General features: G+C 47.9%; 4 protein-coding genes across 6 annotated transcripts in view; 2 read left to right on the top strand and 2 right to left on the bottom strand.

Moving 5' to 3' along the window:
- Positions 1–6,160, top strand: part of CREB3 (cAMP responsive element binding protein 3) — a 21,688-nt gene extending 15,528 nt beyond the window's left edge. Inside the window, exons 7-10 of the mRNA XM_077281281.1 lie at positions 4,071–4,139; positions 4,930–5,014; positions 5,131–5,215; positions 5,561–6,160. Coding sequence (XP_077137396.1) covers positions 4,071–4,139; positions 4,930–5,014; positions 5,131–5,215; positions 5,561–5,985 — 664 coding nt within the window. The 3' untranslated portion in view covers positions 5,986–6,160. The remainder of the gene's footprint in view (positions 1–4,070; positions 4,140–4,929; positions 5,015–5,130; positions 5,216–5,560) is intronic.
- A 48,592-nt stretch (positions 6,161–54,752) lies between these two features.
- Positions 54,753–220,792, bottom strand: GBA2 (glucosylceramidase beta 2). 2 transcript variants are annotated; one of them, XM_077281277.1, is made up of 19 exons: positions 220,654–220,792; positions 216,656–216,983; positions 183,151–183,422; positions 163,829–163,920; positions 118,865–118,980; positions 95,654–95,872; positions 89,457–89,696; positions 88,999–89,101; positions 86,954–87,107; positions 86,758–86,883; positions 79,559–79,743; positions 79,355–79,459; positions 78,092–78,199; positions 77,856–78,007; positions 72,677–72,783; positions 58,588–58,730; positions 56,001–56,116; positions 55,719–55,910; positions 54,753–55,473 (listed from the first exon to the last, which is right to left on the bottom strand). In XM_077281277.1, exons 3-19 carry the CDS (start codon positions 183,324–183,326, stop codon positions 55,285–55,287), a joined length of 2,523 nt encoding a protein of 840 aa, XP_077137392.1. In that variant the 5' UTR covers positions 183,327–183,422; positions 216,656–216,983; positions 220,654–220,792; the 3' UTR covers positions 54,753–55,284. The 2 variants fall into 2 exon arrangements, with proteins under 2 accessions (XP_077137392.1, XP_077137393.1); XM_077281278.1 differs by having other exon boundaries at positions 220,569–220,763.
- A 66-nt stretch (positions 220,793–220,858) lies between these two features.
- Positions 220,859–291,295, top strand: RGP1 (RGP1 partner of RAB6A GEF complex). Of its 2 annotated transcripts, none has more exons than XM_077281280.1 (10): positions 220,859–221,050; positions 247,435–247,575; positions 272,828–272,964; positions 273,040–273,123; positions 273,231–273,380; positions 280,103–280,249; positions 280,359–280,486; positions 281,546–281,723; positions 288,856–291,020; positions 291,203–291,295. In XM_077281280.1, the coding sequence occupies exons 2-9, from the start codon at positions 247,460–247,462 to the stop codon at positions 289,077–289,079; spliced, it is 1,164 nt and encodes a 387-aa protein (XP_077137395.1). In that variant the 5' UTR covers positions 220,859–221,050; positions 247,435–247,459; the 3' UTR covers positions 289,080–291,020; positions 291,203–291,295. The 2 variants fall into 2 exon arrangements, with proteins under 2 accessions (XP_077137395.1, XP_077137394.1); XM_077281279.1 differs by having other exon boundaries at positions 288,856–291,126.
- On the bottom strand, positions 289,476–291,811 carry MSMP (microseminoprotein, prostate associated). Its single transcript, XM_077261051.1, has 2 exons — positions 291,569–291,811; positions 289,476–289,665 (listed from the first exon to the last, which is right to left on the bottom strand). The coding sequence occupies exons 1-2, from the start codon at positions 291,706–291,708 to the stop codon at positions 289,476–289,478; spliced, it is 330 nt and encodes a 109-aa protein (XP_077117166.1). The 5' UTR covers positions 291,709–291,811.
- Between the last annotated feature and the right edge of the window lie 150,689 nt (positions 291,812–442,500).

Here is a 442,500-nt window from a genome sequence, read left to right as displayed (position 1 = left end):
GCCACCCTTCTCCTCAGTGTGATATAGTAATATATATAGTAATATGGCTGCCCTTCTCCTCAGTGTGATATAGTAATATATATAGTAATATGGCTGCCCTTCTCCTCAGTGTGATATAGTAATATATATAGTAATATGGCCGCCCTTCTCCTCAGTGTGATATAGTAATATATATAGTAATATGGCTGCCCTTCTCCTCAGTGTGATATAGTAATATATATAGTAATATGGCCGCCCTTCTCCTCAGTGTGATATAGTAATATATATAGTAATATGGCCGCCCTTCTCCTCAGTGTGATATAGTAATATATATAGTAATATGGCCGCCCTACTCCTCAGTGTGATATAGTAATATATATAGTAATATGGCCGCCCTTCTCCTCAGTGTGATATAGTAATATACAGTGCCTACAAGTAGTATTCAACCCCCTGCAGATTTAGCAGGTTTAATAAGATGCAAATAAGTTAGAGCCTTCAAACTTCAAACAAGAGCAGGATTTATTAACAGATGCATAAATCTTACAAACCAAAACGTTTTGTTGCTCAGTTAAATTTTTATACATTTTAAACATAAAAGTGTGGGTCAATTATTATTCAACCCTTAGGTTTAATATTTTGTGGAATAACCTTTGTTTGCAATTACAGCTAATAATCGTCTTTTATAAGACCTGATCAGGCCGGCACAGGTCTCTGGAGTTATCTTGGCCCACTCCTCCATGCAGATCTTCTCCAAGTTATCTAGGTTCTTTGGGTGTCTCATGTGGACTTTAATCTTGAGCTCCTTCCACAAGTTTTCAATTGGGTTAAGGTCAGGAGACTGACTAGGCCACTGCAACACCTTGATTTTTTGCCTCTTGAACCAGGCCTTGGTTTTCTTGGCTGTGTGCTTTGGGTCGTTGTCTTGTTGGAAGATGAAATGATGACCCATCTTAAGATCCTTGATGGAGGAGCGGAGGTTCTTGGCCAAAATCTCCAGGTAGGCCGTGCTATCCATCTTCCCATGGATGCAGACCAGATGGCCAGGCCCCTTGGCTGAGAAACAGCCCCACAGCATGATGCTGCCACCACCATGCTTGACTGTAGGGATGGTATTCTTGGGGTCGTGTGCAGTGCCATCCAGTCTCCAAATGTCACGTGTGTGGTTGGCACCAAAGATCTCGATCTTGGTCTCATCAGACCAGAGAACCTTGAACCAGTCAGTCTCAGAGTCCTCCAAGTGATCATGAGCAAACTGTAGACGAGCCTTGACATGACGCTTTGAAAGTAAAGGTACCTTACGGGCTCGTCTGGAACGGAGACCATTGCGGTGGAGTACGTTACTTATGGTATTGACTGAAACCAATGTCCCCACTGCCATGAGATCTTCCCGGAGCTCCTTCCTTTTTGTCGTTGGGTTAGCCTTGCCTTTTCGGACAAGCCTGGCCTCGGCACGAGAGGAAACTTTCAAAGGCTGTCCAGGCCGTGGAAGGCTAACAGTAGTTCCATAAGCCTTCCACTTCCGGATGATGCTCCCAACAGTGGAGACAGGTAGGCCCAACTCCTTGGAAAGGGTTTTGTACCCCTTGCCAGCCTTGTGACCCTCCACGATCTTGTCTCTGATGGCCTTTGAATGCTCCTTTGTCTTTCTCATGTTGACCATTATGAGTGCTGTTCACAAGTTTGGGGAGGGTCTTAAATAGTCAGAAAAGGCTGGAAAAAGAGATAATTAATTCAAACATGTGAAGCTCATTGTTCTTTGTGCCTGAACTACTTCTTAATACTTTAGGGGAACCAAACAGAATTCTGGTGGGTTGAGGGGTTGAATAATAAATGACCCTCTGAAACAACTTTTCACAATTTTTTAAAAAAATAAGCAAAGAAATAACGTTCTTTTTTGCTGCAGTGCATTTCACACTTCCAGGCTGATCTACAGTCCAAATGTCACAATGCCAAGTTAATTCCAAATGTGTAAACCTGCTAAATCTGCAGGGGGTTGAATACTACTTGTAGGCACTGTATATAGTAATATGGCCGCCCTTCTCCTCAGTGTGATATAGTAATATATATAGTAATATGGCCGCCCTTCTCCTCAGTGTGATATAGTAATATATATAGTAATATGGCCGCCCTTCTCCTCAGTGTGATATAGTAATATATATATATAGTAATATGGCCGCCCTTCTCCTCAGTGTGATATAGTAATATATATTGTAATATGGCTGCCCTTCTCCTCAGTGTGATATAGTAATATATATAGTAATATGGCCGCCCTTCTCCTCAGTGTGATATAGTAATATATATAGTAATATGGCCGCCCTTCTCCTCAGTGTGATATAGTAATATATATAGTAATATGGCCGCCCTTCTCCTCAGTGTGATATAGTAATATATATATATAGCAATATGGCCGCCCTTCTCCTCAGTGTGATATAGTAATATATATAGTAATATGGCCGCCCTTCTCCTCAGTGTGATATAGTAATATATATATATAGCAATATGGCCGCCCTTCTCCTCAGTGTGATATAGTAATATACATAGTAATATGGCCGCCCTTCTCCTCAGTGTGATATAGTAATATATATAGTAATATGGCCGCCCTTCTCCTCAGTGTGATATAGTAATATATATAGTAATATGGCCGCTCTTCTCCTCAGTGTGATATAGTAATATATATAGTAATATGGCCGCCCTTCATTTCTGTGTGATATAGTAATATATATAGTAATATGGCCACCCTTCTCCTCAGTGTGATATAGTAATATATAGTAATATGGCCGCCCTTCTCCTCAGTGTGATATAGTAATATATATAGTAATATGGCCGCCCTTCTCCTCAGTGTGATATAGTAATATATATAGTAATATGGCCGCCCTTCTCCTCAGTGCGATATAGTAATATATATAGTAATATGGCCGCCCTTCTCCTCAGTGTGATATAGTAATATATATAGTAATATGGCCGCCCTTCTCCTCAGTGTGATATAGTAATATATATAGTAATACGGCCGCCCTTCTCCTCAGTGTGATATAGTAATATATATAGTAATATGGCCACCCTTCTCCTCAGTGTGATATAGTAATATATATAGTAATATGGCCACCCTTCTCCTCAGTGTGATATAGTAATATATATAATAATATGGCCACCCTTCTCCTCAGTGTGATATAGTAATATATATAGTAATATGGCTGCCCTTCTCCTCAGTGTGATATAGTAATATATATAGTAATCTGGCCGCCCTTCTCCTCTGTGTGATATAGTAATATACGTATAGTAATATGGCCGCCCTTCTCCTCAGTGTGATATAGTAATATGGCCGCCCTTCTCAGTTACGTCCTTAAGCCCCATCCAGGGATCCATCCCCCATCCATCCATCAGCTTCCTACACCACTTCCCCCTAGACCTTGCTCTGAGAGGCGACGGTTCTCCTTCATCAGAAATCTTTGTGTAAGAAGGGCCACAGGTTCTCACTAGGGTTTAGGTCTGGCGAGGCAGAGGCCAGGTCAGTATTCCTCCATGTTTATGGCCTTTCCTGGCCCTGTGATGGAGCCTCGTCCTGCAGAACGGTCCTGGTTTTCTGTAGTGACACAGACTGTTTCTTTCTCCACTGCTGGGAAAAAGTGTGTTCTAATCACCGGCAGGAGGTTTAGGAGGTGACTGTGGTCCATCTCCAACCTGAAAAGTTCCAACGAGATCCTCTGTAACAATCCCACCCATAGCAGTGTCGTCCTTCACCTCGCTGGGGTCTGAGGGGAAGTGGAGGCCTGTGCCCTGGTACTGATCTGCCGCCGACCCTTCCATCTGCTTCATCCAGAGTCCCTCATCTTATCAGTCCATGAAACCTGGGAGCAATCAGTATCAGATATTTCCAGTCGTTTCCACTTCTGTGTCTTGCTCAGTGGTGGTCGGGCTCAGCCTCCTCTGTGTGGTACTGGTTCAGTGATCTGTGTCCTGTCTATACTGGGACGTCTGTCGTGAAATCTTTTTTTTAATCCATTTTGCTTGAGAACGAGCTGCTAATAAATTTGTACATCCTGGTAGGGGTGTGTGTATAATGTGTGTGAATATCTGTGTCCTCTCCTCCATAGGGTCACTGCGTGCACCGCTCACAATCAGGAGTTACAGAAGAAGGTTCAGCAGCTGCAGAGACAAAACTAGTGAGTGCCACAATGTGTCCACAATGTGTCCACCATGTGCTCCATGTAATGGGAACCTGACAGCCGATCCTCGGGGAGCAGGTATCGGACTGTGGCTGTACGATCTCCACCAGGTATGTTCAACGCTAAAACGCTGCGGCATTTCAGAGAAAAAACATAGTTTATAGGCCACCCTTGACTGAGCCTCACCGGGGACCGAACCTCACCAGGGACTGAGCCTCACTGGGGACTGAGCCTCACCGGGGACTGAGCCTCACCGGGGACTGAGCCTCACCGGGGACTGAGCCTCACCGGGGACTGAGCCTCACCGGGGACTGAGCCTCACCGGGGACTGAGCCTCACCGGGGACCGAGCCTCACCGGGGACTGAGCCTCACCGGGGACTGAGCCTCACCAGGGACCGAGCCTCACCAGGTGCCGAGCTGCACCGGGGACCGAGCTTCATCAGGGACCGAGCCTCACCGGGGACAGTGCTTCACCAGGGACCGAGCCTCACCGGGAAAGAGTCATACAGCCAAGGTCTGATACCTGCTGCCTGTGACTTGGCAGAAAGTATCAGCTCTCAGGATCCCTTTAAGTAATGATGTCATGTAACCATGTCAGGTGCCACCATTTTGTATTTTTCTTGGTGGTGATTTTCCTGTAGGCGGTGACTTTAAGCATGTCGTGTATTTATGGTTTCTTTATGTAATTAGTTGCCACGTCCTCCTGTTTTGAGCCCCGCCCTTATGTTCCCCTGATTAGTAATTGCCATCAGCCATACAGTAACAGCAGCTTCTGCTCCTCTGCAGCTCGCTCGTCCAGCAGCTGAGAAACCTGCAGGCTCTGCTCAGCCAGTCTGGAGCCAAGACCACGTCCTCCAGCACATGTGTAATGGTGAGTGTGCACGGCCGGCCCGGGTGCCTCTGCGAAGGTCCTGTGCTGCATGTTGGTGAATCTACCCTTCTGCCAGGCACTAGCCCTCATCCTGGCCATCTCCCTTTCCCCTCCAGGTCCTGGCGCTGTCTTTTTGCCTCATTCTCTTTCCCAGTCTCTATCCATTTGGGCTGAATATCGGCCAACGTGACCTGCGTGGAGGTAAGTCCTGGAGCTCAGGCCGTCAGCGTTTTGTGAGTGTTCATGGTGTGAATATGTCGCCTCTGACAGTTGTAGATGTGTCGTGTTTTATAGAAAGGTGAACTCGTAATATATGTACCCCCCCATTCCCTAGTTACAGTATATGTGCCCCCATCCTATACGTTAAATGGGAAGCCCCTCTCTTTTCCCTCGCTCACCCTCAGTGTGTGTTTGAAGGCAATTATAGGTGATGTCTGATAGCTGGACTGTCCCTAGTGAAGGTCAGAACTTGGAGTAGGAAGCTGGGGGCACGGTTGTATAAGGTATGTGGTACATGCTGTACATCACATTGTGCTCTTCTTTCAGTTGTTCATTCTCGTCAGCTGCGTGGAGTCCCCGACGCTCCCTCATTAGGCGTTGTCCCCACAGACACGGAAATACGTGTGGAAAAAGTGGTTTTAGAAAGGTCTCCAGCGGGTCCCTCTCATGAGCCCCCTCAGCTGGACCTGTCCCACCAGGAGCTACATCTGGAGCAGTCCCTTCAGGGTGCACAGAACGACACCCCTGAAATCCAGGACGTGGGAACTGCTGAATCTAAACCTTCTATCAACAGTAATTCCTCCTCAGACCTTGATACAAAGAAGCTGCCTGCGGCCAAGGGGCAGCCGGACCCTGTACCCAGCCACTTCTCCGACCCACCGGAAACATTGCCTCTCATACAGGACCAGGGGGTGTGGCTGGAGAAGGGGCGCAGCGTCATCATTAGTCCGCTCCACTCGGACGAGATGTAAATAGACTGCCGGGGTCCAGGCCTCATCCCTTCCTGCGGGGACCCCCTCATCGTGTATGGGCGGAAGCACTCTCTTGAAATGGTCTGAGGGATTTGTTATGATTTGTGTTGCACTGAGATTTGTATATATTTATATTCTGTCATGTAATAAAGCGGACGTATGTCATTATAAATCCCCCAAATGTCTCATTCTATAGAACACCCATCTCTCCTGTCTCATCTGTCTCCCGTTACAGACTTATATAGGGGTGCAGGAGCCCTGGGGTAATGACGTCTGCGATTCCCTCTATGGAGGGATTTGCCTTCTTTTTCTCACTAAACCTTATTTTCACAGCTGGATCAGTACAAAATAAACCATCAATGACCTGGTTAGAAGATGAGCAGCACCAAGCTTCCAACTGCTGCAGCCACACAGGGAAACCTGGATTAATGGACATCGGTGGTCGTCTGTATTACTGAAGAGTCTTCATGCCCTATCACAGAGGTCTCCAACGTTTCTGACCTCGGGAGCCACATTCACCTCTCAGAGAGGGTCGCGAGCCACATTCAGCTCCCGCCCCCTCACAATAGTGGCAACCAAAGCTCCCATTACAGGCATAATGCTAACCAAAGCTTTTCCACAAAAATCAATCACCCCAAAGCAGTATACAAAGATCCAGGGGTTCCTATAATACCTCCCATTCAGTATTCTCCTATAAAGCACTCCCAAGACACTGTCACATCCAGCTCCTCTGACAGGTGGTGTCGTCTCCAGCGTACCATAATTAAATCACCTCAAACCCCCTAAGACCAGTATATGTGCATCCAGATCTGCTCTTCTGTGCAGGGCTGCGCACAATATTCACCATTTTCAGATGTGCTCTTTATATCTGATAGAACTGGAGCTAATGCACCAAGCTGACAAACATCCACGAGCCACAATTCATGGAACCGCGAGCCACATGTGGCTCCCGAGCTACAGGTTGGGGACCCCTGCATCTTGGACTTGGGCACCTGGAAGACAGCACACTTCTTGTGAGGTAATGCCCGGTCAGCAGATAGCAGCTTCTGCTCCTCAGTGTGGAATCCCCCATGACCACCACTCTCCTTTTCTTCTTCACCACAGCTCTTCTTTTTATCCCTTCAAGAGGCTTCTGATTTCTTGCTTGGGTGTTCCTTGTGGGCAAAGCACTTTTTTGATGCACATCTTCATAATTGTCCTGAGTGAGAGCCTGGTCGGTTCTGGGTGCTGACTGCCTCCTCACCTCCGGCTTCTTAGGTCACATGCTTCCCTTTCTCTTCTTCTGCAGGTACATTGAAAGGTGCTTCTCTCCGAACATTCTGAATTAGTTATCTGTACTCTGTCAATATCTTCTGCAGGAACGATGAAAAGCTCTACTCTCGGAATGTTCTGAAGAGCTTCTTCTGCCCTGTCAGGAAATCCTCATCTTCTTTGAGCTTCCATGTAGCAATTTTCTCCTGGAGAATTTGCATCTTTTTCTCGTAACAGTCACAAATTGTATTTCTGGCCCGTAAAGTTTCTTTTCCTTCGGCAAGTCTGTAAACATAGCACACATTGCAGCCCACCATATGGGGAATCTCGTGCTCCATGTAGAATGAAACAAATTTCTGTGGAAACGCTGTAAAGATTTGCACGCCATTAGGCGTGCATAACTTCCTCAAATCAGCTCGATCCAGTTACACCCAAAGATCCTCAGACTCACGAAGACTCTTCACTTTCCCCAGAATGCACCCAGAATATGCAAATTATCTCCCTCGAGCTTAAATTCCCAGTTTTAAGATTTATTTCAGTAATTCACCATAGGAGCTCCATACCTTGACAGAATATAGTCAAATATAAATGTTATTTTATTTCATAAAACAATGTTAAAAAGTGAATGTAAAACCAACCACCACCTTAAAATAATTATAATATAGACACAAATAGAAAAGCCAGGGGGAGATGCCTTGGATTGCTCTACTACTGAACAGCCCTACCTGACAGTAGAGGTAGGCACCCTATACCTGCGCAATGGCACCCCCACTCCTCACCCTGCTGTCCCCATAAAGTCGTGTGTCCGAATCACAGGATATTTTTATCAACCCCACTGCTGACACCAATATGTCATGAATCACGGGGATATTTTATCATCCCCACCACTGACACCAATATGCATGAACCGTGGATGTTTGGCTGCCTCTGGTTCTTTTCTGAAGGGGATTTATTTATATCCCAGTTCCGGTTTGGAACTTGCATCTCTCTGGCGTCCCCCTTACCCTCAGGTCAGACGGTACTGCACCTAGGATAATTAGTCACCAGAAAGGCTGCCCGCTATGTACTGGATATTGGGCACACACTGCAGCGAGGGTGATATAATTATTCCCAGCCGCAGCCGAGCAATACAGTTATAAACCCTTTTCCGCTGCTGCCAGCTTTACCCAACAAGCTCAGTATGCTTTTCGCTGCCACCAACCCCTATTCCTGAATTGATAATGAGTCAGGAGCCAAACCAATTAGTAGCATAATTTACTTCAGAGGACGTGATAGTACGTTGTAGAGCAAGGAGAAACGAACCTAGTAATTTTATGTATTTTACTCCAAAAGGTAGGCAGTGTTTACAAAAGTATTAAAGGAGACAAGTATCGTATGTACAGATAATTACAAAATGGAATAAAGGAAGAAAAACACAGTTCTTAAGTCATTTCATAGCAGACCATGCGGTGTAGAGGTGGGGAGCATATATCCCAATGCATCAGGCAGATTTGCAGAGCCTCTCACTCTCAAATGACTCCCTGGGCCAAAAGCTACCCCTCCTAACTCAGTTCCTAAATGTCTATGCTCTGCTTGATGACTTCACTCAGTGGGCTGCGCCCTGGATTGTCCTCCCTTTCTGGAAGTTATGTCAAATCTTCTATTACTCATATCTCGGCGTATGAACCTCGTAGGAGAAAGACAAAGTTATCATTATGCTCAGCATGACATGGGGGTTCATTTAAGTATAAACACGAAGTGGGTATGAGCCCCAGTTAAGCAGTAATCCGTTTCTGCTAGGCACTGCGTTTAGTAAGCGCACTTGTGTGTAGCCCTATTGTTGCACATCCCAGATATATAACTTTCACACCTATGTCACTACTTCTGGTGGAATTATTCCATCTTGAATAACTCTCTGATAGAAAAAGGAGCACGTTTTCAGACAAAGGACTGGTTTTCTGCTCACTCCTGCATTCAAGAGGGAGGGAGGGACAGTACCACACTGGAGTTTCATGTTACAGCTGTGTTGTCAGCAGGGAGCAAGAGCTGGGAGGAAGGAGGGTCAGAAAGCTCGCAGTGTGTGTTAGTACTCAGCTTTAATGGATATAGCAGAGCTCAGTGTGCGTGATCATAGACAATCAAATAAATCATATTCCTGACACCTCCCCCTTTTGGACTGCGCTACGGAGGCAGGACCTCTCAGTACTCCTCCATGCACACCTCGGCAGGTTTGCCCCGGCGGGACAACCCGTCTGCATTGCCATGATCGCTGCTCGTTGTGTGACCGTAAAGTCGTACTGCTGGAGGGCAAGGCTCCAGCGCAGCTAACCCCTCAAGCAGCTCCTCAATGCGCGACATTGGGTGCGCGTCAGAGGCTGTGATGGCGTTGAGCCCCATATAGTCCACGCAGAACCTGGTGGTCCGATCCTTCTTTGGCACGATGACTACAGGTGAGGCCCATGTGCTTTTAGACCGTTGAATCACCCCCAGCTGTAACATCTCATCGATCTCCTGGTGCATAACCTGCTGCACCTCGTTAGAGATCCAATATGGTGTTCACCGTAGTGGGGCATGATTCCCAGTGGCAACCTCATGGACCGCTAACTCAATTCTTCCCGGTCGGTTGGAGAACACGACCCGGAAGGGTTCCAGCGTGGTCCGCAACCGCGACCGCTGGGGTTCAGATAGCAAGGCGCTTACCTCAACGTCCTCCATGGACTCACCGGCCTTGGCTTAGGCCAACATGTCCAGGACAGGGTCTTCCTCCCCGTCTTCGGGCAGGCTGCAGACCGGTAGGACGTAGGCCTCACGTTCGTGATGAGCCTTCATCATATTGACGTGAAAGGCCTTTCGCCTACACCGAGCGTGGTCAAGCGTGACCACCTAGGTGACTGGGTTGAGCTGTTGGTGGATGACGTACAGGCCTTCCCAGGCTGCCTGAAGCTTATCCTTTCGTACGGGGACCAGCACCCACACTTTTTGATCTATCTGGCAGGTCCACTCCCTGTTGTTCTGGTCGTACCAGTGCTTCTGATCAGCCTGAGCCTGCACCATGTTGTCATGCACCAACTGCGTCAAGGTTTGCATTTTGTCACAGAAGCACATGAAATACTCCACTATGGGCACTTCAGAAGGGTTCGGCTCTTCTCAGGATTCCCATACCAACCCAAGGGGGTCCCCGGACTCGCCTACCGTACAGGATCTCGAAGGAGGAGAACCCCGTCGAGGCCTGCGGAACCTCTCAGTAAGCGAATAACAGGTGTGGGAGGTAGCACCCCCAGTCGCATCCTTGGGTCTCAACCAGCATGGGCAGCATCTGTTTGAGGGTACCGTTGAAGCGCTCACAATCCATTGGTCTGGGGGTGATACGCACTCGATACCAGACGCTTCACCTGCATTTTCTTAGAGCCTCCATTAGGTGAGACATGAATTGGGTCCCTTGATTGGTAAGCATCTCCCTGAGAAATCCTACACGTTAAAAGATGGCCAACAGTGCATCTGCCACCTTATCCGCCCTAGTTGAGGACAGAGCCACTGCCTCTTGGTACTAGGTAGCGTATTCTACCACAGTGAAGAAGTAGAACACAAGTCAAAATAAGCACAGAATGATACCAAGGCCGAAGGAGGCATGGGCCTCGCCCCCTAAGTATATGCATAAATGCAAAAAGATTCATCAGCTAGTGTACTACTCCCAAATTTATGAAAACAGAGCACCATGGAGTACAATAAACACCAAGAGTGTTATGATCCTTAGTGGTTGAGGATCACAAAATACTCCAGCTAAGTAACAAAACATAGGACAAGCTCTAGAGAGGTGGCAAACTGGACTGACCGCAAATCTGAACCTATCCAACACACTAAAGGCAGACGGTGAACGTGTCTAAAATCCTAGACGTCTCGAGCCAGCCTGAGGAACTAACTACCCCTAGAGAGAAAGAAAGACCTCACTTGCCTCCAGAGAAATAATCCCCAAAGATATAGAAGCCCCCAACAAATAATAACGGTGAGGTAAGAGGAAGGCACATACACAGGGGTGAAGGCAGATTCAGCAAATGAGGCCCACTAATACTAGATAGCAGAAAATAGTAAAGGGGTCTGTGCGGTCAGTAAAAAACCCTTACAAAATATCCACACTGAGATTTCAAGAACCCCCGCACCAACTAACGGTGTGGGGGGAGAAACTCAGTCCCCTAGAGCAACCAGCAAGCGAGGAAATCACATTTTAGCAAGCTGGACAAGAAACATGATGAATGCTGATAATCAAAAAATAAACAAACAAAAACTTAGCTTGTCTTGGAGAGACTGGGAGCCAGGTAGTCACAAGGAATCTGAAGAGCACTGAATACATTGAGAGCAGGCCAGGAACTGAGTTATCCAGGTGAGCTAAATAGGAAACCAACCAAGGATAACGAACCAGCTGATGCTGCCAACCTGCAGAAAGACAACACTACACAGTACCGCTTGTGACCACTAGAGGGAGCCCAAAAATAGAGTTCAGAACAGTACCCCCCCTTGAGGAGGGGTCACCGAACCCTCATCAAGACCCCCAGGGCGATCAGGATGAGCCGCGTGGAAGGCATGAACCAAATCGGCCGCATGAACATCAGAGGCGACAACCCAGGAATTATCCTCCTGACCATAGCCCTTCCACTTAACCAAATACTGAAGCCTCCGTCTAGAGATACGAGAATCCAAAATCTTCTCCACCACGTACTCTAATTCGCCCTCGACCAGCACCGGAGCAGGAGGCTCAACAGAAGGAACCACAGGTACCACATACCTCCGCAACAAAGACCTATGGAACACATTATGAATGGCAAACGATGCTGGGAGATCCAAACGAAAAGACACCGGGTTAAGGATTTCCAAGATCTTATAAGGACCGATGAAGCGAGGCTTGAATTTAGGAGAGGAGACCTTCATAGGAACATACCGAGAAGACAGCCACACCAAATCCCCAACACGAAGTCGGGGACCCACACTGTGGCGGCGGTTGGCAAAGCGCTGAGCCTTCTCCTGTGACAACCTCAAATTGTCCACCACATGGTTCCAAATCTGCTGCAACCTATCCACCACAGAATCCACCCCAGGACAGTCAGAAGGCTCAACCTGACCCGAGGAAAAACGAGGATGGAAACCAAAGTAGCAGAACTAGCCCGGTTATTAAGGGCAAACTCGGCCAATGGCAAAAAAGTCACCCAATCATCCTGATCAGCAGAAACAAAACATCTCAAATAAGTTTCCAACGTCTGATTAGTTCGCTCGGTTTGGCCATTAGTCTGAGGATGGAAGGCCGACGAAAAAGACAAATCAATGCCCATCTTAGCACAAAAAGTCCGCCAAAACCTGGACACAAACTGGGATCCTCTATCAGACACAATATTTTCAGGAATGCCGTGCAAGCGAACCACATTCTGAAAAAATAGAGGAACCAAATCGGAGGAAGAAGGGAACTTAGGCAAGGGCACCAAATGGACCATCTTGGAAAAACGATCACACACCACCCAAATGACAGACATCTTCTGAGATACTGGGAGATCCGAAATAAAATCCATGGAAGTGTGCGTCCAAGGCCTTTTCGGAATAGGCAAAGGCAAAAGCAAACCGCTGGCACGAGAACAGCAAGGCTTAGCCCGAGCACAAATCCCACAAGACTGCACAAAGGAACGCACATCCCGCGACAAGGAAGGCCACCAGAAGGACCTAGCCACTAAATCTCTGGTACCAAAAATCCCAGGATGACCCGCCAACACCGAAGAATGAACCTCGGAAATAACTCTGCTGGTCCATCTCTCCGGGACAAACAGTCTCTCTGGTGGACAACGGTCAGGTCTATCCGCCTGAAATTTCTGCAGCACTCGTCGCAAATCTGGGGAAATGGCAGACAAAATCACTCCCTCTCTGAGAATACCAGCCGGCTCAGAAACTCCCGGAGAGTCAGGCACAAAACTCCTAGAAAGTGCATCAGCTTTCACGTTCTTCGAACCAGGCAGGTATGAGACCACGAAGTTGAAACGGGAGAAAAACAACGACCAACGAGCCTGTCTAGGATTCAGGCGCTTGGCAGATTCAAGGTAAATCAGATTTTTGTGATCAGTCAAGACCACCACGCGATGTTTAGCTCCTTCGAGCCAATGTTGCCACTCCTCAAATGCCCACTTCATAGCCAACAACTCCCGATTACCAACATCATAATTCCGCTCGGCAGGCGAAAACTTTCTTGAAAAGAAAGCACATGGCTTCATCACAGAGCCATCAGAGCTTCTCTGCGACAAAACAGCCCCTGCTCCAATCTCAGAAGCATCAACCTCGACCTGGAAGGGGAGAGAGACATCTGGCTGACATAAGACTGGAGCTGAAGAAAACCGGTGCTTCAGCTCCCGAAAGGCCTCCACGGCCGCAGGAGACCAATTAGTCACATCAGAACCCTTCTTGGTCAAATCCGTCAAAGGTTTAACCACGCTAGAAAAATTAGCGATGAAACGACGGTAAAAATTAGCAAAACCCAAGAACTTCTGAAGACTCTTAACAGACGTGGGCTGAGTCCAGTCATGAATAGCCTGGACCTTGACTGGGTCCATCTCCACAGTAGAAGGAGAAAAAATAAAACCCAAAAAGGAGACCTTCTGTACTCCGAAGAGGCATTTTGAGCCCTTCACAAATAAAGCATTAGCACGCAGGACCTGAAACACCATCCTGACCTGCTTCACATGGGACTCCCAATCATTAGAAAAGACCAAAATGTCATCCAGATAAACAATCATAAATTTATCCAGATATTCTCGGAAGATGTCATGCATGAAAGACTGAAACACAGAAGGAGCATTAGAGAGTCCAAAAGGCATCACCAAGTACTCAAAATGGCCTTCGGGCGTATTAAATGCTGTTTTCCATTCATCTCCCTGCTTAATGCGCACAAGGTTATATGCACCACGGAGATCTATCTTGGTGAACCAACTGGCACCCTTAATCCGAGCAAACAAATCAGACAATAGTGGTAAAGGATACTGAAATTTGACTGTGATTTTATTCAGAAGACGATAATCTATACAAGGTCTCAAAGAACCGTCCTTCTTGGCCACAAAAAAAAATCCTGCACCAAGAGGGGAAGAGGATGGGCGAATATGTCCCTTCTCCAAAGACTCCTTTATATAACTCCGCATCGCGGCATGCTCTGGTATAGACAGATTAAAAAGTCGTCCCTTAGGGAATTTACTACCAGGAATTAAATTTATAGCACAGTCACAATCCCTATGAGGGGGCAGGGCACTGGACCTGGGCTCATCAAATACATCCTGGTAGTCAGACAAAAACTCAGGGACCTCAGAAGGAGTGGAAGAAGCAATAGACACCAACGGAGCATCGCCATGAATTCCCTGACAACCCCAACTTGACACAGACATAGCTTTCCAATCTAAAACTGGATTATGAGCCTGCAGCCATGGCAGACCCAAAACGACAACATCATGCAAATTATGCAGAACAAGAAAGCGAATCACCTCCTGATGTACGGGAGTCATGCACATGGTCATTTGCGTCCAATACTGAGGCTTATTCTCAGCCAATGGCGTAGCATCAATTCCCCTCAGAGGAATGGGAAATTCCAAAGGCTCCAGGACAAAACCACAGCGCCTGGCAAACGACAAATCCATCAGATTCAGGGCAGCACCCGAATCCACAAAAGCCATAACCGGGTAGGACGACAAAGAACAAATCAAAGTAACAGACAAAATAAATTTAGGCTGCATAGTACCAATGGTGACAGGTTTAGCGATCTTTTGTAAGCGTTTAGAGCATGCTGAGATAACATGAGTAGAATCACCACAGTAAAAGCACAACCCATTTTGACGTCTATGACTTTGTCACTCAATTCTGGTCAGAGTTCGGTCACATTGCATAGACTCAGGTCTCTGTTCAGAAAATACCGCCAAAGGATGAGCAGATTTGCGCTCCCGCAAACGCCGATCAACCTGAATGGCTAAAGCCATAAAATCACTCAGACTTGTAGGGGTGGGAAACCCCACCATAACATTCTTAACGGCCTCAGAAAGACCTTCTATGAAATTTGCAGCCAGGGCACACTCATTCCATTGAGTAAGCACCGACCATTTCTGAAATTTTTGACAATACACCTCTGCTTCATCCTGACCTTGAGAGATAGCCAGCAACGCTTTTTCTGCCTGATTCTCAAGATTAGGCTCCTCATAAAGCAGTCCAAGAGCCAGAAAAAATGCATCTACATTAAGCAATGCAGGATCTCCTGGCGCCAGAGAGAAAGCCCAATCTTGAGGGTCGCCACGTAACAAGGAGATAACAATTTTAACTTGCTGAGCGGAATCACCAGAGGAACGAGGTCTCAGAGATAGAAATAACTTACAATTATTCTTAAAATTCTGAAACCTAGATCTATCTCCAGAAAACAACTCAGGAATGGGTATTTTTGGTTCAGACATAGGGCTGTGAATAACAAAATCCTGAATACTTTGCACCCGTGCAGCAAGATGATCCACACTAGAAGCCAGAGTCTGAACATTCATGTCTGCAGCTGAGCTCAAAACCACCCAGAGTTCAAGGGGATGAAAGAAGCTAAACAGACTGCAGCAAAGGAAAAGCGGGAGGAAAAAAAAAAAAAAAAAAATGTACTCAGGTCTTCTTTTTATCCCACTTCTGCGATGCATTAAACACTTTTGGGCCTGCTCTACTGTTATGATCCTTAGTGGTTGAGGATCACAAAATACTCCAGCTAAGTAACAAAACATAGGACAAGCTCTAGAGAGGTGGCAAACTGGACTGACCGCAAATCTGAACCTATCCAACACACTAAAGGTAGCCGGTGAACGTGTCTAAAATCCTAGACGTCTCGAGCCAGCCTAAGGAACTAACTACCCCTAGAGAGAAAGAAAGACCTCACTTGCCTCCAGAGAAATAATCCCCAAAGATATAGAAGCCCCCAACAAATAATAACGGTGAGGTAAGAGGAAGGCACATACACAGGGGTGAAAGCAGATTCAGCAAATGAGGCCCACTAATACTAGATAGCAGAAAATAGTAAAGGGGTCTGTGCGGTCAGTAAAAAACCCTTACAAAATATCCACACTGAGATTTCAAGAACCCCCACACCAACTAACGGTATGGGGGAGAAACTCAGTCCCCTAGAGCAACCAGCAAGCGAGGAAATCACATTTTAGCAAGCTGGACAAGAAACATGATGAATGCTGATAATCAAAAAATAAACAAACAAAAACTTAGCTTGTCTTGGAGAGACTGGGAGCCAGGTAGTCACAAGGAATCTGAAGAGCACTGAATACATTGAGAGCAGGCCAGGAACTGAGTATCCAGGTGAGCTAAATAGGAAACCAACCAAGGATAACGAACCAGCTGATGCTGCCAACCTGCAGAAAGACAACACTACACAGTACCGCTTGTGACCACTAGAGGGAGCCCAAAAATAGAGTTCACAACACAAGAGGTAGTGTAAAATTGAATAATTATTTATTAGACAAAATTCCATACATGTAAAGTATAACCAGATAATAGAACAAAGAAAGAGGGACAAGTATAGAGACCTGATGGTACAGAAGGTGGACCAAATGATAAAGAATAATCAAAACGCTAAAGGTGTATAAACATAAAGCCTCAATAATTTCAGTCTATATAACCATCATATTAGTAATGGGTACAGGTGAAGGGAGCTGCCAATACATATCATAAGGTGAATCCCACAGGGCAAACCCCCCAGAGAGGAAATCACACATACCCCTAGGGCCGTTTATAACTCACCCATAATGCCTAAATAAGATATAGGTCCTCCTGCTGAGACCCCTTATGCTACGTAGCCTGTCTCCCCAGGGATTTCCACAGACCTATCAGCTGGCACTCCTATGGGTACTACCTCCCCATCCATCCCCAACATCCCAGGAGCAGTGCTACTTATAGGGCAGTTACCTTCCTCTGTGGCACTGGTCAGTTGCATGGCATCACCTTCCTCACGGTTCCCATGCATCTCCCCATTTCCCTTAGCACCATCGCTTGCTCCTGTTAGGGGTTGCTCAGTCATCCCACCCCGCAGAGTGACGTGGCTGAGCACTCCTGCACCTGTGAACACATCATCCTTAGGAAATAAATGGTTAGCAGTTAAAACATGCACGTTTTCATCTTCATAATTATCAGTATGAGTTAAAGCATTATTTGGTATATCACTCTCAGGGGACATATGCAATTCCCTGTCATTATTATCTGTATTAGCATCACCCTTAGGGCCCCTTTCCACTTGCGAGGAAAACGGACGAGTGCAATCCGATAAAAAATCGGATTGCACTCGGACCAATGTTATTCAATAGGTGTCTTTTCATTTGCGATTTTTTTCTCAGCCGAAATCGGACTGAGAAAAATCTGGATCGGCTGAGAAAAAAATCGCAGCATGCTGCGTATTGCTGCGATTCTAGGAGGAGACTCGCCAATGCAAGTCAATGGGTGCGAGAAAAAAAATCGCACAGCACTCGCACCATGCGAGTTCTGTCCGATTTTTACGCACCGGTGTCCTTTGAAAAGCCGGTAATTCAGCGCGGTGTACAGTAAAATCACACTGACAGGTTAGAATAGAGTAGATATATACACGTAGAATAGGTATATATACATATATATATGTCAGTGAGACACCTATATATGTATATTTATATTTAATGCAGCGCTAGATAGCATTAAAGCCGCTAATTCAATTGCCGGCTTTTGCCCTCTCCTTCCCAAACCCGACAGGATATGAGACATGGTTTACATACAGTAAACCATCTCATATCCCTTCTTTTATTACATATTCCTCTTCACTAATGTAAGAAGTGTCTGTGGGTCAAATTTGGGGGCTCTAGCTATTAAATTAAAGGGTTAAATCGCGGAAAAAATTGGCGTGGGCTCCCGCGCAATTTTCTCCGCCAGAGCGGTAAAGCCAGTGACTTAGGGCAGATATTAATAGCCTAGAGAGGGTCCATGGTTATTGGCCCCCCCTGGCTACAAACATCTGCCCCCAGCCATCCCAGAAAAGGCACATCTGGAAGATGCGCCTATTCTGGCACTTGGCCACTCTCTTCCCACTCCCGTGTAGCGGTGGGATATGGGGTAATGAAGGGTTAATGCCACCTTGCTATTGTAAGGTGACATTAAGCCAGATTAATAATGGAGAGGTGTCAATTATGTCACCTATCCATTATTAATCCAATAGTACTAAATGGTTAATAAAACACACACACATGATTAAAAAGTATTTTAATGAAATAAACACACCGGTTGTTTTAATATTTTATTGCTCTCTCAATCCAGCTGAAGACCCTCGCTTGACAAAATAATAAACCCACAATATACATACCTTCTGATTAACTGTCACGTCCCACGAGGTAATCCATCTGAAGGGGTTAAAATATTTTACAGGCAGGAGCCCTGCTAATGCAGCTGTGCTCGTGCTTGTAAGCCCCGGGGAATGAAGGAAATGTAGGTCAATGACCTATAGTTACCTTCAGTCGCGGTGATGCGCCCTCTGTTGGATGTCCTCATATGACCTGGAGCGTGGGAAAAAGTTCCAAGGCTGCAGTTCATGAGGACATCCAGCAGAGGGCGCATCACCGCGACTGAAGGTAACTATAGGTCATTGACCTACATTTCCTTCATTCCCCGGGGCTTACAAGCACGAGCACAGCTGCATTAGCAGGGCTCCTGCCTGTAAAATATTTTAACCCCTTCAGATGGATTACCTCGTGGGACGTGACAGTTAATCAGAAGGTATGTATATTGTGGGTTTATTATTTTGTCAAGCGAGGGTCTTCAGCTGGATTGAGAGAGCAATAAAATATTAAAACAACCGGTGTGTTTATTTCATTAAAATACTTTTTAATCATGTGTGTGTGTTTTTTTAACCCTTTCATACAATTGGATTAATAATGGATAGGTGACATAATTGACGCCTCTCCATTATTAATCTGGCTTAATGTCACCTTACAATAGCAAGGTGACATTAACCCTTGATTACCCCATATCCCACCGCTACACGGGAGTGGGAAGAGAGTGGCCAAGTGCCAGAATAGGCGCATCTTCCAGATGTGCCTTTTCTGGGGTGGCTGGGGGCAGATGTTTGTAGCCAGGGGGGGCCAATAACCATGGACCCTCTCTAGGCTATTAATATCTGCCCTAAGTCACTGGCTTTACCGCTCTGGCGGAGAAAATTGCGCGGGAGCCCATGCCAATTTTTTCCGCGATTTAACCCTTTAATTTAATAGCTAGAGCCCCCAAATTTGACCCACAGACACTTCTTACATTAGTGAAGAGGAATATGTAATAAAAGAAGGGATATGAGATGGTTTACTGTATGTAAACCATGTCTCATATCCTGTCGGGTTTCGGAAGGAGAGGGCAAAAGCCGGCAATTGAATTAGCGGCTTTAATGCTATCTAGCGCTGCATTAAATATAAATATACATATATAGGTGTCTCACTGATATATATGTATATATACCTATTCTATGTATATATATCTACTCTATTCTAACCTGTCAGTGTGATTTTACTGTACACAGCACTGATTTGCCGGCTTTTCAAAGGACACCGGTGCATACAAATCGGACAGTAATACGGATGTCATACGGATGATGCGATTACAAAAAACGGATGATGCGATTAAAAATCGCATTGCACTCGCATGACAATCGCATACGTTACATCCGTTTTTTCGGTCCAGATTACGGACCGTTTTTTCTCTCGCAAGTGGAAAAGGACCCTTAGCTTCAGATTGGGTAGGGGAATCAGGGACATAATATGCAAGCATTCTCCCCAAATCATTCCCCAATAAAACATTGGTGGGCAAGTTATCGGACAACCCCACTTCCTTCATCCCGCTCCCAGCACCCCAATCTATAAACACCCGAGCCATTGGCAGGGGACAGCGGATGCCCCCAATCCCGGTGACAGGGTTTTCCTTGGAATAATCTCTTCAGGGGCCGCCAGTTCGGGTCGAATGAGGGTACGTTCAGCCCCAGTGTCCTTGAGGCCTTTGGCAACCCCCCACGGTGACATGCTGCACGTTGTCATAGACCCTCCCAACTGTCCCACGCACCAAAAGAACTGCTTCATTAGGCCCTGGTGCCTTGGCTGGGGGTTCCTCTGCTTCTTCGGACACAGGGTGCTGATATGACCCATCTTATTGCAGGAGAAACACTTGCGAAGATTGGTGGTAGGTCTGGTGCTGGCAACAGGGACAGGGCATTCGGTGAATCGGCTGGCAGTGGCACTGGGGTTGGTTGCAGGCTTACCCCCTCTCCAGCTGGTGGTGACTGGCTTCCGCACTTCCCATTTATGGTTAGTCTCATAGGCGTCGGCAATCTGCCCTGCTTTAGCCTCATCTTTCGGCTCTCTGTCCATCACGAACTGTCGCACCTCAGCTGGGCAAAGATGTAGGAACTGGTCTTTGATCATCAGATCTCGCAGCTGTGCAAAGGTGGTCACTGACAGTTCTTGGGTCCACTGGTCATAGTGGGTCCTGAGTCCATGAGCCACATCGCTGTAACTTTCGTGTGGGCCATGTTGAAGGTTCCGGAACTTTCTACGGTAAACCTCAGGTGTAAGCTGGTACTTTGTTATCAGGGCCTGCTTGATGGCCTCATAGTCACCATCTTGGTCTGGCCGAAGAGAAGCAAACGCATCCAGAGCTTTGCCTTTTAACCCTGGGGTCAGGTATCGGGCCCATTGGTTCTCAGTTAGCCGGTACTGTTGGCAGGCTTTTTCAAATGCCCACAGAGAAGTGTTCAAGTCCCCATCCTTTTCCATCACAGGAAAGTGCTCTGGTCAGGGTTTAGGGAACGCAGCGTTGCTGGATTCACTGTTCCGCGTGGTAGACCTGAGTTGGGCCATCCGCAGTTCATGGTCCCTCTGAGCTTGGGCATCTCGCTTAGCTCGGGCCTCCTGCTGGTATTACTGCAGACGTCTATCACGGTCGTCGGCAGGGAGTTGTTCCAAGGCCGCCTGCAGGTAGGGGTCCAATCCGCCCCAGTTGAAAGAAGGGTCAGCATTTAGTGGTTGGACCTCTGCTGCAGCACCATTGTCTCTTGTGCTGACTTCTGCGTCCACTGGGCTGTGAGAGCATCCTTGAACGGCTTCCCATTGCACCAGATCTGCGACCAGTTGGCTTTTGTTTTTGCCCGCAGAGTCAATCTGCTTCGACATGCACAAGACAGTAAGAGTGTCCTTGGTCTGCTTCTTATAAAAGGTTTCTCCCAGCATAGCCATGGTTGCCAAATAAAAGAGAGGACAGTAAAATGAAGAGAAGGGTAGGGGGTAATCCCTATACGCACTATTGTCTCAGGAATAGTAAACACCAAGTTTGTTCTCCAAAACTTTTTTTGCGCAAAGTCCTCCCAAGAACTGTGCAAGTTTTTAGTGAGAGGAATGATTGCTCAAACCCGATCACTAATGCTCTATTATCCCACTGCTCTGCCACTAATATGTCACGAATCACAGGGAGGATATTTTTTATCATCCTCACCGCTGACACCAATATGTCATGAATCATAGGGGATATTTTATCCATACCCACCATTGACACCAATATGTCATGAACTGGGGTTGTTTGGCTGCCTCTGGTTCTTTTCTGGATTTATTTATATCCCACTTCCCAGTTCTGGTTTGGAACTCGCAGCTTTCTGGCACCTCCCTTACCCTCAGGTCAGGGAACTGCACCTAGGATAATCAGTCACCAGAAAGGCTGCCTGCTATGTACTGGCTATTGGGTACACACTGCAGCGAGGGTGATATAATTGTTCCCAGCCGCAGCCGAGCAATACTTATAAACCCCGTTCCGGAGCACAAGGTTTCAGACTGGTTTTCTGCTCAGTCGTGCATTTGAGAGGGAGGGGGGACAGAGTCCCACACTGGAGTTTCATGTTACAGCTGAATTGTCAGCAGGGAGTAAGAGCTGGGAGAAAAGGGGGTCGGAAAGCCCACAGCGTGTCTGTACTCAGCTTTAATGGACGTAGCAGTGCTCAGTGTGCGTGATTATAGACATTCAAATACATCATATTCCTGACACTGTGCGTAGGACAGCGGAGCAAAAGAATGTTTATAGTGAGGGATGGAATGTAATATTACTAAGAATATGTCAGGAACTGTTCTAGTTTAATAAAGGTGTGAACACACTGACACTGCATAGAATTTGTTGATCTAGAAATATGGTGATATACAGGGACATGTATGTCCTGGTGTTAATATCGACAAGGGAGGGTGAAATGATGTTACTAATCAGCCCCTATATACACCGCTCAAAAAATAAAGGGAACACTTAAACAACAGAATATAACTCCAAGTAAATCACACTTCTGTGAAATCAAACTGTCCACTTAGGAAGCAACACTGATTGACAATCAATTTCACATGCTGTTGTACACATGGAATAGACAACAGATGGAAATTATTGGCAATTATCAAGACACCCTCAATAAAGGAGTGGTTCTGCAGGTGGGGACCACTGACCACATCTCAGTACCAATGCTTTCTGGCTGGTGTTTTGGTCACTTTTGAATGCTGGTTGTGCTTTCACACTCGTGGTAGCATGAGACGGACTCTACAACCCACACAAGTGGCTCAGGTAGTGCAGCTCATCCAGGATGGCACATCAATGCGAGCTGTGGCAAGAAGATTTGCTGTGTCTGTCAGCGTAGTGTCCAGAGGTTGGAGGCGCTACCAGGAGAAAGGCCAGTACACCAGGAGACGTGGAGGGGGCCATAGGAGGGCAACAACCCAGCAGCCAGACCGCTTCCTCCTCCTTTTTGCAAGGAGACACAGGAGCAGTGCCAGACCCCTGCAAAGTTACGTCCAGCAGGCCACTAACATCCACATGTCTGCTCAAACTGTCAAAGACAGACTCCATAAGGGTGGTAGGAGGCCTGATGTCCAAAAATGGGTGTTGTGCTTGCAGCCCAGCATTGTGCAGGGTGATTAGCATTTGCCAGAGAACACCAAGATTAGCAGATTAGACATTGGCGCCCTGTGCTCTGCACCAATGAGAGCAGGTTCACACTGAGCACGTGACAGAGTCTGGAGATGCTGTGGAGAACATTCTGCTGCCTGCAACATGACTGGCTTGACAGTGGGTTAGTAATGGTGTGGAGATGCATTTCTTTGGAGGGCCACACAGCCCTCCATGTGCTAGCCAGAGATACTCTAACTGCCATTAGGTACCGGGATGAGATCCTCAGACCCATTGTGAGACTCTATGGAGGTGCACTGGGTTCCTTCTGATGTATGACAATGGTAGGCCTCATGTGGCTGAAGTGTCAGCAGTTCCTGCATCACGAGGCATTGATGCTATGGACTGACCTGCCTGTTCCCCAGACCTGAATCCAATCGAGAACATCCGGGACATCATGTCTGGTTCCATCCACCAATGCCACGTTGCACCACAGACTGTCCAGGAGTTGACTGATGCTTTAATCCAGGGAGGAGATCTCTCAGAACATCTGCCACCTCATGAGAACCATGCCCATTGCGTCATAGGGAGGTCATACAGGCACGTGGAGGCCACACACACTACTGACCATCATTTCCTTATCTTGAGGCATTTCCACTAAAGTTGGATCAGCCTGTAATTTGACATTCCAATTTGATTTTGAGTATCACTCCAAATCCAGACCTCCATAGGATATTAGTTTTGATTTACATCAATCATGTTTAAATTTTATTGTTCACAACGTATTCCACTATGTAATGAATAAAGATTTGCAACTGGAATATTTCATTTAGTGGTATCTAGGATGTGGTATTTTAGTGTTAGACTGGGCCTACAACCATTCCGTAGCCTGAGAAAAGAAAGACAGCAAGAGTAGAAGCCTCCTTACTAGAATGTTACTACCAGAATGTGTGTACAAACGTTGTACAGTAGGGTCCTGTCTTACTTGTGCGTCTGTCAACTGTCTTCCCCTATACTTGATGATAGAGAACTACCGTTACAGGCTCAGGACTATATGTGTTGGGCATAAATATACCGGGGGGGGGGGGCACTGACTCATTAGGACATTTTTATCTTAAAGATATCAGGTACCAACCTATTGTAAATAAAACTGAGACCCTGTACCCTAATACTTCCAAAGACTCATTCCTAGTGCCCCTAACCTATGAGGGTTGTAGTGAAATATGTATAGGTATGAATGTATGACTAGCAGCAATTTAACATGTGTCCTGAGACTGCAGGGCTCACAGAGGTCACAGTATATATTATCCTGAGAAGGCAGTCTCCTGTCTTCAATCTCACCAGGGGGCCTTGCTAAGAACCAGGAAGGGGAAACATTTCACCCCTGGCTCTTTTGAAGAGAGATGTCAATAACAGCCAGACACTATCTTTGAGAAACGTTACACAAAGAGTTTCAGAGAAAATAATATCTTCATTGGTGGAGTGGCCATGGGCCAGTCACAAACCAGCGATTACATTAACCTGAGAGGCTGGTCTAGAAATTTGAGGTTGACTCTATAAATTAGGCCTAGGCACACAGAAAGATGTTCACATGTGGGGGCAGCATGGAAAGCTGATGTGATCCATTCCATATTTCTCCCTCTCTCAGGGGGACGGAGAACCAGAATGCAAAGTTCGATATTTCTGTAAGTTTTATCCCTTTATTTTATCACTGTTTTTGCATATTTGTATGTCACTTTTTATTCCCATATTTGTATACCCTTTCTATTGTAAGCACTGTACCTTTTCTATTAAAGCTTAAATCTTTAATAATTCTGAACCTTGTATGCTCTAAAGAATCCATAGCCTTAAAGTGTGTGATCCTTATGATTGGCAGACAGTAGTAATATTTCCGGGACTCATCGCCCGTGTATTCGGTGAGTGGTGGCAGCGTGTTTGAACGGGGTGTGTGGCCTGGGTCGGTGTGTGATTTATGCTCTCATTACAGCATAGGACAGAGGTTGAGTGCTGGACTGAGTGAGAGGAGATAAATTAACCCTTGCAGGTGCAACCCCAAGTCACGTGCTGAGAAGCGGGTACGTGACAAGGATAAACTATCTGTGGAAACGGGATACTTTGAGAACAATTATTGGTTATCAAAATGAAGAAAGATATGCGGCACTCACCCTCATCTCCAATACCGCACCCTCCTGTACACCTGAGGTCCGCATGGATGTATGATTTTGCAACAGTTTTGATCCAATAAAGAGCACGATTGCACAGCAAAAAAGGGTGAGTGCCGCATATCTTTCTTCATTTTGATGCACATTTAGCTATTTGCTAGAATTGCAGAGCACGATATATACCCGAGACTTTCGTGACAGCTGCAAATCGGTTTTTCACATGAATCCAAAGGAGTTTATATTCCTCTAGTGCCGTTCTTTTCACTTTCTTTCATATGTTGGAACAATTATTGGTTAGAATGGGTAAAATACTCTGCACTCACCAAGAACAACTGTATAGTCTGTGCCCTAGGGAGACCTCATCTAGGCACAGAGCCCTTCCCTATAAGCAAGCAGACAAACCCCATTGCTTTCTGCTGCTTAATTCAGCTATTATCTGCTACAGAAGGAGAAAATAGTGTAATCTGCTCCGGGAGTTGTATCCCCCCCATAAACCCTAAATCCTTGAATTATACATGTTTCCAGAGTTTAATAGGCACCGTTGACCTAAAGCACTTAGGTGCCTCATACTGTAGTCCCGCCATCACGACTGTCTTGGAACTTGATCATGCCCTCCTGAATCAGACGGTAGCTAGGGTTGGCTTGTGGTGGATGTGTGTAAATGGTGATTTATCCAGTACTGCCGGCAGGATGGGTGCACGTGGTATTGTTAAATTCCTGATATCTCTCCAGATTGTGACTCCAAATACAGACAAGCTCCATGAATATGCAACAGCAAACCAGAGACACAAGCAGGACACCAGTATTTCTACTTCTGTCGATCCTCATGTGTACATTGACTTTATTGGAGTCTCAAGAGGAGTACCAGACGAGATCAAAGGCAGAGATCAAGAAGCAACGGGATTGGAATCGCTATTTGCCATCGCTACAGCGAGTAAAAATGGAGATTGGATAAATTATATCAACTATAAACAGCAGGGATGCATTTCAGGGGATAGCTGAAGAGCTGGGTGCCACATCGACCATGACCTTTCAGAATAGACTCACCCTTGATATGATCCTGGCACAGAGGGGAGGGGTATGTAAGATGGTTGGGACTTCATGTTGTACCTTTATTTCCAACAACACTGATTTGGTAGCATAAGTAAAGCACTGACAGGAATTGATGCCCCTGTCCAGCAAATTGGCTGGAAACTCAGGTATTACTATCCCCTTAGTAAGTGGTTAAAGATCATGTTTGGTAAATGGGCATCCCTTCTTAGTAACATAACGTGAACTTTGGTGATTGTTGTGGTTGTCATTGCAGTACTTGGCTGCTGCCTCGTACCCTGTGTTCAGGGCATTATTTCAAAAGCTATAGATAAGGCCATGGAGACAAGACCTGTTGCTGGATTGGATTGATTGTAATAGTGAAAGATGGCGACTACTATGACCAACTGTTGGATGCCAACTCTGACAAGCAGGGCTGTGGAGTTGGAGCCCATTTTGATGGAGTCGGTGACATGGAAATTGAGGAGTTGGAGGTTTGGATTACCGACTCCACAGCCCTGCTGACAAGTGCATAAATGTGGCACCTGTTGTGATCCGCTTTTTGGGCTCCCCTAGTGGTGGCTGGTGGTACTGGAGACTTGTGTGTTCTTTTCTGCCTCAGCTCACCTGCTTCCATCAGTTTTGGGAGTTCCCTATTTAGCCTTGCTCTCCAGTCACTTCCTTGCCGGTCACCATTGTAACCTGAGTCTTTCAGTTGCATGTTCCTGCTACCAGTCTGCTGATCAGCTAAGTGGACTCTTGTCCTTTTTGTTTTGTATTTTTTGTCCAGTTTACAGTTTGTCATTTCCTGTTACTGGAAGCTCTTGTGGACTGAAATTGCCACTCCTGTGTCATGAGTTGACACAGGAGTCTTAAAGTAATTTCAGGATGGGTTTTTGAAAGGGTTTTTCAGCTGACCGTGAAGTCCTCTTTTGTATCCTTCCTCTATCTAGTAAGTGGACCTCGCTTTGCTAAATCTACCTTCATACTGTGTATGTCTTTTCCTCTGAACTCACCGTTAATATATGTGGGGGCTACTATCATCTTTGGGGAATTTCACTAGAGGTAAGCCAGGTCTGTTCCTTCCTCTTCCAGGCGTAGTTAGTTCTCCGGCTGGTGCATGGCATCTAGGCAGCCGTAGGAATGCTTCCTGGCTACTGTTAGTTGTGTGGTAGATTTAGGTCACGGTCAGCTTGAGTTTCCATCACCCGAGGGCTAGTCTGTTATTTTGTGTTTCTGATGTTCCCATGCCATTGGGGAATCATGACAGTATGACCGGCCACTGTTAAAGTAATTGGCAGAAGAAAGGAGAGTAAAAGAAGTCTGTAGATTTTTTTATTTTTTTTTCCTCACATGTTTGCTACTTAGTTGGCTCAGTTGTATTTCTGCTCTATTTACAGCCTTGCCTTTCTCTCCTTCTAATCCTTGAATGGCTCTGATCTCTCCGGTGTAAGGATGGACTCTCAGAGTTTGGCTGCAGGTTTAAATAATCTTGCTACGAAAGTTCAGAATTTACAAGATTATGTTATACGTACTCCTATTTCTGAACCTAAGATTCCTACACCAGAGGTATTTTCCGGAGATAGATCTCGGTTTCGGAATTTCAAATTTAATTGTAAATTATTCCTTTCTCTCAGACCTCACTCCTCTGGAGATCCTGTTCAGCAGGTTAAGATTGTGATTTCTTTGCTGCGAGGTGACCCTCAAAATTGGGCATTTTCATTGACACCAGGGGATCCTGCGTTGCTCAATGTGGATGCGTTTTTTCTGGCTTTAGGGTTGCTGTATGAAGAACCTAATTTGGAGATTCAAGCTGAAAAAGTTTTAATAGCCCTGTCTCAAGGGCAAGATGAAGCTGAGATATACTGCCAAAAATTTCGTAAATGGTCTGTGCTTACTCAGTGGAATGAGTGTGCCCTAGCGGCAATTTTCAGAGAAGGCCTTTCTGATGCCGTTAAGGATGTCATGGTGGGGTTTCCTACGCCCACAGGTCTGAATGAGTCCATCACAATGGCGATTCAGATTGATCGGCGTTTGCGGGAGCGCAAACCCGTGCACCATTTGGCGGTATCTTCTGAAGGGACGCCAGAGAAAATACAATGTGACAGAATTCTGTCAAGAAGCGAGCAGCAGAATTATAGGCGCAAAAATGGCTTGTGCTTCTACTGTGGTGATTCCGCGCATGTTATATCAGCATGCTCTAAACGTACTAGGAAGGTGGACAAGTCTGTTTCTATTGGCACTTTACAGTCTAAATTTCTTCTGTCTGTAACTCTGATTTGTTCATTATCAGTTATTACCGTGGATGCCTATGTGGACTCTGGCGCCGCTCTGAGTCTCATGGATTGGTCCTTCGCCAGGCGCTGTGGGTTTGATTTGGAGCCTCTGGAAGTTCCTATACCTCTGAAGGGTATTGATTCTACACCTCTGGCTTGTAATAGACCACAGTTCTGGACGCAAGTGACTATGCGTATGACTCCAGACCATCAGGAGATGATTCGCTTCCTCGTGTTGCATAATTTACATGATGTGTTAGTGCTTGGATTACCATGGTTGCAATCTCATAACCCAGTACTGGACTGGAAAACTATGTCTGTGTTAAGCTGGGGATGTCGGGGGGCTCATGGGGACATACCTTTGGTTTCTATCTCGTCATCTATTCCCTCTGAGGTTCCGGCATTTTTGTCGGATTTTGGGGATATTTTTGAAGAGCCTAAAATTGGTTCTCTCCCTCCCCACAGAGAGTGTGATTGCGCCATAGATCTGATTCCAGGCAGTAAATTTCCAAAGGGTCGTTTGTTTAACCTATCTGTACCTGAGCATGCTGCCATGCGAGAGTATGTTAAGGAGTCCCTGGAAAAGGGACATATTCGTCCTTCTTCATCACCTTTAGGAGCTGGGTTTTCCTTTGTCTCTAAAAAGGATGGCTCGCTGAGGCCTTGTATTGATTATCGACTCCTGAATAAAATTACTGTCAAATATCAGTATCCGTTGCCGCTGCTTACTGATTTGTTTGCTCGCATAAGGGGGGCTAAGTGGTTCTCCAAGATTGATCTCCGTGGGGCGTATAATTTGGTGCGAATTAAGCAAGGGGATAAGTGGAAAACCGCATTTAATACGCCTGAGGGCCACTTTGAGTATTTAGTAATGCCTTTTGGCCTTTCTAATGCACCTTCAGTTTTTCAGTCCTTTATGCATGATATTTTCCGTGAATATCTGGATAAATTTATGATTGTGTATTTGGACGATATTTTGATTTTTTCTGAGGACTGGGAGTCTCATGTTCAGCAGGTCAGGAGGGTTTTTCAGGTCTTGCGGGAGAATTCTCTGTGTGTAAAGGGTTCTAAGTGTGTTTTTGGGGTTCAAAAGATTTCCTTTTTGGGGTACATTTTTTCCCCTTCTTCTGTTGAGATGGACCCTGTCAAGGTTCGGGCTATTTGTGACTGGACGCAGCCTACTTCTCTAAAGGGTCTTCAGAAGTTCTTGGGCTTTGCTAATTTTTATCGTCGATTTATAACTGGTTTTTCTGGTGTTGCTAAGCTTCTTACGGATTTGACTAAGAAGGGTGGTGATGTTGCCAATTGGTCCTCTGCCGCTGTGGAGGCCTTTCGGGAACTTAAGCGCCGCTTTTCGTCTGCCCCTGTGTTGCGCCAGCCTGATGTCTCTCTCCCCTTTCAGGTTGAGGTCGATGCTTCCGAGATCGGAGCGGGGGCGGTTTTGTCGCAGAAAAGTTCCGATTGCTCAGTGATGAGACCTTGTGCGTTCTTTTCTCGAAAATTTTCTGCCGCCGAAAGAAATTATGATGTCGGTAATCGGGAGCTTTTGGCCATGAAGTGGGCATTTGAGGAGTGGCGCCATTGGCTTGAGGGTGCTAGACATCAGGTGGTGGTTTTGACTGATCACAAGAATCTGATTTATCTTGAGTCTGCCAGGCGCCTGAATCCTAGACAGGCTCGCTGGTCGTTGTTTTTCTCTCGGTTTAATTTTGTGGTCTCATATCTACCAGGTTCTAAGAATGTGAAGGCAGATGCCCTTTCTAGGAGTTTTGAGCCTGATTCCCCTGGTGATTCGGAACCTACAGGTATCCTTAAGGATGGGGTGATATTATCCGCTATTTCCTCAGATCTGCGACGTGCTTTGCAAGAGTTTCAGGCGGATAGACCTGATCGCTGTCCACCTGGTAGACTGTTTGTTCCTGATGATTGGACCAGTAGAGTCATCTCGGAGGTTCATTCTTCTACGCTGGCGGGTCATCCTGGAATTTTTGGTACCAGGGATTTGGTGGCTAGATCCTTCTGGTGGCCATCTCTGTCTCGAGATGTGCGTGTTTTTGTGCAGTCTTGTGATGTGTGTGCTCGGGCCAAGCCTTGTTGTTCTAGGGCTAGCGGGTTGTTGTTGCCCTTGCCTATTCTGAAGAGGCCTTGGACGCACATCTCGATGGACTTTATTTCTGATCTTCCTGTCTCTCAGAGGATGTCTGTTATCTGGGTGGTGTGTGACCGTTTTTCTAAGATGGTTCATTTGGTGCCATTGCCGAAGTTGCCTTCCTCGTCTGAGTTGGTTCCTTTGTTTTTTCAAAATGTGGTTCGCTTGCATGGTATTCCTGAAAATATCGTTTCTGATAGGGGTACCCAGTTCGTTTCTAGATTTTGGCGGGCATTCTGTGCCAGGTTGGGCATTGATTTGTCTTTTTCGTCTGCCTTCCATCCTCAGACTAATGGCCAGACGGAGCGAACTAATCAGACTTTGGAGACGTATTTGAGGTGTTTTGTGTCTGCGGATCAGGATGATTGGGTTGCCTTTTTGCCGTTGGCGGAGTTTGCTCTTAATAATCGGGCTAGTTCGGCCACTTTGGTTTCCCCTTTCTTTTGCAATTCGGGGTTTCATCCCCGTTTTTCTTCTGGTCAGGCGGAGTCTTCGGATTGTCCTGGAGTAGATGCTGTGCTGGATCGGTTGTATCGGATTTGGGAACAAGTGGTGGACAATTTGAATTTGTCCCAGGAGAGGACTCAGCGGTTTGCTAACCGCCAGCGTCGGGTTGGTCCTCGCCTTCGTGTTGGGGACTTGGTGTGGTTGTCTTCCCGTTTTATCCCAATGAGGGTTTCTTCTCCTAAATTTAAGCCTCGGTTCATCGGTCCCTATAGGATTTTGGAGATTATTAACCCTGTTTCCTTTCGTTTGGACCTCCCGGCATCTTTCGCTATCCATAATGTGTTCCATCGGTCGTTGTTGCGGAGATACGAGGTGCCGGTGGTTCCTTCTGCTGAGCCTCCTGCTCCTGTGCTGGTTGAGGGTGAATTGGAGTATGTTATAGAGAAGATCTTGGACTCCCGTATTTCCAGGCGGAGACTCCAGTATCTGGTTAAATGGAAGGGCTATGGTCAGGAAGATAATTCTTGGGTAACTGCCTCTGATGTTCATGCCTCGGATTTGGTTTGTGCCTTTCATAGGGCTCATCCAGGTCGCCCTGGCGGTTCTTGTGAGGGTTCGGTGCCCCCTCCTTAAGGGGGGGGTACTGTTGTGATCCGCTTTTTGGGCTCCCCTAGTGGTGGCTGGTGGTACTGGAGACTTGTGTGTTCTTTTCTGCTTCAGCTCACCTGCTTCCATCAGTTTTGGGAGTTCCCTATTTAGCCTTGCTCTCCAGTCACTTCCTTGCCAGTCATCATTGTAACCTGAGTCTTTCAGTTGCATGTTCCTGCTACCAGTCTGCTGATCAGCTAAGTGGACTCTTGTCCTTTTTGTTTTGTATTTTTTGTCCAGTTTACAGTTTGTCATTTCCTGTTACTGGAAGCTCTTGTGGACTGAAATTGCCACTCCTGTGTCATGAGTTGACACAGGAGTCTTAAAGTAATTTCAGGATGGGTTTTTGAAAGGGTTTTTCAGCTGACCGTGAAGTCCTCTTTTGTATCCTTCCTCTATCTAGTAAGTGGACCTCGCTTTGCTAAATCTACCTTCATACTGTGTATGTCTTTTCATCTGAACTCACCGTTAATATATGTGGGGGCTACTGTCATCTTTGGGGAATTTCACTAGAGGTAAGCCAGGTCTGTTCCTTCCTCTTCCAGGCGTAGTTAGTTCTCCGGCTGGTGCATGGCATCTAGGCAGCCGTAGGAATGCTTCCTGGCTACTGTTAGTTGTGTGGTAGATTTAGGTCACGGTCAGCTTGAGTTTCCATCACCCGAGGGCTAGTCTGTTATTTTGTGTTTCTGATGTTCCCATGCCATTGGGGAATCATGACAGGCACCCGTATACTTTTCTTGCCTGTTGTGGCTTGTGTCCATCTGATGGTCAAACAAAAAGAAAAAAGATGTATGCAGACCACAGGGATGACCTTTAAATACACTGCTCAAAAAATAAAGGGAACACTTAAACAACAGAATATAACTCCAAGTAAACCAAACTTCTGTGAAATCAAACTGTCCACTTAGGAAGCAACACTGATTAACAATCAATTTCACATGCTGTTGTGCAAATGGAATAGACAACAGATGGAAATTATTGGCAATTATCAAGACACCCCCTATAAAGGAGTGGTTCTGCAGGTGGGGACCACATCTCAGTGCCAATGCTTTCTGCCTGATGTTTTGGTCACTTTTGAATGTTGGTTGTGCTTTTGTGAAGGAAGAAATTAAGAAAGAATCTCCATTTTGTGCTTTTCGACTCCATTTTGTTGTTTTGATATAAATTTTGTTAGTAGGCTAAAGGTTACAGCTGTTATGAGATTTTGATGAGACCTTGATTGTTGCAACCTCGGTAGAACATGAGACTGAGGGTGTATTGTTCTACAAAACTTTGACGCACAGATTGTTCCTGCATTCTTATAGGCTAAGAACTGTGAGCATGTTCTTATGCTGATTGGTTGAAGTCCTGCATTCTTATAGGCTAAGAACCGTGAGCGTGTTCTTATGCTGATTGGTTGAAGTGTAATTTCTATGACTATGATAAAGTCATGCAGAATAAACGGGGGCCAGAGATCTGCTCGATCCCCCATACAGAGACACACGTCTCCATCTGGTCATTTTCAGTTGCCGGCAACACCTTATATATTAATTTGGAAATCACTGGGTTAACCGTGAAGGATCACTTTAAATCCTCCCTCAACAGTTGGCGCCCGTTAACGTGGGGCTCCAAGCAGGAACGCTTCTGCCGCCCGGAGGACAACAAGACAAAGGACCCTCGGACCGGACGCAGGCACTGGAAAATTGGGACTGATCATCCCCCACAACAACCACGGTAAATTGGCAGTTATACTGTTCAGACTAACCGTTTGGTGTGGTTTTCCTGTGTTTGTTGCTGCAAAGAGGATCTGAGGTTTGTCCCCGGAGTGGGATGATTCTTGGGTGGAATCATATAGAGGTGTAGTTCCGTTGGAAGCCCAGTGCTCGAACCGTACCTCATAAGGGACGGACACCCCGGATTGACCAGTGATGTAATTCTCTTTACAGTTAAAATATCCTGAATTCCTGATCACTGTTAGAATCAGGCGCGGTGAGGTGATCGAAGATTGGGTAGGATGCGTAACTCAGGAATACATAGATATATATGTGTATGTCCAGGGGCGTCCGGAGGGTTAAGTCTAAGACGCCCTCCTCCTTTCACTGAGTACCGCGATTTTGGGTTGTCTCAGCGGGGGACAGGTAAAAACCCTAGTGGAATAGACTAAGCGGCCGCTCTGGTATCTATACACGACTAAGTAGGGGTATTTCGCTTTAAAGGAGAATCATGTTTCCATTATGGAAGTAGAAGAAGACTTTGAATTGTGTGATAAAAATTTGATATTGTTAGCTCAAAGAAGGGAAAAGAAATCTGTCAGGAATGCAGGGAAAATATTCTCAATCTGGCATGTGAATTGTGCGATGAAGATTTTATAGAAAATAATTAAGTCTAAGAACTGCTATATTTTGTGTCTGTGTTTGTCTTTGGAATATCCGATGGGAGGGGTTGAGCAGCTGCGCTGTGGTTTTTTTTCCTTTCTGCACTGAGGAATGCTGTGATTTTTCTTATCGCTGTTTCTGAAAAGGGAGGGGGCGCACACGTCGCTGTGCTCTTGAGTCTCTCTGTGTTTTCTTAGTGTTGTACGCGCTGGTAGATCTGTGAAATATTGTAAATTGAAAGTGAAATCTGGTTGTGCCCCTCAATCCCAGGGCACCAATATATACTGGGTTGCCAAAACTTAGTGCGCCTCCATCCTATGATCCGGCTGCGTGGATCTGTGATGTATGCGGAGTTACTAATTCTCAGTGTAGAGAGTTCTGTTACAATTGTGGAGCGAGAAGATCCGGGGTTGTAGCCCCCACCTTTCCCTTACTAAACGCTGACGGCACCTATTATCGGCCACTGCCAGAACGCAATCCTGTATGCCTCCTCCCGCCCTCGAGTCAGTAATATCAGAGTTTGAAGAAGATGATGTGAAAGCTACTCCTGACAGGCCAAAGTATACCGCCTTTTCTCCATCCCAGATAGACACCCTTTGTAACCAATTACCCGATCCAGAAACCTCCCCCATGGCCTTCTATAGACAAATAGCAGCGAATCGAGAGATTTATTCCACTCCCCGGAGAGATCTGTTACATTTACTCCAAGTGAAGGCTGGGGAGGGATATTTTCCAATCATTGAGGGTGGCATAATGTATAATGTGAACCTGGATGGGGGAACATATGAGAGTGGGGTTGATTTTTGTAATGCTTTAAAAGTTTGGGCACAAGATAGATTAGCGGACCAAGCTACCTCCCTCACAGATGTCACACAGGACAAGGGGGAGACTGCCGAGAAGTTTTATGGGCGTCTTGTGGTAGTGTTTAAAGATTTGGGATTCTCATTGTATAATAAAGCCCATTCACACCTATTTGTGGCAGCTTTAATGCCCGGCCTTAAATCTGAATTGAAGGAGGCAATAATGTCGGTCAGACCCGATATTGAGATTTCCACTCCGGATGATGCATTAAAAGTAATTAAAAGTTTTCAAAAGAATTTAGCACGTTCTGCATCAACAGGAAGATCAAGGGTTAAAACCAGCCACAGCAGTCTCTGCTCCAATTCCAGCCCCCACCCCAGGTACAGGCATGCAGCTGGTTTCTTATCAGTGGCCTGCCCAGCAGCAAACTCCAACTCCAGTCCTCCCACCTTATACGAATTCAGTCCCCTACTCAAATATTTCTTTTAACTCTATGTCTGGAGGTATTGCTCCCCAGCCCCGCCGCACCAGTTCTCACTTGCAGTGTTGGCGCTATGGCTGGCCCGGTCACTTTCAGAGAAATTGTCACACCCCTGCTGACAGATGCTACCCTCAAGTTCCCCTTTCCAGTTACAACCTAGCCACATGTCCATGGCTGGACAGCTGCGACTTCAGTGTGCTATTCTCATGCCTACTAATGTGACTTTAAAAAGGTGCACTGTCCTGAACCCCGCTACTCTTCCCCTAGTTCCTATGGATCCAAAGGGGGAAAGGGGGGAGGAGTAGGTGACATGAAAAAGGACACTCTTTTTCTTTCTAGAATGGATCCAGAGGAACAAGATTAGGTTTCCAAACCACATGATTGTCTAGAATTGATGTCTCAGGAAACGGCTGGTCTCTAGTGTGCCTATTCTAATGCTGATTTTGAGCTTTTTGTAGATGGATCCCGTCACCAAGATGACCAAGAACGCTTCTGTACCAGATATGCTGTGGTCTCAGAACATGAGGTAATCAAGGCAGAGTCAATGCCAGCTCATATGTCTGCACAAGAAGCAGAGCTCAAGGCGCTCACAGAAGCGTGCAAACTAGCAGAAGGTAAGACTGTAAATATCTACACTGATTCCAGGTATGTTTTTGGCATTAAACACGGTTATGGGCCTATCTGGAGAGCCAGGGCTTTCCTGACAGCAAATGGCCACCCCATTAAACATGCTGAGGCAGTCCAGCAACTTATGAATGCACTACAGCTTCCCACCCAAGCAGGCATCATAAAGGTAAAGGCACATACCAAAGGCACTGATGGACGGACAAAGGGTAACGCACTGGCAGACCAGGCTGCCAAGAAAGCAGCAAGCACTCCTGTAGCCTCTCAAGTACATCACCTAGACACCCCACCATCTCCACTTGTGTTGAAAGACATCTTAGCCCGGTTACAAGAACAGGCAAGTAAGGAGGAGAAAAATAGGTGGCAAAAGATAGGGGCTTGCTCTGATACCGTCACTGGACTATGGGGGAGGGGTGAAAAGGTCTGCCTCCCACAGGTACTGTACCCAATGATGGCACAGGTTCTGCACGGGAATGTGCACCACTCGAAGACGGCCATGTGTGACACCCCCCAGAGACAATGGATTGCCCCCGGGTTTTCCACCTGCGCAGAAAGGCAGGTACAGAGCTGCATGATATGTGCCACACATAATCAGGGTAGGACAGTGAAAACCCCATCCAAACACACTCCCCGGCCCCTTTACCCATTCCAGAGACTGCAGATTGATTATATTCAGTTACCCAGGGTAGGGACGTATGAGTATGTGTTGGTCTGCATTGATTTATTTTCAGGTTGGCCAGTGGCCTACCCAGTTGCCAAAGCTACGGCTAAGACAACGGCGAAGAAACTGATGGCTGAGATCATATGCAGGTATGGAGTTCCTGAAGTCATTGAAAGCGATCAGGGCTCCCATTTTACTGGAGAGATCATGTCAGAGGTAATGGCAACACTGGGGGTAAGTCAAGCATTGCATACTCCATCCACAGAGCAGTGGAAAAGTGGAGAGACTAAATGGAACTCTTAAGCTTAAAATCCAGAAGGCAGTGACAGAGACTGGTAAACCATGGACAGAATGCCTTCCTCTAGCTTTGTTTTCAGTAAGATATACCCCAAACAGGAAGACAGGACTGTCACCGTATGAGAATCTGTTTGGCAGGAGCCCCAATCTTGAATGTTTCTTTCCACAACAGTTGCAGCTCAAGTACCAGGACTTGACTAGCTACGTGCAGGCCTTACATGGACACCTTGCCAAAGTGCATTTAACCATTTTCAGTTCTCTTCCAGACCCAGACAAGGTTCCTGGACACCATCCCTTTGTGCCAGGAGACCTGGTGTATGTGAAAAAGTTTGTGCGCAGAGATTGTCTCCAGCCGAGATTTGAAGGACCTCACACGGTGATCCTGGTTACCCCCACTGCAGTAAAACTCGAAGGAAAGAGCACCTGGATCCATGCCTCACACTGTAAAAGAGACTGTTGTTTTTGATCCTGGAACTGAGGGCTATCCTCGCCCCTACCTCTTTGGTCCCTATTGTAAAAATAAGAATTCTGGTCCCACTATTCTCTGGGTAAACCTGACAGCCCTGGTGAATATCTGGCGATTTGATTTCTGTGATGTAGTCAAGTGCCTTCAGACTGAACGGGTGGTAGAGGGGATCATCCAGTTTTATATGTGTGTTACCAGAGATGACAACAATAATTGTTATTATTGGACAGATGCTGCCTGGAATACGGGAGATGATTGGGGATATAAATCTAGTGAAGCCATGTTCCCAAGGATGGGACGGGTAGGAGTCTTCGTGAGAGAATGCATCTAACAGCCCTTCTGCAACCACTTAGGGGCTGTAAATGGGGTAGAAGCTGTCACCCCCTCCTCCTAAATCTCGAAAGCTCCCAATCTGCTGACCTGCAGACATTTGTACTGGGAAGGCATTATAATTATGTATTTAGTAGTGGATACTATGGGAATTTAGGCCATATACAGCTCCAGGATATTAGTTTCAGACCAACCAAGGCCCCTGTTACCAGTACAGCTAAAACAGGCCCAGGTGAGCGTTTGCAAAATGTAGTTAATGAAGTGATCCCCATTCCAGGTCTCAGTTAGCAAGAGGTTTTCTCCATAGAAACACAAACAGCCCCAAGGAAAAACCTGTGGATGGAATGGGTGAGATACAATGTAAGAGTCCAGAATATCTCTGTAGGATGTATTGCTTGTGCTGCTGCGAATACGCATCTATACACACATGCATTGCTTTTCCCTGATGACAACACCACTACCTGTGTCATGAACTTGTTGAAAGGTTTGAAGTCCACTGATTGCCTAGATTATGTCCCACTATTTCATAAGGAACCTAAACTAAAGGTCCCAGGAGAAGTAACCGTATTAGCTGACAATTACACCTGCTATAATTCCCACGACACCACGGGTACACCAGTAGGGATCTTCGAGACAGGTTTTTGCAAAGGGAGCAGTTCTCTAGATACTGATTTGCTAATCAAACATACACAATATATGTACGACATTTATTGGTTATGTGGAGATGGTAAGCTCCGTCCTAGGTTGCCTAATGCCTGGATAGGCCAATGCACCCCTGTTAAACTAGCCATGCAGTTCAAGATTTTATTTTTGGGATCCAAAGATACCTGATGAACTTACCAGAAAGAGGAGAAGTCTCGATCAGCTCCACATGAGTTATGAAGAAGATCCACTAGTATATATTGATGCCATTGGGGTGCCAAGGGGGGTGCCTGACCAGTTTAAAGCCCAGAACCAGATTTATGCCGGCTTTGCTTCTATAATCCCACAGGTGCAGATTAATGAAAATGTTGACTGGATCAAATATATATATATATTACAGTGAACAAAGATTTGTTAATTATAGCTGTGATGCCTTTTAGGGTATAGTTGAGGATTTGGGCCCTAACACTTGTATGACTCGTGCTGCAACCCGACCTAAGAGAATTACACTGAATCCTGTCCAGACAAGATCACATGTAGTGATATAAGAAGCTGACACAGGATTGTGGTTGGTGGATACTGGAGACATTAACTTTTGGGAGTAGGCTGACAGTAATCCTTTTGGGAAGGAGCTGTAGACCAGCATGTCATGTCGCCCCCACCACCAGAGAACCAACCACATCAGGTAGGGTAAGACAGATACAGGAGTATTATCCCTGGAGGCCCTCTGACTAGCTATGCAAAAACAATTGGCTGACCCTGAGAACCAACCTTTCTCATTTTACAAACAAATAATGATAATATGATGGACGTATAAGTGCACCTGGGCAGGCCTAGGTAGTTAGTGAAAGCAATCCCGACTGGCACCTTCCTCAATCAAGAAGTAGACCCACCAGAGTACGATGGTACTGATCCAGGGGAGATCCCTAAGTATGTCCCCCTCAAGAGAGTAAACAAAACCCCCCCATTCTCAAATGATGTTAAGAGATTTAGTTTAGGGACAGTGGGAGAACTCCATGTGAGGTTAGTGAAGGGTTCAGCTGCCTGGAGGCCTCTCGCTAGGGGAGAGTTTCTGAGGTGTCTGGATGAAGAAATCCACCTCCCCTTTCCCATCACATGGACAGTCTCGAAGGATCTTTCTTTAGGGGAAAAAACTTAGTATTTAGGGGGAATTGTCAAGGTGAAAATATATATATCATTATACCTTTTTGTACTGCTATACTCATACTGTGAAACAATAAGTTTTTCCTATGCTTGCAGATATAACTGTATTTAAAATGGCTGCCAGTATTCACCTTTATCCTTGTCATGTATGTAATACTAAAACTTGTTTTTTGGTGTATTTCTGTGTGTATTAGGAAATTCTGTACTAGGATAACTAATGATGAAACCAAAAGCGTTGCCACCCCTGCTCTTCTCTACACCGATTTCACAAAGTTACCTGATGAAGATGTTGAAGCCAAGCGCATGGCTATCTTCAAAAGATCCCCACTACTGTTATCAATAATTGTTATTCGTAAATTCTAGTATACAGGGGGGACGGGTACGCCGCAACAGCCATGGCTGGTAACATGGCACCAGTCATGTGAAGACCAGTATCCCTCGAGCTTATAGCTTGGGATAGTACCTCTGATGCTGGACATTAATTAACAAAATTTATCTAGGGGGGAATGTGAAGGAAGAAATTAAGAATCTCCATTTTGTGCTTTTCGACTCCATTTTGTTGTTTTGATATAAATTTTGTTAGTAGGCTAAAGGTTACAGCTGTTATGAGATTTTGATGAGACCTTGATTGTTGCAACCTCGGTAGAACATGAGACTGAGGGTGTATTGTTCTACAAAACTTTGACGCACAGATTGTTCCTGCATTCTTATAGGCTAAGAACTGTGAGCATGTTCTTATGCTGATTGGTTGAAGTCCTGCATTCTTATAGGCTAAGAACCGTGAGCGTGTTCTTATGCTGATTGGTTGAAGTGTAATTTCTATGACTATGATAAAGTCATGCAGAATAAACGGGGGCCAGAGATCTGCTCGATCCCCCATACAGAGACACACGTCTCCGTCTGGTCATTTTCAGTTGCCGGCAACACCTTATATATTAATTTGGAAATCACTGGGTTAACCGTGAAGGATCACTTTAAATCCTCCCTCAACACTTTCACATTCGTGGTAGCATGAGACGGACTCTACAACCTACACAAGTTGCTCAGGTAGTGCAGCTCATCCAGGATGGCACATCAATGCGAGCTGTGGCAAGGTTTGCTGTCTGTCAGTGTAGTGTCCAGAGGCTGGAGGCGCTACCAGGAGACAGGCCAGTACACCAGGAGACGTGGAGAGGGCTGTAGGAAGGCAACAACCCAACAGCAGGACCGCTACCTCCGCCTTTGTGAGAAGGAGAAACAGGAGCACTGTCAAGAGCCCTACAAAATGACCTCCAGCAGGTCACAAATGTGCATGTGTCTGCACAAACGGTTAGAAACCGACTCCATTAGGATGGTCTGAGTGCTCAACGTCCACAGATGGGGGTTGTGCTCACAGCCCAACACCGTGAAGGATGCTTTGCATTTGCCACAGAACACCAGGATTGGCAGATTCACCACTGGCGCCCTGTGCTCTTCACAGATGAAAGCAGGTTCACACTGAGCACATGTGACAGAGTCTGGAGACACCGTGGAGAGCGATCTGCTGCCTGCAACATCCTTCAGCATGACCGGTTTGGCAGTGGGTCAGTAATGGTGTGGGGTGGCATTTCTTTGGAGGGCCGCACAGCCCTCCATGTGCTCGCCAGAGGTAGCCTGACTGCCATTAGGTACCGAGATGAGATCCTCAGACCCCTTGTGAGACCATATGCTGGTGCGGTTGGCCCTGGGTTCCTCCTAATGCAGGACAATGCCAGACCTCATGTGGATGGAGTGTGTCAGCAGTTCCTGCAAGATGAAGGCATTGAAGCTATGGACTGGCCCGCCCGTTCCCCAGACCTGAATCCGATTGAACACATCAGGGACATCATGTCTCGCACCATCTACCAACGTCACGTTGCACCACAGACTGTCCAGGAGTTGGCGGATGCTTTAGTCCAGGTCTGGGATGAGATCCCACAGGAGATCATCCGCTGCCTCATCAGGAGCATGCCCAGGCATTGTAGGGAGGTCATACAGGCACGTGGAGGCCACACACACTACAGAGCATCATTTCCTTGTCTTGAGGCATTTCCACTGAAGTTGGATCAGCCTGTAACTACATTTTCCACTTTGATTTTGAGCATGATTCCAACTCCAGACCTCTGTGGGATATTAGTTGTGATTTAAGTTGGTAATTTTTAGATTTTATTATTCTCAACACATTCCACTATGTAATGAATAAAGATTTACAACTGGAATATTTCATTCTGTGATATCCAGGATGTGGGATTTTAGTGTTCGCTTCATTTTTTTGAGCAGTGTATTTATTATTAAAAATACATACAAATTAGCCAGAACAACAGATAAAAACAGATAATAAAGCCTACGACTAATAAAGACAGGACCAAAGTGAACCTAAATAGGGATATGGTCCACCCTGAATAACCATTAGTAAATATGGATATAATAGGTAAAGGTAAGATGTCTAAAAAATCATTGTTTAATAAAAACAGACAGATCGAACATTGATAAAAAGGCAGAGGGCTCTTATGGGCGCCAAATATTGGATTCTGCTGCTCTGGACTTTGGCTGGATATCTTCTATTGTCTGTAATGCTCTTTTTGGATAACATATTTATCAGTGCATTTAATGCCCACTAACATATAGTGTTGGGACGTGTTTTCACTGATTGTGCTGGCAGCATAGTCTATAGGATGAGTTATATGACTTCTCGGAGCTGATGTTTCATCCTTGTACATCATGTATTAGTAAGGCCATTTTTTAGTATAACTGCAATGCATATCCCGAACATTGGGACACAGACAGTTCTTTGCTTTTTTGTTAAACAATTTTTTAGACATCTTATATTTACATATATCCGTATTTACTAATGGTCATTCAGGGTGGACCATATCGCTATGTAGGTCCATTTTGGCCCTGTCGTTATTAGCCATAGGCTTTTAGCTGTTTTTGTATGTATTTTGAATAATAAATCTTTCATGGTGATCCCTGTGGTCTGAATACTTCTTTTTGTTTGGCTTATACTACTTTGTATGCATTAGGTTGATCCCTGTACTAGTTGGGGGTGCTCTCCTCTATTTATTTTGTGGTCCATCCAATGGTGTAACAGGCAGACCGATCCAGAGAATCTGGTGAAGCGGTGTAGGAAGACCGGCTTCTTCTATTAGGGGAAGAGAACGCATCTGGGGGAGTCTGTAGAAGCACTTCGGCTGGAACAGCCACCCACTGCCACAAGAGAAGGGAATTGTGAGAGTAGGATCCATTTATCTATCCTGACTCCGTTTTGGTTATGTTACATGCTTCTTCTTCTTTCCAAAATGGAGTCTTGGTATGTTCTGAGATAAGAGGTTCTGAAGAAAGCCTTTGTGTAACGGACTTCGAGATAAAGTGAAAGAAGTAGAGCCACATCTAGACCCTAAAAGCTGGTGTCGATAGTGATAACTTTATCCAATGGGATTTATGTACGCCAGTGCCAGCACATATGTAGAGAGAAGCTGAGCCATTTATACTGCTACAATGTACGTCCACTAAAACCCTACATAAACCCCGGACCAATGACGTAACGACATCAGGTCTGTTCTGATACTAAGTGTCCGTGTGGTTCTCTCTTTGAGCATGGACTTGGATTTTAGAACTTAGCTTGGAGCAGGCACAACGTCTCAGAACGTTCCACAATACGTGGCGACGTCAGGAGCTAAGTGTCATATAGACAGAATTTTAGTTTGTCACATAAAGTCATGGATGGTTTGTGTTTCAGGGTCTTTGGGTCACGGACATCAATCTGACACCTTACAGGAAAACTACTTAAGAAGGATGTTTCACATTATTGAGCAGCCACAGGTTTCAAACGACATGGGAAAGAAAAAGGAACTTTGCTGCCAAAAAGCATGAAATTGTCCAAGGTTTTGCACTAAGATTGAAATTATTAGATATTTCATGAAAACTTAAGTGAGACCATCGTGCTGTGAAGAGATTTGTGGCTGATCAGAGCACAGACGAGTTGGTGCAAATCTAGGCAGAATGATGAAGGTTTCTGTCAGACAAATTCACCGGATTAGGAGATTAGGAGCAAAGAGGGATTTGAAGCCGGAGGTGCTGTGGTCACAACCGAGCCCAAGATACCCGAAGTTACGGCGAGAGCTGCAGGCCAGTCTGCAGCCATTACTTGAAGTCTTCTTGGAAACACACCTTCAGCCCTCACCATTACCTCGGGTATCGTGGGCTTGGTTGTGACTACAGCCACAATTCTGGTCTCATCTTAAAGGTTTATAAAAACCCATAGATCGCTCCAGTAGCTGCAATCCAAGCCGAGATAAAGCTATCAGTAGCCAGAACACATCTTACATGTCCTTGGTTACTGAATTGCATGTTACCCTGTAAGGACGTGAGATAGGACCTTAGCAGGGAAAGGGTTAAAACAGTTGAAAGCTTGTTTAGCTCCAGTCTGAACGTGAGGCTCCTCAGCAGAACATTACCAGGTGCAGACATTGTCAATCTTATCTTCGGTGGTGTCAATGTCTTATGTCTGCTTCAAGAAATCCACTTGATGATCACGAGGCTCTGAGCTACAAAAAGTCAGAACTGAGCAGTAACTCCTAACAGAAAGAAGTGTGAATAGGGTGCAAGGTGCCAAGACTGCAGAATATACAACCAAGACGAGCAGAAGTCGCCGTGTGCAGCCAGACACTGAGCAGATGAATGGTGGCCCTAATCACTGCCATTCAGACGAACACTCAGAGAAGCCCACAAGCAGCTCAAGTTGTGTGCAACCAGGTACGGACTGGGGCTGAAATTCAGCCCTGGCATTTGAAATCACACAGGCCCAATTTGTTCCCGTCCCGATGAACCAGATGGGATGTATTACTAATTTTACCGTGGATGGAGGAAAGGAAGATTTTCTACAAGACCAATATTTCTAATGATACCCATGGCTGCTGGGGCAAGTGACGGAGTCAGCAACTTTGTACTCCATCACAACTCTTAACAGTATGGGTGTCTTGAGAACACCGATTCTGTTAACAATGTAGCAGACAAGGCAGCCCATGACCAGACAGGCCCTTCTTGCATTTGCCAGAATTGTCAGATGGCCAGTCCGGCCCTGTGTGCAACCACCCACCACACCATAAAAACATACATAGTAACATAGTTATTAAGTTTGAAGGAAGACTTTAAATCCATCTAGCTCAACCCATAGCCTAACCTAACATGCCCTAACATGCTGATCCAGAGGAAGGCAAAAAAAAACCCATGTGGCAAAGAGTAAGCTCCACATTGGGGAAAAAATTCCTTCCCGACTCCACATACGGCAATCAGACTAGTTCCCTGGATCAACACCCTAACAAGGAATCTAGTGTATACACCCTGTAACATTATACTTTTCCAGAAAGGCATCCAGTCCCCTCTTAAATGTAAGTAATGAATCACTCATTACAACATCATATGGCAGAGTTCCATAGTCTCACTGCTCTTACAGTAAAGAACCCGCGTCTGTTATTATGCTTAAACCTTCTTTGCTCCAGACGTAGAGGATGCCCCCTTGTCCCTGTCTCAGGTCTATAATTAAAAAGATCATCAGAAAGGTCTTTGTACTGTCCCCTCATATATTTATCCATTAACATAAGATCCCCCCTTAGCCTTCGTATTTCCAAGTGTAATAACCTATCTTGGTATTGCAGACCCCCCAGTCCTCTAATAACCTTGGTCGCTCTTCTCTGCACCCGCTCCAGTTCAGCTATGTCTTTCTTATACACCGGAGACCAGAACTGTGCACAGTATTCTAAGTGTGGTCGCACTAGTGACTTGTATAGAGGTAAAATTATGTTCTCCTCATGAGCATCTATGCCTCTTTTACTGCATCCCATTATTTTATTTGCTTTTGTAGCAGCTGCCAGACACTGGCCACTAAATGTGAGTTTGTCGTCCACCCATACACCCAGGTCTTTTTCATTGACGGTTTTGCCCAGTGGTTTTAAATTAAGCACATATAGTTAGGTCCATATATATTTGGACAGAGACATTTATCTACTTTTGGTTATAGAAATTACCACAATGAATTTTAAACAAAACAATTCAGATGCAGTTGAAGTTCAGACTTTCAGCTTTCATTTGAGGGTATCCCCATTAAAATTGGATGAAGGGTTTAGGAGTTTCAGCTCCTTCACATGTGCCACCCTGTTTTTAAAGGGACCAAAAGTAATTGGACAGATTCAATAATTGTAAATAAAATGTTCATTTCTAGTACTTGGTTGAAAACCCTTTGTTGGCAATGACGGCCTGAAGTCTTGAACTCATGGACATCACCAGACGCTGTGTTTCCTCCTTTTTGATGCTCTGCCAGGCCTTCACTGCGGTGGTTTTCAGTTGCTGGTTGTTTGTGGCCTTTCTGTCTGAAGTTTAGTCTTTAACAAGTGAAATGCTGCTCAGTTGGGCTGAGATCAGGTGACTGACTTGGCCATTCAAGAATATTCCACTTCTTTGCTTTAATAAACTCCTGGGTTGCTTTGGCTTTATGTTTTGGGTCATTGTCCATCTGTAGGATGAAACGACGACCAATCGGCTTTGCTGCATTTGGCTGGATCTGAGCACACAGTATGGCGGCTCTGAAGACCTCAGAATTCATTCCTGTGTCACATCACCCATAAACACTAGTGACCCAGTGCCACTGGCAGCCATGCATGCCCAAGCCATCACACTGCCTCCGCCGTGTTTTACAGATGATGTGGTATGCTTTGGATCATGAGCTGTACCACGCCTTCGCCATACTTTTCTCTTTCCATCATTCTGGTAGAGGTTGATCTTGGTTTCATCTGTCTAAAGAATGTTCCTCCCGAACTTGTGCTGGCTTTTTTAGATGTTTTTTAGCCTTTTTATTCTTGATGCTTATGAGTGGCTGCACCGTGCAGTGAACCCTCTGTATTATTCCCCTCCTGTGTCTGTGACCAGTCATCCTGCTGCCCCTCCCTCCTGATCACACCTGGCCTATTTCCTGAGCTCTTAGCCTGTTATAAATTCAGAGACACAGGTCTGTCTGGACCTTGGTCTGTCTCTAGAAAGATGTCTCTAAAAGGATAACAGCAGAAATATGCCAGAAATGAGCCACAAGTGAACAGAAGGTAAGACTAACCACTGTTAACCCCTTAGTGACGGAGCCAAAATTTTTAAATCTGACCAGTGTCCCTTTATGTAGTAATAACTCTGGAACGCTTCAACAAATCCTAGTGATTTTTAGATTGTTTTTTCGGAACACAATATATTTTTATGATAATGGTAAATTTAGGTCAATATGTTTTTTGATTATTTATAAAAAATATTAGACATTTGAGAAAATGTTAAAAAATTAGCAATTTTCAAACTTTTAATGATTATCCCTTTAATTCAGATAGTCATACCACAGCAAAACATTAATAAATAACATTTCTATCATATCTGCTTTACATCAGCACCATTTGTAAAATGTTCTTTTATTTTGTTATTTTAGGAGGCTTAATAATGTATCAGTAATTTTTCATTTTTTCAAGGAAATTTTCAAAATTTATTTTTTTAGACACCTATCCATGTTTGAAGTGACTTTAAGGGTCACATATATTGGTAAACCCCCAAAAGTTATACCATTTTAAAAACAGCACCCCCTGACATATTGAAAACTTCTATCAAATAGTTTATTAACCCTTCAGGTGATTTTCTGGAATAAGTGCAAAGTGGCATGACAGAAATGAAAAAGTGTATTTTTACCACCTAAATGTTGCTGACTTCTGAACAGGTTACAACAGCCATCAGACACTTAAGGTACCGTCACATTAAGCGACGCTGCAGCGATATCGACAACGATGCCGATCGCTGCAGCGTTGCTGTGTGGTCGCTGGAGAGCTGTCACACCGACAGCTCTCCAGCGACCAACGATGCCGAGGTCCCCGGGTAACCAGGGTAAACATCGGGTTACTAAGCGCAGGGCCGCGCTTAGTAACCCGATGTTTACCCTGGTTACCAGTGTAAATGTAAAAAAACCCAAACACTACATACTTACATTGCCGTGTCTGCCGCGTCCCTTGCCTTCAGCTTCCCTGCACTGTGTAAGCGCCGGCCCTAAAGCACAGCGGTGACGTCACCGCTGTGCTTTGCTTTACGGCCGGCACTGACACATTCAGTGCAGGAAGCTCTGAGCAGCAGCGCGGACGCTGGGGGACGTGACAGACATCAGAGGGTGAGTATGTAGTGTTTTTTTTTGTTTACTTTTACAATGGTAACCAGGGTAAATATCGGGTTACTAAGCGCGGCCCTGCGCTTAGTAACCCGATATTTACCCTGGTTACCACTATAAAACATCGCTGGCATCGTTGCTTTTTGCTGTCAAACACGACGATACACACCGATCTGACGACCAAATAAAGTTCTGGACTTTCAGCAACGACCAACGATATCACAGCAGGATCCAGATGGCTGCTGCGTGTCAAACACAACGATATCGCTATCCAGGACGCTGCAACGTCACGGATCGCTATCGTTATCGCTGCAAAGTCGCTCAGTGTGAAGGTACCTTTAGGCTTCTATTTGGCCGTGAACTGCCAAGACAAACATTAGGACCTCACAATCATGATCTGAGGGCACCGATGGGGATAAATAGGAAGCCCCCACACTGTTAACCATTTACATGATGTAGTCACTATTGACAGCAGCATCTAAGGGGTTAAACAGATTTGGATGGTGCAAACAATGATCGTGGCTAATGCAGCAAGTTGTCAGCTATAGTGTACAGCCGACAGCTGCTGGATTGTCACCTTTGTGGGGATGATATTCTCTTATATCTCAGGTCAGTTAAAAAGCGTATTGGTGGTCATTAAGGGGTTAATAAATGTACTAAATCTCATTCCCTTTCTGCCACACTTATTTTCATCATGCTGACATACGCTCTAACAGTTTTGGCTCCATTACTCCTCACTCTCATTTGGTATCCACAAACCCCAGCAGCCCCTAACCAAGTAATAAACTCTCCTTCCCTCCTGCCTCCCCACCTGACCTCCTCTGCTGACCTGCTCCTCAACCTCAGATCCCTCCTATTAAAATACAAAACAAGCCACTCCACTCTCCTTCTTCCACCTGCTCTCTCTCTGCTTCTCCTCATCGCTGGCGACATATCTCCCAACCCTGGGCCCCCACAGATCATACCTCCCATTACTACCCCCTCCTATCGCTCCCAACCCAATATAAACACCCGAAATCTTGCCCACCTCAAATCCATGCCCATGATGCCCACCCCCCTGCCTCTGGATCACTATGGAATGCCCGCTTCATCTGCAATAAACTCCATGTGATTCACAACCTCTTTATCTCTCGCAATCTTTTCTTTCTGGGCATCACCGAAACATGGCTGACACCCTCTGACACAGCCTCCCCTGCTGCACTGTTACGGTGGCCTCCACTTCACCCACACTCCTCACCCTGGCAGCAAACATGGTGGAGGAGTGGGCCTTCTCCTTTCTTCCAACTGTACATTTAACCCAATCCCACCTCTACCCTCCCTTATACTCCCCTTTTGAAGTCCACTCTATCTGTATCTACTCCCCCTACAACCTCCAAATGGCCATTATATACCGACCTCCGGGCCCAACCACTGCCTTTATTGACCAATTGTCCACCTGGCTCCTTCACTTTCTGTCTGCTGACATTCCCATCATCATCATGGGTGACTTCAACATCCCCATTGACATCCACCAGTCAGCAGCCTCCAAACTCCTGTCCCTTACTTCATCCTTTGGACTTACTCAGTGGTCCTCCTCAGCCACCCACACAGACGGACATACATTAGACCTGGTCTTCACCAGTTTATGCTCCCTATCTAACTTCACAACCTCCCCTCTCCCTCTATCTGACCACCATTTACTCACATTCTCATCCCTGTCCTCCTCACCTGTCACCCGTGTCCAGCACCATGCGCACCCACGCAGGAACCTCGCACACCTAGACTCCCATACACTCTCTGACTCTATCCTACCACTGGCATCCATATCCTCACTCCACGACACTGCCACTGCTTTCTACAATGCCACTCTCCCTTCAGCTATTGACACGGTCGCCCCTGTCATGCATAGCAGAGTGCGACGAACCAATAGACAACCCTGGCACAATAACATCACTAAAAAGCTTCGGCAAGTATCCAGAATTGCAGAACGGCATTGGAAGAAAACGCATCCACAAGATGATTTCACTGCACTCAAACAAGCAACACTGGCATTCAAATCAGCTCTCACCTCTGCTAAACAGGCCTACTTCACAACCCTTGTATCTTCCTTTTCCCACAACCCCAGTTGTTTAACACTTAACTCCCTCCTCCACCCACCACTGTCCCCTCCGAGTTCCCTAATCATTGCCGAGGTCTTTGCCACGCACTTCAAAAATAAGATAGACCAAACAAGTCTTTGTTGTCCAACCACCACACCCCCTTTGTATGAGACCACTGCCCAAACCGCATAACTTCACTCTCCAAAATCTTTGAAGGGGAGCTTGCTCATCTTCTCTCCAAATGACACCTCCCCACTTGACCCCAATCCCACCTCCTCCCCAACCTCACCACCACACTAATCCCATCCCTAACCCATCTCTTCAACCTTTCACTAACTTCTGGTACCTTCCCCTCTGCCTTCAAACATGCCACAATCACACCTATCCTCAAAAAGCCATCCCTTGACCCAAGCGCTATGTCCAGCTATCGCGCCATATCTTTGCTCCCATTTGCTTCCAAACTCCTTGAGCAGCACGTCCATGCTGAACTTTCCTCTCACTTTGCATCTCTCTTCGACAACCTACAATCTGGCTTCCGTCCCCACCATTCCACTGAGACTGCCCTGACCAAAATGACTAACGACTTACTTACAAAGCTAACAGACAATTCTCTATACTCCTCCTCCTAGAACTGTCCTCTGCCTTCGACACAGTTGACCACTGCCTCCTACTACAGATCCTCTTACTTTGGGGTCAAAGACATTGCCCTATCTTGGATCTCCTCATACCTTGCCAACGGCACATTTAGCGTTTCCTACTCCCATACTACCTCTTCATCTCGCCCCCTCTCTGTTGGAGTCCCCCAAGGCTCTGTCCTAGGACCCTTACTCTTCTCAATCTATACACTCAGCCTCGGACAACTCATAGGGTCCTATGGCTTCCAGTACCATCTATATGCCGATGACACTCAGATCTCTCGGGCCCAGATGTCACCTCTCTGCTCTCCAGAATCCCAGAGTGTCTATCAGCCATATCCTCCTTCTTCTCCTCTCGCTTCCTCAAGCTCAATGTGGACAAATCTGAACTCTGCCCTGTCCTTTAAACCTCACATCCAAGCTCTCGCCACCTCCTGTCGCCTCCAGCACAAAAATGTTTCCAGAATCCGTCCTTTCTTCAACCCACACTCTACCAAAATGCTCGTGCATGCCCTAATCATCTCCCGCCTCGACTACTGCAACATACTCCTCTGTGGCCTACCTTCTAACACTCTCACACCCCTCCAGTCCATCCTCAACTCTGCTGCCCGACTAATTAATCTCTCTTCTCGCTACACTCCTGCTTCCCCTCTTTGTAAATCCCTTCACTGGCTCCCAATTTCCCAGCGTATCCAGTTTAAATTACTAACACTGACCTACAAAGCCATCCATAACTTTTCTCCTCCGTATATTTCCACACTAATCTCTCAATATCTTCCCTCACGTAATCTACGGTCCTCCCAAGACCTCCTCCTCTACTCCACGCTTATTCGCTCCTCACCTAATCACCTCCAAGACTTCTCCCTAATATCACCCATCCTCTGGAATTCAGTGCCCCAGCACGTCCGGTTATCCACTACTTTTGGATCCTTCAAAAGAAACCTGAAAACCCACCTCTTCAAAGAAGCTTACAGCCTGTAAAGACCACACGGCCACCTCAACACCATTGGAGCTACTGCAACCCTCAACCTACTGTCTCCTTAATCCTGTAGAATGTAAGCCCGCAAGGGCAGGGTCCTTGTCCCTCTGTACCAGTCTGTCATTGTTAGTTTTGTTTACTGTAAGTGATATTTGTACTTTGATGTAACCCCTTCTCATGTACAGCACCATGGAATCAATGGTGCTATATAAATAAATAATAATAACAATAATAATATTTACTTTCATGCAGTCTTCTCTTTATGGTAGATTTGGATATTGATACGCCGACCTCCTGGAGAGTGTTGGTCACTTGGTTGGCTGTTGTGAAGGGGTTCCTCTTCACCATGGAGATTATTCTGCGATCATCCACCACTATTGTCTTCCGTGGGCGACCAGGTCTTTTTGCATTGATGAGTTCACCAGTGCTTTCTTTCTTTCTCAGGATGTACCAAACTGTAGATTTTGCCACTCCTAATATTGTAGCAATTTCTTGGATGGGTTTTTTCTGTTTTCGCAGCTTAAGGATGGCTTGTTTCACCTGCATGGAGAGCTCCTTTACCGCATGTTTACTTCACAGCAAAACCTTCCAAATGCAGCACCACACCTCAAATCAACTCCAGGCCTTTTATCTGCTTAATTAAGAATGACATAACGAAGGGATTGCCCACACCTGTCCACGAAATAGCCTTGGAGTCAATTGTCCAATTACTTTTGGTCCCTTTAAAAACAGGGTGGCACATGTTAAGGAGCTGAAACTCCTAAACCCTTCATCCAATATTAATGTGGATCCCCTCAAATGAAAGCTGAAAGTCTGAACTTCAACTGCATCTGAATTGTTTTGTTTAAAATTCATTGTGGTAATGTCTATAGACAAAATTAGAAAAATGTTGTCTCTGTCCAAATATATATGGACCTAACTGTAGTTATACATCTTATTACTTCTACCCTAGGGCATGACCTTACATTTATCCCCATTAAAGCTCATTTGTCATTTATCAGCCCAAGCTTCTAGTTTACATAAATCATCCTGTAATATAAAATTGTCCTCCTCTGTATTGATTACCCTGCAGTGTTTAGTGTCATCTGCAAATATTGAAATTCTGCTCTGTATGCCCCCTACAAGGTCATTAATAAATATGTAAAAAAGAAGAGGGCCCAATACTGACCCCTGTGGTACCCCACTGCTAACCGCGACCCAGTCCGAGTGTGCTCCATTAATAACCACCCTTTGTTTCCTATCCCTGAGCCAGCTCTCAATCCACTTACACATATTTTCCCCTATCCCCATTATTCTCATTTTATGTATCAACCTTTTGTGTGGCACCGTATCAAAAGCTTTTGAAAAGTCCATATACACTACGACCACTGGGTTCCCTTGGTCGAGTCCGGAACTTACCTCTTCATAGAAATTGATCAGATTAGTCTGACAGGAATGGTCCCTAGAAAACCCGTGCTGATACTGGGTCATGAGGTTATTCCTCTTCAGATACTCCAGTATAGCATCCCTTAGAATGCCCTCCAGGATTTTACCCACAGTAGAGGTTAAGCTTACTGGCCTATAATTTCTGAGTTCAGTTTTTGTTCCCTTTTTGAATATTGGCACCAATAACCATGGCACAGTTACCACCAGCCAAACCACAGCGACCAGCAGCCACACCATAGTAACCACCGACCATGGCACTGTTACCACCAGTCAAACCACAGCGACCACCCATCACACCATAGTGACCACCGGGCATGGCACAGTTACCACCAGCCAAACCACAGCGACAACCAGCCACACCATAGTGACCACTGGCCATGGCACAGAGACCACCAGCCAAACCACAGCAACCACCAGCCACACCATAGTGACCACTGGCCATGGCAGTTACCACCAGCCAAACCACAGCGACAACCAGCCACACTATAGTGACCAACGGCCATGGCACAGAGACCACCAGCCACACCATAGTGACCACCGACCATGCAGTTACTACCAGCCACACCACAGGGACCACCAGCCACACCATAGTGACCACCGGCCATGGCACTGTTACCACCAGCCAAACCACAGCGACCACCAGCCACACAATAGTAACCTCTGGCCATGGCACTGTTACCACCAGCCAAACCACAGTGACCACCAGCCACACCATAGTGACCACCAACCATAGCACAATTACCAACAGCCACACTGCAGCGACCACCAGCCAAACCATAGTGACCACCGACCATGCAGTTACCACCAGCCACATCACAGCGACCACCAGCCAAACCATAGTGACCACCGGCCATGGCACTGTTACCACCAGCCACACCACAGAGACCACCAGCCACACCATAGTGACCACCGACCATGCAATTACCACCAGCCACACCACAGCGACCACCAGCCACACCATAGTGACCACCGGCCATGCAGTTACCACCAGCCACACCACAGCGACCACCAGACAAACAATAGTGACCACCAACCATGGCAGTTACCAGCAGCCACACCACAGCCAAACCGTAGTGACCACAGACCATGGCAAAGATACCACCAGCCACACCACAGTGACCACCAGCCAAACCGTAGTGACCACCGGTCATGGCACAGTTACCACTAGCCACACCACAGCGACCAGCCACACTATAGTGACCACCGGCTACAACGCAGCGACAATTAGCCTAGCCACACCATAGTGATCACCAGCCATGTCACAGTGACTACCAGCAACACCACAGTGACCACCAGGCACACCATAGTGACCACCAACCGTGGTAGTGACCACCAGCGATGGCACAGTGACCACCAGCCAGGCCACATCACAGCGGCAATAGTGCATGGAGTGAATGGCAGGAGATGGATGCATAACATAGTGTGAGCGGACTGTAGTGCACAGGAGAGGGATGCATAGCATATTGAGGGTCACACTGCTTTGGGGCCATTCTGTGGACCCTCTGAACACTTAGTTACATAGTTACATAGTTATTAAGGTTGAAGGAAGACTTTAAGTCCATCTAGTCCACCCCATAGCCTAACCTAACATGCCCTGGCATGTTGATCCAGAGGAAGGCAAAAAAAAACCATGTGGCAAAGAGTTCGCTCCACCTTGGGGAAAAAAATTCCTTCCCGACTCCACATACGGCAATCAGACTAGTTCCCTGGATCAACGCCCTATCAAGGAATCTAGTGTATATACCCTGTAACATTATGCTTTTCCAGAAAGGTATCCAGTCCCCTCTTAAATTTACTTAATGAATCACTCATTACAACATCATACGGCAGAGAGTTCCATAGTCTCACTGCTCTTACAGTAAAGAATCCGCGTCTGTTATTATGCTTAAACCTTCTTTCCTCCAGACGTAGAGGATGGCAGTAAAGGTCACCATATACAGTTTTTCAGCAGACACATTTTTAGTTTATCTCCATCAATCATAAATAATTGTAGTGATGATTAATGATACAACAGGGGGGCATGGGTTGGACAGAGGAGGCCCCCGACATTACACATTGTGAGCACAAAGTCTGCTCCTCTTCAGTGATTGCTACGCAAGTTCCAGCAGATCCAGGACATGTCTTCTACAGCAGCAGCGCCCCAGACAGGAAGGCAGGTACATGGAGGTAGATGAAGGAATATTGGAAGTCATGAGACGCCTCACGCATAGATCATGAGATCTCCCCACCACACCGAGGGGCCGGCGTACAGATTGGGGGTGAAGAGCAGGAGGAGAAATACTGGTAGAGTCATCCTATACCAACATTCACACCTTGCCCTCCTGCTCCGCCAGCGCCAGCTGCATTGCCCAAATACTCAATGGTCGCATGTATGCCAGGGAGCGGTAGATCTCCTTCTTGCAGTACGCCTCCGGGGTCTGGAAGGACATTCCCAGCCGCTCCCATACTGTACGGTAACAACCTTCTGCCGTCTGGAAACCTTCCTCCACCAGGCCCTGAAATGTAACATGACAGTATGAGAACGTCCCCTACTGACAGAGCCACTGACAGAGTCATGATGGAAACCTGTTAGAGGTCCGACATACACAACATACTAAAATACTCCAGAGCAGCACTCACAGTTCTGCAGGTGGCGTTCACCAGAATGTTACAGTGCACAAATTGTGAACCAGCACCAGGCTCCAGTGATAGCAAGGAAAAGAAACAAAGGGCAGACAGAAGTGAGGGTGAGCATTGCTACCTCATGAATCATTGTGGCCGCCAGTCCATAAACCACTCCAATCCAGACCTCGTCAGACTGAACACTGGAGGTGTCAACAGAACCATCCGGACGCATCCCGTTCACCGCTCCCATCTGACCGTCAGCAAACTGCTTAACGTTTAATTCAAAGATGGTTTTCAAGGCGCTGAGCACATGAGCAGAGGGGAAAACCTACAGGATAGAGGTAGGCAAGCATTCATCAGGACAAAAGGGCCAAGAACAGAGCGTATCGGGGCCAGCTCGCTGCTTCCTACATCGTACCTCGTTCTGTCCGCGGCCCAGGCCACAAGCCCGCAGGAACCAGTGCCCGGCACACTGGTCAGACATAACACTGTTGTAGTAGGACTGGACCCCACAGTCATAGTTGTAGTACTTTCCTGAGAAAAGGAGGAAGAACAGAAAGAGTTTGCCATGACTAAAATCAACCGTCATTATCAACCTGCAGTCAGTTAGAAACAGGGAGGAAAATGTGGTTCCTTTATAGCATCTCGTAAGTTGTCTTACCAAGGAACAAATAAATAGAAAATATCGTAATTTTATCTCAATCGGTCTTGGTTTACAACAGTTTCAGGGACTAATTTACTTTAGAGAGTATCCCGGGTACTAGGAATCCTCACCATCATCAGCAGTGTAGAGAGTATCCCGGGTACCAGTACCTCCTCACCATCATCAGCACTTTAGAGAGTACCCTGGGTCCCAGTACCTCCTCACCATTATCAGCACTGTAGAGTACCCTGGGTCCCAGTACCTCCTCACCACTATCAGCACTGTAGAGTATCCCGGGTACCAGTACCTCCTCACCATTATCAGCAGTGTAGTGAGTATCCTGGGTCCCAGTACCTCCTCATCACTATCAGCAGTGTAGAGAGTATCCCGGGTACTAGTACCTCCTCACCATTATCAGCAGTGTAGAGAGTACCCTGGGTCCCAGAACCTCCTCACCATTATCAGCACTGTAGAGAGTGTCCCGGGTACTAGTATCTCCTCTCCATTATCAGCAGTGTAGAGTATCCCCGGTACCAGTACCTCCTCACCACTATCAGCACTGTAGAGAGCATCCCGGGTACTAGTACCTCCTCACCACTATCAGCAGTGTAGAGAGTATCCCAGGTACTAGTACCTCCTCACCATTATCAGCCCTGTAGAGAGTATCCCGGGTACTAGTACTTCCTCACCACTATCAGCACTCTAGAGAGTGTCCCGGGTACCAGTACCTCCTCACCACTATCAGCACTGTAGAGAGTATCCCGGGTACTAGTACCTCCTCACTATTATCAGCAATGAAGAGAGTATCCCGGGTACTAGTACCTCCTCACCACTATCAGCAGTGTAGAGAGTATCCCGGGTACTAGTACCTCCTCACCATTATCAGCACTGTAGAGAGAGTCCCGGGTACTAGTACCTGCTCACCATTATCAGCAGTGTAGAGTATCCCAGGTACCAGTACCTCCCACCACTATCAGCACTGTAGAGAGCATCCCGGGTACTAGTACCTCCTCACTATTATCAGCACTGAAGAGAGTATCCCGGGTACTAGTACCTCCTCACCACTATCAGCACTGTAGAGAGTATCCCGGGTACTAGTACCTTCTCACCACTATCAGCACTGTAGAGAGAGTCCCGGGTTCTAGTACCTCCTCACCATTATCAGCATTGTAGAGAGTATCCCGGGTACCAGTACCTCCTCACCACTATCAGCAGTGTAGAGAGTATCCTGGGTACCAGTACCTCCTCCCCATTATCAGCAGTGTAGAGAGTATCCTGGGTCCCAGTACCTCCTCACCACTATCAGCACTGTAGAGAGTATCCCGGGTACCAGTACCTCCTCACCTCACCACTATCAACAGTGTAGAGAGTATCCCGGGTACCAGTACCTCCTCCCCATTATCAGCAGTGTAGAAAGTATCCTGGGTCCCAGTACCTCCTCACCACTATCAGCACTGTAGAGAGTATCCCGGGTACCAGTACCTCCTCACCACTATCAGCAGTGTAGAGAGTATCCCGGGTACCAGTACCTCCTCCCCATTATCAGCAGTGTAGAGAGTATCTTGGGTCCCAGTACCTCCTCACCATTATCAGCACTGTAGAGAGTATCCTGGGTCCCAGTACCTCCTCACCACTATCAGCACTGTAGAGAGTATCCCGGGTACCAGTACCTCCTCACCACTATCAGCACTGTAGAGAGTACCCCGGGTACCAGTACCTCCTCACCACTATTAGCACTGCATACAATCAGTGTAGCCTTTTTAGAGTAACAGTCCCTGGTCACGTTGAAGTCACATTATGGATAGTATCTGGGTCATTCCATGGCAGCTTACGTTACAACACAATATAGTAAATTACGTTACAGAGATGATGGTAACTTACCCGACAATAAGTTTAATCCAATGGATGGTAACATATTGTAACATAAGTTTCCATCAGCTTAGTAACGTAAGTTACTATACTTTCTATATTTCTTGTAATAAAAACTGTTGCTTTTAACTTGAGAGGTTAAAATACATTTTTTAGAGTTGCTGGGACTCTGGTGTTTTAATACAATAAACTCGAACTTCTCCCTATTTACCAGAACAGAACATTTGGCAGACTCAGGATATGGACAATCGCCTCTCCTTTTTGTGTGACGTAAGTTACCAGTAATAACTCTGTATTTTGTATTTAATTTTATTGTTGAAAAATCAAACTGTGTTGAAATCTATAGAGAATAGTTTAATGTACAATCTACATTCACTCCTTTTTGTGCCTTCAAAGAACAGTCTGTAGCCAGTGTTTGGCTTGTGAATGTAACGCAAGTTATCATGGAATGGCCCCCCTACAGTATTATCTTCACCGCACACAGGACACTTACCGTTCCAGAGCAGCTTCTCGAATGCTTCTCTTCCTCTGGTGAGGATACTAGAGAACTTGCTGTGAGAATCTTCATCCCCCAGATCTCTGGCCATCTGACACATCATACACAGCGCGGCCAGCCAGAGCCCTCCGCAGTAAGAGCTGAGAGATACAGGCACCAGTAAGTACAGATAAACTAGAGCCCCCCACATCACTCACTGGTGGGCTGAGGCCACACGCACTCATATACACTGGGATTGCAGAATTAAGTGACTGGGAGGGAATTATCAAGGGCTGCTGATGCTGAATGGGAATCTGTGGACCAGCTGTGTTGGACTTAGAAAGGTTTCGCCTTCGATGTGCCATTTCACAAGGTTTCTGTGCAGGTTGTGGTGTAACTACTGGCTGCAGCTGCTGAATGTGAATCTGCACTGGCTCAGGTCTCCATTTCACAAGGTTTCTGTGCAGGTTGTGGTGTAACTACTGGCTGCAGCTGCTGAATGTGAATCTGCACTGGCTCAGGTCTCCATTTCACAAGGTTTTTGTGCAGGTTTCCACACTGAACTTTCCTATCTCAGCCTGTAGCAAAAACTTGGTATGCTTTTCAACTGACCCCTGCAATATCCCCAGTGTTATTTATGACCTTGTTCACTCTGCCTTGATTTTATGCATCTGGTCCACTCTTAATTGTCTGACCAAGAGGAGCACAGACAACTCCGCTCTGCTTCACACCTGAATGCACTTTTGTTGCACATATATTGCATAGCACAAGTCTGCCAAGACATCAGTCTGCCCCGTGCATCATATAAGTGTATCATAGAATTGTGATGCTCATAATTAATTCCAGAATTGTAACTGAAAGTAACTGGCCAGTCACTGTAAACAATGTTTCTGTTTTCACCCTCACCCCTATAATCCTTCACTTTAGAGAAATCAACCTAGAAGATGGATATAAAATATCCGTATTCGCGCTAAAAAAACCCTAATGATATATAAATGAATAAATGCCAAAAGGTGCCACCTAAGATGAGTTCATAACCAGAGATCACACCTCTCCATGAAAAGTGAAAGGAATGGCCCGATAATAAATAAAATATTCTGAATGACACCAGCAATCTTACCTAGAAAAAGCGTTCATAATCACGGGCAAGGTGCTTGATTGCAGGCTGAATTTTCCCACGATGGATAAGGTGCTTAGTAGAATAAGGTGCTTATCCTTATCCTACTAAGCACCTTATCCATCGTGGGAAAATTCAGCCTGCAATCAAGCACCTTGCCCGTGATTATGAACGCTTTTTCTAGGTAAGATTGCTGGTGTCATTCAGAATATTTTATTTATTATCGGGCCATTCCTTTCACTTTTCATGGAGAGGTGTGATCTCTGGTTATGAACTCATCTTAGGCGGCACCTTTTGGCATTTATTCATTTATATATCATTAGGGTTTTATTAGCGCGAATACGGATATTTTATATCCATCTTCTAGGTTGATTTCTCTTTACTACACAGTCAATGGTGGTGACTGTTTTATTCGCAGCAGGAATAGTAACCCTTTAATACTGGGCGCCACTCAGGTTGTTTTTAATCCTTCACTTTACACTAACCCCCTTAATCCCTTCACCTAGTAAGGAGCTGTTCATCTCTTCCTAAATCCTCCCCATCCATCTCACCTCCTCCTCAGAACTGTTCCTCTACATACCATGCTCGGTCTCCAAGCACAGACAGCCCCCTCATGCCCTCTCCTGCTCCCACCTGCTAACACTTTCTCTGCTCCTTCTCACTGCTGGTAATATCTCTCCAAATCCTGGTCCTCCTCACCACATCCCCACAGTCAGTTCTACCTCCCATCCACGCTCTATCACAAATTTTCGTAACCTCTCTAACCTTATACCCATTCGCCCAGCCCCCATTTCCCCTGTCCCACCAACAGGAGCTCTGTGGAACGCTCGCTCTGTCTGCAACAAGCTTTCTTACATCCATGATCTTTTTATTACTACCAAACTTTCCTTCCTCGCCATCACCGAAACCTGGCTCACCCCTTCTGACACAGCCTCTCCTGTTACACTCTCGTATGGTGGCTTCCTCCTTTCTCACACACCCCACCCCAGCAGCAAGCATGGTGGAGGAGTTGGTTTTCTCCTGTCAGATAACTGCTCCACCCAATTCCACTGCCACCCTCTGTTACCCTCCCTTCCTTTGAGGTGCACTCTGTGTGTATCTATTCCCTCATCAACCTCCAACTGGCTGTCATTTACCGCCCCCCAGGGCCAGCCACCACCTTCTTTGACCACTTTACCACCTGGCTACTTCATTTCCTTTCCGTGGACAACCTCACTATCATCATGGGCGACTTCAACATCCCCATTGACACTTCCCTCTCAGCTGCCACTAAACTTCTCTTACTTCCTCCTTCGGCCTCACTCAGTAGTCTTCTGCAGCCACTCACAAAGATGGTCACACACTGGACCTCATCTTCACCCATCTCTACTCCCTATCTAACCTCTGTAACTCACCTCTCCCTCTTTCTGACCACAACCTACTTACATTCTCTACCCTCTCCATTCCTTGTCCACAATCCCCACCCGATAAACTTGCACACCCTTGCAGACATCTTAAACACCTCGATCTACACTCACTCTCTGAATCTCTTCTCCCTCTTACAGACATAAGTGCCCTACACAATGCGGATGCCGCTGCCACTCTATATAACACTACAATAGCTGTAGCTCTGGAATCGGTCACCCCTCTCACACATATCAAAACTCACAAAATCAACAGACAGCCCTGGCACACCAGCCTGACCAAAGAACTAAGATGGGCTACCAGGGTTGCTGAGGGGAGATGGAAAAGATTCCACTCCAAGAGCACTTCATCGCATTCAAACAGTCCCTCACTACTTTCAAGGCCACACTCGCCACAGCTAAACAAACCTACTTCTTATCTCTCATATCCTCCCCGTCTCACAACCTTAAACAGTTATTCAACACCTTCAATTCTTTCCTCCGTCCCCCAGCACCCCCTCCCTCCCCACTCATCTCGGGCCGAAGACTGCCTAATTTTTCAAGCAGAAGATTGATTACATCAGAGACAGTTTTGGTCGACAACCCCCAGAGCCCTTCCTCCTAACTGCCCAGCCCTCATCCTCCAAAACAAACTTCTCCACCATTACAGAAGATTGACTCTCCACTCTACTCTCAAGATCACATCTCACCACCTGTGCACTTGACCCAATCCCATCCCATTTCATCTCAAATCTCACCACAGTCTTCATTCCAACCATAACCCATCTCTTCAGCCTATCACTTACAACTGGTGTTTTCCCCTCAAGCTTTAAACATGCCTCCATCACACCTATCCTCGAAAAGCCCTCTCTTGACCCATCCGCTGTATCTCGCTATCACCCCATATCACTTCTCCCCTATGCCACAAAACTACTGGAACAACATGTCCATCTTGAACTGTCCTCCCACCTCTCTTCCTGCTCCCTCTTTGACCGCTTACAATCTGGCTTCTGGCTACATTACTCCACTGAAACTGCCCTAACTAAAGTCACCAATGACCTATTAACTGCCAAAGCCAAGTGACACTACTCTGTCCTCCTCCTCCTCCTGGACCTGTCCTCTGCCTTTGCATAGTGGACCATTCCCTACTATTACAGACCCTCTAATCTCTTGGCATCACTGAATTGGCCCTATCTTGGATCGCATCATACCTAACAGACCGGACATTCAGTGTCTCCCACTCGCACACCACCTCCTCACCTCGCCCCTATCTGTCGGAGTCCCGTAAGGGTCAGTTCTAGGGCCTCTGCTTTTCTCCATCTATACCTTTGGTCTCGGACAACTCATAGAGTCCCATGACTTTCAGTGTCATCTCTATGCTGACGACACACAGATCTACATCTCTGGACCAGATATCACCACCCTACTAACCAGAATCCCACAATGTATGTCTGCCATTTCATCCTTCTTCTCCGCTAGATTTCTAAAACTTAATATGGACAAAACAGAATTCATCATCTTTCCCGCATCTCACTTGACTTCCCCCAACAGGTCTATCCATTAAAGTAAATGGCTGCCCACTCTCCCCAGTCCCACAAGCTCACTGCCTCGGGGTAATCTTTGACCCTGATATCTCCTTCAAACCACATATCCAAGCCCTTTCCACTTCCTGCTGACTCCAACTCAAAAATATTTCCCGACTTGGTACATTCCTCAACCAAGAATCTGCAAAACCCTAGTCCATGCCCCCATCATCTCCCGCCTTGACTACTGCAACCTCCTGCTCTGTGGCCTCCCCTCTAACATTCTCGCACCCCTTCAATCTATTCTAAGCTCTGCTGCCCGACTAATCCACCTGTCCCCTCCGCTATTCCACGGCCTCAATCCCTGCACTGGCTCCCCGTTACCCAGAGACCCCAGTTCAAAACCCTAACCATGGCAAAGCCATCCACAACCTGTCTCCTCCATACATCTGTGACCTTGTCTCCCGGTACCTACCAGCACACAATCTCCGATCCTTACAAGATCTCCTTCTCTACTCTCCTCTTCCCACAATCGCATACAAGATGTTTCCCGTGCATCCTCCATACTCTCACCTACCGTGGAAATCTTCAAAAAGAACCTGAAGACCTACCTTTTCCGACAAGCCTACAACCTGCAGTAACCACCGATCCACCAAACCGCTGCACGACCAGCTCTACCCTCGCCTACTGTATCCTCACCCATCCCTTGTACATTGTGAGCCCTCGCGGGCAGGGTCCTCTCTCCTACTGTACCAGTCTTGACTTGCATTGATTAAAGGGAACCTGTCACCCCTAAAATCGAAGGTGAGCTAAGCCCACCGGCATCAGGAGCTTATCTACAGCATTCTGTAATGCTGTAGATAAGCCCCCGATGTATCCTGAAAGATGAGAAAGAGGTTAGATTATTCTCACCCAGGGGTGGTCCCGGTTCTGTTCCGATGGGCATCGCGGTCCGGTCCGGGGCCTCCCATCTTCTTACCATGACGTCCTCTTCTTGTCTTCAGGCTGCGGCTCCGGCGTACTTTGCCCTGTTGAGGGCAGAGCAAAGTACTGGAGTGCGCAGGCGCCGGGCCTCTCTGACCTTTCCCGGCGCCTGCGCACTACAATACGTTGCTCTGCCCTCAAAAGGGCAGACAAAGTACGCCTGCGCCGGAGCGTGAAGACAAGAAGAGGACGTCATCGTAAGAAGATGGGAGGCCCCGGACCGGCTGTTGATAAGCCCCTGATGCCGGTGGGCTTAGCTCACCTTCGATTTTGGGGGCGACAGGTTCCCGTTAAGTTTATTGTACTTGTTTTTTTATTATGTATACCCCTCCTCACATGTAAAGCGCCATGGAATAAATGGCGCTATAATAATAAATAATGATAATAACTACTGGCTGCAGCTGCTGAATATAAATCTGCACTGGCTCAGGTCTCCATTTCACAAGGTTTTGTCTGTGTAATAACTACTAACACAATTTACAACACATTTTTTCCTGTGTGTGGTGCAGTTAATTGGGGAGTTAATTGTTCTCTGGTGATTATCCACTTTCCCAAAAATACCTTCAAAATCATAATCATTACATAAATGTAAAACGAGAAACCCTCCCTGTTCCAGCACTGACCCTCTGCTCTTACTCTGGTCTTTAGATTTTGGCTGCATGAGCGACACCACGATTTCTGAACACACCACCGCTGCAGCCAATCACTGAGCTCAGCATGTAGATTGCACACGCCGCTAAGCATAGCGATTGGCTGCAGAGATGATATGTGCTGCAGACATAACATCATCGCTGCAGAGAAATAAACAGAGATTGGAGAGCTAGCCCTGGAACTGGAGAGGTTGACTACTGGGTTTGTTGTAGTACAGATGTGGAATTATCTCAGCATTACTTGTGAAGATGGAAAACTCCTTTAAATTGAACCAGAAGACTCAGTCTGAGCTTCCTGATCTAAGCAAAGAGGGAGTTAAAAAAAGCAGGAGCTGAGAGCAGGAGTTCAAGAGCTGCAAGTACTTTACAGGACACTAAAAAGTACTGGAAAGTTTTGTTTGATTGGATAATGGAAAGCAACATTACTGGTTTCCTTGTGTGCACAGTCTGCCATATGTCCACAAAAGAGTGAATACAGTTGATGAGAGCATGTTGTCCACACGGAAGCTCAGATCACAGATCTGGAGGAGAAAAATGCAACCGGGAGAAGCGACCATGTGAGACGCATTCTGTTCACCCAACATGCATGTAGTGTGGTAAACATGGAGGCTGGACAAGAGGGTAAGGAAGGGCAGTAAAGTGGCTGGGTCGATGTACAGAGGGATAGTGAAAAGATGTCTAAGAAGACGAACTGTTTCCTGTTTCTGTACTACCAAGTACAATTTCCAAAATGTGAGATGATGCAAGGGGGTGTCTCCGAAAAATGGCAACCCTAGTGGATACTGGCCTCACAGCCAGAGATCAGACAGGCTAGTAGGTGGGGGAGGGTAATGTAGGAAAGGTTTGATAGTTGTTGTAGGACAGTCTATAATCAGGAAGATGAATAGAATAATGTGTCACAAAGACCCCCTTAACTGAATGGTCTGCGGTCCGCCTGGTGCCAGGGTTCGATCTGTGGTAGGACAGGCTGATAAATCACCGCGGGGTAGGCTTGTGACGATCCAGCAGCCAATGACAATATAGGTGGCAGGTCCAAGATCCCTTGGAACAATTTTACAGAATTTGGCTTCAGAGGCAGGACCTCTTGGGTAATATCCTCGGAAATGCTGCGTGTGCAATGCACCTCGCAGGAGAATCTGCGGGAGCTGCAGAAGTTAAGTCCATGGCTTAAGGGATTTTTCCATGAACAAAGTATATTTCAAACAACAGATCTTCGAATAAAAATAATTTCCACAATTGGAGGTGTTGAAAAAAGTTCCTGTCCTGAGATAAAGTTATAAACGTGCCCCTTCTGAGAGAACGTACTCCATATCGTCTCTGTGTATTATCATTCTTGTCCCATGACTCTTGTTTCACGGTGATCAAACAACTCTTGGTAGATAAGTTTCACATTTCTGTTCACGCCCTAAATTCCTATTAGAAGACTAAGGCGATTTAAGCTGGGGGTTTACATCTTTAGACGGGAAGTTTTCTTAATTTGTGACCGTATAAAAGACTTTGCCTGTACATTAATAAATAAGAAATCAGCCTTTGTACACCGTGGTAAGGTTCTGATTTCCTGAGCTCTCGTCACTATACCTTACTATTTGGAGTTCAAAACGCAAGGGAAGAAACTTAATTTAATTTACAGGAATCTGGCGCCCCAACAGGGACCAGAAATGCATTGAACCAGAGCGATCTCTAGTGAGGAAGGACTCTCCAGCAACAGGGAGCCTAAAGCCGCAGGACAAAGTAAAAATCACATCACTTATGGGCAGGACGGTGACTCATTGGTTAGCACTGTTGCCTTGCAGTGCTGAAGTCCTGGGTTCAAATCCAACCATGGACAACATCTGCAAGGAGTTTGTATGTAACATAAATTTGTTGGATTTGTCTGAAAAAGGAAACGCTCTTTCTCCAAAATTGTAATTTTTCTCGCATGGTGAGCTTCTGGCTCAGATACAGGATGGGATTGCTCTTCTCCATTTACTTCCTGAGACAGCATGGCTCCCAACCCGACTTCTGAGACATCCGTATGGACCACGACCTCCTTGCTGAAGTCTGGTGCGACCAGAACCGAATGTTTACACAGAGCCCACTTCAGATCCTGGAACGCCATCTCTTTGTCATCAGTCCATTTAATTATTGTCGACTTGGTGCCTTTAGGAAGATCTGTCAATGGTGCAGCAATTACCGCAAAACTTGGGATGGACTGCAGTTAATACTCCACAATTACAAGAAATGCCCTCACTTGCTTCTTGGAAAGCGGATGCGGCCACTTCTGAATCACCTCAATCTTGTTTATCTGTGGCCTAATTTCACCCCTCCCGACGGCATAGCCTAGGTACTTGGCCTCTTCCCTTCCTATGGTACACTTTTTCGGATTTATGGTGAACTCCTGTGTATGCCATGGCAACTTGGAGAACAGGTCACGGTTCCGCTGCAAAAGCTCCTGACACTGTTGCCTCTGGACTGGCGTCAGAGTCATCGTCCATGGTGACATCGTCCATGGTGACTTTGGGACTGGCTCCCAGGCAAGAGGTTTCTCGCCAGGGCTTGAGCAAGTTCACATAATAGGCTTGGTGCAGCTTCCTTCGACCTGCCTGGTGTACTTTGTAATTCACCTCACCCAGGTTTTTCCACCACCTTGTATGGGCCTTGCCACTTGGCCAGGAACTTGACCTCTACCATGGGGATAAGCACTAACACGCAGTTCCCGGGTTTGAACTGCCTCAACCTTACTGATCAGTAATACACCCTGCCTGTGCCTGGAGAAGATGCTCCTTCACGATAGGCATCACTTTCGACATCCCTTTCGACATCCTCTCCTGCTGCTGGGCGACATGCTCTATGATGCTTTGGTGTGGCGTGACCTCAGCTTCTCAGGTTTCCTTGGCAATGTCCAGGAGCCCTTGCGGGTGTCGACCATATAGATGCTCGAACGGCGAGATACCAGTAGAGCCTTGAGGAACCTCTCTGGTAAAGAGCAGAAATGGAAGCAGATAGTTCCAGTCTCAACCCTCCTTCTCAATGACCATTTTGAGCATGGCCTTTAAGGTTTTGTTGAAGTCCTCTACTGGGCCTTCAGTCTGCAGATGGTAAACTGAGGTTCACAGCTGGGCAATCTGGAGGACCCTACACAGCTCTTTCATTACTTTGCACAAAATGTTTTTCAAAATCTCCTTCGGCAGGCTTGTCCTTGCAAAAATATGGACACGTTCCAGGGCGATACTCTTGGCCGAATAGTTCCTTAGAGGTACTGCCTCAGGGTACCGGGTCGCATAGTCCATGACTACCAGGATATATTGGTGTCCTCGTGCAGACTTAACTAGGGGACCTACTAGGTCCATGGCAATTCTCTCAAATGGGATCTCTATTACGGTTAAGGGGACAGGAGACTTCGGAAGTGAGTAGAGGGAGCAGTTCATGGGAGACCAGAAGCCCACTCCAAAAGTCCAGGTGCAGGTGACAACACATACATCTGGAATGCGGTAAGACGAGAAATGCAGAAAATGACCCCGGGTGATGATGTAGAGGCATTTCTGACTGTTTTTGAGTGGGGCAGGACCTACAATATTTCAGGATCTCTGGTAAAATTCCAGCCAATAGAACCTCTGCAATATCCTCTCCTGCATTTTCTCTACCCCCAAAAGATGCGAATGGGCCATATAAAAAACTCTCCGCCGGTAGGTTCCTGGAACCAACAGCTGCTCCACTATCTCACCTCTCAGTGTGGTCACCCGATACAATAATTCGCCATTGACCGCAAAGTGCCTGGTACCTGGTGTCAGCTCCCGGCTCTTGAGCAACACCATTGATCACAGACACATTTTCAAAGGCCCCCTTTAGGGTAAGATCGCGCCTTTGAGCAGTCCCAAAATTTTCCCAAGAAACACCCAGCTCAGAGACCTCGGCGTCACTGTTTCGTCCTCCTCACCAGCTAGGACACACAAAGGGAACTCCTTCACCTCCGACTGTGATGAGAATTCCCCTTTTCCCCACAAATCCCAGAACAGGCTGGAGTCCCACCCGATTATCACAGGGTGCAGCAAGTCTCTGACTACCCCGACCTCATGGGACTCCATACCACGGCTTGTTTTTACCAACACTCTGGCAATAGGGCATCCTTGACGTCTCGGTGGATAGAGCGGACGCCCACATGTTTTCCTGGGATAAACTGGTGGGGAAGTGTGGCCCTTTTCAGGGTCACGAAACATGCGGAGTCCAAGAGTCCTGAAACCAGTACTCCGTTTATGGTCACAGGACAAGACTGCGGCCCCTCTCCAGGCTGATAGTCCACACTGCAGGCTGGGTAGGTATAATACGAGCAGTGTCTGCATAGGCTACAATTCATCTGCTCGGAAGACATAAGACAATGGACCGCTGTCTCCAGGACCGAGACACCGCCAGCATATCAGGTCTTTACCAGCAGGCTTTGGTAGTCCCTCAGCGGCTCCTGGGGCCCTAGGACTCCCCCAGTGGTGGCTCTGTTACTCCTCTTTTGGGAACCCCAGTATGGAGATGTACCACCCCCTGGCTTCCTTGGGGACTTCTCGACCACCTGGTACCTTTCTACGAGGCCCATCAGGTCATCCGCATTCCAGGGGTCTCCCTGGGCAACCCAGGTCTGAACCGGCCTGGGGAGGGATTGAATAAACCTGTCCATGACCACCAGCTCGACCATTTGGGCTGGAGTGGAGAACTACGACTGCAATCATTTCTGGATCAAATGCAACAAGTCAAACATTTGTGAGCGGGGAGGTTTGCCACCATAATACGCCCAGTGATGAACCCTTTGGGCTCTGACAGAAATGGTCACCCCTGGGAGTGCCAATATCTCCGTTTTTAACTTGGCATATTTCCGGGCATCTTGTAAGGCCAGGTCATGAGAAAGTGATAATATGGACAGTCGACCTTAGGAGCGGGTTCTTTACAGTAAGAGAGTGATAATATGGACAGTTGACCTTAGGAGCGGGTTCTTTACAGCAAGAGAGTGATAATATGGACAGTCGACATTAGGAGCGGGTTCTTTACAGTAAGAGAGTGATAATATGGACAGTTGAGTTGACCTTAGGAGCGGGTTCTTTACAGCAAGAGAGTGATAATATGGACAGTCGACATTAGGAGCGGGTTCTTTACAGTAAGAGAGTGATAATATGGACAGTCGACATTAGGAGCTGGTTCTTTACATTAAGAGAGTGATAATATGGACAGTCGACCTTAGGAGCGGGTTCTTCACCGTAAGAGAGTGATGATATGGACAGTCGACCTTAGGAGCGGGTTCTTTACAGTTAGAGACTGATAATATGAACAGTCGACCTTAGGAGTGGGTTCTTTACAGTAACAGAGTGATAATATGGACAGCTGACCTTAGGAGCGGGTTCTTTACAGTAAGAGAGTGATAATATGGACAGTCGACATTAGGAGCGGGTTCTTTACAGTAAGAGAGTGATAATATGGACAGTTGACCTTAGGAGCGGGTTCTTTACAGCAAGAGAGTGATAATATGGACAGTCGACATTAGGAGCGGGTTCTTTACAGTAAGAGAGTGATAATATGGACAGTTGACCTTAGGAGCGGGTTCTTTACAGCAAGAGAGTGATAATATGGACAGTCGACATTAGGAGCGGGTTCTTTACAGTATCAGTAGTGATAATATGAACAGTCGACCTTAGGAGCGGGTTCTTTACAGTAAGAGTGATAATATGGACAGCTGACCTTAGGAGTGGGTTCTTTACAGTAAGAGTGATAATATGAACAGTCGACCTTAGGGGCGGGTTCTTTACAGTAAGAGACTGATAATATGGACAGTCACTTAGGACCTGGTTCTTTACCGTAAGAGAGTGATGATATGGACAGTTGACCTTAGCAGCCGGGTTCTTTACAGTAAGAGAGTAATAATATGGACAGTCAACCTTAGGAGCGGGTTCTTTACAGTAAGAGAGTAATAATATGGACAGTCAACCTTAGGAGCGGGTTCTTTACAGTAAGAGAGTGATAATATGGACAGTCGACCTTAGGAGCGGGTTCTTTACAGTAAGAGAGTGATAAAATGGACAGTTGACCTTAGGAGCGGGTTCTTTACAGCAAGAGAGTGATAATATGGACAGTCGACATTAGGAGCAGATTCTTTACAGTAAGAGAGTGATAATATAAACAGTCGACCTTAGGGGCGGGTTCTTTACAGTAAGAGAGTGATAATATAAACAGTCGACCTTAGGAGCGGGTTCTTTACAGTAAGAGAGTGATAATATAAACAGTCGACCTTAGGGGCGGGTTCTTTACAGTAAGAGACTGATAATATGGACAGTCACTTAGGAGCTGGTTCTTTACCGTAAGAGAGTGATGATATGGACAGTTGACCTTAGGAGCGGGATCTTTACAGTAAGAGAGTGATAATATGGACAGTCACTTAGGAGCGGGATCTTTACAGTAAGAGAGTGATAATATGGACAGTCACTTAGGAGCGGGTTCTTTACAGTAAGAGAGTGATAAAATGGACAGTCGACCTTAGGAGCGGGTTCTTTACAGTAACAGTAGTAATAATATGGACAGTCGACCTTAGGAGCGGGTTCTTTACCGTAAGAGAGTGATGATATGGACAGTCGACCTTAGGAGCGGGTTCTTTACAGTAAGAGAGTGATAATATGGACAGTCACTTAGGAGCTGGTTCTTTACATTAAGAGAGTGATAATATGGACAGTCGACCTTAGGAGCGGGTTCTTCACCGTAAGAGAGTGATGATATGGACAGTCGACCTTAGGAGCGGGTTCTTTACAGTAAGAGACTGATAATATGAACAGTCGACCTTAGGAGTGGGTTCTTTACAGTAACAGAATGATAATATGGACAGCTGACCTTAGGAGCGGGTTCTTTACAGTAAGAGAGTGATAATATGGACAGTCGACCTTAGGAGTGGGTTCTTTACAGTAAGAGAGTGATAATATGGACAGTCGACCTTAGGAGCGGGTTCTTTACAGTAAGAGAGTGATAATATGGACAGTCGACCTTAGGAGCGGGTTCTTTACAGTAAGAGAGTGATAATATGGACAGTCACTTAGGAGCTGGTTCTTTACCGTAAGAGAGTGATGATATGGACAGTCGACCTTAGGAGCGGGTTCTTTACAGTAAGAGAGTGATAATATGGACAGTCGACCTTAGGAGCGGGTACTTTACAGTAAGAGAGTGATAATATGGACAGTCGACCTTAGGAGCGGGTTCTTTACAGTAAGAGAGTGATAATATGGACAGTCACTTAGGAGCTGGTTCTTTACCGTAAGAGTAGTGATTATATTATATTCAGGAGCAAGTAAGAGTGTGAATTGTCCAAACTTTTTTTTTTAGAGGCAAACAACAGATTCTTTTGTAGATTTATAAAATTCTTGTTACAAATAATGATCCAGTCAATAGACATCCAGGATGAGGGACAAAACGTGTTCTTTAGAGCAGATTGATTTATGTGTACTCTACCTAGCCCTTTTCCCTTCATCATCTCCTGGAACGAATGAGATGGAAATATAATTTTTGTCAACCATACTAACTGTGTAACAGCCCACATACCATTATATTAACCCCTTAATGACCGCCAATACATCTTATTACTGACCTGAGATATGCAGGTGTCAGCTGTGCACTACAGCTGACAACTTGCTGCGTCAGCCACGATCAGTGTTGACACCGACCATATCCGTTTAAGCCCTTAGATGCTGCTGTCAATAATGATTATATTATATAAATGGTCCCCATCGGCACCCTGAAATCATGATTGTGAGGTCCTGGTGATTGCCATGGCAATTCGCGACCAAATAGCGGCCTTAGGTTCTCCGGGCTTCAGTGGCCTGTTCAGAAGTTACCGACATTTAGGGGGTAAAAATACACTTTTTCATTTCTGTCAGGCCACTTTACATTAATTCCTGGAAATCACCTGAAGGGTTAACAAACTACCTGACTGCAGTTTTCAGTATGTCAGGGGGCGCTGCTTTTTAAATGGTGACACTTTTGGGGGTTTCCAATATATAGGACCCCTAAAGTCACTTCAAACCTGGATAGTTCTCTAAAAAAACATAAGTTTTATAAATTTCCGTGAAAAAATGAAAAATTGCTGCCACATTTTTAAACCTCCTAAAATGTTAACAAAATAAAATCACATTTTACAAATGGCGCTGATGTAAAGCCGACCTGAGGGGAATGTTATTTATTAAGGCTTTTCTGTGGTGTGATGATTCAAAGTTTGACAATTGCATTTTTTTTTACATTTTTGTCAAATTTCTAATAATTTTTAATCTGCCACAAAAAAAACATCTCAAAATCACTGGGATTTGTTGACGCGTTCCAGTTATTAACACATAAAGTGACATGGATCAGATTTTAAAAAATGGGGCCCGGTCACTAAGGGGTTAAGATAATCTCCAGACAACATAGAAAGCAAAACAATCTCAGCAGGTTAGCACAAGCCATGAAGCTGCTCCTCACCTCGGCCCCGTCATCATCCAGCCATCATATGTCTGATCAGGGAACCCCGAGTTTTCAATCAGCCCGTCACCATCCAGGTCAAACCTCAACGCCGTGTCCATGACGGCCTGGGGGAAAGAGCACAACGATGTCCCCTCCCGTCACTCCCTGTCATACAAGTAGGCGGAGCTCTGGGTCACGTGATGTGTAGAGGGCAGACCAGTCACATGTCATACAAGTAGGCGGAGCTCTGGGTCATGTGATATGTACAGGGCAGACCGGTCACATGTCATACAGGTAGGCGGAGCTCTGGGTCATGTGATATGTACAGGGCAGACCGGTCACATGTCATACAGGTAGGCGGAGCTCTGGGTCATGTGATGTGTACAGGGCAGACTGGTCACATGTCATACAAGTAGGCGGAGCTCTGGGTCATGTGATGTGTACAGGGCAGACCGGTCACATGTCATACAGGTAGGCGGAGCTCTGGGTCATGTGATGTGTACAGGGCAGACTGGTCACATGTCATCCAGGTAGGAGGAGCTCTGGGTCATGTGATGTGTACAGGGCAGACGGGTCACATGTCATACAAGTAGGCGGAGCTCTGGGTCATGTGATGTGTACAGGGCAGACCGGTCACATGTCATACAGGTAGGCGGAGCTCTGGGTCATGTGATGTGTACAGGGCAGACTGGTCACATGTCATACAAGTAGGCGGAGCTCTGGGTCATGTGATGTGTACAGGGCAGACCGGTCACATGTCATACAGGTAGGCGGAGCTCTGGGTCATGTGATGTGTACAGGGCAGACCGGTCACATGTCATCCAGGTAGGAGGAGCTCTGGGTCATGTGATGTGTACAGGGCAGACCGGTCACATGTCATACAGGTAGGAGGAGCTCTGGGTCATGTGATGTGTACAGGGCAGACCGGTCACATGTCATACAGGTAGGCGGAGCTCTGGGTCATGTGATGTGTACAGGGCAGACCGGTCACATGTCATACAGGTAGGAGGAGCTCTGGGTCATGTGATGTGTACAAGGCAGACCGGTCACATGTCATCCAGGTAGGAGGAGCTCTGGGTCATGTGATGTGTACAGGGCAGACCGGTCACATGTCATCCAGGTAGGAGGAGCTCTGGGTCATGTGATGTGTACAGGGCAGACCGGTCACATGTCATACAGGTAGGCGGAGCTCTGGGTCATGTGATGTGTACAGGGCAGACTGGTCACATGTCATACAAGTAGGCGGAGCTCTGGGTCATGTGATGTGTACAGGGCAGACCGGTCACATGTCATACAGGTAGGCGGAGCTCTGGGTCATGTGATGTGTACAGGGCAGACCGGTCACATGTCATCCAGGTAGGAGGAGCTCTGGGTCATGTGATGTGTACAGGGCAGACCGGTCACATGTCATACAGGTAGGAGGAGCTCTGGGTCATGTGATGTGTACAGGGCAGACCGGTCACATGTCATACAGGTAGGCGGAGCTCTGGGTCATGTGATGTGTACAGGGCAGACCGGTCACATGTCATACAGGTAGGAGGAGCTCTGGGTCATGTGATGTGTACAAGGCAGACCGGTCACATGTCATCCAGGTAGGAGGAGCTCTGGGTCATGTGATGTGTACAGGGCAGACCGGTCACATGTCATCCAGGTAGGAGGAGCTCTGGGTCATGTGATGTGTACAGGGCAGACCGGTCACATGTCATACAGGTAGGCGGAGCTCTGGGTCATGTGATGTGTACAGGGCAGACCGGTCACATGTCATACAGGTAGGAGGAGCTCTGGGTCATGTGATGTGTACAGGGCAGACCGGTCACATGTCATACAGGTAGGAGGAGCTCTGGGTCATGTGATGTGTACAGGGCAGATCGGCCACATGTCATCCAGGTAGGAGGACCTTTGGGTCATGTGATGTGTACAGGGCAGACTGGTCACATGTCATACAGGTAGGAGGACCTTTGGGTCATGTGATGTGTACAGGGCAGACCGGTCACATGTCATCCAGGTAGGAGGAGCTCTGGGTCATGTGATGTGTACAGGGCAGACTGGTCACATGTCATCCAGGTAGGAGGAGCTCTGGGTCATGTGATGTGTACAGGGCAGACTGGTTACATGTCATACAGGTAGGCGGAGCTCTGGGTCATGTGATGTGTACAGGGCAGACGGGTCACATGTCATCCAGGTAGGAGGAGCTCTGGGTCATGTGATGTGTACAGGGCAGACCGGTCACATGTCATCCAGGTAGGAGGACCTTTGGGTCATGTGATGTGTACAGGGCAGACCGGTCACGTCATCCAGGTAGGAGGAGCTCTGGGTCATGTGATGTGTACAGGGCAGACTGGTCACATGTCATACAGGTAGGAGGACCTTTGGGTCATGAGATGTGTACAGGGCAGACCAGTCACATGTCATCCAGGTAGGAGGAGCTCTGGGTCATGTGATGTGTACAGGGCAGACCAGTCACATGTCATCCAGGTAGGAGGACCTTTGGGTCATGTGATGTGTACAGGGCAGACTGGTCACATGTCATCCAGGTAGGAGGAGCTCTGGGTCATGTGATGTGTACAGGGCAGACCGGTCACATGTCATACAGGTAGGAGGAGCTCTGGGTCATGTGATGTGTACAGGGCAGACTGGTTACATGTCATACAGGTAGGCGGAGCTCTGGGTCATGTGATGTGTACAGGGCAGACAGGTCACATGTCATACAAGTAGGCGGAGCTCTGGGTCATGTGATGTGTACAGGGCAGACTGGTCACATGTCATCCAGGTAGGAGGAGCTCTGGGTCATGTGATGTGTACAGGGCAGACCGGTCACATGTCATCCAGGTAGGAGGAGCTCTGGGTCATGTGATGTGTACAGGGCAGACGGGTCACATGTCATCCAGGTAGGAGGAGCTCTGGGTCATGTGATGTGTACAGGGCAGACCGGTCACATGTCATCCAGGTAGGAGGAGCTCTGGGTCATGTGATGTGTACAGGGCAGACTGGTCACATGTCATACAGGTAGGCGGAGCTCTGGGTCATGTGATGTGTACAGGGCAGACTGGTCACATGTCATACAGGTAGGCGGAGCTCTGGGTCATGTGATGTGTACAGGGCAGACCGGTCACATGTCATCCAGGTAGGAGGAGCTCTGGGTCATGTGATGTGTACAGGGCAGACGGGTCACATGTCATCCAGGTAGGAGGAGCTCTGGGTCATGTGATGTGTACAGGTGCAGACCGGTCACATGTCATACAGGTAGGAGGAGCTCTGGGTCATGTGATGTGTACAGGGCAGACTGGTCACAAGTCATACAGGTAGGAGGAGCTCTGGGTCATGTGATGTGTACAGGGCAGACCGGTCACATGTCATACAGGTAGGAGGAGCTCTGGGTCATGTGATGTGTACAGGGCAGACCGGTCACATGTCATCCAGGTAGGAGGAGCTCTGGGTCATGTGATGTGTACAGGGCAGACCGGTCACATGTCATCCAGGTAGGAGGAGCTCTGGGTCATGTGCTGTGTACAGGGCAGACCGGTCACATGTCATCCAGGTAGGAGGAGCTCTGGGTCATGTGATGTACACAGGGCAGACCGGTCACATGTCATACAAGTAGGCGGAGCTCTGGGTCATGTGATGTACACAGGGCAGACTGGTCACATGTCATCCAGGTAGGAGGAGCTCTGGGTCATGTGATGTGTACAGGGCAGACCGGTCACATGTCATACAGGTAGGAGGAGCTCTGGGTCATGTGATGTACACAGGGTAGACCGGTCACATGTCATCCAGGTAGGAGGAGCTCTGGGTCATGTGATGTGTACAGGGCAGACCGATCACATGTCATACAGGTAGGAGGAGCTCTGGGTCACGTGATGTGTACAGGGCAGACCGGTCACATGTCATCCAGGTAGGAGGACCTTTGGGTCATGTGAGGTGTACAGGGCAGACCGGTCACATGTCATACAGGTAGGAGCTCTGGGTCACATGATGTGTATAGGGCAGACCGGTCACATGTCATCCAGGTAGGAGGACCTTTGGGTCATGTGAGGTGTACAGGGCAGACCGGTCACATGTCATCCAGGTAGGAGGACCTTTGGGTCATGTGAGGTGTACAGGGCTGACCGGTCACATGTCATCCAGGTAGGAGGAGCTCTGGGTCATGTGATGTGTACAGGGCAGACCGGTCACATGTCATCCAGGTAGGAGGAGCTCTGGGTCATGTGATGTGTACAGGGCAGACTGGTCACATGTCATACAGGTAGGAGGAGCTCTGGGTCATGTGATGTGTACAGGGCAGACCGGTCACATGTCATCCAGGTAGGAGGAGCTCTGGGTCATGTGATGTGTACAGGGCAGACTGGTCACATGTCATACAAGTAGGCGGAGCTCTGGGTCATGTGATGTGTACAGGGCAGACCGGTCACATGTCATCCAGGTAGGAGGAGCTCTGGGTCATGTGATGTGTACAGGGCAGACCGGTCACATGTCATCCAGGTAGGAGGAGCTCTGGGTCATGTGATGTGTACAGGGCAGACCGGTCACATGTCATCCAGGTAGGAGGAGCTCTGGGTCATGTGATGTGTACAGGGCAGACTGGTCACATGTCATACAAGTAGGCGGAGCTCTGGGTCATGTGATGTGTACAGGGCAGACCGGTCACATGTCATCCAGGTAGGAGGAGCTCTGGGTCATGTGATGTGTACAGGGCAGACCAGTCACATGTCATACAGGTAGGCGGAGCTCTGGGTCACATGATGTGTACAGGGCAGACCAGTCACATGTCACCCAGGTAGGAGGAGCTCTGGGTCATGTGATGTGTACAGGGCAGACCAGTCACATGTATTAGATCGGAGTTCTGGGTCATGTGATATTTATCTGATAGGCTGATTGGTCACGTCTTAGGTAGGTGAAGATCTGGGTTATGTGATATTTATCTGAGAGGTTGATCACTCATATGTCTTAGGTAGGAGGAGCTATAGGTCATGTGATATTTATCTCAGGCTGGTCGGTCACACGTCTTAGGTAGGAGGAGCTTTGGGTAATGTGACGTTAATTCGGCAGACCAGTAACATGTCTTAGGTGGGACTCTGGGTCCTATGATATTTATCAATCACGCACATGTTCTAGGTAGGTGGGGCTCAGGATCATGTGATAGTTTTCTGGCAGGTTGGTCAGATGTTTTAGGTGGAGATATGGGTCATGTAATGCTTACCTGGCAGATCGGCCACATGTCTTGCAGGTACGTGGAGCTCTTGGTCATGTAGTAGTCTCTATAGACTTGCAGCACAAACTTGAGGTTCAAGTCTTTCCAGTCAGCAGTGTCATGGATGAGGTAGGCATTGAGTTTCTGCCATGGCTCATCCTCTGAGAGATAGTAATAGGAAATATGCATATTAAGGAACAAAAAGAGAAATGACAGGAATGGACAGACCCTCAGAGAAGGCATACCTGGGTCTCCAATGTCATGGGGGACCACATTCCTACTCTTCACCGGAGCCAATGAGCCACTCATCAGATACTTCCTCCTCTCTGGATCCTCATGAATAACGGCGGCCGCTAATAGATAGAGGGAGAACAAACCCTCTGATCAGTCACTCCGGTCTACTGATTATCAACCAGACTTACAGCCAAACACCAGTTGTCAATCAGATCCCTTGGTATTGTGAGAATGGCAAAACTCGGGTCATGTAGAAACTAACCAGGAGAAGCAGTCGATACAATGAGAGATCATTGTAACAGACATACACCCACTGTCTCTTGAAAAAACACTGATCTGGATGCTCTTGTAAGTGAGCAGTCAGATCATGGAGTAGAAGTGTTGGAAGCAGGAAAAATGGGAAAGTATAATGTTACAAGAGACAGACAAGAGCCAAATTATAAACTCTGGACAACTTAGGAACATCTCATTTTAAATGCTGTTTTGTAGACGACTACAACTTGACCAGTCTTGTGAGGTGTTCCCGGTGGTCGGCGAATCTTGTGAGCTGCTCCCCGTATTGGGTGCGTCTTGTGAAGGGCTTCCGCTATTGGGTGGGTCTTGTGAGGTGTTTCTGGTATTGGGTGGGCCTTGTGTGGTGCTCCCAGTATTGGGCGCCTCTTGTGAGGTGCTCCTGATATTGGGTGGGTCTTGTGAGCTGCTCTCGGTATTGGGTGGGTCTTGTGAGGTGCTTCTGGTATTGGGTGGGCCTTGTGTGGTGCTCCCGGTATTGGGCGTCTCTTGTGACCTTCAGATGGTCTTGAGCATCGGTTAGAGTATAGGGTGGGTCAACCGTGGTGTTTATGGTATATTTCCAGTATTCAACACTGTGTGTTATGCGGCAGGTCCCTTTTACCGTGTGCTGTATTTGGTGGCGCTTGTGAGGTTTTCCTTGCAAGGTGACGTGTTCTTTTCAGCCAGTTTTGTGGGGCGTTTCAGGTACTTGGCCGGTCTTGTGAAATATTCTTTGCATTTGGCGGGTCTTGTGGGGTGTTTACGGTAATTGGTGTTTTTTCTGAGGTGCTCCCAGTATATTGTAGGTTTCTCGGGTTGTTTCTCGTATATCGTAACTACTATATGTTTAGCGTATATGTCACGTCTTGGGTGGCATTTTCGCTATACAGCATTTCATTTATGGTAGTAGCAGGTCTCTTATAGCGTGTCCGGTACACAATGGGGCTCATGGAGTGTTTCCTGTGCATGGATGGGTCACTTTAAGACACAATTATACTCACCCATGTCATACTGAAGACTGATCTCCAGCTGGGGCCATAGCATGATGAGAGCAAAGGAGGCATAAAAATGAACATCATATGTGTTGTACATGCGATACTCCTGTCCTGAGGAAACAAAGGAAAATCACAGGAATCAACCTGTAGAGGAACATAGAGGTGCAGGGAGATGTATAGTGAATACAGGGGGTATAAGAAGGGTCCCACCTTCCAAGTAGGCAAAACGGCCATATTCATGAAGCACACTTTTCATGCCCGCCATCTGCTGTTGTCCAGCCTTGATAAGCTCGTCATTATCGTCATCCGCTAAAACTTCCACCCAGACGGTGCCGCCATCAGCCACGAAATACAGCTCATTGAACAGGGCCGACTTATACCAAGGCGGTAGGAGCCTGAGGGCAGAGATAAGGAAGCGCAAGTTATTAGAGTGTATCTGGCCTGGGACAACTCAAAGTCCTATGGCTTCCACTACCACTTTTATGCTGATGACACTCAGATCTACCTCTCTGGCCCAGATGTCACCGCTCTGCTGTCCAGAATCCAAGAGTGTCTATCAGCTATATCCTCCTTCTTCTCCTCTCGCTTCCTCAAGCTCAATGTGGACAAATCTGAACTAATTATCTTTCTTCCATCTTGCACACCTTCCCTACCTGATCTATCTATCTGTCACAATAAATGAAATCATGCTTTCCCCTGTCCCAGAAGTCCGCTGCCTCGGAGTAACCCTTGACTCTGCCCTGTCCTTCAAACAGCACATCCAAGCTCTTTCCACCTCCTGTCGCCTCCAGCTCAAAAATATTATTATTTATTTATATAGCACCATTAATTCCATGGTGCTGTACAAGAAAAAGGGGCTAGCGGACTTACATTCTACGGGAAAAATATCTCCAGAATCCGTCCTTTTCTCAACCCTCACTCTACCAAAATGCTTGTGCATGCCCTAATTATCTCCCGCCTCGACTACTGCAACATCCTCCTCTGTGGCGTCCCTGCTAACACCCTTGCACCTCTCCAGTCCATCCTTTACTCTGCTGCCCGACTAAATCTATCTTCTCGTTACAGTCCTGCTTCTCCTCTTTGCAAATCCCTTCACTGGCTCCCAATTTCCGGCGTATCCAGTTAAAACGACTAACACTGACCTACAAAGCTATCCATAATCTTTCTCCTCCGTATATTTCCAAACTAATCTCTCAATATCTTCCCTCACGTAATCTCCAGTCCTCCCATAACCTCCTTCTCTCCTCCACACTTATTCGCTCCTCACCTAATCGCCTCCAAGACTTCTCCCAAATATCCCCCATCGTCTGGAATTCTGTGCCCCAACACGTCCGGTTATCCACCACATTTGGACCCTTTAAACGGAACCTGAAAACCCACCTCTTCAAAAAAGCCTACAACCTGTAATGACCACGCTGCCACCTAAACACCATCGGAGCTACTGAAATCCCCGACATCCTGTCTCCTTCCCCATAATCCTGTAAAATGTAAGCCCACAAGGGAAGGGTCCTCTCCCCTCTGTACCAGGCTCTCATTTTTAATTTACTGTAAGTGATATCTGTATTTTGATGTAACCCCTTCTCATGTACAGCACCATGGAATCAATGGTGCTATATAAATAATAATCTGCTATAACTGTAGAAAGACATGGGCCACACAGTGATCTGATGAAGCCAGGCAATGTAGGACTGCCGTATGGCCACACATCCAGGAGTCGCAGTGATCTAATGAAGCCAATGTAGGACTGTCGTATGGCCACACATCCAGGAGTCGCACAGTGATATGATGAAGCCAGGCAATGTAGGACTGCCGTATGGCCACACATCCAGGAGTCGCACAGTGATATGATGAAGCCAGGCAATGTAGGACTGCCGTATGGCCACACATCCAGGAATCGCACAGTGATCTGATGAAACCAGGCAATGTAGGACTGTCGTATAGACACACATCCAGGAATCGCACAGTGATCTGATGAAGCCAGGCAATGTAGGACTGCCATATGGCCACACATCCAGGAGTCGGATAGTGATCTGATGAAGCCAGGCAATGTAGGACTGTCGTATAGCCACACATCCAGGAATCGCACAGTGAACTGATGAAGCCAGGCAATGTAGGACTGCCGTATGGCAACACATCCAGGAGTCGCACAGTGATCTGATGAAGCCAGGCAATGCAGGACTGCCGTATGGCAACACATCCAGGAGTCGCACAGTGATCTGATGAAGCCAATGTAGGACTGTCGTATGGCCACACATCCAGGAGTCGGATAGTGATCTGATGAAGCCAGGCAATGTAGGACTGTCGTATAGCCACACATCCAGGAATCGCACAGTGAACTGATGAAGCCAGGCAATGTAGGACTGCCGTATGGCAACACATCCAGGAGTCGCACAGTGATCTGATGAAGCCAGGCAATGCAGGACTGCCGTATGGCAACACATCCAGGAGTCGCACAGTGATCTGATGAAGCCAATGTAGGACTGTCGTATGGCCACACATCCAGGAGTCGCACAGTGATATGATGAAGCCAGGCAATGTAGGACTGCCATATGGCCACACATCCAGGAGTCGGATAGTGATCTGATGAAGCCAGGCAATGTAGGACTGCCATATGGCCACACATCCAGGGATCGCACAGTGAACTGATGAAGCCAGGCAATGTGGGACTGCCGTATGGCCACACATCCAGGAGTCGCACAGTGATCTGATGAAGCCAATGTAGGACTGTCATATGTGCACAAATCCAGGAGTCGCACAGTGATTTGATGAAGCAGGAAATGTAGGACTGTCGTATGGCCACACATTAGGGAGTCGCACAGTGATCTGATGAAGCCAAACAATATAGTACTGTCGTATGGCCACACATCCAGGATTCGCACAGTGATCTGATGAAGCCAATGTAGGACTGTCATATGGCCACACATCCAGGAGTCGCACAGTGATCTGATGAAGCCAGGCAATGCAGGACTGCCGTATGGCCACACATTAGGGAGTAGCACAGTGATCTGATGAAGCCAGGTAATATAGGACTGTCGTATGGCCACACATCCAGGAGTCGCACAGTGATCTGATGAAGCCAGGCAATGTAGGACTGTCGTATAGTCACACATCCAGGATTCACACAGTGATCTGATGGAGCCGGTCAATGTAGGACTGTCGTATGGCCACACATCCAGGAGTCGCACAGTGATCTGATGAAGCCAGGCAATGCAGGACTGCCGTATGGCCACACATTAGGGAGTAGCACAGTGATCTGATGAAGCCAGGTAATATAGGACTGTCGTATGGCCACACATCCAGGAGTCGCACAGTGATCTGATGAAGCCAGGCAATGTAGGACTGTCGTATAGTCACACATCCAGGATTCACACAGTGATCTGATGGAGCCAGGCAATATAGGTCTGCCATATGGCCACACAAGCAGGAGTCGGGCAGTGATCTGATGAAGCCAGGCAATGCAGGACTGCCGTATGGATGGGTCCGCCCTCTCCTATGTATGAGCAGAGCAGAGCATCGCGTGGACAGGTCCGCCCTCTCCTATGTATGAGCAAGAGTATCGCGTGGACGGGTCCGCCCTCTCCTATGTATGACCAGAGCATCGCGTGGACGGGTCCGCCCTCTCCTATGTATGAGCAGAGCATCGCGTGGACGGGTCCGCCCTCTCCTATGTATGAGCAGAGTATCGCGTGGACCTGTCCGCCCTCTCCTATGTATGAGCAGAGTATCGCGTGGACCGGTCCGCCCTCTCCTGTGTATGAGCAGAGCATCGCGTGGACCGGTCCGCCCTCTCCTGTGTATGAGCAGAGCATCGCGTGGAGGGGTCCGCCCTCTCCTATGTATGAGCAGAGCATTGCGTGGACCGGTCCGCCCTCTCCTATGTATGAGCAGAGCATCGCGTGGACCAGTCCGCCCTCTCCTATGTATGAGCAGAGCATCGCGTGGACGGGTCCGCCCTCTCCTATGTATGAGCAGAGCATCGCGTGGACAGGTCCACCCTCTCCTATGCATGAGCAGAGTATCGTGTGGACAGGTCCGCTCAGCAACAGATTCTGGGGTCACGTCCGCTGAACCTAGCACAACACAACGGACTCAGAAGGCCAGGGGACTTCAAGTCCAATCACCATAATTTGGTGTCTGTGTGTACGAGCTGGAGTAGTGGCCATCGCTGCATGTGGACTTCTGTATATGAAGCTGCGCCATGTGTGTATGTGTGTGTCAGCTCTGCACACATTCACCTGTGCTGGGTTTTTCTATACAGACCTCACCGGAGAGGGGACGCATCACTCTCACTATGAACAACAAGGTAATTACAGCAGGGAGGTTTGCTGGAAAGAAGACACCAAGGCTGAGATTTGCTGACGCAGGAGCGGGAAAGTAGGTGTCCAAACCGAGGGGTTTGCCTGATCAATGCACTGATCGCAGACCAGTAGGAGCCAGTGGTTAGTGATTAATATTGGGGTTTACATAAATACAATATTTATGGGAAATATATTTTTGGCATTGAAGAAAAGGAACAAACAGAACACATTCACTCCTAGAATGTTAAGAGCTGGAAGGGACCTCTGCTCAATGCAGGAGAAACTAAACCATCTCAGACAGATGTCTGTCCAGCCTGTTTGAAGACTTCCATTGAAGGAGAACTCACCACCTCTTGTGGCCGCCTGTTCCACTCCACTCATTGAACACCCTCACTGTCAAAATTTTTCTCAAATATCTAATATGTATCTTCTCCCTTCCAGTTTCATTCCATTGTTTCTCGTGTTTCCATGTGCAAATGAGAATAATGATGATCCCTCTATAGTGTGACAGCCCCTCAGATATTTGTAGACACATCTCTATAAGACCGGCACAACCAATATAACTTAGTATTGGTCCAGTGGATGGTGCTATTCTATTCATGCTTCATCTGTGCTGACAGGTCAAATTGCAATAAGAAACATGACCATATCTACCACCTGGGAGCTTCAGGGGCAAAGATGTCCTGTAAGTTGGAGATCTCACTAAATTCTGAAGGCCCTAGCACATCTCACAAGCAGCCCCAATAAGAGATCACCAGGGGAGGTATCAGGGCATAACTTTAATGAAAGGCGAAGTTTGGGTTTGGTGATTTGTCAGTCCTGGAAGGTGCAGCTAGCTGTGGGATCTGTCTGTTTTTGTAAGGAGAACCTCTCTCCGCTAAGATCTGAGCCATTGCCGTGACATCAATCTTCTTTCATTATTCCTTTTCACTTTATGTAATGGTATATATTATATTGTTTGTTCCCATTCACATGTATTTTTTTTTTTTATAAACACTGCCCATCTTTCTGGATTAAATATAAATTTAATGGATTTGTTCCTCTTCCTCTGTAAACCGCATCCCTGAAGCCATACACTACCTGTAACGGGTGTCCAATCGGCCTGAATAAACGATGGGTTGGGGCAGAAAGTGGGTTCCTTATGTTATTGTGGACCTGGCAGTGAGCATGTTGGGGTATATACAGAGGGTGCAGAAAGTCTTCAGAACCCTTTACATTTTTCACTCTTTGTTTCATTGCAGCCATTTGGTAAATTCAAATAAATTCATTTTTAATGTTTTAATGTTAAAAAACAAATTAATAAATTTGCAAAAATTACTACAAGAAAACCTGAAATATCACGGTCATAAGTCTTCAGCCCCTTTGCTCAGTATTGATCAGAAGCACCTTTTGAGCTAGTACAGTCATGAGTCTTCTTGGGAATGATTCCACAAGTTTTTCACACCAGGATTTGGGAATCCTCAGCCATTCTTCCTCGCAGATCCTCTCCAGTTCCGTCAGGCTGAATGATGAACGTTGGTGGACGCCATTTTCAGGTCTCTCCAGAGATGCTCCATTGGGTTTAGGTTAGGACTGTGGCTGGGCCAGTCAAGAATGGTCACAGAGTTGTACTGAAGTCACTCCTTTGTTATTTTAGCTGTGTGCTTAGGATCATTGTCTTGTTGGAAGGTGAACCTGCGGCCAAGTCTGAGGGTCAGAGCACTCTGGAAGAGGTTTTCATCCAGGATATCTCTGTACTTGGCTGCATTCATGTTTCCTTCAATGACAACCAGTCGTCCTGTCCCTGCAGCTGAAAAACACCCCCATAGCATGATGCTGCCTCCACCATGTCTCACTGTAGGGATTGTATTGGGCAGGTAATGAGCAGTGCCTGGTTTTCTCCACACATACCACTTAGAATTATCACCAAAAAGGTCTGTCTTCGTCTCATCAGACCAGAGAATCTTATTTCCCATAGTCTGGAAGTCCTTCGTCCTTCATATGTTTTTTAGCAAACTCTATGCGGGCTTTCATGTGTCTTGTACTGAGGAGAGGCTTCCGTCGGGCTATTCTGCCATAAAGGCCTGACTGGTGGAGGGCTGCAGTGATAGTTGACTTTGTGGAACTTTTTCCCATCTCCCTACTGCATCTCTGGAGCTCAGCCTCAGTGATCTTGGGGTTCTTCTTTACCTCTCTCACCAAGGCTCTTCTCCCACGATTGCTCAGTTTGGGTGGACGGTCAGGCCTAGGAAGACTTCTGGTAGTCCCAAACTTCTTCCATTTAAGGATTATGGAGGCCACTGTGCTCTTAGGAACCATGATGACTGCAGAAATTCTGTTGTAACCTTGGCCAGATCTGTGCGTTGCCACAATCCTGCCTCTGAGCTCCTTGGCCAGTTCCTTTGACCTCATGATTCTCATTTGGTCTGCCTTGCACTGTGAGGTCTTATATAGACAGGTGTGCGCCTTTCCAAACCAAGTCCTATCAGGTTAATTACACACAGCTGGACTCCAATGAAGGAGTAGAACCATCTCAAGGAGGATCACAAGGAAATTGACAGCATGTGACTTAAATATGAGTGTCTGAGCAAAGGGTCTGAAGACTTATGACCATGGGATATTTCAGTTTTCCTTTTTTATTAAATTTGCAAAAATTTCTACATTTCTGTTTTCTTTTCAGCCAAGATGAGGTGCAGAGTGTACATTAATGAGAAAAAATTAACTTTTTTGAATTTACCAAATGGCTGCAATGAAACAAAGAGGGAAAAATTTAAAGCGATCTGAATACTTTCCATACCCACTGTGTGTATTTATATAGTTTTTTTCATTCCATGAGCTGGTATTGGAGGTGTATATACTATACGCTCGCTGTGAGTTCCCCAATAACCGGCCTAGTAGTGAAAGCAGCTGCGGCCATCACACATCAGCCAATTGCGTAGTTGTCCTGACTATTGGAGGCAGCAAAGTTGCATCTCCTGACAAGTTGTTGACAGCGGTGGGATCTGTGTGCCCCCGGTATCATCCTTGACAGATTCCTTTCACGTTGGGGCGATTCGGAAACACAAAGATACATAGTAGCAGAAATTCAGCTGTACAGCGCAGAATAACTTGGTGGCAGCACACAGCACATACTCGTCTTGTAGGATCGGGTCTTGCCACATGCTGATCTTCTGCTCCCATTCTTCATAGTGGGACAGGCTGTGCTGACACAGAGCGGGAGCGGCCCTCCCCTCACTGCCGAAAAACCGTGTGTACCGCCTGAGAAAGTGAAGGAAACATATCAGAGGGGTAATGGCATCTGTGAGAACAGGAGGAGACAATGTCGTACCTGGCGTACTCCTTATCACCAGCACCAAAGCGGATCCGGGGCATATCCCAGCAGAGACTAAACTCTAGGGTGCCGCGTCCTCCCGGACTCACCGTGCATCCGGCCGCCACTGCTGCTGCTGTCTTCTTTCCTTTTGCAGTGGGAGAAGTTGCACCTGTGTGGAGATTTACAGTAAGTGTCCTGCAGGGGGAGCGCAGCGGTGAGCTCAGCTGTCCGCCTCATTAAAGGGAACCTGTCCCCACATGTGACCTATGTGAGCTGTGACTATGGGCAGACAGGTAATAGATTGCTGAGGACGGCGATCCCTGTGTGTCTCATATCAGATGTAACGTTCCTATCACTTTATATAAATGAGATATTCCAGGCTCTGGGCGGGACGCTGCCCATAAGATAACTCCGCCTCCAGAGGTGGTTATACATAAAGGGGAGTGACCAGTGTGGTGTGTGATGATTGCCAGTGTGATGTGTGATGGCCGCTCTCACTGCAGAGCTGTGTGTGATTATACCTGACATATCTGCAGCCTCCAGCGCGTAAACATGTTACAATGCAGCAGAGCTCAAAGAGAAGCAAAAATGTGTTTGTAAGAAGACAAAGTTCATTTCTCCTGTGTTACTTGTCTCACACTGGTCACTCCCCCTTCATGTATAATAACCTCTGGAGGCGGAGTTATCTTCTGGGCAGTGTCCCGCCCAGAGCCTGGAAGAGGTAATTTACATAAAGTGATAAAAGAGGATTTCTCAAAAGCAACACAGCTGATATGAGCCACCGGGATCACCGTCCTCAGCAATCTATAACCTGTACGACCAGAGTAACAGTTTACATGGGTCTCATGTGGTGACAGATTCCCGTTAATGGGAGGTCCTGGGAGTAGCAGAGGTCAGTGGGTCATTACTTGTGAGGAAGCAGTTCTCGAGAAGATCCCTCTATGTCTGGTGGAGATCCTATCAATTACAAGGAGGTCCTCAGAATAGCAGGAGGTGAGTGGGTTATTACTTTTGGGGAAGAAGTTCTTAAGAAGGACTCTCCATATACAGTACAGACCAAAGGTTTGAACACACCTTCTCATTTAAAGATTTTTCTGTATTTTCATGACTACCTCTTGAAGCTCATCAAGAGAATGCCAAGAGTGTGCAGAGCAGTCATCAAAGCAAAAGGTGGCTACTTTGAAGAACCTAGAATATAAGACATAATTTCAGTTGTTTCACACTTTTTTGTTAAGTATATAATTCCACATGTGTTATTTCATAGTTTTGATGCCTTCAGTGTGAATGTACAATTTTCATAGTCATGAAAATACAGAAAAATCTTTAAATGAGAAGGTGTCTTCAACCTTTTGGTCTGTACTGTATCTGGTGAAGCCCCTATCAATATTACAAGGACGTCCTCAGAATAGCGGGAGGTCAGTGGGTCATTACTTGCGGGGAAGTTGTTCTCGAGAAGGTCTCTCCATATGTCTGATGGAGATCCTATCAATATGACTAGGAGGTCCACAGAGTAGCGGGAGGGGAGTGGGTCATTACTTGCTAGGAAGCAGTTCTCAAGAAGGTCCCTCCATAAGTCTGGTGACGATCCTATCAATATCACTAGGAGGTCCTCAGAGTAGAGGAAGAGGAGTGGGTCATTACTTGCTAGAAAACAGTTCTCGAGAAGGTCCCTCCATATGTCTGGTGAAGATCATATCAGTATCACTAGAAGGTCCTCAGAGTAGCAGGAGGTCAGTGGGTCATTACTTGCAGGGAAGCCGTTCTCGAGAAGGTCTCTCCATATGTCTGATGGAGATCCTATCAATATTACTAGGAGGTCCTGAGAGTACGGGAGGTCAGTGGGTCATTACAGGCGAGGAAGCTGATCTCTAGAACTTTCAGCCATTTGTCTGGTGGAGACCCTAATAATATTACTAGGAGGTCCCGGGAATGTAAAGATGTCAGCCAGTCGGGACCTGCAGAGAGGCACTCCTCTAGAAGGTTCTTCCAAATATCTGGTGGAGACCCCATTAATAGTACTAAGGGGTCCCGGGAGCATTGGTAGGTCAGAGGGACTGTACCTGTGGAGGAATTTAGTCGTCCATCCTCTAGAAGATCCTTCCATATTTCTTGCCCCATTCCAGTTGGATCAAACTCTGTGCAGTAAGAAGAATGGATTCCTGGCTGTGGGAGGCAGATACACAGATGAGGAGCCTCAGCTGACTGGCAACTCTTGCACAAGTCACAATTGGGAAATCTACGGCTCAGCAAAACTGTGTGCACCCTCATGCAGTGGGTGCAGTTTATGCGGTGCAGTGTGTTAGGTGTACAGACATTTCCAGGGCTGGCACTCTGTAAATAAAGCTTTCTGAATTCTGAAAATTTCTGCTTAATGCGAGAAATGTCTGTGTGGCCGAGCCATGTGCGAACTTGTTCTGCAATTTTCTTGCGTACAGACTATGATGAATCCCGCTACTACTATGGTGACACGGGCAGCCCAGGGCTACCTATACCCTATGGGGGGTGATGCCCATCTTACCCTTTCTCGCACCGCGATTCCCAGGGTAAAGGGATTGGCGCTGGTACAATGATGTAGGAGGACACCAGTCACAGGATGTCCATTCTGGTGCAGATGAAACGGCTCATTCCAGTGACCCCCGGCCCGGTCACTGCTGCTTCCACTGCCGTTCCTCATGGTGAACATGATAGAGACCTCTACGTCCTCTGCAGCAGAGCTCTCCACATCCCAGATAAAGACGGCTGCCGGCAGAGAAGAGTCCTGTGTGAGGAGAAGAGAGGGGAAGAGAGAGACCTGAGAAAGCAGAACCACACACCCAGAGTACTGGAGAACAGCACATGGGGATCCCTAACCACACACCCAGAGTACTGGAGAATGGTACATGGTGGATCCCTAACCACACACCCAGAGTACTGGAGAACGGCACATGGTGTGTTGTGAATTCTGCTTTTGGGTTCCCTCCGGTGGTAGTAGGTGGTAATGCAGTGGTCCCTGGGATGCAGTCCTGGTCAGGTGTGTCTGCTGATTGCAGTTCTGACTGGGGTATTTAGGTGTGCAGGATTCATTAGTCCTTGCCAGTTGTCAATTGTTGTTGGGAGGTATTGGACTTCTGCCTGGTTCCTCCTGCCTTTCTGCCTAATCAGCAAAGATAAGTGTCTGGTTTTGTTTCTGTGGCACACATGCTGTGTGCTTCATAATTCAGTGCTATTCTTTTATGTTTTTTTTTTTGTCCAGCTTAGATTGTGTCAGTATTTTCTCAGTCTTGTTGGATTCTCTGGGGTTGCAGATATTCTTTCCATGTCTTTAGTTAGATTGTGGAATTTTTGTATTATCTGCAGTGGATGGATCTCGAACTACACATCCTGAGTACTGGAGAACGGCACATGGTGGATCCCTGACCACACACCCAGAGTACTGGAGAACGGCACATGGTGGATCCCTAACCACACACCCAGAGTACTGGAGAACGGCACATGGTGGATCCCTAACCACACATCCCGAGTACTATCCCGAGTACTGGAGAACACCACACTGTGGATCTCTAACCACACACCCAGAGTACTGGAGAACGGCACATGGTGGATCCCTAACCACACAACCCGAGTACTGGAGAACGGCACATGGTGAAACCCTAACCACACACCCCGAGTACTGGAGAACACCACACTGTGGATCTCAAACCACACACCCAGAGTACTGGAGAACGGCACATGGTAGATCCCTAACCATACATCCCAAGTACTGTAGAACGGCACATGGTGGATCCCTAACCACACACCTCTAGTACTGGAAAACTGAACATTTGCCCTATCTTCAAAACAGGAAAGAAGACGGAGCCATTAAATTACAGGCCTGGAAGCCTTACTTCTATATCAGGGAAGATTTTTGAACAAATTATTAAACATCATGTATGCAAGTACTTGGATAAGAATACAGTAATTAACCTGAGCCAGCATGGGTTTGTAGCAAAGAAGTCATGCCAGACTACTAATCTAATTTCCTTCTATGATGGAATCACTGACTGGGTGGATTAGGGAAATGCGGTGGATATAGTATATCTCAACTTCAGCAAAGCATTTGATAAATTATGTCATACTAGAATTATAATGACCAAGTATGGAATTGACAAGTCTACGGTTAGGTGGATTCATAACTGGCTCAGTGATCGTACTCAAAGTGGTAATAAATGGTTGCACATCCAATTGTGTCTGAGATGGTTTAGTGAATCCTGCATTGAGCAGGGGGTTGGACACGAAGACCCTGGAGGTCCCTTCCAACTCACTTCCAACATTCAATTATTTTAGAATGGCAAATGGTGGATCCGTAACCATACACCTCTAGTAGTGGAGAACTGCACATGGTGAGTCCCTAACCACACACCCCAAGTACTGGAGCATGGCACATGGTAGATCCTTAACCACACATCCAGATTACTGTAGAATAGCACATGATGGATCTCTAACCAAACACCCCGAGTACTGGAGAATGGCACTACGGTAACTGGATAGAGAATACACCTGTGCACACGATACAATAACCCCCCAACATTAGTTTACCGCAGATGATAATCAAAGCCTGTTCAGTTGATTAGGGAGGACATTAAACAAAAGGAGATTCCAAGCAGACAGTTCTCCAAAACTGAAAGAAGAGGACAGTCCCTGTCATAATCAGGATTACCTGCCGTAATTTAAGGTGTTCACTATTCATCATTCTCATCCAGTGAAGGTCACAGCCATGGTTGTATCACTCACAGTAGTTGTAGTGTAGTGAATGTACCGCTGCCTGTGTGGTACAATACCTGGGCCAGACAGCGCCATCGGTAAGGTGCAGCAGAGCAAACAGCCATCCCGATACATGGTCCGAAGCCACAGAAGACCACGGTGCTGACTGTGCACACAACGCTCACTGGATAGAGACTATGCTGCCTGTGCACACGACGCTCACCGGATAGAAACAGTGCTGACTGTGCACACGACGCTGACTGGATACAGTGTTGACTGTGCACACGACGCTCACCGGATAGAGGCGGTGCTGAAATGTGCACACAACGCTCACTGGATAGAGGCGGTGCTCAAATGTGCACACAACGCTCACTGGATAGAGGCGGTGCTGACTGTGCACACGATGCTCACCGAATAGAGATGGTGCTGACTGTGCACACGACGCTGACCGGATAGACAGTGCTGACTGTGCACACGACGCTCACCGAATAGAGATGGTGCTGACTGTGCACACGACGCTCACCGGATATAGGCGATGCTGACAGTGCACACGATGCTCATCGAATAGAGATGGTGCTGACTGTGCACACGACGCTCACTGAATAGACAGTGATGACTGTGCACACGACACTCACCGAATAGACAAGGCTGACTGTGCACATGATGCTCACCAGATAGAGGTGATGCTGAAATGTGCACATGACGCTCACTGGATAGAGGAGGTGCTGACTGTGCACACGATGCTCACCGAATAGAGATGGTGCTGACTGTGCCCATGATGCTGACCGGATAGAGACAGTGCTGACTGTGCACACGACGCTCACCGAATAGACAGTGCTGACTGTGCACATGATGCTCACCAGATAGAGGTGATGCTGAAATGTGCACACGATGCTCACCGAATAGAGATGGTGCTGACTGTGCACACGACGCTGACCGGATAGAGACAGTGCTGACTGTGCACACGACGGTCACCGGGTAGAGGAGGTGCTGAAATGTGAACACGACGCTCACCGGATAGAGACAGTGCTGACTGTGCACACGACGCTCACCGAATAGAGATGGTGCTGACTGTGCACACGACGCTGACCAGATACAGTGCTGACTGTGCACACGACGCTGACCGGATAGACAGTGCTGACTGTGCACATAACGCTCACCAGATAGAGGCGATGCTGAAATGTGCACACAACGCTCACCGGATAGAGGCGGTGCTGACTGTGCACACGACGCTCACTGAATAGAGATGTGCTGACTGTGCACACAATGCTGACCGGATAGAGACAGTGCTGACTGTGCAAACGACGCTCACCGAATAGAGATGGTGCTGACTGTGCACACGATGCTGACCGGATAGACAGTGCTGACTGTGCACACGACGCTGACCGGATAGAGACAGTGCTGACTGTGCACACGACGCTCATCGAATAGACAGTGCTGACTGTGCACACGACGCTGACCGGATAGACAGTGCTGACTGTGCAGACGACGCTCACCGGATATAGGCGATGCTGAAATGTGCACACAACGCTCACCGGATAGAGGTGGTGCTGACTGTGCACACGATGCTCACCAGGCAGAGACTGTGCTGACTGAGTAGACAACGCTCACCGGATAGACAGTGCTGACTGTGCACATAACGCTCAACGGATAAGACACGGCAGACTGTGCACACGACGCTAACTGGATAGAGACGCTCACCGGATAAAGGCGGTGCTGACTGTGTATACAATGCTCACCGGATAGAGACGGTGTTGACTCTGCACACGATGCTCACCGGATAGAGGCGGTGCTGACTGTGCACAGGACGCTCAACGGATCTTTCTCCTTTGGTCTCCTCTGAGCAGATCCCCTCCTTCTACATGCTCGCTGTGTCCCTTATATGGATTTCTGCAAGCTGCACATGTGACTTTTTATGGATTTCAGAAATGTATTTCTTCTTGTCGCTCTCCCATAAAGGCCATATTTGTTGAGTACACAGCTAATAGTTGTCCTGTGGACAGATTCTACCCCAAGCTGTGGATCTCTGCAGCTCCTCAAGAGTGACCTTGGGCCTCATGGCTAATTGGTGTTCTCCTTGCTTGGGATGTCAGTTTATGTGGACAGCCAGCTTTTTGTAGATTTGCAGTCGTGCCATACTCCTATTTTTGGAGGATGGATGAGATGTTCATAGATTAAGCTATTCTTTATAACCTAACCCTGCTTTACTCTTCTCCACAACTTTATCCCTGACCTGTCTGGTGGGCTCCTTGGTTTTCATGATGCTCTTTGATCCCCAATGTCCTCACACCTCTGAGGCCTTCACAGAAAAGCTGTAGTTATACGGAAAAGAAATTACACCCAGGTGGACTCAATATATTAAATGCTATGTGCAAAAAGAAAAAAAAGAGCATGAACCGCACATCCCAAAATCATACGTTGATCTAAAGCCGCTAGGCAAAAATTTAAATACTGAACATGAGGTTTTCGGTTTAACATTCTGATCAGACTGTATGAAGCCCACTGCCCCTTCACGGCAAACCTCGTAGTGGGTCCTAACGCCCTAACGGAGCGGAGCCGTGCGGCGACCACCGCCGCAGCGGCCATGCACCAGCAGGGCGGACGGCCTGTTGCCCCACAGCACCCATGCTGCGAGACTGAGTCCCCAAGACTCCAGACCGCGCCGCCCCACCAGCACAAAGCCACAGCAACAATGGCCGCCACACAGCACCAGCACCAAAATGAAGGGAGCATTTCAACTCTCCTTCCTCCAGCTCTTCAGTGAGAGCCAAAATGGGCTAGACCCCTTACTTTGCAGTCTCCTGCTAATTAAAATCACCTGAGCCAAATGGGAGGAGTGCTGGTCCAAAAAAAGAGACAAGTACATGCTATGTGCAAAAAGAAAAAAAAGAGCATGAACCGCACATCCCAAAATCATACGTTGATCTAAAGCCGCTAGGCAAAAATTTAAATGCTCCCTTCATTTTGGTGCTGGTGCTGTGTGGCGGCCATTGTTGCTGTGGCTTTGTGCTGGTGGGGCGGCGCGGTCTGGAGTCTTGGGGACTCAGTCTCGCAGCATGGGTGCTGTGGGGCAACAGGCCGTCCGCCCTGCTGGTGCATGGCCGCTGCGGCGGTGGTCGCCGCACGGCTCCGCTCCGTTAGGGCGTTAGGACCCACTACGAGGTTTGCCGTGAAGGGGCAGTGGGCTTCATACAGTCTGATCAGAATGTTAAACTGAAAACCTCATGTTCAGTATTTAAATTTTTGCCTAGCGGCTTTAGATCAACGTATGATTTTGGGATGTGCGGTTCATGCTCTTTTTTTTTTCTTTTTGCTCAATATATTAAAGCAGAACTCCTCCTCCTGCCATTAACGTTTTTATCCTCTTAATTTATTGCAGTCTTTATTATACAGCACTGTATACTTACAATTGCTCACATTACCCTTCTACTCGGCTAATTTGTCTTGTTTTCTATTTGGTCTATGACATCATGTGATTAAAAATTAAGTGGCTGAATGCTTCTAAGATCTATGTAGGATCAGTAGGTCAATTTTCCCTATATGAGTCCTAAGTCACTGAAAAAGTCCCTGGCAGGGGGAGGAACAGAGCATCTGGGTCAGAAGTTGAAGAGGGGAATAATAAATGCAGGGACAAGAGACTTCCTGTTTCTACATAGATGAGGAAAAGAGAAGAATGAGCTGGGCTGAAAGGCAAAATGTGCAATGGTAAGTACACAGTGTCAGATGATATGATTGCAACATATTAAAATGATGAAAATATCGATGGCAGTGCTTCTTTAACTATGCGACTTCTGGAGGGGATTGGTCACTCAGGATATTACTGAGGGCATCCGACTATGGGGGATGAATACAAAAGCACATCACAACTTTCAGATTTACAGTTCTAAAATAATTAGAAATCCTTGTATCATTTCCTTTATAGGTCATAAATACGTGCAGACTTTATGGAAGAGGCCATATAACTGATCGGATGGCACTGCACACAACGCTCCTTACCTTATAGTCCTGGGGGATAATCGGAGACACCTGGCGGCAGGTGAGGGTGAGGCTCTGCCCGGGCAGGTAGTACACGCTCCACGCTCTGGGGTACAACGCATGGTAGTAAGCCTGAGAGCCACAGTAACCCCAGTTCCATCCCTGTAGAGTGTGAGGACGCTCCGTGGACAGGACCTGCTGATACACGGTGTGACCTCCACGCCGGATGCAGACTGTGAACTGAGTGACAAACGTACGATCAGTACTATAATACGGTATATAACCAACGGTGGGAGCATAATACACACTAATACGGTATATACCCAACGGTGGGAGTATAATACACAGTAATACGGTATACACCCAACAGTGGAGTATAATACACAGTAATACGGTATATACCCAACGGTGGGAGTATAATACACACTAATACGGTATTGTGATGATAATGTATAATATGATTTTTAGTTGTCCCTGTTAACACACATATTGTGGGCTCTGGCCCCCCTTCTCTCTATGCTTCTGCTGTGTGTGAAGCTATTCCTTTATGCTCTGCCCTTCCTCCAAGCCAGGAATTTTTATTGCGCTTGTAGCTGCACAAATCTCCCTCCAGCTGAAACTGGTCTGATATCTCTCTCAAGACATGCATTTCTTTGTTCTATTATAATAAGATATCGGGCCACCGATTTGGGCTAGAAAAATAAGGACTATATATTGCTAACTTCCATCGGTAGATCTGTCAACCACTGTAACCACTAGCAGCTAAACACAAAGAGTAAAAAGTATGGATTTCTCCAGAACCGTGTGGAACAACTAGGACGAATTTGGTATCAATAGAGAGCTAATTTTAATACAAGATGGATGAGGTGTGTGTTATGACTCTGCCAGATTCACGAGCGAAGATATGAGTTATAAGAATTGTTGGAAAAAACTGTACAGCTGAGGAGAGGGGAGGGCGATGTTAACTCAACCCCTTTAGTGATGTCACAAGGAGAGTTATAAGTTTCTGCACTTCACCCAGCATTGAGTTTTGCCTGAGGAGCTGTTACAGCAGGTCTCATTTTATGAATTGGGACATTTGGGGCTCCGCCTACCATCATGGTTGCCTGCAATGATCTGAGCACATATGAGTTTTATCTTTCTTCTTTAACCCCTTCATGACCCAGCCTATTTTGGCCTTAATGACCTTGCCGTTTTTTGAAATTCTGACCAGTGTCCCTTTATGAGGTAATAACTCAGGAACGCTTCAACGGATCCTAGCGATTCTGAGATTGTTTTTTCGTGACATATTGGGCTTCATGTTAGTGGTAAATTTAGGTCGATAATTTCTGAGTTTATTTGTGAAAAAAACGGAAATTTGGCAAAAAATTTGAAAATTTCGCAATTTTCACATTTTGAATTTTTATTCTGTTAAACCAGAGAGTTATGTGACACAAAATAGTTAATAAATAACGTTTCCCACATGTCTACTTTACATCAGCACAATTTTGGAAACATTTTTTTTTTTTGCTAGGAAGTTATAAGGGTTAAAATTTGACCAGTGATTTCTTATTTTTACAACAAAATTTACAAAACCATTTTTTTTAGGGACCACCTCACATTTGAAGTCATTTTGAGGGTTCTATATGGCTGAAAATACCCAAAAGTGACACCATTCTAAAAACTGCACCCCTCAAGGTGCTCAAAACCACATTCAAGAAGTTTATTAACCCTTCAGGTGTTTCACAGCAGCAGAAGCAACATGGAAGTAAAAAATGAACATTTAACTTTTTAGTCACAAAAATGATCTTTTAGCAACAATTTTTTTATTTTCCCAGCGGTAAAAGGAGAAACTGGACCACGGACGTTGTTGTCCAATTTGTCCTGAGTACGCTGATACCTCATATGTGGGGGTAAACCACTGTTTGGGCGCACGGCAGGGCTCGGAAGGGAAGGAGCGCCATTTGACTTTTTGAATGAAAAATTGGCTCCAATCTTTAGCCCACACCATGTCACGTTTGGAGAGCCCCCGTGTGCCTAAACATTGGAGCTCCCCCACAAGTGACCCCATTTTGGAAACTAGACCCCCCAAGGAACTTATCTAGAAGCATAGTGAGCTGTTGTGAATTTGCTTTTTGCTCCCTCTAGTGGTTACTAGTTTTTTGACTCTGGTTTTTCTGTCATTCCTTTTATCCGCACCTGGGTCGTTAGTTAGGGGTGTTGCTATATAAGCTCCCTAGACCTTCAGTTCAATGCCTGGCAACGTAGTTAACAGAGCTAGTCTGCTGTGCTCTTGTCTACTGATCCTGGTTCCAGTTATATCAGCTAAGTCTGCCTTTTGCTTTTTGCTATTTGTTTTGGTTTTGTATTTTTGTCCAGCTTGTTCCAAATCTATATCCTGACCTTTGCTGGAAGCTCTAGGGGGCTGGTGTTCTCCCCCCGGACCGTTAGACGGTTCGGGGGTTCTTGAATTTCCAGTGTGGATTTTGATAGGGTTTTTGTTGACCATATAAGTTACCTTTCTTTATTCTGCTATCAGTAAGCGGGCCTCTCTGTGCTAAACCTGGTTCATTTCTGTGTTTGTCATTTCCTCTTACCTCACCGTTATTATTTGTGGGGGGCTTCTATCCAGCTTTGGGGTCCCCTTCTCTGGAGGCAAGAAAGGTCTTTTGTTTTCCTCTACTAGGGGTAGCTAGATTCTCCGGCTGGAGCGTGTCATCTAGAATCAACGTAGGAATGATCCCCGGCTACTTCTAGTGTTGGCGTTAGGAGTAGATATATGGTCAACCCAGTTACCACTGCCCTATGAGCTGGATTTTTGTATTCTGCAGACTTCCACGTACCTCTGAGACCCTCGCCATTGGGGTCATAACAGTTTGCCAGGCCAGTATTAAATGTTTAATGCGTTGCAGAAGAGGGATTATAAGAAAGAAGATTCTGAGTTTTTTTTTTTTTTTTCTTTCTTCTTCCCCTTTACCTCAGAGTGGCTATGCTTGCTGCAGACATGAATGTCCAGACCTTGATTACAAGTGTGGACCAGCTGGCTACTCGTGTGCAGGGCATACAAGACTATGTTATCAGAAATCCTAGGTCAGAACCTAAAATACCGATTTCTGAACTGTTTTCCGGAGACAGGTTTAAGTTTAGGAATTTTGTGAATAATTGTAAATTGTTTTTGTCCCTGAGACCCTGTTCATCTGGAGACTCTGCTCAGCAAGTAAAAATAGTTATTTCGTTCTTACGGGGCGACCCTCAGGATTGGGCTTTTTCGCTGGCGCCAGGAGATCCGGCATTGGTTGATATTGATGCGTTTTTTCTGGCGCTCGGTTTACTTTATGAGGAACCCAATCTTGAGATTCAGGCAGAAAAGGCCTTGCTGGCTATGTCTCAGGGGCAGGACGAGGCTGAAGTGTATTGCCAAAAATTTCGGAAATGGTCCGTGCTGACACATTGGAACGAGTGTGCACTGGCCGCTAATTTTAGAAATGGCCTATCTGAAGCCATTAAGAATGTTATGGTGGGTTTTCCCATTCCCACAGGTCTCAATGATACTATGGCACTGGCTATTCAAATTGACCGGCGGTTGCGGGAGCGCAAAACCGCAAATTCCCTCATGGTGTTGTCTGAACAGACACCTAATTCGGTGCAATGTGATAGAAAAACCGCAAATTCCCTCATGGTGTTGTCTGAACAGACACCTGATTTAATGCAATGTGATAGAATCCTGACTAGAAATGAGCGGAAAATTCATAGACGCCGGAATGGCTTGTGCTACTACTGTGGTGATTCTACACATGTTATCTCAGCATGCTCTAAACGTATAGCTAAGGTTGTTAGTCCTGTCACCGTTGGTAATTTGCAACCTAAATTTATTCTGTCTGTAACTTTGATTTGCTCACTGTCGTCTTATCCTGTCATGGCGTTTGTAGATTCAGGTGCTGCCCTGAGTCTTATGGATCTGTCATTTGCTAAGCACTGTGGTTTTACTCTTGAACCATTAGAAAATCCTATTCCTCTTAGGGGTATTGATGCTACGCCATTGGCAGCAAATAAACCGCAGTATTGGACACAGGTTATCATGTGCATGACTCCTGAACACCGCGAGGTGATACGTTTCCTGGTTTTACATAAAATGCATGATTTGGTTGTTTTAGGGCTGCCATGGTTACAGACCCATAATCCAGTCCTGGACTGGAAGGCTATGTCAGTCTCAAGTTGGGGCTGTCGTGGTATTCATGGGGATTCCCTGCCTGTGTCTATTGCTTCTTCTACGCCTTCGGAAGTTCCGGAGTATTTGTCTGATTATCAGGATGTCTTCAGTGAGTCTGAGTCCAGTGCACTGCCTCCTCATAGGGACTGTGACTGTGCTATAGATTTGATCCCAGGCAGTAAGTTTCCTAAGGGAAGACTGTTTAATCTGTCGGTACCTGAACATACCGCTATGCGTTCATATATCAAGGAGTCTCTGGAGAAAGGACATATTCGTCCGTCTTCTTCCCCCCTTGGTGCGGGATTCTTTTTTGTGGCAAAAAAGGACGGATCTTTGAGACCTTGTATTGATTATCGGCTTTTAAATAAGATCACTGTCAAATTTCAGTATCCTTTACCGCTGTTGTCTGACTTGTTTGCCCGGATTAAAGGTGCCAAGTGGTTCACCAAGATAGACCTTCGTGGTGCGTACAACCTTGTGCGCATTAAGCAAGGTGATGAATGGAAAACCGCATTCAATACGCCCGAAGGTCATTTTGAGTACTTGGTGATGCCTTTTGGGCTCTCCAATGCGCCTTCAGTTTTTCAGTCCTTTATGCATGACATTTTCCGGAAGTATCTGGATAAATTTTTGATTGTTTATCTGGATGATATTTTGGTTTTTTCTGATGATTGGGATTCGCATGTGGAGCAGGTCAGGTTGGTCTTTAAAATTTTGCGTGAAAATTCTTTGTTTGTCAAGGGCTCAAAGTGTCTCTTTGGTGTACAGAAGGTTCCCTTTTTGGGGTTCATTTTTTCCCCTTCTGCTGTGGAGATGGACCCAGTCAAGGTCCGAGCTATTCTTGATTGGACTCAGCCCTCGTCGGTTAAGAGTCTTCAGAAGTTCTTGGGTTTCGCTAACTTCTACCGTCGTTTTATCGCTAATTTTTCTAGCATTGTGAAACCGTTGACGGATATGACCAAGAAGGGCTCCGATGTAGCTAACTGGGCTCCTGCTGCCGTGGAGGCTTTCCAGGAGTTGAAGCGCCGGTTTACTTCGGCGCCTGTTTTGTGCCAGCCCGATGTCTCACTTCCCTTTCAGGTTGAGGTGGATGCTTCAGAGATTGGAGCAGGGGCCGTTTTGTCGCAGAGAGGCCCTGGTTGCTCTGTTATGAAACCTTGTGCCTTTTTCTCCAGGAAGTTTTCACCTGCCGAGCGAAATTATGATGTGGGCAATCGGGAGTTGTTGGCCATGAAATGAGCATTTGAGGAGTGGCGTCATTGGCTCGAGGGTGCTAAGCATCGTGTGGTGGTCTTGACTGATCACAAAAATCTGATGTATCTCGAGTCTGCTAAACGCCTTAATCCGAGACAGGCCCGCTGGTCATTGTTTTTCTCCCGCTTTGATTTTGTTGTCTCGTATTTACCAGGTTCAAAGAATGTGAAGGCCGATGCTCTTTCTAGGAGCTTTGTGCCTGATGCTCCTGGAGTCGCTGATCCTGTTGGTATTCTTAAAGATGGAGTTATCTTGTCAGCTATTTCTCCGGATCTGCGACGTGTGTTGCAGAGATTTCAGGCTGATAGGCCTGAGTCTTGTCCACCTGACAGACTGTTTGTCCCGGATAAGTGGACCAGCAGAGTCATTTCCGAGGTTCATTCCTCGGTGTTGGCAGGTCACCCGGGAATTTTTGGCACCAGAGATCTGGTGGCCAGGTCCTTTTGGTGGCCTTCCTTGTCAAGGGATGTGCGGTCATTTGTGCAGTCCTGTGGGACTTGTGCTCGAGCTAAGCCTTGCTGTTCTCGTGCCAGCGGTTTGCTCTTGCCCTTGCCTGTCCCGAAGAGACCTTGGACACATATCTCCATGGATTTCATTTCTGATCTTCCGCTATCTCAGGGCATGTCCGTTATCTGGGTGATATGTGATCGCTTCTCCAAGATGGTCCATTTGGTTCCTTTGCCTAAGCTGCCTTCCTCTTCCGATCTGGTTCCTGTGTTTTTCCAGAACGTGGTTCGTTTGCACGGCATCCCTGAGAATATTGTGTCAGACAGAGGATCCCAGTTCGTTTCTAGGTTCTGGCGATCCTTTTGTAGTAGGATGGGCATTGATTTGTCGTTTTCGTCTGCTTTCCATCCTCAGACTAATGGACAGACGGAGCGAACCAATCAGACTTTGGAGGCTTATTTGAGGTGTTTTGTCTCTGCTGATCAGGACGATTGGGTGACATTCTTGCCTTTGGCTGAGTTTGCCCTTAATAATCGGGCTAGTTCCGCCACCTTGGTTTCGCCTTTTTTCTGCAACTCTGGTTTCCATCCTCGCTTTTCTTCGGGTCATGTGGAGCCTTCTGACTGTCCTGGGGTGGATTCTGTGGTAGATAGGTTGCAGCGGATCTGGAATCATGTGGTGGACAACTTGAAGTTGTCACAGGAGAGGGCTCAGCGCTTTGCCAACCGCCGCCGCGGTGTGGGTCCCCGACTACGCGTTGGGGATTTGGTATGGCTTTCTTCCCGCTTTGTTCCTATGAAGGTCTCCTCTCCCAAATTTAAACCTCGTTTTATTGGGCCTTACAAGATATTGGAAATCCTTAATCCTGTATCTTTTCGTCTGGATCTTCCTGTGTCGTTTGCTATTCACAATGTATTTCATAGGTCCTTGTTGCGGCGGTACATTGTGCCTGTAGTTCCTTCTGCTGAGCCTCCTGCTCCGGTGTTGGTTGAGGGCGAGTTGGAGTACGTGGTGGAGAAGATCTTGGATTCTCGCCTCTCCAGGCGGAGGCTTCAGTACCTGGTCAAGTGGAAGGGCTATGGTCAGGAGGATAATTCCTGGGTGGTCGCCTCTGATGTTCATGCGGCCGATTTAGTTCGTGCCTTTCATGCCGCTCATCCTGATCGCCCTGGTGGTCGTGGTGAGGGTTCGGTGACCCCTCACTAAGGGGGGGGGTACTGTTGTGAATTTGCTTTTTGCTCCCTCTAGTGGTTACTAGTTTTTTGACTCTGGTTTTTCTGTCATTCCTTTTATCCGCACCTGGGTCGTTAGTTAGGGGTGTTGCTATATAAGCTCCCTAGACCTTCAGTTCAATGCCTGGCAACGTAGTTAACAGAGCTAGTCTGCTGTGCTCTTGTCTACTGATCCTGGTTCCAGTTATATCAGCTAAGTCTGCCTTTTGCTTTTTGCTATTTGTTTTGGTTTTGTATTTTTGTCCAGCTTGTTCCAAATCTATATCCTGACCTTTGCTGGAAGCTCTAGGGGGCTGGTGTTCTCCCCCCGGACCGTTAGACGGTTCGGGGGTTCTTGAATTTCCAGTGTGGATTTTGATAGGGTTTTTGTTGACCATATAAGTTACCTTTCTTTATTCTGCTATCAGTAAGCGGGCCTCTCTGTGCTAAACCTGGTTCATTTCTGTGTTTGTCATTTCCTCTTACCTCACCGTTATTATTTGTGGGGGGCTTCTATCCAGCTTTGGGGTCCCCTTCTCTGGAGGCAAGAAAGGTCTTTTGTTTTCCTCTACTAGGGGTAGCTAGATTCTCCGGCTGGAGCGTGTCATCTAGAATCAACGTAGGAATGATCCCCGGCTACTTCTAGTGTTGGCGTTAGGAGTAGATATATGGTCAACCCAGTTACCACTGCCCTATGAGCTGGATTTTTGTATTCTGCAGACTTCCACGTACCTCTGAGACCCTCGCCATTGGGGTCATAACAGTGAGCACTTTAAACCCCCAGGTGCTTCACAAATTGATCCGTAAAAATGAAAAAGTACTTTTTTTTCACAAAAAAATTATTTTAGCCTCAATTTTTTCATTTTCACATGGGCAACAGGATAAAATGGATCCTAAATTTTGTTGGGCAATTTCTCCTGAGTACACCAATACCTCACATGTGGGGGTAAACCACTGTTTGGGCACATGGTAAGGCTCGGAAGGGAAGGAGCGCCATTTGACTTTTTGAATGAAAAATTATCTCCATCGTTAGCGGACACCATGTCGCGTTTGGAAAGCCCCTGTGTGCCTAAACATTGGAGCTCCTCCACAAGTGACCCCATTTTGGAAACTAGACCCCCCAAGGAACTCATCTAGAGGCATAGTGAGCACTTTAATCCCCCAGGTGCTTCACAAATTGATCCGCAAAAATGAAAAAGTACTTTTTTTTCACACAAAATTTCTTTTAGCCTCAATTCTTTCATTTTCACATGGGCAACAGGATAAAATGGATCCTAAAATTTGTTGGGCAATTTCTCCTGAGTATGCCGATACCTCATATGTGGGGGTAAACCACTGTTTGGGTGCACGGCAAGGCTCGGAAAGGGAGGCGTGCCATTTGACTTTTTGAATGGAAAATTAGCTCCAATCGTTAGCGGACACCATGTCGCGTTTGGAGAGCCCCTGTGTGCCTAAACATTGGAGCTCCCCTACAAGTGACCCCATTTTGGAAACTAGACCCCCCAAGGAACTTATCTAGATGCATAGTGAGCACTTATAACCTCCAGGTGCTTCACAGAAGTTTATAACGCAGAGCCGTGAAAATAAAAAAATAATTTTTCTTTCCTCAAAAATGATTTTTAGCCCAGAATTTTTTATTTTCCCAAGGGTAATAGGAGAAATTGGATCCCAAATGTTGTTGTCCAGTTTGTCCTGAGTACGATGATACCTCATATGTGGGGGTAAACCACTGTTTGGGCGCACGGCAGGGCTCGGAAGGGAAGGCACGCCATTTGGCTTTTTGAATGGAAAATTAGCTCCAATCATTAGCGGACACCATGTCGCGTTTGGAGAGCCCCTGTGTGCCTAAACATTGGAGCTCCCGCACAAGTGACCCCATTTTGGAAACTAGACCTCCCAAGGAACTAATCTAGATGTGTGGTGAGCACTTTGAACCCCCAAGTGCTTCACAGAAGTTTATAACGCAGAGCCGTGAAAATAAAAAATGTGTTTCCTTTCCTCAAAAATATTTTTTTAGCCCAGAATTTTTTTATTTTTGCAAGAGTAACAGGAGAAATTGGACCCCAAAAGTTGTTGTCCAGTTTCTCCTGAGTACGCTGATACCCCATATGTGGGGGTAAACCACTGTTTTGGCACACGTCGGGGTTCGGAAGGGAAGTAGTGACGTTTTGAAATGCAGACTTTGATGGAATGCTCTGCGGGCATCATGTTGCGTTTGCAGAGCCCCTGATGTGCCTAAACAGTAGGAACTCCCCACAAGTGACTCCATTTTGGAAACTAGACCCCCAAGGGAACTTATCTAGATGTGTGGTGAGCACTTTGAACCCCCAAGTGCTTCACAGAAGTTTATAATGCAGAGCCGTGAAAATAATAAATGTGTTTCCTTTCCTCAAAAATATTTTTTTAGCCCAGAATTTTTTATTTTTGCAAGAGTAACAGGAGAAATTGGACCCCAAAAGTTGTTGTCCAGTTTCTCCTGAGTACGCTGATACCCCATATGTGGGGGTAAACCACTGTTTGGGCACATGCCGGGGCTCGGAAGGGAAGTAGTGACGTTTTGGAATGCAGACTTTGATGGAATGGTCTGCGGGCATCATGTTACGTTTGCAGAGCCCCTGATATGCCTAAACAGTAGAAACCCCCCACAAGTGACCCCATTTTGGAAACTAGACCCCCCAAGGAACTTATCTAGATGTGTGGTGAGCACGTTCAACCCCCAAGTGCTTCACAGAAGTTTACAACGCAGAGCCGTGAAAATAAAAAATCATTTTTCTTTCCTCAAAAAAGATGTTTTAGCAAGCAATTTTTTATTTTCACAAGGGTAACAGGAGAATTTGGACCCCAATATTTGTTGCCCAGTTTGTTGTGAGTACGCTGATACCCCATATGTGGGGGTAAACCACTGTTTGGGCGCACGTCAGGGCTCGGAAGGGAAGTAGTGACATTTGAAATGCAGACTTTGATGGAATGGTCTGCGGGCGTCACATTGCATTTGCAGAGCCCCTGATGTGCCTAAACAGTAGAAACACCCCACAAGTGACCCCATTTTGGAAACTAGACCCCCGAAGGAACTTATCTAGATGTGTGGTGAGCACTTTCAACCCCCAAGTGCTTCACAGAAGTTTATAACGCAGAGCCGTGAAAATAAAAAATAATTGTTCTTTCCTCAAAAATTATGTTTTAGCAAGTAATTTTTTATTTTTGCAAGGGTAACAGGAGAAATTGGACCCCAACAGTTGTTGCCCAGTTTGTCCTGAGTACGCTGGTACCCCAAATGTGGGGGTAAACCACTCTTTGGGCGCACGTCGGGGCTTGGAAGGGCGGGAGCACCATTTGACTTTTTGAACGCAAGATTGGCTGGAATCAATGGTGGCGCCATGTTGCGTTTGGAGACCCCTGATGTGCCTAAACAGTGGAAACCCCTCAATTCTAACTTCAACACTAACCCCAACACACCCCTAATCCTAATCCCAACTGTAGCCATAACCCTAATCACAACCCTAACCCCAACACACCCCTAACCACAACCCTAACCGCAACAGACCCGTAACCCTAATTCCAACCCTAATCCTAACCCTAATCCCAACCGTAACCCTAATCCCAACCCTAACCACAACTGTAACCCCAACACACCCCTAACCCTATCCGTAACCCTAACCACAAGCCTAATCTTAACCCTATTTCAAACCCTAGCCCTAATTCCAACCCTAACTCTAATTCCAACCCTAACCCTAAGGCTATGTGCCCACGTTGCGGATTCGTGTGAGATTTTTCCGCACGATTTTTGAAAAATCTGCAGGTAAAAGGCACTGCGTTTTACCTGCGGATTTACAGCAGATTTCCAGTGTTTTTTTGTGCGGATTTCACCTGCGGATTCCTATTGAGGAACAGGTGTAAAACGCTGCGGAATCCGCACAAAGAATTGACATGCTGCGGAAAATACAACGCAGCGTTTCTGCACGGAATTTTCCGCACCATGGGCACAGCGGATTTGGTTTTCCTTAGGTGTACATGGTACTGTAAACCTGATGGAAAACTGCTTCAAATTCGCAGCGGCCAATCCGCTGCGGATCCGCGGCCAATCCGCTGCCAATCCGCTGCGGATCCGCGGCCAATCCGCTGCGGATCCGCTGCCAATCCGCTGCGGATCCGCGGCCAATCCGCTGCGGATCCGCTGCGGATCCGCGGCCAATCCGCTGCGGATCCGCTGCGGATCCGTTGCGGATCCGCTGCCGATCCGCTGCGGATCCGCTGCGGATCCGCTGCGGATCCGCGGCCAATCCGCTGCGGGTCCGCTGCCAATCCGCTGCGGATCCGCGGCCAATCCGCTGCCAATCCGCTGCGGATCCGCGGCCAATCCGCTGCCAATCCGCTGCCGATCCGCTGCGGATCCGCGGCCGATCCGCTGCGGATCCGCGGCCGATCCGCTCTGTGTGCACATGCCATAACCCTACCCCTAACCCTACCCGTAACCCTAACCCTACCCCTAACCCTACCCCTAGTTCTAACCCTAGTTCTAACCCTAACCCTAGTGGAAAAAAAAAAAAAAAAAAATTCTTTATTTTATTATTGTCCCTATGGGGGTGATAAAGGGGGGGGGGGGTTATTTATTATTTTTTTTATTTTGATCGCTGTGATAGAACCTACCACAGCGATCAAAATGTACCTGTAAGGAATCTGCCGACTGGCAGATTCGGCGGGCGCACTGAGCATGCGCCCGCCATTTTCCAAGATGGCGGCGCCCAGGGAGGAGACGGCCGGACACCGGGAGGATCGGTAAGTATGAAGGGGTGGTGGGGGGGTGGATCGGAGCACAGGGGGGGTGATCGGAGCACAGGGGGGGGGGATCTGAGCAAGGAGGGAGCGGACAGCAGGACGGGGGAGCCGGCAGGCGGACGGAGGGGACCGGAGGACTAACGGAGCACTGGGGGGGCGATCGGTGGGTGTGGGGGGGGGCACTTTAGTATTTCCAGCCATGGCCGATGTTATTGCAGCATCGGCCATGGCTGGATTGTAATATTTCACCAGTATTTTAGGTGAAATATTACTAATCGCTCTGATTGGCAGTTTCACTTTCAACAGCCAATCAGAGCGATCGTAGCCACGGGGGGGTGAAGCCACCCCCCCTGGGCTGAAGCACCACTCCCCCTCTCCCTGCAGATCGGGTAAAATAGGAGTTAACCCCTTCACCCGATCTGCAGGGACGCGATCATTCCATGACGCATACGCTGCGTCATAGGTCGTTTTGGCACCGACTTTCATGACGCAGCGTATGCGTCAAAGGTCGTTAAGGGGTTAATCCATGTTATTTTATAATTGCTTTGTACATACTTTGTCTCATATTGTAACATCTTTATATACCTTTTTATAAACACTGCCTGATCCTTATGGAGTAAAATATTTAAAATACTACCTTCGTTCTCCTGCTCTAAAACGTACCCCAAGTCTTCTGAAGGGAATTACGCTACTGTTATGGGTTAGCTTCGGACCCGTTAATCGAAGCTGGTGGCGGCATACCTTGTCCTGCGCTCTTGGGGGTCGTTGTAGCGACGGCGGCGTTGATAATTATTGTCCCTGCCTGAGTGGGAGTAGTTACATCACCCTAGCTGCAGCGTGCCCAACAGCCAGTACAGAGCAGGCAGCCTTTCTGGTGACTAATTACCCTAGGTGCAGTCCCTAATCTGACCTGAGGGTAAGGGGGGCGCCAGAGAGATGCAAGTTTTCAAGCGAAACTGTAAAGCGGGATATACATAAATCCCTGCTGTTAGGGTACCGTCACACAGTGCAATTTTGATCGCTACGACGGCACGATTCGTGACGTTCCAGCGATGCATTTACGATATCGCTGTGTCTGACACGCTACTGCGATCCGGATCCCCGCTGAGAATCGTACGTCGTAGCAGATCGTTTGAAACTTTCTTTCGTCGTCTAGTGTCCTTCTGTGGCGGCATGATTGCATTGTGTGACACAGGTTGTATACGATGTGCGCACAGTAACCAACGGCTTCTACATCGCAAATACGTCATGAAATTATCGCTCCAGCGCCGTGTATTGCAACGTGTGACCGCAGTATACGACGCTGGAGCGATACTTATACGACGCTGCAACGTCACGAATCGTGCCGTCGTAGCGATGAAAATGGCACTGTGTGACGGTACCCTTAGTGTTATATTGCAGAGCAGTGGGATAACTAAAACAAGCCCTTGTGGTAAACTGAGAGGTCAATAGCCTTGTTTGTGTTTTCATCACATTGGAGCAGTGGAGGGATAACTAAGATAAGCCCCCTGCACATGTGATAGCCGTGGGCTGGCCAAAGGTCATCCCGATTGTGACGTACTGTTGACAATCACGGTGTGAATCGTGACATATTGGTGGCAGCGCGGTGGGATCAGAGAGCATTAGTGATCTGGTTTGAGCAATCATTCCTCTCACTAAAAACTTGAAAATTTCTTGCAAGGACTCTGCGCAAATAAGGAGAACGAACTCAGTTTTTATTAGTCCTGAGACAATTGTGTGTACTGGTAATTATCACTTCCCTTCTCTTTGTTTTTCTTTCCTATCTTTTATTTGGCAACAATGGTTGTGCTGGGAGAAACCTTTTATAAGAAGCAGTCCAAGGATACTCTTATGGCCTTGTGCATGTCACAGCAGATTGACTTTGCAGGCAAAACCAAAGACCAACTGGCCCAGTGGCTGCAGATGCTAGCACCTGTGAATATGATGGTGCCGCAGAGGTTCAACCACTGAATGCCGGCCCTACATGCAACCAGGGAAGTGCGGACCTCCACCTGCAACTGGCTCTGCAACAATGCTCCACGGACGACAGACGTCTGCAGCAGGTCCTGCAATTCCAAGAGGCGGAGAGAGCCAAGCGAGAGGCTCAGCGAGCCGAGTGGGAGGCTCAGCGAGCGCCAAGCCCAGCGAGTCCACGAACTGGAGATGGTCCGGCAGGGGGGGGGGGGATACCCTCCATCTCCCGGAGCCGTGAGCCCAACAGCGCCCAGATACCAAATCCCCGGCCAGAGCACTTTCCTGTGATGGAAAAGGACGGGGACTTGGATACTTCTCTACGGGCCTTTGAGAAGGCGTGCAGACAGTACCAGCTGCCTGGGGACTAATGGGCACAATACCTGGCCCAGGGCTAAAAGGCAAAGCTCTGGAGGCGTTTGCTTCGCTTCCGCCAGAACAAGATGGTGACTACGAGGCCATCAAGCAGGCCCTGATAAAGGACCAGCTTACACGCGAGGTTTACCGTAGAAAGTTCCAGAACCTCCAACGTGGCCCACAGTTACAGCGATGTGGTGCATGGACTCGGGATCCAATTTGACCAGTGAACCCAAGGACTGTAAGTGACCACCTTTGCACAGCTGCGAGACCTGATGATCAAAGACCAGTTCTTACATCTTTACCCAGCTAAGGTGCAACAGTTCGTTATGGACAGAGAACCCAAAGACGTGACGAAAGCAGCACAGATTGCCGATGCCAATGAGGCTAACCGTAGATCGGAAGTGCGGAAGCCAGTCACCACCAGCTGGAGAGGGGATAAACCTGCAACCAACGCCAGTGCCCCTGCCAGCCAATACAACACAGGTCCTGTCCCTGTTGTCAACAGCAACAGACCTACCACCGACCGCCAGTGTTTTGTTTGCAAAGGAACTGGCCATATCAGCCCCCACTGTCCAGACAAGCAGAAGAAACCCCCAGCCAAGGCCCCAAGGCCTAATGCAGCAGTTATTTTGGTGGGTGGGGTGGCTGGGAGGGTGTGTGACAGCGTGCAGCACGTCACCGTAGGGGGTCATATTGCTACAGGCCTCAAGGACACCGGGGCTGAACGGACCCTCATCCGACCCGAACTGGCGGCCCCTGAAGAGATCATTCTGGGGAAACCCTGTCACCGGGATTGGGGGCATCAGCTGTCCCTTGCCAATGGCCTGGGTTTATATTGATTGGGGTGCTGGGAGCAGGGTGAAGGAAGTGGGGCTGTCTGATAATTTGCCCACTGATGTTTTGTTGGGCACTGATTTGGGGAGTATGGTTGCATACTACGTTCCTGACACCCCTCCCCAATATGCTAATAAGGGTAACGATAACCCTGATGATGATGATGATGGGAAATCGCATGTGTTACCTGACCATGCTTTATCCAGTAATGATGCATCTGATAACAATTTTTTCCCTAGGATTGGTGATGAAAATGTAAATGTGCCAACTGAACCCGATAACCATTTTTACGCAAAAGTTGATGTGTCCATAGGTACAGGAATGCTCAGCCCCTTCGCTCTGCGGAGTGAGACGGCTGAGGAACCCCTAGAAGGGGCAAGTGTCGTAGCTACAGGAAATGGGGAGATGCATGGGAACCGTGAGGAAGGTGAGGCCATGCAATTGACCAGTGCCACTGAGGAAGGTAACTGGCCCATAAGTAGCACTGCTCCTGAGGTAATGGAGGTGGATGGGGAGGTAGTACCCATAGCAGCGTCGGCTGATGGGTCTATGGAAATCCCCGGGTAGACAGCCTGCGTACCTGCTGTCATCCGCAGTCAGAGTGCCCGGAACGCAGATAACGGTCTGCCTTCCGGACCCTCCTCAGTCATCGTTGTGACTGAACCAGAGATGGACCCAGAGCAGGTCCCAGAGGGTTCCCGTGGGGAAGGGACCCTGACATCGCTTCTGGCTTCCCATAGCCAGGCGTTTCAGGCCTCTCTGCACACAGATGCGAGCCTGGAGAATTTGAAGTACCTCGCCGAGACGCCCACCTCCGTGATTTACAAGGAGAGGGTGTTCTGGGAACGAGGGAGGTAGTACTGGGAGACAGTACCCGGAAAGTCGCAAAGGAGTGGTTGAGGGAGAGACAGCTGGTCGTCCCGCAGGCATTCTGGAGTGAGTTGTTGCGGATTGCCCAAGAGATCCTGCTCGCTGAATACTTGGAGATCAGCAAACTAAGGCCCGGCTGTCTCAACACTTCTATTGGCCTAAGATGGGGACAGATGTGTCAAAACTACTGCCGCTCCTGTGTCACCTGTCAAAGAGTGGGGAAGGGGGGGGCCTGCTCTTAAGGCTTCCCTGATCCCTTTGGCAGTGATAGAGGAGCCTTTCGAGAGGATCGCGGTGGACATTGTGGGCCCGCTGGCTGTCCCCAGCAGCTCTGGAAAGCAATACATCCTTACTGTGGTAGACTACGCTATTCGGTACCCAGAGGCAGTAGCTCTGTCATCAACTAGGGCAGATAAGGTGGCGGAAGCCCTGTTGGCTATCTTTTCACGTGTAGGATTTCCCAGGGAGATGCTTACCGATCAAGGGACCAAATTCATGTCTCGCCTAATGGAGGTTCTCTGTAAGAGAATGCAGGTGAAGCGTCTGGTATCGAGTGCATATCACCCACAGACCAATGGCTTGTGTGAGCGCTTCAATGGTACCCTCAAACAGATGCTACGCATGCTGGTTGAGACCCAAGGGCGCGACTGGGAGCGGTACCTCCCACACCTGCTATTCGCTTACCGAGAGATTCCGTAGGCCTCGACGGGGTTCTCCCCCTTCGAGCTCCTGTACGGCAGGAGAGTCCGGGGACCCTTTGGGTTAGTAAGGGAATCCTGCGAAGAGGAGCCGAATCCTTCTGAAGTGGCCATAGTTGAGTATGTCATGCGCTTCCGTGACAAGATGCAGACCTTAACGCAGTTGGTGCATGACAACATGACGCAGGCTCAGGCTGACCAGAAAAACTGGTACGACCAGAACGCCTGGGAGCGGACCTACCACGTGGATCAAAAGGTGTGGGTGCTGGTCCACGTACCAAAGGATAAGCTTCAGGCAGCCTGGGAAGGCCCATAGGTCGTCCACTAACAGCTCAACCCGGTCACCTACGTGGTCACGCTTGACCACGCTCGGTGTAGGCGAAAGGCCTTTCACGTCAACATGATGAAAGCTCATCACAAGACGGGGAGGAAGACACCCTCCTGGACATGCTGGCCCAAGCCAAGGCCGGTGGGTCCATTGAGGACGTGGAGGTAAGCGCCTCACTAACTGAACCCCAGCGGTTGCAGTTGCGAACCACGCTGGAACCCTTCCAGGCCGTGTTCGAAGGACTGAGTTAGCAGTCCACGAGGTGGACACCGGGAATCATGCCCCACTACGGTGAACACCCTATCGAATCTCCGACCAGGTGCAGCAGGTTATGCACCAGGAGACCGATGAGATGTTACAGCTGGGGGTGATTCGACGGTCAAAGAGTGCGTGGGCCTCACCTGTAGTTCTCGTGCCAAAGAAGGATCGGACCACCCGATTCTGCGTGGACTACAAGGGGCTCAATGCCATCATAGCCTCTGACGTGCACCCAATGCCGCGCATCGAGGAGCTGCTTGAGAGGTTAGCTGGCGCAAACTACCTGACAATAATGGATCTGAGTCGAGGATACTGGCAGATTCCCCTGAGCCCCAAGGAGCAGGAGAAGTCCGCCTTTATCACACCCTTCGGACTGTACGAGTCCACGGTCATGCCCTTCGGCATGAAGAATGCCCCTGCCACTTTCCAGCGGATGGTCAAGCTCCTGCTTCAGGGACTGGAGAAGTACGCAGTGGCGTACTTGGATGACATTGCCATCTTCAGTTCCTCCTGGGATGAACACCTGCAGCATCTCGAGGAGGTGCTCAGGCGCATTCACCGAGCCGGACTGACTATCAAGTAGGAAAAGTGCCAGATGGGCATGAGTGAGGTCTATTACCTGGGGCACCGGGTAGGTGGGGGCACCCTAAAGCCAGAGCCTGAGAAAGTGGGAGCGATCGTGAACTGGCCCACCCCCAGGACCAAGAAACAGGTGATGTCCTTCCTGGGCACCGCAGGGTACTATAGGCGCTTTGTACAGCACTATAGTAGCCAGGCAAAACCCTTGACGGATCTCACCAGGAAGAAGCTACCCAACATCGTCAACTGGACCAACGGCCGTGAGAGGGCCTTCCTTAAAACAGCACTGTGCAATGCCCCTGTATTAAAAGCAGTCGACCGTTCTTGGTGCAGACCAACGCCAGCAAGTTTGGCCTCAGTGCTGTGCTCAGCCAGGTTGACTCGGAGGACCAAGAGCACCCTGCGTTGTACCTGAGCCGGAAACTTCTGCCGAGGGAAGTGGCCTACTCCACCATCGAGAAGGAGTGCCTGGCCATAGTCTGGGCCCTGCAGCGCTTGCAGCCCTACTTGTATGGTCGCACCTTCAATGTGGTGACCGACCACAACCCTCTGCGCTGGCTAAACGCCATGTGCGGAACCAATGGAAGGTTGCTAAGCTGGAGCCTTACCCTTCAGCAGTTTGACTTCACTATCGAACACAAAATGGGCAGGGAGCATGGCAATGCGGATGGGTTGTCTCGCCAGGGCAAACCTGCTGAGGTGCGCATGGCGGAGTACCGAGAGGTCCTGCCTCCGTAGCGCACACCAGAAGGGGGAGGTGTGAAGATAATGTATAATATGATTTATAGTTGTCCCTGTTAGCACACATATTGTGGGCTCTGGACCCTCTTATCGCTATGCTTCTGCGGTGTGTGAAGCTACTCCTCTATGCTTTGCCCTTCCTCCAAGTCAGGAATTTTTATTGCGCTTGTAGCTGCACAAATCTCCCTCCCGCTGAAACTGGTCTGATATCTCTTTCAAGACATGCGGCTCTTTGTTCTACTATAATATTATATTGGGCCACCGATTTGGGCTAGAAAAATAAGGAGTATATATTGCTAACTTCCATCAGTAGATCTGTCAACCACTGTGACCACTAGCAGCTAAACACAACGACTAAAAAGTACGGATTTCTCCGGTACCGTGTGGAACTAGGATGAATTTGGTATCAATAGAGAGCTAATTTTAATGCAAGATGGATGAGATGTGTGTTATGACTCTGCCAGATTCTCGAGCGAAGATATGAGTTATAAGAATTGTTGGAAAAAACTGTAAGGCTGAGGAGAGGGAAGGGCGATGTTAACTCAACCCCTTTGGTGATGTCACAATGCTGCAGTTATAAGTTTCTGCACTTCACCCAACATTGAGTTTTGCCTGAGGAGATGTTACAGCAGGTCTCATCTCATGAATTGGGACATTTGGGGCTCCGCCTACCAGCATGGTTGCCTGAGATGATCTGAGCATATGTGAGTTTTATCTTTCATCTTTAATCCATGTTATTTTATAATTGCTTTGTACATACATACTTTGTCTCATATTGTAACATCTTTATATACCTTTTTATAAACACTGCCTGATCTTTATGGCGTAAAATATTTAAAATACTAGCTTTGTTCTCCTGCTCTAAAACCTACCCTAAGTCTTCTGAAGGGAATTACACTACTGTTTTGGGTTAGCTTCGGACCCATTAATCAAAGCTGGTGGTGGCATACCTTGTCCTGTGCTCTTGGGAGTCGTTGTAGAGACGGCGGCGTTGATAGTTATTGTTCCTGCCTGAGTGGGAGTAGTTATATCGACCTCGCTGCAGCGTGCCCAATAGCAAGAATAGAGCAGGCAGCCTTTCTGGCGACTAATTACCCAAGGTGCAGTACCTAATCTGACCTGAGGGTAAGGGGGCGCCAGAGAGCTGCAAGTTTTCAAGCGGAACTGTAAATCCCTGCAGTTAGTGTTATATTGCAGAACAGTGGGATAACTAAAATAAGCCCCTGCGGTAAATTGAGAGGTCAATAGCCTTCTTTGTGTTTTCATCACATTGGAGCAGTGGAGGGATAACTAAGATAAGCCCCCTGCACATGTGATAGCCGTGGGCTGGCCAAAGGTCACCCCGATCGTGACGTACTGTTGACAGTCACGGTGTGAATCGTGACAGGTATATACCCAACGGTGGGAGTATTACACACACTAATACGGTATACACCCAATGGTGGAGTATATTACACACTAATACGGTATACACCCAAGGGTGGGAGTATAATACACACTAATACGGTATACACCCAACGGTGGGAGTATAACACACTGTAATATGTTCTTTTGATCACCCGTTGTTGCATTTTAATGCAATGTTGCGGTGACCAAAAAAAACCCCGTAATTCTGGAGTTTTACCTTTTTTTCTCCCTAAGCTGTTTAGCAATTAGATTGATCCTTTTTTTATTGATAGATCGGGTGATTCTGAATGCGGCGATACCAAATATGTGTAGGTGTCATTTTTTTAATATTGTTTTCTTTTGAATGGTGCGAAAGGGGGCAATTTGAACTTTTACATTTTTTTAAAACTTTTTTTATTACTTTTGCCATGCTTCAATAGCCTCCATAGGAGACTAGAAGCTGCAGCAACCAGATTGCTTCTGCTACACAGAGGCGATGCTCAGATCACGTCTATCCAGCAGAATTACTCACTTGCAATGAGCGCCGTCCACTGGATGGTGCTCACAGCAAGCTGACACTGACAAGAATAGATGTGTCCAGGAGACTTCCGGTTGTCATGCCGACACACTGGTGACCGGTAGGCGGATTTCCAGCGCGATTACCGGAAGCACTTGTTAAATGTCGCTTTTAGCGTTTGACAGCGGCATTTAACTGGTTAATAGCCACGGGTGGATAGCGATTCAATCTGTGACTATTGCAGGCACATGTCAGCTGTTCAAAACAGCTAACGAGTCCAGGGAAAGATGTGGGCTCAACGCCGGAACCAATATCAAAAAGTGAGGGAGTCCGACATTGGCGTAAATATACACCTGATATCAGAAAGGGGGTAAATAATGGCTCCATCACAAGGGACACAGATTTGACATTCTACAGATCTGCTTCATCACTGAACCCATGGATACGTTTTAGGTAGTTAGGATTTGGACCCACCAGTCACCTGAGTCCTATGGATATGTTTGGGAAAGTCGGAATGGGACCCACCGATCACCTGGCTCCATGTAGATGTTCTGAGAAGCCAGGTTGTGACCCTCCAGTCACCTGGCCTCATACCTCAATGGAATGTCAGCTTGTCGTTACCTCCTCTCTGTGCTTGCTACAGGTGGGGTAGTCGGCCTTGGAAGCTCTGAAGTCACAGCTGCCTTCTGCCTTATTCGGCGAGTCAGCGGAAGGGTGACAATCTGTAAGGCTATGTGCACACATTGCAGATTTTGATGCGGATCCGCAGCGTTTTTGGACGTGCGGAATTGCATCAAATCATTAGGAATGTGCACAAGCAATGTTAGTCAATGTGACATTCAGAATTGGTGTGCACATGCTGTGAAAAAATACATTTTGCAGCGTTTTACTTTCAGAGGTATGTCAATTCTTTCTGCGGATCTGAAGGGTTTCTGAACCCATTGTCTGTGCATGTGCCTGCATGTGTCCCTGGGTGTGTGCGGGTCTGTGTGTGTCTATGTGCGGGTGTCTGTGTGTGTCTCTGTGTATGTGTGCGGGTGTCTGTGTGTGTGTCTGCGCGTGTCCCTGTGTGCTTGCGGGTCTGTGTAGCCAGGCATTGTCTGATGGGACTACAGCTCCCATCCGGCTATGAATGCTATCACATAGAACAGTGACAGCATTAGCTGATGATGGCGCAGTAGTAGTCCCATCAGACGATGCATGTGTTAAATAGTGAAAAACTCACCAAACACCTAATCCCCGACGCACTCGTCCTCCTGTAACAAAAATAAAATAATAAACCAAACTATACTTACCTTTCTGCCGTAGTCCATTTAATAACGATTGTCCCACGACGATCTCCCATGTAGAACAGTGACATCGGGAGATGATACTGCTCTATATGCCTCCCGCGATGCACAGGAGATAATGGCTCATCAGATAAGTGCATCAATATCCATGGTAGGGGGACCCTACGTCATTTTTTGGGGGGCTCCCTTATTTTAATAGCCAGTAAAGGCTAATTATACAGCTGTGAGCTGATATTAATAGCCTGGGAAGCTCCATGGGTATTACCCCCTTCCTAGGCTATAAACATCTACCCCCAGTCGCTGGCTTTCCCTCCCTGGTTTTGAAAATTGGCCGCGAGCCCATGCCATTTTTTTCCCCTTTTTTCAAATTAAACAGATATTGCGTCTAATGCAGGTTTTGTGTGTGTGTGTCTTTATTTAACTCTTTATGTACCATTTTATTAGGTTCATTACTAAACATCGGTTTTGGTATTCTATATCTGCTCTCACCTCTGCTAAACAGGCCTACTTCACAACCCTTGTATCGTCCCTATCCTACAACCCAAACAGTTATTCAAAGCCTTTAACACCCTCCTCCACCCCCCACTGCCCCCTCATCTCTGCTGAAGACTTTGTCACACACTTTAAAAATAAGATCAACCAAATGAGGCAAATCTTCATTGTTCAACCACCACAACCCCTTTGTATATCAGACCGATGCCCAAACCCCATAACCTCCCTATCCAACATCACTGAAGGGGAGCTTAATTGTCTCCTCTCCAAATCGCACCTCACCACCTGTGCGCTCGACCCCATCCCATCCCACCTCCTCCCCAACCTCACCACTACACTTATCCCATCCCTAACCCACCTCTTCAACTTATCACTAACTTCTGACACCTTCCCTTCTGCTTTCGAACATGCCACAATCACACCTATCCTTAAAAAGCCAACCCTTGATCCAACTGCTATGTCCAGCTATCGCCCAATATCGCTGCTCCCATTCGCTTCCAAACTCCTGGAGCAGCACGTCCACACTGAACTTTACTCCCACCTCTCATCTAACTTGCTCTTTGACAATCTACAATCTGGTTTCCGCCCCATCACTAAACTGAGACTGCCCTGACCAAAATCACTAATGACCTACTTACAGCCAAAGCTACTGGACAATACTCTGTACTCCTCCTTCTAGACCTGTCCTCTGCTTTCGACACAGTTGACCACTGCCTCATACTACAGATCCTCTCCTCCTTTGGCATCAAAGACCTCGCCCTATCCTGGATCTCCTCATACCTTTCCAACCGCACATTCACCGTGTCTCTACAGTGACTTTATGTTGCTCTTTTATCTCAACATTAATTGTTATGACAATTGCTCAAAAATTAGTAAATAATGGCATTAACTTGTAATAGTCAGTGTTCCTTTAGGGGCGCACTACACTCAGATGTCGTACCTTGGGCAGGGAGAGCGGTACATACGGTTCTGAATAACCACTGCGGGATAATTCACAATGGGGCATAGTACACACGCTGCAACATTACACACCTGGTTCTCAGTCACTGGCTTGTAGTGGTACAGGCCGGGATTTAATTGCCAGCGGCAGAACTCTCCTCGCCAGCTCCGAGTGATTGTTCCTCCACCGATTCCGCCAAGGGGAGCGCCTAGAAGAAATGGAAAAATATTACAATTTGAGATACCTCATGGGTTGATACCTTTTAATGGTTAACTAAAAAGTTGGGAACCAATAGCAGCTTCAAGTACTCAGGTCCCTTCATTGGGCATCAGTATAACACAAAATCTGAAGAGTCACATATTTAGACACTGGCTAACACACTACAAACATACATTTCTCCCATAAAATGGGGCACAATTACTGGCGGTGGCATGCCACCTACATGGAAGAGAGGGAGGGTCAGACTGGTGATGGCTTATCACTAGTGTTGAGCATTCCGATACCGCAAGTATCGGGTATCGGCCGATACTTGCGGTATCGGAATTCCGATACCGGGATTCCGATACTTGCTGCGTATCGGATACCGGAAACGAAAGTTCCCAGATTCAAAATGCACAAATTCAGCCAATGAGACTGATTCCAAATGTGGGCACATCCTGTTCAGCATGGAGGGCATGAAACTACTGGCAAGGCTGTGATTGGCTGCTGAAATGATGTCATGATGCAGTTTAAAAGTCGCTGGCGCCATTTTGCGATCACTCTGCTGTGAATTCAGTTAGTGACAGGACGCTGTTTGCTGACTGAGGGCCAGTTTAGAGATAGCGACTTGCTTCTTTGTGCTTTCCAAAGGCTAATTTAGCAACCGCTGTGTTCACCTACTATTCACCTTGCTTTTGCCTTGTAGCGCTGTTTTCACAGCGATCTGCAAGGTCTGTGTGTGTGTGTGTGTGAGAGTGCAGCCCACTCTCTAGTTGAGTGCAGCCACATAGGCCATCCATAGCTGGTTGTATTCAGTTCAGGGAGGGTGGTTCATTGCCTCATACTGTTCTTTTTTTTTTTTTTTTCCAAGTAGTGTAGTCTGCTGCTAATTTTTAACAAAAAATCCTATTAGTGTCTTTCCACCCGTCTCCAGCTAATTTGTGGAAAAACACTACATAGGATAACGTAGAGGAGGGTTTTTGGGCCTTGCAGCGCCGTTTACGGCTGTCTGCACGGTCTCCGTGTGACTGCAGCTCGCCCTGTAGTCTGTGAGCAGCCATAGCCTGGTTGTCTCCAGCTCAGGGTTCTTCACTGCGTCATACCGCAAAATCAATTTTCATTTTGTTTTAAGTAGTGCAGGCTGCTGCACATTTTTTCAAAAAATTCCTATTAGTGTCTTTCCACCCGTCTCCAGCTAATTTGTGGAAAAACACTACATAGGATAACACAGAGGAGGGTTTTTGGGCCTTGCAGCGCCGTTTACGGCTGTCTGCACGGTCTCCGTGTGACTGCAGCTCTATCTGTTGTCAGTTCAGCCCCAAAAAAATAAATAAATAATAAAGTTCACCAAACACACCAGTGACACCACTTTACATTTGTGTAGGCCACATTAGCTCATATTAAAGTCTAGTCCACACTTTAGAAAATTAGTGTTTCTTATACCTGTTAGGAGGAGTTGTTCAGGAATAAGCACACAAAGCCGTTAGTACTTTTCTGCTTATCTTTATCAGTCAACCAAGATGAAGAAGGCAGTGAGTAAGGCACGTGGGCGTGGGCGTGGGCGCGGAGCAGGGAGGGGACGGGATTCTGTGCCTGCTGCGGGCACCGGTGACTCATCAGCACCCACTTTCACCAGGGAACAGTCATTCATGCGCAGCTTTGTCGCAGAGCGCCGTACACCGCTGCTGCGTGAAGAACAAATTGAAGCCGTTGTCGGATGGATGGCAGCTAATGCATCAACTTCAATTAGTGCCACATCCTCTCAGACACAGAGCACTGGAGAGCAGCCATCTGTCTCTTCACCACCTGCCAAATTGCCCAGGCAGACAGAGAGCCCAGGACAGGAGCCGTCTCTACTTCTGTTCTCTGAATCTCTTGGCTTGGAAACAGGGGGCCAGCCAAGCAGCATTGGAGAAATGGAAGAAGAGGCAGGGTGCAGTGATGCCCAACAGCTTTTTCTCTCATCCTCTGAAGAGGCGGGTGGGCCAGTGGCTCCGGTCACCACATCGCAGGCCGCATCAGCTGATGAGCAGCTCTGAGGAAGAGATTCCCCGTACGGCCCAAAGAGGGAGAGGGAGGGGGAAGACTGCGGATCCTGCAGCCTCCGCTTTGGCACCCGTTAGGAGCATGTCTCTTCCAAAAGCCAAAAAGGGCGCTCCCAAGACTTGCAGTGCCTGGTCCTTTTTTGACACAGTTGCAGATGACATTTGCTATGTCAAATGCAAGGTGTGTCATCAAAAAGTCAAAAGAGGGAAAAATGTCAGCAACCTCAATACCTCCAACATGTGGAAACATATGCGCACCAGGCACGTGGCGGAGTTAGAAAAACACACTGAAGAGCTAGGCCAACCAACAGCGGCAGCTACCACCTCTTCAGCTCATGTTGCCTCTTCCGCCAGCTCACACGCAGCTGGTTCGGCTTCCTCCCAGGATCGCCGTGGAAGAACCTCTGGCCCTGTTGTCCAGAGACCCGCTGTAATTCCACCCGCAGCACCACTTTCCCAGTCATCCACACACTCCCAGCCCAGTCTACAGCCATCGGTAGTACAGGCATGGGAGAAAAGGCGGCCTTTCTCGTCAAACCACCCACGAGCACAGGCTCTGACTGCAGGCATTGCCAAACTTCTGTCACTGGAAATGCTGTCATTCAGGCTGGTGGAGACTGACAGCTTCCGTGACTTGATGTCATTGGCAGTCCCACAGTACAATGTGCCCAGCCGCTTTTACTTCAGCAGGCAAGCCGTCCCTGCCCTGCACAAGCATGTGGAGGGACACATAAAACACGCGCTACTGAACGCCATCAGTAGCAAGGTCCACCTCACCACCGATGCGTGGACCAGTCAACATGGACAGGGGCGATACCTTTCCCTCACTGCCCATTGGGTTAATGTCGTTGAGCCGGGTACAGATCGTGCGAGTGGCGCAGGACGTGTCCTGCCCACTCCAAGGATTGCAGGAATCCATTCTGTACGCATTGACTCCTCCTCTTACACCAGTTCCTCAGAATCATCGCTGCAGGAGCCGTCACAGTCCACCTCCACATGGACCCGTGATGAACGTTTACCTGTTACGACCGACATGAGCACAGCCGTGGCCAAACCTCAACAGGCCGTCTTGAAATTAATTTATTTGGGGAAATCGACGCCACACAGCGCAGGAGCTCTGGAATGCCATCAAGCAGGAGAGCGATGTGTGGTTTGTGCCAGCGAATCTCCAGCCAGGCATGGTAGTGTGTGATAATGGCCGAAATCTGGTGGCAGCTCTGGGCCTCGGCAACCTCACTCACATCCCATGTCTGGCACATGTGCTCAATTTGGTCGTGCAGAGCTTTTTGAGGGACTATCCGGATCTTGATGCACTGCTGCACAAGGTCCGCCTAGAGTGTGCTCACTTGCGGCGTTCCAGCACGGCAAAAGCGCGCATTGCGGCTCTGCAGCGCCGACACCGCCTGCCGGAACATCGCATCATATGTGACCTACCTACCAGGTGGAATTCCACGTTACATATGTTGGAGCGGTTGTGTGAGCAGCAGCAAGCTGTAATGGAGTACCAGCTGCTTCAGGCGCAAAGAAGTCGCACTCAGCGCCGTACAGACTTCACAACCACAGAGTGGGCCACTATGAATGACGTCTGCCAGGTTTTGCGTCCCTTTGATTATTCCACGCGGATGGCGAGTGCAGATGATGCACTAGTCAGCATGACTGTCCCCCTTATCTGCCTGCTTGAAAAATCACTGCAAGCGCTAAGGGATGATGTTGTGGAAGAGGTGGAGGATGAGGATTCAGCATTTCCTTCATCTTCTGGACAGTCAGCGCCACGTGGTTCCTCACAAACGCGTAGGCAGGGGACAGTTTGTGAGGAGGATGAGGAGGAGTCAATGGAGGAGGAAGACATCCGTCCAGAGGAGGGAGTTACACAATTGTCCAGTACTCAGTGTGTACAGCGAGGGTGGGGTGATGACGAGCGGGCAGAGATCACGCCTCCAGCAGGGGACAGCGTTTCTTGGGCAGTTGGCAGTCTGCAGCACATGGTGGATTACATGCTGCAGTGCCTGAGAAACGACCGCCGCATCGCCCACATTCTCAACATGTCTGATTATTGGGTGTTCACCCTCCTCGATCCTCGCTACCGGGACAACGTAGAAAGCCTCATCACACCGTTGAACCGGGAGCGAAAAATGCGGGAGTACCAAGACACACTGGTGAATTCCATCATCTTCTCCATTCCAACTGAGAGAAGTGCTGCTAGTGCATTCCAAAGCAGCTCAGTGCGTCCAGGCAGTGGTGGAGGCTCTGCACAAAGAGGGAGCAGAAGCAGTGCCTCTGCCCAAGGCAAGACCAGTATGGCCCAACTGTGGCACAGTTTTCTGTGCCCGCCACAAAAGTCTACACCATCACAGACGGCTCCAGTCAGCAGGAGGCAACGGTTCCGTCAGATGGTGACAGACTACATGTCTTGCCCTCTTGCTGTACTCCCAGACGGCTCTTCACCTTTCAAGTTTTGGGTCTCAAAGCTGGATACATGGCCAGAGCTAAGCCAGTATGCATTGGAGGTGCTGTCTTGCCCTGCGGCCAGTGTATTATCGGAACGTGTCTTTAGTGCTGCAGGTGGTGTACTAACTGACCGTCGCATGCGACTATCCTCCGATAACGTTGACCGGCTTACTTTCCTGAAAATGAACAAGGCCTGGATCTCGCAGGAATTTGCCACTCCTCTTCCTGATTAAATAATTAGGTCACTGTCTACGTTATCCAGGTCTCCTGTTGTGTTCATCTTTCTACCACCTGAACTTAAATTCCTGGGCTCCAACACCGCCAGTTGAGGCTCAGAAGTGTCGTCTGCACAGTCAAAACATACGACCCAGTGTTATTGGGTTTCAGTAACGTCAGCTGATCCCCAGCTGTGTAGCCGGCAATGTGTCCTGCGACCGCCACGCTGACACAACAACTGAAATGTAAGGGAATCTGTCCCCCCCCCCAAGGGCGTTTGTTACTGAAAGAGCCACCTTGTGCAGCAGTAATGCTGCACAAGGAAAAGGTAGCTATTTTTGTTTAGCTCCTTGCACACGCAGAACTTAACACTTATAAAATGTGTCCACTGATACCGTAAAACCGTCCCGGAGGTGGGACTTTCCTTCGTAATATGACGCAGCACAGCCGTCATTCCTACCCCCCTTGGCGCCGTGCCCCGGCTCCTCAGCGTTGTTTGATTCCGTCCCGGAGCCTGCGCTGTTATGTTATCCCGTGGCCAGGCACACTTAGCGCTGCCCGTCTTCTGGCATCATTTGGTGTCAGGATGGCTGCGCCTGTGCGGCCGCGCTGGCCGAGAGCCCGCCTCGCAGTGTCTTCTGATTTAATCCCACTGGAGGCCTGGGATCCATGGACATGCGCAGTGCATATCTGAACCTCCACCTCTCACTCATCTCCCTACGGCTTCTTCAGACTGTTCGGTGTCAGCTGGTCCCTAATAGCATGCCACGGCCATGACACCGCACAGTCTTAAGAAGCCGTAGGGAGGGGAGTGAGAGGCGAGGATATGCACTGCGCATGGCCATGGATCCCAGGCCCGCGGTGGGATTACATTAGACGACACTGTGAGGCGGGCTCTCGGCCAGCGCGTCCGCACAGGCGCAGCCAGCCTGACACCAAATGATGTCAGAAGATGGGCAGCGCTAAGTGTGCCTGGCCAAGGGATAACATAACAGCGCAGGCTCCGGGACGGAATCAAACAACGCTGAGGAGCCGGGGCACGGCGCCGGGGGGGTAAGAATGACGGCTGTGCTGCGTCATATTACGAAGGAAAGTCCCACCTCCGGGACGGTCTCACGGTTTCAGGGGACACATTTTATAAGTGTTTAGTTCTGTGTTTGCAAGGAGCATAATGAAAAGAGCCACCTTTTCCTTTTGCATCTTTTGTGCTTCACAAGCTGGCTGTTTCAGCTACAAACGCCTTGGGGGGGTTAAAGGTTCCCTTTCGACTTTCTCCAATCAGGCTTCGGCCTACATTGTGTTCCTCTGCTTTTCCACCTGTCCCTGGGCTCCAACACCGCTAGTTGCCGTCCAGAAGTGCTGTCCGCACAGTCCCAACAGTCGCTCCTCTGTTATTGGGGTTCAGTAACGTCAGCTGTTCCCCTGCTGTGTGTGTGGCAATCCCTCCTACCTCCTCCTACCTCCTCCACCTCCTCCTCCTCCACCTGTCCCTGGGCTCCAACACCGCTAGTTGCCGTCCAGAAGTGCTGTCCGCACAGTCCCAACAGTCCCTCCTCTGTTATTGGGGTTCAGTAACGTCAGCTGTTCCCCTGCTGTGTGTGTGGCAATCCCTCCTACCTCCTCCACCTCCTCCTCCTCCACCTGTCCCTGGGCTCCAACACCGCTAGTTGCCGTCCAGAAGTGCTGTCCGCACAGTCCCAACAGTCCCTCCTCTGTTATTGGGGTTCAGTAACGTCAGCTGTTCCCCTGCTGTGTGTGTGGCAATCCCTCCTACCTCCTCCACCTCCTCCTCCTCCACCTGTCCCTGGGCTCCAACACCGCTAGTTGCCGTCCAGAAGTGCTGTCCGCACAGTCCCAACAGTCCCTCCTCTGTTATTGGGGTTCAGTAACGTCAGCTGTTCCCCTGCTGTGTGTGTGGCAATCCCTCCTACCTCCTCCTACCTCCTCCACCTCCTCCTCCTCCACCTGTCCCTGGGCTCCAACACCGCTAGTTGCCGTCCAGAAGTGCTGTCCGCACAGTCCCAACAGTCCCTCCTCTGTTATTGGGGTTCAGTAACGTCAGCTGTTCCCCTGCTGTGTGTGTGGCAATCCCTCCTACCTCCTCCACCTCCTCCTCCTCCACCTGTCCCTGGGCTCCAACACCGCTAGTTGCCGTCCAGAAGTGCTGTCCGCACAGTCCCAACAGTCCCTCCTCTGTTATTGGGGTTCAGTAACGTCAGCTGTTCCCCTGCTGTGTGTGTGGCAATCCCTCCTACCTCCTCCTACCTCCTCCACCTCCTCCTCCTCCACCTGTCCCTGGGCTCCAACACCGCTAGTTGCCGTCCAGAAGTGCTGTCCGCACAGTCCCAACAGTCCCTCCTCTGTTATTGGGGTTCAGTAACGTCAGCTGTTCCCCTGCTGTGTGTGTGGCAATCCCTCCTACCTCCTCCACCTCCTCCTCCTCCACCTGTCCCTGGGCTCCAACACCGCTAGTTGCCGTCCAGAAGTGCTGTCCGCACAGTCCCAACAGTCCCTCCTCTGTTATTGGGGTTCAGTAACGTCAGCTGTTCCCCTGCTGTGTGTGTGGCAATCCCTCCTACCTCCTCCTACCTCCTCCACCTCCTCCTCCTCCACCTGTCCCTGGGCTCCAACACCGCTAGTTGTTGTCCAGAAGTGCTGTCCGCACAGTCCCAACAGTCCCTCCTCTGTTATTGGGGTTCAGTAACGTCAGCTGTTCCCCTGCTGTGTGTGTGGCAATCCCTCCTACATCCTCCACCTCCTCCTCCACCTGTCCCTGGGCTCCAACACCGCTAGTTGCCGTCCAGAAGTGCTGTCCGCACAGTCCCAACAGTCCCTCCTCTGTTATTGGGGTTCAGTAACGTCAGCTGTTCCCCTGCTGTGTGTGTGGCAATCCCTCCTACCTCCTCCTACCTCCTCCTCCTCCACCTGTCCCTGGGCTCCAACACCGCTAGTTGTTGTCCAGAAGTGCTGTCCGCACAGAGCCAAACACCTCGCCAATGTGTTAGTGGGGTTCAGCACCGCCAGCTGTTCCCCTGCTGTGTAGCCGGCAACGTGTACTGCGACCGCCACGCAGGCACAACAAGTTAAATTTAAGGGAACCTGTCCCCCCCCCCCCCCAGGCGTTTGTTACTGAAGGAGCCACCTTGTGCAGCAGTAATGATGCAAAGGGAAAAAGTGCCTCTTTTCGTGGTGCTCCTTGCACATGCTGAACCTAACACTTATGAAATGTGTCCAATCCTACCGTGGCCATGCACACATTTTGCGCTGCCCGTCTTCTGACATCATTTGGTGTCAGGCTGGCTGAGCCTGTGCGGCCGCGCTGGACGAGATCCCGCCTCGTAGTGTCTTCTGATTTAATCCCACTGGGGGCCTGAGATCCATGGACATGCGCAGTGCATATCTGAACCTCCACCTCTCACTCATCTCCCTACGGCTTTTTCAGACTGTGCGGTGTCAGCTGGTCCCTAATAGCATGCCACGGCCGTGACACCGCACAGTCTTAAGAAGCCGTAGGGAGGGGAGTGAGAGGCGAGGATATGCACTGCGCATGGCCACGGATCCCAGGCTCGCGGTGGGATTACATTAGACGACACTGCGAGGCGGGCTCTCGGCCAGCGCGGCCGCACAGGCGCAGCCAGCCTGACACCAAATGATGTCAGAAGACGGGCAGCGCAAAATGTGTGCATGGCCAAGGGCTAACCTAACAGCGCAGGCTCCGGGACTGATTCAAACAACGCTGAGGAGGCGGCGCACGGCGCCAAGGGGGTAAGAATGACGGCTGTGCTGCGTCACATCACAAAGGACAGTTACACCAACCGGACGGTATCACGGTAGGAGGGGACACTTTTCATAAGTGTTAGGTTCAGCATGTGCAAGGACCATAATTAAAAGAGCTAAGCTTACCTTTTCCAGCATTAGTGCTGTACACGATGGCTCTTTCAGCTACAAACGCTGGGGGGGGGGGTAAAGTTTCCCTTTCAACTTGCTCCAGTGCAGGCTTCGGCCTACACTGTAATCCCTCTCCTCCTCCTGCTGACCCTGGGCTCTAACACCGCCAGTTGGGGCCCAGATGTGCTGGCTGCACAGAGCCAAACACCAGCCAATGTGTCAGTGGGGTTCAGCACCGCCAGCTGTTCCCCTGCTGTGTAGCCGGCATCGTGTCCTGCAAAAGCCACGCAGACACAAGAACTGAAATTGAAGGAAACCTGTCCCCCCTCCCCCAGGCGTTTCTACGTTTTACAGCCACCTTGTACGACAGTAATGCTGCATGTGTGCAAGGTGGCTCAGAAACTTATTCTCCTTGCCCAGGTTGAACTGAACACATCTAAAATGAGTCCTCTGCGACCATTAAAACGTCCCTCAGGTGTGATTTTCCTTTGTATTGACATGCAACAAGCTCCTTGGTAGCGCTGCCCGTCTTCTGGCATCATTGTTTGGCTGCCTGCGCCTCTGCGGCCGCCTTGCCCCACACAACGCCCCTCGGTGTCTTATTTATTGGGACTGCGAGGGTGTGATTGATGGGCATGAGCAGTGCATATGTTCGCCTGTCCCTCATCTCCTTCCGCCTTCCTCAGACTGTGCGGCTTCATGGTTGCGGCATGCGATAAGGGATCAGCTGACGCCGCACAGTCTGAAGCGGGTGTAAGGACCCGAGTGTGAGAGGCCAACATATGTACTGCGCCAGGCCATGAATCCCAGCCCTGCAGTGTTTTAACTATGTAAAGACACTGCGGGGCTGGGATTCATGGTCATCGCGAACCGCACCGGCCGACATTAAATGATGCCAGAAGATGGGCAGCGCTAACAGCGCTAGGCCAGGGGATAACACGACAGCGCAGACTCCTGTACAGCAAATAACAACGCTCAGGAGGCTGCACCCAGCACCAAGGTGGGATTCTTGACATCTGTGCTGCGTCTCATTACGAAGGGAACTCGCGCCTCCAACACAGTTTGACTGTATAAAGGGCTAAATGTTATACGTGTTTCATTCAGCGTGTGCAAGGAGAAACATTAAAAGAGCAACCTTTGACTTGTGCAGCACTACTGCTGCATAAGCTGTGGCTCTTCTACTTTGTAACCCCTGTGGGGGGGTTAAAGGTTACCTTTGAAATTGGTTCAATTAGGCTTCGGCCTACACTCTGCTCCCCCTGCAGAGCCCGGGCTCCAACACCGCCAGTTGGGGCCCGGTACTGCTAGCTGCACAGAGAAAAACACCAGCCAATGTGTCAGTGGGGTTCAGCACCGCCAGCTGTTCCCCTGCTGTGCAGCCGGCAACGTGTCCTGCAACTGCCACGCAGACACAACAGACCCAAAGCTGCCGCCAGTGCAGGCTTCGGCCTACACTCTGCTCCCTCTCCTCCTCCTGCTGACCCTGGGCTCTAACACCGCCAGTTGGGGCCCGGTACTGCTAGCTGCACAGAGAAAAACACCAGCCAATGTGTCAGTGGGGTTCAGCACCGCCAGCTGTTCCCCTGCTGTGCAGCCGGCATCGTGTCCTGCAAAAGCCACGCAGACACAAGAACTGAAATTGAAGGGAACCTGTCCCCCCTCCCCCAGGCGTTTGTATGTTTTACAGCCACCTTGCACAGCGGTAATGCTGCATGTGTGCAAGGTGGCTCATAAACATATTCTCCTCGCACATGTGGAACTGAAAACACGTCTAAAATGTGTACTCTGTGTGACCATTTAACCGTCCCGGAGGTGTGACTTTCCTTTGTAATGACACGCTGCAACCCCCTTGGTAGCGCTGCCCGTCTTCTGGCATCATTGTTTGGCTGCCTGCGCCTCTGCGGCCGCCCTGACACACACAACGCCCCTCGGTGTCTTATTTATTGGGACTGCGAGGGTGTGATTGATGGGCATGAGCAGTGCATCAGTTCGCTTGTCCCTCATCTCCTTCCGCCTTCTTCAGACTGTGCGGCTTCATGGCCGTGGCATGCGATAAGGGATCAGCTGACGCCGCACAGTCTGAAGCGGGTGTAAGGACCCGAGTGTGAGAGGCGAACATATGTGCTGCGCCAGGCCATGAATCCCAGCCCCGCAGTGTTTTAACAATGTTAAGACACTGCGGGGCTGGGATTCATGGTCATCGCGAACCGCACCGGCCGACATTAAATGATGTCAGAAGATGGGCAGCGCTAACAGCGCTAGGCCAGGGGATAACACGACAGCGCAGACTCCTGTACAGCAAATAACAACGCTCAGGAGGCTGCACCCAGCACCAAGGTGGGATTCTTGACATCTGTGCTGCGTCTCATTACAAAGGGAACTCGCGCCTCCAACACAGTTTGACTGTATAAAGGGCTAAATGTTATACGTGTTTCATTCAGCGTGTGCAAGGAGAAACATTAAAAGAGCAACCTTTGACTTGTGCAGCACTACTGCTGCATAAGCTGTGGCTCTTCTACTTTGTAACCCCTGTGGGGGGGTTAAAGGTTACCTTTGAAATTGGTTCAAGTAGGCTTCGGCCTACACTCTGCTCCCCCTGCAGAGCCCGGGCTCCAACACCGCCAGTTGGGGCCCGGTACTGCTAGCTGCACAGAGAAAAACACCAGCCAATGTGTCAGTGGGGTTCAGCACCGCCAGCTGTTCCCCTGCTGTGTAGCCGGCAACGTGTCCTGCAACAGCCACGCAGGCACAACAGACCCAAAGCTGCCGCCAGTGCAGGCTTCGGCCTACACTCTGCTCCCTCTCCTCCTCCTGCTGACCCTTTGCTCCAACACTGCTAGTTGGGGCTCTAGGAAGACAAGCTTGAATAGGTCCCCATCCTGGTTCCAGCACCGTCAGCTGGTTCCGGGCAGAGCCTTTGGCTTAGGTGCCTCCTTCTGGGTATCCGAGTTCCACCAACGTCAGGTGGTCCTTGGTAGTGCTTTCAGCACGGGTACCTCCTGCTTAGTAACCGGGTTCCAGTAACGTCAGCTGGTCCTCGGTAGTTCCATTGGCTCTTGGACCTTCGGCTACCCATCCGGGTTCCAGTACCGTCAGCTGGTTCTCGGCAGTGTCTTTTGCTCTTGTACCTTCTGCTCCCCATCCTGGTTCCAGTACCGTCAGCTGGTTCCGGGCAGAGCCTTTGGCTTAGGTGCCTCCCTCTGGGTATCCGAGTTCCACCAACGTCAGGTGGTCCTTGGTAGTGCTTTCAGGCACGGGTACCTCCTGCTTAGTAACCGGGTTCCAGTAACGTCAGCTGGTCCTCGGTAGTTCCATTGGCTCTTGGACCTTCGGGTAGCCATCCGAGTTCCAGTTCCATCAGCTGGTTCTCGGCATTTTCTCAGCCTTCTTGTACTTTCTGCTACATTTCCAAGTTCAAGAGACTAAACACGATGACCCGGAAGACCACCCCTAAGATGACGACGACACCAGAGACGACAACCACCGTGATGACGACGACCCTGGAGACGATGACCCTGAAGACCACCCCGATGACGACGACCCCGGAGACGACGACCCTGAAGACCACCCCGATGACGACGACCCCGGAGACGACGACCCTGGAGACGACGACGACCTGGAAGACCGAGAAGCAGAAGAACAAGAGGCTGCAGAACAAAGAGCAGAAGAACATTAAGCATAAGACTAAATATCAGAGCAAAAGATAATATCTAAATTATAAGCAGAAGAAGACTAAGCAGTGTATGGGGGTGAGTCCGTTCCTCCTCGTGGTGCCCCTGGATAAAGCCTGATGCTGCAGGCCAAACTGAACGCGGACAAATGTAACTGTTTTGTGACAGGCAGAACGGAAGGTGTAATCTTCAAACTTTTATAGATAACAACTACGGGAATGCCTGTCACAAATAAGAATATGATGAAGAAGTAGAATATGATGAAGATAATAGTAAAATAAAAAGAATATGAACAATGTAACCAAAAAAATAATAGGTAGAAGATGAAGAAGATGATGAATAAGGTGAAGAAGTTGATGTCAAAGAAGCTGATGATGAGGATAATGAAGAAGAAAGTGTGGGAGAAGTAAAAAAGAAGGTGAAGGGCGTGGAAGTAGTGAATATCTGACAAAATAAAAAAAAAATTAACATAGTCAAAATCTTTTTAACGCCGAACGTCATAAAAAACAAAACAAAACCCTGCTATTCTATTAGATTGGGCTAAACCTCTGTGCCTTTAATGTCTCCGCCACGTCCCCCAATACAGCCTACATTATTCTTAGTTGTTTTCCTTCATGTAGAATGAACCTACAAGTTAAGAAAGGGTTTATTTTAATTCCGATATTTTCGTCCCATTGACTTGCATTGGGATCGGGTATCGGTATCGGATTAGATCCGATACTTTGACGGTATCGGCCGATACTTTCCGATACCGATACTTTCCGATATCGGAAGGTATCGCTCAACACTACTTATCACGCATCAATGTCACACGGCCGCATCATACATCATCCCTTAGTCACCTCAAAACGGGAAACGGTGCGATTCTGTGAGAAGAAGAATAAGTACCAGAGACGTACAGCAAAATAATCCAAGGTAAAAAGTGATCTTCTAGTAGAGGATTGTCCCTTCTGGCAATAAAGTGAGATCGACGTCTCTGATCAATAAGAGATCTGTGCAGGGATCCGTCACATCCCCAATGTTCGCCGGTATACAATTTTATAATACACTTGTTGTTTGTGCGCCTACGGACCTTCTCTACCGTCCTCTGTGCTCTGGGTATCCCTATATACCTCCGCTAATGTCCCCACTGGTGTATATCATAGCTAGAATTGTCTAGTAGTTTCGTGATGGATCAAACTGAAACAAGACTCGCACTCTTTGACCTCCACATGACTCGTTTTTGGCTTGAATACATGCAAGTTCATACAATAAAAAAAAAAGAACAGAAGAAATCTCTAAACCTGATGTTGCAGGATTGGCTCTGACGTCTATGATGGGGACGTGTTTGCTTTTGGAGGAGTAAAGTTACAGAAGTACAGCAAACTGTATCCCCTCAGAACTGACACTGATCATAGTTCGTTCACAAGTTACCCCCACATACCTCCCCTCCAGTGGCTTATAACAGGGCTGGTCATGGGATGTGGCTGGGTCTTTAAAAATGATGGAATCCCCTACTGTTATGATATTTTCACCCCTGGCGGTCCCAGGCGGGAGATATTAATGCCATATTTCATATCACGATTTTGTGTTTCTGTAGGTAGGTAACATGGCGTGGATATTGTCATCCATCTGACCGATATAAAATTGGAGGTGCTGCCGCAACCACACAGTGATGTAAGACAATGCGTTACATTTATCACGCCGTAGAAGATATGTCTCTCATCTGTCATATCTATGCAGCTCATGAAAACTCTGTATTCATAATTTGGACAGGAGAACAAAGGAGCTCAAGGTAGTTTGCTTGCCTTTCTGGTCCCCGTGAGGCCAAGGTTGATAGTTATCCCCATCAGTCATAAATCTGTCAGTCAGTCTGCAATCCATCAAATAACTAACTTACCTGTTGGTAGGAGGGGGGGGGGGGTAAGGTGTTACTGTATTGTTTTGTCCATTTTGTATCATCTTGTATATTTTTATAAACACTGCCTACTTTTCAGATTAAATATATAATATTTAATAGATCTCTTCCTCTTGCTCTATAAACTGTACCCCTGAGTACATACGCTACCTGTAACAGGTGTCCAATTGGCCTTCACAAATGATTGGTGGTGGCAGCTACTTGATCCATTTGTTACTGCGGAGCTGGCAGTGCCCGTACTGGGGTATATACATATATTCTATGTGTTGGAATCGGATGTTTATATACTATACTATCACTGAGTTCCCTAGTAACTGGACTAGTAGTGAGAACAGCCCGATTATGTGTCAAGTTCAATCAATTGTAGCTGCACAGTGGAATAAATGTGATACTGTATGCTCGGACACGGGTAAGTTTGGTGCGTGACACTTCATGCAAATACAACGGGAAGGAAAAGGGATAGGAAGGCCCTAACAATAGGAAGCGAGGGAAGGGACACCTTCTGACACTAACCTGTGCCTTTCACTAACCTTCCCCAACGCCCTATGTGGGTTCTTCCCCTCCGCTGCAGTCACCTGCCTAGTCCCCGATTGTCACCTCAATGTACCCTGGTTAGTGCACTGGCCGGCAAGGATGCTAGCCTCACCACTGCAGATGGGAAAGAGACAAACCCAAGACAGACTTTTTTGTCTTGTGAGAAGAAATACTCAGTTCAAACTCTGCTGCTAAGCTGCATATCAGAATAGAAAACGGCACCAGGAATCTGAACTCTCACAGCAACAAGACCACCGACACAGGAGAGCTCCAAACCCCTAGCTGGTCAGAATAGAAAAACTATTACTGTCGATCAGCTGATGGGTCATGTGACTATTTAAAGGAAGGCGGGAGTGGTTACCAACCAACATTAGCTGACCAACCTAAAAGAACAGCCAGCAAGAGACTGACATTAACGTTTGCTGGACCAAAAGGAAAAAATAACAATAACATTTCAGCAGAACCAGAGCTGCCATGATTCCCATAATGAATCTTTTTTTTCCCCCCACATTTCAGAGATTTTAGCAATTAAAGTATTTGGGACTCATCGCTTACGTGAATTTAAAGTTGCCAGATAGTTTATTCTCCCTGTATGATGTTGACCAATGAAAAGCAGGCAAGAATACAGCAAAAAAAAAACAAAACAAAACATGCCCCCACCACAGGTTATAGCTCAGTTTGTGGGATTATGACTGGCAGCTTTTAGCTGTGTCAATTACAAACTTTTCTATCAGCTAGCCTCGTCTCATACACCGTCACCTATGATATACTGCCCCTCTCCCACACTGCCGTCTGGAGAAGGGTCCCACTTATGTCTCCCTCTACAGGGAGAGCACAATAAGCTCCTCCTGCGTGAGAGGTAATGGCAGCCTGTCCTGTGCAGCTTTCACTAAGGAGGGATTACAAAATGCTGACAGCACTGACAGACATAAAATTGACTGACATCCAGCGCCCTGTGCGGTGTCCCAACGTCCAGCGTCCTGTGCGGCGTCCCGAAGTCCAGCGTCGTGTGTGGCGTCCCGACGTCCAGCATCGTGTGCGGCGTCCCGACGTCCAGCGTCCTGTGTGGCTTCCCGACGTCCAGCGTCGTGTGCGGTGTCCCGACGTCCAGAGTCCTGTGCGGTGTCCAGCATCGTGTGCGGCGTCCCGACGTCCAGCATCGTGTGCGGCGACTCGACGTCCAGCATCGTGTACGGCGTCTCGACGTCCAGTGTCCTGTGCGGCGTCCCTGACGTCTAGCATCATGTGCGGCGTCTCGACGTCCAGCGTCCTGTGCGGCGTCCCTGACGTCCAGCATCGTGTGCGGCGTCTCGACATCCAGCGTCCCTGACGTCCAGCATCGTGTGCGGCATCCCTGACGTCCAGCATCGTGTGCAGCGTCTCGAAGTCCAGCATCGTGTGCGGCGTCTCGACGTCCAGCATCGTGTGCAACGTCCCGACATCCAGCATCGAGTGCGGTGTCCAGCGTCGTCCCGATGTCCAGCGTCCCGACGTCCAGCATCGTGTGCGCCATCCAGCGTCCCAATGTCCAGCGTCGTGTGCGGCGTTCCGACGTCCAGAGTCCCGACTTCATATTTGTTCATTAATAAGCAGTTACTAATGTGGATCAGGACAAGGAGGTGGAGCCTTTTTATAGGCACTTTAATTACTGATCCAGCAGGAAATGATCATTTATCCCGTATTTATTTAACAGCCTTCGGCTCATCCTCAGCCATGGCTACTTGATAGATGAACACTCTGTAGGACGATCCATCTTGTGCAAGCCTAGACAGGTCCACCATTATCTTAATAGCATAAAGCCATTGGGTTGCTGGTCTTCCTCTTCGCCTTATTTCTTCTATTCTTCCGACCATGATGTCATCCTCCAGTGATTGCTCTCTTTGTATGATGTGTCCACAGTAGGCCAGTCGTAGCTTGGTGATCCTTGCTTAAAGTGACATGCCTGGTTTGATTTGCCCTTCTTGCCATCCATGGTATTGATAACATTCTTCTCCAGCACCACATTTTGAAGGCATCGATTGTTCTTCTGTCTTGTTTCTTTATAGGTTGGGTTTCACATCCATATGTTACTACAGAAGAGGCCAAACTATGTACGAGCCGTGTACAATGACATGACACTAGAATATGCCATCACCAGTGCAGAGAACGGAGGGCTGCGGTGCTCACACAGCTCATCAGACCTCAATTCTCCTATTCATGCTGCCTGAGTCGAGGGTGGGAGATCCATTCACTGGCTGCGTTGTGGCTACACATTGGGTGAGAACTGTCAATCAAAGCAGCTGGGGTTCTGCCTCACGAGTCACCTGAGGCTTATATAGATTTTCAATATATGTACTTGTATACAATTGCACAGCCAGTAGTTCAGGCCACAAAAGTCACAGGACAATTTCCACTTAAAGGCATTGCAAAACTCCGTGATATGCCAGCATTTTATACAATTGGAATACACCTTTAAATTTCTACACAAGTCTCCTGTAAAGGTTACACATTTACACACAATCCTCAAATCATCAATTTTCCTCTCCACCTTTGACCAGAGAAGTCTGTGGAGAATGGAGGCTGAGACTAATCATTACTAGAGCAGCAAAGAGTAGCGGACAGAGTCCTCCACGATGCAGCCTGGCCTTCTGAGCGCTGGGAGGAAGGAATGCCGAAACTGTATGCATCATCAAAAAGTCTACACGCCCAGGGAAAATGCCGAAACTATATATATCATCACCAGGGCTGTGGAGTCGGAGCCCATTTTGTTGGGAGTTGGAGTCGGTATAAAATGGACCGACTAACTCCTAAAATACACTGCTCAAAAAAATAAAGGGAACACTTAAACAACGGAATATAACTCCAAGTAGCTCAAACTTCTGTGAAATCAAACTGTCCACTTAGGAAGCAACACTGATTGACAATCAATGTCACATGCTGTTGTGCAAATGGAATAGACAACAGATGGAAATTATTGCCAATTATCAAAACACCCTCAATAAAGGAGTGGTTCTGCAGGTGGGGACCACAGACCACATCTCAGTACCAATGCTTTCTGGCTGATGTTTTGGTCACTTTTGAATGTTGGTTGTGCTTTCACACTCGTGGTAGCATGAGACGGACTGTACAACCCACACAAGTGGCTCAGGTAGTGCAGCTCATCCAGGATGGCACATCAATGCGAGCTGTGGCAAGAAAGTTTGCTGTGTCTGTCAGCGTAGTGTCCAGAGGCTGGAGGCGCTACCAGGAGACAAGCCAGCACACCAGGAGACATGGAGGGCAACAACCCAGCAGCAGGACCGCTACCTCAGCCTTCGTGCAAGGAGGAACCGGAGGAGCACTGCCAGAGCCTTGCAAAATGACCTCCAGCAGGCCAAAAATGTGCATGTGTCTGCACAAACGGTTAGAAACCGACGCCATGAGGATTGTCTGAGTGCCCGACGTCCACAGATGGGGGTTGTGCTCAAAGCCCAACACTGTGCAGGATGTTTGGCATTTGCCACAGAACACCAGGATTGGCAAATTCACCATTGGCGCCCTGTGCTCTTCACAGATGAAAGCAGGTTCACACTGAGCACATGTGACAGAAGTGTCAGAGTCTGGACACGCCGTGAAGAGCGATCTGCTGCCTGCAACATCCTTCATCATGACCGGTTTGGCAGTGGGTCAGTAATAGTGTGGGGTGGCATGTCTTTGGAGGGCCGCACAGCCTTCCATGTGCTCGTACCATTAGATACCGAGATGAGATCCTCAGATCCCTTGTGAGACCATATGCTTGTGCGGTTGGCCCTGGGTTCCTCCTAATGCAGGACAATGCTAGACCTTATGTGGCTGGAGTGTGTCAGCAGTTCCTGTAAGATGAAGGCATTGAAGTTATTGACTGGCCAGCCCGTTCCCCAAACCTGAATCCGATTGAACACATCTGGGACATCATGTCTCGCACCATCAACCAAAGTGCTTTAGTCCAGGTCTGGGAGGAGATCCCTCAGGAGACCACCTGCCGCCTCATCAGGAGAATGCCCAGGCATTGTAGGGAGGTCATACAGGCACATGATGTCATGATAGGACTGGCGAGTAAACTGGGACCAGGGGCCTATTCCTGGCCCTAGCACTAGGGGGCGCCCTAACTCGCCCTGTTCCCGGGGATACCTCAGATGGCGAGGATGCCGGGGCCTCCGCCCTTGCCCTGTCTCCTAACTGCAGCCCTGCGTCTGTCCCCTTCCCCCACCCAGGGAAGAGAGTCGCTACCATGTACCGCAGTACACCAACCCAACAGACAGGGGAACAAAGACAAGGGTAAAAGAAAACTCCACTCACATGAATATACTCTCACAAATAAAAGAGGTGTTCACCAGGGTGTGAAGGACGGGGAAGAAAATAAAGCAGGTAAGGATGAGGAATTTCCAAGCGTACAAACCAAACAACAGTCGCACAATAAAATCCTCCAGCCCTCCAGACACCAGCTCTTCACTCTTCAGGTCTATCTAGCAAGTGCTATCTCAGACAAGGATCCAGCCTGAAGGCCTAGCTTTTATAGGAGAGAGAAGTGGCTAACCGAGCACAGCTGAATGCAGGGATTACCACATGGCCGATTACCCCTGTACTGCTGAAAGAAAACAAACAAACACCTTTAATACACTGGAGAAGTGCTTATTCTCAATGGTGAAGCAGGAGCCATCAGACGCTGCGGTCTTCCTGTACTGCTCTGTCACGGTAACTCAGGGCCTGGTTTATCTGGGTGGGCCACATGAAAGGCCCGAACTAGTCTGCTCGCATGGACGTCGGAAGCTGGAACTCGCATCCTCTCCTCAGGACCGTACCCCTTCCAATGTACCATGTATTGAAGTGACTGACGAACAAGACGAGAATCACGAACAAGACGAGAATCAAAGACCTTTGCTATCTGGAACTCCAGATTACCATCGACAATGACAGGATAAGGTGGCAGAGGTGAAGATCCAGCAGATGCCACGTACTTCTTGAGAAGTGAACGGTGAAAAACATTATGGATTTTAAAAGTAGGTGGCAGAGCAAGGCGGAATGCTACCGAATTGACGACGGCTAAGATCTTATAAGGACCAATAAATTCGGGACCCAATTTCCAAGATGGAACCTTTAGCTTAATGTTCCTTGAGGACAGCCATACCAAGTCACCAACACACAGGTCCAGACCCACTAAACCTCTCCGATCAGCCACACTTGGAACCCATATTTTGCAAATTATTAATCACCCCCTGCCATATAGAAGAAATAGAAGAAGAGAACCATTCCTCCTCCGGTAAACCAGAAGGGCGATCACTATTGAATGAACTAAACTGCGGATGGAACCCATATGCCCCGAAAAACGGGGACTTACCGGTTGATTCCTGACAGCGATTATTAATTGCAAATTCAGCCAGTCGTAAGTAGGTCACCCAGTCCTCCTGATTCTCAGACACAAAACATCTAAGATATGTCTCTAAATTCTGATTAACCCGTTCAGTCTGCCCGTTAGACTGCGGGTGAAAAGCCGAAGAAAAAGACAAATGGATCCCCAGAAGGGTGCAAAACGCCCTCCAGAATTAGGAGATAAACTGCACCTCCCGATTCGAAACAATATCCGTAGGAATTCCATGCAGTCTTATTATTTCCGTGACAAAGATTTGCGCCAGAGTTTTGGCATTAGGCAAAGCAATAAAATGAGACATTTTACTTTACCTGTCCACCACGACCAGGATTACAGTGTTCCATGCAGACACAGGTAGATCCGTAATAAAATCGACCGACAAATGAGTCCATGGTCTGCTGGGAATCTCCAATGGTAGGAGAGCCCCTGACGGACAAGTATGTGAGGTCTTAGAACGCGCACAGATATTGCAGGCGGCGACATACTCCCGAACATACTTATAAGCACCTGACCACCAAGTAAGGAGATCCGCGGTGGCCTTATTCCCCGGATGTCCAGCCAGCACCGTATCATGATGTTCACTGAGGATTCTAAGACGGAGATTGACCGGTACAAACAGTTTACCAAGTGGACAGGTAGCAGGGGCGTCCCCTTGAGCGTCAGCAACCTCTCTTTCAAGATTGGTGCATATAGACGCCATCACTACCACTTTTTGTAAAATAGGTATCGGTTTGCAATTATCGCCTCCCCCAGGAAAGCAACGGGTCAAAGCATCTGCCTTAACATTTTTGCTCCCTGGCCTAAAAGTAACAAAAAAGTTAAACCTGGTAAAGAATAATGCCCATCTTGCCTGGCGAGGTATAAGACGTTTTGCCGACTCCAAGTAAACCAGATACTTATGGTCAGTAATCACCATCAACGGGTGAACCGCTCCCTCCAAAAAATGACGCCACTTCTCAAATGCCTATTTGATAGCTAAGAGTTCCCTATTACCAATATCATAGTTTCTCTCAGCTGGCGAAAGTTTTTTTTAGAAAAGTATGCGCATGGTTGCCATTTACCAGGAGACGAACCCTGCGACAATACAGACCCCACTCCCACCTCGGACGCATCCACCTCCACAATGAAAGGCTGAGTGACATCAGGCTGAATAAGAATCGGCACAGAAGCAAAACACATTTTCAAAGTGTCAAATGCCTCCCTGGCAGGACTGGACCACCTGGAGAAGTCCATCCCTTTTTAAATCATATCAGTGAGCGGTTTGTCTACTGCTGAAAAGTTTTTTATGAATTTATGGTAGTAATTGGCGAAACCCAAAAACCTTTGTAAGGCCTTCAAATCCTCAGGACGATCCCACTCCAATACCACCCAGACTTTCGCCGGATCCATGCGAAAACCGGTGGCAGATAATACATATCCGGGGGGCGTGGCTATGTAGCTGAAGAGAGAAGACGTGCCCTGGGAGAGCTCCCAATATCCTGACGTTATCCTGCCACTGAGACCCCTTTAAAACGCGGGCTGCTTGTGAATTGTAGCCCCCCTTGGACCCTGGAGAGGGTGTGGCTACTGCGGGAGGTGCTGTGAGATCCGGAGGAGAGCCGGGAGCCGGCGGAGCCTGCAGGAGCGGTGAGGACTGTGTGAGGCGGCGGCCATTTTACAGGCGCGCGCTCTGATGAGCACAGAGCGGCGCCAGCACCCTTCGGTCCCGGCACTTCCCCCCCTGAGCTCTGGATATAGTTTGGTGCTTGAGGGGCCAGCGACTGGACTCTGGTACACCGGGAGCCGGGGAGTTTCGATCGGCAGTACCAGCGTGGGCGGCAGTTATTACAGAGGCGCGATCTCTGGTGAGAGGAGACGCGGCGCAGAGCACTATATCTGCAGCGCTGCTTGGGAGGTGGACACTCATCCTGCACTACATTGAAGGGACAGGCGGTGAGTGCTCTGGAAAATTGGGCCCCGCGTACCCCCCCATCTGAAGACACCTGCCCTAATGGTGCTAGTAATTTGGAGGGTCTGGCCCCCCTCTGCTGCCTTTGCCGCTGCTGCGGACTCCCTTTCCCCCCTTGGGGCATAGAACTCTGCTGTAATCTGGGTGCAGAAGCACGTGCTACTAGAGGTGCTCTGCATACCCAAGGCTGCCTCACAGCAATACATAGGCAGTCTCTGCGGGCTCTGCTATTTATCTGAGATTGGAACTGGACATTATTTCAGATCATAACTTTAATTACTTTGCTGCCTCTCACTCCTGTCAGCTATGCAGCACTCCATAGGATCAGGAACGGCTGATAGACTTAAAAAATTCGCCAGAGAGGACCCCCCGGATGGTGGACGGACCCTCAGGAATAACCCATCACAGATTCAGCCTAAAGGTCGTCCTTCTGATAGTAATGAGGAGGGGGAACAAGAGGAGTTGACCCTTAAACAGGCCTCTGAACAACTAATGCAGGCTATCTCCTTAACTAGATCCTCTCTTACTGAAAAGATAGAAGATGTACACACTGAGGTGGGCCGTGTAAGACTAGATATGCAGACTATGGGAGGACGCATCGCGGAGGTGGAAACAAGAGTGTCACAAATAGAAGATACCATTACGCCCATGGAGACTAAATTGACAAAGGTGGCTGGCTCCACAAACGCCTGGAAACAAAAAGCGGATGACCTGGAGAATAGACTGCGTCGGAATAATATTCGTATTATTGGTCTACCGGAGAGCTCGGAGGGCCAATGACCTGAGGAGTTCCTAGAGGATTGGCTTAAGACTTCTCTGGAAGGTGAATTCTCCTCAACCTTCTCTGTGGAGAGGGCCCATAGAGTCCCTACGAGGCCCCTCCCTCCTGGGGCTCCGCCGAGACCTTTCTTGGCGCGTATTCTCAATTGCAAAGACAGAGATGCTATCCTACGTCTGGCACGACAGAAGAGCCCTATTACGTTCCACAAAGCCACAATCTCGATCTTTCCGGATTTCTCCATGGAGCTTCAGAAGCAGCGGGCACGGTTCCAAGAAATTAAGAAACAACTCAGAGACCGGAATGTTGTATACTCCATGATTTATCCTGCTCGCCTGCGGGTCGTTCATGAGGGTTCCTCTATATTTTTCACTGATCCGGAGGAGGCAACTGAGTGGTTGCGGGTCCACAAGGTGTCCAATGTAAAGACATCCTAATGCACTTGAGTGGATAATTATATAGTGAAGCTTTCTATGTGGGTGTCTAACCTACCAACAATACCGAACGCTTAATCTAGCGAGGGTATCCCCGTTTTCACTAGATAATAGGAGCATGGGATGACGCTCCTACATCGTTTGGTTTTTGGTTTGTTTTTCTTTCTATGTTTGTTTTATCTGTTATGTAGGTAGAAATCGCCGCCAGTGGATCTCTCGACCTCTATGTGTTATCCCTAGGCCCTTCCCGGACAACATTGTTTATTATATTTTGACGAGTGAGCATGGGGTCTGAAATAATATACATGACCTGGAACGTGCGGGGTATTAAAACTCCCTGGAAAAAGATTAAGGTATTTTCACAGATCAAGCGCTATCCCCCACACACCGTAGCGTTGGTGGAGACACATTTGACTAGGGACACGGCCCGGTGTGTACAGAAACCGTGGGTACAGTGGTCCATACATGCGTTCCACGCTAGTTATTCAAGAGGGGTTTCACTGTTAATTCACAGGGACGTTAGATGGGAAATGAGGGAGGCTAAGAGGGATTCTGAAGGTCGATTCGTCTTTGTACACGCATTAATTCTCGTGAATACGTCATATTATGTGTTTACAACCCTCCTCCAGCTAATCTATCAATACTCCGGATGGCAATGAGCTTCGCCCTAAGCTATCCGGATGCAAATGTCATATGCATGGGAGATTTCAATCTGGTTATGGACGCCCGCTTGGATAGGCTGAGACTGGGTGACGATATAGCGGGGGAACTCTCCTCTCAAGACTCCATCCCCATTGGCTTTATTTATGGAGGGTAGTGGTTGGATATGTGGAGAACGCGCCATCCGGAGGTAAAAGGGTATACCTGTCACTCATCTACCAGACGTTCCCTCTCTGGCCTGGATTATATATTTGGATCCGAAGGGTTGGCAACATGGGTGGATAGTGTTGAACATGGCAATAGGGGAATTTCTGACCACAGCCCAGTTATTAATAAACTTAAATTTGGGCACTCAAATAGCGGCATAGTGTGGAAATTGAATCCATTTTGGCTTAAGTTAATAGATTCCAATGATAGAACTGTGGACCAGTTGAATGGCTTTATTTTATCCCACCAACACTAATCTATTTTGGGATACCCTTAAGGCATATCTAAGGGGGTGTCTATCTTCTACGATATCTTACATAAAAAGGGTGACTTCGAGTGAGGATGACGAGATGGAACAACGACTAAAAGATTCGGAGTCTGCATATATATCTGATCCAACTAATGGTAATAGACTTGAGTGGTTAACTTCCCAGAGGTTATATGTTCAGCATACAGACACTAAATCTAAGCGTAAATTATTTTTTACCTGTCAATCCTTTTTTGAATTGGGAAACCAGGCTAGCAAATGTTTGGCTTTTCTGGTACGCCAACATAATGTCTCCAATACTATACTACAGATTCGAACACCAGACGGATCATTGGTGTCCTCGACTGAGGAGATACTTCGCTGCTTTCACGATTATTATAAGTCGCTATGTACATCTAAGTGTGACTTTGATATTCAGGAAAACCTAGATTATTTATCGCATATAACATTTCCCCAACTGACCCCAGCTCAGCGAGCCTTTATGGACGCGGAGTTTACCCTGGAAGAGGTTGAACATGCTTTGATGGATATGGCCTCTGGGAAGGCCCCTGGCCCAGACGGGTTTCCCATTGAATTATACAGGAAATATCATGATATACTGGCACCACTTTTGTTGAGGGTGTTCCGGGGGGTGTGGGAGGAGGGTTCTATGCCCGACACGTTCTACGAAGCAAACATTACTGTACTCAAAAAGGAAGGGAAGGACCCATTGGAGTGTGGATCTTATAGGCCTATCTCACTAGTAAATGTAGACTATAAAATCTTTACTAAAATCCTAGCTACAAGACTAAATTCGATTATATTAGACCTTATACATCCAGACCAAACGGGTTTTATGCCGGGCAAAAATACTTTGATTAACATCAGACGGGTCCAATCAGTAGTCCAATATAGCTCATTGGAACCAGATAACTCGTGGGAACTGGCATCGCTGGCCAAGGCCAAAGCCTTTGACTCTCTTGAGTGGCCCTTCCTATCAGCATGTTTAAAAAAAATACGGTTTTGGGGATAAATTCTTGAAGTGGGTAGGTTTATTATATATGAAACCCAAGGCCCGTATAATTGTTAACGGCTCCATTTCTAAATCTTTTTCATTGTACAGAGGAACCCGCCAGGGGTGTCCCCTCTCCCCGGCCCTCTTTGCCCTCGCAATAGAGGCTCTGGCGATACGTGTAAGGTCCTCTGCCGACATTAAAGGCATAAATATAGCTGGTCGTGTGGACACCATTGGTCTATACACTATGTTCCAAATTATTATGCAACTGACATTTTTATCGGATTTTCCTAAACGGTTGGTGCAAATGACAGTCAGTCTAATAAAAGTAATCACCCTTAAGAGTATACATCGAATTTTATTGAAGAAACCTCCCAGTGACACTATAATCTCCAAAATGAATAAAAACTTAAAATGCACTGTTCCAAATTACCGTATTAGGCACAGTACAATTTCTAAACATTTGATATGTTTTAAAGAACTGAAAATGCTCATTTGTGAAATTTGCAGCATTAGGAGGTCACATTCACTGAATAAAAAATCTATTTAACTCCAAAACATCCTAACAGGCCAAGTTACATGTTAACATAGGAGCCCTTCATTGATGTCACCTTCACAATTCTTGCATCCATTGAACTTGTGAGTTTTTGTAGAGTTTCTGCTTGTATTTCTTTGCATGAAGTCAGAATAGCCTCCCAGAGCTGCTGTTTTGATGTGAACTGCCTCCCACCCTCATAGATCTTTTGCTTGATGATTCTCCAAAGGTTCTCTATAGGGTTGAGGTCAGGGGAAGATGGTGGCCACACCATGAGTTTATCTCCTTTTATGCCCATAGCAGCAAATGAGGTATTCTTTGCAGCATGAGATGGTGCGTTGTCATGCATGAAGATGATTTTGCTCCTGAAGGCACGTTTCTGCTTTTTATACCATGGAGGAAAGTAATCAGTCAGAAACTCTATACAGTATACTTTGCAGAGGTCATTTTCACACCTTCAGGAACCTTAAAGGGCCCTACCAGCTGTTTCTCCATGATTCTGGCCCAAAACATGACTCCTCCACCTCCTTGCTGACGTTGCAGCCTTGTTGGGACATGGTGGCCATCCACCAACCATCCACTACTCCATCCATCTGGACCATCCAGGGTTGCTCAACGCTTATCAGTAAACAAGACTGTTTGGAAATTAGTCTTCATGTATGTGTGGGCCCAATGCAACCATTTCTGCTTGTGAACACTGTTTAAGGGTGGCCGAATAGTAGGTTTATGCACCACAGCAAGCCTTTGAAGGAGCCTACACCTTGAGGTTCGAGGGACTCCAGAGTCACCAGCAGCTTCTAATATCTGTTTGCTGCTTTGTAATGGCTTTTTAGCAGCTGCTCTCTTAATCCGATGAACTTGCCTGGCAGAAATCTTCCTCATTATGCCTTTATCAGCATAAACACATCTGTGCTCAGATACAGCCACAAATCTCTTAACACTACGATGATCACGCTTAAGTTTTCTGGAAATTTTTAATGTTTTCATCCCTTCACCAAGGCATTGCACTATTTGATGCTTTTCAGCAGCAGAGAGATCCTTTTTCTTTCCCATGTTACTTGAAAACTGTGACCTGCTTAATAATGTGGAACATCATTTTTAAGTAGTTTTCCTTTAATTAGAATCACCTGGAAAACTAATTATCACATGTGTTTAAGATTGAGTTCAGTGATCCATTGAGCCCTAAGACACAATACCATCCACGAGTTTATTTGAAAAACAAAACAATTAATTCTTTATGACACTTAAATCCAATTTGCATAATAATTTGGAACACAGTGTATGCTGACGACATGGTGATATTTATGGATAAGGCGGAGGTAACACTACCGCAGGTAATCGCTACTGTAGACAGGTTCAGTAGACACTCAGGCCTATACATAAATTGGGACAAATCAGCATTGATGATGTCTCTCTCCCACGCTCCGATGCCCGGCCTTGGGACCATTTCCTCCCTCCCTATTGTACCTAGCTTTAAATACCTGGGTATACATATCTCTCAATGTAGTAGATCTGATCTACAACTTAATATATTCCCGTTGTTAGAATTAGCTAAATCTAAATTTGAAGCTTGGAACAAACTTCCGTTGTCAGTAGCCGGCCGTGTCAACTTAATCAAAATGATACTGCTCCCTAAGCTCTGTTACTCTCTTCAACACAGCGCGGTGCTAATTCCTAAATTCTTCTTTACAAGTCTGAATTCTCAAATCACATCTTTCATATGGGGGAAATCCAGGCCCAAACTTAAACTGTCTACGCTGCAGAGACCAAAGCAGGGGGGTGGGGCTGCGCTGCCAGATTTTTATTTATATTACTTGGCTGGTCAGGTTAGAGCGCTCAATAAATGGATGCCCAATAATTGCCTTCCTAACTCTGAAAGTCATCTACTTCATGCGGCTCAAACTGACTGTCCACTGAACTTTCTAGAGTTGGAGAAAATTAACCCCTTTCTGTCATTGGACGTACTATTCCGTCCATGTGGGGTGGGCCCTACTTCCCAAGGACGGAATAGTACGTCCAGCACGATCGGCCGCGCTCACGGGGGAAGCGCGGCCGAGTGTCAGCTGACTATCGCAGCTGACATCCGGCACTATGTGCCAGGAGCGGTCACGGACCGCCCCCGGCACATTAACCCCCGGCACACCGCGATCAAACATGATCGCGGTGTGCCGGCGGTATAGGGAAGCATCACGCAGGGAGGGGGCTCCCTGCGGGCTTCCCTGAGACCCCCGGAGCAACGCGATGTGATCGCGTTGCTCCGAGGGTCTCCTACCTCCTTCCTCGCTGCAGGTCCCGGATCCAATATGGCCGCGGCATCTGGGTCCTGCAGGGAGGGAGGTGGCTTACCGAGTGTCTGCTCAGAGCAGGCGCTGGTAAGCTTGCTGCACTCTAAGTGAGATCGGTGATCTGACAGAGTGCTGTGCACACTGTCAAATCACCGATCTGTAATGTCCCCCCCCTGGGACAAAGTAAAAAAGTTTTTAAAAAAATGTCCACATGTGTAAAAAAAAAATAAAAAAAAAATTCCTAAATAAATAAATAAATTAAAAAAATTATTCCCATAAATACATTTCTTTATCTAAATAAAAAAAAAAATCAAACAATTAAAGTACACATATTTAGTATCGCCGCGTCCGTAACGACCCCACCTATAAAACTATATCACTAGTTAACCCCTTCAGTGAACACCGTAAAAAAAAAAAAAAAAAAAACGAGGCAAAAAACAACGCTTTATTCTCATACCGCCAAACAAAAAGTAAAATAGCACACGATCAAAATGACGGATATAAATAACCATGGTACCGCTGAAAACTTCATCTTGTCCCGCAAAAAACGAGCCACCATACAGCATCATCAGCGAAAAAATAAAAAAGTTATAGTCCTCAGAATAAAGCGATGCCAAAATAATTATTTTTTCTATAAAATAGCTTTTATCGTATAAAAGCGCCAAAACATAAAAAAAAGATATAAATGAGATATCGCTGTAATCGTACTGACCCGAAGAATAAAACTGCTTTATCCATTTTACCAAAAGCGGAACGGTATAAACGCCTCCCCCAAAAGAAATTAATGAATAGCTGGTTTTTGGTCATTCTGCCTCACAAAAATCGGAATAAAAAGCGATCAAAAAATCTCCCGTGCCCGAACATATTACCAATAAAAACGTCAACTGGTCCCGCAAAAAACAAGACCTCACATGACTCTGTGGACTCAAATATGGAAAAATTATAGCTCTCAAAATGTGGTAACGCAAAAAATATTTTTTGCAATAAAAAGCGTCTTTCAGTGTGTGAGGCTGCCAATCATAAAAATCCGCTAAATAACCCGCTATAAAAGTAAATCAAACCTCCCTTCATCACCCGCTTAGTTAGCGAAAAATTAAAAAAATTAAAAAAATGTATTTATTTCCATTTTCCCGTTAGGGCTAGGGTTAGGGCTAGGGTTAGGGCTAGGGTTGGGGCTAGGGTTGGGGCTAGGGTTGGGGCTAGGGTTAAGGCTACATTTAGGGTTGGGGCTAAAGTTAGGGTTAGGTTTTGGATTACATTTACGGTTGGGATTAGGGTTGGGATTAGGGTTAGGGGTGTCTGGGTTAGGGTTTCAGTTATAATTGGCGGGGTTTCCACTGTTTAGGCACATCAGGGGCTCTCCAAACGTGACATGCAGGGTTGAGCGACTTTTATTTTTATAGGATCGGGTCGGGCTTCACGAAACCCGACTTAAACCCGACTTTCTCAAAAGTCGGGTCGAGTGAAATCGGCCGATCCTATAAAAAAGTCGGGGTCGGGGTCGGCCGAAACACGAAACCCAATGCAGTGCAATGGGATACTATGGTTCCCAGGGTCTGAAGGAGAGGAAACTCTCCTTCAGGCCCTGGGATCCATATTTAAGTGTAAAATAAAGAATTAAAATAAAAAATATTGATATACTCACCTCTCCGACGCAGCCTGGACATCGCCACTGGTAACCGGCATCTTCCGTTCCTAAGAATGGCGCTTGAAAGACCTTTCGATGACGTCACGGCTTGTGATTGGTCGCGGCCGCCCACGTGACCGCTCAGCGACCAATCACAAAGCCGTGACGTAATTTTCAGGTCCTAAATTCCTCATTCTAGGAATTTAGGACATGAGAATTACGTCACGGCTTTTGATTGGTCGCTGAGCGGTCACGTGGGCCGCCGCGACCAATCACAAGCCGTGACGTCATCGAAAGGTCCTTCACGCGCTCATTCTTAAGAAGGAAGGCTGCCGGAAAGAAGCCAAGGGTGAGTATATTCCTATTAGGTATATACTCACCCTCGGACGCGCCCTGCTTCTTTCCGGCAGCCTTCCTTCTTAAGAATGAGCGCGTGAAGGACCTTTCGATGACGTCACGGCGCTGTGATTGGTCGCGGCGGCCCACGTGACCGCTCAGCGACCAATCAAAAGCCGTGACGTAATTCTCATGTCCTAAATTCCTAGAATGAGGAATTTAGGACCTGAAAATTACGTCACGGCTTTGTGATTGGTCGCCTAGCGGTCACGTGGGCGGCCGCGACCAATCACAAGCCGTGACGTCATCGAAAGGTCCTTCACGCGCTCATTCTTAGGAAGGAAGGCTGCCGGAAAGAAGCCGAGGGTGAGTATATTCCTATTAGGTATATACTCACCCTCGGACGCGCCCTGCTTCTTTCCGGCAGCCTTCCTTCTTAAGAATGAGCGCGTGAAGGACCTTTCGATGACGTCACGGCGCTGTGATTGGTCGCGGCGGCCCACGTGACCGCTCAGCGACCAATCAAAAGCCGTGACGTAATTCTCATGTCCTAAATTCCTAGAATGAGGAATTTAGGACCTGAAAATTACGTCACGGCTTTGTGATTGGTCGCTGAGGGGTCACATGGGCGGCCGCGACCAATCACAAGCCGTGACGTCATCGAAAGGTCTTTCAAGCGCCATTCTTAGGAACGGAAGATGCCGGTTACCAGCGGCGATGTCCAGGCTGCATTGGGGAGGTGAGTATATCAATATTTTTTATTTTAATTCTTTATTTTACACTTAAATGTGGATTCCGATACCGATTTCCGATATCGCAAACATATCGGAACTCGGTATCGGAATTCCGATACCAGATTCAGAAGATCGCCGACCTCATGGCCGACCCCACACAGGGGTCGGGTCGGGTTTCATGGAACCCGACTTTGCCAAAAGTCGGCGACTTCTGAAAATGGCCGACCCGTTTCGCTCAACCCTAGTGACATGGCGTCCGATTTCAATTCCAGCCAATTCTGCGTTGAAAAAGTAAAACAGTGCTCCTTCCCTTCCAAGCTCTCCCGTGCGCCCAAACAGGGGTTTACCCCAACATATGGGGTATCAGCGTACTCGGAACAGATTGGGGTCCAATTTCTCCTGTTACCCTTGGGAAAATACAAAACTAGGGGCTAAAAAATAATTTTTGTGGAAAAAAAAAATATTTTTTATTTGCATGGCTCTGCGTTATAAACTGTAGTGAAACACTTGGGGGTTCAAAGCTCTCACAACACATCTAGATGAGTTCCATGGGGGGTCTAGTTTCCAATATTGGGTCACTTGTGGGGGGTTTCTACTGTTTAGGTACATTAGGGGCTCTGCAAACGCAATGTGAGGCCTGCAGACCATTCCATCTAAGTCTGCATTCCAAATGGCGCTCCTTCCCTTCCGAGCACTCCCATGCGCGCAAACAGTGGTTCCCCCCCACATATGGGGTATCAGCAAACTCAAGACAAATTGGACAACAACTTCTGGGGTCCAATTTCTCCTGTTACCATTGGGAAAATACAAAACTGGGGGCTAAAAAATAATTTTTTGGGGGAAAATTTTTATTTTTTTATTTTCACGGCTCTGCGTTATAAACTGTAGTGAAACACTTGGGGGGTTCAAAGTTCTCACAACACAACTAGATAAGTTCCTTGGGGGGTCTAGTTTCCAATATTGGGTCACTTGTGGGGGGTTTCTACTGTTTAGGTACATTAGGGGCTCTGCAAACGCAATGTGACGCCTGCAGACCAATCCATCTAAGTCTGCATTGCAAATGATGCTCCTTCCCTTCCGAGCTCTGCCATGCGCTCAAACGGTGGTTCCCCCCCAGATATCAGGTATCAGCGTACTCAGGACAAATTGGACAACAATATATAGGGTCCAAATTCTCCTGTTACCCTTGGAAAAATACAAAACTGGGGGCTAAAAAATAATTTTTGTGGAAAAAAAAAAATAATTTATTTGCACGGCTCTGCATTATAAACTGTAGTGAAACACTTGGGGGTTCAAAGCTCTCACAACACATCTAGATGAGTTCCTTAGGGGGTCTACTTTCCAAAATGGTGTCACTTGTGTTTTTTTTTTACTGTTTAGGTACATTAGGGGCTCTGCAAACGCAATGTGACGCCTGCAGACCATTCCATCTAAGTCTGCATTCCAAATGGCGCTCCATCCCTTCCGAGCCCTCCCATGCGCCCAATCGGTGGTTCCCCCCCACAGATAGGGTATCAGCGTACTCAAGACAAATTGGACAACAACTTTTGGGGTCCAATTTCTCCTGTTACCATTGGGAAAATACAAAACTGGGGGCTAAAACATAATTTTTGGGGGATTTTTTTTTTTATTTATTTTCACGGCTCTGCGTTATAAACTGTAGTGAAACACTTGGGGGTTCAAAGTTCTCACAACACAACTAGATAAGTTCCTTGGGGGGTCTAGTTTCCAATATTGGGTCACTTGTGGGGGGTTTCAATGTTTAGGCACATCAGTGGCTCTCCAAACGCAACATGGCGTCCCATCTCAATTCCTGTCAATTTTGCAGTGAAAAGTCAAACGGCGCTCCTTCCCTTCCGAGCTCTCCCATGCGCCCAAACAGTGGTTTACCCCCACATATGGGGTATCAGTGTACTCAGGACAAATTGTACAACAACTTTTGGGGTCCAATTTCTTCGCTTACCCTTTGGAAAATAAAAAATTGGGGGCGAAAAATCATTTTTGTGAAAAAATATGATTTTTTATTTTTACGGTTCTGCATTATAAACTTCTGTGAAGCACTTGGTGGGTCAAAGTGCTCACCACACATCTAGATAAGTTCCTTAGGGGGTCTACTTTCCAAAATGGTGTCACTTGTGGGGGGTTTCAATGTTTAGGCACATCAGTTGCTCTCCAAACGCAACATGGCGTCCCATCTCAATTCCAGTCAATTTTGCATTGAAAAGTCAAATGGCGCTCCTTCGCTTCCGAGCTCTGTCATGCGCCCAAACAGTGGTTTACCCCCACATATGGGGTATCAGCGTACTCAGGACAAATTGTATAACATCTTTTGGGGTCCATTTTCTCCTGTTACCCTTGGTAAAATAAAACAAATTGGAGCTGAAGTAAATTTTGTGTGAAAAAAGTTAAATGTTCATTTTTATTTAAACATTCCAAAAATTCCTGTGAAACACCTGAAGGGTTAATAAACTTTTTGAATGTGGTTTTGAGCACCTTGAGGGGTGCAGTTTTTAGAATGGTGTCACACTTGGGTATTTTCTATCATATAGACCCCTCAAAAGGACTTCAAATGAGATGTGGTCCCTAAAAAAAAATGGTGTTGTAAAAATGAGAAATTGCTGGTCAAATTTTAACCCTTATAACTCCCTAACAAAAAAAAATTTTGGTTCCAAAATGGTGCTGATGTAAAGTAGACATGTGGGAAATGTTACTTATTAAGTATATTGTGTGACATATCACTGTGATTTAATTGCATAAAAATTCAAATTTGGAAAATTGCAAAATTTTCAAAATTTTCGCCAAATTTCCATTTTTTTCACAAATAAACACAGGTAATATCAAAGAAATTTTACCACTATCATGAAGTACAATATGTCACGAGAAAACAATGTCAGAATCACCAGGATCCGTTGAAGCGTTCCAGAGTTATAACCTCATAAAGGGACAGTGGTCAGAATTGTAAAAATTGGCCCGGTCCATAACGTGCAAACCACCCTTGGGGGTGAAGGGGTTAATATCCCTCGTATGCTACCCTTGCTTCGCTTGGCGCGGTCAGTTTGGAGGCAAATCAAAAAAACTGTAGGATTCATAGATATTGTGGCAGAGATGCCCCTGTGGAAGAATGGTTATTTCTCAACTTTATTGAATCACCCGTCAACCGACTTCTGGATTGGGCATGGTGTCTCTTCAATAGGTGATTTGTATGATGGTGGGGTGTTTGTGTCTTTTGAGCAATTGCAAACCAAGTATGATATACCGAGATCCCAATTTTTCCGATATCTACAGCTACGATCAGCTGTACAATCATACATGAGACAGGCAGGTGTAGGTCGTGCTATATCCTCTTTACCCTTGATAGGAATTCTTAAATTGCAGGGCCCCCAAGGTCTTATCTCCTCCTTATATACCTATTTGCTATCTTCGGGAGCTATGTCTACTGTCAATTCTATTAAAGGGAAGTGGGGGGGGGGACTTTTTTCTAGTATGCAAGAGGAGGAATGGGACGACATTCTTGAATCTCCAATTAAAGTATCTCCATCTGTGAACAACAGGATGACCCAGTTATACATACTACACCAATCGTACTTAACTCTGATAAGGCTCTTTAAGATGGGTCGGTTTCAAACATCTGAGTGTGTGCAATGCCGTGCTTTAGATGCAGACTTCATCCACATGATATGGAGGTGTCCTGTTGTTCTTCAATATTGGAGGGAGGTGACATCACTACTTGCATCATTGCTATCAATTCCAGTTCCCCTTGACCCACTAGTTTGTATATTTGGGGTATGGGAGGAGGAGACTTGGGATCATTACATTGATATTTTCTTACGCGAGACGCTCTTTATGGCACCGAAGGTATTGGCTTTGCGGTGGATGGGGAGTACAAATCCATCTACAAGAGCTTGGATTGATCTGGTTAATTCGATCATTCCTTATGAACGCACGTTATATCAAAATAGAGGATGTCCGGGAAAATTTGAAAAGATCTGGGGTAGGTGGAATTCTTCCCATCTTACCGTGTAGATTTATTGTGGGTCGGGGATTTCACGTGGGGAGGCGGGTATGAGGCATTGCGGCGAGTTAGTAGTTAGAGTACAGTTTTATTTCAGGAGTTCTGGTTTTATGAGCTTTCCTATTTACATAATTCATATGTTACAATTGACTCAATAATTCTAATAATCACAAGATAATGCTGGATATAGGTGAAAGTTGTGTTTTATTGTCTGCTCACCAATGCATGATTTATGTGTATCACATACTATGTTTAACAATCTTGGATGCAAAATGTATGTAACATTACTTATTTTGTTGCTAATAAATGAATTTAAAAAAAAAAGATAATACATATCCAAGGAAAGGGATCTCCTCAACATACACTTTGACATAAAATTTGTCACGTAATATGTGTAGGACTTGTCTGACATGACGCTGGTGTGACTCAAGGTCAGGTAAATAAACAAGAATGTCATCCAGGTAGATAACAACAAACCTGCCTACTAGGTGACTAAAGATGTCATTAGTAAAATGCTGGAAGACGGCAGGCGCGTTCATCAACCCAAAAGGCATCACCAGATTCTCGTAGTGTCCTTCTGGCGTATTGAACGCAGTCTTCCACTCATCCCCCTCCTTAATGCGGATGAGGTTGTTCGCCTCCTTGAGGTCCATCTTAGAGAACTATTCTGCCCCAACAATTTGATTAACCCCTTAGTGACAGAGCCAATTTGGTACTTAATGACCGAGCCAATTTTTACAATTCTGACCACTGTCACTTTATGAGGTTATAACTCTGGAACGCTTTATCGGATCCCGCTGATTCTGAGATTGTTTTTTCGTGACATGTTGTACTTCAAGTTAGTGGTAACATTTCTTCGATATTACTTGCAATTATTTATGAAAAAAATGGAAATATGGCGAAAATTTTTAAAATTTTGCAATTTTCAAACTTTGTATTTTTATGCCCTTAAATCAGAGAGATATGTCACAAAAAATAGTTAATAAATAACATTTCTCACATGTCTACTTTACATCAGCACAATTTTGGAAACAATTTTTTTTTTGTTAGGGAGTTATAAGGGTTAAAAGTTGACCAGCAATTTCTCATTTTTACAACACCATGTTTTTTTTAGGGACCACATCTCATTTGAAGTGATTTTGAGGGGTCTATATGAAAGAAAATAACCAAGTGTGACACCATTCTAAAAACTGCACCCCTCAAGGTGCTCAAAACCACATTCAAGAAGTTTATTAACCCTTTACGTACTTCACAGGAACTAAAACAATGTGGAAGAAAAAAATGAACATTTAACTTTTTTTTGCAAACATTTTACTTCAGAACCATTTTTTAATTTTCACAAGTGTAAAAACAGAAATTTAACCACAAATTTTGTTGTGCAATTTTTCCTGAGTACGCCGATACCCCATATGTGGAGGTAAACCACTGTTTGGGCGCACCGCAGAGCTTGGAAGTGAAGGAGCTGGAATTGAGATCGGACGCCATGTCGCGTTTGGAGAGCCCCTGATGTGCCTAAACAGTGGAAACCCCCCACAAGTGACACCATTTTGGAAACTAGACCCCCCAAGGAACTTATCTAGATGTGTGGTGAGCACTTTGAACCCCCAAGTGCTTCACAGAAGTTTATAACGTAGAGCCGTGAAAATAAAAAATCGCATTTGTTTTCACAAAAATGATTTTTTCGCCCACAAATTCTTATTTTCACAAGGGTAACAGGAGAAATTAGACCACAAAAGTTGTTGTGCAATTTCTCCTGAGTACGTCGATACCCCATATGTGGAGGTAAACCACTGTTTGGGCGCACCGCAGAGCTTGGAAGTGAAGGAGCATCGTTTGACTTTTTCAATGCAGAATTGGCTGGAATTGAGATCGGACGCCATGTCGCGTTTGGAGAGTCCCTGATGTGCCTAAACAGTGGAAACCCCCCACAAGTGATACCATTTTGGAAACTAGACCCCTTAAGGAACTTATCTAGATGTGTGGTGACCACTTTAAACCCCCAAGTGCTTCACAGAAGTTTATAACGTAGAGCCGTGAAAATAAAAAAAAAAATCACATTTTTTCTACAAAAATGATCTTTTTGCCTCCAAATTTTTATTTTACCAAGGGTAACAGGAGAAAATGGACCCCAGAAGTTGTTGTACAATTTGTCTTGAGTATGCTGGTACCCCATATGTGGGGGTAAACCACTGTTTGGGCGCACGGCAGAGCTCGGAAGGGAAGGAGCGCCATTTTGGAATGCAGACTTTGATAGAATTGTCTGCGGGCGTTATGTTGCGTTTGCAGACCCCTAATGTACCTAAACAGTAGAAACCCCCAACAAGTGACCCCATTTTGGAAAATAGACCCCCCAAGGAACTTATCTAGATATGTGGTGAGCACTTTGAATGCCCAAGTGCTTCACAGAAGTTTATAATGCAGAGTAGTGAAAATAAAAAATATTTTTTTCCCACAAAAAAGATTTTTTTAGCCTCCAAATTTTTATTTTCACAAAGGTAACAAGAGAAATTGGATGCCAATATTTGTTCTCCAATTTGTCCTGAGTATTCTGGTACCCCATATGTGGGGGTAAACCACTGTTTTGGCACACGGCAGAGCTCGGAAGAGAAGGAGCGCCATTTTGGAATTCAGACTTTGATAGAATTGTCTGTGGGTGTTATGTTGCGTTTGCAGAGCCCCTGATGTACCTAAACAGTAGAAACCCCCACAAGTGACCAAATTTTGGAAACTAGACCCCCTAAGGAACTTATCTAGATATGTGGTGAGAACTTTGAAAGCTCAAGTGCTTCACAGAAGTTTATAATGCAGAGTAGTGAAAATAAAAAAATATTTTTTTTTCCAACAAAAAAGATTTTTAGCCCCCAAGTTTTTATTTTCACAAGGGTAACAGGAGAAATTGGACCCCAAAAGTTGTTGTCCAATTTATCCCGAGTACGCTGATGCCCCATATGTGGGGGTAAACCACTGTTTGGGCGCACGGCAGAGCTCAGAAGGGAGGGAGTACCATTTGACTTTTTTAGCGCAAAATTGGCTGTCGTGTTTGGAGACCCCCTGATGTACCTAAACAGTGGAAACCCCCAAATTATAACTCCAACCCTAACTCCAACACACCCCTAACCCTAATCTCAACCCGATCCATAATCCTAATCACAACCCTAACGATAATCACAACCCTAACCCCAAAACAGCCCTAATCTCAACCCTAACCATAACCCTAATCAAAACCCTAAATCCAACACACCCCTAACCCTAATCTCAACCCTAACCCTAATCCCAACCCTAATCCCAAACGTAACACTAATCCCAACCCTAATCCAAACCTTAACCCTAATCCCAACTCTAACCCTAACTTTAGCCCCAACCCTAACTTTAGCCCCAACCCTAACCATAACTTTAGCCCCCGTCGTCACAAAAAAAGTTCAATGTAACCTTTTTTTTGTACGTCGCGTCCGCCATTTCCGCGCATGCGTGGCCGTAACTCTGCCCCCTCCTCCCCAGGACATAGACTGGGCAGCGGATGCGTTGAAAAACTGCATCCGCTGCCCACGTTGTGCACAATTTTCACAACGTGCGTCGGTACGTCGGGCCGACGCATTGCGACCGCCCCGTACCGACGCAAGTGTGAAAGAAGCCTAAGGCTACTTTCACACTAGCGTCGTACTCGGCCCATCGCAGTGTGTCGGGCCGACGTACCGACGCTAGCGTTGTAAGCGCCGCACAACGGGTGCAGCGGATGCTGTTTTTTCAACGCATCCGCTGCCCCATTGTGAGGTGCGGGGAGGCGGGGGCGGAGTTCCGGCCACGCATGCGCGGTCGGAAATGGCGGACACGTCGCACAAAAAAGTTACATGTAGTTTTTTTTGTGGCGACGGTCCGCCAAAGCACGACGCATCCGTCGCACGACGGATGCGACATGTGGCAATCCGTCGCAATGCGTCGCTAATGCAAGCCAATGGAGAAAAAACGCATCCTGCAAGCACTTTTGCAGGATGCGTTTTTTCTCCAACGACGCATTGCGACGGAAGCCAAAAAACGCTAGTGTGAAAGTAGCCTAACCCTAACCCTAGCCCTAACCCTAAATTTAGCCCCAACCCTAACTCTAACCCTAACCCTAACTCTAACCCTAACCCTAACTCTAACCCTAACCTTAACCCTAACTCTAACCCTAACCCTAACTCTAACCCTAACCCTAACCCTAATTTTAGCCCCAACTCGTCTTCTCCTGCCGGCCGGCAGATGGCAGCAGATGGCGGGCGCACTGCGCATGCGCCCGCCATGATGAAAAAGCCGGCTGGCAGGAGAAGACAGAAGAGGACCCAGGGACACCGGGTAAGTATGTTAGGGTCCCCGAATCCCCCTATTTCTCTGTCCTCTGATGTGCGATCACATCAGAGGACAGAGAAATAACTGATCGCTTTTTTTTTTTTTGCGGTCGCCGGTAAACTGTTAGTTACCGGCGATCGCAAAGCAGGGGTCGGTGCAAACCGACCCCGATCATGTTCTTTGGGGTCTCGGCTACCCCCGGCAGCCGAGACCCCAAAGATCTTCCGGGTGCCGGGCGGCAGGCGTACTGCGCGTGCGCCCGCCATTTTTTCCCGGAAAAAAGATGGCGGCGCCCATCGGGAGCCACGAGGAGCACCGGGGGAGATAGGTGAGTATTGGGGGGCTATCGGGGGCCATCGGGGACCCTATTTCTCTGTGTTCCGATGTGCGATCACATCGGAGGACAGAGAAATTAAAAGGCAAATCGCGTTTTGTTTTTTTTTGTTGCGACCGCCGGTAAACGGTTAATTACCGGCGATCGCAACTCGGGGGGTCGGTAAAAACCCCCCGAATCATGTTCTCTGGGGTCTCGGCTACCCTCGGCAACCGAGACCCCAGAGAAAATCCGACTCTGGGGGGCGCTATTCACTTTTTCCACAGCGCCGTTAATTAACGGCGCTGTGGTTTAAGTACCCTTAGCGGCCGCCGTTAAAAAGGCGTATCGGCGGTCGTTAAGGGGTTAAAGAGGTCAGGGATCAGAGGTAACGGATACGGATCACAGACAGTGATCGCATTTAGTTCCCGGAAATCCAGGCAAGGACGTAACCCATCATCCTTCTTCTTGACGAAAAAGAACCCCGCAGCAAGGGGAGAAGAGGATGGTTGGATATGACCCTTAGCCAAACCTTCCGTAATATAGTCCTTCATGGCCTGCCTCTCTGGACCTGAGAGGTTATAGAGTCTGCTCTTAGGCAGCTTGGCACCAGGAACCAGAGTGATGGCGCAATCATAAGGATGATGAGGGGGAAGCTCTTGGCTCCCCTGCAGGAAAAAAACACATCCCCAAAGTCTGACAGGTAATGGGCATGGACTGGGTATCCACCCTTGCCAACCGGGTACCCAAACAGTGTCCTTGACAGTACGTACCCCACTTAACCACTTCCTGTGTCTGCCAATCAATTACCGGATTGCGCAGAGCGAGCCAAGGAAGTACCAGTACCACAGGTGAGGGCAGACCCTCAAGCACATAACAGTTTAACACCTCAGAGTGTATGGCCCCCACTTGTAGCCGCAAGTCACAGACCGCCTGCGTGAAGTGCCCCTATTTCAGAGGGTCGGAATCGATTGCTATAATGGGTATCGGTCTGGACAAGGTATGTGAGACAAGGCCCTCTAGTTTTCCAGCGGTTGTTTAAACAAGTGACGGGTAGGACATGTGCTCACAAAATGACCCTTCTTGCCACAACAGAAACACACTCCCCCTTACACTGGATTAATGCAAGTTTATTAGGTTGGGACGCCGCACCCACTTGCATGGGTTCCACAGTGGAATCAGTACTGGTCACGCTCAAACGTGGACCTCCTGCCCCCAGAGGTGTCTCCCTATGTCTCTGGCGATGACGGCGATCAACCCGGATCGCCAGAGATATGGCAGCCTCAATGGAGTCAGGAGTCTCATAGAGCTAACGGATCCCTTACTCTCACAGAGAGACCCTCGCAGAATTGACTACGGAGGGCCGGTCATTCCACCTATTGTCGGTGGCCCACCGCCGGAACTCGGAGCAGTATTCCTCCGCCAGACGGTCTCCTTGCTGAAGTTGGCGCAGAGAGGACTCAGCCAAGGAGACACGATCAGGGTCATCATACACCAAGCCCAAAGCCTGAAAGAAGCCCTCTACTGTGTGGAGTGACTGAGTCAGATGGCAGAGAAAATGCCCATGCTTGTGGGTCCCCCTGCAGGAGCGAGATAACAATCCCCACCCGTTGCTCCTCTGTACCAGAGGATACCAGACGCAGCTGGAAATAAAGTTTGCAGGCCTCATGGAACACAACAAACTTGTCACCCCCCCAGAGAACCTGTCAGGTAATGCGACCTTGGGCTCCACAATGGTTTGCCTGGAGGGAGAGATCCCAACACAAGATGTAACAGAGTGCTGTGAAACCACCGTGCGTAAATCCGCCACCTCCAGACTGAGCTGCTGCAACTGCCCTGTCAGCGCTGTAATAGGATCCATAATGGATCAGAAAAGGCTTCCGGTCTGAGATAAGTCACGATAGGGCTGGCGAGTAAACTGGGACCAGGGGCACCTTTCCTGGCCCTAGCACTAGGGGTGCCCTAACTCGCCGTATTCCCTAGGATACCTCAGATGGCGAGGATGCCAGAGGCCTCCGCCCTTGCCCTGTCTCCTAACTACAGCCCTGCATCTGTCCCCCTCCTCCACCCGGGGAAGAGAGGTGCTACCGTGTACCTTAGTACACCAACCCGACAGGGGAACAAAGACAAGGGTAAAAGAAAATTCCACTCACACAAATATACTCTCACAAATAACAGAGGTATTCACCAGGGTGTTAAGGACGGGGGAAGAAAATAAAGCAGGTAAGGATAAGGAATTTCCAAGCATACAAACCAAGCAACAGTCGCACAATAAATTCCTCCAGCTCTACAGACACCCCAGCTCTTCACTCTTCAGGTCTATCTAGCAAGTGCTATCTCAGACAAGGATCCAGCCTGAAGGCCTAGCTTTTATAGGAGAGAGGAGTGGCTAACCGAGCACAGCTGAATGCAGGGATTACCACATGGCCGATTAACCCCTGTCCTGCTGAAAGAAAACAAACACCTTTAATACACTGGAGAAGTCTTCTTCTCAGCGGTGAAGCAGGAGCCATCAGACGCTGCGGTCTTCTGGTACTGCTCTGTTGCGGTAACTTTGTGACACATGGAGGCCACACACACTACTGAGCATCATTTTCTTGTCTTGAGGCATTCCCATTGAAGTTGTATCAGCCTGTAACTTCGTTTTCCACTTCGATTTTGAGCATCATTCCAACACCAGACCTCCGTGGGATATCAGTTGTGATTTACGTTGATCATTTTTAGGTTTTATTGCTCTCAACACATTCCACTATGTAATGAATAAAGACTTACAACTGGAATATTTCATTCAGTGATATCTAGGATGTGGGATTTTAGTGTTCCCTTTATTTTTTTGAGCAGTGTATATAATAAATTGGGTACAGTAGTGCAATGCATTTTGTGGGGAATATTATTTTGAAAAGAATTTGGGAAATATCCTATAAATGTCTGTCCTATTCCTGATCTAAGGTGTAGACTTTTAGCGGAGATGAATCTGTGCTGCAGTTTATGTTCATGATAAGTAGTGAGGCTCCTCTACAGATAAGGGGAAAAAATAACAAACACAGGGAAGGAATGCCTGTATTTATCTCAGAACTTCTGGAGTGAACAGGAAAGCAGGATTAAAGAAGGTAAGTACTTCCTAAAGTATATGTAAACTTTCAATAAACTGTGCAGAAATCAATAGTCCAGTATATGTTGGCTATGTATGCTTGATGTTTTAGTCTGTTTTTCCTCTTAGCTCGTGTTTGGAGAAATTAGCTGCCCTGATAACTTAGAAAACATTTTTCCCCTTATATGCTAACATGATCCAAAGACCCTGGGAGGCGGCAAAGGAGCAGTCACTCCGTTGTGCACTTTTTTCTAATTTATCGCTCCTTTCAGCATCATTCTCCTAAATAATAAATATGTCAAAACGATCAAACATCAGTCATCATTCCTGAGGCAGTTCAATTATTCCATGTGTTTTATCCTAATCACAAGGGCATGACAGCACCACTGATGACAGACCACGGGGAGGATGTACTCACTGATGACAGGAAAGGATGAAGTCACTGATGACAGGAAAGGAGGAAGTCACTGACGACAGGACAGGAGGTAGTGACTGACGACAGGACAGGAGGCAGTGACTGACGACAGGACAGGAGGCAGTGACTGACGACAGGACAGGAGGCAGTGACTGACGACAGGACAGGAGGCAGTGACTGACGACAGGACAGGAGGCAGTGACTGACGACAGGACAGGAGGCAGTGACTGACGACAGGACAGGAGGCAGTGACTGACGACAGGACAGGAGGCAGTGACTGACGACAGGACAGGAGGCAGTGACTGACGACAGGACAGGAGGCAGTCACTGACGACAGGACAGGAGGCAGTCACTGACGACCGGACAGGAGGTAGTGACTGACGACAGGATAGGAGGCAGTCACTGATCACAGACCACGGGGAGGATGCGGTCACTGATGACAGGATAGGAAGCAGTCACTGACGACAGGACAGGAGGCAGTCACTGATGACAGGACAGGAGGCAGTCACTGATGACAGGACAGGAGGCAGTCACTGATGACATGACAGGAGGCAGTCACTGATGACATGACAGGAGGCAGTCACTGATGACAGGACAGGAGGCAGTCACTGATGACATGACAGGAGGCAGTCACTGATGACATGACAGGAGGCAGTCACTGATGACATGACAGGAGGCAGTCACTGATGACATGACAGGAGGCAGTCACTGATGACATGACAGGAGGCAGTCACTGATGACATGACAGGAGGCAGTCACTGATGACATGACAGGAGGCAGTCACTGATGACATGACAGGAGGCAGTCACTGATGACATGACAGGAGGCAGTCACTGATGACAGACCACGGGGAGGATGGTGTCACTGATGATAGGATAGGAGGCAGTCACTGATGACAGGATAGGAGGCAGTTACTGATGACAGACCTCGGGGAGGATGGTGTCACTGATGACAGGATAGGAGGCAGTTACTGACGACAGACCACGAGGATGGGGTCACTGATGACATGAAAGGAGGTGGTCACTGATGACAGACCACGGGAGGATGGGGTCACTGATGGCAGGATAAGAGGTGGTCACTGATGTCAGACCACGGGGAAGATGTGGTCACTGATGGCAGGATAGGACGTAGTCACTAATGACAGACCACAGGGAGGATGTGGTCACTGACGACAGGTTAGGAGGCAGTCACAGATGACAGACCACGGGGAGGATGGCGTCACTGATGACAGGATAGGAAGCGGTCACTGATGACAGACCACTAGGAGAATGGGGTCACTGATGACAGACCACGGGGAGAATGGTGTCACTGATGGCAGGATAGGACGCAGTCACTGATAACAGGGAGGACTGTGAGTGATGACGCAGAGGACAGGACTAATGGCAGACCACGGGGAGGATGAGGTCACTGATGACAGGATTGGACGCAGTCACTGATGACAGGGAGGATTCTGTGAGTGATGACGCAGAGGACAGGCACTGATGACAGACCACGGGGAGGATGGCGTCACTGATGACAGGATAGGAGGGGGTCACTGATGACAGACCACGGGGAGGATGGTGTCACTGATGACAGGATAGCACGCAGTCACTGATGACAGGGAGGACTCAGTGAGTGATGACGCAGAGGACAGGCACTGATGACAGACCACGGGGAGGATGGTGTCACTGATGACAGGATAGCACGCAGTCACTGATGACAGGGAGGACTCAGTGAGTGATGACGCAGAGGACAGGCACTGATGACAGAGTTAGGATGCTCTCAATAGTATATTTATCTTACGGTGTAGGACAGGCGTGGACATTTGGAGGAATGGGTCATACACATCACTTACCGTAGATCTGACGCAGAGGTACGGAGTTCAGCAGATCTATAAATGGGGCTTTCTTCTCCACATACGTCTTGCGGAGCCACCACATGAGATACCTGTGAGGGGAAAAGCACAGAGCACCTTAGAGGACTGACGTAACCACCGTGTGCTAAGTGAGTTATCCACCAATCAAAAAAGCCAAATATTCTCCACTAGCAGCAATAACACAAGAGCAGAAAAAAAGCCTCAGAATGACTGCTCTAAAAATATATAAATAATAATAAAAGCAAACTGGGGGCAGATGAAGTGGTAACGCGAGACGCACGCTGTTTCCGCTTGTTATTGCCCAGCGGCTGCCATATTGGCATGAGACAATGCGAGCTGGCTGCGCCTTGTGTTTGCTCCGCGGTATGCTCTCTGCGGCCTGCGCTCTCCGATCTCTACACTTTCTGGATTATTCTTCCCATCACCTTTATGCAATCAGTAAAAATCTGTAACGCTATGTGCACACGTCCGTGTCATGTCGGACGCTGTTCAGACCAGGTCGTCCAACAGACAGCGGTAGTTCCGCTTTTGACCACTATTTGCTCATTGGCGTCTGCTAGATTTTATCTAGCTGTTCCGGGGTTAATTTACCTGATCCTCAGATTGGAAGCTGGGCCATGCCCACTGCCTTTAAATAGTTCTCCTGATCATTGGGCGTTGCTGATTATAGCTTCTGTCTTGAGCGTTGTTATCTCGGTCTGGTGAGGAGAGCTGGTGGTTGGAGATTCGTTGCTGGTGGAGTATTTTCCTGTGTCTTATTTACTCCTTCCTATATTTGTATTTATTTTGCCCTGCACATTTATAGTGTATTCCTGAGTGACTGCGGCGTGGTGTATATTTTCCTTTATCCTTGTCTGTGCTAACTGTGGGTATTGGTGTATTACATTCACCGGGTGGTGGGCGGAGGTTTCAGCCTAGGGTTGTAACAGGAGGCAGGGTGAGGTTCGAGGCCTGGACATGCACACCATCAGTGTAAACTCCAGGTAGAGGGTCAGTCAGGATTTCCCTAGTCTGAGGGAAACTGCAGGGGCCCGGGTTATTAGCTCTCGCTCACCTAGTCTCTCCCTGACAGTCAGGTCTAGAAGTTTCCTGAACAAAACCGGACTTTTTTTGCAGGGAATCCACATGCGTTTTCCGTGCGTTTTTTTGTGCGGATTTTTCGCATTCTTTTTGCGGAGCTTCCCAATGCATTAAATAGCGGGAAATCTGCAAAATTAATGAACATGCTGCGTTATTTTACTGCGATGCGTTTTTTTCACGAAAAAAAAAAAGCAACATGTGCACAAAAATTGTGGATTGCAATCTATTAATAAGAATAATAAGAATAATAATAATTAATGGATGCGTTTTTTCGCGTTTTTATAGCGAAAAAAACCGCGAAAAATCCAGAACGTGTGCACAAAGCCTAACAGTTCACATTCTACCACAAGGAGTCACACGCTGAATAGTCAGCACCTGCCTAGAACACATCACAGGTCACACGCTGAATAGTCAGCACCTGCCTAGAACACATCACAGGTCACACGCTGAATAGTCAGCACCTGCCTAGAACACATCACAGGTCACACGCTGAATAGTCAGCACCTGCCTAGTATACATCACAGGTCACACACTGAATAGTCAGCACCTGCCTAGTGCACATCACAGGTCACACACTGAATAGTCAGCACCTGCCTACTGCACATCACAGGTCACACACTGAATAGTCAGCACCTGCCTAGTGCACATCACAGGTCACACGCTGAATAGTAAGCACCTGCCTAGTGCACATCACAGGTCACCCGCTGAATAGTCAGCACCTGCCTAGTGCACATCACAGGTCACACGCTGAATAGTCAGCACCTGCCTAGTGCACATCACAGGTCACACACTGAATAGTCAGCACCTGCCTAGTGCACATCACAGGTCACCCGCTGAATAGTCAGCACCTGCCTAGTGCACATCACAGGTCACACGCTGAATAGTCAGCACCTGCCTAGTGCACATCACAGGTCACACACTGAATAGTCAGCACCTGCCTAGTATACATCACAGGTCACACACTGAATAGTCAGCACCTGCCTAGTACACATCACAGGTCACACGCTGAATAGTCAGCACCTGCCTAGTGCACATCACAGGTCACACACTGAATAGTCAGCACCTGCCTAGTGCACATCACAGGTCAGACACTGAATAGTCAGCACCTGCCTAGTGCACATCACAGGTCACACACTGAATAGTCAGCACCTGCCTAGTGCACATCACAGGTCACACGCTGAATAGTCAGCACCTGCCTAGTGCACATCACAGGTCACACGCTGAATAGTCAGCACCTGCCTAGTGCACATCACAGGTCACACGCTGAATAGTCAGCACCTGCCTAGTGCACATCACAGGTCACACGCTGAATAGTCAGCACCTGCCTAGTGCACATCACAGGTCAGACACTGAATAGTCAGCACCTGCCTAGTGCACATCACAGGTCACACGCTGAATAGTCAGCACCTGCCTAGTGCACATCACAGGTCACACACTGAATAGTCAGCACCTGCCTAGTGCACATCACAGGTCACCCGCTGAATAGTCAGCACCTGCCTAGTAGACATCACAGGTCAGACACTGAATAGTCAGCACCTGCCTAGTGCACATCACAGGTCAGACACTGAATAGTCAGCACCTGCCTAGTGCACATCACAGGTCAGACACTGAATAGTCAGCACCTGCCTAGTACACATCACAGGTCACACACTGAATAGTCAGCACCTGCCTAGTGCACATCACAGGTCACACGCTGAATAGTCAGCACCTGCCTAGTACACATCACAGGTCACACGCTGAATAGTCAGCACCTGCCTAGTACACATCACAGGTCACACACTGAATAGTCAGCACCTGCCTAGTACACATCACAGGTCACACGCTGAATAGTCAGCACCTGCCTAGTACACATCACAGGTCACACGCTGAATAGTCAGCACCTGCCTAGTGCACATCACAGGTCACACACTGAATAGTCAGCACCTGCCTAGTACACATCACAGGTCACACGCTGAATAGTCAGCACCTGCCTAGTACACATCACAGGTCACACACTGAATAGTCAGCACCTGCCTAGTACACATCACAGGTCACACACTGAATAGTCAGCACCTGCCTAGTATACATCACAGGTCACACGCTGAATAGTCAGCACCTGCCTAGTACACATCACAGGTCACACACTGAATAGTCAGCACCTGCCTAGTATACATCACAGGTCACACGCTGAATAGTCAGCACCTGCCTAGTACACATCACAGGTCACACGCTGAATAGTCAGCACCTGCCTAGTACACATCACACGCTGAATAGTCAGCACCTACCTAGTACACATCACAGGTCACACGCTGAATAGTCAGCACCTGCCTAGTACACATCACAGGTCACACGCTGAATAGTCAGCACCTACCTAGTACACATCAAGGGTCACACGCTGAATAGTCAGCACCTGCCTAGTACACATCACAGGTCACACGCTGAATAGTCAGCACCTGCCTAGTGCACATCACAGGTCACACACTGAATAGCCAGCACCTGCCTAGTGTCCATCACAGGTCACACACTGAATAGTCAGCACCTGCCTAATACACATTATTATTATTATTTACATTATTTACATTAACATCACAGGTTACATGCATTGCACAAATTAGTAACAATCAGGAAAAAAATCAAGAATTGGAAGCATTTGTAGAGACCAGGATGGATGAACACAGAACTTATCATTTGATAAAAAGGAAAAAAGAAACGTTTATCAAATGGAAAGAGGAGGGCATATCTAAAGAAGAATATAATGCTGTCTGCAGGGAACACAGGAAAAGAGTTAGATGAGCTAAAGCCAGTAATGAAGTGAGGCTCACAAGGGAGACCAAAAGCAATAAAAAAGGATTTGGGGGATATGTGAAAAGCAAAGAAAAGTCAAAGATGCTATAGGATCTTTACAGGATGAAAAGGGTGAAGTGGTCAGAAATGATGTCGAGAAGCCGAACTTATAAATTCCTATGTTGCATCTGGGCTCACTAAGAAAGCAAATGTAACATCAACTGATCTTCACGGGGCCATGAAAGGAATAAAATAATCCACAGGATCTATGAACAGAGCGATGGTGAGGGAACACTTAGCTAATTTACATCTCGTGGCCCAGATGAATGACATCTTAGGGTACTGGGTAAACGGGTCAATAGTGATTGGTAGGATCGCTGGTTCCTTCAGTTCCGTCCTCTTCCTCTCTGAAGATGCCATTTGCATATTTAATTTCCCAGCAGAGCATTCCGCGGCGAATACTCCTCCTTACATTGACATGCCAGGGCCAGTATGTCACTCTCCACAAGGACAAACATTACCCCTTAGATGCTAGGCTTACAACATTTACGGAAACAGGATTAGTGAAAGCAAGGCTCATCAGAAAAAGTAATAAAAGACAAACCTAGAACTACATATAGTGCCCAAGCAGGCATAGGTCAAGGTTCTGGCCGAAATATGAAGAGGTACAAGAACCAAACTGAAGGAACAAAGGTACAGAACCTCTCGCCCTATATACACTGAGGCAGTGACTGGTGCCATACGTGAGGGTCGCTATGTGTCCCCCCAGGATGCGCACGCAGCGTATTGAGGCCGCGGGAGGGCACTGCAGTCACAGGCGGAGCTGTGATTGCAATGCAAAGTAAGTGTTAGTCTTGGGCAAGCTATTTGTCCAACACAGATTTAATAAAACCTGACATGGGCTTTCATTTTTTATACAGACTGCAGGATGGTAGTGGGGCGGTCCGTTTCCTTCCCAGCCAGGTTTTCCATGTGGCCTACGGCCGCAGGTTCCTTGTAAAAAAAAACCTGAAGCAGAGAGTTGGGTGTGTCAATTTGGTCTTACAAGTGTGCAGAGCAGAAGGCTCTGCAGTGCTCCACCTGGGTGAGGCAACACAGGGAAGCGGAGACACAAGGCCTGGCATGCACAGCGTACACGGCGGTGTAGTCGCCCACATTAACTGGTCTGCGAGGTGGACAGTTTTGTTTCCCGGCTGCATTTTGGAGAATACAGAGTGATGTGTATTTATGCGAGTTGGACATTAAAACACGTTTTGCTTTGAACTTTGCTAGGTCACTGCCTCATCACTGCACAGCGTGGACACCGCTGCACTACAACACCCTAAAGTCACACCTGCATAGCTTGAGTGCAAATTGGCGCCCCCATGGCTCACCCTGTATGCGAGTTGGACATTAAAACACGTTTTGCTTTGAACTTTGCTAGGTCAAGTGGAGGACAAGAAACTCCAACGTGTTTATAAGTGGCGAAATGTGTATAATCGGTCAAGGCCTCAGTCGAGAAATTCCTCCTATTCAAGATCTCGATCAAATTCTAGGAGATCCAATCTGTCTGGTGAGGACGAACCAGTGTTGAGGGGTTCCTCACAAGGTGGTTCTATTACAAATATATCCACCACCAAACGCACCACAAGACAGACAACTAAATCAAAACAAACTGGAGGGAACTCTAATCAGCAGGGAGGATTACAGGTAGTGAATCTCTCTCAACATATACTAACTGAGACCCAAATAAGGGTATTGAGTAAGGGATTTTCTTTTGCCCCCACTAATTCGTTCAATTTTTTTACAGCCATGAAGGACCTCAATTTATTCTCTCGAAAATTGCTTCTCAGAAAACTTCATCATAAAAAAGAATCATGTGAACTGATGTCTGAGATCGAGAGAGAGACCCTTCATGACTTGGAGGACCTCCTGGAGGAGCAGGAGGGCCCTAGTACAAGTAGGTTCCCATCCTCCGCTATGGCCAGATCGACTAGGTTCCCCCCCTTGTCACTCAGTCCTGCTATTGACATCTTTACGAGATTGGTAACAGAGGAATTCAAGGAACTGTCTACTAGACGGCGCTTTGATAACCTCACAAGAGATGAAAGGACGGCTATCTCAGACCTTCAAAAATTACCTAACATTGTTTTTAAGGCGGCTGACAAGGGGGGCAACATAGTCATCTGGCCTCAAGATAAATATGAACGTGAGGCATTTCGCCAACTGAGAGACCGAGATACCTATCGCAGATTGTCTTTTAACCCCACATCCACGTTTTCATTCGATCTTCAAAAAATCCTAATTAGGGCCCTTGATGAGGGTCTAATTACCAAACAAGTCCTTGAGGGTCTGACAGTTAGGTTTCCTAAAATTTCAACTTTCTATTTATTGCCCAAGATCCACAAGAATGCCGTCGACCCCCCCGGGCGTCCCATAGTATCAGGTATTGGTAGTCTATGTGATCCGATTTGCCAATTTATAGATTTTTATTTAAAACCTTTGGTGGAAACACTTCCATCCTATGTACGTGATACGACGGACGCCCTGGCGAGGGTTGATGGCATTCTTGTGGATCATGACACGTTGCTGGTGACAGCAGATGTAGAAAGCCTATATACTTGTATTAACCATCAACACGGTATTGAGGCTGTCCGCCTCTTCCTCGGGGCGTCCAACCGGGACGGCCCTTTCTGTGAGCTTATCCTCGAGCTGCTGCACTATGTCCTTACCCACAATTATTTTGTCTTTAAAGATTGTTTTTACCTTCAGACGCGTGGCACAGCCATGGGCGCGGCCTGTGCGCCCTCGTACGCAAATCTCTTCCTGGGCTCCTGGGAGAGATTTCTATTTGGGGACGAGGGCCCACGGGCCGCCTCCCATGTGCTGTGCTGGCATCGTTATATAGACGATGTCTTCTTTTTGTGGGACGGGACGGTGCAGCAGCTCGGGGAATTTATGGGGACATTAAACCAGAATGCTTTAAACATCCGTCTAACTTATACCTATGACACCAAGAAAGTTAACTTTCTGGATGTCACCTTTGAGGTGGACCACACTGGTCGCATCCAGACGGATGTTTATCGCAAACCAACATCGGTTAATGCACTTATCCATGCATCTTCTGCCCATAATCCATCTACGATTAGGGCCGTCCCAGTTGGTCAGTTCCTGAGGATGAGGCGGATCTGTTCGTCAGATGCAAAATTCGAGAGCCAGTGTGCTGATCTCAAAACACGGTTTTCCGCGCGCGGCTACTCGAATAGATGCATCAAACGTGGCTATAAAAGGGCTAGAGAGACCTTCCGTAATGACCTATTACAGCCCTCAAGGACGAGAAAAGGGACCCGTGATAACGGCCCAATTAGGTATATCTCGACCTACAACCATGAATGGGAGGAGATGCGAAATATTCTCAAAAAACATTGGTCCATCTTAGGGGCCGAACCCTCCCTACAAACATCATTAGGGATGGGTCCCTCTATGACTGCCAGGAGGTCAAAAACCTAAAAGACCTTCTGGCGAAAAGTCATTAAGTTCCATCTAGAGTCAACCCATTCGGGTCCAGAGGGCCCACTGTTGGATCCATACCCTGTGGTCACTGCCTGGCATGCGCAAATGTCCTGCGGTGCTCCACATTTAAATCATCCGATGGTAAAAGAGAATTCGATATTAGGCACCGTATTTCGTGTGGGAACACCAATGTCATCTATTATGCCACGTGTGGTTGCTCTAAAATTTACATCGGTTTGACATCAAGAGAACTCAGAGTACGTGTGCGTGAGCACGTGCGGGACATTTGCGCGGCCAGGACAGTGACTGATTTATCCCTCCTTAAGACTATCCCGCGCCATTTTAGGCAATTTCATGGATGTGATTCCACATCATTATTGGTGCGGGGCATTGATGTTATTCATCTGGGGATTCGAGGGGGGAATTATAAAAAACTACTTGCACAGGTAGAGGCCAAATGGATTGTGGCTTTAGACACCATGACCCCAAAAGGACTAAATGAGTCACTCTCGTTCTCCTCTTTTCTTTGAGCAATTTTGGCGTATATATATAGTTATACTTACTCCTTTTCAAATAACGAAAAATCATTATTCCTGTCTTCTTGCTCTCCCCTTGGGGTTTGGGTGTGTGATTTCTGTTTTTAATCTACTGTTTTTAACTTTCTTTGTTTGTTTATTTTTTATAATTTTTGTCATCCCAGGCATAACACCTCCATTGGATATGGCAGTCCACCATTATATCGCCTCTATCTTTCGCTAGTAACTCTGGAGTATCTGAATATGCACAAAGGACGGAATATCATGTGATGCTGTACACTCCAGACCATCTTTGAATCAGCATATTTTATTCGTATTTGGCATTGTATTTATATGTACTGTATTTATATTTGGTACCTTCAGACACTTTCTCTGTGTGCATATATTCTACAGTGGTGGCGCAGTGGGGGTGCGCATGCGTGCTGCGGTGCCGGCATTCGGCTGTGGAGCGGCGCGTCTGTGTCCTCTTCCATGGGACGGGGGATTGCTCCTCCTCCCCTCTCTCATGTGAAGACGATGACGCTCTGCTCCTCTGGCCGAGTGTTTGGCAATCGCGGTGCGCATGCGCCGCTAATCCCACCTGTGATTGGCCGGCATGATGTCACATGTCGGGTCAGATGCTAATTTAAGGTCCTGCCTGGGTTACTATTATATTCCCTTGAGAAAGCGGGGTCTGTTACCCGCGAAACGCGCGTCGGGACACGCACACCCGGCCCGGGACTCCTTTAAACTTACTGCCTGGTAAGCATTCCACCCCTAGGGGCTATTTATTATTATATTTTTGCAGCACTATGCGGTTACTGATGGGGCAACAAGTGGATATGCTGCTTAGATGCGGCAGCGCTATTGCACTATGCACTTTATGCTAGGTTGAGAGTTGAACCTGTGCTGTGCGTCTAAATGTCTGGGCACTCAGTTTTGGAGTCTTGCGGCTTCCCTTTGGGTCCTCCCCTGCTACTTTTTATGCACTTTATTGTATTTTGTTCTGTTTATTATTCATTAATAAAATGTTTTCTTTTTCTATACCTGATTGCTCTTTTTTTCTCCGGAGTTAAAAAACAGATTTAATAAGACCTGACATGGGCTTTCATTTTTTATACAGACTGCAGGATGGTAGTGGGGCGGTCCGTTTCCTTCCCAGCCAGGTTTTCCATGTGGCCTACGGCCGCAGGTTCCTTGTAAAAAAAAAACCTGAAGCAGAGAGTTGGGTGTGTCAATTTGGTCTTACAAGTGTGCAGAGCAGAAGGCTCTGCAGTGCTCCACCTGGGTGAGGCAACACAGGGAAGCGGAGACACAAGGCCTGGCATGCACAGCGTACACGGCGGTGTAGTCGCCCACATTAACTGGTCTGCGAGGTGGACAGTTTTGTTTCCCGGCTGCATTTTGGAGAATACAGAGTGATGTGTATTTATGCGAGTTGGACATTAAAACACGTTTTGCTTTGAACTTTGCTAGGTCACTGCCTCATCACTGCACAGCGTGGACACCGCTGCACTACAACACCCTAAAGTCACACCTGCATAGCTTGAGTGCAAATTGGCGCCCCCATGGCTCACCCTGTATGTCGCCTAGAAACCCCTAATCTCCACCGATATCACAATACTATTGGGGAACACATTCGATAGGGGTAGCCAACTTCAAAAGCCAAACGATTGTCAATAGTGCCGATTTATATGTACAGGTAAACTAATTCACAGACAATCCTTATTAGTCCATTCAAGAAAAAGGACCACATTCCATAACAGGGCCTATATTCAAATCCTTAACAACCAATCAAATCGGCCAGAAACAGAGATACTAGATTAATAGATGACCTTCATGTGTTCCGGGAAGTGGGAAAGGTTGGACGTGGTAAGCTGCTCACCCTCAGAAATCCCTAATAGGTGTCCATACTTTACCGCGGAGGTTGGCACCCTAGCTTGTATGCAATATGGTGCCCCCCCCGCTCACCGACAGCTGACCCCAACTAACCCTCATAGCTCTCCCTCAGATAAATGTGCCTTCATTTATATATAAAAGCTTATGGGGGGTGTATTAAGAAATAACTATGTGGTTATACTAAAAAAAAAAAAAGGGTTGGGACACCCTTTGTTTAATTTGGTTCTGACCACAATAATTGGCTATTGTACGTCTTTCAAATTTTGGCCAGAACCTTGACCTATGCCTGCTTGGGCATTATATGTAGTTCTAATTGGTCCCTTAGATCCTAGGGTACTGAAAGAGACAGCAGGGGAAATTGCAGAACCACTAGCCAGTATCTTTAAAATATCCTGGTGTGACGACGCAGCATTTTATCTTAATTAACCAGACCTCTATTTTCAGCAAGGCAGGAAAAATAGACTCTTATCTATATGTTGACTTTTGAATATACAGGTCCTTCTCAAAAAATTAGCATATAGTGTAAAATTTCATTATTTACCATAATGTAATGATTACAATTAAACTTTCATATATTATAGATTCATTATCCACCAACTGAAATTTGTCAGGTCTTTTATTGTTTTAATACTGATGATTTTGGCCTACAACTCCTGATAACCCAAAAAACCTGTCTCAATAAATTAGCATATTTCACCCGTCCAATCAAATAAAAGTGTTTTTTAATAACAAACAAAAAAACCATCAAATAATAATGTTCAGTTATGCACTCAATACTTGGTCGGGAATCCTTTGGCAGAAATGACTGCTTCAATGCGGCGTGGCATGGAGGCAATCAGCCTGTGACACTGCTGAGATGTTATGGAGGCCCAGGATGCTTCAATAGCGGCCTTAAGCTCATCCAGAGTGTTGGGTCTTGCGTCTCTCAACTTTCTCTTCACAATATCCCACAGATTCTCTATGGGGTTCAGGTCAGGAGAGTTGGCAGGCCAATTGAGCACAGTAATACCATGGTCAGTAAACCATTTACCAGTGGTTTTGGCACTGTGAGCAGGTGCCAGGTCGTGCTGAAAAATGAAATCATCTCCATAAAGCATTTCAGCATTTCCCCAGGTCAAGCCACTTTTGAACCATAAACAGCGGCAGAAGCGCCTGACCTGGGGTACAGAGAAGCAGCACTGGACTGTTGCTAAGTGGTCCCAAGTACTTTTTTCTGATGAAAGCAAATTTTGCATGTCATTCGGAAATCAAGGTGCCAGAGTCTGGAGGAAGACTGGGGAGAAGGAAATGCCAAAATGCCTGAAGTCCAGTGTCAAGTACCCACAGTCAGTGATGGTGTGGGGTGCCATGTCAGCTGCTGGTGTTGGTCCACTGTGTTTCATCAAGGGCAGGGTCAATGCAGCTAGCTATCAGGAGATTTTGGAGCACTTCATGCTTCCATCGGCTGAAATGCTTTATGGAGATGAAGATTTCATTTTTCAGCACGACCTGGCACCTGCTCACAGTGCCAAAACCACTGATAAATGGTTTACTGACCATGGTATTACTGTGCTCAATTGGCCTGCCAACTCTCCTGACCTGAACCCCATAGAGAATCTGTGGGATATTGTGAAGAGAAAGTTGAGAGACGCCAGACCCAACACTCTGGATGAGCTTAAGGCCGCTATTGAAGCATCCTGGGCCTCCATAACATCTCAGCAGTGTCACAGGCTGATTGCCTCCATGCCACGCCGCATTGAAGCAGTCATTTCTGCCAAAGGATTCCCGACCAAGTATTGAGTGCATAACTGAACATTATGATTTGATGGTTTTTTTGTTTGTTATTAAAAAACACTTTTATTTGATTGGACGGGTGAAATATGCTAATTTATTGAGACAGGTTTTTTGGGTTATCAGGAGTTGTAGGCCAAAATCATCAGTATTAAAACAATAAAAGAAATGACAAATTTCAGTTGGTGGATAATGAATCTATAATATATGAAAGTTTAATTGTAATCATTACATTATGGTAAATAATGAAATTTTACACTATATGCTAATTTTTTGAGAAGGACCTGTATGTGTTTCATTCTAGTTGGTCAAGAAAACAAACTTTTGTTCGTGTAAGCCTGTGATATTGACCTGTAAGTTGACAACTTTTTTTTTTATCAAATTGTGCTCTTATTCTGGATGACTAGTTATACAGGGTCACAGAACAATGATGCTTGCTGATATTTTGTTTATACATTGTCCAAGCCAGCCAGTTTGTTGACTTGCAAAATAGAGGAGGAAAAACTGTACAAATAGATTACATAATCAAAAAATGTGAATTGGTCTTATCACCATTCTTCCCCTTTAATTGTGAATACTGGATGAAGGACACTTGCTAATTATAAAAAGAGGTTAAATGGCTCTGTATGATGAGACAAATATTCAGTCAAGACATCCAGACATCCAAGACACCAGAGGCTCTCTACAGGACAGGAGCCAAGACATCATGGCTCCATCAAGAGGAATACAGTTTTGTCATTTTACAGGATGCCAGCTTAGGGGACCACGGGCCTGATGGAAGAATACAGTTCTGCTCCACTGAGCATTGCAAATCCATGAATACGTTTGGGGTAGTCAGGATTTGGAACCATCGGTTGCCTGAACTGTATGGATATGTTTGTGGGGGCCAGGAATGGTAACCACCGGTTGCCTGGCTCCATCGAGATATTCGTAGAAGCCAGGTTGTGACCATTTGGTCAACTGGCCTGTCATCTTCCTAAGGTTGTCATTACCTCCTCTCTGTGTGTGCTACAGGTGGAGTAGTCGGCCCTGGAAGCTCTTTAGTCACAGCTGTTCTTATCGCGGCGACTCAGCGGAAAGGTGAGACTCTGTAATTTGCACCATCTTGGGTATTTTGCTGGGACTGTTCTAAAGTGTTATTGTCTCTTTTGTGGCTCAACAAAGCATTGTCACACTGTTTTACCCTCACCCAATATTATCCAAGTAGCGTTACGCCCATAGTGAAAGGAAAGAGGACATTCTGTGGGATGATCCCTGGTTCATGCACTTTTGGCTAGCAGACCAGGGCACCGCTTACCCCCGTGTCCCCACACATGGAGAACAGAAGTCCTATTAGATGGGATAAGGACAAAATGTTCTCCTTATTTAAAAAAAAAAAAAAAAAAAAAAAAAAAAAAGGAAAGATGGAGCCAGGTAATTACAGGCCACTGAGCCTTACTTCTATACCAGGAAAAATCTTTGAACAAATTATTAAACATAATGTATGTAAGTACTTGGATAAGAATACAGTAATTAACCAGAACCAGAATGAGTTTGTAGCAAAGAAGTCATGCCAGACTTATCTAACTTTCTTCCATGATGGAATCACTGACTGGGTGGATCAGGGAAATGTGGTACATATAGTACATCTCAACTTCAGCAAAGCATTTGATAAAGTTTTTCACATTATCCTTACTGAAAAAATGACAAAGTATAGGACTGTCAAGCTACGGTTAGGTACAGTCATAACAGGCTCAGTCATCAAACTCAAAGAGTGGTAATAAATGGTGGCAGATCCAAATGGAAGACTGTTTCAAGTGGGTTACCACAAGGCTCTGTCCTGGCCCCAGTGTTGTTTAACATTTTCATAAATAATCTAGATAAGGGAAGTAAAGGTAAACTAATTAAATTTGCAGAAGATGCAAAGCTAGGAGGGTTAGCTAAGGGTACCGTTTCACAGTGGCACTTTGATCGCTCCGACGGTACGATCCGTGACGTTCCAGCGATATCCATACGATATCGCTGTGTCTGACACGCAGCAGCGATCAGGGACTCCGCTGTGAATCGTACGTCGTAGCAGATCGTTTGGAACTTTATTTCGTCGCTGGATGTCCCGCTGTCATCGTTGGATCGGTGTGTGTGACACCGATCCAACGATGCGTTCGCTTGTAACCAGGGTAAACATCGGGTTACTAAGCGCAGGGCCGCGCTTAGTAACCCGATGTTTACCCTGGTTACCATCATAAATGTAAAAAAAAAAAAAACAGTACATACTCACATTCCGGTGTCCGTCAGGTCCCTTGCCGTCTGCTTCCCGCACTGACTGACTGCCGGCCGTAAAGTGAAAGCAGAGCACAGCGGTGACGTCACCACTGTGCTCTGCTCTTACTGTACGGCCGGCACTCAGTCAGTGCGGGAAGCAGACGGCAAGGGACCTGACGGACACTGGAATGTGAGTATGTACTGTTTGTTTTTTTTGGTAACCAGGGTAAACATCGGGTTACTAAGCGCGGCCCTGCGCTTAGTAACCCGATGTTTACCCTGGTTACCCGGGGACCTCGGCATCGTTGGTTGCTGGAGAGCTGTCTGTGTGACAGCTCCCCAGCGACCACACAACGACTTACCAACGATCACGGCCAGGTCGTATCGCTGGTCGTGATCGTTGGTAAATCGTTTTGTGAGACGGTACCCTAACACTAGAAAAGGCCGAGAAAGGATTCAGAAGGTTCTAGATAAGCTTGAACAATGGACAGCAAATAATAGGATGGTATTTAACAGGGAGAAATGCAAGATTCTACATCTGGGCAAGAAAAATAGAATGGGAGGAATAAAACTAAGCAACAGCACATGTGAAAAAGACTTGGGTATACTAATAGATCACAGGCTGCACATGAGTCAACAGTGTGATGCAGCAGCAAAAAGGGCAAACACAGTTCTGGGATGAATTAAGAAGCACAGAGTCTAGATCACGTGAAGTAATTATCCCCCTCTGTTCCTCCTTGGTCAGGCCTCATCTGGAATACTAGGTCCAGTTCTGGGCATCACATTTAAAAAAAAGATATTGAAAAACTGCAGCAAGTTCAGAGAAGAGCCACCAGGATGGTAAGCGGACTGCAGAGTATGTAGTGTAGAAGGATCATCGTTATTCTCATTTGCACATGGAAATAAGAGAAGCAATGGGATGAAACTGAAAGGAGAAGATACAGATTAGATATTAGAAAAAAACTATTTGACAGTTAGGGTGATCAATGAGTGGAACAGGCGGCCACGAGAGGTGGTGAGTTCTCCTTCAATGGAAGTCTTCAAAGGAAGGACAGACACCTGTCCGAGAAGGTTTAGTGACTCGTGCATTGAGCAGGGGGTTGGAAATGATGATCCTGGAGGTCCCTTCCAACCATTCTAGTATTCTATGACACCAGTACCATTTTTTAAGTATGTGTGAATGAGGCCTTACATAGTTTTCCTCATAATTGGTCACCTGGTAAACTCATTATCACAGGTGTCTGAGATTGATAACAGTGATTCAAAGACCTCAATACACAAATGGTCCGCAAAAAAAAAAATTTACATCCCTGAGTGCAGTCTCCATCACATGTTGCAATGCATTGCTAGTACTACGTGTGCGCTCCGCCATGTTCACAGCATGTCAGTGTAGATAACAGCAGGTGATGGCACCCAGTCCAAGATAAAAAGCATTTCTACACATACTGAATAAAAGGTTTATCATGCCTGCAGAGAGCGCCCCACGTGACGGGTATCTGGCACAGATATATGGCGTGTACAGTGTGCTGGCACACGTAACACTATGTTGTGGAAACATGGGGGTTCAGCGGGTGCCCTGGTCCGCTAGCCAAAATCGCATGCACCACGGCTCATCCCACTGAAAGTCCACTCTCCTTTCACCGTGGGCGTAATGCTACTCAGAAAGCACAGGGTGATGGTAAAACAGTGTGGTAATACTTTATTGAACCACACACCAGGCAAATAACACACAGAATAGACCCAACACAATACCTCAAGATGGTGCACAAGACAGGAGTTAACGACAAGCGTAGGAAGATGACAGTCCATTGAGATGCAAGGTCAGTTGACCAGAGGGTCAAAACCTGGCTTCTCCGAATATTTCCATGCAGCCAGGCGACTGTCTGGTCCCATTTCTGGGCCCCCACAAACCAATCCATGGGCTCAAGCGACTGGTGGATCAAAATCCTGACTACCCTAAATGTATCCATGGATTTGTGAAGGTCAATGTAGGAGATCTGTATCCTTCCAGCCGAGGCTGTGGTCCCCTAAGCTGGCATCCTATAGAATGACAAATCTGTGTCCTTCATGATGGAGCCATGATGTCTTGGCTGCTGTCCGGTCTCTGGTTCTTTGGATGTCCTGGCAGAATATCTGTCTCATCATACAGAGGCACACAATCTCTTTTTATGGTTACCAAGCATCTTTCATTCAGTATTCACAGATAAAGGTGAAGAATAGTGACGAGATCAAGTTGCACTATTTGATGTTTAATGTATTTGCATATTGTTTTCTCCTCCATTTTAAAAGTCAACAAACTAGCTGGTCTGGACAAAGTGTAATCAACATATCAGCAAACATCATTGTTCCATGACCCTGTATCACTAGTCATCCAGGATAAGAGCACAATATAATAAAACAAATTGTCAACTTACAAGTCAATATCACAGGCTTACACGAACAAAAGCCTGTTTTCATGACCAATCAGAAAGAAACACAAATTAAAAAGTCAACATATACATAACAGTCTATTCTTCATGGCTTGCTGAAAATAGTCTGGTTAATTAAGATAAAATGCTGCGTCCTCACATATGTGCTATACACCCGACATAGAGAACACCATTATGTGTAACATACATGTTATCTGTGCGGTGTGCGGAATGTGCCAGCACATGTAACACTATGTGTTATACACAAGACATAGAGAATGCTATTATGTGTAACAACAAGCTGACTACACAGGATAAAGAGCAGATCTCTGCGTGTAGCTGGGACATGATGAGTGATATGTAACATACATGTTATCTGTGCCATGTACGGTGTGTGCCAGCACACGTAACACTATGTGTTATACACATGACATAGAAAACGCTATTATGTGTAACATACATGTTATCTGTGCCATGTACGGAGTGTGCCAGCACATGTAACACTATGTGTTATACACACGACATAGGGAATGCTATTATGTGTAAGATACATGTTATCTGTGCCATGTACGGAGTGTGCCAGCACATGTAACACTATGTGTTATACACACGACATAGGGAATGCTATTATGTGTAACAACAAGCTGACTACACAGGATAAAGAGCAGATCTCTGCGTGTAGCTGGGACATGATGAGTGATATGTAACATACATGTTATCTGTGCCATGTACGGTGTGTGCCAGCACACGTAACACTATGTGTTATACACACAATACAGAGAATGCCATTATGTGTAACATACATGTTATCTGTGCCATGTACGGAGTGTGCCAGCACACGTAACACTATGTGTTATACACACAATACAGAGAATGCCATTATGTGTAACATACATGTTATCTGTGCCATGTACGGAGTGTGCCAGCACACGTAACACTATGTGTTATACACACAATACAGAGAATGCCATTATGTGTAACATACATGTTATCTGTGCCATGTACGGAGTGTGCCAGCACACGTAACACTAAGTGTTATACACACAATATAGATAATGCCATAATATGTAACATACATGTTATCTGTGCCATGTACGGAGTGTGCCAGCACACGTAACACTATGTGTTATACACACAATACAGAGAATGCCATTATGTGTAACATACATGTTATCTGTGCCATGTACGGAGTGTGCCAGCACATGTAACACTATGTGTTATACACACGACATAGGGAATGCTATTATGTGTAACAACAAGCTGACTACACAGGATAAAGAGCAGATCTCTGCGTGTAGCTGGGACATGATGAGTGATATGTAACATACATGTTATCTGTGCCATGTACGGTGTGTGCCAGCACACGTAACACTATGTGTTATACACATGACATAGAAAACGCTATTATGTGTAACATACATGTTATCTGTGCCATGTACGGTGTGTGCCAGCACACGTAACACTATGTGTTATACACAGGACATAGAGAACGCCATTATGTGTAACATACATGTTATCTGTGCCATGTACGGAGTGTGCCAGCACACGTAACACTATGTGTTATACACACAATACAGAGAACGCCATTATGTGTAACATACATGTTATCTGTGCCATGTACGGTGTGTGCCAGCACACGTAACACTATGTGTTATACACAGGACATAGAGAACGCCATTATGTGTAACATACATGTTATCTGTGCCATGTACGGAGTGTGCCAGCACACGTAACACTATGTGTTATACACACAATACAGAGAATGCTATTATGTGTAAGATACATGTTATCTGTGCCATGTACGGAGTGTGCCAGCACATGTAACACTATGTGTTATACACACGACATAGGGAATGCTATTATGTGTAACAACAAGCTGACTACACAGGATAAAGAGCAGATCTCTGCGTGTAGCTGGGACATGATGAGTGATATGTAACATACATGTTATCTGTGCCATGTACGGTGTGTGCCAGCACACGTAACACTATGTGTTATACACACAATACAGAGAATGCCATTATGTGTAACATACATGTTATCTGTGCCATGTACGGAGTGTGCCAGCACACGTAACACTATGTGTTATACACACAATACAGAGAATGCCATTATGTGTAACATACAGGTTATCTGTGCCATGTACGGTGTGTGCCAGCACACGTAACACTATGTGTTATACACACAATACAGAGAATGCCATTATGTGTAACATACATGTTATCTGTGCCGTGTACGGAGTGTGCCAGCACACGTAACACTATGTGTTATACACACAATACAGAGAATGCCATTATGTGTAACATACATGTTATCTGTGCCATGTGCGGTGTGTGCCAGCACACGTAACACTAAGTGTTATACACACAATACAGAGAATGCCATTATGTGTAACATACATGTTATCTGTGCCATGTACGGAGTGTGCCAGCACACGTAACACTATGTGTTATACACACAATACAGAGAATGCCATTATGTGTAACATACATGTTATCTGTGCCATGTACGGAGTGTGCCAGCACACGTAACACTATGTGTTATACACACAATACAGAGAATGCCATTATGTGTAACATACATGTTATCTGTGCCATGTACGGAGTGTGCCAGCACATGTAACACTATGTGTTATACACACAATACAGAGAATGCCATTATGTGTAACATACATGTTATCTGTGCCATGTACGGAGTGTGCCAGCACACGTAACACTATGTGTTATACATACAATACAGAGAATGCCATTATGTGTAACATACAGGTTATCTGTGCCATGTACGGTGTGTGCCAGCACACGTAACACTATGTGTTATACACACAATACAGAGAATGCCATTATGTGTAACATACATGTTATCTGTGCCGTGTATGGAGTGTGCCAGCACATGTAACACTAAGTGTTATACACACAATATAGATAATGCCATAATATGTAACAACAAGCTGACTACACAGGATGAGGAGCAGATCTCTGCATGTAGCTGGGACATGATGTGTGGTATGTAACATACATGTTATCTGTGTAGTGCTCCAGCATGTTACCTCAGCGGGTACATGAGAACAGAGACCATACACGGGGAAACAGACAATATACACATGGCAGAGATGATGTACAGGGAAGCCACTTACCGGACGCCCATTGGGATATGAGCCAGCTTCTTAGTGGCAGACACATGCTCCAGCTGGAAGGGTTTCCTCTTCTCCTGAAACTCGTGTGCCAAGCAGATCCTCCAGCCATAAGGGGGCACTCTGTACCCTGCTGCTGCGGCCTGGTAGCTCTCCATCAGTGCCTGGGTACTATCCATGTCTGTGTCTCACAGACGTCTGTCACCGGGATGCAGCGTGCCAGGTGCTGTGTGCAATCACTGTCACACCCTGCGGGCAAAGGTCCTCCTGGATTCCTGACAGATCAGAGAGCAGAGTCACACACCGTCCGTACCTATACATGTGTATACAGTGTGCGTATCTATACATGTGTGTGTACATTGTGCGTGTATCTATACATGTGTGTATACAGTGTGCATACAGTGTCTGTATCTATACCTGTGTATACAGCGTCCGTACCTATACATGTGTAAACACTGTGTATCTATATATGTGTGTATATAGTGTGCATGTATACGTGTACATTGTATATATAGTGTCTGTAGCTATACATGTGTGTGCATACAGTGTGTATCTATACATGTGTAAACAGTGCGTGTATCTATATATGTGTGTGTATACATGTGTACATTGTGTCTGTATCTATACATGTGTAAACAGTGTGTATCTATACATGTGTGTATATAGTATATCTATACGTGTGTGTATACATGTGTACATTGTGTATACAGTGTCCGTATCTATACATGTGTGTGTATACTGTGTTTTCTTTATGTGTGTGTACATTGTGTATAGTGTTTGTATCTACAGTGGGGCAAAAAAGTATTTAGTCATTCAGCAATAGTGGAAGTTCCACCACTTAAAAAGATGAGAGGCGTCTGTAATTTACATCATAGGTAGACCTCAACTATGGGAGACAAACTGAGAAAAAATAATCCAGAAAATCACATTGTCTGTTTTTTTGTCATTTTATTTGCATATTATGGTGGAAAATAAGTATTTGGTCAGAAACAAACAATCCAGATTTCTGGCTCTCACAGACCTGTAACTTCTTCTTTAAGAGTCTCCTCTTTCCTCCACTCATTACCTGTAGTAATGGCACCTGTGTAAACTTGTTATCAGTATAAAAAGACACCTGTGCACACCCTCAAACAGTCTGACTCCAAACTCCACTATAGTGAAGACCAAAGAGCTGTCAAAGGACACCAGAAACAACATTGTAGCCCTGCACCAGGCTGGGAAGACTGAATCAGCAATAGCCAACCAGCTTGGAGTGAAGAAATCAACAGTGGGAGCAATAATTAGAAGACATTCAAGACCACTGATAATCTCCCTCGATCTGGGGCTCCACGCAAAATCCCACCCCGTGGGGTCAGAATGATCACAAGAACGGTGAGCAAAAATCCCAGAACCACGCGGGGGGACCTAGTGAATGAACTGCAGAGAGCTGGGACCAATGTAACAAGGCCTACCATAAGTAACACACTACGCCACCATGGACTCAGATCCTGCAGTGCCAGACGTGTCCCACTGCTTAAGCCAGTACATGTCCGGGCCCGTCTGAAGTTTGCTAGAGAGCATTTGGATGATCCAGAGGAGTTTTGGGAGAATGTTCTATGGTCTGATGAAACCAAACTGGAACTGTTTGGTAGAAACACAACTTGTCGTGTTTGGAGGAAAAAGAATACTGAGTTGCATCCATCAAACACCATACCTACTGTAAAGCATGGTGGTGGAAACATCATGCTTTGGGGCTGTTTCTCTGCAAAGGGGCCAGGACGACTGATCCGGGTACATGAAAGAATGAATGGGGCCATGTATCGTGAGATTTTGAGTGCAAACCGCCTTCCATCAGCAAGGGCATTGAAGATGAAACGTGGCTGGGTCTTTCAACATGACAATGATCCAAAGCACACCGCCAGGGCAACGAAGGAGTGGCTTCGTAAGAAGCATTTCAAGGTCCTGGAGTGGCCTAGCCAGTCTCCAGATCTCAACCCTATAGAAAACCTTTGGAGGGAGTTGAAAGTCCGTGTTGCCAAGCGAAAAGCCAAAAACATCACTGCTCTAGAGGAGATCTGCATGGAGGAATGGGCCAACATACCAACAACAGTGTGTGGCGACCTTGTGAAGACTTACAGAAAACGTTTGACCTCTGTCATTGCCAACAAAGGATATTGAGATGAAATTTTGTTTCTGACCAAATACTTATTTTCCACCATAATATGCAAATAAAATGAAAAAAAAAACAGACAATGTGATTTTCTGGATTTTTTTGTCTCAGTGTGTCTCCCATAGTTGAGGTCTACCTATGATGTAAATTACAGACGCCTCTCTTCTTTTTAAGTGGTGGAACTTGCACTATTGCTGACTGACTAAATACTTTTTTGCCCCACTGTATATATGTGTGTATACAGTGTGTTTCTATACGTGTGTATACATGTGTACAGTGTGTGTATCTATAAATGTGTATACATGGTGTACATCTCTATGTGTGTGTGTAGATTGTGTGTATTTTGCAATTTTGAAACTTTTCATTTTATGCCCGGAAATCGGAGTTCGGTTGCACAAAATAATGAATATCTAACATTCCCACAATCTACTTTACACCAGAATCATTTTTTTGTTAGGAAGCTATAAGGCTTTGTGCCCACGTTGCAGAATCTAAGAAGAAATTTCCTCATCAATACTGGACTCCCTTGGCAGGAAATCCGCTCGCGTTTTTCTAGCTTTTTTTTTGCATTTTTATCACGGATTTGTCTCGTTTTTCTCGAGTTTTTCATGTGTTTTTTTCAATACAAATTCTATAGTGGCAAAATCGATGCGATTCCGCAAAATTAATGAACATGCTGTTTTTTTCTGCAATGCGTTTCTGCGGTGAAAAAAACGCAGCATGGGCACAACAATTACAGAATGCCATTAAAAATAATGGGATGCGGATTGTAAGCGGTTTTTAAGCGTTTCCGCAGCGTAAAAACGTGGCAAAAACGCTTAAAAAAGGCAACGTGGGCACACAGCCTAAGGCTATGTGCACACGTAGGAAAAGTGGTGCAGAATTTTCTGCACTAAATCTGCATCTCCTGGCAGAATCCACAGGTGCGTTTTTTATGCGTTTTTTGTGCAGATTTTATTTCTATAATGGAGGGGTGCAGAAACGCTGCAGAACTACACAAAAGAAGTGACATGCACTTCTTTGAAATCTGCAGCGTTTCTGCGCAGATTTTTCTGCACCATGTGCACAGCTTTTTTTTTTCACATTGATTTACATTGTACTGTTAGGCTAAGTGCACACGTTGCAGAATTGCTGCGGAAATTTCGGCGGCAATTCTGCAACTCCTGCCACGGGTATATCGCATGCGGAATTGGCATGCATATTCCCGCAGAAACCTAGCGTTTTACAAGCATAATTAGCTTGCAGAATGCTAGTGTTTTCCAAGCGATCTGTAGCATCGCTTGGAAAACTGATTGACAGGTTGGTCACACTTGTCAAACATTGTTTGACAAGTGTGACCAACTTTTTACTATTGATGCTGCCTATGCAGCATCAATAGTAAAAGATAGAATGTTAAAAATAAAAAATGGTTATACTCACCTTCCGCAAACAGCCGATCTCCTCAGCGGCTTCCGTTCCTATAGATGGTGTGTGTGCAGGACCTTCGATGACGTCGCGGACATGTGACCGCGACGTCATCGCAGGTCCTTCACACACACCATCTATAGGAACGGAAGCGGCCACGTGCACCGCCAATTATATGGTGCCCAGTCCGTGGAGGAGTCTCCTCTCCTCTACCCTGGGTACCAACCGCACATGATCTGCTTACTTCCCGCATGGTGTGCACAGCCCCAAGCGGGAAGTAAGCAAATCCATGCATTCCTAGGTGTGCGGAATCCCCGCGATTCCACAAATTTAATGAACATGCTGCGTTTTTTTCTGGAATGCGATTCCGCTCAGGAGAAAAATGCAGCATGTGCACAAAAAATGCGGATTGCATTCTATTAAATTGGATGCTTAATGTCAGCGTTTTTTTCGCGATTTTATAGCGAAAAACCGCAAAAAATCTGCTACGTGTGCACACAGCCGAAATCACAGTGCAGTTCTGCAGCAGAAAAATCTGCTGCAGATCTGCACTAAATCTGCATCGTGTCCTTAATAGTTTATCAGCGAGTACTAATTTTTCCAAAACATTTTGAAACCCATTTTTTTAGGAGTCTATGACAGAAAATACCCAAAAGTAACACCATTTTAAAAACTGCACCGCTCAAGGTGAGCAAAACCACATTCAAGACGTTTATTAACCCTTCAGGTGCTTCACAGGACCTGAACCAATGTGGAAGGAAAAAAACTAACGAACATTTACATTTTTTCACAAAAAATTTACTTTAGCTCCAAATTTTTTATTTTCACAAGGGTAACAAGGGACCCCATTTCTGGAAACTAGACCCCTTATCTAGATGTGTCATGAACACCTAGAACCCCCAGGAGCTTCACAGAAGTTTATAACGTAGAGGTGTGAAAATAATCACAAAATAAATAAATCACCTTTTAGCCCCATTTTGTATTTTCACAAGGGTAAGATTAGAAAATGGACCCCAGAATTTGTTGTACATTTTCTCCAGAGTATGTGGATACCCCAATTGTGGGGGAAAACCACTGTTTGGGCGCATGGCACAGCTCGGAAGGGAAGGAGTGACGCTTTGGAGCGCAGACATTGATGGAACGGTCTGCGGGCGTCACGTCGCTTTTGGAGAGCCCCCGATGTGCCTAATCAGGGAAAAAAAACACAAGTGACCCCATTTTGGAAACTAGACCCCTCATGGATTTTAGCCAGGGGTACAGTGAGCGTTTTCAACCCACAGGTAATACACAGAATTTGATAACATTAGGTCGTCATATTGAAAATTTTCATTTTTTTAAATTTTTTTTTTAAGGAAATGCTTTTTAAGCCCCTAATTTGTAATTTTCACAATGGACAATAGGAGAAAACAGACCCCAGAATTTGTTGCACAACTTGTCCCAAACGCGTCGCTATCCCATATGTGGCCATACACTTCTGCTTTTGCACATGTCAGGGCTAGGAAAGGAAAGAGAGCTACTTGGCCAAATTAGATTATGAACGCCAGGTCACATCTGAAGAGCCTCTGACACGAGAAATCATCAAACACCCCAGGGGACCCCATGTTGGATACTACACCCCTCAAAATAATTCATCTAGGGGTGCCTCACAGAATTGTATACGATTTAGACGTAGAAATTATGAGATTTCAGTGATAAAAACGTAATTTTTGTATTTGCTTCAAATTTACAGTGTAGAGTCCGCATATATTGTAGCACAACCATACAATGTAGAGCGCCAATATATTGTTGTACCCCCATACATTGTAGTGCCCCAGTACACTGTGCTTCCAAATATTGAGTCCCCATACAGTGTAGAGACCCATATATTGTACCACCCCCATATATTGTGTCCCCTGTGAGGCAGGGCTGCTATGTCTCCCAGGATGCGCTCAGCCACATATTGAGGCCGCGGGAGTGTATTGCAGTCACAGGCATAGTTGTGATTGCAATGTAAAATAAAAATAAGTGTTGGTCTTGGGCAAGCTATTTGTCCAAGGGAGATTTAGGAAAACATGCTCTGGGCTTTTATTTTGACATGGACTACAGGATGGTAGTGGGGCGGTACGTTTCTTTCCCAGCCGGGTTTTCCATGTGGCCCCTTAGCATACACGGCGGAGCAGTCGCCCATGGTAACCGGTCCCGGACTACCTTGTTTCCCGGCTGCGATCCAGAGGATCCCATTTACTTTCTGACTATTAAAAGACTTTGTTTTGAACTTTTCCTGAGTCACTGACAGTCTGTCACGCTGCATCAACCCCGCTGCACTACATATGGTGGAGAATGCGGGCAGTGTGAACTCCGGCATACCCCAAAGCATGCTGCATGTCGGTGATCAGACAGACCTGCAATGCTGCAGCCCAAGCCTGCTCACAAGATGGAGGAAATATTAGCCCCCAGCTGAGGAGCTGCCGTCCCCCCCCAGGTGAGGAGCTGCCGTCCCCCCCAGGTGAGGAGCTGCCGTTCCCCCCCCCCAGGTGAGGAGCTGCCGTCCCCCCCCCAGGTGAGGAGCTGCCGTCCCCCCCAGGTGAGGAGCTGCCGTCCCCCCCAGGTGAGGAGCTGCCGTCCCCCCCAGGTGAGGAGCTGCCGTCCCCCCCAGGTGAGGAGCTGCCGTTTCCCCCAGGTGAGGAGCTGCCGTCCCACCCCAGCTGAGGAGCTGCTGTCCACCCCAGCTGAGGAGCTGCTGTCCACCCCAGCTGAGGAGCTGCTGTCCACCCCAGCTGAGGAGCTGCTGTCCACCCCAGCTGAGGAGCTGCTGTCCACCCCAGCTGAGGAGCTGCTGTCCACCCCAGCTGAGGAGCTGCTGTCCACCCCAGCTGAGGAGCTGCTGTCCCCCCATGGTGCCACACACGTTCTCACCAGGTGACAGCGCTGTGAGCTTTGCACACACCTCGTGTAGTTACACTGTATTCTCTGGGCAGCCAGGCCTCATGTCACTGCTAGGTGCAGATTTGCAGGCACTAGAGAGCCATATGGAAGAGATTAGGAGCTTCATATTTCGGGTCCACGCACTATAGGCCCCTCAAATCCTGAAAATGAACATGGCCACACTGTGAAACAAGTGTGCGGTATATACCCCAAATTATTCCACCAGGTGATGGCCACCGGTATGAGCTCACGGATCCTCCACCTCATCTCTTATCTGCTTCTTGTTCGATGGGATTATCATACATTTTGTGTTATAATGATCCTCTTTACACTTTTTGTCAGGGTTTTGGGTCGCCCTCGCTGTTATTGTGTCGTTTGTAAATGGTTTATACAGGCAGCTTGTATACCCGTTACAGGTAGCATATGACTTCAGGGTGCGGATTACAGAGCAAAAGGAACAGAGCTATTAAAGGGATTGTCCACTACTAGGACAACCCCTTCTTGATGAAAATGTTTGGCCCAGATAAGATAATAAAGCTGATATTCACCACCTGCGCTGGTGCTGTTCTCGCAGTGTAGCACTCACTCGCCCCGAATTTCTCGGGCGGAGCTGTGACATGTGACCCCATCGCGAAATAAGCGCTGCCGTCACTATCTCCACCTCCTGACAAATCGAACATGAAGAGGGAGGTCAGGCTGCAGCTGATCCCCGACTTCCTCTTCATATCTGTCTGATGCTAGTGCTGATAGGTCGCCAGCGTCACAACACTGCAGGAGAGTCCCAGGGAAAGCGAGAGCTGACACCGCAGGAACGGCACCAGCACAGGAGGTGAATATTGGCTTTATTAGGTTATCGGGGCCAAGCATTGGGGTATGAGAGGAAGTAGTGGACAACTTCTTTACATTTTATACATTTAATCTGGAAAGACAGGCATGGTTTACAACAAATACACAAAATGGGAGCAAACAATACTGTATATTAGGGTCAGGAACTCCATAGAGCAGACTGGGAGACAGAGGATCCTGACCATTTTAGCATGTAAACCTGTATCACAGGCAAGGGCCCAAGATTTATCCTCCCAGGACACACACGGTCACAACATTTTCAGGAAATTGCTGCCATTTCCCCTGGGATGTCCGGCCAGTTTCCTCGCTGGATTTTGGTGGAACAGAGAACTTTGCAGTGTGGTACCAGCAGGTGCTAACCTTTGGGATCCATAGATCTTCTAAGCCAGATCTATAGGAACCATGTAGGCAGTTACTGAATAGTCTTTCTTCACATTCTTGAGACCCGGCCCAAACAGAACTATAGATTTATAGAAAACCAGGCATGTCTGGTCTGGAGCTAAGCTGCTGTGCACACTCCATGTAAGCGAGGTTCTGTGATCGGGTACACAATGTTGTGCTTTATACTTTCAAGGAAATGAGATAAGAAGTGTACTCAAATGAATAAATAAGAATATTACCGAGAGATCAAACTCCATCATCAGCCGATTCTGGTGAGATCTGTGAGGCTGTATGCATTGTAACAAGCAGCCGTAATGCAAACATCATAGTCACAGACTGCAGACTGGTGGCTGAAGGCAGGACGGCTGCTTCAAGAAACCGGTAGCTCCAACAGCCGATTGTGGAGATCGGGGTGAGTAACAAATGAGACCCCCGCACTGGGAAGCTCTGATCAATGGTGGCGCAGTGGTTAGCACAGCAGCCTTGCAGCGCTGGAGTCCTGGGTTCTAATCCCACCTTGGACAACATCTGCAAAGAGTTTGTATGTCCTCCCCGTGTTAGCGTGGTTTTCCTCCGGGTGCTCCGGTTTCCTCCCACATTCCAAAGATATACCGATCACGCCCCAACGGGGACAGCGATGATAATGTGTGCAAACTGTAAAGCGCTGCGGAATATATTAGCGCTATATAAAAAAATTATTATTATTATTAACCCTGTTTGCCGACGGCCATATAACCTTTTCCAGCCTTTACATCTAGGGAAAATGATGTAAGGTCACTTGGGCAATCACAGACACCTACGGTGGGACAGACTCCGACTCCAGCAGAAGATGCGTCTGTAAGGTCGCTAGTCACCTCAGGCCGATGCCAATCACTTACCGGATGGTCACCAGTCACCTCAGGCCGATGCCAATCACTTACCGGATGGTCACCAGTCACCTCAGGCCGATGCCAATCACTTACCGGATGATCACTAGTCACCTCAGGCCGATGCCAATCACTTACCGGATGATCACTAGTCACCTCAGGCCGATGCCAATCACTTACCGGATGGTCGCTAGTCACCTCAGGCTGATGCCAAATCACTTACCGGATGGTCACCAGTCACTTCAGGCTGATGCCAATCACTTACCGGATGATCACTAGTCACCTCAGGCCGATGCCAATCACTTACCGGATGATCACTAGTCACCTCAGGCCGATGCCAATCACTTACCGGATGGTCACCAGTCACCTCAGGCCGATGCCAATCACTTACCGGATGGTCACCAGTCACTTCAGGCTGATGCCAATCACTTACCGGATGGTCACCAGTCACCTCAGGCCGATGCCAATCACTTACCGGATGGTCGCTAGTCACCTCAGGCCGATGCCAATCACTTACCGGATGGTCACCAGTCACTTCAGGCTGATGCCAATCACTTACCGGATGGTCACCAGTCACCTCAGGCTGATGCCAATCACTTACCGGATGATCACTAGTCACTTCAGGCTGATGCCAATCACTTACCGGATGATCACTAGTCACCTCAGGCCGATGCCAATCACTTACCGGATGATCACTAGTCACCTCAGGCTGATGCCAATCACTTACCGGATGGTCACCAGTCACTTCAGGCTGATGCCAATCACTTACCGGATGATCACTAGTCACCTCAGGCCGATGCCAATCACTTACCGGATGATCACTAGTCACCTCAGGGTGATGCCAATCACTTACCAGATGAGGTTTTAGTAACAATGGCACACACAAACCTCGGCTGCAGATAATTACTCAAGTGTAATGAAAGGCGAATTGTCAATGGCAGCAGCTAATTAGCCAACACAAAGGCAAACCACCAATTTTTATCACTTCAGCTTCAATAAAACTAACAGAAAAACCACAACCAGTAACAGCCTTGAGCCAAACAAAACATTTCCGGCAAGGCGATGATACTGGTAGAAGTATTTCTGCAGGACCAAACAGAAATCCCTGTGTGCCAAGGTGGCCATCCCTGGATCTACTTAGGGGCCGGAGGGATTTTTCGGCAGTGGCAGCTTTTGGCAGGCTCCTATCAGGTGTGTCTTCTCTCAATCCTAAGTCTGTAACAAGACTGAGTGACGCCTATTTGTATAGGTGCGTTGGGCAGAGTAGCGGGGTCTGGGCAGCATGCTTTTCTATACTCCAGAAACTTTGGGTCCAAGTGTATTGCTAGACATTGTGGATTCCAGGGTGGTGGGAATCATACTAGGACATGTTCTACAGAATCAAAAGACAACTGGTTTTGGAGCGTGGAGTGGCTCCACTCAGAATCAGAGGCCCATTACTGAGATTCTGTGATATATTCCTCCTTCATGCAATGCCCTCAGTGTACAGATGAAATTTTAATCTCGGCAACTGTTGTTAGATGGTCGGGATCGTCATAAAGGAGTCCCAGAGCCAAGTGAATTGGTCTCCTGGTAAGAGCTCTGGATTCAGAGAGGACTGAGCCCATGGGTCATCTTACAACCTGCAAAATAGGATTCCGATCTGGAAGTGCAAGGACAACGTCAAGAGAACAGCCTGCAACCCTCAATGTTCCTGACCCATACAACCTGTCAGAAGATTAGCTTTTAGATTTGGCAACAAAGGTTTGAAGGGTTCGTGATGTAATGACTGTTCTACAAAGTCCTGAATCCAGGGGGTCAGGCCTCACCTTTGGTTAACCACCGGTTGAAGGAAGTCCTTATTGTTGGGTCAGTTATTCTGCTTTGTTCTCTATGGAATCCAGCAATTACTAATAGGATGAGCAGTCGGTCAGCGAGCCAGGTCAATCAATGCTAGAGGACGGGGCCAACAACAGAATCACTAGGCCAAGACATGGAATAATAGCTGGGTAAAAGTCAAGGGGATCAGGCAGAAACTAAAGGCAGCAGAAGACTTAAATGACATAGATTAATATAAACCATCTTACAGAGGCGACCACTCCCCAGCAGAAGACTAAAGACTGCAAAGCTGACGGTGGAGAAGGTGACATCAGTCGGGATGGCACCAGAGGCAGAGTGGTGACACCATCCTAAAAATAGGCCGGGTGCGGTCACTAAAAGCCCTAATCATACAGCACTTACATAACTGGCGCAAACATCATCTGCTCTGTAACATCACCACAGCCGAGAACACCATCGAAAAACTTACACTTGTGTGTAAAAGGGTTTGCCCCTTTCCTGAATTTCTATTGTTTTTGCCTGTTAGTCACACATTAATGTTTCCAATCACCAAACAAATGTAAATATTAGACAACGATAACAATAACCACAAAATGCAGTTTATAAATTAAGGGTTTTTTTTGTTTGTTTGTTTTTACTAAGGCCAGGTTTTCAGGAATTAATGCAAAGTGGCATGACAGAAATGAAAATGTGCATTTTTACCACCTAAATGCCTCTAACTTCTGAACAGGTTACAACAGCCGTCAGACTCTAAGGCCGCTATTTGGTCATGAATAGCCATGGCAAACATCAGGACCTCACAATCATGGTCCGAGAGCACCAATTGGGATAAAGAGGAAGTCCCCACACTCTGTTAACCATTTATAATGATGTAGTCTTTATTGACAGCAGCATCCAAGGGGTTAAACAGATTTTTACGGTGCAAACACTGATTGTGGCTGATGCAGCAAGTTGTCAGCTATAGAGTACAGCCGACAGCTGCTGGATTGTCACCTGTATGGGGAGGCTATTCTCTAATATCTCAGGTCAGTTAAAAGACGTATTGGCTGTCATTAAGGGGTTAAGGTTTTTTTTGTTTGTTTTATTTTTTTTACTAAGGCCAGGTTCACATTACGTTTTAAAAGTCCTTTAGATGGATTGTGTTACATCGGGGCATAACGCAGTTCATGAACGCCGCCACTGAGCTCTATTTCGGGCGTCACTGAGTGACGGACCCCGGGACTCGGGCTGCAGCGTTTCCGGCTCCGTCACCACTAGCGCAGATAGAGCATGCTAGCGATATGACATGTCGGCCCTTGCGGTAACAGCAGCCCGCTTAATGCGAACTTAGCCTAATGGAAAAGGAAATCCAAACCTACAAGGCCGTGTGGAAAATCTAATAACTAGCCCCTGAGCCACAAGTGCTGTAAAAAGAACAGTCGTTACAGCAACAACCACAAGGAATTCGCTCTCAGAAGCAGAGACCACTGTGAATCTGATAAACGCTCCCGTGGCTACAAATAACTCTGGATACAGTAAAAGCCAAAATAGTTTTAACCCCGAAGGGTGGTTTGCACATTAACCCCTTCATGGCCTTGAGATTTTCCGTTTTTCCGTGTTCATTTTTCGCTCCCCTCCTTCCCAGAGTCATAACTTTTTTATTTTTCCATCAATTTGGCCATTTGAGGGCTTATTTTTTGCAGGGACGAGTTGCACTTTTGAACGACACCATTGGTTTTAGCATGTCGTGTACTAGAAAACGGGAAAAAAATTCCAAGTGAGGAGAAATTGCAAAAAAAGGGCAGTCCCACACTTGTTTCTTGTTTGGCTTTTTTGCTAGGTTCGCTACATGCTGAAACTAACCTGCCAATATGATTCTCCAGGTCAGTACGAGTTCATAGACACCTAACATGACTAGGTTACGTTTTATCCAAGTGGTGAAAAAAAAGTCAAACTTTGCTAAAAATAAATAATAAAATAATAAAAAAATAAAATAAAATGCGCCGTTTTCCCGATACCCGTAGAGTCCATTTTTCTGGGGTCAGGTGAGGGCTTATTTTTTGCATGCCTAGCTGGCGTTTTTAGTGATACCATTTTTGGTGCGGATATGTTCTTTTGATCGCCCGTTATTACATTTTAATGCAATGTCGCGGCGATCAAAAAAACGTAATTCTGGCGTTTCGATTTTTTTTCTCACTACGCCGTTTAGTGATCAGGTTAATTTTCTTTTATTGATAGATCGGGCGATTCTGAACGCGGCGATAACAAATATGTGCAGGTTTGATTTTTGTTATTGTTTTATTTTGAATGGGGCGGACGGGGTGATTTAAACTTTTACATATTTTTATTTATTTCATATTTTTTTAAAAACCTTTTTTTTTTTTTTTTACTTTTGCCATGTTTCAATAGCCTCCATGGGAGGCTAGAAGCTGGCACCACTCGATCGGCTCTGCTACACAGCAGCGATCATCAGATTGCTCCTATGTAGCTGAATTATAGGCTTGCTATGAGCGCCGACCACAGGGTGGCGCTCACAGCAAGCCGGCATCAGTAACCATAGAGGCCTCTGGTTACTATGCCGACGCATCGCTGACCCTCGATCATGTGACTGGGGTCGGCGATGAGAGCATTTCCGTCCGCGCAGCCAGAAGCGGTAGTTAAATGCTGCTGTCAGCGTTTGACAGCGACATTTAACTAGTTAATAGATGCGGTTGGATCAAGATTCGACTCGCCGCTATTGCGGGCACATGTCAGCTGTACAAAACAGCTGACATGTCCCGGCTTTGTGGTGGGCTCAGCGCCGGAGCCCTGCATCAAAGTGGGGGATCTGACCTCGGACGTACCATCCCTTCCGAGGTCAGAAAGGGGTTAAAGGGAACCTGTCACCCCCCAGGCGTTTGTGACTAAAAGAGCCTCCTTGTGTAGCACTAATGCTGCATTCTGTCAAGGTGGCTCTTAGTTGTGATCCCTTTCAATGCTGAAATAATCGCTTTTATAAATTTGTCCTGGGGGCAGGTCTTTTCCCCCCGGACAGAAACGCCTCCCAGCCGTCACTCAATACTCTGTGCGTCGGGCTCCGCTTCCTCTGCCTTCATTAGCATCCCACAGGGGCTCCCGCATTTACCGCCTTGTCAGTGACCACCGTGGTGCGTCCCTCGCTTCCCAGATGACCCTCCGCGGTCGGAGCAGCAGCCGCAACAGCGACCACATCTTCCCGGCATCTCTCCGCACTGACTCCGCACTTTCAGGAAGTGAAGACGCAGCAGTCGCCCGTGTGTTCTGCTGCGGCCCCGGCGCTGTAAGCTTTTTTTTCCAGGCATGTGCAGTTTGCGCTGCCCTTTGAACTTGCAGCACAGGTGCCGGGGCCGCAGCAGAGCACACGGGCGACTGCTGCGTCTTCACTTCCTGAAAGTGCGGAGTCAGTGCGGAGAGACGCCGGGAAGATGGAGCGGTGCCCGGCACGTGGAACGCGGACAGGTGAATATGCAATACTTACCTGCTCCCGGCGTCCCGCTCCTTCCCCCGGACAGCTGGTCTTCGGTGCCGCAGCCTCTTCCTCTGTCAGCGGTCACCGTTACCGCTCATTAGAGAAATTAATATGCGGCTCCACCCCTATGGGAGTGGAGTCCATATTCATTTCTCTAATGAGCGGTCCCATGTGACCGCTGAACAGGGGAAGAGCTGCGGCACCCGGAGACCGTGGGACTGCAGGGACAGCACCAGGAGCCCCGGAAGCAGGTAAGTATGCCTCAGCGCCCTCTCCCCCTCACCCGCCGACCGTGCCGCCGACCGTGACTCGAGTATAAGCCGAGAGGGGCACTTTCAGCCCAAAAATTTGGGCTGAAAATCTCGGCTTATACTCGAGTATATACGGTACATTTTTGCCATCAAAATTTAGTTTTAGAACCAGATTTTACATTTTCACACAAGAAGTGGGTAAAAATGGGAACATAATGTGTCCCACAACTTCTAGTGAACATAGAAATACCCCATATGTGGCTGTACAGTACTGCCTAGCCATACAGAGAGACTCGGGAGGGACGGAGCGATATTTGCCTCCTAGAGAGCAGATTTTCCTAGAATAGTTTGCAGACTCCATATACAGAGACCCTAAGTGCTAGAAGAGCAGAATCCCCCCCTCAAGTGATCCCATTTTGAAAATTATACCCCTTTGGGAATTTATCTACAGGTGTAGTGTTGATTTTGACTCCATGGGTGTTTCCCAGAAACAAGCAGCAGTGGATGTTGGCGAGTGAAAATTGCAAGCTACCGTTGTAATGACCACTACGCTGTCGTCACTATTACGCTGTCGTCACCACTACGCTGTCGTCACCACTACGTTGTAATGACCAGTGCGCTGTAGTGACCAGTACGTTGTAATGACTAGTACATTGTAGTGACCATTACGCTGCAGTCACCAGTACATTATGCCCAGCTCATGCTTCTGAAAAAACGCACATGTAAGTTAGGCAGGCTCTCATCACTACAGAAATGCCAAACGTGTGGGCACTATATGTGGTTTAGGCACACTGGGGCTCAGAAGGGAGGGGGGTATTTGGATTTGGGAGCGGAGAATTTGCTGAATTTCTTTTGGGGGGTGAGGAGCCATTTCTCTTTTCCAATGCCTTTGTGCTACCAGTAACGTGGAAGCTCCTATATTTCCGTCAACAGATGATGGACCTGAGTGAGGACTTGCTTTTTTTTGTGGATCGAGTTGAAGCTTTTATTGGGAACATTTTACATTAGGTTTGGGATCACATTTATCCTGCGCTCTACGCTGAGCTCTTACTTTGGGATTTCTATCTAAATCTCTGAATGACGTGAAGCAGATGAAACCCCCAGGGAGCCATTCACTATAATGAGGCGGCAGAGTTACTCTGGACTCCATCTGGCCTCTGTTCAACGTTGCCCTTTTCAGAAGCACACAAAACTGGGGCCGACGGCACTTTTATGCAATCCTAAAAAGACAGACACCGCCGAATCACAGGTCCTATGGCGTCCACAGTGCCTCCATCTGCCTCATTATAGGGAATCTTCAGCCAGAAGTTCTGTCTGAATCACGTATTTCAGAGATTTACATGGAAACTCCGGTGTAAGCGCTCAATGCAGGATAACTGCGCCGAGCCTTACTGAGATCTTTGGGAGGCAGAATGAAAAAATAAACAGTAGGTAAAGAACTGTTTTTTTCTTCTGGCACTTAATGCCAGGTGTCAGCTGTCAGAATCAGCTGACACCTGGCGACGATCACACGCACACTCCCCAGTGTGCGCGGGCGATCACGTGAATGTAATATTTCATCCCTGGTCAAATAGGCCCAGGGCACACGGATGGAATATTATGTCCGATGTCAGAAAGGGGTTAAAATCAGTATCATTTCACGAAGATATAGTGAGATAAAATTAATTAAGGACTAGGAATGGGTAGGTTTGCGGTCTCTTTTAGCACCCCTCTGAAAGGTTTAGAATGTCACCATTAGTAATAGGTCCAAAGAAGAAAGCTCATTCGGGATGATCCATTATTATCTTATCCTAAAGATTTCTCCGTTAATGATGAGGTGGACACATCTCAAGCCTCAGTGAAATATGGGTCATTTATCAGGCGATTGACAACTTATCCTACTCCTCGCTTTGCCCTCATAATAAAGCTTATACTCCTCCGCTCCCATGTGGTTCCCACGGTGTCGGCACTCGCTATCCGCAGGGCTCTCCTGCGGTGTTGTGACACAAGAAGCCGGCACCTAAACAGTGCTGGCATCGTTGTCCTCGCATCTTGTGGAGTTGAACAGGAAGAGAAGTCCGGGAGCAGCTGCCGCCCACACTTTCTCTTCATGTTTTATTTGTGTGAAGGTGGGGACAGTGAAACGTGTCACTAGACCGCACGAGAGCCCCGGGGGAGCGAGTGCCGACACCATGAGAACCACACCACCACGGGAGCGAGTGCCGACACCGTGGGAACCGCACCAGCATGAGAGCCCCGGGGGGAGCGAGTGCCGACACCGTGGGAACCGCACCAGCACGAGAGTCCCGGGGGGAGCGAGTGCCGACACCGTGGCAACCGCACCAGCACGAGAGTCCCGGGGGGAGCGAGTGCCGAGTGCCGACACCGTGGGAACCGCACCAGCACGAGTGGCCCGGGGGGAGCGAGTGCCGACACCGTGGGAACCGCACCAGCACGGGAGCCCCGGGGGACCGACTGCCGACACCGTGAGAACCGCACCAGCACAAGAGCCCCGGGGGGAGCGAGTGCCGACACCGTGGGAACCGCACCAGTACAGGAGCCCTGGGGGAGCGAGTGCCGACACCGTGGTAACCGCACCAGCACAGGAGCCCCGGGGGGAGAGAGTGCCGACACCGTGGGAACCGCACCAGCACGAGAGTCCCGGGGGGAGCGAGTGCCGAGTGCCGACACCGTGGGAACCGCACCAGCACGAGTGGCCCGGGGGGAGCGAGTGCCGACACCGTGGGAACCGCACCAGCACGGGAGCCCCGGGGGACCGACTGCCGACACCGTGAGAACCGCACCAGCACAAGAGCCCCGGGGGGAGCGAGTGCCGACACCGTGGGAACCGCACCAGTACAGGAGCCCTGGGGGAGCGAGTGCCGACACCGTGGTAACCGCACCAGCACAGGAGCCCCGGGGGGAGAGAGTGCCGACACCGTGGGAACCGCACCAGCACGAGAGCCCCAGGGGGAGCGAGTGCCGACACCGTGGGAACCGCACCAGAACGGGAGCCCCGGGGGAGCGAGTGCCGACACCGTGGGAACCGCACCAGCACGGGAGCCCCGGGGGGAGCGAGTGCTGACACCGTGGGAACCGCACCAGCACGGGAGCGAGTGCCAACGCCGTGGGAACCGCACCAGCACTAGAGCCCCGGGTGGAGCGAGTGCCGACACCGTGGAACCGCACCAGCACTAGAGCCCCGGGGGGAGCAAGTGCCGACACCCTGGGAACCGCACCAGCACGGGAGCCCTGGGGGAGCGAGTGCAGACACCGTGGGAACCGCACCAGCACGGGAGCCCCGGGGAGCGAGTGCCGACATCGTGGGAACCGTACCAGCACGGGAGCCCCGGGAGGAGAGAGTGCCGACACCGTGGGAACCGCACCAGCACAGGAGCCCCGGGGGGGCGAGTGCCGACACCGTGGGAACTGCACCAGCACAAGAGCCCCGGGGGGAGTGGGTGCCGACACCGTGGGAACAGCACCAGCACGAGAGCCCCGGGGGGAGCTCTATTTGCCAACACTTCGGGAACAGAGCCTGCACAGAAGGAGAGTATGGGCTTTATTATTTTATGGGGCCAACATTTTGATAAAGAAGGGGTTGTCCTAGTAGTGGACAACCCCTTTAAAGAGATACGGTAAAAGACGGCTCCTCGCTAAGGATGACATTAAAGCAGCATTTAGACCTTTACAAGTCAATCCTGTCTGCTTTAGTTCACTAGGTTTTCAATTTAAAGGACAGTATAAGGCTGGTTTCACATTTGCGGTTGTGTCCGCAGCGCTTCGTACGCATACATCCGCTTGCGTCTTGATTTCCTATCTTTAACATTGTAGACGCAGGTGCATGTGTTTGCCTGTGTTTGCTTACTCATGTGTCTTAACGCTATGTGCGGCTGGGCTCGGCTAACGCATCATGTTGCAATTTTTGAGGCGTCAGATTTCCACCACCCTACGCATGCGGACACATAAGGATATGTGCACACGTAGGTGGGATGTCTGCGGATTTTCTGCACCTGTTTTTGTAAATCCGCAGGTAAACCGCACTGCGTTTTACCTGCGGTTTCACTGTGGAATTACTGTGGATTTTATGCGGATTCCACCTGCGGTTTTACACCTGCGGATTCCTATTATGGAGCAGGTGTAACCCGCTGTGGAATCCGCACAAAGAATTGACATGCTGTGGAATAAACAAAGCTACGTTTCTGCAGCATGTGCACTGCGGATTTTGTTTTCCATAGGTTTACATGGCACTGGTAATTCATGGAAAAATGCTGCGAATCCGCAGCGCTAAAACCACTGCGGGTCCGCAGCAGCAAAATCCGCAACGTATGCACATAGCCTTACAGTCTATGGGAACGCATAGGAACGCCAGGACACAAGGGTCTATATATAGACAGGGGTCTATATACAGAAATCCCATGAGACACGCCCATTGGGTGTGGCTTGTGTCAAGGAAAGTCTCCTGGAAAAATGTTTTCCTATCAAACGCATGCGCATAAAAAACATGTTAACCTCTGCGACATGTCAATGGCTGTAAAGAAAGAGAAACTTGTACATAACTCATGAAAGAATAAAGTTACACTAAAACCAAGCACACCATTGTTTTTCTTGTGAAATTCTCAATAAGTCTGATGTGTCACATGACCCTCCTCCCATTGGAAAAAATAAAGTTGGATCCAAAATGGCCGACTTCAAAATGGCCGCCATGGTCACCACCCATCTTGAAAAGTTCCCCCCCCCCCATACACTAATGTGCCACAAACAATTGACATCACCAACCATTCCCATTTTATTTAGGTGGATCCGTATAAATGGCCCACCCTGTATTATTTTCACGCACTATTCCTAGTTATTTACTGCAGGGGATTTCATCACTATGTTTCTGTCTGTGCTTTTCTGTGTCGTGGCCAGTGTGAACGTGCGCTTACACCTGCATCCACACCCGTTTACAGCCCAGTTCATACCTTTAGTTCTTATAAATCTGTACACTTAGCAGATTGGTTTGGTATTCCCCTGGAGGCAGAGGATAAAACAGTTTATCCTTGTAATAGTTTAGGATACCATTAAAATGGAACATAGGCTCCCGGACGAAAAGTGGTTTCAAATTAGAAGTGGATTATTAAATATGTATTAAAAGATTAAACTACATTCAAAGAATGACAATGTTTGCCAGGCCTCCTTAAAGCTAACCTGTCAGCTGGATTTTGCAAAGTATACTACAGGCACGGTCAGGTTGTCGCTCTTATACTGATTAAAATGGTACCTGGGGTGAAGAAATCCGTCTTGTGGTTCTTGTGTAATCAGTATTATAGGTTTTCAGTGTAATGAGATGCTCGTGCTCATTCTGTGAGATAAAGGACAATGTTTAAGGGGGAATCAGGGGTTGATTCTGGCGGTTGTTGGAGGGGCTTCGAAGGGAGAGGCTTCGAATCATCCATCCAAGCTGGGATGGATGATCTATGGAGTGTGGAGATCAGTTGCTGGGCTGGATCCCCCTGCTACTGTTGAGAGATCTGTTGTCTGGATTTCACAGATTTTCTCATGGATTATTGGTCCTGGATACATGGACGTCGGTTGTGATATTTGTCATCTGGAGGAGCCTGGCCTGTGACTACAGGACTATAATGGCTGGAGATACGAGATCTGTGGGCCAACGAGAAGTTCGGAGACAGTGAGTATCGCCTGGTACAGGGCAGTGGGACCACCGGCCCCGGGAAAGGACATTGTATGTCGGCCATCTACCTGGATTGGATGGATGGAATAAAGAATAGCTGCATTGTTGACCTGCCCCGGTGATTATTACAACCCACAACCTCAGATCCTCACGTTCCTCATCATAGACACAGACTGTTTTGGGGCGGCCTATGGACGGAGCAGTAAATCCATAATGGGTCTGTTTCATTGTAAATGTCTTTGATATAAAAGTATTGGTCTTATGTTACCATGTGAATGGGTGGTGGGACTGAACAATGTATTGACAAACACTTGATCAGAGTGCATAAAATTATTAGGTAAAAAAAGTCTGGTCCTGTTGAAGATTGAGTAATGAACATGGAGATTGTTCACTCGCTCAACTGTTAATCCAGAAAAAAAGCAGGAGCTTTCGCCATTCATCATCTTCATTCACAATTCTGGCCCCATATATACGCTTATCTGGCATCGTCTGCTCCTTGTGAGTGTGATCACATCATTCAGCGATTAAACGATTAACTGCTGATGCAAACGAGCCCCAAGTCTCCCATCTGAGAGCGGACCCCGGGGGGCAATATGCTCACACACCCTAGGGGTCTCCTCCCTTACCTCCATGAGTACCTCCAGCACCAGCAACTCTCGCCTCGGCCAGGATCGATCCTGTCTACCACTGGTGAGCTCCATCCACATCTCCGGCTGTACCTCGGCCCCCCATACAGACGCACACACCACCTAGTCAACACAGGCCGGGAGGTCATTTCTCCCACCATCCTCACTACTCCCTATAGAAAAACAAGGCATCCAGATAGCTGACCGCCTACTGCTAGAACTCCCGGGCAGCAGGGGACATCCAACATGCTCCAGTGACTTAACTTTCACACCTGGACCCCCGCAAGTCAGAGAAAAATATTTCTCTACAAGACCCCCGCTCATTCTGCCGTCTGTGGCATTACATGTGCTGCTTTGTATAAAGAGCCAACTAGTCACAGCCAATATACAGTGCGGACACGCATGAACAGGCCCCACCAGCAGAGGGCGCACACGTCACTCACACGGATCATTGCCTGAGAGGCATCAGCAGACGTCATCGGTCTGTTTTATGGAGTTTGATGTGAGCTTAGTTTTGCTCTATCATAACGTTTCTGAGATAGAAGTATTTTTGTTATTACGTTATTTCTCCATTTTCAATGTATGTGGGTTTCCTATCTTCTTCCCATTTCTTTGCTTGGCTTTTTTAATTGTGAATTTTCTTACAGAGACAACATCAGTAAAGGTTTTAGTGAGTTTTCTGGGAAGGAGCATTGACAGTGCAGTCAGCCAATGACTGAGGAAAGTGGCTAGGCCATTTGTGGTCCCCATGATTTGGAGAGAACCCAAAAATCATAGTGATGACCGCTACTTTTGTCAAACTGAAGGGCTTTTCTACAAAGAACAAACATACGATTAATGACCCTGAACTTGAATCTGCGATTAGGCCAGTTCCACATGATGGCACCTTGCCAGTTCCTGCCCCACCGTTTTCTGGATTGGATGACAATGAAGTAGAATATGAAGAATATGAAGACTATGGAGCTGACGCTACTGGTGGAGACATGGAGACCTCAAGTCACGATGAGTATGTACCTGATGGAGCAGCCAGAACGCTTTACTCCACATGAATTAAGTGATCTTATCAGAGACCTTCCATTGTCAAAAGATAAAGCTGAACTCCTAGCATCTGGGTGGAAACAGAAGAATGTTCTTCATGATGATGTCAGCGTGTTATTACCGAAACAGAAGTAACACTAACATAATTTTTCACAGTTGATGGACCAATGGTGTACTGTAACAATGTGACTGGCCTCTTTGAAGAACTGAATCGAGAGTATTTTATTGCAGATTGGCGATTGTTTATTGACTCATCCCAGAGAAGTTTGAAAGCAGTGTGGCTTCACAATGGAAATATGAAACCATCAATCCCTATTGCTCACTCATGTCATCGAAAGGAAAGTTCTGACAATCTGTCAGTTGTTTTGGATGCTGTACAATATAAGCATCAGGAATGGGAGATCTGTGGAGATGTGACAGTGATTGGTCTGCTAATGGGATGCAAGGAGACTTCACAGAATATTGCCGCTTCTTGTGTTTATGGGACAGTGGAAATACAGTAGAGCATTATATTCGTCGTGATTGGGGACAGAGAAACACCTATGCTCCACGTAGAGACGATGTTCAGCATAATCCTTTAGTTGCTCCAACTAAAATCTTTCTTCCTCCAATACATATAAAGTTGGCATTGATTAAAGACTTTGTGAAAGCCACGGCAAAGACTAATTCACAAGGGCTCCAGGACATTTCACAGAAATTCTCCAGCAAAATGAAGGAAGGAGTGTTAGTTGGTCCTCAGGTCAGAGAGCTTATGAGAGATGATGTGTTTGAAGGAATGATAAGGAATTGAGATCTTGGAAAAGCTTCCGGTGGATCTGTGGAAACTTCTTAGGAAAATAAAAATCTCCAGAACATGTTGAAGGCGTTGAGGAACTGCTGAATGTATACCGGTGTCTTGGATGTCGCAGGTCTCTTGCACTGTTTGCATTCACATTTACATTTCTTCTCTCAAAATCTTGGGGATATAATCAACGAACAAGGCGAGCGGATTCACCAGAACAGTAAAGTAATGGAACACCGCTACCCGGGAATGACTCAATGATGGCAGATTACTGCTGGACATTACATAGGATTGTTCAGGGTTGTCCCTATCAGCCACAGTATAATGTCAAGCACTTTTCATTTCTGCTCATATTTTGGTTTCTAACTTTGCATATAAAATTATTTTGTTTAACAAACACTGTTGTGTAAGCTGAAGCATTGTTTTCTGGTATGTAGATTACTGTTTTCTCAATGTCGCCAGTATATTTCCTATACCTTATAATAGTGCTGCTCCATGGAAACTCTACGTGCTACAGACAAACTATAGACATCTGTGAAATCAGGACAAAGCGACGATTCAGAAAAGCACAAAGTCACCTGTGATGACGACAAAAAATGTTTGTTTGTAGACCTGTGTTATAAGGAATAATTTCCATGCTCCACATTACAGAGGTCGTAATTATCTTCAATTAGACGGCACAGCGAGAACATACCAAGTCTGATAATCATAGCGAGGACAGGACGGAGAGGTACGCGGGCCGCAACCGACTCACTGACCTACTTCATGTCCTAATTATCACATACAAGTGTGAGACACCACAACGGTCTAAGGTGCGGTACATAAATATAATACTGCCCCCTATGTACAGGAATATAACTCCTATAATACTGCTCCTATGTACAAGAATATAACTACTATAATACTGCTCCTATGTACAAGAATATAACTACTATAATACTGCCCCCTATGTACAGGAATATAACTACTATAATACTGCCCCTATGTACAAGAATATAACTACTATAATACTGCCCCTATGTACAAGAATATAACTACTATAATACTGCTCCTATGTACAAGAATATAACTACTATAATACTGCCCCCTATGTACAAGAATATAACTACTATAATACTGCCCCTATGTACAAGAATATAACTACTATAATACTGCTCCTATGTACAAGAATATAAGTACTATAATACTGCCCCCTATGTACAAGAATATAACTGCTATAATACTGCCCCTATATACAAGAATATAACTACTATAATACTGCCCCTATGTACAAGAATATAACTACTATAATACTGCTCCTATGTACAAGAATATAACTACTATAATACTGCCCCTATATACAAGAATATAACTACTATAATACTGCTCCTATGTACAAGAATATAACTACTATAATACTGCTCCTATGTACAAGAATATAACTACTATAATACTGCTCCTATGTACAAGAATATAACTACTATAATACTGCCCCTATGTACAAGAATATAACTACTATAATACTGCTCCTATGTACAAGAATATAACTACTATAATACTGCTCCTATGTACAAGAATATAACTACTATAATACTGCCCCCTATGTACAGGAATATAACTACTATAATACTGCCCTTATGTACAAGAATATAACTACTATAATACTGCCCCTATGTACAAGAATATAACTACTATAATACTGCTCCTATGTACAAGAATATAACTACTATAATACTGCCCCCTATGTACAGGAATATAACTACTATAATACTGCTCCTATGTACAGGAATATAACTACTATAATACTGCTCCTATATACAAGAATATAACTACTATAATACCGCCCCTATGTACAAGAATATAACTACTATAATGCTGCTCCTATGTACAAGAATATAACTACTATAATACTGCCCCTATGTACAAGAATATAACTACTATAATACCGCTCCTATGTAGAAGAATATAACTACTATAATGCTGCTCCTATGTACAAGAATATAACTACTATAATACTGCCCCTATGTACAAGAATATAACTACTATAATACCGCTCCTATGTAGAAGAATATAACTACTATAATACTGCCCTATGTACAAGAATATAACTACTATAATACTGCCCCCTATGTACAGGAATATAACTACTATAATACTGCCCCCTATGTGCAAGACTATAACTACTATAATACTGCCCCTATGTACAAGAATATAACTACTATAATACTGCTCCTATGTACAAGAATATAACTACTATAATACTGCCCCCTATGTACAAGAATATAACTACTATAATACTGCTCCTATGTACAAGAATATAACTACTATAATACTGCCCCTATGTACAAGAATATAACTACTATAATACTGCCCCTATGTACAAGAATATAACTACTATAATACTGCCCCCTATGTGCAAGACTATAACTACTATAATACTGCCCCTATATACAAGAATATAACTACTATAATACTGCCCCCTATGTACAAGAATATAACTACTATAATACTGCTCCTATGTACAAGAATATAACTACTATAATACTGCCCCTATGTACAAGAATATAACTACTATAATACTGCTCCCTATGTACAAGAATATAACTACTATAATACTGCCCCCTATGTACAAGAATATAACTACTATAATACTGCCCCTATGTACAGGAATATAACTACTATAATACTGCTCCCTATGTACAAGAATATAACTACTATAATACTGCTCCCTATGTACAAGAATATAACTACTATAATACTGCCCCTATGTACAAGAATATAACTACAATAATACTGCTCCTATGTACAAGAATATAACTACTATAATACTGCTCCCTATGTACAAGAATATAACTGCTATAATACTGCCCCTATGTACAAGAATATAACTACTATAATACTGCCCCCTATGTGCAAGACTATAACTACTATAATACTGCCCCTATGTACAAGAATATAACTACTATAATACTGCTCCTATGTACAAGAATATAACTACTATAATACTGCCCCTATATACAAGAATATAACTACTATAATACTGCTCCTATATACAAGAATATAACTCCTATAATACTGCTCCTATGTACAAGAATATAACTACTATAATACTGCCCCCTATGTACCAGAATATAACTACTATAATACTGCTCCTATATACAAGAATATAACTACTATAATACTGCCCCTATGTACCAGAATATAACTACTATAATACTGCTCCTATGTACAAGAGTATAACTACTATAATACTGCTCCTATGTACAAGAATATAACTACTATAATACTGCTCCTATGTACAAGAATATAGCTACTATAATACTGCCCCTATATACAAGAATATAACTACTATAATACTGCTCCTATGTACAAGAATATAACTACTATAATACTGCTCCTATGTACAAGAATATAACTACTATAATACTGCTCCCTATGTACAAGACTATAACTACTATAATACTGCCCCTATGTACAAGAATATAACTACTATAATACTGCTCCTATGTACAAGAATATAACTACTATAATACTGCCCCCTATGTACAAGAATATAACTACTATAATACTGCCCCCTATGTACAGGAATATAACTACTATAATACTGCTCCCTATGTACAAGAATATAACTACTATAATACTGCTCCTATGTACAAGAATATAACTACTATAATACTGCTCCTATGTATAAGAATATAACTACTATAATACTGCTCCCTATGTACCAGAATATAACTACTATAATACTGCTCCTATATACAAGAATATAACTACTATAATACTGCCCCTATGTACAGGAATATAACTACTATAATACTGCTCCTATGTACAAGAATATAACTACTATAATACTGCCCCTATGTACAAGAATATAACTACTATAATACTGCTCCTATGTACAAGAATATAACTACTATAATACTGCTCCTATGTACAAGAATATAACTACTATAATACTGCCCCCTATGTACAAGAATATAACTACTATAATACTGCTCCTATGTACAAGAATATAACTACTATAATACTGCCCCTATGTACAGGAATATAACTACTATAATACTGCTCCTATGTACAAGAATATAACTACTATAATACTGCTCCTATGTACAAGAATATAACTACTATAATACTGCCCCTATGTACAGGAATATAACTACTATAATACTGCTCCCTATGTACAAGAATATAACTACTATAATACTGCTCCCTATGTACAAGAATATAACTACTATAATACTGCCCCTATGTACAAGAATATAACTACAATAATACTGCTCCTATGTACAAGAATATAACTACTATAATACTGCTCCTATGTACAAGAATATAACTACTATAATACTGCTCCTATGTACAAGAATATAACTACTATAATACTGCTCCTATGTACAAGAATATAACTACTATAATACTGCCACTATGTACAAGAATATAACTACTATAATACTGCCCCTATATACAAGAATATAACTACTATAATACTGCTCCTATGTACAAGAATATAACTACTATAATACTGCCCCTATGTACAAGAATATAACTGCTATAATACTGCCCCTATGTACAAGAATATAACTACTATAATACTGCCCCCTATGTGCAAGACTATAACTACTATAATACTGCCCCTATGTACAAGAATATAACTACTATAATACTGCTCCTATGTACAAGAATATAACTACTATAATACTGCCCCTATATACAAGAATATAACTACTATAATACTGCTCCTATATACAAGAATATAACTCCTATAATACTGCTCCTATGTACAAGAATATAACTACTATAATACTGCCCCCTATGTACCAGAATATAACTACTATAATACTGCTCCTATATACAAGAATATAACTACTATAATACTGCCCCTATGTACCAGAATATAACTACTATAATACTGCTCCTATGTACAAGAGTATAACTACTATAATACTGCTCCTATGTACAAGAATATAACTACTATAATACTGCTCCTATGTACAAGAATATAGCTACTATAATACTGCCCCTATATACAAGAATATAACTACTATAATACTGCTCCTATGTACAAGAATATAACTACTATAATACTGCTCCTATGTACAAGAATATAACTACTATAATACTGCTCCCTATGTACAAGACTATAACTACTATAATACTGCCCCTATGTACAAGAATATAACTACTATAATACTGCTCCTATGTACAAGAATATAACTACTATAATACTGCTCCTATGTACAAGAATATAACTACTATAATACTGCTCCTATGTACAAGAATATAACTACTATAATACTGCCCCTATGTACAAGAATATAACTACTATAATACTGCCCTCTATATACAAGAATATAACTACTATAATACTGCCCCTATGTACAATGAGTAAGGCGGCAAGACCGTTGAAACGCGTTTGATTTTAATGCACTTTAAGCCTGTGACTGTCACTGGTATGAATCACCCGTTTTTGTGTCTATGGATATGAAGATGGACTTTGGATTTATGTGCTTTTAACAAAAATGGAATAAAAGGAATTTTGTATGGACATCACCCACGCTGGACTTCTGCTTTTCCTACTGTAATACTGCCCCCTATGCACAAGAATATAACTACTATAATACTGCTCCTATGTACAAGAATATAACTACTATAATACTGCTCCTATGTACAAGAATATAACTACTATAATACTGCCCCGATGTACAAGAATATAACTACTATATCACTGCCCCTATATACAAGAATATAACTACTATAATACTGCTCCCATGTACAAGAATATAAATACTATAATACAGCCATATATATATATATATATATATATATATATATATATATATATATATATATATACATATACAGTGGGGCAAAAAAGTATTTAGTCAGTCAGCAATAGTGCAAGTTCCACCACTTAAAAAGATGAGAGGCGTCTGTAATTTACATCATAGGTAGACCTCAACTATGGGAGACAAACTGAGAAAAAAAAATCCAGAAAATCACATTGTCTGTTTTTTTATCATTTTATTTGCATATTATGGTAGAAAATAAGTATTTGGTCAGAAACAAACAATAAAGATTTCTGGCTCTCACAGACCTGTAACTTCTTCTTTAAGAGGCTCCTCTTTCCTCCCCTCATTACCTGTAGTAATGGCACCTGTTTAAACTTGTTATCAGTATAAAAAGACACCTGTGCACACCGTCAAGCAGTCTGACTCCAAACTCCACTATGGTGAAGACCAAAGAGCTGTCAAAGGACACCAGAAACAAAATTGTAGCCCTGCACCAGGCTGGGAAGACTGAATCTGCAATAGCCAACCAGCTTGGAGTGAAGAAATCAACAGTGGGAGCAATAATTAGAAAATGGAAGACATTCAAGACCACTGATAATCTCCCTCGATCTGGGGCTCCACGCAAAATCCCACCCCGTGGGGTCAGAATGATCACAAGAACGGTGAGCAAAAATCCCAGAACCACGCGGGGGGACCTAGTGAATGAACTGCAGAGAGCTGGGACCAATGTAACAAGGCCTACCATAAGTAACACACTACGCCACCATGGACTCAGATCCTGCAGTGCCAGACGTGTCCCACTGCTTAAGCCAGTACATGTCCGGGCCCGTCTGAAGTTTGCTAGAGAGCATTTGGATGATCCAGAGGAGTTTTGGGAGAATGTCCTATGGTCTGATGAAACCAAACTGGAACTGTTTGGTAGAAACACAACTTGTCGTGTTTGGAGGAAAAAGAATACTGAGTTGCATCCATCCAACACCATACCTACTGTAAAGCATGGTGGTGGAAACATCATGCTTTGGGGCTGTTTCTCTGCAAAGGGGCCAGGACAACTGATCCGGGTACATGAAAGAATGAATGGGGCCATGTATCGTGAGATTTTGAGTGCAAACCGCCTTCCATCAGCAAGGGCATTGAAGATGAAACGTGGCTGGGTCTTTCAACATGACAATGATCCAAAGCACACCGCCAGGGCAACGAAGGAGTGGCTTCGTAAGAAGCATTTCAAGGTCCTGGAGTGGCCTAGCCAGTCTCCAGATCTCTACCCTATAGAAAACCTTTGGAGGGAGTTGAAAGTCCGTGTTGCCAATCGAAAAGCCAAAAACATCACTGCTCTAGAGGAGATCTGCATGGAGGAATGGGCCAACATACCAACAACAGTGTGTGGCAACCTTGTGAAGACTTACAGAAAACGTTTGACCTCTGTCATTGCCAACAAAGGATAGATTACAAAGTATTGAGATGAAATTTTGTTTCTGACCAAATACTTATTTTCCACAATATGCAAATAAAATGATAAAAAAACAGACAATGTGATTTTCTGGATTTTTTTTTCTCAGTTTGTCTCCCATAGTTGAGGTCTACCTATGATGTAAATTCCAGACGCCTCTCATCTTTTTAAGTGGTGGAACTTGCACTATTGCTGACTGACTAAATACTTTTTTGCCCCACTGTATATATATATATATATATATATATATATATATATATATATATATATAAAATTGTCTAAGGGTTTTTCCGTCTGTCTGTCTTTCTGTCTGTCTGTCTTTCTGTCTGTCTGTCTGTCCTGGAAATCCCGCGTCTCTGATTGGTCGAGGCCGCCGGGCCTCGACCAATCAGCAACGGGCACAGCATGGCGATGATGATGTCATAATGGAAATCCCGCGTCTCTGATTGGTAGAGGCCGCCAGGTCTCGACCAATCAGCGATGGGCACAGTATCGACGTAGATGTCATAATGGTTGCCATGGCGACGATGTCATAAAGGTTGCCTCGACCAATCAGCGACGGGCACAGTCTGCCGCGAATTCTGGAATCATCATTGTCCATATACTACGGGGACATGCATATTCTAGAATACCCGATGCGTTAGAATCGGGCCACAGTCTAGTATATATATATATATATATATATATATATATATATATATATATATATATATATATATATATATATATATATATATATATATATATATATATATATATACACACACACACACAATTCATTAATGTTTCATGGAGCTGTAGGAAATCGATTCCATTGACCATGAGTGATATGTGGCTGCTGGAATGGGAGAGGGAGTAATGTGTCTTGCCTGACGACATCTGCTGCCACATATGCATTACGCCCGCAGGTAGCACTGGGCTGACTAATAAAAAGCAGAGGCGCAGATGCTGTGAGATAAGAGGGGCGCTCGCTGTCCCATAACAGCAGCCACACATAACTGAATGGGATGCATCACTACATACACAAGTCTAGCTTCACTACTCGGACAACTTCTTCTTATACCCCGTGCTTGGCTCCCATAAAGTAATAAAGTATACTCACCTCCCGTGCTGGCGCAATTCACACGGTGTCGGCACTCGGTCTCCACTGCTGCTGTGACACGTGACACCGGCGCCCAATCAGCACTGGCATCACTGTCCCCGCTTCCTGTTGGAAGAGGAAGTCAGAGATCGGCTGCAGTCCGGACTTTCCCTTCATGTTTGATTTGTATGGAGACAGTGACCGGACGCTGACATGGGGCTACAACACTGCAGACGAGCGCTGGGACTCCACAGAAACAGCACCGCCCAGGGAGGGAGCAGGAGCTTCCTTATTTCATCACCAAACATTTTTACCAAGAAGGCGCTAATCCTAGTAGTGGAAAACCCCATTCCAATTCATCATTGAAATTTTATGCAAATGAGTCAGAAGTGCATTGGTGTTGTATTCTTGTGCCCATCGCTGTGCCCGCCTGCTGCCAGCTTCTGAGGATTCAGCCTCGTTATTGCCTGGGGCGGAGCATGTGCTGTAATGTGAGAGCCGGACTAACAATCATCTGAGCGAGCGCTGCCCCCAGCAATAATGTGCTGGGGAAGAGTCTCCCTAAGGAAAGCAGGTCATTGAGGAAAGTCTGAGCTGTGACAGAGGCCGGCGGAGGGCCGGAGAGGACGGTGCACGGCCGCCTCGCTGCACGGCCGCCTCGCTGCACGGCCGCCTCGCTGCACGGCCGCCTCGCTGCACGGCCGCCTCGCTGCACTCTTATATTCCATACACACTATAGGTACTAGTCTTAGGTCAGACATGGGGACGCTCCACACTGGAGGTAAACCCCTCCAATTACGATTCCAATAATTTTCATATGTTCCCATGATGCACCCTGAATTCTGCCACCTCATCTGAGAGCAGCACGCTGTAGGCAGAGAGCCTGACTCCACGGATATGTTGCAGCAGGTGTGATCTAATCAGTTATTAGACGTAGCAGAGCTCAGAATGCTAACCCCGCCCACACCAAGCCCACATCCCTGATTGGCAGCTTTCTGTGTGTGTACGTTGACAGTAAGCAGCCTATCAGTGCTGGCGGCAGAGATGGACCCATATGTACCTGAGCTGCAGTCATGCACTGGTAATCTCCTGCTGATAAAACACTCATTGTAACAACAGCACACAGACTAAAGGTACCTTCACACTTAGCGACTTAACAACGATAACGATAGCGATCCGTGACGTTGCAGCGTCCTGGATAGCGATATCGTTGTGTTTGACACGCAGTAGCGATCAGGATCCTGCTGTGATGTCGCTGGTCGCTGAATAAAGTTCAGAACTTTATTTGGTCATCCGATCGCCGTGTATCGTTGTTTGACAGCAAAAGCAACGATACCAGCGATATTTTACACTGGTAACCAGGGTAAACATCGGGTTACTAAGCGCAGGGCCGCGCTTAGTAACCCGATATTTACCCTGGTTACCATTGTAAAAGTAGAAAAAAAAAAAAAACAGTACATACTCACCCTCTGATGTCTGTCATGTGTCCCGGCGTCCGCGCTGCTGCTCAGAGCTTCCCGCACTGACTGTGAGTGCCGGCCGTAAAGTAAAAGCACAGCGGTGACGTCACCGCTGCGCTCTGCTTTTACTTTACGGCCGGCACTCACAGTCAGTGCGGGAAGCAGACGGCGAGGGACGTGACACTGGAATGTGAGTATGTAGTGTTTTGGGGTTTTTTACATTTACGATGGTAACCAGGGTAAACATCGCTTAGTAACCCGATGTTTACCCTGGTTACCCGGGGACTTCGGCATCGTTGGTCGCTTGAGAGCTGTCTTGTGTGACAGCTCTCCAGCGACCACACAACGACTTACCAACGATCACGGCCAGGTCGTATCGCTGGTCGTGATCATTGGTAAATCGTATAGTGTGAAGGTACCTTTAGGCCCCCTTCACACACCCTGATATTACCGAAACTGGAAAAACCAGTAACACCGCTATTTATGTCAGTGTGTTACAGATGTGTGGCACCCGTGTACTGCCTCAGTATAACACGTGCCGGCGCCTGGGAAAAACCGTACAGTTCATACAGTTTGCGCTGTTCCCAGGTGCTGAAGGCAGCTCTCATCATTGTTGCCTGGTCTCCATGAGATCTGCGCGACCAGGCGACACTGATGGGAGTTATATTCAGCATTCACTATGTACATCGTGAATAAACACATAAAAAAGCATGAGTGCGGTCCACCGTAATTTTCATAACCAGCAGAGGGAAAGACCACAGCTGGGAGCTGATGTGAAAATTCTGGGAAAGGGGCCAATAACCCTAAAGGTTCCCGGGCTATTAACAGCTCACAGCTGTTTGCTTAGCCTTTACCGGTTAGTTTACGGGGGACCCCAAAAAGAAAAAATAATGCAGGGTCTCCCTAGAATTTCTAACAAAGGCTAAACAGACAGCTGTGGGCTAATATTAATAGCCCGGAGAGTGGCCATGGATATTGTCCCCCTCCCAGACAAGCAGCAGCCCTCGGCCACCTCAGAAATGGCGCATCCATTAGATGCACCAAATCTGGCACTTAGCCTCCGCTCTTCCCACATGCCCTGCTGTGGTGGCAAGAGGGGCAATAGCTGAGGGGTGGAGGTAAGCTGTTTTATGGCGGATGACATCAAGCCCAGGGGGTAGTAATGGAGGGGTCTATAAGACACCCCCATTACTAACACCATAGTCAATTGTACTGCATTAAACATTGCTGTATATCAGCCCTGAAAGGCGGTGGCCGTAACTCGTATCGGCAAAAACTGGTGACAGGTCCCCTCTAATATCAGCTCACAGCTGTCTGCTTAGCCTTTGCTGGTTAAAAATTATAGGGGGACCCAAAGTCATTTTCTTTCTGAGGTCCCCCGTAAACATGTCAGCGTGTTTTACTAACAGACACAAGGACCTTGGAAACACGCCGACATGTGCACAGACCATTCATTAGAATGTGTCTATGTGTGTAAGGGTCTCTCTCCTTCCTGTGCTTACTCTGCTGCCTTCTGACAGTAGGGCCATGACCGCCGGTTAAATAGTACCCATACCAAACACTGCTTACTTTTTGGCACATAAGATGGACGTTGTTTTTGGCACATGTGCTGTGTTTCCAGAGGTCTTCAGTGTCGTCTCAAATGTTGGGGAGCAAGAAGCTGGAGAAATTCATGAGGGAGCCGAAATTTCTAATCATTCATGGACGCTGGAGTCTCCTTCATGAGTGGAAGACGTCTGTAAACGTCAACAAGGTCTGGAGGGTCCGCCAGTGATGTTTAGTGCTGTATGCTCATACGCGCCGCTCATTCTCTGCCGGTCTCACCCACGTGGTCACCACGGTCTCATCTGCCTCTTCTTGTGGCCAAGTCTAAAATCCACCCATCGTAGTCAGAATCCTGCAGAGTCATACATAAAGTCATGAACGTCGTCGACAAGTCGTGAGCGTCGTCGACAAGTCGTGAGCGTCGTCGACAAGTCGTGAGCATGCTCTGTCCGCAGCAGCACTCTAACTAGCACTGTTCGCATGTCAGTCTCTTTTCCATCAGGGCTCTCCCGTCAGTCTCTTTTTTCCCTCAGGGCTCTCCCGTCAGTCTCTTTTCCCTCAGGGCTCTCCCGTCAGTCTCTTTTTTCTCAGGGCTCTCCCGTCAGTCTCTTTTCCCTCAGGGCTCTCCCGTCAGTCTCTTTTCCCTCAGGGCTCTCCCGTCAGTCTCTTTTCCCTCAGGGCTCTCCCGTCAGTCTCTTTTCCCTCAGGGCTCTCCCGTCAGTCTCTTTTCCCTCAGGGCTCTCCCGTCAGTCTCTTTTCCCTCAGGGCTCTCCCGTCAGTCTCTTTTCCCTCAGGGCTCTCCCGTCAGTCTCTTTTCCCTCAGGGCTCTCCCGTCAGTCTCTTTTCCCTCAGGGCTCTCCCGTCAGTCTCTTTTCCCTCAGGATTCTCCGGTCAGTCTCTTTTACCTCAGGGCTCTCCGGTCAGTCTCTTTTACCTCAGGGCTCTCCAGTTTTTTCTCTTTTACCTCAGGGCTCTCCGGTCAGTCTCTTTTACCTCAGGGCTCTCCAGTTTTTTATCTTTTACCTCAGGGCTCTCTGGTCAGTCTCTCTTTTACCTCAGGGCTCTCCGGTCAGTCTCTTTTCCCTCAGGTTTCTCCGGTCAGTCTCTTTTCCCTCAGGGCTCTCCGGTCAGTCTCTTTTCCCTCAGGGCTCTCCGGTCAGTCTCTTTTACCTCAGGGCTCTCCGGTCAGTCTCTTTTACCTCAGGGCTCTCCGGTCAGTCTGTTTTCCCTCAGGTCTCTCCGGTCAGTCTCTTTTCCCTCAGGTTTCTCCCATCTGTCTCTTTTCCCTCAGGGCTCTCTGGTCAGTCTCTTTTACCTCAGGTTTCTCCGGTCAGTCTCTTTTACCTCAGGGCTCTCCGGTCAGTCTCTTTTACCTCAGGGCTCTCCAGTTTTTCTCTTTTACCTCAGGGCTCTCCGGTCAGTCTCTCTTTTACCTCAGGGCTCTCCGGTCAGTCTCTTTTCCCTCAGGTTTCTCCAGTTTGTCTCTTTTCCCTCAGGTTTCTCCGGTCAGTCCCTTTTCCCTCAGGGCTCTCCGGTCAGTCTCTTTTACCTCAGGGCTCTCCGGTCAGTCTCTTTTCCCTCAGGGCTCTCCGGTCAGTCTCTTTTCCCTCAGGGCTCTCCCGTCAGTCTCTTTTCCCTCAGGGCTCTCCCGTCAGTCTCTTTTCCCTCAGGGCTCTCCCGTCAGTCTCTTTTCCCTCAGGGCTCTCCGGTCAGTCTCTTTTACCTCAGAGCTCTCCGGTCAGTCTCTTTTACCTCAGGTCTCTCCGGTCAGTCTCTTTTCCCTCAGGTTTCTCCCATCTGTCTCTTTTCCCTCAGGGCTCTCTGGTCAGTCTCTTTTACCTCAGGTTTCTCCGGTCAGTCTCTTTTCCCTCAGGGCTCTCCGGTCAGTCTCTTTTCCCTCAGGATTCTCCGGTCAGTCTCTTTTACCTCAGGATTCTCCGGTCAGTCTCTTTTCCCTCAGGGCTCTCCAGTTTTTCTCTTTTACCTCAGGGCTCTCCGGTCAGTCTCTCTTTTACCTCAGGGCTCTCCGGTCAGTCTCTCTTTTACCTCAGGGCTCTCCGGTCAGTCTCTCTTTTACCTCAGGGCTCTCCGGTCAGTCTCTTTTCCCTCAGGTTTCTCCCATCTGTCTCTTTTCCCTCAGGATTCTCCGATCAGTCTCTTTTACCTCAGGATTCTCCGATCAGTCTCTTTTACCTCAGGATTCTCCGATCAGTCTCTTTTACCTCAGGGATCTCCGCTCAGTCTCTTTTACCTTAGGATTCTCCCATCAGTCTCTTTTCCCTCAGGTTTCTCCGGTCAGTCTCTTTTCCCTCAGGGCTCTCCAGTTTTTCTCTTTTACCTCAGGGCTCTCCGGTCAGTCTCTCTTTTACCTCAGGGCTCTCCGGTCAGTCTCTTTTACCTCAGGTTTCTCCCATCTGTCTCTTTTCCCTCAGGATTCTCCGGTCAGTCTCTTTTACCTCAGGGCTCTCCGGTCAGTCTCTTTTCCCTCAGGGCTCTCCGGTCAGTCTCTTTTCCCTCAGGGCTCTCCGGTCAGTCTCTTTTCCCTCAGGGCTCTCCGGTCAGTCTCTTTTCCCTCAGGTTTCTCCGGTCAGTCTCTTTTACCTCAGGTTTCTCCGGTCAGTCTCTTTTACCTCAGGGCTCTCCGGTCAGTCTCTTTTCCCTCAGGATTCTCCGGTCAGTCTCTTTTCCCTCAGGATTCTCCGGTCAGTCTCTTTTCCCTCAGGGCTCTCCGGTCAGTCTGTTTTCCCTCAGGATTCTCCGGTCAGTCTCTTTTACCTCAGGTTTCTCCGGTCAGTCTCTTTTACCTCAGGGCTCTCCGGTCAGTCTGTTTTACCTCAGGATTCTCCGGTCAGTCTCTTTTACCTCAGGGCTCTCCGGTCAGTCTCTTTTACCTCAGGATTCTCCGATCAGTCTGTTTTACCTCAGGGATCTCCGGTCAGTCTCTTTTACCTCAGGGCTCTCCGGTCAGTCTCTTTTACCTCAGGATTCTCCGGTCAGTCTCTTTTCCCTCAGGGCTCTCCGGTCAGTCTCTTTTCCCTCAGGGCTCTCCGGTCAGTCTCTTTTACCTCAGGATTCTCCGATCAGTCTGTTTTCCCTCAGGGCTCTCCGGTCAGTCTCTTTTCCCTCAGGTTTCTCCGGTCAGTCTCTTTTCCCTCAGGGCTCTCCGGTCAGTCTCTTTTACCTCAGGATTCTCCGGTCAGTCTCTTTTCCCTCAGGGCTCTCCGGTCAGTCTCTTTTCCCTCAGGGCTCTCCGGTCAGTCTGTTTTCCCTCAGGATTCTCCAGTCAGTCTCTTTTACCTCAGGGCTCTCCGGTCAGTCTCTTTTACCTCAGGATTCTCCGGTCAGTCTCTTTTACCTCAGGGCTCTCCGGTCAGTCTCTTTTCCCTCAGGGCTCTCCGGTCAGTCTCTTTTACCTCAGGATTCTCCGATCAGTCTGTTTTACCTCAGGATTCTCCGGTCAGTCTCTTTTACCTCAGGGCTCTCCGGTCAGTCTCTTTTCCCTCAGGGCTCTCCGGTCAGTCTCTTTTACCTCAGGATTCTCCGATCAGTCTGTTTTACCTCAGGGATCTCCGGTCAGTCTCTTTTACCTCAGGGCTCTCCGGTCAGTCTCTTTTACCTCAGGATTCTCCGGTCAGTCTCTTTTCCCTCAGGGCTCTCCGGTCAGTCTCTTTTCCCTCAGGGCTCTCCGGTCAGTCTCTTTTACCTCAGGATTCTCCGATCAGTCTGTTTTCCCTCAGGGCTCTCCGGTCAGTCTCTTTTCCCTCAGGTTTCTCCGGTCAGTCTCTTTTCCCTCAGGGCTCTCCGGTCAGTCTCTCTTTTACCTCAGGGCTCTCCGGTCAGTCTCTTTTACCTCAGGTTTCTCCGGTCAGTCTCTTTTCCCTCAGGTCTCTCCGGTCAGTCTCTTTTACCTCAGGGCTCTCCGGTCAGTCTCTTTTACCTCAGGGCTCTCCGGTCAGTCTCATTGACTGAAGGGGTCTCAGGTCACTTATTCAGTCTCAGCTGTCTCTTCTCAGCGTCCTTACCGCTCATGATTATGTCTCTCTCGTCTTCTCGGTTATATCCATTTTTCTGCCTCAGTCACCAGTGATATAAGACACCAACGTTAAACTGTTAACTAGAGCTCCGCGAACACAAAAAGACAAACTGTCTCCGCTGTCGGCGCCATTTTGGTGGTGATGTCATATTAATTGACAAGAGAATAAAGTCTTCAGAAAGATGGCGGACACCGCAAACAGGAGGCCAGAAGGCTGCAAAGCGCATGCGCAGAAGCTGGTCAGACACTAGCGGAACAGGAAGAGCGAGAAAGCAGGAGGGCGTGGTCTGTGAGAGTGGAGCGTACCATCTCCGGAGCAGAGGGGGAGCGTAGTGTGGATTCAACCGGAACTGGCAGCGGCTGTGAGGTGGAATGTCTGACACCAAGTAATTATGTAATGTCCGGCGAATAATGTGTGTCTGTGACTTACCTCATGTGTAATGGCCCCGGTATAACGGCCCTTACACCCCCCCCCATTATGGCCCCGGTATAACGGCCCTTACACCCCCCATTATGGCCCCGGTATAACGGCCCTTACACCCCCCCCCATTATGGCCCCGGTATAACGGCCCTTACACCCCCCATTATGGCCCCGGCATAACGGCCCTTACACCCCCCCATTATGGCCCCGGTATAACGGCCCTTACACCCCCCCATTATGGCCCCGGTATAACGGCCCTTACACCCCCCCATTATGTCCCCGGTATAACGGCCCTTACACCCCCCCATTATGGCCCCGGTATAACGGCCCTTACACCCCCCCATTATGGCCCCGGTATAACGGCCCTTACACCCCCCCATTATGGCCCCGGTATAACGGCCCTTACACCCCCCATTATGGCCCCGGTATAACGGCCCTTACACCCCCCATTATGGCCCCGGTATAACGGCCCTTACACCCCCCCCCATTATGGCCCCGGTATAACGGCCCTTACACCCCCCATTATGGCCCCGGTATAACGGCCCTTACACCCCCCCCCATTATGGCCCCGGTATAACGGCCCTTACACCCCCCATTATGGCCCCGGCATAACGGCCCTTACACCCCCCCATTATGGCCCCGGTATAACGGCCCTTACACCCCCCCATTATGGCCCCGGTATAACGGCCCTTACACCCCCCATTATGGCCCCGGTATAACGGCCCTTACACCCCCCATTATGTCCCCGGTATAACGGCCCTTACACCCCCCCATTATGGCCCCGGTATAACGGCCCTTACACCCCCCATTATGGCCCCGGTATAACTGCCCTTACACCCCCCCCCCCCCCCCCATTATGGCCCCGGTATAACGGCCCTTACACCCCCCCATTATGGCCCCGGTATAACGGCCCTTACACCCCCCCCCCCCCCCCCCCATTATGGCCCCGGTATAACGGCCCTTACACCCCCCCATTATGGCCCTGGTATAACGGCCCTTACACCCCCCCATTATGTCCCCAGTATAATGGCCCTTACACCCCCCATTATGGCCCCGGTATAATTGCCCTTACACCCCCCCATTATGGCCCCGGTATAACGGCCCTTACAACCCCCTCCGCCCCCCCCATTATGTCCCCGGTATAACGGCCCTTACACCCCCCCATTATGGCCCTGGTATAACGGCCCTTACACCCCCCCATTATGGCCCCGGTATAACGGCCCCTACACCCCCCCATTATGGCCCCGGTATAACGGCCCTTACACCCCCCCATTATGGCCCCGGTATAACGGCCCTTACACCCCCCCATTATGGCCCCGGTATAACGGCCCTTACACCCCCCCATTATGGCCCCGGTATAACGGCCCTTACACCCCCCATTATGGCCCCGGTATAACGGCCCTTACACCCCCCCATTATGGCCCCGGTATAACAGCCCTTACACCCCCCCATTATGGCCCCGGTATAACGGCCCTTACACCCCCCATTATGGCCCCGGTATAACGGCCCTTACACCCCCCCATTATGGCCCCGGTATAGCGGCCCTTACACCCCCCCCCCATTATGGCCCCGGTATAACGGCCCTTACACCCCCCCCCCCCCCCCATTATGGCCCCGGTATAACGGCCCTTACACCCCCCCATTATGGCCCTGGTATAACGGCCCTTACACCCCCCCATTATGTCCCCAGTATAATGGCCCTTACACCCCCCATTATGGCCCCGGTATAATGGCCCTTACACCCCCCCATTATGGCCCTGGTATAACGGCCCTTACAACCCCCTCCGCCCCCCCCATTATGTCCCCGGTATAACGGCCCTTACACCCCCCCATTATGGCCCCGGTATAACGGCCCTTACACCCCCCCATTATGGCCCCGGTATAACGGCCCTTACACCCCCCCATTATGGCCCCGGTATAACGGCCCTTACACCCCCCATTATGGCCCCGGTATAACGGCTCTTACACCCCCCATTATGGCCCCGGTATAACGGCCCTTACACCCCCCCATTATGGCCCCGGTATAACGGCCCTTACACCCCCCCATTATGGCCCCGGTATAATGGCCCTTACACCCCCCATTATGGCCCCGGTATAACGGCCCTTACACCCCCCCCATTATGTCCCCAGTATAATGGCCCTTACACCCCCCATTATGGCCCCGGTATAACGGCCCTTACACCCCCCATTATGGCCCCGGTATAACGGCCCTTACACCCCCCATTATGGCCCCGGTATAACGGCCCTTACACCCCCCATTATGGCCCCGGTATAACGGCCCTTACACCCCCCCATTATGGCCCCGGTATAACGGCCCTTACACCCCCCCATTATGGCCCCGGTATAATGGCCCTTACACCCCCCATTATGGCCCCGGTATAACGGCCCTTACACCCCCCATTATGGCCCCGGTATAACGGCCCTTACACCCCCATTATGGCCCCGGTATAACGGCCCTTACACCCCCCATTATGTCCCCGGTATAACGGCCCTTACACCCCCCCATTATGGCCCCGGTATAACGGCCCTTACACCCCCCATTATGGCCCCGGTATAACGGCCCTTACACCCCCCATTATGGCCCCGGTATAACGGCCCTTACACCCCCATTATGGCCCCGGTATCATGAGCTGCCTCTGGTTACATTTTGTCAGTTGATTCCTCTGTTCTTTCTCTGTATTCTGAAGTCTCCTGTATATTGACCCATTTACTGTAATGGATAGGTTCGTTGGGGGGGGTCGCGTGAGATGGGGGAAAGACGATGAATTCTATTTTGTCCATGTTACGTTTTATAAATCTAGCGGAGAAGAAGGATGAGATAGTGGACAGACATTGAGGGATTCTGGTTAGTAGGGAGGTGATATCTGGTCCAGAGCTGTAGAGATCTGTGTGTCATCAGCATAGAGGTGATACTGAAAGCCGTGAGATGGTTACATTTTGTCGGTTGATTCCTCTGTATTCTGAAGTCTCCTGTATATTGAGCTGCCTCTGGTTTCATTTTGTCGGTTGATTCCTCGGTCTTCTGAAGTCTCCTGTACACTGTGTTCCAAATGATTCTGCACATAGAGTTTCGGAGTGATCAGGTTAGAATTTTTTTGTTTGTCATTTACACTCATTGATGGTGATGTGTGTCAGGGCTCTTTATATCACTGAAAGCAATTGCAGATACCTGTGCACATGAGTTTGGCCGGTGTGTCCAAATAAAGGCAAGACTACTTAAGAAGGCTGTTCCACATTATTAACCCCTTCATGACCCAGCCTATTTTGGCCTTAATGACCTTGCCGTTTTTTGAAATTCTGACCAGTGTCCCTTTATGAGGTAATAACTCAGGAACGCTTCAACGGATCCTAGCGATTCTGAGATTGTTTTTTCGTGACATATTGGGCTTCATGTTAGAGGTAAATTTAGGTCGATAATTTCTGAGTTTATTTGTGAAAAAATGGAAATTTGGCAAAAATTTTGAAAATTTCACAATTTTCACATTTTGAATTTTTATTCTGTTAAACCAGAGAGTTATGTGACACAAAATAATAACATTTCCCACATGTCTACTTTACATCAGCACAATTTTGGAAACAACATTTTTTTTTTGCTAGGAAGTTATAAGGGTTAAAATTTGACCAGTGATTTCTCATTTTTACAACAAAATTTACAAAACCATTTTTTTTAGGGACCACCTCACATTTGAAGTCAGTTTGAGGGGTCTTTATGGCTGAAAATACCCCAAAGTGACACCATTCTAAAAACTGCACCCCTCAAGGTGCTCAAAACCACATTCAAGAAGTTTATTAACCCTTCAGGTGTTTCACAGCAGCAGAAGCAACATGGAAGGAAAAAATGAACATTTAACTTTTTAGTCACAAAAATGATCTTTTAGCAACAATTTTTTTATTTTCCCAAGGGTAAAAGGAGAAACTGGACCACGAAAGTTGTTGTCCAATTTGTTCTGAGTACGCTGATACCTCATATGTGGGGGTAAACCACTGTTTGGGCTCACGGCAGGGCTCGGAAGGGAAGGAGCGCCATTTGACTTTTTGAATGAAAAATTGGCTCCAATCTTTAGCGGACACCATGTCGCGTTTGGAGAGCCCCCGTGTGCCTAAACATTGGAGCTCCCCCACAAGTGACCCCATTTTGGAAACTAGACGCCCCAAGGAACTTATCTAGATGCATAGTGAGCACTTTAAACCCCCAGGTGCTTCACAAATTGATCTGTAAAAATGAAAAAGTACTTTTTTTTCACAAAAAAATTATTTTAGCCTCAATTTTTTAATTTTCATATGGGCGACAGGATAAAATGGATCCTAAAATTTGTTGGGCAATTTGTCTTGAGTACGCCGATACCTCATATGTGGGGGTAAACCACTGTTTGGGCGCATGGCAAGGCTCGGAAGGGAAGGCGCGCCATTTTACTTTTTGAATGGAAAATTAGCTCCAATCGTTAGCGGACACCATGTCACGTTTGGAGAGCCCCTGATGTGCCTAAACAGTAGAAACCCCCCACAAGTGACCCCATTTTGGAAACTAGACCCCCAAAGGAACTTATCTAGATGTGTGGTGAGCACTTTTAACCCCCAAGTGCTTCACAGGAGTTTATAACGCAGAGCCATGAAAATAAAAAATAATTTTTATTCGGACTCCCATGACAGCACTACGAGAGAGGGGATCCGCCCTTCAGGAACAGGAAACCTACAGAGATACAAAAGGGCGGCACCTCTCCCTATGCATCAGTTGGTTTCCTGTTCCTGGAGGGACAGGATCCTACAGATGAAATTCTCCGTAGTGGATCCCAGGCCGGCCGGCCGAATCTGGTAGCGGGGGGGTCTCCTACCTCGGCCGGTGCGGATGTTCCTGGAGGCGCCACGGTGGTCCTGGCTGGACTGCACGTCGGTGGCGTATGGCAGCAGGGAGCAGGGTCCGGAGGATTGCCTGATCTCCATTCTATGCCGGCGTTGGTAAGTATATGCCCCCCTTGGTTCTTGCAGCGATGCGGCGGTGCAGTGGTGGAGTGGGGTAGCGGTGACGGGAAAGCGGCGCCGACCGGAGCGCTGTCGCACATCTCCGGCGTCCTGCACCGCTCTCAGGAGCGTTTCCGGAATGCTGTGACGCCGGGGGCGGAGTCGGCAGGCGCTTCCGGGTTACTGGATGGCTGCGCATGCGCAGTCTATCCAAGATGGCGGCGCCCATCGATCCTGGACACCGGATTCCCCACTAACTACCGCTGACCTCCCAGCTGCGGTCTGGTCAGCAGAAACCAATGGGATGACGCCAGGCAGTCTGCTGACCGGAACCCAGGGGGATTTAAGCAGGTGTCGGATTTAGAGCCCTGCTTTTGGTCACACTTCCATCATGGAGAGTGGTGGTGAGCAGCCTCAGCTACTGGAGGTGCGACAGAAGCCCTTGGAGAAGGAGCATGTCAGGAGTGACCAGTCCAGCCGCAAAAGCTCGTCCAAGCAGGGATCGAGAGCTTCGACTGGGAAAGAACCCCCTCGTGTTCCGGTACCTTGATTTGGCGTACACTGGTAAGTGATCTACGTGAATGTTCACTCAGTGACGCGGGCCCCCTTATACTTTGTCATTCTAGGGGAAGAGAAGTGCAAAGACGAAACATAAGGAGTGCGCCCTGTGTGGAATCCCTTTACCAGATTCTTACCCTAAAAAATTATGTGCCCCCTGTATACAACAGACGGTGAGGTCTACAGGTGTGGTAGGGGTTAAGGGACATCAGGTCGGATAGATGGTATCACCTTATTGTCCTCCCCTAGGTAGCGGAAGAATCTGCAAATACGGCTAACTTAAAAGAGATGATCCGTATGGAAGTAAGGGAATCCCTGCGGTCTCTATCCCAGGCGGGAAGTTCAAAACCTAAAACTCCCTTAATCTCTGAATCTTCGGAGGAAGAAAAAGAGGAAGGTTCCTATGGCTCTATTCCCTCTTCCTCGTCATCGGAAGAGGACTCTGGCCGGTTTTGTCTACCGCTGGACCGAGTGGACAAACTAGTTAAATCGGTCAGGGGTACCATGGGCCTGGAAGAGCCTAAAACACAACCTTCCAGGCAGGAAATAATGTTCAGCGGATTAGACCATAAGAAGCGCAGATCCTTTCCGGTGATAGATAAAGTTCAAGATTTAATTCTCCGTGAGTGGAAGAAACCGGAGAAAAAAGGCTCGTTACCACCAGCTTTAAAACGCAGGTATCCCTTTGAGGATGCAGCCGTTGATACCTGGGACAAGGCCCCTAAGCTAGATGCAGCGGTGGCGAAAGCGTCCAAAAAAGCCTCATTACCCTTTGAGGATATGGGGACCCTTAAAGATCCGCTCGATAGGAAGGCAGACACCTTCCTTAAAGGTACCTGGGAGATGGCGGCCGGATCTCTGAGACCAGCGGTGGCCGCAACGTGTACAGGCAGATCCTTAATGGTCTGGCTGGATCAGTTAGAGTCACAACTTAAGGAAGGTGCGTCCAGGAATACAATCCTGAATGCGCTCCCAGTGATTCAAGATGCTGCGGCCTTCCTGTCGGACGCTTCACTGGATTCCGTCAAAATGGCGGCCAGAGCAGCAGGTCTTTCCAACGCGGCTCGTAGAGCCTTATGGTTAAAATGTTGGTCTGGTGACATCCAATCAAGATCCAAGCTCTGCGCTATCCCATGTAAAGGGGAATATCTCTTCGGACCAACTCTGGATGACTTGCTTGAAAAAGCAGGTGATGATAAGAAGAAGTTCCCTAATCTGCCATCAGCATCTTACCGTCGCCCCTTCAACAGAAGGAGGTTTGGTCGCGGAAGGAAACGCGCGTCCTCACCCTCGAGAGATAATTTCAGATGGGAGGATAGACGCAAGAGAGGTACGGGCTATATGTTCCGCCGTTCCTCAAAAGAACGTAAAAAGTCAGACCAATGACTAGCAATCCCTGTGGGAGGGAGATTGGCAGCCTTCTCTTCCGCATGGTCTGACATCACTAATAGTGACTGGGTCCGAGGCATTATATCAGACGGTCTGAGACTGGAGTTTGACCATTGGCCTCGGGATAAGTTCAAATTAACCCCCTTACGTTCCTCCTCTATTGAACAAACGGCTTTGGAAGCTGAAGTCACCAATTTATGTCTTAAAAAGGTGCTGATTGAGATCCCAGATTCAGAAAGAGGAAGAGGGTTCTACTCTCCTCTATTTCTGATTCAAAAACCAGATAAGTCATTTAGGACCATCATTAATCTTAAATCTCTTAATGAATTCCTGGTTAATAAAACCTTCAAAATGGAGTCTATCAGTACTACAATAAAGATGTTGTTCAAACACTGCTTTATGGTAGTTGTAGATCTTAAGGACGCATACTATCATGTTCCTATCCATGAGAACTTCCAGAGGTTCCTGAGGGTGGCGGTGTCTATAGAGGGAATTGTTCGTCATTTTCAATATCGAGCCCTTCCCTTCGGCATTTCTGCAGCTCCTAGGGTATTTACCAAGGTAGTCGCTGAGGTTATGGCATATTTGCGAGAATCCGATATCCTCATAATACCTTATCTGGATGATTTCCTTATTGTGGGGAATTCAGCAGGTCATTGCCTTTCACAAGCAAAGACAGCCATAGCCAAACTAGAACATCTGGGCTGGATTATAAATTATGACAAATCCCGTTTACAGCACCTAAAAATTCAGAGATTCCGCGGACTGTTATTAAATTCAGAAACCCAACAATGCTGTCTGCCGCCTGATAAATTACTCCACATTCAACAACAGGTGTTGAAGGCGATTAATAAACCATCCATGACCCTTAGACAGGCTATGTCACTGTTAGGATCCCTAACTTCGTGCATTCCTGCCGTCCGTTGGGCCCAATTCCATACCAGACCTTTACAGTTTGAGGTTCTGGACAATGATAGAGCCTTACAGGGGTCCTTGCAGGGTCAGGTGACGTTAAGTCCAGTAGTACTTACATCTCTCAGATGGTGGCTAGTGGAAGGCAATCTGTCGGCAGGAGTTCCCTGGGTGACACATGTGACTCGTGTAATAACAACTGACGCCAGCCCTACGGGATGGGGGGCGCACATGGGTGACATCGTAGTTCAAGGGCTATGGGACCCTCAAACATCAGCTTCCTCCAATCAGAGAGAGTTAATGGCTATTGAACTAGCAGTTAAAAAACTCCTCGTGTATCTACAGGGTCACCATGTCAAGATCCTCTCCGACAACCAGGTGGCAGTAGCCTACGTAAACCACCAGGGTGGTACACACTCCGAATCTCTGATGGAAGTAGCAGACCGCCTTCTCCAGACAGCAGAGAGCAGTTTACTATCTTTAACTGCTCTACATTTAAAAGGGAAAGAAAACATAAAAGCGGACTTTCTAAGCCGCAACACCTTAAAACAAGGGGAATGGTCCCTGAACAGAGACATCTTCGGTCAAATCGTCCACATGTGGGGTCATCCAGACGTGGACCTGTTTGCCACCAGGGACAACAGAAAAACAAAAAAATTCTGTTCTCTGAATCCCAGGGAGAATCCGTTGGCAGTGGACGCCTTCCTGATCAAATGGGACTTCCGTTTGGCTTATGCGTTTCCCCCGCTGGGCCTATTACCTCTTGTGGTCAGGAAAATAAGGGAGGACCGAGCAAGGGTCATACTGGTCGCCCCTTTCTGGCCCAAGAGAGCTTGGTTCGCGTGGCTCAGGACCATGTCGGTGGAAGACCCCTGGGTACTTCCGGACATTCCCAATTTACTCCATCAAGGTCCGATCACCCATCCGCAGGTGAAGGGGCTCCATTTGACGGCATGGTGTTTGAGAGGTCATTATTAAAAAACAGAGGTTTTTCCCCAAACTTAATTGATACCCTTATGAAGAGTAGAAAAAATATAACAACAAAGATCTACTCTAGAACCTGGAGGAAGTTCTTGGCCTCTTCAGATTTCAGAATTGAAGAAGGGTTACCAATTAACCAAATTTTAGAATTCCTGCAGAAAGGGTTAGAGCTAAACCTATCCACAAGTACACTAAAAGTACAAGTCTCAGCCCTGGGGGCCCTGTTTTCTTGTAACGTTGCTAATAACTATTGGGTATCAAGGTTTATAAAAGCTTCTAATAGAGCTAGACCTATACACAAGAACAGGTCGGTACCTTGGGATCTCAACCTAGTCCTGTCAGCCTTGACTAGAGAACCGTTTGAGCCCTTACATTCTGCTTCAATTAAATTATTGTCCCTCAAGACAGCGTTCTTGGTAGCGATAACATCTGCTCGTAGAGTAGGGGACATTCAAGCACTCTCTAGACTCTCCCCATATACAGAGTTTTTACAGGACAGAGTAGTCCTAAAACCGGACCCCGCCTATTTGCCAAAAGTCGCCTCACATTTTCACAGATCACAGGAGATAGTGTTACCATCATTTCTCCCTAGCCCCTCTAACGCTAAAGAAGAACTACTCCATACATTAGATGTTAGGAGATGCCTGTTAGAATACATCACAGTCACTAACGCTTGGAAGAGAGAGGATGCGTTATTTTTATCCTTCCAAGGTCCTAGGAAAGGGCTTAGAGTTTCGAAGTTCACACTAGCGAAGTGGATTAGGGAGGCTATCTCTCTGGCTTATACTGCAGGTGGAGGTCCGGCTCCGCAGAATCTGAGGGCGCATTCCACCAGGGCCATGGCTACATCCTGGGCGGAAAGATCTGGAGTATCAATCGACCAGATATGTAAGGCAGCTACGTGGTCGTCCCCTTCCACCTTTTTCAAGCACTATCGGTTGGACTTGGGGTGCTCCTCTGATCTCACCTTCGGGTTAAGGGTGCTGCAAGCTATAGTCCCTCCCTAAGGTAGTTTTACATCTCTGTAATTCTCTCGTAGTGCTGTCATGGGAGTCCGAATAAAGCATTAAGCTACTTACAGGTAGCGGCATTTTTCGGAGGCCCATGACAGCACCCTTAGTTCCCTCCCTATTCACGTGGGGGTTGCACTTCCTATAATGTATATAATGAGATATATATAGATCTCACGAGTGGTATTTGTATTGGATTAGTTTTGTATATAAACTGTATATAATATTTGTGTGCTACTAACCGCGGTAGTCCTCTCAGGCTCTAATATACAACTGATGCATAGGGAGAGGTGCCGCCCTTTTGTATCTCTGTAGGTTTCCTGTTCCTGAAGGGCGGATCCCCTCTCTCGTAGTGCTGTCATGGGCCTCCGAAAAATGCCGCTACCTGTAAGTAGCTTAATGCTTTCTTTTCTCAAAAATGATTTTTTAGCCCGCAATTTTTTATTTTCCCAAGGGTAACAGGAGAAATTTGACCCCAAAAGTTGTTGTCCAGTTTCTCCTGAGTACGCTGATACCCCATATGTGGGGGTAAACCACTGTTTGGGTGCACGGCAGGGCTTGGAAGGGAAGGCACGCCATTTGGCTTTTTGAATGGAAAATTAGCTCCAATCATTAGCGGACACCATGTAGCCTTTGGAGAGCCCCTGTGTGCCTAAACATTGGAGCTTCCCCATAAGTGACCCCATTTTGGAAACTAGACCTCCCAAGGAACTAATCTAGATGTGTGGTGAGCACTTTGAACCCCCAAGTGCTTCACAGAAGTTTATAACGCAGAGCCATGAAAATAAAAAATAATTTTTCTTTTCTCAAAAATTTTTTTTTAGCCCTGAATTTTTTATTTTCCCAAGGGTTACAGGAGAAATTTGACCTCAAGAGTTGTTGTCCAGTTTCTCCTGAGTACGCTGATACCCCATATGTGGGGGTAAACCACTGTTTGGGCACATGCCGGGGCTCGGAAGTGAAGTAGTGACGTTTTGAAATGCAGACTTTGATGGAATGCTCTGCGGGCGTCACGTTGCGTTTGCAGAGCCCCTGATGTGCCTAAACAGTAGAAACCCCCCCACAAGTGACCCCAGTTTGGAAACTAAACCCCCAAGGGAACTTATCTAGATGTGTGGTGAGCACTTTGAACCCCCAAGTGCTTCACAGAAGTTTATAACGCAGAGCCGTGAAAATAAAAAATCATTTTTCTTTCCTCAAAAATAATTTTTTAGCCCGCAATTTTTTATTTTCCCAAGGGTTACAGGAGAAATTGGACCCCAAAAGTTGTTGATCAGTTTCTCCTGAGTACGCTGGTACCCCATATGTGGGGGTAAACCACTGTTTGGGCACACGTCGGGGCTCGGAAGGGAGAGAGCACCATTTTACTTTTTCAACGCAAGATTGGCTGGAATCAATGGTGGCGCCGTGTCGCGTTTGGAGACCCCCTGATGTGCCTAAAAAGTGGAAACCCCTCAATTCTAACTCAAACACTAACCCCAACACACCCCTAACCCTAATCCCAACCCTAACCACAACCCTAACCCCAACACACCCCTAACCCTAGTCTTAACCCAAATTCCAACCCTAACTCTAAGGCTATGTGCTCACGTTGCGAATTTGTGTGTGGATTTTTCCGCACAGGTTTTGAAAAATCTGCAGGTAAATCGCACTGCGCTTTACCTGCGGATTTACCGCGGATTTCCAGTGTTTTTTGTGTAGATTTCACTTGCGGATTCCTATTATGGAGCAGGTGTAAAACGCTGCGGAATCCGCACAAAGAATTGACATGCTGCGGAAAATACAACGCAGCGTTTCCGCGCTGTATTTTCCGCACCATGGGCACAGCGGATTTGGTTTTCCATAGGTTTACGTGGTACTGTAAATGTGATGGAAAACTGCTACGAATCCGCAGCGACCAATCCGCTGCGGATCCGCAGCCAAATCCGCACCATGTGCACATAGCCTAATTCTAACCCTAATTCTAACCCTGTCCCTAAGTGCAACCCTGTCCCTAAGTGCAACCCTGTCCCTAAGTGCAACCCTGTCCCTAAGTGCAACCCTGTCCCTAAGTGCAACCCTGTCCCTAAGTGCAACCCTGTCCCTAAGTGCAACCCTGTCCCTAAGTGCAACCCTGTCCCTAAGTGCAACCCTGTCCCTAAGTGCAACCCTGTCCCTAAGTGCAACCCTGTCCCTAAGTGCAACCCTGTCCCTAAGTGCAACCCTGTCCCTAAGTGCAACCCTGTCCCTAAGTGCAACCCTGTCCCTAAGTGCAACCCTGTCCCTAAGTGCAACCCTGTCCCTAAGTGCAACCCTGTCCCTAAGTGCAACCCTGTCTGCAACCCTAAGTGCACCCCTACCCCTAATCCTAACAGAAAAACAAAAATAAATATATTTTATTATTGTTCCTACCTATGGGGGTGATAAAGGGGGGGGGGTATTTACTATTTTTTTTTTTTTTGATCGCTGTGATAGAACCTATTACAGCGATCAAAATGTGCAAGGAACGAATCTGCCGGCTGGCAGATTTGGCCGGCACACTGCGCATGCGCCCGCCATTTTCCAAGATGGCGGCGCCCATGGAGAAGACCGAGGACACCGGGAGGGACATCGGAGCTAGGTAAGTATGGGGGGTGGCATCGGAACACGGGGGGGGGGGGGGGGGGATCGGAGGACCGGGGGAGCGGACAGGAGGACCGGGGGAGCCGACAGGAGGGAGGAGGGGAGCGGACAGGAGATCGGGGCAGAAAGGACGACTGGGGAGGCGATCGGTGGCGGTGGGGGGGGGGGCAGATCGGGGTCTCCAGCCATGGCAGATGCTATTGCAGCATCGGCCATGGCTGGATTGTAATATTTCACCATTTTCATAGGTGAAATATTACAAATCGCTCTGATTGGCTGTTTCACTTTCAACAGCCAATCAGAGCGATCGTAGCCACGGGGGGGGGGTGAAGCCACCCCCCCTGGGCTGTAGTACCACTCCCCCTGTCCCTGCAGATCGGGTGAAATGGGAGTTAACCCTTTCACCCGATCTGCAGGGACGCGATCATTCTGTGAAACTGCATATGCGTCACAGGTCGGATTGGCACCGACTTTCATGATGCATACGCTGTGTCACAGGTCGGGAAGGGGTTAAGCAGCCTACATTTTTTGCCAAAATGGGAAAGAAAACGGATGTGTCGGCTGCTGAGAAGCAACAAATTGTGGAGTATTTAGGTCAAGGCATGACTACAATCAGCATTGCCAAGACACTTCATCGTGATCATCGCACAATCATATGTAACTGATTCCCAGCACACACGTGTGCGTGCTGATAAGGAAAAATTGAGGACTCTTTCCAACAGGCAATTGTGTAAGGTTAAGGCCATGTTCACACTTTGCGGTTTTTCCCGCGGATCCGCGGCGATTTTGATGCTGCGGGTCCGCAGCAGTTTCCATAGCGTTTACATTAACATGTAAACCCTATGGAAACCGCAAACCGCTGTGCACATGCTTCGGGAAAAAACGTGCAGAAACGCAGCGGTTTACATTCCGCAGCATGTCACTTCTTTGTGCAGAATCGCTGCGATTCTGCACCCATAGGAATGCATTGATCCGCTAACTTCCCGCATGAAGCTGTGCCCACGTTGTGGGAAGTAAGCGGCTAATGTGCGGTTGCTACCCGGGGTGGAGGAGAGGAGACTCTCCTCCAGGCCCTGGGAAACATAAATAGTGTAAAAAAAAAAATTAAAATAAAAAATGATGCTATACTCACCCCTCAGTGCTGCACGCGGCCGGCCGGTCTCAGTTGCTGTGCGAACAGGACCTGTGGTGACGTCACGAAGGTCCTTCTCGCACAGCAGCTTTGGAACCAGACCGCCGAGTGCAGCGCCGAGGAGATCGCGATGTCAGAGGGTGAGTATAACCAATTTTTATTATTTTTAACATTACTATTGATGCTGCATATTGCTGCATATGCAGCATCAATAGTATAGGAGTAATCCCGCAGCGGAAACCGCGGAACAAACCGTGATAAATCTGCAGGGATAACCGAAGCGGGTTTGCCCTGCAGATTTATCAATTCCACTGCGGGAGAACCCGCAGAGGTCACCGCAAAGTGTGAACGTGGCCTAAAAGAGCAGCTGCAAAAATGCCTTGTCATAGCAGCAGACAAGTTTTTGAAGCTGCTGGTGCCTCCAACGTCCCCAGAACAACAAGATGCAGGGTCCTTCAGAGGTTTGCAGCTGTGCGTAAGCCATCCTGTCGACCACCTCTATCCACTGCACACAAGCAGAAACGGCTCCAGTGGGCCAAACGACACATGAAGACTGACTTCCAAACTGTTTTGTTCACCGATGAGTGCCGTGCAACGCTCGATGGTCCAGATGGATGGAGTGGAGGATGGCTGGTTGATGGACACCCCATGAAAACACGGCTAAGGCGCCAACAAGGAGGAGGTGGAGTAATGTTTTGGGCTGGAATCATGGAGAGAGAGATTGTCGGCCCCTTTATGATCCCTGAAGGGGTAAAGATGAACTCCATAATCTATGTGGAGTTTCTAAAAACACTTCCTGCCATGGTTCAAGAGGAAGAACCGTGCTTTCTGCTGCAAGATCATTTTCATACATGATAATGCACCATCTCATGCTGCAAAAAACACATCTGCATCTCTGGCTGCTATGGGCATAAAAGAGGACAAACTTATGGTGTGGCCACCATCTTCCCCTGACCTCAACCCCATGGAGAACCTCTGGAGCATCATCAAAAGGAGTGTCTATGATGGCAGGAGGCAGTTCACATCTAAGCAACAGCTCTGGGAGGGGATTCTGTCCACATGCAAAACAATTGGAGCAGAAACCATCCAAAAACTGACAAATTCAATGGACGAGAGAGTTCAGAAGCTTCTTTCCAACAAGGGGTCCTATGTGCAAATGTAACATCACCTAGAATAAAGTTTTCACTTGAAAACTGTTTGATTTCATTTTGTAATGAGCTGATAATGCTTATAACTTCACAATTGACCATTTTTTTGTTCAAAATTAAAAAAAAAGGTTGAAAACTCTGCTGTGCATAATAATTTGGAACATGCATTGTGAGTGTTTATTTTTTTTTAAAAAAAGATCCTGTTTTCATAGGCAGTTTTTTCCAAAACATTGCAATTATACTAGAATAGTAGATGACTGGGAAATAACAATGACTGCAATTCAGATAGGTAGTTTATAGAAAATAGGAGGAAATATTATTTGCATAATAATTTGGAACACAGTGTATATTGAGCTGCCTCTGGTTTCATTTTGTCGGTAGATTTCCTCTGTCTTCTTAAGTCTCTGGTATATTGCGCTGCCTCTGGTTACATTTTGTCAGTTGATTCCTCGGTCTTCTGATGTCTCGGTATATTAAGCTGCCTCAGGTTACATTTCGTCGGTTGATTCCTCGGTCTTCGGATGTCTCGGTATATTAAGCTGCCTCAGGTTACATTTCGTCAGTTGATTCCTCGGTCTTCTGATGTCTCGGTTTATGGAGCTGCCTCTGGTTACATTTTGTCGGTTGATTCCTCGGTCTTCTGATGTCTCGGTATATTGAGCTGCCTCTGGTTACATTTTGTCGGTTGATTCCTCGGTCTTCTGATGTCTCGGTATATTGAGCTGCCTCTGGTTACATTTTGTCGGTTGATTCTTCGGTCTTCTGATGTCTCGGTATATTGAGCTGCCTCTGGTTACATTTTGTCGGTTGATTCCTCGGTCTTCTGATGTCTCCTGTATATTGAGCTGCCTCACGTTACATTTCGTCGGTTGATTCCTCGGTCTTCTGATGTCTCGGTATATTGAGCTGCCTCTGGTTACATTTTGTCGGATGATTCCTCGGTCTTCTGATGTCTCCTGTATATTGAGCTGCCTCTGGTTACATTTCGTTGGTTGATTCCTTGGTATTCTGATGTCTCGGTATATTAAGATGCCTCAGGTTACATTTCGTCGGTTGATTCCTCGGTCTTCTGATGTCTCGGTATATTGAGCTGCCTCTGGTTACATTTTGTCGGTTGATTCCTCGGTCTTCTGATGTCTCCTGAATATTGAGCTGCCTCTGGTTACATGAACTGACACAGAAGGCGTCACTGCACAGCAGTATAGGCATCTACATGTCACATAATGCAGTGCGTGTGAGGTATATAGAGGAAAATGCGATATGAAATGTCAGTAATCACCAAAATAAAAAGAGAAATATTTATTAGCAACGAGCCAAACAGGAATAAAAATCATAAATCACTCTGGAAATAAACCTGATATGTGAACAAGCCAGACAAGAAAGTATATCCCAACAGCACCGGCTGGATCAGCAAGAGTGCAGAGGAAAAAGAGAACATTATCAGGACAAAAATCTGGGATGTTCCCACTTGTAAAGTGTGTATGTACCGCACCGAGCATCTAATGTCACACGTGTGTATGTACAGCACCCAGCATCTAATGTCACGTGTGTATGTACCGCACCGAGCATCTAATGTCACGTGTGTATGTACCACACCGAGCATCTAATGTCACGTGTGTATGTACCGCACCGAGCATCTAATGTCACGTGTGTATGTACCGCACCGAGCATCTAATGTCACGTGTGTATGTACAGCACCCAGCATCTAATGTCACACGTGTGTATGTACCGCACCCAGCATCTAATGTCACAAGTGTGTATGTACCGCACCCAGCATCTAATGTCAGATGTGTGTATGTACCGCACCGAGCATCTAATGTCACGTGTGTATGTACTGCACCGAGCATCTAATGTCACATGTGTATGTACAGCACCGAGCATCTAATGTCACTTGTGTGTATGTACCGCACCCAGCATCTAATGTCACATGTGTGTATGTACCGCACCGAGCATCTAATGTCACATGTGTGTATGTACAGCACCGAGCATCTAATGTCACATGTGTGTATGTACCGCACCCAGCATCTAATGTCACAAGTGTGTATGTACCGCACCCAGCATCTAATGTCAGATGTGTGTATGTACCGCACCGAGCATCTAATGTCACATGTGTGTATGTACCGCACCGAGCATCTAATGTCACATGTGTGTATGTACCGCACCCAGCATCTAATGTCACAAGTGTGTATGTACCGCACCGAGCATCTAATGTCAGATGTGTGTATGTACCGCACCGAGCATCTAATGTCACATGTGTGTATGTACCGCACCCAGCATCTAATGTCACAAGTGTGTATGTACCGCACCCAGCATCTAATGTCAGATGTGTGTATGTACCGCACCGAGCATCTAATGTCACATGTGTGTATGTACCGCACCGAGCATCTAATGTCACATGTGTGTATGTACCGCACCGAGCATCTAATGTCACATGTGTGTATGTACAGCACCGAGCATCTAATGTCACATGTGTGTATGTACCGCACCGAGCATCTAATGTCACATGTGTGTATGTACCGCACCCAGCATCTAATGTCACACGTGTGTATGTACCGCACCGAGCATCTAATGTCACAAGTGTGTATGTACCACACCCAGCATCTAATGTCACTTGTGTGTATGTACCGCACCGAGCATCTAATGTCACAAGTGTGTATGTACCGCACCCAGCATCTAATGTCACATGTGTATGTACCGCACCGAGCATCTAATGTCAGATGTGTGTATGTACCGCACCGAGCATCTAATGTCACATGTGTGTATGTACCGCACCGAGCATCTAATGTCACATGTGTGTATGTACCGCACCCAGCATCTAATGTCACACGTGTGTATGTACCGCACCGAGCATCTAACTAATGTCACAAGTGTGTATGTACCGCACCCAGCATCTAATGTCAGATGTGTGTATGTACCGCACCGAGCATCTAATGTCACAAGTGTGTATGTACAGCACCGAGCATCTAATGTCACATGTGTGTATGTACCGCACCCAGCATCTAATGTCACAAGTGTGTATGTACCGCACCCAGCATCTAATGTCAGATGTGTGTATGTACCGCACCGAGCATCTAATGTCACATGTGTGTATGTACCGCACCGAGCATCTAATGTCACATGTGTGTATGTACCGCACCCAGCATCTAATGTCACAAGTGTGTATGTACCGCACCGAGCATCTAATGTCAGATGTGTGTATGTACCGCACCGAGCATCTAATGTCACATGTGTGTATGTACCGCACCCAGCATCTAATGTCACAAGTGTGTATGTACCGCACCCAGCATCTAATGTCAGATGTGTGTATGTACCGCACCGAGCATCTAATGTCACATGTGTGTATGTACCGCACCGAGCATCTAATGTCACATGTGTGTATGTACCGCACCGAGCATCTAATGTCACATGTGTGTATGTACAGCACCGAGCATCTAATGTCACATGTGTGTATGTACCGCACCGAGCATCTAATGTCACATGTGTGTATGTACCGCACCCAGCATCTAATGTCACACGTGTGTATGTACCGCACCGAGCATCTAATGTCACAAGTGTGTATGTACCACACCCAGCATCTAATGTCACTTGTGTGTATGTACCGCACCGAGCATCTAATGTCACAAGTGTGTATGTACCGCACCCAGCATCTAATGTCACATGTGTATGTACCGCACCGAGCATCTAATGTCACAAGTGTCCAGCCTAGAGTCCTACTAATAACACGTACATATGGCAGATGCTTTGGCTGAGGTTTGTAGCTCTGGGCGCTGCTGTGTGGCTCTGTGCGCCGCTGTGTGGCTCTGTGCGCCGCTGTGTGGCTCTGTGCGCCGCTGTGTGGCTCTGTGCGCCGCTGTGTGGCTCTGTGCGCCGCTGTGTGGCTCTGTGCGCCGCTGTGTGGCTCTGTGCGCCGCTGTGTGGCTCTGTGCGCCGCTGTGTGGCTCTGTGCGCCGCTGTGTGGCTCTGTGCGCCGCTGTGTGGCTCTGTGCGCCGCTGTGTGGCTCTGTGCGCCGCTGTGTGGCTCTGTGCGCCGCTGTGTGGCTCTGGGCGCCGCTGTGTGGCTCTGTGCGCCGCTGTGTGGCTCTGGGCGCCGCTGTGTGGCTCTGGGCGCCGCTGTGTGGCTCTGGGCGCCGCTGTGTGGCTCTGGGCGCCGCTGTGTGGCTCTGGGCGCCGCTGTGTGGCTCTGGGCGCCGCTGTGTGGCTCTGTGCGCCGCTGTGTGGCTCTGTGCGCCGCTGTGTGGCTCTGGGCGCCGCTGTGTGGCTCTGGGCGCCGCTGTGTGGCTCTGGGCGCCGCTGTGTGGCTCTGGGCGCCGCTGTGTGGCTCTGGGCGCCGCTGTGTGGCTCTGGGCGCCGCTGTGTGGCTCTGGGCGCCGCTGTGTGGCTCTGGGCGCCGCTGTGTGGCTCTGGGCGCCGCTGTGTGGCTCTGGGCGCCGCTGTGTGGCTCTGTTCGCCGCTGTGTGGCTCTGTTCGCCGCTGTGTGGCTCTGTGCGCCGCTGTGTGGCTCTGTGCGCCGCTGTGTGGCTCTGGGCGCCGCTGTGTGGCTCTGGGCGCCGCTGTGTGGCTCTGGGCGCCGCTGTGTGGCTCTGTGCGTCCGGCTTACCACGTGGTCGGGGAGCAGCCATTCAGAATACCATCTCTTCTCTGCCCCATTCTCATAAATAGAGATTGGGGAAGAACGTCCTGCGCTGCTGAGTACCTGAAGCTCCGGGTATGTTCAGTAACGTGTGGTTTCATTCATCGCCTTTCAGGGCACTGAGACTTCTTACCACATTGTATGTAATATACCCGGAGCTTCAGTTCCTCATCAGCGCAGAATGAGGCCACGTTTCCCCAATTCCTACTTATCCGGTAGCCGTTACTGGACCTGTGGATCTGCTGCAGCGAATGTCTCCAATAGTCTATTGCTCCAATAATCTATTGCTCCATCTGGTGAGTGCAGTAGGTTTCTATTTTGGATAAGATCCTATTGGCGCTGTTTTCTCCTGCAGCACCGATCCCATTCTCAGGCACACATGTCTTCGGTCCAGTGCTAGATGACATTTTAGAGAGGGCCTCCGATGACAAAGGGTTCCCGGGAGAGAAGCCAAAAAGGTACCACTCGATTCATAGGCCCCGTCAGTCCCACAGGCAGGATTATAAGGGGAAGGCTGGAAGGTGCAGTTATTTCTATAGCCCCATTGTTTCCATGGTGCTGTATTTGAGAAGGGGTTACATAAAAATTACAGATATCACTTACAGTAAACTAACAATGACAGACTGGTACAGAGGGAAGAGGACCCTGCCCTTGTGGGCTTACACTCTACAGGATTATGGGGAAGGAGACAGTAGGACCCCAAGGGAGGCTGAGCTGCATCCACCCAGTTTTCTCCTGGCCCACCGTGGAGATCTTGATGCCAGCCGGCAGGAGGGAGACTGCAGCTTTTCCTGGGATGGTGGCAGACCATTAGGCCTTCGTTAGCTCCTGCGCACCATAAGGGAAGGGTACAGGATAGACTCCCCCCATCTACCTCCTCAGCGGTATGGCATCACCAGACCCCAGTCCCTCTCCGCTTCAATAATCCACACGATGCGGATCTCCAGCGTTTCTGCACCCATTGACTTCAGTGAGTCCTGCAAATCTGCAGCAAAAACACAGGTGTAAAAAGGTTTGCGGATTTGCTGCCAAAAACGCTGCGATTTGTCAAAGGGAAATTTGTCAGAAGCAGGAAGTGTGTGGGTGGAGAATGTGTGTGTGTGTGTGTGTGTGTACCCAGGCATCTTCTGATGGGACTACTATTCCCATCCGGCTACGTCTTTTGTCACATATGACACAGCATGAGCTTATGATTGGAGAATAGTCTCATCATCCGGCACCTGTGTTCGATCAAAACATTTTACAGAATTTACATATTCACATACCCCTAATCTCCGATGCCAGCGTGTCCTGCAAACAAACAAAAATAATAAACCACCATATACTCACCTGTCTGCCGTAGTCCATTTAATACCGAGTGTCCCACGTTGATGTCACCCGGCTGCCATCGATACACTGACAGGAGGTGATCGCTCCCGCAGTGTATCACTGAGCAGCCTTGAGAGTTCACTGGAGTTCATCAGCTGATCAGCTCCGGTGCTCTCATGGCACCGCTGCGTGGGAAAGTTCTCACACAGCAGTAGTGCCGTAAGTGAGATCACCAGAGCTGGTCAACTCTCAGAGCAACTTAGCGATACGCTGACAGGAGGTAATCGCTCCCGCAGTGTATCGCCAGGTAGAGCGGTCACATATCCCGATGTGATTGTTCAACACTGGATATCGACGTGGGACACTCAATATTAAATGGACTACGTCGGACAGGATAGTATTATATGTTGGTTTATTATTTTTTTGATTGTTTGCAGGAGACGAGGGCATCGAGGATTAGGCGTTCAGTAAGTATGCTTAATTTATATTCAATAAGAGTGATTATTTCAAATAAAGGACTTTATTCTGGCTGTGTGTTTATTTACCATGTAACTATAGGATTAGTACTGGATAGATGTCTTATAGATGCTTTTCCATTACTAACCTGTGGACTTGATGTCACCTAACAATACAAAGGTGACAGCAACCCCACAAATATGGACCCCACTTGCCACCGCTGTAGGGCAACTGGGGAAAAGCGAGTCTAAGATGCGCCACTTCTGGGGCGGCTGAGAGCTGATGTTGTTTTTATCCTGAGGGGGTACCATTATACTGTACATGGCCCCTTCCCAGGCTATTAATATCAGCCCACAGCTGTCTGCCTAGCCTTTGCTGGTTCAGTTTTTAGATGAGGACCCCATGTCAATTTTTTTTTTTTTTGCTTCCCCTGTAAACTAGCCAGTAAAGGCTAAGCAAACCGCTGTGAACTGATATTAAGAGCCTGGGAACCTTTATGGCTATTGGCTCCTTCCCAGAATATTAACATCAGCTGTCGGCTTTCCCTCTGTTAAATTTATGTGGGAGCCTACACAATTTTATTTGAAATTAAAAGAAAAAAAAGTAAACAGATATTGCATTTCACGCAGATTTCTGAGGCCATGTTCCCATGGTCAGTAAATGCTGCGGGTTGGACGCTGCGTACTTCCACAGCATCCAACCCGCAGTGGCCAGATGTTATCGACTAGTGAATGGAATTTCAAGAAATCCCAAGTTCACTAAGCGTGCATCGGCGCCCGTGGCTTTCCTGCGGAGACGGACATGAGGTGCGTCTTTCCAGACTGCAGCATGTCTATTTATCTTGCGGAGACGCTTGGTCTCTGCAAGATAAATATCACCCGTCCAATGTATTGAGTGCTGTGATTCTGCACGGTTCAATGAACTCCTGCGTTCAAAAGCTGTCAGAGCTTTGGACACAGCGGACATGTGCCGCCTCCAAATTGCTGCCGATTACCGACCATGGGGACGTAGCCAGGGTTGCTGTTTTGTTACAGCATATGTAGGTTAATTATGTTAATGCATACATCCTACATAGGCTGGTGACTGTGTGTGTCTTTATTTAATATTAATGAGGGTATCTGGCTGGAGAGGTTGAACAAGGAAGTGACATCACAATTCTTTTTTTTTTTTTTTATATATATATATCTTTATTTAGCTTACAAAAACGCATATAAAACCGCAGAAAAATCCGCATCAAAAATGCATAAATACTGTGTGGAATTTTCACTGCGTTTTTTGCCAAGAGATGAAAAAACTGCGCAGAAACTCCCACAAACAGAGACACGTCAGGGTCACTATACCTCCCTTTTCTCCATAAAAAAGCCTTTGGGCAAATACCGTACCACATTATATATCTAGAACCCCTAAATCAATGGGTCAGGTGCAAAAAAATCAAAATGGAGATGGTAAGATCAAGCATTTAGTTGACAGGGAAGGAGTCCACCATGTGCACGTTAGATCTAAGAGATGCATACTATCATGTGCCAATCTACCCAACCACTGTCAGTGTGAGGTTTGTGCTGGAACAACAAGGATCAGTCCAGTATTTCCAGTTCACATGTCTACCGTTCGGCCTTTCCTCAGCTCCTCATATCTTTATGAATGTAATGAAGGAGGTGGCAGCTTTCCTAAAGAAGAGAATTATTGTAGCTCCATATCTGGACAACATCCTTCTAGTAGCAGACTCAACCATCGTCCTTAGGCAGCAGCTTGCCAAGACTATCGGCATACTAGAGGATCTGGGATGGCGCATCAACTGGGGAAAAATCCAACTTGCGAACAGTTACTCAAAAACATGTTCTTAGGAGTCCTCCTCGATTCACATCGCAGGATGTCTTTCCCAGACACTTGTAAAGCAGGAGGAAATCGGGGACAAGATTTTGGCGTTGCAGAAAAGGAAGATAGTCTCCATTAGGTATGCCATGAGATTCTTGGGCCTACTGCCGTCCTGCATTCCAAGTGAACGGTGGAGTCAGGCCCACTCAAGACAACTACATGGAACAATCCTGTCGTTCTGGAATAGACATCCTCTGGTCTAGACAGGAAAATGAAGGTTTCAGCAAGTGTGAGAGAATCCCTGATATGGTGGCTATCCTGGAAGAAACCCGGGGAAGGACTACCTTGGATTCTATCTCCATATCCGTGTTGCCACCAACGCAAGCCAGAAAGGATAAGGAGCAGAAGTGGAAGGTCAGTGCCTGAAGAGTACATGCTCTCTGGAAAACCAAAAAAGATTGTCTAGTTACTGAGTGTTACAGGCTGTATGGGAGACACTGCAACAATGCCAAGACATGGTCAGAAATCGTCATGTAAAGATTATTTTCAGACTACGTCACAACCGTTTTCTTTCTGCGTCTCCAGGGACGTCCGAGAAGCCAACTCCGACGGGCCTTAGCAGAACAGATATTTCAGTGCGCAGAAAGAAAGCATGTTTGTCTCAGCAGTTCACTTAAATGGCTCTGAAAACAGAGAGGCAAATTTTTCTTCAGCACGTAAACTGTGGTCCTCTGAATGGGTGCTGAATCCAGAAGTGTTTCACAAGCTAACCCAGAGATGGATGAGTTAGAACATAAAGATCTGTTCGCAACCCGGGGGAATACAAAAGTAGCAAGGTTTTTCTCCATAGACCCAAGAGACAACCCAAAAGGTGTAGATGCCCTTTCTTAAAGTTGGGAAACGGATCTACTTTATGTATTTCCTCCCCCCCACCCCCCACTTCCCCTTATACCATGGATCATGAGGAAGACCAAGCCATGGTAATACTGGTGAGCCCCCTTCTGGCCCAAAAGAAGTTGATTTACGATGTTGCACGGCACTGAAGGATGCAGTTCCCCTACGGGAGAGATTCGACCTTCTGTCCCAGTGCCATGAAATATAACAACCCAACGGTGGTTAGTCAGCGGACGGCACAACAAACATACAGCGGGATGGAAATGGGGAGAGGAAGACCCTACTGATAGGGAAATGAGGGATGGACACCTCCTGCTCAAACCTGAGCCTTTCCCTGCACTCCCCTAACACCCTAAGTAGGTCCTTCCCCCACCCACATCAGCTGACCTAACAACTCTGCAGTTACACCAGATTGCCAGCAAGGGAATCTGACATAAACCCCTGCTGGTCCTGAAAGGAAAAAAGCTTAATTTAAAACATTGTGGAACCAGAGCTGCCACGAATCCAAAAATAGATCGTGACACCCAGGGCCCCCTCTTGCATCAAGATTTGCACTTTGTCTTCGATCCTAAGAGGTAGATCCTAAGCTCCAAAGTACTGTCGGACAGGGTAATGATGACTATGCAGAATGCCGGTGACTTCAGCCATCTATTCCAAGGTATGGCATACATTCTGCATATACTGTATGTAGGGGAATCCGTTATAGTCATCCCATCCAGATATTCTTAAAATCCTAGAGTTCTTCCAGATAGGCATTAGTTCCTTCTCGAATCCTATCACGCTAAAAGTAGAAATCTCTACCCTTAGAGCTTTTCTGGGCTTCTCTCTAGCAGACCACCCGTGGGTTACGAGGTTTACTAGTGCCGTTACTAGGTTGAGACCCACAATCGGAAAGACTTTTCCACCATGGGACGTAAACCTAGTGCTAGAGACCCTATGCAGACCTCCTTTTGAACCCCAGGAAGAGGCTAACATTAATATTCTCTCCATGAAAACTGCATTCTTGGTGGCAGGCTGCTATGCAAAATGGTTACGGGAGATCTAGGCATTGTCAGTAAGGGATCCTTATCTACAGATCCAAGAGGACAGTCTAATATTTAGGCTTGACTTTTCTCTCCTGCCGAAGGTAGGATCAAAGGCAAATTTGAAAAAGCAGATTGTTCTGCCATCTTTTTGTCTGCTCCCAAAGAACGAAAGACTATTCCACACACTGTGAGTAAGAAGATCAGTCATGCGCTATGTGGAGGTCACATATTCCTGGAGGCAGGACTCAAACTTCTTTGTACAGTATGCAGGAAGGAATAAAGGCAAAAAGGAAAGAAAGCCTCAAGGATGACCTTATACAGGTGGATTGCTTCAACCATTTCTCAGGCATGCGAATCAGAAAGCAAAGAGCCCCCACTTAACATTAAAGTCACTCCACTCCGTGTCCTGGGCTGAGAGCAGGGCTTCCATAGACCACATTTTCGGGGCCACACCGTTGTCTAATATAACATCACTTCTAGCTTGTAGTGTCTACAGAAAGATATCAGGTCAACCTCTAGCTTACAGACTGAACGTTCTTCAGGCAGTGGTCCCACCCTTAGGGCTCCTTTCCACTTGCGAGACATACGGCCGAGTCTCGCAGGTTAAAACCCTCCTCTGGCGCCGGCACTCCAGAGCGGAGCGTGCGGCCCCATAGCAACACATGGAGCTACACGCTCCGCTCCCAAGTGCCGGCGCCAGAGGAGGGTTTTAACCTGCGAGACTCGGCCGTATGTCTCGCAAGTGAAAAGGAGCCCTTAGAGGCCATTGAGTTGGTATTTCTCCTGACGCACTGTCATGAGGGACGTCGTGGGAAATTAGGAATTGGTCCTACCGGTAATTGTATTTCCAGGAGTCCTTCATGACCGCACCATTACATTCCCTCCCCTGAATTCTGACAACTATGTGAGATTAACATTTGTATGTAAGAATTCAATAAAATGGAGATTCATCCGTCCTTGTGTGGTGACTGGTAAAGACCCTGAGGGTGAGGTGGAGGGAGGGTTTTAGCGTCTCGTGTGTTTCCTGTCCCTAGACGATGAGTAGGACTACCTCCGGACGTGCTGTCATGATGGACTCCTGGAAATACAATTACTGGTGTGACTACTCTTTTGCTAATTTAGCCTGTACTGTTGATATGTTTTTCTTGTCTGGCTTGTTAGCATATCTGGTATATTTGAATAGTTTTTTATGTTTTTTAAATGTTTCTAATTTTTAATTTTTTTTTTGGCTTGTTGTTAACCAAAATAGAGAGAAATATTTATCACTGACATTTCATATTGCCTTTTTCTCTACATATATCTTGCCTCTGGTTACATGTTGTCGGTTGATTCCTCTCTTCTTTGTCTTGGTGTCTCCTATGCAGAGCGGAATCAACCGACAACATGTAACTAGAGGCAGCTCATTGCATAGGAGACATCAGAAGACAGAGAAAAAAATGAGCTGCCTCTGATTACATGTTGTCGGTTGATTCCTCTGTTCGTTCTCTACTTCTTATGATGTCTCAGTAATACGAGCTGCATTTTCTTTCAGGTGAGGGCTTGTCCTTAGTTGCACGATGATTGAAGTTGTTGCTAAGCTGGTCCGTGGGCCCGTCTTCTTGGCCGGTGAGAACCTGGAGTGTGTCGTAGCATTCACCAACCCGTTGTCTGCGCTGTCGACGTCTGCCAGCAGGTGTGTTCCTCCCGCTCATGTTCTTCATCGCTGTCGGTCTGATTGTTGTACTCCTTCAGATCTGTTATTGTTGCTTGTTCTGGGCTTTTCCCCGAGCTCTCTGAGCTCTAGGATTGTCTGCAGTGGTGCTAACGACAACAGTTTCAGATACCAGAAGAAGTGGTGGAGACTCAGTGGTGGAGGGACAGCAAGGTTTTATTTTTATAACAAACTGCACCCAGGCACCGGGATTTTCTGAGAGGAGACAACCTTTTTAAATTTTGGGGCTTTACAGAAAGTGTTATATCTAAACCAGTCAGTCATCCAGGGAGTTAAAAGGGCTATGAATGTTCCCACCCTGTGGTGTAAAATAAACTCTAAGATCAGGCATCGAGGCTCCAAGCAAGGCCAGGGGGAGCCGAAGCCCAGTGGCCAATCGTTGCTGCTACAAAGAAGCGGGCTTCCCCAGGCTGTGAGGCTGATCGTCACTGCTACAGAGAAGCGGGCTGTGAGGCCGATCGTCACCGCTACAGAGAAGCGGGCTGTGAAGTCGATCGTCACCGCTAAAGAGAAGCGGGCAGTGAGGCCGATCGTCACCGCTACAGAGAAGCGGGCTGTGAAGTCGATCGTCACGGCTAAAGAGAAGCGGGCTGTGAGGCTGATCGTCACTGCTACAGAGAAGCGTGCTGTGAGGCCGATCGTCACCGCTACAGAGAAGCGGGCTGTGAGGCCGATCTTCACCGCTACAGAGAAGCGGGCTGTGAAGTCGATCGTCACCGCTAAAGAGAAGCGGGCAGTGAGGCCGATCGTCACCGCTACAGAGAAGCGGGCTGTGAAGTCGATCGTCACCGCTACAGAGAAGCGGGCAGTGAGGCCGATCGTCACCGCTACAGAGAAGCGGGCTGTGAGGCCGATCGTCACCGCTACAGAGAAGCGGGCTGTGAGGCCGATCGTCACCGCTACAGAGAAGCGGGCTGTGTGTCCGATCGTCACCGCTACAGAGAAGCGGGCTGTGTGTCCGATCGTCACCGCTACAGAGAAGCGGGCTGTGAGGCCGATCTTCACCGCTACAGAGAAGCGGGCTGTGAAGTCGATCGTCACCGCTAAAGAGAAGCGGGCAGTGAGGCCGATCGTCACCGCTACAGAGAAGCGGGCTGTGAAGTCGATCGTCACCGCTAAAGAGAAGCGGGCAGTGAGGCCGATCGTCACCGCTACAGAGAAGCGGGCTGTGAGGCCGATCGTCACCGCTACAGAGAAGCGGGCTGTGAGGCCGATCGTCACCGCTACAGAGAAGCGGGCTGTGTGTCCGATCGTCACCGCTACAGAGAAGCGGGCTGTGTGTCCGATCGTCACCGCTACAGAGAAGCGGGCTGTGTGTCCGATCGTCACCGCTACAGAGAAGCGGGCTGTGAGGCCGATCGTCACCGCTACAGAGAAGCGGGCTGTGAGGCCGATCGTCACCGCTACAGAGAAGCGGGCTGTGAGGCCGATCGTCACCGCTACAGAGAAGCGGGCTGTGAGGCCGATTGTCACTGCTACAGAGAAGCGGGCTGTGAAGTCGATCGTCACCGCTACAGAGAAGCGGGCTGTGAGGCCGATCTTCACCGCTACAGAGAAGTGGGCTGAGAGGTGGGTCGCAGCCACTATGGATAATCTGGCTTCCCCAGACTGTGTGGCCGATCGTTGCTGCCACAGAGTAGCGGTCTTCCCCGGGCTGAGAGACTGGACTCTACCGCCACTGAGAAGCTGACTTCCTTTACAAATTTTTTTGGGTGATATCTTGGTGGAAAGGATAAAAGCATATCCTTTAGATTTGAGCAGGCTGAAGCTGGGGTTTTGGTTTGTGGGATACCTCTTGGTTGGCTGCTCAGTAGGTGTGGGAGGCCACAATCGTATGATGCTCTCCTGTGTGTCCTTGTAGAGACAAACCCCAGTCACGGTACTGCCTGAAGGGTGTACCTCAGTGAGGATCTATGTGGGTGCACCATGTGGACTCAGACTTGTGCTGTTGCCGCAGTCTCTATGGCACAGTGATTGTAGGTTGTTCACAGTGTTCCAGATCAGGCCTGATCAAGGAGGAGTAGAGGGCGAAAATGACTTCACGTGATCTAGACTGTATGTGTCTCTTAGTACATCCTAGAACTGTGTTTGCCTTTTTTGCTTCTGCATCACACTGTTGACTCATGTGCAGTCTGTGATGTATTAGTTTACCTAAGTTTTTTCACACGTGCTGTTGCTTAGTTCTATTCCTTCCATTCTGTACACCATGTTCCAAATTATTATGCAAATTGGATTTAAGTGTCATAAAGATTTAATTGTTTTGTTGTTCAAATTAACTAGTGGATGATATTGTGTCTCAGGGCTCAATGGATCACTGAAATCAATCTTAAACACATGTGATAATTAGTTTTCCAGGTGATTCTAATTAAAGGAAAACTACTTAAAAATGATGTTCCACATTATTAAGCAGGCCACAGGTTTCAAGCAATATGGGAAATAAAAAGGATCTCTCTGCTGCCGAAAAGCATCAAATAGTGCAATGCCTTGGTCAAGAGATGAAAGCATTAGATATTTCCCGAAAAGGTAAGAGTGATCATCATACTGTGAAGAGATTTGTGGCTGAATCTGAGCACAGACGTGTTTGTGCTGATAAAGGCATAATGAGGAAGGTTTCTGCCAGGCAAGTTCATCGGATTAAGAGAGCAGCTGCCAAAATACCATTACAAAGCAGCAAACATATATTTGAAGCTGCTGGTGCGTCTGGAGTCCCTCGAACCTCAAGGTGTAGGATCCTTCAAAGGCTTGCTGTGGTGCATAAAAATACTATTCGGCCACCCCTAAACCGTGTTCACAAGCAGAAACGGTTGCAGTTGGCCCAGACATACATGAAGATCTAATTTTCAAACAGTCTTGTTTACTGATGAGTGTTGAGCAACCCTGGATGGTCCAGATGGATGGAGTTGTGGATGATTGTTGTATGGCCACCATGTCCCAACAAGGCTGCAATGTCAGCAAGGAGGTGGAGGAGTCATGTTCTGGGCCGGAATCATGGAGAAACAGCTGGTAGGGCCCTTTAAGGTTCCTGAAGTTGTGAAAATGATCTCTGCAAAGTATATAGAGTTTCTGACTGACAACCACCTTTCATGGTCTAAAAAGCAGAAATGTGCCTTCAGGAGCAAAATCATCTTCATGCTGACAATGCCCCATCTCATGCTGCAAAGAAAACCTCTGAGTCATTGGCTGCTATGGGCATAAACGGAGATAAACTCATGGTGTGGCCACCATCTTCCCCTGACCTCAACCCTATAGAGAACCTTTGGAGAATCATCAAACAAAAGATCTATGAGGGTGGGAGGCCGATCACATCAAAACAGCAGCTCTGGAAGGGAAGAAATACGAGCAGAAACTCTCCGAAAACTCACAAGTTCAATGGATGCGAGAATTGTGAAGGTGACATCAAAGAAGGCTCCTATGTTACATGTAACTTGGCCTGGTAGGAGGTTCTGGAGATAAATAGCTTTTTTGTTCAGTGAATGTGACCTCCAAACGCTGCTAATAATCTGGAACAGTGCATTGTGGGGTTTTATTCATTGTGGAGATTATACTGTTATCATTGGGAGGTTTCTTCAATAAAATTCGATGTATAATCTAACGGGTGATGACTTTTATTAGACTGACTGTCATTTGCACCGACCATTTAGGGAAATCCCAGAAAAATATAATTTGCATAATAATTTGGAACATGGTGTAGATGTAATTTTTGTTTGTTGCCCACATGTACAATCTTGCATTTCTCCCCGTTAAATATCATTCTATTAGTCGCTGCCCATCGTTCCAGCTTATCCGTAGCCTTGTCAATCCCATACTTGGTAGTTTTTTCAATAAGGATATTATGAGACACTTTGTCAAATGCTTTGCTGAAGTTGAGAAATGCTACACAGCTCAAAAAAATAAAGGGAACACTAAAATCCCACCTCCTATATATCACTGAATGAAATATTCCAGTTGCAAATCTTTATTCATTACATAGCGGAATGCAATGAGAACAATAAAACATAAAACTGATCAACATAAATCACAACTAATATCCCGTTGCTTATCCAACTTCATGCCTGAAGACAAGGAAATGATGCTCAGTGTAAAAGCTCTCACCCCTAGAGGTACATTAGCATTTGTCAGTGTCTGCAACCCACAGACGTGGCTCAGGTAGTGTATCTCATCCAAGATGGCACATCAGTGCGAGCTGCGGCAAGAAGGTTTGCTATATCTGTCAGAGTATCCAGAGCATGGAGCAGATACCAGGAGACAGGCTAGTACACCAAGAGACATGGAGGGGCCATAGGAGACAACATCCCAGCAGTAGGACCTCTACCTCCTCCTCTGTGCAAGGAGGAGCAGTGCCAGGTCCACGCAAAATTACCTCCAGCAGACCACTAACATCCATATGTCTGCTCAAACTGTCAGAAACAGACTCTATGAGGGTGGTATGAGGGCCCCATATCCACAAGGGGGTGTTGTGTTTTCAGCCCAACATGCAGGGCGATTGGCATTTGCCAGAGAACACCAAGGTTGGCAAATTTGACACTGGCGCCCTGTACTCTCCACTGATAAGCAGGGTCACACTAAGCACATGTAACAGCGTTGAGACGCCGTGGAGAACGTTCTGATGTCTGCAACATCCTTCAGCATGATCCGTTTGGCAGTGGGTCAATAATGGTGTGGGGTGGCATTTCTTAGGAGCACCACACAGCCCTCCATGTGCTCACCAGAGATACCCTGGCTGCCATTAGGTACTGGGATGAGATCCTCAGACCCATTGTGAGACCATATACACGTGCCCTGGGTTCCTTCTGATGCATGGCAATGTGAGGCCTCATGTAGCTGAAGTGTTTCAGCTGTTCCTGCAAGATGAAGGCATTGAAGCTATGGGCTGGCCCGCCCGTTCCCCAGACCTGATTCCAATCAAGCACGTCTGGGACATAATGTCTCATTCCATCCACCAACACCACATTGCACCACAGACTGTCCAGGAGTTCACTGATGCTTTAATGCAGGTCTGGGAGGAGATCCCTCAGGAGAATATCTGCTGCCTCATCAGGACCATACCCAGGCATTGTAGGGAGGTCATAAAGTTACGTGGAGGCCACACACACTACTGAGCCTCATTTCCTTGTCTTGAGGCATTTCCACTGACGTTGGACCAGCCGGTAATTTGATTTTCTACTTTGATTTTGATTATCATTCCAAATCCAAGCCTCCATGGGATATTAATTTTGATTTACATTGATCATCTTTATGTTTTATTGTTCTTGATGCATTCCACTATATAATGAAAAAAAGATTTGCAACTGGAATATTTCATTTAGTGATATCTAGGATGTGGGATTTTAGTGTTCCCTTTATCATTTTGAGCACAGTATATCCACCGTATTTCCTTGATCCACCCAGTCAGTGATTTCATCATAGAAGGAAATTAAATTAGTCTGGCATGACTTGTTTGCTACAAACCCATGCTGGCTCTGGTTAATTACTGTATTCTTATCCAAATACTTACATGATGTTTAATAATTTTGTTCACAGAACTTTTCTGGTGTAGAAGTAAGGCTCACTGGCCTGTAATTTTCTGGCTACATCTTCTTTCCTTTTTTGAAGATAGACATTTGCCCTTTTCCAATCTTCAGGATCTTCTCCTGTTCTCCAGGATTTTTCTAACATTCTGGCTAGTGGTTCTGCAAGTTGGCCATAGCATGGTGCCTCAGTGGTTAGCACTGTTGCTTTGCAGCACTGAGATCCTTGGTTCAAATCCCACCAAGGACAATATCTGCAAGGAGGTTGCATGTTTGCTTCATTGAGGGACACAGGAAGCCATGGGTGTATGCTACTGCCACTAGGAGCTTGACACTATGCACAAGAAAATTAGCTCTTCCTCGGTGTACACCCCGCCGACTGGCACTAAATTAATTAGTTTTAGCTTGGTGTCAGTAGGAGGTGGACACCGGATCTTTTCCTAGACCCATATCTACCTGCGGTTTTCGCCATTTTCCTTTAGCGGCTCCCTTTTTTCCTTTTCAGATGGATCTTCTCCTTGCTCCTGGAGGGACACAGTGTGAATAGTTACTGTACTCCCATTTAGAGACTGAGTACGGCGTGAACTACCACCCCGTATCCTCATGTCTTTCCAGCAGGACCTCAACCCCTAACACATGAAGAGTGTTTAGGTGATCCGAACATTGGTCCTGGCTGGTCTCCTGCCCGCTAGCCCACCAAAGCCTGTCTGTTTCAGGAGGCATGGACGTCCCACAGCCCCAAGAGGATCGCACTTCTATTGAAGGTCTCCTTAACAATGGAGAAGTACATCTCTTTTCTTGTCTCAATCGGGTTCCTTTCCAGAGGTGTTGAGAAGATAGAGGTAAAGATGAACACAAGTTCGAAGATAGAGAAAAGGATAAAGAATATGGATAGAAGAAGGAAGATGATGATGATGATGATCTTTCCTGTCCCCTAAATTTACATTTTATTCCCCTAGGGCTTTAAGGTTATGTATAGACCTTTTTCGTCTATACATTAAGCGCGGCCTAGTCCCGACTGTTGGCTCTGCCCCCACCTCCCGGCGTCATCAAGCGGGCTTTGTCCCACCCATCGCAGACACGTCCCCTCTCCCTTAATGGCTCAAAGGATGTATGCTTTTTCTCTCTGCGGGCCCTCCTCTTCCTCCCTGCAGGCCCTCCTCTTCCTCCCTCCGGTCGCCATTTACCTGCATCTGGACCCGGAAGGCAGCATTTTCTTCAGGTATCACAGCTCTCCTCCTGCATTCTCCCTGCAGCCTTCCTTGTCTCCAGGAGCTCCTCTACAGCCTGGAAGTGGACTTCAGGACCTGCACCTTCCTGTGAGTAGCTCTACTCTGCAGACTGATTCTCCTCAGCAAATTCTTTTTCTGTTATCAGGTCAGTCCTCTCCCCTCTGTCAGGACTGCAGCAACTCCTCTCCCCCTTCCTTGTTTCCCTTCGTCTGCCACCCAGGAGTCCCCTTCTGCCCCGGTGAGAGTGGTTCTCCTATCCCAGTGTAGGGTACATCTGTCATAATCTGTTGCGGACCTCCCTCCGACCTTTCCCAGCGGGATCGCAGGACTCATCGGCTATGCCTACCAGCATGGCAGTAAGGTCTAGGTAGAAGTGTCGTTCCAGGCCCTCCTCTTTCTCCCTATCTCCCCCTGGCCTATTCCAGCGGACAACTTCTACCTGGTCCTCCTCTCCTAAGTCACTCACTGATTCGTTTCGGATGTACTTTGAGGCTGACTCGAATCTGGATTCTGGCTAGGCCTCTAATATGAGAGATGTGGTCCAGAGCCTCATTGTGCCTGTCAACCAGACCTTAAACATCAAGGATACCACTGTGAGCTCCATAGTACCGGTGGTTTCCTTTAGATGGTCGTGACCAACTCCTAGGGTCTCTGCCCCTCATAAGGAATTTGAGGCGGTCCTTTCCAGGTAATGGGAAAATCCAACCAGACGCTTCCAGAGAGGGAAGCTCCTCGACCTTCTATACCCCTTCGCCTCTGAGCTCACCGCAAACTGGACTGCTTCTCCAACTGTGAACGCAGTTTCCGGACTGTCCACATACAGTCATATGAAAAAGTTTGGGCACCCCTATTAATCTTAAGCTTAATGTTTTATAAAAATGGTTTATTTTGCAACAGCTATTTCAGTTTCATATATCTAATAACTGTTGGACACGGTAATGTTTCTGCCTTGAAATGAGGTTTATTGTACTAACAGAAAATGTGCAATCTGCATTCAAACAAAATTTGACAGGTGCATAAGTATGGGCACCCTTATCATTTTCTTGTTTTAAATACTCCTACCTACTTTTTACTGACTTACTAAAGCACTTTTTTTGGTTTTGTAACCTCATTGAGCTTTGAACTTCATAGCTAGGTGTATGCAATCATGAGAAAAGCTACTTAAAGTGGCCACTTGCAAGTTGTTCTCCTGTTTGAATCTCCTCCGAAGAGTGGCATCATGGGCTCCTCAAAACAACTGTCAAATGATTTGAAAACAAAGATTATTCAACATAGTTGTTCAGGGGAAGGATACAAAAAGCTGTCTCAGAGATTTAACCTCTCAATTTCCCCTGTGAGGAACATAGTAAGGAAATGGAAGAACACAGGTACAGTTCTTGTTAAGGCCAGAAGTGGCAGGCCAAGAAAAACATCAGAAAGGCAGAGAAGAAGAATGGTGAGATCAGTCAAGGACAATCCCCAGACCACCTCCAGAGATCTGCAGCATCAACTTGCTGCAGATGGTGTCACTGTGCATCGGTCAACTATACAATGCACTTTGCACAAGGAGAAGCTGTATGGGAGAGTGATGCGAAAGAAGCCGTTTCTGCAAGCACGCCACAAACAGTCGGCTGAGGTATGCAAAAGCACATTTGGAGAAGCCAATTTCTTTTTGGAAGAAGGTCCTGTGGACTCATGAAACCAAGATTGAGTTGTTTGGTAATACAAAAAGGCGTTATGCATGGCGGCAAAAAAACACAGTGCGTTGTATAGTTGACCGATGCACAGTGACACCATCTGCAGCAAGTTGATGCTGCAGCTCTCTGGAGATGGTCTGAGGATTGTCCTTGACTGATCTCACCATTCTTCTTCCCTGCCTTTCTGATGTTTTTCTTGGCCTGCCACTTCTGGCCTTAACAAGAACTGTACCTGTGTTCTTCCATTTCCTTACTATGTTCCTCACAGTGGAAATTGACAGGTTAAACCTCTGAGACAGCTTTTTGTATCCTTCCTCTGAACAACTATGTTGAATAATCTTTGTTTTCAGATCATTAGACAGTTGTTTTGAGGAGCCCATGATGCCACTCTTTGGAGGAGATTCAAACAGGAGAACAACTTGCAAGTGACCACTTTAAGTAGCTTTTCTCATGATTGCATACACCTAGCTATGAAGTTCAAAGCTCAATGAGGTTACACAACCAAAAAAAGTGCTTTAGTAAGTCAGTAAAAAGTAGGTAGGAGTATTTAAAACAAGAAAATGATAAGGGTGCCCATACTTATGCACCTGTCAAATTCTGTTCGAATGCAGATTGCACATTTTCTGTTAGTACAATAAACCTCATTTCAAGGCAGAAACATTACTGTGTCCAACAGTTGTTAGATATATGAAACTGAAATAGCTGTTGCAAAATAAACCATTTTTATAAAACATTAAGCTTTAAGATTAATAGGGGTGCCCAAACGTTTTCATATGACTTTACATGGTTCTCCCTCTTACGGATGGGGCATCCGACGAACTATTTGGCTTAAGTCCACCTGACATGCCTTAACTTAAAAGAAGTCTCTTACCAACTTGCCAGGATAGGAAAGGGAGTTTCCTTCAAACCTACCCCCTCCTGGCATCCCCGCACCGCTCAGGATAGATCCGCCAGGAGCAAACCTTTAAGAATTTCCTCCGCATGATGCCTCTCCAACACCCAGGAAAGATCCCAGGCTGGGCGGTCGTCTCCTGTTCTTCAGGGACATCTGGTTCACCCTCTGCAGGGTCCTCAAGCGTCATCCTTCCACTCGGCCATTTCCGTCCTGGGAAGGGTGGTGGCAGCGTCGGAGGCGATCCCTTTCGGACGATTCCACTCCAGACCACTTCAGCAGACCATCTTATCGCAGTGGAACAAATCTATTCTCTCACTGGATCACCCGGTTTGGATCTCCTCCTGAGTCAGGGAGTCTCTAAGTTGGTGTCTGTCATCCCCGCTCACTTTCCAGGGTCAATCTTTCCTCCCCATTCACTGGCAGGTGGTGACGATGGATTCCAGTCTTCTCGGCTTGGGTGCGGTCTTTTGCAATCTGAATGTCCATGGACGTTGGTCGCCGGAGGAATCTTCCCTGCCGATCAACATCCTTGAGATAACCACTGGGAGAGGCATCTCAGGGGCCTGGCAGTTCAAGTTCAAACAGACAGTGCCACGGTGTTGGCATATGTCAACCACCAGGGAGGAACGGAGTCCCTTGGCAATGTCCGAGGTCTCAAAGATCCTCCTCTGGGCAGAAATTAAGGTTCCAGCAATATCTGTGGTACATATTCCCGGTGTAGACAACTGGGCCGCTGACTTTGTCAGTCGCGAGGGTCTCACGGTGGGAAAGTGGTCTCTACATCTGGATGTCTTCCATCAGATTTGCTTTCGATGGGGCACTCTGGATGTAGACCTCGTGTTGTGCCGGTTGAACAGGAAAGTCCCGCGATCCTCTCACTGTGGGTGCTAAAGCTGTAGCGATACACTGGTCACAGTTTGCCATTCATTATTTTTTCCTCCTCTCCCCCTCTTTCCCAGGCTATTCAAAAAGATCAAGGCAGAAGGGGTGCCGGTCATCCTAATTGCGCCGTATTGGCCCAGGACGTCTTGGTTCACAGAGGTTGTCAATCATCTTGCAGACACCACCTGGAGGCTCCTGTTATGACCTGGTGGTTAAGGAGCAACATGGGACAAGCTCTGAGGAGGTGGTATCTGTACTGACCGCAGTTCCTAATCCTAACACCAACACTAGAAGTAGCCGTGGGATGTTCCTGTCACTCCCTAGACACCTCGTCACAGCCTGAGAACTAACTACCCCTAAAGATGGAAACCGAAAGCTATCTTGCCTCAGAGAATATCCCCAAAGGAAAGATAGCCCCCCCACAAATATTGACTGTGAGTGGAGAGGGAAATGACATACACAGATTGAAAACAGGATTTAGCAAAGGAGGCCAAAACTACCTAGATAGACAAAGAAGGAAAGGATACTGTGCGGTCAGTATTAAAAGCTAAAAATCCACGCAGAGTTTACAAAAATAATCTCCACACCGACTCACGGTGTGGAGGGGCAAATCTGCTTCCCCAGAGCTTCCAGCTAAGCTGAATATATCATACTGACAAGCTGGACAAGAAAAAACATAACATGAGCTGAACGATTAAGTCCACAGCAAGTGGACAACCAAAAGAACAAGCAATGACTTATCTTTGCTGAAATGGACAGGCTATCAGAGAAATCCAAGGAGAGATCTGAAACCAACCAAGAAACATTGACAGCTGGCACTGGCTGAAGCCTAGAGCCAGGCTAAATAGCAGAGCCAGGAGAGACGATCAGTGGAAGCAGCTGCTAATGCTAAACCCAAGGAGCAGCAGTTCCACTCAAAACCACCGGAGGGAGCCCAATGGCAGAATTCACAAAAGTGCCATTTACAACCACCGGAGGGAGCCCAAGAACGGAATTCACAACAGTACCCCCCCCTTGAGGAGGGGTCACCGAACCCTCACCAGAGCCCCCAGGCCGATCAGGACGAGCCAAGTGAAAAGCACAAACCAAATCGGCAGCATGGACATTGGAGGCAACAACCCAAGAATTATCCTCCTGGCCGTAACCCTTCCACTTGACCAGATACTGAAGCTTCCGCCTCGAAAAACGAGAATCCAATATCTTCTCCACCACATATTCCAACTCCCCCTCAACCAACACCGGAGCAGGAGGATAAACAGAGGGAACCACGGGCACCACATATCTCCGCAACAAAGATCTATGGAAAACATTATGGATGGAAAAAGAAGCTGGAAGGACCAAACGAAAAGATACCGGATTGATAATTTCAGAAATCTTATTAGGACCAATAAACCGAGGCTTGAACTTAGGGGAAGAAACCTTCATAGGAACATGACGAGAAGATAACCAGACTAAATCCCCAACACGAAGCCGGGGACCAACACACCGACGACTGTTAGCAAAACGTTGAGCCTTTTCCTGGGACAACGTCAAATTGTCCACCACATGAGTCCAAATCTGCTGTAACCTGTCCACCACAGAATCCACACCAGGACAGTCAGAAGGCTCAACCTGCCCTGAAGAAAAACGAGGATGAAAACCAAAATTACAAAAAAAAGGCGAAACCAAAGTAGCCGAACTAGCCCGATTATTAAGGGCAAACTCGGCCAACGGCAAGAAGGTCACCCAATCATCCTGATCAGCAGACACAAAGCATCTCAAATAGGTTTCCAAGGTCTGATTGGTTCGCTCAGTTTGGCCATTTGTCTGAGGATGAAATGCTGAAGAAAAAGACAAATCAATGCCCATTCTAGCACAAAAGGACCGCCAAAACCTAGAAACAAACTGGGAACCTCTGTCAGACACAATACTCTCCGGAATGCCATGCAAATGAACCACATGCTGAAAAAACAATGGAACCAAATCAGAGGAGGAAGGCAACTTAGGCAAAGGTACCAAATGGACCATCTTAGAAAACCGGTCACAAACCACCCAGATAACAGACATCTTCTGGGAAACAGGAAGATCCGAAATAAAATCCATGGAAATATGCGTCCAGGGCCTCTCAGGGACCGGCAAAGGCAAAAGCAACCCACTAGCATGGGAACAGCAAGGCTTGGCCCGGGCACAAGTCCCACAGGACTGCACAAAAGAACGCACATCCCGTGACAAGGAAGGCCACCAAAAGGACCTAGCAACCAAATCTCTGGTACCAAAAATCCCAGGATGACCAGCCAACACCGAACAATGAACGTCAGAAATTACCTTACTAGTCCATCTATCAGGAACAAACAGTTTCCCCACTGGACAGCGGTCAGGTTTATCAGCCTGAAACTCCCGAAGCACCCGCCGTAAATCAGGGGAGATGGCAGAAAGAATCACCCCCTCCTTGAGAATGCCAACCGGCTCAAGGACTCCCGGAGAATCAGGCAAAAAACTCCTAGAGAGGGCATCAGCCTTCACATTCTTAGATCCTGGAAGATACGAGACCACAAAATCAAAACGGGAGAAAAACAGGGACCATCGAGCTTGTCTAAGATTCAACCGCTTGGCAGACTCGAGGTAAATCAGATTCTTTTGATCGGTCAAGACCACAACGCGATGCTTTGCTCCCTCAAGCCAATGTCGCCACTCCTCGAATGCCCACTTCATAGCCAACAACTCCCGATTGCCGACATCATAATTACGCTCAGCAGGCAAAAACTTTCTGGAGAAGAAGGCAAACGGTTTCATCAAAGAACCATCAGAACTTCTCTGAGACAAAACGGCCCCTGCCCCAATCTCAGAAGCGTCAATCTCAACCTGAAAAAGAAGAGAAACATCCGGCTGACGCAATACAGGGGCAGAAGTAAAACGATGTTTAAGCTCCTGAAAGGCCTCAACAGCCGCAGAGGACCAATTCATCACATCAGCGCCTTTCTTCATCAAATCGGTCAGGGGCTTAACCACACTGGAAAAGTTAGCAATGAAACGGCGATAAAAATTAGCAAAGCCCAAAAATTTCTGAAGGCTCTTCACAGATGTGGGTTGAATCCAATCATGAATGGCCTGGACCTTAACAGGATCCATTTCTATAGCCGAGGGAGAAAAAATGAAACCCAAAAAAGAAACCTTCTGAACTCCAAAAAGGCACTTAGACCCCTTCACAAACAAAGCATTAGCACGAAGGATCTGAAATACCATCCTGACCTGTTTCACGTGAGACTCCAAATCATCGGAAAAAAACAAAATATCATCCAAATATACAATCATGAATTTATCAAGATAATTCCGGAAGATATCATGCATATAGGACTGAAACACAGATGGAGCATTAGAGAGCCCGAATGGCATCACAAGGTATTCAAAATGGCCTTCGGGCGTATTAAATGCAGTTTTCCATTCGTCACCCTGTTTAATACGAACAAGATTATACGCCCCTCAAAGGTCAATCTTAGTAAACCAACTAGACCCCTTAATCCGAGCAAACAAATCAGAAAGCAAAGGTAAAGGGTATTGGAATTTGACCGTGATCTTATTGAGAAGGCGATAATCTATACAGGGTCTCAAGGAGCCATCCTTTTTGGCAACAAAGAAGAATCCAGCTCCCAACGGTGACGAAGACGGGCGAATATGCCCCTTCTCCAAAGACTCCTTTACATAACTCCGCATGGCTGCCTGCTCTGGCACAGACAGATTGAAAAGTCGGCCCTTAGGGAACTTACAGCCAGGAATCAAGTTAATAGCACAATCGCAGTCCCTATGAGGAGGAAGGGAGCTTACTTGGGCTCATCAAATACATCCTGGAAATCCGACAAAAACTCAGGAACTTCAGAAGAGGGGGAAGAGGAAATTGACATTAAAGTAACATCACTATGTATCCCTTGACAACCCCAACTAGTCACAGACATAGATTTCCAATCCAGCACCGGATTATGCACCTGTAACCATGGAAAACCCAGCACAACAACATCATGCAAATTATGCAACACCAGAAAACGACAATCTTCCTGATGTGCTGGAGCCATGTACATGGTCAACCGTGTCCAGTACTGAGGTTTATTCTTGGCCAATGGTGTAGCATCAATCCCCCTTAAGGGAATAGGGCTCTGCAAAGGCTGCAAGGAAAAACCACAGCGTCTGGCGAACTCTAAGTCCATTAAGTTCAGGGCAGCGCCTGAATCCACAAATGCCATAACAGAAAAGGACGACAATGAGCAAATCAGGGTAACAGACAAGAGAAATTTAGGCTGTACAGTACTAATGGTAACAGACCTAGCGACCCTCTTAGTACGCTTAGGGCAATCAGAAATAGCATGAGCAGAATCACCACAGTAAAAACAAAGCCTATTCTGACGTCTGAATTCCTGCCGTTCTGCTCTAGTCAAAATCCTATCACATTGCATAGGCTCAGGACTCCGCTCAGAGGACACTGCCATATGGTGCACCACCTTGCGCTCGCGCAGGCGCCGATCAATCTGAATGGCCAGAGACATTGATTCGTTCAAACCAGCAGGCGTGGGGAACCCCACCATAACATCTTTAAGGGCTTCAGAAAGACCCTTTCTGAAAATTGCTGCCAGGGCATACTCATTCCATTTTGTGAGCACAGACCACTTTCTAAATTTCTGGCAGTATACTTCTGCCGCTTCCTGACCCTGACACAGAGCCAGCAAGGTTTTTTTCTGCCTGACCCACAGAATTAGGTTCGTCATACAGCAATCCGAGCGCTTAAAAAAATGCGTCTACATTGAGTAATGCAGGATCCCCTGACTCACGGGAGAATACCCAGTCCTGAGGGTCTCCACGCAGCAGAGAAATGACAATCTTCACCTGCTGAATGGGGTCACCAGAGGAACGGGGTCTCAAAGCAAAAAACAATCTGCAGTTATTTTTAAAGTTAAAAAATTTGGATCTATCCCCAAAAAACAAATCAGGAGTAGGAATTCTAGGCTCTAAAACAGGAGTCTGAATGATATAATCCGAAATACCCTGTACTCTAGCAGCAAGTTGATCCACACGAGACGTCAATCCCTGAATATCCATGCTAGCACCTAACCACTGAGCCACCCAGAGGTAAGGGGAAAAAAAAAGACAAAACAGACTGCAAAGAAAAAAAAAAATCGCTCAGAACTTTTTTTTCCCCTCTTTTGAGATGCATTCAACACATTGTTGGCCAGCTGTACTGTTATGACCTGGTGGTTAAGGAGCAACATGGGACAAGCTCTGAGGAGGTGGTATCTGTACTGACCGCAGTTCCTAATCCTAACACCAACACTAGAAGTAGCCGTGGGATGTTCCTGTCACTCCCTAGACACCTCGTCACAGCCTGAGAACTAACTACCCCTAAAGATGGAAACCGAAAGCTATCTTGCCTCAGAGAATATCCCCAAAGGAAAGATGGCCCCCCACAAATATTGACTGTGAGTGGAGAGGGAAATGACATACACAGAATGAAAACAGGATTTAGCAAAGGAGGCCAAAACTACCTAGATAGACAAAGCAGGAAAGGATACTGTGCGGTCAGTATTAAAAGCTAAAAATCCACGCAGAGTTTACAAAAATAATCTCCACACCGACTCACGGTGTGGAGGGGCAAATCTGCTTCCCCAGAGCTTCCAGCTAAGCTGAATATATCATACTGACAAGCTGGACAAGAAAAAACATAACATGAGCTGAACGATTAAGTCCACAGCAAGTGGACAACCAAAAGAACAAGCAATGACTTAGCCTGTCCATTTCAGCAAAGATATCAGAGAAATCCAAGGAGAGATCTGAAACCAACCAAGAAACATTGACAGCTGGCACTGGCTGAAGCCTAGAGCCAGGCTAAATAGCAGAGCCAGGAGAGACGATCAGTGGAAGCAGCTGCTAATGCTAAACCCAAGGAGCAGCAGTTCCACTCAAAACCACCGGAGGGAGCCCAAAGGCAGAATTCACAAAAATGCCATTTACAACCACCGGAGGGAGCCCAAGAACGGAATTCACAACAGGCTCCCAGACAGACTGGGTCTTCTTTTTCATGGGGTGATCTTCCACCAGAATTCTCAGTCGCTCAATTTAATGGCGTGGCTGATCATACCGCGGTTCTAAGAGCGACTGGGTTTTCAGGTCGGGTACTTCAGACCATGATCCAAGCTAGAAAGCAGTCTTCATCTCGGATCTATTATTGGACTTGGAAAGCCTATTTCCATTGGTGTGAGTCTAATCCCTTTGCGTCTGTCTTTTTTCTCTCCCTTCTGTTCTAACTTTTCTTCATGCGGGCCTTTTGCGCAGGCCTTGCTCTCAGTTCGTTAAGGGCCACATGTCGGCACTTTCCATTCTTTTCCAGAAGAACTTGTACTCCCGTTCTCAGGTCAGAAGTTTTTCTCAAGGGTGTAGCCCATGCAGCACCTCCGTGACGGACACCTGTGGATCCCTGGGACCTCAATTTAGTCCTGAAAGCCCTCGCGAGTTCTCCCTTTGTACCGCTTCAAGAAATCGCTCTGTTCTGTCCTGGAAGGTAGTATTTCATGTGGCGACCACTTCCATTAGGCGCGTCTCTGAATTGGTGGTTCTTTCCTGTCACGCCCCCCCCCCCCCCCCACCTTGTCCTGGTTCTCCACCAGGACAAGGTAGTTTTGCGGCCAATACCTTCTTTCCCTCCCAAGGTGGTGTCTGCCTTTCATCTGAATAAGGATATTGTGCTCCCTTCCCTTTGCCCGGCTCCAACTCATCCTCTGGAGCGTTCACTGAACAAGCTAGTCCTGGTCAGGGCAGTGCGGGTCTAGAGGCCTTCCAGCCTCCAAGTCTACGATTGCTCGCTGGATCCCAACGAAAATCTTGGCAGCATACCGGGTCAAGAACAGAGCGCCTCCCCCTGGGATTAAGGCACACTCTACCCGGGCAGTGGGCGCCTCCTGGGCGTTACACCATAGGGCATCCGCTCTACAATTCTGCAAAGCGGCAACCCGGTCCTCCATCCACAAATTTTACAGGGTCCATACCTATGCTTCGGAGGCCGCCAGCCTAGGTACAAGGCTCTTTCAGGCGGCAGTAGGTAGTTCTCCGATCTGACTGGAGTTTGTGCTGTTCCCTCCTCAGGGACTGCTTTGGTAAGTCCCATGGTTTCTTGTGTCCCCCAATGAAGCGATAGAGAAAACAACAGGATTTTTGGTTACTGATTGTAAAATCTTTTTCTGGGAGCCTTCATTGGGGGACACTGAACCTCACAAGTTTAACAGCTCTATATACTGTGTTATGTCGTTAGTTTGAGCTTGTGTTTGGTTTCTCTTACATGTTTCTTTTCCTACCGCTTTCTCACTAACTGATTAACCTAGTGTCAGTCGGTGGGGTGTACACTGCTGAGGAGGAACTAATTTTTATGTGCATAGTGTCAGGCTCCTAGTGGCAGCAGCATACACCCATGGTTTCCTGTGTCCCCCAATCAAGGCTCAGAGAAAAAGATTTTACGGTGAGTAACCAAAAATCTTGTTTTCTCTGGCTCTCTCACACTCCAATTACTAATAGAGAGTGTAGGTTGTGAGTCCCAATGGGGTCAGTAATGATGGTGCTTCTCACAACATTGGAATATTATCAAAAAGTGAGTTTATTTCAGTTCTTCAATACAAAATGTGAATCTCATATGTAGTCATTACACACAGAGTGATCTATTTCACATGTTTATTTCTGTTAATATTGATGATTATGGCTTACAGCCAATGAAAACCCAAACGTCATTATCTCAGTAAATTAGCATACTTTATAACACCAGCTTGAAAAATGATTGTAAAATCAAAAATGCTTGGTCGCGGCTCCTTCTACATCAATTCCTGCATCAATGCGGCGTGGCATGGAGGCGATCAGCCTGTGGCACTGCTGAGGGGTTATGGAAGCCCAGGTTGCTTTGATAGCAGCCTTCAGCTCGTCTGCATTGTGGGGTCTGGTGTCTCATCTTCCTCTTGACAATACTCCATAGATTCTCTATAGGGTTAAGATCAGGCGAGTTTGCTGCCAATCAAGCCCAGTGATACTCTTGTTTTTACACCAGGTATTGGTACTTTTGGCAGTGTGGACAAGGGCCAAGTCCTGCTGGAGCATGACATTTCCATCTCCATAAAGCTTGTCGACAGAGGGAAGCATGAAGTGCTCTAAAATGTCCTGGTAGACGGCTGCGCTGACTTTGGTCTTGATAAAACACAGTGGACCTACACCAGCAGATGACATGGCTCCCCAAACCATCACTGACTGTGGAAACGTCACACTAAACCTCCAGCAGCTTGGATTGGATTGTGGCCTCTCCACTCTTCCTCCAGACTCTGGGACCTTGATATGCAAATGAAATGTAAAATTTGCTTTCATGTGAAAACAACACCTTGGACCACTGACAACAGTCCAGTTCTTTTCCTCCTTGGCCCAGGTAAGAAGCTTCTGGCGTTGTCTATCAGTCATGAGAGGCTGACACAAGGAATGTGACACTTGTCGCCCATGTCCTGGACACGTCTGTGTGTGGTGAAGCAATGTCTCCAGCAGCAGTCCACTCCTTGTGAATCTCCCCCACATTACTGAATGGCCTTTTCTTAACAATCCTTTCAAGGCTGCGGTTATCCCGGTTGCTTGTGCACCTTTTTCTACCACACTTTTTCCTCCCACTCCACTTTCCATGAATATGCTTGGATACAGCACTGTGTGAACAGCCGCCTTCGTTACCAGTGACCTTTTGTGGCTTCTGACTGCCTCTGGACATCTGTCAGGTCAGCAGTCTTCCCCATGATTGTGGAGCTACTGAAACAGACTGAGGGACCTTTATAAACCCTTAGAAAACCTTTACAGGTGTTATTTGTTCATTCTAATTTACTGAGTTAATAACTTTTGGGTTTTCATTGGCTGTAAGCCATAATCATCAACATTAACAGAAATAAACACGTGAAATAGATCGCTCTGTGTGTAAGGACTCTATAGAATGAGTTTCACTTTTTGTATTGAATAACTGAAATAAATTAACTTTTTCATTATATTCTAATTTTGTGAGAAGCCCCTGTATGTAAAGCGCTGCAGAATATGATGGCGATGTATAAGTGAGTGAAACCACTATCGGGGAAGCTGAAATGTTATCCTCTACATTATCATTGTGAGAGGAGCTGTGCAGTCATCATAATTATCTGTGATATCCATTTTTGCACAGTCGTGTGCCCACACGGAGGCCAAGTATACCTCAGATATTCAGCTAGAAGGGAAATACTACAGAAGTTACTGGCCAAATTATTTAGGGTGACCGGAATAACAATAAAGAAAAAAAGAAAAAAAAATTGTAAGTGGTTAGAAAAGCCCAGACTACTGGAGACGTATACTTCTATAGAAAGCAGAATATAAACACAATGGGTCAGCTCTCAGCCACCTCTAATGCCACAGGAGCAGATATGTGATCGGTGGTATCACTGCTGTAAAACCGCTGCCGCTGAACTGTTCGCTGTGGATCCCTACAGTCATTCTAACCACAAGCACCACCAGTAGTGGACAGCTTCAAGCTCATCCTTGTGGTCCACCGGCAGCACTCAAGGTTTCCCTAGCTCTCATAACGAGGTTTCCGATTATTTTATTTTATTTTCCCTGCGACCGTGGCTTTAGTCTCAGAATTATAATACTAGCATCCCCTCTTGCCCCTCAAAAAATGGTTTCAAAGTTTTGCCTGTCTCCCCTCTTTGTAGCCTGCTGTCACTGCCTGTTGTCAAGAGGAACCTAGAAGAATTACCAGGAGGGGGGATTTTTCAGGAAGCAGGGACAGGGCGTCTTTGTAGAAAGTGGGGTCAGCACTGTGCAGACAACATCCCTGTCCCCATTGGGGCTCAGAATTTACATTTCCTCTCAGTTTTTGGAGTGTGGAAGGAAGCCAGAGAACCCGGCAGAACCTCCCACACAAATGTGTGAGAACCTATAAATTTGTTGCAGGTGTCGTCCTTGTTGGAAGGCTACAGAGCCACCGTGCTACTGCCTCGGTTGGGTTCTCCTCATCGTCCTGAGTCTGAGCGGATCTGCCTTACATAATCTGCTTCCACATCTCCTTGTCTTGGGTTCTTTCATCATGGCCACACATACATGGTCTCGCACACTCCTCGTTCAAGTGTTGGCTTCTCTATTGAGCCCAGAATGATCCGCTGTACATAAATTTGATTATACTTATTCTTTCTTGGCTGTCCCGGTTCCATCACCATGTTCTTAATCGCTATTCTCTGTCTCGACCCATTTCTACTTTGCATCGGGGTGCCACGGCATCCTGACACGCTCCAATGACGTCATGTTACCCCAGGTTGCCAGTGCCGGGTAGTTTGCATATGTGCCTTTACAGCGCCGCCTCTGCTCCTCTGATGAATCATGTCTCTACTACAAGTACGGCGCTCATGTCTGCTGCATCTGACTCCTCTACCAGTCCATCTCTACGGCTTCCTCTGCGCGCCACCACTTTCCCAGTGCATTTGCATCTAGTCTTCACCTCCTTTGCTTTTTTTACTCTGCTACATCACTTCAGCTCACTGCATCTTCGATACCACGTAGAGCGACACTTCTGCTCTGCTGCATTAGCACCATCTGTCCATGTAGCTTAAGGTCTGGACCACAAATTATGGATCTCCAGAAGTCTGTGACATCCTTGGGAGCAATTTCCAAATGACTCAAAATATCACGTTCAAACAGTCTGCATTTTTCCACACCGAGCCCGCGTAGCCATCATACAAGTCAAGAAAGGAGATGTCACCTGTCCGGTGGATGATTGTACTTCTAAAGAGGACCTGGAAATTGCTTAAAAAAAAAAAAAAAAACCTGTTAAAGACCTTGTAACAAGAGACTCATCCCTGATACACAAGACGAAGAATGGGAGGAAATTTTAGAGTCTCCACTTAAGGTATCCCCGTCGGTCAACAATAGAATGACACAATTATACATAATATATCAATCGTATTTGACTCCTACACGGCTTTTTAAGATGGGTCGACTTCAATCTTCGGAATGTCTGTGTTGTCATTCACCAGACGCAGATTTTATCCACATGATGTGGAGCTGTCCCATTATCCGTCAATATTGGGGGGAGGTGATATCACTACTCTCCTCCATAGTTCTCCTGTTCCTCTTGAACCATTAATTTGTCTATTTGGGGTGTGGGACGAGGAGACCTGGGATCATCATGTTGGGATTTTTTTGCGGGAGTCACTCTTTTTGGCAAGGAAGATGGTGGCAATGCGGTGGATGGGGGGTTCATGCCCCTCCCTTAGAGCCTGGGTTGAACTGGTAAATTCGGTCATTCCATGTGAACGTACGCTATATCAAAACAGTATGTCCAAATAAATTTGAGAAAATTTGGAGCGGATGGAACTCCTCTCACCTCACTTTATAGACTTATGGTTAACTGCGTTAATGCAAAGTGTCAAATTTCCCTAGATGTCAGGCAAGGGAAGATGTGAGCTTATTGTTAAGCGGCAGGAAAGTAGTTAGTAGGATTCAGTTGTAGTTTTGGTTTAATGACTGTTAATTTTTCATGACTCCATATCAGAATTGTATGGTTTAAATGGAGTAAAAGATATGTTGAGCATAAATTGAGATTTTTTATTATATATACAATGTACATGTTTCACATTGACTGTAATGCTAATGAACACAAGTATGTATATTGTGTATTTTCACTTTCTGGTTAATAAACGAATAAAAAAAAAAAAAAGACCTTGTAACAATCCCTGAGCTGTCATTCTACCAATTTTTATTAGCTTTTCACGGCCTGTCATTATAGTATTGGTCATATTGTCATACCATGATTGCCAGTGCCTGGGAGGTTGGAGTAAAGGCGCACATCGAAAAATACTGACTCACAGATTGTCTGTCTGCAAGCAGACACATTTCAATGCAACAAATGCACAATGAAGCAAACCAGGAAGGAAAGGAGCAACAGAACAAGGAGGACTTGGGGATATATACAAGGTATTTACCGTTTAGGAAGGAGACGTGTCCTGTATCTTGAGGTGATCGTACTAATCACCATGGAGCTTGCAGCCTTCATACCGTTCAGGGAGAAGACGTGTCCTGTATCTAGAGGTGATCGTACTAATCACCATGGAGCACGTGGCCATCATACCGTTCAGGAAGGAGACGTGTCCTTCATCTAGAGGTGATCGTACTAATCACCATGGAGCATGCGGCCATCATACCGTTCAGGAAGGAGACATGTCCTGTATCTAGAGGTGATCGTACTAATCACCATGGAGCACGCGGTCATCATACCGTTCAGGAAGGAGACTGTCCTGTATATCTAGAGGTGATCGTACTAATCACCATGGAGCACGCGGCCATCATACCGTTCAGGGAGGAGACGTGTCCTGTATCTAGAGGTGATCGTACTAATCACCATGGAGCACGCGGCCATCATACCGTTCAGGAAGGAGACGTGTCCTTCATCTAGAGGTGATCGTACTAATCACCATGGAGCACGAGGCAATCATACCGTTCAGGAAGGAGACGTGTCCTGCATCTAGAGGTGATCGTACTAATCACCATGGAGCACGAGGCAATCATACCGTTCAGGAAGGAGACGTGTCCTGTATCTAGAGGTGATTGTACTAATCACCATGGAGCACGTGGACATCATACCGTTCAGGAAGGAGACTGTCCTGTATATCTAGAGGTGATCGTACTAATCACCATGGAGCACGCGGCCATCATACCGTTCAGGGAGGAGACGTGTCCTGTATCTAGAGGTGATCGTACTAATCACCATGGAGCACGCGGCCATCATACCGTTCAGGAAGGAGACGTGTCCTTCATCTAGAGGTGATCGTACTAATCACCATGGAACACGCGGCCCTCATACCGTTCAGGAAGGAGACGTGTCCTGCATCTAGAGGTGATCGTACTAATCACCATGGAGCACGCGGCCATCATACCGTTCAGGAAGGAGACTTGTCCTGTATCTAGAGGCGATTGTACTAATCACCGTGGAGCACGTGGCCATCATACCGTTCATGAAGGAGATGTGTCCTGCATCTAGAGGTGATTGTACTAATCACCATGGAGAACACGGCCATCATACCGTTCAGGGAGAAGACGTGTCCTGTATCTAGAGGTGATCGTACTAATCACCATGGAGCACGTGGCCATCATACCGTTCAGGAAGGAGATGTGTCCTGTATCTAGAGGTGATTGTACTAATCACCATGGAGCACGTGGCCATCATACCGTTCAGGGAGGAGACTGTCCTGTATCTAGAGGTGATCGTACTAATCACCATGGAGCACGTGGCCATCATACCGTTCAGGAAGGAGACGTGTTCTGTATCTAGAGGTGATCGTACTAATCACCATGGAGCACGTGGCCATTATACCGTTCAGGAAGGAGTCGTGTCCTGTATCTACAGGTGATCGTACTAATCACCATGGAGCACGCAGTTATCATACCGTTCAGGGAGGAGACGGGTCCTGTAGGTAGAGGTGATCGTACTAATCACCATGGAGCACGTGGCCATCATACCGTCCAGGAGGGAGACGAGTCCTGTATCTAGAGGTGATCGTACTAATCACCATGGAGCACGCAGCCATCATACCGTTCAGGAAGGAGTCCTGTATCTACAGGTGATCGTACTAATCACCATGGAGGATGTGGCCATCATACCATTCAGGAAGGAGACGTGTCCTGTATCTTGAGGTGATCGTACTAATCACCATGGAGCACGTGGCCATCATACCGTCCAGGAGGGAGACGAGTCCTGTATCTAGAGGTGATCGTACTAATCACCATGGAGCACGCAGCCATCATACCGTTCAGGAAGGAGTCCTGTATCTACAGGTGATCGTACTAATCACCATGGAGGATGTGGCCATCATACCATTCAGGAAGGAGTCCTGTATCTAGAGGTGATTGTTCTAATCACCATGGAGCACGCGGCCATCATACCGTTCAGTAAGGAGACGTGTCCTGTATCTAGAGGTGATCGTACTAATCACCATGGAGCATGCGGCCATCATACCGTTCAGGAAGGAGATGTGTCCTGTATCTAGAGGTGATTGTACTAATCACCATGGAGCACGTGGACATCATACCGTTACCGTTCAGGGAGGAGACGGGTCCTGTATCTAGAGGTGATTGTACTAAGAACCATGGAGCACGTGGCCATCATACCGTTCAGGGAGGAGACTGTCCTGTATCTAGAGGTGATCGTACTAATCACCATGGAGCACGTGGCCGTCATACCGTTCAGGGAGGAGACGGGTCCTGTAGGTAGAGGTGATCGTACTAATCACCATGGAGCACGCAGCCATCATACCGTTCAGGAAGGAGTCCTGTATCTACAGGTGATCGTACTAATCACCATGGAGGATGTGGCCATCATACCATTCAGGAAGGAGACGTGTCCTGTATCTTGAGGTGATCGTACTAATCACCATGGAGCTTGCAGCCTTCATACCGTTCAGGGAGAAGACGTGTCCTGTATCTAGAGGTGATCGTACTAATCACCATGGAGCACGTGGTCATCACACCGTTCAGGGGGGAGATGTGTCCTGTATCTAGAGGTGATCGTACTAATCACCATGGAGCACGTGGTCATCACACCGTTCAGGGAGGAGACGGGTCCTGTATCTAGAGGTGATCGTACTAATCACCATGGAGCACACGGCCATCATACCGTTCAGGAAGGAGACGTGTTCAGGATCTGGAGATGGCAGATGTTGTGTTTTCTCAGATGGGAGATATCGTTGGGTTTTCTGAGGTGATGTCGTTGTTGTGTTCTGTGAGACGATGGTGGATGTTTATGTATTATCTGAGGTGATGGTGGATGTCGTGGTGTTCTCTGGATGGGGAGGCAGAGGTTGTCTTCTCTGGACATGGTAGCGGATGTCTCCTCTAAATGGGGTGGAATGTTTTTCTACACTGCAGGTGTATACTTACTGGTGCCCATTATGTCCCAGCTGGAAGGGGAACATGGCACACTCTTGACTGAGAATGTTGATATTTGTAAGGTTTTGTGTTTTTTTTTTTTTTATTTCGTAGTGAGACCTTGGCATGGGCGAGTGCACAGATACACTGCCAGTTTCATGCTAGTGACAGCAGGGTCCAGCTTCCCGCCAGTGAGGAGCCCCAACAGGATGTCCAGGCAGTGAACGAGACGGTATTCATCCCTAACAGAGGTGTGTATGCCACCCTCCGACCCTAACCCTGCAGTGTCCACCACTGCCTCCCTAATCTCTTCCCTTTCTACTTAGGTGAGAGGGGGCAGTGCATCCTTTCCACTCCTCCCAAGATTTTGTTCTGTGACCTGCGGCTAGACCCTGGAGAGACAAAGTCATGTAAGGATGAAGAGATGGGTCCTGGTCTGACCGTTATATTGTGCAGAGTCTGAGAAGCGGATCTCTGACTTCCCTGTAGATGACCCCAGATGTTTCTTTTGTTTCAGACTCTTACAGTGAAACTCTGCCCCTCACGGCGCCTCCTTCTTTTCGAGGCCAGTCGGTGAAATATGTTTACAAGTTGACTATTGGCTGCCAGAGAGTGAACTGCCCGATCCAACTGCTGCGCCTCCCATTCCGGGTCTTGTTACTGCACGGTGAGAGAAGAGGAGATGGTCCGTTCCTCTCCCAACAACAGAACTTTCTACTTTCATGGAGGTTTTGTCATCTGTAGACTCTTGACTAACCTATTTCCTCTCCTTTTTCTTATGGGTAAACGATGTCCGATCGCACAGTTGTTGGGGGTAACAATGAATTACTGTGGGTTCTCGGTATTTGGAGTGTTCCCATCTCTGTGTTGCTCAGAAGTCAGCAGTAGTCAGTTCCCATGTCTGGGTGGTACAGGAGGCAGCGGTAGTTGGGGTATTTCCATGTTGCTCAGAGGTCAGGGGTTGTCGGTTCCCGTGTCTGGGTGGTACAGGAGGCAGCGGTAGTTGGGGTATTTCCGTGTTGCTCAGAGGTCAGGGGTTGTCGGTTCCCATGTCTGGGTGGTACAGGAGGCTGCGGTAGTTGGGGTATCTCCGTGTTGCTCAGAGGTTAGTGGTAGTCGGTTCCCATATTTTGGTGGTACAGGAGGCAGCGGTAGTTGGGGTATTTCCGTGTTGCTCAGAGGTCAGAGGTTGTCGGTTCCCATATTTTGGTGGTACAGGAGGCAGCGGTAGTTTGGGTATTTCCGTGTGGCTCAGAGGTCAGGGGTTGTTGGTTCCCATATTTTGTTGGTACAGGAGGCAGCGGTAGTTGGGGTATTTCCATGTTGCTCAGAGGTCAGGGGTTGTCGGTTCCCATATTTTGGTGGTACAGGAGGCAGCGGTAGTTGGGGTATTTCCGTGTTGCTCAGAGGTCAGTAGTAGTCGGTTCCCATATTTTGGTGGTACAGGAGGCAGCGGTAGTTGGGGTATCTCCGTGTTGCTCAGAGGTTAGTGGTAGTCGGTTCCCATATTTCTCGGTCTCCCATGACAGCACTACGGAGAGAGGGGATCCGCCCTTCAGGGACAGGAAACCTACAGATAAAAGGGCGGTACCTCTCCCTCGCATCAGTTGGTTTCCTGTCCCTGACAGGGAACCTCTCTATCGGACGGTACCTGACATGAAGACCGATGGACCGAGACCGGGACCGGGCGGTCGAGTTCCGGCAGCGAGGAGGCTCCTGCCGCGGCTTGTCCGGCTCCCGAAGCCGCCACCGCTGGGACCGAGGGGTCCTTCAGGGTGAGCGAGGGGAGAACGCCGCCAGACTCCATAGGAAGAAGGGGCGCTGATCACCCGGAGCTCCTGTGCCGACCGCTGCACGCTCCGGGTGTACAAAGATGGCCGCCGCTCCGGAAATGCGGCAAGGACTTCCAGGTCATCGCGCGCGCATGCGCAGTAATATCTTCTCCCTGGGAGCGCGCAGGAAACCGGAAGTGCGGCAGACGCTGGGGGATTGGCGCCGGTTACAAAAAGGGAGATTGTGCACACATGGGTGTCGCACTTTCTCCCTGTAACCATGGAGGACAGCGACACGCAGGAGCTGCAGCCTGGACAGCAGCGCCACGCAAAGAGCACCAGGAGTGGATCTAGCAGCCGTTCCACACGGCGCAGCAGATCCGCTGCGAAAACTAATACTCCGTCTCAAGGACCTTCCTTACCAGGCCCGAGTCCCCCTCCAGAACCGGTACCTGCCTTCACATCCAGGTGGTGAGTGATCTTCGTGAATGTACATATTTATAATGGAGCTCCCTCTTCTCCCTTACTAGGGTAAGAAGAGCACGGAGAAAAGGAAAAATAGGGTCTGCCCCACCTGTAACAAAGCTTTACCAGTAACCTGGGAGAAAAAGCTTTGCAAGTCATGCATCCAACGCTTACTATGTGAGGAGACCCCCGACTTCGCTTCTGAACTAAAAAATGTGATCAGATCTGAGGTTCAGAATGCCCTTCTATCCTCCAAAAAAGAGGTGAAGAAGGTGAAGGAATCAGTACATTCCCACTCGGGCCGATCGTCGTCCGAAAATGCTGACTCGGACGATTCAAAATCCCTCCTTTCCTCGTCCGAGGAAGAGTCGGGCCGACATTGCTTCCCACTAGAGGAAGTAGATTCCTTAGTGAGAGCAGTTAGGGCTACTATGGGGGTGGAGGAACCCAAACCCGACAAAACGGCCCAAGATGTGATGTTTGGAGGTCTGGGACAAAAAAAGAGAAGAACTTTTCCCCTAAATCCTAATGTCCAGACATTAATTAAAAAAGAATGGGAGAAACCGGATAGAAGAAATTCCTCGGTACCCTCCCTTAAAAGAAAATATCCCTTCGAGGATGAGGCTTCCTCTTTCTGGGATAAGGCACCAAAACTAGATGTTGCAGTAGCCAAAGCCTCGAAAAAATTTGCGCTGCCATTCGAGGACATGGGTACCCTCAAAGACCCGTTAGATAAAAAAGCGGATACTTTCCTCAAGGGAGCATGGGAATCAGCTGGGGGTAGCCTGAGACCTGCAGTTGCAGCTACTTGCACCTCCAGATCCCTTATGGTGTGGATCGACCAGCTGGAAAGTCAGATTAAAGACTGGTTACCCAGAAAACAATTGCTGGATTCGTTCCCTGCAATGAGAGCAGCAGCAGCGTTCCTGGCGGACTCCTCGGCGGACTCTGTACGCCTAACATCTAAGGCCGCTGCTCTTTCCAACGCTGCCAGAAGAACCTTGTGGCTAAAGAGCTGGCCGGGAGATCTACAGACAAAATTAAAGTTATGTTCTATCCCCTGTGAGGGCAATTTTTTATTCGGAGAAACCCTGGATGACATCCTCCAAAAGGCGGGGGATAAGAAGAAGGGGTTTCCAAATCTGGGTCCGACTCCATTTAAACAGTCTTTTCGGAGCCGTAGATTTTTTCGTCGTAGACCCCCCAGAGAGCAGTATAAGTGGGAAGAAGGAAGGAGAAGGGATAGGGGTTACCTCTTTGGCAACACCTCCCGTGACAAAAAGTTCTCCAAATGACATTTATCCTCCGGTGGGAGGAAGACTAACATCGTTCCTTCCCGCCTGGGAAAAAATTTCCAACAACATCTGGATCCTAAATCTCATACGGTATGGCCTAAAAATAGATTTTGTGTCTTTCCCTCCCCGGAACTATGTGATAACAAAAACAAGATCTTCGGCTGCAGAACAGACTGCATTAGAGGAGGAAATCATGACCCTACTACAAAAATCGGTGATTCGGGAAATATCTCCTCAGGAGGTAGGGGAAGGTTTTTTCTCCCCTCTATTTTTAGTACCAAAGCCCGACGGGTCCTTTCGGACAATTATAAATCTAAAAAACCTAAACAGATACGTCGTAAATTACAAATTCAAAATGGAGACGATAAGGTCCACTATAAAGATTCTCTTCCCGAACTGCTACATGGTCGTAATAGATCTAACCGACGCATACTATCATGTGCCCATCCACAATCAATCCCAAAAATTCCTCAGGATGGCAGTCTCCATAAAGGGCCAAATAAGGTTTTTTCAATACAAAGCTCTTCCATTCGGGATTTCAATAGCCCCACGTATATTTACGAAAATAATAGCGGAAATGATGGCCCACGTGAGGGAACAAGATATACTAATAGTCCCTTACCTGGACGACTTTCTTATCGCAAGCAACTCAGCACAAAGTTGCAGAGAAAAGAGAGACCAAGTGATGACCATCCTGAGGGACTTGGGATGGCTTATAAACATAAAAAAATCGAAATTGGAACCCTGTCAAGTACAAGAGTTCCTATGACTGACATTGGACTCTCGGGTCCAAGAATGCCGGCTTCCGGGTCCCAAAAAAGACAGCATATTGTCCATGATAGCGCGAACGTTACACAATCCCTCAATGACTCTAAGGAGGGCAATGTCGCTTCTGGGCTCCCTGTCCTCATGCCTACCAGCGATACCCTTTGCGCAATTTCATACAAGAGAGCTTCAGTGGCACATCCTGGAATGGCAATTGTTACTAAAAAACAAATTGGAAAGCCGGCTCACCCTAGATTCGTCAGTTATTCATTCCCTTCTCTGGTGGGGAAAAGACCAAAACCTGTCAAAGGGAGTCCCTTGGGTACCAAACATCTCTCGGATAATAACAACCGATGCGAGCCCCAAAGGGTGGGGGGCCCACCTGGGGGACAAAATAGCCCAGGGAAATTGGTCAGATCAAATACTATTAGCATCCTCAAACCAAAAAGAACTTTGGGCGGTATATCATGCTCTTCTTTTTTTCCTAGCCGATATTCAGGGACACCATGTCCGAGTTCTTTCGGACAACAAAGTGACTGTAGCCTATATAAACCACCAGGGGGGAACAAGGTCTCGTTCACTGATGAGTTCCTCAGCCAAAATTATCAAACTGGCGGAAGAAAACTTACTATCCCTCTCGGCACTACACATCCAGGGTTCAAACAACGAAAGGGCAGATTACCTGAGCCGGACTCAGTTAAAACAAGGCGAGTGGTCCCTAAACCAATCCATCTACAATCAGATCACAAAAATGTGGGGGACACCAACAATAGACCTGTTCGCCAATTGCAAAAACAAAAAAGTAGGCAAATTTTGTTCTCTAAGCCCAGAAGGGAATCCCCAGGCTCTGGATGCTTTTCTGATTCCATGGACACACAAACTGACATACGCCTTTCCGCCAACCATTCTGATTCCAGCAGTCATTCGGAAAGTCAGAGAGGACAAAACAAAAATGATCCTGATTGCCCCATTCTGGCCAAAAAGAGCATGGTTTTCCTGGCTAAGGATACTATCGATATCAGACCCGTGGGTTCTACCGGATATGCCAGACCTTCTACATCAAGGTCCAATCTTCCACCCACAGGAGTCGAACCTCCATTTGACAGCCTGGTTTTTGAACGGGGACTATTAAGACAAAGAGGTTTCTCAGATAACTTAGTGGCTACACTCTTAAAAAGTAGAAAGCCCATCACCACTAAAATTTACGGGAAGACATGGAGGAAATTCCTATCTGTCTCCAAGGTAAATATCCAGGACAGGCCTTCAATTCCTAAAATTCTGGAGTTCCTACAAAAAGGTCTGGAGCAGGGGCTGGCAGTCAGTACCCTGAAGGTACAAATAGCAGCTTTAGGAGCCTTATATAACCAAAACATTGCTGCTAACCCATGGGTAATAAGATTTATTAAGGCGGTTACAAGATCAAAACCCTTAGTTATTCAAAAAACACCCTCATGGGACCTAAATTTAGTCCTTTCAGCATTAACGGGCCCTCCATTTGAACCTATACAAACGATTTCCATAAAAACATTATCACTTAAAACTATTCTCTTAGTAGCTCTAACATCGGCGCGCCGAATAAGTGACATCCAAGCCCTCTCCTCTAATCCACCTTTCACTAAAATCTTGGATGATAGAGTCATTCTTAGACCCGACCCAGCCTATTTGCCAAAAATGGCATCAAAATTTCATAGGTCACAGGAGGTATCCCTACCATCCTTCTGTCCAGACCCGAAAAACGAGAAAGGGCTAAACTTCCATAATCTAGACGTTGGAAGATGCCTAGTCCAATACTTAGATTCCACCAGGGAGTATAGGAAGGAAGGCTCTTTGTTTGTCTGTTTTCAGGGTCCCAGAAAAGGATTCCGGGCATCCAAGGGGACTTTAGCCAGATGGATTAAGGAAGCAATAGCCTTGGCATATTCATCCTCGGGGAATACGATCCCAGATGGTATAAAAGCGCATTCCACAAGAGCAGTAGCTACCTCATGGGCTGAGAGGTCAGAGGTATCAATAGAGCAAATCTGTAAGGCGGCCACCTGGTCATCACCATCAACCTTTTTTAGGCACTATAGACTAAATCTAGCCTCTGTATCTGACTTAACCTTCGGACGAAGGGTCCTTGAGGCGGTGGTCCCTCCCTAAGCTTAATCTCTGCAATTCTCTCCGTAGTGCTGTCATGGGAGACCGAGAAAGTCATAGTTACTCACCGTTAACGGTGTTTCTCGGAGCCCATGACAGCACCTGCTTATTCCCTCCCATCACGAGTGCGGTGAGCACCTTTTTAAATATAATTTATATAATTTATATGATGTATATACTATACGTTTAGGCACGGGGTTCCTCTATTAAGAAATGTTATAAAATAATGTTCTCTCTGTTGCAACTAACCTGGAGGTCCTCTGATGCTCTGTAAACCAACTGATGCGAGGGAGAGGTACCGCCCTTTTATCTGTAGGTTTCCTGTCCCTGAAGGGCGGATCCCCTCTCTCCGTAGTGCTGTCATGGGCTCCGAGAAACACCGTTAACGGTGAGTAACTATGACTTTTGGTGATACAGGAGGCAGCGGTAGTTGGGGTATTTCCGTGTGGCTCAGAGGTCAGGGGTTGTCGATTCCAATATTTTGGTGGTACAGGAGGCAGCGGTAGTTGGGGTATTTCCGTGTGGCTCAGAGGTCAGGGGTTGTCTGTTCCCATGTCTGGGTGGTACAGGAGGCAGCGGTAGTTGGGGTATCTCCGTGTTGCTCAGAGGTCAGGGGTTGTCGGTTCCCATATTTTGGTGGTACAGGAGGCAGCGGTAGTTGGGGTATCTCTGTGTTGCTCAGAGGTCAGCTGTAGTCAGTGTTTCCGCTCGGCTCTCATTTTGGTATCGTATTACCGCTACACTTTTTAGTTTTGGTCCTCTCCTATATGGTGGATTTTTGGCACACTGGCCATGTACGGTAAATTTACTCCATGTGGAGCAGATCTACGTATTTTTGGTTTCTCAGGGCGAGGTACAATTTTCAGTTTCTGGTACTAGTTGTGTCCCGCCATGTGCCGAAGCCCTTCTACCATGGCCAGAATCTCCATATGATGTATGTATCCACCTCTCAGCTCTGCAGGGTTTCCAGCCATTACATGATGATGAAGTTGCTCCTTCAAATCCTTTCCTTGATGATGATGAGATCTGTAAGAAAGATTCGAGACTCCTGGATTCGGCCATGGAAATCCTGATGAATGTGACGTCAAGAAGAACCTTACGTGAGTGTGCGGTGATGTGGCTATCCTGGCTGTGTAGTAGAAGTGTGGCCTGCGTGGCTGTCCTCCGCTATGCCTCTTCTGGATAATCTTCTCCTCCTTCATTCCACAGACCAGTATAACATCAGTAATGCACGCGGTCGTGTTGGAACATTCTGTATTTTTAAGACCGTTTATAAGCTTGGGGAGGATGTGATCGGGACGTTCAACTTCTCTGATGGCGAAATTCCCTGTATTCAGGTGAGCAGCCAAACTGCGGATTCTGTAATATTGGGATCCTAGTAAGTAACTGTATTTACGTTACATAGAACTCCATCATCATCATTGTCCCTGATCGCTGTGCCATCACACAGTCCTCTGATCACACTGATCGCCGTGCCCTTGTGACATCACGGTCCCCAATCACACTGATCGCCATGCCCTCCTTACACCGCACAGTCCCCGATCACACTGATCGCCGTGCCCTCCTTACACCGCACGGTTCCCGATCACACTGATCGCCGTGCCCTCCTTACACCGCACAGTCCCCAATCACACTGATCGCCGTGTCCTCGTTACGCCGCACGGTCCCCGATCACACTGATCGCCGTGCCCTCGTTACACTGCACGGTCCCCGATCGCACTGATCGCCGTGTCCTCATTTACACCGCACGGTCCCCGATCGCACTGATCGCCGTGCCCTCTTTACACCGCACGGTCCCTGATCGCCGTGCCCTCGTTACACCGCACAGTCCCCGATCACAGTGATCGCCGTGCCCTCGTTGCACCACACAGTCCCCGATCACAGTGATCGCTGTGCCCTCGTTACACCGCACAGTCCCTGATCACGATCGCCGTGCCCTCGTTGCACCTCACAGTCCCCGATCACAGTGATCGCCGTGCCCTCGTTACACCACACAGTCACTGATCGCCATGCCCTTGTTGCACCACACAGTCCCCGGTCGCACTGATCACCGTGCCCTCTTTACACCGCACGGTCCCTGATCGCTGTGCCCTCGTTGCACCGCACAGTCCCCGATCACAGTGATCGGCGTGCCCTCGTTACACCGCACAGTCCCTGATTGCCATGCCCTTTTTACACCGCACAGTCCCCGATCACAGTGATCGCTGTGCCCTCGTTACACCGCACAGTCCCTGATCACGATCGCCGTGCCCTCGTTGCACCTCACAGTCCCCGATCACAGTGATCGCCGTGCCCTCGTTACACCACACAGTCACTGATCGCCATGCCCTCGTTACACATGGTTGATGTTGTGACCTGTGTTGGGATCACTTTGTCCTTTCTTTTTCCATGTTCAGTATTCGGTGTCTCTTCAGACTGAGGAAAGTGTGCAGGAGGAGTACAGACGCTCCCGTGGACAGCCGCTGTCCGTGAGCACGCACGCTCAGCACCAGGAGTCCTGCTTACATACAGCCAGCAGTAACTTCAGCCTTCCGGTGCCTCTCGGCTCCTGCCCGGGCTTCAGCACAAATATCGGTTAGTGGTCTCCTACTTATTGAAATGGGGTCTTGCTGAAGAACAGCCTGGGGATGTGATGTGTCGGGTTCTCAACCCTTCTGGTGGCACTGAGCCCGGTGTAGCTGTGCCCCCCGATGTGGAGGGGCTGTGTGACTGTAGCAGTGTGCTCCCCCTAGTCAGCATCTCTGTGAAGACTTTCTCCCTCCTCTCCTGCCGGTCATCGTATGGCTGGGGATAACCGGTGACACTTGTTGTCCGGCAGCAGTTCTCAGATACATCGCCTGGTCGGAAACATTTGTGCCACTTGGAGATCTCTGATTTTCCTGAAGAAAAATTACCAAATCGCAGCGACTGAGAATCCAGCAGGTCCCCACAGGCGGACATGACTAGGTGCCATGTTACAGTGTGACGCTGCGGTTTCATGTGCCACGTGTCGTCTTGTAGCCCGAGCCTAACATGTTGGCCCCTGAGACGCTGGGGACCTGGCCTCTAGAGAAAAAGGTGCACTGACCTCATTTTTGTGCAGTGCTTAGATCATGGGGTGGTCTCTACCGACCCTTGTTCCCCTGCTGGCTCCGTCACATCTGGGCAGAGCTTAGATCATGGGGTGGTCTCTACAGACCCTTGTTCCCCCGCTGGCTCCGTCACATCTGGGCAGAGCTTAGATCATGGAGTGGTCTCTACAGACCCTTGTTCCCCCGCTGGCTCCGTCACATCTGGGCAGAGCTTAGATCATGGGGTGGTCTCTACAGACGCTTGTGTCCCCCGCTGGCTCCGTCACATCTGGGTAGAGCTTAGATCATGGGGTGGTCTCTACAGACCCTTGTTCCCCTGCTGGCTCCGTCACATCTGGGTAGAGCTTAGATCATGGGGTGGTCTCTACAGACGCTTGTGTCCCCCGCTGGCTCCGTCACATCTGGGTAGAGCTTAGATCATTGGGTGGTCTCTACAGACGCTTGTTCCCCCGCTGGCTCCGTCACATCTGGGTAGAGCTTAGATCATGGGGTGGTCTCTACAGACCCTTGTTCCCCCGCTGGCTCCGTCACATCTGGGTAGAGCTTAGATCATGGGGTGGTCTCTACAGACCCTTGTTCCCCTGCTGGCTCCGTCACATCTGGGCAGAGCTTAGATCATGGGGTGGTCTCTACAGACCCTTGTTCCCCCGCTGGCTCCGTCACATCTGGGTAGAGCTTAGATCATGGGGTGGTCTCTACAGACCCTTGCTCCCCCGCTGGCTCCGTCACATCTGGGCAGAGCTTAGATCATGGGGTGGTCTCTACAGACCCTTGTTCCCCCGCTGGCTCCGTCACATCTGGGCAGAGCTTAGATCATGGGGTGGTCTCTACAGACGCTTGTGTCCCCCGCTGGCTCCGTCACATCTGGGCAGAGCTTAGATCATGGGGTGGTCTCTACAGACCCTTGTTCCCCCGCTGGCTCCGTCACATCTGGGTAGAGCTTAGATCATGGGGTGGTCTCTACAGACGCTTGTGTCCCCCGCTGGCTCCGTCACATCTGGGCAGAGCTTAGATCATGGGGTGGTCTCTACAGACCCTTGTTCCCCCGCTGGCTCCGTCACATCTGGGCAGAGCTTAGATCATGGGGTGGTCTCTACAGACGCTTGTGTCCCCCGCTGGCTCCGTCACATCTGGGCAGAGCTTAGATCATGGGGTGGTCTCTACAGACCCTTGTTCCCCCGCTGGCTCCGTCACATCTGGGTAGAGCTTAGATCATGGGGTGGTCTCTACAGACGCTTGTGTCCCCCGCTGGCTCCGTCACATCTGGACAGAGCTTAGATCATGGGGTGGTCTCTACAGACGCTTGTTCCCCCGCTGGCTCCGTCACATCTGGGTAGAGCTTAGATCATGGGGTGGTCTCTACAGACGCTTGTTCCCCCGCTGGCTCCGTCACATCTGGGTAGAGCTTAGATCATGGGGTGGTCTCTACAGACGCTTGTTCCCCCGCTGGCTCCGTCACATCTGGGTAGAGCTTAGATCATGGGGTGGTCTCTACAGACGCTTGTGTCCCCCGCTGGCTCTGTCACATCTGGGTAGAGCTTAAATCATGGGGTGGTCTCTACAGACGCTTGTTCCCCCGCTGGCTCCGTCACATCTGGGCAGAGCTTAGATCATGGGGTGGTCTCTACAGACGCTTGTTTCCCCGCTGGCTCCGTCACATCTGGGTAGAGCTTAGATCATGGGGTGGTCTCTACAGACCCTTGTTCCCCCGCTGGCTCCGTCACATCTGGGTAGAGCTTAGATCATGGGGTGGTCTCTACAGACGCTTGTTCCCCCGCTGGCTCCGTCACATCTGGGCAGAGCTTAGATCATGGGGTGGTCTCTACAGACGCTTGTTCCCCCGCTGGCTCCGTCACATCTGGGCAAAGCTTAGATCATGGGGTGGTCTCTACAGACGCTTGTGTCCCCCGCTGGCTCCGTCACATCTGGGCAGAGCTTAGATCATGGGGTGGTCTCTACAGACCCTTGTTCCCCCGCTGGCTCCGTCACATCTGGGCACAGCTTAGATCATGGGGTGGTCTCTACAGACGCTTGTGTCCCCCGCTGGCTCCGTCACATCTGGGCAGAGCTTAGATCATGGGGTGGTCTCTACAGACGCTTGTGTCCCCCGCTGGCTCTGTCACATCTGGGTAGAGCTTAGATCATGGGGTGGTCTCTACAGACGCTTGTTCCCCCGCTGGCTCCGTCACATCTGGGCAGAGCTTAGATCATGGGGTGGTCTCTACAGACGCTTGTTTCCCCGCTGGCTCCGTCACATCTGGGTAGAGCTTAGATCATGGGGTGGTCTCTACAGACCCTTGTTCCCCCGCTGGCTCCGTCACATCTGGGTAGAGCTTAGATCATGGGGTGGTCTCTACAGACGCTTGTGTCCCCCGCTGGCTCCGTCACATCTGTGCAGAGCTTAGATCATGGGGTGGTCTCTACAGACGCTTGTTTCCCCGCTGGCTCCGTCACATCTGGGTAGAGCTTAGATCATGGGGTGGTCTCTACAGACCCTTGTTCCCCCGCTGGCTCCGTCACATCTGGGTAGAGCTTAGATCATGGGGTGGTCTCTACAGACGCTTGTGTCCCCCGCTGGCTCCGTCACATCTGGGTAGAGCTTAGATCATGGGGTGGTCTCTACAGACCCTTGTTCCTCCGCTGGCTCTGTCACATCTGGGTAGAGCTTAGATCATGGGGTGGTCACTACAGACCCTTGTTCCCACGCTGGCTCCGTCACATCTGGGCAGAGCTTAGATCATGGGGTGGTCTCTACAGATACTTGTGTCTCCCCGCTGGCTCTGTCACATCTGGGTACAGCTTAGATCATGGAGTGGTCTCTACAGACCCTTGTTCCCCCGCTGGCTCCGTCACATCTGGGCAGAGCTTAGATCATGGGTGGTCTCTACAGACCCTTGTTCCCCCGCTGGCTCCGTCACATCTGGGTAGAGCATAGATCATGGGGTGGTCTCTACAGACGCTTGTTCCCCCGCTGGCTCCGTCACATCTGGGCAGAGCTTAGATCATGGGGTGGTCTCTACAGACCCTTGTTCCCCCGCTGGCTCCGTCGCATCTGGGCAGAGCTTAGATCATGGGGTGGTCTCTACAGATGCTTGTGTCCCCTGCTGGCTCCGTCACATCTGGGCAGAGCTTAGATCATGGGGTGGTCTCTACAGAAGCTTGTTCCCCCGCTGGCTCCGTCACATCTGGTTAGAGCTTAGATCATGGGGTGGTCTCTACAGACGCTTGTTCCCCTGCTGGCTCCGTCACATCTGGGCAGAGCTTAGATCATGGGGTGGTCTCTACAGACCCTTGTTCCCCCGCTGGCTCCGTCACATCTGGGCAGAGCTTAGATCATGGGGTGGTCTCTACAGACCCTTGTTCCCCCGCTGGCTCCGTCACATCTGGGCAGAGCTTAGATCATGGGTGGTCTCTACAGACCCTTGTTCCCCCGCTGGCTCCGTCACATCTGGGTAGAGCTTAGATCATGGGGTGGTCTCTACAGACGCTTGTTCCCCCGCTGGCTCCGTCACATCTGGGCAGAGCTTAGATCATGGGGTGGTCTCTACAGACCCTTGTTCCCCCGCTGGCTCCGTCACATCTGGGCAGAGCTTAGATCAAGGGGTGGTCTCTACAGACGCTTGTGTCCCCCGCTGGCTCCGTAACATCTGGGCAGAGCTTAGATCATGGGGTGGTCTCTACAGAAGCTTGTTCCCCCGCTGGCTCCGTCACATCTGGGTAGAGCTTAGATCATGGGGTGATCTCTACAGAAGCTTGTACCCCCGCTGGCTCCGTCACATCTGGGTAGAGCTTAGATCATGGGGTGGTCTCTACAGACGCTTGTGTCCCCCGCTGGCTCCGTCACATCTGTGCAGAGCTTAGATCATGGGGTGGTCTCTACAGACCCTTGTTCCCCCGCTGGCTCCGTCACATCTGTGCAGAGCTTAGATCATGGGGTGGTCTCTACAGACCCTTGTTCCCCCGCTGGCTCCGTCACATCTGGGCAGAGCTTAGATCATGGGGTGGTCTCTACAGATACTTGTGTCTCCCCGCTGGCTCCGTCACATCTGGGCAGAGCTTAGATCATGGGGTGGTCTCTACAGACCCTTGTTCCCCCGCTGGCTCCGTCACATCTGGGCAGAGCTTAGATCATGGGGTGGTCTCTACAGAAGCTTGTGTCCCCCGCTGGCTCCGTCACATCTGGGTAGAGCTTAGATCATGGGGTGGTCTCTACAGACGCTTGTTCCCCCGCTGGCTCCGTCACATCTGGGCAGAGCTTAGATCATGGGGTGGTCTCTACAGACGCTTGTTCCCCCGCTGGCTCCGTCACATCTGGGTAGAGCTTAGATCATGGGGTGGTCTCTACAGACGCTTGTTCCCCCGCTGGCTCCGTCACATCTGGGTAGAGCTTAGATCATGGGGTGGTCTCTACAGACGCTTGTTCCCCCGCTGGCTCCGTCACATCTGGGCAGAGCTTAGATCATGGGGTGGTCTCTACAGACGCTTGTTCCCCCGCTGGCTCCATCACATCTGGGTAGAGCTTAGATCATGGGGTGGTCTCTACAGACCCTTACTCCCCCGCTGGCTCCGTCACATCTGGGTAGAGCTTAGATCATGGGGTGGTCTCTGCAGACCCTTGTTCCCCCGCTGGCTCCGTCACATCTGGGTAGGTCTTAGATCATGGGGTGGTCTCTACAGACGCTTGTTCCCCCGCTGGCTCCGTCACATCTGGGCAGAGCTTAGATCATGGGGTGGTCTCTACAGACCCTTGCTCCCCCGCTGGCTCCCGTCACATCTGGGTAGAGCTTAGATCATGGGGTGGTTTCTACAGACCCTTGTTCCCCCGCTGGCTCCGTCACATCTGGGTAGACCTTAGATCATGGGGTGGTCTCTACAGACGCTTGTTCCCCCGCTGGCTCCGTCACATCTGTGCAGAGCTTAGATCATGTGGTGGTCTCTACAGACGCTTGTGCCCCCTCTACTGGCTCCGTCACATTTGGGCAGAGCTTAGATCATGGGTTGGTCTCTACAGACGCTTGCGCGCCCCCCCCCCCCCCCCCCCCCCCGCTCGCTCCGTCACATCTGGGTAGAGCTTAGATCATGGGGTGGTCTCTACAGAAGCTTGTTCCCCCGCTGGCTCCGTCACATCTGGGTAGAGCTTAGATCATGGGGTGGTCTCTACAGACGCTTGTTCCCCCGCTGGCTTCGTCACATCTGGGCAGAGCTTAGATCATGGGGTGGTCTCTACAGACGCTTGTGTCCCCCGCTGGCTCCGTCACATCTGGGCAGAGCTTAGATCACGGGGTGGTCTCTACAGACGCTTGTGTCCCCTGCTGGCTCTGTCACATCTGGGCAGAGCTTAGATCATGGGGTGGTCTCTACAGACGCTTGTGCCCCCCCCCCCCCTGTTGGCTCCGTCACATCTGGGCAGAGCTTAGATCATGGGGTGGCCCTGGGAGAACGAGCTGGTATGGAGCAGTGGCCGGTGCTCTGAGTTTTGCTGCCTTCTGAGTCCACACGTTTGGGTTATAGGCTGGTGGTAAGAAGCTGGCGGTGGCCACCTACTGCATCTTTTCCATGTGTAATCTCCAGTGTGACCACCACCAGCTACTTACCACCAGCCTATAACACAACGTGTGGAATCAGAAGAAGGCGAAACCCAGAGAGCAACGGCCACTGCTCCATACCGGCTCGTTCTCCATCTGTAGAGGATCTACACGGCCACGGTCCTCGGGGAGGGCAGCCCAGCAAAACTGTTCATTGCACAAACCTGGTGAAAGCTTTGGGGACCGAAAGTCATAAAGTGTCAGGTCCTCTTCCTTTAATAGAAGACCCCAAAACATGTCTCAATCATAAAGGCAAGACATGCAGCTGGTGGGATGCACTCGGTGTAGTGTCTGGGATGGGCCACAGCGGCTGCTCCTGCCAGGGCCAGGAGACATGGAGAACACAGATGTAAAGCTTCTTTACCCCTGTCCCCCCAAACCTACTTTCCTCACCCTCCCCAGGTCCAGCACAGTCTCAAGCTGCTCCTAGTGATTAGCTGTCAGTACTGCAGACAATCCCCATTGGAGACTCTACTCCGGACCTGGGGAGGGTGACTAAAGCAGAGAATTGAATTATAAAAAACATTGCTTTCCTCACCCTCCCCAGGTCCAATGTGGAGTCTCCGCTGCTTCTACTGATGTTTGTCTGTAGTGCTGACCTTGTGGCGAGAGCCAAACACTGGGAGCAGCTGCAGAGCCTCTGAGCTTTCCTCACCCTCCCCAGCTACGGCAGGTACAGTCTTTAAAAATTAGACTGAGTAGGAGGTTTGTGAAGCGGTTAGATCTGCTGACCTTGCCGAGCTGCTCGCGGTGTGACTCTCGGTGACGGGTCACCGTTTTATGTGGCGCTAGTTGAGTCCTGGTGACTCTTACTAGAGGTGTATGGGTGGTGACCGCTCGGGGAGGAGATACGGGCAGGCGCTGTTGGACGCCGGTCACTGTACTGCATTGGTCATACCCCATAAGCGGGGCAGGCTGTGGAGGCCGCGGCTTGTGGTGTGCAGTGCTGCGTCCTCTGCTCCTTGTGACGAGGAGGGTCCTGATGTTTGGCAGCGGTGGTCTCCGTGTCATTAAAGCGCCTGAATCTTTTCCCTGTTCTTCCCTCTGCAGTTTCTCTCAAGTGGCGCCTTCACTTTGAGTTTGTGACCTCCCGTGAGCCCGTGGAAGCCCCAACGGTGCCAGAAAACCAAGCGGAGATCATCACGTGGACGGGGGCAGAGCACATTGATGTGGACACGTTCAGCTGGGACCTGCCTATTCGAGTGTTGCCCACCAACCCGCTCCTGGCCTCCTATGTGTCCCCGGCGTCCTCCTCACACTCCATCTGTATCTGACCTGGAAGGTGCTGCCCCATCATGGTGTGTGCTCCCGAGGAACTGGTGGTCTGTTGGGTGCATATTGCCTGTGCCCCTCTGTCTCACCCTGGGGTGTTGGCCTGCTGTGGGCACATGTCCGCTCCTACCTCTCCACCCTGCCATCTCGCAGGACACGGCTCTGGTAGAAGGTGAAGACTTTATTTAGAAGCACAGCAGCAAGTTACAACAGCCGGGTCCGGGGCGAGCGCAGTACTAGCGGTGGGAGATGAGCCTCCCGTGGCCGCAGAGTCTCCGGTGCTGGCAGTCGCTCACTCTGAACACATTAAGTGGTTTTTTGGAGAAAGAAGAGAGATGCTTTCAGTGTCCGTGTCCATTAGGGCGTCCATATTGCATAATGGGGGGAGTTGGGCTCCTCTAGCTGCCCAGATGGGGGGGATATATGGCCGATGTGGACGGTTCTGGGGCCCCCGCTGACCCCCACTCATAGTCCGCACTGTGCACACACGGCAGTTTCGGGTTGGCTTTCTGCACCACGGATATCTGACATGTTTCAGCGTCGTAACGAGCTTCACACCATGATGGGAAGTCAATGGGGTGCTGCGTTCTGCAAAGCAAGACGGTGATGTAAGATACAGGTCTCACGGTGTGCTTCAATTACAGTGTGATCACAAACCCAGTAATCCCCCTGATCGATCCCCTCCCGATATATCCCCCTTGTACCAGTTACCACAAAGTTTAGCAATGTGTAAATATCTCTCGAGTCAGCCTCCTCTGCCGTCACTGAGATCATTGAAGGGTTTGTCCACTACTCGGACATCGGCTTCTCATTGCCCGCTCTTGGCCCCTCCTGTACTTCCCTCCCATGCTGACGCCCCCGATGTGCTCGATGTAGACGAGTCTGGAGACACTACAGCCACAGTAGTAGGTGTAAGCCTCCCTGGTCACTTTATGGAGAGATGTCTGCACCACTGGTTTCACCACAAATCAATGGAACACTCAGCTGTTAGTGACTTGGGAAAGGAGATTAGAGGGGTCTGACTTCTGGACATTGTTATTGGTCGGTGATTACACAGGAGCTGCTGGCAGCGTCTCCACACTTGTCTACATCGAGCACATTGGAGACATCACTGCTCAGTGATTACAGAGGAGGTTCCGGCAGCGTCTCAGGACTTGTCTCCATCCAGCACATTGAGCATGTCCTTAGTTAGAGGTTACACAGGAGCTGCCAGCAGAGTCTCTGCACTTGTTTCTATCCTGCACATTGGGGATGTCATTAGTCGGTGATTACACAGGAGCTGCTGGCAGCGTCTCCATCCAGCACATTGAGGATGCCATTAGTTTGTGATTACACAGGAGCTGCCGGCAGCGTCTCTGGACTTGGCTCCATCCAGCTCATTGGGGACGTCATTAGTTGGTGATTACACAGGAGCTGCCAGCAGAGTCTCTGCACTTGTTTCCATCCAGCATATTGGGGATGTCCTTAGTCAGTGATTACACAGGAGCTGCCGGCAGTGGTACCTGATGAGTTGTGTAGTTAGCCGCACAACCTGCCTCTGACAACCATTACTGACCTCAGTGACAGCAGCCGAGGCCGGAGGTGCCAGGATTTCTGCACGAGCCAGAGATTGTGATACTGTCTCCATTCCCACCATGTGTGATCTCCGTCTGTCACCACATTACCTGTGGAATTCCAGAATCTCGGCCACGACTACGTATATTCTGTGTTGTGATTCCTAAGCACCCCATGGTGCGAGGGTGCATTACTGAGCGAATGTGAGGACACGGTCCGGGCAGGCATCTTCATCCTGCCAGGGGGACATTGATGGTAGACAATGTCTCCATGACCTCATTGCTCCTCACAAGCCACAGGGGCCATCTCAGTGGTGCAGCCACAGGGGCCATCTCCGGGGTGCAGCCACAGGGGCCTTCTCCGGGGTGCAGCCGCGGGGGACATCTCCGGTGTGCAGCCGCAGGGGACATCTCAGCGGTGCAGCCACGGGGGCCATCTCCGGGGTGCAGCCGCGGGGGACATCTCCGGGGTGCAGCCGCGGGGGACATCTCCGGGGTGCAGCCGCGGGGGACATCTCCGGGGTGCAGCCGCGGGGGACATCTCCGGGGTGCAGCCGCAGGGGCCATCTCAGTGGTGCAGCCTCAGGCTCTGGGCCTCTAAAGCCTCATTCAGACCTCTGACAATTTGGATTGACTTTCACTTATAAATAAAGGAATAAAGCTTCTGTCCAGTAGTGTTAATCCCGCACTCTGCATGGACTGTACATCATGGACTCTTACACTTGTATTGGTAATTTACGTTTGTTGCTTGGATCAAAAACAGACAAGGCTCCATGAAATACAAGGATGTGAACAGCACCTAGAAGATAATGGGTGCATGTTCTGTCAATGAAAATCTCGGAGAATAAACGTACAGAGCTCCAGGACGTCTGAATGAGGCCTAAGGCAATGATTTCTATTAACGTGTAATGCAGTGTAAGATCTGTGTGAGTTCTCACATCTCGCAGCATCCTACTCCCACAGGGTGCAGACAGGTGCAGAGCTGACAGTCAAGCCCCAGCCACGATTCACCCAGCCTGTATATCCTTCCTGCGTAGCGACACGGAGCTGTAAGACAGAGGCATGAAAATCTCGTCATAGGATGCACACTTGAGGTATCTGCTCTGCTGCTCCAACAGCCTTGTCCCCTGTGCCATCTGTCCTCCCTCCACTGAAGGGTCAGGGCTCGTCCCCTGTGCCATCTGTCCTCCCTCCACTGAATGGTGTGGGCTCGTCCCCTGTGCCATCTGTCCTCCCTCCACTGAATGGTGTGGGCTCGTCCCCTGTGCCATCTGTCCTCCATCCACTGAATGGTGTGGGCTGGTCCCCTGTGCCATCTGTCCTCCCTCCACTGAATGGTGTGGGCTCGTCCCCTGTGCCATCTGTCCTCCCTCCACTGAATGGTGTGGGCTCGTCCCCTGTGCCATCTGTCCTCCCTCCACTGAAAGGTCAGGGCTCGTCCCCTGTGCCATCTGTCCTCCCTCCAATGAATGGTCAGGGCTCGTCCCCTGTGCCATCTGTCCTCCCTCCACTGAATGGTATGGGCTCGTCCCCTGTGCCATCTGTCCTCCCTCCACTGAATGGTGTGGGCTCGTGCCATCTGTCCTCCATCCACTAAATGGTGTGGGCTGGTCCCCTGTGCCATCTGTCCTCCCTCCACTGAATGGTGTGGGCTCGTCCCCTGTGCCATCTGTCCTCCCTCCACTGAATGGTGTGGGCTCGTCCCCTGTGCCATCTGTCCTCCCTCCACTGAATGGTCAGGGCTCGTCCCCTGTGCCATCTGTCCCCCCTCCACTGAATGGTCAGGGCTCGTCCCCTGTGCCATCTGTCCTCCCTCCACTGAAGGGTCAGGGCTGGTCCCCTGTGCCATCTGTCCTCCCTCCACTGAATGGTGTGGGCTCGTCCCCTGTGCCATCTGTCCTCCATCCACTGAATGGTGTGGGCTCGTCCCCTGTGCCATCTGTCATCCCTCCACTGAATGGTGTGGGCTGGTCCCCTGTGCCATCTGTCCTCCCTCCACTGAATGGTGTGGGCTGGTCCCCTGTGCCATCTGTCCTCCACTGAATGGTGTGGGCTGGTCCCCTGTGCCATCTGTCCTCCCTCCACTGAATGGTGTGGGCTCGTCCCCTGTGCCATCTGTCCTCCATCCACTGAATGGTGTGGGCTCGTCCCCTGTGCCATCTGTCCTCCCTCCACTGAATGGTGTGGGCTCGTCCCCTGTGCCATCTGTCCTCCATCCACTGAATGGTGTGGGCTCGTCCCCTGTGCCATCTGTCATCCCTCCACTGAATGGTGTGGGCTGGTCCCCTGTGCCATCTGTCCTCCCTCCACTGAATGGTGTGGGCTGGTCCCCTGTGCCATCTGTCCTCCACTGAATGGTGTGGGCTGGTCCCCTGTGCCATCTGTCCTCCACTGAATGGTGTGGGCTCGTCCCCTGTGCCATCTGTCCTCCATCCACTGAATGGTGTGGGCTCATCCCCTGTGCAATCTGTCATCCCTCCACTGAATGGTGTGGGCTGGTCCCCTGTGCAATCTGTCATCCCTCCACTGAATGGTGTGGGCTGGTCCCCTGTGCCATCTGTCCTCCCTCCACTGAATGGTGTGGGCTGGTCCCCTGTGCCATCTGTCCTCCCTCCACTGAATGGTCAGGGCTTGTCCCCTGTGCCATCTGTCCTCCCTCCACTGAATGGTGTGGGCTGGTCCCCTGTGCCATCTGTCCTCCCTCCACTGAATGGTGTGGGCTAGTCCCCTGTGCCATCTGTCCCCCCTCCACTGAAGGGTCAGGGATCGTCCCCTGTGCCATCTCCTCCCTCCACTGAAGGGTCGGGGCTCCTCCCCTGTGCCATCTGTTCTCCCTCCACTGAATGGTCCGGCGTCAGCCCCTGTGCCGTCTGTTCCCCCTCGACTGGTTTGGGGTCCTCCCCTGTGCCATCTGTCCCCCCTCTACTGAATGATGTGGGCTCCTCTGTGCCATCTGTCCCCCCTCCACTGAATGGTGTGGGCTGGTCCCCTGTGCCATCTGTCCCCCCTCCACTGAATGGTGTGGGCTGGTCCCCTGTGCCATCTGTCCTCCATCCACTGAAGGGTCAGGGCTCGTCCCCTGTGCCATCTGTCCTCCCTCCACTGAATGGTGTGGGCTGGTCTCCTGTGCCATCTGTCCTCCATCCACTGAAGGATCAGGGCTCGTCCCCTGTGCCATCTGTCCTCCCTCCACTGAATGGTGTGGGCTGGTCCCCTGTGCCATCTGTCCTCCCTCCACTGAATGGTCAGGGCTCGTCCCCTGTGCCATCTGTCCTCCCTCCACTGAAAGGTGTGGGCTGGTCCCCTGTGCCATCTGTCCTCCCTCCACTGAATGGTGTGGGCTGGTCCCCTGTGCCATCTGTCCTCCCTCCACTGAATGGTGTGGGCTGGTCCCCTGTGCCATCTGTCCTCCCTCCACTGAATGGTGTGGGCTGGTCCCCTGTGCCATCTGTCCTCCCTCCACTGAATGGTGTGGGCTGGTCCCCTGTGCCATCTGTCCTCCCTCCACTGAATGGTGTGGGCTGGTCCCCTGTGCCATCTGTCCTCCCTCCACTGAATGGTGTGGGCTCGTCCCCTGTGCCATCTGTCCCCCCTCCACTGAAGGGTCAGGGATCGTCCCCTGTGCCATCTGTCCCCCCTCCACTGAAGGGTCAGGGATCGTCCCCTGTGCCATCTGTCCTCCCTCCACTGAAGGGTCGGGGCTCCTGCCCTGTGCCATCTGTTCTCCCTCCACTGAATGGTCCGGCGTCATCCCCTGTGCCGTCCGTTCCCCCTCAACTGGTTTGGGGTCCTCCCCTGTGCCATCTGTCCCCCCTCTACTGAATGATGTGGGCTCCTCTGTGCCATCTGTCCCCCCTCCACTGAATGGTGTGGGCTGGTCCCCTGTGCCATCTGTCCCCCCTCCCCTGAATGGTGTGGGCTGGTCCCCTGTGCCATCTGTCCCCCCTCCACTGAATGGTGTGGGCTGGTCCCCTGTGCCATCTGTCCCCCCTCCACTGAATGGTGTGGGCTCGTCCCCTGTGCCATCTGTCCTCCCTCCACTGAAAGGTGTGGGCTCGTCCCCTGTGCCATCTGTCCTCCCTCCACTGAATGGTGTGGGCTGGTCCCCTGTGCCATCTGTCCTCCCTCCACTGAATGGTGTGGGCTCGTCCCCTGTGCCATCTGTCCTCCCTCCACTGAATGGTGTGGGCTCGTCCCCTGTGCCATCTGTCCTCCCTCCACTGAATGGTGTGGGCTCGTCCCCTGTGCCATCTGTCCTCCCTCCACTGAATGGTGTGTTCTCGTCCCCTGTGCCATCTGTCCTCCCTCCACTGAATGGTGTGGGCTCCTCCCCTGTGCCATCTGTCCTCCCTCCACTGAATGGTGTGGGCTTCTCCCCTGTGCCATCTGTCCTCCCTCCACTGAATGGTGTGGGCTGGTCCCCTGTGCCATCTGTCCCCCTTCCACTGAATGGTGTGGGCTTGTCCCCTGTGCCATCTGTCCTCCCTCCACTGAATGGTGTGGGCTTCTCCCCTGTGCCATCTGTCCTCCCTCCACTGAATGGTGTGGGCTCGTCCCCTGTGCCATCTGTCCTCCATCCACTGAATGGTGTGGGCTTCTCCCCTGTGCCATCTGTCCTCCCTCCACTGAATGGTGTGGGCTGGTCCCCTGTGCCATCTGTCCTCCCTCCACTGAATGGTGTGGGCTTCTCCCCTGTGCCATCTGTTCTCCCTCCACTGAATGGTGTGGGCTCGTCACCTGTGCCATCTGTCCTCCATCCACTGACTGGTGTGGGCTTCTCCCCTGTGCCATCTGTCCTCCCTCCACTGAATGGTGTGTGCTGGTCCCCTGTGCCATCTGTCCTCCATCCACTGAAGGGTCAGGGCTGGTCCCGTGCCATCTGTCCTCCCTCCACTGAATGGTGTGGGCTCGCCCCAGTGCCATCTGTCCTCCACTGAATGGTCGGGGCATGTCCCCTGTGCCATCTGTCCTCCACTGAATGGTGTGGGCTGGTCCCCTGTGCCATCTGTCCTCCCTCCACTGAATGGTGTGGGCTCGTCCCCTGTGCCATCTGTCCTCCATCCACTGACTGGTGTGGGCTTCTCCCCTGTGCCATCTGTCCTCCCTCCACTGAATGGTGTGGGCTGGTCCCCTGTGCCATCTGTCCTCCACTGAATGGTCGGGGCTCGTCCCCTGTGCCATCTGTCCTCCACTGAATGGTGTGGGCTGGTCCCCTGTGCCATGTGTCCTCCCTCCACTGAATGGTGTGGACTCATCCCCTGTGCCATCTGTCCTCCATCCACTGAATGTTTGGGGCTCGCCCGTGCCGTCCATTCTCCCTCCACTGAATTGTCTTGGCTCCCACACAGGGTCAGGACTCATCACCACAAGTCTCGTGACCAGAACACTTAGTTGTATGGGTCATTATTAGTGATGAGCGAGTATACTAGTTCCTCGGGTTTTCCTGAGCACGCTCGGGTGATCTCCGACTATTTATAACTGCGCGGAGATTAAGTTTTCATTGCCTCAGCAGCATGATTTACAGCTATTAGCCAGCCCGAGTACATGTGGGGGTTGCCTGGTTGCTAGGGAATTTCCACATGTACGCTTCCTCAACGGCATGATTTACAGCTATTAGCCAGGCTATGAAAACTTAATCTCCGAGCAGTCATAAATACTCGGGGATCACCCGAGCAATGAGTCATCACTAGTCATTATCACTCATACCACAGCAGAATTGTGAGTGCAGCTCTAGAGGAGGCTTAAGGATGAGATTTCAAGTAACAGCAGAATAGTGAGTGCAGCTCTGGAAGATAAGATAGCAATTAACAGCAGAATAGTGACTGCAGCTCTGGAGGATAAGATGTGATGTAACAGCAGAATAGTGAGTGCAGCTCTGGGGGATAAGATAGCAAGTAACAGCAGAATAGTGACTGCAGCTCTGGAGGATAAGATATCAAGTAACAGCAGAATAGTGACTGCAGCTCTGGAGGATAAGACAGGATGTAACAGCAGAATAGTGACTGCAGCTCTGGAGGATAATCCATGATGCAACAAAATATTGACTGCACCTCTGGATGATAAGATGCGATGTAACAGCAGAATAGTGATTGGAGCTCTGGAGGATAAGACACCATGTAACAGCAGAATAGTGACTGCAGCTCTGGAGGAGACTGTAGGCTAAGACATGATGTAACAGCAGAATAGTGACTGCAGCTCTGGAGGATAAGATAGCAAGTAACAGCAGAATAGTGACTGCAGCTCTGGAGGATAAGACATGATGTAACAGCAGAATAGTGACTGCAGCTCTGGAGGATAAGATGTGATGTAACAGCAGAATAGTGAGTGCAGCTCTGGGGGATAAGATAGCAAGTAACAGCAGAATAGTGACTGCAGATCTGGAGGATAAGATGTGATGTAACAGCAGAATAGTGACTGCAGCTCTGGAGGATAAGATGTGATGTAACAGCAGAATAGTGAGTGCAGCTCTGGGGGATAAGATAGGGGATAAGATAGCAAGTAACAGCAGAATAGTGACTGCAGCTCTGGAAGATAAGATATCAAGTAACAGCAGAATAGTGACTGCAGCTCTGGAGGATAAGACAGGATGTAACAGCAGAATAGTGACTGCAGCTCTGGAGGATAATCCATGATGCAACAAAATATTGACTGCACCTCTGGATGATAAGATGCGATGTAACAGCAGAATAGTGACTGGAGCTCTGGAGGATAAGACACCATGTAACAGCAGAATAGTGACTGCAGCTCTGGAGGATAAGACACGATGTAACAGCATTATATTGACTGCAGCTCTGGAGGATAAGATAGCAAGTAACAGCAGAATAGTGACTGCAGCTCTGGAGGATAAGACATGATGTAACAGCAGAATAGTGACTGCAGCTCTGGAGGATAAGATGTGATGTAACAGCAGAATAGTGAGTGCAGCTCTGGGGGATAAGATAGCAAGTAACAGCAGAATAGTGACTGCAGCTCTGGAAGATAAGATATCAAGTAACAGCAGAATAGTTACTGCAGCTCTGGAAGATAAGATATCAAGTAACAGCAGAATAGTGACTGCAGCTCTGGAGGATAATTCATGATGCAACAAAATATTGACTGCACCTCTGGATGATAAGATGCGATGTAACAGCAGAATAGTGACTGGAGCTCTGGAGGATAAGACACGATGTAACAGCATTATATTGACTGCAGCTCTGGAGGATAAGACACCATGTAACAGCAGAAGTGACCACAGCTCTGGAGGTTACTGGATGTTAAGACACTATGTAACAGCAGAATAGTGATTGCAGCTCTGGAATACACAGTAGGTTAAGACCTAGATGTAACAGAATAGTGACTACGGCTCTGGGAATAAGATATGATGTAACAGCAGAATAGTGACTGCAGCTCTGGAGGATGACATATGATGTGACTGCAGCTCTGGGGGATAAGATATGATGTAACAGCAGAATAGTGGCTGCAGCTCTGGGGGATAATGCATGATGTAACAGAATAGTGACCGTAGCTCTGGAGGATAAGACACCATGTAACAGCAGAAGAGTGACTGCAGCTCTGGAGGATAAGACATGATGTAACAGCAGAATAGCGAGTGCAGCTCTGGAGGAGACTGTAGGCTAAGACATGATGTAACAGCAGAATAGTGACTGCAGCTCTGGAGGATAAGACACGATGTAACAGCATTATATTGACTGCAGCTCTGGAGGATAAGACACCATGTAACAGCAGAAGTGACCACAGCTCTGGAGGTTACTGGATGCTAAGACACTATGTAACAGCAGAATAGTGATTGCAGCTCTGGAATACACAGTAGGTTAAGACCTAGATGTAACAGAATAGTGACTACGGCTCTGGGAATAAGATATGATGTAACATCCTCCAGAGCTGCAGTCACTATTCTGATGTTACATCATATCTTATTCCCAGAGCCGTAGTCACTATTCTGTTACATCTAGGTCTTAACCTACTGTGTATTCCAGAGCTGCAATCACTATTCTGCTGTTACATAGTGTCTTAGCATCCAGTAACCTCCAGAGCTGTGGTCACTTCTGCTGTTACATGGTGTCTTATCCTCCAGAGCTGCAGTCAATATAATGCTGTTACATCGTGTCTTATCCTCCAGAGCTGCAGTCACTATTCTGATGACATATGATGTGACTGCAGCTCTGGGGGATAAGATATGATGTAACAGCAGAATAGTGGCTGCAGCTCTGGGGGATAAGATATGATGTAACGGCAGAATAGTGACTCCAGCTCTGGAGGATAATGCATGATGTAACAGAATAGTGACCGTAGCTCTGGAGGATAAGACACCATGTAACAGCAGAAGAGTGACTGCAGCTCTGGAGGTTACTGGAGGATAAGACATGATGTAACAGCAGAATAGTGACTGCAGCTCTGGAGGATAAGACACGATGTAACAGCAGAATAGTGACTGCAGCTCTGGAGGATAAGACATGATGTAACAGCAGAATAGTGAGTGCAGCTCTGGAGGATAAGACACGATGTTACAGCAGAATAGTGAGTGCAGCTCTGGAGGATAATGCATGATGTAACAGAATAGTGAGTGCAGCTCTGGAGTGCAGGATGTAGGTTGATGGGGGCTCCAGCTGTGATGTACAGAGGGGCTGCAGGTACTCACTTTTAGCTTGGAAGTAGCAGCGACTCTGCGCACATGGAGGCAGCAGGCAGAGGAGCAGAGCCAGGACGGGCAGAGCAGAGGGCACCATGGCTGCGGACACTCGGCTCCGACTTTCTTGGCCGCTTGTGGTTTCTTATTCTTTTGCTCTCAGATATTTATATGTTTTTGGGGCCAGAACCTGGAAATCCCATAAAACTCATTTCCTGATTTAAAAGGCAGAAAAACAAACCCCAGAAGAAGGCGCTTTTGTGTTTAACAAGGTGTGAAAATGTGATTCAGTCACTGAGGGGGTCTGTGCCGGAGCTGTGTTATATGGGGGTCTGTGCCGGAGCTGTGTTATATGGGGGTCTGTGCCGGAGCTGGCACCGGTCCTGAAGGAACCTCGCAGGTCCTGTAGTCAGGGCAGTGGGTCACTGAGGGTGTGATGGTCACCTGTCCTCTCCCCGGAGCCACAGCCCCAGAAGGAGGCCAGGCAGTGTTATATGGAGGTCCTGGCCCCGCAGGCGCTGTGTTATATGGGGGTCCTGTAGTCAGGGCAGTGGGTCACTGAGCGTGTGACGGTCACCTGTCCTCTCCCCGGAGCCAGAAGGAGGCCAGGCAGTGTTATATGGGGGTCCTGGGCCCCGCAGGTGCTGTGTTATATGGGGGTCCTGTAGTCAGGGCAGTGGGTCACTGAGCGTGTGACGGTCACCTGTCCTCTCCCCGGAGCCAGAAGGAGGCCAGGCAGTGTTATATGGGGGTCCTGGGCCCCGCAGGTGCTGTGTTATATGGGGGTCCTGTGGTCAGAGCAGCCGGTCATTGAGCGTGTGACGGTCACCTGTCCTCTCCCCGGAGCCACAGCCCCAGAAGGAGGCCAGGCAGTGTTATATGGGGGTCCTGGGCCCCGCAGGCGCTGTGTTATATGGGGGTCCTGGGCCCCGCAGGTGCTGTGTTATATAGGGGTCCTGTGGTCAGAGCAGCCGGTCACTGAGCGTGTGACGGTCACCTGTCCTCTGCCCCGGAGCCAGAAGGAGGCCAGGCAGTGTTATATGGGGGTCCTGGGCCCCGCAGGTGCTGTGTTATATGGGGGTCCTGTAGTCTGGGCAGTGGGTCACTGAGCGTGTGACGGTCACCTGTCCTCTCCCCGGAGCCACAGCCCCAGAAGGAGGCCAGGCAGTGTTATATTGGGGTCCTGGGCCCCACAGGCGCTGTGTTATATGGGGGTCCTGGCCCCGCAGGTGCTGTGTTATATGGGGGTCCTGTGGTCAGAGCAGCCGGACACTGAGCGTGTGACGGTCACCTGTCCTCTGCCCCGGAGCCACAGCCCCAGAAGGAGGCCAGGCAGTGTTATATGGAGGTCCTGGGCCCCGCAGGCGCTGTGTTATATAGGCGTCCTGTGGTCAGAGCAAATCCTTGATGTCCCTCATGTCATTTGTCATGAGGAGCTGTGAGCTAGCAATCACACCTGTCTTTATGTAAAATGGCAGTGACAGCTATGTGAAGCAGATTAATTAAACTGCAAGGATTTCTCTTTATGTCCAGGTAACTTCAAAGGAAGTCTATTGCCCCCACAGAGAGACAGGAAAAGGTAATTAGGATCCCAGTGGACCAAAGAAGATCTTGCACCCTGGCCGGGGGGTGCAGAGTACACACAGCGGATTAAAAGAGTATTCCTACAGGTGGGGGGTGCAGAGTACATACAGCAGGTTACAGGACAGTACTCCCACAGGCACATGGTACTGAGTACATGCAACAGCTTAAAGGACAGTTGTTATTGACTGATCTGAGTTGGATTAGTGATGTTGCAACTATTAGGGGCAGCACCAGCAGGTAGTGTAGTCAGGGAATCACCACAAGTCGGTACACAGAGCAGCAGTATAGTTGGGAGGATAATCAGGAATCGTATTCAGGATATAACCAGAAGTCGGTTCACGGAGCAGCAGTGTAGATGAGAAGGATAAGCACGGTTCGTAGTAAGGAGATAGCAGAGGTTGGTACATTGAGCAGCAGTGTAGTTGGGAGGATAAGCAGGTAACGTAGTCAGGATATAGCCAGAGGTCGGTACACAGAGCAGCAGTATAGTTGGGAGGATAAGCAGGTAATGTAGTCAGGATATAGCCAGAGGTCAGTACACGGAGCAGCAGTATAGTTGGGAGGATAAGCAGGAATCATAGTCAGGATATAGCCAGAGGTCAGTACGCGGAGCAGCAGTATAGTTGGGAGGATAAGCAGGTAACGTAGTCAGGATATAGCCAGAGGTCGGTACACAGAGCAGCAGTATAGTTGGGAGGATAAGCAGGTAACGTAGTCAGGATATAGCTAGAGGTTGGTACATGGAGGAGCAGTGTAGTTGGGAGTATAAGAAGTTAATGTAGTCAGGATAAAGCCAGAGGTTGGTACACGCAGCAGCAGCAGTGTAGTTGGGAGGATAAGCAGGAATCATAGGATAAACCAGAGGTCGGTACACGGAGCAGCAGTATAGTTGGGAGGATAAGCAGGAATCATAGTCAGGATATAGCCAAAGGTTGGTACACGCAGCAGCAGCAGTGTAGTTGGGAGGATAAGCAGGAATCATAGGATAAACCAGAGGTTGGTGCACGGAGCAGCAGTGTAGTTGGGAGTATAAGCAGGTAATGTAGGCAGGATATAGCCAGAGGTCGGTACACAGAGCAGCAGTATAGTTGGGAGGATAAGCAGGTAACGTAGTCAGGATATAGCTAGAGGTTGGTACATGGAGGAGCAGTGTAGTTGGGAGTATAAGAAGTTAATGTAGTCAGGATAAAGCCAGAGGTTGGTACACGCAGCAGCAGCAGTGTAGTTGGGAGGATAAGCAGGAATCATAGGATAAACCAGAGGTTGGTGCACGGAGCAGCAGTGTAGTTGGGAGGATAAGCAGGTAACATAGTCAGGATATAGCCAGAGGTCGGTACACAGAGCAGCAGTATAGTTGGGAGGATAAGCAGGAATCAGTCAGGATATAGCCAGAGGTTGGTACACGGAGCAGCAGTGTAGTTGGGAGTATAAGCAGGTAATGTAGGCAGGATATAGCCAGAGGTCGGTACATGGAGCAGCAGTGTAGTTGGGAGGACAAGCAGGTAACATAGTCAGTATATAGCCAGAGGTCAGTACGCGGAGCAGCAGTATAGTTGGGAGGATAAGCAGGTAACGTAGTCAGGATATAGCCAGAGGTTGGTACACAGAGCAGCAGTGTAGTTGGGAGGATAAGCAGGAATCATAGTCAGGATATAACCAGAAGTTGGTGCACGGAGCAGCAGTGTAGTTGGGAGTATAAGCAGGTAACGTAGGCAGGATATAGCCAGAGGTCAGTACACGGAGCAGCAGTGTAGTTGGGAGGATAAGCAGGAATCGCAGTCAGAAAATCGCCAGACACGATACACGATAGCAGCAGTAGAGTCTTGAGGATAAGCAGCAGGAGGAAAGAAGCTCGACTAAAGGTTGGGAGCTCAATAATCTCACCTGGAAGTAAGTACAGTGCCAGGTTTAAGTAGGGTGTTCAATCAGATCCCAAGGTTGAGCCATTCAGGAACTCAGGGTGGAGCCAACCAGGAACTCATGGTGGAGACCACCAAGAACAATACAGGTACTAGTATCTGATTTAGCAAGGAACTGTCGCACGAGCTGAATGGCTCAGATGAAAGCTGCTGCCTGGTGCACAAAAACTGCTGGGTTTGAATTCTGACAACAGTACTCTCAAAAGCGGGGGTGCAAAGTTCACATAGTGGCTTAAAGGATAGTACTCCCACAGGAGGATGGTGCACTGTACATACAGCGGCTTAAAGGACAATAGTCCCACAAGCAGGTGATGCAGTGTACATACAGCATATTAAGACAGTACTCCCACAGACGGGAGTGCAGAATACACGCTCCGGCTTGAAGGACACTACTCCCACAGGCAAGGGTTGCAGAGTCCACACAGTGGCTTACAGAACAGTACTCCCACAGGTTGGGGGTTCAGAGTACACATAGCAGCTTTTAAGGACAGTACTACCACATGCAAGAGGCTGCAAAGTACACACAGTGACATATAGGACAGTACTACCACAGGCGGGGGTGCATAGTACACACAACGGCTTAAAGGACTGTACTTCCACAGGCAGGTCTGCAGAGTATACACAGCATTTTAAAGGACAGTACTCCAACAGGCAGAGGGTGTAGAGTACACACAGCGGCTTTTAGCACAGTACTCACACAGGCAGAGGGTGCAGAGTACACACTGCAGCTATTAACACAGTCCTCCCACAAACTGGGTGCAGAGTACACACAGTGGCTTTTAGAACAGTATTCCTAGAGGGAGGGAATACAGAGTACACACAGTGGCTTTTACTACAGTACTCCCACAGGCGGGGCTGCAGAGTTCACACAACGTTTTAAAGGACAGTACTCTGACATGAAGAGGGTGCAGAGTACACACAGTGGCTTTTAGCACAGTAGTCACACAGGCAGGTGCAGAGCATAGCATTTTAAAGGACAGTACTCCAACAGGCGGGGGTGCAGAGTACACACATAGTGGCTTAAAGTACAGTACTCCTACAGGCAGAGGGTGAAAAGTACATTCAGTGGCTTTTAGCACAGTATTCCTACAGGGAGGGGGTGCAGAGTACACCCAGTGGCTTTTAGCACAGTACTCCCAGAGGCGGGTGGTGCAGAGTACTCCCACAGAGAGGGGTGCAGCGTACACACAGCGGCTTTTAGCATAGTACTCCCACAGGCGGATGATGCAGAGTACACATAGTGGCTTTTAGTATAGTACTCCCACAGGCAGGGGGTGCAGAGTACACAAAGCATTGTGTTTGCAGTCAGAATCTGTCTCACTCCAGATGTATCCTATCGCTACACTAATGAGAGCGTAATGGCGGTGGCACTCGTGATCTTCACAGGAATTTTTGGAATGTGGAAGGGAAAAATAAACATTTACTTTTCTTTCACAAAAAATTTCCTTTAGACCTTTTTATTTTTTTACTTTCACAAGGGTAACATTAGAAAATGGACCATAGAATTTGTTGTGCAATTTCTCCTGAGTACTCCGATATCCCATATGCGGGGGAATACTACTGTTTGGGCACAGGATAGGTTCTCGGAAGGGAAAGAGCGCCATTTCACTTTTTGAATGCAGGGCCGCCATCAGGGCATTACAGCCGTGACTGGCGTATGGGGCCCGGTGGGCAGAGGGGGCCCGCACCGGGCCCCCTCTCATCTGCTCACCGGGCCCCTATCGGCAGCCGCAGGCTGAACCGGGCCCTTAGCGGCGGCCGGCGCTGCAGCTGTTTAACGCTATTGACGTGCGGGCCCGCGCCCGCACGTCAATAGTTAACAGCTGCCAGCTGAGGCTGGCAGCTGACGTCAGCCGCAGCGTGCATGTCGCCGGCGTCTGACGTCATTGTCAGTCGCCGGCGAGTGCACGCTTCAGCTGCGTGGAGAGAGCAGGAGCGCGGCAGGTAAGCAGAACTTTTTTTTTTTTAATTTTATTTTGAGCGGCGGTCCGGGGGGCCCAGGGCAGAACGCTGGACACACTGGGGCAGAACGCTGGACACACTGGGGCAGAACGCTGGACACACTGGGGCAGAACGCTGGACACATTGGGCAGAACGCTGGACACACTGGGGCAGAAAGCTCGACACACTGGGGCAGAATGCTGGACACACTGGGGCAGAAAGCTGGACACTGGGGCAGAAAGCTGGACACACGGGGGCAGAACGCTGGAGACACGGGGGCATGACTGGAGACACGGGGGCATGACTGGAGACACGGGGGCATGACTGGAGACAGATGGGGCATGACTGGAGACAGATGGGGCATGACTGGAGACAGATGGGGCATGACTGGAGACAGAGGGGGCATGACTGGAGACGGGGCATGATTGGAGACGGGGCAGAATGGTGATACGGGCATGATTGGAGACACTGGAGGCAGGATTGGAGACAGATGGGGCAGGATGGATACTCATTAGGGCAGGATGGGAGAACATATGGCTGACGCCAGGAATGAGACACACGGGGGCTAGGATGGCGAATATTATTACCATAGGAGCTAATTAAGGGATATTATTACTGCAGTGATGTATTTATTTTATTTTTTGAGTACACTGTTTTAAATGCAGGGGCGGTCCTATTACTGTGAGAGTGACACTATGTCGCCTTCTTCATGTGGTGTAATGTAGAAGTTGGGAAAATTAAGTAATGTGTTCTGCAAGTGGAACTCGAGATAACTGTGTTATTTCCTGCAGAGACGAGTCCTGGCTGGATGAAGTGATGGCGGTCTGTGCTGGATGAAAGATGAAGGACTTCACCTAGAGACGTCACTGGTGAGTCAGTGTGTTACCTATACACTGACACTATACACTGTATACTATATACAGAGCTCCTGTGTATAATGTCACTGGTGATCACTGTATTACCTGTACACAGACACTGCATACTAAGTACAGATCTCTTGTGTATAATGGCACTTATGGTGATAGTATTGTGGGTTTTTTTTTATTATTGATCAGTATTGTAGTATTCAGTCACTATGTGGTGGTAATATGTGGTCTGGTCATGATGTTGTGGTATTTGTTCCTTGTATTTGATATTATTCGATCACTGTGGTGGTAATATGTCATCTGGTCATGGTGTGGCGGTATTTGTGCCTTGTAGATAGTATTATAGGTCACTGTGGTGATAATTTGGTGTCTGGTCATGGTGCTGTGGTATTTGCTCCTTGTATGTGATATTATAGGTAATTTTAAAAATTGAAAAATAAATAAAAATATACCTAAATTGTATTGCATATTTTAACAAATATTTAATAGGTTACAGTAGAGTAGGTCCTGGCCAAAAGTGTCTACCTTGTCATTTTGGTGGCTTAAAAAAATCTTTTCGCCAAAACAAAAGCTGCCGGCTATATGTGTGATCTGGTGATGGGAACTGTCAATGTGTGATAGGTGAGAAGTGGAGATTTTCCAAGAGAGAGCGGTGGGACTGTGGACAGTTTGAGGGGTGGAGCATGGAGCCTGGGCGGAGTCTCAAGGGGGCCCCGGAAATTTTGCCAGTATGGAGCCCCGAAATTTCTAGTGGCAGCCCTGTTTGAATGTAAAATTTGCTGGCATAATTAGTAGTTGCCATGTCACGTTTGGAGAGCCCCTGATGTACCTAAATAGTGGAAACTCCCCACAAGTGACACCATTTTGGAAACTAGACTCCCCAGGGAACCTATCTAGATGTGTATTGAGCACCTTTAACCCACAGGTGCTTCACAGAAGTTTATAATGTAGAGCCGTGAAAATAAAAAAATATCACATTTTTCCCAGATAAAACTTTTTTAGCTCCATAGTTTGCATTTTATAAGGGTTGTCACAATAATGTAAAAATGACATGTTCTGAGTAATTTTCTAGAAGGCTCCATGGTTCCAGACACATGCTGCAGATTCGACCCCCCTCTTTTCCCCACACAGCAGCACCTAGCAGCTATGCCTCTGCCTGTCAGCTCTGTGTAATTCTAAGCCACTCTTTTTCCCTCCCTCAGGAATGTGTTTGCAGCTGTGAAACCGAAAGTAAAGAATAGCTACGCATGGCAATCCCTTTGTGTAGCTACAGTGGTCATTTAAGACCAATTATATCAAAACAGGTTATTCACAGAAATAAGCAGTTCATATTTCTGGAAACCGCAAGGACAGGGATCCCAACCGGTGGGTTTTGGGAGCTCAGCGCTTAGCAGAAATTGAGAAACACGTTACTACTTAACCAGGTCTCATAGCCAAGACGTGTTTATACTTAAATGAACCCCCAGGTCTTGCTGAGCATAGTAATAACTTTGTCTTTCTTCTACGAGGTTCATAAGCCAAGATATGTGTAGAAATAGCTTTTCATAATTTTAAGAAATGGGAGTATTCGGCCTCTGAGTGAGGTCACCACAGGGGGAGTGCCTTGGTTTTGGGCAAACGGATAAGTGAGTGAGACCTCAGTTTTCACTAGCCTTTGTCCGGGGAATGAGCTGAGAGTCACATCTGCGATGCACTGGGACAAACACTGTACTGTACTGTGTACGTATGCACTAACATCTTTAATGGACTCCCTCGTTTAGTGCCTCGCAAACTCCGGCGCCTTATATTTACTGGACTGGTACAAGCGGTTGCATCCCGCTATCCTGTTTGCTGTGATTTACTATATAGAGCTGAGGACCTCGTTACTATTGCAGGAATATCTGGGTTAGTTCTGTTTACATCTCTGTTTGGATTAAATACATCTTTTGCCACAACTTTGCTCTCAGACTGGCTTTATCCCATGCTATCAGATTCCGTAGTACCCATATAATTATTACAGCGCCTGAGCACCTGCCGCAGATGCTCGAGGTTATCCTCCCAGGTGGGACTGAAGACAGCATTGTCATCCATGTACGCCACCACGCACCTCTCCAGTTCCTGGAGCAGGTGGTTGACCATCCACTGGAAAGTGGCAGGAGCATTCTTCATGCCAAAAGGCATGACCGTGGACTCGTACAGTCCAAAGGGGATGATAAAACAGCTCCTCAGTGCGTGGCATTGGGTGTACATCGGAGGCCGTTATGGCTTTGAGCCCCTGTAGTCCATACAGAACCAGGTGGTCTGATCCTTCTTTGGCACCAGGTGAGGCCCACGTGCTCTTAGACCATTTAATCACCCCCAACTTCAGCATCTCATCAACCTCCTGGAGCATAAAGTGCTGCACCTCGTCCGAGATCCGATAGGATGGTTGCCGGATTGGGGTGTGGTCCCCAGTGTTCACTTTGTGGACCGCTACCTCAGTTCTTCCAAGCATGTTGGTAAACATGACATGGAAACATTTTAGCACTGTTCACAGCTGAGACCGCGGGCGTGCGGTTAGCAAGGCGCTTACTTCCACGTCCTCAATGGACCCGCCAGCCTAGGCTTGGGCCAGCATGTCCAGGAGGGGGGTCTTCCTCCTCATCTTCGGGCAGGTTGCAGACTCGTCGGACACAGGCTCCACGTTCTTGATGAATCTTCATCATATTGACGTGGAGGGCCTTTAGCCTACACCGAGTGTGGTCAAGAGTGACCACGTAGGTGACTGGGTTGAGCTTTTGGTGTATGACGTACGGGTCTTCCCAGGCCGCCTGAAGCTTGTCTTTTGGAACGGGGACCAGCACCCACACCTTCTGACCCACCTTGTAGGTCCGCTCTCGGGCGTTCTGGTCTTACTAATGCTTCCGATCAGCCTGGGCCTGGGCCTGCCCCATGTTGTCATGCACCAACTGCGTGAAGGTCTGCATCTTGTCACGGAAGCACATGACATACTTCACAATGGACATTCCAGGAGGGCTCAGCTCATCTTCCCAGGATTCCCTTACCAACCCAAGGGGTCCCCGGACTCGCCTGCTGTACAGGAGCTCGAAGGGGAGAACCCCATTGAGGTCTGCGGAATTTCTCGGTAAGCAAATAGCAGGTGTGGGAGGTACCATTCCCAGTCACATCCCTGGGACTCAACCAGTATTTTTAGCATCTGTTTGAGGGTACCGTTGAATCGCTCACACAAACCGTTGGTTTGGGGATGATACGCGCTCGATACCAGATACTGCACCTGCATTTTCTTACAGAGCTCCTACATGAAGCGAGACATAAACAGAGTCTCCAGAACACCCGTGTAACAACCGTGCTGGCATCACTGCATGTCCTCCCATCCCCCACCTGCATTACACTCAAACTCGCTTCTCTGGGCCTTGTTGTGACTTCTCTCTGCTGCCAGCTCCATGCTGTGTGCCTCATGTCTGCTGCTTGCTCTGTGCATGCTCTGTCTGTGCATAGGGGGGCGGCGCCGGCAACTCCTGTGTCTTATTGAGACTGTGTGCACCTTGCTAAGGTGTCCCCGGTCAATCGCCATGAGGCTTCCTGTATTTAAGACACCCCCACCCATTGGTGGGGGCCTGTGCAACTTACTCCCTCAGTCAGTTCTTAGCTGCTGAGGTGCCAGGCCCTGTCTGTTACTCTTAGGGGGGCGTTGTGCCCTGGTCTCTGTCCTGTGTTTGCCACACAATGGGACGTAGTACCCTGGCTTGTGTCCTTGTGTAGCCACCCAGTGGGGCTTCGTACCCTGGCCTATGTCCGCCACCTAGAGGGGTGTCGTACCCTGGCTTGTGTCCGTGTTTCTGTGCCTTGTCCCGTTCCTGACTCTGTCTTAGCCTAGTCCCGTTCCTGTGTCCGTTTATATCCCTGCCTTGGTTTGCTTTCTCTGCTGTGCGTACTCTGTGTCTTGCTTTGCTCTGCTCTGCACTCTGTGTCTTGCTTTGCTCTGCTTTCGGCTCTGGTCTCTGCGACCTTTCTTTGCTGCTTGCTCTGCATTCTGTGACCTTGCTCTGCACTCTGTGGTTTTGCACTCAGCTCTGCACTCTGTGGCTATGCTCTCGGCTCTACTCTCTGTAGCTTTGCTTTGCACTCTGACTTTGCTCGCGGCAAATTTTAGACCACACCTCTGGCCACACCCATTTCACAACTAGTCACGCCCCAACCACACCCATTTAGCACTTCTGATCACAATGTTTCATAAACAATAATTATAAACAAAAAAAAATATGGCCACACATGACGCTCCATACTGTATAATGGCCACACATGACGCTCCATACTGTATAATGGCCACACATGACGCTCCATACTGTATAATGGCCCCAAATGATGCTGCGAAAAGTGTACTGGCCCCACGTGATGCTCCTTACAGTATAATGGGCCCACATGATGCTGCATACTGTATAATGGCCACACATGATGCTCCTTACTGTATAATGGCTCCACATGATGCCCCATACTGTATAATGGCCACACATGATGCTCCATACTGTATAATGGCCCCACGTGATGCTCCTTACAGTATAATGGGCCCACATGATGCTGCATACTGTATAATGGCCACACATGATGCTCTTTACTGTATAATGGCTCCACATGATGCCCCATACTGCATAATGGCCACACATGATGCTCCATACTGTATAATGGCTCCACATGATGCTCCATACTGTATAATGGCCACACAGTGCCGCATACTGTATAATGGCCACACATAATGCTCCATACTGTATAATGGCCACACATTATGCTCCATACTGTATAATAGCCCCACATGATGCTTCGTACTGTATAATGGCCACACATGATGCTGCGTACTGTATAATGGCCACACATGCTGCTCCATACTGTATAATGGCCGCACATGATGCTCCATACTGTATAATGGCCACACAGTTCTCCATACTGTATAATGATCCCACATGATGCTTAATACTGTATAATGACCCCCCTTCCTGTATGCATGGCTCATATTCCCCCTCCCCCTGTATGCATGGCTCATATTTCCCCCTCCTGTATGCATGGCTCATATTCCCTCCTCCCCCCCATATGCATGGCTCATATTTCACCCTCCTGTATGCATGGCTCATATTCCCCCCCCTGTATGCATGGCTCATATTCCCCCCCTCCTGTATGCATGGCTCATATTCCCCCCCTCCTGTATGCATGGCTCATATTTTCCCCCCTGTATGCATGGCTCATATTCCCCCTCCCCCTGTATGCATGGCTCATATTCCCCCTGTATGTATGGCTCATATCCCCCCACTGTATGCATGGCTCATATTCCCCCCCTGTATGCATGGCTCATATCTTCCCCCCTGGATGCATGGCTCATATTTCCCCCCCTGGATGCATGGCTCATATTTCCCCCTCCTGTATGCATGGCTCATATTCCCCCCCTGTATGCATGGCTCATATCCCCCCCCTGTATGCATGGCTCATATCCCCGCCCCCTGGATGCATGGCTCATATTTACCCCCCCCTGGATGCATGGCTCATATTTCCCCCTCCTGTATGCATGGCTCATATTTCCCCCTCCTGTATGCATGGCTCATATTCCCCCTCCTATATGCATGGCTCATATTTCCCCCCCTGTATGCATGGCTCATCTCCCCACCCCACCCCCCGCTCCCATCTTGAATGGTGCGGCTTACCGTCTTCCTTCATCCCCCCTACCCTGTCCCCTCGTCCCTCATACTTACCTGTTCCTCACCGCGCGGCCTCGCCGACATCCCTCTCACTCTGTCCCGACTCCCGGCGCAGCACCTGCTTCCTGCATGAGCGGTCATGTGATACCGCTCATTAAGGTCATGAATATGCGCATATTCATGACCTTAATGAGCGGTACAACGTGACCGCTCATTCAGGAGCGCTGCAGAAGCCGAGACAAGGCATCGCTGGAGCAGGGTGAGTATCGTCTTCAAGGAGGGTGGGTGGGAGGCGGCCGGGCGGGTGGCCGGGGGGGCGGGGTCGGTCGGGAGGTGACCCAGCTTTTATAAAAAAAAAAAAAAAAACAACAAACCTTCCTCAGGTGCCGCCCCCTGCATTGTCCCCGCCCTAGGCATGTGATACGGCCCTGCCGGGTGATGTACACACCTCCCAACCAGTGCGGGACAACTGATGTCCCGCCCGGGATCGCGGGGCTGACTGTCAAAATCGGGACAGTCCCGCTGGATCCGGGATGGTTGGGAGGTATGGTTACGCCCCTTCCAGGGTAGCCTGGTCTGTGGCACAGTGGGGCCACACCCCCGCACGCCCGCGCCAACCAGTCTGGGCGCGAGCGTGACAATCCTCTCCTTATCAGTCTCACAGGTGGGCTTCTCAGCGAGGTTCCTCAACATCTCCAGGCTCGCACCTGAGTGCAGAGCTGCCTGGAACTCCTGGCTGAAGGAAACCAGAAGTGACGTTAAGGTTCTGTCCTCAGAGGGACCCTCTGGGACCTGCTCTGGGTCTGTAACTGGTTCAGTTATTCCTCTGGCTGAGAAGGGTCCAGAAGGCAGGGAGTTACTTGCATTCTGGGCACTTGGATTGTGGGTGACAGCGGCTATATAGGCCGTCTCCCTGGGGAATAACAGAGTCCCATCATCATGCTCGGCTATGGGTACATCTTCCCCTATTACCTCAGTGCTATCTATGGAACTATGGGGCAGCTACCATCAGCCAGGCCACCGTCCTTTGTGACACTACTCAGCTGCACAGCATCACCTGCTTCAGAGTCCTCATGCCCCTCCCCATCCCCCTTAGCACGGATGCTTGCTCCTGTTAGGGGATCCTCATCAATTTCACCCCGCAGCGTGACATGACTTTAGTCCTATACCTCCAAATGCATCATTATCAGGTAAAGCATTGACATTCACATTATTATCATTAACATTACCACCAGTATCAGATCAGGAATGGGTGTCTGGGACATGATGAGCAAACATCCTCTTCAAATCAGTTCCCAACAAAACACTTGCGGGTAGCTTTTCAGACACCACCACTTCCTTCACGACATTCCCAGCATCCCAATCTATAAAATCCCGGGCCATCGGCAAGGGACAGTGGACACCCCCAATCCCGGTGACAGTCAGAGTTTTCCCCTGGATAATCTCTTCAGAGGACATCAGTTCGGTTCGGATGAGGGTTCGTTCGGCCCCGGTGTCCTTGGACAGTGTCCATCACAGTGACAGACTGCATATTTTCACAGGCCCTCCCATCCGGCCCACCCACAAAAAGAACTGCATAAGGCCCTCTGTTCTTGGATTGGGGGGCTCTTCTGCTTCTCCGGACAAGTGGCACTGAGGTGTCCAGACCTGCTGCAGAAATAACACTTGTGGGGATCAGATGTAGGCCTTGCTTGGCAAAGGGGACAGGGCCTCTGGAGGGTCGGCTGGCAGGGATAGGGATGGTGGTTGATGGCTTACTCCCTTTCCAGCTGGCAATGACTGGCTTCCGCACCTCCGGTTTACGATTGGCCTCGTAGGTGTCGGCAGTCTGCGCTATTTTATCCGCCTCTTTCGGCTCCCGGTCCATCACAAACTGTCGCACCTCAGCCGGACAAAGATGTGGGAACTGGTCTTTCACCATCAGGTCCTTTAGCTGCTCAAAGGTGGTCACTAATAGTCCTTGGACCCACTGCTCAAAGTTGGTTCTGAGCCCATGGACAACATCGCTGTAGCTGTCGTGTGGTCCACATTGGAGGTTCTGGAACTTTTTATGGTACACTTCGGGAGTCAATTGGTACTTCCGTATTAGGACATGCTTGATGGCCTCATGCTTCCCATCTAGCTCTGAAGGAAGAGCAGCAAACACATCCAGGGCCTTGCCTCTCAATCCTGGGGTTAAGTACCGTGTACACTGGTCGGGCGGCAGCCAGTACTGTCTGAAAGTCTTTTCAAATCCGCTCAGAAAGGTGTCCATGTCCCCGTCCTTTTCCATCACTGGGAAGTGCTCTGGCCGGGGTTTAAAGGTTGTTGAATTATTGGACTCACAGTTCCGTGCAGTAGATGGAGATATTCCGAGTTGGGCCATCTGCAGTTCATGGTCTCTCCTAGCTTGGGCCTAGGCTCTCTCGACCTCTCGATCGGCTCTCTCGGGCTTTTGCTGGGCTTGTGCCTCCCACTCGGCTGCCTTCTGTTGTTGCTAAATTAGCCTCGGCTGTCCCTGATGATCCTCTGGGGGGTATAGTTGTAGAGCCATTTGCAGATAGGGGTCCACGCTGCCCTGGTCGCTGATGCGGCTTGCATCTACAGGTGGGACCCCTCTCCAAACTTTGGCTGACCCCTGTTTCCGCTGAGCTCTGGAGACGGGCTTGCTCTGCTTCAAGTCGCACAAGTTCAGCGATCATTTGTTCTTTGTTTTTGCCAAAGGGGTCAATGCCTTTGGTTGTACATAGGGAAGCACGGTGGCGCAGTGGTTAGCACAGCAGCCTTGCAGCGCTTGGAGTCCTGGGTTCAAACCCCACCAAGGACAACATCTGCAAAGAGTTTGTATGTTCTCTCCGTGTTTGCGTGGGTTTCCTCCGGGTTCTCCGGCTTCCTCCCACATTCCAAAGACATACTGATAGGAAATTTAGATTGTGAGCCCCAATGGGGACAGCGATGATAATGTGTGCAAAAACTGTAAAGCGCTGCGGAATATGTTAGGGCTATATGAAAATAAAGATTATTATTATTCCAGCAAGAGTCTCTTTTTTTCTCATGGGTGTACTAGAACTTATTGTAGCCATAATTGCCAAATAAAAGATAGGACAGAAAAGCGAAGAGAGGTAGGGTGTAACTGCTACACATACAGTATTGTCTCAGATCTAATAAACATTGAGTTCCATCTTCAAAACTTTTTACGCAGGGTCCTCGCAAGAACCGTGCAAGTTTTTAGTGAGAGGAATGATTGCTCAAACCAGATCACTAATGCTCTATAATCCCACCGCCCAGCCACCAATTGTCACGGAACTTTAGCAGGAACTTGCAGCTCTCTGGCGCCCCCTTACCCTGCTGACCAATAAGGGTATTGACAGAGGATAAGAAAAGGGGCGCAGCTGCTCTAATTTATGTTGAATATTGCGGCACGTGATGTGACGGGATGTGTATATACCATCGGTTCCTGGTAGGAACATATATATAACTCGATCCAGTCACCACCATGTCCCCAACACCACGTAAATACTTAAGTGGTATTTCCTGATGAAGGAGTTCTTTGAAACTCAGAAACGCGTTGAATAAAGACCACTTTTAATAATACCTTTGGACTACATGATTCAGCAGCGCAGAATTTAACCACGTTCTCCTACATTGTATTCTCAACGGCCGGTCCCTCGTGGATCTGCAGCAGCGAATCTTTCCAATGTTTGTCTTAAGCTACGTCTGGTGAGTGCTTTTACCTTGCATTGACTGCTCAATCTCAGATAAAACCCTAGTGCGCTATTTTCCTCCAACAGTTTTCATAGGGAATTTAGATTGTGAGCCCCATCGGGGACAGCGATGATAATGTGTGCAAAATGTAAAGTGCTGCGGAATATGTTAGCGCTATATAAAAATAAAGATTATTATTATTAATTACTGGAATTTTTGATGGTACTGAGCTTTTTTTTGCAAATTTGACAGATAATGTGTGTTGGGTCATCCTTTGCCGTCTCAAAAAAAGGCCCAGGCTAGGCAACCCTTGCCGCCCATCCACTGTAGCACATGTTCTTTCTGAGCCTCATCTACAAGGTGTACCACTGTGCGGTTGCCAAAGAAAGGCAGTTGAGTAGCCCTGGACAGATGAGCGGTGCTTGTTCAGTTGAGCTTTCATTAACATAAACACCTAACCCACGTACACGTTGAACACCAAGCCTATTCCCCCTTCCACCATTACCTCGCCTTTCCCCACTCATGTTGTAAGTAGCCTTCCCCTCTTGTACCCTGCTGCTTTACACCCTTAGGCCCACAGCTGTCAGTCCCCTGTCACTAAGTGAACAATCACTATTTATTTTCTTAGATAGTGTGTCTGAACAGCAGTGTCATGCCTGATGAATTTTAAGAGGAAATCTGCCCTCCTGATTTGTCCCTGAAACACAGTTTTATCACAAACGATTTGGAGTAGCTAATGGGGCCTCCGGAGACTGACACACAGTTTTTACATAATGTAGTTAGATGCTGGAAGATCGATTTCACACCGGACAGGGATCCTATCTGGCTAACTGACAAGTTCACTTTCAGCAGCAACAGCAGCACTATCAGGAGCGACTGCTCTCCACTTTGACACTCAACAAATTGCACCAGCAAAACAAGATGTCCGCTTTTTATATGGTCAAGGACTGTCACGGGGAGACTAGGTGGGCAAGAGCTAATAACCCGGGCCCCTGCAATTTCCCTCAGACTAGGGAAATCCTGACTGACCCGCTACCTAGAGTTTACACTGATGGTGTGCATGTCTAGGCCTCGACCCTTGCCCTGTCTCCTGTTTCAACCCTAGGCTGAAACCACCGCCCACCACCCAAGATCATACACCAATACCCACAGTTAGAACAGACAAGGATGACAGAAAATATACACCACGCCGCAGTCACTCAGGAATACACTATAAATGCGCAGGGCAAAATAAATACAAATATAGGAAGGAGTAAATAAGACAAAGGGAAATACACCACCAGCAACGATACTCCAACTACTAGCTCACCACTCCAGACCGAGATAACAACGCACAAGACAGAAGCTATAATCGGCGACGCCCAATGTTCAGGAGAACTATTTAAAGGCAATGGGCATGGCCCAGCTTCCAATCCGATCACCAGGTAAATTAACCCCGGAACAGCTAGATAAAATCTAGCCGAAGCCAATGAGCAAATAGTGGTCAAAAGCGGAATTACCGCTGTCTGTCGAACGCCCTAGTATGAACAGCGTCCGACATGACAGTACCCCGCCTTCTACGAGGGACCCCAGGGCCCTCACGGCTTATAGGACTCGGCTTGTCTGGATGGTGATGATGAAAAAACCTGACCAGCCGATCCGCATGAATATCCGAGGCTGGTACCCAGGACCTCTCCTCAGGCCCATAACCACGCCAGTGTACCAAGCACTGTAAAGTGCGGCGCACTACACGAGAGTCAACCACCTTGGAGACTTCAAATTCCAAATTACCATCCACCAAGACTGGAGGTGGCATAGGCGCCGCGTCCACAGAACCCACCACCTTCTTTAGAAGAGACCTGTGGAACACGTGTATCTTATACACCGTAGGGAGCTCCAATCGGTACGCTACTGGGTTAATGACGGCGGTGACCCTAAATGGACCAATAAACCGTGGACCCAATTTAAGGGATGGTATCTTGAGTCTTATGTTTTTTGTCGATAACCACACCCAGTCATCCACACTCAGGTCCGGACCTGGCACACGCCTACTGTCAGCCACACGTTTGTACCTAGCACCCACACTCAACAGGCGCTGTTTAACTCTCCTCCAGACTGATGACAATTGTGCTCCTAACTGGTCCTCCTCCGGAATGCCGGAAGAGCCCCTCTGACTCAAAGTACAAAATTGAGGATGTAGCCCGTAAACTCAAAAAAAGGAGACTCCCCAGACGACTCCTGGCGGTGATTATTGATGGCAAACTCAGCCAAAGGAAGAAAGGTAGACCACTCCTCCTGGTTATCAGAGACAAAGCAGCGTAAGTACTGTTCCAAATTTTGGTTCATACGCTCAGTCTGACCATTTGACTGAGGATGAAACGCCGAAGAATGAGACAACTTGATCCCCAGACGTGAGCAAAATGCTTTCCAAAACTTTGCCACAAACTGAGTACCCCTATCAGACGCGATGTCAGACGGAACCCCATGAAGTCTGACCACCTCCTGCACAAATACCTGAGCCAGAGTCTTAGCGTTAGGCAACGAAGGCAAAGACACAAAGTGCGACATTTTTGAAAACCGATCAAAAATCCCCAAGATGACCGTGTTCCCAGCTGAGGAGGGCAAATCAGTGATGAAATCCATGGAGATTTCCGTCCATGGCTTACTAGGTACCTCAAGAGGAAGTAGTGTGCCAACAGGACGGGAGCGGGGCGTCTTAGCCCTAGCGCACGTGGTACAAGCTGACACGTATGAGACCACATCCTGTCGGATCTTGGGCCACCAAAACCGACGTGACACCAACTCCAAGGTACCTCTAACCCCTGGGTGGCCAGCCAGGACAGCATCATGATGCTCCGCCAAAACCTTTAAGCGGAGATGAAGCGGTACAAAAGATTTGTTGATGGGAAGCTCAGATGGTACCTCCTCCTGAGCCTCGGCAATCTCAGCCTCAACCTCGGTAGTGAGAGCCGAAACCACAACACCCTTTTGGAGGATGGGTACTGGATCTTCCCGAGGTTCTCCCCCCGGAAAACACCTGGACAGAGCATCCGCCTTAGTGGTTTTAGACCCCGGTCTGTAAGTGACCACAAAATTGAACCACGTGAAAAACAATGCCCAGCGAGCCTGCCTGGGGGACAGACGCTTCGCAGACTCCAAATACAGCAGATTCTTATGATCGGTAATAACAGTTACCTGATGTACCGACCCCTCCAAGAAGTGTCGCCATTCCTCAAAGGCCAACTTAATAGCCAACAACTCCCTGTTGCCGATATCGTAGTTACGTTCGGCGGACGACAGTTTCTTGGAGAAATAGGCGCATGGACGTAAACCGCTCAAGGATGAGCCTTGAGATAGTACCGCCCCCACACCAACCTCAGACGCATCAACTTCCACAACAAAAGGTTTTGATACGTCTGGCTGCACAAGAATGGGGGCTGAAACAAAACTGTTCTTAAGAAATTCAAATGCGCGCACAGCAGCCTCAGGGCAAATGGAGAAATTGGTACCCTTTTTAGTCATGTCAGTTAGCGGTTTAGCAATGATGGAAAAATCCTTGATAAATTTCCTATAGTAGTTAGAAAACCCAAGGAACCGCTGAAGTGCTTTCAGGTTATCAGGACGTTCCCAATGCAGCACCGTTTGCATCTTAGCGGCGTCCATTTTAAAACCAGAAGCAGACACAATATAACCCAAGAAAGGCAACTCTTGAACAGAAAATACACATTTCTCAAGTTTAGCATACAGCTTATTCTCTCTGAGAAGCTGTAACACCTGCCTGACATGATCTAAATGAGCATCACGGTCGCAAGAATATATGAGGATGTCATCTAGGTACACGATAACGAATTTCCCCAAAACATGCGAGAACACATCATTGATGAAATGTTGGAACACTGCAGGTGCGTTAGTCAACCCAAATGGCATCACCAAATTTTCAAAATGACCCTCAGGGGTATTAAAAGCCGTCTTCCACTCATCACCTTGACGGACTCTTATGAGGTTGTACGCCCCCCTGAGGTCAAGCTTGGTAAACCGCTTAGCACCTGCCACCTGGTTGAACAAATCTGGTATTAGTGGCATAGGGTATGGATCACGAACCGTAATCTGGTTCAACTGCCTGAAATCCAAACACGGGCGTAATCCGCCATCTTTCTTCTTCACGAAGAAGAACCCTGCTGCCACAGGCGAGGATGAAGGCCTGATGTGCCCTTTGCTCAAACTTTCAGCAATGTAGTCCTTTAATGCTTGTCTCTCCGGACCGGAGATGTTAAACATCCTAGCTTTAGGTGATTTGGCCCCTGGTTCCGGAACGCTTGAAGTCACAGCAGACACACATGTGGCCAGGCAATTCTCCTGGCAGAATTCGCTCCACTGAATTATGTCCTGAGTTTTCCAGTCAATTACCGGGTTGTGCATAGACAACCATGGAAAACCCAAAACCACCTGAGCAGGAAGATTCCTGAGCACCTTACATGTAACCTGCTCGGAATGTAGAACCCCAATGTGGAGTTTCACCTTAGCCACAAATTCAGTAATCTCCCCCTGTGAGAGAGGAGCTGCATTGATGGTGACCACGCGGATAGGATGAGGCAGGTTTTCAATCCTAAAACCTGCAGTGCGCGCAAACTCCTCATCAATGAGATTTGTGGCTGAACTGCAGCGCCCCAGAGTCCTGGTTGTTGCAGTACTGTGGCTCCGCCGCTAAGGGGGGCTATGGTACGTCTGATGGCACTGAAGGAGTTCATCTGACCAGGTATCACAGACACCAATACATTTCACAGTCTGGCCTCCAGGGGGAGCTAAGGGTTCTATTTATTAGGCCACTCCTCACAGTCTGGTAAAACTGGGGGTTAGGCAGGAAGTTAGACAGAAAGCTGACTGGGTTGGAACCAGGCAACACCTTGTGGCAGAGGGTGTTGTAGGGGAAGATTCAGAGGGGTCCCTGTCAGGGGTGGGATCCTGACAGAGGCCTAGCAACCAGAGAGAACGTTACGGGACCGCGCCTGCACGATATAGCGGCGGTACCCCAAGAAAGGACAAGAAGCGAGGTTTATTGTGCTGAGTGAGAAACGAGATCAACGCAACAAGGAGAATACCAGTAGGAGTCGTGCTGTAAGACGAGGCAACATCCTATTGAGGCGCATAACCGGTGGCCGGAACGCCGAGGAAGTATAGTGCTCCAAGCCAAACTTCAAATCTACGGCAGGACAGTCAGTTACAGGCGGGCTGTCTCACCCAGACCCAGGAAGACACAGGGGGGTAACAACAGGAGTGGGGCGACGCTGGAGTCCCGGAAGAGCTCCGAGCCTCCCCGTCATACGGGTGCGTCCTATCCGTAAGACCAGGGGGACGTAGAGGGAGAACATCAGAATCGAGTTGTGAGGGAACACGAGAAACAGGCACAACAGTTGTGGGGACTATCCCGTAAGCACAGCAGGGGAGGACCACAACACACAAGCGCAGGAAGGTAGGCACAGATTTCCACCTGCAAAGGGAACTCTGGAGGTGCCATCGGACCGGCCGGACTTGCGCAGCCCGGTTAACCGTATTCCGGATTGAGGACTCAGAAGCCTTCAGTAAAGAGGTAAAGAGACTGCAACCTGGTGTCCTCGTTATTGACCGCGACCGGCACTACACCGCACTATAACATCAGCACCATACCACCACTTTTAATTGTGCGCCCCTCAGCAGGGTCACGGACCGGGTCTAGCCACCGTGATAACCCCAGAGCAGAGACTCAGAGGCCCGGTACCGGGTACCCCTCGGCCCTGCGGCAGTGAGGGCGCTACAGAACCACTATCCACAAACACAGTAATTGGCAGCTCACTGCCAGCGATAAAAACCTTAGCAGGGAGCATGCACTGAGAAACCATGGAGGATATACATAAGCTCAGACTGGTCTCCTCCACACCCTCTGAGCTTAGAAGTTTTCCGCCGTTGCGTTTTTCTTAGACAGTAGAGGACAGATGTTAATAAAATGACCAGTCTTACCGCAGTAAAAACAGGCTCCCTGCTTCCTGAGCTCAGGGGCTCGACGCTTCACATGTGACACCCCTGCGATTTGCATAGGCTCCGTGGGCTCACCTGCAGCAACCACACGTGAGCCTAAACCTTCTCCCATAGGCGGTGTCTCATGCTCCCCCTGACGCAAACGGCGATCAATGCGGACAACCAGACTCATAGCGGAATCTAGAGAAGTAGGAGTCTCGTACATCAGAAGGGCTTTTTTAACCCTTCCAGAAACCCCATGAATAAGCTGACTCCGCAGTGCTGGATCATTCCACTGTGTATCGATCACCCAGCGACGAAATTCAGAACAGTAATCCTCTGCAACTCGCTCCCCCTGGCAAATAGTGCGTATCTTAGATTCTGCTAGAGCCATTCTGTCTGGCTCATCGTAAATATTTCCAAGAAAGGAAAAAACTCCACAGAGTCAAATGCAGCAGGATCAGATGGCAAAGAAAACGCCCATGCTTGGGGATCCCCGATTAACAATGACAACACCAGGCCCACACGCTGAGCCTCATTACCTGAGGAGATCGGGCGCATACGGAAATATAGTTTGCAAGCTTCACAAAAAGAAACAAATTTACTGCGTTCCCCAGCAAATTTTTCAGGCAAAGGAAACTTAGGCTCAGCAACTCTACCTGTCGCTCCAGCTTGCACATTAGATACTGCTAGTCCCTGTTGCTGCACTGCCCCCCTCAACTCAGTGACCTGTAGGGACAGCGCCTCCAACTGGAGGGTTATGGAAGTCATGGGATCCATGACAAAACATAAAAAAAGGAAACCCCTTTTTTTTTTTTGTTTTAAAGGCCGATTATAATGTCACGGGGAGACTAGGTGGGCAAGAGCTAATAACCCGGGCCCCTGCAATTTCCCTCAGACTAGGGAAATCCTGACTGACCCTCTACCTAGAGTTTACACTGATGGTGTGCATGTCTAGGCCTCGACCCTCGCCCTGTCTCCTGTTTCAACCCTAGGCTGAAACCACAGCCCACCACCCAGTGAGAAGATCATACACCAATACCCACAGAACAGACTAGGATAACGGAAAATATACACCACGCCGCAGTCACTCAGGAATACACTATAAATGTGCAGCGCCCCAGAGTCCTGGTCGTTGCAGTACTGATGCTCCGCCGCTAAGGGGGCTATGGTACGTCTGATGGCACTGAAGGAGTTCACCTGACCAGGTATCACAGACACCAATACACTTCATAGTCTGGCCTCCAGGGGGAGCTAAGGGCGCTATGTATTAGGCCACTCCTCACAGTCTGGTAAAACTGGGGGTTGGATAGGAAGTTAGACAGAAAGCTGACTGGGTTGGAACCAAGCAACATCCTGTGGCAGAGGGTGTTGCAGGGGAAGATTCAGGGGGGTCCCTGTCAGGGGTGGGATCCTGACAGAGGCCTAGCGAACAGAGAGAACGTTACGGGACCGCGCCTGCACCTGATCGCAGCGGTACCCTAAGAAAGGACAAGAAGCGAGGTTTATTGTGCTGAGTGAGAAACGAGATCAACACAACAAGGAGAAACACCAGTAGGAGTCGTGCTGTAAGACGAGGCAACATCCTACTGAGGCGCGCAGCCGGTGGCCGGAACGCCGAGGAAGTATAGAGCTCCAGGCCTAACTTCAAACCTACGGCAGGACAGTCAGTTATAGGCGGGCTGTCTCACCCAAATCACCTAAGAAGACATAGGGGGCAACAACAGGAGAGGGGCCACACTAGGGTCTAGGAAGAGCTCCGAGCCTACCCGTCATACGGGTGCGTCCTAGCCATATCATCTGGGGGACGAAGAAGAACATCATAATCGAGTTGTGAGGGAACTTCAGAAACAGACACAACAGTTGTGGGGACTATCCCGTAAGCACAGCAGGGGAGGACCACAACACACAAGCACTAGAAGGTAGGCACAGATTTCCACCTGCAAAGGGAACTCTGGATGTGTCATCGGACCGGCCGGACTTGCGCGGCCCGGTTAACCGTATTCCAGACTGAGGATCCTGAAGCCTTCAGTAAAGAGGTAAAGAGACTGCAACCTGGTGTCCTCGTTATTTACTGCGACCTGCATCGCACCACTACAGCATCACCACCCACACCCTTCCATTGGGCGCCCCTCAGCAGGGTCACGGACCGGGTCTAGCCACCGTGACAACCCCAGGACAGAGACTCAGAGGCCCGGTACCGGGTACCCCTCGGCCCTGCGGCAGTGGGGGCGCTACAAATGCGCAGGGCAAAATAAATACAAATATAGGAAGGAGTAAATAAGACAAAGGGAAATGCACCACCAGCGACGATACTCCTACTACTAGCTCACCACTCCAGACCGAGATAACAACGCACAAGACAGAAGCTATAATCGGCGACGCCCAATGTTCAGGAGAACTATTTAAAGGCAATGGGCATGGCTCAGCTTCCAATCTGAGCATCAAGTAAATTAACCCCGGACCAGCTAGATAAAATCTAGCCGACGCCAATGAGCACATAGTGGTCAAAAGCGGAATTACCGCTGTCTGTCGAACGACCTGGTCTGAACAGCGTCCGACATGACACGGACATGTGACTAAGAAAGCCAATCACAGAAGGCCTTGTGTCATGACGTTGTGGATGGTTTCTGTGCCCTCTCCACATGCTCCTCTAACCTCTACACACTTTCCTCTAACCTCTCAACGCTCTCCTCTAACCTCTCCTGTTGTGAATTCTGTTCTCGAACTCCCTCCTGTGGTCATGAATGGTACTTCGGCGAGTTCTGTCCATGGACTCCCTCTGGTGGCTGTGAGTGGAGCTGCTGGTTCTGAGGTTCCTTCTCCAGCTGACCTCATTTAGTTCTAGACTGGCTGCTCTATTTAACTCCACTCAGATCGTTACTTGATGCCAGCTGTCAATGTTCTAGTACTGGTTCAGTTCTCTCTTGGATCTTGCAGATGACCTGTCTACTCCAGCAAAAGCTATGTCCCTGCTAGTTAAATTGTTTATCTCTGTTTTCTGTCCAGCTTGCAATCATGATTTTGCCAAGCTAGCTGGAAGCTCTGGGATGCAGAGTGGCACCTCCGCACCGTGAGTCGGTGCGGAGGTCTCTTTTGCACACTCTGCGTGGTTTTTATAGTTTTTTGTGCTGACCGCAAAGTTGCCTTTTCTATCCTCAGTCTGTTTAGTTAAGTCTGGCCTCCTTTGCTGAAACCTATATCATTCCTGTGTTTGTGACTTCCATCTTAACTCACAGTTAATATTTGTAGGGGGCTGCCTGTTTTCTTTGGGGAATTTCTCTGAAGCAAGGTAGGCTTTATTTTCTATCTTTAGGGGTAGTTAGCTCTTAGGCTGTGAAGAGGCGTCTAGGCAGAGTCAGGTACGCTCCACGGCTATTTCTAGTTGTTGTGATAGGATTAGGGGTTGCGGTCAGCAGAGCTCCCACTTCCCAGAGCTGGTCCTGTATTACTAGTTTGCTCATCAGGTCATTCCTAGTGCTCCTAACCACCAGGTCACCATAACACTCTCCACGCTCTCCTCTAACCTCTCCACCCTCTCCTCTAACCTCTCCACACTTTCTTCTAACCCAGAGGTCTCAAACTGCATTCCTCAAGGGCTGCAAACAGTTCATGTTTTCAGGATTTGCTTGTACTGCACAGGTGATAATTTAATCACCTACACACATAATGATTACAGCACCTTGTGGAATGCTAAGGCTACTTTCACACTAGCGTCGGTTCGGGCCCGTCGCAGTGCGTCAGGCCGACGTACCGACGCATACTGTGAAATAAAATCACAATGAGGGCAGCGGATGCAGTTTTTCAACGCATCCGCTGCCCCAATGTATTGTCCGGGGAGGAGGGGGCGGAGTTCCGGCCGCGCATACGCGGTCGAAAATGGCGGACACGACGCACAAAAAAACGTTACATGGAACTTTTTTTTGTGCTGACGGTCCGCCAAAACACGACGCATCCATCGCACGACAGATGCGACGTGTGTCAATCCATCGCAATGCGTCGCTAATGAAAGTCAATGGAGAAAAAACGCATCCAGCGGGCAACTTTGCAGGATGCGTTTTTTCTCCAAAACGACGCATTGCGACGTGCGTCGAACGACGCTAGTGTGAAAGTAACCTAAGGAAATCTTGAAAACACGTATGGTTTGCGGCCCTCGAGGAATGCAGTTTGAGACCCCTGCTCTAACCTCTCCATTCACTCCTCTATCCTCTCCATACGATCCTCCAACCTCTCCACGTGCTCCAACCTCTCCACGTGCTCCTCTAACCTCTCCACACACTCCTCTAACCTCTCCTCCATGCCCTCCTCTAACCTCTCCTCCATGCTCTCCTCTAACCTCTCCTCCATGCTCTCCTCTAACCTCTCCTCCATGCTCTCCTCTAACCTCTCCTCCATGCTCTCCTATAACCTCTCCATGCTCTCCTCTAACCTCTCCACACACTCCTCTAACCTCTCCTCCATGCCCTCCTCTAACCTCTCCATGCGATCCTCTAACCTCTCCTCCATGCCCTCCTCTAACCTCTCCTCCATGCTCTCCTCTAACCTCTCCTCCATGCTCTCCTCTAACCTCTCCTCCATGCTCTCCTATAACCTCTCCATGCTCTCCTCTAACCTCTCCACACACTCCTCTAACTTCTCCTCCATGCCCTCCTCTAACCTCTCCTCCATGCTCTCCTCTAACCTCTCCTCCATGCTCTCCTATAACCTCTCCATGCTCTCCTCTAACCTCTCCACACACTCCTCTAACCTCTCCTCCATGCCCTCCTCTAACCTCTCCTCCATGCTCTCCTCTAACCTCTCCTCCATGCTCTCCTCTAACCTCTCCTCCATGCTCTCCTCTAACCTCTCCTCCATGCTCTCCTATAACCTCTCCATGCTCTCCTCTAACCTCTCCACACACTCCTCTAACCTCTCCTCCATGCCCTCCTCTAACCTCTCCATGCGATCCTCTAACCTCTCCTCCATGCCCTCCTCTAACCTCTCCTCCATGCTCTCCTCTAACCTCTCCTCCATGCTCTCCTCTAACCTCTCCTCCATGCTCTCCTATAACCTCTCCATGCTCTCCTCTAACCTCTCCACACACTCCTCTAACCTCTCCTCCATGCCCTCCTCTAACCTCTCCTCCATGCTCTCCTCTAACCTCTCCTCCATGCTCTCCTATAACCTCTCCATGCTCTCCTCTAACCTCTCCACACACTCCTCTAACCTCTCCTCCATGCCCTCCTCTAACCTCTCCTCCATGCTCTCCTCTAACCTCTCCTCCATGCTCTCCTCTAACCTCTCCTCCATGCTCTCCTCTAACCTCTCCTCCATGCTCTCCTATAACCTCTCCATGCTCTCCTCTAACCTCTCCACACACTCCTCTAACCTCTCCTCCATGCCCTCCTCTAACCTCTCCATGCGATCCTCTAACCTCTCCTCCATGCCCTCCTCTAACCTCTCCTCCATGCTCTCCTCTAACCTCTCCTCCATGCTCTCCTCTAACCTCTCCTCCATGCTCTCCTATAACCTCTCCATGCTCTCCTCTAACCTCTCCACACACTCCTCTAACCTCTCCTCCATGCCCTCCTCTAACCTCTCCTCCATGCTCTCCTCTAACCTCTCCTCCATGCTCTCCTATAACCTCTCCATGCTCTCCTCTAACCTCTCCACACACTCCTCTAACCTCTCCTCCATGCCCTCCTCTAACCTCTCCACGCGATCCTCTAACCTCTCCACACACTCCTCTAACCTCTCCACGCTCTCCTCTAACTTCTCCACACCCGCCTCTAAACTCTCCACGCGCTCCTCTAACCTCTCCAAATTATTAGTGGAAACGCGATGATTTACCAAACTGTGACCAAATTTTGCTGACTTTGCGTAAAAATTCTCATGAAAGCGAACACGAATACGAATGTGTTATGTTCCTGCCAAATTTGATATTGGCGAACAAGTTCACTCATCTCACGTTACAAACTCCCGGTCAGAACAAGCTCACTGATGGTTTCTAGGTTAACTCATTCAGCATCAAGCAATGTGCAGGGATACAAAATGCCTATGTCAGGCACACCTTACTCATGACACATGTGCCTCAGATACTTCTGTTCAGGGGCAGCCACATCCCACTCACCTACCAGACTAGGCTGACAAAGAGCTGAGCGCCCCCCACAGCTCATCCACGCACAGTAGCACAGACCACCCGGCCTTCTCAGCATCCCCACGCTCTGCAGACAGGGGGTCACACAGACAGGTTACTCTCTCCACTGGAACGATACAGCAATCAGGACCGAACGTTCTACATCTTAGATGTCGTATACAAGGAGCCAAGCACTTAGTAAGGTGCAAAACACTGAAAATAAAGACCCATAAAATGGATAAAGGCCGAGATGTCCAGGACAAGTTGGGGCAGAGGAGATGCTGAGACGTTTGGATAGAACTGCTCCACCAGGGTGTGACCGCGAGTTTTCATCCATGAGGTGTTATTTAAGGACCCCTCACCCCTCTCCCACTAAGGTCACAGGAGCCAGCACCATTTAATGCCTAATTCTGCCTTCTGTGGAATCTCCCTCCCAGTGGAGTGATATGGCTGCCATGTCTCCACTTCTGCATTTACCAGCCATGACGGTGATACACCCATAATTCTGGGATTTGCCTTTGCTGAGCATTTGCAGCCACAGAACATTAGGTTCCCCAGATACAAACGTGGCCACGGATGGCTCAGACACGGGACATTACGAGGGTGCAGGGAATGTTCTGCACTTGTCCTGACATGTGAGGTCTCTGATGAGGAGCTGATGCCTCAGGGGCAGGTACCTCCATGCATTGATCAGCGCCTCTGTGGTAACGTATGAGGACTCTGACGAGGACCCGCGCCGACGCCTCAGGGGCAGGTACCTCCCTGCATTGATCAGCACCTCTGTGGTAATGTATGAGGACTCTGATGAGGACCCGCGCCGACACCTCAGGGGCAGGTACCTCCCTGCATTGATCAGCACCTCTGTGGTAACGTATGAGGACTCTGACGAGGACCCACACCAACGCCTCAGGGGCAGGTACCTCCCTGCATTGATCAGCACCTCTGTGGTAACGTATGAGGACTCTGATGAGGACCCGTGCCGACGCCTCAGGGGCAGGTACCTCCCTGCATTGATCAGCACCTCTGTGGTAACGTATGAGGACTCTGATGAGGACCCACACCAACGCCTCAGGGGCAGGTACCTCCCTGCATTGATCAGCGCCTCTGTGCTAATGTATGAGGACTCTGATGAGGACCCACACCAACGCCTCAAGGGCAGGTACCTCCCTGCATTGATCAGCACCTCTGTGGTAACGTATGAGGACTCTGATGAGGACCCACACCAACGCCTCAGGGGCAGGTACCTCCCTGCATTGATCAGCACCTCTGTGGTAATGTATGAGGACTCTGATGAGGACCCACACCAACGCCTCAGGGGCAGGTACCTCCCTGCATTGATCAGCACCTCTGTGGTAGCGTATGAGGACTCTGACTAGGAGCCGCGCCGACGCCTCAGGGGCAGGTACCTCCCTGCATTGATCAGCACCTCTGTGGTAGCGTATGAGGACCCTGACGAGGACCCGCGCCGACGCCTCAGGGGCAGGTACCTCCCTGCATTGATCAGCACCTCTGTGGTAACGTATGAGGACTCTGACGAGGACCCACACCAACGCCTCAGGAGCAGGTACCTCCCTGCATTGATCAGCACCTCTGTGGTAGCCTATGAGGACTCTGACAAGGACCCGCGCTGACGCCTCAGGGGCACGTACCTCCCTGCATTGATCAGCGCCTCTGTGGTAACGTATGAGGACTCTGACTAGGAGCCGCGCCGACACCTCAGGGGCAAGTACCTCCCTGCATTGATCAGCACCTCTGTGGTAACGTATGAGGACTCTGACTAGGAGCCGCGCCGACGCCTCAGGGGCAGGTACCTCCCTGCATTGATCAGCACCTCTGTGGTAACGTATGAGGACTCTGACGAGGACCCGCGCCAACGCCTCAGGGGCAGGTACCTCCCTGCATTGATCAGCACCTCTGTGGTAACGTATGAGGACTCTGACGAGGACCCGCGCCGACGCCTCAGGGGCAGGTACCTCCCTGCATTGATCAGCACTTCTGTGGTAATGTATGAGGACTCTGACGAGGACCCGCGCCGATGCCTCAGGGGCAGGTACCTCCCTGCTTTGATCAGCACTTCTGTGGTAATGTATGAGGACTCTGACGAGGACCCACGCCGATGCCTCAGGGGCAGGTACCTACCTGCATTGATCAGCACCTCTGTGGTAACGTATGAGGACTCTGACGAGGACCCGCGCCGACGCCTCAGGGGCAGGTACCTCCCTGCATTGATCAGCACCTCTGTGCTAATGTATGAGGACTCTGACAAGGACCCGCGCCGACACCTCAGGGGCAGGTACCTCCCTGCATTGATCAGCACCTCTGTGGTAACGTATGAGGACTCTGATGAGGACCCACACCAACGCCTCAGGGGCAGGTACCTCCCTGCATTGATCAGCGCCTCTGTGCTAATGTATGAGGACTCTGACGAGGACCCACACCAACGCCTCAGGGGCAGGTACCTCCCTGCATTGATCAGCACCTCTGTGGTAACGTATGAGGACTCTGATGAGGACCCGCGCCGACGCCTCAGGGGCAGGTACCTCCCTGCATTGATCAGCACCTCTGTGGTAACGTATGAGGACTCTGACGAGGACCCACACCAACGCCTCAGGGGCAGGTACCTCCCTGCATTGATCAGCACCTCTGTGGTAACGTATGAGGACTCTGATGAGGACCCACACCAACGCCTCAGGGGCAGGTACCTCCCTGCATTGATCAGCGCCTCTGTGCTAATGTATGAGGACTCTGATGAGGACCCACACCAACGCCTCAGGGGCAGGTACCTCCCTGCATTGATCAGCACCTCTGTGGTAGCGTATGAGGACCCTGACGAGGACCCGCGCCGACGCCTCAGGGGCAGGTACCTCCCTGCATTGATCAGCACCTCTGTGGTAACGTATGAGGACTCTGACGAGGACCCACACCAACGCCTCAGGAGCAGGTACCTCCCTGCATTGATCAGCACCTCTGTGGTAGCCTATGAGGACTCTGACAAGGACCCGCGCCGACGCCTCAGGGGCACGTACCTCCCTGCATTGATCAGCGCCTCTGTGGTAACGTATGAGGACTCTGACTAGGAGCCGCGCCGACACCTCAGGGGCAAGTACCTCCCTGCATTGATCAGCACCTCTGTGGTAACGTATGAGGACTCTGACTAGGAGCCGCGCCGACGCCTCAGGGGAAGGTACCTCCCTGCATTGATCAGCACCTCTGTGGTAACGTATGAGGACTCTGACGAGGACCCGCGCCAACGCCTCAGGGGCAGGTACCTCCCTGCATTGATCAGCACCTCTGTGGTAACGTATGAGGACTCTGACGAGGACCCGCGCCGACGCCTCAGGGGCAGGTACCTCCCTGCATTGATCAGCACTTCTGTGGTAATGTATGAGGACTCTGACGAGGACCCGCGCCGATGCCTCAGGGGCAGGTACCTCCCTGCTTTGATCAGCACTTCTGTGGTAATGTATGAGGACTCTGACGAGGACCCACGCCGATGCCTCAGGGGCAGGTACCTACCTGCATTGATCAGCGCCTCTGTGGTAACGTATGAGGACTCTGACGAGGACCCGCGCCGACGCCTCAGGGGCAGGTACCTACCTGCATTGATCAGCGCCTCTGTGGTAACGTATGAGGACTCTGACTAGGAGCCGCGCCGACACCTCAGGGGCAGGTACCTCCCTGCATTGATCAGCACCTCTGTGCTAATGTATGAGGACTCTGACAAGGACCCGCGCCGACACCTCAGGGGCAGGTACCTCCCTGCATTGATCAGCACCTCTGTGGTAACGTATGAGGACTCTGACTAGGAGCCGCGCCGACGCCTCAGGGGCAGGTACCTCCCTGCATTGATCAGCACCTCTGTGGTAATGTATGAGGACTCTGACAAGGACCCGCGCCGATACCTCAGGGGCAGGTGCCTCCCTGCATTGATCAGCACCTCTGTGGTAACGTATGAGGACTCTGACGAGGACCCGCGCCAACGCCTCAGGGGCAGGTACCTCCCTGCATTGATCAGCACTTCTGTGGTAATGTATGAGGACTCTGACGAGGACCCGCGCCGACGCCTCAGGGGCAGGTACCTCCCTGCATTGATCAGCACCTCTGTGGTAACGTATGAGGACTCTGACTAGGAGCCGCGCCGACGCCTCAGGGGCAGGTACCTCCCTGCATTGATCAGCACCTCTGTGGTAACGTATGAGGACTCTGACGAGGACCCGCGCCGACACCTCAGGAGCAGGTACCTCCCTGCATTGATCAGCACCTCTGTGGTAACGTATGAGGACTCTGACTAGGAGCCGCGCCGACGCCTCAGGGGCAGGTACCTACCTGCATTGATCAGCGCCTCTGTGGTAACGTATGAGGACTCTGACGAGGACCCGCGCCAACGCCTCAGGGGCAGGTACCTCCCTGCATTGATCAGCACTTCTGTGGTAATGTATGAGGACTCTGACGAGGACCCGCGCCGACGCCTCAGGGGCAGGTACCTCCCTGCTTTGATCAGCACTTCTGTGGTAATGTATGAGGACTCTGACGAGGACCCACGCCGATGCCTCAGGGGCAGGTACCTACCTGCATTGATCAGCGCCTCTGTGGTAACGTATGAGGACTCTGACGAGGACCCACACCAACGCCTCAGGGGCAGGTACCTCCCTGCATTGATCAGCACCTCTGTGGTAACGTATGAGGACTCTGACTAGGAGCCGCGCCGACGCCTCAGGGGCAGGTACCTCCCTGCATTGATCAGCACCTCTGTGGTAACGTATGAGGACTCTGACGAGGACCCGCGCCGACACCTCAGGAGCAGGTACCTCCCTGCATTGATCAGCACCTCTGTGGTAACGTATGAGGACTCTGACTAGGAGCCGCGCCGACGCCTCAGGGGCAGGTACCTCCCTGCATTGATCAGCACCTCTGTGGTAACGTATGAGGACTCTGACGAGGACCCGCGCCGACACCTCAGGGGCAAGTACCTCCCTGCATTGATCAGCGCCTCTGTGGTAATGTATGAGGACTCTGACGAGGACCCGCGCCGACGCCTCAGGGGCAGGTACCTCCCTGCTTTGATCAGCACTTCTGTGGTAATGTATGAGGACTCTGACGAGGACCCACGCCGATGCCTCAGGGGCAGGTACCTACCTGCATTGATCAGCACCTCTGTGGTAACGTATGAGGACTCTGACGAGGACCCGCGCCGATGCCTCAGGGGCAGGTACCTCCCTGCATTGATCAGCGCCTCTGTGGTAACGTATGAGGACTCTGACGAGGACCCGCGCCGACACCTCAGGGGCAGGTACCTCCCTGCATTGATCAGCGCCTCTGTGGTAACGTATGAGGACTCTGACTAGGAGCCGCGCCGACACCTCAGGGGCAGGTACCTCCCTGCATTGATCAGCACCTCTGTGGTAACGTATGAGGACTCTGACGAGGACCCGCGCCGATGCCTCAGGGGCAGGTACCTCCCTGCATTGATCAGCGCCTCTGTGGTAACGTATGAGGACTCTGACGAGGACCCGCGCCGACACCTCAGGGGCAGGTACCTACCTGCATTGATCAGCGCCTCTGTGGTAACGTATGAGGACTCTGACTAGGAGCCGCGCCGACACCTCAGGGGCAAGTACCTACCTGCATTGATCAGCACCTCTGTGCTAACGGGGATGTGCAGTCACATTTGCCTCCCTGCAGCCGTCAGCTCCTCGCTAATTTATCTGCACCCTGGAGGAGCTGCAGGGTCCCGGGACATCAGAGTGTGATTCACAACTCCTCCATAGCCACCCGTGAAAAGAAAATGTTACAATATTTTGCATGAAACTAACTGCAAAAGTGACGTTAGCCAAAAAGCCATTTACAGAAAGAGTCCTGGAAAGGAGACAGGGTGCCCCCTGTGCAGCCAGAAGTCTACGTGCAGCGCTATCCTCCAGCACCGGTCTGTGCCGTGTCCCTGGGTCCTCGTCTAGTCTGTGACCTTCCATGTCCATGGCCTGCTAGAAGCACGGCTTATCCCCATCGCTGTTCGCTGACTCCGCGCCTCCATGTGGCCGCTGACTAGGGGAAGTTTAACACTCCTCTCCTTCCTCACTTAATTAAGCAGTAATTTATGCTCATAAAATGTGCTAAGTGGGAAACTGGAAGAGCTGAGGGCGTCCTGTGCCAGGTCGTCTGTGCCAGCTCCTCCGTGCCAGCCTCCCGGTCACCCTGCAGCTCACCTGTGCTCTCCCCATTCTTGCCGCACACCGGGCCCTGGGAGACGACACATTCCTTTTTACTGAGTACACAATGTGGACAGGCCCCAGAGACGCAGCGGTGCCAAACCTAATGGTGCCAAAGAGAAGGAACAGGAAACCAGTGCAGGAATGGACAACTCATCTCAAAGTATAAGTCCCCTTCATCCTGCCCACACTTGGAAGCGTCAAGCAGGTATTAAAAAAGTCAACCGTGTATAATGTTGTCAACTTTTATTTTTAGTTGTTAAACACTGTTCTTCCCCTGACCAAAACCCCGGAATGCTAAGTTGTTTGTTAGGTACACACAAGGAAAGCAATTTTCAGTGACTGCCTTCCGAATGGTTGTGGCACATGCAGTCGTTAAATTCAACCACAAAAACAGTTGTAGAACTTTACTCTTTTTATTCTTTGGTCAATTTCCCTTGAATAAGAATTCTGTGTAACCAAAAATGCTACGCTGCAAAGTAGGTACATGTAGTAGAGGGTCGGACTGTCCCAGTAGGACACCGGAGAATTCTCTGGTGGGCCCTGGAGCCTTGGCGGCCCCCGAGCAGGACATAGAGGGGCCTGCTAGTTTCAACTGAATGTGTGACCGAGGAATTAAATTTATTGCCTCGTCGCAATGGATAACGAGGCCACCGTCGTAGCAGAAGCCTGCGGCTGATGTGTGTGCGCCCATTGCAGTCTGCGCATGACAGTGACGTCGTTGGTGTAAGGTGTCACTGTCATGCAGCACCTGCGACAGGCGCACTCATTTCAGCCGCTGGCTTCTGCTAGGTGGATGGCCATTTTAACATAAGCACTCCAGATCTGTAAAAAGAGGACACAGTGTGGCATCGGGAGCACAGGCAGGTAAGAGGAATCTTTTTTCCTCTTCTGTGGATGCAGCAAGATGCTGGGGCTAGGCCAAGGGACAGTGGGGTACAGCCAGGCAACTGGACAGTGGGGTACAGCCAGGCCAAGGAATAGGGGGGGCAGGCCAAGGGACATAGTGTGCCAGCCATGACAAGGAACATAATGTACCAGCCAGGCCAAGGGATAGTAGGGTACAGCCAGGCCAAGGGATAGGGGGGGCAGGCCAAGGGACATAGTGTGCCAGCCATGATAAGGAACATAGTGTACCAGCCAGGCCAAGGGATAGTAGGGTACAGCCAGGCCAAGGAATAGGGGGGGCAGGCCAAGGGACATAGTGTGCCAGCCATGACAAGGAACATAATGTACCAGCCAGGCCAAGGGATAGTAGGGTACAGCCAGGCCAAGGGATAGGGGGGGCAGGCCAAGGGACATAGTGTGCCATCCATGATAAGGAACATAATGTACCAGCCAGGCCAAGGGATAGTAGGGTACAGCCAGGCCAAGGGATGGGGGGCAGGCCAAGGGACATAGTGTGCCAGCCATGATAAGGAACATAGTGTACCAGCCAGGCCAAGGGATAGTAGGGTACAGCCAGGCCAAGGAATAGGGGGGGCAGGCCAAGGGACATAGTGTGCCAGCCATGACAAGGAACATAATGTACCAGCCAGGCCAAGGGATAGTAGGGTACAGCCAGGCCAAGGGACATAGTGTACCAGCCAGGCCAAGGGACATAGTGTACCAGCCAGGCCAAGGGACATAGTGTACCAACCAAGCCACATGACATAGGGGGTCAGCCAGGCCTAATGACATAGTGTGCCTGTTACGGGAACGCGGGGTCAGTGGGTGCTCTCGTCCGCTGGCCCGGCTGTCTTTAGCAAGACTGCATGGACCACGGCTCATACCACTGAACGCCCGCTCTATCTCCCCGTGGGCAATACACTACACAGACAACACAGGGTTAAGGTAAAACAGTGTGGCAATACTTTATTGAACCACAATACACAATAGCAAACAGAACATTCCCAACATGCCTGGAATTGTATGGGTACATGGGCGCATATAAAATATCACTGCGTCTCCATGTATTTCCAGTATGACACGATGTCAGAGCTCCCAGGGTCGCTATTCCATCTGTGGATGAACGCACAGAGAAGGGGTAATGACAAGCATAGGGGGATGACCAAGAACTGTCCATAGAGTCCATACAAGGTCCAAAGCCAGTTGACACGAGAGTCACCACCTGGCTTATCTGACCATCTCCATGGAACCAGGCGACCAGCGGATCCCAACCCTGGCTTTCTCCAAACATATCCATGGTGCAGAGATGGTCACTGGATCAGATCTGTGTCCTTCCAACCGGAGCCGAAAACCCCTAGGTTGTATCCTATAGAATCCTAGATCAGTGTCCCTCGTGATGGTGCCATGATGAATTGGCTGCAGTCCTTTCTCTTGTCTGTTGGGTGGTTTGCAGAATGTCTGGCTGGTAGCTCTGTATTACTTCAGGCTCCCAGGATGTGATCTCTGAGTCTTTTTATACCCAAAGCAGGTAAGCTATTTTTAGAATTACCCAGGGTCCTTCAGTCCAACATCAAGATAAGGTAAACAATGGTGATGGGATTAAGTAGCACTGTTAGGGTATGTGCACACGTCCGGATTTCTTGCAGAAATTTCCTGAAGAAAACCGGAAATTTTCTGCATGAAATCCGCTTTTTTTTTTTTTGCGTTTTTTTTCCGTTTTTTTCGCGTTTTTTTAGCATTCTGCAAGCGTAATTAGCTTGCAGAATGCTAAAGTTTTCCAAGCGATCTGTAGCATCGCTTGGAAAACTGACTGACAGGTTGGTCACACTTGTCAAACATAGCGTTTGACAAGTGGGACCATCTTTTTACTATAGATGCAGCTTATTCAGCATCTATAGTAAAAGATAGAATGTTTAAAAATAATAAAAAAATTAAAAAAATGGTTATACTCACGTGCAGGCGTCCGTTCCTATAGATGCCGGTGTGGTTCAGGACCTTCCATGACGTCGCGGTCACGTGAGCGGTCACGTGAGCGGTCACATGACCGGTCTCGACCAATCACAAGACCGCGACGTCATCGCAGGTCCTTCACCGCACACCAGCTATAGAAACCGAAGCGGCAGCATGTAGCGGAGAGGCGGGAAGACATCGAAGGTGAGTATAGGACTATTTTTTATTTTAATTCTTTTTTTTTTGACCAATTATATGGTGCCCAGTCCGTGGAGGAGAGTCTCCTCTCCTCCACCCTGGGTACCAACCGCACATAATCTGCTTACTTCCCGCATGGTGTGCACAGCCCCGTGCGGGAAGTAAGCCATACCTCCCAACTTTTGAAGATGGGAAAGAGGGACAAAGTTTGCGGCGCGCTTTGCGCGCCGCGGCAAATTTTAGGCCACGCCTCTGACCACACCCATTCATAATTAGTCACACCCATATCCACATCCCAACCACACCCATTTAGCACTGCCGATCACACTGTTTCATATACAATAATTATAAACAAAAAAATATGGCCACACAGTGCCCCATACTGTATAATGGCCACACATGATGCTCCATACTGTATAATGACCGCACATGATGCTCCATACTGTATAATGACCCCACATGATGCTCCATACTGTATAATGAACACACATGATGCTCCATACTGTATAATGACCGCACATGATGCTCCATACTGTATAATGACCCCACATGATGCTCCATACTGTATAATGGCCGCACATGATGCTCCATACTGTATAATGACCGCACATGATGCTCCATACTGTATGACCGCAAATGATGCTCCATACTGTATAATGACCGCACATGATGCTCCATACTGTATAATGACCGCACATGATGCTCCATACTGTATAATGACCCCACATGATGCTCCATACTGTATAATGGCCGCACATGATGCTCCATACTGTATAATGACCGCACATGATGCTCCATACTGTATGACCGCAAATGATGCTCCATACTGTATAATGACCGCACATGATGCTCCAGACTGTATAATGACCGCACATGATGCTCCATACTGTATAATGACCCCACATGATGCTCCATACTGTATAATGACCGCACATGATGCTCCATACTGTATAATGACCGCACATGATGCTCCATACTGTATGACCGCAAATGATGCTCCATACTGTATAATGACCGCACATGATGCTCCAGACTGTATAATGACCGCACATGATGCTCCAGACTGTATAATGACCGCACATGATGCTCCAGACTGTATAATGACCGCACATGATGCTCCAGACTGTATAATGACCGCACATGATGCTCCATACTGTATAATGGCCGCACATGATGCTCCATACTGTATAATGACCGCACATGATGCTCCATACTGTATAATGGCCGCACATGATGCTCCATACTGTCTAATGACCGCACATGATGCTCCATACTGTATAATGACCGCACATGATGCTCCATATTGTATAATGACCACACATGATGCTCCATACTGTATAATGACATACAGGCACGCAGCTCACACACAGGCACGCAGCTCACACGCACGCAGCTCACAAACACATGCAGCTTTGACACAAATGCATCACACACGCAGCCATCACACACACACGCAGCCATCACACACACGCAGCCATCACACACACACACGCAGCCATCACACACACACACGCAGCCATCACACACACACACGCAGCCATCACACACACACACACGCAGCCATCACACACACGCAGACATCACACACACACACACACACACACACACGCAGCCATCACACACACACACACACGCAGCCATCACACACACGCAGCCATCACACACACGCAGCCATCACACACACACAGCCATCACACACACGCAGCCATCACACACACACACACAGCCATCACACACACACACACAGCCATCACACACACGCAGCCATCACACACACGCAGCCATCACACACACACACGCAGCCATCACACACACACGCAGCCATCACACACACACACACACACACGCGCAGCCATCACACATGCAGCCATCACACACGCAGCCATCACACACACACGCAGCCATCACACACACACACACGCAGCCATCACACACACACACGCAGCCATCACACACACACACGCAGCCATCACACACACACACGCAGCCATCACACACACACACACAGCCATCACACACATCACACACACACAATCTCCTCTGTGATGCAGGGGCGGCTGATGTCCATGTGCAGCTCTCTGCTGAAGTCTTCAGTCTCCTGCTTACAGCTCTGCACTATCCCGGCACCTCCCCCGTCTCTCCTTCTCTGCCGGGATAGCAGCTAAGAGCAGAAGCCGGAGCTCCGTGCACACACAGCCAGAGGTAGTGAATCGCTGACCTTTCTTCTTGATTGCTGCAGGCTCTCTCCTTCAGCGTGGCAGCGCCGCACAGGGGGCGGGAGGGGGGGGGGTGTTGCGCGGGCGGTCAGGAGGCAGCTTTTATAAAAAAAAAAAAAAACAGGCTCTCTCTACGTCCCGGAAGTGGGCGGGGCTTCACCGGCGGCCGCAAATTCGGGATTTTAAATGCCCGAAGCGGGACAGCGGGACCCCGGTGCCAAAGCGGGACTGTCCCGCTGAAATCGGGACGGTTGGGAGGTATGAGTAAGCAGATCAATGCACTCCTAGGTGTGTGGAATCCCTGCAATTCCGCATTTTAATGAACATGTTGCTTTTTTTTCCGCGATGCGATTTTTTTGCAGAAAAAAAGGCTACATTTGCACAAAAAATGCGGAATACACTGAAAATAATGGGAGGCATATGTTAGCGTTTTTTTCGCGTTTTTATCACGTTTCTATAGCGAAAAAACGCGAAAAAAACCGCGAAAAATACTGAACGTGTGCACATGGCCTTAGCATATAAGCACACATCAATAAACAAAGCCCAACACACTCAATGTACAGTCACTATTACAGACTTACACAGCATGTTAGATAGTATATCAGTTGGCAAGTCTGTCTTCCTGACCCACCAGACATAAACACTCAAATGCACAAGCCAATATACAGATGAAAAGCCAGTTCTTATTGGTCTGCAAAAACGTAGCTGTCTGGGTAATTAAGATACAATCTGGTTTCTTCACAGTGCGAACCAGTCCAAATGACGTAGTGTGCTAGCCAAGCCCCATCACATAGGGGGCCAGCCAGCTCAAGGGACATGGGGAGGCAGCCAGGCCATGGGGAGGCAGCCAGCTCAAGGGACATGGGGAGGCAGCCAGGACAAGGGGCACTTTATATTAGCCAGGCCAAGAGACATAGTGTGCAAGCCAAGACACATGACATAGGGGCCAGCCAGGCCATGGGACATTGGGGGTCCTTCTGAGGGTCTGGACTGTCGGAAGCGCCCTTGTCCCAAGGCATTGGATGAGATGGGGATCCCAGTAAGGCATCTTCCCTAGAAGCCAGGACTGACGAGGAATCAGCATGTGGAGCAGGAGCTAGTGTGAAAGGTAACTCCAGACAAGGGGGTTATAGTAAGGGCAGGCAAGCATCTGCCATTGGAACAGACTGTTGGTGCTTGTTATGTTCCGTGGAAGTTAATGAACTGGGCAATCTAATGTTATGTGTCACGGAGTAAAACTGTGAAAGAGACACTGACACGGCGTGCGGTCGCCCACGTGAAGTCTGGCGTGTTTAGTGGCTGCGATTTAAAGCCGTGTACCATGAAGTATTATGGACTACACTCACCGGCCACTTTATTAGGTACACCATGCTAGTAACGGGTTGGACCCCCTTTTGCCTTCAGAACTGCCTCAATTCTTCGTGGCATAGATTCAACAAGGTGCTGGAAGCATTCCTCAGAGATTTTGGTCCATATTGACATGATGGCATCACACAGTTGCCGCAGATTTGTCGGCTGCACATCCCAAAGATGCTCCATACAAGGCAGGATGGATCCATGCTTTCATGTTGTTTACGCCAAATTCTGACCCTACCATCCGAATGTCGCAGCAGAAATCGAGACTCATCAGACCAAGCAACGTTTTTCCAATCTTCTACTGTCCAATTTCGATGAGCTTGTACAAATTGTAGCCTCAGTTTCCTGTCCTTAGCTGAAAGGAGTGGTACCCGGTGTGGTCTTCTGCTGCTGTAGCCCATCTGCCTCAAAGTTCGACGCACTGTGCGTTCAGAGATGCTCTTAGGCCTACCTTGGTTGTAACGGGTGGCGATTTGAGTCACTGTTGCCTTTCTATCAGCTCGAACCAGTCTGCCCATTCTCCTCTGACCTCTGGCATCAACAAGGCATTTCCGCCCACAGAACTGCCGCTCACTGGATTTTTTTTCTTTTTCGGGCCATTCTCTGTAAACCCTAGAGATGGTTGTGCGTGAAAATCCCAGTAGATCAGCAGTTTCTGAAATACTCAGACCAGCCCTTCTGGCACCAACAACCATGCCATGTTCAAAGGCACTCAAATCACCTTTCTTCCCCATACTGATGCTCGGTTTGAACTGCAGGAGATTGTCTTGACCATGTCTACATGCCTAAATGCACTGAGTTGCCGCCATGTGATTGGCTGATTAGAAATTAAGTGTTAACAAGAAGTTGGACAGGTGTACCTAATAAAGTGGCCAGTGAGTGTATATGTTAAGTCTGTGAGGTGTAAATATGGCCCACAGTGGTTTATGATGGCATAATAAACTACATGAACTAGTTACCGTATATACTCGAGTATAAGCCGACCCGAGTATAAGCCGACCCCCCTAATTTTGCCACAAAAAACTGGGAAAACTTATTGACTCGAGTATAAGCCTAGGGTGGAAAATGCAGCAGGTACCGGTGAATTTCAAAATTAGAAATAGATACTCCATACCATTCATTATGGCCCCATAGATGCTCCACATAAAGCTGTGCCATATATACAATACTCTGCACCGTTGCCCCATAGATAGCTGTGCCATATATATAATGCTCTGCACCGTTGCCCCATAGCTGTGCCATATATATAGTGCTCTGCACCGTTTCCCCATAGCTGTGCCATATATATAATGCTCTGCACCGTTGCCCCATAGCTGTGCCATATATATAATGCTCTGCACCGTTGCCCCATAGCTGTGCCATATAGTGCTCTGCACCGTTGCCCCATAGCTGTGCCATATATATAATGCTCTGCACCATTGCCCCATACCTGTGCCATATATATAGTGCTCTGCACCGTTGCCCCATAGCTGTGCCATATAGTGCTCTGCACCGTTGCCCCATAGCTGTGCCATATAGTGCTCTGCACTGTTGCCCCATAGCTCTGCCATATAGTGCTCTGCACCATTGCCCCATAGCTGTGCCATATAGTGCTCTGCACTGTTGCCCCATAGCTGTGCCATATAGTGCTCTGCACCGTTGCCCTATAGCTGTGCCATATAATGCTCTGCACCGTTGCCCCATAGCTGTGCCATATAGTGCTCTGCACTGTTGCCCCATAGCTGTGCCATATAGTGCTCTGCACCGTTGCCCCATAGCTGTGCCATATAGTGCTCTGCACCGTTGCCCCATAGCTGTGCCATATAGTGCTCTGCACCGTTGCCCCATAGCTGTGCCATATAGTGCTCTGCACCGTTGCCCCATAGCTGTGCCATATAGTGCTCTGCACCGTTGCCCCATAGCTGTGCCATATAGTGCTCTGCACCATTGCCCCATAGCTGTGCCATATAGTGCTCTGCACCGTTGCCCCATAGCTGTGCCATATAGTGCTCTGCACCGTTGCCCCATAGCTCTGCCATATAGTGCTCTGCACCATTGCCCCATAGCTGTGCCATATAGTGCTCTGCACCGTTGCCACATAGCTGTGCCATATAGTGCTCTGCACCATTGCCCCATAGCTGTGCCATACAGTGCTGTGCACCATTGCCCCATAGCTCTGCCATATAGTGCTCTGCACCGTTGCCCCATAGCTGTGCCATATAGTGCTCTGCACCGTTGCCCCATAGCTCTGCCATATAGTGCTCTGCACCATTGCCCCATAGCTGTGCCATATAGTGCTCTGCACCGTTGCCCCATAGCTGTGCCATATAGTGCTCTGCACCGTTGCCCCATAGCTGTGCCATATAGTGCTCTGCACCGTTGCCCCATAGCTGTGCCATATAGTGCTCTGCACCGTTGCCCCATAGCTGTGCCATATAGTGCTCTGCACCTTTGCCCCATAGCTGTGCCATATAGTGCTCTGCACCGTTGCCCCATAGCTGTGCCATATAATGCTCTGCACCGTTGCCCCATAGCTGTGCCATATAGTGCTCTGCACCGTTGCCCCATAGCTGTGCCATATAATGCTCTGCACCGTTGCCCCATAGCTGTGCCATATAGTGCTCTGCACCATTGCCCCATAGCTGTGCCATATAGTGCTCTGCACCGTTGCCCCATAGCTGTGCCATATAGTGCTCTGCACCTTTGCCCCATAGCTGTGCCATATAGTGCTCTGCACCGTTGCCCCATAGCTGTGCCATATAATGCTCTGCACCGTTGCCCCATAGCTGTGCCATATAGTGCTCTGCACCGTTGCCCCATAGCTGTGCCATATAGTGCTCTGCACCGTTGCCCCATAGCTGTGCCATATAGTGCTCTGCACCTTTGCCCCATAGCTGTGCCATATAGTGCTCTGCACCGTTGCCCCATAGCTGTGCCATATATATAATGCTCTGCACTATTGCCCCATAGCTGTGCCATATAGTGCTCTGCACCTTTGCCCCATAGCTGTGCCATATAGTGCTCTGCACCGTTGCCCCATAGCTGTGCCATATATATAGTGCTCTGCACCGTTGCCCCATAGCTGTGCCATATAGTGCTCTGCACCATTTCCCCATAGATACTCCACATAAATGTGTGCTGCTGCTGCTGCAATAAAAAAAAAAAAAAAAAAACACATACTCACCTCTCTTGCAGCTCCTCGGCGCCATCTTCCCCGCGTCTCTCCGCACTGACTGATCAGGCAGAGGGCGGTGCGCACACTGTATACGTCATCGCGCCCTCTGCCTGCAGTCAGTGCAGAGAGACGCCGGGAAGATGGCGCGACTCCCGGCGTGTGGAACGAGGACAGGTGAATATGTCATACTTACCTGCTCCCGGCGTCCCGCTCCTTCCCCCGGACAGCTGGTCTTCGGTGCCGCAGCCTCTTCCTCTATCAGCGGTCACCGGCACCGCTTCATTAGAGAAATGAATAGGCGGCTCCGCCCCTATGGGGGGTGGAGCAGCCTATTCATTTCTCTAATGAGCGGTCCCACGTGACCGCTCAGGGGAAGAGGCTGCAGCACCCGGAGACCGTGGGACGGGCAGGGGGAGCGCCAGGAACGCCGGAACTAGGTGAGTATATGACAGTCCTCACCCGCCGACCCCACCACCGATCATGACTCGAGTATAAGCCGTGGGACGGGCAGGGGGAGCGCCAGGAACGCCGGAACTAGGTGAGTATATGACAGTCCTCACCCGCCGACCCCACCACCGATCATGACTCGAGTATAAGCCGAGAGGGGCACTTTCAGCCCAAAAATTTGGGCTGAAAATCTCGGCTTATACTCGAGTATATACGGTAAGTGGAAAAAGCGTGCCTGTGTGCCTTCATCCCATTGCCAAGCGAGTGTCCCCCAACACATGCAGGAAGCGCTGCACTACAGTACAGTATATGTGTGTATGTATGTACAGTATATGTATCTGTGTGTAGGTACAGTATGTGTGTATGAAAGTGTGTGTATGTAAGTACAGTATATGCATGTGTGTATATTTCTATGTATGTGTGTATGTAAGTACAGTATATGTATGTGTGCGTATATACGGTATATGGGTATGTATATGTGTGTACGGTATGTGTATATTATGTGTGTTTGTAAGTGTGTATGTATGGACAGTATATGCAGGCTCGGACTGGCCCACAGGGTAACAGGAGAATCCCCCGGTGGGCCCCTGTGCAGATCTGGGCCACCAACCCCATTCTATGAGCAGTACCTGGCATAGTTCACATGATTTACTCTGTGCAGAAAAAATAGCATCTCATCATTCAGTAACCAAACTACCTAGTTTGTTATTATGCAGAGATATAGGAACATTTGTGAACGAGGGTAGTGTAATACTTGTATGCAGGTGAGAAGTGGCCCCCAAAGTCAATGTTACTGGTGGGCGCTTGGCACGCCAGTCTGACACTGAGTATATGTATGTGTATGAGTGTGTATGTGCGGTATATGTGTGTATGTATGTACGGTATATGTGTGTGTGTATGTATAATATATGTGTATATATGTACGGTATATGTGTCTACTTTGTGTGTGTGTATGTATGGTATATGTGTATATATGTACGGTATATGTGTCTACTTTGTGTGTGTGTGTATGTACGGTATATGTGTATATAGGTACGGTATATGTATGTATGGTATATGTGTATGTATGTACTTTGTGTGTGTGTATGTACGGTATATGTGTCTACTTTGTGTGTGTGTATGTATGGTATATGTGTATGTATGTAAGGTATATGTATGTACTTTGTGTGTGTGTATGTACGGTATATGTGGGTATTTTGTGTGCGTATGTATGGTATATGTGTGTATGTATGTACGGTGTAACGGGGTCTACCGTGCTGGAGTACCTCTTTAGTACCACCCCGTGTTTCAGGAGGTCCACTCTGTTTCTGGTTGTAGTGATGTATTACTGTATTGATGGAGGTTTTGTTGAGGAATGACTGTATTAACCGGGGTTTCTGTGATGTATTACTGTTTTGACAGTGGTTTGGTTATGTTTTACCGCACAGGCGGTGGTTCTCATGATGTATTGTGACGCCCCAGGGTCCTGGTCGTCGCAGTGGTATTGCTTTCCTCTCAGGGAGAGTGATGCTACGTTTGGAGGCAGTGAAGGAGATCTCTTTGTCAGGTAACACAATGCATGCAACATGTTCACACTCCAGACCAGAAGAGGGAGTGCTAAGCCTGTTTAAGGTGAACTCCCCTCTAAAAACATCCTGATCTGGAGGGAAAGAGTTCAGTTCCTGTCAGGGAGACAGAGGGAAAGGAAGCAGAGGAGCCGTGTAGCCTCAAGTGCTGCAGCTCCTGGGAAGAGACATTCAGAAGGCAGAACTGTATTGCAGCGAGCGTGAAGGAAGTCAGAGTGAAGGAGAGGATACCAGAAGGGGACCGGCCCTGCACAGGCTGCCTCCTTCTGAGGCGCAGAATCCCGTTAGCCGGCACACTGAGGGAGTAAGGACCTTTATGCTTTACTTCAGAGACCACCAGGACAGCTAATTGCAGGTTACCTGTCCCTACACCCAGGAGGCACGGTGGCACCCCTTAGAGGCTGGGGCATGCTAGAGACCCTATAAACCGCCTCAAGCCACCAGTCATACGGGTTTGTCCTGTCCTATACGGGGGACAGAGAGAGCGCAACATCGCATTTGTGAGACCCTTATGTGAAGCCATAGGCAGTAAGGGACTACACCACCGCAGCGCAAGGGAAGGCTACTGATTTCCACCTGGATAAGGGGACTCTGGACTTGCCTCCAAACTGGCCGGACTCTGCCTACCCTGTGGTCTGGTGCCCTGGACTGTGGATGCTGAAGTCTTCAGTAAAGGTAAAGAGACTGCAACCTTGTGTCCTCGTTCTTCACTGCGCCTCTCACCATACCACATTCTATATTCCGGGAAGCCCTGGGGACACACTTCACCTGTGGGAAGGTATACCATCTAGCTGCCATAACATCACCCCAGTGGACCCCTTAAAGCAGCGTCGGTCACCCTGACCGAATACCACAGGTGGCGTGATGAACATTCCCCTTAAAGACCTTTCCCTTTTACACGGACGTCCCAGGGCCATGGACCGGGTCAGCCACCGTGACATCTCCCTGTGAACTGAAAGACCCGGTACCGAGAACCCCACGGCCCCATGGGGGCGATCCAGTATTACTATACTTAGGAAGGTTCTGGTGGTGTATTACTGCACAAACTGTGGTTCTGGTGTATTACTATACTGACATAGGTTTTGGTGGTGTATTACTGCACTGACAGTGGTCCTGGTGATGTATTACTGCACTGACAGTGGTCCTGGTGATGTATTACTGAATTTTTTGTGGTTCTGGTGGTGTATTACCGTATTGACTGTGTTTTGGCTGATGTTTTACTTCACTGACGGTGGTTCTGGTCATGTATTACTGTATTGATCGTGGATCTGTTGTTGATGTATTATTGTATTGAGATATATTGAGAGTGGTTCTGGTGATATTTTACTGCACTGATGGTGGTTCTTGTGATGTATTATTATAGTGACAGAGGTTCTGCTGGTGTATTACTTCACTGACAGTGGTCCTGGCTCTGATCGGCGGTAAGATCATTACAGTGGGAAGAGCCGGGCAAAGTGCCAGAATTGGCACATCTAATAGATATCTTTATTGGAGCAGCTGTGGGCTGCAATTTTTTGGTTGGGGGGGCATTATCCATGGCCCCTTACCAGCCTGAGAATTCCAGCCCCCAGCTGTTTTCTTTAGATTGGTTCGTTGTCAAAAATAGGGAGGACACGCCGTAGTTTTAAATTCTTGATAACCAGCCATGATAAAGCTGACATCTGAGAGTTGCAGCCCTCAGCTGTCAGTTTTGCATGCACTAGTTATCAAAAATAGAAGAGACCCCAAGTCATTTTTTTAAATGTATTTATAGCACAGGCATCGGCAGATGAATACTCCCATCAGCGGTGCCTGCTCTCGCTGTTATCAGCAGGTGTAAGCTGACGGGAGGAGTACTCTCTGATCAGCCATTGTGTATGACTGGAGGTAACCATTTTACTGCCGGTCACAGCAGCTGGCTCACACTGACAGCGTGGGAACTGCATCTCTCTGACCGGCGGCAATGATCTTACCACGGATCAGAGACTGTGTTTGCCACACTGTTATGGAGATAACAGCGTGGCAAACAATGGATGTTCGGGTACCGTTTTGTCACTTCTTTTAGCCTATTCATATCTTAGGAAACCTGAAATGGTTAAAAAAAAACTCAAAAGACTGAACATATGAACAGCACGTCATCTTGCAGTGTATGAGTTCAGTGTTTTTTTTTTTATTTAGCACTTTTTCAGTCTGGATACAGAGCGGATCTGCCACAAAAAAATGCTGTGTGCACATACCTAGGGGATATATGTGCACACGTTGCGGATTTTGCTGCGGACCATCAGTGGTTTTGATGCTGCGGATTCGCAGCTGTTTTCCCTGCGTTTACAGTACCATGAAAACCTATGGAAAACAAAATCCGCAGTGCACATGCTGCAGAAAGTACCGCGCGGAAACGTATCGTTATTTATTCCGCAGCATGTCAATTCTTTGTGCGGATTCCGCTGCGGTTTACACCTGTTCCATAATAGGAATCCCCAGGTGTTAAAACGCAGGTGAAATCCGCACAAAAATCACTGGAAATCCGCGGTAAATCTGTGGGTAATCCGCAGGTAAAATGCAGTGCATTTTACCTGCGGATTTTTCAAGATCTGAGCGAAAAATCCGCACATGAATCCGCAACGTGTGCACATAGCCTGATGTTCTGTTGCCAAGCATCATGCGACCTTGGTGAGACGATGAAGTCTCTGGATTGTGCTGGAGAACAGACTGCAGAGAATAGACTGGAGTAAAACAAGGACATTCTGACGTGCAGTAAAAAGCTGATAAAGAACAATTCTATTTCACAAACTCACTTCCTTTTGCAAGTTTCATGTTTTATTTTGTTATTATTATATTCATGATGAAAATGAAAAATGAGCTGTGAAACACGATTTTATTTCTATATTTTAGTGAGAACAGAAGATGTTTCCTCACAATCAACCAATGCTAGAAGGAATGCAAATTATACTTAAAGGGAACCTGTCCCCACATGTGACCTATGTGAGCTGTGACTATGGGCAGACAGGTTATAGATTGCTGAGGACGGCGATCCCTGTGTGTCTCATATCAGATGTAACGTTCCTATCACTTTATATAAATGAGATATTCCAGGCTCTGGGCGGGACGCTGCCCATAAGATAACTCCGCCTCCAGAGGTGGTTATACATAAAGGGGAGTGACCAGTGTGGTGTGTGATGATTGCCAGTGTGATGTGTGATGGCCGCTCTCACTGCAGAGCTGTGTGTGATTATACCTGACATATCTGCAGCCTCCAGCGCACAGACAGGGTGTAAACATGTTACAATGCAGCAGAGCTCAAAGAGAAGCAAAAATGTGTTTGTAAGAAGACAAAGTTCATTTCTCCTGTGTTACTTGTCTCACACTGGTCACTCCCCCTTCATGTATAATAACCTCTGGAGGCGGAGTTATCTTCTGGGCAGCGTCCCGCCCAGAGCCTGGAAGAGGTAATTTACATAAAGTGATAAAAGAGGATTTCTCAAAAGCAACACAGCTGATATGAGCCACCGGGATCACCGTCCTCAGCAATCTATAACCTGTACGACCAGAGTAACAGTTTACATGGGTCTCATGTGGTGACAGATTCCCGTTAAAATGGGAGACAGAGGAGAAGCTTTCAGTGCCCAGAGAGGTTCATGATGACCAGAGAAGCTTTAAATGTCCAACGAGTCTCATGATTACCAGAGAAGCTTTCAATGTCCAGACAGTCTCATGATGATTAGAGAAGCTTTCAATGCCCAGAGAGGCTCATGATGACCAGAGAAGCTTTCAATGTCCAGAGAGGCTCATGATGACCAGAGAAGCTTTCAATGTCCAGAGGGGTTCATGCTGACTAGAGAAGCTTTCAATGCCCAGAGAATCTCATAATGACCAGAGGAGCTTTCAATGTCCAGAGAGGCTCATGCTGACCAGAGAAGCTTTCAATGTCCAGAGAGGCTCATGCTGACCAGAGAAGCTCTCAATGTCCAGAGAGGCTCATGATGACCAGAGAAGCTTTCAATGCCCAGAGAGGCTCATGATGACCAGAGAAGCTTTCAATGTCCAGAGAGGCTCATGCTGACCAGAGAAGCTCTCAATGTCCAGAGAGGCTCATGATGACCAGAGAAGCTTTCAATGCCCAGAGAGGCTCATGATGACCAGAGAAGCTTTCAATGCCCAGAGAGGCTCATGATGACTAGAAAAACTTTCAATGCCCAGAGAGTTTCATGATGACCAGAGAAGCTTTCAATGTTCACAGAGGCACATGATGACCAGAGAAGCTTTCAATGTCCAGAGAGGCTCATCATGATGACTAGAGAAGCATTGAATGCTCAGAGATGCTCATGATGACCAGAGAAGCTTTCAATGTCCACAGAGGCTCATGATGACCAGAGAAGCTTTCAATGTCCGGAGAGTCCCATGATGACCAGAGAAGCTTTCAATGTCCAGAGAGACTCATGATGACCATAGAAGCTTTCAATGTTCAGAGAGGCTCATGCTGACCAGAGAAGCTTTCAATGTCCAGAGAATCTCATGATTACCAGAGAAGCTTTCAATGTCCAGAAAGGCTCATGATGACCATAGAAGCTTTCAATGCCCAGAGAGGCTCATGATGACCAGAGAAGCTTTCAATGCCCAGAGAGGCTCATGATGACCAGAGAAGCTTTCAATGCCCAGAGAGGCTCATGATGACTAGAAAAACTTTCAATGCTCAGAGAGGCTCATGATGACTAGAGAAGCTTTCAATACCCAGAGAGGCTCATGATGACCAGAGAAGCTTTCAATGCCCAGAGAGGCTCATGATGACTAGAGAAGCTTTCAATGCCCAGAGAGTTTCATGATGTCCAGAGAAGCTTTCAATGCCCAGAGAATCTCATAATGACCAGAGGAGCTTTCAATGTCCAGAGAGGCTCATGCTGACCAGAGAAGTTTTCAATGTCCAGAGAGGCTCATGCTGACCAGAGAAGCTTTCAATGTCCAGAGAATCTCATGATGACCAGAGAAGCTTTCAATGTCCAGAGAGGCTTATAATGATGACCAGAGAAGCTTTCAATGTCCAGCGAGGCTCATGATGACCAGAGAAGCATTGAATGCTCAGATATGCTCGTGACGACCAGAGAAGCTTTCAATGCCCAGAGAGGCTCATGATGACCAGAGAAGCATTGAATGCTCAGAGAGGCTCATGATGACTAGAGAAGCTTTCAATGCCCAGAGAGGCTCATGATGACATAGAAGCTTTCAATGTCCAGAGAGGCTCATGCTGACCAGAGAAGCTTTCAATGTCCAGAGAGGCTCATGCTGACCAGAGAAGCTTTCAATGTACAGAGAATCTCATGATGACCAGAGAAGCTTTGAATATCCAGAGATGCTCATAATGACCATAGAAGCTTTCAATGTCCAGAGAGGCTCATGATGACTAGAGAAGCATTGAATGCTCAGAGATGCTCATGATGACCAGATAAGCTTTCAATGCCCAGAGGGGTTCATGCTGACTAGAGAATCTTTCAATGCCCAGAGAGGCTCATGATGACAAGAGAAGCTTTCAATGCCCAGAGAGGCTCATGATGACCAGAGAAGCTTTCAATGCCCAGAGAGGCTCATGATGACCAGAGAAGCTTTCAATGCCCAGAGAGTCTCATGATGACCAGAGAAACTTTCAATGCCCAGAGAGGCTCATGATGACATAGAAGCTTTCAATGTCCAGAGAGGCTCATGCTGACCAGAGAAGCTTTCAATGTCCAGAGAGGCTCATGCTGACCAGAGAAGCTTTCAATGTACAGAGAATCTCATGATGACCAGAGAAGCTTTGAATATCCAGAGATGCTCATAATGACCATAGAAGCTTTCAATGTCCAGAGAGGCTCATGATGACTAGAGAAGCATTGAATGCTCAGAGATGCTCATGATGACCAGATAAGCTTTCAATGCCCAGAGGGGTTCATGCTGACTAGAGAATCTTTCAATGCCCAGAGAGGCTCATGATGACAAGAGAAGCTTTCAATGCCCAGAGAGGCTCATGATGACCAGAGAAGCTTTCAATGCCCAGAGAGGCTCATGATGACCAGAGAAGCTTTCAATGCCCAGAGAGGCTCATGATGACCAGAGAAGCTTTCAATGCCCAGAGAGGCTCATGATGACCAGAGAAGCTTTCAATTCCCAGAGAGGCTCATGATGACTAGAGAAGCATTCAATGCCCAAAGAGGTTCATGATGACCAGAGAAGCTTTCAATGCCCAGAGAATCTCATGATGACCAGAGGAGCTCTCGAAGGCTGAAGAGGATCATGATGGCTGATGTAGTTCTCATAGTTGAAGTACATGTTCTTAATGACCAGTAAACTCCCATGGTCAGAGAGGATCCTCACTACAGAGGTTTATGATGGCCAGAATAGTCTTCAGTGGCTGGAGAAGCACCTGATGGAATGTCTACTTTTTTTTTTAATATGGCAGTCTTTTTCGGTGTTATGACTACGCTTCCTGAGCCATCTCATGGGTGTATACATGTGTACAGAACACAGGCTGGTCTGCACTTTGTTTAGCACTTGTTGCTCCGGTTCTCACAACATCTTTTTTATGCCACAGACATAAAATTCTAGTTTTATATGTTTGTCGTGGCCTAAGCTTTTATGGGTTTCTCTTGGCTGTGAGTTCTTGTTGGCACTTGGCGCTGCCGGCAGTGCCTGGTGATTCAGATGTGACCCGTTCAGTAAGAACTTTTGTAGTTACTTGTATTATTAGTGTTGTTATGTACCAGGATGATATGTGGCTTCGAAAAACTGTTTGATACTGTGCTGAAACAAAGACAAGAAAATCCACAATAATGAAGATGATCCAGACAAAAATACTAAATAAAACGAGAACCAAGGACAGAAAAGGTGATCATCACCCTCGGATAATTCATTGGCACTTTTTGGCATAAAAAGTGAGAGGAGTGAAGCACAGTCAACTGTTTCCACGGAAAATCTACACACATCTCGCCTGCTCTGCACTATGACGAGCCTACTCCCAAAATTTATGTCCCACACTCTACCAACCATACATGTCTCGCCTGCTCTGTGCTGTGACGAGCCTACACACAACATTTATGTCCCACATAGTAATTATCTTACACATCTTGCCTGCTCCGCTCTTTGGTGAGCCTACACACAACATTTATGTCCCACATAGTAATTACCATACACAAGTCTTGCCTGCTCTGCGCTGTGATGAGCCTGCACATAAGATTTGTCATACACACTGTAAAAACCATGCACACGTCTCTTCTGCTCTGCACAGTGACATTTATGTCCCGCACTGTAATTATCTTACACATGTCTCCTGCTCTGCAGTGTGACGAGCCTGCACATGACATTTAAGTCCCACACTGTAACAACCACACACACATCTCGCCTGCTCTGTGCTGTGACGAGCCTGGACACAACCTTTATGTCCCACACTGTAATTATCTTACACATCTTGCCTGCTCCGCTCTTTGGCGAGCCTGCACACAACATTTATGTCCCACACTGTAATTATCTTACTCATGTGTCTCCTGCTCTGCAGTGTGACGAGCCTGCACATGACATTTAAGTCCCACACTGTAACAACCACACACACATCTCGCCTGCTCTGTGCTGTGACGAGCCTGCACACAACCTTTATGTCCCACACTGTAATTATCTTACACATCTTGCCTGCTCCGCTCTTTGGCGAGCCTGCACACAACATTTATGTCCCACACTGTAATTACCTTACACATATCTCTCCTGCTCTGCAGTGTGACGAGCCTGCACATGACATTTAAGTCCCACACTGTAACAACCAAACACACATCTCGCCTGCTCTGTGCTGTGACGAGCCTGGACACAACCTTTATGTCCCACACTGTAATCATCTTACACATCTTGCCTGCCCCGCTCTTTGGCGAGCCTGCACACAACATTTATGTCCCACACAGTATTTAGCATACACGCGTCTCGCCTGTAGTGATGAGCGAATAGTGAAATATTCGTATTCGGGAAAATTGGCACAAATAATTTCTAACATCCGTGTATTCATACTGAATAACGAATCCAATGCTAGTCAATGTGAAAGCCGAATATTTTTCTGCTGGACCCACAAACAGGTCTGGGGGCCGGAGAAAAAAGCTGAAATGGATGGGAAAGAGCTAAAACCAAATGGGAACAGAATGGAGAAGATGCCGGCGTGCCTTTCTGACTCACAGATGGGATCTGGGAATAATGTCGTCAGAGTATTGCACTGGTTTTATAAGAAGAGCTACCAAACATTTGTTTCCTTCATAATTACATGTATAGGGGCAGCACGGTGGCTCAGTGGTTAGCACTGCAAGGAGTTTGTATGTTCTCCCCGTGTTTGCGTGGGTTTCCTCCGGGTTCTCCGGTTTCCTCCCACATTCCAAAGACATACTGATAGGGAATTTAGATTGTGAGCCCCATTGGGGACAGCAATGATAACGTCTCTAAAGCGCTGCGGAATATGTTGGCGCTTTATAAAAATAAAGATTATTATTATTACATAACGCTAAATTAAAAAAAAATGATACCTCCCCATTCCATGGAATGTTTTGGCTTTAATTTTTCCTTTAACATTTGTGAGGGCTCTCACTCCTACATTTGGGAGATCCCTCCCTCATTCCAAATAGCCAGATAGTGGAACACATGTTCCCCATCCCTTTATAATGCCAGCTAAAACATGCCCATTGGAATTTTGGGCATCACCCGCCACCACTAGTGATGAGCGATGTCATAAGATTATTCTGATATTCTATGGAGACCGGTGACGTGGATCAGAGTGAAGACAAAAACACGGTATATCAAGACTCAATAGAGTATATTGTAGGAACACAGGCTTCAGTTAACAGGTGGAAAGCAAACAGAGGCTCTAAGAATCAAGCAGCAGACATATGCAGACTCAGGAATATATGGGTGTTGTCAGTACAGACCGATGATGAGAGTTCGAGCCCGGGAATGCAGGATCCAGAGGTTCAGAGCCCGGACTGGGCTCCTAGCGGAGAGCAGGCCGCAGCGGAGGTGGGTGCAGAGCAGATCCAGGGAAGTAAAGTCTTTCAGATGGGAGGCAGACCGGTAGCAAACGGGGTATCCCGATGAACAGAAGAGACAGGCAAGATACAAGTCCTTCTAGCTTGGCAGCAGGTGAAGTACGAGATACACAAACAAGGGATAGTGTGCAGAGTCCCTTCATATATGCAGCAGACAGGAAACAAGGAATATCAGACAGGAAACAAGATGGCCCTCGTGAAGCCACGAACTCCATCTTAGAACTAAGGGCAAGACCAGGCAAAACAGGTACACAATTCAGATCCTTACATCACTCTCCTCTTAAAAGATGTCCTCTGGACAATATCAGACCTGGTTTATTGGGGTATCTGCTGTGGAAATGTTTGATCAGGCGAGGAGCGTGGACATTCTCCTGAGGTTCCCAGGAATTCTCCTCAGGCGAGTACCCTTGCCATTTCACCAAATACTGAAGTTGTCTCCTATGGATTCGAGAATCAATGATCTTCTTCCACAATGAATTCTTGCCCGCCAATGAGAACTGGATCAGGAGGAACGGATGTGCCTCCGGGAAAGGGATTCGATACTACTGGTTTAAGCAGGGAGACATGAAAAACAGGATGTATTTGCAAAGAATTAGGCAACTTGAGTCGGCAGGCTATGGAACTTACTATGCTGATGATTTTGTATGGGCCAACATATTTTTGCCCTAGTTTAAGTTTAGATGTTGGAACCCTGAGCTTCAAGCTTTTTGTTTTAAGCCAAACCATGTGTCCTACCTTGTATGCTGGTGTTGGTTTGCAGAACCTGTCTGCTGCCTTCTTGTATCTCTCCTGAGCTGTGGCCAGAGTTTGTTTCAGAGCCTCCAAATTCTGTTGAAGAGATGTAATGCCGTCGGCTACTGCGGGCACGGACATGTCTACCAGGAGTCAAGGGAGAATACTGGGATGATATCCTTTGTTAGCAAAGAATGGAAACTCTTTGGTGGACGCACTCTGTGAATTATTATAAGTGAATTCAGTCAGTGGGAGTAAATTCACCCAATCATCTTGTAAGTGGCACACGTAGCGATGTACGTACTGCTCCAAGGTCTGGTTGGTCTGTTCAGTTTGGCCGTTAGACTGCGGATGGAAAGCAGATGACAAATTTACCTTGATGCCCAGAGCAGCACAGAAGCTTCACCAAAATCTTGAGGTAAATTGGACCCCTCAATCCGATATTACTTCATCCAGAACTCCTTGTAGCTGAAAAACATAATTTTCCCTTCACCATGACAGCACCGTACGTGAGAGATGGCATCCGCCCCCAGGAACAGGAAACCTGCAGCAGAGATAAAAGAAGGGGGCGGCACCTCTCCCCTCAGTTTGGTTTCCTGTTCCTGCAGGTGGATGCCTGCGGCACAGCGCTTACCTCCAGGGGGATCTCCCTCTGATGATCACCAGTCTGGAGGCTGAGGTCCGCGGTGGGGGCAGCCGTACTCGGTGGCATCACGTACGGTGCTGTCAGGGCAAATCCTGGGTCCGAGGGAGCTGCTGCATGCCGCGCCTCATCCCCCCGCTGCACTCCCCAGCATCCGATCCTTTTAGGAGGCTGGTCCGGGAAATGGGCATGTCCTTCACAGACGCTGGCGCCGAAGTGAAGGTGACGACTCAGGAAGTGACGTCACATGCCGGAGGAGCCGGTGTGCTGGGGCGGAAGTTGCTCCAGAGGCGTGCACACCACTCCTGCCCTATAAGGGAAAAAGTGGATGCGGCAAAGGCCTCCCAAACATGGCAGAGCCCACAGTGGATCCTGGCATACTGGCGGGACCACTACCCAAGATGAATGAAGAGGCACAATCTACCGGGGTACTCAGGGTTCTGGAGGGGTGAGTGCCTTTGTAAGGCAAAACACGCATACTGATGTCTTTACACCATGTGTTTTTTAGGGAAGGAAAGCTACCACCAAACAGAAGAATAAGGCTTGTGCACTATGCAAAGAAACCCTCCCTAGACTGTATAGCAAACAAATCTGCCAGTCATGCATTGATAAAACAGTAGCAGAAGAGTCTTCTTCCTTATTGCAGAATATTAAAGCCATCATCCCAGAGGAAGTTAAATAAGCTGTTAAAGAACAACTAAAACACCATGCAACAAAGGGAACTCCTACTCCTCCTCCCCCAACCATGTCCAGAGGTCTGATGTAGATTCAGGAGAAGATCAGGGAGAATTAACCCCCTCTGATGCCTCAGACCTGGACTCCTCAGATGAGGAGTATGGCCGCCCTTATTTTCAATCCCAAGATATCGGAAAATTGCTCAAACTTGTTAGGGCGACTATGGGGTGGAAACCCCTAGAGAGCCACGATCAATTCAGGACACTATGTTTAGCAATCTGGAGGGGAAAAAGCGCACATTTTTTCCCTTTCATGATAATATCTTAAATATGATCAAAAGAGAGTGGAAAAAAACAAATAAAAAGATATCTATCCTGCAGGCATTAAAAGGCAAATACCCTTTTGACGAAGAGGTCTGTGAAAAGTGGGAAAAGGCTCCTAGGTTAGATGCAGCCATTGCCAGTACCTCTAAAGGAGTAGCGCTACCATTTGAGGACATGGGAGCCCTAAGAGATCCCCTTGACAAAAAAAAAGATGCTTTTCTGAAATCCGCCTGGGAGGTGGCGACATGGTCGTATAAACCCGGGGTAGCCGCCACTTGCACAGCACGTGCTATGGTTAAGTGGTTAGAGGAGCTGGGTGATCAGATTAAAAGCAAATGCCCAAGAGAAAGACTACTGGAGGCATTACCCTCCTTGCAGGGGGCGGCAAGGTTCCTGTTATGATCCTGGTGGTTAGAACACATGAACTGACCTGATAAGTATACCCAAAAATAAGGACAAGCTCTGGGAATGTGGGACCTTTACTGACCGCAATTCTGATCCTATCAATCCACACAATAGGCAGCCGTGGAGCGTTCCTAACAGGCCTAGATGCCTCGTTCACAGCCTGAAAAACTAGCTACCCCTAGAGAGAAACAAAGCCTCACTTGCCTCAGAGAAATTATCCCCAAAGTGTAAGCAGCCCCCCACAAATAATAACGGTGAGTTTAAGGGGAAAACACAAACATAGAAATGAAAATAGGTTTTAGCAAATGAGGCCCGCTAATAACTAAATAGTCAGAAGATAGCAAGGAATCTGTGCGGTCAGTATAAAATACTACAAAAGTATCCACGCAGAGAATACAAAAAGACCCCCACACCGACTCACGATGTGAGGGGCGCAACTCCGCAACCCAGAACTTCCAGCTAGCAATCAAATAGCATATAAGCAAGCTGGACTGAACTCATAACATACTGAGAAACATTTTCAAATAGAAATGAGCAAAAATGGACTAGCATGAACTTAGCTTCTCGACGAGGAGACAGGTCACAAGGGAAGTCCCAGAGAGATCTGAACCAGTACTGAATACAACGACAGCAGGCAACAAGTAAAGGTCCAGATGGAGTTAAATAGGCAGCAGGCCTAGCAGGAAACGAGGCAGCTGGGGTCCAGCTACAGACCAGCAGTAACACTAAAAGCCACCAGAGGGAGCCCATGAACAGAACTCACAAAGTACCACTCATGACCACAGGAGGGAGCCCGAGAACGGAATTCACAACAGGTTCCTAGCAGATGCTTCCGTCAACTCTGTCAGATGTGCCGCCCGTGCATGTGCCTTATCCAACTCAGGACGCAGGGCATTGTGGGTAAAGAATTGGACTGCAGACTTCCAATCAAAAGTCAAACTCTGGACAGTACCCTGTGAGGGACAGTATCTCTTTGGCAAAGCCTTAGATGAAATCCTAGAGAAGGCGTCGGACAAGAAAAAACCTTTCCTAGACGCCGGTGGGATACTCCTCGCTCATCCTTTCGTGGGTGCGGATATAGAAGTGGCCGAGGTCGATCGGAGGATAAGTCTATGCGGGGCAGACCCTGGAAAGAGAGGAAAGAGAGGGGATTCCTCTTTAGTAAACCTCCCCCCAAACCTGACCCCAAACACCAATGATGCCAAAATTTCAGTGGGGGGAAGACTCCGATTGTTTGTCCACCAGTGGGCAGCATTACCAGCTTCTCAATGGGTAACCAGCTTATTGTCAGAAGGTCTACGGTCGAAATTCTCCAGCCCCCCGCCGAGACGCATGATAATGACCCAGGTGTCCGACAAAAATCAGGCCACACTAGAGCTAGAGGTCCATCTCCTCATACAAAAAGGGGTCCTAATAAGAGTACCTCACCAGGAGATAGGGAAAGGTTTCTACAGCACCTTGTTCCTCACGCCAAAACCGGACAGCTCGCTGAGAGCAATATTCAACTTGAAGGCACTAAAGCGCTATATTCAGCTGGAGAGCTTCAAAATGGAAACTCTAAAAACGGCAATAAAAGTACTCGACCCGGACTGTTACATGGCAGTAATAGATCTTACAGATGCTTAACACCATGTGCCAATTGCTGGCCAACATCAACAGTACCTAAGATTAGTGGTAAACATTCAAAAATTCCCACCCATCTGCAATACCAATGCCTTCCCTTTGGGGTGGCTATAGCTCCTCGCATATTTACAAAAATTATTTCCGAAGTAGCGTCTTTTATCAGAAAGGAAGATATAATGCTTGTACCCTATTTGGACGATTTTCTTGTAATAGCAGACAACAAAGAAAATTGTGTAAAAGCAGTCACGAGAGTGCTGGAGGTACTGACCAAGCTAGGCTGGATAGTAAATCTAAAAAAATCAAAATTAGTCTCAGCTCAGATTCAAGAATTCCTTGGCATTCAATTAGATTCAGTCAAACAAGAGTGTGTCCTCCCGCAGAGGAAAATTCAAGCCATTCAACAAAAAATACAACTGGTCCAACTGGGACAGCCCATTTCATTACAGAAAGCAATGTCACTCTTGGGTGTCCTAACAGCAACAATCCCAGCGACCCGGTGGGCGCAAGCCCACATGAGAGAATTGCAATGGCAGATACTATCCGAGCAGATGAAAAATCCATACAACGTGAATAGGAAAATTCTTCTATCACCAAGAGTTCAAGACTTATTAAAATGGTGGCTGAGAACAGAAAATTTAAACAACGCAGTGCCTTGGTCAGTGCAGAATCCAGTGGTGCTAACTACCGATGCAAGCCCATGGGGGTGGGGAGCACACCTAGAGGGTCATGTCCTACAGGGTCAATGAGAGCCCTCAAAGAGAGCAGCATCTTCCAATCTAAAAGAACTGTCAGCGGTGAGGTTAGCACTTCTTAATGTAGGAGAAAAAATCCAGGGAAAACATGTGGTGGTGTTGTCCGACAACAGCACAACTATAGCCTACATAAATCGGCAAGGGGGTACAACATCAGCATCCCTTATGGCAGAGGCCAAAGAACTGTTCATAAGGGCAGAAAACAACCTTCTTTCCCTAGCGGGAACATACTTGAAAGGGTCAGAGAATGTGGTAGCCGATTTCTTAAGCCCTCACATATTACATCAAGGAGAGTGGTCCCTGAACCAGGAAATACTTGGGAAAATCTGTGCCAGCTGGAGCACTCCAGAAATAGACTTGTTTGCAACAAAAGAAAATCGGAAGGTGAAGAAATTCTACTCCCTAAACCCAAGAGAACACCCAGAATGAGTGCATGCACTTCTGTACTGATGGAACTTTCGTCTAGCATATGCGTTTCCCCCGATACCATTAATCCCAACAGTCCTCAAGAAAATCCGGGAAGACAAGGCACGAGTAATGCTTGTCCCACCCTTTTGGCCAAAAAGGGCATGGTTCACATGGCTCTCGGACCCGTGGATCCTTCCGGATACTCCGAACCTCCTACAACAGGGACCAGTACAACACCCTCAAGTACACAGGCTCCATCTCACCGCCTGAAACTTGAGACGGGGCTCCTACTAGCAAAGGGATTCTCGAACCCTTTGGTAACCACGTTGCTCGCCAGCAGGAAAAAGGTCACGTCAGACAAATACCAGAAAATTTGGCAGAAATTCCTAGAGTTCTCGGGGCGACAATTCTCTGAAATGAGCCAAGAAATTCCGGTAAAAGAAATTCTAGAATTTCTTCAAAAAGGGTTAGAAAGGGGGCTATCTACTAGCACCTTAAAAGTGCAAGTCTCTGCCCTGGGTGCATTGTTTGATCAGAAACTTGCTGACCACCCTTGGGTCTATAGGTTCATCCGGGCCTCCTTTGCAGCCAGACCCTCAAAATTACTACCTATGGTGGCTCCCTGGTATCTAAATTTAGTTTTAAATGCCCTAACCTCCCCCCCTTTGAGCCTCTCTCTTTCATTTCAATAAAGTCCTTAACCCTAAAAACGGTCCTCCTGGTTGCCTTAACTTCAGCTCGACGTACCTGCGAGCTGCAAGCTATTTCGGTAAACCCCTCTTACACTACCTTTCATTATGACAAAGTGATTATTAAAACTGACCCGGCCTTCTTTCCAAAGGTCAACTCAAAGTTCCACAGAGACCAGAAAATAATCTTGCCCTCATTTTGTCCTCAACCAAAATCCAAGGGAGAACAAACCTTCCATTATCTTGATGTCAGATGCTGCCTGCTTCAATGTATAGAAGCCATAAAAACTTGGCGTCCGTCATCAACACCTTTTTGTCTCCTTTCAGGGGACAAACAGGGGAAAAAGGCCTCAAAGTCAACTATTACACGGTGGTTGCGTGCGGCTATCTCACTTTCATATTCTTCTTCTGGTCAAGGTCCCCCACTGGGTGTTACGGCCCACTCCACGCATGCTATTGCTACATCATGGGCAGAAAGGGCAAATGCTTCCATGGAACAGATTTGCAGAGCGGCAGTATGGTCTTCACCCTCCACCTTCTTCCGACATTATAGGCTAGACTTAGGTCTGTCAAACCTTTCTTTTGGGAGGAATGTGTTATCTGCTGTTGTGCCACCCTAGGAGTCTTTCAATTTCTTCTTTTCTCACGTACGGTGCTGTCATGGTGAAGGGAAAAAGTGATAATTACTTTACCGGTAATTTGATTTTCCAGAACCATGACAGCACCACATTAATTCCTGCCCTATCTTGGTGATGGTTGTGTGATGCACAAAAAAGCAAACAAAAAAAAGAATATATATACTGTATATATATATAGTAACAAATAATTGACTATACAAAATGAATGTAATATACGTGTGTGTGCTAACAAGGCGGTCATCTTCCATACTCTGAAACAAACTGAGGAGAGAGGTGACGCCCCCTTCTTTTATCTCTGCTGCAGGTTTCCTGTTCCTGGGGGCGGATGCCATCTCTCACGTATGGTGCTGTCATGGTTCTGGAAAATCAAATTACCGGTAAGTAATTAGCATTTTTCTGTACAATAAGATCCGCTGTCTGCTTGGCTGTCGGTAAATCGGTACAGGGGATGAAATGAGCAGCCTTGGTTAACCGGTCAACCACTACTAAAATCGTGTTCTTTCCTTTTGAAGTAGGCAACTCTACAATAAAGTCCATTGAGATAGACCCCCAGGGACGAGATGGGATAGGGAGAGTTTGCAACAGTTCAGTAGGTGAGGAGCGGGGAATTTTTGATCTGGCACATACCTCACATGACGAAACGTAATGTTGAACGTCTTTCCGGTAGGTTGGCCACCAAAAGAAGCGAGATACGAATTCCTGAGTTTTCTGGACCCGTCTATGGCTGGCGATCTTAGAGTCATGCATTAATTTTAGTACACTTAAACTCACCGTTTCTGGGATATACAGACATTGTCCCTGGAACCAAAGTCTGTTTTTCAAGGTTAGATTTACCTGACTGGGTGGTTGGATCAGAAGTGGATCCGCAGCGTAAGCCTTCTTAATATCCGTTAATAGATCTTGATTGTGTAACACACCTATGAAGTTATTTTCCGAGAGTATGGTCCTCGGAAGCGAGGCCGGAGTTACGTAATCCGAATGAATCCTAGACAGTGAATTGGCATTCCCATTGCGAGAGCCCGGCCTATAGGAAATAATGAAATCAAACTGGTTAAGAAATAGATTCCACCAAGCCTGTCTGGGTTTAAGACATCAAACAAAGCTCTAGCCTGGGCAAACCCCTTGTGTCATGATCTCTGCAGGCAGAGATCATAGCAAGCCTATAGAGGGACAAGCTCTCGGAAGATGGAACTATACTGACCATGAACTAAGCCTGCCGCGCAACTAGAAATAGCCAGGTAGCATTTCCTATTTATCGCTAGATGCCCAGCTCTGGCCTAAGACCTAAATAGCTAGCAGAGGGAAATATAAGACCTGGCTCACCTCTAGAGAAATATTCCAAAGAAGACAGTAGCCCCCCACATATAATGACGGTGAGTTCAGATGAAACAACAAACGCAGCAGGAAAATAGTCGTAGCAAATTTGAGGTCCGCTTACTAGATAGCAGAAGACAGATAGTATACTTTCATGGTCAGCAGAAAAACACTAACAAAACACCATCCAGAGATTACCTTAAACTCTGGCATTAACTCATAACGCCAGAGTAGCAATCCCTGATCAACGAGAGCTTTCCAGACACAGTAACAAAACTTCAGCTGTGAACTGGAACAAATAGGCAAAAGGAAACATGGACAAAAGTCCAACTTATCTAGTAGTTGTCTAGAAGCAGGAACAAGCACTGAGAGGCATCAGATAACATTGTTGACCGGCAAGAAACCACCAGAGAAATGAGCTTAAATAGCGACACCCACTACTGATGGAACCAGGTGAAACAGGAAAGAGGATGACAAGTCCAATTCCACAAGCGGCCACCGGGGGAGCCCAGAATCCAAATTCACAACAGTACCCCCCCCTCAAGGAGGGGGCACCGAACCCTCACCAGATCCACCAGGGCGACCAGGATGAGCCCTATGGAAGGCACGAACAAGATCAGAAGCATGAACATCAGATGCATTGACCCAAGAATTATCCTCCTAGCCGTAACCCTTCCAGTTGACCAGATACTGGAGTCTCCGTCTGGAAACACGAGAGTCCAAAATTTTCTCCACAACGTACTCCAACTCACCCTCAACCAACACCGGAGCAGGAGGCTCAACTGAAGGTACAACAGGTACCTCATACCTGCGCAATAACGACCGATGAAAAACGTTATGAATGGAAAAGGACGCAGGGAGGTCCAAACGGAAAGAAACAGGATTAAGAATCTCCAATATTCTATAAGGGCCGATGAACCGAGGTTTAAACTTAGGAGAAGAGACCCTCATAGGGACAAAACGAGAAGACAACCACACCAAATCTCCAACACAAAGCCGAGAACCAACACGACGATGACGGTTGGCAAAACGCTGAGTCTTCTCCTGGGACAACTTCAAATTGTCCATAACCTGCCCCCAGATGTGATGCAATCTCTCCACCACCGCATCCACTCCAGGACAATCCGAGGATTCCACCTGACCGGAGGAAAATCGAGGGTGAAACCCCGAATTACAGAAAAACGGGGACACCAAGGTGGAAGAGCTGGCCCGATTATTGAGGGCGAACTCTGCCAATGGCAAAAAAGCAACCCAATCGTCCTGGTCAGCAGAGACAAAACACCTCAGATATGTCTCCAGGGTCTGATTAGTCCGCTCGGTCTGGCCATTAGTCTGAGGGTGAAAAGCAGATGAAAAAGACAAATCTATGCCCATCCTAGCACAGAATGCCCGCCAAAATCTAGACACAAATTGGGTACCTCTGTCAGAAACAATATTCTCAGGAATACCGTGCAATCGGACAACATTCTGAAAAAACAGAGGAACCAACTCAGAAGAAGAAGGCAACTTGGGCAGAGGAACCAAATGGACCATTTTAGAGAAACGGTCACAGACAAAATAAACTTAGACTGAATGGTGCCAATGGAAACAGACTTATCAAGCTTCTTTGTACGCCTAGAGCATGCTGATATAACATGAGTAGAATCCCCACAATAGAAGCACAATCCATTCTTCCGTCTAAAATTCTGTCGCTCGCTCCTGGACAGAATTCTATCACACTGCATACTTTCTGGCGTCTTTTCCATAGACACCGCCAGATGGTGCACCGGTTTGCGCTCCCGCAGACGCCTATCAATCTGAATAGCCATTGTCATGGACTCATTCAGACCTGCAGGCACAGGGAACCCCACCATAACATCCTTAACGGCATCAGAGAGACCTTCTCTGAAAGTTGCCGCCAAGGCGCACTCATTCCACTGAGTAAGCACAGACCATTTACGGAATTTTTGGCAGTAAACTTCAGCTTCGTCTTGCCCCTGAGATAGTGCCATCAAAGTTTTTTCTGCCTGAAGTTCCAAATGAGGTTCCTCATAAAGCAAGCCCAAGGCCAGAAAAAACGCATCCACATCGCGCAACGCAGGATCCCCTGCTGGCAATGAGAAGGCCCAATCTTGAGGGTCACCCCTGAGCAAGGAAATCACAATCCTAACCTGCTGAGCAGGGTCTCCAGCTGAACGAGACTTCAGGGACAAATAAAGCTTACAATTATTTCGGAAATTCTGGAAGCTAGCTCTATTCCCTGTGAAGAACTCCGGCAAAGGAATTCTCGGCTCAGATACCGGAGCATGTACCACAAAATCTTGTAAATTTTGTACTTTCGTGATGAGATTATTCAAACCCGCAGTTACACTCTGAAGATCCATTATTGTCAGGTGCACACAGAGTCATACAGAGATTAGGAGGAGAGAGAGAAAAAAGACTGCAGCAAGGCAAACTGGAGGAAAAAAAAAAAAAAAAAAAAAAATTTCAGCAGACTTCTTATAACTCTCCTTTCTCAACCTGGGTCTTTAACACTTTATTGGCCGGTCAAACTGTCATGATCTCTGCAGGCAGAGATCATAGCAAGCCTATAGAGGGACAAGCTCTCGGAAGATGGAACTATACTGACCATGAACTAAGCCTGCCGCGCAACTAGAAATAGCCAGGTAGCATTTCCTATTTATCGCTAGATGCCCAGCTCTGGCCTAAGACCTAAATAGCTAGCAGAGGGAAATATAAGACCTGGCTCACCTCTAGAGAAATATACCAAAGAAGACAGTAGCCCCCCACATATAATGACGGTGAGTTCAGATGAAACAACAAACGCAGCAGGAAAATAGTCGTAGCAAATTTGAGGTCCGCTTACTAGATAGCAGAAGACAGATAGTATACTTTCATGGTCAGCAGAAAAACACTAACAAAACACCATCCAGAGATTACCTTAAACTCTGGCATTAACTCATAACGCCAGAGTAGCAATCCCTGATCAACGAGAGCTTTCCAGACACAGTAACAAAACTTCAGCTGTGAACTGGAACAAATAGGCAAAAGGAAACATGGACAAAAGTCCAACTTATCTAGTAGTTGTCTAGAAGCAGGAACAAGCACTGAGAGGCATCAGATAACATTGTTGACCGGCAAGAAACCACCAGAGAAATGAGCTTAAATAGCGACACCCACTACTGATGGAACCAGGTGAAACAGGAAAGAGGATGACAAGTCCAATTCCACAAGCGGCCACCGGGGGAGCCCAGAATCCAAATTCACAACACCCTTGATTGAAACCAATGATGCATGTTTAAATTCTCTAAATTACTTTGTTGCCGCAATGTGTCAGATGTTCGATGATCCCACCAGGGCTGCCACTAGGAATTTCGGGGCCCCATACTGGCAAAATTTTCGGGGCCCCTTGAGACTCCGCCCAGGCTCCACCCCAGCCCCGTCTCCACCCCTCGAACCTTCCACAGTCCCACCAGTCTGTCTTTGAAAAACTCCGCTTCTGCACCACGTTCTCGACAATCACATTACAGTTCCCATCACCATATACATAACCAGCAGCTTTTGTTTTGGCTAAAAGATTTTTTAATCTGTCACCATGACAAGGTTGACTTCTTTGGCCGAGCCCTACTCTGCTGTAACTTACTAAACAATTGTGAAAATATCCAGTACAATTTAGGTATATTTGTATTTATTTTTCAGTGTTTAAAATGACCAATAATATCACATACAAGGGACAAATACCACCGCACCATGACCAGACACCATATTAACAACACATACTGACCTATAATACCACATACAAGGGACAAATACCGCCACACCATGTCCAGACCACATATTACCACCACAGTGACCGAATAATATCACATACAATGGACAAATACCACCGCACCATATCCAGATCCGATATTACCACCACATAGTGACCTATAATACCACATACAAGGGACAAATACCAACACAACATGACCAGACCACATATTACCACCACATAGTGACCGAATAATAGCACATACAAGGAACAAATACCGCCAGACTGGCCGGACAACATATTATCACCACATAGTGACAAAATAATAGCACATACAAGGAACAAATACCATGGCACTATGACTGAAGCACATATTACCACCACAGTGACTGAATAATAGCACATACAAGGAACAAATACTGCCACTGATCCATACATAATTCTATTTGTCCATCATTTCTCATCTACAAGGAAAGCCCGTAATCACCTTTCCTCTATTAATGAGATGGTTGTGTATATAGTCCTGCTTGTATATAAGGTCCTGGCCCCTCCTGTCTCCTCCCTCCTCATTTCTTGCTTATTATCAGAATCCCATTATATATAGTGTATCGTTTCATCATATAGAATTTATATTTGTTTTTGTTATAAGTCCTTGTATCGGGGAATACCTGAAAGCTTGGGGGGACAGTATAGAGAATCAGGGAGGACTGTGAGGAGTTTAGGGGCATCACGTGATCGGTTATTGGGGGTGTGGGGCAGTCATGGCTCCTGATTAAGCCAGAGAAACTCATTTGTCATAACTAGAAGCACATTGCTTCCAACAGAAGGAAACACGAGGATTCATTCCCTGCTGTCCTCCCTACACTGAGCACCAGGGATCTGTGCCCTGACCTGTAATATTATAGATGAATAAGAATTCACAATCAGATAATCATCCAATAAATGTCTCACATTATCTGCAGATATAATACAAGGAATTATGGAACCAACGAAAAGGCAGAACATTGCATCGAATGTGAGGATTTATTAGTGGTAAGTGCAGCGATTAGAGCCACAAACTTGTCTGAGATCTCAGCTCTTCTCGGTTCTAAATACAAGTTACCGTCTGCGCCATTCTAAGAATATTCTCCCTGCACCAATTGTCTGATCCAGTACGGCGATCATTTGATCAGAGCAAAGCTTTAATTTCATGTATAAGCATGATGAACAACCAGAGAAGCGAACAACCACTCTCATCCTATTACATGAATTAAGGGAATGAGTTCTGAAATGTCGGATGCGAGATACAATGTTGTGCGCCATTATCACTGATATCATCACCCAGCAGTGATTGGAGATATGGAAGTACAACATTATTACCTTTCTCTCTGTCACAGGTTCCTTCTCCAGTATCACATAATCAACAGAGCAAGAGAATAGCGAACAATTTCAAGACCTTTATTTAGGCAAAACACGAAACGTCCATATATATGATCCATCACACAAAGGATAAAATATTCCAGAACACGAATGCATGTCAGTAACAGGATAAAAGTCCAAAAATCCAGCACAGAGGATAACAGTCCATATTCCCTTCTTTCTCTCTGATATGCTCTTCACATCATGGTTCCACATCAGACTGATCTCTGTGTCTCACCTCCCTGATATTTACAAGTCCCTCTCCTTATTCACAGGTCAGGAGGGGGAAGGTCTCAGGGGCTCATTGTTTCAACAAGCTAGGTCATCATGTCATTAGCATATTAGCAAACAACATTATTCACTGACCCTGTGGAGATATAACAATACAGAACTGTGGGGAGAATATCAGATGGCAAATAACAACTCATCCTACAAGATACAGTAACACCATGATAATCAGCAAAATAGAAATATACACAAAATGATACCCACATAGCATATCACACCATCACAACCTCTCCCCCCTCATAATAAGTGAGCACACCATGAGGCCTACACAGACCTCTGGCCTGCTCACTTTAGTCCACTTTGCTCCACTGTTTATAGTTCCTTGTACAGTGGCAGGGGTTGCAATAATCATGAGCACGTTGTCCATAAATTCCCGGGTCCTGGCTTTATGGTCATACCAGGCTTTTGACTGGACTGGGCCGTTCGCTGATGTTCATTAGCCAAGGTAGCTAGCTGGGCGAGACAGTCTCTGAACTCCAGAACGTAGGGAATGATGGGCGTTACGGTATCTGCGATATCTCCCTCCAATTGTTCTTTCAGAAGAAGGAGAGGCCCATGAACTTTCTGCTCCCACAAAATGACTTTACAACTCCCCAATGTCATTTCCAAGGAGGATATCTGCAGGAAGTCCTCCCATAACTCCAATCCAACACAGTTTTTCTCCAAAACCAAAATCCAAACGTACAAAAGCTCTCTGTATATATTTGCGGACACCCCCTGCCAGGACAATGGGAGTTCCCGGGCCCTGGTGAATTGCCTTGGGTCGAACCACACGGGGGTCAGCGATAGTCAGGAATGCTCCCGTGTCTCTAAATCCCGACACTTTGTATCCATCAATTAAGACATCCTGCAGGTGGCAAAGCCGTTGCTGTGTATTTCTGATGGGCAAAGGCCGGAGTCCGTACACTCCAGGAGGGGTATCTATGGTGCCGTGGTCAGTGGCCCACTCTGGTGGGGGTGCTGGTAGCTCTTCCTCAGGCGGGATGGAGTGCACAAGATGCACTGGACGAGGTGGGGCTCCCTCCGAATCCTTGAGGGACAGCCAGACTGCAAATGTCCAGATTGCCCACACCCGTAACATCTCCTCTCTGTTATACCCCCAGGTTGTGGTTGGAACTGTTGGGGCCCAGGATTGTGAGCTGTGATTGTAATCGGCCTGCGGCTGGGTGGAGGGGCAGATATAATCGGAGGGGAATGGGGCGCAGGAGAAGGCCGTGGTTCATTGTCCAGAAGCCTCCTCCATTGCGGTCGGATAGTAAGGGCTTCATCGGCCAGGGCTGCAGCTCTATCCACGGTGCACGGTGTGCGCTCCCGGACCCATTCCCGTACCTGTGCAGGGAACTTGGCAAGAAATTGTTCTATAAGGAATGCCTGTATAACATCTTCCACAGTAAAGGCATTTTCTGCTTCCAGCCATTTCTGACATGCCTGGGACATCTTATGTGCATACATCCTAAACGATCCCCCGAAGTGCATGGGAGGTCTCGGAACTTGGCCCTATATGAGTCTGGGGTGATAGCATGGTAATCCAGGATAGTCTGCTGTACAATGTTATAATCCCGATTCCGCTGGGAGTCAATGGTTCGGTAAGCCTCCGCCAGGCTACCGTTCAGGAGTCCCACTAACAAACGCATCCAGCCAGAGTGGGGCACATCCATCACTGCACACTGCTGCTCAAAGTCCTTGAAGAACCCCTCCACATCTCCGGAAGCCTCATCAAATGGTTTAAAGTCTGTCCGGGTGATCCGTACAGACTCTCGGATCGTTGGGTTTACATTCCACATTGTGTTACTCCCTCTTTCAAGCTCCATTGCTTCTTGTCTCCGTTGTGCCCAGCGGGCAGCCTCCTCCTTGTACTCCTGAGAGACGCCTGGGCCCAGAACCGCCATCTCTTCTTCGTACCACACCACCCACTGGCTTTTTGGGGTGGGGGTCTGTTGTGAATTCCGCTCTTGGGCTCCCTCCGGTGGTTGTAAGTGGCATTTTTGCGAGTTCTGCTCTTGGGCTCCCTCCGGTGGTTTTAAGTGGTACTGCTGCTCCTTGGATTTAGTAGTCAGCAGCTGCTTCCACTGATTGTCTTTCTGGCTCGACTATTTAGCCTGGTTCTATCCTTCAGCCTGTGCCAGTTGTCAATGGTTCCTGGTTGGATTCACATCTCTGCTTGCATTTCCCTGATATTCTGACCAGTTTAGCAAAGATAAGTCCTTGCTTTGTTCTTTTGCAGTCCACTTGTTGTGGACTTAATCTTTCTGCACTTTCTATGTTTTTTCTAGTCCAGCTTGTCAGTATGGATTTATTCAGTTAAGCTGGAAGCTCTGGGAAGCAGATTTACCCTCCACACCTTTAGTCAGGTGTGGAGATTTTTGTAAACTCTGTGGTGGATTTTTCTAGTTTTTAATACTGACCGCACAGTATTCTTTCCTGTTCTATTTATCTAGTTAGACTGGCCTCCTTTGCTACATCTTGGTTTCATTCTGCGTATGTCATTTCCCTCTCCACTCACAGTCAATATTTGTGGGGGGCTGTCCTATCCTTTGGGGATTTTCTCTGAGGCAAGATAGCTTTCCTGTTTCTATCTTTAGGGGTAGTTAGTCCTCCGGCTGTGACGAGGTGTCTAGGGAGTGACAGGAACATCCCACGGCTACTTCTAGTGTTGTGTTAAGCTCAGGAACTGCGGTCAGTACAGGTACCACCTCCTCCAGAGCACGTCCCATGTTGCTCCTGAACCACCAGCTCATAACAGGGGTCCTCGTCTCCAGTGCTTGTCCTTCAGACATATGGGAGGAGGTAGTCTGGTTAGCACCCACCAGTAGGTCAATTAAGGCCTCTTTAGTCAGTCCCTGGTAGTTCAGGCCCAAGTCTCTGGCTCTCTCCTGTAAACTGGATACAGTCCAATTTCTGTACTCACTCTGTGTGTGGTTCTCCATTAGGTTACGCTCTGTTGATCCCACTGCTTGCCACTAGTTGTCACAGGTTCCTTCTCCGGTATCACACAAACAACAGAGCAAGAGAATAGTGAACAATTCCAAGACCTTTATTTAGGGAAAACGCGAAAGGTCCATATATACGATCCAAATAAAAAGAAGTCTAGCACTCAACTTCAGCAACGATAGGTTAGATTTATTTGTAGCACTTGAAACGTTTCAGTCCATAAGGACTTTCATCAGTCACTACAATGTCATAACAAAATAAACAAAATAAGAAGTACAGCCAGTACAAAATTAACGAAAGTATATACAAAAAGACATATGACAACAAATAAACATACACAGGCAACAGAAAAAAGGTCATCATAAATAATCATTTCCGAATACAATATTGAGGCAGTGGATAATAAAGCAAATAGCTCTGCTTTGTGTCAAATATGGTGGTAGTGAGTAACTGTGAAAGACGATATAGCAGAAGACCGAAAACGTACCGTGCTGATCCTAGCCAGCAAGGCAGAATACATGAGGGAGAAAAAGTTACACGGAATGTGCCTGATATGGTGAAAAAAAGAAAACAATCAGGGTAAATAGGACCAGAGGGGAGGAGGGAAGATAGGGGCATACTAATAATACTTACAATAGCGCCGCCACACCTTGGGGCATAAATGGTAGAGGTAACTAAGGCCCTTCCTGTGAAGCAATAATAGAGGGTAGAGGATAAGCCTATAACTAACAACCCTATATATGTAGTATTATATACTAAGGAAGGGCTAGATACCTTAGAAAGAGTGCTGATGTGGTGGGGCGATGACCACACTTCAGGATAGAGCACCCACAGGCTACAAAAAAAGGAAGGGAATGACGCTACTAGGACCAAAGGTGCTCCAGCTATCATGTGCAAACCACTGAAGATGCATGTTACCTGTAAAAGCCAGTATGCGAGGTGAAGGGCACAGCCTCCAGACACGGTGTCCACCGCTAGTCTGGGGTGTGTATAGCCCTGTGTGTTTAAGTAACACGGGGAGCGGAAGCCAGGTGGACACCGGATGGGACCGCCAAACCGGATGTGACGTTGCGCTAATCTGTGAGAGCCGGAAGAAGATGTCCGTGCGGTTCAGTAGCCCTGAAGGATGTGGCATTATGTAGCCGGACCACTGTATATATATGGTGTAGTCACAAAGTATGTATAACATAATAATGTATGGGGGAATATAGTGCTATCTGGATAGTATGCCAGAGAGTACGACACGCTAAGATCTTCACAAAGTTAGATCTCCGTGGAGCATACAATTTAGTACGGATCCGCCCTGGTGACGAGTGGAAAACATCCACGTTATGGACATTTTGAGTACCTCACAGGCTTGGACTGGCCCACAGGGTAACAGGCCCCAGTGGGACCCTCTGTCGATCTGGGCCCCCAACCCCACTGTATGGGCAGTACTTGGCATAATTCACTTGATTCACTCTGTACAGAAAAATGCAGCGTCTCATCATTCATTAACCAAACTGCCCAGTTTATTATTATATAGAGATATAGGTACATTTGTGAACCAAGGTAGTAGAATATTTGTATGCAGGTGAAAAGTGGGCCCCCATAAAGTCAATGTTATTGGTGGGCCCTTGTCACCCCAGTCCGACACTGGTACCTCGTTATGTCTTTCGGTATTTTTAAAGCACCGGCTACATTTCAACACTTGGCAAAGATGTACTAGATATATTCGTTGTGATTTATTTGGATGACATCTTAATTTTTTCCATCAACATCGAGGACCATCAGCGGCACATGAGAATGGTTTTGGATCGTCTATGGCAACATCATTTATACAACAAGCTGGAGAAATGGAGTTCAACAAAACGGAAATCCAATTCTTGGGGTATGTTATTTCTCCCCAGGATCTCAGCAAGCAAGACGCAAGCCATTCAGGAGTGGCCAATTCCCAAGACAGTGAAGGAGGTGCAACGATTTATTGGATTCGCCAATTTTTACCACGGTTCATTAAAAAATTTTCGGAGATCATCGCACCACAAGCACAAGCACAGACAGCATTTTCCAGATTGAAGTCTAAATTTACGTCGGGTCCCATCCTTGTACACCCAGACCCAGAGCGGGCCTTCATAGTGGTAGTGGACGCCTCAGACTGGGCTATAGGGGCCATACTCTCGCAAAGACCTTCAACATCCTTGTGCTTTTCTTTCCCAAAGGTTGTCACCCGCAGAGAGGAATTACGACGTTAGAATAAGGAGGTGTTGGCCACTATAACAGCATTTAAAGAATGGAGGCATCTGCTACAGGGGGCGTCCCAACAGATTGTCATACTCACGGACCACTGAAACCTTGAATTCATGAGGTCGGCAAGATGGAATATAAGCACAATGCTGCTGCTCGATGGAATATAAGCACAGTGCTGGTCGATGAGATATAAGCACAGTGTTGCTGCTCGATGGAATATAAGCACAGTGCTGGTCGATGAGATATAAGCACAGTGCTGCTGCTCGATGGAATATAAGCACAGTGCTGCTGCTCGATGGAATATAAGCACAGTGCTGCTGCTCGATGAGATACAGTATAAGCACAGTGCTGCTGCTCGATGGAATATAAGCACAATGCTGCTGCTCGATGGAATATAAGTACAGTGCTGCTGCTCGATGGAATATAAGCACAGTGCTGCTGCTCAATGAGATACAGTATAAGCACAGTGCTGCTGCTCGATGGAATATAAGCAAAATGCTGCTGCTCGATGAGATACAGTATAAGTACAGTGCTGCTGCTCGATGGAATATAAGCACAGTGCTGCTGCTCGATGAGATACAGTATAAGCACAGTGCTGCTGCTCGATGGAATATAAGCACAGTGCTGCTGCTCGATGGAATATAAGTACAGTGCTGCTGCCCGATGGAATATAAGCACAGTGCTGCTGCTCGATGAGATACAGTATAAGCACAGTGCTGCTGCTCGATGAGTTATAAGCACAATCCTGCTGCTCGATGGAATATAAGCACAGTGTTGCTGCTCGGTGGAATATTAGCACAGTGCTGCTGCTTGATGGAATATAAGCACAGTGCTGCTGCTCAATGGAATATAAGCACAGTGCTGCTCGATGAGTTATAAGCACAATGCTGCTGCTCGGTGGAATATTAGCACAGTGCTGCTGCTTGATGGAATATAAGCACAGTGCTGCTGCTCAATGGAATATAAGCACAGTGCTGCTCGATGAGTTATAAGCACAATGCTGCTGCTCGGTGGAATATTAGCACAGTGCTGCTGCTTGATGGAATATAAGCACAGTGCTGCTGCTCAATGGAATATAAGCACAGTGCTGCTGCTCGGTGGAATATAAGTACAGTGCTGCTGCTCGATGGAATATAAGCACAGGGCTGCTGCTCGATGGAATATAAGCACAGTGCTGCTGCTCGATGGAATATAAGTACAGTGCTGCTGCTCGATGGAATATAAGCACAGTGCTGCTGCTTGATGGAATATAAGCACAGTGCTGCTGCTCAATGGAATATAAGCACAGTGCTGCTGCTCGATGGAATATAAGCACAGTGCTGCTGCTCGATGGAATATAAGTACAGTGCTGCTGCTCGATGGAATATAAGCACAGTGCTGCTGCGCGACGGAATATAGCAATATTTACAAGTAGAAGAACACGTTTTATTATTTTACTAGAAGGTGGCCCGATTCTAACGCATCGGGTATTCTAGAATATGCATGTCCACGTAGTATATTGCCCAGCCACGTAGTATATTGCCCAGTCACGTAGTATATTGCCCAGCCACGTAGTATATTGCCCAGTTGCGTAGTATATTGCTCAGTGACGTAGTATATTGCCCAGTTACGTAGTATATTGCCCAGTGACGTAGTATATTGACCAGTTACGTAGTATATTGCCCAGTGAGGTAGTATATTGACCAGTTACGTAGTATATTGCCCAGTGACGTAGTATATTGCCCAGCCACGTCGTATATTGCCCAGTGATGTAGTATATTGCCCAGTGACGTAGTATATTGCCCAGTTATGTAGTATACAGCACAGAGCCACGTAGTATATTGTACAGCGACGTAGTATACAGCACAGAGCCACGTAGTATATTGCCCAGTTACATAGTATATTGCCCAGCCACATAGTATATTGCCCAGTGACGTAGTATATTGGCCAGCCACGTAGTATATTGCCCAGCCACGTAGTATATTGCCCAGTCACGTAGTATATTGCCCAGTGACGTAGTATATTGCCCAGCCACGTAGTATAATGCCCAGTGACGTAGTATATTGCCCAGCCACGTAGTATATTGCACAGCGACGTAGTATATTGCCCAGTGACGTAGTATATTGCCCAGTCACGTAGTATATTGCCCAGTGACGTAGTATATTGCCCAGCCACGTAGTATAATGCCCAGTGACGTAGTATATTGCCCAGCCACGTAGTATATTGCACAGCGACGTAGTATATTGCCCAGTGACGTAGTATACAGCACAGAGCCACGTAGTATATTGCCCAGTTACGTAGTATATTGCCCAGCTATGTAGTATATTGCCCAGCTACGTAGTATATTGCCCAGCCACGTAGTATATTGGCCAGTCACGTAGTATATTGCCCAGCCATGTAGTATATTGGCCAGTCACGTAGTATATTGCCCAGCTACGTAGTATATTGCCCAGCCATGTAGTATATTGGCCAGTCACGTAGTATATTGCCCAACGACGTAGTATACAGCACAGAGCCACGTAGTATATTGCCCAGCTACGTAGTATATTGCCCAGTCACGTATGTCACAGGTTAAAAAATAAAAAATAAACATATACTCACCTTCCGAGGGCCCCTAGTAGTTCTGTCGCCTGTGTGCGGTGCAGACGGCAGCTTCCGGTCCCAGGGTATGATGACGTTGCGGTCACATGACCGTGATGTCATGGCAGGTCCTTGTTGCACAGCAACCTTAGCACCGGAACGTGCCGCTTGCATGGACCTGTCACCGGAGCGTCACGAGGAGCGGGAAAGGCGGCAGAAGGTGAGTATATAATGATTTGTTTTTTTTTTTATTATTTTTAACATAGGATGTTTTTACTATTGACACCACATAGGCAGCATCAATAGTAAAAACTTGGTCACACAGGGTTAATAGGGGCGGTAACGGAGTGAGTTACCCGTGGCATAACGTGGTCCGTTACCGCTGGCATTAACCCTGTGTGAGCCGTGACTGCGGGGAGTATGGAGCGGGGCTGGGCAGTGACCGCAGGGAAGTAGGGAGGGACTAATCGGACTGTGGCCATCACTGATTGGTCGCGGCAGCCATGACAGGCAGTTGGCGAGACCAATCAGCGACTTGGATTCCATGACAGACAGAGGCCGCGACCAATGAATATCCGTGACAGACAGACAGAAAGACAGACAGAAGGACAGACGGAAGTGACCCTTAGACAATTATATACTGTATATAGATTGTTTGTATCCAAATCTGACTTATACTAAAAGGTCAAAGAGGATAGACTACACTAATAGTACGAGGGATGAGGAAACAATATTTTTAATATTTTATTAAAGGTTACATTTTAATATAGTTAGTCCACCGCAGTTAGTAAATTGATTTTTTTTAGAGTGGACTCTGGTGTATGGCATGTATGGTGACCAGAAAAATGCCCACAGGAAAAATGCCCACAGGAAAAATGCCCACATGGAAAATTGTCCACACGGAAAATTGTCAATTGCAACATCACAAAGTTTCAGATCCATGATATTTGAAGTGCAATAGAAAGCCCACAGAAAATTGCCTACAGGCTGAATTATAGGTTAAATGCTCTGCAGGACAGGGGGATAGTATATGCATGTATACATGAGATGCTCTGCAGGGCAGAAGAATTATATAGAATTGTAGGTGAGATGCTCTGCAGGACAGAGAATAGCAAAGAGATATAGGTAAAATGCTCTGCAGGAAAGGTGGATATTATGCAGGTATACGTGAGATGCTCTGCAGGGCAGGAGAATAATATAGAATTATAGGTGAGATGCTCTGCAGGACAGAGAATAGCAAAGATCATAGGTTAAATGCTCTGCAGGACAGGGGGATAGAATGCAGGTATACATGAGATGCTCTGCAGAATAGAATAGTATAGAATTATAGGTGAGATGTTCTGCTGCACAGAAGAATGTCGGCAAAAATTGCCCACATAAAAAACTACCAACAAGTTTATTAGAACAGTTTATTAAGGCTACTTTCACACTAGGGTCGGACGACGCACGACGAATTGCGTATTCTGGATTATCTCAATGAGAATAACTGTGTAACTCCATATCAGCATGGGTTTATGAGAAATCGCTCCTGTCACACCAATCTAATCAGTTTTTATGAAGAGGTAAGCTATAGGCTGGACCACGGTGAGTCATTGGACGTGGTATATCTCGATTTTTCCAAAGTATTTGATACCGTGCCGCACAAGAGGTTGCTACACAAAATGAGAATGCTTGGTCTGGGGGAAAATGTGTGTAAATGGGTTAGTAACTGGCTTAGTGATAGAAAGCAGAGGGTGGTTATAAATGGTATAGTCTCTAACTGGGTCGCTGTGACCAGTGGGGTACCGCAGGGGTCGGTATTGGGACCTTTTCTCTTCAACATATTCATTAATGATCTGGTAGGAGGTTTACACAGTAAAATATTGATATTTGCAGATGATACAAAACTATGTAAAGCAGTTAATACAAGAGAAGGTAGTATTCTGCTACAGATGGATCTGGATAAGTTGGAAACTTGGGCTGAAAGGTGGCAGATGAGGTGTAACAATGATAAATGTAAGGTTATACACATGGGAAGAAGGAATCAATATCACCATTACACACTGAATGGGAAACCACTGGGTAAATCTGACTGGGAGAAGGACTTGGGGATCCTAGTTAATGATAAACTTACCTGGAGCAGCCAGTGCCAGGCAGCAGCTGCCAAGGCAAACAGGATCATGGGGTGCATTAAAAGAGGTCTGGATACACATGATGAGAGCATTATACTGCCTCTGTGCAAATCCCTAGTTAGACCGCACATGGAGTACTGTGTCCAGTTTTGGGCACCGGTGCTCAGGAAGGATGTAATGGAACTAGAGAGAGTACAAAGGAGGGCAACAAAATTAATAAAGGGGATGGGAGAACTACAATACCCAGATAGATTAGCGAAATTAGGATTATTTAGTCTAGAAAAAAGACGACTGAGGGGCGATCTAATAACCATGTATAAGTATATAAGGGGACAATACAAATATCTCGCTGAGGATCTGTTTATACCAAGGAAGGTGACGGGCACAAGGGGGCATTCTTTGCGTCTGGAGGAGAGAAGGTTTTTCCACCAACATAGAAGAGGATTCTTTACTGTTAGGGCAGTGAGAATCTGGAATTGCTTGCCTGAGGAGGTGGTGATGGTGAACTCAGTCGAGGGGTAAAGAGAGGCCTGGATGTCTTCCTGGAGCGTAACAATATTGTATCTTACAGTTATTAGGTTCTGTAGAAGGACGTAGATCTGGGGATTTATTCTGATGGAATATAGGCTGAACTGGATGGAGAAATGGCTTTTTTCGGCCTTACTAACTATGTTACTATGTTACCAACGCTAGCAGTGAAAGCGCCGCACAACGGGGGCAGTGGATGCTGTTTTTCAACGCATCCGCTGCCCCATTGCGAGGTGCGGGGAGGCGGGGGCGGAGTTCCGGCCGCAGAAAAGACGGGAACGACGCACCAAAAAACGTTAAAAGCAACATTTTTTGGTGGCGACGGTCCGACGCAACACGACGCAACCGTCGCACGATGGTTGTGACGTGTGGCAATCCGTCGCACTGCATCACTATTGCAAGTCTATGGAGAAAAAACGCATCCTGCAAGCACTTTTGCAGGATGCGTTTTTTCTCCAAAACGACGCATAGCGACGCAGTGCACGACGCTAGTGTGAAAGGGGCCTAAGGAGGTCTAATGACAACAATAACTGAAGTTTATGAATCAATCATTGCACACCTGCTAATAATTAGCTGCCGGGTGATGGTCCTGGACTTCCATGGGCTCCATTGAAATACAATACAGCACAACACAGGCAGCAAAGAAAATGCAGAATGGATTTCAACCAAGGTCTCTGGGCCCAGTTTACTTCTCCAGGTTCTATTCACTCCTCCCTAGTCCTAGAGTACGGATTCTGTCCTTAGGAGTTGTCATTCCACTGTGCTAACAATAATTCTACTCTCATAGTGGGGTGTGTGGGCCTAGAGACCCTTAGGCTATGTGCACACGCTGCGGATCTTGCTGCTGGTCCGCAGCGGTTTCCCATGCGTTTACAGTACAATGTACATGCTGTGGAAAAAAACGCGCGGAAACGCAGCGGTTTACATTCCGCAGCATGTCAATTCTTTGTGCGGAATCCGCAGCGGTTTTACACCTGCTCCATAATAGAAAACCGCAGGGGTAAAACCGCAGTGGAATCCGCACAAAAAACGTGGTAATTCCGCAGTAAATCCACAATAAATCCGCAGTTTTTGCCCTGCGGATTTATCAAATCCGCTGCGGAAAAATCCACAGAGGATCATTCTACGTGTGCACATCCCCTTATTCCAATCCACTCTGCATTTCCTTCCATCCTACGCCTGCCTGCACCTGCAGTATATGTGTGTGATACATAACTAGGTGGGGTCTGTTCACTCTTACTCTTGGCAGTCATAAGTGGACAGGGAAGGCAGTGCAGGCCCCAGACTCGCTGCCACTGAAGTCAATGGGAGAGCGGCGCTGCTATGGCACTTCGGCTCCTCTGACAGATTCTCACCTTTCTGCGCTGCCTTCAGGGCTTCCAGGACCATCTATCTTAGCCAGCAGCACCTGCTTTTGGTGGGCTCCCCCTGAGATGATAATGTATTAGATCTGACCTGCAGTCCCATGTAACTCCACAGATAATACAGTGATTCTTTTGTGAGCACTGATAGCAGTGATGGCTCCTCGGGATCACACTGCTGCTGGTTCTGCATGTGCTGCTGTTCTGGGCTGGTGGGAGGAGTAAGGCAGAATCAGTGAGAGAAGAGAGCAGACTAGATCTATCTATGGCTGATAATGACAGACTGCTACACACCACAGATCTTCAGCAGGTCTGCAGTTTTGCACTAGGTCAGCTGTAAATCACAAGGTGACATATCATGTGAACATCCTCACCTTTCACCTCAAATATCATAGATCTGAAACTTTGTGATGCTGCAATTGGCAATTTTCCGTGTGGGCAATTTTCTGTGTGGGCAAATTTCCGTGTGGGCAAATTTCCGTGTGGGCAAATTTCCGTGTGGGCAATTTTCCGTGTGGGGAATTTTCCGTGTGGGCAATTTTCCATGTGGGCAATTTTCCAATGTGGGCAATTTTCCGTGTGGGCAATTTTCCATGTGGGCAATTTTCCATGTGGGCAATTTTCCGTGTGGGGAATTTTCCATGTGGGCAATTTTCCATGTGGGCAATTTTCCATGTGGGCAATTTTCCGTGTGGGCAATTTTCCATGTGGGCAATTTTCCATGTGGGCAATTTTCCTGTGGGCATTTTTCATGTGGGCAATTTTCATGTGGGCATTTTTCAGGGAACCGGCATGTATACGTCCTCAATCAGTAAGTAGACAAATTAAATGATGCAATTCCAGTTTCCTGTATTTCATGTTTTCATGCTACAGTGCTGCCGAGTGCAGCTTTATTTGTTAGTTGTGTATAGAGATGGCTGCTCTTAGTAACCCCTGTGCACACCAGTTTTCTACTTGGAAGTGACGGTCAGTCTTGTGCTATTTAGGTCTGTAGGCCAGAGATTACACCAGTGATCACTCCTAAGGTGGCTGGATATGGGAACTGGTGTAACTTATTTTTTTTTACAGTTAAGTGTTATGACCCCAATGGCGAGGGTCTCAGAGGAACGTGGAAGTCTGCAGAATACAAAAATCCAGCTCATAGGGCAGTGGTAACTGGGTTGACCATATATCTACTCCTAACGCCAACACTAGAAGTAGCCGGGGATCATTCCTACGTTGATTCTACATGACACGCGCCAGCCGGAGAATCTAGCTACCCCTAGTAGAGGAAAACAAAGACCTTTCTTGCCTCCAGAGAAGGGGACCCCAAAGCTGGATAGAAGCCCCCCACAAATAATTACGGTGAGGTAAGAGGAAATGACAAACACAGAAATGAACCAGGTTTAGCACAGAGAGGCCCGCTTACTGATAGCAGAATAAAGAAAGGTAACTTATATGGTCAACAAAAACCCTATCAAAATCCACACTGGAAATTCAAGAACCCCCGAACCGTCTAACGGTCCGGGGGGAGAACACCAGCCCCCCTAGAGCTTCCAGCAAAGGTCAGGATATAGTTTTGGAACAAGCTGGACAAAAATACAAAACCAAAACAAATAGCAAAAAGCAAAAGGCAGACTTAGCTGATATAACTGGAACCAGGATCAGTAGACAAGAGCACAGCAGACTAGCTCTGATAACTACGTTGCCAGGCATTGAACTGAAGGTCCAGGGAGCTTATATAGCAACACCCCTAACTAACGACCCAGGTGCGGATAAAAGGAATGACAGAAAAACCAGAGTAAAAAAACTAGTAACCACTAGAGGGAGCAAAAAGCAAATTCACAACAGTACCCCCCCCTTAGTGAGGGGTCACCGAACCCTCACCACGACCACCAGGGCGATCAGGATGAGCGGCATGAAAGGCACGAACTAAATCGGCCGCATGAACATCAGAGGCGACCACCCAGGAATTATCCTCCTGACCATAGCCCTTCCACTTGACCAGGTACTGAAGCCTCCGCCTGGAGAGGCGAGAATCCAAGATCTTCTCCACCACGTACTCCAACTCGCCCTCAACCAACACCGGAGCAGGAGGCTCAGCAGAAGGAACTACAGGCACAATGTACCGCCGCAACAAGGACCTATGAAATACATTGTGAATAGCAAACGACACAGGAAGATCCAGACGAAAAGATACAGGATTAAGGATTTCCAATATCTTGTAAGGCCCAATAAAACGAGGTTTAAATTTGGGAGAGGAGACCTTCATAGGAACAAAGCGGGAAGAAAGCCATACCAAATCCCCAACGCGTAGTCGGGGACCCACACCGCGGCGGCGGTTGGCAAAGCGCTGAGCCTTCTCCTGTGACAACTTCAAGTTGTCCACCACATGATTCCAGATCTGCTGCAACCTATCCACCACAGAATCCACCCCAGGACAGTCAGAAAGCTCCATATGACCCGAAGAAAAGCGAGGATGGAAACCAGAGTTGCAGAAAAAAGGTGAAACCAAGGTGGCGGAACTAGCCCGATTATTAAGGGCAAACTCAGCCAACGGCAAGAATGTCACCCAATCGTCCTGATCAGCAGAGACAAAACACCTCAAATAAGCCTCCAAAGTCTGATTGGTTCGCTCCCGCAACCGCCAGTCAATTTGAATAGCCAGTGCCATAGTATCATTCAGACCTGTGGGAATGGGAAAACCCACCATAACATTCTTAATGGCTTCAGAAAGGCCATTTCTAAAATTAGCGGCCAGTGCACACTCGTTCCAATGTGTCAGCACGGACCATTTCCGAAATTTTTGGCAATACACTTCAGCCTCGTCCTGCCCCTGAGACATAGCCAGCAAGGCCTTTTCTGCCTGAATCTCAAGATTGGGTTCCTCATAAAGTAAACCGAGCGCCAGAAAAAACGCATCAAGATCAGCCAATGCCGGATCTCCTGGCGCCAGCGAAAAAGCCCAATCCTGAGGGTCGCCCCGTAAGAACGAAATAACAATTTTTACTTGCTGAGCAGAATCTCCAGATGAACAGGGTCTCAGGGACAAAAACAATTTACAATTATTCACGAAATTCCTAAACTTAAACCTGTCTCCGGAAAACAGTTCAGGAATCGGTATTTTAGGTTCTGACCTAGGATTTCTAATAACATAGTCTTGTATGCCCTGCACACGAGTAGCCAGCTGGTCCACACTTGTAATCAAGGTCTGGACATTCATGTCTGCAGCAAGCATAGCCACTCTGAGGTAAAGGGGAAGAAGAAAAAAAAAAAAAAAAAAACTCAGAATCTTCTTTCTTATAATCCCTCTTCTGCAATGCATTAAACATTTAATACCGGCCTGGCAAACTATTATGACCCCAATGGCGAGGGTCTCAGAGGAACGTGGAAGTCTGCAGAATACAAAAATCCAGCTCATAGGGCAGTGGTAACTGGGTTGACCATATATCTACTCCTAACGCCAACACTAGAAGTAGCCGGGGATCATTCCTACGTTGATTCTAGATGACACGCGCCAGCCGGAGAATCTAGCTACCCCTAGTAGAGGAAAACAAAGACCTTTCTTGCCTCCAGAGAAGGGGACCCCAAAGCTGGATAGAAGCCCCCCACAAATAATTACGGTGAGGTAAGAGGAAATGACAAACACAGAAATGAACCAGGTTTAGCACAGAGAGGCCCGCTTACTGATAGCAGAATAAAGAAAGGTAACTTATATGGTCAACAAAAACCCTATCAAAATCCACACTGGAAATTCAAGAACCCCCGAACCGTCTAACGGTCCGGGGGGAGAACACCAGCCCCCCTAGAGCTTCCAGCAAAGGTCAGGATATAGTTTTGGAACAAGCTGGACAAAAATACAAAACCAAAACAAATAGCAAAAAGCAAAAGGCAGACTTAGCTGATATAACTGGAACCAGGATCAGTAGACAAGAGCACAGCAGACTAGCTCTGATAACTACGTTGCCAGGCATTGAACTGAAGGTCCAGGGAGCTTATATAGCAACACCCCTAACTAACGACCCAGGTGCGGATAAAAGGAATGACAGAAAAACCAGAGTCAAAAAACTAGTAACCACTAGAGGGAGCAAAAAGCAAATTCACAACAGTTAAGTATTTTTTGTGATTTTATTATATTTTTTGTCCTGTGATTGAATATCTACTGTGCCGTGTCCATACACCTACCACATGAGTCCAACCTGGGAGCAATACCGTGCTAAAGGGTAAAACTATAGATGGGGCAAAGATGGTGCCTCAGAGCTTGTGGTCCTTACATGACCTTCACGTGACCTTGGTTTTTTATTTTCTGATCTGGCCCAGGGATGTAGTTCGGAAGCTCTTTGGTCCATGGATTACATGTCCCTGGTACAGTTTGCACAGCACTGTGTACACTGGCGCCTGGCCATGACAACATTAAATGCCGAGCTCCGAGTGTTAAAGGAGCTTAAGGACCAAGGTGTCAAAGACATTCGAAAGAGCACTGTCTCCTTCCAAGAAACACAGAGCGGAAGCAGGCAGGAAGCCGGAAGGTGGACTGCAGTATTACATTCAGGAGGCAGAAGGTAAAATCCATCCTGTGCAATAAAAAAATGTGAATGCAAGCAGCTGCGAGACACCATGTATGTATCACTCAATACTGATAAGATCAGAGAAAGCTTCGTTCTACAGACCCGATACCCCTCTACCCAACATCTCAGTCCTCCATAACCTGCTTCTCCTATGATCAGAGAAAGCTCCTCTCTACAGACCCGATACCCCTCTACACAACATCTCAGTCCTCCATAACCTCAATAACCTGCTTCTCCTATGATCAAAGAAAGCTCCTCTCTACAGACCCGATACCCCTCTACACAACATCTCAGTCCTCCATAACCTCAATAACCTGCTTCTCCTATGATCAAAGAAAGCTCCTCTCTACAGACCCGATACCCCTCTACACAACATCTCAGTCCTCCATAACCTCAATAACCTGCTTCTCCTATGATCAGAGAAAGCTCTGCTCTACAGACCCGATACCCCTCTACACAACATCTCAGTCCTCCATAACCTACTTCTCCTATGATCAGAGGAAGCTCTTTTCTACAGACCCGATACCCCTCTACACAACATCTCAGTCCTCCATAACATGCTTCTCCTATGATCAGAGAAAGCTCCGCTCTACAGACCTGATACCCCTCTGCTCAACATCTCAGTCCCCCATAATCTCCATAACCTGCTTCTCCTATGATTTAGAGAAAGCTTTGTTCTACAGACCAGATACCTCTCTACACAACATCTCAGTCCTCCATAACCTCCATAACCTGCTTCTCCTATGATTTAGAGAAAGCGTCATTCTACAGACCCGATACCCCTCTACGCAACATCTCAGTCCTCCATAACATGCTTCTCCTATGATCAGAGAAAGCTTTGTTCTACAGACCCAATTACTCTCTACGCAACATCTCAGACCTCCATAACCTGCTTCTCCTATGATCAAAGAAAGCTCCGTTTTACAAACCCGATACCCCTCTACAGGACATCTCAGTCCTCCATAACCTGCTTCTATCATTAGAGAAAGCATTGTTCTACAGACTCAATACCCCTTTACACAAAAACTCAGTCCGCCATAACCTGCGTCTCCTACGATCAGATAAAGCTCTGTTCTACAGACCCGATACCCCTCTACACAACATCTCAATCCTCCATAACCTCCATAACCTGTTTCTCCTATGATTTAAAGAAAGCTTTGTTCTATAGACCCGATAGCTCTCTACACAACATCTCAGTCCTCCATAACCTACTTCTCCTATGATCAGAGAAAGCTCCATTCTACAGACACGATACCTCTCTATACAACATCTCAGTCTTCTTTAATCTGCATAACCTGCTTCTCCTATGATCAAAGAAAGCTCCGTTCTACTGACCTGATACTCCTCTACACAACATCTCAGTCCTCCATAACCTGCTTCTCCTATGATCAAAGAAAGCTCCGTTTTACAAACCCGATACCCCTCTACAGAACATCTCAGTCCTCCATAACCTGCTTCACCTATCATTAGAGAAAGCATTGATCTACAGACTTGTCACGATTCACACCGTGACCGTCACCCCTACGTCACGGATCGGGGTGACTTTAGGCCAACAGATGGCTATCACATGTGCAGGGGCTTATCTTAGTTATCCCTCCACTCCTCAATGTGATGAAAAACACACACAAGGCTATTGACCTCTTAGTTTACAGCAGGGGCTTATTTTAGGTATCCCACTGCTCTTCCATGTACCACGAACTGCAGGGATTTATGTATATCCCGCTTACAGTTCCACTTAAAACTTGCAGCTCTCTGGCGCCCCCCTTACTGTCAGGTCAGATTAGGTACTGCACCTAGAATAATTAGTCGCCAGAAAGGCTGCCTGCTATGTACTGGCTATTGGGCACGCTGCAGCGACGCAATAACCTACTCCCACTCAGGCAGGAACAATAATTATCAACGCCGCAGTCGCTACAACACCCAAAGGCCTGCACACAGTATGCTGCCACCAGCTTCGATTAAACGAGTCCGAAGCTAACCCAACACAGTAGCGTAATTCCCTTCAGGAGACAGGGTACGTTTTAGAAAAGGAAGAACGAACTAGTATTAAATATTATACTCCATAAAGTTTAGGCAGTGTTTATAGAAAAATATTACAAGGATGTTACAAAAAGAGACAATTGCAAATATGTACAAGGTAATTATAAAAAAAACAGGGAGTACATGAGAAATCAACACTTACATGTGTTCAGAGCATTGCAGGCAACCAGGCTAGTGGAGTTTCCATCTGTCCCAGTACATTTGGACTCTGGGTAGGAACAGCTCTTCAAGTCAGACTCACATGGGCTCCAGCAGACAGATTCACTGCTGGAGTCTGGCCAAAAACTTATAGCTGCAGCCTGTGACATCACAGAAAGGGGATGGTTTACCCAGTCCGTCCTACCTCTTCAGTCTTACTAGATTTAGCACAAGTTTCTCTAATGCCTGTATCTCCGCTACAGAACATGTCATAGTCATAACAAACCCAGCATTCATCTCTTATTAACATTGGCATTCTAATGAAATCAAATATGTCCTATTTGTGATGCATAATTACAGAGAAATCCAAGCCTTTTACCTGATGGAGTTAGAAGCTCACGCTTAGAGTGGCTGATAAATCCGCCGATGGAGATTTGCAAAATGTATTTGGTATTTTCCTACCTTAAATCATTGGTCTAATATCTTACAATAATGGGACAAAGGAAAGCATGTTTTAAAAGCGAGATGAGACCAGTTTCTGCTAGTACAACTGTCTTTGCATCTATCCTGATCGTAAAAATTCTTTTGGGAGGGGTATGAGGGATTTGGGAGCTGAAAGTCAGGAATTTGCAGCTAAAAGCCATAAAAGCTGTTGCAGAATCACTCCAAAAAGGGGGGCTTTAGCCCACAGCATGCTAGCAAGAGAAACTAACTTATGTTATTTCATACAATATCGTGACACCTCCCCTTGTGGTGTGCGCTACGGAGGCAGGATGTTTCGGTGCTCCTCCATGCGCACCTCAGCAGGTTCATCCCGGCGGGACAGTCCATCTGCATTTCCATGCTCCCTGCCCGTTTTGTGTTCAATGGTGAAGTCAAACTGCTGAAGGGCAAGGCTCCAGCGTAGCAACCTGCCGTTGGTTCCACACATGGCGTTTAGCCAGAGTAGAGGGTTGTGGTCGGTCACCACAGTGAAGGCACGGCCATACAGGTAGGGCTGCAAGCGCTGCAGGGCCCAGACTATGGCCAGGCACTCCTTCTCGATGGTGGAGTAGGCCACTTCCCTCGGCAAAAGTTTCTGGCTCAGGTATAACACGGGGTGCTCTTGGTCCTCCGAGTCAACCTGGCTGAGCACAGCACCAAGGCCAAACTCTCTGGCGTCAGTCTGTACCAAGAATGGTCAACTGCTGTCGACTGCTTTCAACACAGGGGCGTTGCACAGTGCGGTTTTCAACGCCTGGAAGGCCCCCTCACAGCCATCGGTCCAGTTGACGATGTGGGGTAGCTTCTTCCTGGTGAGGTCCGTCAAGGGTTTTGCCAGGCTACTATAGTGCTGTACGAAGCGCCTATAGTACCCAGCAGTGCCCAGGAAGGACATCACCTGTTTCTTGGTCCTGGGAGTGGGCCAGTCCACGATCGCACCCACTTTCTCAGGCTCTGGCTTTAGGGTGCCTCCGCCTACCCGATGCCCCAGGTAGTGAACCTCCCTCATGCCCATCTGGCACTTTCCCGGCTTGATAGTCAGTCCTGCTCGGTGAATTCGCCTGAGCACCTCCTCGAGATGCTGCAGGTGTTCCTCCCAGGAGGGACTGAAGATGGCAATGTCATCCAAGTATGCCACTGCGTACTTCTCCAGTCCCTGAAGCAGGAGGTTGACCATCCGCTGGAAAGTGGCAGGGGCATTCTTCATGCCGAAGGGCATGACGGTGGACTCATACAGTCCGAAGGGTGTGATAAAGGTGGACTTCTCCTGCGCCTTGGGGCTCAGGGGAATCTGCCAGTATCCTCGACTCAGATCCATTATTGTCAGGTATTTTGCGCCAGCTAACTTCTCAAGCAGCTCCTCGATGCGCGGCATTGGGTGCTGTGATATATGTGATGCAGTAACCCCTGTAACAGGTAGGGGGCGCTGCATGGTCTCCCCGGGATGTGCACGGAGTTGTATTGAGGCCGTGAGAATTGACCTGCAGTGATGTCAGGATCACGTGACCAGCCCATGTGATCCATTACTGTGGGTGTGGTTACAGGTACATAACGTGACCAGAGTGTGGGTCACATGTTCCTGTGTGGTTCCAGTGTTTGGACCTGAAGGGTCCAAGTGCAAAATCCCTGAGGGAGTTCCTGAGGGCTCGGTGTGTTCCTGTGTTGGAAGCCTGGGAGGAGGCTTTGTTGTGAATTTGGATTCTGGGCTCCCCCGGTGGCCGCTTGTGGAATTGGACTTGTCATCCTCTTTCCTGTTTCACCTGTTTCCATCAGTAGTGGGTGTTGCTATTTAAGCTCATTTCTCTGGTGGTTTCTTGCCGGTCAACAATGTTATCTGATGCCTCTCAGTGCTTGTTCCTGCTTCTGACAACTACTAGATAAGTTGGACTTTTGTCCATGTTTCGTTTTGCCTATTTGTTCCAGTTCACAGCTGAAGTTTTGTTACTGTGTCTGGAAAGCTCTCGTTGATCAGGGATTGCTACTCTGGTGTTATGAGTTAATGCCAGAGTTTAAGGTAATCTCTGGATGGTGTTTTGTTAGTGTTTTTCTGCTGACCATGAAAGTATACTATCTGTCTTCTGCTATCTAGTAAGCGGACCTCAAATTTGCTAAGACTATTTTCCTGCTGCGTTTGTTGTTTCATCTGAACTCACCGTCATTATATGTGGGGGGCTACTGTCTTCTTTGGAATATTTCTCTAGAGGTGAGCCAGGTCTTATATTTCCCTCTGCTAGCTATTTAGGTCTTAGGCCAGAGCTGGGCATCTAGCAATAAATAGGAAATGCTACCTGGCTATTTCTAGTTGCGCGGCAGGCTTAGTTCATGGTCAGTATAGTTCCATCTTCCGAGAGCTTGTCCCTCTATAGGCTTGCTATGATCTCTGCCTGCAGAGATCATGACAGTTTGACCGGCCAATAAAGTGTTAAAGACCCAGGTTGAGAAAGGAGAGTTATAAGAAGTCTGCTGGAATTTTTTTTTTTTTTTTTTTTTCCCTCCAGTTTGCCTTGCTGCAGTCTTTTTTCTCTCTCTCCTCCTAATCTCTGTATGGCTCTGTGTGCACCTGACAATAATGGATCTTCAGAGTGTAACTGCGGGTTTGAATAATCTCATCACGAAAGTACAAAATTTACAAGATTTTGTGGTACATGCTCCAGTATCTGAGCCGAGAATTCCTTTGCCGGAGTTCTTCACAGGGAATAGAGCTAGCTTCCAGAATTTCCGAAATAATTGTAAGTTTTATTTGTCCCTGAAGTCTCGTTCAGCTGGAGACCCTGCTCTGCAGGTTAGGATTGTGATTTCCTTGCTCAGGGGTGACCCTCAAGATTGGGCCTTCTCATTGCCAGCAGGGGATCCTGCGTTGCGCGATGTGGATGCGTTTTTTCTGGCCTTGGGCTTGCTTTATGAGGAACCTCATTTGGAACTTCAGGCAGAAAAAACTTTGATGGCACTATCTCAGGGGCAAGACGAAGCTGAGGTTTACTGCCAAAAATTCCGTAAATGGTCTGTGCTTACTCAGTGGAATGAGTGCGCCTTGGCGGCAACTTTCAGAGAAGGTCTCTCTGATGCCGTTAAGGATGTTATGGTGGGGTTCCCTGTGCCTGCAGGTCTGAATGAGTCCATGACAATGGCTATTCAGATTGATAGGCGTCTGCGGGAGCGCAAACCGGTGCACCATCTGGCGGTGTCTATGGAAAAGACGCCAGAAAGTATGCAGTGTGATAGAATTCTGTCCAGGAGCGAGCGACAGAATTTTAGACGGAAGAATGGATTGTGCTTCTATTGTGGGGATTCTACTCATGTTATATCAGCATGCTCTAGGCGTACAAAGAAGCTTGATAAGTCTGTTTCCATTGGCACCATTCAGTCTAAGTTTATTTTGTCTGTAACCCTGATTTGCTCTTTGTCATCCATTGCCACGGACGCCTATGTTGACTCTGGCGCCGCTCTGAGTCTTATGGATTGGTCCTTTGCCAATCGTTGTGGTTTTGATTTAGAGCCTTTGGAGACTCTTATTCCTCTGAAGGGGATTGACTCCACCCCATTGGCTAATAATAAACCACAATACTGGACACAAGTAACCATGCGTATCAATCCGGATCACCAGGAGATTATTCGTTTCCTGGTGCTGTATAATTTACATGACGATTTGGTACTGGGATTGCCATGGTTGCAGTCTCACAATCCAGTCTTGGACTGGAGAGCAATGTCTGTGTTGAGCTGGGGATGTAAGTGTATTCATGGGGACTTACCTTTGGTTTCTATTTCGTCGTCCATTCCCTCTGAAGTCCCTGAGTTCCTCTCTGATTACCAAGACGTCTTTGACGAACCCAAGCTTGGGTCGTTACCTCCGCACCGTGAGTGCGATTGTGCCATAGATTTGATACCGGGTTGCAAATATCCAAAGGGTCGTTTGTTTAATCTGTCTGTGCCGGAACATGCTGCTATGCGGGAATATATAAAGGAGTCTTTGGAAAAGGGACATATTCGTCCATCTTCTTCTCCCTTGGGAGCTGGGTTTTTCTTTGTCTCAAAAAAGGACGGCTCTTTGAGACCATGTATTGATTATCGGCTTCTGAATAAGATCACTGTTAAGTACCAATACCCATTGCCATTGCTTACTGATTTGTTTGCTCGTATAGAGGGTGCTAAGTGGTTCTCTAAAATTGATCTTCGTGGGGCGTATAATTTGGTGCGGATCAGGCAGGGGGATGAGTGGAAGACCGCATTTAATACGCCCGAGGGCCACTTTGAGTATTTGGTCATGCCTTTTGGTCTTTCTAATGCCCCTTCAGTTTTCCAGTCTTTTATGCATGATATTTTCCGCGATTTTCTGGATAAATTTATGATAATATATCTGGATGATATTCTGATTTTTTCTGATGACTGGGACTCTCATGTCCAGCAGGTCAGGAGAGTTTTTCAGGTTCTGCGGTCTAATTCTTTATGTGTGAAGGGGTCTAAGTGCGTTTTTGGGGTCCAGAAAATTTCCTTTTTGGGGTATATTTTTTCTCCCTCTTCCATTGAGATGGATCCCGTCAAGGTGCAAGCTATTTGTGACTGGACTCAGCCCTCCTCTCTTAAGGGTCTTCAGAGATTTTTGGGCTTTGCCAACTTTTACCGCCGATTTATTGCTGGTTTTTCGGATGTCGTTAAACCACTGACTGATTTGACCAGACATGGCGCTGATGTTGCTAATTGGTCCCCTCATGCTGTAGAGGCCTTTCAGGAGCTTAAGCACCGTTTTGCCTCTGCCCCTGTGTTACGTCAGCCTGATGTGAATCTGCCTTTTCAGGTTGAGGTTGACGCTTCGGAGATCGGAGCTGGGGCAGTGTTGTCGCAGAAAGGTTCCGACTGCTCCGTCATTAGGCCTTGTGCCTTCTTTTCTCGCAAATTTTCGCCCGCAGAGCGGAATTATGATGTTGGGAATAGGGAGCTTTTGGCCATGAAGTGGGCGTTTGAGGAGTGGCGCCATTGGCTAGAGGGGGCTAAGCATCAGGTGGTGGTATTGACTGACCACAAAAATTTGATTTATCTTGAGACTGCCAGGCGCCTGAATCCTAGACAGGCGCGCTGGTCTTTATTTTTTTCTCGCTTTAATTTTGTGGTGTCATACCTACCGGGTTCTAAGAATGTTAAGGCAGATGCCCTTTCTAGGAGTTTTGACCCGGACTCTCCTGGTAATGCTGAACCCACAGGTATCCTCAGGGAGGGAGTAATTTTGTCGGCCGTTTCTCCTGATCTGCGGCGGTCCTTGCAAGAGTTTCAGGCGGATAGACCGGATCGTTGTCCGCCTGATAGACTGTTTGTTCCGGATGATTGGACCAGTAGAGTCATCTCTGAGGTACATTCTTCTGCATTGGCAGGTCATCCCGGAATTTTTGGTACCAGGGATTTGGTGGCAAGATCCTTCTGGTGGCCTTCCCTGTCACGAGATGTGCGAGTCTTTGTGCAGTCATGTGACATTTGTGCTCGGGCCAAGTCTTGTAGTTCTCGGGCTAGCGGACTGCTGTTGCCCTTGCCTATTCCTAAGAGGCCTTGGACACACATCTCGATGGATTTTATTTCAGATCTGCCTGTTTCCCAGAAGATGTCTGTCATCTGGGTGGTCTGTGACCGTTTCTCTAAAATGGTCCATTTGGTTCCTCTGCCCAAGTTGCCTTCTTCTTCTGAGTTGGTTCCTCTGTTTTTTCAGAATGTTGTCCGATTGCACGGTATTCCTGAGAATATTGTTTCTGACAGAGGTACCCAATTTGTGTCTAGATTTTGGCGGGCATTCTGTGCTAGGATGGGCATAGATTTGTCTTTTTCATCTGCTTTTCACCCTCAGACTAATGGCCAGACCGAGCGGACTAATCAGACCCTGGAGACATATCTGAGGTGTTTTGTCTCTGCTGACCAGGATGATTGGGTTGCTTTTTTGCCATTGGCAGAGTTCGCCCTCAATAATCGGGCCAGCTCTTCCACCTTGGTGTCCCCGTTTTTCTGTAATTCGGGGTTTCACCCTCGATTTTCCTCCGGTCAGGTGGAATCCTCGGATTGTCCTGGAGTGGATGCGGTGGTGGAGAGATTGCATCACATCTGGGGGCAGGTTATGGACAATTTGAAGTTGTCCCAGGAGAAGACTCAGCGTTTTGCCAACCGTCATCGTCGTGTTGGTTCTCGGCTTTGTGTTGGAGATTTGGTGTGGTTGTCTTCTCGTTTTGTCCCTATGAGGGTCTCTTCTCCTAAGTTTAAACCTCGGTTCATCGGCCCTTATAGAATATTGGAGATTCTTAATCCTGTTTCTTTCCGTTTGGACCTCCCTGCGTCCTTTTCCATTCATAACGTTTTTCATCGGTCGTTATTGCGCAGGTATGAGGTACCTGTTGTACCTTCAGTTGAGCCTCCTGCTCCGGTGTTGGTTGAGGGTGAGTTGGAGTACGTTGTGGAGAAAATTTTGGACTCTCGTGTTTCCAGACGGAGACTCCAGTATCTGGTCAACTGGAAGGGTTACGGCCAGGAGGATAATTCTTGGGTCAATGCATCTGATGTTCATGCTTCTGATCTTGTTCGTGCCTTCCATAGGGCTCATCCTGGTCGCCCTGGTGGATCTGGTGAGGGTTCGGTGCCCCCTCCTTGAGGGGGGGGTACTGTTGTGAATTTGGATTCTGGGCTCCCCCGGTGGCCGCTTGTGGAATTGGACTTGTCATCCTCTTTCCTGTTTCACCTGTTTCCATCAGTAGTGGGTGTTGCTATTTAAGCTCATTTCTCTGGTGGTTTCTTGCCGGTCAACAATGTTATCTGATGCCTCTCAGTGCTTGTTCCTGCTTCTGACAACTACTAGATAAGTTGGACTTTTGTCCATGTTTCGTTTTGCCTATTTGTTCCAGTTCACAGCTGAAGTTTTGTTACTGTGTCTGGAAAGCTCTCGTTGATCAGGGATTGCTACTCTGGTGTTATGAGTTAATGCCAGAGTTTAAGGTAATCTCTGGATGGTGTTTTGTTAGTGTTTTTCTGCTGACCATGAAAGTATACTATCTGTCTTCTGCTATCTAGTAAGCGGACCTCAAATTTGCTAAGACTATTTTCCTGCTGCGTTTGTTGTTTCATCTGAACTCACCGTCATTATATGTGGGGGGCTACTGTCTTCTTTGGAATATTTCTCTAGAGGTGAGCCAGGTCTTATATTTCCCTCTGCTAGCTATTTAGGTCTTAGGCCAGAGCTGGGCATCTAGCAATAAATAGGAAATGCTACCTGGCTATTTCTAGTTGCGCGGCAGGCTTAGTTCATGGTCAGTATAGTTCCATCTTCCGAGAGCTTGTCCCTCTATAGGCTTGCTATGATCTCTGCCTGCAGAGATCATGACAAGGCTTCCTGGAAAGCACCTGCTGGCGTGGGAGGTCCTAGGAGGAGGACCGGATCCCGGAGCAGTGCACAGTGGAACTGGGGAAGCTACAATCCTTCAGTGGCTCTGGACTGACTAGTGTGTGCCGGCCAGGCAAGTTGGTGATCCCTGTAAGGCAGCTTACCCGGAGGTGTTGACTGGCAAGGAGTCAGCAGGTGGAGCCGGAGCTCCCGTCAGGTATCGTACAGGCCGGTAGTGCTTGTGAAGTTCTATGAACTGTGTGGTCTCCCTTGGGAACTGGTTAAGGGAGGACCAGCGTGTATTAGAGACGACAACCCGGAGTCACATGTGCTGTCTGTGACTTGGGACGTTGGTGAAGTGTACGGCGTACGGACACCCTGGTAACTGGGCGAAGTGAGAGGCCCAGCACGTTAGTGTCCTTGAGGCAAAGCCGTACACTGAAGTGTTAGAAGCTGCAAGTAGATATCACCAGTTGGTGCCTGTTGTGTTTCATGTTTTGAACTGTGCGTAACCCGGTTTATGAGGCTTAATAAACCGCATGGACTGCTTTGTTTTATAAACCCGTGCCCGTGTGCTTGAATATCGCGGCCAAGTGAGTGTCCCCCAACACTCTCAGTAAGAGAAACCTTACAATTGGTGGAGAATTTTGGCAACAATCCCGCTAGCACACGTGGAGTTAATTGCTGTGGCAGAGCCACGAAGGTGACAAGCGTCTAGCGGTAACTCGACGGAGACGTAAAAGAGCCAAAGGGGCTGAACCCGTTGCTCCGTGTGGGGAATTGACGGAAGATGCTGAGGACCTGGGGTGTATGAAGAACTCTGAAGTCCCAGGGAAAAGGGACGAACCTAATGACGTCACCGCTGAGACCCAAGAGAGGGCCGACCCTGACAGTGCAGAGTCGGAGGGTGCGGAAGTGGAGGAGGCCACCAAGGAGATGGTGCCGGAAGTGAATACCTCCTCAAGTGATGGATGTTTCACCAGTCCGGAGGATGGGAGAAGCGAGATGGAATTGGTTATAGAGACTGTTGTGAATTTGGATTCTGGGCTCCCCCGGTGGCTACTGGTGGAATTGAACTGGTGTTTTCATCTTCTCTGTTCACCTGTTCCCATCAAGATGTGGGAGTCGCTATATAACCTTGCTGCTCTGTTAGTTGCTTGCCGGTCAACAATGTTATCAGAAGCCTCTCTGTGCTTGTTCCTGCTCCTAGACAACTACTAGATAAGTTGGACTCTTGTCCATGTTTGTTTTTGCATTTTTGTTCCAGTTCACAGCTGTAGTTTCGTTACTGTGTCTGGAAAGCTCTTGTGAACAGGAATTGCCACTCTGGTGTTATGAGTTAATGCCAGAGTTTTAAAGTAATTCCTGGATGGTATTTTGATAGGGTTTTCAGCTGACCATGAAAGTGCCCTTTCTGTCTTCTGCTATGTAGTAAGTGGACCTCAAATTTGCTAAACCTATTTTCATACTACGTTTGTTATTTCATCTTAATTCACCGCCAATACATGTGGGGGGCCTCTGTCTCCTTTCGGGGTATTTCTCTAGAGGTGAGCTAGGACTAATATTTTCCTCTGCTAGCATTATTTAGTCCTCCGGCTGGTGCTGGGCATCTAGAATCAACGTAGGCATGCTACCCGGCCACTGCTAGTTGTGCGTTAGGTTTAGTTCATGGTCAGCTCAGTTCCCATCTTCCAAGAGCTAGTTCCTATATATGCTGATGCTATGTTCTCTTGCCATTGAGAACATGACAGTTTGACCGGCCCACAAAGTGTTAATTGTTTGGGCTGAAGCAGGAGAAAAAGAAGTGTTTAAGGGAATTTTTTTTTTTTTTTTCCCCTCAGAGTTTTGCTGCCTAGCCCTTAATTGCTGTCTAGCTGCTTCTTACCTCCTCTTAACCCTTGAATGGCTCTGTGTCCACCTGTTTGTAATGGATCTTCAGAGTGTAACTGCAGGTTTGAATAATCTCGCCACGAAGGTACAAAATTTGCAAGACTTTGTTTGTCATGCACCTGTATCTGAGCCGAGAATTCCTTGGCCGGAATTTTTCTCGGGGAATAGATCTGGGTTTCAGAATTTTCGAAATAATTGCAAATTATTTTTGTCCCTGAAATTTCGCTCTGCCGGAGACCCTGCACAGCAGGTCAGGATTGTGATTTCCTTGCTCCGGGGCGACCCTCAAGACTGGGCTTTTTCATTGACACCAGGGGATCCTGCGTTGCTCAATGTGGATGCGTTTTTTCTGGCCTTGGGGTTGCTTTATGACGAACCTCATTTGGAGCTTCAGGCAGAAAAAACTTTGATGTCCCTATCTCAGGGGCAAGATGAAGCGGAAATTTACTGTCAAAGATTCCGTAAATGGTCTGTGCTTACTCAGTGGAATGAGTGCGCCCTGGCGGCGACTTTCAGAGAGGGTCTCTCTGATGCCATTAAGGATGTTATGGTGGGGTTCCCTGTGCCTGCGGGTCTGAATGAGTCCATGACAATGGCTATTCAGATCGATAGGCGTTTGCGGGAGCGCAAACCAGTGCACCATCTGGCGGTGTCCACTGAGAAGTCGCCAGAGAGTATGCAGTGTGATAGAATTCTGTCCCGAAGCGAGCGGCAGAATTTTAGACGGAAAAATGGGTTGTGTTTCTATTGTGGTGATTCTACTCATGTTATATCAGCATGCTCTAAGCGCACTAAAAAGCTTGATAAATCTGTTTCCATTTGCACCTTACCGTCTAAGTTTATTCTATCTGTGACCTTGATTTGCTCTTTGTCATCTATTACCACGGACGCCTATGTCGACTCTGGCGCCGCTTTGAGTCTTATGGATTGGTCCTTTGCCAAACGCTGTGGGTATGATTTAGAGCCTTTGGAGACTCTTATTCCTCTGAAGGGGATTGACTCCACCCCATTGGCTAATAATAAACCACAATACTGGACACAAGTAACTATGCGTATTAATCCGGATCACCAGGAGATTATTCGCTTTCTGGTGCTGTATAATCTACATGATGATTTGGTGCTAGGATTGCCTTGGCTGCAATCTCACAACCCAGTCCTCGACTGGAGAGCTATGTCTGTGTTGAGCTGGGGATGTAAGGGGGCTCATGGGGATGTACCTGTGGTTTCCATTTCATCATCTATTCCCTCTGAAATTCCTGAGTTCCTGTCTGACTATCGTGACGTCTTTGAAGAATCCAAGCTTGGTTCATTACCTCCGCACCGAGAGTGCGATTGTGCCATAGATTTAATCCCGGGTAGTAAATACCCAAAGGGTCGTTTATTTAATCTGTCTGTGCCTGAACATGCTGCTATGCGAGAATATATAAAGGAGTCCTTGGAAAAGGGACATATTCGTCCATCGTCATCTCCCTTAGGAGCCGGTTTTTTCTTTGTGTCAAAAAAAGACGGCTCTTTGAGACCATGTATCGATTATCGGCTTTTGAATAAAATCACTGTAAAATATCAATACCCATTGCCGTTGCTGACTGATTTGTTTGCTCGCATAAAGGGGGCCAAGTGGTTCTCTAAGATTGACCTTCGTGGGGCGTATAATTTGGTGCGAATCAGACAGGGGGATGAGTGGAAAACCGCATTTAATACGCCCGAGGGCCACTTTGAGTATTTAGTGATGCCTTTTGGTCTTTCAAATGCTCCGTCAGTTTTCCAGTCCTTTATGCATGATATTTTTCGCGATTATTTGGATAAATTTATGATTGTGTATCTGGATGATATTCTGATTTTTTCGGATGACTGGGACTCTCATGTCCAGCAAGTCAGGAGGGTTTTCCAGGTTTTGCGGTCTAATTCTTTGTGTGTGAAGGGTTCTAAGTGTGTTTTTGGGGTACAGAGGATTTCCTTTTTGGGATATATTTTTTCTCCCTCTTCCATTGAAATGGATCCTGTCAAGGTTCAAGCTATTTGTGATTGGACGCAGCCCTCTTCTCTTAAGAGTCTTCAGAAATTTTTGGGCTTTGCTAACTTTTATCGTCGATTTATTGCTGGTTTTTCGGATATTGCTAAGCCATTGACCGATTTGACTAAGAAGGGTGCTGATGTTGCTGATTGGTCCCCTGACGCTGTGGAGGCCTTTTGGGAGCTTAAGCGCCGTTTTTCCTCTGCCCCTGTGTTGCGTCAGCCTGATGTTGCTCTACCTTTTCAGGTTGAGGTCGACGCTTCTGAGATCGGAGCTGGGGCAGTGTTGTCGCAGAAAAGTTCTGACTGCTCCGTGATGAGGCCTTGTGCCTTCTTTTCCCGTAAATTTTCGCCCGCTGAGCGGAATTATGATGTTGGGAATCGGGAGCTTTTGGCCATGAAGTGGGCTTTTGAGGAGTGGCGCCATTGGCTTGAGGGGGCCAGACATCAGGTGGTGGTATTGACTGACCACAAAAACTTGATTTATCTTGAGACCGCCAGGCGCCTGAATCCTAGACAGGCGCGCTGGTCATTATTTTTCTCTCGGTTTAATTTTGTGGTGTCATACCTACCGGGTTCTAAGAATGTTAAGGCGGATGCCCTTTCTAGGAGTTTTGAGCCTGACTCGCCTGGTAACTCTGAGCCCACAGGTATCCTTAAGGATGGAGTGGTATTGTCAGCCGTTTCTCCAGACCTGCGGCGGGCCTTGCAGGAGTTTCAGGCGGATAGACCGGATCGTTGCCCACCTGATAAACTGTTTGTTCCTGATGATTGGACCAGTAGAGTCATCTCTGAGGTTCATTCTTCTGCGTTGGCAGGCCATCCTGGCATTTTTGGTACCAGGGATTTGGTGGCAAGGTCCTTCTGGTGGCCTTCCCTGTCACGAGATGTGCGAGGCTTTGTGCAGTCTTGTGACTTTTGTGCTCGGGCCAAGCCTTGTTGCTCTCGGGCTAGTGGATTATTGTTGCCCTTGCCCATTCCTAAGAGGCCTTGGACGCACATCTCGATGGATTTTATTTCAGATCTGCCTGTTTCTCAGAAGATGTCTGTCATCTGGGTGGTGTGTGACCGTTTCTCTAAGATGGTCCATTTGGTTCCTCTGCCCAAGTTGCCTTCTTCTTCCGAGTTGGTTCCTCTGTTTTTTCAAAATGTTGTTCGTTTGCATGGTATTCCTGAGAATATCATTTCTGACAGAGGGACCCAATTCGTGTCTAGATTTTGGCGGGCATTCTGTGCTAGGATGGGCATAGATTTATCTTTTTCGTCCGCTTTCCATCCTCAGACGAATGGCCAGACCGAGCGGACTAATCAGACCCTGGAGACATATCTGAGGTGTTTTGTGTCTGCTGACCAGGATGATTGGGTTGCTTTTTTGCCATTGGCAGAGTTCGCTCTCAATAATCGGGCCAGCTCTGCCACTTTGGTGTCCCCGTTTTTCTGTAATTCGGGGTTTCATCCTCGATTTTCCTCTGGTCAGGTGGAATCTTCGGATTGTCCTGGAGTGGATGCTGTGGTGGAGAGATTGCATCAGATCTGGGGGCAGGTGGTGGACAATTTGAGGTTGTCCCAGGAGAAGACTCAGCTTTTTGCCAACCGCCACCGTCGTGTTGGCCCTCGGCTTTGTGTTGGGGATTTGGTGTGGTTGTCTTCTCGTTTTGTCCCTATGAGGGTCTCTTCTCCTAAGTTTAAGCCTCGGTTCATCGGCCCGTATAAGATATTGGAGATTCTTAACCCTGTTTCCTTCCGTTTGGACCTCCCTGCATCCTTCTCTATTCATAACGTTTTTCATCGGTCATTATTGCGCAGGTATGAGGTACCGGTTGTGCCTTCCGTTGAGCCTCCTGCTCCGGTGTTGGTTGAGGGTGAGTTGGAGTACGTTGTGGAGAAAATCTTAGACTCTTGTGTTTCCAGACGGAGACTCCAGTATCTGGTCAAGTGGAAGGGATACGGCCAGGAGGATAATTCTTGGGTGAATGCATCTGATGTTCATGCCTCTGATCTGGTTCGTGCCTTTCATAGGGCCCATCCTGATCGCCCTGGTGGTTCTGGTGAGGGTTCGGTGCCCCCTCCTTGAGGGGGGGGTACTGTTGTGAATTTGGATTCTGGGCTCCCCCGGTGGCTACTGGTGGAATTGAACTGGTGTTTTCATCTTCTCTGTTCACCTGTTCCCATCAAGATGTGGGAGTCGCTATATAACCTTGCTGCTCTGTTAGTTGCTTGCCGGTCAACAATGTTATCAGAAGCCTCTCTGTGCTTGTTCCTGCTCCTAGACAACTACTAGATAAGTTGGACTCTTGTCCATGTTTGTTTTTGCATTTTTGTTCCAGTTCACAGCTGTAGTTTCGTTACTGTGTCTGGAAAGCTCTTGTGAACAGGAATTGCCACTCTGGTGTTATGAGTTAATGCCAGAGTTTTAAAGTAATTCCTGGATGGTATTTTGATAGGGTTTTCAGCTGACCATGAAAGTGCCCTTTCTGTCTTCTGCTATGTAGTAAGTGGACCTCAAATTTGCTAAACCTATTTTCATACTACGTTTGTTATTTCATCTTAATTCACCGCCAATACATGTGGGGGGCCTCTGTCTCCTTTCGGGGTATTTCTCTAGAGGTGAGCTAGGACTAATATTTTCCTCTGCTAGCATTATTTAGTCCTCCGGCTGGTGCTGGGCATCTAGAATCAACGTAGGCATGCTACCCGGCCACTGCTAGTTGTGCGTTAGGTTTAGTTCATGGTCAGCTCAGTTCCCATCTTCCAAGAGCTAGTTCCTATATATGCTGATGCTATGTTCTCTTGCCATTGAGAACATGACAAGAGACGGTGAACGAACATGTCGAACGAGAAAGGGTCCTGAGACAAGCGGCTGAGCGCAGAGTGGATGAGCTAGAGAAGGAAGTCTCTGAGCTCAGAGGCCACCTGTTCAGATGGCAAAGTGTGTATCAGACCCTAAAGGAAGACATTGTAGTGCTTAGAGAAGCACTAAAAGGCCCTCTACAAGGAAAAGAGGTGGTGGTCGCAGACTTCTCGTGCCAGTACCAGAGTGGTAATGAGAGTAAAGCTGAAGAGGAGTTGGCGCTAAGAGCAGAACAAGATGGTCACCCGGTTGTGACAGGTGTCTTGATGGAAAGGTCCATGGCAAGGCAGGAGCCATCTGTTCTTGAAGGTAGTGAGACTCCGCTCTTCAAGTGCGTGATAGATGTACTCGTAGAGGCGCAAGATGCATGTACCCGCGAGGGTGTGCATGAGGCCTTTAAAAAGGCAGTGGAAGCATGTAGTGTGCACTGGGCACTGGAGACGAAACAGTTGGTGGTACTGTCTACTAAGGAAGTCACAGTGAAGAGGGTGGCTGTCCAGAGGGACATGCACCTTCGGTGCCTCCGCACGAAACAGAGGGTCCTGTTGGAGAATGGTGAGGCCACTCGTTGTTTGGAGCAAGCCAGGAAAGCTCAAAGTCATCTGGGCTTGGTAGAGGACACAGTCCAAGTGCCCAGAGCTCTGGTGGCGAGGCTCGCCGGCCGATTTGGAGAAGCGATGCAGGAGATGGTGGATGTGTCCGGTGTGAAGAGACTGAGGATTCCGGCTGAAGACAAGGCCCAGGTGGGTGAAGATGGAATGGTGTCATTCCTGGTTGTCGGGTCCAGGGAGAGTCTAGCGAATATCCGGATGCTCCTGAGGTATCGCGTGGCCTACCTGAGAGAAATAGAGCAGCTGAGATTGTACAGACGGCAGGTCAATAAACAGCTGCAGAACACAAGGTGGCTGCCGCCTTCTTCCCAACGAAAAGGAAACAAAAAGGACATGTACAGTAGTAGACGTAGTGATGGAGGGTCAGACTCTGATCAGTTGCTAGTCTCGACTGTAAGTGGGACTAATGTCCGTACCAACCGTGGGTGGCGACCCTGGAGAGAAAGGTCGAGTAAAGAGACAAACTTGACTAAAGGTTTGGTGACACGGACAGACTGTAACTTAAGGGCCAAAGCTCAAGGCCTACATGTTGACCGCTGGGGGCGGGGTAAACTCAACAACTGGATGGGTCTGTGTGATGCTCAAAACCGACTGAGACGGTTCTCTCGACAGGTAGGGCAAGGCAACATGCATGACATATCCCGTGATCCCACGTGTATGACAGGTGTTCAACCCTACAGGTGTGAACAGAGGGGGGGGATATGTGATATATGTGATGCAGTAACCCCTGTAACAGGTAGGGGGCGCTGCATGGTCTCCCCGGGATGTGCACGGAGTTGTATTGAGGCCGTGAGAATTGACCTGCAGTGATGTCAGGATCACGTGACCAGCCCATGTGATCCATTACTGTGGGTGTGGTTACAGGTACATAACGTGACCAGAGTGTGGGTCACATGTTCCTGTGTGGTTCCAGTGTTTGGACCTGAAGGGTCCAAGTGCAAAATCCCTGAGGGAGTTCCTGAGGGCTCGGTGTGTTCCTGTGTTGGAAGCCTGGGAGGAGGCTTCCTGGAAAGCACCTGCTGGCGTGGGAGGTCCTAGGAGGAGGACCGGATCCCGGAGCAGTGCACAGTGGAACTGGGGAAGCTACAATCCTTCAGTGGCTCTGGACTGACTAGTGTGTGCCGGCCAGGCAAGTTGGTGATCCCTGTAAGGCAGCTTACCCGGAGGTGTGGACTGGCAAGGAGTCAGCAGGTGGAGCCGGAGCTCCCGTCAGGTATCGTACAGGCCGGTAGTGCTTGTGAAGTTCTATGAACTGTGTGGTCTCCCTTGGGAACTGGTTAAGGGAGGACCAGCGTGTATTAGAGACGACAACCCGGAGTCACATGTGCTGTCTGTGACTTGGGACGTTGGTGAAGTGTACGGCGTACGGACACCCTGGTAACTGGGCGAAGTGAGAGGCCCAGCACGTTAGTGTCCGTGAGGCAAAGCCGTACACTGAAGTGTTAGAAGCTGCAAGTAGATATCACCAGTTGGTGCCTGTTGTGTTTCATGTTTTGAACTGTGCGTAACCCGGTTTATGAGGCTTAATAAACCGCATGGACTGCTTTGTTTTATAAACCCGTGCCCGTGTGCTTGAATATCGCGGCCAAGTGAGTGTCCCCCAACACTCTCAGTAAGAGAAACCTTACAGTGCGCATCAGAGGCTGTAATGGCGTTGAGCCCCCTGTAGTCCACGCAGAACCGGGTGGTCCGGTCCTTCTTTGGCACAAGAACTATGGGTGAGGCCCACGCGCTCTTTGACCATCGAATCACCCCCAGCTGTAACATCTCATCGATCTCCTGGCGCATAACCTGCTGCACCTTGTCGGAGATTCGATAGGGTGTTCGCCGTAGTGGGGCATGATTCCCGGTGTCCACCTCGTGGACTGCTAACTCAGTCCTTCCAGGCCGGTTGGAGAACACGACCCGGAAGGGTTCCAGTGTGGTTTGCAACTGCAACCGCTGTGGTTCATTTAACAAGGCGCTTACCTCCACGTCCTCGATGGACCCACCGGCCTTGGCTTGGGCCAGCATGTCCAGGAGGGTGTCTTCCTCCCCGTCTTTGGGTACGCTGCAGACCGGTAGGACGAAAGGTTCACGTTCGTGATGAGCCTTTGTTGAGGGAGGATTTAAATTGATCCTTCACGGTTAACCCAGTGATTTCCAAATTAATATATAAGGTGTTGCCGGCAACTGAAAATGACCAGACGGAGACGTGTGTCTCTGTATGGGGGATCGAGCAGATCTCTGGCCCCCGTTTATTCTGTATGACTTTATCATAGTCATAGAAATTACACTTCAACCAATCAGCATATGAACACGCTCACGGTTCTTAGCCTATAAGAATGCAGGAACAATCTGTGCGTCAAAGTTTTGTAGAACAATACACCCTCAGTCTCATGTTCTACCGAGGTTGCAACAATCAAGGTCTCATCAAAATCTCATAACAGCTGTAACCTTTAGCCTACTAACAAAATTTATATCAAAACAACAAAATGGAGTAGAAAAGCACAAAATGGAGATTCTTTCTTAATTTCTTCCTTCACATTCCCCCCTAGATAAATTTTGTTAATTAATGTCCAGCATCAGAGGTACTATCCTAAGCTATAAGCTCGAGGGATACTGGTCTTCACATGACTGGTGCCATGTTACCAGCCATGGCTGTTGCGGCGTACCCGTCCCCCCTGTATACTAGAATTTACGAATAACAATTATTAATAACAGTAGTGGGGATCCTTTGAAGATAGCCATGCGCTTGGCTTCAACATCTTCATCAGGTAACTTTGTGAAATCGGTGTAGAGAAGAGCAGGGGTGGCAACACTTTTGGTTTCATCACTAGTTATCCTAGTGCAGAATTTCCTAATACACACAGAAATACACCAAAAAACAAGTTTTAGTATTACATACATAACAAGGATAAAGGTGAATACTGGCAGCCATTTTTAAATACAGTTATATCTGCAAGCATAGGAAAAACTTATTGTTTCACAGTATAAGAGTATAGCAGTACAAAAAGTATAAAGATATATATTTTCATCTTGACAATTCCCCCTAAATACTAAGTTTTTCCCCTAAAGAAAGATCCTTCGAGACTGTCCATGTGATGGGAAAAGGGGAGGTGGATTTCTTCATCCAGACACCTCAGAAACTCTCCCCTAGCGAGAGGCCTCCAGGCAGCTGAACCCTTCACTAACCTCACATGGAGTTCTCCCACTGTCCCTAAATTAAATCTCTTAACATCATTTGAGAATGAGGGGTTTTGTCTACTCTCTTGAGGGGGACATACTTAAGGATCTCCCCTGGATCAGTACCATTGTACTCTGGTGGGTCTACTTCTTGATTGAGGAAGGTGCCAGTCGGGATTGTTTTCACTAACTACCTAGGCCTGCCCAGGTGTACTTATACATCTATCATATTATCTTTGTTTGTAAAATGAGAAAGGTTGGTTCTCAGGGTCAGCCAATTGCTTTTGCGTAGCTAACTAGTCAGAGGGCCTCCAGGGATAATACTCCCGTATCTGTCTTACCCTACCTGATGTGGTTGGTTCTCTGGTGGTGGGGGCGACATGACATGCTGGTCTACAGCTCCTTCCCAAAAGGATTACTGTCAGCCTACTCCCAAAAGTTTATGTCTCCAGTATCCACCAACCACAATCCTGTGTCAGCTTCTTATATCACTACATGTGATCTTGTCTGGACAGGATTCAGTGTAATTCTCTTAGGTCGGGTTGCAGCACGGGTCATACAAGTGTTAGGGCCCAAATCCTCAACTATACCCTAAAAGGCATCACAGCTATAATTGACAAATCTTTGTTCACTGTAATATATATATATATTTGATCCATTCAACATTTTTATTAATCTGCACCTGTGGGATTATAGAAGCAAAGCCAGCATAAATCTGGTTCTGGGCTTTAAACTGGTCAGGCACCCCCCTTGGCACCCCAATGGCATCAATACATACTTGTGGATCTTCTTCACAACTCATGTGGAGCTGATCGAGACTTCTCCTCTTTCTGGTAGGTTCATCAGGTATCTTTGGTGTACATATATTGTGTATGTTTAATTAGCAAGTCAGTATCTAGAGAACTGTTCCCTTTGCAGAAACCTGTCTCGAAGATCCCTACTAGTGTACCTGTGGTGTCGTGGGAATTATAGCAGGTGTAATTGTCAGCTAATATGGTTACTTCTCCTGGGACCTTTAGTTTGGGTTCCTTATGAATTAGTGGGACATAATCTGGGCAATCAGTGGACTTCAAACCTTTCAACAGATTCATGACACAGGCAGTGGTGTTGTCGTCAGGGAAAAGCAATGCATGTGTGTATAGGTGTGTATTCGCAGCAGCACAAGCAATACATCCTACAGAGATATTCTGGACTCTTACATTATATCTCACCCATTCTAACCACAGGTTTTTCCTTGGGGCTGTTTGTGTTTCTATGGAGAAAACCTCTTGCCAACTGAGACCTGGAATGGGGATTACTTCATTGACTACATTTTGCAAACGCTCACCTGGGCCTGTTTTAGGTGTACTAGTAACGGGGGCCTTGGTTGGTCTGAAAATAATATCCTGGAGCTGTATATGGCCTAAATTCCCATAGTATCCACTACTAAATACATAATTATAATGCCTTCCCAGTACCAATGTCTGCAGGTCAGCAGATTGGGGACTTTCGAGATTTAGGAGGAGGGGGTGACAACTTTTACCCCATTTACAGCCTCTAGGTGGTTGCAGAAGGGCTGTTAGATGCATTCTCTCACTAAGACTCCTACCCATCCTATCCTTGGGAACATGGCTTCACTAGGTTTATATCCCCAATCATCTCCTGTATTCCAGGCAGCATCTGTCCAATAATAACAACTATTGTTGTCATTTCTGGTAACACATATATAAAACTGGATGATTCCTTCTACCACCCGTTCAGTCTCGAGGCACTTGACTACATCACAGAAATCAAATCGCCAGATATTTACCGGGACTGTCAGGTTTACCCAGAGAATAGTGGGACCAGAATTCTTATTTTTACAATAGGGGCCGAAGAGGTAGGGGCGAGGATGGCCCCCAGTCCCAAGATCAAAAACAACAGCAACATTTCCCTTCAGTCACTTCTGTGACTAAACACTGGTTCGGTCTCTTTTACAGTGTGAGGCGTGGATCCAGGTGCTCTTTCCTTCAAGTTTTACTGCAGTGGGGGTGACCAGGATCACTGTGTGAGGTCCTTCAAATCTTGTCTGGAGACAATCTCTGCGCACAAACTTTTTCACATACACCAGGTCTCCTGGCACAAAGGGATGGTGTCCAGGAACCTTGTCTGGGTCTGGAAGAGAACTGAAAACGGTTAAATGCACTTTGGCAAGGTGTCCATGTAAGGCCTGCACATAGCTAGTCAAGTCCTGGTACTTGAGCTGCAACTGTTGTGGAAAGAAACATTCAAGATTGGGGCTCCTGCCAAACAGAATCTCATATGGTGACAGTCCTGTCTTCCTGTTTGGGGTATATCTTACTGAAAACAAAGCAAGAGGAAGGCATTCTGTCCATGGTTTACCAGTCTCTGTCATTGCCCTCTGGATTTTAAGCTTAAGAGTTCCATTTAGTCTCCCCACTTTTCCACTGCTCTACGGATGGAGTTTGCAATGCTTGACTTACCCCCAGTGCTGCCATTACCTCTGACATGATCTCTCCAGTAAAATGGGAACCCTGATCGCTTTCAATGACTTCAGGAACTCCATACCTGCATATGATCTCAGCCATCAGTTTCTTCACCGTTGTCTTAGCCGTAGCTTTGGCAACTGGGTAGGCTTCTGGCCAACCTGAAAATAAATCAATGCAGACCAACACATACTCATACGTCCCTACCCTGGGTAACTGAATATAATCATTCTGCAGTCTCTGGAATTGGTTAAAGGGCCGGGGAGTGTGCTTGGATGGGGTTTTCACTGTCCTACCCTGATTATGTGTGGCACATATCATGCAGCTCTGTACCTGGCTTTCTGCGCAGGTGGAAAACCCGGGGGCAATCCATTGTTTCTGTAGGGTGTCACACATGGCCGTCTTCGAGTGGTGCACATTCCCGTGCAGAACCTGTGCCATCATTGGGTACAGTACCTGTGGTAGGCAGACCTTTTCACCCCTCCCCCATAGTCCAGTGACGGTATCAGAGCAAGCGCCTATCTTTTGCCACCTATCTTTCTCCTCCTTACTTGCCTGTTCTTGTAACCGGGCTAAGATGTCTTTCAACACAAGTGGAGATGGTGGGGTGTCTAGGTGATGTACTTGAGAGGCTACAAGAGTGCTTGCTGCTTTCTTGGCAGCCTGGTCTGCCAGTGCGTTACCCTTTGTCCGTCCATCAGTGCCTTTGGTATGTGCCTTTACCTTTATGATGCCTGCTTGGGTGGGAAGCTGTAGTGCATTCATAAGTTGCTGGACTGCCTCAGCACATTTAATGGGGTGGCCATTTGCTGTCAGGAAAGCCCTGGCTCTCCAGATAGGCTCATAACCGTGTGCAATGCCAAAAGCATACCTGGAATCAGTGTAGATATTTACAGTCTTACCTTCTGCTAGTTTGCTCTGCTTCTTGTGCAGACATATGAGCTGGCATTGACTCTGCCTTGATTACCTCATGTTCTGAGACCACAGCATATCTGGTACAGAAGCGTCCTTGGTCATCTTGGTGACGGGATCCATCTACAAAAAGCTCAAAATCAGCATTAGAATAGGCACACTAGAGACCAGCCGTTTCCTGAGACATCAATTCTAGACAATCATGTGGTTTGGAAACCCAATCTTGTTCCTCTGGTTCCATTCTAAAAAGAAAAAGAGTGTCCTTGCTCATGTCACCTACTCCTCCCCCCTTTGGATCCATAGGAACTAGGAGAAGAGTAGCGGGGTTCAGGACAGTGCACCTTTTTAAAATCACATTAGTAGGCATAAGAATAGCACACTGAAGTCGCAGCTGTGCAGCCATGGACATGTGGCTAGGTTGTAACTGGAAAGGGGAACTTGAGGGTAGCATCTGTCAGCAGGGGTGTGACAATTTCTTTGAAAGTGACCGGGCCGGCCATAGCGCCAACACTGCAAGTGAGAACTGGTGCGGCGGGGCTGGGGAGCAATACCTCCAGACATAGGGTTAAAAGAAATATTTGAGTAGGGGACTGAATTGTATAAGGTGGGAGGGCTGGAGTTAGAGTTTGCTGCTGGGCAGCCCACTGATAAGGAGCCAGCTGCATGCCTGTACCTGGGGTGGGGGCTGAAATTGGAGCAGAGACTGCTGTGGCTGGTTTTAACCCTTGATCTTCCTGTTGATGCAGAACGTGCTAAATTCTTTTGAAAACTTTTAATTACTTTTAATGCATCATCCGGAGTGGAAATCTCAATATCGGGTCTGACCGACATTATTGCCTCCTTCAATTCAGATTTAAGGCCGGACATTAAAGCTGCCACAAATAGGTATGAATGGGCTTTATTATACAATGAGAATCCCAAATCTTTAAACACTACCATAAGACGCCCATAAAACTTCTCGGCAGTCTCCCCCTTGTCCTGTGTGACATCTGTGAGGGAGGTAGCTTGGTCCGCTATCTTGTGCCCATACTTTTAAAGCATTACAGAAATCAACCCCACGCTCATATGTTCCCCCATCCAGGTTCACATTATACATTATGCCACCCTCAATGATTGGAAAATATTCCTCCCCAGCCTTCACTTGGAGTAAGTGTAACAGATCTCTCCGGGGAGTGGAATAAATTTCTCGATTCGCTGCTATTTGTCTATAGAAGGCCATGGGGGAGGTTTCTGGATCGGGTAATTGGTTACAAAGGGTGTCTATCTGGGATGGAGAAAAGGGGGTATACTTTGGCCTGTCAGGAGTAGCTTTCACATCATCTTCTTCAAACTCTGATATTACTGACTCGAGGGCGGGAGAAGATGGCGGTAATACGGGCACAAGAGGCATCTGCTGCGGAAGCGGGGCAGGAGGCTCTATTACAGTTAGAGATGGTATTGCCTGATGGGCCGTTAGGCGGCTATCAAGGACAAATCGGACCTCCTCCAATTTTATGGGGTTTTCCTGTATACAGCGCTCTATTGCTGATACTATAACCATGGCGGCATCCTTCCTGGGATATTGGAAGATACCGGCAGAGATTAATGGTATGGCTATTGTACGTTGAGGCATCGTACCGGGGGGAACGGAGGAGGCATACAGGATTGCGTTCTAGCAGTGGCCGATAATAGGTGCCGTCAGCGTTTAGCAAGGGAAAGGTGGGGGCTACAGCCCCGGATCTTCTCGCTCCACAATTATAACAGACCTCTCTACACTGAGAATTAATAACTCCGCATACATCACAGATCCACGCAGCCGGATCATAGGATGGAGGTGCACTAAGTTTTGACAACCCAGTATATATTGGTGCCTTGGGATTGAGGGTTACAAGTTTCCTTCTAAAACTAAACACTAGATTTCACTTTCAATTTACAATATTTCACAGATCTACCAGCGCGTAATCTACACTGAGAAAATAGAGACTCAAGAGCGCAGCCACATCGCAGCCACATGCTGCTGCCCCTCCCTACTAGAACACAGAGATAGGAAGAATCACAACATTCCTCAGCACAGAAGAAAGCCATAACGCAGCTGTATGACTCCCCCCGCCCATCGGATATTTTAGAGACAAACACAGAAACAGAATCACAGCAGTTCTTAGACTTAATTAATTTCTACAAAATCTTCATCACACATTTCACATGCCAGATTGAGAATATTTTCCCTGCATTCCTGACAGATTTCTTTTCCCTTCTTTGGGCTAACAATATCAAATTCATCACACAATTCAAAATCATCTTCTTCTTTCACAGAAACTGATTCTCCTTTAAAGCGAAATACCCCTACTTAGTCGTATATAGATACCAGAGCGGTCGTATAGTCTATTCCACTTAGGGTTTTTACCTGTCCCCCGCTGGGACAACCCAAAATCGCGGTACTCAGCGAAAGGAGGAGGGCGTCTCTGACTAAACCCTCCGGATACCTCTGGATATATTTAAATCAATATAAACCTGAGTTACGTATCCTACCCAATCTTCGATCACCTCACCGCGCCTGATTCTAACAGTGATCAGGAATTCAGGATATTTTGACTGTAAAGAGAATTACATCACTGGTTAATCCGGGGTGTCCGTCCCTTATGAGGTACGGTTCGAGCTCTGGGCTTCCAACGGAACTACACCTCTATATGATTCCACCCAAGAATCATCCCACTCCGGGGACAAACCTCAGATCCTCTTTGCAGCAACAAACACAGGAAAACCACACCAAACGGTCAGTCTGGACAGTATAACTGCCAACTTACCGTGGTTGTTGTGGGGGATGATCAGTCCCAATTTTCCAGTGCCTGCGTCCGGTCCGAGGGTCCTTTGTCTTGTTGTCCTCTGGGGGGCAGAAGCGTTCCTGCTTGGATCCCGGGTTTCGGCACCAACTGTTGAGGGAGGATTTAAATTGATCCTTCACGGTTAACCCAGTGATTTCCAAATTAATATATAAGGTGTTGCCGGCAACTGAAAATGGCCAGACGGAGACGTGTGTCTCTGTATGGGGGATCGAGCAGATCTCTGGCCCCCGTTTATTCTGTATGACTTTATCATAGTCATAGAAATTACACTTCAACCAATCAGCATAAGAACACGTTCACGGTTCTTAGCCTATAAGAATGCAGGAACAATCTGTGCGTCAAAGTTTTGTAGAACAATACACCCTCAGTCTCATGTTCTACCGAGGTTGCAACAATCAAGGTCTCATCAAAATCTCATAACAGCTGTAACCTTTAGCCTACTAACAAAATTTATATCAAAACAACAAAATGGAGTCGAAAAGCACAAAATGGAGATTCTTTCTTAATTTCTTCCTTCACACCTTCATCATGTTGACGTGAAAGGCCTTTCGCCTACCCCACGCGTGGTCAAGCGTGACCACGTAGGTGACCGGGTTCAGCTGTTGGTGGACGACGTACGGGCCCTCCCAGGCTGCCTGAAGCTTATCCGTTGGTACGGGGACCAGCACCCACACCTTTCGACCCACATGGTAGGTCCGCTCCCGGGCGTTCTGGTCGTACCAGTGCTTCTGATCAGCCTGAGCCTGCGTCATGTTGTCATGCACCAACTGTGTCAAGGTCTGCATCTTGTCACGGAAGCGCATGACATACTCCACTATGGACACTTCAGAAGGGTTCGGCTCCTCTTCCCAGGATTCTCTTACCAACCCAAGGGGTCCCCGGACTCGCCTGCCATACAGGAGCTCGAAGGGGGAGAACCCCGTCGAGGCCTGCGGAACCTCTTGGTAAGCGAATAGCAGATGTGGGAGGTACCGCTCCCAGTCACGCCCTTGGGTCTCAACCAGCATGCATAGCATCTGTTCGAGGGTTCCATTGAAGCGTTCACACGAGCCATTGGTCTGTGGGTGATACGCACTCGATACCAGGTGCTTCACCTGCATTCTCTTACAGAGAACCTCCATTAGGTGAGACATGAATTGGGTCCCTTGATCAGTAAGCATCTCCCTGGGAAATCCAACACGTGAAAAGATAGCCAACAGGGCATCCACCACCTTATCTGCCCTAGTTGACGACAGAGCTACTGCCTCTGGGTACCGGGTAGCGTAGTCTACCACAGTAAGGATGTATTGCTTTCCAGAGCTGCTGGGGACGGCCAGCGGGCCTACAATGTCCACCGCGATCCTCTGGAAAGGCTCCTCTATCACTGGCAAAGGGATCAGGGGAGCCTTAAGAGCAGGCCCCGCCTTCCCCACTCTTTGACAGGTGATACAGGAGCGGCAGTAGTTTGACACATCTGTCCCCATCTTAGGCCAATAGAAGTGTTGAGACAGCCGGACCTTTGTTTTGCTGATCCCCAAGTGTCCAGCTAGCGGGATCTCATGGGCAATCCGTAACAACTCACCCTGGAATTGCTGCGGGACGACCAGCTGTCTTTCCCTCAACCACTCCTTTTGTGATTCTCCGGGTACTGTCTCCCGGTACAACCTTCCTCGTTCCCAGAACACCCTCTCCTTATCAGTCTCGGAGATGGTCGTCTTGGCGAGTTGTCTCAAACTCTCTAGGCTCGCATCTGTGTGCAGAGTGGCCTGAAACTCCTGGCTAGGGGAAGCCAGAAGCAATGTCAGGGTCCCTTCCCCACGGGAACCCTCTTGGACCTGCTCTGGGTCCACCTCTGGTTCAGTCACACTGATGACTGAGGAGGGTCCGGGAGGCAGACAGTTATCTGCGTTCCGGGCACTCTGACTGCGGGTGACAGCAGCTACGTAGGCTGTCTCCCCGGGGGTTTCTACAGACCATCAGCCGGCGCTGCTATGGGCTCTACCTCCCCATCCACCCCCAACACTTCAGGGGCAGTTCTACTTATGGGCTAGTTACCTTCCTCGGTGGCACTGGTCAATTTCATGGCGTCACCTTTCTCACGGTTCCCATGCATCTCCCCATTTCCTGTAGCACTGACACTTGCCCCTGCTAGGGGTTCCTCAGCCGTCTCACTCCGCAGAGCGATGTGGCTGAGCATGCCTGTACCTATGGACACATTAACCTTTGCAGAAAATTGGTTATCAGGTACAGTTGGCACAGGTACAACATTTTCACCATCAATCCTAGGGAAAAAATGGTTATCAGATGCATCATTACAAGATAAAGCATGGTCAGGTAACACATGCAATTTCCCATCATCATCAAGGTTAACGTTACCCTCATTAGTAGATTGGAGAGGGGTGTCAAGGACGTAGTATGCAACCATCCTCCCCAAATCAGTCCCCAACAAAACATCAGTGGGCAAATTATCAGACAGCCCCACTTCCTTCACCCCGCTCCCAGCACCCCAATCAATATAAACCCGGGCCATTGGCAAGGGACAGCTGATGCCCCAAATCCCAGTGACAGTTAGGGTTTTCCCCGGAATGATTTCTTCAGGGGCCGCCAGTTCAGGTCAGATGAGGGTTCGTTCAGCCCCGGTGTCCTTGAGGCCTGTAGCAACATGGCCTCCCACAGTGACGTGCTGTACGTTGTCACACACCCTCCCAGCCACACCACCCACCAAAAGAACTGCTGCATTAGGCCCTGGGGCCTTGGCTGGGGAGTTCTTCGGCTTGTCTGGACAGTAGTGACTGATATGACCAGGCCGCCTGCAGTGGAAACACTGGCGAGGTTCGGTGGTAGGTCTGGTGCTGTTGGCCACGGGGACAGGACCTCTGGTGTGTTGGCTGGCAGGGGTACTGGCGTTGGATGCAGGCTTACCTGTTATGGACCTGGTGGTTAGGAGCACCCGGAATGACCTGATGAGTAAACTAGTAATCGGAACAAGCTCTGGGAAGTGGGAACTCTGCTGACCGCAAACCCTAATCCTAATCGCACACACTAGAAATAGCCGTGGAGCGTACCTAACTCTCCCTAGACGCCTCTTAATAGCCTAAGAGCTAACTACCCCTAAAGATAGAAATAGAAGCCTAACCTTGCCTCAGAGAAATTCCCCAAAGGTAAAAGCAGCCCCCCACATATATTGACTGTGAGTTAAGAGGAAAGTCACAAACACAGGAATGAAACAGGTTTCAGCAAAGGAGGCCAGACTTCACTAAAATGGTCAGAGGATAGAAAAGAGAACTATGCGGTCAGCACAAAAGACTACAAAAAAACCACGCAGAGTAAGCAAAAAGACTCCCCACACCGACTCACGGTGTGGAGGTGCCACTCTGCACCCCAGAGCTTCCAGCTAGCAAGGGAATATCATGATAGCAAGCTGGACTAGAAATTAGCAGTACTAAGAAATATATTCAGGAAGCAGTAACAACAAATGAACTAGCAAAGACTTAGCTTCTGCTGGAATAGACAGGTCCTCAGAGAAGTCCAAGAGAGATCTGAACCAATACTGAAACATTGACAGCTGGCATCAAGTAACGATCTGAGTGGAGTTAAATAGGGAAGCCAACCTAGCAATAAACGAGACCAGCTGACAAAGCCAACCTCAGTGACCAGCAGTTCCGCTCAAAGCCACCAGAGGGAGTCCAAGAGCAGAACTAACCAAAGTACCATTCATGACCACAGGAGGGAGTCCGAGAACAGAATTCACAACAGTACCCACCCCTTGAGGAGGGGTTACCGAACCCTCACCAGGGCCCCGAGGCCGATCAGGACGAGCCAAATGAAAGGCACGAACTAAATCGGCAGCGTGGACATCGGAGGCAACAACCCAGGAATTATCCTCCTGACCATAGCCCTTCCACTTAACCAGGTACTGAAGCTTCCGTCTCGAAATACGAGAATCCAAAATTTTTTCCACCACATACTCCCCCTCAACCAACACCGGAGCAGGAGGATCAACGGAGGGAACCATAGGCGCCACGTACCTCCGCAACAACGACCTATGGAACACATTATGGATGGCAAAAGAAGCTGGAAGGACCAAACGAAATGACACAGGGTTGAGAATTTCAGAAATCTTATAAGGACCAATGAAACGAGGCTTAAACTTAGGAGAAGAAACCTTCATAGGAACATAACGAGAAGACAACCAAACCAAATCCCCAACACGAAGACGGGGACCAACACAACGACGGCGGTTAGCGAAACGTTGAGCCTTCTCCTGGGACAACGTCAGATTGTCCACTACGTGAGTCCAAATTTGCTGCAACCTGTCCACCACAGAATCCACACCAGGACAGTCAGAAAGCTCAACCTGCCCCGAAGAAAAACGAGGATGAAAACCAGAATTGCAAAAAAAAGGCGAAACCAAAGTGGCCGAGCTGGCCCGATTATCAGCCAAAGGCAAGAAGGACACCCAATCATCCTGATCAGCAGAAACAAAGCATCTCAGATATGTCTCCAAAGTCTGATTGGTTCGTTCGGTTTGGCCATTTGTCTGAGGATGGAAAGCTGAAGAAAAAGACAAATCAATGCCCATCTTAGCACAAAAGGACCGCCAAAACCTCGAAACAAACTGGGAACCTCTGTCCGACACAATGTTCTCCGGAATGCCATGCAAACGAACCACATGTTGAAAAAATAATGGCACCAAATCAGAGGAGGAAGGTAATTTAGGCAAGGGTACCAAATGGACCATCTTAGAAAAGCGATCACAAACCACCCAGATGACAGACATCCTTTGAGAGACAGGAAGATCTGAAATAAAATCCATGGAAATATGCGTCCAAGGCCTTTTCGGGACTGGCAAGGGCAAAAGCAACCCACTGGCACACACTTCCTTGAAAAAGCGGCGCTTTCTAGCCGCGAAACACGTGTCGGGGGTTGTTATCCTGGCGGGACCCTGCTCCTCTATCCCCCCCTTTGCACCCTGGTAAGCCAACTTGGTTTAATTTATTGTTTATATATCACCTTATTGGTTTGGCATTTAATAATTCTTTGCTGGTCGCTATACCGGGCTGCATTATATGGAAGGGATTTCCCTCATGCACTAATATTAATATGGGGTCTTTAGAGGGGTGGGTGCCCTCTTATATTTGCGAATCATGGTACTTACTACATACCTCTTAGTGTTACTGCTGTTTTTAAATTTCTTTGTTATAATAAAGTATTCTTTTTTACATATATATGCTCCGGTTTCTCCTATTTTTTTCCCACTGGCACAAGAACAGCAGGGCTTAGCCCGAGCACAAGTCCCACAGGACTGCACAAAAGAACGCACATCCCGTGACAAGGAAGGCCACCAAAAGGACCTAGCCACCAAATCTCTGGTCCCAAAAATCCCAGGATGACCAGCCAACACTGAGCAATGAACCTCAGAAATAACTCTGCTAGTCCATCTATCAGGGACAAATAGTTTCTCCGCTGGACAACGGTCAGGTCTATCAGCCTGAAACTCCTGCAGCACCCGCCACAAATCAGGGGAGATGGCAGACAGAATTACCCCCCTTTGAGAATACCGTCCGGCTCAGGGACTCCCGGAGAATCAGGCACAAAACTCCTAGAAAGGGCATCCGCCTTCACATTCTTAGAACCTGGAAGGTATGAGACCACAAAATCGAAACAGGAGAAAAACAGCGACCATCGAGCCTGTCTAGGATTCAACCGCTTGGCAGACTCGAGATAAGTCAGATTTTTGTGATCCGTCAAGACCACCACGCGGTGCTTGGCTCCCTCAAGCCAATGTCGCCACTCCTCGAATGCCCACTTCATAGCTAGCAGCTCCCGATTGCCAACATCATAATTACGCTCAGCAGGCGAAAACTTTCTAGAAAAGAAGGCACATGGCTTCATCACAGAGCCATCAGAACTTCTTTGAGACAAAACAGCCCCTGCTCCAATCTCAGAAGCATCAACCTCGACCTGAAAAGGGAGCGAAACATCTGGCTGACGCAACACAGGGGCCGAAGAAAAACGACGTTTAAGCTCCTGAAAAGCCTCAACGGCCGCAGAGGACCAATTCACCACATCAGCACCTTTCTTTGTCAAATCAGTCAAAGGTTTAACCACACTAGAAAAATTAGCGATGAAGCGACGGTAAAAATTAGCAAAGCCCAGGAATTTCTGAAGGCTCTTCACAGATGTAGGTTGAGTCCAATCATAAATAGCCTGAACTTTAACAGGGTCCATCTCGATAGTAGAAGGGGAAAAAAATGAAGCCCAAAAAGGAAACTTTCTGAACTCCGAAGAGACATTTAGACCCCTTCAGAAACAAGGAATTAGCACGAAAGACCTGGAATACCATTCTGACCTGTTTCGCATGAGACTCCCAATCATCTGAAAAGACCAAAATATCATCCAAATATACAATCATGAATCTATCCAGATACTTTTGGAAGATGTCATGCATAAAGGACTGAAACACAGATGGAGCATTTGAAAGCCCGAATGGCATTACCAGGTACTCAAAATGGCCCTCGGGCATATTAAATGCTGTTTTCCATTCATCGCCCTGTTTAATACGCACAAGGTTATACGCCCCTCGAAGATCTATCTTGGTGAACCAACTAGCCCCCTTAATCCGAGCAAACAAATCAGACAGCAGAGGCAAAGGGTACTGAAATGTGACCGTGATCTTATTGAGAAGACGGTAATCTATACAGGGTCTCAGAGAACCATCCTTTTTGGCCATAAAAAAGAACCCTGCTCCCAACGGTGATGAAGACGGACGAATATGCCCTTTCTCCAAGGACTCCTTTATATAACTCCGCATAGCGGCGTGCTCTGGCACAGATAAATTGAAAAGTCGGCCCTTAGGAAACTTACTACCAGGAATCAAATTTATAGCACAATCACAATCCCTATGAGGGGGTAGGACACTGGATTTGGGCTCATCAAATACATCCTGGTAATCCGACAGAAACTCAGGGACTTCAGAAGGAGTGGAAGCAGAAATTGACACCAACGGAACATCGCCATGTACCCCTTGACAACCCCAACTAGACACAGACATTGATTTCCAATCCAATACTGGATTATGAACCTGTAGCCAAGGCAAACCCAACACGACCACATCATGCAAATTATGCAACACCAAAAAGCGAATATCTTCCTGATGTGCAGGAGCCATGCACATGGTCAACTGAGTCCAGTACTGAGGTTTATTCTTGGCCAACGGCGTGGCATCAATTCCCCTTAATGGAATAGGATACTGCAAAGGCTCCAAGAAAACACCACAGCGCCTGGCAAACTCCAAGTCCATCAAATTCAGGGCAGCGCCTGAATCCACAAATGCCATAACCGAGTAGGATGACAAAGAGCAAATCAGAGTAACAGACAAAAGAAATTTAGGCTGTACAGTACCAATGGTGACAGACCTAGCGAACCGCTTAGTGCGCTTAGGACAATCAGAGATAGCATGAGTGGGGTCACCACAGTAAAAACAGCCTATTCTGACGTCTGTGTTCTTGCCGTTCAGTTCTGGTCAAAGTTCTATCACATTGCATAAGCTCAGGCCTCTGCTCAGAGGACACCGTCAAATGGTGCACAATTTTGCGCTCACGCAAACGCCGATCAATTTGGATGGCCAAGGACATTGATTCATTCAGACCAGCAGGCGTGGGGAATCCCACCATAACATCCTTAAGGGCTTCAGAAAGACCCTTTCTAAAAATTGCTGCCAGGGCACACTCATTCCATTGAGTAAGCACAGACCATTTTCTAAACTTCTGACAATATATCTCCGCTTCATCCTGACCCTGACACAAAGCTAGCAAGATTTTCTCTGCCTGATCCACTGAATTTGGTTCGTCATAAAGCAATCCAAGCGCCAGAAAAAACGCATCTACATTAAGCAATGCAGGATCTCCTGGCGCAAGGGAGAATGCCCAGTCTTGAGGGTCGCCACGCAACAAAGAAATAATAATTTTTACTTGCTGAATGGGGTCACCAGAGGAGCGGGGTTTCAAAGCAAGAAACAGTTTACAATTATTTTTGAAATTCAGAAACTTAGATCTATCCCCAGAAAACAAATCAGGAATTGGAATTCTAGGCTCTAACATCGGATTCTGAACTACATAATCTTGAATGCTTTGTGCTCTTGCAGTGAGATGATCCACACAAGAGGACAGACCTCGAATATCCATATGTACACCTGTGTCCTGAACCACCCAGAGATTAAGGGGAAAAGAGAGACAAAACACACTGCAAAGAGAAAAAAAAAATGGGTTCAGAACTTCTCTTATCCCTCTTTTGAGATGCATTAACACTTTGTGGGCCAGCTGTACTGTTATGGACCTGGTGGTTAGGAGCACCCGGAATGACCTGATGAGTAAACTAGTAATCGGAACAAGCTCTGGGAAGTGGGAACTCTGCTGACCGCAAACCCTAATCCTAATCGCACACACTAGAAATAGCCGTGGAGCGTACCTAACTCTCCCTAGACGCCTCTTCACAGCCTAAGAGCTAACTACCCCTAAAGATAGAAATAGAAGCCTAACCTTGCCTCAGAGAAATTCCCCAAAGGTAAAAGCAGCCCCCCACATATATTGACTGTGAGTTAAGAGGAAATTCACAAACATAGGAATGAAACAGGTTTCAGCAAAGGAGGCCAGACTTCACTAAAATGGTCAGAGGATAGAAAAGAGAACTATGCGGTCAGCACAAAAGACTACAAAAAAACCACGCAGAGTAAGCAAAAAGACTCCCCACACCGACTCACGGTGTGGAGGTGCCACTCTGCACCCCAGAGCTTCCAGCTAGCAAGGGAATATCATGATAGCAAGCTGGACTAGAAATTAGCAGTACTAAGAAATATATTCAGGAAGCAGTAACAACAAATGAACTAGCAAAGACTTAGCTTCTGCTGGAATAGACAGGTCCTCAGAGAAGTCCAAGAGAGATCTGAACCAATACTGAAACATTGACAGCTGGCATCAAGTAACGATCTGAGTGGAGTTAAATAGGGAAGCCAACCTAGCAATAATCGAGACCAGCTGACAAAGCCAACCTCAGTGACCAGCAGTTCCGCTCAAAGCCACCAGAGGGAATCCAAGAGCAGAACTAACCAAAGTACCATTCATGACCATAGGAGGGAGTCCGAGAACAGAATTCACAACACTTACCCCCTTCTCCAGCTTGTGGTGACTGGCTTCCGCACTTCCGATCTACAGTTGGCCTCATAGGCATCGGCAATCTGCGCTGCTTTCGTCACGTCTTTGGGCTCTCTGTCCATCACGAACTGTCGCACCTCACCTGGCCAAAGATGTAAGAACTTGTCTTTGATCATCAGGTCTCGCAGCTGTGCAAAGGTGGTCACTGACAGTCCTTGGGTCCACTGGTCAAAGTGGGTCCCCAGTCCATGCGCCACATCACCGTAGCTGTCATGTGGGCCACGTTGGAGGTTCCGGAACTTTTTACGGTACACCTCAGGTGTAAGCTGGTACTTGGCTATGAGGGCCGGCTTGATGGCCTCATAGTCACCATCTTGTTCTTGAGGGAGTGCAGCAAACGCCTCCAGAGCTTTGCCTCTCAGCCCTGGTGTCAGGTATCGTGCCCATTCATCTGTAGGCAGTCGGTACTGTCTGCAGGCTTTCTCAAAGGCCCGCAGAAAAGTGTCCAAGTCCCCATCCTTTTCCATAACAGGGAAGTGATCGGGCCGGGGCTTTGGCATCTGAGCGCTGCTGGGCTCACGGCTGGACTGGGACAACCCCTGCATTTGCAGTCGGGCCATCTGCAGCTGGTACTCCCGCTCCACTTGGGCCTCTCGCTGGGCTCGCTGGGCCTGGGCCTCTCGCTGGGCCTCTCGCTCGGCTCGGGACTCGGCCTCCTGCCGGTATTGCTGAATCAGCTGCAGACGTCCATCATGGTCATCAGTGGGGAGTTCTTCCAAGGCTGCTTGCAGGTGGGGGTCCAATTCGCCCTGATTGCTGATAGAGCCAGCATTCAGTGGTTGGACCTCTGCTGCAGCACCACGTTCGCTGGTGCTGGCTTCTGCGGCCTCTGGGCTCTGTGGCCTGGCTTGGTCTGCTTCAAATTGCACCAGTTCAGCGACCATTTGAACCTTGGTCTTGCCCTGGGAGTTCAGGCCATGGTACGTGCATATCCCAGCAAGAGCGTCCTTCTTCTGCTGGGCGTACCAGGCTTCCCCTTTCGCAGCCATGGTTGCCAAATAAAAGATAGGATAGAAAAACGAAGAGAAAGGGAGGGGATAATTACCAGTACACAATTGTCTCAGAACTAAAAAACACTGAGTTTGTTCTCCAAACTTATTTGCGCAGAGTCCTCGCAAGAACTTTGCAAGTTTTTAGTGAGGGGAATGATTGCTCAAACCAAATCACTAATGCTCTAAGATCCTACCGCCTTGCCACCAATATGTCACGATTCACACCGTGACCGTCATCCCTACGTCACGGATCGGGTGACTTTAGGCCAACAGACGGCTATCACATGTGCAGAGGCTTATCTTAGTTATCCCTCCACTCCACAATGTGATGAAAAACACACACAAGGCTATTGACCTCTTAGTTTACAGCAGGGGCTTATTTTAGGTATCCCACTGCTCTACCATATACCACGAACTGCAGGGACTTATGTATCCCGCTTACAGTTCCACTTAAAACTTGCAGCTCTCTGGCGCCCCCCTTACTGTCAGGTCAGATTAGGTACTGCACCTAGGGTAATTAGTCGCCAGAAAGGCTGCCTGCTATGTACTGGCTATTGGGCACGCTGCAGCGACGCGATAAATTACTCCCACTCAGGCAGGAACAATAATTATCAACACCGCAGTCGCTACAACACCCAAAGGCCTGCACACGGTATGCTGCCACCAGCTTCGATTAAGCGGGTCCGAAGCTAACCCAACACAGTAGCGTAATTCCCTTCAGGAGACAGGTTACGTTTTAGAACAGGAAGAACGAACTAGTATTAAATATTATACTCCATAAAGTTTAGGCAGTGTTTATAGAAAAATATTGCAAGGATGTTACAAAAAGAGACAATTGCAAATATGTACAAGGTAATTATAAAAAAACAGGGAGTACATGAGAAATCAACACTTACATGTGTTCAGAGCATTGCAGGCAACCAGGCTAGTGGAGTTTCCATCTGTCCCAGTACATTTGGACTCTGGGTAGGAACAGCTCTTCAAGTCAGACTCACATGGGCTCCAGCAGACAGATTCACTGCTGGAGTCTGGCCAAAAAACTTATAGCTGCAGCCTGTGACATCACAGAAAGGGGATGGTTTACCCAGTCCGTCCTACCTCTTCAGTCTTACTAGATTTAGCACAAGTTTCTCTAATGCCTGTATCTTCGCTACAGAACATGTCATAGTCATAACAAACCCAGCATTCATCTCGTATTAACGTTGGCATTCTAATGAGATCAAATATGTCCTATTTGTGATGCATAATTACAGAGAAATCCAAACTTTTTACCTGATGGAGTTAGAAGCTCACGCTTAGAGTGGCTGATAAATCCGCCGATGGAGATTTGCAAAATGTATTTGGTATTTTCCTACCTTAAATCATTGGTCCAATATCTTACAATAATGGGACAAAGGAAAGCATGTTTTAAAAGCGAGATGAGACCAGTTTCTGCTAGTACAACTGTCTTTGCATCTATCCCGATCGTAAAAATTCTTTTGGGAGGGGTATGAGGGATTTGGGAGCTGAAAGTCAGGAATTTGCAGCTAAAAGCCATAAAAGCTGTTGCAGAATCACTCCAAGAAGGGGGGCTTTAGCCCACAGCATGCTAGCCAGAGAAACTAACTTATGTTATTTCATACAATATCGTGACAAGACTCAATACCCCTTTACACAAAAACTCAGTCCAAGATAACCTGCTTCTCCTATGATCAGAGAAAGCTCTGTTGTATAGACCCGATACTCCTCTACACAACATCTCAATCCTTCATAACTTCCAAAACCTGCTTCTCCTATGATTTAGAGAACGCTTCGTTCTACAGACCTGATACCTCTCTACACAGCATCTCAGTCCTCCATAACCTGCTTCTCCTATGATCAGAGAAAGCTTCGTTCTACAGACCTGATACCACTGTACACAACATCTCCGTCCTCCATAACCTGCATCTCCTATGATCAGAGAAAGCTCTGTTCTACTTCTACAGACCCGATACCCCTCTACCCAACATCTCCTTGACCTGCTTCTCCAACTATAGGCGTTCCACTCAGCTCTCCAAATCACAGCTCACCCCAGAGCACTCTACCAAATTCCATCTCATCTCCAACCTTACTACTATGTATATATTTGCCCTAATTCACCTAACTCCTGGCATCTTCCCTTCATCCATTAAACACAGACCGATCCTTAATAAGCCATTCTTCAATCCATAACATTTATCCAAATATCGCCCCTTCTCTTTACTGCCATTTTCCTATAAACTCCATAAACATGTAGACATTAAATTGTCCTCCTACCTCCTCAACTACAATGTGACATCCAACCCCCAACTGTACTGATCTACTAAATGAGCCCCAGAGAAGAGGAAAAAGTGTCAACAGAGGAATAGACTGGAGAATCCTAAGTGTTGTGAAATTGGATTCTGGGCTCCCCCGGTGGCCACTTGTGGAATTTAACTTGGGTGCATCATCCCCTCTGTTCACCTGCTCCTATCAGGATGTGGGAGTCGCTATATAACCTTGCTCCTCTGTCAGTTTCTTGCCGGTCAACAATGTAATCAGAAGCCTTCTGTGCTTGTTCCTGCTACTAGACAACTCCCAGCTAAGTTGGACTTTTGTCCTTGTGTGTTTTTGCATTTTGTTCCTGTTCACAGCTGCTGTTTCGTTACTGTGTCTGGAAAGCTCTTGTGATCGGAAATTGCCACTCTGGTGTTATGAGTTAATGCTAGAGTCTTAAAGGAATTTCTAGATGGTGTTTTGATAGGTTTTTCTGCTGACCATGAAAGTGTCCTTTCTGTCTTCCTGCTATCTAGAAAGCGGACCTCGATTTTGCTAAACCTATTTTCATACTACGTTTGTCATTTCATCTAAAATCACCGCCAATATATGTGGGGGCCTCTGTCTGCCTTTTGGGAAAATTTCTCTAGAGGTGAGCCAGGACTGTCTTTTCCTCTGCTAGGATTAGGTAGTTCTCCGGCTGGCGCTGGGCATCTAGGGTTAAAAAACGTAGGCATGCTACCCGGCCACTTCTAGTTGTGCGGCAGGTTTAGTTCATGGTCAGTATAGTTTCCATCTTCCAAGAGCTAGTTCTCATATATGCTGGGCTATGTTCTCTCGCCATTGAGAATCATGACACCTAAGGAAAAGAAGTCCAATTCTGAGGATCTGCATGGAGCAAAGACAGAACAATGCTCACATGTTGACTCTCTAATCCGGACGAAAATACAATTTACATGAAGTAAAAGTAGATGGAAAACGTACTTACCATAGATCCCTGTCTAAACAGTCTGATAATTTTACCTTAGCCTCAGATGACTGATTAGGGCGTAGTAGAAGTTGTGGTGCGGAAGAAAATGCTAACCGTTGTTGCTGCTTGATGTCTACCTTGTCCAAAGACAAATTCCGGTATTGCACGTGGAATGCCCGCCAGGGCCGTGGGGTACTCGGTACAGGGTCCGGAACTTAAAGGGATGTGTCACGGCAGCGACCCGGTCCGTGGCCCTGGGAGCCCATGTAAAAGGGGTTGAATAAAGTTTGTGTTCGTGATGACACCTGTGGTATTCGGTCAGCGGTGACCGACGCTGCTAAAAGGGGTCCTCTGGGGTGATGTTATGGCAGCTAAGAAGATATAACTTTCCACAGGAGAAGTTGGGTCCCCAGGGCTCCTGGTGTGTAGATGAAGATGGTGGGTGGTGCAGTAAGACTGGTTTACTGAAGACTTCAGGCAGCCACAGTCCAGGGCACCAGATCACAGGTACAGGCAGGGTCCGGCTAGCTTGGAAGCGAGTTCAGAGTCCCCTTTACCAGGTGGAGTTAGAAGCCTTCCTACTAGCGCGGTGGTGTAGTCCCTTGCTGCCTGTGGCTTCTGTCAAGGTCCTCACTGTTCTCTCTCTCCTCCTTAAAGGTGGGACACGACCCATATGACAAGTGGCTCGAGCCTTTTTACAGGGTCTCTATCATGACCCGGGCTGTATGCGCCACTGTGTCTCCTGGGTGTTAGGGAGGACAGGTGACGTGTAGTCCAGCTGTCGTGCCGGTTTCTGCTGTGCCTCTTGGAGTCGACACAACCTCGGTCTTCCGGCCACCGATGTCTGCGCTCTGCAGGGAGGTAGCTCAGTCGCAGCTATTCTCCCCACTTCTTTCCTATCCTTTTCCTCACTGGAAACTGAAGGACTGTTTGTCCCGGACAGATGGACCAGTAGAGTTATTTCCGAGGTTCATTCTTCAGTGTTGGCGGGTCATCCTGGGATTTTTGGTACCAGGGATTTGGTGGTGAGGTCCTTTTGGTGGCCTTCCTTGTCGCGGGATGTGCGTTCCTTTGTGCAGTCCTGTGGGATTTGTGCTCGGGCTAAGCCTTGCTGTTCTCGTGCCAGTGGATTGCTTTTGCATTTGCCTGTCCCGAAGAGGCCTTGGATGCATATTTCCATGGATTTTATTTCGGATCTTCCTGTCTCTCAGAGGATGTCTGTCATCTGGGTGGTTTGTGATCGTTTTTCTAAAATGGTCCATTTGGTACCCTTGCCTAAGCTGCCTTCCTCTTCCGATTTGGTGCCACTATTTTTTCAGAATGTGGTTCGTTTACATGGTATTCTGGAGAACATTGTGTCTGACAGAGGATCCCAGTTTGTGTCCAGATTTTGGCGGTCCTTTTGTGCTAAGATGGGCATTGAGTTGTCTTTTTCATCGGCCTTCCATCCTCAGACGAATGGCCAAACCGAACGAACTAATCAGACCTTGGAAACTTATTTGAGATGTTTTGTTTCTGCTGATCAGGATGATTGGGTGACTTTTCTGCCATTGGCTGAGTTCGCCCTCAATAATCGGGCTAGTTCTGCTACTTTGGTTTCACCGTTCTTTTGCAATTCTGGGTTTCATCCTCGTTTTTCCTCGGGTCAGGTTGAGCCCTCTGACTGTCCTGGGATGGATTTTGTGGTGGATAGGTTGCAGCAGATTTGGAACCATGTGGTGGACAATTTGACGTTGTCCCAGGAGAAGGCTCAGCGCTTTTCTAACCGCCGTCGCTGTGTGGGTCCCCGACTTCGTGTGGGGGATTTGGTATGGTTGTCTTCTCGTTATGTCCCGATGAAGGTTTCCTCTCCTAAGTTCAAGCCTCGTTTCATCGGTCCTTATAAGATTTTGGAAATCCTCAACCCTGTGTCATTTCGGTTGGACCTCCCAACATCGTTTGCCATTCATAATGTGTTCCATAGGTCATTGTTGCGGAGATACGTGGTGCCTGTGGTCCCTTCTGTTGATCCTCCTGCTCCGGTCTTGGTCGAGGGGGAGTTGGAGTATGTGGTGGAGAAGATCTTGGATTCTCGTATTTCGAGACGGAAGCTTCAGTACTTAGTTAAATAGAAGAGCTATGGTCAGGAGGATAATTCCTGGGTTGTCGCCTCCGATGTCCACGCGGCCGATTTGGTTTGTGCCTTTCATTTGGCTCGTCCTGATCGGCCTGGGAGCTCTGGTGAGGGTTCGGTGACCCCTTCTCAAGGGGGGGGTACTGTTGTGAATTCCGTTCTCGGGCTCCCTCCTGTGGTCATGAGTGGTACTGTGTGAGTTTGTTCTTGGGCTCCCTCTGGTGGCCTTTAGCGATATGGCTGGGCTCAGCTGCTTCATTTCCTTCTATGCTGGGCCTATTTAACTCACCTGGACCTTCATTTGTTGCCTGCTGTGGGTGTATTCAGTCCTGTTTCTGAGCTCTCCTGAATATTCCTTGTGACCAGTCTCCTGCTGGAGAAGTTAAGTTTGTTTGTTCATTTTGCTCATTATTTCCTTGAAAACGTTTCTCTGTATATGATGAGTTCAGTCCAGCTTGCTTATATGTGATTTTTCGCTTGCTGGTTAGTTCTGGGGTGCAGAGTGCGCCCCTCACATCGTGAGTCGGTGTGGGGGTTCTTGTATTCTCTGCGTGGTTTATTTTTGATAGTTTTGTACTGACCGCACAGACTCCTATCTATTTTCAGTCTATCTAGTGTTAGCGGGCCTCATTTGCTGAACCTGTTTCATTTCTACGTTTGTCTTTTCCCCTTAACTCACCGTTATTATTTGTGGGGGGCTGACTATAACTTTGGGGTTATTTCTCTGAGGCAAGTGAGGTCTTTGCTTTCTCTCTAGGGGTAGTCAGTTTCTCAGGCTGTGAACGAGGCGTCTAGGATTTTAGGAACGCTCCACAGCTGCCTTTAGTGTTTGTGGATAGGATCAGGATTGCGGTCAGTATAGCTTCCACATCCCCAGAACTTGTCCTATATTCTGGTCATATGTGTCAGGTCAGTTTTGAGGTCCTATCACCGGATCATAACACATCACTCTCCCCATGAGGAAAGCAATGCCACTGTAACAACCAGGACCAGTATGTGAGCCATTGACGTGTCTTGCCACAGATGTATCTCTTTTATTGCGGATGTCGCCCAGATGTTCTCCTATCCTCCTCCTAAATTCTCTTATGGTTTTACCCACATAGGCCTTGCCACATCTGCAAATGATACGGTAAATTACGCCCTTGGTTTTACAATTGATGAAGTCTCTGATCTCAAAAGACTCACCGGCGCTTTCAAAACTCCTACCCACCAAGATGTGCTCACAGGCAATACATTCCCCACAGCGATAGCATCCCTTCGTTCTGGCAGGTAGCCATGTTCCCCTAACCGTAGGTGTAACAAAGTGGCTGTGTACCAGTCGGTTTCCTATCGTCCGGCTCTTTTTATAGGTAATCTGTGGTCTCTCACCTATAAACTCTCTGATGTCCTCATCCATCTGGAGGATACCCCAGTATTTCTGGATTACCTCTCTCACCATATGGGCTCCATTATCAAAGGTGCAAATAAGTCGAGCCTTCCCTGCCGAATTCTCAATTCTTTTTTTGGGGACCAAAAGTCCTCTCCTGTCTTGATTAATAGCATATCTAAATGCTTCCCTGAGTATATGGTCGGGATAACCTCTGATACGGAACCTTTGACGCAAATCGTCTGCCTTGTTTTTAAAATCTTTTTCATTTGAACAATTCCTCTTCAGCCTAAGGTACTGACCCTTAGGTATACCTTTTTTCAAGGGGTAAGGGTGATGACTGTCCCACTTTAATAAGGAATTTGTGGAGGTTGATTTACGAAAAATGGTAGTCTCCAAGGTATCACCACTCTCTGATTTTGTAATCAGGACATCCAAAAAGGCCAGTTTTTTTAGATCAATTTCATACGTTTTATCCCTGTGTGGCCTATTAATAAAAAACAACAACATAATCACGTTCCTCCATCATGTTCTCATACACTTTATGCAGTTAATAGCCTCTGTGTCTGTACTGTTACATACTTAGGCAGTTAACTGGTTCATGCAGCTTTACATGAACACCCGAGCCTTACACTATGGCTGGTCCAAATAACTAAAGCAATTGTTACCATCCACCTCTTGTGTCTCCCCTTTTCCTCATAGATTGTAAGCTTGCGAGCAGCAGGGCCCTCATTCCTCCTGGTATCTGTTTTGAACTGTGATTTCTGTTATGCTGTAATGTCTGTTGTCTGTATAAGTCCCCTCTATAAGTTGTAAAGCGCTGCGGAATATGTTGGCGCTATATAAATAAAATTATTATTATTATTATTATTATTATACGTGAACCTCAGGCCCATCTCATTGTGGTTCAAGAAGTCAATGAGCTCCTCAAAATCGGCCACGGTACCCCGCCATAGTATGAAAACATCATCTATGAACCTGACCCAAAGGTCAATTTTGCTAGTCAGATTCATAGATATCTCAGAAAAAAACGATGGTGTCCTCCCACCAGCCCAGGAACAAGTTGGCATAACTTGGCGCACATGGATTGCCCATAGCAGTGCCCCTGAGCTGGTGGAGGACTTTACCATCAAAACAAAAATAATTCTGATGCAAGACAAAATCAAGAAGAGAAATAACCAACCTGTTGTGGGGGACACACTGAAGACCTCTTGTTACCAAAAAATGTTCAACACCTCTCATGCCAAAATTGTGTGGGATAGAGGAATAAAGTGCCTCAATATCAATGCTAGCAAGGAACACACCTGGTTCTACATTGATGTTCTCAAGTTTACTTAGTAGGTCAGCCGTATCTCTCACGTATGATGGTTAGGAGCTCACAAAGGGTCTTTTTTCTCATCCACTTTCTCCTGATTGGAGTTGCGCATGCGCAGTGAACATAGGTCCGGGGAGCGCAAACCGGAAGTGACGGCGGCGTGTTTTCCTGAACGCATGCACTGCGGGGGAGAACGCAGCACCTCCGGCATCGGAGATACCTACTCATAGCAATGGCGGTATAACGCCATGGAACACCACGTGGTCCTAATGAAATAGAGGTAGGACGCCATATAACTACTTGTTTAGAAGAAGAGGAAACTATTTAAGGGGGTACACTACCGTCCTGTGTCTCACCCTACCATTTAGTCTATGCTAAAAACCAGAAGCATCGGACACATAGCAGCCACCTCCCAATGGAGGGGCGCTTTTTCTAAATAGAATATCCCACAATTTTGTATTTCCCCTGATGAGCCTCACTGACGTGAGAGGAAACGCGTAGGGCAGTTTAATTCTTTTGTGTGGTGGGTACAAATATTTAGCCTGACTTGGGTACTGCCCTTGTCAGGGCAGGAGCAATACAGGGGCACGATTGGGGTAGTATAGTCATTGTCTTTCTCCCCCCTCCTCCTCAAGCATCAATTGGCTCCTGTCAAGAACTAACAATCAATTTGGTGAGACAAAACCATTTTTTTTATTGAGCACTGGTATGCACTGTCTGCACTTTATCACGCTTTTTGTTCATCATAGATCAGACCTAAACTGTCAAAAAAGGCATCAATGGAAAATCTTTCTGGGGCTTGTGGAGACAAAGAAAATACCCAGGTCTGAGGACCTCCTCGCAGTAGGGACATGATTATTCCCACCCACTGGAACTCCTCCCCTGACGACTCGGGTTGCAGGGTAAAAAATAACTTACTGCTCTCCCTGAATACTCTAAACTGGTCTTTCTCACCTGAAAATTTATCAAGGAGGGATATGACAGGTTTGGGAGAGACCAACTGTACATCAGAGGCTACTGACGTCACAGCCACTGACGGCAGTGGGGGTCTATGGGAGGTCTTCATCATGTTATTTATCTGACCCTGCAACTTATATTGCGATGACTGCAGACTCTGGCAATCCTTTTTCAGATCCTGAGTCATCTGCATCAAATTCGCGACCTGGTCACAAAGCGTGTGAACAGGATCCATGCTGGCGAAAAAGAAAAATGTAGCGGCCAGATGTAATGTGACGCTAGTCACTTCTCATAGCTAAGCCATGAGTCAGAGTGGTCAGGGTGTCCAAGGTCAGAAGCCAGGAGGGTACGTCATAAACAGAAGGAAGAGACAAAAGTGTAGTCAGGTAACGTTCTGAGCTCAGAGTACCGGGAGTATAATGGATCAGAACTGAAGGGGTTAAACAAGCGGATGGTCAGAACGAAGTCCATGGCCAGGCAACAGATCAAACATATAGAACTCAAGGCACAGGGAGCACAAAAAGCACAAACCTCACAAGATGAATGTACATCTGGCAGTGGTCTGGGAGAAGCTGCTCAGTTAAGTAGGCATGGCCATTACCCGGGATAGTGAATACCTGAGACAGCCGATGCCTCCCAGTCACAGAATGGCTAGTCGAACTGTCAATAAACACACCGACAGCCAGCACGCCCCTGAACCAGACTGAACGGTCATGCTGTCAATCAAAGTACTGATGTCATGCTGCTGCAATGCATGTAGGTGCAGGCTTCACTAGATGGCAGTAGAGTGGAAGCAGGTCTGCACTTAAACAGAGCTAACCTGCAGTGCAGCAGTGAGGCTACAAATCCTAGACTGTAGCGCAGTACCAAAGGAATAAGCAAACTCGCGGTCAGAGACAAGCCAGGGGGTCTGTAACGGTCAGGAGCTGATAAGCCAAAAGACAAACGACAGAAACAGGTCAGGAAACGAGCCAAGTCAAAACCAGGGAGTCTGCACATTAAAGGGGAACACTGAGTCAAGATGGGAATAGGGGAAAACAGAGACACGGGTTCAGACAGCAAACACAGCAGGAGCAATCAGAGCAATCAGAGTCAGCTACAGCAGCACTAGGCAAAAACTATAACTGACATCACCTGCAAGACACAGAGGGGCTAAATAGCCGACCAGAACCTAGACAGAGGCTGAGAAAGGTTAACTCCTGACATCACATACAGGGAAAAAGGGAAAACAGGACTCAAAACCTGGTCTGGATCATGACAACTGACAGCTTCAGCATGCCCCTGTACCAGATTGGACAGCCGAGTGGTCAGTAACTGCATCCTAGACACCATGAGGGGATGAGGGGTGTTACCGTGACACCGGTCTCGAATATCGACACCCCAGCTGCGATCCAGAGGATACCATTTGCTTTCCATTTGTGAGTTTCTTTGGACATTAAAGACTTTTGCTTTGAATAGTTTGGTTATCATCAAAAAATATTAGTCTGAAGGTACCTTTAGCAAAGTTGGGCCCTAAATTTATTGACCCTTACGAAATTCTGGAGGGAATCCACCCAGTTGCCTTTAGATTAAAGCTTCCTCCATCACTCCGTATTCCAAATGTTTTTCACAAGTCCCTGTTGAAAGAATTCACTTCTTCAGTATTGTCTCCCTCATCTCTGCCTCCTCCATTCAGTGATGGAGGGTTAGAGTATGAGGTGCAGAGGATCGTGGATTCTCGAAGGGTCTGAAATTCCCTCCAATATTTTGCTCACTGGAAGGAATACGGACCCAAAGAGAAAGTCTGCCTCATTCCATGAAGTCGGATTGTCTGATCAGGGCATTCCATCACAGGTTTCCTGGGAATTCTGGGGTCCGGTGGCCCCCTTAAAGATGGGAAACTGTCCCAATTCCTCCTATTTGAGTGTCTGGATGCAGTGAATGACCGTTCTGCAGTCCTAGCTAGGAATGGGCCATGCTGAGCTATCAGTGTCTGTTGTATCAGTTTAGGGGACAGCGCCAGGATGTAGGATCAGAGACAGGAGGAGGAGGACAGCGCCAGAAGGTAGAGGGAGGACAGCCCCAGGAGGGAGGATCAGGGTCAGGAGGGGGAGGACAGCCCCAGGAGGGAGGATCAGGGTCAGGAGGGGGAGGACAGCCACAGGAGGGAGGATCAGGGTCAGGAGAGGGAGGACAGCACCAGGAGGGAGGGTCAGGGTCAGGAGGGGGAGGACAGCACCAGGAGGGAGGATCAGGGTCAGGAGAGGGAGGACAGCACCAGGAGGGAGGATCAGGGTCAGGAGAGGGAGGACAGTGCCAGAAGGTAGGGGGAGGACAGTGCCAGGAGGGAGGATCAGGTTCAGGAGGGGGGACAGCACCAGGAGGGAGGCTCAGGGTCAGGAGAGGGAGGACAGCACCAGGAGAGAGGATCAGGGTCAGGAGGGGGAGGACAGCACCAGGAGGGAGGATCAGGGTCAGGAGAGGGAGGACAGCACCAGGAGGGAGGATCAGGGTCAGGAGGGGGAGGACAGCACCAGGAGGGAGGATCAGGGTCAGGAGGGGGAGGACAGCACCAGGAGGGAGGATCAGGGTCAGAAGAGGGAGGACAGCACCAGGAGGGAGGATCAGGGTCAGGAGGGGGAGGACAGCACCAGGAGGGAGGATCAGGGTCAGGAGGGGGAGGACAGCACCAGGAGGGAGGATCAGGGTCAGGAGGGGGAGGACAGCACCAGGAGGGAGGATCAGGGTCAGGAGAGGGAGGACAGCACCAGGAGGGAGGATCAGGGTCAGGAGGGGGAGGACAGAACCAGGAGGGAGGATCAGGGTCAGGAGGGGGAGGACAGCACCAGGAGGGAGGATCAGGGTCAGGAGGGGGAGGACAGCCCCAGGAGGGAGGCTCAGGGTCAGGAGAGGGACAGCACCACGAAGGAGGGAGAGGACAGCCCCAGGAGGGAGGCTCAGGGTCAGGAGGGGGAGGACAGCGCCAGGAGGGAGGCTCAGGGTCCGGAGGGGGGGCAGCACCAGGAGGGAGGGGGAGGATAGTGCCAGGAGGGAGGCACCGACCTGACACTGCCTGTAGTCACTGAGCACAATCCTGATCACAGGTATCAGTGTAATCAGTATAACGGCACCGACCTGATACTGTCTGTAGTCACTGAGCACAATCCTGATCACAGGTATCAGTGTAATCAGTATAACGGCACCGACCTGACACTGTCTGTAGTCACTGAGCACAATCCTGATCACAGGTATCAGTGTAATCAGTATAACGGCACCGACCTGACACTGTAGTCACTGAGCACAATCCTGATCACAGGTATCAGTGTAATCAGTATAACGGCACCGACCTGACACTGTCTGTAGTCACTGAGCACAATCCTGATCACAGGTATCAGTGTAATCAGTATAACGGCACCGACCTGACACTGCCTGTAGTCACTGAGCACAATCCTGATCACAGGTATCAGTGTAATCAGTATAACGGCACCGACCTGATACTGTCTGTAGTCACTGAGCACAATCCTGATCACAGGTATCAGTGTAATCAGTATAACGGCACCGACTGTTGTGATTTTGCTTTTTGCTCCCTCTAGTGGTCATTAGTGATTTGACTCTGGAGCGTCTGTCTTTTCCTATATCCTCACCTGGGCCGTTAGTTCAGGGGCGTTGCTATATAAGCTCCCTGGACCTTCAGTTCAATGCCTGGCATCGTTGAAATCAGAGCTAATCTGTTGTGCTCTTGTCCTCTGATCCTGGTTCCTGTTTTTCAAGCTAAGTCTGCTTCTTTGCTTTTTGCTTTTGTTTTGTTTGGTATTTTTGTCCAGCTTGTTCCTATCTGTATCCTGACCTTTGCTGGAAGCTCTAGGGGGCTGGTGTTCTCCCCCCGGACCGTTAGACGGTTCGGGGGTTCTTGAATCTCCAGCGTGGATTTTTATAGGGTTTTTGTTGACCAGATAAGTTATCTTGCTATATTCTGCTATTAGTAAGCTGGCCTCTCTTTGCTGAACCTGGTTCATTTCTGTGTTTGTCATTTCCTCTTACCTCACCGTTATTATTTGTGGGGGGCTTGTATCTTGCTTTGGGGTCCCTTTCTCTGGAGGCAAGAGAGGTCTTTGTTTTCTTCTCCTAGGGGTAGTTAGATTCTCCGGCTGGCGCGAGTCATCTAGCGATCACCGTAGGCATGATCCCCGGCTACTTCTAGTGTTGGCGTTAGGAGTAGCTATTTGGTCAACCCAGTTACCACAGCCCTATGAGCTGGATTTTTGTATCTTGCAGACTTACACGTTCCTCTGAGACCCTGTCCACTGGGGTCATAACAGTATGCCAGGCCAGTATTAAATGTTTAATGCATTGCAGAAGTGGGATTATAAGAAAGAAAATTTTGAGGTTTTTTTTTCCCTCTCTCATTTTTTTTTTTTCTTTTCCCCTTTACCTCAGAGTGGCTTAAGCTTGCTGCAGACATGAATGTCCAGACCTTGATTACAAGTGTGAACCAGCTTGCCGCTCGTGTGCAGGGTATACAAGATTATGTTACCAGAAATCCTAGGTCTGAACCCAAGATTCCGATTCCTGAACTGTTTTCAGGAGACCGATTTAAGTTTAGGAATTTCAGGAATAATTGTAAATTATTTTTGTCCCTGAAACCTTGTTCGTCTGGAGACTCTGCTCAACAAGTAAAAATTGTTATTTCATTCTTACGGGGTGACCCTCAGGATTGGGCTTTTTCGTTGGCGCCAGGAGATCCGGCATTGGCTGATATTGATGCGTTTTTTCTGGCGCTCGGTTTACTTTATGAGGAACCCAATCTTGAGATTCAGGCAGAGAAAGCCTTGCTGGCTATGTCTCAGGGCCAGGACGAGGCTGAGGTGTATTGCCAAAAATTTCGGAAATGGTCCGTGCTGACACATTGGAACGAGTGTGCACTGGCCGCTAATTTTAGAAATGGCCTTTCTGAGGCCATTAAGAATGTTATGGTGGGTTTTCCCATTCCCACAGGTCTGAATGATACCATGTCCCTGGCTATTCAAATTGACCGGCGGTTGCGGGAGCGCAAAACCGCAAATTCCCTCATGTTGTTGTCTGAACAGACACCTGATGTGATGCAATGTGATAGAAAAACCGCAAATTCCCTCATGGTGTTGTCTGAACAGACACCTGATGTGATGCAATGTGATAGAAAAACCGCAAATTCCCTCATGGTGTTGTCTGAACAGACACCTGATTTAATGCAATGTGATAGAATCCTGACTAGAAATGAGAGGAAAATTCATAGACGCCGGAATGGCTTGTGCTACTACTGTGGTGATTCTACACATGTTATCTCAGCATGCTCTAAACGTATAGCTAAGGTTGTTAGTCCTGTCACCGTTGGTAATTTGCATCCTAAGTTTATTCTGTCTGTAACTTTGATTTGCTCACTGTCATCTTATCCTGTCATGGCGTTTGTAGATTCAGGTGCTGCCCTGAGTCTTATGGATCTCTCATTTGCTAAGCGCTGTGGTTTTATTCTTGAACCATTAGAAAATCCTATTCCTCTTAGGGGTATTGATTCTACACCATTGGCAGAAAATAAGCCGCAGTATTGGACACAGGTTACCATGTGCATGACTCCTGAACACCGCGAGGTGATACGTTTTCTCGTTCTACATAAAATGCATGATTTGGTTGTTTTGGGGCTGCCATGGTTACAGACCCATAATCCAGTCCTTGACTGGAAGGCTATGTCAGTGTCTAGTTGGGGCTGTCGTGGTATTCATGAGGATTCCCTGCCTGTGTCTATTGCTTCTTCTACGCCTTCGGAAGTTCCAGAGTACTTGTCTGATTATCAGGATGTCTTTAGCGAGTCCAGGTCCAGTGCATTGCCTCCTCATAGGGAATGTGACTGTGCAATAGATTTGATTCCAGGCAGTAAATTTCCTAAGGGAAGACTGTTTAATCTGTCGGTACCTGAACATACCGCTATGCGTTCATATATCAAGGAGTCTCTGGAGAAAGGACACATCCGTCCGTCTTCTTCCCCTCTTGGTGCGGGATTCTTTTTTGTGGCAAAAAAGGACGGATCTTTGAGGCCTTGTATTGACTATCGGCTTTTAAATAAGATCACTGTCAAATTTCAGTATCCTTTGCCGCTGTTGTCTGACTTGTTTGCCCGGATTAAAGGTGCCAAGTGGTTTACCAAGATAGACCTTCGTGGTGCGTACAACCTTGTGCGCATTAAGCAAGGGGATGAATGGAAAACCGCATTCAATACGCCCGAAGGTCATTTTGAGTACTTGGTGATGCCTTTTGGGCTCTCTAATGCCCCTTCAGTTTTTCAGTCCTTTATGCATGACATTTTCCGGAACTATCTGGATAAATTTCTGATCGTTTATCTGGATGATATTCTGTTTTTTTCTGATAATTGGGACTCGCATGTGGAGCAGGTCAGGATGGTCTTTAAAATTTTGCGTGAAAATTCTTTGTTTGTCAAGGGCTCAAAGTGTCTTTTTGGTGTACAGAAGGTTCCCTTTTTGGGGTTCATTTTTTCCCCTTCTGCTGTGGAGATGGACCCAGTCAAGGTCCGAGCTATTCTTGATTGGACTCAGCCCTCGTCAGTTAAGAGTCTTCAGAAGTTCTTGGGTTTCGCTAACTTCTACCGTCGTTTTATCGCTAACTTTTCTAGCATTGTGAAACCTTTGACGGATATGACCAAGAAGGGCTCCGATGTGGTTAATTGGGCTCCTGCTGCCGTGGAGGCTTTCCAGGAGTTGAAACGTCGGTTTACTTCGGCGCCTGTTTTGTGCCAGCCTGATGTCTCGCTTCCCTTTCAAGTTGAGGTGGATGCTTCAGAGATTGGAGCAGGGGCCGTTTTGTCGCAGAGAGGCCCTGGTTGCTCTGTTATGAGACCTTGCGCCTTTTTCTCTAGGAAGTTTTCGCCTGCGGAGCGAAATTATGATGTGGGCAATCGGGAGTTGTTGGCCATGAAATGGGCATTTGAGGAGTGGCGTCATTGGCTCGAGGGTGCTAAGCATCGTGTGGTGGTCTTGACTGATCACAAAAATCTGATGTATCTCGAGTCTGCTAAACGCCTGAATCCTAGACAGGCCCGCTGGTCATTGTTTTTCTCCCGTTTTGACTTTGTTGTCTCGTATTTACCAGGTTCAAAGAATGTGAAGGCCGATGCTCTTTCCAGGAGCTTTGTGCCTGATGCTCCTGGAGTCGCTGAACCTGTTGGTATTCTTAAGGATGGTATTATCTTGTCAGCTATTTCTCCTGATCTGCGACGTGTGTTGCAGAGATTTCAGGCTGATAGGCCTGATTCTTGTCCACCTGACAGACTGTTTGTGCCTGATAAGTGGACCAGCAGAGTCATTTCCGAGGTTCATTCCTCGGTGTTGGCAGGTCACCCAGGAATTTTTGGCACCAGAGATCTGGTGGCCAGATCCTTTTGGTGGCCTTCCTTGTCTAGGGATGTGCGGTCATTTGTACAGTCCTGTGGGACTTGTGCTCGAGCTAAGCCTTGCTGTTCTCGTGCCAGCGGGTTGCTCTTGCCCTTGCCTGTCCCTAAGAGACCTTGGACACATATCTCCATGGATTTCATTTCTGATCTTCCGGTGTCTCAGGGCATGTCTGTTATCTGGGTGATATGTGATCGCTTCTCCAAGATGGTCCATTTGGTTCCTTTGCCTAAACTGCCTTCCTCTTCCGATCTGGTTCCTGTGTTTTTCCAGAACGTGGTTCGTTTGCACGGCATCCCTGAGAATATTGTGTCAGACAGAGGATCCCAGTTCGTTTCCAGATTCTGGCGATCCTTTTGTAGTAGGATGGGCATTGACTTGTCGTTTTCGTCTGCTTTCCATCCTCAGACTAATGGACAGACGGAGCGAACTAATCAGACTTTGGAGGCTTATTTGAGGTGTTTTGTCTCTGCTGATCAGGACGATTGGGTGACCTTCTTGCCGTTAGCTGAGTTTGCCCTTAATAATCGGGCTAGTTCCGCCACCTTGGTTTCGCCGTTTTTCTGCAACTCTGGTTTCCACCCTCGTTTTTCTTCGGGTCATGTGGAACCTTCTGACTGCCCTGGGGTGGATTCTGTGGTGGATAGGTTGCAGCGGATCTGGAATCTTGTGGTGGACAACTTGAAGTTGTCACAGGAGAGGGCTCAGCGCTTTGCCAACCGCCGCCGCGGTGTGGGTCCCCGACTACGTGTTGGGGATTTGGTGTGGCTTTCTTCCCGCTTTGTTCCTATGAAGGTTTCCTCTCCCAAATTTAAACCTCGTTTTATTGGTCCTTACAAGATATTGGAAATTCTTAATCCTGTATCCTTTCGCCTGGATCTACCTGTGTCGTTTGCTATCCACAACGTGTTTCATAGGTCCTTGTTGCGGCGGTACGTTGTGCCTGTGGTTCCTTCTGCTGAGCCTCCTGCTCCGGTGTTGGTTGAGGGCGAGTTGGAGTACGTGGTGGAGAAGATCTTGGATTCTCGTCTCTCCAGGCGGAGGCTTCAGTACCTGGTCAAGTGGAAGGGCTATGGTCAGGAAGATAATTCCTGGGTGGTCGCCTCTGATGTTCATGCGGCCGATTTAGTTCGTGCCTTTCATGCCGCTCATCCTGATCGCCCTGGTGGTCGTGGTGAGGGTTCGGTGACCCCTCACTAAGGGGGGGGGTACTGTTGTGATTTTGCTTTTTGCTCCCTCTAGTGGTCATTAGTGATTTGACTCTGGAGCGTCTGTCTTTTCCTATATCCTCACCTGGGCCGTTAGTTCAGGGGCGTTGCTATATAAGCTCCCTGGACCTTCAGTTCAATGCCTGGCATCGTTGAAATCAGAGCTAATCTGTTGTGCTCTTGTCCTCTGATCCTGGTTCCTGTTTTTCAAGCTAAGTCTGCTTCTTTGCTTTTTGCTTTTGTTTTGTTTGGTATTTTTGTCCAGCTTGTTCCTATCTGTATCCTGACCTTTGCTGGAAGCTCTAGGGGGCTGGTGTTCTCCCCCCGGACCGTTAGACGGTTCGGGGGTTCTTGAATCTCCAGCGTGGATTTTTATAGGGTTTTTGTTGACCAGATAAGTTATCTTGCTATATTCTGCTATTAGTAAGCTGGCCTCTCTTTGCTGAACCTGGTTCATTTCTGTGTTTGTCATTTCCTCTTACCTCACCGTTATTATTTGTGGGGGGCTTGTATCTTGCTTTGGGGTCCCTTTCTCTGGAGGCAAGAGAGGTCTTTGTTTTCTTCTCCTAGGGGTAGTGAGATTCTCCGGCTGGCGCAAGTCATATAGCGATCACCGTAGGCATGATCCCCGGCTACTTCTAGTGTTGGCGTTAGGAGTAGCTATTTGGTCAACCCAGTTACCACAGCCCTATGAGCTGGATTTTTGTATCTTGCAGACTTACACGTTCCTCTGAGACCCTGTCCACTGGGGTCATAACAACCGACCTGACACTGTAGTCACTGAGCACAATCCTGATCACAGGTATCAGTGTAATCAGTATAACGGCACCGACCTGACACTGTAGTCACTGAGCACAATCCTGATCACAGGTATCAGTGTAATCAGTATAACGGCACCGACCTGACACTGTCTGTAGTCACTGAGCACAATCCTGATCACAGGTATCAGTGTAATCAGTATAACGGCACCGACCTGACACTGTCTGTAGTCACTGAGCACATTCCTGACCACAGGTATCAGTGTAATCAGTATAACGGCACCGACCTGACACTGTCTGTAGTCACTGAGCACAATCCTGATCACAGGTATCAGTGTAATCAGTATAACGGCACCGACCTGACACTGTCTGTAGTCACTGAGCACAATCCTGATCACAGATATCAGTGTAATCAGTATAACGGCACCGACCTGACACTGTCTGTAGTCACTGAGCACAATCCTGATCACAGGTATCAGTGTAATCAGTATAACGGCACCGACCTGACACTATCTGTAGTCACTGAGCACAATCCTGATCACAGGTATCAGTGTAATCAGTATAACGGCACCGACCTGACACTGTAGTCACTGAGCACAATCCTGATCACAGGTATCAGTGTAATCAGTATAACGGCACCGACCTGACACTGTCTGTAGTCACTGAGCACAATCCTGATCACAGGTATCAATGTAATCAGTATAACGGCACCGACCTGACACTGTCTGTAGTCACTGAGCACAATCCTGATCACAGGTATCAGTGTAATCAGTATAACGGCACCGACCTGATACTGTCTGTAGTCACTGAGCACAATCCTGATCACAGGTATCAGTGTAATCAGTATAACGGCACCGACCTGACACTGTCTGTAGTCACTGAGCACAATCCTGATCACAGGTATCAGTGTAATCAGTATAACGGCACCGACCTGACACTGTAGTCACTGAGCACAATCCTGATCACAGGTATCAGTGTAATCAGTATAACGGCACCGACCTGACACTGTCTGTAGTCACTGAGCACAATCCTGATCACAGGTATCAGTGTAATGAGTATAACGGCACCGACCTGACACTGCCTGTAGTCACTGAGCACAATCCTGATCACAGGTATCAGTGTAATCAGTATAACGGCACCGACCTGATACTGTCTGTAGTCACTGAGCACAATCCTGATCACAGGTATCAGTGTAATCAGTATAACGGCACCGACCTGACACTGTAGTCACTGAGCACAATCCTGATCACAGGTATCAGTGTAATCAGTATAACGGCACCGACCTGACACTGTAGTCACTGAGCACAATCCTGATCACAGGTATCAGTGTAATCAGTATAACGGCACCGACCTGACACTGTCTGTAGTCACTGAGCACAATCCTGATCACAGGTATCAGTGTAATCAGTATAACGGCGCCGACCTGACACTGTCTGTAGTCACTGAGCACATTCCTGACCACAGGTATCAGTGTAATCAGTATAACGGCACCGACCTGACACTGTCTGTAGTCACTGAGCACAATCCTGATCACAGGTATCAGTGTAATCAGTATAACGGCACCGACCTGACACTGTCTGTAGTCACTGAGCACAATCCTGATCACAGATATCAGTGTAATCAGTATAACGGCACCGACCTGACACTGTCTGTAGTCACTGAGCACAATCCTGATCACAGGTATCAGTGTAATCAGTATAACGGCACCGACCTGACACTGTCTGTAGTCACTGAGCACAATCCTGATCACAGGTATCAGTGTAATCAGTATAACGGCACCGACCTGACACTGTAGTCACTGAGCACAATCCTGATCACAGGTATCAGTGTAATCAGTATAACGGCACCGACCTGACACTGTCTGTAGTCACTGAGCACAATCCTGATCACAGGTATCAATGTAATCAGTATAACGGCACCGACCTGACACTGTCTGTAGTCACTGAGCACAATCCTGATCACAGGTATCATTGTAATCAGTATAACGGCACCGACCTGACACTGTAGTCACTGAGCACAATCCTGATCACAGGTATCAGTGTAATCAGTATAACGGCACCGACCTGACACTGTCTGTAGTCACTGAGCACAATCCTGATCACAGGTATCAGTGTAATCAGTATAATGGCACCGACCTGACACTGTAGTCACTGAGCACAATCCTGATCACAGGTATCAGTGTAATCAGTATAACGGCACCGACCTGACACTGTAGTCACTGAGCACAATCCTGATCACAGGTATCAGTGTAATCAGTATAACGGCACCGACCTGACACTGTCTGTAGTCACTGAGCACAATCCTGATCACAGGTATCAGTGTAATCAGTATAACGGCACCGACCTGACACTGTCTGTAGTCACTGAGCACATTCCTCACCACAGGTATCAGTGTAATCAGTATAACGGCACCGACCTGACACTGTCTGTAGTCACTGAGCACAATCCTGATCACAGGTATCAGTGTAATCAGTATAACGGCACCGACCTGACACTGTCTGTAGTCACTGAGCACAATCCTGATCACAGATATCAGTGTAATCAGTATAACGGCACCGACCTGACACTGTCTGTAGTCACTGAGCACAATCCTGATCACAGGTATCAGTGTAATCAGTATAACGGCACCGACCTGACACTGTCTGTAGTCACTGAGCACAATCCTGATCACAGGTATCAGTGTAATCAGTATAACGGCACCGACCTGACACTGTAGTCACTGAGCACAATCCTGATCACAGGTATCAGTGTAATCAGTATAACGGCACCGACCTGACACTGTCTGTAGTCACTGAGCACAATCCTGATCACAGGTATCAGTGTAATCAGTATAACGGCACCGACCTGACACTGTCTGTAGTCACTGAGCACAATCCTGATCACAGGTATCAGTGTAATCAGTATAACGGCACCGACCTGACACTGTCTGTAGTCACTGAGCACAATCCTGATCACAGGTATCAATGTAATCAGTATAACGGCACCGACCTGACACTGTCTGTAGTCACTGAGCACAATCCTGATCACAGGTATCATTGTAATCAGTATAACGGCACCGACCTGACACTGTAGTCACTGAGCACAATCCTGATCACAGGTATCAGTGTAATCAGTATAACGGCACCGACCTGACACTGTCTGTAGTCACTGAGCACAATCCTGATCACAGGTATCAGTGTAATCAGTATAACGGCACCGACCTGACACTGTAGTCACTGAGCACAATCCTGATCACAGGTATCAGTGTAATCAGTATAACGGCACCGACCTGACACTGTCTGTAGTCACTGAGCACAATCCTGATCACAGGTATCAGTGTAATCAGTATAACGGCACCGACCTGACACTGCCTGTA

This window comes from Ranitomeya variabilis, chromosome 1 (assembly GCF_051348905.1).
Source record: "Ranitomeya variabilis isolate aRanVar5 chromosome 1, aRanVar5.hap1, whole genome shotgun sequence".
Classification (NCBI taxonomy): domain Eukaryota; kingdom Metazoa; phylum Chordata; class Amphibia; order Anura; family Dendrobatidae; genus Ranitomeya; species Ranitomeya variabilis.
This window is presented reverse-complemented; position numbering and strand designations above follow the sequence as displayed.

Excerpts from the sequence above, each read along its gene's own strand:
- GBA2 (XM_077281277.1), bottom strand. The coding sequence starts at position 183,326 with ATGGATAGTACCCAGGCACTGATGGAGAGCTACCAGGCCGCAGCAGCA. Across the intron at positions 72,784-77,855 it reads ACATGTGGCCGATCTGCCAG|GCCGTCATGGACACGGCGTT; the intron begins GTAAGCATTACA and ends TCTTTCCCCCAG. Across the intron at positions 55,911-56,000 it reads TGGGCCGCGGACAGAACGAG|GTTTTCCCCTCTGCTCATGT; the intron begins GTACGATGTAGG and ends TCTATCCTGTAG.
- RGP1 (XM_077281280.1), top strand. The coding sequence starts at position 247,460 with ATGATTGAAGTTGTTGCTAAGCTGGTCCGTGGGCCCGTCTTCTTGGCC. Across the intron at positions 247,576-272,827 it reads CTGTCGACGTCTGCCAGCAG|TGAGACCTTGGCATGGGCGA; the intron begins GTGTGTTCCTCC and ends TTTATTTCGTAG. Across the intron at positions 273,381-280,102 it reads CCGGGTCTTGTTACTGCACG|CTCTGCAGGGTTTCCAGCCA; the intron begins GTGAGAGAAGAG and ends TCCACCTCTCAG.
- MSMP (XM_077261051.1), bottom strand. The coding sequence starts at position 291,708 with ATGACGAGATTTTCATGCCTCTGTCTTACAGCTCCGTGTCGCTACGCA. Across the intron at positions 289,666-291,568 it reads GGAGTAGGATGCTGCGAGAT|AACGCAGCACCCCATTGACT; the intron begins GTGAGAACTCAC and ends CTTGCTTTGCAG.